At 41.6% G+C, this 420,186-nt stretch overlaps 8 protein-coding genes across 25 annotated transcripts; 3 read left to right on the forward strand and 5 right to left on the reverse strand.

Annotated features, from left to right (window-relative positions):
- Positions 1-57,495: 57,495 nt before the first annotated feature.
- RPS24 (ribosomal protein S24) lies at positions 57,496-151,499 on the reverse strand. Its single transcript, XM_087701967.1, has 7 exons — positions 151,487-151,499; positions 66,631-66,672; positions 65,724-65,789; positions 63,020-63,229; positions 61,499-61,609; positions 58,500-58,523; positions 57,496-57,570 (listed from the first exon to the last, which is right to left on the reverse strand). Exons 2-6 carry the CDS (start codon positions 66,631-66,633, stop codon positions 58,521-58,523), a joined length of 393 nt encoding a protein of 130 aa, XP_087558093.1. The 5' UTR covers positions 66,634-66,672; positions 151,487-151,499; the 3' UTR covers positions 57,496-57,570; positions 58,500-58,520.
- On the forward strand, positions 69,201-126,694 carry POLR3A (RNA polymerase III subunit A). The gene is made up of 31 exons (XM_087701794.1): positions 69,201-69,324; positions 73,761-73,893; positions 75,128-75,265; positions 76,295-76,466; positions 77,878-78,032; positions 79,445-79,684; positions 82,094-82,256; positions 82,967-83,103; positions 85,709-85,812; positions 87,573-87,714; positions 89,366-89,506; positions 92,976-93,045; positions 93,799-93,926; positions 94,294-94,432; positions 97,939-98,103; positions 99,037-99,209; positions 100,774-100,885; positions 102,828-102,946; positions 103,460-103,597; positions 105,195-105,365; positions 106,156-106,269; positions 110,772-110,858; positions 111,727-111,809; positions 114,923-115,093; positions 116,440-116,533; positions 117,831-117,923; positions 119,248-119,412; positions 120,895-121,059; positions 122,364-122,495; positions 124,191-124,323; positions 126,481-126,694. The coding sequence occupies exons 1-31, from the start codon at positions 69,281-69,283 to the stop codon at positions 126,627-126,629; spliced, it is 4,170 nt and encodes a 1,389-aa protein (XP_087557920.1). The 5' UTR covers positions 69,201-69,280; the 3' UTR covers positions 126,630-126,694.
- DLG5 (discs large MAGUK scaffold protein 5) lies at positions 143,624-273,037 on the forward strand. Of its 6 annotated transcripts, none has more exons than XM_087701961.1 (34): positions 143,624-144,276; positions 192,847-192,915; positions 196,912-197,080; positions 197,625-197,768; positions 201,026-201,209; positions 215,848-216,107; positions 218,788-219,100; positions 221,676-221,906; positions 222,238-222,422; positions 223,761-223,886; positions 225,904-226,036; positions 226,788-226,915; positions 228,491-228,666; positions 230,417-230,520; positions 232,209-232,301; positions 235,049-236,074; positions 238,901-239,039; positions 240,588-240,732; positions 242,969-243,090; positions 244,618-244,707; positions 245,794-245,962; positions 251,199-251,276; positions 252,606-252,768; positions 253,415-253,548; positions 255,625-255,789; positions 256,865-257,048; positions 258,013-258,161; positions 259,650-259,820; positions 260,881-261,077; positions 261,971-262,114; positions 264,971-265,098; positions 268,684-268,793; positions 270,725-270,834; positions 271,224-273,037. In XM_087701961.1, exons 1-34 carry the CDS (start codon positions 143,910-143,912, stop codon positions 271,325-271,327), a joined length of 6,210 nt encoding a protein of 2,069 aa, XP_087558087.1. In that variant the 5' UTR covers positions 143,624-143,909; the 3' UTR covers positions 271,328-273,037. The 6 variants fall into 6 exon arrangements, with proteins under 6 accessions (XP_087558087.1, XP_087558089.1, XP_087558090.1 ...); XM_087701965.1 differs by having other exon boundaries at positions 143,629-144,276; positions 244,615-244,707; XM_087701963.1 differs by lacking the exon at positions 251,199-251,276 and having other exon boundaries at positions 244,615-244,707.
- Positions 273,038-281,845: 8,808 nt separating this feature from the next.
- Positions 281,846-297,112, reverse strand: PBLD (phenazine biosynthesis like protein domain containing). 4 transcript variants are annotated; one of them, XM_087702326.1, is made up of 10 exons: positions 292,958-293,134; positions 291,601-291,671; positions 290,708-290,807; positions 289,556-289,651; positions 288,310-288,419; positions 288,190-288,219; positions 285,547-285,635; positions 284,530-284,708; positions 283,195-283,257; positions 281,846-281,985 (listed from the first exon to the last, which is right to left on the reverse strand). In XM_087702326.1, the coding sequence occupies exons 3-10, from the start codon at positions 290,766-290,768 to the stop codon at positions 281,873-281,875; spliced, it is 741 nt and encodes a 246-aa protein (XP_087558452.1). In that variant the 5' UTR covers positions 290,769-290,807; positions 291,601-291,671; positions 292,958-293,134; the 3' UTR covers positions 281,846-281,872. The 4 variants fall into 4 exon arrangements, with proteins under 4 accessions (XP_087558452.1, XP_087558453.1, XP_087558450.1 ...); XM_087702327.1 differs by lacking the exons at positions 291,601-291,671; positions 292,958-293,134 and adding an exon at positions 296,903-297,112; XM_087702324.1 differs by lacking the exon at positions 291,601-291,671 and having other exon boundaries at positions 292,958-293,148.
- Positions 297,032-309,988, forward strand: HNRNPH3 (heterogeneous nuclear ribonucleoprotein H3). Of its 6 annotated transcripts, XM_087702320.1 has the most exons (11): positions 297,032-297,164; positions 297,531-297,801; positions 304,353-304,471; positions 304,954-305,092; positions 305,620-305,804; positions 306,144-306,230; positions 306,496-306,611; positions 308,069-308,204; positions 308,311-308,391; positions 308,470-308,559; positions 308,774-309,988. In XM_087702320.1, the coding sequence occupies exons 3-11, from the start codon at positions 304,357-304,359 to the stop codon at positions 308,848-308,850; spliced, it is 1,026 nt and encodes a 341-aa protein (XP_087558446.1). In that variant the 5' UTR covers positions 297,032-297,164; positions 297,531-297,801; positions 304,353-304,356; the 3' UTR covers positions 308,851-309,988. The 6 variants fall into 6 exon arrangements, with proteins under 6 accessions (XP_087558446.1, XP_087558449.1, XP_013914067.1 ...); XM_014058591.2 differs by lacking the exon at positions 297,531-297,801 and having other exon boundaries at positions 297,038-297,164; positions 305,620-305,759; XM_014058589.2 differs by lacking the exon at positions 297,531-297,801 and having other exon boundaries at positions 297,148-297,164.
- A 278-nt stretch (positions 309,989-310,266) lies between these two features.
- RUFY2 (RUN and FYVE domain containing 2) lies at positions 310,267-351,072 on the reverse strand. Of its 5 annotated transcripts, none has more exons than XM_087702318.1 (18): positions 350,919-351,072; positions 348,102-348,275; positions 345,795-345,912; positions 343,578-343,679; positions 342,822-342,945; positions 341,864-341,925; positions 339,838-339,903; positions 339,027-339,096; positions 337,571-337,672; positions 334,974-335,090; positions 333,125-333,292; positions 332,065-332,162; positions 326,584-326,703; positions 321,354-321,483; positions 319,165-319,259; positions 317,190-317,238; positions 315,955-316,032; positions 310,267-312,499 (listed from the first exon to the last, which is right to left on the reverse strand). In XM_087702318.1, exons 1-18 carry the CDS (start codon positions 351,016-351,018, stop codon positions 312,446-312,448), a joined length of 1,827 nt encoding a protein of 608 aa, XP_087558444.1. In that variant the 5' UTR covers positions 351,019-351,072; the 3' UTR covers positions 310,267-312,445. The 5 variants fall into 5 exon arrangements, with proteins under 5 accessions (XP_087558444.1, XP_013914068.2, XP_087558445.1 ...); XM_014058593.2 differs by having other exon boundaries at positions 310,267-315,528; XM_087702319.1 differs by lacking the exon at positions 350,919-351,072 and adding an exon at positions 348,777-349,220 and having other exon boundaries at positions 310,267-315,528.
- Positions 351,073-353,653: 2,581 nt separating this feature from the next.
- Positions 353,654-379,240, reverse strand: DNA2 (DNA replication helicase/nuclease 2). The gene is made up of 21 exons (XM_087702041.1): positions 379,146-379,240; positions 378,202-378,372; positions 377,308-377,491; positions 375,800-375,942; positions 374,610-374,732; positions 373,540-373,747; positions 372,865-372,982; positions 370,697-370,859; positions 370,024-370,215; positions 369,632-369,862; positions 368,726-368,842; positions 368,524-368,633; positions 365,682-365,791; positions 363,656-363,880; positions 362,240-362,433; positions 361,481-361,570; positions 361,198-361,390; positions 360,425-360,514; positions 358,233-358,415; positions 356,913-357,059; positions 353,654-354,500 (listed from the first exon to the last, which is right to left on the reverse strand). The coding sequence occupies exons 1-21, from the start codon at positions 379,238-379,240 to the stop codon at positions 354,444-354,446; spliced, it is 3,144 nt and encodes a 1,047-aa protein (XP_087558167.1). The 3' UTR covers positions 353,654-354,443.
- A 5,337-nt stretch (positions 379,241-384,577) lies between these two features.
- SLC25A16 (solute carrier family 25 member 16) lies at positions 384,578-404,731 on the reverse strand. Its single transcript, XM_087702649.1, has 9 exons — positions 404,494-404,731; positions 402,217-402,309; positions 401,212-401,345; positions 400,897-400,960; positions 398,400-398,521; positions 396,207-396,273; positions 394,270-394,432; positions 391,709-391,777; positions 384,578-386,699 (listed from the first exon to the last, which is right to left on the reverse strand). The coding sequence occupies exons 1-9, from the start codon at positions 404,591-404,593 to the stop codon at positions 386,543-386,545; spliced, it is 969 nt and encodes a 322-aa protein (XP_087558775.1). The 5' UTR covers positions 404,594-404,731; the 3' UTR covers positions 384,578-386,542.
- Positions 404,732-420,186: the final 15,455 nt, after the last annotated feature.

A 420,186-nucleotide genomic window follows, 5' to 3' on the forward strand; every position in this document is an offset into this window, starting at 1 on the left:
CACCAGGGTGGGATTCAGCCGGTTCCGACCATTCAGGCAAACTGGTTGTTAAAATTCTGCCCAGTTCAGTGAACCAGCTAATCCCATCACTGACTGGCCCCGCCCCCACCCATTTTTCAGGCTGTTTTGGAGGGCATTTGGGGGCCTTTTTCAGGCCATTTTGGATGTTCAGTAGTAGCATATCAATAGAGAGGGAAATTGTACCTTGTTGAGGCCTTTGAGGTGAGTGGCTAGGAGGCGGGGCTTGGTGTGATGAGTGACATTGATTTGGCCATGCCCACCCAGTCACATGACCACCCAACCACGCCTACACAGCCAGTCATTAGGGCAGAGAACCAGCTGCTAAATTATTTGAATCCCACCACAGGATAGAATCAAGGCTAAAACATCTGAAGAATGGTTGCAGGAATTGGGTATAGCTCGTCTAGAGAAAAGAAGGTAGGAGTGACATGATAGCAGTGTTTCAATATTTGAGAAAGTGCCACAAAGAAGAGGGCCTTACATTATCAGGTAGGCTCAGTAGATGTGAACCAATGTTCAATTTCCCCTCCTTGCTTTGTGTTGTTAAACTGTTTGGCAATGAGTGGGTGTAGATTTGTCAGATTTTTCAACTAAACACAATGCAGTTCATCTTCACCTGGGCTCACCCAAACTTGATCTTCCTTGCTTTTTTCTCCAAGTATTTTTTTTATTTAAATTAGGGTAGTCTGATAACTTTAAAACTTCCAAATATTGAGGGAATCCTTTAGGTATTACTCCAGGGGCTCCAAACATGATTAGTATAACAGTGGGTTTCTTTTTTTCGTAAATGTTAAACTTTGATCTGGTATTTTGTAATTTTTTTTAGATTGCTTTTCCTTAATCCTAGCATCACTCGGTATAGTAATTTAACTGAAATAATCTTCTTTCTTTCTCTCTTTCTTTCTTTCTTTTTCCTTCTTTCTTTCATTCTCCTCCTCCTTCTCCTCTACCTCTTTTTCTTTCTTCCTCCACCTGCTTTTCTTTTCTTCTTTCTTTCCTTCTTTTCTTTTCCTCTTCCTCCTGCTCCTCCTTCTCCTCCACCTCTTTTTCTTTCCTCCTTCTCCTCTTGCTTTTCTTTCTTTCCTTCTTTCTTCTTCTTCTCCTACTCCTCCTTTTCCTTCTCCTTCTCCTTCACCTCTTTTTCTTTCCTCCTCCTCTTCCTGTTTTTCTTTCTTTCTTTTTCTTTCTTTCAGCAGTTCTTCATTTGTAAATCTTTCGGAAAGCTAGCTCATGTGTACAAAGATACAAGAAATATGGGGAGATAAGAAAAGATGTTAATGCAATCCCTTATTCCACATATTCAGGGCAACTTCCAGATTTTGTGAAAGAGGGCTATAGTAGGAAATAAGGCTGTTTGAATTTGGGAAGCAGTGAAATGAGAACCACATTGGGAGAGCAGATAAGTTCCAGCTGAAATCTCCAGTGTGTTTCAGACTTAAGATTCCATTGGGATGATAGCAAAAAGAATTTCTCTGAAACTCCAGTATCCTTTTGCCCCCAAATCTGTGCAAGGCTTTGACATTTCAACTAAGTGTACTGACAGTATGATTGCTATGACTTGATCAAAAACAAGTGTGCTGCATTTCTTAGCTGGTCTGTGAAGCATGACATCACTAGGACCTCTTGATATTCCTTGAACCTCCAAGACGGGTGTAGCTAATGCTCATGGCATTAAATTTCACACAATTGTCAAATCCATATGAACAAGAGCAGGGTCAGAGAACAGGATTTTCTGCAAAATCCATTTTCTTCTTGATGCCGTGATTTGCATTCCAAAACTCTGATGATAAGGGACGTGGTGGCCCAGTGGCTAAGACACTGAGCTTGTTGATCAGAAAGGTCAGCAGTTCAGCAATTCAAATCCCTAGAGCCACGTAACAGAGTGAGCTCCCGTTACTTGTCCCAGCTTCTGCCAACCTAGCAGCTCAAAAGCATGTAAAAATACAAGTGGAAAAATAGGAACCACCTTGGTGGGAAGGTAACAGTGTTCCATGCATCTTCAGTGTTTAGTCATGCTGGCCACATGACCACAGAGACATCTTTGGACAGCGCTGGCTTTTGGTTTTGAAACGGAGATGAGCACCACCCCCTAGAGTCAGGAACGGCTAGCACATATGTGTGAGGGGAACTTTTACCTTTACCTTTACTCAGATGATAGGACTAATCAAGCAAGCATCATTCCAGCTTCCTTTACTGCCATGTGGATTCCAGGGCCCATCTGCTCATACATCAACATGACTCCTTCATTTCAATAACAGAGGCTTTTGATGGCTTTCTTTCAATTTATGGCTATTATTTATTGTGAAGCCCAAGGCAGGTGTCTGTGCAGAAAAGACGGTGGAAGCAGAAACGCAGTTATTAAAATAAAATAAAAACTCATTTGGGAAAAAAAACAGCAACAGTTAAAAGTGCATCTAGACCAGGGATGTCAAACTCGATTTCATTGAGGGCCACATCAGGATTGTGTTTGTCCATGGGGGGGGGGGGGTTGAGGGAGCATGGCCAGGGATGGGCATGGCCAGCTCAACGTCACTCATCGAGACTCAATTTTCGGCTGCAATGGCCTCCTCCTCCTGTTTCCAGTGTCTTTTTCCCCACTTGGAACTGAACCCAGAAGGACATTTCTTTCCAACATTGGTGTTCATGGATGCATTCTGTTGTATGGAGGCTATGATTTGCAGTTGTGTACGCACTTGCTTGAGCTGTACCAGGAATCATCCTACTTAATAATACCATCCATTGCCATCCTTTTAACAAGGAGCCATTCTCCACAAGCAATAAACAGGTTTAAGGTTTACCTTGAACGCCGTCGTTTTCATTAAGCAAAATCGGAGCTTTTGCCTAGATGTATTTTTGCTTCTTCCTTCCCTGCTAGAGATTCTGTTTTCCAGGAAGAAAATCCTCAGGGAGTTGGTTAAAACCATCGAGTCAACCGTGGTTGTGTTGTTTTGACAAAGTGAGGAGGGGGAAAATATTTACCGCGCCTCTCAAATCTCATTTTAAAAGGAGCTCTCTCCTAAGTTTAGCACCGATTTCTCATCTGCATAATTCAGAGGCCGCCTCGTGTCATCAAAACATCCTTTAGTAAAAACTCTCTTTTTTGTAAAAATAAAAATAAAAAAGGATCAAACAAACAGGAAAGGGCACTTGGTGTGCTCCACTTCAGCATTGCGGTAAACCAAAGAAGCGTCTAGGAGGGTTTCGAATTTGTTTGCGCATATAAATGTTCTGCCTTTATTAAAGTGAACAAAGGAGTTTCTAAACATCACTGGTCGGTCGTTGCTAAGATGCCGGCCCTTTGAATGCAATTTTGGAAAAGACAAAGATGCTGGAACATCTGGTTATCTTTCTCCAGATGTCTCCAGTGGCCGTGAAAAGGAGATAAACAAGTTTGAGAGGGAAGGAGCTCGCCTCCCACTTTAATGTTTATTCTTCGTCTCCTTCCATGAAAAACCTACAATCACGTTTGTTTTGGTTTGGTTTTTTTTTAAAAAAAAAAATCTCTTTTTAAGAAACTCTTGATTTCTGCCTTAGGAGACCATCGCTTGGAAGCGTTTAAGTCTTCTCCTGGTTAGGAGAGTTGTTTACGTTTGGGCATTAATGCACGCCCACTCCTAAATTTGTGTAAACCTCGTCTTTCTTTTTCAAATAAACGCCCTGAAGTAGAAGCAGAAGAAAATCAAAGGAAATATGTTTGTTCTCTCCTTTTAACCCAGTTCCTCCAAATCCTCGGCGGAAGTGCATTCCTCCTGTGTAAGCTGTTTTTGTCTTCCACTTCAACCTACAGAGCCCTTGAAAAAGATAGATATATTCTTATGTTTCACCCCCAAGGTCTTTAGGGAATTTAATGATGAAAGTAGGGCCTCTGTCATCAAAAATGTTACAAGTCTTCCTTCCCTATCTTACCTTTCCCTTCTCTTTCCTTTCCTTTCCTTCTCTTCCCTTCCCTACCCTTCACTTCAGGGGTGGGTTGCTGCCGGCGTTACTGCTGGTTTGCTTCGTGTGCACTTCACTTCATTCATGCTTCGCTTCACTTGCATGTGCAGTTGCCTGTAAATTGTTCTATGCATGCGCAGAACATTAAAAAGGACAAAAAACCATGTCAGCAGCAGCAACCGAGGAATGGTTTGGAGACATGGGCAGCCTGGGTCACTCTCGGTTCTACGACCCAGGCCAACATACTACTGCTGGCTCTCTCAAACTGGTGTGAACTGGTAGCAACCCACCTCTGCTTCACTTCCTTTTCATTTCATTTCCTTCCTTCCCTTCCCTACCCTACCCTACCCTTCCAATTCCACTTCTCCTTCCCTTTTTTCCCTCCCTCCCTTCCTTCCTTCCAAACTAAAAAAAGACTTCCATCGGTGTAGAAGATCAAGTCAACGTATGACCAAAACAAGTACATTAAAAGGATAGAAACTCTCAGAAAACCATCAACCTGCCCAGCGTCTTCTATACCAAGTGACCTCTACATGACTTTATCTCCTGTCCTGGTTCAACAGACCGTATTATAGGAGGATTCAACGTCGCACCGACACGGACATGCGGTCTTGATGCTCCGAGACTGCAGCCGATACTTTTGCCGCTGGGTGGTCCAATCAGACCTAAACCGTCCCAAAGAGACAGTGAACAGGAAGAATACATCTTGCTGACCTCAGGGACTCTTCCTCCTTCTCCTCCTCCTTCTTCTTTTCTTCCTCCTCCCCCCCCCCACCTTGCATTGCATATATGCAGGGGTGGGCTGCTACGGGTTCGCCCGGATTCAAGAGAACCTGTAGCTAACGTTATGGCCAGTTCGAAGAACCTCCAAATCCCACTCCTGGCTGGCCCCACCCACCTTATCCACCCTACCCCACTCTTCCCAGGAGTCTCCATGCAGCCTGTTTTGAATGTGAGGTAAGTGTAGGGCCCATGTGGAGGCTTGGGGAGAGGGAAAAACAGGCCTCACAGAAGGCCTCTGGAGCCCGGGGAGGCAATAATGCCCCCAGCCACCATGGCCCAGGAGGCCAACTAGGCCATGCCCACCCAGCAACTGGGCAGAGAACTCATTGCTGAAATTCTTGAAGCCCATCCCTGCATAGATGGATTTAAAAAATCCATGTTCCATCACTCTATGCAGGGCCCAACGTCATGAATAAGGCACAAGCTGTGGAATAGAAACTTTCTCTAATTACAATGTAAAATTTAAGCAACTTTCTCATCCCCATATTATCATCAAGTATGTCTACTACCACTGCACTCTAAATTCCAAGCTGTCTAGTTTTTTTGCTACTGATAATACTGTTGTGATTTTTAGCTTGAGGCTTAATGCTCATGAGGCTAACATCTACAAAATACAGAATGCAGATTTGATCTTTTGCATTCCTATTGCACCGTTCCTCTCAGCATCACACCTTATTATTCAAAATTATGCAGTATAACACCTTTCTAACCTTTTACCCTGGCAGATAAATTGATTTTGTTTTTCACACCAGGCAGTTCTGGAAAAAAAAAGCCAAATGGAAGTTGCATTCTGGGTAGATTTTTTTTCCATAAAGAAATAGGTTTGTAGAAGCTGGCAGCAGGGAAGAACATCTCAAAGTCACGTCTGCGTTCCATTACCTGTGACAAGCAGAGTGTTTTGCAACAAAAGAGTGTTAAATCAGTGGGTGAATGGCAGGAGAATAATAATTAAAGCTTGCTTTGGAAAATAAACGTGTTTTCCAAGCATCTCAGGAAAACTGTGGGCAAAGTTAAATTCATTAGCTGGTTTTAAAGTTCTTTTTTTAAGAAAGATGGGTAGAGTCCAGGGGTGTGCTTCAAAATTTTAGCAACGGGTTCTCTGCCTGGTTGATGGGTGGGCGTGGTCATGGTGGGTGTGTCCTAGTCAGCCTTTTGCACCACGGCGGGGGGAGGGTGTTTTCGCCCTTCCGGAGACTCTCGGGAGTCTGGAAATGGACCCATTTCCAGCCTTCTATAATTTCTGGGAGTCCTCTTTTTCACCCTCTCCGGGCTCCGGAAGCTTTTCTCGAGCCTCTGGGAGAGTGAAAATGGCCTCCCCTGGGCTCCAGAGGCTCCCTGGAGGCTGGAAACAGGCCAGTTTCCAGCCTTCTGGAGCCTCCAAGAGGCCTGTTTTTCACCCTCTCCAAGCCTCTGTGTGGGCCCTGCACTTACCTGGCATTCAAAACGGGCCACGTGAAGACTCCTGGGAGGGGAGGGGTGGGTGGGGCCAGCCAGGAGTGGGATATGGGGGTTCGCCGAACAGTGCAGAATCTTTGCTAAAGGATCACCCAAACCCAGGCGAACCTGGAGCAGCCCACCCCTGGTAGAGTCTCTTAAACTGTACTGGATGCATTTGCACACTTTAAATTTTTTTTAAAAAATGGTTATTTAAACTTTCTCAGACCTTCCATGTAGTTAGAAAGGCCCCTAAAGTGAAACAAGCACAGACTGCCATCTGTTATTTTTCTCTGCAAAGTGACAAATTAACTTTGCCTCCTGTCCTCTATGCAGACTTGCCTCTGCCTCTCCCGCCATGCATCTTTTGATAGCAGCCAAGCGATATTGGCCTGGCGGTAGCTATTAAAGAGAAAAGATAAGGCTTCTTCTGGCCCTCTTCCTTTTAATTCACCCTACATGGCAAGCGGCTGCTGGAAACCTGGAGAATTAGCTAACTATCTCTTGACCTATGGCAAAAGAAGGACAAGCAGTTTTGAAGGCTGTCCTTTAGAGCAAACGAAAGGAATTGATGGGGGGGGGTCGAGTTGGGGAGGTAAAATGAAAAAAAAAGGAGGGATGGAGAGAGAACCAAAAACCCCTGAGGGAGCATTCATTGTGCTCAAAAGAGTTTCATTTTCTAGAACTATCTTTCAGGATTGACTTTGTTCTACAGAGGAATTATTGAGTCTGTCATCTGAACCTCCATAACTGCCTGATTTGGTTCTGCAACCCAACAAGACAGAAACAGGCTTCAGAGGATAATCAGAACTGCAGAAAAAAACAATTACTACCAACCCTCCTTCCATTGAGGACCTGTACACTGCAGTGGTGGGTTTCCATTTTTTTTACTACTGGTTTGCTCATGCGCACATGCGCAGAAACTTCCGGGCAGGTGGGTGGAGCCTCCCACTGCAGCCACTATTGGTTTGTCCGATCTGGGCTGAACCGGGAGGAACCCACCTCTGGTACACTGCATGAGTCAAAAAGAGGGCCGTGAAAATATTTACAGACCCGTCGCATCCTGGACATAAATTGTTTCAACTCCTACCCTCAAAATTACGCTATAGGGCACTGCATACTAAGACAACTAGACACAAGAACAGTTTTTTCCCAAATGCCATCATTCATAAACAAATAATTCCCTCACCTCAAACCATTCACTAAGGCTGCATTACTATTAGTCTTCTCATTGTTCCTATCACCCACCTCATCCCACTTATTACTGCAGGACTGTAACTTTGTTGCTTGTATCCTTATAATATATATTGATATTGATTGTTTCCTGATTGCTTATTTGTACCCTATGACTATCATTAAGTGTTGCATCTTATGATTCTTGGCGAATGTATCTTGTCTTTATGTACACTGAGAGCATAGGCACCAAAGACAAATTCCTTGTGTGTCCAATCACACTTGGTCAATAAAGAATTCTATTCTGTTCTGTCCTGTCCTGTCCTGTCCTGTCCTGTTCTATTCTATTCTATTGTGTTCTATTCTTTGATTCTCTCTCTCTTTCTCTTTTTTCCTCTCTCTCTGTTTGCCTGTCTTTTTCTTCTTTCTTTCTTTCTCTTTTTCTTTCTTTTTCTTTTTTTCTCTTTCTTTCTTTCTCTTTTTCTTTCTTTTTCTTTCTTTCTCTCTCTTTCTTTCTCTGCCTTTCATTTTCATTCTCTCTCTTTGCCCCAAAGGCATGGGTGGTATACACCTACCTTACCTACCAGTTTGCAAATGTGAGCATGCATGTGAACACACGTTTTCTTTTTTCCTTTCCATTTTACTTTTATAGGGTTATGATCAGCCCATAAATTGGTTTCTATTTCTGCCTCTTGCATGTTGGTTCTTAATTCAGGCGTGCTCCAAATCACGTCGATTCTGGACCATGACTTGTGCCTATTTGAATAGAATGTATATTGATTTTCCCCCGGATTCATTTCTCTCCATATATCCTGCATAGAAATTTCTTCTGCCATTTTAAAAAATGCTTTTGGGATTATCTTTCTTGCCTTCTTCCCAATCTAGTATTCAATCTACAATTGCATTAAAATCTTCTACTCCACAAATATTTTCACATTCCAATTCTAATATCTTTTTATACAGCTTTTAATAGAATTGATATTTCCCTATGTTAATTAAAGGTTACTTACTCTCAAATTCCACTGAGAAATGACTTCTCTTAACTGGCCTGATGTCATTTTTTCTGTTCTTGTTAAAGGCCTGGGAGAGTTAATGAACTGGCTGTATTCACAACAAACCCACACCATAGTCAACCAAGCTTATTTTGTAAATGCAGCTCATGGGAATATGTCTTTGAACTAAGTAAATAATGTTAAGTGTGTGATTGTGATTGTGAATGCAATTTCTTTTTTAAAAAAAAAATCCGACATTTTCTTTCCGGATTATTTAAAGCAAAATTGCTTTCTCTCTATCTGTCTCTGTCTGTCTGTCTGTCTCTCTATCTGTCTGTCTATCTATCTACCTATTTATCTATCGTCCGTCAGTCTGTCTGTCTGTCTAAGTAGCTAGCTATGTAGTTATCTATTCTAATCTAGGCTTCACAATATCATGAAGCAGACTCCTTGCCCTGACAAAAACTTTTATTAAGCAAATGTGAATTCCCCTCATTCACATCCAACAAAGTCCCGGCAAATAGTCTTTCAAGGGTGAATTTACAACCACAGACCTTATCAGGCTTGGAGCTGCCAGGCCAATATCTTCCAAATGCAACACTGTACAAGAAAATACTTGGCAAGGAGTCTCTGAGAGTCATGAACAAATCTTTACACTAATTAAGTGAACAAATTGTCTCCTGCAAACTCCACTCCCCTTTCGCTTCTCTTTATTCCCTATTCCCTATACTGTGGGGATAAGACACTCCTAAAACTCCTTGGGGTGTGCAGTCTGTTCAAATACAGTCTGTTGTGCCTTAAAATGGCTTCTACTGTACTGTTGTAAAATGACTTCTACTGTACAGCGCAGTGGAGTTGCCATGATAATGGCTTCACAGTACTCCACAAGGGGGCTTTCTCTGGTAAGGGGGGGAAATCCAAGATTATAAATTACGTTTGGTCTGGACATTTTCCACCTATAAATAAATGCCTGGGCAACGCCAAGTTATTAGCTAGTGAATAGTAATTAAAAAAACATTCTGCATGTACTATCTTGATCTGTCTTGCTCTAATAAATAGCTTCGCTTGCTAAGTGGCAGAACTATTCTGCCAGGCCACCAAGCCAGAAAAGTTGGGGACCACTAGTCTATTCTCCTTGGAAGATGTAGAGATTTGATAAATCTAAACATCATAATATTGTATTTTTTAAAAATATATATCACCTCTATGAGTTGTCTACTCAATCTCAGGTTGTCAATAAAAAGTCTGGAGTCTGAGGGTTCCTTCGTGTATTTTAGCTGTTCCTAGCACTACACACTTCTGGATAGAGAGCTCTGATGTCATTCCTGGGATCTGTTGGAGCCCCTCACCCAATTTAGGAGTCACAGCTCCAAGTGCTCCTATCATAAGGTGACAAGACATCCTGATTTCAGCGGGACAGTCACGCTTTATAACAATTTGTCATGTGTCCCGGGGCGTTTTTAAAAAGTCCCAATTTTCTGGCTTCATGTTGAAAGCCCAGTGGATTTGCTTAAGAAATCCTAACCAGGACAAGACAAAAGTCACTCTGTCTAACCCTTCTCTCTCTGTCTCAGTACTTTCATTGAAGATATTGAAGATATTAAAACGTTAAAGCAAGAAAATGGACCCCCCTGCGCCCCTTTTACCTCATTTTATAAGAAAAAATGACCAAGTACCATAGAGCTCCACATATGGAGGTGTGTGCATGCATGGGGATGCATATGGGGGACTGTGTTTGCATGCACAGGAGAGTGGGGAACATGTGGGGATCGCGTGGACATGTGCGAGGGGCAGGACACATGTGGGGCTGTGTGTGCATGCCTGGGGGTGCATGCATGGGGGCCACACGTGCACTGCATTTTGGGTTTCAGACACATGCGGGTGCATTTGTGCAGGCACTTTTGGGAACTTGGTCTGGGTTAGCCACCTCTGGTCTAGCCCACAGTGTGTGCATTGTGTTCCTGTGCACAATGCCAGCTATTTGGTTGTTCTTTTCAGTATATGCTGTTCTATCCTGCCTACACTTTTGGCAATGCATGTATGTATGTATGAGTGTATGTAAGCATGTGTATGTACACCTCATCAAAACATCACACAAAAAACCTTTTCCCGTAAAAAATGAAAGTGTATTTCAGGGTGCTTCACTTTTTCAGTTGTGTTACTAAATCATTTTTCCCTTCCAAAGAGATCCGTGGTGAAGCATAAGGAGAAAACTGTTGACAGATGGCCCTGAAATACCACCGCCTATAACTAGGGTTTATTTTCATACAGCCCTGCCAATTTGGAACTTAATTGCCAATAAAACAGTGCTGTGATATTGCCACTTGTAATTCCAACATATCTGAAATCCAGGGGAAAAATATGAAAAAGAAAAATGGTTAATATTCCCTTTAAGTTGAGTTCCACTCCTGAGGAGTTCCATTAAGCTCTTTGTTTATTTCTTTTTAACTTGATGGAAAAGTTGGTATTCGCTGCCTCCAAGCTTCTGCTAAATCCTTCTCCCCACTGATAAATATACAAATATGCACATTTCCAGTAAAGTTCAAACTCCAGTATATTTTGAGCAGGATCAGACAAACCTCCAGGGGCCTCAACCTCTCTCTGAAAGGACACAAATGACTAGCTGTCTGCAAGGAATATAAATCCTTCCATTCCCCATCATCCAGTCAGAGCTGAAGAAGCTTCTTGGATGCAAAGCAAAATGTCTTCAAAGAAAAACAAAGAAAGTCCAATTGCCTCTGGAAAAAGCACCTTTGGGACATTCATTACCTCGATGACTGAGAATCTCCATAGACTGCCTGTCTCTCTCTCTGTCTGTCTCTCTCTCTCTTCTCTCTGTGTGTGTCTCTCTCTGTCTCTCTGTCTCTGCCTCTCCCTCCCCCCTCCTCTCATGACCAACAATAGAATTAATGTCCAGGAACTGGGCATGGCTAGTCTAGTGAATAGAAGGACCAGGGGAGACATGACAGCAGTCTTCCAATATTTGAGGGGCTGCCACACAGAGGAGGAGGTCAACCTATTTTCCAAAGCATCTGAAGGCCAGACAAGGAATAATGGATGGAAACTGATCAAAGGGAGTTACAATCTGGAAATTTTTCTTGACAATGAGAACAATCAACCAATGGAACAGAAGTTCCCTTCAGAAGTTGTGGGAGCTTCATCCCTAGAAGCTTTCAAGAAGCGACTGGACTGGACTTCCTGGGAGGAGCCTACTGGTGAAGGCAGCAAAAAATCAGCTGCCTCCGAATTCCTGGCTACGTACCTGTTTAGAGGATCTTCCATCTGACGTCTTATCAGGTTTTCTTATCCTTCAGGCAAGAGGGAAAGAAGAAACTGTTTTGCTGGCAAATGCTCTTCGATTTTTGCAGCTTTTGTGCTTGCAAGGAAAGGGGGGCGAGCCCAAGGCAGAACGGCTGTCCGTGCTGGGAACTTCAAACTGCCTTGTGCAGGACAAAGTAGGTCTCTCCCACTCTGCTCTAAGTTTTGTTTGATTTAATCTTATCACGAGCTGAATCCGTTTACTGCGAGGACAATAATTGCTTATCAACATTTTAGTTTCTTCTCTTTTTCTCCTCCGAAAAATTATTTACTCAGAGGCTTTTAAAATGGCGCCGAGCAGGCTGGTTTCTCCGGTAATAACGAACACTTTTTGCTAATCCTCACAAGACTTCAAAAGAATTCAAAACAAAAGAGATAGCTTATCAAATGTTTTGGTTTCACAATAGAAGAATTTTACTCCTTCATTAACTTTGTTATTTGGAAGTTAAATGGTGATGAATCTGTTGAACGGTCTTGTTACAATGTTTACTCACTGAAAGTTTTGCCAAGCCTTAAACTTCAAAATAAAAGCCTCTTTACTTAAAGCTGCATATTTAGGCGATAGAGTTTTATTAACTGCAGGCAGACAAATTTTGAAATGGCCTCAAAACCAAATATTAACTTGAAGTCTTCACCCTCTACTTCCAGGGGCACACCCTCAGTGCCTGGCACAAAGCTGCAGCCTCCGCTTCCTACGCCCCCTGCTGGGGATGTATTAACGAAAGAATTTTTTCTGAGTAATCTAAACGAGGCTCTTAATGCACAGACAATTAAAATGGAAGATAAATTTAGAGATAATAGAGAGGAGAGAAAAGAGGAAATAAAAGAAATGAAAGAAGAAATTAAAAGTGAAATTAAAAGTGAAATAAAAGGACTTAAACAGGAGTTGTATGAGAAATTTGAGGCTAAGGTTGATAAAATTAGAGACGACATGCTGAGTCTTGTAACTGTATTAACAGAACATATTTCTGGAGTGGAAGATACTCTAGAGGTTCTTAATGATGCCAATGCTAACTTGACATTGAAAACAGAGGTGGTGGAACAAAAAGTGGAAAATGCTGAAAAAGAAATTATTATGATACAGTACCGACAAATGGAGCTTGCATTAAGAGTAAGGGGGCTGCGTGAGGAGAAACAGGAGAACCTGAAACAGATCCTATCGGAAGCTTTTGACCGCTTGATGGGAAGACCAGGGACCAACCAAGGCTGGCAAATTGACAAAGCTTACCGCGTTAACTCCTGGCTGGCAAAGCAGAAGCAGCTTCCTCGAGACATCGTTATATATTTTACTACAAGAGAGTTCAGAAATATGGTACTGCAAGCGTCTTATAACACTAAGCTACAAATTGGCGGTCAAGACCTGGCTGTTTTGAAAGAGATACCACCTCAAATGTTAAGAGCCAGAAGAGACTACGCTTTTTTGGTCGAAGAACTCAGAAACCGTCAGATACAGTATAGATGGGATGCACCATTCGGCATCATATTTACATTTGATAAGCAAAGGTACCGCCTCAACTCTGTATGGAAAGCCCGAGATTTTTATTATAATATATTGAAGGCTGGACACCCTGCACCATCTGGACCTAGAGAAAGACCACAAGAAGGACAGGATAGACAGCAAACTACACAACCACCAGACAAGATGGAGCATCTCTCTTCTCTAGAAGTGCAAGGTGCTATGGAACCAAGACCTAGCCGCATGACTACTAGACGTATGGAGAAACAAGCTAAGAAGCAACAGTATCAACAATTATCGGCCATCGATCAAGGAACTACAACAACAAATCTGGAAGCAGTGGGAGGAGCTAAACCTAAGGTTAAACAGGCCGTGCAGGAAGCTCTAAAAATGCTTCAACCAACCAAAGATGACAACTAAGATTTTAACATGGAATGTCAACGGACTGAACTCTCCACAGAAGAGGAAGAAAATATTTCATTATCTTAAACAGTTTAAGAACGATGTAATTTGTTTGCAAGAAACTCATATCAAGTCAACTGATCAAAAATATCTGATCAACTCAAAACTTGGTCAACATTTTGCAGCTTCTGCTATGGAAAAGAAGAATGGTATAGTTGTATACTTAAGAAAAGATATGAAAGCTGAATTAATAGAAGCAGATCCCTTCGGAAGATATATTGCTTTAGACTTGATCTTAGAAGGGAAAAAGACATTACTTTTGGGAATTTATGCACCCAATCAACAGCAAGATAGATTCTATAGAAATCTTCATGCTAAATTAGTACAGTGGGACTATAGTTCCTGTATACTATTGGGTGACTGGAATGGAGTGATAGACACTAAGAGAGATAAGAAGATTTCCCGCCTAAATACCAAGATGCGAGCAAAGTTACCCAAATCCTTCTTTGACATTATGGATGATTTTGAATTGAGAGATATCTGGCGAGAAAGAAATGCAGAGGAATATGACTTCACTTTCTTCTCGGACAGGCATCAATCCCTTTCAAGGATTGATTTTATTCTAACTACTAATGATTTGCTTTCTAGGGTCAAGAAAACAAAGATTGCAGCTAGAGTCCTTTCGGACCATAACCCAGTTTGGATGGAGTTGGGAAGGGTAGTGCAGGCAAGAAGGTTTTGGAGACTGAATGAAAATTTATTTAGATATGAAAACTATATTAATGATTGTAAAAAATTACTATCTGAATATTTTGTTTTGAATATGAATAAGGGTACATCTATGGAATTTGTATGGGATGCAAGCAAAGCGTATATGAGAGGAGTTTTGATGAATATAAATAAAACACATAGAAATAAGCAAGGGTTAAAACGAACAGAACTGGAAGAGGAAATTAAGAGAAAAGAGCTGGAGTTAACAAGGAAACCAGACGATACAAAGGTTAAGGAAACTATTAACATATTAAAATCTCAATTTGACATGTTGATCTCTGACCAGGTAGCTACTAATTTATTATATGCAAAACACAATACTTTTTGTAATGCAAACAAACCTGGCAGATGGTTAGCTTATCAGATTAGGAAAAAAAGGAAAACTCGAAATATATCTAAAATGATTTACAGAGGGAAGGAGGTATTCCAACAGGAAGAGATTCAAAAGGCTTTCTGGGAATTTTTTACAGAACTGTATAAAGGGGATAAAATTAATGGTTTAGACATAGACAAATATTTAGACAAGGAGAAAATACCTTCAGTTAGAGAAGAACACAGGCAAAAATTGAATCAACCAATAACCTCGGGGGAAATCCTGCAGGTAATTAAGCAATTAAAGCCAGGGAAAGCACCAGGTACAGATGGCTTGACAGCGGTTTACTATAAAAACTTACAGTTAGAAATGGTAGAACCTCTTAGAGAATTATTTAATATGATTCAAACGGAAGGTAAAGTCCCTCCATCTTGGAAGACAGCGTTTATATCTTTGATACCCAAAGAAGATCAAGATACTACTCAACCCAAAAATTATAGACCCATTTCATTACTGAATGTAGATTATAAAATTTTTACTAAAATATTAGCAAATAGGTTAATGTTGGTCATTCAACAATTGATACATACGGACCAAACAGGTTTTATACAAGGGAGACAGATGAAAAGTAATGTCAGATTAATTATTAATGCATTAGAATATTTGGGAAAGAACAACCAGATCCCTGCTGCGTTTATATTTTTGGATGCTGAGAAGGCCTTTGATCGAGTTAACTGGCAATTTCTGTTGAAGATATTGCAAAAAATGCAGATAGGAGATAATTTTTTACAGTCAATTAAAGCAATATACCAACAGCAAACAGCACAAATCATAGTCAATGGAAGTTTAACAGACTCTATTCAAATTGGAAAAGGTACAAGACAGGGTTGTCCTTTGTCCCCATTATTGTTTATTATAACTTTGGAAGTATTGTTGAATAAAATACGGGGCTTGGATGGTTTAAAAGGGATCAAGATTAGGCAGCAAGAATATAGAGTCCGCGCTTTTGCGGATGATTTGGTCATAATATTGGAACAACCGCAGGAATCCAGTATGGTTTTAATGAATACGATTAATCAATATGGTCAAGTGTCTGGCTTTAAAATAAACTTAGGAAAAACCAAAACATTAGCTATAAATATGAATATTAAACAAAAGGAAGAATTAGGAGTGATGCTAGGATGTGAGGTAGTTAAAAAAGTCAAATATCTTGGAGTTAACATTTTAACTTCAAATGGGAAGTTATATAAGCATAATTATGAACCACTTTGGCATAGCATACAGACAGAGATGAAAAAATGGGAGAAATTGCACTTATCTTTGCTGGGCAGGATAGCGGCAGTGAAAATGAACATTTTACCAAAATTTTTATTTCTTTTCCAAATGTTACCTATACTTAAAAAAGATGCGAACCTTTTAGAATGGCAGAAGGGTATCAACAAATTTGTGTGGGCAGGAAAGAAGCCGAGGGTAAAGATGAAAATAATGCAAGATGTACGTGAGAGAGGAGGACTGAAACTACCTAATTTAAAACTATATTATGATGCAGTGGTATTATCTGTAATTAGTGATTGGATTCATTTAACCAATGATAGAATATTGAACATTGAGGGACACGATCTGGTATTTGGTTGGCACGCTTACCTGTTATTCAACAAAAAATTGGATAAGAACTTTAAAAGTCATATTTTAAGAAATGCTTTATTGCGGGTTTGGAAGAAATACCAATATAAATTAAATGACAAGATACCCATGTGGGCAATTCCTAGACATGCAATTGAAAATATGAATACAGCACAAAAACAGGACAGATTTACTTACAGACAGCTTCTTACCTCGGAAAGGGGGGTATTACAATTAAAATCTTTAGAGGTATTAAAAGAGGAGAAGGTAATTCAAACATGGTTCCAGTATGGGCAATTACAGGCTAGGTGGAAAATAGATCAAAAAATTGGTTTTATTCAAGTTGAGGATAATCTGTTTAAACAAATAAGAGATCAAAGCTTAATGCATATAAAGAGGATATATAATGTATTAATACAGATGGATTCGGAAACAGAATTAGTTAAAGATTGTATGATAAAATGGGCTCAAAATATTGAGGAACCAATAATGTTGGATACATGGGAAAGAATCTGGGTAAGAAATGTGAAATTTACACAAGCTCAAAATCTGAGAGAAAATTTTTACAAGATGTTCTATAGATGGCATTTAGATCCTAAAAAGTTGGCTTCTATGTATCCGAATGTACAGCCTAAATGTTGGAGATGTGGTTCTCTCGATGCTACATATTATCATATATGGTGGACCTGCCAAAAGGTTAAAGCATTTTGGATAAAAATATGGTGGGTCATGCAAAATGTTTTTAAAAGAAGGATAAAGTTTAGTCCTCAGTTATTTTTACTAGGTATATGTACTGACTTTACAGTGGTAGAGACCAATTTGACTCTGCACCTGATAACTGCAGCAAGACTGTTGGTGGCGCAATATTGGAAGAAGGAAGACTTGCCTACAATTCAAGAATGGACATTGAAAGTAACAAACTTAGCTGAAATGGCTAAAATATCGGCATATCTCAAAGATCATTCAAATGAGAGATATAAACGAGACTGGAAAAAATGGATTGACTATATACAAAATAAATACGGGACTAAGAAATTCCAGTTAGCCTATGCTTAAGATCAGAAATGATTTAAATTGTTTAAAGTTAGTTCAGTAAGAAGAAGCTAAGGTCAATCTAGAATGTTATTAATTTCTTTATTTCTTTTTTCTCAATAGATTTTAGACTGTGTTAGTTAAAATTCTATACCGTGTACGGGTTCTGGGAAGTCGGGGGGGGGGGAAGGAGGAGGGGGGGTGGGGGGGTGGAGGGAGGGAGGGGTACACACACAAAAAAAATTGTACTTCAATGTTTTAATGATTGACAAATGATGACATATTTGTGTTTTTTTTTAAAGAAAAATAAAAAAAGTTCTGTCAAAAAAGAAGCGACTGGACTGCCATCTGTCAGAAATGGTGTAGGGTCTCCTGCTTGAACAGGGGGTTGGACTAGATGACCTACTCTATCTAATGCAAAGAACACAAAGAAGCCCCATGGACAGAAAATTGGTGAAGAAGACACTCAAGAGACATATGACAAAGATGATGCTTCTGTCCAATCTCTGGTTCAGCCTTAGTGCTTGCAGAACATAGGTGTTTAGGTGAAAGAAGAAGAATTGTCACTAAGCTAGTACAGCCACCTATTTCTCCAGCCAAGAATTGGCTTGACGAATTTGCACTTTAAGAGGCTGCAAATTATCAGGGGTTTTTTTGTGTTTTATTATTATATTTTATTCTCTTTGCAAGGTAGATGAACTTTAGCTTTTCTCTGATCACTTCTGAAGGTCATGAGCTTATCAAAGCATGGAAAGATGCAATATTTTCATGGTCATTACTGTTCTGACCCAGCCTTAGCAGAAGCAAGAAATAAATTCCTTGTCACAAAACAACCCTCTTTATGTGAATTAATTGTATTCACTCACTGAAAAATCCAGGCAAGAGTCCTGCAAGGAATTAACTACAGGAACAGACTTTATCAATTCCTTGTGATAATTGTAAGTCCATGAGCTCCCAGCCAAAAGGCTTCAAATTAAGTTCTGGCAAGCAGTCTTTTTGGCACGAAACACAATGCGCAAAATCTTCAGAAATACGAACTGTTGTCTCCTACAACAACCACTCCCCTTTCCTTCTATATATTTCCCAGCCAGGGAGGAGCCATTCAGCATCCAAGTGTGCTTTGCTTCCCAAGTCGACTCCTTGGCCTCCATTGTTCACCTCACCACTCTGTGCATACGTGCATCTGGAACAGGCCCTGGCTGTTCTTCCTCCTCGCTCATATCAGCCTCCAAAGGCAACTGCCTCTCTGGTGGCTGGGAAATGTTGGAAGTCCCTGGCTCTATCTCTGCATCTGATGCAGCACATTCATCAGACTCCAGCACTGGCCCAAGTTCCTCCCCAACCTCCTCATCATCCAAGTCTGCCATCAGCTCTGCTGGCAGCTGGTGGGCCACAACAGTAACTATCATATCTGGAGTCTATGGAAAAGACATTTACTTGTACTTCATGAAGATTGTTGCAAGTTGTGCACATCACAAGTGTGATCTGAGGCAATTGGAATTATTGCATTTCTAGTATTGGGGGTCAATTTTAGTATTTAGTATTTTAGTATTTATTAATACTTATAGGCCGCCCTTTTCCCTGAGGGGACTCAGGGCAGCTTACATAAGATGAGGGGAGGGGGTATACAAACAGTAGACACACACAATACATAGAAGTAAAATAATAAGCAACATTCATTCATCATTCGGGTGGGGGCAATTATCTTTGTCCCCAGGCCTGATGGGCTAGCCAGGTCTTGAGGGCTGTGCGGAAGGCCTGGACGGTGGTGAGGGTACGAATCTCCACGGGGAGATCGTTCCAAAGGGTCGGAGCTACTACTGAAAAGGCTCTCCTCCGTGTAGTTGCCAGTCGGCACTGACTGGCAGATGGAACTAGGAGGAGGCCTAATCTATGTGATCTAATTGGTCGCAGGGAGGTAATTGGCAGGAGGCGGTCTCTCAAGTACGCAGACCCACTACCATGAAGGGCTTTATGAGTGACAAGTAGCACCTTGAAGCGCACCCGGAGATCAACAGGTAGCCAGCGCAGCTCGCGGAGGATAGGTGTTATGTGGGTGAACCGAGGTGCACCCACAATCACTTGCGCGGCCGCGTTCTGGACTAGCTGAAGTCGCCGGATGCTCTTCAAGGGCAGCCCCATGTAGAGCACATTGCAGTATTCCAGCCTAGAGGTCACAAGGGCCCGAGTGACTGTTGTGAGAGCCTCCCGGTTCAGGTAGGGTCACAACTGGCGCACCAGGCGAACCTGGGCAAATGCCCCCCTGGTCACAGCCATCAGATTATGGTCAAAAGTCAGCTGTGGGTCCAGGAGGACTCCCAAGTTGCGGACCCTCTCTGAGGGGTATAGAGTTTGACCCCCCAGCCTGAGCGATTTTCACCACAAACCATCTAACCACAGGTCCAGGTGAGTGGCTTACCCTTGCTAATTCCTCACTTGGAGGTCTTAGCAAGGAACGATCTCCCCATGGAGATTCGGACCCTCACCACCCTTCAGGCTTTCCGCAAAGCTAAGGCTGTTCCAGCAGGCCTGGGGCTGATGAGTTCCCAGCCCCACTTGAATTGTTGTGACTGTTGCGTTGTTTTTTAAGCTGTTTTTGTATTTGTTTTTGTCTTTGTTTGTTCTTGTATTTCCCCCCTCCCCACCTTGTTTGTTAGCCCCCCTGAATCCCTCGGGAATAGGGTGGCATAGAAGTGTAATAAACATAAACATAAACTTGGAATTTTGCATCCCGTTTTGGTCACCATGATAAAAAGATGTTGAGACTCTAGAAAGAGTACAGAGAAGAGCAACAAAGATGATTAGGGGGCTGGAGGCTAAAATATATAAAGTATGGTTGCTGGAATTGGTTATGTCTAGTTTAATGAAAAGAAAGACTAGGGGTGACATAATAGCAGTGTTCCAATATCTCAAGGGTTGTGTTAAAATATTCATGACTAGGGGAGACATGGGAACAAGATCAGCCAATGAATAGGCATAACAACTAAACCAGCTAATGGGAGTTTAAACAGATCTGAGTCTGTGCAGAGAATTGAAACAAAAATCTAAGCAATCTGCTGCTCTGAAAAGTAAACAAGCAGTCTGTCTGGGCTTGTCTGCTGATATGAAACTAACTGCTTGTGTTTGCCTGTAACTCTCCTGCCTTGTTTATTTGAAAGAACCACCTATTGGTATTGTACATTTATTCATCTGTTGTTATCTATATAAAGAAGTTAATAATCCAGCTGAATCAGTTATCTGTGTGTGCTTTCTGGATTTGATTTTTCTGCAACAAACTCTGACAGGTTGCCGCAAAGAAGAGGGAGTCAAACGAGTTCTCCAAAGCACTAGAAGGCAAGACAAGAAGGAATGGATGGAAACAAAGCAAGGAAAGGAGCAACCTAGAACTAAAGATAAATTTCCTGATGGTATGAACAATAAACCAGTGAAGTTACTTGCCTTCAGAAGTTATGGGGGCTCCAACACTGACAGTTTTAAAAAAGAGACTGGACAACCATTTGTCTGAAATGGTCTAGGGTTTCCTGCCTAAGCAGGGGGTTAGACTAGAAGACAAAAAAACTCCAAGGTCACTTCCGATTCTGTTAGTCTATTATTCTGCTAAAGATGAGATGGAAGCCTGGGAGCTGAGCAAGCCAAACCTGCAGTCAATCTTGGCTGCAACTGAACAGGGAGACCAAGCCGCTATCTACTTCTACTGGAGAATTTGCTCACCTCAAGGCCTCGAAGTTAACTGCGGTCGGTTGATTAGACTGTCGATGCTTGGTTTCATAGAGAGTTATGACAGGGAAAAGGTGTTTTATTTCCACAGGGCTCAATGAAATCACCCAACAAGGTCAAACACGTGTGTATCTTCATCTTACTCAAGACAGTAAATTTTGATTGCTCACTAGCAAAGTCCTTCCACGGATTTCAAAAGATCAAGAGGGTTACACTAATTACATATTTGCAAGCTTGACAGGCTGGGAGGATGGTAGACGCGAAGACAGGGGTGAAATTCAGCAGGTTCGGACCAGTTCTGGAGAACCGGTAGTAGAAATTTTGAGTAGTTCAGAGAACTGGCAAATGCCACCTCTGGCTGGCCCCAGAGTGGGGTGGGAATGGAGATTTTGCAGTATCCTTCCCCTTCCACACCCACAAAGCCACAGAACTGGTAGTAAAAAAACTGAATTTCACCACTGCGTGGAGAGTTCTTTGCTTCCTCACACCTAGATTATCCCATTTCTCCCTAATTTTCTCCAAAAGTGAGGTCTAGGCTCAGGGCCACTGGGAAGATTATTAAGTGCTGGAACAAAACTAATATGGGCCCCCTCTCACCTACACATGGACACATAAATCAATAATGTCATAATTGTACATTTGTTAATTGCATTCAAACATACTTGCAAATATATTAAAAAGAGGACGGGTACTTCTGTAAAAGATAATAAAAACACATTAGTATATAAACAATAATGAAGCAATATACATGAGCAAAGAATTTAATACTAGACTGATTACATGATCATAACAGTTATTATAGTTGCGATGTAATGGCAGTTATATTCTGCTAAACAAAGCCTTTTTCCCTGGCAAAATTGCAAATCACATCATCATAATCAATCGTTTTTGCAAGATCAGATCCAGTACTGAGTCTTGCCAAATCTACCAGTCACCTCTGTGACATAGTCGATCTTAAATTATTATTTTTTTTATCAGCTTTAGTTTGCTGAATGAGCGCTCTGCAGAGGCAACAGTATGGGCCCCCTTCAGAGGTGGGTTCCTACCAGTTCGGACCAGTTCTGCTGGGTAGGTTGTAACTAGGCCGGCCCTGGCCCCAAATTGGTTCTATCGGCCATCTTGTTTTTTGCTTCTGTGCATGTGCAGAAGCATTTTTTACCTACTCCACATCAAGCAAGCAAGTGCCTGAAGTGTGTCCCTGAGCCAACCAGCAGTAGAAGAAGCCGGAACCCACCCCTGGCCCCCCCTTTGAACTCCATGGGCCCTGGAACAATGTACCAGCTGCACCCCCCCTCTCCTCAAGCCTGTCTGGGCTTCAAGTGAAATTGGGCTTGCTTTTTCCAAGCACAGCTGCATCTCTTTTTCCATAAGTTGAACATAGCTTGCAAGTTCAAAGAGAAGATGGAAATGTTCCCCTATTTCTTCAGAGTTTGTGAGGGGAAGGAGAAATAAAGCTTAGGTTGCCTTCTCCCCTTTCTTCTGTCCTTCAGGATTCTGAACAAAGCTGGAAACATAGTTCTCCATGTTATTGGGCAACTACAGGTAGGCTCAGTAGCCAAGACGCTGAGCTTGTCAATCAGAAAGGTCGGCAGTTTGGTGGTTCGAATCCCTAGTGCCACATAACGGAATGAGCTCCCGTTACTTGTCCCAGCTTCTGCCAACCTAGCAGTTCGAAAGCACGTAAAAATGCAAGTAGAAAAATAGGAACCACCTTTGGTGGGAAGGTAACAGTGTTCCGTGCGCCTTCGGCGTTTAGTCATGCCAGCCACATGACCATGGAGATGTCTTCAGACAGTGCTGGCTCTTCGGCTCTGAAATGGAGATGAGCACTGCCCCCTAGAGTCAGGAATGACTAGCATATATGTGCAAGGGGAACCTTTATCTTTACCATACAGGCAGGCCTCGACTTACAACCAGCCTACAAACCTGAGTTGGGCAACTGTCAATCAAACCACTGCAGAGTAAAACCCTGATACAGGGTCCTTGATGCTGTAACCTTGATACAGTAAGCCCTCAACTTACAACAGTTTATTTAGTGGCCATTCAAAGTTACAATGGCACTGGAAAAAATGACTTGTGACCATTTCTCACACTTGGGACCATTGCAGCAAGGTGTCTCATCAGTCACATTCTCCAATGAAGCAAGTTCACGGGTTGTAGAGATCACTCCCCTCCGACCACTGTGGGTAACCGCGGAGGTGGCCTTGACAGAGATGTAGCTGGAATGTGCTTTTGTTTCTGACTGAGTGCTCCCTCGCTTCCTCATTTATTTATTTATTTATAAAATTTATATGCCGCCTAATCCCGAAGGACTCTGGGCGGCTTACAAAAAAGAGGGGGGAAAAACAGTTTAAAATCACAACACCACATACATTCATTCTAATCGGGACTGGACCTCAACTGTGAGGTCAACAGCCCCAGGCCTGCCGGAACAGCCAGGTTTTTACAGCTTTCCTGAAGGCCAAGAGAGTGGGTATGGTCCGGTTCTCTGGGGGTAGCTGATTCCAAAGAGTCGGAGCAGCCACAGAGATATTCCCATCTCTCTTGCCTATGGCAACTCAAGAGCAGGCCAGGGATGCTTTGAGAGTTAACATTCTGCTATTTGTTATTCTCATTTCAGGATTCCCTTGGCCACACCCTAAGTTTGTTTGAAGCCCCACAGGTTAGGTGCTTTCATAAGAGCTCCCAATACAAGTGAGAAGGGCAGAACCAAATATTGCTCCAAAATCTCTCTCAGGGGTGAATAGAATTGCTAGAATCATCCATAGGGTATATATTTCATGTTAGGGTTTTTTTATTTAAGACATTTAAATTCCAAGGCCCCCAACGCATCAATGCATCCTTGGCAAGCTACAGTTTATCATTCAGGAACCAAAACAAACCTCCCTCAATTCAGAAAATCAATTCACCTTGGTCCGTCACAGATACATTAGTAGTATCAAACCTAGGGTGCTATTGATCATCTCTTGTAGACCTAGCAGAATTTTGAGGAATGGATTATTGAAAGAAGGTGATGAATAATCTGCTTATGTGTTCCAAAAGCTGAAGCAGAAACGTGGTCTTACAAATACATCAAATGCAACAAATATATATTAGATTATATATCTACTAGGAGCTGGCTACCCATGCTTCATGATGAAACTATGTCATCGGGCTATGCAGGAGAAATTTGGTTCACAATCCGTTGGCTCAGTGGTGGTCAATGATTGAAACACATAAGGGAAAATCACTCCTGCCTCTGTGAGACCAGAAGGAGTTCTATAGGTGGAAAGCATAGACAATTTTGGTGAGGTAAGAGCCAAGGTGGCGCAGTGGTTAAATGCAGCACTGCAGGCTACTGCTAGATCAGCAGGTCAGCGGTTCAAATCTCACCGGCTCAGGGTTGACTCAGCCTTCCATCCTTCCAAGGTGGGTAAAATGAGGACCCAGATTGTTGGGGGCAATATGCTGACACTCTGTAAACCGCTTAGAGAGGCCTGAAAGGCCTATGAAGCGGTATATAAGTCTACTGCTATTGCTATTGCTATTAGCACTGTAAGGAGCTCCGGACTGCTCCTGAGGGAAGGAATAGAACATCTGCCAGTTTGAACTGAGGTAACAAAATGTGAGGCAACTGGCAGTTGGAACAGAGTTCTTTTCAGGTGGGAAGGAGGAGTAGAACTCCTTAGCATCAGGGCATGTTAATTACTGTATAAGAAATACTAATGATCTGATGGTCATTTTGAAAAATCCTTTCTTAGTGAGCACCTAGAAGCTAAGAGGAACATACGTGCCAAATGTCAAGTTTGTAGGTTGTATGGTTCTGGAGATATGAGTGAGTGATACTTGCCAGAGTAACAGATCCCAGTTCTGATTCTGTTATTAGTCTAACAAAGAGAAGGACTAGGCTAGGGGTGATATGATAGCAGTCTTCTAGTACTTGAGAGACTGTTACAGAGAAGAAGAGGTGACAGGTTCCAAAGCATCAGAAGGCAAGACAAGAAGCAATTGGATGGAAACTAATCAAGAAGAGAAGCAACCTAGAACTAAGGAGAAATTTCCTGACTGTGAGATAAATAAACCAGTGGAACGGTTTGTCTCCAGACGTTGTGGCTGTCCCAACACTGGAAGTTTTTAAGAAGAGGTTGGACAATCTTTTGCCTGGAATGGTATAGAACAGTGATGGCGAATCTTTTTTGGCTCGTGTGCCATAAGGGGCGGAGCGCAGGGGTGTGTGCGCGGGCATGCCGTACCCATAATGCAATGTGCCGCCACCCCAGTGCACATGCACTCATGAGAGGCACTTCCCCCCCCCCATTTTTCCATATTTTTTCACCCTCCCCAGGCTCCAGAGGCTTCATAGGAGCCTGGGGAGGGCGAAAAGAGCCTCCCCCCCCGGAGGCCCTCCAGAGGCTTCAGGGACCTTCAGGAGGCTTCCCTGAAGCCTCTGAAGGGCAAAAAACGACCCTAGGAGCAAACAAACCGGAAGTGGAGGATCCTTTTTAGTCCTCTGGAGGCTTCAGGGAAGCCTCCTGAAGGTCCCTAAAGTCTCCGGAGGGCTTAAACTAACCCTCCGAGCAAATCAGAGGTCCATTCCCAAACTTCCGATTTGCCCTTAGGACCATTGTTTTGTGCTCCAGAGCTTCCCTGAAGCCTCCGGAGGACCTTTGGGGGGCAGTGGGCTCTTTTCACCCTCCCCAGGCTCCTATAAAGCCTCTGGAGCATGGGGAGGGTGAAAAATGTCTTTAAAAAAGGCTGAACTCAGCTGCCCAGTGTGTGCCTCAAGTGCCCTGACAAATGGCTCCGCGTGCCACCTGTGGCACGCATACCATAGGTTCACCATCCCGGGTATAGGGTCTCCTGCTTAAGTAGTGGGTTGGACTAGAAGACCTCCAAGGTCCCTTCCAATTCTGTTATTCTGCGTTCAATGTTATAACACAACCTGAGCCATGGACTACCAACAATTATGTTTCTCAGCATTTCTCCCAATAAAGTTCATTTAAAAGAGTTTTCATTATTAGTTTTCATGTTCTCTTTTCTTTAGCGAAAGGAGTCTAATGTTTGTAGAACCGGTCTTTTTTTTAAAAAAAAAAATGTGGTTGAAAATTCTTTATAAAACCCCTTTGCATGTTGCGATCTGTTTACATGAATATTTAATAGAACATCACTTGGAGATTAATGTCTGTGATCCTTATTTTTTAATTTTGTTAAGCAAAGATGCTAGAGGGTCTCCTGTACTTTGGAAAACAGAGCAAAATAGTGATATAGATTTGGGTTAAAATTGCTCAAAACCCTTTTTTGGGGGGGGGGACTCTTCCGCTCCTAAAAAGACATCCATCCCTGGGTCCTAACAGAGCTCTGATTAAATATTCCAAGCCATAATTTATGCAAAAGCAAGTCCCAATAGGACTCTGTAAAATCTGTTGTGAAATAATTATCCTGAACGACATTGTCACAAGGATGTTGTCAATAATAAATTACACAAAATCAGTTGGAAATAAACCCTGAAAATTACACCACATTCCTGGAACCTTGAAAGAATTACAAGTAAACAAATTTAATCAGTTTGATGCGATGCGTCCTATTCAACCTCTTATTATCTGATCATCTTGGTTTTAAAGTACTTTGGGGAATAAAACCATAATGAGCTGCAAGTTAGAGCTGAGGAACTTTGTCTGCCAGTTTGTCAGCTATCTGATTGCCCTTAATTTTCCTGACTTGAAAACAATTTGCATTCTTGCCTTGTCTCTACATCTTTGCCGATACCTACCAATAGCTGTTTGTTCTGCTACAGTCCTTTTTCTAACAAAGCTTAGAAACTCTTAAATAATCACTTTATAAAATGTCTAACCTGTATACTGTATTTTTCGGAGTATAAAACACACTTCCTCCCCCCTTAAAAAGGGTGAAAATTTGAGTTAGTGGTGGGTTTCAAAAATTGTTCGAACCTACTCTGTGGGTGTGGCCTCCTTTGTGGGAGTGGCTTGCCACCCATGTGACTGGATGGGAGTGGCTTGCCACCCATGTGACCGGATATGAAATTATGAATTAGTACTTAGGTCGGTCCAAGTAGCTATTCAGGAACTCTGGCATTGAAGCATGCAAGTCTTAAAGCTGTCAAGTTACAAAATCCTTGCACCCCTAACCCTTTAGCAGTGGTGGGTTTCAAAAAATTTTGGAACCTCTTCTGTAAGTGTGGCCTGCTTTCCGGGTCCCCTGGTGGAACCACTTCTAACCGGTCTGGTAGATTTGACAAATCGGTTCTACCGAATAGGTGCAAACTGGTAGGAACCCACCTCTGATTTGGATGCATCTTATACACCGAATGTAGTCCCACCCACTCAGCAGCCCCCACCCTTTGGCCTCTTCCTCCCAGCAATTTACCTCCTTGCAGCAAATGGGGAAAATGGGGCTTGCGGAGGCAGCAATAGGCTATGGCAATCCCTGCAGCCTGAAACAGCTCATCATCAGGAGCCCCTGCCGAAACTGAAATTGAAAGTGAAAGAGGCTGTTTGCTGTTTGCTGCAAGGAAACAAATTGCTGGGAGGCAGACGCAGATTTTTTTTTCTTGTGCTAATCAGGTTAAACTGAAACAGGCTGTTTGCTGTTTGCTGCAAGGAGGTAAGTCAATAACTATAAATGCCTATAGAATGTTCAAATTATTAGACTTATTTTTTAAAGACTGCTTTATTATTGTTCTATACAACTTAACAAAATGAAGAAGCTTTTTAAAATAAATGCTTGATCTGAAGAAGCCCAGTGCTATTGTATCTTAAATAGCAGAGAATAACGTATACTTCCAGAAAGCCACATCAATTTTAACAGCATCTGTACCAGTATAGTCTGACATGTAACACCACAAACTGTGTATATTGTTTGTACTGTTTGCTGCAAGGAGGCAAATTGCTGGGTGACAGAGGCAGATTTTTCCCCTTGTTTTCCTCCCCAAAAGCTAGGTGCGTCTTATACTTTGGAGCGTCTTATACTCTGAAAAATATAGTATTTTACCAATTTTGCTGTCTGTTAACACGAGGTCTCTCTTGTATACTGATAGGATTAAAAACAGAAATAAGGAAACACTAAAATGTTAAACTATCAGGTGCAAGAAATCAAGAGCAAAGGCAGTTCAAATGAATAGTTTTAATGGTTTAATTGAATGTTTAATTTTAATTAGGAGCCACAGTGATGCAGTGGTTAGACTCCAGTACTACAGGCTATGTCTGCTGACTGCCAGATGCCTGCAATTTGGCAGTTCAAATCTCACCAGGCTCAAGGTTGACTCAGCCTTCCATCTTTCTGAGGTGGGTAAAATAAGGATCCAGATTGTTGGGAGCAATATGGTGACTCTGTAAACTGCTTAGAGAGGGCTGTAAAGTACTGTAAAGTGGTATATAAGTCTAAGTGCTATTGCTATTGCTAACACTTTCTACAAGAATCAAAATTACTGACAATCAAAGGAAATTGGTGGTAGATAAGAGTCAATGGAATTCAAGGTGGGCTAGACTGAGATCTCTTGTGGGCATGAGGGGACTTGAGGCTGATAGCGTGTTTGACCCCTCCCTCAGGGGCAGCCTGCTCATCTCCTACAGAAACACTATAAAACATTCAAGAGTGAAACAATAAACCCTTAAGTATGTGACGTACAACTTAGGATTGCATTAGCTTTAGTAGCTGACGTTGGTAGTTGGGCTGTTGGTTTGAGCTCCAAAGTTGGCATTTTGGTTGCGAACATTTTGTCACCATTTGAGGAGACATTGTCAGTGTGCTTTGAACTGTGCTAGTCTGTCAGAACACTGGCCTTTAAGTATCATTTTATGTTCTGCTATTTCATAGTGTGATTTTGCACTGTTTGATTGGCTGGCTGATGTTACTGTGACATGGTCTTTAGTTTTTAAGTACCATCTGTACAATGTAAATTAGTGTGGCTTCTTCTTAATACTTAATAATTAAAAGCCAGTGTTCTGACAGATGAGCACAATTCAAAGTGCACTGACAATGTCTCCTCGAGTGGTGACAAAATGTTTGCGGCCAAATTGCTGAGCTCAGAGCTCAGACTAACAGCCCAATTCTATTCCATTTCAGACAAACGGCTGTCCAATCTTTTCTTAAAAGCCTCCAGTGATGGAGCACCTACAACTTCTGGAGGTAAGTCATTGTTCAAACTGTCAGGAAATTTCTCCTTATTACCCGGTTGCTTCTCTCCTAGTTTCCATTTGTTGCTTCTTGTCCTGTCTTCTGATGCTTTGGAGAATAAGTTGGCCTCCATTTCTTTGTGGCAGCCCCTCAAATATTGGAAAACTGCTATTATGTTACTCCTGGTCCTTCTTTTCTCTAGACTCATTAAAATAGAATAACAGAGTTGGAAGGGACCTTGGAGGTCTTCTAATCCAACCCTCTGCTTAGGCAGGAAACCCTACACCACTTCAGACAAATGGTTATCTAATTTTTTCTTTAAAACTTCCAGTGTTGGAGCATTTACAACTTCTGGACACAAGTTGTTCCACTGATTAATTTTTCTAGCGGTCAGGAAATTTCTCCTTAGTTCTAGGTTGGTTCTCTCCTTGATTAGTTTCCACCCATTGCTTCTTGTTCTACCCTCAGGTGCTTTGGGAAATAGTTTGACTCTCTCTTCTTTGTTCTCTGAGATATCGGAACACTGCTGGCCTGGTGTCTAATGATTTGGTCCCAGCTTTGTTGCCAATTGATTTGACACTCCGTCCTCCGAAGACATTGATATTAGGAAGTCCTGAACAGTAACAATTTCCAATTGTTATAACCGTGGAGTAGCTCTGTTTTGACATTTCTCGTTGCCTAAAGGAAGCGAGGAGTAATGGGGTGGGGGGAACCTAAACAGCAGAAGAGAAACCATTCTTTTAAATTATCATAACATTTCTAGGCTTTCTCTTACCTAATCTTACACTCACAGTAGGGAATTGAGGCAGAATGATGCTCCCATCCAAAACATGGATCTGTTTCATGTTGTTGATTCAACTTATTTTCCTCTCCTCTTGCTGTTTCTTCTTCTTCTTCTTGTTTTGCTCTTTCTCTTTCCCAGAATTCACACTGAGACTGTGCCGGTAGCACCTGCTGTAGCTGTTCAAGCCCACCAGCCCAATGGGACTAATTACTGCATTTATAGTAAAACATGCAAGGAAATGTATCTTCCTTTCTCCGTCTACCCCAGATTACTCAAGGATAACCCGGTACATTACACAGTTTAATACTCCAGTGAGTAAATTAATCCTCAAAATTTCACTCATTCCTTGTGGCTTATGACTCTTAATTGGCTCTACATCACCACATGAATTTACCTGAATGGCTGTGGATGGCGTGCTGGAGATCAGAAATTATTCTACCAACATCTGAGCCTCCAGCATAAGCTAGGCTGAGACTGATTCACAAACATGTCAAGCTGGGAATTCAAAACATATAGGAATTACAGCATTTGCATATTGTTTTACACAAATCCCAGAATTCAGGAGAAAGGAAAATAACATAAAAATATGTTATGTGCCCCGATTTGGTTTCTCTTGAGCACATACCTGGATCATTGATCATGCATGAGAGATGCATTTTTAATTAAACAAATCAATAGAGGATGGATTTAACCAAGATATTAATAACTAAACCTGAATGCAGCTTCATTAAATACGAGCCTGCGGTGTGCCGCAGCTCCAGAAAGACCAATGCAGTCCTAGGTTGTACCATCCGAAGAATAGTGTCAAGGCAACCAGAAGTACCATTTTCTACTCCTTTGGTAGGACTGTGCTTGGTATACTGTGTCCAGTTTTGGTCACCACAATACAAAAACGTTCAGCATTCTCTAGAGCAGGAGGCCCCAAACCCCAGGCCGTGCCCCACTACTGGGCCATGGCCCATTTGGAACTGCACCATGCAAGAAGTGGGCCAGTACACATGTACCGGTACACACAGCTCCACTCATGCAAATGGCACCCCAAGGGCTTCTCTTCTATCGTGTGTGAGTGGAACCAGGCATGTGCACATGTGTGCCAGCCCACCATTCGGGAAGCACGGTTCTTGTCAGGGTAATGATTTAAGAGCTGATCAGCTTCTACGATGATGTAATGCTGGAAATGAGTCAGCAAGGTTTGTTGGCTGATATCACTTTAAGAGCCTGTAATAAAAAGAGGCCCTGTTGGGGTGTATCTCTCTCTCCATGGGTGCTTCCATGCTATAATTGCTGATTGCTGTTTGTTTGAGGTCTCATTAAAGTATGTGTATGTATATATTCTTTGTAGATAAAACCACTATTTAAATACAAACCTCCATTTACTGTATTTGCTCCTGGGTTGTCTCACACAGTAACACTGTATGCACTCTGACAGTTCCCCTCTCCCCCACCCACCCACCCAGCCGGGCCGCCAAGCCACCTACCTCTGATGCTCCAGAAGCAGAGTAGTGAGAGCAAAGGCTGAGTGGAACAAGCACACCCTGCTCAGCTTTGCTAACTCACCGAGGCTGCCAGCACAGGACACCCCATCTGATTTTGGAGTGTCGGGCAGCCTCGGTAAGTCTGAAGGAGCATGCAGCCATGTCTCCAAAAGCTTCTCTTTTTCATGCCGAAAGCTTTTGCTAACAAAGAGTTTCTGGGGAATGATCTCACATTACTTCAGGCCTTCCATCCCTTTGCAAAAAGCTTTTGGGGCAGAGAAGCCTGAAGAAGGGTTCAGCCATGAGTGGCCACAGAAGTCGGGCAGTTGTGCAACAGGTGCCTGTGGTGGTCCTAACATAAGAGGATGTGGGGTGCGTGGGGCAGCTCTACCCCTCCACTCCACCCTAGCTTGATTTTTACCCAGGTGCCTCGCCCAACTTCGTACAACCAGATGATGGGTGGGGTTAACTAGGGCTTATTTTGGGGACAGGGCTTATATTAGGCGCAGGCATGAAAATTAAGGTAGGGCTTGTTTTTGGAGTAGGTCGTATTTTCAGAGAAACACAGTATATTACGGTGGTGACGAACTTATGGCATGCATGCCACAAGAAGCACACAGAGCATGTGCACACTGGCCAGCTGAATTTGGCCTTCTTTTCAGGCCTTTTTTTGCTCTCCAGAGGCTTCCCTGAAGCCTCAAAAGTGCAAAAAAATGGCCCTATGGGCAAACCGGAACTTCGGGAACGGGCTTCTAGTTTGCTCGTAGGGCTGTTTTTTGCCCTCCAGAGCCTTCAGGGAAGCCTCCTGAAGGCCCCTGAAGGCTCCAGAGGACAAAAACCAGCCCTACAAGCAAACAACAAGTGACTTCCAGTTTGTCCATAGGTCCATTTTTCGCCCTCTGGAGCCTTCAGGGAAGCCTCCTGAAGGCTCCAGAGGTCGAAAATTGGCCCTACAGAAAAACCGGAAGTCACCATTCCTGAACTTCTGGGTTCCCCGTGGGTCCATTTTTTGCCCTCCAGAGGCTTCAGGGAAGCTCCTGAAGCCTCCGGAGGGTATCCGGGGGGAGTCAGGGAGGCTGTTTTCGCTCTCCCCAGGCTCCTAGAAAGCCTCTGGAGCCTGGGGAAGGAAAAAAAACTGTGGCAAAGCGGGGGGTTGCTAATTGTGCACATGCGTACATGCTGGGGGGTGCACATGCATAGCATTATGGGTGTGGCACGCCAGTGCACAACCCCCCGCCCTGTGCTCCCCCCACTTTTGGCACGGCAGTCAAAAAAGGTTTGCCATCACTGGTATATTAGATCCCTTGCAGCTTGCAAATTGTTTCTAATGCAAGAACAATTTTAGCAACTATTTTGTTCCTCTCACTTAGATGTATTTATTAACTTATTGTAAAATACATAAGGCTACCTGATTCCATGATGATTATGGGCCGGGCATGAAATAAAAATTTAAAACAAGGCAATCCAAACAGTACAAAAAGGAAAATCACAATAGAGACAGTCAATCAGAATAGAGCTGGAAGAGACCTTGGAGGTCTTCTTGTCCAACCCACTGCTGAAGCAGGAGAACCTATATGATTTCAGACAAATGGTTGTCCAGTCTCTTCTTAAAAGCCTCACATCTGAAGGCAAGCTCTTCCATTGGTTAATTGTCCTCACCGTTAAGACGTTTCTCCTTAATTCCAGGTTGCTTCTCTCCTTGATTAGTTTCCATCCATAGCTTCTTGTCTTGCCTTCTGGTGCTTTGGAAAATAGATTAACCCACTCCTCTTTGTGGCAGCTCCTCAAATATTGGAATACTGCTGTCAAGTCACCCCTGCTCCTTCTTTTCTCTAGACTAGCCAAACCCAATTCCTGCAACTGTTCTTCATATATTTTCATCTCCAGGCCTTTAATCATCTTCGTTGCTCTTCTGCGCACTTTTTCCAAATCCTCAATGTCTTTTTTGTAATGAGGAGACTAAAACTGGCCACAGATATATCAACTCTGACTCAAACATCTTCTGGGATATCTTGAGTCTCACAAATCAATCCTCCCAGAGGGATTCAACAACAGTGCTTGTCCCAGGTCTGAAAGAACAAGTCTTTTAGATATTACTCCAGACCCCTGGCATCATGATAAGGAAGAAATTTTTCCTGCATCCCATCATGTGATGCTCTTTAAATGATATTGTCTGAACTCTCAACGTTATCTTAATGTTATTTGTCTGAGACTAAAGAAATGAACTCTAAATGGATGGAGTTTTCATTTCCTTTTACCGAGTTTATAATTAACATTTCCTGAAACTCCTGGACAGCTTAATTCAATTGTAACTACGGAAGGCCTTCTACGATTAAATCCCTCCAGCAAAAGTGGGACACTTCTGTTATGTTTTAAGCCATGGCACTTAAAAGTCCATGGAGAAGCCAGATTCCCTTAACAGTCGTGTTACTAATATTGCAATAGCAATAGCACTTAGACATATACTGCTTTACAGTGCTTTACAGCCCTCTGTAAGTGGTTTACAGAGTCAGCCTATTGCCCCCAACAATCTGGGTCCTCATTTTACCCACCTCATAAGGATGGAAGGCTGAGTCAACCTTGAGCGGGTGAGATTTGAACTGCCAAACTGCAGTTAGCAGTCAGCTGAAGTAGCCTGCAATACTGCACTCTAACCACTGCACCACCGTGGCTCAATTTAACTTACTAATTAGGTTAAGTTAATTTACTAACTTAACAACTGCAGGGATTCACTTAACCCCGTGACAAGAAAAGTCCTAGTATGGGACAAAAATCACTGAATAACTGTCTCACTTAGCAGCAGAAATTTGGGGATCAGTTGTGATTGTTTAAGTTGTGGACTACCTGTCGTTCATATTTGCTCATTGAAAATGCAATGGCGATGGGCTTTGAAGCATTTTTGCCACACGCTAAATCAATAAATTCCTCCAATCTGTCTCGCTAGGCAAAGAAAGTACACATATAAACTGGGTGAAACAGGCTTAATAGCAGGATCTTAGAGTCTTAGTGGACATCCAATGAAATATGAGCTAGCAGTGTGCAGCGGCAGCCAAAACAGCCAATGCAATCCTGTTACATTAACAGAGAGATACAATCAAGATCAAGTTAGATACTAATACCACTCTATAAAGCCTTAGGAAGACCACACTGAGAATACTTCATCCAGTTTTGGTCACCACACTATAAAAAAGATATTGAGACTCTAAGAGGAGTTCAGAGAAAAGCAAAAAAGATGATTGAGGGATTGGAAGCTAAAACATGAAGAACGGTTGCAGGAACTGGGCATGGCTAGTCTAGTGAAGAGAAGAACCAGGGGAGACATGAGAGCAATGTTTCAATATTTGAAGGGCTGCCACAGAGAGGAGGGGGATCAAGCTATTCTCCTGAAGGCCAGACAAAGAATAATGCATGGAAACTGACCAAGGAGAGATTCAACCTAGAAATAAGAGGAACTTTTCTGACAGTGAGAACAACCAACTAATTTGAACAGCTTGCCTTTAGAAGTTGTGGCAGCTTCATCACTGGAGACTTTCAAGAAGAGACTGGATTGCCAGAAATGGTGTAGGGTCTCCTGCTTGAGCGGGGGGGGGGGAGTTGGACTAGATGACCTACAAGGTCCCTTCCAACTCTGTTAATCTGAAAAGCAAATATGTTTGTTTGGGGTTGTTTTTTTTTAATTGGGAAGGTCACTTGCTCTCCCTGAGACCCCCCAAGCGGAGCCCCCAGAAATCTCATCCCTTCCTCTCTCACCTGAGGGATGGATTCTAATTTGATAGGAAAGTGCAAACATGTTTTGAAAAATAGATCTCAGCAGAATTCACTGCAGACGCCCTTCAAGCCTCTGCCAGAGCAATCATTTATCAACTCTGCGGAGAAGGTGTCACAGCAAGGATTTCTGAGTCTTATCCCAAATTGCATTTTATATATGGATTAATGAATGAAGTAATAAATCAGGAAGGACGGCCAATTGCTTTGGTTCTAGCGAGCGGAGGCTCATTTTAAAAGCTTTCTCTCCCGCCAAGCAGAGAGAAAACAAGATCCTTGGACCGTGGTTGTGGGAAAGGCTCCAATAGCCTCTTTGTCTTCAGAAGGCCCTTCGCTTCGGGGAGCAAAGTGTTGGAAGAAATGTCCATCTTGTTGCAAGTGGGGGGGAAGACACTGGAAACAATGGTGGCTGTTTGGAAAGATGGTTTTAATAGCGGACAGGACCACATGATTTTGAAGTCCTGGGCAAAAAAGGCACATGGATGAGAGGAGAGAGAGAGAGATTTATACCCTCTGTTGGGCTTTGAATTTGAGCTTGCATTCTGATTGGTTGTCATGGGGCAGGGGTCTTAGCTAACTTTGTAGGCTGTCCTGAGTCCCAGGCTTGGTTGAGTCTTGCTGGGTGATGTAATCTTCCCAAGTGCCATGTGGTGAGATGGGTAGAGGGCTAATCATAACATGTCCCAAGGCCACATCTTAATCCCATTGTTCTGACCTAGGCTTCCCCAAAAAGCACGAGGAAGAGTCCTGGTCCTGACAAAATGCCTTTTATTAAACACATTTGAATTCCTCTCATTCACATTCAGCAAGGCCTGGCACACAGTCTTTCAAAGAAATATTTATGACCACAGACCTTATCTATCTTGGAAAGCTGCCATGTAAACATTTTATAAATATTTTCCAAATGAGGGTCTATGCAAGGAAAGACTGGGCACAGAGTCTCTGAGATTCACGGACAGATCTTCACACTCCTGAAAAGAACCTAACGACAGAACAAACAAATTGTTTCCTGCAAAAGCCCACTCCCCTTTCACTCCTCTTTTATTTCCTATGGGAGGGGCCAATCACCTTCCACCTATGACTTTAGTCCCAAGCCTACCCTGGTTTCTGACTTGATTTTTTCTTCTGGCAGCTCTGCATATGCTCACACTGGGAACAGGCTCTAGTTGTTCCTCTACCTCAGTACTGTCTAGCTCCGTAGGCATCTGATCACTGCCAGACGGCCTCGGCCCTGTCTTTGCCTCCGATGCAGAGCCCTCATCCGAGCCTTCCCCAGCCTCCAGGACTGTCCCATGCTCCTCCCCAACTTCCTCACTGTCCGACTCTGCTGCCAGCTTCTTTGGCCGATGGCAGGCCACAATACCCATCACCCTGGAGATGAAAGGGGACAGAGAGCTGCAGGAAGCTGCTTTGTCTTTAAAAACATGTTTCTCTTTTTCTCATCAAGAGCAATATAATATTCTGCCTTTTTAATATTTCCCAGAATATTTCATTCTTCTAGGAGGGGGAGGGTGCTAACTTCCTACAGAGGCAAATGGGACTTTTGGAAAAAGGATCGGACCAGCTTAGAAATAAGAAGCCCAACAATATCACACCCCCGTTATCTTTCTAGCCTAGGCCTGTGCAGGACAATTCTCAGAAATGAGCTAAGTGAGAACTGTTCCAGTTGGCTACCTAAACAAATCTTTTCACCTCCCAGAAGTCCAGCTTACAATTTTTGAAAGTATTTTTAAAAGAGACCAAAGGGAATGACAGATAGTTAAGTATGCAAATAGAGAACAAGTCCCGCTCCTTTTCTAGCACTGGTGATGTTACCTAGTTGGGTAATGAAACATCTCCAAGAAAACAACTAAGGTCAGAGAGCACCAAGGACCACTCAGTCCTCCTCCTCCTCCTTCCAGTCCACAAACCCTACTCACTTCTGCCGCTGATAATGTTACCTAGTTGGGTAATGAAACATCTCCAAGAAAACAAGCAAGCTGAGAGCACACCAAGGACCCCACAGTCCTCCTCCTCCTCCTCTTCCCTCCAGTCCACAAACCCTACCCCCTTGTAGCACTGATCATGTTACCTGGTTGGGTAATGAAATATCTTCAAGAAAACAAGCAAGCTCAGAGAACACTAGGGACCCCACAGTCCTTCTCCTCTCCTTCCTCCAATCCACAAGCCCCAGAATGCAGCCGCGCGAGCGATTGTGGGTGCACCTCGGTACACCCAAGTTACACCTATCCTCCGCGAGCTGCACTGGCTACCGATCGGTCTCCGGATACGCTTCAAAGTGCTAGTCATAACTTATAAAGCCCTTCATGGTATTGGACCTGGGTACTTGAGAGACCACCTGCTGCCAATTACCTCCCAAAGACCCATCAGATCGCACAGGGTCGGCCTCCTCCGGGTTCTGTCTACCAGCCAATGCCATCTGGCTACTACCCGGGGGAGGGCCTTCTCTGTAGCAGCTCAGGCCCTTTGGAATGAACTCCCCGCGGAGATCTGGACCCTAACCTCTCTCCAGGCCTTCTGGAAAGCCGTCAAAACCTGGCTGTGCCGGCAGGCCTGGGGTTGATGAGTTCCCCTCCCCTCTCGACTTGTATGGCTGTGTGATTTTAATTATGTGTACTGTTGTTTATGTTCCCTTTCCCCTCTGAGTTGTTCATCGCCCTGAGTCCCTCCTCCTGTCATTTTTATTATGACAGACGAAACAATGTAATTTTAGGAAAAGGAAATATTTTTCTTTCTTTTTGAACTAAGCAAGATTGTTTAAGACAAGATCTGTTGCAGAGGTGGTATTCAGCAGGTTTTGACCAGTACTGGAGAACCGGTAGTGAAAATTTTGAGTAGTTCAGAGAACCGGTAAATACCACCTCTGACTAGGCCTGCCCCCATCTATTCTCTGCCTCCCGAGTCCCAGCTGATCAGGAGAGAATGGGGATTTTGCAGTATCCTTCCCCTGCCATGCCTACCAAGCCACGGCCACAGAACTAGTAGTAAAAAAATTTGAATCCCACCACTGATCTGTTGGTCTTTTAGAATGTACAGTAGATGAAATATTAATAAAATCGCAGAGATATTATGAAATGATCATCATTTTACTTCCTGAATAAGCCAATTATTTATAATTATTAGTCACACTGGTAAATTAGATTTCTTCCTGATTGCTGTTTTTTTCCTTCTTCGTCTCGACTACGTTTGCTCACCTGCTAATATTAGATATGAAAATCAATAATGCAATTTGCGCCATCAGCCTGTCTGCCGATAGTATTTTGAGGTCTGCAGAAAAGCCTGCAAAGGCCCTTCCAGCTTTGAAAGAGACATTAGAGGACTGTCATATCCATGGAAGACGTGCAAAATCAATTTTGAAAAACCCTTCTGCTTCTTTCAACATACCTTTACTAGATATGGGTGGGAGGGAAGCGGAATTTAAAACAGAATTTCTCCAGAGTCATTCCTTAAAGAGTCATCCTTTAAACCTTTGCTAGGATAGCTTCCTACAGATTATATATTTCAAGCTAAATAGCTTGAAATAGATCTATACTAGTCTCCCTTTATTTATTTATCAGCACAAATACAACAAATGTAACAAAAAGGCAACAGTAATATTGGGTTTCTGTCTGGATGGTCTCTTGTGACGAGCCGAAGGACAGAGAATGGAAGTAGTGATCTTCCATATATATATATATATGTTATATTTGTGCTGATAAATAATATATATATATATATATAGTGTCACAACCTCTCTTGTGACGAGCCGAAGGACAGAGAATGGAAGTAGTGATCTTCCATATATATATATATATGTTATATTTGTGCTGATAAATAATATATATATATATATATAGTGTCACAACCTCTCTTGTGACGAGCCGAAGGACAGAGAATGGAAGTAGTGATCTTCCATATATATATATATATATATATATATATATATATATATATATATATATATATATATATATATATATATATATATATATATATATATATATATATATATATATATATATATATATATATATGTTATATTTGCGCTGATAAATAATATATATATATATATATATATATATAGTGTCACAACCTCTCTTGTGACGAGCCGAAGGACAGAGAATGGAAGTAGTGATCTTCCATATATATATATATATGTTATATTTGTGCTGATAAATAATATATATATATATATATAGTGTCACAACCTCTCTTGTGACGAGCCGAAGGACAGAGAATGGAAGTAGTGATCTTCCATATATATATATATATATATATATATATATATATATATATATATATATATATATATATATATATATATATATATATATATATATATATATATGTTATATTTGCGCTGATAAATTATATATATATATATATATATATATATATAGTGTCACAACCTCTCTTGTGACGAGCCGAAGGACAGAGAATGGAAGTAGTGATCTTCCATATATCTATCTATCTATCTATATCTATCTATATCTATATCTATATCTATATCTATATCTATATCTATATCTATATCTATATCTATATCTATATCTATATCTATATCTATATCTATATCTATATCTATATCTATATCTATATCTATATCTATATCTATATCTATCTATCTATCTATCTATCTATCTATCTATATATATATATATATATATATATATATATATATGTTAAATTTGTGCTGATAAATAAATAAAGGGAGACTAGTATAGATCTATTTCAAGCTATTTAGCTCTCATCAGCTAGCCATACCCTTGCTGGGAATCGAACCTGTGCTCTATTGCCTCTTAGGGAGGTAGGTATATATTTAGTGTATGTGTGTGTGTGTATATATGTGTGTGTGTGTGTGTGTGTGTGTGTGTGTGTTTATTTGTGCTGATAAATAAATAAAAGGATTTTATTTATCAGCACAAATAAAAAAACACAAATATAACAAAGGCAACAGTAAAAATATTGGGTTTCTGTCGTGATGGACTCTTGTGACGAGCCGATTGACAGATGATGGAAGCAGTTAGCTTCCTCCCATAATTGGGGCTTACCAGGGGTTGTAAAAATCATATATATATATATATATATGTGTGTGTGTGTGTGTGTGTGTGTGTGTGTGTGTGTGTGTGTGTGTGTATATATATAAACCAAGTGCCACTCACTCATCACGAAATCTCCAGAATCGTTAAGCCTATAAACGTGACATTTGGCACATATATTCCTTTTGGCTTCTAGGTGCTTGCTAAGAAAACATTTTTCAAAATGACCCTCACATCATTAGTATTTCTTATACAGTAATTAACACACTCTGATGCTAAGGAGTTCTACTCCTCTACCCATATGAAAAGGACTCTGTTCCAACTGCCAGTTTCCTTATATTAGCATGCTCTGATGCTAAGGAGTTAGACATTCTACTCCTCCCCCTCACCTGAAAAGAATTCTGTTCCAACTGCTGGTTGCCTCACATTCTGTTACCTCAGTTCAAACTGACAGATCTTCCACTCCTTCACTCAGGAGCTATCTGGGGCTCCTTATAATACTAAACGTTGGTACCTCGCCAAAATATCTACACCTTCCACCTATGGAACTGTTTTCGGACTCAAGGCGGCAGGAACAATACTCTCTTATGTGTTTCAATCACTGACTACCACTGAGCCAATGGATTGTGAGCTGAATTTCTCACATAGTTTCATCACAAAGCATGGGTATAATATTTCTTATACAGTAATTAACATGCTCTGATGCTAAGGAGTTCTACACCCCCTTCTCCTCCTCACCTGAATTTCTCCTGCATAGCCTGATCACAAAGCTTTGTCACGAAGCATGGGTATCCAACTAGTGAGGGTCCTTGACTTTCAACTGTAATGGAGACCAGAATTTCCATCATGAGGCATGATGGTCACAAATCGAGGCACCAATTTTAGGGTTAGTTGGTTGTTAGGGTTTTAGGGTTGGTTTTTACAGTCCTTGTTAAGCAAATGCCATAGTTGTTAAGTGAATATGGCAGTCATTAAATGAACACCATGGTCAAATGTTGTGGCCCAGCAGGATCCAGTTGAGTTGCTGATGGACTCGGATAGTGAGAAACCATATGAGTCTGCCCTGGACGATGTAGAGGACCCCCTGGGCAGGGTTCAGACTCAGAGCAGGGACCAGAGAGGCTGGTTGGCCACCAGGAGGCACCTGAGGTATGGAGCAGTGGGGAGGATCAAAGGCAGTTTGTTCCTGATGCTAGATTGAGAAGGGCTGAGAAACGGAAGCAGCCACTCCGTAGGCAGACTCACAGAAGATGATTAAGCACAGGTGGTTGGTGATTGGCCCCTCCCAAGAGAGATTATAGGTGAGGTATTGGGAGGGGACATTTTGCAGGAAACAACTGTTTGAATTAGTAGCTAATAAAATCTGTCCGTATATTCTAGTCGTGTCTGTTCGTTTGGACTATCTGCGTTGCTTCGTTTGAATTATCTGGGTTGCTGCAGAGCTACTGTATTGAACATGAGTTCCCTAGGCCCTCAGCCAAAGGATTCGTTATCTCAGTAATTGACCAGTGGCAAACAGCCAAGCCTGTGTTCTGGTGTATTCACAGGCCGGGGGGTCAGAACAGTCAATTATTCTAACCACTGTGCCAAAACAGCTCAATGAATAATATGAAATGGGAATACATTGAGTGATCAATGACACCAATGGATCAATGTATTCCTATTGCATATTATTTAGAATTCATAGAGTAAACAATGAAACCAATGGGTATTCCTATTTCATATTATTCATTGAGCCTTTTTGGCACAGTGGTTCGAGTGCAGTACTGCAGCCTACTTCTGCTGACTGCAGGCTGCCTGCAATTTGGCAGTGCGAATCTCACCAGGCTCAAGGTTGACTCAGCCTTCCATCCTTCTGAGGTTGGTAAAATGTGGACTCAGAATGTTAGGGACAAGAGGCTGATTCTGTAAACTGCTGAGACAGAGTTGTAAAGTACTGTGAAGTAGTGTATAAGTCTAAATGCTATTGCTATTGCTATTATTATTATTATACAATTGTATCACAGCGGCTAGTTGTTTCGCCAGATTTGGCATTGGTTACTAGTCGGGCCCCACCCAGGGGCCTAGGACGTCATAACGTATTTTCGTAACATGTGTGCAGATCCAAGCAGTGTGGCTTTTTGCATTTGACTGATGGTGATTTTGTCAATTTTTAACTGTTTTAAATGTAATTCCAGTGCTTTTGGAATAGCACCCAGTGTGCCAATTACCACTGGAATTACCACTGCTGGTTTGTGCCATAGTCGTTGAATTTCGATTTTTAAGTCCTGGTATTTTGCGATTTTTTTCATGTTCCTTCTCGGCGACCCTGGATCTATTAATATAGGGAATGGTGACAGTTTTTTTACATTGTATAAATATGTATATGTATAAATATGTTTTATATATGGGTACAGTCAGGAGGATGGGCAATTGGCATCACCTGAATTAAGACGCCACCACAGCTTCTGCTGGGGAATGTCTACAGGCAGGATGTTATCAAGCTATTCGGTTCCTTGCTTCTTTGTTCTCCATAAGCTGTTACTGCCTTTGTCAAACTGCTGTTCAGGCGAGAATAGCCTGGGAACCAGCTCAATAAAGTTTCTGGCCGGGGCCCATCCCCACCATAAATCTGAACCCAGTATTATCAGGATCAACCTTCCCACGATGGACAATGCATTCGAGTTGGCAAAGTTGGTGGCTTCACCCAGACGAGACACTTAGCGTCCAAGTTTTTCCTCTGCCAGGCATCCATCAATCTGCCTTCAAAATAGACGCCACATGAACACATTTGGATGTTCTGGACCACTCAGGACTTCCCAACCAAGTGTATATAAGATTGGTCTGGTTTCCTTGTCCATCCTTCTTCGATATTTTAGCTGTCCTTATCCCCAAAATAGGGACACGGTAGCTCAGTGGCTAAGACGCTGAGCTTGTCTATCAGAAAGATCGGCAGTTCGGTGGTTCGAATCCCTAGCACCCAGTAACACAGTGAGCTCCCGTTACTTGTCCCAGCTTCTGCCAACCTAGCAGTTCTAAAGCATGTAAAAATACAAGTAGAAAAATAGGAACACCTTTGGTGGGAAGGTAACAGTGCTGTGTGCGCCTTCACCATTTGGTCATGCTGGCCACATGACCACGGAGACGTCTTCGAACAGCACTGGCTCTTCGGCTTAAAAACAGAGATGAGCACTGCCCCCTAGAGTTAGGAATGACTAGCACATATGTGCGAGGGGAATCTTTACCTTTACCTTATCTTCAAAATAGAAGGAACTAATTGCTACAACCATACACTTTTCATTTGCTCCTCTTTGCCTGGTGTTCATGTCTCCATTAGCAGTCTTTTAATATTTGAGGGGCTGCCACAGAAAGGAAGGGGTCCAAAGCACCCGAAGACCAGATGAGAAATAATGGATGGAAACTGACCAAGGAGAGATTCAACCTAGAAATAAGGAGGAATTTTCTGACAGAGAGAGCAATCAACCAATGGAACAGAAGTTGCCTTCAGACTTTGTGGGAGCTTCATCATTGGAAACTTTCAAGAAGAGACTGGGCTGATATTTTTCAGAAATGGTGTACGATCTCCTGCTTGGGTGGAGGGTTGAACTAGATGACCTACCAGGTCCCTTCCAACTCTGTTAACGTGTTAATCTCCAGTGAGGTGGGAGTAGAATCATGGTCTGTCTCAAAGTGAGGAGGAGACCCATAATATCCCCCAACTAGAAGGAAAGGTTTCCATTTTTCTCGTTTTCTTGTTCTTAAAAAGCATCCCTCCTTTTTAAATCTAGGTATAAACATGCTCCTTTGGGCTTCGAGTTATTGCCAGCATCATTGGTATATTGAAAGCTACTCAGCAGTTACTCCACCCTGGGACTGGAGAGTAAACTGTACAATGAATGCAGGGAAGTCTACTTGAACGAAGAGAACTGGGAACGTCTAGTGTAACGAAGAGAAGGACTAGGGGTGGCATCATAGTAGTCTTCCAATATTTGAGGAGCTGTCAAAGAGAAGACAGGATCAACCTAGACTCCAAAGCACCTGAGAAAGAGAACCAACTGGAACTAAGGAGGAATTTCCTGACTGTGAGAACAATTACTCAGTGGAACATCTTGCCTCCAGAAGTTGTGGCTGTTGCACCACTGGAGGTTTACAAGAAGATATTGGGCAGCTCTTTTTCTGGAAGGTGTAGGATTCCCTGCCATAGGCAGGCGGTTGGACTAGAAGACCTCCAAGGACTCTTCTTTTCTTCTTCTAGCTTCTGATAATCTTAACCTGTGATGGTTAACATTTTTGGTGCAGAGTGCCCAAAGCACATGCACGCACAAATGTGCATATGTGACTCCAAAATGCAATGCAAATCCACGCCCAGCATGTGTCCCACACACCCACCTACCCCTTGGCACATTTTTGGCTTCCAGGTTGGTGCAATAGCACTAGCAATAGCAGTTAGACTTATATACCGTTTCATAGGGCTTTCAGCCCTCTCTAAGCGGTTTACAGAGTCAGCATATTGCCCCCAACAACAATCTGGGTTCTCATTTTACCCACCTCGGAAGGATGGAAGCCTTGAGCCGGTGAGATTAGAACCGCTGAACTGCAGATAACAGTCAGCTGAAGTGGCCTGCAGTATTGCACCCTAACCACTGCGCCATCTCGGCTCTTAAGGAGGTGCAGGAGGCTTTCCAGGCCCAAAAGGTGTGCGTGGGGCTTGCACGGCACCATGCACCTCATTTTGGGCCTGGAAGACCTGCACCAACCTGGTCCCTCTGGGAATAGGGTGGCATACAAGTCTAATAAACTCAACTCAACTCAACCTGGAAGCCAAAACAGGACACAGGGGAGGCGCACGTGCCCCTCCTGCACCCCGTTTTGGGACTGGAAATCCTCCTGCACCAACCTAAAAACCGAAAGGGGTGTAGGGAGACATCACACGTCCCTCCAAAGCCCTGTTTTGGGCCTGGAAAGCCTCTTGCACGAATCTGGAAGCCAAAATGGGGCGCAGGGGTGCCACATGAGGCCCCCAAATCCAATGCGAATGCCTTGCCATAAAAGTGCCCTGCCGTCCCGCACATGCGCACATGCGTCCCCTGCATGTGCCTGGGGATGCCCTGCACATGCATGGCAGAGACCTGAAGACCAGCTGGCCAGCGGAAGGCACACACGCGAATGCACAATGGAGCTGGGTTGGGGTGATGGCTGGTGTGCCCGCAGAGAGAGGTCTGCATGCCATCTGTGCATCCGTGCCATAGGTTTGCCATCAATGGGGGGGGGAATGCTGTAAGGCTTCACAAGACGTACTGTATGTCACAGTCATTTTAGCAGTAATACAAACAGAGGGAAAAGTGAGGGGAGGGAAAACACAGACGTGTGACAAGAGTGGTGGTGAGTTCTTTCAAGATGCCACAGAACAAGCTGTCTTCCAACTCGTGTCCCCATTCTCCAAAGGGCTTGATTATCACATCAAGCATTTGTTTCTTCGCCGAGCTTGTTTGCGTTTGGAGCCATGGAGGCTCAGAAAGGTGGAAGAGAAAGCACTCCTATTCCTTTAAGGAAAGCACAGAAGTTAAACAAATCCCCTTTCCAAGTCCACCTCTCCGTGACGTTTAAGCTTTGTAATCTCCATTCAGGGATGCTAGAAATTTGCATCTCCACCCAGTTGGGGGGAAAAATGTGACAATTTCCTCCCTCGATGTTCAGCTTGCTGAGAATTGAAATTCAAGCGCCACCAGCTCCAAATTTGAAAATCAGAGCTGTTATCTTTGCCCAGATGTTTGCAGACCTTCTATTTCCCAACATTATTGAAGTTCCCTAATCCTAATTATTGTGGAGATACGCCACAAGTTTCATGCTGACCTGGTTTTTTAATCCCATTTATTTATATTTACAATCTCTTTCCTCCAGAAGTGCAGTGTGGCATTAAATTTCCCACTTAATTTCCCCCCCTACAATAACAGCAACCAGTGTAAGAAGATACATGTTGGGGTAAAAGAAAGGGACTATCTTAAGTCTGCCAACGAACTTCCATGGCTGAAGGCAGACTACCTGTTTCTCTGTTTCTAGTCCATGGCATTCACCATTACATCACAATATCAATAGTAGTGGGATTCAAAAAAAATTACTACAGGTTCTGTGGGTGTGGCTTGGTGGACGTGGCAGGAGAAGGATACTGCAAAATCCCCATTTCTTCCCAATCAGCTGGGACTCAGGAGGCAGAGAATAGATGGGGATGCGGCCAGTGAGAGGTGATATTTACCGGTTTTCAGAACTACTCAAAATTTCCACTACCGGTTCTCCAGAACTGGTCAGAACCTGCTGAATGCCACCTCTGAATAGCAATAGCATTTAGGCTTATATACCCCCCCCCCCAAGGACTTTTACTGCACTCTCTGGGTGGCTTACAATGGAGAGACGTTATTTGCAACTTGCCCCCCAACAATCTGGGTCCTCATTTTACAGACCTCGGCAGGATGGAAGGCTTAGTCAACCTTGAGCTGGTCAGGATCAAACTCCTGGCAATGAGTAGTGATTTAGACTGCAATACTGCATTCTAACCACTGCGCTGCCACTACGCAGTGTAGAAATATCTGCCAAAAAAATGTTTGAAGTAAAAAACAACAATCCTGGATGCAGTATTCCAACTGTGATTTTAAGGTAGAGGTAAATATGTGCTAGTTGTTCCCGACTCTAGGGGACGGTGCTCATCTTCGTTTCAATGCTGAAGAGCCACACTGTCCGAAGATGTCTCTCTGGTCATGTGGCCGAAGGCGCACGGAACCCTGTTATCTTCCCACCAAAGCTGGTTCCTATTTTTCAACTTTTTTTACATGCTTTGGAACTGTTAGGTTGGCAGAAGCTGGGACAAATAATGGGAGCTCACTCCGTTACGTGCCGCTAGGGATTCAAACCGCCGAACTACCAACCTTTCAGATTGACAAGCTCAGCATCTTAGCCTCTGAGCCACCACGTCCCTGTGGTTTTACCAAGGCATTAATTATAAAACGATACGAACACTTCACGTGATCTTGATTCAATCCCTCTGTTCATGCAATAGTCACAGATCCGTAGAATTATAATGTTGGAAGGCAGCAATTCTCAGACTATCCCAGACATTATTATTTTTTGCAGATATTTCTACACTGCATGGTGGCCCAGTGGTTAGAATGTGCTATTACAGGCTGACTCTGCTCACTGTCAGCAGTTTGATACGGGCTCAAGGTTGACTCAGCTTTCCATCCTTCCGAAGTCAGTAAAATGAGGACCCAGACTGTTGGGGGCAATAGGTTGACTCTATAAAACCACCTAGAGAGGTCTGGAAAGTAGTATATAAGTATAAAGAGCTGAGGTGGTGCAGTGGTTAGAGTGCAGTACTGCAGGCTGCTTCAGCTGACTGCTAGCTGCAGTTCACCAGTTCAAATCTCACCAGGCTCCAGGTTGACCCATGCTTCCCACTTTCAATGGTCGGTAAAATGAGGACCCACAATGTTGGGAACAATAGGCTGACTCTGTAAACCACTTAGAGAGGACTATAAAGCATTGTATAAAGCATTGTAAAAAAAATCTGCTATTGCTATAAATCTGCTATTGCATTGTGAAGCGGTATATAAATCTAAGTGCTATTGCTATATAGTGACCCTGTTTCATTTCTTGTAAATCCTGATCCTTTATTTCAGAAAGTTGTCCTTTAGATGCATTTTATTTATTTATTTATTTATTTATAAAGAGCTGTAGTGGCCCAGTGGTTAGAATGTACTATTGCAGGCTAACTTTCCCCACTGCCAGAAGTTCGATCCTTACTAGCTCAAGGTTGACTCAGCCTTCCATCCTTCCGAAGTCAGTAAAATGAGGATCCAGATTGTTGGGGGCAAAAGGCATTTAGAGAGAGCTGTAAAGCACAGTGAAGTGGTATATAAGTCTAAGCGCTGTTGCTATTGCTATTTAGTTAACAGTATTTTTGAAACAGCTCTTAGGGCTTTGTATTATTGGAAACATGATCAGTGCAAGGTGGAAAAGATTCATTTTCTGAAGAAAACAAGCTTAGAATCATTCAAATTAGTCGGAGGTGTTCTGACCAGTGATGAAATACTACCATTTCTGGCCAGTTTGCCTGAACCAGTAGTAAAAAATACTAAAAAATAATAATAATAATGTTCCAATGTTCCCACGTTGCACAGCTGATCTTTGGAACTTTTTTTCAAAAAAACTTAGAAGCATTTTTTTTTACTACAGGTTGTCTGGAAACATGGGGGTGGGGGGGTCCATTTGTGCTCCCAGCAGGCTTCCCTGAGGTCTGCTAGGCTAAAAACAGGGGCTGGGATGTACTGAGAAAGAAGAAAGAAAGAAAGAAAGAAAGAAAGAAAGAAAGAAAGAAAGAAAGAAAGAAAGAAAGAAAGAAAGAAAGAAAGAAAGAAAGAGGGAGGGAGGGAGGGAGGGAGGGAGGGAGGGAGGGAGGGAGGGAAGGAAAGAAGGAAAGAAGGAAAGAAGGAAGGAAAAAGGAGGGAGGGAGGAAAAAAGGAGAGGAAGGACTAGAAAACCTAGCACTAGATCCAGCTTCAGAGGATAATCCAGAGCTGGAAGGGACCTGGAGATCATCTAGTCCCAGGGAAATATAATATTCTGCCTTTTTAATATTTCCTAGAATATTTCATTCTTCTAGGTGAGGGCTAGGTGCTAACATCCTACAGAACATTGCAGTATCCCCACGGTCATGTGATCAAAGTTCAGATGCTTGGGAACTGACTCATATTTATGACCGCCGTCTTGTCCCATGGCCACGTAATCACTTTCTGCAACCTTCTGAAATGCCAAGTCAATGGGGAAGCCAGAGTCACTTCCCAAGCGGGTGACTAACATTAACAACTTCAGTGATTCATTTAGCAACCATGGCACACACAAAAAGTCGTATGAATGGGGCCAGCTCACTTAACAAATGTTTCGCTTAGCAGCAGAAACGTTGGCCTCAGTTGCAGTCGAAAGTCGAGGACACAGCTAAGATGCTGAGCTTGTCAATCTGAAAGGTCAGCAGTTCAGCGGTTTGAATCCCTAGCGCCGTGTAACGGAGTGAGCTCCCGTTACTTGTCCCAGCTTCTGCCAACCTAGCAGTTCAAAAGCATGTAAAAATGCAAGTAGAAAAATAGGAACCACCTTTGGTGGGAAGATAACAGCGTTCTGTGAGCCTTTGATGTTTAATCATGCCGGCCACATGACCATGGAGATGTCTTTGGACAGCACTGGCTCTTTGGCTTTGAAACAGAGATGAGCACCACCCCCTAGAGTCGGGAACAACTAGCAAATATGTGGGGGGGGAACCTTTACCTTTACCTTTAAATCTCAAACTCAAAAAAGCAACGTGTTCTGCCTAAAAACCCAATAGCAAGTTTTAGAACTGATTTTAATGAAGGTTATTTTTTTCCTGAATGATATCACTCTGCTAAACAACTAATTCCCACAACACTGTCAAACTATTTACTAAAACTGTATTACTATTATTCTTCTCTTCCTTCCTAGTACCTATCTCTTCCCACTTATGACTATAACCTTGTCGCTTGTATCTCTACAATTTATACTTTTTTATTTGTTTCCTAGCATGATTTGATTGCTTATTTAGTAATCTATGACTATCTCTTAAGTGTTGTATCTTATGATTCTTGATAAATGTATTTTTTTTCCTTTTATGTACTCTGAGAGCATATGCACCAAAGACAAATTCCTTCTATGTCAAATCACACTTGGCCAATAAAGAATTCTAGTCTAGTCTAGTCTAGTCTAGTCTAGTCTAGTCTAGTTAGTCTAGTCTAGACTAGACTAGTTTAGTCTATCCTTGAAGGATAGCATCAGCTTTCTTAATAGCACTCCCATATCTCTTAATAGCACTACCATATCTCCAAATGCATTCCTAGCAGAGCTGGGTTGCTCCCGGTTCAGCCCAGATCAGGTGAACCGGTAGTAGTGGAGGCTCCGCCCTCCCACCTAGACACTTTCGTGCATGCACAAAAGTGCCATGTGTGCACACTAGTGGTGGGTTCCGGCTTCTGTTGCAACCGGTACACTGCAACGGGGCCGGGCATCCATCACATGCATGCACACAGCACGCGCATGTGTACCCACCACCCGCGACGCTCCAGCTGCTCGGTAGAGCATCGCACAGGCACCATAGGTCCCGTGCGCATACGCAAATGTCCCCGTCGGCTCAAATAGAGGTAAGGAGAGCGGGGGGCGGGGGGCAGGCCCTCCGGAGCACCGTACCAAAATGACAACTGGTGCTCCCAGCAGGCATTGGTATGCCCGTACTGGGGCGTGCCAGTTGTATCCCACCACTGGCGCATGCGAGCATGCTCAAACTGGGATTTGCAACCCACCTCTGCTTCCAAGTACAGTACAAAGTAAACATTCTGAAAAACAAGAATGCAAAGCAAATTCCCAGCAATCTTCGGCAGGATGTGTCTGTGTGTGTGTATGTGTGTGTCTGTGTGTGTTGCATGCATTCATGAACAAAACAGAGGATTTTGGTGGGTGGGGGAAAGAAGACTAGCAATATTTCATCCTGGATTAGTGGATTCTGTTACCCTTTTGTATATCCTTCCAGCAAAACGTTCCAAACAAACATTTGTCTTCCCGCTGGGAGTTTTGGAAGTTCAGTTGTGGGATTGTATCGCCCTCTCCTGGAGAAAAGTTTGGTTTACATGCTTTGAAATCAAAACGGAGGTGCTCAATTAGATAGAATAGCAGAGTTATTGGAGGTCTTCTAGTCCAACCCCCTGCCTAGGCAGGAAACCCTACACCATTTCAGACAAATGGCTATCCAACATCTTCTTAATGACTTCCAGTGTTGGAGCATTCACAACTTCTGGAGGCAAATTGTTCCACTGATTAATTGTTCTAACTGTCAGGAAATTTCTCCTCAGTTCTAAATTGCTTCTCTCCTTGATTAGTTCCCACCCATTGCTTCTTGTCCTGCCCTCAGGTGTTTTGGAAAATAGCTCGACTCCCTCTTCTTTGTGGCAGCCCCTTATAATTAAAATTATTAGGGCACAAGGTATACAGGCAGTTTTCAACTTGCAACCACAGTGCAGCCCAAGATTTCTGTTGTTAAATAAAACCTTGGTTAATTGAGTTTTGCCCCATTTTACCACCTTTCTTGCCATTGTTAAGTGAATCACTGCGGTTGTTAGCATAGTGATATAGTTGTTAAGTGAATCTGGCTTCTCCATTGATTTTGCTGATCAGAAGGTCGTAAAAGGGGATCATATGACCCCAAGACTCTGCATGCATCATGAATAAGTTGCTAAACATCTGGATTTTGATCACGTGGCCTTGGGGATGTAAATGTGGAAAACCATCCTAAATCATTTTTTTCCTCATAACTGTGGAAAACGGTCCTAAATCACGTTTTTCAATGCCGTTGTAACTTTAAAACCGTCACTGAACAAACTGTTGTACTACTACTTGGATAATCCAAACGCAGGCTAGAACTGATGAGTGTTTCCTCTTTAACGGATACTCCTTAAGGAAGTGTAATAATAATAAATATGGAACAAAATCCAGTACAACACTCGCAGCTGATCAATGCTTGAGTCTCTCCTTTGTTAATTAAATGTATGCATATGAGTCACATTTATGCATTTGTGTTTTTACTTACTTACTTACTTGCTTTATTTTTCAGACTAAGATGCTCCGCACTCTAAGAGGCATCTAGATTTTGGGGAGGAAAGCAAAACAAAAAACAAAAAACCTGCCTCTGCTTCCCAGCAATTTGCCTCCTTGCAGCAAACAGCAAACATCCTGGTCAGCTTCAGCACGGCCTGATGTAGCACGAGCAGCTGATTGGCAATTGTATCGGCCTCCCAGAATACCATCGATCAGCTGTTCCAAGCTGCAGGGATCGCCACCACCCAACATTGCCATCGCTGCCCATTGCCGCCACCACCTATCTCCACCTCCGCGTGTCCCATTTTTGACCTCCGCGCATCCTGTTTTCAGCCCATTCCAGCTTATCCCCACTGCCTGGAACAGGTCAAAACGGGATGCGCAAAGGCCAAAAATGGTGCATGCAGAGGCCAAAAACAGGACACATGGAGGCGGTGATGGACAGTGACAGCAGTGATGGGTGATGGTGAGCCCTGCAGCCTAAAACAGCTGATTCCAGGAGGCAGATCCTACTGCCAATTAGCTGCTCATGTTAATTCATGCTGCGCTGAAGCTGACCAGGCTGTTTGCAAAGAGACAAATTGCTGGGAGGCAGAGGATGGGGGGCGGCGGGTGGTAGGGGCTTTGGCCATTCACTCTATAAGACGCACAGACATTTTCACCCACTTTTTTTTGGGGGGGGGAGTACGTTTTATACACCGAAAAATACAGTGTATCATCTCTATTGTTTTGTAAACAACTCAAGGCTGTGAAATGATGGTGGGAGTTTCATCCCTGGAAGCTTTCAAGAAGAGACTGGACTGCCATCATCAGAAATGGTGTAGGGTCTCCTGCTTAGGCAGGGGGTTGGACTAGATGACCTGCAAGGTCCCTTCCAACTCTGTTATTATGTTTCAGTTATTCTGTTACCACACACCAGTATTCACAAGGTGCCCCGTTCTGCACCCATTCATCCATGGTAGGTATCAAACCGTCTTTCCACTTTTGCCCATACAGTGAGTTCCATTTTTTTTCTCCCCTTCTTTTTCCATTAGTGACTAGTCCCAAAAAGGTGGGGGGGGGGAATCTGGTTTGAGAACGGAAGGGGTGTTGTCCCTTTGGAGCAAAGGGAGAATATAGAGCTGAGATTCCTTTACATCACCTGTGTCAGAAATACCGCTGAGCTAGGAACTGTGCTGCTTTTAAGAAGTCGGGAACAGCTGAGCAAAATGGAAAAGCTGTTTGACTTTGCAGAGATATGCCATTTCTTCTCTGGTTAGTGTGTTACCATCACAAGCTTCATGGATTTGTTGTGGCTTCGGGTTGATCAAACACACACACACACACACACATAAAGAAGTTCAACTGGAACACAGCTTAGTGATGTCTTCCCCCCACTCCTTGAAACATCTCGGCAGACAGTTCTACAACATGCTGGCTTGAAAAAGCTGTGTCATTTCTGGCAGACGGGGGCGGGAGGAGAGAAAGCACCCCACGTATGAAAATACAAAAACCAGCAAGGAGGTTTACTGAGATCAGTCAGACAAATACCGACAGTCTTTGTTTTCAAGGGCGCCCATGTAGAAAGTCAGCACCCACCCACCCTCCTAGAGAATGAAATATTTTGCAGAATATTAAAAAGGCACATAGAATATTTCCCCTGAAGAAGAAATGGGGAGGCAGAAACCAGCCCCAGTCTCCCTGCCCCAAGCAGAAACTGAGGAGGCCAGCTTTTAGAAATGCAGATTTGGTAATTCATTCAGAAAGACTGGGTCAGACAGAGACTTCAGATAAGCAGCACAATTAGGCAAGCCAAAGGTTGACAAGATTAGCTCAAACACCTAGAATTTTCCTTTTCCATTTTGCCTATAGAGCCAGCCATGACCCCTACATGACTCCATAGGAATCAAGGTATTTTTTTAAAAAACCCACCCACTCTAAACTTCATTTTATCAGCTGTCCCAGCTGTGTGTGTGTTGGTTCTCATCAATAAACAGAATCTTTCTTTCCAATCAGCCTCCATTTTATTCCCAACTTGGAACTGGAACTGGATTTTTCTTCCTAAGCCTCCTTCAAAGGTAATGGTTTAAACAAAGGCAATTGAATTTAAAAGAAAAAGTCAAACAGGGAAAGCAACCATATACGGTCATCTGGAGGCCAGGCCTTGGAAAGAAAGCAGAAAGCGGCATAATTACTGTTGCAACCTGTCTTGATGATGGATGGAACCAGGTCAGCAGGAGATGGGAAGGTGTACTCAGGGCGCCGTAAGCATAACATTAAAAGCCTTTGATTCATCAGTACAACTGCTTCAGCTCGCATAGGAAAAGGGGTTCCCCATCGTATCCTCGTGGCATGAAGCTTGCAAGTGTTTTTTTTTTAAAAAGGTTATAAAAGGCTGATGCTTATGCGTGCTTTTTTTGAGAAACAGACATCATGTACTGCCTCAATTGTAAGCTGAGGACATTTATCCGGTATCTGATTATTATTTTTTTAATCTAAACGAAGCTGTGGCTCAATGGTGAGATCTCCTAGACCAGTGATGACGAACCGTTCTCGGCTCAGGTGCCAAAAGCGAATGCCCACCCCCATAACTTAATGCCCCCCGTGCATATGCGCGTGATATCCCCACCCCAACCCGCTGCCCCATGCACGACTTTCTTGGAGCCTGGGAAGGGTGTCCCGAGGCCGGAAACAGTCAATTTTCTGACTTCCGGTGGGCCCAGTAGGTTTGTTTTTCGCCCTCCCCAGGTTGGTTTTTCACTCTACCCAGGCCCTCTCCAGGCTCCAGAGGCTTTCTAGGAGCCTGGAGAGGGTGGAAATAGCCTCCGCCCCACTCCCAGAGGATTCTGTAGGAGGGAAATGGCTCATTTTCCGACTTCCAGTTTGTGTGTCGGGCTGTTTTTCGCTCTCCGGAGGTTTCAGCAGGCTTTCCTGAAGCTTCCGGAGGGTGAAAAACGGTCAAAAATGAAGGCCGAAATCAGCTGGATAGTGCGCGCATGCACGCTGGAGCTGACAGGGGCAACCCCTTGTGTGCCCTAAGAAATGGCTCCGTGTGCCACCTGTGGCACACATGCCATAGGTTCGCCATCACAGGCCTAGACATAGGTATTTGAATGAGCGCAGGAGCACCGGAAACCAGAAGAGCATCCGCCCAGTGCGCATGCGCACGCCCGGAAGATCATCTTCCAGTTTCTGGTGCACGCATGCTGACTGGCCAGCTCTGGCATGCACGCCAGAAGACCAGGCTGTCGGCATGCAAGCTTGTGCTGGAGACTAGATCATCTTCCCGGCTGCACACGCACACCCGTTTCGGTGCCAAAAGGGTTCACCAACATTGCTCTAGAATGTCAGTCTCCAACTCTTTCTGACTCAGTGGAATGGAGGTGGCAGCGGTAATGGGGTGAGAGAGGGGGTGGCTTTCTGCGTTCATGTGTGTTGCTTTCACAAATGCAGGTTTGCAAAGACACACTCTCTCGGCCTCCACTTTTGCAGCCCGGTTCCAAATGGTCTGCGGGCCAGACTGGGGGTTGGGGGCCCCTGCCGTAGAAAATTGGGGGAGGTAGATATCTCTTACTGAGGCCTAGGTCATAGCAGAATAATGAAACGACACAAAAGTAAGTTTAAAAAAGAAAAAAAAACCTTAGCTTGAGCTGTTCTATTGTTTTTATCAGGAGCTAAATGCCTCCCTTTCTATCAAGTCTGCCTCCAAAAATGGTTCGTCAGCTTTCTCAAAATTTAATATACAAGCAGAAACCAATAGGGCAAACAGGAATTGTTGTTTTTTTCTTTTTAAAAAGTAGCAATTTAGCTTCCCCCCCCCCTTCATCATTCTCTCAGCAGCAAGAACGCTCCCCCCAATGCAAAAAAGTTAATTTGTTAACCCAAGTGACTGGGAGAGTTTCAGAGAGAACCCATTGCAAAGCGATTTCCTCGTTAATTAGCCCCCAGAGGCATCATTACCAGGTCAGAATTGAAATCAACCAAAAAGCAATTTTCAAAGTTGCTAGAAGTGAGGACTCAGGCAGCTGATGAAAAAAAACTATTGGAAAGTTTCAAGTCACCATTGATGTTTTTAGTTAAAGAATAAAGAATGATTGCATGCTCCACGGTTTTAGATTTTTTTTTTCTAAGGACCCAAAATCTATAATAAATGAGCCATCAAGAATCCCTAAATCAGCCAAAGAAACCAAGTTGCAAAATTGTCACTATTGACAGTCATGTCACTATTTTCCATAATTAATGTCAGTACCGGATGGCTCCTGCAGTGATGGGATTTAAATAATTTAGCAACTGGTTCCCTGGCTTGGTAGGCATGGCCAGGTGGTCATGTGACTGGGTGGGTGTGGCCAACTCAACATCATTTATCACACCTAGCCCTGCCTCCCAACCACTCAATAGCAGAGGTGAGATTCAACAATTCTGACCAGTTTGGACTAATCCCACCACTGGTTGGTCCTGCCCCCGCCTGTTTTTCCGGGCCAAAAAAACAGGCAGGGGCGAAGCCAGCTAGTGGTGGGATTAGCCAGTTCACCAAACTAGGCAGAATTTAAACAACCAGTTCGCCCGAACCGGTCCAAACCAGCTAAATATCATCTCTGGGTTCCTGATACCTTACGTAAACCAAGACACTGTTTACTCTTCATGTGGAAGGAAGTTCAGAAGTGCCTGAATTTATTCTTCAAGGTTTCTCTATCCTACACTGAAGATCATCAGGGTTTCTCAAATAGCTTGAAAGCCACCATCATGGGGAATTCTTGGAAACCCAGAGCCAAATTGAGAAGAAACTAAAAGGTTAATTCTTGCAGCATTTACTCGGACACCTGGTTCTGCCTTCCAGTTTAGTTTTGATGATATTGCATCATTGCAAATCCTGCTTTCAGACTTTTGAGAGTCTAAACTAGCTAGACAGCATTACTTCTGACAGATAAAGGTGGAAATGCCAGAAAATCCGATCAGGGCAAAGCAACAATGGAGGATGTGATATTAGTGCATACAGTACAGCACAACTTGTGACGATAAGACAAAATGCAGGACTGGAGGAATCTCTCTTTGGAGACCCAGGAATGCTAGGGAACAAGAGCTAGACTATAGCAGAGGAATTCCACCAGTTCTGCTTTGTTGTCTTCGTATCTGACGACCCACCAAGACCAAAAGGAAACAGATACGAAGGAGGAAGAAATTTAGACAGACAAGATTGCTTTTGTGGGTGGGTGGGTGGTTTAAGATAATGGTTATCTTTTGAGAGATGAATGCAACAAAAATTAATTTTAATGTATGCTGATTAGTGTACAACTAAAGTGACAATAGTCTATTCTGCATTTTATTCTATTCTATTCTAATTTCTCTATTCTATTCTACTCTATGCTATTTTACATTCTATTCTTATTCTACTCCACTCCATTTCTCTATTCTATTTCTCTATTCTATTCTACTCCATTTCTATTTTATACTTTCTATTCCATTCCATTCCGGATTCTCTTCTGTATTCACTTCTCCCCTTTCTGATTGCTGCTCCTGGAATTAATGCTCAGTATCTCAGGGTCATTTCCCAATGTAAGGATTGTATTCTACATTCTGATTTGAGTAATTATGGCTGCTCTTTTGCAAACGCACTTAATTTTAAACACCACTGTTTTAGATTAAACTTCATCTTCTCACTCCCTGGGGCCAATTACCTGATTAAATCAAGTTTGTTTTTCTCTTTTTGATACTGTGTGCAAATCTGAGCAGTCCCAACTCATCAGGACAAGAACATTCAGTAAGCAGAGCTTTGATTTTCATAGAAATTTATTCATAGAACTGACTTCAGTACAACCTCCATAGACGCGAGCTATTTTAGTTTTCCTATAGGTAAAAAAAAGGAAAATAGTCAGTTTTTAGCATTAGGCAGTAAATTATAAATCCGAGTAAGATGCATATAGTTCCTCCTATCAATTACAACCCAGAACTGGGACTCAGATGCATTTATTTATCTAAATATATTGATTGACCAACTTCAGTAATGAGCTTATTATAATTGCAACAGTGCTAAAAAAGAGCAGCTAACTGAAAGCATGTGAGAATCTAAGATTCCCAAACCACTTCTGCTTGCAATACTACCAAAATAATATCAGTCCCAGAGCTGATAAAGCATCCAAAATGTGATTGTGAGCTCCTAATTGTTTGTACTTCCATTCCAGCTCCAAGGGATTAATGTGAAGAGAGATTTACCAGAACTTTCTAACTTTGTTGGTGGAGAAACACAGCCTCTTGCTCCAAAGTCTGGATTAGCTAAATTCCACATTAAATGACTAGTGTCAGCTAATCAATATATAGATATAGGTGGTGTGTGTGTGTGTGTGTGTGTGTGTGTGTGTTCCATCATAACTCTGCAACGCCTCGAGCACACCCCTAAAACCACTCAGGGTATGTGTTCTGTTCAGATACAGTCTTTTGTGCCTTAAAATGACTTCTACTGTACTGCTATAAAATGGTTTCTACTGTACAGCGCAGTGGAGATGCCACAGTAACTGCTTCACAGTACTCCACAAGGGGGCTCCCACTGGTAAGGGGAAAAAATCCAACATTAGAAATTACATTTGGTCTGGACATTTTCTCCCTATAAATAAACTTGGTCAATGCCAGATTATCAGCTAGTCCTAACTATAAAATTCACTACATCCAAACAGGAGGAAGCAGATAGTTAAAGGAAATCTTTCCCCACTAAGGTAAGCAGGTAGAAAATGAACTGTAGGTAAGCAGGTTGTTGAATAATATAATTCAAACTACTGTACCTGTTTGGCTCCTTGACTGGATTACTGCAAGAAAAGAAAAGAAAGTTTGTCAGTACATCTTTAACATGCAAGATGTAAAACATGCTTCAAATAATCCAATGGTTTGGCTGTTCTGCTACTATGTATACTAACCATTTCCAAAGGAAACAGCTTACCAAGATAAAAAAATTTACCTGAGCTGTCTCAGGAGGTTAAAGATTCAGTTGAAACTTGGTTCAATTTCTAAGGATGATCGTGTTAGATTCTGTTTGTGGCACAGAGGACCACGAACGTGGCAAAATAGAGTAGATGGAGGAGGGGAAGCAATGAAGCAACGGAATTTTGAAGGTAACAAAAGCACATAATTTAGTCGCTGACAATTATTGCTTTTGGAGTGAAATATTTAAAAAACAAATTCCCACAGATTAGCTATTTAACACAAGGGGAAAAAATATAGTGGGTTTCTTTTTACTGTACAAGTCAACTGTAACAGGTGAGATGAGAGAGTGCTCTGCTAAACCTAGTTTAGCACTCCAGTGAAATCAAACCTTGATTATAATTGACTACTACAGGATACATACTAGACAGAAAATGAATGCTATACATACAAAAATAGAATTAGGCATGCATAAAGCTATGAATGGGTTCTGTCCACTAAACTAGAGTCCAGTAAATCAATCAAGGGTTTTGTGGCATGTTAAGGAACGTAAATTAGATGTAGAATATGTGATAGCCAATTTGCAACAGATTTACTCCAAGTGACTAATAGAGGCAGCAACAATTTGATACACTCTGAGTGGCCGTAACAAATCCAATCTATAAACATTCAATTTCAGGCAAGCCAAAATAAGGCAGGGATATAAAATGCCTGCATAGCACAAGACATTGGATGTCTTCTTGTCTTCTAGTTTATATAGCAAGGAAACTACCATTCTTGGAACTAAACCCTGAGAAGAAGGAAGCTTACCAGACATTCGTCAACCCTCATCAATGTGGGTTGCCCCAAAATTAACTTTACTGATCTTTTACCATTAACTTACAAGCAAAAAAGGGGGGATTTTCTTCCCATTCTACGAAAAGGAGAGAAATCTAGAGTGTCAGTTTTCCCAACCCTTTTAATTATAATTAGCTAACTCAAAGAGGTATTTTCCACAAAACTTCGGTAATACAGTTCAACCTAAATGTGAAATAAACATGAATATAGGAACAAGCCGATAAGGGCAACTTATGAATCTATAGCACATGCAGCTGGAACCAGGGTGGATAAAACTTGATTATTTAAAAAAAAACAATGGATTTAATTTAAATTGGATTTTTATCCAATTTGTTTTAATAAAACGCTTTTGGAGTAAAACATTTATCTAAAGATAGTTTTCTGTTTAAGATACATTAATAATTTAGTTTATTCAGCATGAAATGGAGCTTAGTTATGTAGCATAAAGCTGTACTATATTCTGCAACATTGGGACTATCAGTGAGTCAACAGCTGGGTCAGAGGAGATGCTGCAGGACAGAGGTGACGGTTGCTCTTTAAAAATTATGATTTGAGATGTTTAAAAATGTGTGTGAAATTTTGGAGGGCAAGGTTAAGCCAGAAATTTAGATGGAGCCCTCAGACCTGGAAATAGAATAGAAAATAAAAGAGGGCTTAATTGAAGAACAAGAATAGAAGAAAAAGCAACTAAAATAAAAAAAATAACTATATGGTTTCATTGGGGTACAATAGATGAAAAGCAGAACCATGAAATAATAATTTGGTATAACTTTAAAAGGGCAATTAATGATATTGTATATATAACAAGAAGAAAATAAGTTGAAGATGGAAAATATGAGAAGAGAATAATAGAGTTGAAATTAGAAATAAAATTATGATGTAAAAAAAGAGGATGTACAAGGGGAAAACCTGCACAACGCTTTATTCATAAATACGTTATTTGTGTTTAAAAAACAATAAAAACTTTATTTTAAAAAAATTATGATTTAAATCAAGTTGATTTAAATCAAGCCTTTTTACTAGTGATTTAAATCCACCCTATCTGGAAATATAACAGAGATGCTTTGCAGAGTTAGATTGGCAGCATACTAAATTAATAAACTAAATGTGCAGAAATGTGCACTAAAATAATAAACTAAATGTGCACAAAACACAGAAACTCGGCTTGAAAATGAAAACCCATCAAAAAAACAGGTGAGGGACACTCGGCTCATGCAATCATAACCATGCTTATTCTCTATACCTACCAAACACCTCATTTCTGATTAGGAAGAAATCCAAGGAAGTAGAAAAGAGAAGTGAAAGCAAACAGTTATTAACAGGAAGGATTTATTGAAAGCACCATAAAACCTGGCTGAATAAAAAGCTTGAAAACCACAAAACCTTTGAAAGGAATTCCCACAAAATAAAACTGGCCCACGGGTGTTCTAATCCTAAATAGGCTATTCCAGAATCTGAACAATTATGTCCTTGATAAAAATGGTTACATTTGTATGCCTCTCCTTAAATGCCAGTTTTAACGAACATCTGTTAAAAGCCCGTAACTTTCTTTTTCTCTTTTGAAGCTAACATTATAATTCGACCTACATTTTCCCCATCTCATTAAATGCCAGTTAAATGAGCATTTCAGTTTTGACACCTGCCAACCACCAGCCAGAAGAAATTATTTCTCAATTCTAAAATTAAATAATAAACTGTAATTAAAGCGGTATTTGACAAGGTAAGCGAAGGAGGAAACTAGATGCAATGCGAGGAAAAAGAGAAGGGAGGGGAGGAGGAAAGAGACATGCTCTAAAAATTCTAGGTTTCTATGGAAATGCTGAACACCCCCATCCTTTTACCGCTTCACTTTGTTGGCTACAAAGCCAAAACAAAGGAGCTCGGAATTACCTTCTGTGAGCCATTGGTGAAAGATGGAAATTGGCGAGAGGGGGAAAAAAACAAGAGTCCTTTTGTCAATGAAATAAGTAAAGTGGCAATAATTGTGTCTGGTCGGGGTTTCTAATGTTCAGGGGGATGCCCTTACCTTCTTGCCAGCGCCCACTGTGGCTTTCGCCGTTCCTCTGACCTTCTTCATCCTATTCTTACGCTCTTTCCGTTGTTTCCTGGATGTCTTTTTCTTCTCGTAAAGGCCATGCTGGTGAAGAGAACAAGAATGAACCTCACATCGACATTTCTAGGGCCCTCAGGGCCTAGTCTTTTGATGAATGGACTACCATAAGGTGCTCTACCTGGGACTACCCTGGGAGAGCATTCGGAAGGTACAACTGCTGCAGAATGTGGCATCGTGGGTAGTTTTGCCCCCCCCCCCCCCAAGAATGGCCCCTGGGACACCACTGCTGTGAGATGCACTGGTTACCAGTCTGCTTCTGTGTGCAATTTCAAGGGGTTGGTGATCCACTTTTAAGCCCTTCACAGCATGAGTCCAGGTACTTGAGGGACCGTCTGGCCCCACTCATGCATGCATGCATGCATGCAGTCAGTCAGTCAGTCTCAGTCTCTCTCTCTCTCTCCCTCCCTCCCTCCCTCTCGGCCCAACCCATCTCATAGGGTGGTGGTGGTTGTGGGGAAAAATAGAAGAATATTATGTGTCTTCACTGCCTTATTCATAAAAATAACAAAGGTGGGATTATAAGTAAAGAAAGAAATAGAACTACATTTAATTTGAGTAGCTGTATTCCATTTCACAAGATCTAAGATTCTATAATTGGATTATTATAATTTACAGAAATTATGAGCTAATGATTCTCAATCTATAATGAGCCGCTATTCAAGTATCCAACTTGTACAAAAATCACTTTTTTTTGTAAGCAAGTTACATACATCTAAACAAAAAACTAGACTGCAGTTAACCACTATTTGTATTTTCAAAATACACATCAAAGATAATAATAGCTAGTGGTTTGCACAATACTTACTATCCTGTTACAAACCCTTTTACACAAATCACTGGTAGCAGAGAAAGGGGGACACGACATCAGGAAAATACAACTTTAATTTAGGCGTTTTACAAACATGGTATTTATTTATTTTGTTATAGAAATGTGCAAAAACATTGGGCACAACAGTGATTCTTGCTTCAGTGGTAGAAATATTAAACCTCTTTAAACACATTCAGAAATTGTCCAAAAGGTGTTTTTTTCAAGAGGCAACTAGGCTTTCTGGTTTTTTTCTTTGAAGATGTTTCGCTTCTCATCCAAGAAGCGTCTTCAGCTCTGATTAGATGGTGGGGAATGGAGGGATTGGATTGGAATGGAAAGAAGAAAAATCCTTCCAAATCCTCTTCAAACAAAACAAAAAAAAACCAGAAAGTTCAATTGCCTCTTCAAAAATCACTTTTGGGACAAAAGATGACATGGATGACTGAGAATCTCCATAGACATTCAGAAATTGACGTTTTCATTGATGTTTAATTAACTACTGAAAACGGAATAAGAGAAAGTGCCTCTTAATTCCAAACTTCATAAAGTGATAAGCAACCAGAATATTCCTTTTAGTCCAAAACGATCCATATTACAAGAAAAAAGAAAGATTAAAAACAACCTACCCTGGCCAGTCTGTGCTTTGGTTCATTTTTCTTTGCATAGTCTAGAGAATCGTAGATCATGCCAAAGCCAGTGGTTTTCCCACCACCAAAATGGGTCCTGAAGCCGAAGACAAAAATGACATCTGGTGTTGTCTTATACATTTTTGCCAACTTCTCACGAATTTCTGTTTTGGGGACAGTGGCTTTTCCAGGATGAAGGACGTCAATTACCTGCAAATTCAGGAGTGAAAAAAATATATTCAAAGTTTCTTTATGCCCATGAAGGAAACATTGTAGTGGCAGAGATGGCTCATAAGCTTGTTAACAATGCAGCATCAAACTTGAACCGGTAGGCCAGAAATATGCAATGCCTCAATCTTTATTGAGTGTGAAGAGGAACTAAAGAGCCTCTTGATGCGGGTGAAGGAAGAGAGCGCAAAAGTTCGCTTGAAACTCAACATTAAGAAAACTAAGATCATGGCACCCAGCCCTCTCAATTCCTGGAAAATAGATGGGGAAGAAATGGAGGTAGTGACTGATTTTACTTTCATGGGCTCCAAGATCACCGCAGATGGGGACTGCAGCCAAGAAATTAAAAGACGCTTGCTCCAGGGGAGGAAAGCTATGGCAAATCTAGACAGCTTACTAAAAAGCAGAGACATCACCCTGCCAACAAAAGTGCATATAGTCAAGGCTATGTTTTCCCAATTGCAATGTATGGCTGTGAAAGTTGGACCATAAGGAAGGCTAAGAGCCAAGAATTGAGGCCTTTGAAATACGGTGCTGGAGAAGACTCCAGCAAGTCCCTTGGATTGCAAGGCGATCCAACTGGTCAGTCCTGGAGGAGATCAACCCTGACTGCTCTTTAGAAGGCCAGATCCTGAAGAGGAAACTCAAATACTTTGGCCACCTAATAAGAAGGAAGAACTCACTAGAAAAGAGCCTAACGCTGGGAACAATTGAGGGCAAAAGAAGAAAGGGACGACAGAGAATGAGGTGGCTGGATGGAGTCACTGAAGCAGTCGGTGTGATCTTAAATGGACTCCGGGGGGGGGGGGGGGGGGATGGTAGAAGACAGGAAGGCTTGGCGGAGCTTTGTCCACGGGGTTGCGATGGGTCGGACACAACTTCACAACTAACAACAACATTTATGCTTATAGGTTGTCCCAATACATAAGAGTATTTTCAGATTTAAAAACGAGATGAGATTTTTTTGAGAGCCTTTTGTAGGGGGAGTGGTGGTGAAGAAAGACAACAGTAACAGGAGCTACTTGTGCAGAAACATAGGCTAAAACTCAAAAATGAAACAGGTCAATTGTATGGTAAAATGTTTGCCTGGAAGCAATTTTAGGCATTTTGATTCTCTACTTGAACACACAAAAGTTTGTGTCGGAACTCATTTGTATATTGGCCAGCGCAAAACATATATGCTGGTACACCATGCACAAAGCTCTTAATACAGGTAGTCCTCCACTTACAACAGTTTATTTAGTGACCATTCAGTGACAATAGCACTGAACCAAGTGACTTATGACCAGTTTTCACTTACGACCGCTGCAGCATCCCCACAGTCACACAATCAAAATTCAGACACTTAGCAACTGGCTCATATTTATGACCGCTGCTATGTCCCAAAGTCACGTGATCCCCTTTTGCGACCTTCCGACAAACAGTGTCAATGGGGAAGCCAGATTCACTTAACAACCGGGTTACTAACTTAACTGCAGTTGATTAATTTAACAACTGAATCAAGAACGATTGTAAAATCCACTTAACAAATGTCTCACTTAACAACTGAGCTTAACTGTGGTCATTAAGGCAAGGACTACCTGTACAGAAAAATAATAATGCAATATTTAAGGACTGAAAAACACTCTGTTGTTACACTTTGGGAATACTGTACAGTCCATATAGAATAGAATAGAATTCTTTATTGGCCAAGTGTGATTGGACACACAAGGAATTTGCCTTCGGTGCATAAGCTCTCATTATAAATAAAAGCTATGAGTGATAAATCATGATCCTAGTCATCATAAAAATAAATCATAAGATACAACAGTGATAGAATCAACATAAATCGTACTAGGAAACTAAATAAAATATAAATTGTAAAGATAGAATCAACAAAGTTTTAGTCATAAATAGAAAAGGAAATAGGTAATAGCAAAGATGAGAAGAATAATATTAATAGTCTTACTAAATATATTATTGAATCTATGTTTGCCAAATAACCATTTCAAAACTTGCAATTCCGCAGTCATTTTATCCACACCAATTTCATATTAAAGATTGACAATTCCCTGGACATTTAGATCATGAGTTTATGACAGCCAGTAAGGATGAGAACAGAACGAATTTACAAATGACACCTCATGTTTTGTGTATTCATACAGCAATTTTTGCTTCAATGTAACACACGTTTCCCAATTGTCTCATTATTAAAGCATACTCATTGGAGGAAGGGATCCATCATTGCAACTTATTACATCCACATCGTTGTAAAACCTCCTGAACCTCTCCAGCTAGCCTGGCAAGTCACCTTTCCCATCAACATGGATCAGCCTTCCAAAAGCTAGACTATACTACTGCTATGTTTACAGTGGGAGGTTTTAACTCTTACTGTAGGCCAGCGGGATTAGGTTATTAATTAAGATGGCATGCAAATGAAATAATTGCAGGCCCAAGAAGTCTTTCACCTCGGACTCCAATAAAATAAGCATCTTACCATTTGCTTACGTTGAAGCAGCCGGTTTGTCATGAACTTCCTCGTCCGGATGGTGACTGTATCGTTCTATAATAAAGTAAAACAAAAATTCAATAAAAAGCAATTCCTCTTTTCCAAAACAACCAACCACCAGGTGAGCGTGCACAGCTACAAACCTCTAGAAGTGTACAAAGTTGCAAAAAAAGTTCAATTTAGAGAGCCATGTTAGAGCAAAGACCCACAGTTCTCCAGCCTGACACCCCTCAATGCTGGAGAACAGAAACAGAATAACCGAGTTGGAAGGGACCTTATAGGTCATCTAGTCCAACCCCCCCACCAAACAGGAGACCCTGCAACGTTTGACAGATGGCAGTCCAGTTTCTTCTTGAAAGCCTCCAGTGATGGAGCCCCCACAACCTCTGAATAACAGAACAGAATAATAGAATTGGAAGGGAACCTTGTAGGTCATCTAGTCCAACCCCACTCCCAAGCAGGAGACCCTACATCTTTTATTAAATTAACAGTTGGAAGGGACCTTGTAAGTTATCTAGTCCAGCACACACACACACATAGCCCAAGGAGGCCATACACCATTTAGTAACAGATTAACAGAGTTGGAAGGAACTTTATAGGCCATCTAGTCCAACCCCTCATCCAAGCAAGAGACCCTACACTATTTCTCAAAGATTCCACTCCACTTTCTTCTTCGTGAAGGTGGCCCACAGCAGAGAACCGGGGACCCACGGGGAAGCCCCGGCGTCGGCATCTTCTCCCCCTTTCCTCCACTCCATAATCCCCCTAAAAGACTCCGCAGCCCCCGCGTTAAAGAAGGCAGGCGGCCCGGAGTCCGTAGGGCCGAGGATGACACCCGGGCAGGGCGGATTGAAGGAGCTTCTCAGTCCCGAGAATCTCCAGCGCCAGAACTCACCATCTTGGCGGCCTGTCTCGCAGCGCCAGAGAGAGAGAAAAGAAGGAAGGGATGTTCACTAGCCAATCATATGTCACAGCGGGGAGGAAAAGGAAGCGCTCTCACCAAAAAAGGCGGGACTTCCGGCTAGTCGCGGGAAAAAGACTTTCCGGGAAAACCAGCGAGTGGAGAGGGGAAGAGAGACCCCTTATTAGTCCTGATTCTATCAGGTTGAATGTTATGGCGTATGGATTATGAAGTTCTGATTCATATTTTGTATGGAGAAAAACGGAAATAGGAATTCCTATCGGACATTAATGAGATGCATATGCATTTCAACAGTCAGCTAGCAGGCAAATGCAATTTAAGGATAATCCAACCAAGTCTGCTTGTAATCCATGAAATATCTCTGCAATGGCTGAATGAAGCTCTACATTTTCAGGGTTGCTACTCGCAGTTTGCAAATTAAATGGATAGCGACCATCAACTGGATATCAACTGGGTCCTGGTCATAATAGTGGAGTCGTGTCGCAATTCAAATTTAAAACACACCCCTATATGCAGCTTTTAAAAGTTATTGGTGCCGGCAGTCCTCGACTTACGGCCACAACTGAGCCCAGAATCATCTGTTGCTAAACGAAACAGTAGTTGAATGAGTTTTGTCCCATTTTGTGACTTTTCTTGCCACAGTTGCTAAAGGGAATCACTGCAATTTTTAAGTGAGCCACATGGTTGTTAAGTGAAATCTGGCTTTGCCATTGACTTAGCTTCTCAGGAGGTCGCAAAAAGGAGGTCACATGATCCTGGGACACTACAACCATTGGAAATATGAGTCAGTTGCCAAGTGCCCAAATTTTGATCATGTGTCCCTGCAGAGGCTTGTCTTAAGTGTTTAAAATGGTCTCTTTTTTTCACTGCTGTTGTAACTTGGAATGGTCACTAAACAAATTGCAATCCCTGTATTCCACTTCCATAATATTGCCAAGATAAGCTAACGTACCCGTGTTCCCAAAATCAACATGGGATGAGCTTGCCTTGAGGTATACAATCTATATTTCCCTGTGTGTTCTGTATTGCTCTGTGTAGCCCATCTAAGGCACCTGTATTCGGTATTTTACATGGAAATTAAAATCTTCAAGTGAAGCCAAACTCTTTCTGAAAACATGGACTAAATCTGTGCATTTTTCTTGCCAAGCATACAATTTGCCAACATTATTCTTCTTACCCACAACTGGGTAAATATCATGCCTCAGCCATGAAAATCAAGCATCTCCCAACGTGACATCCCTTTTCATACCAGTGATTGCAATTGCTTATGTTATTCCACTTTTTATTGTTTTTAGTTGTTTTCAGTTCCCTTTTTTACCTCTGGCCTTGGGCTGCAATAGATTCATTCATTCAACCCTAACATTGCTTGGTGGTTTCCCATCCAAGTCCACCTTAATTTCTTAAGGTGACTAGGAGCTGCCACTTGCTGAGAGTCATGGTTTACCACCACCTTCTTTGCTGTTTTGTTCACAGATTTCTATCCCTACATAGTTTATTTACACTACCCAATTCTATACAGTTACCCTTTCATCACATTGTTGTGTCTATATAGTTATAGTCTATCAAGAGACTCCTCTATCTTGCTAGTATCTGATGATCTATTAATTATTGATTATACACCCATCATTCTAAGAAATTTTCTCTCTATAGATGTATATTAATGTCAAGTCTTCTTTAGCTATCAAATTTCTATTACTTTTTAATATACCTATGAACCATCTATCTATATCCATCAAGAGACTATATGAATCAATTAAACAATAGTCAAGAAACTCCTCTATCCATTTCTCTGTCTCTATCATCTATCACTTATCTGCCTGTCTATCTCTAGCAATCAATCAATCAATCTATCTATCTATCTATCTATCTTATCTATCTTTTTTGCATTAATCATATCTAGATAGATAGCTATCTCTATTCTTGGTCATCATATCTATCTATTTCTTCATTGTGTCTGTCTGTCTGTTTGTCTGTCTATCTATCTATCTATCCAATCTATCTCTTCATCATCATATCTATCTATCTATCTATCTATCTATCTATCCATTCATTCATTCATTCATTCATTCATTCTTGGTCATCATATCTATTTCTTCTTCATCATCATTGCATCTATCTATCTATCTATCTATCTATCTATCTCTTCTTCATCATTGTATGTATCTATCTATCGCCATCTCTGTTTATTGTCTGTCTTTCTATATCTGTATCTCTCTCTATCCAGACATTTTATATATATATATATATATATATATATATATATATATATATATATATATATATATATATATATATATATATATATATATATATATATATATATATATATATATATATATATATATATATATATATATATATATATATATATATATAATCTATCACTCGAATAATCAAGTGAAGAGACTCCCATTCATATTCTTTCCCCCTCCCCTCTCTCTGCCTATCAAAAGACTCCTTCCTTCCTCACTTTCGGGGTTTCCCTGGGCTGCCCGTCGGAGGCGCTCGTGACGTCACGGTGAGGCGACCGTCGTCGCTCCGCCGTGTCGTCAATCGGTCGAGCTTCTCTGCCGGCGTGGTGTCCTCTTCCCTTCGCCTTTCTCGCTTCGGGCCGACCGGAGCCATGGTGAAGGAGCAGTTCCGCGAGACGGACGTGGCCAAGAAGATGTGAGGCCGGGAGCGGGCCGTGAGGGGGGGTGGGGTGGCTGTATGTGTGCGCGTGCGTGTTTGCGTGTGTGTCTTTGGGGGTGTCTGTACATGTGTTTGTGGGGAGGGGTGTTTGTGTATCCTGTTTTGTATGTGTTTGTGTGTCCCTGCATTTGTGGGTATGTGTGTGTGTGTGTGGTGTTTGTGTGTGATCATGTGTCTGTTATGTTTGTGTGTTTGTGTATTTGTCCATGTTGTGTGTGTGTGTGTGTGTTGGTGGTTGTGTTTGTGTGTGTTGGTGGTTGTGTTTGTGTGTCTGTTCTGTTTGTATGAGTGCGTCCATTTGTGTATCCGTGCATTTTGTTTGTGTTGATGTTTGTGTGTGTGTTCATGTGTCTCTTCTGTTTGTGTGCGCCTGTTTGTGTTTTTATCTGTTGATGTGTTAGTTGTATTTGTATGAGTTTGTGCGTGTTTGTATGTCCATTTGTGTATCTGTGCAATTTGTGTATGTATGTGTTCATGTGTCTCTTCTGTTTGTGTGTTTGTGTGTCCATGCACTTGTTTATGTGTGCATGTCTTTGTGTGTGAATGTCTTTGTGTGCATGGGTGCAAATAGGGGAAGATGTACCCTTTAGGGCCACAAGCCCAAGTGACTCAAAGCGTCTCCTGGATTTTGCCTTTTCAGAAAGAACGTCTCTCCTTGCATTTCTAAGCATAGCAATAGGAATAGCATTTAGACCAGTGTTTCTCAACCTTGGTGACTTTAAGTCCTGTGGACTTCAATTCCCAGAATTCCCCAGCCTGGCTGGGGGATTCTGGGAGTTGAAGTCCACAGGACCTAAAGTCGCCAAGGTTGAGAAACACTGATTTAGACTTATATACCGCTTTACGGGGCTTCCCAGCCCTCTCTAAGTGGTTTACAGAGTCACCATATTGCCCCCAACAATCTGGGTCCTCATTTTACCCACCTCGGAAGGACAGAAGGCTGAGTCAACCTTAAGCCTGGTGGGATTTGAACTGCCAAATTGCAGACAGCCGGCAGTCAGCAGAAGTAGCCTGCAGTACTGCACTCTAACCACTGCGCCACCGAGACTCATCAGTGTATGCTCCCCTTTAAGGATTTCCCCACACCGCACCCCAGAACACCCCAAAGATATCACCAGATGTGCACAGTTGTGCTCTAGGCAGGTGTGATGCAAGTTCAGATATGCCCAGGTTCAGACAAAGGTGTACCTACAACGGGTCGTTTAGTGACTGAAGTTACAAACAGCACTGAAAAAAAGTGACTGAAAGCCCTTTTTCACACTTACGACCGTTTTAGCATCCCCATGGCCGTGGCCATGTGATCAAAATTCAGGAGTTTAGCAACTGACTTGTATTTATGACTGTTGCAGTGTCCTGGAGTAATGTGATCCCCTTTTGTGAATTTCTGAGTCCATGGGGAAGCCAGATTCACTTCACTTAACCCCATTACTAACTTAACAACTGCAGGGATTCACTTAACAACTGGGGCAAGAAAGTTTGTAAAATGGGACAAAACTCACTTAAATGTCTCATTTTGCAACAGAAATATTGGACTCAGTTGTGGTTGTAAGTTGAGGGTTACCTTTGTTTCCTGCTGGATTGCCTAATGCATAATAAAATTAAACACAAATCCTGGATAATCAATTAATAGAATCTATCCATAGAGTCATAGGGATACAGTGGCTCAGTGGCTAAGACACTGTGCTTGTCGATCAGAAAGGTCGGCGGTTCAAATGCCTAGTGCCGCATAATGGAGTGAGCTCCCATTACTTGTCCCATCTTCTGCCAACCTAGCAGTTCAAAAGCATGTAAAGATACAAACAGAAGAATAGGAACCACCTTTGGTGGGAAGGTACCAGCATTCCGTGCGCCTTCGGCGTTTAGTCATGCCGGCCACATGACCACAGAGACGTCTTCAGACAGCGCTGGCTCTTCAGCTTTAAAACGGAGATGAGCACCGCCCCCTAGAGTTGGGAATGACTAGCACATATGTGCAAAGGGAACCTTTACCTAGGGGTGATACTTAGGGTCGCTAGGAATCAAAACAGCTTTGATGGCACATAATCAATGGAAGTGGATTTCTAGTGTTCTCCAAATGCTGCAAACTGCATTGGTAGAGCATTTTTGGACATTTCTTTTTTTTTTAAGGCATTTGTCAGATTTAGAGGATTGTATAAACATAGAACTTCATGCAAGAGGCATGGAGCAGATTCAGCAATCTACTGGTTCAGATTGGTTCCCCCTCTTTGAAGTAGATGGGTTAATTGTCCTCACTGTTAGGAAGTTTCTCCTTAATTCCAGTTTGCTTCTCTCCTTGATGAGTTTCCATCCATTGCTGCTTGTCCTGCCTTTACCTGGTGCTTTGGAAAATAGGTTGACCCCTTTTCTTTTTGGCAGCCCCTCAAATATTGGAATACTGCTATCATGTCACCCCTAGTGCTTCTTTTCTCTTGACTAGCCATACCCAACTCTTGCAAACGTTCTTCAGATGTTTTAGTCTCCAGGCTTTTAATTGTCTTAGTTGCTCTTAGAAAGTTTGCACATTGTGGTTTTGGAAATTTTTTTGCCTGTGGAGGAAGCATCTTGTTCCACACTAGCTGAGATTTGAAAATAATCACCAAGGACCAGTTTTGATCGCTATGATATAAAAAAGATGTTGAGACCCTAGAAAGAGTGCAGAGAAGAACAACAAAGATGATTAAGGGACTGGAGGCCAAAACATACGAAGAATGGTTGCAGAAATTGGATCTGTCTAGTTCAGGGGTATCAAACTCGCAGCATCACGTCATGACATGACGTATGGCGACTTTTTTTCCCCTTCGCTAAAACAGGTGGGTGTGGCCAGCGTGTGACGCATCCAGCCCACAGGCCACAAATTTGACACCCTGGTCTAGTTTAATGAAAAGAAGGACCAGTGGAGACATGATAGCAGTGTTCCAATATTTGAGGGGTTGCCACAAAGAAGAAGGAGTCAAGCTATTCTCCAAAGCACCTGAAGGCAGGACAAGAAGCAATGGATGGAAACTAATCAAGGAGAGAAGCAACTTAAAATTGAGGAGAAATTTCCTGACAGAACAATTAATCAGAGGAACAGCTTGCCTCCAGAAGTTGTGGGTGCTTCATCACTAGAGTTTTTAAGAAGAGATTAGACAGCCACTTGTCAGAAATGGTATATGGTTTCCTGCTTGAGCAAGAGTTTGGACTAGAAGACGTCCAAGGCCCCTTCCAACCAGGATGGATAAAAATGGATGATTTTTTAAAAAATAAAACCTATTTTTTTAATTTAAATTTATTTTACTAAAATGCTTTTAGAGTAAAAATTATCTAAAGATAGTTTTCTATTTAAGATACATTAATAGTTTATTTTATTCAGCATGAAATGGAGCTTAGTTATGTAGCATGAGGCTGTATATTCTGCAATATTTACATTTTTTGTAAACTGATTCAATGAATCCAAGCTTTGCAAGCTGAGAGAACATGCACTGCATTGATGCATTCACACCATTTCACAGTAACCATGAGATAAATCATAAAACAAAGTTCAGGAATATTCCTTTATCCCATTTGTTTTGCAAATCTATGTACACTACATACTGTATGATGGTTTGAAGAGAAATGTATCTGTACCACCAGGCTCTAAGTGTGAGGAGGAAGGACAAGCAGTAAAAATGAAAGTGAAACCTTCTAAGAAGCTTATAAATATAATATTAAAGGGCACCTGTCATTTCAGATCCATCATGGCAGCACCTATTAGTGGGCATCCATTCACCTGCTGCTCACCACATCCCTCACCTTATTGTGTTACTGTTGCATCACCAGCCGTCCCATTAAAGTGAATGGGACTGTCGGTGAGTCAACAGCAGGTCAAAGGAGGAGCCGCTGCGTGGGAGAGATAACAGTTGATCTTTAAAAATTACAATTTAAATCGAGTTGATTTAAATCAAGCCTTTTTACTAGTGATTTAAATCGTGATTTAAATTAACTTTATTTACCGTATTTTTCAGAGTATAAGATGCACCTTTTCCCTCAAAAAAGAGGCTGAAAGTCTGGGTGCGTCTTATACATTGAATACAGCATTTTTTTGCCTCCTGAAACCCTGCCTCTTCACCAAAAATGGCCACACAGAGCCTGTAGAAAGCTTTCAGAGAGCTCCTGGGGGCTGGGGAAGGCAGTAATGAGTGAAAAATGGGCTAGTTTTTGCTCAATTTTGCCCCAGTACTCTATAAGCCTCCTAAAGGCTATGCATACAATTTTGGGAGGTTTGTAGAGTGCAAAAACTTTTCTTTTAAATTTGCCTCTTCAAAACCTTGGTGCGTCTTATACTCCGGTGCATCTTATACTCCAAAAAATATAGTAAATCAAATCCACCTGCTTCCAACTCTGTTAGTTTGTATCTCTACTTTATGATATTCTGTGGTGTCTTTTTGTTCTAGAAGCCACATCTGCTTTGGGATGAAATCTCCCGAAGAAATGCGACAACAGGCTCACCTCCAGGTGGTTAGTAAAAATTTATACAGCCAAGACAACCACTCTCCTCTTCAATATGGCGTATTGGACCATCGCATGGTAAGCCTTCTAGGTGCTCAGTCTGTTTTAGTCACGGTGGCAGCAAGATTGACGAAGTAAATATCTGAAGAGTTTGAGAATAAACAATGGTAAACTAGAACTTAGAAATTATTCAGCTGATTGGAACTGAGAAATCAGTAAAGCTCAGGGAAGCAGCTCTAAAACAGAAAGGGTAGAATTTGTCTCATATATTCCTATTGAGGTGAAAGTGCTTCCTGACCATGCTGAGCCAATCGATGCTTCATTTTGCAAATTATATAATATTAAGTTTAGCTTCTTTGTAATTTGTTCATGTGCAAGCTCACATCTTGTAGCATTACAGACCCCTTACATCCTGGGCATAAACTGTTTGAACTTCTTCCCTCAAGACGACGCTAAAGGGCAGTGCACATCAAAACAATTAGACCCAGGGACAGTCTGTCCGTTCGACCCCTCCCATCCTGTCCCATCCCCCCCCCCCCGCTGCCTATTATCCTTCTCATTGTTCCTATTACCTATTTCCTTAGTTTCTTATGAGTATAACTTCGCTGTTTGTCTCTCATAATATATGTTGATTGCCTTTATTTGGTATCCTATTGTGATTTATGTTGATTGCTTATTTAGTATATCCTATGACTATCACTGAGTGTTGCATCTTATAGATTTATGATGAATGTATATTATGATAATGATGTATCACTTGTTGCTTGCATGTATACTGAGAGCTTCTATACTGGAAACAAATTCCTTGTGTGCCCAATCATACTTGGCCAATAAAGAATATTCTATTCTATTCCCATTCCATTCTGTATTCTGTTCTGTTCCATTCCATTCCCATATTCTATTCTATTCTGTTTCACTCCATTCCATTCCTATAATGATTGTATTGCTTTCTGGGCTTATCGCCATCCTTAAGACATCCTTCAGTTTGGATTTGTGCAAGATTTGTGAATCTAGAAATGGACCCTTCTGGAGCAAAATGAAATGTATCATTTTCCTCCAGATCCAGGTTTTCATGGGAATAGTTTAAAGTGTTTGTTGGAAATAAATTCTTTGCACTTTAAGTGACTTGAGGTATTCCAGAGAAATTGGTAAAATGCTTGAGGTACTTTTTTTTTTAAAGAAATCTCCACTTCAGGCCATGGATTGTTGTTACTTCTCTTTCTGAAAGTTTGTGATTAATTGGAGGAAAAAGTCTGATTCATCTACTAGTACCTTGACAAATTTTCATCTTCTTTTTATTTTTTTATTCAAGGGTACAAGTGAAAAGGATCGTCCCTGCAAAACCTGTGGAAAAAATCTGGCAGAATGTTTGGGGCATTATGGCTACATTGACCTGGAGTTACCTTGTTTTCACGTTGGATACTTCAAAGCTGTGATAGGCATTCTCCAGGTAAGTTCAAACCAAAAACTGCAGAAGACCCATCTTTCATTGGAACTGATGTCAAGCTGCATGGTACCTTGAGTTCGGTTTGGAAAACGGTGCATTATAACGTGCAGGAATGCAAGGATGTGTTGGGCTCATTAAAGCAGTTACATCTCTTTCTGCAGTTGCACAGTTAGAGCAGAAACAACTTTCTAGAGCCCTACATGTCTGAAAAGTGATTCAGTAACTTTAATGAGGAGTGTTTAGGATGCGTTTACACTCTTGTTTGTGCCGAGTTTATCTGAACTATGACTTAGCTGTAATATATGGTTTTAATTAGGGGATAAATGCTCCTGCTAAGAAAAATGATGTAGAAATATGATATCTGTCTGTCTCTCCATCCATCCATCTATCTCCATCTCTATCACTATATTGTCTGCCTGTTTGTCTATTCTATCTATCATCCTTACTTCAACTTTACCCCCTCTCTGTGTGTATACACCACACACACATCTATATCCATGACCATGTATCCATCCCCATCTCCATCTCTATTTGTTTATTGTCTGCCTGCATGCCTCTGTCTCTCTCTTCCTGTCTCTCCCCCCCCTCTCTCAATCTCTCTCTTTCTCCTTTCTCTCTCTCTGTATATGTGTGTGTGTTTATTATCTCTATCTATCTATCTATCTATCTATCTATCTATCTATCTATCTATCTATCTATCTATCTAAAAGCAGGAGCAGAACTGTTTAGCCGTTGGATGGAAGTCTATCAGGGAATGTATTGAATTTTGTTGTCTTTATATTGCTTAAACAATGAGGTGTCCAGAATAGGTTGGAAATGAGCAGGCTATCCATTGCTAAATTCTTTGTGTGATATTCAGAAGAAGATTGATTGCTTGTCAGGTATTTGCTACCACGTATGTTTCTTTATATGTCTTGTATATAAACCACTGTTAATTGTCTAAGTCTCTTGTGTGCTGTGTTTTGCTCCTGGTTTGTCTCCTAAGAGTAGTCCCACTGCAAACGCTCTGACATTTTTCTCCTCCTCTTTTAGATGATTTGCAAGACTTGTTGCCGTATCTTACTAACTACTGAAGAACAGAAACAATTTTTGGATTATCTGAAGAGACCCGGGTTGACCTATCTCCAGAAAAGAGGCTTGAAGAAAAAGATCTCTGAAAAATGCAGGAAAAAGAATACTTGCCCCCATTGTGGTGCTTTCAACGGTAGGTTTGATTCTCAACCCCCTTCATCTGCATCTTGACAAGACGATTGGAATTTACATATGGAGTTCAGCAAATAGCAATAGCCCTTAGACTTATATACCGCTTCACAGTGCTTTGCAGCCCTCTCTAAGCTGTTTACAGAGTCAGCCTTTTTTCCCCAACAGTCTGGGTTCTCATTTTACCAACCTTGGAAGGATGGAAGGCTTAGTCAACAGCAATAGCACTTAGACTTATATACCACTTCACAGTGCTTTACAGGCTTCTCTAAGCGGTTTACAGAGTCAGCCTCTTGCCCCCAGCAATCTGGCTCCTCATTTTACCAACCTTGGAAGGCTGAGTCAACCTTGAGCTGGTGAGATTCGAACTGCCGAAGTGCTGTGAGTCAGCAGTCAGCAGAATTAGACTGCATTCTAACTACTGCACCACTGCTACACCTAATATAGTAAAAATAAGAGGAATGGATATTTATTTGTTTATGGATGGATGGATGGATGGATGGATGGATGGATGGATGGATGGATGGAAGGAAGGAAGGAAGGAAGGAAGGAAGGAAGGAAGGAAGGAAGGAAGGAAGGAAGGAAGATAGCAATAGCACTTAGATTTATATACCATTTCACAGTGCTTTACAGCCCTCTCTCCAGGCAGTTTACAGAGTTAGGATATTGCCCCCAATAATCTGGGTCCTCATTTTACCAGCCTCAGAAGGGTGGAAGGCTGAGTCAACCTTGAGCTGGGATGGATGGATGGATGGATGGATGGATGGAAGGAAGGAAGGAAGGAAGGAAGGAAGGAAGGAAGGAAGGAAGGAAGGAAGATAGCAATAGTGCTTAGTCTTATATACCACTTCACAGTGCTTTACAGCCCTCACTAAACGGTTTACAGAGTTAGCCTCTTGCCCCCAACAATCTGGGTCCTTGTTTTACTGACCATAGAAGGCTAAATCATCCTTCAGCCGCTGAGAAGCAAACTGCTGGCAGTCGGCAGAATTAGCCTGCAATACTGTACATTCTAACCACTGAACCACCAGGGCTCCTTGACCCTTTGCTGGGGAAAGTTGTCAGAGATGGTTTGCCATTGTCTTCTTCCTAAGGCAGAGAGAACGTGACTGGCCCCTGGTCACCCAGTTGGCTTCCCCAGTTTCTAGCCAGTATCTTGAACCACATTACCAGATTGGATCTCTTATCTCCATAACGGTCACCTTGAATATTAGTGTCCCCAACAAAAACCAACTGGGGCTGAATGTGCTCATTCTTCACATTTTGGAAATCATAACATCTGCACCACCTTTACAGTTTTTGGGTGGTGTCCTTATGGCAGAAGACTCTTTTCATTGCTTTTTGTGCGAAGCCGCAAACTCAGTTAAAGAGCGGATTCAAATATAACCTTGGTTTGGAACCTTCTTACCTTGTAGGTACCGTAAAGAAATGTGGCTTGCTGAAGATCATTCATGAGAAGTATAAGACCACCAAAAAGATTGTGGACCCCCTGGTGTCTGATTTCATCCAGTCCTTCGACACTGCAATAGAACATAACAAAGAGATCGAATCTTTACTGGGAAAAGCCCAGGTGAGTTAAAAACATATCAAACCATAGATTAGCCCAGTTCACTCTTTTTGGTTTTTTTACAATAAGTGGATCTCCTCTATAGGTGATGGCAAACCTATGGGATGCAGAGCCCTCTCTGCGGCCATACGAGCCCTCACTCCAGCTCAGCTCTGCTGCACATGGGTGGGGGTCACAGGTGCATGTGTGGGGGTCATGCATGCATGCGCAGGGAGTTGGGGCACACCAGATGGTTGTGCATGTATTATAGGTGTGCGTGCACGTGCTTTCGGCACTCATTGCCGAAAAGGTTAGCCATCACTGTGTGTCTGTGCCTTGACTTGTATAGAAGGATCACAGGGAGAGCAAATTAGCTTAAATATTGGGGGGGGGGGTTATAGTCCTCAACTTAACAACCATGATTAAGCCCGAAATTTCCATTGCTAAGCAAGACAGTAAAGTGAGTTTTGCCCCATTTTACAACTTTCCTTGCCACGGTTGTTAAATGAATCAGTGCAGTTGTTAAGGTAGTAACCCAGTTGTGAAGTGAATCTGGGTTCCTCAATTACTCTGCTTGTCAGAAAGTCACAAAGTATGATCACGTGACTTCAGGCAAGGCAACTGTCATAAATATGAACAAGTTTGCCGAGCCTTCACATTTTGATCCCTTGGCCTTCGGGATATTGCAAAGAGGTGAGAAACAAAAGTCATAAGTCACATTTTTCAGTGCTGCTGTAACTTCAGTCACTAAACAAATTGAAGGCTACAAATTCCTACCAGGAGGAATGATAATATGAATTTATTATTACTAAAACTACACTGTAACACTCTAATGGAGACAACTCACTGCGGGACAATTCAACAATTCAATTTAATTATTTTAAATAATTAAAAAATAATAATTTTTGTCATTCATATTTTATTTTGTCCCTTCTTTGGCATCCTTTCTTTAATGATTCTATTCCATTTCAATATTAGTATAACTAATGCTGTGGTGAGTTGGCCATACTGAATTGGCCATGGCAAGTTGGCCATGGTGAGTTGGCCATAGTGAATTGGCTATGGCAAGTTGGCTATGGTAAATTGGCCCATGCAAGTTGGTCATGGTGAGTTGGGTGTAGCGAGTTGGCCATGGTGAATTGGCTGTGGCGAGTTAGCTGCGGTGAGTTGGCCATACTGAGTTGGCTGTAGCAAGTTGGCCGCAGTGAGTTGGCCATGGTGAATTGCCTATAGCAAGTTGGCTATGGTAAATTGTCCCATGCAAGTTGGTCATGGTGAGTTGGGTGTAGCGAGTTGGCCATGGTGAATTAGCCGTGGCAAGTTGACTGCGGCGAGTTGGCCCTACTGAGTTGGCCATGGTGAGTTTGCTGAGGTGAGTTGTCGCCCCAGAAGGGAGATTTGGTAAAAATGTGACTCTATTGTTTTGACTCTTACAGGAGAACCTGAACCCCCTAATGGTATTGAACATCTTGAAGAGAATTCCTGCAGAAGACATCCCTCTCCTTCTGATGAACCCTGAATCGGGGAAACCTTCTGACCTGATTCTGACCCGCCTTTTGGTTCCACCCCTCTGCATTCGGCCTTCTGTGATCAGCGACTTGAAATCTGGCACCAACGAGGATGATCTGACAATGAAGCTGACGGAAATCATTTTCCTTAACGATGTGATCAAAAAGGTAGCTTCTTTTGCTTCTTGCAGCTACAAAGGAAGGAAGGAAGGAAAGAAGGAAGGAAGGAAGGAAAGAAAGAAAGAAAGAAAGAAAGAAAGAAAGAAAGAAAGAAAGAAAGAAGAGAAAGAAAGAAAGAAAGAAAGGAGGGGAAATTTTTTTAGCTTTAGGTTTTGTTTTTGTTTTTTATTTACTTTTTTCCCCATCTTTCAATTTGAAGGAAAAAAATGAAAAATCTCCATATTGTTTCCTTTTTTAAAAAACGATAAAGAAAATTGGTCATATATTACAATACACATCCTACTCTCTCCCTCTCACTTTAAAATATAATTTGTAAACACTGGAATAGTTTTATTTAAAGCTTTCATTTAAGGCTGCTTAATTTAAGACTTTAAATTTCATTTAAGGATTTTATTTAAGGCAGTTTAAATACCAGGTCCTTCCACTTGCTGTACATAATGTGCTAACTGTAGAGTGAAACCATGGCGGTATCCAATTTAACTTCGTCTATTTTATTATTTCAAGTGAAACTAAGTGAGAAAATTTACACGGGGCAAAATACGAAGCCATCCAAACAGAAGGCTACCGATATACATTATTGTTTATTTTTAGTAGGTTTTTTAAAAAAAAAAAAAGTTCTGTAGTTAAATATAAAGACTAGAAAGAGCTACAGGAACAAAATGAACCAGCCGACAGAAGATACGAAGTACAAGTAGCACTCCTGAAATTCCTTATCAATCATGTTTAACGTAGCTTGGACAATGAATCTCAAATCAGTATGAAAAGTGGTATAATATTTGCAGAAGATGTTCTATGGTTTTACCTAGAGATTTTCTCTTGGGTTGGTCAATTTCTCCCACCATCTCTCTTTCTCTTCCCTTCCCTTCCCTCTCTTCTCTCCACTCCTGCCTCTTATCTTGCTTTCCTTTCCCTTTCCTCTCTTCTCCGCCCCCTTGTTCTCTTCCCTTCTCTCCTCTCCAATCCTCTCCTATCTCTTCTTCTCTTCTACACTCCCTCTCCTCTTCTCTCCTACCTCTTCTTCTCTCTTCTACACTCCCCCCCTCTTTCTTTTCCATCTTTTCTCTTCTCCCCACCCTCTTCTCCTCTCCTCTCCTATCTCTTCTCTCCTTTCCCTTCCCCACTCTTTCCTCTCCTCCCCACCCCTCCCTTTTTCCTCTCCCTCTCTTCTCCCTTGCTCTTGAAGTTTCCTGAAAGAAACTTTTCCCAGTTGGTTGTCTGTTGGGGTTGCAAGAATCTGGTCTCCTATTAATTGTGAAATATTGCCTCAACTTAACTATTTCAAATATTGAACATTTCAAGATTGTTCTTTCCTCATCATGAATTCAGACCAAGATATATTGCATGTCCATTTGGATACCTTATTGATTTTTCTAATTGGAACCTCTCCTGTTAAACTGCTGTGTCTTGTCCACCATGCTGCAGCTCAGTTTCAGGATCTTGGCCATCTTATAGCCTAGCCCCCTGATGGCGAACCTGTGGCACAGGTGGCACACAGAGCCATATCTGCCGGCACACAAGCTGTCAGCTCCAGCACGCATGTGCGTGCTGGCCAGCTGATTTTCAGCCTTCCAGAAGGCCAGGGGAAGCTGTTTTTACACTCCCCAGGCTTCAGGAAAGCCTCCAGAGCCTGTGGATGGCAAAAAATGGGCCCAACGTTTCCAAACTTCCGGTAGGCCCATTGGGCCCATTTTTCGCCATCCAGAAGCTCCGGAGGCTTTCCTGAAGCCTAAGGAGGGCCTACCGGAAGTCTGGCACATGCGCGACGGGAGGGCATTGCATTATTGGTGTGGGCACACATGCTATCGCGTGCCCAAGCATCCTTTTGGCACCTGAGCAGAAAAGCATTCGCCATCACTTGCTAGGCCATCTTTATGTAGAGTAAAAAACCGTTTTTTCAGATCCTCAGAGAGTTCATTGCCATGAGGTGCCGTGTTGAACTTCCAGTGTGAGAGAGTGAGAGGAATAACATCAAATTTAACACACCTGAGACCTTGTCGCACTAACCAGTCACATGACACCAGGGAGGACAAATGTCTACTTGGGCCCCATTTGGACATGATCACTTAGGGGTGTATTAACTTTTGTTGCCAGCAGTTTAGACATGAATGGCTGTGTATTGCGTTATTTTGAGGGGACAGCACATTTACACTGTTATACAAGCTGTATGCTCACTACTTTACATTGTATCAAAGTGTCATTTCTCCAGTGTTGTCACATGGAAAGATGTACTTAAATATTTACAAAATGTGAATGGGTGTACTCACTTCTGTGATACATTGTAAGTCTAAGTGATGTTACTATTGCTTAAGTTGTCCATGAGCCATTCTCTTTTTAAAAAAAAGAGTAAACTTTCCAATGTTACAATCAATAATTTTTAATCTCTCTTTCTCTGTTCAGCATAGAATATCCGGAGCCAAAACTCAGATGATAATGGAAGATTGGGACTTCCTGCAGCTACAATGTGCCCTGTATATTAACAGTGAACTTTCTGGCATTCCCCTCAACATGGCGCCCAAGAAATGGACCAGGGGCTTTGTCCAAAGGCTCAAAGGAAAACAAGGTTGGTGCTCCCCATTTTAGTCGCCTCCATCATTTGTGGGCCCCACTGTTAATCCATATCTGGAGTCTCATTGTCGTCTCTGGTTACCCTGAAAGTTATGTGCAGGTAATCCTCAGCGAAGGGATGCAGTGGCTCATTGACTAAGATGCTGAGTCGATCAGAAAGGTCAGGAGTTCAGCGGTTCGAATCCCTAGTGTTGTATAACAGACTGAGCTCCCATTATTTGTCCCAGCTTCTGCCAACCTAGCAGTTCGAAGGCACATAAAAAATGCAAGTAAAAAAATAGGGATCACTTTTGGTGGGAAGGTAACAGTGTTCCGTGTGCCTTTGATGTTTAGTCACGCCAGCCACATGACCACAGAGATTTCTTCAGACACGCTGGCTCTTCAGCTTTCAAATGGAGATGAGCACTGCTCCCTAGAGATGGAAACGATTAGCACATATATGTGAGGGGAACCTTTACTTATGTGAATGACAACGTCCATGTCAGCCTCTGGCGATCACATTACACAATCTTGAAAATGTTTAGCATTATTCTTGAGCCAAGGATGCCTTTTGCTTGCAGCCTTGGAAAGTGGATATGTACCTATAACAGAGTTGCAAGCCTACACTTGGTTTTGTTTGTTTTTTCACTGAAACATCAATCAGGTTTTATTTCACTGAGTTCACCTTATTTTCCCTCTTTCCTTTTTTGTTTTTGTTCTGCTTAGGTCGGTTTAGGGGAAACTTGTCTGGAAAGCGAGTTGATTTCTCAGGCAGAACAGTGATCTCTCCCGACCCTAACCTGAGAATTGATGAAGTGGCTGTACCTGTCCATGTGGCAAAGATTCTCACCTTTCCTGAGAAGGTAGCTCAGACACGTTCTTATTCTCTTTGGGTGGCCCTTTCGTATAGAACTGTGATGGCGAACCTATGGCACATGTGCCCAAAGTGGCACACGAAGCCATGTCACCGGCATGCAAGGCCTGGCCTGTTTGGGTTTCTGGTGCAACGATCAGCTGTCCTTCGCACATACGGCAATGCCGAAAATCGGTGCGGGCGTTCACGCTGGCCAGCTGATTGTTGGGTGCGCATGCACACCAGAAACTGGACGTTCAGCTTTTCCAGAGCGCGATCCCTTCGCACATGGGGCATTGCCCAAAAAAAGCCTGCACATGGATGCTTGCCAACTGATTGTCAGGCGCACATGGACACTAGATTCCAGAAATTCAGCCTTTCTGGAGCACGGCCCCAATGAACACGGGCACCCTCGTGATGTTTCTGTGCAACCTTTTTGGCACTCGGTGCCAAAAAAGATCACCATCACTAGTATAGAAGCCCTGTCGAAGTTGCCCTCAGTTAAAGATTTCACACTTAGTTTTAATCGAATTGAATTAAATCCTAGGTTGCATTCATAGAGGGATAGAATTAAGGGTTTCACCACAAAACCGCAATGCCTTTATCTGCGCCGACATAAGTGCGGAGGCAAATCCGCGGCGTCCGAAGCGCTAAGAAAAAAACGACCCTACCGCCGCGACAACAGCGCGGTGACAGAAGGGCGTTCTACATGCTTCGTTCTTTGCCTCCAAAGGTAGTCCTCCTCCTCCAGCTGACAGTGGCAGCGGGCACAGGGCAAAGCGGGCTGCCCAGCAGCAGCAGCCCGCGAGAAGGGTCCAGCACAGCCGCGGGGGGCAGCAGGAAGCCCGCGGGGGGCCCGAGCGGGGGCCCCGACGCCGGCGGAGGAGGACGCGGCAGCGGCTGAGGCTCTACCGGGGCCGGCGAAGCGGGCTTGCCCGGCGGAGGCAGGCCGCCCTCTTCTTCCTCAACAACATCTTGGACGGGTGGCCACAGCCGCCGGGCAAGCCCGCTTCGCCGGCCCCGGGAGAGCTGCTGCCGCTGCCGCATCCTCCTCCACCGGCGGCGGCGGCCCCACTCGGGCCCCCCGCAGGCTTCCTGCTGCCCCCCGCGGCTGTGCTGGACCCTTCCTGCGGGCTGCTGCTGCTGGGCAGCCCGCTTTGCCCCGTGCCCGCTGTCAGCTGGAGGAGGAGGGCTACCTTTGGAGGCAAAGAGCAAAGCATGTAGAACGCCCTTCTGTCGCCGTGCTGTTGTCGCAGCGGTGATGACATCGCGGCTTTAGCGACGCGATTTAATCTACGCTATTTTGCGTAGCGCGGTTTTGTCGTGCCACGGAATTAAGATCACATGAATTGTTAATACCACTTTATAATACCTTGGTAATACCACACTATAACAAGCATCTAGTTTTGATCACCATATTTATTTTTAAAAAAGATGTTGAGACACTGGAAAGAGTGCAGAGAAGAGCAACCAAGATGATTAGGGAACCGAAGGCTAAAACATATGAAGAATGGTTGCTCGAATTGGATATGTCTCATTTGATGAAAAGAAGGACTAGGGGTAACATGATAGCAGTGTTCCAATATCTCAGGGGCTGCCACAAAGAAGAACAGGTCAACCAATTCTTCAAAGCACCTGAGGGCAGGACAAGAGGCAATGGATGGAAACTAGTCAAGAAGAAAAGCAACCTGGAATTAGGATTAGGATTTATTTCATTTATATGCCGCCCTTCTCCCCGAAGGGGACTCAGGGCGGCTCACAACTCAAATCAATTAAGGAGAAACTTCCTAATAGTGAAGACAAAGCACCAGAAGGCAGGACAAGAAGCAATGGATGGAAGCTAATCAAGGAGAGAACCAACCTAGAACTAAAGAGAAATGCAAGAGTGAGAACAATCAGTGGAACAGTTTTCCCACAGAGGTTGTGAGTGTTTCATCACAGGAGGTTTTTAAGAAGAGGTTGGATAGCCGTTTGTTTGAAATGAAATAAGGTTCCCTGCTTGAACAATGATGAAGTTGGGGAGGAACATGGGCCAGTCCTGGGGGTTGAGGAAAGCTCAGAGGAGGGCTCTGCGTCAGAGGCAGAGAGGGAGTTAGACAACAGTGAGGCAGAAGAACAGCTGGAGCCTGTTCCCAATGTGTGCATATGCAGAGCTGCCAGAAGACAAGAACAACTAAGAAAGCAGGGTCAACGTAGGAGTAAAGCCACACCTTGGAGGTGATTGGCCCCTCCCATAGGAAACAAAAGGGGAGTGGACTTTTGCTGGAAACCATTTATTCATGTCAACAGTGGAAAGTTCTGTTTGGGATTATAAGAGACTCTGTGTCAAGTTTTGCTTTGCCCTGTGTTTGGAAACTACTTATCTGGCAGCACTCTGAACAAGGTAAAGAAGGTGCATGTGGATAAACATTCCTCTGAAAGACTGTTTGCTAAGCCTTGCTGACAGTGAAAGAAAGGAATTCACAATTGTGTAAATAAAAAAGGTTTTGTTGGGATCAAGGCTTTGCTTCTTGCTTTCTAAGGATGCCTGGATGAGTTCTTTAGGTCATCGTAAAGGTTTGTTTTCCCTTACACTCTGGACCTTTAAAGGTGCATTTCCTTTCTTTCTCCTGCAGGTAAACAAAGCCAACATCGCCTTCATGAGGAAACTGGTACGAAATGGTCCCGAAGTGCATCCCGGCGCCAACTTCATCCAGCAGAGGCATACACAAATGAAACGGTACGGTCTTTGATCAAAAGTGGCATTTTTCTAGTTCACTGTCCCCTGTTCCTGCATTTTCAGTTGTTGGCTTCAGTCATACATAACCTCTTCAACACCGAGTGCCCAAACCAGAACGCGCATGCATGTGCATGCGCCGGAATGCTGGAAACCCAAAGACCAGCTGGCCAGTGCACGAATGCCTATTTTCTGGCTCTTTTCAGGCCGTTTTTCAGGGTGTTTTCAGGTCGTTTTTGACCCCAAAAAAAGACTGTTTTTTGGCCATTTTTTGGGCTGTTTTCAGGCGGCTTTCCGGCACTCCAGCGCCCACAAAGACCAATGCCAGAAACCAGAAGAGCAGCTGGCGATGGCACGCATGCTCACAGAGAATGCTCTGTGTGCCACCTCTGCCATAGGTTTGCCATCACGGCTCTATAGGGTATCGGATGTAATACAACATGAAATGCGTGGTTTCTTCCTGTCAGTTTATTTCATTTCTTTTCCTAAGGCCCTTCTGTTTTTAAATGTGGGTAAAATTAACCCTTATAAACATACTTTTCCAGGAAAGCAGGGATGGGCTTTTAGATGTAAAAACCTTTAGAGGCTTGGATTCCAATTCAGCTGATAGAAGCATGTGCAGTTTTAATTTAATCCAATTAACTGTACAGTTAAAAATGGTTGTATTGTTGATCAGCACTTTGGACAACAAAGTATGCTACTCTTTCTTGTCCTGAACAATTGAGCGTAATGCCTGCGCTGCAACTTTTGATTGTTAGATGACTAACAGGTTTTTGTGGAAATCATTTTTATTACTAAAGAAGGCATTTCCAAGATATAAGGGGGCAGGGTTTTTCTGAGGATGGAGTGAAAGAGGTAATCATTTCAATAATTAATTAAAAAATAATAATTTTTTCTACTATTAGGAAAATGTTCTTACACAGGAAGTACTAGCTTTCTCGAGAGGTTTTATATAACATCAAGCAGTTTCTAAAACCCAAGTAGACAGTACTTCAAAATATCTGTGTGTGTCCCCCCCCCCTTCAATCTAGGAATATCAAGAAGCAAACATAGACAGCGATAAAGATCTAAGGAAGGAACTTGGAAGGCAAATTAAAAAAAAAGGCGTAGCAATTAAAGTATTGAAGTGGGCCAGAGACGATGAATAGACGATGATGATTATTATTATCTTTAATCATTGTTTTGATTTGCTTTTTTTTCTCCCTCTCTTTCTCTTAAAGCATAGCAATTAAAGTATTGAAGCGGGCAAGAGACAATGGATGGATGATTTCTTTTATGTTGTTATTCTAATTTGCTTCTCCCTTTCTCTTTCTCTCTTTTCTTCTTTTTTTTTAAGATAGGTGACATGATTAGAAGTTAGAAAGGAAAGAAAGGAAAAGTCTTCTAATAAAGGGTGATATGATTAAAAGCTAGAATAGATGATAGAAATAAGAGAAAGGGGAATAGCAATTATACATTTTTATATAATAAAATGAAAACAATAATAAGAGAAAACGTGATAGATTGCAATCTAATGATAGATTGCAATCTAAGACAAATGTGTATTGTTTACTAGAAATATATAAGTTGATTGAATGTAATAATTATGATTAATTTTTTAGTTTTATTTGTATGAGAGTGTATGACACCCACATCACACTGTTCACATATTGATTTGATACATTTATTAAAAAAACAAAAAAACTTAGAAACAAAAAATAATATTTAAGGGCAAGATTGAATCTCATTCTGTATTTCCTTTCTCTCTTCCTGCCCCTGCTTAGGTTTTTGAAATACGGAAATCGAGAGAGGATGGCACAGGAACTGAAGTATGGAGACATTGTAGAGAGGCACCTGATCGATGGAGACATAGTCTTGTTTAACCGCCAGCCCTCTTTGCACAAGCTCAGCATCATGGCTCATATAGTAAGGGCAAATCTACGTAAGGTTTCTCATTGTTTCATGGTCTTTCGTGGAATCAGCCTTCCATCTTTCCGAGGAGGGTAAAATGAAGACCCAGATTGTTGGGGGAGATATACTGACTCTGTAAACCATTTAGTGAGGCGGTAAAGCACTATGAAGCAGTATATAAGTCTAAGTGCTATTGCTATTGGAAAAGGTAAAGGTTCCCCTCGCACATATGTGCTAGTCGTTTCTGACTCTAGGGGATGGTGAGTTTCTGCCTTTTATGGGAAATATTCTGCCCTTTTTAATATTTCCTAAAATATTTTGTCTTCTTGGAGAGGGATGGGCTACAAGGGCTTCCTTCCTGAGCAGGGCATGGACTAGAAGACCTCCAAGGCCCCTTCCAACTCTGTTATTCTGTGATAAATAGCTAACTATTCCCTAGTTTCTGTAGAAAGTAGAACCAAACCTAAATTGCGAAGGAAAACCCAAAGATGCTTTTTTTAAAGACAACTGGACTTCCTGGTTTTTCTTTGAAGATGTTTCGCCTTTCATCTCTGAGAGCTGAAGAAGCTTCTTGGATGAGAAGCAAAACGACAACCATGACCTGGATGACGGAGAATCTCCGTAGATATTTGCCAAGGAAAAAACTAAGATTCTAACAAGTATATGCTGGTAGTTCTTGACTTAACAGCCATTCATTTAATGGTAGTTCTTGACTTAACAGCCATTCATTTAATTCATTTAATGGCCCCTCCCACTGGTTGCAAAGTGCTGGGGAAAAGGGATTTATGACAGCTTTTACACTTATGAATGTTGCAGCATCCCCATGGTCATGTGATCAAAATTTGGATGCTTGGCAACTGGCATATACTTAGGACTGTTGCAGGGTCCTGAAGTCACACGATCCCCTTTTGTGACCTTCTGACAAGCAACGTCAATGGGGAAAATGGATTAACTGAACAACAACTGTGTGTTACTGTATTCCAAAGCAAATATGTCCTTTTTGTTGTTGTTGTTGTTAAAACAGCCCTATTCAAAGCCATAGGACCGAAGCATCCCGTTATTAGCATATTGGCGTATTTAAAATCATCGAGAAAATGTGATTTAAAAAGTATTAGAATGTGCTGAAATGGACCGACTTGCAAAAGAAATAAAAGACAAAGGAGAATCTGAGTATTACTTAGTATGGAATTTATGGTGCAAATGGCTAGAGGAAAGATGCAAAGAATAAGAAAGCATTAAAGGAAAAAAGATTAAGAAATTAGAAAACAATCATAAAACTGCATAATTAATAAGAGGGTGGGGAATGTAAGATGTATATAAAATAGTACAGAATAATATTTATAAGAAGAATATATGTATATAGAATGATATTAAGATGTATAGAAATAAATGCGTTGAAAGAGTAATATGTATAGAAGAAATAGAAATGATCATATTAGTGTATGAAAAATGTATAAATAGATATAGATATATAAAGGTATACATGTATGGATAAAAAGAGTATAATGGAGGCTTACCAATGTGGAAATGTTGCAAAGATGATATTTGTGTTTAAAAAATGGGAAAAAACCTGTTTAATAAAAAAACATTTTAAATAAATAAATAAATAAATAAAATCCGTGAGCATTTGTTCTCTTTCTTACCTTGGATTGATGTTGTGTTTCAGGCTAAAGTAAAACCACACCGGACTTTCCGATTCAATGAATGCGTTTGCACACCATACAACGCAGATTTTGATGGCGATGAGATGAATCTTCATCTTCCTCAAACAGAAGAAGCCAAAGCCGAAGCATTGGTCCTGATGGGGGTAAGCAAACCTCTTGTTCTCACCAGCGTTGCAAACAGACCCACAGGCCGCTGCCGAATTCATGTGGTTAGTGACAGCCTTCAGGAGTCGGAAGAGTTTTCAGCGGCGCAAATTGATCTGAACCGTTGCATCCTCCTCCCCCCCCCCCCCGAAATGAAGGCAGTCGATTCAATTTTGGTCACCATGATACAAAAAAATAATGTTGAGACCCTGGGGGGGGGGAGTATAGAGAAGAACAACAAAGATGATTAGGAGACTGGAAGATGAAATGGTGAAGAACAGTTACAGGAATTGGGAATGTCTAGTCCCGTGATGGCGAACCTATAGCATGCGTGGCACAGGTGGCTGACTGATCCCTTTCTGTGGGCAGGCAAGCCATCCCGCTCAACTCCACCGCACATGCGTGCACGCCTCCTGCCAGCCAGCTGGTTTTGGGGTCTCTGATGCCCGGGGGGGCGGGTGCACGTGCAGAGGTCATGCGCAAGGGGCAGGGTGCATGCAGGGTGGGGGAAACGGGGGTCATGCATGCATTGCATTATGGGTGCATGCTGGCAAAAAGGTTAACCATCACTGGTCTAGTCTAACGAAGGGAAGGACTAGGGAAAACAGGATGGCAGACTTTCAATGTTTGAGAGACTCTCACAGAGAAGAAGTCAATCTACTCTCCAAAGCACCTGAGAGCAAGCAGGAAACAAAAGATGGAAACTCATCAAGGAGAGAACCACCTAGAACTAAGGAGAAACTTTCTGACAGTGAGAACAATGAATCAATGTAATGGGTTGCCTCCAGAAGTTGTGAGTGCTCCATCACTGGAGCGTCTCTAAAAGAGATTCGACAGCCCTTTGTCCAGAATTGTATAGGGTCTCCTGCCCGAGCAGGGTGTTTGTTTTGCTGGTTTCAGGGGTGACTTGGTATAAAGAAAGACAGAATCCAGGTGCTTACCTTGATAAGTGGTATTTATGTGTTTATTCAGCTGAACAAAAAATTCCTCTTTAGCAAGAGGGAACCTTGAACATATTTTGACACTCATATTTATATGCTTGTTCACTTCTCCACGCAGAAGCACTGGTACAATTCACCTAGACAAGCTGACACACTTTAAATAATAGAAAGAAGTGCAGAAATCGTCATCCGCCCTTCCCCCCCTAGGAAGTCATCCTAGAGACATTGGGTGTCATCCTAGGGACATTGGGTGTTTCCTGAGGAACTTTCCATGGCCTTGAAGGCCTGTAGAGCCACTGGTGACATTGACATCAGAGGTGGTATTCAGCCTCCCGAATTGGAAGGGACTTTGGTGTTTTTAATTATTTCCGCCCTTATGTTCAATAGAAATGTGCCTTCTTCTAATTTAAATCCTCTGTTTTGTATCCTCTGGAATCTTGGCTTTCCTCCGTGTGACTTATTTTCAGTTGTTTGAAGAATTCTCTCATGCTTTCAGATTAGAGATAGATAGATACTGTGGATGGATGGATGGATGGATGGATGGATGGATGGATGGATGGATGGATGGATGGATGGATGGATGATGGACGGAGGATGGGCAGACACATAGACAGACAAAGAGATAAGATAGGTAGGTAGCAAAGGTGGTATCCAAGAAGTTCTGGCAGCGGAAATTTTGAGTAGTTTGGAGAACCGGTAAATACCACCTCTGGCTGGCCCCGCCCCCATCTATTCTCTGCCTCCTGAGTCCCAGTTGATCGAGAGAGAATGGGGATTTTGCAGTATCCTTCCCCTGCCACGTCCAGCAAACCACGCCCACAGAACCTGTAGTAAAAAATATTGAATCCCACCACTGATTGGCACATATGCTTCCTCAGAACTATCAATAGGAACATTAGATTCCGTGTCAATAGGTTGGACTAGAAGACCTCCAAGGTCCTTTCACCCTATGCTATTTTTTTATTCTGTTCATTTCATCTACCCAAAACAAACTATAGTGGTTCTTTGAGTTAGGAGGGGTGGGGGGAATTCAGTGGCCATTCGATGGATTCCTACCTTGACAGACTTCCTTAGAGAGAGCCTTAAGGCCCCATTTCTGTCTTGAATACGTTACAATTGAGCTCTGCTATTTCATTTTACGCCCTGTTTTTAACTGCATTTTTTTTCCTGCTTTAGAGATACGGTTTGGCATATCGGTGGGCAGCTCTGTCATAAGGGTTCCTCATTTCAACCCTAAGCTACAAATATTCCCCTGTATTGATAATCCTTTTTATTACGCGCCCTGCAACAGATCAGGTCACTGCAACTCTATTAAATTTTAAGCTAGTTACCGTATTTTTGGAGTATAAAACGCACCTGAATATAAGACGCCCCAAGGTTTTGAAGAGGCAATTTTTTTAAAAAAAGGGTTTTGCACTTGGTAAACCTCCCAAAAATGGCCCCTTTTTCATGAAAACGGGCCCATTTTTCCCCCCAAAAAAGCATGAATAGACTTTAGGAGGCTTATAGAGTATTCCTGGGGGCGGGGGGGGGGGGCAAAATTGAACAAAAAACTGGCCACTTTTTCTCTGAAAGCCTCCTACAAGCTATGCACGGCCATTTTGGTGAAGGGGTGGGGCTTCAGGAGGCAAAAAAATGCTGTATTCAGTGTATAAGATGCACCCAGAATTTCAGCCTCTTTTTTGTGGGGAAAAAGGTGCGTCTTATACTCCAAAAAATACAGTAAGCTCACCAGTTCTAATGCCAGTGGATTTGATTTAAATCAAGTTGATTTAAATCATGGTTTAAATTGTTAGTAAAAAAGCTTGATTTAAATCAACTCGATTTAAATCCTAATTTGTAAAGAGCAACCATCATCTCTGTCCTGCAGTGGCTCCTCTGTGACTCAACAACAATCCCAATATTGCAGCATATAGTACAGCTTCATGCTACATAACTAAGCTCAATTTCATGCTGAATAAACTAAATTATGAATGTATCTTAAATAGAAAACTATCTTTAGATTTTTTACTCCAAAAGCATTTTATTAAAATAAATTTAATTTTAAGAAATCCAATTTAATTTTTTTTAAAAACCTTATTTTTTTTTAGTTGTTTTTTTTTTTTAATCATCAATTTTTATCCACCCTGACACCAGTCCTTGGTGGAGCTATTTTGCTAGCTCATTGGTGTCTACTTGTTATTAATCGGGTTCTGAGCCAAGTTCTCTTTTCGCCTAACTTCTATTCCTTCAGGATGAAGAATTCTTTCACTCCTTTTTGAAAAAGATTTTTTGGGGGCAGCAATTTTTTCTCCTTTTTACTTTGTTTCATTTTTTGGAAGCCCAAATACACACCTATCTATCAATTTCTCTGCTATCCATATGTTTTGATGCTTTCCATATCTCAAGAGTATCTTACAGTCTACATTTGAACCAGGAAAGTTAAGTAATTGGCTTCCAATGTGAAGATATGCAAACATCATCTGATCTGATCAATTTCTTTTCTGCGAGTAAAACTAGCAGAGAATAAAATATTTTCTTTTTTCAGACAAAAGCCAACTTGGTAACCCCAAGGAATGGAGAACCCCTTATTGCTGCAATTCAGGATTTTCTGACAGGTGTGTATTTTAAACCTTATTACCAATAGGAGTTGCACTTTTATTAACTTCAGCCTCAGATATGTCTTTCTAAAATAACGTGGCGTAACAAGGATATTTTATTTTAGCCTTTCCAAATGTTTCATTTTTCCAGTGTTGTGGAAAACAAAGCAAAACCCAAAAAGATTATGACCCGAGGCGAAAAATAGAAATGAAGATTCCTTTTTCTTATTTGTTGTTGTTGTTGTTGTTGTTCACCTGAGCTTTTAGGGAACTTATTGTTAAAAGAATGTTGGGAGTCTTTTGCTCATAATTGAAATAACATTTCCCCTTAAATTAAGAAATTAATACAATGTCACAGTTGTGGTTTTTTTAATCTCTTGAGAAGATTGGTATCGGAGTATTTCAGAAATAGTTATGTATGAACTGTAAATGCATGAACCTTGGACCACTTTTTCTGAAAGCTTTCCCCTAAAAGTTCCTGCTTTTTGACATAGTCTTACAGCTTTATAAAGGTGAAATAAAATGTGGGTATATAAAGAAGGAAAGTGCCAGGGGATAAAATATTTTTCTTCTTTGTAATCACTTTTTTTGTTCTTTTATCTTCTTACCATGTAAATGATCTTTGTTAAATAAACACATTGCTTTTTATTTTGGGGTTGTTTTACATCGCTGTTCTTCGCGATGTCATGGTACGAAAACCTGAGAGCTGATAAAATGCACCCACCTGAATGCTTTTTCTTTCTTTCTGGATTTTTTATTTTCATATTGTAGGTGCTTATCTCCTCACACTAAAGGACACTTTCTTTGACCGAGCGAAAGCATGTCAGTTGATCGCCTCTATTCTGGTGGGAAAGGATGAAAAAGTGAAAGTTCGCCTCCCACCTCCGGCAATTCTTAAGGTATGGCAGAGAGAGAGAAAGAGTGAGAGCGACAGAGGGAGAGAGGGAGGGAAAGAGAGAAAGGGAGGGAGGGACAGAGAGAGAGAGAGAGAGGGACGGTGAGTGGGAGAGGGAGAGAGTGGGAGGGAGGAGAAAGAGGGACAGAGGGAGAAAAAGAGGGAGTAAGAGGGAGAGAAAGAGAGGGAGAATGAGAATGAATATGTTTGAGTTCAAGATGCTCATCAAGTTGCTCCCCTCTGCTCGACCCCTCCATTCTTGGCTCATGGCCCTCAGTTGCCAGCTCGTCCTCCTTGAACTAGCACCTGGAGAACATTCTTCCACATCCCTATTTATAATCCTTTTCTCTTGGCCTCTTTTTTTATTTTAGCCAGTCACCTTGTGGACAGGAAAGCAGGTCTTTAGTATCATTCTGAAGCCTGGGGACAGTTGTCCAGTCAAGGCCAATCTCAGAACCAAAGGCAAACAATACTGTGGCAAAGGAGAAGATTTGTGCAGTAACGACTCTTGTAAGTAGGAAGGATCCCCTGATTTGTTATTGTGCTCATCGATTGCCAGGATTTGTTGAAGAGACTTTACTGTTAGTTTTGCAACAGTTGTTTTTTTTTGGGGGGGGGGGCAAGCTTGAAAAACAGGGAAGAAAAATAAAGTGTGTGTGTGTGTGTGTATGCTGGTCTTCTTGTATTCAGGTCTTTTTCCGTGTAAGATTGAGATTGTCTTGGCAATATTTTGGTAAGGTCCCACTCGCCATCTTCAGGCTGATGTTTTCTGCTTCGTGCTTGTGCGAGGTAAAACATGGTCGGAGCTGCCATTTCTCTATAAACCTTGGGGGGGGGGGCTGCCGGCTTTGTTCCTGTAAGTGGGTTGATTGGCTATGTAGTTGCATCCTGATTGATAGATGGAGTTGATGTTTGTAGATTGGTCGGCTGTTTCGTATCATCCTGTGTGGCTGAGGTGCTGGCTGTGTGTCCATTGTTCTTTTGTGTTGGTGAGGTGCTGGAAAAGGGAGGAAGTTTTTCCTTTTTTTCTGACTGCGTTCTTGAGTTCTGCAAAGCATGCATTTATTCTCCTATTAGTTTGTCCAATGTATGTGGTAAGGCAGATTTTGCATGGTATTTCGTAAACTCCTTGGTTTTCTAGCTGGATCTTGTCTTTGGGGTTTCTTAAGATGTTGGCTATTTTTTGGTCAGTGCTGAAGGCTGCCTTGATATTGTGCTTATGGAGAATTTTGCTGATTTTATGCCTTTGATGTAAGGGAGGAAGGCGATGCCGTTGTCTGTTCTGTGTCTCAATTCTTGGGGTGTGTCTCCTTTTGGATTAGGTTGGTAATTGTTTTTCTTTGGAATCCGTTGGAGATTATTGCGTTTGTGAGAGTGTGTAATTCAGTTTTCAGGTGGTCTTTGTCGGCTAGGCATTTGGTTCTGGAGATGCGGGTCTTGGCTACAGAGTTGATCTGTGCAGGGTGGTTTGTTTGTTTGTTTGTTTATTATATTTATATGCCGCACCGAAAATTTATATTTTCCCCCGAAGGGGACTCCGGGCGGCTCACAACTCAAACCAGGGAAGGGGGATACAGACAAAAAATTAAAAAACGACACATAACAATGCATAATTTAAAACATACAACAGTCATACCATTCGAGACGGGGGCAACAGCTCTTTAGCCCCAGGCCTGTTGGAACAGCCAGGTTTTAAGGGCTTTGCGGAAGGCCTGGAGGGTGGTGAGGGTTCGAATCTCCACGGGGAGTTCGTTCCAGAGGGTCGAAGCAGCCACAGAGAAGGCTCTCCTCCGGGTAGTTGCCAGTCGACACTGGCCGGCGGATGGAATTCGGAGGAGGCCTAATCTGTGGGATCTAATCGGTCTAGTGGAGGTGATTGGCAGCAGGCGGTCCAATACCATGGTGATGGGATTGTGAGTTTAAGTAGCGGTTGGTCTGTGTTTTTTCCAGTAGATGTTGTGTCCTAGGGAGCCATTGGGTTTTTTGTAGATTAGGACATCCAGAAAGAGGAGTTGGTTGTTTGCTTCTATTTCCATAGTGAATTGTATTTTGGGGTGTAGGGTGTTGAGATGTGTGAGGAAGTTTTCCAGTTTTTCTTTCCCGTGTGGCCATATTACGAAAGTGTCATCTACATATCTAAGCCCCAGAATTTGGGTTTGTGTTCAGATTTATCTAAGGCATTAGTTTCTAATTAATGTCTAAGGCAATTAATTGGGCACAGAGATGACGTCTCATTTCAATCAAGATGGATTGTTAAAGTAATTTTTCTTTTCTTTAACACTAGCCAATAGTCCGGTGTTGTCCAGGTATTTATAGGGGGGAATGTCCGGACCAAACATAATTTCTAATGTTGGATTTTCTCCCTTACCAGAGGGAGCCCCCTTGTGGAGTACTGTGAAGCTGTTACCATGGCCACTCCACTGCGCTGCAGTAGAAGTCATTTTACGGCAGTACAGTAGAAGCCATTTTAAGGAATAACAGGCTGCATCTTAACAGAACACATACCCCAATGAGTGTTAGGGGTGTCTTACCCCCACAGTATTTGTCTCCAGAGAGTAAGTCAGCTGTGTACCAAGTTTGGTTGCAATTGCTCGAGGCGTTCCAGCATTATGCTGGAACATACACACAGTCATTTTTATGGATAGATGATAGATAGATAGATAGATAGATAGATAGATAGATAGATAGATAGATAGATAGATAGATAGATAGATAGATAGATAGATAGATAGATAGATAGATAGATAGATAGATAGATGATAGATTATTTTCAAAATGCTTACAACTAGATTCTTGTAGTTCCTTGGATCTAGTTTATAATATTGAATTATATCCATGATGTGTCATATCAGCCTATCGATGGTTCAGAACTTTCTTCCTTGAGAAAGAATTTGCATAAAAATTCACCTGTTCACGTTCTAAACTGAGTTATTTTCCAAAGTGATGGTTTTATAGTGAGAACGATTCATTTTGTAACACCTTATACGATAAGTAGAGATCTGGGTAAGTTAATACACTTAAGTAATTGTTCCAAAAAAACAAGCACAGGAAAGAAAAATAGCCTTTTTTATTTGATTCCGAGTTGGTGTGCTACGGAATCTGTAACAAAAAGAGCACATCAGGTGAGAAATTTCAGGCACACAATGCTATCGAAATGTAATGAACCTTTTAAAATAGCCATGTCTTCTCCCAGGCTCATGGCAGCGGCTGCAGAATACCATAAAAATGCAGCTGTATTTCCCGTGTTTCTCAGAAAATAAAACCAAGTCTTATTTTCTTTTAGACTTGAAAATAAGTACTTGGGGCTTATTTTTGAGGCAGTCATCCTTCCCTCAGTCTGTGCTCAGCCTGAGGAATGGATGACAGGCAGGAAAATCCCCCTCCTCATTTTCCTCCCGTTCGCCAAAAAGCCTCCTGCAAGCCTCCCAAAAAGAGGGAAAAAGCAAAGCAGCTGACTGCAGAGCTACCAGCTTCAGGGAAGCAGCCCAACCAGCAGAAGCGCTTCTCTCAGGAAGAGAAGGTCAAAAGCAATATTTGCACTGCCCCAAGGGGCCAACGGGCTGCAGCTGGACAGTTGCCAATCCCCCACACCACCACTCGTGCTGGCCACACCCATCCCCTGCAGTTATTTTCAGGGTAGGGATAATATTAGGCCCACCCCAAAAAAATTACAGTTGGGCTTATTATTGGGGTGGTTCGTGTTTTCGGAGAAACACGGTAACAGTTGCAGACGAGTTCCCAGTTTGTGCCTTTGTGCCAGAGGTGGGTTGCAAATCCTGGCGCTATCGGTTCGCTCGTGCATGCGCAGAAGCGAGCGGGTAGGTGGAGCCTCCCACCGCCGCCACTACCGGTTCACTCGATCCAGGCCGAGCTGGGAGCAACCCACCTCTGCCTTGTGTGCTCCAAATCCCCTTTTTGGAATTAAATCAAGAACTTTGCACAGCCGAGCAAGGAAGGATCAAAGCTAACTACTCCAAAATGTTCCGTTAGCCAACTCAATTGCATTTGTGTTTCAGATGTTGCAATCCACAACAGCGAGTTGATGTCTGGTAGCATGGACAAGGGAACGTTGGGATCCGGATCGAAGAATAATATATTCTACATTTTACTGAGAGATTGGGGCCAAGTTGAGGCAGCTGATGCTATGTCAAGGTTGGCCCGACTGGCTCCTGTCTACCTCTGTGAGTACCTTGAACTGTGCTTTCCTCTTTAACTTTGAATTTCCCTTTGTTCTTTTCCCACTGTTGATTTTTACCTTCACAATGATGCAGTAAAAGAGATTAGTTTGGTGTTGTGGCCCAGCAGAAGCCGTTGGAGCTGCAAACAGACTCCAATAGCGAGGGACCCTATGAGTCGGCTCTGGAAGACAGGCTCTGGACAGGGTTCAGACTCCGAGCAGGGACCAGAGAGGCTGGTTGGCCACCAGGAGGCGCCTGAGGCATGGAGCAGCGGTGAAAGCCAAAGGGAGTATGTCCATGACGTCAGGCCCTGGAGCAGTGGTGAAGACATCAGGCCTTTGAGCAGTGATGAGGTTCAGAGGGAATTGGTCCCGGATGCCCAGCAGAGATGGGCAGATAAGCGCCGGCAGCAATTAAGGAGGCAAAGGAGTTAATTGGACCCAAATGGTTGTGATTAGACCCGTCCCAAGAGAGTATATAAGAAGAGACTTTGGGAGGAGGCTGTTTGTAGGAGTCAACTAATATACTAACGCTGGAGAAGCTCTCATGTGTATTTCTTATCTTGGAAGTCTGGGTTGCTGCCAAAGTCTTGTTGGTGTGTTAATTTACTGTGAATAAATTGTCTAGCAGTAATCTTGTGTCGGCGTGCCTCACCGTACAGAGGGGGGTCAGAACAGTTTGAGAACAATGGGTCACCCCAAAATATCCTCCACTGAGTTTCTATGGAGATTCTCAGCTATCCAAGTCATGGTTGTCCCAAAGGTGCTTTTTCAAGAGGCAACTGGACTTTCTGGTTTTACTTTGAAGACGTTTCACTTCTCATCCAAGAAGCTTCACCTCACAAAAAGATCACCTCACGATTATCTCGTGTAAAATGTTCTCCTTTACTGCAAGAGTGCTGATGTAGATGTTTGTTCTTTCTTTGCCACTGCATAGCTAATCGTGGGTTTTCCATTGGAATTGGCGATGTCACCCCCGGTCAAGGCTTGCTGAAGGCAAAATACGAACTCTTGAATGCCGGCTACAAAAAATGCGATGAATATATTGAAGCCTTGAAGACTGGAAAGCTGCAGCAGCAGCCCGGCTGCACAGCGGAGGAGACACTAGAGGTTAGTTATGTCCCATTTTTGAATTTTAATTTATTTACTAAGTTTATTTGCACCCAAGCGACGTCATCTGTCCAGTTGACAAATCCAGAAAAAGACATTATTTTACCAAGAGTTTAAAAAAAAATATTGCACAGAAGAAGCAAAACTAGTTCTGCGTTTCCCACACAAAAGCAAGCATAATTAGTTCTCCCCTTTCCCTACGGCCCACCCACAGTCCATTACATCCACCAACCCCTTCTGCTGATTTTGCTATGGGAACCTGCTGGCCATCCTGGGATACCTGCTCGGTGTGTCCTTGAGGTGGAAGCAATGTCTCATGGGAACCAACGGATGCTTGGATGCTATTTCCCCCCACATTTCATTCCACACACCCCCGCCCTTTTATTGTCAAGCTGCGAGCGAAGCAGAATGTAGGTGAAAATGCGAGTCAGTTTTAACAGCGACTCCTAAGTGGCTTCCAGCAAAGATAAAACCAACAGTACAAAACATTAAAATATTAAAACCATCAATGTTAACATTAAAATTAACAAAAATAGCCGAGGAAGGAAGCAATGTATAAATTAATGAGTAATATGTCAGTTTTCCTGAGAAAACAATTAATCAGTAGAACAATTTGCCTCCAGAAATTGTGAAGGCTCTAACGACGAAAGTTTTTAAGAAGATGTTGGATAGCCATTTATCTGAAGTGGTGTAGGTTTTCCTGCTTAAGCAGGGGGTTGGACTAGAAGACCTCCAAGGTCCCCTTCCAACTCTGTTATTCTATTCTATATGCATGTCAAGTTCAGAAATTGGATCCAGCATAGGATTGTTTTATCTTTGACAATATTGTAAAGCCTGCAGTGCATGTGACGTAGCCATTAAAATTCAAACTCCTGGTTTATTTATGATTTGAAATTAAAGAACGAGGCAGCTCCTCTTAATTTCTGTTGCCACAGAAGCTACGTCCTCTTTAGTTCTGAAAGGAACACTGCAGGGCAAATTCTTACAATTAGTAATCACTAATGGTAGTCTTAGGGACGCAGTGGCTGAGTGGTTAAGACACTGAGCTTGTCAATCAGAAAGGTCGGCAGTTTGGCGGTTCAAATCCCTAGTGCCATGTAACGGAGTGAGCTCCCGTTACTTGTCCCAGCTTCTGCCAATCTAGCAGTTCAAAAGCATGTAAAAAATGCAAATAGAAAAATAGAAACCATCTTTGATGGGAAGGTAACAGCGTTCCATGCACCTTTGGCATTTAGTCGTGCCGGCCACATGACCACAGAGACTTTTTGGGACAGCACTGGATCTTCAGCTTTGAAACAGAGATGAGCACCACCCCTAGAGTCAGGAACGACTAGCACGTGCAAGAGAAACCTTTACCTTTTCCTAATGATAGTTTTATCCCCTGGGAAAATTCAGAGTGATTAATCTCTTGTCTATTATTTTGGGGTACTTTGTTCTATTCCAAAAAATATGTGTTGGATTGCTACCTTAAGGATAATGTCAATTGTGTTTAGACCTGGTTACAATGAAATGAAAATAGACAAATTCTTGCAAGCATTGTTTGTTAATCGAGTCTTATTCTTAGGCCCTGATTCTGAAGGAGCTGTCTGTTATCCGAGACCACGCTGGCAGTGCCTGCCTTAGAGAACTAGACAAAAGTAACAGCCCCCTCACCATGGCCGTTTGTGGTTCAAAAGGTAGGACTGTCCATCCAAATTAGCACCTATCTCTGGGATCGATAGGTAGATTTTGCTTAGATATACCGTATTTTTTGTACTATAAGACTCACTCCCCCCCCCCCAAAAAAAGTGGGTAGAAATGTCTGGCTGTCTTATAGAGTGAATATTGCAGTGGATGTGGGGGGGACAGGTTGGTGTGGCACCAATCAGCAGCAGGGATTGATGCCACCTATCGCCACCACCGCCACCATCTGTTCATGGCAATTGGCAGCGAACGGCGGCGGTGAATGGGCCCTGGTGGCAGCGAATAGCCCACCGCGAATGGGCTGCGGTGAATGGGCCGTAGCAGTGGCGAATAGGCTGCAGTGAATGAGCCGCGGCAAACAGGCGATGGAGGCAGAGGCAGAATTTTTTTTTCTTGTTTTCCTCCTCTAAAGCTAATATGTGTCATACAGTCTGGAGCATCTTATAGTCTGAAAAATATGGTAATTACGGTCTATTCCCAGCAATAAAAGTCAGTGGGAGCAGTGTAGAGGCAACCTTCTAGCTAAGAGAGTATTCTGACCCAGCTTCCCAAACACAACAAACCTTCTGTAATTAATCAACGATTCTCAACGATGCCAGCAGCCCCAGCAAAAAGCTTCTCTCCCAATGGAGGCTAACAGGTCTATCCGGCAGGGAGATGAATAATCGCCTGCCACATCTATTCATCTCCACCCCCTGCCTTTTATCCCCAGAGCTAGAGTGGGGCTTCGCTAGCAGGGTTGGCTCTTCAATCTCAAGGACCGGCCCATAGATTTCCACTGCTCTTCTCTCCTCTGCCTTCTGTGCATCCGTGCATCAGGCACTGGACCCAGCTGTTCCTCTTCTTCCTCATCAGCCACCTCCAGACCTGGGGGCTGTTGACTCTCCGTCTGAGGGCTGATGGATGGCTCAGTCTCTGCCTCAGTCTCTCTCTCTGACAGCTCCATTCCATCTTCCCCCTCAGAGTTCTCATGTTGCCTTGATGCTGACCCTGACTCCCACACCTCCTCCTCATCTGATTCGGCTGCTGGAGGGGCTGGAGGCATCTATATCTATCTATCTATCTATCTATCTATCTATCTATCTATCTATCTATCTATCTATCTATCTATCTATCTATCTATCTATCTGCATTCTAGTGGTTAAAATGCAGGGGCTGCATTCCAGTCACTGTGCCTCCTAAGTTAATTTGGAGCACAGAAGATTTATTAAGCCTATTCACAACAATCTAGTCAACTAAAGTTAAACATTAAATTGGCGCCAGGTAAGGGTCAACGGAATTCAAATGGGGATTGGACTTGGATTGTTTGTGGCAACGTAAGGACTCTAAGCTGATGATCTGTTTAACTCTGCCTCCTCCCCCAGCTCTGCCTGCTCTTCTCGACTTACACAGTTAAAGTGCTGAGATTTCCTGGTAGGCTCTTCTCTAACCATTATTCAGACCTGGCCATACTTCGTTTTGTTTCGTTTAAGCTCAGCTGAGGGGGTAGGCAATAGCAATAGCAGTAGACTTATATACCGCTTCATAGGCCTTTCAGGCCTCTCTAAGCGGTTTACAGAGAGTCAGCATATTGCCCCCAACAATCTGGGTCCTCATTTTACCCACCTCGGAAGGATGGAAGGCTGAGTCAACCCTGAGCCGGTGAGATTTGAACCGCTGACCTGCTGATCTAGCAGTAGCCTGCAGTGCTGCATTTAACCACTGCGCCACCTTGGGATTCCTTCACCATCAGTCAGAGAGTAAAATCATCTCAAGAAGAATTTATTCACAGTGAATGCAACATTACCGGAGAAGCAGAAAAAATTATCTACATTGACTTTTGATATTTTACTTATAGTAATAGAATTGGGGTGGGGGTGGGGACAGTGTGGTAATACGTTTGTTTTCAGTCAGGGTGCTGCTGACCTTTGTTGCTGTCATTTTTCCCCCCAATAGGATCCTTTATTAATATATCCCAGATGATTGCTTGTGTAGGTCAACAAGCCATCAGTGGGTCCCGCGTACCTGATGGCTTTGAAAATCGATCCTTGCCTCATTTTGAGAAGCATTCCAAGGTAAGGAGCCTGTGAGTTAGAGTTCTTTAGCTGTTCCCTTCGTCTGGCGACTAATTGTCTCCTGCAAACTCCACTCATCTTTTGCTCCTCTTTTATTTCCTGGGGGGGGGGGGGGATTCATCGTCCACCTGTGGCCTTACTCCCAAGTCAACCTCTTTTCTTTAGTCGTTCCCTTGGTCTGGCAACTCTGCGCATGCCCACACTGGGAACAGGCTCCCGCTGTTCTTCTGCCCCACTGATCTCTGACTCTGAAGGCAGCTGATAACTGGAATATGGTTCTGGCCCCCTCTCTACATCCAACACAGAGCCCTCATCAGAGCCTTCCCCAGACTCCAAGACTGGCCCATGTTCCTCCCCAACATCCTGCCTGTCTGAATCTGCTGCCAGCTCCGATGGCAGTCCACAACAATCTGTGCCCACCAGTACTATCCTAACATGTTAACTGTGCCGACCGTGGAAGTAAATTCTACAGCAATATATTTCAAATGTGTTTTTTTTTTAATTCTCTTTCAGCTCCCAGCTGCTAAAGGTTTTGTAGCCAACAGCTTCTATTCTGGGTTGACGCCCACTGAATTTTTCTTCCACACCATGGCTGGTCGGGAAGGTCTTGTTGATACAGCTGTAAAAACAGCTGAAACAGGATACATGCAGGTAATTGGAGGCACTTTTCTATAGGGGGACCATCTGTGTAGCCAACTATAAGCATTTATGCTCCTTTAGGGTCAAGGATTATTTCCCTGCTGACCAGTGTCTTGTTCTCCTGTCTGGTTTCAGTTCTGAGAATAAAGAAAGAAAAGAAATACCAAAAAACCAACTGTTCTATCCACAGCTTTCTGGCAGGATAAATAGACAGGTAGAAGGGTGTGTGCACGCGCGCACACTCACGCACAAACACACGTTTGTATGAATAGGGAGACAGCCAGGAAGAGAATAAACTCTGTTTTAAAGTTTAAAACAACAACACCTTGTCTAGTTATTTGCATCAAGTTGATTGTTTTAAGTAGCAAGTGTAGGCATTGATCTTGGTTTCGTATGGAAAGAATCCCACCTGAGGGAAAAAAATCCAATACACTAATTAGCAATAGCCATAGCCCTTAGACTTATATACCACTTCACATGACTTTACAGCCCTAAATGGTTTACACAGTCAGCATATTGCCTCCAACAATCTGGGTCCTCATTTTAGCGACGTCAGAAGGATGAAGTCAAGCTTCAGCTGGTCAGGATCGAACTGCTGGCAGTTGACAGAATTAGCCTGCAATTCTGCATTCTAAGCACTACGCCACCATGGATGGATGGATGGATGGACACAGATGTGGATGCATAGATACATGGAGGCATGGATAATGGATGATTGATCATTGATACATGATAGATACATGATAGATAGCAATAGCACTTTGACTTATATACCGTTTCATAGTGCTTTCACTTATTTTCCACCATAATTTGCAAAAAAAAAGTATTTCCAAACCAGACAATGTGATTGTCTGGATTTGTTTTCTCATTTTGTCTCTCATACTTGAGTTCTATCTATGATGTCAATTATAGGCCTCTCTCATTTTTTTAAGAGGGAGAACTTGCACAATTGGTGGCTGACTAAATACTTTTTTGCCCCACTGTAGGTAGATAGATAAGATAGATAGATAGATAGATAGATAGATAGATAGATAGATAGATAGATAGATAGATAGATAGATAGATAGATAGATGATGGATGGATGGATGGATGGATGGATGGATGGATGTAGAGAGAGAGGGATAGATAGATAGATAGATAGATAGATAGATAGATAGATAGATAGATAGATAGATAGATAGATAGATATGGATAGCCAGACAGACTGATAGCTAATGATATAGATAGATAGATAGATAGATAGATAGATAGATAGATAGATAGATAGATAGATAGATAGATAGATAGATAGATAGATAGATAGATAGATAGGATAGAGAAGATAGATATATGATATGATAGGTGATAGGTGGATGGATGGGTGGATGACAGAGAGATATGGAGGGATAGATAGATGTGGAGAGATAGATGACAGACAGACAGATAGATAGATAATTTACATTTGCTATTCAGCTGTATAAGTGAATAAACATTCTTCTGGATATTCAAAAATAGGAAGTAGACCTCAACTCTTTTTTGTGGTATTTAGTAGGAACTGGTTAGTACTCCCATCTTGAATAATATTTCGTGCCTGTGGTTGTGTACTGAAGAAGATATTTATCCTCCCAGAGACGATTGGTGAAATCCCTTGAAGATCTTTGTTCTCAGTATGACTTGACCGTCAGGAGTTCTACGGGAGACATTATACAGTTCATTTATGGTGGGGATGGTTTAGATCCAGCTGCCATGGAAGGAAAAGATGAACCTTTGGAATTCAAGCGCGTTCTGGACAACGTCAGAGTAAGTATTAGCACTGGGTATTCTTTTTAAAGAAGAAGAGGAAGAAGAATCTTCTGGATAGCAATAGCAAGGACATTTAGACTTATATACCGCTTCACAGCCTCCCTAAGCGGTTTACAGAGTCAGCTTCTTGCCCCCAATAATCTGGGTCCTCGTTTTACTGACTTCAGAAGGACAGAAGGCTGAATCAATAGCAATAGCACTTAGACTTATATACCGCTTCATAGTGCTTTTACAGCCCTCTCTAAGTGGTTTACAGAGTCAACATATTGCCCCTAACAATCTAGGTGCTCATTTTATCCACCTCAGAAGAACAGAAAGTTGAGTCAACTTTGAGCCTGGTGGGGTTTGAGCTGCTGGCAGCCGGCAGTCAGCAGAAGTAGCCTGCAGTACTGCATTCTAGCCACTGCGCCGCCACGGCTCTGTCCACCAAACCATGAAGGCTTTGAACTTAAAATCCCGCTTGGTCCCGTCATAATTTCAGTTTCTGCTGCTGAAATGCCCTTGGCAAGATTTCTTCATCTTGCAAGGTTTTATCCCACATTGTTTTGGGGAAACTACTACAACACTACTTTAATTTAATTTATTGTCATTGCACCTTGTACAACGAAATTAAATTAAAACGAAAAGCCTTTGAAGGATCTGGGTCAGAATTTTTTGCGTCGGAGGGTTATATTTCTAACATGAGCGCCGAGTGGCATCCCTTTCCGAATGCCTATTGAATTGTCTCGGGAACCCCAAGCATAAAACAGCCCTGTAATTGGATCTGCATGCTGTTTTGTGCCCTTAGGCCGTCTATCCCAGCCGAAGCGAGCCTGCGCTTAGTAAAAATGAACTGGTGCTAACCGCCGAATCCATCATGAAGAAAAATGAATTCCTTTGTTGCCAGGACAGCTTCCTGCAGGTATTGTTTTGTTTCAGTCTCCTTTTATTACAAAGATTTTTTTTTTCATAAAAGGCGCCACCTTGTTTTGAACTCAGAACGAATGTCCTTGTATTCCTATCTTGATCGTTCAATACATGGACTTGAGACAGGGGTGGATTCCAGCTGCTGCTACTGCCAGTTTGCTCAGGGATGCGCCCTGCCTACGCTTGATGCGTGCATGCATGCGCAGTGCAACAAAAATTTTATAGCAATAGCAGTAGACTTATATACCGCTTCATAGGCCTTTCAGGCCTCTCTAAGCGGTTTACAGAGAGTCAGCATATTGCCCCCAACAATCTGGGTCCTCATTTTACCCACCTCCGAAGGATGGAAGGCTGAGTCAACCCTGAGCCGGTGAGATTTGAACCGCTGACCTGCTGATCTAGCAGTAGCCTGCAGTGCTGCATTTAACCACTGCGCCACCAGAAATTGCTCTGTATATGCGCAGAAGGCAAAAACAAGTTGGCGCTGCCTACGGCGCCACCGAGAGAACCAGTTCAAGGGCGTGGCAGGCCTGGGTCGCTACTAGTTCCAGCAACCCAGGCCACCAAGTTACTACCGGTTTGGCTGAACCGCTCCAATAGCAATAGCAATAGCAGTAGACTTATATACCGCTTCATAGGCCTTTCAGGCCTCTCTAAGCGGTTTACAGAGAGTCAGCATATTGCCCCCAACAATCTGGGTCCTCATTTTACCCACCTCGGAAGGATGGAAGGCTGAGTCAACCCTGAGCCGGTGAGATTTGAACCGCTGACCTGCTGATCTAGCAGTAGCCTGCAGTGCCCAAACCAGTGGGAACCCACTTCTGACTTGAGTTTAATGTATGTTAGCATTTCCCTTGTCCCTGTCTTTCCCCTAACTTCTCGAAAATGGCATAATTAGAATATAGAATAACGGAGTTGGAAGGGACCTTGGAAGTCCTCTAGTCCAATCCCCTGCTTAGGCAGGAAACCCTACACCACTTCAGACAAATGGCTATCCAACATCTTCTTTAAAACTTAAGGGTTGGAGAATTCACAACTTCTGGAGGCAGGTTTCGTCAACCCCGGAATGGATAAGATTCCTAAATCTTCATTTTTAAGACTGCATGTTATTTTAAGACAGGGGGGAGGGGCTTTATTATTTTAGAGCTGTTCACCTGGAAGCGGTCTTGATATCCAAAACCAGAGATTTGTTTCAAAAAAAAAGGAAGGAAGGAAGGAGAGAGAGGGAAAGAAAGAAGGAAAGAAAGCTAAACTAAGTAGCAAAAACATGTTTGTTGTAAAAGCAGAGAAGTGTTACTCCAACAACAGCAAAACACCGTTTTGTTTTTCCTATTCATTCTTGAAGGCGTTAACTGAAAGTGACTATGTGGCCTATAATAAGGTAATTGACGCATGTGTGTGCATGCGTGTGTGTGTCTCGGGGGTTTGTCTGCACACATTATGACGAGGCTCATAATGCGTTAAAGTCAGTTGACTATTGGGGCGGGGTAGAAACATAGTCAAATCAATCAATGTCATTCTGGAACCTACCCAGTTTATTAGTGCCGGAGCTTATTTTGTTAGTGGAGTTTGAAATGCAGCCTCTCACGTTAGGCACATGTAATCTTTTGCAAAAGCTGAAGACTCACAACAATATGCTTGTCTTTCTCAGCATGACATGGTCGCAAAATCTTTGGTATCGCCTTTTCTTCACTTCAGACTTCGTTAGAAGGAAAACCAAGACCAGATTCTTCATTGGCAATTTCTACTCTGGGTGTCTTCCTTCCTTCCTTCCTTCCTTCCTTCCTTCCTTCCTTCCTTCCTTCCTTCCTTCCATCCATCCATCCATCCTGCCATCCTTCCTTCCTTCCATCCTTCCCTCCCTCCCTCCGTCTCCCTTCATTTCCTCTCTCCCTCCCTCTGTTCTTCCTTCCTTCCCTCCATTCCTCCGCTCTTCCCTCCCTCACCCTGCTCTTCCTTCCTTCCCTCTCTTCTTCCTTCCCTCTCTCGCTCTACTTTTTTTCTTCCTTCCCTCCACTTTTGTTCTTTCTTTCTTCCATCCTTTCCTGCCTTGCTCCACTTTTTGTTCTTCCTTCCTTTCTTCCCTCTGCTCTCCCTTCCTTTCCTTCATTCCTCCCTCCATTCCTGTGCTCTTCCTTTCCTCCCTCCCTTTCTCTGCTCTTCATTCCCTCCCTCACTCTACTTTTTGTTCTTCCTTCCCTCCCTCCGCTCTCCCTTCCTTTCCTCCCTACCTCCACTCCTACCTCCCTCACCTCTGCTCTTCCTTCTGTTCTTCCCTCCCTCTGCTCTTCCTTTCCTCCACTCTTCCTTTCTTCCCCCTCTCACTCCATTTTTGTCCTTCCTCCCTCCCTTCCTTCCTTCCTGAAGATGAAGTAAAAAGCACCAAAAAGTTCTAAGAAGAGTATTAAGTATTATCCGAGGTTCACTATAATCTATGGTAACATGTACCTCATTGCCAACACAGACTTCTAGGTTCATATATAAGCGGAAGGGATGTGAGCTACTCGGGAAAGATTCCCCCCAAACATTTGAAATTATGGTATAAACTGTTGGTGCCACAACCTTGAAAAATACGGAATTTCATTTGGAGGCAATTCAGGAAATCTATGGAGATTTTCAAATCTATGGAGATTGTCAAACTCGATTTCATTGAGGGCCGCATCAGTGTTGTTTTTGACCGGGGGGGGGAGGGGGGCTGGACTATGCATGGCCAAAGTGGGTGTGGCAAGCTCAACATCACTCGTGTCCGGGGTACCTATGGTGGCCTAAACGTTCTGCCAGAGAAAACGGGCTCCCAAGCTCCATTTTCGGCTGCAATGGTCTCCTGCAACCCTCTAGCAGTGAAAACGGAGTTTGGGAGGGCCACGGGCAGCCCTCTCGAACTCCGCTTTTGCTGGTATAAGCACCGCGGACCAGTCCTTTGCTGTTTCCAGGGCAGCCCCGCGGGCCAAATCTAAGCACCCCTGTGGGTCTGTTTCAGCTCCCGGGCCTTGAATTTGACACCCTTGCTCTGCCCCCAGTTCTCAACAAACAAAAACAACAAATCTGTTAACAAGGGTACAAAAGCATAGATAGAACAGGGGTGCCCAGGCCGCAGCCTAAACTACCTCTTCGAAACTGGGCGAGATGGACACACATGTGCATACAAAGCTCCACCTTTGCAGGCCGAGGGCAAAGAAGCGTGAGTGGAGTGTGCTTGCACTTACGCGCAAAGCTCAGTTTCAGACTGATAGATTCATTTAGTGGGCCAATCCAGTGATTAAATAAATGAGTAAACCAGCAAATCATAGTTAGTAGCAGTTACAGTGTGTCCAGAATTAAATTAGAGGGGTGGGTTTGGTCCATTCATTTCATTGGGTGCTTCTTAATACTAATTTTCAGGGGAGCAGGTGTCTCCACCTCTTCTTCCTTTTCTTCTCTCCTCTTCTTCTTCTTCTTCTCTTCCTCCTCCTCCTCTTCTCCTCTGGTCCATTCATTTCATTGGGTGCTTCCCAGTATTAATTTTCAGGGGAGCAGGTATCTCCTCTTCTTCTCTTCCTCCTCCCCTCCTCTATTCCATTCCATTCCCCGTTATATCTCCCTCTTACTATTTGAAAAATGTAAAATAAGAATAGAAAATCCCAAAACAAGAAAAGACAACTATAATACTTTTATTTCTGCTCGCTAGGTCGTTTCTGAATGTTACGTCTTAGATGCTTCCCAAAACCAATGTAAAAAAACTGGCTCTTGTGGCAGGAAATTCAGACTTCGGGTCAACTTTCTAATTCTTTTTTTTATGTATGGCCCAGTAGATGGCAGCACTTCACTGACTTCACTCAGGACTACTAAGCTGAGCAGGGTCAACCTTGGTAGTACTTGGATGGGAGACTACCATATCTCGCTAGGATGTGGACATAATTGGGAAGCAGAAAAGAAATTCTATATACAGAGTCAGAAGCAATGGCAAACCACTTCTATATTGTTGGCATGAAAACTGCAATGCCTAGAAAGTCAGCAGGGGTTGAGTTTGACTTGTAAAGGTAAAGGTTCCCCTCTCACATCTGTGCTTGTCGTTCCCGAGTCTAGGGGGCAGTCTCAGCTCCATTTCTAAGCTGAAGACCCAGTGCTGTTGGAAGACGTCTCCATGGTCATATGGCCAGCATGAGTAAATGCCGAAGGTGCACGGAACGCTGTTACCTTCCCTATTTTTCTACTTGCATTTTTATGTGCTTTAGAACTGCTAGGTTGGCAGAAGCTGAGACAAGTAATGGGAGCTCACTCCATTACGCAGCACTAGGGATTCGAACTGCCAACCTTTCTGATCAACAAGCTCATCGTTTTAGCTACTGAGCCTCCATGCCTCTCTGAGTTTGACTTGAAGGGTACCTTCTTTTTTCTCCCAATCACTTTTTTTCTCCCTCTCCTAGCCTAATGTCCTGTGGAAGCTGCTGGTGACTTTTCGTCATTAATCGGCAGAAACGAAACACCAAGCTAAATCCATGCTATTCTTTATTGCAGGAAATAAAAAAATTCATCAAAGGCATGTCTGAAAAGATCAAGAAAACAAGGGACAAGTACGGCATCAATGACAATGGCACAACTGAGGTAATCTGCATAATGAGTGCTTTCTGTGGTTTGGGATATATAGTTTGAGTGATGGAAATGAGAATCTTACGGCCTGAATAAATTCAGGTGCTTTAATACTGAACTTCTCTCTTCCTTTTAAATTCTCTGCCCAATGTATGTATGTGGCCTTCAGGGATTCAACATGAGGGATTGAAACCCTTCCAGTGCATGTATAAGAATTCAGATATTTTTAAGAGGCAATTCCTTACACTTTCCCAAAAGCTCAAAGCTAATTGATGATTTTTGCAGAAGAAAGCACCAGAAACCCGAAGAACAGCTGGCCAGTACATGCATGCCTGTTTTTTGACCATTTTTCCAGCCATTTTCGGGCCGTTTTTCGGTAGGTTTTGGCCATTTTTAGGCCATTTTCCAGCGCTCCAGTACCCATGAAAACCAGCTAACTAAAAAACATGTGTGCATTGGAGACCAGAACCTGACAACAGCGCACGTGCCCACAGAAGGCTCTGCGTGCAACCTCTGGCATGTGTGCCATAGGTTCGCCATCATGGCTCTATACCTTCCTGGTCAAATGGTTGTCCAGTCTGTTCTTGAAATCCTCTTGTGATGGAGCACCCACAACATCTGAAGGCAAGCCATTTCATTGATGAATTATTCTCAAATGTCAAGAAATTCCTCATTAGTTCTAGTTTGGTTCCTTCCTTGATTAGTTACTTCTTGCCCAGACATCAGATATTTTGGAAAATAGCTTGACGCCCCTGTTCAAAGCACCTTGAGGAAATATAAGACATTTGTTGACCCTTTGAGCCATATGTAGAGAACACAACGCCCAATTATTGTCCAATATATCGAATATACTTGTAATCGTTCTGGATCTTCATCCCTTTAGCCCTATGTTTTATACCAACTGGACCGAATCACTCCAACCCAGCTGGAAAAGTTTCTGGAGATCTGCAGAGAGAAGTATATGAGGTAGGTAAAATTAACAAGAAGGCTGGTTCCACTTGTTGATTGTACTCCGCGTTAGGAAATGTTTCCAAAGTCCTAGGTTGCTTCTCTAATGTTGTGTTCCGACCTAGGCTTCCCAAAAGCACAAAGCCGACTCCTCGTCCCGATAAAACCTCTTTTATTTAGTTTAAAGTGAATTCCTCTCCAACAAAGTCCCGGCCAACAGTCTTTCAAGGGATTTCACAACTACAGACCTTTATCAGGCTTGGAGAGCTGCCAGGCCAATATCTTCCAAACACCATGCTGTAGCAGACAATACTTGGCAAGAAGTCAGGAACAGATCTTCACTCTAATGAATTGAACTACCGTATTTTTCAGAATGTAAGACGCACCTTTTTCCCCTCAAAAAAAGAGGCTGAAAATCTGGGTGCGCCTTATACATCAAATACAGTATTTTTTGCCTCACGAAGCCTCACCCCCTTCACCAAAATGGCCGTGCATAGCCTTATGGAGGCTTTCAGAGAGCTCCTGGGGACTGGGGAGGGGAGAAATGAGCAAAAAACGGCCCGTTTTTGGGGAGGTTTGCAGAGTGCAAAAACTTTTTTTTTCTTTCGGAAAGCTCTTTAACTGATTGATGAGAATTACATTGATCAAGTGCTGTGCCAGCAGAAACAAAGTCTTAGGTGCTGCAGATTGCCAGCGATTTCCTTCTCCAGCACATGAATAAATCTACCTACCTACTCTCTCTCTCTCCCTACCTATCTACTGTATTTCTCTTTCTCCCTCTCCCTACCTACCTACCCTCTCTCTCCCCCTACCTATCTACTGCATTTCTCTCTTTCCCCCCTTTATCTACCTACCTACCTACTCTCTCTCTCCCTACCTATCTACTGTATTTCTCTCTCTCTCTCTCTCTCTCTCTCTATCCCTTTATCTGCCTTACTACCTAACTACTCTCTCTCCCTCCCTCCCTACCTATTGTATTTCTCTCTCTTTCTCTCCCTCTCTATCTCTCTATCTAACTACCTCCTTTTTTAAAAAGATTGCCTCTTCAAAACCTTGGTGCATCTTATACTCCAAAAAATACGGTAATTGTGTCCTGCAAACTCCCCTCCCCTTTCACTCCTCTTTATTCTCTATGGGAGGGGCCATTCACCATCCACCTGTGGCTTTATTCCCGAGTTCACCCTTGTTCCTTAGCTGTTCCTTTGTCCTGGCAACTCTGCATGCGCACACTGGGAACAGGCTCCAGCTGTTCCTCTGTCCCACTGATCTCTGACTCCGAAGGAAGCTGATAACTGTCAGACGGCCCTGGCCCCATCTCTGCCTCTGCCGCAGGGCCCCCATCAGAGCCTTCCCCAGACTCCAGGACTGGCCCATGTTCCTCCCCAACCTCCTCACTATCAGAGTCTGCTGCCAGCTCCGCTGGCCACTCTTGGGCCACAACATTTTGCTAAAAGTAATCTATAAATAGCCTGTTAGCCTGCGTATAATGAATAGATATTGGTGAGGAGTGTTCTATATATTTGAGACACTTACCTTAAGCCCGACCCAGGGTCCTTGGTCAATAAAAGTTCCCCTTGTTATGCAGATAAACAAGAGTGTGTACTGTTGACTTACTTAAACAAAGAAGTAAAATATATTTTTAAAAATGACTTTTGAGCTTCTCAGTCATCCAAGTCATGGTTGTCCCACAGGTGCTTTTTTCAAAAGGCAACTGCAGTTTGTTTTTCTTTGAAGATGTGTCACTTCTCCTCCAAGAAGCTTCTTCAGTTCTGATTGAATGGTGGAAGATGGAAGGTATTTGGTATTTGGTATTTTATTATTTGTATGCCGCCCTTCTCCGGGAGGACTTAGGGCGGCGAACAATTCAAAGGGGGAAAAAAGGGGGAACATAAAAGACAAAATACAAATAATAAAAGTAGACAACAGTCGCACAACCATACATGTCGAGAGGGGAGGGAACTCATCACCCCCAGGCCTGCCGACAAAGCCAGGTTTTGACGGCTTTTCGGAAGGCCTGGAGAGAGGTGAGGGTCCGAATCCCTGCGGGGAGTTCATTCCAGAGGGCCAGAGCTGCCACAGAGAAGGCCCTCCCCCGGGTAATAGCCAGGTGGCATTGGCTGGTAGATGGCACCCGGAGGAGGCCAACCCTGTGAGATCTAATGGGTCTGTGGGAGGTAATTGGCAGCAGGTGGTCTCTCAAGTACCCAGATCCAATACCATGAAGGGCTTTATAAGTTACGACTAGCACCTTGAAGCGTGTCCGGAGACTGATCGGTAACCAGTGCAGCTCGCGGAGGATAGGTGTAACGTGGGTGTACCGAGGTGCACCCACAATCGCTCGCGCGGCTGCGTTCTGGACGAGTTGAAGTCTCCGAATACTCTTCAAGGGCTGCCCCATGTAGAGCGCATTGCAGTAGTCCAGTCTTGAGGTCACAAGGGCGTGAGTGACTGTTGCGAGTGCCTCCCGGTCCAGGTAGGGACGCAACTGGTGCACCAGGCGAAGGATTTATATTCCTTGCAGTCACCTGGTTTAATATAAATCCTTCCATCCTCCACCATTCAGTCAGAACTGAAGAAGCTTCTTGGACAAGGAGCAAAACGTATTTAAGGAAAAACAAAGTCCAGTTGCCTTTTGAACATGCACCTTTGGGATGCCTGTATAGGTAGTCCTCGACTTATGACCGTTCTGGAGGCAAGTTGTTCCACTGATTAATTGTTATGTCAGGAAATTCCTCCTTAGTTCTAAATTGCTTCTCTCCTTGATTAGTTTCCACCCACTGCTTCTTGTCCTGCCCTCTTCTTTGTGGCAACCCCTGAGATATCGGAACACTGCTATCATGTCTCCCCTAGTCCTTCTTTTCATTAAACTAGACATACCCAGTTCCTGCAACCATTCTTCATATGTTTTAGTCTCCAGTTGCCTAATCATCTTTGTTGCTCTTCTCTGCACTCTTTCTAGAGTCTCCACATCTTTTTTACATTGTTGTGACCAAAGCTGGATGCAGCATTCCAAGTGTGGCCTTACCAAGGCATTTATAAAGTGGTATTTTCAATGCAACCACAAAGTGTCAAGGAAATCGAAAGCTGTGGAATGAACAAAAATCAATGTTTCTTTGAATCCCATATCTTAGGGCACAGATGGAGCCTGGCTCTGCAGTGGGAGCCCTCTGTGCGCAAAGCATCGGCGAGCCCGGCACACAGATGACTCTGAAGACTTTCCATTTTGCTGGTGTGGCCTCCATGAACATCACATTAGGAGTGCCAAGGATCAAAGAGATCATCAATGCCTCCAAAGCCATCAGGTACCTTGGCTACAGAACTGGTCCTGGATCATAATTGGCTGTCTCGGTTCCATTTTTTGCCTTTTTAAAAAAAAATGTACAGTTATTGAAGTAGAACAGGGGTCAGCAACCTTAAACACTCAAAGAGCCATTTGGACCCGTCTCCCCACAGAGAAGAAAACACTGGGAGCCACTAAACCCTTTGGACATCTAAAGTGAAGATAGCACTGCATATATAATTTTTTTACCTTTAGGCTATGTAAAAAAAAAAACGATAGGATGTTGCATTTATGAAATCAATGAGCTGCTACAGAGAAAGCAAATTTTTATTTCTGCATGCGACACAAATATTTTGAAGATGGGTCGGAAACCTCAATAAATCGCATGCTGGCGGATATCGCACATTGGTGGTTGTGACGCAGATTTTGAGTGACAGGGAGCCTCAGTAGAGGGATGAAAGAGCCCATGTGGCTCCAGAGCGGTAGGTTACAGACCCCTGGAGTAGAACATCATGGAGAGCACTTTGAGGTTTTTTTTTTAGTAGGAAGGAGATACACACATCAATAAAAAAGCACCTGGGCTCCAAATATTTTTTTAAAAAGGTCTTTTGTACCAAGGGAAGTTAGTAAGAAAAAATTTGAGAGTCAGTTTGATCTAATGGTTGAGGCATTGGGCTAGAAAGCAGAAACTGTGAGTTCTAGCTCTGCCTTAGTCGTGAAAGCCAGCTGGGTGACTGGGCCAATCACCAGGAGACAGTGAGTTCTAGTCCCGCCTTAGCCATGAAAGTCAGGTGGATGACTGGCCTAACACCAGGGGACAGTAAGTTCTAGTCCCGCCTTAGCCACTAAAGTCAGCTGGGTGACTTTGGGCCAATCACCAGGAGACCATGAGTTCTAGTCCCACCTTAGCCATGAAAGCCAACTGAATGACTTTGGGTCAATTGCTAGGAGATGGTGAGTTCTAGTCCTGCCTTAGCCCATTCTTTCTTGCCAGTTGTTTCCAATTTCAAACAAGGCCTTAAAAGAATCACTAATTTTTAAAATTCTGTGATGGATCAGTCTTAAAAGATACTTGCTCTAAGTACCACGCTAGGAGATAGCAAAGCATCTATTTAAAGTTGACATAATTTTTATATAACTTTAAGAACATTAAGAGAGAGCAGGGCATCTATTTAAAGTTGATGTAATTTATATATAAAACATTAAGAACATTAATAAGAGGGAGAGCATATATTGCTTTGCACTGGTTTTGCACTTTTTGTTGCGTGAATTATAAAATGTCTACTTATACTATATACTGTATACACACACACACACATATATATATATAAACCATTTCACATTTATGCTTTTCTTGCTTCTGTATAGCACACCAATTATCACTGCCCATCTCGACATAGATGATGATCCTGATTTTGCTCGTTTAGTCAAAGGAAGAATAGAAAAGACACTTCTGGGAGAGGTATAGTGTGTTTCTTAACAACTAAATAGCTCGTTGTATATACGGGTAGTCCTCGATTTATGGCCGTTTGCTTAACAACCATCCAAAGTTACAACAGCACTGAAAAAAGTGACTTAGGACCATTTATCACTTAATAACCGTTGCACCATCCCCATGTTCACCTGAGGAAAATTCGGACACTCGACAACTGACTTGTATTTATGATGATTGCAGTGTCCCGGGGTCACATGATCCCCTTTTGTGACTTTTTGACAAGCAAAGTCAATGAGGAAGCAGGATTCATTTAACGACCGTGCAACAAACTTAACAACTGCAGTTATTCACTTAACAGTGGTGGCAAGAATTGTCGTAAAATGGGGCAAAACTCATTTAAGAAATGTTTCACTTGGCAACAATCGGGCTCAATTGTGGTTAGGGGCTAACCGTGTTTGCAAACTCTTTACAATAGTCCTCAACTTACAACAGTTTGTTTAGTGACTGTTCAAAGTTACAACAGCATTGAAAAAGTGAGTTATGACCATCATTCACACTTATGACCGTGGCAGCATCCCCATGCTCACTTGATCAAAATTCAGATGCTTGGCAACTGGCATGTACTTACGACAGTTGAGGAGTCCCGGGCTCCCGTGATCCCCTTTTGCAACCTTCTGGCCAGTAACGTCAATGGGGGAAGCTGGATTCACTTAAGAACCATGTGACTAACTTAACAATGGCAGTGATTCACTTAACAACTGTGGTGAGAAAGGTCGTAAAATGGGGCCAAGCTCACTTAACAACTATCTCACTTAACAACAAATTTTGGGGTCTACCTTGGTCGTAAATCGAGTATCAGAGTTCCAAGTAATACCCCTAATCAAAGAAGACTCGAGTTTCCTCAAAGTTCCATTTTATTAGAGATGTCATGTTGGCACATCTGGGAAACCTCAAGTCTGAAAGCTTCCAGGTTTTCCCCACCCAAAAGAAAATCCAAATCCCTGCCCAGCACCCACATGTCCGTCACATGGTCCAATCAGGCACCATCCAAAACTGGAGATGCCTCCCAGTCACACCATCGCAGCTGCAGGGCAAGCTGTCCTTGACTCTCTGAGAAAGGAATGTTATTTAGACTATATATCTCCCATACTCCATATACTCTCTGTTCCCATTTTCCCACAGCAGAAAATGTGCCGGGCCTGAAGGCCCAATGCAAAATATGGGTTCCAGGCCTCACATTGAGGACTGCCTGTTCTGTGTTGTTAATACAGTGAGTATTTGGAAACAAATCGGGCTGTTGAGGAGTTTTTGTTTGGACTTGCAGATTTCGGAATACATTGAAGAAGTCTTCCTTCCCGACGATTGTTTTATTCTTGTCAAGCTTTCTTTGGAGCGGATTAGGCTGCTGAGACTGGAAGTAAGTACGGACAACTTAATACAGGTATAGGTTTGGAAGGCTATTGTATTTCAGAAAGAAAGTAAAGATTAAAACTTAGAACTTCGAATAAGTTCCCATCATAAACGTTTGGTTCAAAGCAGGAAGGATAAAAATAGATTTTTATGATTAAAATCGGATTTTTTTAATTTCAGTTGGATTTTTTATTATTATTAAATTTATTTTAATAAAATGCTTTTGGAGTAAAAATCTGTCTAAAAATAGTGTTCTATTTCAGATGCATTAACAATTTAGTTTATTCAGCATGAAATGGAGCTTAGTTACGTAGTATGAGGCTGTATATTCTGCAATATTTACATTTTTAGTAAACTCGTTCAATGAATCCAAGCTCTGCAAGCTGAGATAACATGCACCGCATTGATGCATTCATATCATTTCACAGTAACCATGAGATAAATCATAAAACAAAGTTCAGGAATATTCCTTTATCCCATTTGTTTTGCAAATTTATGTACACTACAAAGTGTATGATTGTTTGAAGAGAAATGCATCTGTACCATCAGGCTCTTAAATGTGAGAAGGAAGGGCAAGCAGTAAAAATGAAAGTGAAACCTTCTAAGCAGCTTATAAATATAATATTAAAGAGCACCTGTCATTTCAGATCCATCATGGCAGTGCCTGTTAGCGGGCATCCACTCACCTGCTGCCCATCATGTCCCTCACCTTGTTGTGTCACTACCACATCAACAGCCATCCAGGGGTGGGTTCCTACGCAAACAGGTACTGGTTCTCTTGTGCATTTTGTATGCACACTGCTTGCTTCACTTGCGTGTGTGCCGGCCACATATTGCTTGTGCACACGCAATTCACTGAAAATGGTTGTACACATGTGTGAAGACCATTAAAAAATAATAAACAAGATGCAAGCAATGCCAAAGGAGACCGGGGAATCAGTTCCGGGGCATAGCCAGCCTGGGTCGCTGCCGGTTCTGTGACCCAGGCCAGATTATCACTTGGCCGAACTGGGAGCAACCGACCTCTGCAGCCATCCCATAAAAGTGAATGGGATTGTTGGTGAGTCAACAGCAGGTTTGAGGAGGAGCTGCTACGGGACAGAGATGACAATTGCTCTTTAAAACCCATTATTTAAATTGAGTTGATTTAAATCAAGCCTTTTTACTAGTGATTGAAATCATGATTGAAATCGATTTAAATTAAATCCAACTTTTTTAAAGTAATCTTTTGAACATCTTGTCTGGTAGCGATTCTATGCTTGTGGGAACAGATCAGAGGCCAAAAACCGATGCAGGTAATAAAATGACATTTTTCCCACACATGCGCACAGGTTAATGCGGAGACTGTGAGATATTCCATTTGCGTCTCAAAGCTCAGAGTGAAGCCCGGGGATGTCGTTGTCCATGGGGAAGCGGTAGTCTGCGTTACTCCCCGAGAGAATAGCAAGAGCTCAATGTATTATGTCTTGCAGTCCCTGAAAGAAGATCTGCCAAAGGTGAGCATTCTTCATTTTATTGTCATTGATGAGTAAGTGAAATTGTTCGTTTTTTTTCCCTAGAAATTGATCGACTGTCTTCTGAACAGAAAAAAAAAAAAGAATTCTTACTGTTGTTGCAACTTTTGTTACGGCTTTTTGGATGTTGAGCCAGATGTTTACATTTTGTTTTGGCATGGAATCCTTCCCACAGATCTGGGCTAGGAGATGTCAGAGTTTGGTGCCAAAATCAAATTCAGAAAGCACACATAGCAGTGGTGGGTTCTGGGAAGTACAGCCTGGTATGAGCATACCAGTGGCCGCTGGGAGCAGCAGCCACCATACTGGAACAGTGTTTCGATGGGCCCACCTGCCCGCCTATGTTTTTTACCTCTTTTTGAGGGAAACAAGCCAATTGCGCATGCACGCACAGTGTACAGCGCCTGTGAAAACTCACTGAGCAGCTGGGGCGTCGCAGGGCGGTTGCGTGCACAACGCACGTGCCCGAAGTGGACGTCCGGCCCTGTTGCAGCATACAGGTTGTGATGGAATCCAGAACCCACCACTGACACACAGGTAACTAATGCAGCAGGATTCATTAACGTCTCTTTATACATATTATAATGCATGAAGTAAATATACAATACCAACAGCTGGTTCACAGGCAGAGGAGAGAAAACAATTTTGTTTCAGTTCAGAGTTGAAGACAGACAAGACCAGACTAGACTTGTTTTAGAGCTGAGCACAGAGCTAAACCACGCCCTGACTCCTTGCTTAAGTTTCTGTTTCCAAACAGCCCTCAATGGCTGACTTAGTTGCTATGCCTATTCATTGGCTGACCTTGTTACCATGTCTCTGCCAGTTAATGAATATTCTGACAGGCGAATGTGGGTGTTTGATGGTATCTTTGAAGGATGTCAGCCATTCCAATTGCCTTTTGCAATTGACTGATGGTGATTTTGTCAATTCCGATGATGGTGTTCAAGTGGTGCTCCAGTTTTTTGGGAATTGCACCAAGGTGCCTTTGACTATCGATGCCTATCTTCTTGATCCTTCTCCAACTTGATAGTCATCCAGACTGGGGTTTATCAAATCACTGATTATTCAAGCGTCAGTGGGATCTCATACACTCTGACCTGATTAAAAAGCAAATTTTGATCACGCGGAAAGCCTTGATTTGCAAAATTTATGAAGCATCTCACCCCAGGGGCTGCCGATGATGTACAGAATCCAGAATTATCATATTTAAATAATCATAAGCAATAATAAAATGGTAATGATATGATTTTCCTCTGGCTGCTTAATCCACCAAAGAATTAACATAGCTAATGTTGTCCATTCATATCCTATCCATTTTCCTTCCATCAGAACATTCAGATGAACTCCCGTAAAAACTGTGAAGGAAGCATGTAGTTATATTTTTACACTACTAATCCAATTTTTCCTGTGGGAAAAAAAATCAAATGTTTCTGGTTTTTTGGGTGTTTCCCTTTCAACCTCTAGGTCGTGGTGCAAGGTATCCCGGAAGTATCTCGTGCCGTCATTCATATCGATGAACAGAGTGGGAAGGAAAAGTACAAATTGTTGGTGGAAGGGGACAACTTGAGAGCTGTCATGGCCACTCATGGGGTCAAAGGAACCAGAACAACATCGAACAACACTTATGAGGTAACACAACACAAGAGGGGATAAATAGGTAGAACACAGCAGTTAAAAAGGGGGTCCTAATATGTCACATTACTGCTTAGTTCAAATCTTGCTTCTTCTGTGAAGTGACTTTTTAGTACTAAAGTAAGCCCTTTATTTAAGCGTGGTGCCTTGTCCATGATATAGTCCTAATATAGGTATTGTAGGGTCTGTGTAAGGATGATAGTAAGATCATATTGCGAATGATTCTGAACATACTGATGGGGAAAAACAAGACTTCCCTCTTTGTATGAAGGCATAAAGAGTCATATACTGTATATACAGAGCCAGTTTGGTCTAATAGCAATAGCATTTATATACCGCTTCATGGTGCTTTACAGCCCTCTCTAAGGCGGTTTACAGAGTCAGTCTATTGCCCCCAACAATCTGGGTCCTCATTTTGCCCACCTCAGAAGAATGGAAAGCTGAGTCAACCTTGAGCCTGATGAGATTCGAACTGCCAACTTGCATGCAGACAGCAGTCAGCAGAAGTAGCCTGCAGTACTGCACTCTAACCACTGTGCCACCGTGGCTCAAATGCAGTGGCCCCCAACCTTTTGGGCACCAGGGACCCGTTCCATGGAGAGAGGCTGCCTGCATCCTACGGATGGGGCTTCGCTTGTTTGCGCAGACTGGTTTCTGGCATGCCAAGGTCGGGTGCCGGTCCACAGACCAGAGCTTGGGGCCAGAATGGTTAAGGCACCAAGCTAGAAACTGGGAGACAGTGAGTTCTAGTCCCACTTTAGCCAATTGGGGAATTTGGGCTAATCACACTCTCTCAGCCCAATCCACCTCACAGGGGTATGGTTACGGGCAAAATAGGAGGAGGAATGTGTTGGATATGTCTCCCATCAGGGGATGGGTGGGTGGGTGGGTGGGTGGGTGGATGGATGGATGGATAGAGAGATAGAGAGTTGGAGAGAGAGAGGTGGAGAGATGATGAATATAGACAGACAGACAGACAGACAGATAGATAGATAGATAGATAGATGGATAGATGATATAGATAGATGATGATAATAGATAGATGATAGATAGATAGATAGATAGATAGATAGATAGATAGATAGATGATAGATAGATAGATAGATAGATAGATAGATAGATAGATAGATAGATAGATAGATAGATAGATAGATAATTTACTTCTTTATATATTTCTCTGGTATATCTATCAGATATGCCATAGAAATGTGTAAAGAAGTGAATATAATTGGGTTGGAGAACAGAGAAAATTGAATAAGGATTTTTCCATTTCATTAAGACAACATAAATTAATCTTCCAGGTTGAGAAAACCTTGGGCATTGAGGCTGCACGAACCACTATTATCAGTGAAATCCAATATACTATGGTAAACCACGGAATGAGTATTGATCGGAGGCATGTCATGCTGTTGTCGGACCTAATGACCTACAAGGTTTGGGAATTTTTTCCCCTCCATTATTGTATAAAATTACTCATTCTTTCACCTCTCACTCTGAAAAATATATAAACAAAGACAAATGCTAAGAAAAGTTTAGCAATAATGAGTATGAGATTTGGGCAGGGGCCCTTATCTTTAAGATAGGAGAATTTTTAAGTGGGAGAATGCCTTCCATTGAGGACCTGTGTATTACATGAGCCAGAAAGAGGGTTGAGGAAATATCTATAGACCCCTCACATCCTGGACATAAACTGTTTCAACTCCTCCCCCTGCATCCCTGCTATAGGGCATTGCAAGCCAAAACAATTACACCCAGGGACAGTGTCAGGGTTCCAAGTAACAGCCCTAACTAAAGAAGACTCCGAGGCTTGGGTTTCCTCAAAGTTCCATTTTGTTAGAGATGTCATATTGGCACATCTGGGAAAACCCGAATCTGAAAATTTCCAGATTTTCCCCACCCAACTGAAAGTCCAAGTCCCTGGCCAGCACCCACATGTCTGTCACATTGTCCAGTCAAACACCGTCCAAAACTGGAGATGCCTTCCAGTCACACCATTGCAGCTGCAGGGCAAGGTGTCCTTGACTCTCTGAGAAAGGAATTTAATTTTGACTATACCCCACTGCATATAATCCCTGTTTCCCACAGCAATAAATGTGGCAGGCCTGAAGGCCCAATGCAAAAGATGGCTTCCAGGCCTGACGGACAGTTTTCCCCCCTGTTCTATCACTGTGCTGAACACTTAATTCCCACAGCATTGTCTTAGGTCTAAAGGTATTTTACCTATGTAGTAGGCTGTGTTGATATTATCTTTCCATCATTTCATTTTTCCTAATACCTTCTCCTATTGGTGTCTATGATTTATCCCTTGTTGTATCTTATGATTAATGGTTGTAACTATGATCTGTGATCTGTCACATGTACACTGAGAGCTTATGCACCAGAGACAAATTCCTTGTGTGTCCAATCTCACTCTCCCCATAAAGAATGAGATGCCTCTCAGTCACATCCCTCCAATTGCAGGGTAGGATGACCTTGACTAGAAATGTTATTTTGACTATATCTAACCCACTCCATATATATCTAACCCACTCCATATAATCCCTCCCAGTTTCCCACAGCAATAAATGTGGCAGGCGTCAGGCCTGCAACCATCTTTTCTTTTAGATCTTTGGCATGCCACACTTTCTATTATTCTACTATGCATTTTCTATTATGGGAAAATGGGAGGGGGGATTGTACACAGTTAGATGTGATGTAGCCATAACAAAATTCTTTCTAGAAAGCCAAGGTCATCCTTTGTCTCTGCACCTGACCAGAACTGAATGGGTGGAACTGCCAGCATGGCAGTGGAAGGTTGGACCATATGATGGACCTGTGGGTGTGGGGGCAAGATCTTGAACTTTCAAGTGGGTGGGGAAAATTGGGAAGCTTTCAGATTTGGGTTTTCCCAGATGTGCCAACATGGCTCTCTTAATAAATTGGACCTTTGAGCAATACTTTGCCTCAGACTGTAATTTAATTTTGGATGCTATTTGGAACCCTGACAGTAGGCCTGAAGGCCCAAAGAAAAAGATGGCTTCCAGGCTTAACAGAGCATTGCAAATCTTGCCAGTTTTTTTCCCTGGTTACCTATTCGGCCAATTCTCTAGTAATGTTAATAGCTTTTTCTCCCCTCTTTTGGGATAAAGGGTGAAGTTCTGGGAATTACTAGATTTGGGCTGGCCAAAATGAAAGAGAGCGTCTTGATGCTTGCTTCCTTCGAAAAGACAGCCGACCATCTCTTCGACGCTGCATACTTTGGTCAGAAGGATTCAGTGTGTGGTAAGTATTTGTAGGTTCGTTTAAGGTTCAGTCAGGGTGTTCGCCCAGCCATTAGGTACGTTTCTATAAATCGGTTGTGTCTTTTATGTAAAATCAATTGAAGTCCTCGAGTAGAGTGAAAAAATATATAAAAGACGGCCTTTTCTGCTCAGCCCCCCCCCCCCAATATTACCGTATTTTTTGCTCCATAAGACACACTTTTTTTATCTCCCAGAAGTGGGTGGGAATGTATGTGAGTCTTATGGAGCGAATATTGCCGAAGCCCTGATCACCCGCCTCCATGCACCCCATTTTCAGCTTCCATGCACCCCATTTTTGGCATCTGCTCCCCCTTTTTCAGCCTCCGCGTGCATCTCATTTCGGCATCAGCACACCCCATTTTTAGCCTTTGTGCGCCCCTTTTTTGGCCTCCAAAAACGGGACCTGCGGAGGCCAAAAATGGGACATGTGGAGGCCAAAAACATGGCACACAGAGGCTGAAAACACGGGATACACAGTGGCCGAAAACATGATGTGCAGAGGCCAAAAACGGGAGTGCATTTTATGGTCAGGTGCATTTTGTAGTGCAAAAAAATACAGTAAGTCTATTCTCTTGACTTTTCCAATGTGGTACAATAAGGTAATGAGTTTTTTAAAAAGAAAAAAAGTCTATACAGTGGTATACCTCGGTACTCTTTGTTTATTGGTTCTAGGAGGTGTGAGGAGTACCAAAAAACGATGAGTACTAAACAGATTTTTCCCACAAGGAATAATGTAGTGAGTCACAAAGGCAGGCAACGTCGACAAATTAAGGAGAAACTTTCGTAACAGTGAAGACAGTTAACCAGTGGAACAACTTGCCTTCAGATGTTGTGGGTGCTTCATCACTGGAAGTTTTTAAGAAGAGACTAGACAGTCACATGTCTGAAATGGTATAGGGTCTCCTGCTTGAGCAGGGGGCTGGACTAGAAGACCTCCAAGGTCCCTTCCAGCTTCTATGCTATTCTATCCTATTCTATTCTGCATTCTGCTCTATTCTTATTCCCTATTCTATTGTATTCTATTCCTATTCCAAAGTTCTAGCTTCTCCATTGAGTACCAAACAAACGATGAGTACCAGGCCAAAATTTTCACGTCATAATGCGTTGAGTACCAGATTCGATGACTTTCAAAGCAAACTGGTACCACTGTATGTGGATTTATTTTATTGATATTGTATGAGGTTTTTATTTTTTTTTATTTTTGCTGGCAGGGGTTAAAAGATACAGCTTGAAAAGTTTGCAAGCCCAAGAAAGGGTTACAAGTTTGAGGCGCAGCCTGCAGGCCATTGTTAATTAAATAAATAAAAAATTCTAATTCAGAATAACTCTGTTATCAAAACTGGTGAAGATCTCCCCATGCTCCTTGTGCAGTCTGTACCAATCAGGAAACGTCAATAGGCTGAAGACCTTCATATATTCCTGTGTCTGAACATTACATTCTTGATAGCACATTGAAAACATCTGATTTAGGTTTAATGCAGGAGAGAGCTGGAAGGGACCTCAGAGGCCTTGTAGTCCAATCCCCTGCTCGAGCAGGAGACCCTATACCATTTCAGACTAATGGTTGTCCAGTCTCTTCCTAAAAACCTCCAATAATGAGGCACCCACAAAAGGAAAGCTGTTCCACTGGTTAATTGTCCTCATGGGTAGGAAATTCCTCCTTAGTTCCAGTTTGCTTCTCTCTTGGGTTAGTTTCCATCCATTGTTTCTTGTCTTGCACTCTGGTGCTTTTGCAAAATAGGTTGACCCCTTCTTTGTGGCAGCCCCTCAAATACTGGAATACTGCTATCCTGTCACCCACTAGACCTTCTTTTCTCTATCTAGCCATACCCAAATCTAATGAGAAGAGGTTAGATGGCTTTATTCCAAGATTCCAAAATGCAGTTTGTGACACTCCTCTAATGCCTACCTTACGATTCATTGATAGCGGAGTTGTTTTACAGTAAATCACAACATTCAATAGGATGCATGTGGTTGTTTTAAAGCAGCCGTGTTTCATCCCATTATTATTATTATTATTATTTCATCCTGCGTGAGTTGGGCAGCCGGGTCAAACTGTTTAATAAATAAACAATTAAACATAGAAAAGCTGGGTGCACAACTTTTTCTTTTCTTTTCTTTTCTTGATGTTCTACAGGTGTTTCTGAATGCATCATTATGGGCATCCCGATGAACATCGGAACGGGACTGTTCAAGCTGCTGCATAAAGCTAATAAGGAAGCTGTTCCACCAATGCGGCCTTTAATTTTTGATAACCCTGATTTCCACATCGCCCTTCCATCATAGTAGCAGCACCAACGAATAACTGTATGGTGTGTGTGTATATGTCTGTCTGTCTGTCTGTGTGTGGGTGTGTGTGTGTGTGTGTGCATTAATGGTAACATACCGTATTTTTTAGACTATAACATGCATTTTTCCCCCTCCTAAAAGAAGATGAAAATTTGATATACTGAATGTAGCCCCACCCACCCGCCGGCCCCGACCCTTCAGCCATTTTCAGCCTCCGCATGTCGTGTTTTAGACCCGTTCCAGGCTGCAGGGATCACCACAGACCATTGCTGTTGATCACCGTCTCTGTGCATCACATTTTTGGCCTCCATGCATTGCGTTTTTGGCCTCCACATGCCCTGGTTTTGGTCTCTGCGCATCGCGTGTTTGGGCAGTTCAGGGCAGTGGGGATTGGCAGTGATCCCCGCCGCCTGGAACCATCAAAAAACTAAGGTGCGTCTTATACTCTGAAAATACGGTAAATTGGTGTGTGCTTTTCAAATAGGGGGTTGGTTGGTTGGTTGGTTGGTTGGTTGGTTGGTTGGTTGGTTGGTTGGTTGGTTGGGTTGGGTTGGGTTGGGTTGGGTTGGGTTGGGTTGGGTTGGTTGGTTGGTTGCTTGCTTGCTTGCTTGGTTGCTTGGTTGCTTGGATGGATGGATGGATGGATGGATGGATGGATGGATGGATGGATGGATGGATGGATGGATGGATGGATGGATGGATGGAAGAAATATGCAACTTGATCAGCCAGTGGAACAGAAAGTTGCACTTGTAGAACTTACGATGTAAATAGGTTATAAGCAAATGTCTATTTAAGAGTCAAAGTAAGGAGGTAACCTGCATGAACCAGAATCCAGAAGCAAGTATATTTATGCTTTGGGTTTTTTTTCCCCATCCAAAAAATGTAAAAAGTTTTATGGACCTTGAAATCTAGGATTCTATTGCTGTAGATGTGAATAAAGAGACTTTTTTTACCACGATTAAATGGAGGGAGAGGTGCATTTTACTGGGTAAACCTTTTACATTCTTTTATAAAGTTAATTATAGTGAAGTGTCATATTAGATTATACACCAACACAGATACATATATAGCAGCGATGACAAGGTAAAGGAACCTAAAACTTATATCTGTGATAATTAAAAACGAAGAAAGATTTGGGGGAAATTATAAACAGAACAACATCCCAGGGTTTGACTACACTGCTCTGCTGCTTTCTTCCTTGCTTCTGTCAGCATTCAAATTAATTCATTTTTTACAAACGTATACCATGATTTCATTGCTGCAAATCCTATATGCATTTCTTCTCAGTATTGTATAAATATTTTAACTAATTCCTATATTTGGGGGAAAAACACCACACAATTGTTAATATCTTGGTAGATTCCAAATGTTAGGAATTTAGACACAAGAATATTATAAACAAATCCTTTATTATAGCTCCAGATCAGCATTATCTGCAGCGTCATACAAAAGATAAAATACAATTAAAGAAATTACTATACGGGATCACATGATTGCAGGATTAAATGTGATTATCCAGAATCTTATCTTGCTAATCCTTCTATTAAACCGTTGAGGAAATCCATATAATTGAAGTAATAGAGATAAGGAAAAAGGACCAAGCTGTGCAAAAGACACAATCCTTAAGTCAGAAATGTTTTCATCTGTTTGTCATGCTGCCATCTCCTCCTTTTAGATTAGGGCCCTTCAACCTTCCTGACATTATGGACATTCTCATAAAATTGTGCAGTTTTGTAGATCTTCAGAAGACGTCGACAAAATTTCTTCAGCCAGGAAAATTTTGGTCACTGCAGAATTTTGTCTCTGAATGATACCTAAAGGAACGCAAGGAAAAATAAATTCATTTTCTGTAGATTCAATTGATATATGGGGTTTTTTTGTGAAGGTGTGAAGATTCTGAAAACTTTGCTGAGTTTCTGCACCAACCTACTTACTGAACATAGATGAGCTGCTATTATTTGTCTTATAAATCTGCAAAAGGAGATTGTTATTTCACAGTGGTTAGAGTGCAGTACTGCAGGCTCCTTCAGTTGATTGCTAGCTGCAGTTCAGTTCAAATCTCACCAGCTCAAGGTTGACTCAGCCTTCCATCCTTCCGAGATCGGTAAAATGACCCAGATTTTGTGGGGGCAATAGGCTGACTCAGTAAATCACTTAGAGAGGGCTCTAGAGCACTGTAAAGATAAGTCTAAGTGCTATTACCTCAGCTTTCCATCCTTCTGAGGTCGGTCGAATGAGGATTGTTGGGGACAATAGGCTGACTCTAAACCGTTTAGAGAGGCCTGTGAAGCGGTATATAAGTCTTAAGTGCTATTGCTATTGCTATTTTGTTAGCAGTATCCAGGTTGAACAAAAATGCTGTTAGCAACCAGCTACTCTGTTCTGTTTTGCATCACCATTTCATCCTTTTCTCCTCAAATCGTTTTATCCTCCGCACACTTGACTAGTAGCATTCTTGTTTGCATAATACAGGATGGACCTGATATTTCGGTCTAAGTTTTTGTTTACTGATGTGCCCGTTATATTTAGCATCTCTTTTCCAGTCCTTATTCTTCAAAGTGCACTTTTCCACCTTGTGACTCCAAGGTTGCGCCAATGCAAAGAGACAACAATTCCCTACAGCACTTACATCAAACAGAGCACACTGGGACTGAGTTTAAGTCAGCCGTACATTGAATTCAATCCCTTTAGGACAATCTTGTCCCTGAGCTTGGACGGGAGTGGGGAGAACCCACTGCATCGTGAGCTGGGATATGACAGCCATCACCGTGATGACCTTGGACATTTGGGTAGAGATGGCCTCCTGCGGTGAGGAAATGAGAACTGGACTTTGCTCTAACGTTTCTGGGTCCCCGAAGATACTGCAGCTTGACTTGTGTGGGAAAAGAGGGGGGGGTGTTAAATAAGACAAATTGGCTAAACCACCTGAGATTCGCTGGTAGGACCACCACAAAATGGTGGCTTTGCAATCCATCCCTTTGCAGCCTTGGGGGATGATGGCCAGTCTAGAGAAAAGGAGGACTAAGGGCAGGGATTTGCAACCTTAAACACTCAAAAGAGCCATTTGGACCCATTTCCCACAGAAAATAAAACACCAGGAGCCACAAAATCTGGGTGGGAGTGGCCAATTTGACATCACTCACTCCCACCCAGTCATATGACATACACCTGAGCCATGCCTACCCAGGTTTTGTGGCTCCAGGTGTTTTCTGTGGGAAACGGCTCTCCCTCCATCCCTCCCCCCCTCTCTCTCTCCTTCCCTCTCTCTCTCTCTCCTTCCCTCTCTCTCCCTCTCTCTCTCTCCCTCTCCCTCCCTCCCTCCCTCCCTCTCTCTCTCTCTCTCTCTCTCTCTCTCTCTCTCTGTCAATTTATTTTCCAAAGCACCAGAAGGCAAGACAAGAAACAATAGATGGAAACATAATACGGTTGCAAGATGGGATAATTTACAGTATTTCGGTGTCAGTATATATTCAGGTGTGGTATAGTTTTTCATGTTTTCTTATAGCTCTTCATGTTTCATGCATCCAGTTTTCGTCACCACGTTACAAAAAAGAGATGTTGAGACTTTGGAAAAAGAGCAGAGAAGAGCAACTAAGATGATCAAACGCCCTGAGATTAAAACATGAAGAACGGCTGCAGGATTTAAATATGGCCAGTCTGGAGAAAAGAAGGACTAGGGTGGGGACATCATAGCAGTCTTCTAGTATTTGAGGGGCTGCCACAAAGAGGGAGTCAAATTATTCTCCAAAAAACCTGAGGGCAGGACAAGAAGCAATGGATAGAAACTAATCAAGGAAAGAAGCAACCTGGAATTAAGGAGAAACTTCCCAAGAGTAAGGACAAATAACCAGTGGAACGGCTTGTCACCAGAAGTTGTGGGTGTTTCATCACTGGAAGTTTTTAAAAAGAAACTGGACAGCCACCTGTCCGTAATGGTATTGAACCTGGGTACTTGAGAGACCGCCTGCTGCCAATTACCTCCCAAAGACCCATTAGATCACACAGAGTAGGCCTCCTCCTGGTTCTGCCTACCAGCCAATGTCATCTGGCCACTACCCGGGGGAGGGCCTTCTCTGTGGCGGCTCCGGCCCTTTGGAACGAGCTCCACGCAGAGATTCGGACCCTCACCCCTCTCCAGGCCTTCCGAAAAGCCGTTGAAACCTGGCTGTGTCGGCAGGCCTGGGGTCGATGAGTTCCCTTCCCCTCTCGAATCGTGTGGCTGTTGGTTGTTTTTTAAATGCCCTGTACTTTTGTAGTTTTTGTGTTTTTCCCTTCCCCTCCTTCGGGTTTGTGCGCCGCCCTGAGTCCCGCCGGGAATAGGGCGGCATATAAATAAAATGAAACTCGAAACTCGAAATGGTATAGGTGAGGGTCTCCTGCTTGAGCAGTGGGTTGGACTTGAAGATCTCCAAGGTCCCTTCCAGCTCTATTCTGATTTATTGGAAAGGAAGAAAGACTTTATGGGACATGCTACATGGCGTCTCTGTTTATTTTCTTCATTGTCGTTTGATTTCAAGCCGTTGCTGCGCACTCCAGCCCCTCGGGCGAAAGCTGGATCAAGTATTAAAGAAAAGATAAACACAACTGCCGGTAGATTATTTTGAATGTATTAGCATGACTTGGGGCCTTGGTTCAAATTAATCTCTCGTCCCTAAGGTGTTGCCTGCTGCATCATCTTGCCAACAGTCTTTGCAAGCAACGGTCTATGCAAAACTTGAATTATATTTTTTCTTGCTTCTCAGTTGACTTTCACATTTAAATCATGTCAGCTTATACTGCTCTGTGCCAAAGTATATCTGGAAGAGGAGCAACACCTAATCCTTTCCTCTAATTCTGCTCGTATTTATTTGCATAGCAGTTGCCCTGAAGTTATGTATTGTTATTATTTTTTAACGGTGCAAGTAATTTATCAGCAAATGAAATGGCACTTTCCCAGAGAATTCTGAGGAGGCGGGGGAGAGAACAAATCTCCACTTGACCTTGTTGGAAGAAATGTCCATCTGCATTCAGTTCCAAGTGGGGAGAAAGACACTGAAAACATGGAGGCTGATTGAAAGGATGGTTTTATTAATGGACAGGACCACATGGTTTGAGATCCTTGGCAAAAAGGTACATGGGTAAGAGAGAGAGAGATTTATACCCTCTTTTTGGCTTTTAATTTGAGCTGTTGTGGGGCCATGCAGGAGTAACTTTGTAGTTTGTCTTTTGAGTCCCAGGCTTGGTTAACTTTTGCTGGGTGATGATGTAATGCAGAGGGTGATGCAATGAAGAGGGTAATAATTCCTATTATGGCTGAGGGCTCATCCTACCTTTGTTGGATCTTGGGTGAGGGCATTTGCTTATGAATAGATCTAGCTACTCTGTTTCCCAGAAAATAAGACCTCCCTGAATAATAAGCCCTATCAAGCTTTTGAGCACATGCGCTAAAATAATCCCTCCCCAAAAAATAAGCCCTCCCAGAAAATATTGCAACACAACAGCAGCCATGAGGTGACCATGCTCGTCATCTCCTGCACCTCAAAAATAATAAGACCTCCCCGAAAATAAGGGCAAGCGCTTATTTTCAGGGGTCAATTTTCGGGGAAATATGGTATCTTTATCTCTGACAGAAGTGCTGACTTCTGCTGTGGGCTATTAAGAGTGAGTCTGCTTCCTGCCTTTAAAAAAAAATTCTCATCCAGGGAAATATAATATTCTGCTTTTTAATATTTCTTTGAATATTTCATTCTTCTAGGAGAGGGGTGGGTGTGAACTTCCTACCGCCTTTTCTATGAGGGTCCTAGAGCAGACACAGACAAAATCTGTCCTAAAATGTCCTCTTTGACCAGGGAATAAGTTTCCAGTGGCTTTCGTGGGTAGTAAAGTCTAGAGTGAGAGATGAAACAATTCTTCCTGTTTTAAAATTGAGATAAGTAACAACGGTCTACTGTAGAATTTTTCTCAGCTGCGGTTAATATCTACAACCACTATACTGAACTTAATCAGCAAAATCTAAATCTTTGCACACTGTGGTCATTCCTAAAATGAAAGTGGCTTTTTTTTTTTTTGCAAAGTCATATAATAACACAGATAATATTTTCCAAAACAAAAACCAGGCTTTTTAAGTTGTCTAATCAGTTATATAATAAACTTATATAACATTTAAATGTTAGCCGTATAGAACACTGGGGCAATTTCTAATGGTTTTGTTGATTTTAAAACAAAATAAAAACTACAAACTAATATGGAGTAAGGGAAAGGGGGGGAGGAGGAGGAGAAGGAGGAGGAGAAGAAGAAGGAGAAGAAGAAGAAGAAGAAGAAGAAGAAGAAGAAGAAGAAGAAGAAGAAGAAGAAGAAGAAGAAGAAGAAGAAGAAGAAAAAAACAGTAAAAGAAAAGGGGGAAAGAAAAATAGGAAAAAGATGTACTAGAACATTTGGAGGTGTTCCAAATGCGATGCCTACGCACCATAAGCGGGCTCAGTCTACATGATCGGAAAACAAATGACTATATACGGAAACTGTGCCTGAACCAACCAACCATCAAAACACTTGTAAGGCGCAACCGAATGCGATGGGCAGGGCACGTTTGGAGAATGAACAGCAACTCCTGGCCCAAAATAACCATTGAAGCACCCGTGCCCAAAACCTGGAAGGTGCATAAGAACGCCCCACGGAAAACATGGATGAAGCTGATTGAAGAAGACCTCTCGCGAATCCATTTTACCATACGAGATGGCAAAACTGCCGCTCAAAATCGCAAACAATGGGTGGCGATGGTTCGGGATGCATGCGACTCTACAGCGAAGGGATTGGCGATGCCGTACCGACGCTAAAGACTCAAGTCAAGTCAAGTCAGTACTAGAACATTTCAAGGAAAAACCCAGGTAGTTCTTTTTATATGACCATTTACATAATAATTACATAAGTTATTTATGTAAGAGATAGGAGATCATTTCAAGGTAGCGTATGGAGGAGGCAAGACAGCTATCTTGAATTTAAAATTAAGAGCTATAGTGCCAGGGTTTTCAAACATTTCCAGACTGGAAATTTCTGGTTCAGTTGTTCTCCTTGATAATTTTTTAAGTAAAGAAAAAAGAAAAGAAAAAACATAGGACAGACGGTGTAAATTTATCGGGAAAGAGAAAAAATGTGACAAAAACATATCTGTCTGCCTGCAAATGGAAATCCATGCTACATCTATCAGAATCGAGATGGAAGAGGCCTTGGAGATCTTCTAGTCCAGCTCCCTGCTCCAGCAGGACACCCTGGCCTATACCATTTCGACACGTGGCTGTCCAGTTCCTTCTTAAAAACCTCCATTGATGGAGCATCCACAACTTCTGAAGGCAAGCTGTTCCACTGGTTAATTGTCCTCACTGTTAGGAAGTTTCTCCTTAATTCCTGGTTGCTTCTCTCCTTGAATAGTTTCCATTCATTGGTTCTTGTCTTGCCTTCTGATGCTTTGGAAAATAAGTTGACCCCCTCTTCTTTGTGGCAGCCCCTCAAAAACTGGAATCCTGCTATCATTTCACCCCCTAGTCCCATGATGGCGAACCTAAGGCACACGTGCCAGAGGTGGCATTCAGAGCCCTCTCTGTAGACACAAGTGCCATCACCAGCTGGTCTTTGCGGATGCCGGAGCGCCGGAAAACAGCATGAAAAACAGCCAAAAAACAGCCCGTTTTTCAGGCTGTTTTCAGGGCATTTTCCGAGCCCTTTTCAGGCTGTTTTTGGCCTGAAAATAGCCAAAAAAAAACGTGTGCTGCGCGTGCCAGAAACCCGAAGACCAGCTGGCTGGCATGTGCACCTGGGAAGATTACACCACCCAGCAAGGCTCAACCAAGCCTGGGATTCAGGACAGCCTACAGAGTTGCCCCTGCATGGCCCCATGGGAGTCTGAGAACCAAGCAGAATACAAGCTCAAATTCAAAAGCTCAGAGAGGGTATAAAACTCAGGCACTCTCAGCATCTCTTCCCTTTTTTGCTTCTTTACCCAACATCTCCTAGGCTTGTGATCCTGTTCGCCATTAAAACCATCTTTCCAAACAGCCACCATGAATCCAGTGTCTTTTCCCCACTTGGAACTGAACCCAGATGGACATTTCTTCCAATAGCCCTAAATCCAGACCGATGAGGAAAAGGACAGAAGGGACTATATCTCACATCGTGTAACTTAAGGAAGTGGTGTGCATTTTATGGATCTGACTAGAAGGAAGGCAATGTCATTATCAATTTGCATCTAACTATTTGGTCTTCAAAATGTAACCTTGAAATGCCTTTGGCTCCCACAGATGCAGCTAAAACAGGAAACAGCTTCCAATCACAGTTGAGGCCATCATGGAAACATGACAGGACAGTCTACGTGGGGCATGATGGAAGTCATTCAAAGACCATTTGAGGGCAGGGGAAACTGAGAGCAATGAATTCAGGCATGTATTGTGGTTTTTATGCTCAGCGTTCAGTTTTTTTTAGGAGACCAATGTAGGCTGGCTTCAGCAGCCTAATGGTGTGTTGGAAGAAATGTTCTTCTGGTTCAGTTCCAAGTGGGGGAAAAGACATTGGAAACATGGAGGCTGCTTGGAAAGATGGTTCAATGGTGGACAGGATCACATGGCTTGAGTTCCTGAACAGAAAAGGGGGATCACATGCTTCCAGATGTTGGGTGATGAAGAAAGGAGAGAGTTCATGGGTTTTTTATACTTCCTGTTCGGCCCCACCTCCCTGTTTCCTGTTTCTCTGTAAGAAATGCATTCTGATTGGTTGTCAGACTCGCGGGGAGAGAGAGGGAGGGGTCTTAGCTAACTTTGTAGGTTGTGTGTCTTATGAGTCCCAAGCTTGCTTGATGCCATGTGAGTTTCTGTATATGGCTAATCCCACTTTTGCTATGTAGAGTAGACTAACTCATGCTTTTTAACGGCCCATTGACAAAGGTGGGGGCTATTAAGAGTGAGTCTGTTTCCTACCTAAAAACATGTTTCTCCATTTCTTATCCAGGGAAAATACAATATTCTGCCTTTTCAATATTTCCCAGGATATTTTATGTATCTAGGAGAGGGATGGGTGCTAACTTCCTACAGCTGAAGACACTCACCTCCCATTCGGAAGGTTGGGAGTTCAATCCTCAGTAGCGGCAGAGGTTTGTCTCGTAGGACACAAAGGAAAAATATCTGCTGTGAACTCCACATAGGCATCAGGAAGGGCATACGGCCAGTAAACTCACAGCTCCATCCAGTCACCATCATTCTACCGTGTATTAAGGGGTTACAGGGATGTAAAGAGGGGGTAATGTGGGCCACCTTCAGTCCAGCTAGACTTGCCCCTGAATGAATACCCCTGATATAGAAGTAAGATCATTGGGTTGGGCACAATTCAGTTCAGCAACATGTAGAGAAATAGCAATTATGACTGCAAGTGGCATTAATTGCGTAGCAGAAGTGTTAGTGAAATCCTGCATAAATAATTGGATTTATTGATATCAAGAATACGAGCAAATGTTGGAAGTGTGAACAGCAGTTAGATAATAAAATAAGGTTGGTCTCCATATGAGCAGGGATGGCACCGTTTCCAGCAGATGGCAATGCTTTATTCCCATGTTCTGGATGTTGTCTTTTGCTGAATATCTAAATATCTCTCCTTTTCCCTTCATTAATACCCAACCAATCTTCTCATGGAGCTGCAAGAGACATTTTCTTCCCATGCCCGTATTATAAATTGTGGCACTTAAAGGTGAGCAAAAGTTGTAGAGTTTCCACAAGCATGGAAGCCATGAAAACATTGGGGAGACGGGGAAGAAAGAGACAGGAGACACCAAAATATATCTAAAGCACATAACCCACTTTGGCTGGTCTTGAAAAAGCAAAAGATCGTTAGATCTGCTAGAACCGTGATAGCAAACCTATGGCACACATGCCACAGGTGGCATGCAGAACCCTCTCTGTGGGCACGTATGTGCGTGCCGGCCACCTGGTCTTCTGATTTCTGGTGCACATATGCGTGCTGGTCACCTGGTCTTCTGGTTTCTGGTGCACGCATGCATGCCGGCCATCCGGTCTTCACGTATGCCAGAGCTCCGGAAATCTGAAGACCAGGTGGCTGGCCAGCTAGTCTTCAGATTTCCAGAGCTCCAACATGCGTGAAGACCAGCTGGCTAGAAGATCAGGTTGCCAGCACACGCATGTGCACTGGCCAGCTGGTCTTTTGAGTTTCTGGGGCTCTGGTGCACACAAAGATCAGCTGGCTGGCATGCATGCACGCACCAGAAGACCAGATGACTGATGCGCACATGCACCCAGCCAGCTGATCTTTGAGTTTCTGGGCATCTGGTGCATGCAAATATCAGCTGGCCAGTGCACATGTGCGCACCAGAAACCAGAAGATCAGGTGGCCAGCATGTGCATGCGCATGCGCACCAACCAGCTGGTCTTTGAATTTGTGGGGCTCCGGTGTGTAAATGCTTGCATGCAGGCATACACGTTCTGGTTTGTGCACTCGATGCCAAAAGGTTTCACCATCACTGTGCTAGAACATACTTAGGAAATCTCCAGGAAATCTTGGAGCTGAGAATAGGGCGTTAATTTCCTAGGGAGAAAAAAAAAATATTTCCATACTGTTGCCAAGAAAATGGTATGAATGTGTTCTTAAATCATCAAAAGATAAGCTCCACCATTCAAATGGATGTTACAGTGTCTCCTGTCTGGTTAACATTGTCTTCCTAGCTAATTTAACAGATTAACAGAGTTGGAAGGGACCTTGCAGGTCTTCTAGTCCAACTTCCTGCTCAAGCAGGAGACCTGGCCTACACCATTTTAGGGCAAGTGGCTGTCCAGTCTCTTCTTGAAAGCTTCCATGTTGGATGGTCATCAAAAGCTAAGCTCGACTGGACCTGGATAATGTTTGAATGGGGGCCAGCCGGCAGTCAGCAGAAGTAGCCTGCAGCACTGCATTCTAACTACTGCACCATCACGGCTCCAGTTTTTTTTGAACTCTCCAGATAAGGTGAGGATGGGAGACGACCCACATGTGCTCTGGATCAGCGGTCACCAGCTGGTGGTCCATGGATGAACACTTGTGTTGCTGCAGAGAGTCTCTCCCTTCGGGGTCTTTTTGGGCAGGTCGGAGGGGGGAAGAAATTCCAACTTGGGGTCTGCTTCAGCCTCCTGGTGCGGATCTTTGGGCAAAGGCTGGAGGGAAGTTGCTGCTGGTGGCAAAGAGATGGAGGGCCTCGTTCCAGTGGGACTGCATCATGGCCATGAACCGGCTGAACATCTCAGCCCAGTGAGCCTCCAGGCCAGTACCTGGCTTTGCACTACTGCAGGTCTTTCCTCTGCTTGGAAAGCCTATGCTCATAGTCATCAGTGAGGTGCTTCTGCTGAGCCTCCTTCTAGGTCAGATCCAATCTGAACTGAACTGTTTTGCCAACTCTTTCTCGTAGTGGCTGCTTAGCTCCAATAACTGCTTCCTGCTGAAGCCTTAAGGATTCTCAGCGGGGAGGCGAGGAGTGACTAGCAGGGGAGGGGCAAGTAGAGGCTGGTGAGGTGCCCCCCCATGTAAGTGACACCGAGTTGGCCACACCCACCCAATCACATGACCCTCCCCTAGCCACACACCCCCAGCCTGTCATTAAGCAGATTGTATTAGTGGTCTGCAGGATTTAAAATTATGAATTTAGTGGTCCCCGAGGTCCGAAAGGTTGGTGATCCCTGCTCTGGATGACTGCTCCTCATGAGGGGATCACAGGGCAGCCATCTTCCACAGATTGAATACTGTGCGACATCAGCATTAGTCTTGTCACTCACACCTATAGTGGATGCTTTTAAATCTTTCCAATGATTTGGATGGCAGTATACAGTATATAACAGGATGGTTTTTTTGTTTTCTTCCTTTGATTCTGTAACGTTTAAAAGAAAATACTGCAGGATCCAATCTGAGTCGGTCACCAGGTCCAGAGGTTCAGTCTTCTGAGTTTTTGGACTCGTGCTGGAGCCCATCCTCAGATAACTTCTCTTGCATCATTCTGCGGTATCCAAAAGCTTGGAAGACAAAAATTCTGGTCCCGGTGAACATTCCCAGATTGGATCCTGCAACATTATGCTGGAACACGCCTTTGTTTATGAAAACATTAAAAACTTTTTTGTCCTCATTCTTCCCTTCCCCTGGATAATTATTTTCCAGAAGCATTGGGAAATGATTTCCCCTTTGTGCATGATTTTGGATTTTTGGCTCTCCCCTTTTGGAAATTTCGGTTTCTATGCCTCTTGCCACCCACTGTGGCAAGGTCAGCGTGAACAACCAGACACCTCATAAATAAGTTAAAAACAGGTCATTATGACCCGGTATTTTCAAGCAACTGTCAAGCCCCAGCCAATCGAGTAAATTCATATCCTGGCTCTGAGTGACAAAAAGTTGATGTTTCTAATTTTCCACAAAGCCTTAAGATATGGTTGTGTTGAAGGCATCTTAAGAACATTTAAATTTATCACCAGGACTCCCAGAATAATTATTGTCATGGATCCTAGATGGTATACAGCCATGATGGCCAATCTTTTTTTCCCTTGGGGGCTGAAAGCATGTGTGTGTATGCAATATATGTATGTATGTATGTATGTATGTATGTATGTATGTATGTATGTATATGTATATGTATACATATATATACATATATATACATATATATACATATATATACATATATATATACATATATACATACATACACACACACACACACACACACATATATATATATATATGTAGTATTTGTGCTGATAAATAAATAAAGGGAGACTAGTATAGATCTATTTCAAGCTATTTAGCTCTCATCAGCTAGCCATACCCTTACTGGGATTCGAACCTGGGCTGTATTGCATATTAGGTAGATGTATTAACCACTAAGTCACAGGCTCTGATCCGTTATCAGCTGAGCCAGGGAGAAAGGTATATATTTAAAGTCACAACCCCCGGTATGCCCCAATTATGGGAGCTAACTGCTTCCATTCTCTGTCCATTGGCTAGTCACAAGAGACCATTCAGACAGAAAGCCCAATATTTTACTGTTGCCTTTGTTACATTTGTGTAGTATTTGTGCTGATAAATAAATAAAGTTAGCTTCCTCTCATAATTGGGGCATACATACATACATATACATACATACATACATACATACATACATACATACATACATACATACATACACACACACATACACACACACACACAGAGAGAGAGAGAGAGAGATAGGTCCAGCTAAGCCACGCCCAGACTCCAAGCCATCTGAGTCATCAAAGAGTTCCCATTGGCTGACCTGTTACCATGTCTATTCCAATTCATGAACTCTCATACACTGACAGTGTCTACTCTGTGCCTAGCCTGGTTTTGCAGGTCTTCTAACAAAGCATCCATTGCTAATGTAAGCAAGTCCATCCACCATACTCCTGGTGGCCCTCTTCTTCTTTTTCCTTCTACCTTTCTCAAGATTACATATATAATCAGGGTTTCTTTGATTGAAACTTAATTTTAACAGATTAACAGAGTTGAAAGGGACCTTGCAAGTCTTCTAGTCCAACCTCCTGCTCAAACAGGAGACCCTACACCATTTCAGACAAGTGGCTGTCCATCTCTTCTTGAAAACCTCCAGTGATGAAGCTCCCACAACTTCTAAAGGGAAGCTGTTCCATCGGTTGATTGTTCTCATTTTACTATATGTATCTAAAACAAGAACAATCTTCCCCTGTGCCTGAAGAGAAAAGTTCTCAATAAGTGTGTGCTACGGGTTCTAACATATGCTGGTGAAATATGGACACTAGCCTCACAATTGGCAAAAGCTACAAGTGGTGCAAAGAGCCATGGAAAGATAAACGCTCATCATCACAAAGCAAGATAGAAAGACCACATGGATTAGAGAACAAACAAAAATATACGATGCCATCAAGAGAATGGAAGAACGGAAATGGAAACAGGCTGATGACGTAGCAAGAAGAACTGATGGCAGGTGGAACCAAGGCAGTCATAAAATGGGTCCCACTTGATCAAAAGCATCCACGAAAGAGACCTAAAACAAGATGGATGGATGACATCAAGTATGGCGGGCCCAATTGGCCCATATTGGGACCATATGGGTTGGAAACAACCACTTCATCTTGCAGTGGGTAGAGAAGGGCTAGGATGATGATGTTGAGAAGGACGATGATAGCATCATGGACTTAAATGGGAGTAACTCATGGAGCCAGAATACGAGGTAAAGGTACTGATGTATCATTCTATTTCTATGAATTATATAGTATATAACTGGACAGCCACTTGTGTGGAATGATATAGGGCAGATGGGTAACTTTTTTATCGTGTGCCAATAGCGCGTGCCCACCCACACTCAAACTCCCCCATGGCCCCCGTATATGCACGCACAAACCCCATGCATGCGTGCGCATCTCCCACATGTGCCTAGCCCCCTGTGCATGTGCGGCAGAGACCTGAAAATCAGCTGGCTGGCAGAAAGCATGCGCGCATGCACGGCGGAGCTGAGCTGTGGACGACTGCTCATGTGCCTGCAGAGAGGGCTCTGTATGCCACTTGTGGCATGCATGCCATAGGTTCGCCATCACAGATGTAAGGTCTCCTCCAAGGTCCCTTCCAGCTTGATTGATAAGAACAGAACAACAAAGTTGGAAGGCTCCTTGGAGGTCTTCTAGCCTGACCCCCTGCTTAAGCAAGAAACCCTATTCCAGACAAGTGATTGTCCAGTCTCTTCTTGAAAACCTTTCAGTTTTAACATCCCAGCAGGTGGGGAAGAGGGAAACCGCCCAGCCTCTTGTGCGGCCCAGTTCTGAAGGGACCACAGCCTGGTAGTGGGCCCTGGGGTTGGGGACCCTGGGTGTACGGCAGTGGTGAAATTCATTTTTTTTTACTACCGGTTCTATGGGTGTGGCTTGGTGGGCATGGCAGGGGAAGGATACTGCAAAATCCCCATTCCCTCCCCACTCTGGGGCCAGCCAGTGGTGACATTTGCTGGTTCTCCGAACTACTCAAAATTTCCCGCTACCAGTTCAACAGAACCTGTCAGAACCTGCTAGATTTCACCCCTGGTGTGTGGTCTTCTGGTTGAGCAGGGGGTTGGCCTAGAGCCGTGATGGCGAACCTATGGCACGCATGCCAGAGGTGGCATGCAGAGCCCTATCTGTGGGCACATACGCCGTCGCCAGCTGCTCTTCTAGTTTCTGGCATGCACATGCACTCCGGCCAGCTGGTCTTCCCTGCTGCCAGAGCACCGGAAAACAGCCTGAAAATGTCCCCAAAACAAGCCGTATTCAGGCCATTTTTCAGGCTGTCCTTGGCCCGAAAAACGGCTAATGGCTGAAAACCAGCCTGAAAATGGCCCCCAAAATGTCCCAAAACAGTCAAAAAACAAGCATGCGTGCACCAGACAGCAGATCTTCGGGTTTCTGGTGCTCAGGCACACGCAAAGACCAGCTGGCTGGCATGCATGTGTGTCCCAGAAACCTGAAGGCGAGCTGGTCGGCATGCGCTTGTCTACCAGCCAGCTAGTCTTTGGGTTTCCAGCACTCCAGCGCATGCGCATGTGCGCACATTCTTGTTTGGGCACTCGGTGCTGAAAAGGTCCACCATCGCTGGCTCCCTTCCAACTCTTGCTTGTTATTCCATTCCCCTGTCCCCAAGGTGCTTTTTCCCCCCCAGGCAACTGGACTTTCTGGTTTTTCTTGGAAGACCTTTCGCTTCTCAACCAAAGAAGCTTCTTCCATTCTTCAATTCCCACGGAGGGCTCTCTTCCAAGTCCCAAACTGGCCCGACCCTGCTTAGCTTCACAAGAGCACAGTTTCGGGTCAGAGGAGTCCGATTCTGCCAAAAGCACTCAGCGGCCGGGGCGGGGTGGGGGGAGGCGGACGCGCTTGCAACGCCCAGCAGGTCGGTCGAAAGTTAATGCAAGCTGAGCCAAGGCGGGGAGCTGGAGCCGCCTTCCCCTCGCTTCGCCCGGCTGCTCTTCCAGCGCTAGGTGGGGGCCAGAGGAGGAGGCGGAGGAGGCGGGCAGGCGAGCCGCCCCGGTCTCCGCTCCGCCGCGCAATCCGGGGGGGAAGGCGGCCCCAGGGAAGCCAGGCGGGGAAAGGCAGATCCTGCAGCCCAAGCGCAGCGGCGGCAGCGGCGGCAGCGGCGGCTCCCGCCCGAGCCTCAGTGCAGCAAAGATGGCTGCGTGCGCCAGGCAACGCCGGAGCTGCTGACCCCAGGCCCGGCCGGGAGGAGCGCCCACCGCCCGCCCAGAGAGGGAGAGAGAAGGGAGAGATGCAGGCGGCCGCGCTCGGCCCACCGCGGAGCCCCGCCGGCCGTTGAAACAAAACCAGCGGCGGCGGCGGCAACTCCTGGGATAGGCGAAGGCTCCCCTCAGCGAAGGGGGCTCCTCTCGGAAGGCGAATGGAAGCAACCGCCGGGTTTCTCCCGCGGAGCCGCCCCGCGAGGCCCGGCAGCTAGGCGGCCCCTGGAGCAACAGTTGCCAAGCTCGCGGCGTAACTTTGTGCCGAGTCGGAGGAGGAAATCCGCCCCGAGAAAGAAGGAAGGAAGGAAGGAAGGAAGGAAGGAGGAGGGCCTCTTGCCTTCCCCTCGCTGCCTTGCCTTCCCTGCCTGCCTGCCTGGCTCTGCCAGGGCGCGGGTGGGCGAGGGCCGCGTGTGGGAGCCCCGCGCGGCGCCCATTGTCTGAGGGCGAAAAGTTGCGGAGCTCCCTGGGCGGGTAGGAGGGGCCTCCTCCTCCTTCCATCGGAGGAAGGCAGGCAGGAAAGGAAAGAAGGAAGGAAGGAAAGAAAGAAGGACAGGGAGGGAGGAAAGGAAGGATAGAAATCGGGAGGGAGGAAAGAAAAGAGGGAGGAAAAAGGAAAGAAGGAAGGGAAAGGACAGTAGGAGGAAAGAAGGGAGGGAGGAAGGAAAGAGAAAACAGAAGGAGGGAAGGAAGAAAGAAGGAAGGGAAGAAGGAAAGAAAGAAAGAGGACAGGAGGGAGGGAGGAAAAAGGTAGGAAGGAAGGAAAGAAAGGACAGAAGGAGGGAGGGGGGAAAGAAGGAAGGAAAGAGAACAGGAGGGAGGGAAGAAGCAAAGAAGGAAGGAAGGAAAGAAAGGGAGAGAGGAAGGAAGGAAAGAAACGAAGCGGGGCCGCCGTCGCCAGAACAACAGCTGCAGCCGCCCGCCAGCATCTCCTCCTCCTCCTCCTCCTCGCCGCCGTCGCCGCCATCGCGGGCCGGGGAGTCGCGGAGCTTCGGGCCGGGGAGAACGCAGGGCCCCGGCGGCGGCGGCGGCGGCGGCTGCCATGGAGCCCAAGCACAAAGAGCTGTTGGCCCAGTGTCAGCAGAGCCTGGCGCAGGCCATGACCGAGGTGGAGCAGGTGATCGAGCTGCTGGAGGCGGCGGCCGTGCTCAGCCCCCGCGACTTGCACCAGCTGCGGGAGGCCGGCCTGAGGATGGCCGCCGGGGGAGAAGGCGAGGAAGGAGACGGCGGCGGATCTAGCGAGCCGATCCCGGCCAGCGTGGGCAAGGCCGAGCTGCTTCTCCAGCTGCTGCTGGCCAAGGAGCGGGATCACTTCCAGGACTTGCGGGTGGCACTGGAGAAGACCCAGCCTCACCTGCTCTCCGTCCTCTACCTGAACACCCAGGAGGTGCAGCCGGGAGAGTCGGCAGGTGAGTCGGAGGTGAACCCCGCCAGGTTTAGGCTTACCTGGGAGGAAGAAGAGGGGAGAGAGGGAGATCTGCCAGATTGGGGGAGAAGCAGCGTTTGTCCAAACTGGAGCACTCCCATCCAGGAAGTCTTCCACTTAACAACCACAGTGGACCACCCCAGTATTTCTATCCCCCAATTGAGACTCTTAAGTGAGTTTTGCCCCGTCTTCACGACCTTTCTTGCCACCGTTGTTAAGTGAATCGCAGCAGGGGTTAAGTGAGTCACACAGTTGTGAAGGCTTCCCCTTTGATTTTGCTCATGGGAAGGTTGCAAAAAGGGGATGATGTGATCTTGGGATGCCACCACCGCAACTGTCATAAATGGGAGTTGGCATCTGACTTTTGATCCAGCAGCCGTAGGGGATGCTGCAACGGGTCGTAAGTGTAAAACACGGTCAACAGTCCCTTTTTCCAGCACGGTTGTAACTTTGGGCGGTCACTGCATGGACTGTTGTAAGGTGTACCTGTAATCCAGATTGAACACCTTCCTGGGAAATGTTTGAACACTGAGAACAAATCAACCAATGGAACAGAAGTTGCCTTCGGATAAGGTCCCTTCCAACTCTGTTAATCTGAAGGCTGGCAGAAGTCCCAAGCTTGGATAGAGACTGTTCCCCCCCCCCCAAAAAAAATGCTCCCTGCAGGTGTGCAAATGGTGAACCAATCCAGAAACAGTGTGGGGGGGGGAAGCACATGGCCTTGGCAGAAAATCCAGTTTGCAAACATGTTTTAAGCTTGTCTATGTGCTTAAAGAAAAAAGGTACTGCTGTTCCAATGGTAGCGTCCATAAGCTGAAGGGTTGTTGGATGCACCAGAGATTGAGCTTATTTTGGGGACTCTAAGAAGGGGTACCATATGTATTTGTGGCATCCGGATTTGTGGCAGCTCCAGACAGGTGGAGAACTCCCTGTGGTTGTGGCTCTGCCAGTTGTTGTTTTTTTAAATGCCTTTGGAGGCCATCAAGTTGCCTTGGTTGATAGTTGGACAAACTTGAAGGCTTCAGCTGATACAGATTAACAGAGTTGGAAGGGACCTTGTGTGTCATCTAGTCCAACCCCTGCCGGCCCGCCAAAACAGGAGATCCTACACCATTTGTGACAGATGGCAGTCCAGTCTCTTCTTGAAAGCCTCCAGGGATGAAGCTCTCACCACTTTTGGACTTTGTCTCTTTGGGATTGGACAAAAAATGTTGGGTTTTAAAAAAAAACCCAAGATGATGGTCGAACTTCCTAATACGTAGAAATTTGCTTAGGGAGGAATTTTGGAGCTTGCAAATGGCTTCATCAAAAGTGAAGCGTTTCTCCTGCTTGAAGAGGGTGATTCATCTAAGCTCACATCCCTGCCAGAAGCTTTCCTTCTGGCCTCAAGCTTTGCTTTCATTGTGACTCCCCCCCTCCCAATTTTCAGAGCAGTAATAATAATAATGGTGTGCAGGGCTTTAAAAAAATAACTTCCATTATCTCAGTAACCATTGCAAAAGTGCCTTGAGGTAGCTTGTGTTGTTTCTATTTGCAAAGTCATGTCCGACCCATCGCGACCCCATGGATAACGTTCCTCCAGGCCTACTATCCTCTGAAATCCATTTAAACTCACACAGACTGCTTCGGTGACTCCATCCAGCCATCTCATTCTCTGTCGCCCGCTTCTTCTTTTGCCCTCAATTGTTCCCAGCATTAGGCTCTTCTCCAGTGAGTCCTTCCTTCTCATTAGGTGGCCAAAGTATTTGAGTTTCATCTTCAGGATCTGACCTTCTAAAGAGCACTCAGGGTTGATTTCCTCTAGGACTGACTGGTTTGATCGCCTTGCAGTCCAAGGGACTCGCAGGAGTCTTTTCCAGCATCTTCTCTTTCTTATGGTCCAACTTTCACAGCCATCCATTGCAACTGGGAAAACCATTGTACACACTTTTGTTGAAAGGGTGATATCTCTGCTTTTTAGTATGCTCTCTAGATTTGAAATTGAAATTGCCATAAGCTACCTCTAGTAAATCTAGAGGTAGTTTGTATGAATCCTGACTTCCAAGGATCTGTCTCCTTGCCTAGGAACATCCAGTGAATCAATTGGGGAAGTATGATTGGGTTGCTAGATTTATCAATGAGACTCACTTCCCCAAGTAGGTTTTAGAAATACAGATAATTCCACTGCACACTTCCTGAAATTGAATTACTTAAGTGACCATTCAAAGTTACTACAACACTGGAAAAAAGTGACTTAGGACAATTTTTCACACGTATGACCATTACAGCATCCCCCTTAGTCACATGATTTACATTTGGATGCTTGACAACCGATTCACATCGGTTGCAATGTCCTGGGGACGCGTGATCCCCTTTTGACAAGCAAAGTCAATGGGGAATCCAGATTCACTTAACAACCATGTTACTAACTTATCAACTGCAGTGATTCACTTAACAAAACGTGGCAAGAAAAGTCGTAAAACTGGTCAAAGCTCACTTAGCAAATGTCTCACTTAGCAACATACATTTTGGGTTCAATTGTAGTCGTTAAATTGAGGGCTTTCTGTATTTGACACTGAGAGAAACATCGTTTTTCCCTTTGCAAATGCTTTAGAAATGCCCTGAAGTCTAAAATATTCCTGCAACATCATATTTGCTAAATTTGTTACTCCATGGATTTCTCACCTCTCCTAAATGTTGATTCATCCCTGGGTCCAAATTAAAAATGGTGGTTATTGTCTTGAAAAATGACACATTTTTACCACCTCTAAACGCTCAGCTCATGTTGCCAACTCTGGAAGTTCATGTGATGATAAGGGTTCATGCATCCCACTGTCACTCTTTGCAGCATAGTTGCTGAAAAAAACCCTCAATTTCAACTCAACCTGTCTTTGTAGAGAATGCAATTTTCGTGCAACAAGGTGGAAGTCTCCCAAGTTTTGTTTTGCTTGATTACCAAAATGTTTCTCAATTTTCCGTCTTGAAGTTGTGTGAACGTCAACTCCCACACTGTCTGAAACATTCTGGAAGTTGAAATCTGCACATTTTGAAGTGGCCAAGTCCAATAAACCTTGGACCCTCCCTTCTAGTTCCTGGTAGTCACTTATCTAAAGATTTAGAATACATAATAAGAGAATTGGAAGGGGCCTTGGAAGTCTTCTAGTTCAGTGTTTTTCAACCACTGTGCCGCGGCACACTAGTGTGCCGCGGCACAGTGTGAGGTGTGCCGTGGGAAAAACACTTGCCCCCCCCTCCCCCCAAAAATCATTTTTAAAATGCCTCTGTTGTCTTGGGAGCCTTCGGGGCGAATTCGCTTAATCTCCCGCCGCCGTCGTCCCTTTCACCCGAACCAGAGCTACGGCAAGCCCCGTGGCCGTTGCACACGTGCGCGATCCTATTTTCTCCAGGGGACGACGAGCCCGAGGGAGGGAGCCGCGCAAGGGTGGGGCTTGTCATTGCAGGCTCTGGGCTGACCCTGCCTGAGAGCAGCTGCAGCTGCAAGCCAAGAGAAATTGAGAGAGAGGGAATGTGCACGTTGCATGAAGGCGGCGGCGGCGGCGGAGGAAGCAGCCCGGTGTCGCTGCTCGCCTTTCCCGCTCTGTGCGTGGGAGAATGTGTGTGTGTGTGTGAGCAGCCACCGACCTCTTCCTCGCCCGCGGAGTCGCAGGAGGAGGCCGAGCAGAAACGCCCCCGCGTCGCGCCACCCCTGCAGGAGACAAGCGGCAGGAGACAAGCTTGCTGCGGGCCGGCAGCTCTCAGCTGGATGAGCAGCAGGATGACCCGTGCCAGCCGACCTTTTCGTCGGCAGGACTCCGTGGCGCATCGGGGGAGGCGACTCCTGTCTCCTCGCCCCGCTGGCTCTCTCCTCCACGCCGGCCAACTACCGTGTGGCTCGGGCGGGGCGTGCGGCGCGCCTGGGATGCCGCTCTTCCCCGTGAGCGCCTCTGGGGCTGGAGACCCCCCCACCCGCAGGGGCCCTCTCGCTGGCTTCAAGCCGAAGATGCCCAGCCCGGCTGACGGCTCCAGGGAATAAACGAAGGACCACTACCAGGGCCAAAGCGCCCCTCTCGTCCTCAAACGTCCAAGGGAGCTGCAGTCCCGCGGGGCCAGGGTCCGCCAGGAGCCCTGCGCGGTTGAGAAAGGAGTCTCGTCTGCCGCCCGGCTCAGCCCAACCCGCCCCTTCCAACGGCCCGACCCGAAGAAAGGGAGGGAAGCGGGCTGGGGGGGGGTAGAGGCTGACCACTGGCGGTGTGGGTAGCGGAAGAGAGATCCCCGTTTGGACAAAGGAGGTCCTCACCTTCGCTCTCCAAGACTGCCCCGGGCAGCCGCCTGCCCATCACCAATGCTCCCTTCCCTGGAGGAGGGGAACCCAGAGGCAGCCCAGGCTGCCAGGGGCTTTCTCAGGATGGGACAAAGGTGCCGCTCCCCTTCCCTGATTGGAGTGATCAGCTTCGTGGATGTCACTTTGGCCCTTCCTGCAGCCCCTTCAACCTTCACTGGGCAGGGAAAGATCCTTCCAAGCTGACCGGGCAGGGGACCCTCCCCTCCCCCCCCACTGCTTGGGTCCTCCTTTCTGTCTTCTAGGCCCTAGAATTACTTTATATATAGTCGATATAGGCACAGAGTTAATTTTTTTAACATTTTCTAATGGTGGTGTGCCTCGTGATTTTTTTCATGAAAAAAGTGTGCCTTTGCACAAAAAAGGTTGAAAAACACTGTTCTAGTTTAACCCTCTAGTCAAGTAGGAGACCCTATGTGCCATTCTGAACATGTCTGTCCAAATATCTTCTTAAAAACCTCCAGTGATGGAGCATCCACAACTTCTGCAGGCAACTTCCACTGGTTAATTGTCCTCACTGTTAGGAAATTTCTCCTTAGTTCTAGGTTAGATCTTTCTTTGCTAGGATTCCACCTGTTACTTCTTGTTCTACCAAAGGTGCTTTAGAGAATAGGGTGACCCCTTCTTCTTTGTGGCAGCCCCTCAAATGCTGGAAGACTGTTGTCATGTCACCCCTAGTTCTTCTTTTTTCTAGACTGGCCATACCCAATTCCTGCAACTGTTCTTCAGATGTTTTAACATATCATATGCTAAAAAAATGTTCACCATGTTTATTTGTTTGTTTATTAAATTTATGCACAGCCTATCTTGTTATCCTAAACATACATAAGGTATTTTCTACCTAGCTTTTTAACCTCAGCCTGGGTCTATTAAATACCATCCCTTTCTGATACTCAGTTTGAAGATATGCTTGGAATATGCCTGTAGCTGCTCTTAATATTCCTCTAAAAACTCCTTGCAGGTTTGGCTTCCTTATGTTTTGTCTGCAGTTTCATTTCTTTTATTTTCTTTTTAAAAGAGGAGTTGCTTTTATGTGATAATTACATTTTTTGCCTAGTAACAGCAAGGAGGTAGTAATAAATCATAACTGTGGAAGTTTCTTCTCCAGAGAGAGAAATGTGGAATAGAAAGCGTTTCCATCAATAGCTACAAGTGTGTCTTTTTCAAAGACAGGCATTGATGATGGATGGATGGATGGATGGATGGATTGATGGATGGATGGAAGATAGACATTTCCCTCCTCCGTTTTCTTTGTTCTTTGTGGTTTCTAATGGGGTGGAACGCGGTGGCTCAGTGGCTAAGATGTTGAGCTTGTCAATCAGAAAGGTTGACAGTTTGGCGGTTTGAATCCCTAGTGCTGCGTAACAGAGTGAGCTCCCATTACTTGTCCCAGCTTCTGCCAACCTAGCAGTTCAAAAGCACGTAAAAATGCAAGTGGAAAAATAGGGACCAATTTGGTGGGAAGTTCTGTGCGCCTTCGGCATTTATTCATGCCGGCCACATGACCATGGAGATGTCTTCGGACAGCGCTGGCTCTTCGGCTTTGAAATGGAGATGAGCACTGCCCCCTAGAGTCAGGAACACTAGCACATATGTCCGAGGGGAACCTTTACCTAATGGGGTGAGGTGGGGGATAGAGAAACATCATATTACGGAAAAGAAGGCATTATGTGCAAGACATTTTGCCACTGCTATAAGATGTGATCATTGATTTTCAAAGTTGCTTGTCCAGTTTAAGGAGGGTGTGTAATCAAATGCTGGTTGTTACGGTGTATAATCTGTAACTTTGGGGATCATAAGCCTGGTGACATCGATAGGAACCTCCATCTCAACTGTACAGGTAGTCCTTGACTTAAAACAGTTAATGCAGTGGCTCATCAAAGTTAGAACGCTACTGGAAAAAAAGTAACTTATGACTATTTTTCCCGTGATCATGTGATCAAAATTCAGATGCTTGGCAACTGGTTGTACTTATGACTTGCTGAATCTCAAGGTCATGTGATCCCCTTTGGCCACTACCTGACAAGCAAAGTCAGTGTGGTCATAAGTCAAGAACTACCTGTAGTTGGATCTGTACTTCAGTCTTACAACCAGAAGGAATAAGGGAGCTTCCATGTAAGGCTTACATGGTAGTTCACAACCAGTGACCAGATCGTACAGTAGAAGCTGATTAGGTGCTCCAATGATTTCTGCCACCTCTTAGCTCAGTAATTTTCTCTCTCTTCTTTTACTCTCCCCATAAAGTTTCAAAAATCCTGCTTCTGGTACCCATCAGCAGGCATTCTGTAGAACAGTGTTTTTCAACCACTGTGCCGCGGCACACTAGTGTGCCGTGACATAGTGTAAGGTGTGCCGTGGGAGAATTACTTTATATATAGTCAATATAGGCACAGAGTTAAATTTTTTTAACATTTTCTAATGGTGGTGTGCCTTGTGATTTTTTTCATGAAAAAAGTGTGCCTTTGCACAAAAAAGGTTGAAAAACACTGCTGTAGAATGCCCTCCGCTTTGGCCACATGTCAATTAGGGTGTGATAGCTGCTGAGAACAAACGTGCAAAGTTGCCAAAATGATAATGCGTTATCATCCCATCGCAGCTAATAAGCAGCTTTAAAATGGAGCAGAGGAATGGCTCCCTTGTGGCTGGGAAGCTTCCCCTTGTAGCAGCTATTCAAGAGGGGTTCAGCACTCAAGAGGGGTTCATTATAAAGTGGAGGAAGAATTAGTTAAAGAAACGATGACTGTCTGGGCAAAGAGTTTCAGATACAATATAGAATTAGAGAAATAGTTAAAAATTTGGGATAGAAACTACTGACTATGTTCTCGGTCTGTAAAGAAAACCTCTATAAAATATTTTACATCTACCACCTGCTAGTTTGGCAAAAATGTATAAGAATTCCTCCACCAAATGCTGTAAATGCAACCAGATCCCAGGGACCTACTACCACATCTGGTGGAAGTGTAGGAAAGCAAGGAATTACTGGGGGGAAAAATCATAATTGCTTGGAAATGATAACTGAGCAGCATATTGAGTTTAAACCAGAAACATGCCTCTTAGGTATACTATCGGAAAGTTATGATAAAGCAACCATATACTTAATGTTAGATATACTGACGGCAGCAATAATTATATATGCTAAATACTGGAAAAATGTAACCAACCCATCGGATGAGGAAATAATTAGGAAAATTTGGGATTGTGCCAAAATGGATAGATGAACCTTAAAAATTAAAGGTAAAGAAGACTCAAGGTATTATCGGACATGGAATAAATTTTATGAATGGATAGAGACAAGAGGTAGAAATGAGAGGGAAAATAATTGTTAGTATGGAAAATAAAGAGGTATAAAAATATGACTATAGTAAGGGAAAAATTGTAAATAGACTAATGTAAGTAGAAATTTAGTTAAAATTATTTTTCTTTACTCTTTTTGGTCACATTACTATAATTACTGTTATTAAATTATTGTTACACATACTAGCTTGTGTGTTAAGATTTACTATTAACTTTTCATTGGCTTTGCTTTATATGTACTGTATTTTTCGGAATATAAGACACACCGGTGTATAAGACACACCAAGATTTCGAAGAGGTAAGTAAGAAAAAAAGATTTTGTCCTCCCCGGCCCCAGGAGCACTCTGTAGGCTTCAGCAGGGCTGGGGGAAGGCAAAAAAACTCCCATTTTTGTGGAAAATGGGCTGTTTTTCGCAAAAACAGAGGCGTTTTTGCTTAACCCCAGTCCGGCTGAAGCCTGCAGAGTGCTGCTGGGGGCTGGGGGAAGGAAAAAATGCCTCCATTTTTGCAAAAAACGGCCCGTCTTTTGCAAAAATGAGATGTTGGGGCGGGGCTGCAGGATGCCAAAAATGGCTGTATTCGGTGTATAAGACGCACCAACATTTCCATGCTCTTTTAGGGGGGGGGGAAGGTGCATCTTATACTTTGAAAAATACAATAACTGTTATTCTGATGTGTTACTTTTCAATTTAAATAAAAAAAATTTAAAAGATCTTTCCAGGGCATTGGTAGGAACATGTGGAATACCATCCCTTTCTGATACTCAGTTGAGGTGGCGCAGTGGTTAGAGTGCAGTACTGCAGGCCACTTCAGCTGACTGCTAACTGCAGTTCGGCGGTTCAAATCTCACCGGCGCAGGGTTGACTCAGCCTTCCATCCTTCCGAGGTGGGTAAAATGAGGACCCAGACTGTGGGGGCAATAATACTGACTTTGTAAACTGCTTAGAGAGGGCTGAAAGCCCTATGAAGCGGTATATAAGTCGAACTGCTAACTGCTATTGCTATGTGTGAAATAGTGTTCTCTTTCAGAAGTACATTCTGAAAATATAGCTCTGTTTCTGCTTCTGCAAAATATATTGGGGAGAGGGGTATTTTTTTTTATTATTGTTTTATTTTGTATAGAATGAGTGGGTTTTTATGCTTGCAGTACCTCAGGGTAGACAGTGGGTTCTTGCAGCCAGAGTCTGAACTGCTTTCTTGTATTTCTTTGCATTTTGGGGTCTACAGCAGTGGCCCCCAACTTTGGGGGCACCAGGACCAGTTCTGTAGAGGGAGGTTTTTCTGTGGACTGGAGGGGGGGCTGGTATCATGTGCTACCTGTATCTCGTGTATGGGGCTTCACTTTCTTTGCACAATACATGTTGCGGCCCACTGACGCTCCCAAGACTGGAGGTTTCTGTAGACCCCCCCCCCCAAGTCTACAGAAATGCAAATCAGTCTCAGATCAATTTCAGACCACCTTGGAAGAGATTGCAGAATATAATATAAACATATTTACAGTCTAGAAATGTGTCGGTGATGGTTTGTTCTCCAAGCTTGTGGTTTTGCTTCTGAACATTTCGTCACCAGGCTAAAGTGATATCCTCGGCGTGACTTCGGTTGGAGAGTCTTGTTTTGGTTCTTCACCGTTTTCATGGATCTCATGGGGTCGATGGGTCATCTGACCAGTTAGTCATTATGTGTGAAGGTGAAATAATTCCAATCTTATTTTCTCACCAAGTGATGAGGGGGTCGGTATTGTTGTTAGTTTATTGCTCGATTGACACAGCTCCTTATGGGTTTGTAGGCTGGCTCCAAATCGACATATTTGTTGATAAATCCGTAGGTTGAGTACCAGGCTTTGATAAATTTGCATGTGGTAACATGACCAATGATTTTTGTTCCGTCCCAGTCAAACTGGCACTGTTCGGTATCATTGTGAGTCAAGATCAGGTGTGGAAGTGGCCCTAAAATTAACTAGTGATAAGGTAAAGGTTCCCCTCGCACATATGTGCTAGTCATTCCCGAGTCTAGGGGGCAGTGCTCATCTCCATTTCAAAGCCAAAGAGCCAGCGCTGTCCGAAGACGTCTCCGTGGTCTAGCATGACTAAATGTGGAAGACGCACGGAACGCTGTCACCTTCCCACCAAAGGTGGTTCCTATTTTTCTACTTGCATTTTTACATGCTTTCAAACTGCTAGGTTGGCAGTACTAACTAGCGATAGTACTTAGCAATAGCCCTTAAACCAGGAGTGTCAAACTTGCTTCATCACAGCAGTGTCATGTGACGTATCGGGACTTTTTCCCCCTTTGCTGAACTGGGCGTGGGCAGCATGTGATGCATCCAGCCCATGGGCCACAAGTTTGACACCCCTGCCTTAGACTTATATACCGCTTTATAGTGCTTCACAGCCCTCTCAAAGCAGTTTACAGAGTCAGCCTCTTGCCCCCAACAATTTGGGTCCTCATTTTACCCATCTCAGAGGGATGGAAGGCTGAGTCAATGGCAATAGCATTTACCACTTATATATATCGCTTCAACAGTGCTTTACAGCCCTCTCTAAGCGGTTTGCAGAATTAGCCTATTGACACCCCCCGCCCAACAATTTGGGTCCTCATTTTACAGACCTCAGAAGGATGGAAGGCTTGAGCTGATCAGAATCCAACTCCTGGCAGTGGGCAGAGTCAGCCTGCAGTTCTGCCTTCTAACCCCTGCACCACCACGGCACTCTAAAAGTAGGCAGATTCCTTTGTAATGTTGCCTCTTTTTTTATCAATGGTGGTTGAATAATTCACACCCCAAGCAAGGACAAAGGTTATGCCTGCAAGCTTTTTTTCCTTCTCTGGCAGTGCATCTGTTTTCTGAGTGATTTCGAATGCTAAACAGTGATTGCATATGCATTGCATTTCTAGAGGAAGAGACCTATGTCAACTCCAGGTTCATCCCCACCTCCTTCCCCCGAGAATAGCATCTAAACACGGGGAAACCAGATGCCTCCCTTGCTGTTTGTTACTCTTCTGTCTGAAGTTCTGTTGTGAAGCATTAGATTAAGCAGTTCAAAAACCTCAGGGCAAAATTGTGCAGCTGAAGTTGCTTCTGTTCCAGAGTTGAGCTGAGCTGAAATGGCCTGATGGAATATGACAGTTTATTCTGACAGCTGGCCTTTGAGGTGATAAATTTGATCCTAAGGGATTATTCCGTGCAAGCCGGCCTTTCTCTCGGCTGCAGATGTTCCTTCTTGAGACGGGAGAGTGATTAAGGGTTACCTTGGATCTAGTTGACAGCGTGTTTAGTATGACGAGGCGATGCATGAGTGCACATTGATTCCAGTTTCCTCTGTGGAAATAATAACTGGAGAATATCTTTGACAAAATGCCTCTTTAGTCACCTTAGAAGTAGCTGTTCTTTTTTTTTTTCAGTCCACTGGAAGTCTATAGAACATAGACTCCTAGGGCTGAAAGGGGCCTCGGAGATCTTCTAGTCCAACCCTCTGCTCAGAGCAGGAGAAATTATACCATACTGGTCAAAGGTTGACTATTCTTGAAAACCTCCAAAGATGTAGCACTTACAATCCAGAAGATCCCATTGATTAATTGTTCTATCCAGGTGGATAAAAATCGATGAATTTGTGTTTTTTTTTAAATCACATTTTTAAAAATGTAAATCAGATTTTTAAAATTACATTTATTTTAAATGTAATTTACATTTACTCCAAAATGCTTTTGGAGTAAAAATCAACCTAAAGATAGTTTTCTATTTAAGATACATTAATAATTTAGTTTATTCAGCATGAAATGGAGCTTAGTTATGTAGCATCAGGCTCTGTATGTGCTGCAATGTTTACATTTTTGGTAAACTCGCTCAATGAATCCAAGGTCGGAAAGCTGAGATAACATGCACTGCATGGATGCATTCACACCATTTCACAGTAACTATGAGATAAATCATAAAACAAAGTTCAGGAATATTCCTTCATCCCATTGTTTTGCAAATCTATGTACACTACAAACTGTAAGATTGTTTGAAGAGTAATGTATCTGTACCACCAGGCTCTATGTGTGAGGAGGAAGGGCAAGCAGTAAAAATGAAAGTGAAACCTTATAAGAAACTTATAAATATAATATTAAAGAGCACCTCTCATTTCAGATCCATCATGGCAGAGGCTGTTAGCGGGCATCACCTGCTTCTCGCCACATCCCTCACCTTGTTGTGTCACTGCCGCATCACCAGCCGTCCCATTAAAGTGAATGGGATTGTCAGTGAGTCAACAGTGGATCAGAGGTGGAGCCGCTGCGGGACAGAGATGACAGTTGCTCTTTAAAAGCCATGATTTAAATCGAGTTGATTTAAATCAAGCCTTTTTACGACTGATTGAAATCATGATTTAAATCATGATTTCAATAGACTTAAATCAAATCCACCCTGGAATCAAATAAATATATCACAATACCAGGAGTGTTGAGTCCTCGTGACTGTCTGGAAGAGTCCTGGCAATGTTTTTGGGGACAAAGGTTTTTGAAAGTGGTTTGTCATTGCTGCCTCCTGAGGACTGAGAGAGAGTGACTGGCCAAAACTCACCCAACTGCCCCTGTGCTGAAAGAAGTAGAACTCACAGTTCACCAGATTCTAACCGGATGCCTTAACCACTACACCAATCTGACTCTGTGCAATGGCATTTACTTAGGCAAAATCTTCCTATGGTGAGCTGCGTAAAAATCTTGAGTAGGGGGTACAGAAGACCACCATAAAAAAGAGAAGCAACTTCTGACCAATATAGTGTATAATAATAATGATGACTGTAGAATTCAGGTAGTCGTTGCTTATAGGGTGTCTTAGACGCTGAGCTTGTCAATCAGAAAGGTCGGTAGTTCGGCAGTTCGAATCCCCAGTGCTGCGTAACGGAGTGAGCTCTCGTTACTTGTCCCAGCTTGCAACACCCACAGATTTCCCATTGATTAATTGTTCTGTCAGAAAATTTCTCCTTAGTTCCAGGTCTCTTTAATAGTCTTCCACCCATTTCCTCTCGTCTTGCCCTTTGGTGCTTTGGATTATAAGTCAACACGTTCTTCTCTTTTTGCCTCTCAAGTACGGGATGACAGCTGATCATGTCTTCCCAAATCCTTCTCCTCGATAGGGTAGACATACTTAACTCCCTCAACCCTCAACAATTCTGTAAGTTTGTTCCAGTGTTTGTATCTGAACTTCTTCTCTCTTTCCTTTCTGGAGCTAAGAACTTATTTGTTTCTTTAATTAAATTTATATGCTTGCCCATCTGACCGATAAAGTGACTCTGGGCAGCTTACAACATCATTCAATAGTCCAGTTTGGCGAGAAGGTTCAGTCAGGTTTCCAAGTAACATCCCCAATGAAAGAAGACTCTGAAGCTTGAGTTTCCACAAAGCTCCATTTTATTAGAGATGTCATATTGGCACATCTGCGAAAACCCAAATCTGAAAGCTTCCCCACACAAAAGAAAGTCCAAGTCCCTGGCCAGCACCCACATGCCCATCCCATGGTCCAATCAGGCACCATCCAAAACAGGAGTTGCCTCCCAGTCACACCATCCCAGCTGCAGGGCAAGGTGTCCTTGACTCTCTGAGAAAAGAATGTTATTTTGACTACAACTAACCCATACTCCATATAATCCCCCCTCCCATTTCCCCACAGTAGAAAATGGCAGGCTTGAAGTCCCAAAGGTAAAAGATGGCTTCCAGGTCTGACAAGCTCCTAGTTTTGGTTGTGCACTCTTTTAGGGTTTAACTTGGTACCAACCATGAGAGGTGCTTTGAAAAGGCTGAAGGCAAACACCACTTTCGGTAGTTTTGACAAAAGCCACACAACCCTTTTGTCTGAGAGGGGGGGGGGGAGAGAAATGACCATGTTCATTTCCTTTCGTCTGCTTCATATCTCGCATAGCTTTTCCAAATGACAAACAGGAAGATAGGAGGTATTTCATTGTGGCAATACAATTTTTTGCCTCTCTGGGTGGACCAAAAATATTGTTATCACCCCTGGGCCATGAGGTTCACAGCTATATGTCTGTCCAGATGAAGGGACTGTAAATCAGGTATGGATTTTATTTTAAGAATTCTTGTGGGAAGGCTAGCTGCTCTTAATGGAAATCTTCATAACCAAGGTTAGGTTAGATTGTCCTTTGAGTATCTTAAGTACTTTTTTCAAAAGAATAGTCTCATTTTTAGCTCCCAACTTTTTAAAGACATTATTTTGATTATCTTTTTTTAAAAAAAACTTGCCTTTCATTTTAGAAACAAGGTCATTTTATACTTCTCAAATCATCAGACTGTAAACTAACCTCATTTATTTAATCATTGACATTTAGGTGAGTCTTTCCTGCTCCTAGAAAACTAGAATTTCATCACAACTAAATAATTTTTTTTAACTATGCTTAGGAAATTTTTTTTTACATCCTGGTTTCTTTTCCTTCAACAAAGAAGTGAAAAATAGTTCAACTGTTATTACATGTATTTCTGAATTCAATCAATCTATCCATTGCTTTATGTCCCAAATTGCGTGTCAGCGCAACCAAATTAAAATTAAATTAATTAAAATGTCTCAAATTGAAATTGGACTTTTAAACAACTTTTTTTTTAAAAAAATCTCCTTAGTTTCACATTATCTATTCTAGTTTTATTGTGGTCATAAGCAAGGACTTAGGTAAAGGTAAAGGTTCCCCTTGCACATATGTGCTAATTGTTCCTGACTCTAGGAGGTGGTGCTCATCTCCATTTCAAAGCCGAAGAGCCAGCGCTGTCCGAAGACGTCTCTGTGGTCAGCACGACTAAATGCCAAAGGTGCACAGAACGCTGTTACCTTCCCACCAAAGGTGGTTCTGATTTTTTCTACTTGCATTTTTACATGGTTTCGAACTGCTAGGTTGGCAGAAGCTTCTAGTTGACTCAATGTCAAAGGTGGACGGAACGCAGTTATCTTCCCACCAAAGGTGGTCCCTATTTTTCTACTTAGATTTTTTACAGAAGCTGGGACAAGTAGCGGGAGCTCACTCCGTTACGCGGCACTAGGGATTCAAACTGCCGACCTTTCTGATCAACAAGCTCAGCGTCTTAGCCACTGAGCCACCACGTCCTTATAAGCAAGGACTACCTGTATTCTATAATCATTAGCATTATTATTATATATTATATTAGTCAGAAGTTGCTTCTCTTTCTTATGGTGGGGTCTTCTATACCCTCTACTCAGGATTTTTATTTCAGCTCACCATAGGAAGATTTTGCCTGAGTAAATGCCATTGCACGGAGTCGGATTGGTGTAGTGGTTAGAATCTGGTGAGCTGTGAGTTCTACTCCTGCTTTTGGCACAGGGAAAGTTGGGTGAGTTTGGGCCAGTCACTCTCTCTCGGCCCTCGGAAGGAGGCAATGACAAACCACTTCCAAAAACCTTTGTCCCCAAAAACACTGCCAGGACTCTTCCAGACAGTCACTAGGACTCAACACTCCTGATATTGTGATATATTTATTTGATTCCAGGGTGGATTTGATTTAAGTCTATTTTAATCACGATTTCAATCACTCATAAAAAGGCTTGATTTAAATCAACTCAATTTAAATCATAATTTTTAAAGAGCAACTGTCATCTCAGTCCCGCAGCGGCTCCTCCTCTGACCCGCTGTTGACTCACCGACAGTCCCAATATTGCAGAATGTACAGCCTGATGCTACAAAACAAAACTCAATTTCATGCTAAATATACTAAATTATAAATGTATCTTAAATAGAAAACTACCTTTAGATAGATTTTTTTACTCCAAAAGCATTTTATTAAAAGAAATTTAATAAAAGTAAAAAGAACCGATTTAAATTTCTAAAAAATCAATTTTTTAAAAAAAAAATCATCGATTTTTATGTACCCTGATTGATTCTTGTATTTCCATCCTGCTTTTCCTCTTAAGAGCTCGAGGTGATGTATGTGGAGGATGTGTTTCCTCCTCCTTTTATTCCAGCAAGAATCCAGCAAAATAGCTTGGGGGATCCCTTTTTCTCCTTTAGGACTTCTTGTTTCTCGTCTTTGTCTTGCTTCTCAAACTCTTATTTAAAAAGGTAAAGGTTCCCCTTGTACATATGTGCTAGTCGTTCCCGACTCTAGGGGGCAGTGCTCATCTCCGTTTCAAAGCCGAAGAGTCAGCACTGTTCGAAGACGTCACTGTGGACATGTGGCCGGCATGACTAAACATGCACAGAGGTTACCTTCCCACCAAAGGTGTTTCCTATTTTTCCTACTTGCATTTTTTACGTGCTTTCAAACTGCTAGGTTGGCAGAAGCTGGGACAAGTAATGGGAGCTCACTCCCTTACGCGGTGCTAGGGATTCAAACTGCCAACCTGCCGACCTGTCTGATTGAAAAGCTGAGTGTCTTAGCCATCGTGTCCCCAACTCTTTAGGCGCTCTGAAATTGATTATACTGTAAATAAGCCTCCCATTCCTGTGGCACGACAAAACCGCGCTCCACTAAAGCGCGCCCGATTAAACCGCGTCGCTGATGTCATCATCAGGGCGACAACAGCGAACGCAGAGAAAAAAGGGCGCTTTAAATAGCGCTTTGAAAGCAAGCCGATTCAAGTTAAGGCAAGGGTTAGGTTTAGGGTTAGGTTTAGGGTTAGGTTAAGGGTTAGGGTTAGGTTTAGGGTTAGGTTAAGGGTTAGGATTAGGGTTAGGATAAGGGTTAGGTTAAGGGTTAGGTTTAGGGTTAGGTTTAGGATTAGGTTTAGGGGGGTTAGGTTTAGGTTTAGGGGTTAATTTTAGCTTTAGCATTTACAGCGTGCTTTTTTCGTCGCGCTGTGATGACGTCAGCTACCCAGTTTCGTCGAGCGCGCTTTAGTTGAACGCGGTTTTGTGGTGGAACCCCCATTCCTACCTTAGCAGTATGAATGGTATATCTACATGACAGGCAGGGAGTGTGGGGAATTCAGTGCTCTCTTTAGAGTTTGGTGGTTTTCTTGCAGACGTTTCATGAGCCATCTAGGTAGTGCTAGGCAGCTAATGGAATGGATCATGAAATGTATGCAAGAAAAACACCCAGCTCAAAGAAGCACCAAGGACACCACAGTTCAACCCTCAGCTAAAGATTGTCCCTTCTAGTGAGACATGTGGTGGCCAGCTGTTCTTTGTGCTTGAAGGTCTGTTGGTCGAGATGGGTATGGAGGCCCGCAGTGACCAGGGAACCAGCCAGGTCCAGGATGGTAGTGCCACTGCTCTCCCCTGCATTTTGGTCACCAGACTAGTAAAAAGACATTGAGACTCTAAACAGTGTTTCTCAACCTTGGTGACTTTACGTCCTGTGGACTTCAACTCCCAGAATTCCCCAGTAAGTCACCAAGGTTGAGAAACACTGCTCTAGAAAGAGTGCAGAGAAGAAAAACCAAGATGATTAGGGGACTGGATGCTAAAACGTACGATGAACGGTTGCAGGAAATGGACATGGCTAGTCTAGTGAAGAGAAGGACCAGTGGAGACATGAGAGCAGGGTTCCAATATTTTGAGGGGCTACCACAGAGAGGAGGGGGTCAAACTCTTTTCCAAGGCACCTGAAGGCCAGACAAGGAACAATGGATGGAAACTGATCAAGAGGAGATTCAACCTAGAAATAAGAAAAATGTTCCTGACTGAGAGAGCAATCAACCCATGAAACAGAAGTCAGAAATGGTGTAGGGTCTCCTGCTTGGGTGGAGGGTTGGACTAGATGACCTACAAGGTCCCTTCCAACTCTGTTAATCAAAGGTGCAACACCTTCCTTGCAATATGAAACTATGCTAATGTGGAATTCAGACAGAGATGGAAGCCAGTCTTGTGTTCACAAAAGGTATGCCCGATTGAGTCACTCATGTTGTACATGTGGCTGCATGTACACCCATCAAGAACATTCCAGTGTTGGAACAGAGCAACAGGCCGCAAAAGATCTCTACAGGAGTAGTCCTTGACTTACGACCGTGGTGGAGCCCCAGATTTCAGTTGTAAAGTGAGACATTCCTTCAATGCCATTTTCTGACCTTGCTTGTTCCAGTTGTTAAGTGAATAACTGTTAAGGTAGGGGCACGATGGTGTTAAGGCTAAAAAAAGACCTTGCATTTTGTCCCACGATTGCTTGATTGTTTGGAAAAGATTTTGACATTGTTTACCATATCATCTCTACCCACGCACTTATAGATGCTCCTAAATAATTGGAGGCGATTGCCCTTTCGCAGATCCTGTATTTGTTTGTATAGCTAGCCCTCATCTCACAACCATAACTCAGCGCAAAATATCTGTTGCTCTGCGAGATAGTTATTACCGTATTTTTTGGAGTATAAGACGCACCTTTTTTCCTCTAAAAAGAGGCTGAAAATCTGGGTGCGTCTTATACACCGAACACAGCATTTTTTGCCTCCTGAAGCCCTGCCCCCTTCATCAAAATGGCCCTGAATAGCCTTATGGAAGCTTTCAGAGAGCTCCTGGGGGCTGGAGAGGGCAGAAATGAGCAGAAAACGGGGCTTTTTTTGCTCAATTTTGCCCCCCCCCCTAAGCCTCCAGTAGCACTCTATAAGCCTCCATAAGGCTATGCATGCAATATTTTTGACAAAAAAGGCTCATTTTTGCAAAAAACGGGACCGTTTTATTGCTTGTTTTGGGGGGCCCCAGGAGCACTCTGCAAGCCCCCCCCCCAGGCTATTTGTGCCTTTTAGAAAACAGAGACGTTTTTGTGAAAAACGGGGTGTTTTGGGGAGGTTTGTAGAGTGCAAAAAAAAAAAAATTCCTTTCAGAAAGCAGTTTAGCTAGAGCAGTGTTTCTCAACCTTGGTGACTTTAAGTCCTGTGGACTTCAACTCCCAGAATCCCCCAGCCAGCAGAGCTGGCTGGGGGATTCTGGGAGTTGAAGTCCACAGGACTTAAAGTCTCCAAGGTTGAGAAACACTGAGCTAGAGGGATTGATGAGAATTACATTGGTCAAGTGCTGTGCCAGCAGAAACAAAGTTTTAGGTGCTACAGGTTGTCAGCAATTTCTTTCTCCAGCACATGGATAAATACACTGGAAACATCAATTTACCTACCTTCTCTCCCTCTCCCTCCCTCCCTCCCCCTACCTACTGTATTTCTCTCTCTCTCCCTCTATCTACCTACCTACCTACCCCCCTCTCTCTCCCTACCTATCTACTGTATTTTCTCTCTCTATTTTTCTCTCTATATCCTTTACCTACCTACCTAACTACTCTCTCTCTCTTCCTACCTACCTACTTATCTACTGTATTTCTCTCTCTTTCTATCTACCAGGTTTTCTTGGCTACACTCACTTTCTAGCCTGATGCTTTAACCACTAGGTATCTTCTTACTGGCAGTAAGCAGGTAATCAGCCATCTAAAGACGTTTTGTGAACTCACATTAATTATAACAGCCAAATAAAAACTGACTCACTGTTTTCCATCAATGATTGCAGGTAGTCTTTGACGTACGACCACAATTGAGTGCAAAAGTTAGGTTGCTAAGCGAGACAGCCATTAAGTGACCCTTTCTCCCATTTTTTAAGTGAATGCCTGAAGCTGTTGAAGTTAGTAACACGGTCGTTAAGTGAATCTGACTTTCCCACTGACTTTGCTCGTCAGGAGGTTTCAAAAGGGGAATCACATGACCCCAGGACTTTGCAGCCGTCATAAATATGGATCAGCTGCCCAGCGGCTGAATGTTGATCACGTGACTATCGGGGGATGTAACGGTTGTCAGTGTGAACAATGGTCACAAGTTACTTATTTCCGTGCTGTTATAACTTCCAGTGGTCATTAAATAAAACTATTGTAAGTCAAGGGATGTGGTGGCTCAATGGCTAAGACGCTGAGCTTGTCAATCAGAAAGATTGGCCGAAGGCTGGAGGGAATTGCAGCTGGTGGCAAAGAGATGGAGGGCCTTGTTCCAGTAGGACTGCTTCATGGCCTGGGACTGGCTGACCATCTCAGCCCACTGAGTCTCCAGGTGCCAGTACCTGGCCTTGCACTCCCGCAGGTCTTTCCTCTGCTTGGAAAGCCTATGCTCGTAGTCCTCAGTGAGGTGCTTCTGCTGAGCCTCCTTCTAGGTCAGATCCAATCTGAACTGAGCTGTTTTGCCAACTTTTTCTCCTGGTGGCTGCTTAGCTCCAACAGTTGCTTTCTGTTGGGGCCCTAAGGAGCTCGGGCTGGCAGGCGGGGAGTGGCTGGGGAGGGAAGGAGCGAATAGAGGCCAGTGAGGCGCCCCTTGACATGAATGATATCTAGTTGGCCATGCCCACCTAGTCACATGAACACCTAGCCACACCCATCCAGTCAGTCATTAGGCAGATCATACTAGGGGTCTGCAGGATTTAAAATTATGAATTTAGTGGTCCCTGAGGTCTGAAAGGTTGGTGACCCCTGTTATAAACAGTCCTGACTCGCTTTTTTCAGTGCCGTGGTAACTTCCAATGGTCACTAAATGAACTGTTGTAATTTGAGGATTACCTGTATTCCGCCAGTGCTTTTTTCTCTCCAGCCTATCCAGTAGAGACTTGCTGTCCCCTCAATGGTATTGGTTGAAAGGGATTTGGGTGATGTGGGAGTGAACGCCGAGATGAAATAAGCATTTAAACACATGGCTAGACAGAGGACGGCTGTTTGCAGTTGAACAGCCTGTCAGGCTGTCTAGCCAGTTACTGGTGTTTGCTTTCCTCTTTTATTTAAAAAAATAAATAAATAAAAATAAAAATCTTTCCTATTGAGAAAGGAGAGGGGATCTTGAATCAAACGTGCTATTTATGGTGTTTGGATTTTGCAGCCTGCCCACGGAAAGCTCTGCGCGAGTGTGTCTTGCCGAACTTTGCACATGGATGGCTGACCTGCGGAGCCGTTGGGTGCATGAAAAGGTTACTAAAATAATGTTGCTTTTTGGCTAGGTTAAAGCATCCATGTGCAGACGCATTCTGTCTATGTGTTGTGGCCCGCCAGCAGCCAGTGGAGCTGGCAGCAGATTAGGACAGTGGGGAGGTTGGGGAGGAACATGGGCCAGTCCTGGAGCTTGGGGAAGGCTCTGATCTGGGCTCTGTGTCGGAGGCAGAGATGGGGCCAGGGCCGTCTGATAGTTATCAGCTGCCTTCGGAGTTGGATATCAGTGAGGCAGAAGAACAGCTGGAGCCTGTTCCCAATGTGTGCATATGCAGAGCTGCCAGGAGAAGGCAACAGTTAAGGAACAAGGGCTGACTTTGGATGGTGAATGGCCCCTCCCATAGGGAATAAAGAGAAGCGAAAGGGGAGTGGAGCTTGCAGGAGACAATTAGTTCAATCCATTAATGTGAAGATTTGTTTGTGACTCTCAGAGACTCCTTACCAAGTATTTTCTTGTACAGCGTTGCATTTGGAAGATATCGGCCTGGCAGCTCTCCAAGCCTGATAAGGTCTGTGGTTGTAAATTGACCATTGAAGGGTCAATTTACACTTTGCTGGATGTGAATAAGAGAAATTCACATTAGCTTAATAAAAAGTGGTTTTGACGGATAAGGAGTCTGCTTCATGTTTTTGTGAAGCCTAGGTCAGAACACTATGTTTGCTTCCTCTTGAGTTTGATCTTCAGAGTGCAAACATTTTACTTTGGCGCATGTCAGCCTGCTCTCTATTCGCGCTTGTGTATTTCTTGCTCCAGGAACATAAATGCTGTTTATGTAACTAACTCACACCTCCAGCTTTCCACCCATCCTCACCTGCAAACAACAATATCAGTGGAGAACAGTATAGTTGTTTTGGTTAGGCTTCCAGGTTACAAGCAAAGAAAAGGAAAAAACAAACAAACAGATCTGTTTCTTTGTGACTGATCAGTGCCTACTGAAAAATTGGTCCAGAAGATCGTTGCTAAAAAGATACAAACGGATTGACTATATACAAAACAAATACGGGACTAAGAAATTCCAGATAGTCTACGCTTAAGATCAGGAATGAGTTAAAATGTTCAAAGTTAGTGGAGCAGGAAGAAGCTAAGATCAATGTAGAGATGTTATTAACCTCTTTTTTTTAATTTCTTTTGTCTCAATATATTTTAGACTGTGTTTGTTAAAAATCTATAACGTGTACGGGCTCTGGGAAGTCGGGGGGGGGGAGGGAGGTGGGGTGTTAGGGGAGGGGGAGGGGAGGGGGGATATATACTATGTGTTAGACTTCAATGTAATGTGATTTCACATGTATACTGTTTCTCTTTAATTTCTCTGTAAAAATAGGACAAGCTGAATACATTGACATATAGTAGAAATACACCAAGGGGAGGAGGAGTGGGATAGAAGAAAGAGGGGTAGAGAGGGCAGGAGAGAGGATGGGAGGGAGGGTGAGAAGGAAGGGAGGGAGTGGATTGGGAGAGAGGAGTGGTAGAGGGGGAGGGGAAGTAGGGTAGAGGGGAATGATGGAGGGAAGATAGTAAGTTGGAGGGGGGCGGAAGAAAGAGGTCTATGGAGAGTGGAAGAGGTATATTGGGCTTCTATTTGAGTTTGAGTTTGAGTTTCATTTTATTTATATTTCTGGGGGTATTGTTGACAAGAGGAATTGCTGTGATTATTGTTTAATGTTGTATGGCCTCGGTTATGCACAGTATATATGTGACTGTACAAAAATGAAAAATGGAAAATAAAAACATTTAATGATGAAAAAAAAAGATACAAACGCAAGAAAACATTAAGAAAACTCAATGGAAGTGGCATGTTAATTGAACAAATCTCTTTTTTTTAAACACAATCAACAGTTCTTTGTCCTGAAGCTGGTTGGCTGAGAAACCCGGGAAATTTTTTTTAATGCAACTAAAAGTATATCTACCTCCTGGGGCAAGGGGAGTAGGAGAGAAAATCTTGTTGATAGCAGCTTTTAATCTAAATCCTTTTTTTCCTCACCAATGGTAAAAATAGAACTGTGCTTCCAGTGCTATAGGGATCTATTTAAATTTCTTGACATATTACCATAATTGAGCCCCAAAATTCTGTTGCTAAATGAGACAATTGTTAAGTGAGCCTTACCCCATTTCACGACCTTTCTTGCCAGATTTTGTTGTGAATCACTGCAGTTGTTAAGTTAGTAACACAGTTGCTAAGTGAGTGTGGCTTTTCCATTGGCTTTGCTTGCAAGAAGGTCACCAAAAGGGATCACATGATCCCAGGATACTGCAACCATCATAAATAAATGCCAAGCAGCCAAATTTTGATCATGTGACCACGAGGGTGCTGCAACGGTCGTAAGAATTAAAACGGTTGCAAGTCACTTTTTTGCATTGCCACGTAACTTCGAACAGTCACTAAATGAATGATTGTAAATTGAGGACTAGCTGCAACGAGCCAAAACTCCTAACTTCAAGCATAAGCTGGTAGGATACCACCTAGTAGTGGAATTGTATTGGGGAGGTGGGAAAACAATTCTCTGTCTGTCTATCATCTATCTATCTATCTATCTATCTATCTATCTATCTATCTATCTATCTATCTATCTATCTATCTATCTATCTATCTATCTATCTATCATCTATCTAATCTATCTGGCTGTGTGTATATGTTCCAGCATAACTCTGGAACGCTTCGAGCAATTTCAACCAAACTTGTTACACAGATGTCTTACTCTCTGGAAACAAATACTGTGGGGGTAAGACACCACTAACACCTCTTGGGGTGTGTGTTCTGTTAAGATACAGCCTGTTGTGCCTTTAAATGGCTTTTACTGTACTGCTGTAAAATGGCTTCTACTGTACAGTGCAGTGGAGTTGCCATGGTAACAGCTTCACAGTACTCCACAAGGGGGCTCCCTCTGGTAAGGGGGAAAATCCCACATAAAAATTAACGTTTGGTCCGGACATTTCCCCCCCTTATAAATAAATACCCCACCAATGCTTTAAAGAAATAAAAAGTATATTTCCAAACAAACCTGCAGCTATAAATTTTCTATAAATAGGGTAAAAAGTAGCTATCAGCATAGATTGCTACCCTACCTAGGGTGAAAATGCAGAACGGTTGATGTTTCCAAAATATCCAAAACTACTTCCTATGGCTATAATTGCTAAGACATTCCATCTTTTTGCTTTTTAGTGGTACACAAAACACTCAAAGTTTATTTCACGTTTATTTCTCCAAAGGCAGCTTCGTTCTGCCTTCTGTTATCCTCTCCGTTTCCTGCCCCATCTCCCTTGTCGCTTTGCAGTTTATAGGAATGAGCAAAATGCTTTTTAATTTTCTTTCTTTCTTTCTTTCTTTCTTTCTTTCTTTCTTTCTTTCTTTCTTTCTTTCTTTCTTTCTTTCTTTCTTTCTTTCTAAGGCAGCTCCGTACCATAAAAATGTAAGAACCTATCAAGCCCACGAAGGCCAAATTTGATGAATTTGGACCGACGTGGCTATGCCTCAGGGTGAGATTATTATGCTGGCAGGAATGACGGTTCGCTTCGTTTGCGTTCCGAGATGAAAACTGGAGTAAATTGAAGGCCACTGCTCTCATCGTGTCTTTTAAGTGGGTTTAACTGATATGGCTTTTTTTTTCTTCTAGGAGTTGCAGTTAGATTACGGTAGTGTGAGGGCTGCATAGGCGGGCAGGAGGCCCCTTAGGGTTTCCTGGCAATAAAACCATATTTAAGATTTTAATTCAGGCCTGTCTGAACCTTGTACTTCATGGGCAACTTAATTTCCCCTCGATGGCTCCATCTATGCTCTTTAACTGCAATTCCTGAACGTGCCTTTTAGTGCTAAATACAACCCAACCGCTTCTCTTAAAGGAAATAAATACTTGCTCATGTATTCGGCCCATCCCACATTTGGCTTTCTTAGGGCTGGTTCTCCCCCCACTCCCTCTCTGTTTCCCCATCCGGCTCTGCCTTACTTAGAATATAATTAATGAAGGAATTTAGGGCAAACACAATTAAATTACAGGCTTGTTCTCCGACAGCCAATGATCGGTTTGAATGGGCTAGCTGGAGTTTCACATGATAAAGAGTTCGCTGTGCCTTGAAGATGTCGGAGAGAACCAGAACGGTAAGGCTTTTGGGTCCGTTTTATGAGCAAACAGTCAGAGAAAGTTGGAGGGCTTGGTTGGCTGGTTGTCGGATTGATTAACTTGGCGAAAGGTGAATCGGGAACGATCTACTTACAAGCTGATTTCCAAAGGCGATGTGGCCTACTCATAAAGTTCTCTCTTGTAGACTTTAAGACAGTTGCCTTGCTTAGCAACAGAAATTCTCCTGCTATTGGAGTTGTAAGTTAAGGACCATATTGTAGGGTTAAAGAAGAGCAACAAAGATGATTAGGGGATTGGAGACTAAAACCTGTGAAGAAGGTTGCAGGAATTGGGTATGTCTTGTTCAATGAAAAGAAAGACTAGGGGTGATATAATAGCAGTGTTCCTAGGTTGCAATCGTAGACTGATAGAATTAAGATCACGTGAACTGTTAATACCACTTTATAATACCTTGGAATACTGCATCCACTTTTGATCACCATATTTATGAAAAAAAGATGTGGAGACTCTAGAAAGAGTGCAGAGAAGAGCAACAAAGATGATTAGGGGACTGGAGGCTAAAACATATGAAGAACAGTTGCAGGAACTGGATATGTCTAGTTTAATGAAAAGAAGGACTAGGGGAGACATGATAGCAATGTTCCGATATCTCAGGGGAAGAGGGAGTCAAACTATTCCCCAAGGCACCTGAGGGCACAACAAGAAGCAATGGGTGGAAAATAATCAAGGAAAGAAGCAACCTAGAAACTAAAGAGAAATTTCCTGACAGCTAGAACAATTAATTAGTGGAACGACTTGCCTCCAGAAGTTGTGGGTGCTCCATATCTGGAAGTTTTTAAGAAGATGTTGGATAGCCGTTTGTCTGAAACGGTATAGGTTTTCCTGCTTAGGCAGGGGGTTGGACTAGAAGACCTCCAAAGTCCCTTCCAACCCTATTATTCTGTTAAACGAGGACCAATTCAGGAAGTTCCTCCTTGAAACCCTTTTTTGGTTTCCAAAAAGGGCTTGGTTCCAGCATTTACATGCTACCTTGGGTTTTTGTTTTTTTTTTAATTGGCAAATCAAGGATCTCACAAGAATGGCAACTGCTTTGTGTTGTTGTGATTGTTTTGCTCATTGCAACCGGGCGCCTTCTATTCTTGCTAAAAGTTGGCAATGGAAAAAGAATAAGGCCCTACAAATATATCACTGGCAATCAGCCTTTTCCACTGCAAATTAAGAACTGCAAGTAGTGCTCGACTTGGTTCATTTAGTGATGACTCGAAGTTACAACGGCCTTGGAAAAAAGGGACTAATGACCGTTTTTCAGGCTTACCACCATGGGAATCTCCGTGGTCACATGATCAAATTCTGATAATTGGCAAGTTGTTCATAGTTATGATAGTTACGGTGTTCCAGGATTCCACCCCCTCCAGGAGAGAAGAAAGAAGGGAAGGAAGGAGGGAATGTAGGAGGAAAGGAAGGGGGAAAGGAAGGAGAGAAGGAGAAAAGAAAGGAGGGAAGGAAGGATGGAGGGAAGAAAGGAGGGAAGGAGAGAAGGAGGGAAGGGGAAGGAGGGAGGCAAGGAAGGAAGGAGGGAAGGAAGGGGAGTAGGAGAGAAGAAACGAGGGAAGGAAAGAGGGAGGGAGGGAAGAAGAAGTAGGACCGTTGTAAGATAAGATGGATCTATGGGATGTTAAAAGAGCAATCTTCAAGTATATTGTCAACTGTAGGGAAAAATGGTTATAAATACATATTATTAATAACAGTTATGAGATCATATAATTGTGAATGTATATATGAAACTGATTAAAAAGAAAGAAATTAAAGTTGGGTATCCCAAAGGTGCTAAATTTAAATATTAAAAAAAAAAGGATTCCACCCCCTCCATTTTGTTCCCCCCCTCCCCCCAATTACTTATTTTACAAGAGGAGCACTCAACTCCTCTGCTCGTAATAAAATTCCGTATACCACCAGGTTTGAAAATTTAGGCCTGGATAACCTTGAACTACGCTGTCTACATTCCAACCTTAGTGCACAAGATAATCTGCCATAATGTCCTACCTGTTAATGGCTACTTTTACTTCAACTACAATAACACAAGGGCCATCAATAGATAAAAACTAAATGTGATCCGCTCTAATCTTGATTGCAGGAAAAACAATTTCAGCAATAGGGTAGTAAATGTGTGGAACACCCTACCTGATCCTATTGTTAATTCCTCTTAATACCCAAACCTTTTACCTTCAGCTGTCTACCATGGACCTTACGCATTTCTTAAGAGGTCTATAAAGGGGGATACATAAGCGCACCAGTGTGTCTACCAGTGGTGGGTTCCGGATCCCGTTGCAACTAGTATGGTTGCAATGGGGCCCAGCGCCCTCCACATGAACGCAAGCAGCGTGCGTCTTACCCTCCAGCGATGCCTCCGCGATGCTCCAGCTGCTAGGCAGAGCATTGCGCAGGCGCTGTATGCGCCACGCCCATGTGTGGAAGCGCTGAAGAGTTTAAAGACAGGTAAGGATGCCAGGCAGGCAGGTGGGCCCTCCGGAGCACCGTACCAGAATAATACCCGATGCTCCGGGCAGGCTCTGGTATGCCCGTACCGGGGCATACCGCCTGCAACCCACCACTGGTGCCTACCGTCCCTGTCCTACTGTCCCATTTATATGTACTCTTTTTGTGTGTTTATGGCTATGTTTTGCTTGTTTTTATCAATTTATTTGTGCCATTTTTTCATGTGTTTTTCCTACTTGTTTCCTTTTACTTGTTGACAAATTAAAATAAATAAATAAATAAAATACTAAGTTTAAGATATTGGGTCTGAGAGGCTGAGAAATGATTGGCAACAGGCAGAAAGCCAGTTACATACCCTGTTTTCCCGAAAATAAGCCCTCCCTGGATAATAAGCCCTCCCCGAAAATTTTGCAACAGCAGCTGTTATGCGGTGACCACGCTCACCGCCTCCTGCACCTCAAAAATAATAAGACCTCCCCAAAAATAAAGCCAATTGCTTATTTAGGGGGGCAAAAGAAAATAAGATCCTTTCTTATTTTCAGGGAAACGCAGTAGAATGGGAAAAGCAAGTTTTAAAAAATAGTTCAGAAGATCAGTAAACTTAGTTGTTTGTTTTCCTGAGTCATCGCGTCTGCGGTACTTTGGGTCTACAGCATGATCAAATTACAATTCTCAGTGCGGAGCAAAACCAAAGTCAGCATTTGGGATTTCGACACACTATCCACAAGCGATACACATTTAGCAATACTAATTTAGAAGACCATAAGCCCAATTCTGCCAGAGCATCCCGAAGAGTTTATCTGGCAATGGCCAAGGAGAACTTTAGGAGAACAGAATTTTAAAACAATGGTAGTCTTTATAAATTGGCATTCGGGGGCTTATGGCGTCCAATATTACCGGCAATATATCGACCTTTGCCATTATGACTAGGATAACAGAACCTTTGTATAACAGTGGAGAATTATGGAGTTTTAATTGCAGAAGGATATCCTTTTCTCTGTTATAAATACTCGTCATTCAGCTTCAGTGAGTGATCTGTAGCTCTACAATCATAGGAGAGAGCTGGTATTTCATTTCTCCTTTCACCAGGCTTAATCTATAATTGCATAATCTCCCCTGGTAAATGCCCCCTTCATCTCTTCCCCAGTTTGCCTTAAAAACAAGTTCCTTCTTTTCCAGGTATTTCTTAGATGTGCAGCTCACGTTGTGATGCTTAGGTTATTTGTCTATTTCTTCATTTATATGAAACACAGGAGTCTTATTTTTCCACTGAAAAAAAATCTTGAACCAGATCTCAAAAACTTTTTTTTCTTTTTTGGCAGTCTGTTGAGTGCAGTGGTGCCCTGTGAAATGATAACAAGGATTATACACACACACAGGCACGCACTATCTGAAGTGGTACCTATTTGTCTACTCGCATTTGCATGCTTTTTGAAGTGCTAGGTGGGCAGGAGTCGGGACAAGAATTGGGAACCCATCCTGCAGCATGCTGCTTGGATCTCGAACCTGCTGTTGACTCCAGCTGCCAAATTTGGCATCCTTAACCACTGAGCCAGATGGTGCAGTGGCTCAGAGCCACAGAAAGAGACACGCTTGGCATTACAAGACAAGGTAGAAAGACTTGCACGTGGATCAGAGAACAAATGAAAGTTTTATTTAGCTGCTAACCTGGCATTGCCTGGAACAAATCCGCCTTACCAGAGGGAGCCCCCTTGTTTTTTTGTTTTTTGTTTAAAGAACCTGTCCCCCTTACCATAGGAAGCCCCCTTGTGGAGTACTGTGAAGACATTACCATGGCAACTCCACTGCGCTTTACAGTAGAAGCCATTTTAAGGCACAACAGGCTGTATCTTAACAGAACTTGAATCCAAAATGCACACTATCACTGTCAAAAGTATTGTGATTTGACACTATAGATATAATTCCATTCCTTTTCATTTCAGTGGCTCAGGCATTCCAGAGTTATGCTGGAACACGCGCGCACACACACATACACACACACACACACAGTCATTTTATATATATAGAAGACATTGGGTTTCTGGTTAATGACTGTAATAATAATTAAACTCCATCCTTGGCCAAAACCCATCGCTTCCCAGTGAAAGAAATTGGCCATTTATCTTCATTTCTTTTTCTTCTGTTGTTTTATTCAGGCTAAAAAAAATCTCCCATCTTTCCCATGATTGTTTGATGTAAGGAAAAGATTTTGACATTGTTTACCACATCATCTTTACCCATGCAGTTATAGGTGCTCCCAAATAATTGGAGAGGAAATTGACTGAAAGCTGTCAAAAATTGTCTTGATCTTTCTTGAGAGAAGTTGTTCTTTCACGGATCCTGCATTTGTTTGTATAGGTAGTCCTCATCTCACGACCATAACTCAGCCCAAAATATTTGTTGTTCAGCGAGATAGTTATTAAGTGCATTTACCAATAAAGGAGAATATTTGTAGCTCAGCGTTGACGTGGGCCCTTGGTGCTCTCTGTCTGAGCTTGCTGGTTTTCTTGCAGATGTTTCATGACCAAAAGTAGATGACACCATCAGCCTAAGTGAATTTTGCTCCATTGTACGACCTGTCTTGCCATAGTCATTATGTGAACCACCACAGTTGTTAAGTTAGCCACAATCTGGCTTCCCCATTGATTTTGCTTTTCAGAAGGTAGCAAAAGGAGACCACATGACCCCGGGACACGGCAACCGTCATAAATACAAGTCAGTTGCCAAATTTTGATCACATGACTATGGGGATGCTGCAAAGTTTGTAAGTTTGGTAAACCGCCAAAAGTCACTTTTTTCAGGGCTGTTGCAACTTTGAACGGTCACTAAATGAACTGTTGTAAGTCGAGGAATGCTTGTATTCTATAACGCTTTCATTAATTTGCCTACAATGTATAAGCCAGTAATTTCCTCAATCGCTTTTTAAAAACTAGTGTTTTTAAAACCAATGGTTGGAATTATGGCAATTTTTTAAATAGAAAAAATGCATTAGATGTATACTGGGACCCCAAATTAATGATGTCACAACCAGAAATTGTTTGGAAACACTCACAAGGTTGATTATACTATTTTCCAGACACTTGAAAACAATTGGAACAAGATTGTTGTTTATTGTTACTTAATGTTATTGTCTGAAAAGATACATCATCATTGCGTCTCCATCTCGACAGGCTTGTGACTTACTTAATTAAGAACTTAATTTCATTTACCGTATTTTTCAGACTATAAGACGCACTTTTTTGCCTCCCAAAGGGGTTGAAAATGGTTGTGCATCTTATAGACAGAATATTGCTGAAGCCCCGCCCACCTGCAGGCCATTTTTTGGCCTTCACACATCCTTTTTTCAATTCATTTTGAGGCTTTTTTCAGGCTGTTTTCAAGGCTTTTTTCAGACCATTTTGGCGGCTTTTTGGCCATTTTTTAAGCTTTTTTGGGGGGGGCTTTTTTCGAGGCTTTTCTTGGCCCATTTGTGAGGGTTTTTTGGGCTTTTTTTAAGGTTTGGGGGGGCGTTTCCTTGGCCCATTTTAAGGTTTGGGGGGCGTTTCCTTGGCCCATATAAAAAAAACAGGCCTGAAAGAAGCCTTGAAAACAGCCTGAAAAAATCCTTGGAAATGGCCCCAAAAAAGCCTAACAATTGGCCCCCAAAAGCCTCGAAAATGAGCCAAGAAATGGACTAAGAAAAGCCTCATAATGGGCTGAAAAAGCCTCAAAATAGGCCAAGAAAAGCCTTAAAATGGCGAAAGAAAAGCATGAAAATGGCCAAAAAAAACCCCTAAAAATGCGTAGAAAAAGCCTGGGAAAAGGCCAAAAAAGCCCCCTAAGGGCCGAAAATGAGGCCCGCAGAGGCCAAAAACCTTTTTTGTCATTGTTTTTTTCTTCTAAATTTAGGTGTGTCTTATAGTCAGATGCGTCTTATAATCCGAAAAATACAGTACCCCCTGTTTCAAAACATGCTGTGAAGCCCAATGCACGTAAAGATGATATAACAACAACAACAACAACAACAATAATAATAGCAATAATAACAATAACAGCAGCAACAACAACAATAATAAAAATAAGACAATGAATCATGCTTTGCACCCTAAAAGTGATGAGCGATTATATCTACCAAGAGCAGAGGGTGGTCAAGGACTCCTACAAGTAAAACAGTCTGTGGAAGAAGAAAAATACAGCTTGAATGATTACATCCAGAAAAGTGAACAACCAATGATCAAGGAAGTAAATAAAGGAGGCCTTTTAAAGACAACTGTCAAAAGCTAAATATAAGAAAGAAGTAATTCAGAAGTGAGCTGAAAATTGGAAAAACAAAGCTATGCATAGCCAATACTTGAAAAGTATTGAAGGCAAAGCTGATCAAAAGCTAACTTGGAACTGGTTAAAATCAAGAGCATTGAAAAAAGAAACAGAAGGCTTTATTTTTGCAGCTCAAGAACAAGCCTTAGCCACAAACTGCATGAAGGCAAAAATTCAACATGTTACCACCAACAGCAAATGTCGCCTCTGTAATGAGAAAGACGAGACAGTCGACCACTTGATCAGTGGGTGCAGCAAAATTTTACAAACTGACTACCTACAATGCCATGACCGTGTTGCTAAGATCATTCACTGGAAATTGTGCCAAAAGTTTGAATTTGAGTACAGCAAAAACCACTGGGACCATCAGTTTGAGAAGGTTTTAGTGAATGAGAAAGTCAAGATCTTGTGGAACTTCAGAATCCAGACTGACGGGCACTTGGCCCACAACACACCTGAAAGTTTATTTGGACATTTTGGATTGAAAAACCAGGAAACTAATGACAATGCACTACAGTTTACATCCACGTGGTGATACTGATAGACTACACCAGCCCCGAAAATCAGGTGGCAGAGGATTATTACAAGTGAAGCAAACAGTTGAAGGAGAAAAACATGCAGTGGCTGATTATTTAAAAGAAAGGTTCAAGGTTCATTTTATTTATATGCCGCCCTATTCCCGGCGGGACTCAGGGCGGCGCACAAACCCAAGGGAGGGGAAGGGAAACACAAAGAACTACAACAAAAAAGTACAAGGGAATTTAAAACAACCAACAGCCACATGATTCGAGAGGGGAAGGGAACTCATCGACCCCAGGCCTGCCGACACAGCCAGGTTTTAACGGCTTTTCGGAAGGCCTGGAAAGAGGTGAGGGAAAGTCAAGAACATCTATTAATCAAAGTAAAGAACAAAAATCTATTGAAGGCCCAACAGACGAAACAAGAATACAGAAAAGATGTGATAAAATCAAGAATGGAGAGTTGGCAGAACAAAGCACTGCATGGCCAATTTCTGGAAAAAATAAAAGATAATGTGGACAGTGAACAAACTTGGTTATGGTTAACAACAGGTACATTAAAGAAAGAAACAGAGTCACTAATCCTGGCTGCGCAAGAACAAGCTATCCGCACAAATGCCATTAAGGCCAAAATCGAAAAATCCTCTGATGATGCCAAATGCAGACTTTGCAAAGAAGCTGATGAAACTGTTGATCACATACTCAGCTGTTGTAAAAAAAATCGCACAGACTGATTATAAATTGCGGCACAATTCAGTAGCACAAATGATCCATTGGAATTTGTGCAAAAATTATAATATTAAAACAGCAACAAACTGGTGGGAACATCAGCCTGAAAAAGTCACCGAAAATCAGATGGTCAAGACCTTGTGGGATTTCCATATACAAATGGACAAAATACTGGTGCATAATACACCAGACATCACACTGGTTGAGAAAAATAAGGTCACAATCATAAACATCACAATACCAGGTGATAGCAGGGTCGCCGAGAAGGAACTTGAAAAAATCGCAAAATACCAGGACTTAAAAATTGAAATTCAACCATTATGGCACAAACCAGCAGTGGTAATTCCAGTGGTAATTGGCACACTGGGTGCTATTCCAAAAGCACTGGAATTACATTTGAAACAGTTAAAAATTGACAAAATCACCATCAGTCAAATGCAAAAAGCCGTACTGCTTGGATCTGCACGCATATTACGAAAATACGTTACAACGTCCTAGGCCCCTGGGTGGGACCCGACTAGTAACCAATGTTGAAATTTCTCTTTCTAAAAAACACGTGTCCGTGTTGGTTAAGGGATTTTTTTTTAAAGGCAAGCAGGGCAGAACTTGGTGTATGCCATGGGAATTGTGGTTATAATCTCTTTTTTAATTACTTTGGCTGTTTGTCATTTCCTAATTGTAGTTGTGTTAGCCACACAAAGAGTTGTAGGGCCAAGACTGGCTGTCTTATAAATTATTTAAATCAATGGAAAAAGCCTTCTTTACAAACTGCCTCCCAATTTGGTTATTATAAGACTTCGCAATTAATTGGGTAAGATTCACAGTGGCTTAACAAGGCTGTATGTGCGGCGATACAGATTTAGATGGGCAACCCAACATTGAAGCATTGCACGATTCTGGTACAGGCAGGCCTCGACTTACAGTAGGGCCACAATTGAGCCCAACTGTTGTTAAGCGAGACATTCATTAAGTGAATTTTGCTCCATTCTACGACTTTTTGCCACAGTTGTTAAGTGAATCATTGCATTTATTAAGCTAGTCACATGGCTGTTAAGTGAATTGGGGTTACCCCGTTGACTTTGCTTGTCAGAAGGTTGCCAAAGCGGATCACGTGACTTTGGGACACTATGAGCCCGTCGTAAATATGAGTCAGTTGCCGAGCATCTGAATCTTGATCACGCGACCATGCTGCAGTGGTTGTTAAGTGTGAAAAACGGTCAGAAGTCACTTTGTTCAGTGCCTTTGCAACTTCAAATGGTCCCTAAGTGAACTGCTGTAAGTCGAGGACTCAATGTACAGTACTCCTACAAGGTTCAATTCTACTCTCATTTTGGATCGCTTATGAGTAACTCCAACTTCTTCATTAGTTGCTAGAGTGACAGCAACTTTTCTTTTATTTTCTTTTATTTTTCAAACTTAGCCTTCCGCTCTGCGGCCAACTGGTTCAACTGCTGTGTCGCTGCCTGTGTGAGACAAAAGATCTTTGTTGTGTACTTGGATGTCCAAAGTGCATTGTCAGCAGATTGCTATGTTCAATTTTTTTTTTTAAAGTTTGAACCACTCGCAGGATATTCCTCTGACTTCGTTTTCAGAATCTTGCACGGTTTATGGTGGGATAGTCATCCAAAAGGAAGTGATCCCAAGGTGCCTTTGGGTCTTGTTCTACCAGGAGAAGAATCTGAGAAATATTTCTCCCTTCGCACGGAATTCCTCTGGATTACGCTGTACTTTTGTTTCCATTGTTATTGCTGATGTGAATCATCCAAGCCTGTTCTGTTTACTCTTGGGTTGCTCTCCTAAGCACAATAGGATATATTCATCCCTATAAAAGCTGAAGCTTTGGGCTTTTCAGCACGGCTTGTGTTGCACTCTATAAAAATCAAATTAAAAATAAAACCAATAAAACTAGCTTCAAAAATTGGTCTCAAGTAAGGGACGGGTATTTTATTTCAAACATGTCTGCCCTTTGAGGCCTTGTAGGAGACTTTCCGATACCGGGTTTCATCAGCCCTCGCTAGTTTTTATAAATTCCCAAGAACGATGAGTGTGTAACTCCAGTGTAGACTTAGTGTTTCTTACTGCCTTACTTCTGCTTTAGTGCACAATTAGGATAACGTCATTTGCGTCCCTTTGTTCATCTACAGCAGTAGAATAATTTGTGTTTGAGATTAAGGAGTAAAGTGTCAACATTTATTTAAATATTTATCAGTGGTGAAATTCAATTTTTTTTACTACCTATTCTGTAGGCATGGCTTAATGGGCTTAGTGTGGGTTGGTGGGTGCACTGGTGGATTTTACCCCTGATATTTGTATCTCACTCTGCACATGGAACAAGTCAGATTAAAAGGAATCATGAAAGTGCAATAGGTAAAAGATTTTGATTCAAATATGAACTTAGCATTAATTATGCCAGGGGTGTCCAACCTTGGCAACTTTTAAGAATTGTGGCTGGGGAATTCTGGGAGTTGAAAGTCCACAATTCTTAAATGTTGCAAAGGTAGGACCGCTCCCTGGTGCATATGATCCCCCCCCAACCTTTCCAGCTTTGTGGCCTGGTGTGGGAGAGGGAAGGGATGTCTCCACGCAGGTGGCTGGGAAAAACACACGGGCATGTGTGCAGCTCCATTTGCATTTGCACTGCTTGTGCAAATGGAGTGCCCCCACTCACCTAATGCTTTTACAAGTGGTGATGGGCACCTGCGATTACCTGCCACTTTGGCCCAGTTCCGAATGGCCCAAGGTCTTATAGCGGGCTGCGTCCCAGGGATTGGGGACTCCTGCTTTACAGAGAGAGTGGAGTGGAATGGAATAGAATAGAATAGAATAAATAGCAGAGTTGAAAGGGACCTTGGAGGTCTTCTAGTCCAATCCCTGCTCAGGCAGGAAACCCTGAACCACTTCAGACAAATGGTTATTCAATCTCTTTTTAAAAACTTCCAGTGTTGGAGTATTTACAACTTCTGGAGGCAAGTTGTTCCACTGAACAATTGTTGTCAGGAAATTTCTCCTTAGTTTTAAGTTGCTTCTCTTCTTAATTAGTTTCCACCCAATACTTCTTGTTCTGCCTTCAGGTGCTTTGGAGAGTAGCTTGACTCCCTCTTCTTTGTGGCAGCCCCTGAGATATTGGAACACTGCTATCATGTCATCCTTAGTCCTGCTTTTCACTGAACTACAGATACCCAATTCCAGCAACCGTTCTTTTATGTTTTATCCTTGAGTCCCCTAATCATCTTGGTTGTTCTTCTCTGCGCTCTTTCTAGAATCTCCACTTCTTTTTTACATCGCGGCGACCAAAACTGGAGGCGGTTATCCAAGTGTGGTCTTATCATGGCATTATATTGTATAAAGTAGCATTAACACTTCACGTGATCTGAACTCTATCCCTCTGTTTATGCAGCCTAGAACTGTGTTGGCTTTTTTGTCAGCTGCTGCACATGGCAGGCTCATATTTAAGTGATTGTCCACTAGGACTCCCAAGATCCCTCTCAAAGTTATTGCTATTGAGCAAGGCACCACCTGCATTTTGTTTTTCTTGCCTAAATGTAGAACCTTGCTTTTTTCATTTTCTGTGAGGATAGGTAAAGGTAGAGGGTTTCCCTGTCCAGTCATTTCTGACTCTAGGGCGTGATGCTCATCTCTGTTTCTCAGCCAAGGAAGCTAGCATTGTCTAAAGACACTTCCATGGTCATGTGACCTGCATGACTATAGACCCGTGATGGCGAACCTATGTCATACGTGCCACAAGTGGTACATGGAGCCATCTGGATGGATGAATGGATAGATAGATGATAGATAGATAGATAGATAGATAGATAGATAGATAGACGATAGATAGATAGATAGATAGATAGATAGATAGATAGATAGATAGATAGATAGATAGATAGATAGATAGATAGATAATCACATTGTCAGTTTGTGTCTGAGTGTTTTATCCTTGGGGTGGACAAGCTTCTTCCTTAATGTAGTGTAGGAAGTTAAAACCCACCCCTTTCCTAGAAAAATGAAATATCCTGGGAAATATTAAAAAGGCAGAATATTATATTTCCCTGGATAAGAAATGGAGAAACATGTTTTTATGCAAGAAACAGACTCACTCTTAATAGCCCCCACCTTTGTCATTGGGCCATTAAAAAGCCTGAGATAGCCTACTCAACATAACAAAGGTAGAATTAACCTTCCACAGAAACTCACCACATGGCACCTGGGAACTCAACCAAGCTTGGGACTCAAAAGACAAAATTAGCTAACACAACCCCTGGGAGTCTAACAACCAATCAGAATACATTTCGTACACAGGAATAGGAAACAGAGAGGTGGGGCCGAACAGGGAGTATAAAAAACCCAGGAACTCTCAGCAAGCCCCCTTTGCTTCTTTCTTCAAGGCATGTGATCCCCTTTTTGCCTCAAGCCGTGTGGTCCTGTCCACCATTAAAACCATCTTCCCAAGCAGCCTCCGTGTTTCCAGTGTCTTTTTCCCCACTTGGAACTGAACCCAGAAGGACATTTCTTCCAATAGTAGTCTTCAGCCTCAAGGAAAAAACAGCCTAGTTGCCTTTTGAAAAGCACCATTGAGACAACTGTGACCTGGGTGACTCTTCTCAGACGTGTGAAGGACTCACCCTTACTTCCTTGGTCTGCTAAAGGCCAAGTCTTTCTTCGTTGGAGTCCTTCCTCTCTTTGGGTTTGCTGCACTTTGGGGCTAGCTCATTAAACTATTTGGGGCAACCCCTGACAAATCTACTGATTCAACAAAGCCTTTTCAACCTCATAATGAGGGGGCAGAAATTTTGCAGTTTGTTCTTTCCCTGCTTCCCTTCCGCTCCTTTTAATTCCTCCTTCCAGCCAGAGGGAGAAAAATAGCACTGGAAGAGCTTTGGAAATGAGATTCTCCTCCCCCCCCCCCCACGCCCTGCCTTGCTCTCCCATCGCATCCTTCCCTGCTTCCCTACTACTCTCCCCCACCCCCAGGAGACGGCTCAGATATTTCCTTTGATGATTATTTTATTTGAAGATAATGTCAGTGAAAGTGTTAATTGTTACAGGCAGCTAATGAGAAGGGTTAGCCAAAGGGACTCACAACATAAAATGCCCTAGCAGTGTATTTGAAGTTAAAAGCGCACTGGGAACTGGAGAGGAAAGATAATGAAAGAGGAAAAGTTAGTAGCTTTTCCAATACTGTGAGCTGTGAGCCGCCCTGAGTCCCCCCAGGGAAAAGGGCGGCATACAAATAAAGTGGGGGGAAAAAATACCTGAATTCAAATTTGTTCTCCGGTTCTGTTTCTACCCTGGGCCAATTGGTTTTAGGCAGAGGTGGTATTCAGCAGGTTCTGATCAGTTCTGGAGAAGCGCTAGTGGAAATTTTGAGTAGTTTGGAGAACTGGTAAATACCACCTCTGACTGGCTCCAACCCCATCTATTCTCTGCCTCCCGAGTCCCAGCTGATCTGGAGGAAATGAGGATTTTGCAGTATCCTTCCCCTGAAGTGAGGAGGGAATGGGGATTTTACAGTATCCTTCCCCTGGAGTGAGGAGGGAATGGGGATTTTATAGTATCCTTCCCCTGGAGTAAGGAAGGAATGGGGATTTTGTAATATCCTTCCCCTGAAGTGAGGAGGGAATGTGGATTTTACAGTATCCTTCCCCTAGAGGGGGGAGGGAATGGAGATTTTACAGTATCCTTCCCCTGGAGTGGGGAGGGAATGGAGATTTTCCAATATCCTTTTCCCAGGAATGGGGAGGGAATGGAGATTTTACAGTATCCTTCCCCTGGAGTGGGGAGGGGAGGGGGATTTTACAGTATCCTTCCCCTGGAATGGGGAGGGGAAGGGGATTTTACAGTATCCTTCCCCTGGAGTGGGGAGGGAATGGAGATTTTCCAATATCCTTTTCCCAGGAGTGGGGAGGGAATGGGGATTTTACAGTATCCTTTCCCTGCCACATCCACCATGCCACGCCCACCAACCCACACCGCGGAACTGGTAGTAAAAAGTTTAGAATCCCACCACTGGCTTTAGGTCCCCTTTGCACATTTGGTGATTTTAAAAAAAGAGTCATCGTACTTTTCCTTTGAGTACAGCTAACTTAAGACAACAACAAAATATTCTTTTTATATAATCTGACATCTCCTATTCTCTCTTTTTTTTTAAAGTAAAATAAAATATAATACCCTGGGCAAGCTAGGAAAATGATTTGGAAGAAGTATTTAATGGGATGGAATAACAGAATGACAAGAGTTGGAAGGGACCTTGGAGGTCTTCTAGTCCAACCGCTTGCTAAAGCAGGAGTCATTTGATTACCAAACTAGGTCATATCATCAGTGCTAGAAGGGATTAAGGTGACAACACTTCCACAAACACTGAAAGGCAAGCCACCAGCATATAAATAAAGAACAAACCCTACTCCCTCTAGCACTGATGATGTGACCTAGTTTGATAATGAAATGTCTGCAAGAAAACCACCAAGCTCAAGAAGTACCAGGGACCCCACAATTCAACCCTGAACTACAAATATTCTCTTCTATTGATGGAATATTTACTTCCCTGAATTATTTTTTTTCTTTTAGTGTTTTTCTTATTTAGAGTCCGCTGTGAAAAAAACTAGTGCTGACAAGTGAGGTTTTCTGTTTACATGCCTTAAAAGTAATATGTTTCAGAAGTTTGAAAGATGATGATGTTAACAAGATTATTTAGTGGGTTAGTAGGCTATGTAAATTAATGTACCATCCATGCCAGTAAGCCTCCTACGGGAATATATAAATGTTGTTTAAAATTTTAAAGAAGGCATTAAAATGCATGTTAAAACCTAGAGAACTGTGACACTAAAAAGACTTGGAAAAATATATAGGTTTTTCATGTTCCCCCAAACCTATCATAATTAATTCCACAATAATTATTTATTACTGTTCTCTGCCATGGAGGGAAACATAATTTGTTTTGTCTTTTAATTAGAACAAACAAGCCAGCTGTTTTGAGTTTTGCTAAAGCCGTGCTTAGGGCAGTAAGGATTGAAAAAATTAAGGGTTGTTTAAACAGACCTGTGAGGTTCTATAATGGCCGACAGAAAAGCCATTTTTAAAAATAAAATAAAAATGATAGCATTGTTATTACATTGTCTTAGAAGTTGCATCAGTTCTGTGGAATACATTTAGTTGCAGGAGTTATAATCCTATCCTTTTCATTTCCATAGATTTTTAAGAACATAAAATAATATGGTTGGAAGGGATCTTGGAGGTCTTCTACTCCAACCCCCTGTTCAAGCAGGGTTAAGAAATTTCTCCTTAGTTCTAGGTGGCTTCTCTCCTTGATTAGTTTCCACCCATTGATTTTTCTCCCTCTGCCCACCTTTCCATCCTTCCTACCTACTTAAAACATAGAATAATAGAGTTGAAAGGGACCTCAGAGATCTTCAGGAGAAATTTCCAGACAGTTAGAACTGTCCGCTGAGTGGAACAGATTCCCCCCAGAAGTTGTGAATGCTCCAACACTGGAAGTTTTTTAGAAGATGTTGGATATCCATTTGTCTGAAGTGCTTTAGATTTACCTGCCTAGGCAGGGGGTCAGACTAGAAGACCTCCAAGATCCCTTTCAACTTTTCTATTCTATTCTATTCTGTAATTCTATTTTATTCTGTCCCCTTACTTAAGCAGGAGACCCTACACCATTCTGGGCAAATAGCTGTCCATACTCTTCTTGAAAACTTCCAGCAATGGAGCACCCACAATTTCCTTCCTCTACCTACCTAGAACATAGAATAGTAGAGATGGAGAGACATTGGAGGTCTTCTAGTCCACCAACCTGCTCCAGCAGGAGACCGTATACCATTCCAAGCAAATGGCTGTCCAGCCTCTTATTGAAAACTTCCAGTGATGGAGCGCTGAGTTATTATCAAGTAAAGAAAGGCTTGCTTTCAAGTTGAGTCTGTAGCCCCAGAGGCTGATAACACCCAGCCCGAACCAGTTCACAGAGAACATTTTGAGTTGAGCTGTTTCGTTCCAAACTCATTAGCCAAACGCAGTTCCTCTTTTGCTCATTTCCCTTGCATAGCCTGTGAAAGGAGATACAGCGTATATACATGTGCATACACAAAACACACACACCCCATTTATATTTTGTCTCTTTAGATACACATACACAGAGATGTACATAGGTAAACAGTGCTGTTGTTGGATGTGGAAGGAGAGAAGATTAAAGAAGAAGGTAGACAGGAGAAGAGAGAGACTCAAGTGATCTAACTTGAAATAGATATTAGGTCTTATTGGGACTGAGATATCAGAAAATAGAGGAAAATACAAATTGACACAGTTGGAAGGGACCTTGTAGGTCATCTAGTCCAACCCCCCAACCAAGCAGATTCCACACCATTCCTGACAAATGGCAGCCCATTCTCTTCTTGAAAATCTCAAGTGATGAAGTCCCTACAACTACCAAAGGGAACTTCTGCTCCACTGTTCTTACTGTCAGAAAATTTCTCCTTATTTCTAAGTTGCTTCTCTCCTTGTTCAGTTTCCACCCATTGCTTCTTGTTCTACCTTCAGGTGCTTTGGAGAATAGCTTGACTCCTTCTTCTTTGTGGCAGCCCCTGAGATATTGGAACACTATGCTATCATGTCTCCCCTAGTCCTTCTTTTCATTGAACTGGACATACCCAGTTCCAGCAACCATTCTTTATATGTTTTCGCCTCCAGTCCCCTAATCATCTTGGTTGTTCTTCTCTGCACTCTTTCTAGAGTCTCTGCATCTTTTTTACAGTGTGGTGAGAAAAACTCTTCTCGATTATGTTAGAATCTTATGGTATGTAGTTTCTTAAGGAAGTTTGGTTCTTAATTAATGCGTGAGAAAATGTTGTTAAATGTTCTTGTGAACTCCCGATCAGCTGTTTGGCAGGGAACGTAATGTCTGTTATTGTTTTTACTTCTCAAGGGTTGCCACTTTCAAGTCAGGAACAAGGTGTTCTGCAGAGTCCTCCCCAGATTTTGATAGCGATCTTTCTAATGTCAACTCTGCATTCAAAACTGTTGTGTAGCATTTGTCCCCGTTTATTCCTGCCTAGTGTGAAGGATTGTGAAGCGTTGTGAGCAAAAGGTGATCCAAATCAACACATAATCTACTCTATTGAGCCTCCCAAAGATGCTATTTCAAAAGGCAGCTGGACTTTCTTGGTGGTTTCCCCCCCCCCCTTTAAAAGCTTTTCACTTCTCGTCCAAGAAGGGTCTTCGGTTCTTTAAGAACTGAAGAAGCTTCTTGGATGAGAAGTGAGACATCTTCAAGGAAAAACAAAGGAAGTCCATTCACCTCCTGAAAAAGCACCTTCGGGACAACCATGACCTGGATGATTGAGAATCTCTACAGACTTTTAGCTATACAGTTCGGGATGAACACCCTTTGAATGGTGTGGGAGTAGGAAGAAATGGATTTCCAGAGGGGGAAAAAATGCAGACTATAGGAACAGTTTGCACCACTCAGGTGACCCTGAGGGCACAGATAAAGCTCCAAGTGCTTCAACAACCCTCTAAAAGAATGCAAATGACCAGCTGTCTGCAAGGAATATAAATCCTTCCATTCCCCGCTATCCTGTCAGAGCTGAAGAAGCTTCTTGGATGAGAAGCAAAATGTCTTCAAGGAAAAACAAAGAGAGTCCAGTTGCCTTTTGAAAAAGCACCTTAGGGGCAACCATGACCTGGATGACTTGAGAATCTCCATAGGCAAATTTGGTGTCAAATTTTAGATCCTTCAGTAGATTTGTCATCAGAAGAGTGGGAGTGACCTGTTCTCTGTTGTCTCATTTTAGCAGCTTGGTGATGCGTATAAATCAAGAAAATTTACAAAAATGCGGTTTGACTTACTTGCTCATTAATAATTTGTAAATAGTTATTTTTCATAACTATCAACGATAAAAAGCAAAGATGAAAGCAAGAAACCATCCACCCAAGATAGCACTTCCTTCAATCCTTGGATTTCCTTCTCCACTTCGAAAATTCAGAGGCTGTATCAGTTTTCCTTAGGATTGCAAAAATCTGGCTGGAAAATATTTTTCAGAAGTCAAAACATTGCACCCAGTGTCAGCTTCCAAGGTAACCATAATTGTCTGTAGATTTACTGAATAATATTTAAGTCTTCTCAAGGAATTGGTCACAGTTAAATGTAATTTTGTGAGGCTATGAATGCTGCTGCAAATAAAGTTATAAATGTGAGGCTGGCCTAATAGTACATTAGCTGCTGGCTTATAGTTGTTTTTTTTTAATGTATAAAGTACTATAATTGCAAAAAGAAAAAGTAATATAGATTTTAAAAAGGGAAGCAAAGGGAAGGAGAAAGGGGAGGGAACCGAAGGAGAAAGTGGAGGGAAAAGAAAGGAAAGGAAAGATTTCTAACTTTTATCACAAGAAATATAAATAATTTAAAGTAACCACCTCTTAATTTACAGCTAATGGTCTCTCATTTCATGCCCTTTCTCTATAAACAAATCTATAAAGCATCATCATTCCAGTCCCAGTGTTGGCAAAAGGGTTGCCACAAATAACAACGTACCTATTTTAACCTTGATCAACTCAGTCAACTTTATATTTCTTTCTTTTCTTTCAAACAATCTTAATCTTTAGTCCGTTCCAATAAGGTCATAGAATTTGATTTAAATGAAAGGCGATTCCTTCAATAAAGATTAGGAAAAAGGTATTATTTAGGCTGCTGGTCTGGATCCAATGCCTCTCAGGTCTTGTGAAACACACAAGACTGAATGGAAATTCTTAATGGAGAATGCCATAATATTGTACTCAGGAGCGTCGAGTGTTGTTTACCAAGAAGTTGTGGTCAGACCTGTCAGTAGACTATTTACCTGGGAAGCATGTTCAATCTGACTGGAGCTGGCAGGGAGGAAGTCTTGCAAATTTGAGTAACTTGTTGGTGAGGAGGGAAAATGTCCTCCTGCTCATTATTCTTCAAGGTTAAAATAGATTTGATTTGATTTCTGACGTAAGCCATTTTTATGGGTGTTTAGAATTCAGTTATGCTCATTTCCTGAAGTCCCAAAGTTGTGAACCTAGAACTAAGGAGAACTAAATACCTAGAACTTAGGAGAAATGTCATGACAGAACAATTCATCAGTGGAACAACTTTCCTGGAGAAATTGTAGGTGCTCCAACACTGGAGGTTTCTAAGAATAGATTGGACAGGAATGGTATGGGGTTTTCTACCAGAGCAGGGGATAGACTAGAAGACCTCCGAGGTCTCTTCTCTCTTCTCTTCTCTTCTTCCCTCTCCTCTGATTCCATTCCATCTTTCACCGCTGCAAAATGCAATTCTTAGCTGCTGTAACAGTGGTTTTCACATGTTTCATCATAGCCAAAGAAATTAATCATATATTGACATTCGAATAGACATGTCCTCAACCAATTTTTATTCAAATAATTCCAACAACCAGTGCTTTTTGACTTTTTAAAAACTAGGCGTCTGTTTGAGGTTCATGAAAGAAACAGCAGTCTTTTGCTTAATCACTTTTGGTTGAATATGTTAATGTCTTCCCTAAATTTCCCAGTCTTAATTTCTCTGTCGCTTGTTAATCTCCATATGTTATTTTCCCGCCTTTGTCTGCCACCAGCTGCTCGTTTCCTAAGTTGCTCTGTGGCTGTAAGTAGACATTGTTAATGAGAAAAAGGAGACCCTCGTTCCTTAATACTTTTTTGTGAAGACATCAGTCGAAACTGTCTTCATCCATTCAGAGAGGAAGCCCACAGAGTAGAGCTAGACCTGGGGTGACAAACTTGATTTCATTGAGGGACGCATCAGGGTTGTGTTTGACCTCAGAGGGACCAGGGTGGGCATGGCCAGCTCGACATCACTCGTGTCAGGGGTACCTGTGGTGGCCTGAATGCTCTGCCATCGAAAACAGGCTGCCCAGCCTCCTGCAACTTTCTGCCAGCAAAAATGGAGCTTGGGAGGGCTGCAAGCTCCATTTTTGCTGGCAGAGGCACCACAGGTTGGTCATTTGCTGTTTCCAGGGTGGCCCTGTGGGCCAGATCTAAGCACCCCGCAGTCTAGATGCAGCCCCTGGGCCTTGAGTTGGGCACCCCTGAGCTACATTGTTAATCCATCAGTGGGTAAGAGATATGAAAATGCATAAAAGTTGGCCAGAGATACTATTAGAGATTTGGAGATTGCTATCATACCTATTTTTTATTCATTTATTTATTCATTCATTTATTCATTTATTTATTCACTTATTTATTTACTTATTTATTTACTTACTTACTTATTTACTTACTTATTTATTTATTTATTTTATTAGTTTGTCAAATGTGTACAAGATAGCTGGTATAAGTATGAACATGGACACGAATGAAAGAAATGAGTACAAATAAATGGGAGCAGTAGGACAGTGACGGTAGGCACGCTGGTGTACTTGTGCACCCCACCTTACGGACCTTTTAGGAATGGGGTGAGGTCCACGGAAGACAGTTTGAGGCTGAAGCTATGAGGGTTTGAGGATGTAACAACGGAGTCGGATAGAGCATTCCAGGCATTGACCACTCTGTTGCTGAAGTCGTATTTTCTGCAATTGAGATTAGAGCAGTTTACCTTGAGTTTGTATCGGTGGTTTGCCCATGGGTTACTGCGGTTGAAGCTGAAGTAGTCATTGACAGGCAGGACGTTGTAGCAGATAATTTTATGTACTGTGCTTAGGACTGACCGCAGGGGCATTAGTTCCGGATTGTCCAAGCCCAAAATTTCAAGCCTGGTAGCGTAAGGGATTCTATTGCGAGGAGAGGAGTGGAGGACTCTTCTCATGAAATACCTCTGGACCCGCTCGATCGTATTAATGTCCGATATACAGTGTGGATTCCAGGCAGACGAGGTTATAATTCTAGGTTTTGAAGAAAGGGGTGGCAAACAAATCTGTAGTTGGTTCAGTTTTCTTCCAAATGAAACTCAGCTAAACTATATAAATTTCATAGACAACTAAATAATAAAACAAACAAACAATATACCCATTTTCTTGGGTGTCATCAAGTTGGGTTTGACCATTGGTGGTTCTTTGGTCACAAACTCACCACCTTGCCCGCACCTTTCCAAGGGACTTCTAAGGACAGTCTTCTTGTCCTTTTATCTGCTTCCATCCACCTTATCTTTCCCTTCTTCTGTTGCCCTCAAGCTTTGCCAAGAATGAATTCCTTTTCAGTCCATACACAAAGCAGACAGGACAGCTGGGCCTCGACTTACAACAAACAGTTCATTTAGTGACTGTTTGAAGTTACAACGAGGCTGAAAAAAGCAGCTCAGAACCATTTTTCACCCTTATGATGGTTGCAGCACCACCACCACCCCAATGGTCATATGATCAACATTCAGGTGCTTGGCAACTGACACATATTTATGACGTTTGCAGCCTTCCTAGGTCACCTGGTTCTCTTTTGAGACCTTCTGACAAGCAAAGTCAACAGGGAAGGCAGATGCGCTGAACAGCTGCGCTACTAACTTAATGGCAGCGATTCACTTAACAACTCTAAGGAAAAAAAGGTCATAAAATGGGCCAAAACTCACTTAACAACTGTTTGGCTCAGCAACAGGCATTTTGGGCTCAATTGTGGTCCTAAATCAAGGCAAGTGTGAAACTGATTCTTGCTCTTGATAAGCTTCCCTACTTGAACAAGAAGCAAGTTGTTTGCATTGCAAATTATAAGGTAAATGGCTAAGGAAAACATTGAGATGATACAATTGGTTGGTTAGAAACATGCAGAAGAGCCCTTCATCCTGCAGTGGATAGACAAGGGCTAGGATGATGATGATGATAATGATGATAGCATCATGAACTCGGGGATCGACCCTGAGGCACGTCACTTGTCGGGTGCCCCAGGGGTAGGTTCGCTCACCCCTCCTGTTCAACATATAAATGAAACCACTGGGTGAGATCATCCGTGGTTTTGGGGTACGGTATCATCAATATGCTGATGATACACAACTTTTCATCTCTACCCCAAACCACCCAAACGATTCCCTCGACGTGATGTCCTGATGCCTGGAGGCTGTGTGGATCTGGATGGGGAGGAACAGGCTCAAGCTCAATCCCTCCAAGACTGAGTCGCTGTGGTTTCCGTCATCCCGATTTGTGCATCTTGTTCCATCGTTGATGATAGGGGGAGAAATTTTATACCCCTCAGAGAGGGCCCGCAATCTGGGCATCCTCCTGGATACGCGGCTTAGTTTAGAAGAACACCTGACGGCCATGACCAGGGGGGCCTTTTACCAGGTTCGCCTGGTACATCAGTTGTGCTCCTTCCTGGATCAGGATACTCTGTGCACAGTTACTCATGCCCTCATCCTTTCTCGCCTGGACTACTGTAATGCTCTCTACATGGGGCTGCCCTTGAAGAGCACCTGGAGGCTTCAGCTGGTCCAGAATGCGGCTGTGCGGATTATCATGGGGGCACCTAGGTGCTCCCATGTTGCACCCCTTTTAGGCAGCCTGCACTGGTTGCCGATTGTCTTCCGGGTGCAATTCAAGGTACTAATTATGACCTTTAAAGTGCTCCATGGCTTAGGCCCAGGATACCTGCGAGACCACCTACTGCCACCGGTAGCCTCCCACCGTCCAGTGCGATCCCACAGAGTTGGCCTCCTCAGGGTGCCATCGGCCAGACAGTGTCGGCTAGCGATCCCCAGGGGGAGAGCCTTCTCTGTGGGAGCGCCTTCCGTCTGGAATGAGCTGCCCCCGGAGCTTCGTATAATCCCTGACCTCCGGTCCTTCCGACGTGCCCTAAAAAGTTGGCTTTTCCAGCAAGCCAGCCTGGCCTGAACAAAACAAAATACATTATTGATCATTGTTAATTTTAATTGATTTTTTTTTAAAAATGTTATTGTTAGTCCTAATTGGGTTTGTTTGGGATATTCTATTTCATTTTTTTTAACTTTTGTAATATGTGTTTTTTAAATGTTGTACGCCGCCCTGAGTCCTTGGGAGAAGGGTGGGGTATAAATCCAATAAACCAAACCAAATCAAATGAAAGTAACTCAGGGGGACAGAAGGCAAGGTAATGGTACTGATGCATCATTGTATTTCTATGAATTATATACCATATAATTCATATAATATACCAGTGGTTCCCAAACTTGGCAACTTTAAGACTTGTGGACTTCAACTCCCAGAATTCTCCAGCCAGCAGAGCTTGGGAACCACTGTAATATACCATATAAACTTTCTAGCATATAATATCAATAGCACTTAAGACTTATATACCACTTCACAGTGCTTTTACGCCCTTCTCTAAGCAGTTTACAGAGTCAGCCCCTTGCCCCCAACAATCTGGATCTTCATTTTACCGACCTTGAAAGGATGGGTCAATAGCAATTGCAACAGCACTTGAGACTTATATACTTATATACTGAACTGAACTGAACTATATACAGCTTTACAGTCCTTTTACACCCCTCTGTAAGTGGTTTACTAAATATCCCCCAACAATCTGGCTCCTCATTTTACTGACCTCGAAAGGATGGAAGGCTGAGTCAGTAGCAACAGCATTTAGACTTATAAACAGCTTTACAATCCTCTTACACCCTTCTCTAAGTGGTTTACAGAGTCAGTCTGTTGCCCCTCAACAATCTGGGTCCCCATTTTACCGACCTCAGAAGGCTGGAAGGCTGAGTCAATAGCAATAGCAACAGCACATAAGACTTATATACAGCTTCACAGTGCTTTTACACCCTTCTCTAAGCAGTTTACAGAGTCAGCCTATTGCCCCCAACAATCTGGGTCCTCATTTTACCCACCTTGGAAGGCTGAGTCAACCTTGAGCCTGGTGGGATTTGATTTGCCAAACTGCAAGCAACCAGCAGTCATCCGAAGTAGCCTGCAATACTGCACTCTGACCACTGCGCCACCGAGACTCAGGGATCAGATCAAAGAGAAGCGCCCCAAACTATATTTAATTGCCCTTAAATCTCCCTTTTTTCCCCTCTCCCCAGGATCAACGTATAGCGTTCTTTCTATAATGCCTTCGGACTCTGAAAGCAGTAGTTCTCTCAGCAGTACTGGTAAGTAAAGAGCTACACGAGTTGCGGTTTGGCTATTTGGTTTGAATTGATGGTCAGTCTTGAATATATGTATTTTCTTACACAAAAATCTATGCTTAAGAATTGTGGTCACTGGTTGAAAGTTCCAGACAGTTCTATGTTTGCGAAAAGATGTCTCTGGATGCTTCTAAAATGGTTGAAATTCCAACAAGTAGTCCTCTAATTTATGAGCCCAAAATTTTGGCTGCTAAGGTTTTTGTGTGTGTGTTGTGTGTGCATATTATGGGACGCGGTGGCTCAGTGGCTTGTTGATCAGAAAGGTTGGCAATTCGGTGGTTCAAATCCCTAGCGCCGCGTAACAGAGTGAGCTCCTGTTACTTGTCTCAGCTTCTGTCAACCTAGCAGTTTGAAAGCACGTAAAAATGAATACATAGAAAGTGTAACAAAAGGAAAGGGTATATGTTTAGAAAGTAACAAAATGTAAATGATGTATATATTATAAAAATGAGTAACCATGAAATAAGGAGGTATATGTATAAAACAATAGGCCTTAGAATGGAAAACTGGAAATTGGAAAAAAGAAATATATACCGATAACGGAAAGCTGTAAAAGTGTACTTGTGATTTTAATGTTTTAAAAATGTTGAATAAAAATTATTTTTAAAAAATGCATGTAGAAAAATAGGTGGAAAGGTAACAGAATTCCGTGCGCCTTTGACATTTAGTCATGCCAGCCACATGACCACAGAGACATCTTTGGACAGCGCTGGCTCTTCGGCTTTGAAATGGAGATGAGCCCCGCCCCCTAGAGTCAGGAACAACTTGCCCAAGTGTGCGAAGGGAACCTTTACCTGTCGGAATATACCTCTGTCTGGACCCTGTTTTTCAAACCTCTCTGTCCTTTTTCATTGCTGCAAACTACTACTAGATCCATTGTTCACTTGTAACTTTTTTTTTTACTATTCTATTTCTTCATTGTTGCAAACTGTTCATAGATCAGTCATTCATCTATAATGGTTTTTAAATAGCTATTCTAGTCTTCTTTTAGAATTTGGATCCTATCTGTCTTTATAATGGGCAGATCTTTTTAGTCTGTTTAAAATGCAACACTAATTTTAGGGTTTGTTTCTTGATGTTCATCTGGACCAAAATCCTGATGGTAACCTATGAATCTTCCATTTTGTCTGGCGATTCTTAAGCCAATAATTCCAGTTTCAGAAACCCTGAGTCCAAAAGCAGCTGGCTTTGACCACACATTTCCTGCTAACAAGAGTGCTTGGGTTTCGTTTAATACATTTAATAGCTCATTAATTATAGAGTTCCCAGCAAGCTTTACGCTACGCAAGCGCTCTAAAGTAGCGCATAAAGCTTAGCCTTCCACGATTTAAGTAGGTGCCCACTTGGGTTTTATTTTCGGAATCTGGTTTTAATTCTAGGGATGCTTGGAAAAGTTTACGCTTCTGGAGCGAAGTCCGGAAATGGATCTATCAGTCCAATACTCCTGTGGGAGCAATTCTTATGCAACTGAAATCTTGCGGCCTGATGCTAAATCAGTCCCGTGATCAAAACAGAGACTAATGTAGACGCTACACACAGAGAGACAGAGGGGGGGGGCACTTTCTCTTCATGTGTGGCGAATGAGACCACAGCAAGCATTTGCACCCTGTTTGCAAGATAAATAAAAATTGTGTTCCATATGAAGCAGTCCCTGGATGCTGTTTTTTAGCTTTCCTGCAATAAATGAAAAGTTGCAGAAGCCTTGCAAGGCTGTTTCTTTGCTGCAGGTCAGGCTTGTGTTGTGTCTCTAAGAGATAACATGTTTCACTCAGTGAAATCAGCTTTCAGTAAATAAAAAACATTGGTTCAGCCTAAGCTGATGAAGAGTGTCTGGCATTATTTTGCGCTGCCAGCCCAGATGGTTTAAATCACATTTCTGCTGGTATTTTCATCCCAATAAGACGAACAGTGCCTTTTAAAAAAATAGAAAGCTTCTGTTTATTTAAAAGTGAACTCGGTGGAGGTTTAACTCTCTGTCCCTCGTCAAAGATCCTTCTCTCCTTTTCCCAATCAAACACTCCTATTTCTTTCCTTCCTTCCTTCCTTCCTTCCTTCCTTCCTTCCTTCCTTCTTTCTTTCTTTCTTTCCTTCCTTCCTTCCTTCCTTCCTTCCTTCCTTCCTTCCTTCCATATTCACTCCCCTTCTCTTCCCTCCCTTTCTTCCCTCTCTTCTTCCCACCCTCCATCCGTCTTCCTTCCTTCAATTCTCTTCCCTTCCTCCTTCCTTTCTTCCCTCTCTTCTTCCCACTATCCCTCCCTCAATCTTCCATCCTTCTTTCCTTCCCTTCTTCCTTCCCTTCTTCCCTCCCTTCTTTCCACCCTCCCTCCTTCTTCCTTCCCTTCCCCCTTCCTTTGCTTCTTCCCTCTCTCCATCTTCCTTTCTCTTCCCTTCCATCTTCCTTCCCTTCTTCCCTCCCTTCTTCCCACCCAACCTCCCTCCCATCTTCCTTTCTTCTTTTCTTCCTTCCCTTCTTCCCTCCCTTCTTTCCACCATCCCTCCTTCGGTCTTCCTTCCTTCCCTTCCCCCTTCCTTTGCTTCTTCCCTCTCTCTGTCTTCCTTTCTTCTTCCCTTCCTCCTTCCTTCCCTTCTTCCCACTCTCCCTCTATTCATCCATCTATCTTCCTTCTCCTCCCTTCCTCCTCCCTTTCTTCCCTCCCTTCTTCCCAACTTCCCTCCCTCTATCTTCCTTCCTTCTTTCCTTCCTCCATTCATCCATCCATCTTCCTTCCTTCCCCAAAAGTGAAGCATTTCTCTTTACAGACTACACTGTAAAAAAATTATGGAATTGTCAGGAGCATTTTTGCTCTCTCTCTCTCTCTTTTTTTCTTAAAGAAAAAAGTGTTGTTTGGCACTTCCCTGGAAAAAAATAATACATCACTGTTGTCCAGGAAAGTAAAGTGTAAATGCAGTCTGATTCTGATTAATCATAATCGGGGACATAACCAGGATCAGATCAGCAGAATAAATAAGTAAAAGCATTTCTTTAAAGACTTGTGTAAAATATCTGGGATCTGCTCCCACTACCAGATTACCATCCTCCAGGCTTGCTGGGCTGAATTTGTTCTGCATCATTTACTGCAAAAATGTTGTTAGCCTTTTGACATTTTCTGTAACTTACCAGGAAGTTAACATTGGGTGGTGTTCAGGCTAGACAGATGATCAACTATTTTAGATTTTAGCAACAGGTTTTTGAAGGGGAGCTATGAGGATTGGTTGAATGGAGGCATATATCAGAAAAGGTAAAATGATGACAGCTGTGTGTTTCTGTGAAGATAGAAAATCTCCAGCTGATGATAGCAACAGCACTTAGACTTATATACCGCTTCATAGTTCTTTTACAGCCCTCTCTAAGCGGTTTACAGAGTCAGCCTTTTGCCCCCAACAATCTGGGTCCTCATTTTACCGACCTCGGGAGGATAGAAGGCTGAGTCAACCTTGAGCCTGGTAAGATTTGAACTGCCAAATTGCAGGCAGTCGGCAGTCAGCAGAAGTAGCCTGCAGTGCTGCACTCTAACCACTGTGCCACCTTGGCTCATGATAGTTGCAACTTGTGATAGTTGCAAGTTGCATTCCAGGGAATTGTGATAATAAGGGAGTCCTATGGATTGTACTCCGCTAGTCGTTGCTGACTGTTGCTGGCCACTGAGCCAGCTCTCTCCAAAGACATTTCCATGGTCATGTGGCCAGCATCACGTCCCTGTTACCTTCCCACTGAAGTGGTACCTATTTATCTACTCGCATTTGCATGGTTTCGAACTGCTAAGTTGGCAGGAGATGGAGCAAGCAATGGGAGCTCACCCTGCTCACCCCATCAGGTAAGTGGGGAAAATGGTCCCAAGTCTCTTTTTACTGCTGTTGTAATGGTGACTAAACAAATGTTTGTAAGTCAAAGACTCCCCATATCTTCAAGATGCTTCTTCTAACCACCACAACTCTGCTTCTGTTTCTGTTTGATCCCAGGCACAACGGGCAAAACATCGTCACCCCCACCTCCATCGGTGGATGTGAGGCAGATGAGCGAAAAAGTGGAAACCATTTTGTTTCAGCTTCGCCAAGTGACCCGGGAGAGGGATGAGCTCCGCAAACGTCTCGCCCTGTCCTCGCCCGGGTCAACCTTCGATGACTGCAGGTGAGAGCAGAATGCAGAGATTTATTTCTCTACTGGGTGTAGAATTCTACTTGAGTATTCTGGCGCAGCTTCCCAAACATGACAAACCCTCTGTAGTTAAATCAATTATTCCTTTATTAGGAGTGCCAGCAGTCCCAGAAAAAAGTCTCTCTCTCTCCCTCCCTCCCTCCCTCCCTCCCTCCCTCTCTCTCTCTCTCTCTCTCTCTCTCTCTCTCTTATTGGAAATCATGTTAAGGAAAGGAAGAGTATTATAATGTTTAATTGTTCAATGTACTATAATTTGTGGAAGGATGTTGCACAGAAATATTTATACTCAGATGACACACTGCTTAAGGAAAGATGGAATGTTTATATTTAAAATTTGGAAAAGTAAATAAAAAACTTAAAAAATAAAACAAGCAGGCTCACGTCCCTGAGCTACAAAGATTCTCCTTTATTGTCTGTGGGCTAGATTTGAAAATTGGGGTGGGGGAAAGCAGTGATAAATCCCATCCGTACTCCAAAGACACTTTAGTTTACTCATATGACCATTTCTTTGTGGTAGGCCTAACCCCAAACCAAACCACGATTACGAAAGATTGAAGATACAGTGTATGAAGGCTATGTCAGATCTACAGTCCCTACAGAACCAGCATACCAAAACGCTAAAGAGATGCGAAGAAGCTGCTAAGGAAGCTGATTTCTATCAGTGAGTAAACATACACAACCTTACTTTCTTTTGCATTGAATAGGTTCTCCTAGAGTTGGATATTCAGGGGCTTTTAATGCTAGCTTACTTATCCTCAGTCTGTTTGTCTCTAAAATGTCCTAATTCTAACATCGGCGGAGGGAGAATCTACAGAGCATTTGATAGCGGATTAAAGATTAGGGTTATTTTTTTTAATCTCGCAGAGAGAAAATCAGCTTTTGAAAGCTGTTTGAATGCAAACTTCTTTTGCAAAGGGATGGAGCAAGGTCTGTAAAAGTTACTTTCCCCAGGCTTAAAACATGCTTTTATTTCCTTTCGATTGTATGTTTGGGAGACATATTTGTTTTCTGTTTCTGAATCTTTGTTTTCCCCTTGATTGGGGTACAGATGAAAATATTTCCCTGGGACAGTTAGATACAGTAGTCCTTGAATTTCAACCATTCTCCTCCTCCTCCCCCCTCCCAGGATTGCATTGGTGTATCAATTAACACTCAAAAAGCTGAATCTTCATTTGAAAATTTTACTGTTTTTAATGTCCAAATACTTCATGACCCTCAACTTTTTCCTTGCATTTTAGTAGAGAAGGCCAGCAGTATGATCATTCATTCATTCATTCATTCATTCATTCATTCATTCATTCATTCATTAGAATTTGTCAAACAAAAACAAGAAGAATAAAAGAATAAAAAATACAGTGACAGGGACGATAGGCACGTGTTAAGGCGGCCTCCCTCAGTAACCAAGAAAGACACCACTCAACTCCATTTTGCAGAATTAAGAGTACTTTTACTGGTCATGAGTAGATAGCAGCTAAGCAAAGCAAGATCTGAGGCAAAAGCGTGCGTAATCATAGATATCAATATGTCCCCTCCCCCTGGTAACCCCATCCCATGGTCCAATCCACACATCCCTCAGGTGTCATGTGGGAGACATCTTCAAAAAGCCTCATCAGGTTGGTATGCCGGACAGTTGGCCTTGATGGCAAATCCTCTATCTGCAGCATGCGCAGTAAATGGTGAGAACAACTCCCTTTTAACAATCACTCCTGTACTGGATACTTCCCCACCCAAATACTATGCCCCCCCGTCCCTGTTTCAATGGCAGCCGAAAGCAAGCAGTAAAGCAGAGGCTGACAGCATGCTTGTGCACTTATGCACAAACTACTGACCATTTAAGTCTGAAGTAAGGGCCATAGAAGTCCATTTGTGATTGAAACTGTGAACATTTGTAGCTGAAACAACTGAGTCAGGTAGGGCATTCCAGACTGTGACAACTCTGTTACAGAATACTGATTTTTTTACAGTCACATTTAGAATGATTTACATTAAGTTTAAAGTGGTTGTTAGCGCCCGTATTGTTGCGATTAAAACAGAAAAAGTCATTTGCAGGTAAAGCATTACTACTTATAATTTTGTATGCAATACCTATGTCTGACCACAAGCGTCGCTGTTCTAAGTTATTCAAACTGAGAATTTCGAACCTAGTAGCATAAGGAATTCTATTGTGTACAGAGGAGTGCAAGACTTTTCTCATGAAATACTTCTGAACCCTCTCAATTGTGCTGATGTCAGATATATGGCGGGGATTCCAAACAGTTGAACCATATTCTAAGATTGGTCTAGCATAAGTTTTATAAACTCTAATTAGCAATATAATGTTTCCAGGGGGGAAAAAAACCTGCACAAAATTAAATTTACAACTTTTAATGCTTTTTTAGCAATGCTGTTACAGTGAAATTTGAAGCATAGATTGTCAGAGATAAGTACACCTAGGCCTTGACAAAGTGAGGGTCATCTACTAGATCAATACTGCCTAGCTTATGCTTGACTTTCTGATTATGTTTACCAATATGTAAGGCAGAGCATTTATTGATTGAAATTTGAAGTTGCCAAATAGATCAGGGGTCCCCAACCTTTTGGACCTCAGAAATCACTAAATTCATAATTTTAAATCCCGCGGACCACTAATATGATCTGCTTAATGACCGTCTGGGTGGGTGTCGCTAGGTAGTCATGTGACTGGGTGGGTGTGGTCAAACCGATGTCACTCACACTGAGGGCTGCCTTGCCGGCCCCTACTTGCCCCTGTCGTCCCAGTCACTCCTCACCTGCCCACCCCTGGCTCTTTAAGGCCCCAATGGGAAGCAGTTGCTGGAGCTAAGCAACAACCATGAGAAAGAATTGGCAAAACAGTTGGCTCAGTTCAAATTGGATCTGACCGAGAAGGAGGCTCAGCAGAAGCACCTTATGAATGACTACAAGCATAGGCTTTCCAAGCAGAGGGAAGACCTGTAGGAGTGCAAGGCCAGGTACCGACACCTGGAGGCTCAGTGGGCTGAGATGGTCAGCCAGTTCCAGGCCCATGAAGCAGTCCCACTGGAACAAGGCCCTCTGGCTCTTTGCCACCAGCGGCACTTCCCTCCAGCTTTCGCCCAAAGCCCCACACCAGGAGGCTGAAGCAGACCCTGTCGGAATTTCTGCCCCCTCCGACCCACACAAAAAGACCCCAAAGGGGGAGACTCTCTGCAGCAACACAAGCATTCATTGCTTGTATCTGTCCCAGGAGCCATAGTTTGACGGTTGCACCACAAAATCGCGGAGGACAAAATCACGCTCGACGAAAGCGCGCATTTGACGTCATCACAGCGCGACGAAAACATCGCGCTGTGATCGAAAAATGTAAAAATAAAGCTAAAACCTTCCCCTAACCCCCCCAAACCTAACCCTAAACCTAACCCTAAACCTAACCCTAAATCTAACCCTAAACCTAACCGTTAACGTAACGAAAAACCTAACGCTAACCCTTAACCTAACGCTAAACCTAACGCTAACGCTCTAAACCTGACCCTAACCCTTAACCTAACCCTAACCCTTAACCTAACCCTTACCTTTATGTGAATCGGCTTGCTTTAATTTTAATTTAATTTAATTTTTTAATTTTTTTCGTCGCGCTGTGATGACGTCACATGCGCGCTTTCGTCGAGCGCGATTTTGTCCTCCGCGCTTTTGACAGGTCACGAGTTTGACGACTCCTGGTTTAGTGCAATATAAAAAATGCAAATAATTTCCCTGCGGATCACCAAAACTTTCTCGTGGACCATCAGTGGTCCATGGGTCGCCAGTTGGTGACCTCTGGAATAGATCACCATTCGAGACGATTGCTCTTTAACTATCTCCTTGAAAAAGTCACTTTTAATTTCTAGGCACAAGGGATCATTTCATTTTGGCCTTACTTGTGTGCCTTTCTCTTCTGGCCAGTACGTTACACAGCCGTCTGCTGAGTGACCAGTCCCAGCTGAAGGAGGACCTGGACACTTTAAAAAGGAAAAACAGCCAGTTTGTACGAGAGCACAATCACCTCCAGCAGTTGTGTGAGGAAATGAAGAGGCTTCACGAAGACGATCAGAAGGAGATAACAAACCTACGCAGCCAACAACAGCAGGTATTTCTTTCCCTGTTTTTTTTTTAAGGTATAGCTACTCCTCGACTTGCAACAGTTCATTTAGTGACTGTTCGAAGTTACCACGGCACTGACAAATGCGAGATATGGCCGTTTTTCACACGATCATTGCATCATCCCCGTGGTCACGTGGACAGAAATTGGATGCTTGGCGACTGGTTCATATTTATGACGGTTGCATGTAATTCCCTTTTGTAACCTTCTGACAAGCAGTCAGTGGGGAAGCCAGATTCACTTAGCGACCGCATCACTAACTTAACAACCGCAGCGATTCACTTAACGAGTGTGGCAAAAAACCTCACTCAACCACTGTCTAGATTAACGACAGAAATGTCGGGCTCTGTTGTCATAAGTCTAGGACTGCTGTAGTTTCCATAGGAAAGGTGGTGGTTTTTTTTTCACAATTAAAATATTTATTAATGCATTAGTAGCTCTTTTCATTTAATTAGCGTATTGGTTGCATTTATTGCTGATGGCTTTTCGGCTATGCTTTTTGCAGAATTTAGGCACCGTGGTTGAAATTTTTTCTAAGGCAGATCTAAGCAATTTAGTCTTTCTATTTATAAACTTTCTGGTTTTTCAGCTTTGCAATCAGCTTGAAGATAATTTATTCCAAAAGCAGTTTTCTGATATTAATTAGATCACACTAGGATGTTCTATAGTGGCTCAGAGGCTAAGACGCTGAGCTTGTCGATCAGAAACGTCTGCAGTTCGGCAGTTTGAATCTTTAGTGCCGCATAACGGAGTGAGCTCCTGTTACTGTCCCAGCTTCTGCCAACCTAGCAGTTAGAAAGCATGTAAAAAATGCAAGTAGAAAAATAGGAGCCACCTTTGGTGGGAAAGTAACAGTGTTTCGTGCGTCTTCAGCGTTCAGTCATGCTGGCCACATGACCATGGAGATATCTTCAGACAGCTCTTTGGCTTTGAAACAGAGATGAGCACCGCCCCCTAGAGTCAGGAATGACTAGCACATATGTGTGAGGGGAACCTTTACCTTTACCTTAGAGTGTTCTATAGGCCGTTCGGTCTTTAATATGCTTGTTTCTATACCGAATTTCGGTTGTGCATCAATGCATGCAGCTCTGTCTTCTCAGTCTGTAAGGAATTCTTCTTCTAGGATTCAGCTTCTGGAAATCCAGTCTGGATTTCTTTCTCTTGTACCTGATTCTCACCACCTTACTTAGAGGATAATTGAGGAATTTTCAGCTCCCTTGAATCTTCTTGGCCAAACCAACGAGAAGTTGCCAAATGGTTAAATGAGAGAAATCGAACCAATGATGTCCTTATCTACCATATTTTTTGGAGTATAAGATGCACCATTTTTCCTCAAAAAAGAGGCTGAAAATCTGGGTGTGTCTTTATATGCCGAATACAGCATTTTTTGCCTCCCGAAGCCCCACCCCCTTCACCAAAATGGCCGTGCATACCCTTATGGAGGCTTTCATAGAGTTCCTGGGGGCTGGGGAGGGCAGAAATGAGCCTAAAACGGGCCGTTTCCCCCCCCCCACTCTATAAGCCTCCATAGGGCTATGCATGCAATTTTTTTGACAATAAATGGGCCAGTTTTTGCGAAAAACGGGCTGTTTTTTGCTCGTTTTTGCCCCCCCCCCTCCCCGGAGCACTCTGCAAGCCATGGAAAATGGGCTGTTTGGGGGAGGTTTGCAGAAGGCAAAAACTTTTTTTCCCCTTTTTTTCCCCTTTTGGAAAGATCTTTAACAGGTTGATGAGAATTACATTGATCAAGTGCTGTGCCAGCAGAAACACCTACCTGTCTATCCCTTTATCTACCTACCTAGCTAACTACTGTCTCTCTCTCCCTATCTATCAACTGTATTCCTCTCTCTGTCTCTCTCTGTCTCTCTCTTTCTTTCTCTATCCCTCTACCTACCTACCTACACACACACTCTCCCTCCCTCCCTACTGTTTTTCTCTCTCTCTATTTCTCTCTCTCTCTCTCTCTATCCCTTTATGTACCTACCTACCTACCTACCTACCTACCTAACTAACTAACTAACTAACTAACTAACTAACTAACTAACTAACTAACTAACTACTATCTCTCTCTCCCTACCTACCTATTGTATTTCTCTCTCTTTCTCTCCCTCTCTCTCCCTCTATCTACCTACCTACTTTTTTTAAAAAAAATTGCCTCTTCAAAACCTTGGTGCGTCTTATACTCTAGTGCATCTTATACTCCAAAAAATACAGTAAGTAGTTCAAACTGATGAGCTCTCTTTTCTACATTAATTGAAACAGAATAACAGAGTTGGAAGGGGCCGGTGGAGGTCTTCTAATCCAATTCCCTGCTGAAACAGAAGACTCTACACCTCTGATGGCGAACCTGTGGCACCTATTCATTGGCCTGTTGGGCCAGTTGTTTGCTCTCCCCAGGCTCCAGAGACTTTCCTGAAGTCTGGAAAGGGCAAAAAACAGCCCAATTTGTTTGGGAAGTTTGTTTCCCAACATCTCGTTGGGCCGTTTTTCTCCCTCCCCAGGCTCCAGAGGCATTCCTGAAGCCTAGGGAGGGTGAAAATTCCTCCCCCACATGGGGGTCACTCACACATGTGCAGTGTGGGGGGGTTTTGCTCACTCATGCACCAGGGGGTTTGCTCACGCATGTGCAGGTGGGGGGGGGGTCACTCGCACATGCACATGTGTGCAATAGCTTGCGCACACACAGTTTTGGCACACTTTTAGAAACAGGTTAGCCATCACTGCTCTACACCATCCAGTCAAATGGTTGTCCAGTCTATTTTTGAATAACTCCAGTAAAGTGATAAATCTGTGTAGAGATGGACACAGACTATTTAGTTGAAACGAACCTGGTATTTCATGCTACATTCATACCGTTGTCAATAAATTAATCCATCTTATTTTCAGTACAAAGTAATTTTGCAAACTAAATTTTTCAGTAAAAACACACACACACCCCTCCTTTGTATAGTAAGCCATCCTGCATTGCAAGGAAACCAACAACTTGAGTGACATGAAAATCTAAATTTAACACAATTCCACTTTATTAAAGGGATTTGCAGATGGTCAATCATAGGAATTGAGCACATCTTCAGATTAGGATGAGTTGTTTTTTTCCCCCCAGAAGTCATTGCATTGGCAGAACATCTGTAATCTCAGAGGATTGTCCTGATGGATTTAGCTCTTTCTCTGGGACTCATCCAGCTGTTGTTTATGCCATAATTCTTTTGCAAGTTTCAAGCCATTCCTAAAGACCTCAGTGTCCCTATTTTCTATTCTGGCAGCCTGAAGTTTCCTGTTGCTTCTATTTTTAGATTTCTAGGTAGTCCAGTTTTTTCCACGCAGTTACTTTTATTTGTATTTTTGCGACTTCTCGCTGTTGTCCATTTATCTGCCTCCTGTTTCGCATTCATCATCCTTCATCCTCTAAAACAGGGGTGTCAAACACAAGGCCCGCAGGCTGGATCTGGCCCATGTGACTATCCTGGAAAATGTAAGGGGCCGGCTCGCGTTGCATGCCAGCAATTTGGGGAATGGTGTCAAGCTGGCCACTCCCACCTAGTTTGTTAGAATATTCATGACTGGGAGAGACATGGTAACAAGTCAGCCAATGAATAAGCATAGCAACTAAGTCAGCCAGTTGGAGCTGAGACACATTAAAGCCTGGGCGTGGTTTAGCCCTACAGCTCTGTGCTGTGCTGAGAATTGAAACTGAAACTAGTCTTGTCTGTATTAAGCACTGTGCTGGAAACAAAGCTACTCTGTCTGCTCTGAACTCTGAGAACAAACTATTCTCTCCTACTTGTGTTCTGCTTGTAACTTCTACCACGTTGAAATAATCTACTATTGGTATTGTACATTTATTCATCTGTTATTATGTATATAAAGAAGTTAATGAATCCAGCTAAATCAGTTATTTGTGTGTGCTTTCTGGATTTGATTATTCTGCAACAAACTGTAACACAGTTTGCCACGCCCACCCAGTCAACCATGCCCAGCGAGTGGAACTGGCAACGCTCACCCAGTTGGCCACACCCACCCAGTCAGCCAAACCACCCCCCAAGGTCAACCACAGCCCTGATACAGCCCTCAATGAAATTGAGTTTGACACCCCTGCTTTAAATTACCAGCCCTGCATTTAAATTGCATTAAAAGTCATTGATGTATATAATCACTAAATACATGTATCACAGCAATATGGTTTTTGAGTGCAAGAATTAAGATAAACTGTAAAATTCACTAATAACTACAGTGAGCCATTGACTTACGACCACAATTGAACCCAAAATTTGGGCATTGGCATTGGTTAAGCGAGTTTTGCCCCGTATTACGACTTTTCTAGACACGTTTGTTAAGGGAATCACTACAGTTGTTAAATTAGTAAGTGAAACTGGCTTCCCCCGCTGACTTTGCTTGTCAGAAGGTAACAAAAAGGAGGTCACATCACCCCCGGGACACTGCAACCGTCATAAATACAAGTCAGCAGTTGCCAAGCATCCAAATGTAAATCACATGACCCTGGGGACGCTACCATAGTCATAAGTGCAAAAAATGGCCATGTCACTTTTTAAAGTTGTAACTTTGAAAGGCCACTAATTGAACTCGTTGTAAGTCGAGGACTACCTGTATGGTATGGAAGATTCACCAATTGCCCTCTTGTATTTTCTTTGCCTCCTATAAACATTTAACGTGAATCTTACTGTATTTTTTGCTCCATAAGACACCCTTTGTTGTCTTCCAAAGGTGGGTGGAAATGTCTGTGCGTCTTATGGAGTGAATATTGCCACAGCCCCGCCCACTTGCCAACCCCTACCCTTTGGCCATTTTTGGCCTCCGTTCATCCTGATTTCAGCCTCCGCCCCCTCTCCTTTTCAGCTTCCACACATCCCATTTTTGGCCTCTGCGCTTCCTGTTTTTGACCTCCATGTGTCCTGTTGTTGGCCTCCGTGTGCCCCATTGTTGGCCTCCGCATGTCCTGGTTTTGGCCTCCACGCACCCCATTTTCGGCCTCTTCAGGTTGTGCAGAGGCCAAAAACGGAGCACGTGGAGGCCGAAAATGGGAGTGCATCTTATGGTCAGATGCGTCTTATGGAGCAAAAAATACAGTAATTAATTTGGAGACATCGAGAAGCTCCAGTTGAGGCAAAATGCAGAAGCCCACTTGGTTTTGTGCACATGTGTCACCTCCCCCACAGAGCTGTGTTGATTGCTGATTTGCTTTCGGATGCAAGCCCTTCATGGCTTGAGACCAGATTGTCTGAGGGACCATCTCTTGCCGGTCACATCCACCTGACCCGCTAGAGCGGGGAGACAAGAAATGTTGTAGATCCCGTCCCCTAAGGAAGTAGATCTGGTGAGACCCAGAAGAAGGGCCTTCTCCGTGGTGGCTCCCTCTCTAGAATATCATCTCTTTGGAAATTTGACCGGCTCCCACTGACACTCTTTCGTAAGCCACTGAAGACCTGTTTTTCCCAGTGGGCCCAAGGAGCCCACAGTTGGATGGAGCCCATTAAACAATTGATTTGAGTGTTTTGTTGCCGAGGTAGGGTCGGGTGTGTGTGTTTATTTATTTATTATTATACTACAATTGTATCACAGCGGCCAGTTATTTCACCGGATTTGGCATTGGTTACTAGTCGGGCCCCACCCAGGGGCCTAGGACGTTGTAACGTACTTTCGTAATATGCGTGCAGATCCAAGCAGTGCGGCTTTTTGCATTTGACTGATGGTGATTTTGTCAATTTTTAACTGTTTTAAATGTAATTCCAGTGCTTTTGGAATAGCACCCAGTGTGCCAATTACCACTGGAATTACCGTTCGGAATTATAACAAAACTGAACGAAGGATGCCTGAAATTATGGCTGTTGCAGCACCCCCATGTCACCTAGGGTGTAGGATATAACCAGACTAAGCCCGAGGGACAATTTCCTTCGAGGCCTTCCTGTCCTCTACCATCCCCCGTAGTCCATTTAAGCTCACGCCAACTTCTTCAGTGACTCCATCCAGCCACCTCATTCTCTGTCGTCCCCTTCTTTTGCCTTCCATCTTTCCCAGCATGAGGCTCTTCTCCAGGGAGTCCTTCCTTCTCATTAGGTAGACAAAGTATTTGAGTTTCCTCTTCAGGATCTGGCCTTCTAAAGAGCAGTCAGGGTTGATCTCCTCTAGGACTGACTGGTTTCATCACCGTGCAGTCCATGGGACTCACAGAAGTCTTCTCCAGCACCAGAGTTCAAAGGCCTCCATTCTTTGGTGCTCAACCTTTCTTATGGCCCAACCTTCACAGCCATACATGGAAACTGGGAAAACCATAGCCTTGACTATACGCACTTTTGTTGGCAGGGTGATGCTTTTTAGTATGCTGTCCAGATTTGCGATAGCTTTCCTCCCCTGGAGCAAGCGTCTTTTAATTTCTTGGCTGCAGTCCCCCTCTGTGGTGATCTTTGAGCCCAGGAAAATAAAATCTGTCACTACCTCCATTCCCATCCCATCTATTTGCCAGGAATTAAGAGGCCGGATGCCATGATCTTTGTTACATGGACTTACAGTAGTTCTAGTAGTTCAAATGTTAATGTCCACTCTACTGAACCATTCAAGGACAGGGTGGTCTATGTTGAAAAAAGCAGACATTGGCCAGTGTAAGCTCTTGATGGACACTCGGACACAATGTGGTGGATATTTTGTTGAGGAGCATCACAGTCACACTGTGAGGGATAGAGACCACACCCCACTTAAACCATGAGTCCTGACAGACACCATGTTGGGTACGCATCTTGTTCAGAGTTGACCAATGCTGGCGAGGAAGGTCAAAACCTGGCACCTTTTGTGTAGGGTCATCTGTGTAACTTACTGAATCTGGGCATTCAGCAGCCCATTTGGCTTTCCACTTGTGTCTTTATCCGTTGCCATGTATTTAGAGAGCCAGGAGTTCTACCAAGATGTCAGCTGCCAACTGTCGTTAACTGCCATTTCTTCAATGTAGTCTGGCTCCCAGTTGTTGCTAGTTATTTGGTTCACACTACCATGCTATCCAGGGTGCATCACGAGGAGGCGAACTAGCATCCCACCCCTCTTATATATAAATATAAGAAAAAGATTTACGTTTAAGTCTTTTAAAACCTGTTTAAAGATTTATGTTTAATAAAGCTATTAAAAATATACAAAATAAAATATTTTTATAAAATAAAATATAAACCAAGCTGTGGTGGAACAGTGATTAGAATGCAGTATTGCAGCTAATTCTGTAACTGCCAACAGTTCGATTCTGACCAGCCAAAGCTTGGCTCAGCCTTACATTCTTCCGAGGTCAGTAAAATGAGGACCCAGATTTTGGGGTGGGGGGGGGCATGATGCTGACTCTGCAAACAGCTTAGAGAGGGCTGTGAAGCACTGTGAAGCAGTATATAAGTCTAAGTGCTATTGCTATTGCTAAATATAGAAAAGTATACAAATATAAAATATTTGTTGATGAGTTTAAAACACCCAGCTAGTAAAATAGCCGCAAGTCATTCTGACTCAGGCATTATTACCAAGCTATATATTTCTTACTCAGTTCCAGGTGACTAAGAGAAACAGGGTTTTATTTTTTTATGTACATACGAAAGTTGGAATTCTAACTCGGTTTGAGGAAAAAGGGAATACACCAAAAGAAAACCCATTCAATGGCTAAGATGCTGAGCTTATCGATCAGAAAGGTTGGCAGTTTGAATCCCTAGCACTGCGTAACAGAGTGAGCTCCCATTACTTATCCCAGCTTCTGCCAACCTAACAGTTCAAAAGCATGTAAAAATGCAAGTTAAAAAATAGGAACCACTTTTGGTGGGAAGGTAACAGCGTTCCAGGCGCCTTTGGCATTTAGTCATGTTGGCCACATGACCACAGAGTCGTCTTCGGACAGCTCTGGCTCTTCGGCTTAGAAACAGAGATGAGCACTGCCCCCTAGAGTCGAGAATGGCTAGCACATAATGTGCGAGGGGAATCTTTACCTTTGCCTTATATAACGTGGGGGATTATAGAGAGAGACAGACGTTCTTCTTATTCTCCTCCCAAAATAAGATTTACTAGTGTCACTGTGCATGCAGGCTCAGCAATTTTTTTCAAACAGGAAGGTACAGGAAGCAATAAATTGGTATTTTCTCATAGCCTGACCCCTTTAGAAGCTGCAGCTGTTGCAGAATTTTATGGCTCCGGTTTAGCGTGGAAGGCTGCTTTAACTGTGTGAGGAGGAAACACAGGAGGGATATAAATAAATGTATGTATAAAGCAAGCAAACAAGCCAGTCGTTTGTGCTGCTTAACCATTTGCTTCTATAGCCACTTCAAAGAGAAAAGAGCTTGACCAGTGCAGGAAATATATACCACATATGGAAAACAAGCAAGGCAAGGAAAAAGGGTACCGTGTAAAACCAAAAAAAACCCCGCTTGCCTGAAACTTACACACAGTTCAGGAATGTCTCTCCCAGTCCTGACCTCCTCCATTTTTGATCCGTTAAGTCTCAAAATAACCTGCTCTTTAACCAAATTCAAGCAAGAATGCTTTCCATATACACAATACATCACACAGCAAGGCAAGCACCAACACATAATTTTCAGGGTGGTATAAATGTTTACAAATGCTGCAGATCAATTGGTATATAAAGAAAGAGGAAGTTAGAAATAAAATAGCTTTCTTTCTTTTTCTTTCTTACTCTCTCTCTTTTCGCTACCTCCTTTTCTTTCTTCCTTTCCTTTCAACTTTCCTTTCAGCTTTTCTTTCCTCCCTCCCACCCTCTTCCTTCCTTCTCCCCCTTTTTTCCTTTCTTTTCCCTTTCTTTTCTTTTCCGTCCTTCCTCTCCCTTCCTTCCTTCCTACCTTCTCCCTTTCCTTTTCCTCTTCCTTTCATTTTTGTAAAAAGCATTTATAAACAATTGATGAATTATATGCCATAAGATAGATAAGATTCTTCTATGATGATTTATTAACTATAATAATTAACAACACTGTGGAGACCTTAGCAAAATTGTTAGGAATATAATCTAGCGGTTGGGTTGGCAATATATAAATCATGTAACAATGTTGTACCTGTTTCTTTAAAACATACTGTAAAATGTGATTGGTTGCTGTTTTCCTCAATTGGCCATAAGAGGGAGCCAGAATGACTGTTAGCTCTCTCTGTTCTTAGATGCTGGGCTGATCTGAGTGCCATGAGCTATTATTGTAAGTTTTGCAACTGTTAGCAAACTTTGTGTACCGGACTGGTTATATGATACTGGACTATGTTATTTGGATTATCCCTTAACTGAATGACATTGATGACTGACTGTCTTATCCGTGTATGACTTGGACTGTTTGATGGACTCTGATACCTCTATTTCCATGAAAGTAAGAGCCTATTTAAACTGCAGTGTCTCTGTATGCTGGTTTGTGTTCTCCAACACAACTCTCACAATGTTTCTCTGAATGTACTCGCTCTCCCAACGGGGAGCTTACCTAACAAAAATAATGTAATGCTCTGTGCCATTGTCTGCCAATGCACACATAGCTTGAAACCTGCCATTCCAGCAACCTTATCTTTTTTATTAACCTTTTATAAATTTGATTTCAACATTGAAACAAACTTATTTTCTCCTTGTCATTGAAGGTTTTGTGGATATTTAAACCATTGTAGGATTAACAAGTTCTGGTTTTATATGGCACCAATTCCACTGTACCCAATGAACACCTGCATTTTATAATCTGCATACAGGTAGACCTATGGCCAATAATTGGGCCCCAATTTCTGCTGTTAAGTGAGTTTTGCCCCATTTTACAACCTTGCTTGCCACAGTTGTTAAGTGAATCACTGCAGTTGATAAGTTAGTAACCCGGTTCTCAAGTGCACCTGGCTTCAACAAGGACTCTGCTTGCCAGAAGGTCACCAAAGGGGATCACAGGGATGCTGCAACCATCATAAGTATGAACCAGTTGGCAAGCATCTGAATTTTGATCACATGATCATGGGAATACTACAATGGTTGTTAACTATGGTCCTAAGTCACTTTCTTCAGTTCCGTGGGAACTTTGAATGCTGACTAAATAAACTGTTGTTACAGTCGGGACCGACCTGTATTGTTCACCTGTTGTAATGCAATAAAACAATCCATGGGCGTAACTACTGTGGTGTTAGTTACTATCGGTTTTGTTTCCTTAAAATAGGACACATCTCTTGGTTGCTTTTCAAGAAAACAAGGGAGCAGGCAGTTATTGTGGCCCAGCAGCCGCCAGCGGCGCTGGTGGCAGTCTCACACGATCTGGAGGTTGGGGAGGAACCTAGGCCAGTCCTGGAGCCTGGGGAAGACTCTGACGGGTGCTCTGTGTTGGAGGCAGAGATAGAGCCAGGGCTGCCTGACATTTATCAGCTACTTTCAGAGTCGGAGATCAGTGGGGCAGAAGAACAGCTGGAGCCTGTTCCAGATGCACTAATGCACAGGGCTGTCAGGAGAGGAAAACAACTGAGGACAAGGTGCTGACTCAGGAAGAAAGGCACATGTGGATGCCGAACGGCCCCTCCCTGGCTGGTGGAATAAATAGAAGTTGTAGGAGACAACTTTTAGGATCTCTTTCGGAAGATTTGCTCATTGTGGTTTGTGTCTCAAAGACTGTTTGAGAGTTTAATTTACAGTTTTGCAGCTGGGAGCTCTCGGCCTGGCAATTATCCAAGGAACTGATAAGGTCTGTTACTGCAATTAACCCTTTGAAGGATTATTGCTGGATTTTTCTGTGTGTGAATTCACAGTAGCTAAATAAAGAAGAGTTTTTCGGGACAAGGAGTCTGTTTCTTGGTTCTGCTAAGGCTGGGTCAGAACAGCAGTGAAGTAGACCCTCGGATACTTGGCAGATACTCTGAAACTTGTTCCAACAGGCCTGCAATGAGTTCGCTTGGAAGGACAGATCCTTTGGCTCAAATTACTTCCTCCAACAGAGATGCCCATTGATTTTTCTATCTGTCTGCTCTTTCTGCCTACGAGCTTCCTGTTTCCATGGGGGTAGCCTTTGGCCTCGCCGAGATTTATTTGCTCTCTCTTTCTCGTCAGCGAGTTGAATGGGGAAACTCCTTCTCCGCTTTTGTCCCTCCGATTTTTTGTGGACTCCGTTCTTCTGTATCCTCCTGCCTTTTGTCTTTCTTGAAAGAGCAAAAGTAGTACGGTCTCCTTCGATCAGATTTGACTCCCGGAGATGTCCTTAAGTCTCCCTGCTTGATTTCCTAGCAAAGGTACAGGAGCAGATTGTAGGTAGCCCTCGGCTGAACAACCGTTCATGAGTGACCGTGTAAGGGTTCCCAAAAACACCCCCAACAAAATAAAATTCCGAGGCTTGTATTTCCTCGAAGTTTCGCTTTATTAGAGATGTCACGTTGGCACATCTGGGAAAACCTGAATCTGAAAGCTTCCAGGTTTTTCCACCTAGTTGAAAGTTCAGGACCCTGCCCCGGCACCCACATGTCCATCACATAGTCCAATCTTCCACTGCCACAATGACAGATTCCACCCATTCAGTTCCAGCCAGGTGCAGAGACAAAGATGACCTTGACTTTCAGAGAAAGAATGTTGTTATGGCTACACATCACCCAACTCCGTATAATCTCCCCCCCCCTTCTATTTTCCCACAGTAGAAAGTGTGGCAGGCTTGAAATAAAAAAAAAATGGCTTGCAGGTCTGACAGACCGTTCATAGTTACAACGGCACTGGAAAAAAGGTGACTTAGTTTTTCACAGTTACGACTTTTGCAGGATCCTCATGGCCATGCAATTGAATTTCAGATGCTTGGCCAGTGGTTCATACTTATGACCTTTGCTGTGATCCCCTTTTGCGACCTTCTGACAAGCGAAGGTAATGGGGAAGCCAGATTCTTTTAGCAACCAGGTTACAAACTGCAGCAACTCACTTAACAAACATCTAACTTAACAACACCCCCAACACCCCTTCCCTGATTTGAATTGTGAGCCGCCCTGAGTCCCCTTTGGGGAAAAGGGCAGCATATAAATGTAATCAAATCAAATCAAATCAACAACAAAAATCAACTCAACTGGAGTCATAAGTTGAAGACGACCTGTATTTTCCTAGGATTTTTCTTTTCTTTCTTTTTCTTAACTCCCCAATCAAAGCTGCAGCCCTGGGGTTCCCGAACCCCTGCGAACCCCCAGCAACCCACCCATGTATGTGTGTAGAGATTCAGAGTGTTTATTACAAAGATCAGTACAATTAAAAAAATACTCAAACAATATCTAGTTAAACATTCTGGAATAAAATAATAACAAATAACAAAAACTATGTTATTAATAAAGGAGAATATTTGTAGCTGTGGGTTGACATAAAGCGTCCTTGGCGTTCTCCAAGCTTCCTTGTTTTCTTGCAGACGTTTCACCACCCAACTAAGTAACATCATCAGTGCTAGTAAGGAGCGTAGTTTGCTGTGAGTTTATATTCTGGTGGCTTGCCCTGTTCGTTTTGGTGGGTTTGCTCCTAGAGATTCTTTGGTTGGGCTATTTGCTGTTGGCTTCTTTGGCAGTTTCTTGATTGGAGTATTGTTTACCTGATTGCTGGTTTGAGGTTAACCTTGGAGTTCATCTATGCTGCTCTGGGTGCTGGTGGCAGGTAGAGAGGTGCTTGAGTCTTTTTTATTCCCTGGTTGATTGTCACTTTTTCATACTGTAGTCCAGTGATGGCTAACCTTTTTGTTGTTGGTTGCCAAAAATGCGATCACACGTGCACGATCGTGCATGTGCCTGCCGGCATCCATAATGCAAAGCACAACCCCACATTCGCATGTGTGCACAATCCCCCCATGCTCCCCACCATACATGGCACACTGCTCACCTCCAAGCTGAGCTTAGTATTTCCTCCAGGTGGCCGGTAGACGCCGCTTTCGCCCTCCCCAGACTCTAGGAAAGCCTCCGGAGCCTGAAAAATGGGCCCAACATTGGCTTTTCAGATCCCTTTTGAAGCGGGAGGCTTTCCTGAAACCTGGGCAGGGTGAAAATCATCTGGCTGGTATGCATATGCACACTGGAGCTGACGGAGGCAGATATGGCTCTGTGTGCCACCTGTAGCACGCATGCCATAAGTTTGCCATCACGGCTGTAGTGTATAGATGTTATGTCTAGGTGTCTATTGATGGCTGATTTGTCAGAGTGCCAGGCTTCTGGAAATTCCCCAGCATTTTTGGATTTGGCCTGGTCTAGTATGGTCATATTTCATGAAATCTGTGTCAAAAACTTACATTTGGCAGCCTAACTATCAATTGCACATAAACAAGAGCACGGCTTAAAATATAATACAATATTAATCCTTAAATCGTGGTAGCCTATAATTTATAGGTGCCAAAATACAACAGGATGATAATATCAAAAGATTTGGTGCATTAATTGTATAACATGGTTATAATAGATTATGTAACAGGTTCTAGTGACTCTTTAGTGCTGCTGTGCAAAATCTACATATGTGTGCACACACAATCAAGTTTAGGTAATTACTACCACTTATAGTGACACTGAATGTCACTATAAGAGAAAATGTAGAAGAGAAAAGAATTAGGTTTGACATCATCAGGCTTCATCCAATTTTTGCCTTGTGGATACACTTATGTTACAACTTGGTCCTTGGTTAGAATGCAGTATTGTAGGCTGACTCTGCCCACTGCAAGGAGTTCAATCCTAACTGATTCAAGGTTGACTCAGCCTTCCATCCTTATGAAGTTGGTAAAATGAAGATCCAGATTGCTTCGGGACAAAAGGTTGACTCTGTAAACCACTTAGAGAGGGGTGTAAAAGCACTGTGAAGCAGTATGTAAGTCTAAATACTATTGGTATTGCTATTGTCTGTTGAGGAGACAGCTACTCATAGCTTCAGCAGAAGGTAGTAGCCTATGATGTTTGAACCTAAATCTAAGTCTAAAATTCCTTTTATTCTATAACGTGTGATGTCCCCTACTGATGAAAAACATCATTAATATTCTTTATTATTCTTTGGAAACCCTGAAAATTACAGTAACTTCAAGGAATGTAAGTACCGTATTTTTTGGACTATAAGACGCACCGGAGTATAAATTGCATCATGATTTTGAAGAGGTAATTTTTTTTTAAAAAAAGGTTTTGCACTCTGCAGGCCTCCCAAACCCTCTGCATGCCTCATTTTTTGCAAAAGAAAAAAAAAGGCATGCAGAGCTTTGGAAGCCTTATAGAGTGCTCCTGGGGGCTAGCGGGTAAAAAAATTAAAAAAGGGCACTCCCCAGCCCCCAGGTGCACTTTGCAAGCCTCCCAAACCCTCTGCACGTCCATTTTTGCAAAAGGGGCAGGGTTTCGGTAGGCAAAAAATGCTGTATTCAGTGTATAAGAGACGCACCCAGATTTTCACCTTGTTTTTTGAGGAAAAAAGAATGCGTCTTATACTCCGAAAAATCCAGTAAGATAAATACAGGTAGTCCTCAACTTACGGCCACAATTGAGCCCAACATTTCCATTGCTAAGCGAGACTCTTGTTTAGTGAATTTTGACTCATTTTATGACTTTTCTTGCCACAGCTGTTAAATGAACCATGATAAATTAGCAACACGGTCGTTAAGTGAATCTGGCTTGGAGGCTGTGAGCTTGGTTTTCCCTTATAAAGCTTTGTTAAAAGTGTCCTTTCCTCACGCAGGTTATGAAGCAGAATGGGTCATCAGAGATCTTGAACAAACTGTACGATACAGCGATGGATAAGCTAGAAGTTGTGAAGAAGGACTACGATGCACTAAGAAAGCGGTACAATGAAAAAATAGCCAGTCACAACAGTGACCTGAGCCGGTTAGAGCAAACCGAAGAAGAAAACAAACGTCTCCAGAAACAGATGGACATGTTGATGAAGCAGAGGGACACGGCGGTCCATTTTCAGCAGCAATGCTCTACTTCTCTGAGAAGGTGAAAATCAGTTTCTCAAATGGGGTCTTCTAGCTCTGTAGAAGCATCTTCACTCAGTTCTCTCTTTCAATTGCCTTGATGGTGCCCCATGGTTTCTCAGGACCAAAGTAAGATTTAAGATTTAATTTATTTGTATGCCGCCGTTCTCAAGGAGGGACTCAGGGCGGCGAACAACTCCAAAGGGGAAAAGGGGATACAAACACAATACACGTAATTAAAATACACAAGAGTCATACAGCCATACCAGTCGAGAGGGGAGGGGAACTCATCAACCCCAGGCCTTGCCGGCACAGCCAGGTTTTGACGGCTTTCTGGAAGGCCTGGAGAGGGGTGAGGGTCCGAATCTCCGCGGGGAGTTCATTCCAAAGGGCCGGAGCTGCAACAGAGAAGGCCCTCCCCCGGGTGGTAGCCAGATGGCATTGGCTGGTAGACGGAACCCGGAGGAGGCCGACTCTGTGCGATCTAACGGGTCTGTGGGAGGTAATTGGCAGCAGGCGGTCTCTCAAGTACCCAGGTCCAATACCATGAAGGGCTTTATAAGTTACGACTAGCACTTTGAAGCGTATCCGGAGACCGATCGGTAACCAGTGCAGCTCGCGGAGGATAGGTGTAACGTGGGTGTACCGAGGTGCACCCACAATCGCTCGCGCGGCTGCATTCTGGACCAGTTGTAGTCTCCGAATACTCTTCAAAGGCTGCCCCCTATAAGTAGACATAACAGATCCAACCACATTGGTTTTCTGCTTGTTTATCAGTTGACATTTAAAGTGTGAGCCTTATGTTAACTAGTCTTTGTTTCCAATTCAGTGACCCCTATGAAATGGGCATACCAGAGACTTCTAGGGACAATGCTATTCTGAAACATGCCACTATCCCACTCGAGCTTTTAGGAAGGCTACAAAGCAGAATGTTTCATTCTGAACATCTGGCTTGGAACTTCAGTAAAAAGTTCCATGTAAAAAGCATCATGTATGCAGTAGCCCAGTTCAGCATCTTGGTCCAATTTTTTTGCTCTTCGTACAGAAGAAACATAGGAAACTTGTTCTGACCGAGGCTTCCCAAGAGCATGAAGCAAACTCCTGGTCCCAACAAAAAACTCTTTTATTAATTTACTGTGAATTCTGGAATACATGGATACAGGGGGAAAGTCCACAAAGGTGGACTGTCCTTACATCCAGAATCAGAATAGAGTTGGAAGGGACCTTGGAAGTCTTCTATTCCAACCCTCCTGCTTAAGCAGGAGACCCTAGACCAGTGATGGCTAACCTTTTTGTCCTTGCGTGGTGAAAGTGTCCACACCCATAATGCAATGCACGTGTTCCTCCCCTCATGCCCTACTCCTGCACATGCAAGCATGACCTCCTCCATGCTCCCCCCACACATGCATGTGTGATCCCTACCACCACCTGTTTTGGGCCTAGCAGGCCTCCCTGAAGCCTCCTGGGACAAAAATTCCCCTCTCGCACTCCCACACATGTATGCATGTCTCACACATGCGCCCCGCCCCCATGCATGCATGGCAGAGACCTAAAAATCAGCTGGCTGGCAGGAGGTGTGCGCTTATGCCTGGTGAAAGTTGAGTTGGGGCGGTAGCTCGCGTGCCTGCAGAGAGGGTTCCGTGTTTCACCTGTGGCACGCATGCCATTGGTTTGCTATCATGGCCCTAGACTATTCCAGACAAGTGGCTGTCCAGTTGTTTCTTTATAAACCTCCAGTAATGAAGCACCTACAACTTCTGGTGGCAAGCTGTTCCACTGATTAACTGTTCTCACTGTTGGGAAGTTTCTCCTTCATTCCAGGTTGCTTCTTTCCTTGATTAGTTTCCATCCATTGTTTCTTGCCCTGCCTTCTGGTGCTTTAGAAAATAAGTTGATCCTCAAATATTGGAATGCTTCTATCCTGTCCCCCCACCCAGTCCTCCTTGTCTCTAGACTGGCCATTCCTAATTCCTGCAACCGTTTTTCATGTGTTTTAGTCTCTTAGTTGCTCTTCTCTGCACTTTTCCCCCCAAAGTCTCAACATCTTTTTTTTAATAATGTGGTGATCAAAACTGGATGCAGTATTCCAGGTGTGTGGCCTTACTAAGGCTTTATAGAGTGGTAGTAATACGTGATTTTGATAAAAGTAGCCGAGGTGGCGCAGTGGGTAGAGTGCAGTACTGCAGGCCACTTCAGCTGACTGCAGTTCTGCAGTTCAGCGGTTCAAATCTCACTGGCTCAAGGTTGACTCAGCCTTCCATCCTTCCGAGGTGGGTGAAATGAGGACCCGGACTGTGGGGGCGATATGCTGACTCTGTAAACTGCTTAGAGAGGGCTGAAAGCCCTATGAAGCGGTATATAAGTCTAGCTGCTATTGCTATTGCTATTCTAACCCTGTTGTCTCCACTCATTCTCAGTCTGCATCTGAAGAGGTGGGAAGTGAGGTAGATTTTTTTTTTAAAGGCACTTTAAAAGATAAACTAAGACACAGCTCAACTCCTCACATCCGCTCACTTTTTATTGGCGTTAAAGTTTAACTCCGCTTACTAATCCTATCTGAGGGCAGTAAAGAGCAGTGAGCCACGTTGTGTTTCTGCTATGACTGTTTGAAACCGTTTGTGTTCTGGCTCCTAAGTGGGAAAAGGACTTTAAAAACCCCTTTCCTTTCCACCAAATGATCCCTCCTGGCTTTTTTCTTTCAGATTTGAGACCATCCAGCAAGAACTGAGCAAAGCAACGGCCCAGAACAAGGAGCTGCAGAGAGAGATGGAACGGCTGCAGTCGGAAGCCACGAGGTATAAAACAGTGCAGCTCAAGGCCGCCAAGGACGCAGAGAAGTACAAGGAAGAACGGGACTCGGTTTTCAGCGAGTACCGTCTCATCATGAGCGAGAGGGATCAGGTGATCAAAGAAGTAGATAAACTTCAAACAGAGCTGGAGCTGGCAGAATCGAAACTGAAAAACACATCGTCGGAGAAAAAAGTGGCCAGTGAGGAAATGGAAGCATTAAGACAGGTATGGAATCGGGAGTTTGAAAAAGTCAAATCCCTCTGCTTTTATTACAGTCTGGTACAATCCTATCCATGGATTTGTTTGAGCAAGGAGCCCATTCAATTGTTTTGCCCGTCGATTAATGAATTTGAGCAAGGAATATTTGCAAGGTGACCGGCTCATTTGAAGAAGCCATTAGGATCTCGTTCCACAAGGTTAGCTAGTCCCTTTTGAGGTCTGTTCAACCCAATAGAGAATATGAAATTTCAGTGGCCCGCCAAACAATTATCTATACCAGTGTTGGCCAACCTTTTTGTCTTCACGTGCTGAAAGTGTGTGAATGCGCACGCCACCGCACGCTCATGTTCCCACACCCATAATGCAATGCGTGCATGACACCCCCACATGCCATGCCCCCCCCCTGTGCATGCCCGTGACCCCACACTCCCCCCATGCGTGCGACACCACCCCCCCCAGGCCCTGTTTTGGGCCTAGCAGGCCTCTCTGAGGCCTCCTGGGACCAAAAAAATGAGCTGCAGTGGGAGAGCACCGCACCGCACAAACACCCTCCCATGCCCGCATGTACCTGCTATGCCTATTCATTGGCTGACCTTGTTACCATGTCTCTCCCAGTCATGAATATACTAACAAATGATATTGGGCCAATCACCAGGAGATGGTGAGTTCTAGTCCCACCTTAACCTTGAAAGCCGGCTGAATGACTTTGGACCAGTCACCAGGAGACGGTGAACTCTAGTCCTGCCTTAGCCATGAATATTTACTGGGTGCATCTTATACACCGTTTCTATCTCTGTTTCTATCTCTATTTCTCTCCCCCCCTACTTTTTTTTAAAAAATGCCTCTTCAAAACCTGGGTGCGTCTTATACTCCGAAAAATACTGTAGTCTATAAGATCTCACATCAAAGTACTTATTGGATGCGATATTGCTTAACTTTTTCAGCTTATACATCAAGATCAGCCAGATGCTGCCATCTTCTGGGGTTTAAATATAACATGTTTTCCCCAAGTTTAGCTCAGTTCTGTTATATATAATAACAGAGCAGAATAACAGGCATCCTGTTTCCACATTATCCATCCAGACACCTTTGTAAGGCTAGAAAAACAAGTTCTATTTGCATCTCCTGATGTTCAAAAGAATGTTGTCTTAATACCCGTAGAGCTATGAATGGATATCACTGGATATTCATATACCTTGATACTTCTCTTCCATGTAGCTGTCTGAAAAGAGAGCCTTTTAAAATTTTGCAAATCAATGGTTAATATTATGACAGTGAAATTCCTATCCTAACCATGTGCTTGAGTTGAAAATAAGATTTTTTTTTAAACTATAAGTGTTATGAAGAAATTCCCTACAATAGCAGATTAAAAATTTAAGGCAGATACGTTGTTTTCTGTTAGCTTAATCCCAGATATATCTTCAAAAAGCTATCGGATTTCATATCAATTCAAGTAGATTTAGATGTTTAAGAGTAATTGTTTCAGAGGATTGATGACACTTGAAGAAACATAATTATGGTCCTCCGTTAGATTAAAATAGAACTTGTCATAGCAACAGTTTTAACTCCTATTACTTAGTAGAGCAGCTGCAGTCAAAATTACTTCTTATCATTTATTTTCACTTCATAGACTACAGGTCCCATTGATAATGAATACATACTTATATATAATTATATATTTTTAGAAAGCTTAGATTTACATAAAAAGCATGGTGTAAGATTTAGCATAAGAGAAAGATTTAGCATAAGAAATTGGCAATGACATTTGGGTGCTTTTCAGTTAAAAGAATTAATGCAAGTTGTTAGATGTTAAGACAATGTCCAATGGATACAAAAAAACTTTATTATTTAAAATAATACTATTTCCCATTGATCAAATAAGAAATTCTAACTTGATTTGAGATGAATGACTTGGTTCAATCATTCTTCCATTATCCCATCAGTTCCTTCCTTCCTGCCTGCCTGCCTGCCTGCCTTCTGTCGCCACCCATCGCTGCTGCCACCTATCGCTGCTTCTGCACCCACCCACCCCATTTTCAGCCTCCATGCATCCTGTTTTTGGCCCATTCCATGCAGCGGGGATAAGCGGGAGCGATCCCTGCCACCTGGAATGGGCCGAAAATGGGAAAAGCGAAGGTCGAAAAGGGGACACGTGGAAGCAGCAATAGGCGGCGGAGGAGGTAGGCAGCGATGGTGATCCCTGCAGCCTAGAACAGCTAATTGGTGGCATTCCAGGAGGCCAATCCAACCGCCATGTGCTAAATCAGGATGTGCTAAAGTTGACCAGGCTGTTTGCTGCAAGGAGACAAATTGCTGGGAGGCAGAGGCAGAATTTTTTTTCTTGTTTTCCTCCCCAAAAGCTAGGTGGGTCTTATACTTGGGAGCATCTTATAGTCCAAAAAATAAGGTAATAAATAGAAAAGTATTTTTTTTAAACCAACTTCTATTACATGCCCAGAGATTAGAGTGTCTTTTGATCACCCCCCCCCCCAGAGCTTTTAAGAGTTCAATGTGTGTTCATCCACATGAAAGAGTTTCCTTCCGCACTTGACCAACCTTTCAAGGGTTGCTTCCATTTCAGGAGCTGAATTCTGCTCTGGTGGAACGAGATCGAGCCATTTGTGAAAGGAATGAGCTCTTAGAGAAATACTGCCACGAAGTGAAGGACAAGGCCGAGGCCCAGAAGGAACTGGACCAGGCGTGTAAGGATATTGAGACCGTGAAGGAAGAGAGGGATGTCGCCCGGAAGGAGAGGACAGAAGCCATCATCCAAAGAGACCATTTATTAAGAGAATACTATCAAGCTCGCCAGGTAACAGTGTTAATCTTGTAAAAATTGCAATGTGGGATTCTGTTCCCTTGGAGGTTCTCTTTTTCTATGCCCATCAGCGGGTAATATGCATTTAATTTATATTGGAATCGTGACTGGTTTATAAACAGCAGGTAAACCGTCAACTTATGACTATTACTAAGTCCAAAATTGCTGACAATTGTGAATTGCTCAACCATACTAGGCAACCGATTGCTGCAGAAAAAGTGCCCCAAGGCAGTTCCATCCTCAACTTGATACGCCTGTGTTTTCGTATTGTCTTGTGTTGTGGCTTCTGATTCTGTGATCGGAATCCCTCGTTCTACTTTCTTAGATCCAAGATTCGGCCACACTGGATATAGAAAGAGCAAACAAAGAAATAGAAATGCTTCGGAAGCAGTACGAGGCCATGTCACAGGAGCTGAAAGAAGCCACGCAGGAGGCGGAAGTAGCCAAATGCAGACGAGACTGGGCGTTCCAGGAACGGGATAAAATCGTTTCGGAGCGAGAAAGCATACGGTATGCCCACCATACATTAGTCCCAAACAGGGTTTTTAACTGTGCAGGAAGACTAGAATTGCACTTTTGAAACCACGGGTGGGAGGAAACAGTTTCCGTGACTTACGACCACAATTGAGCCCAACACTTCTGTTGTTAAGTGAGACATTTGTTAAGCAAGCTATCAGGCCTCAAAGCCATCTTCTGCATTGGGCCTTCAGGCTGCCACATTTGATGCTGTGGGAAAATGGGGGGGGGAGGGATTATAAGGCGTATGGGAGAGATATAGTCTAAATAACATTCTTTTCTCAGAGAGTCAAGGGCATCTTGCCCTCCACCTGGATGGGTGTGTCTGGGAGGCATCTCCATTTGGGACGATGCCTGATTGTGCCATGTGATGGATATGTGGGTGCTGGGCAGGTATTTGAACATTTGTTTGGGTGGGGAAAACCTGGAAGCTTTCAGATTCAGGTTTCCCCAGATGTGCCAATATGACAACTCAAATAAAATGGAACTTTGAGGAACTTCAAGCCTCGGAGTCTTTTTTCATTAAGGGTGTTAATTGGAACCCTGGAAGACACGTATTTATGACTTTTCTTGTCTCCGTTGTCAAGTGAATCACCACAGTTGATAAGTTAGTTCCACACTCCTTATTCACCTTGCTTATCAAAAGACCGCAAAAGGGTGAAATCACGTGATGCTGGAGCACTGCGACCATCATAAATATGAATCAGTGGCCAAGCGTCTGAATTTTTATTGGGGGGGGGGGATTCCATAAAAGTCATAAAACTCTGAAAAGCGGCCCTAAGTTTCTTTTTTCAGTGCTGTTGTAACTTTGAATGGTCACTGAAAGAACGGTTGTAAGTCTGTATTCTATCATACGGCAAAGGGGACAGTGTCAGGGTTCCAAGTAACACCCCCCCAACAAACGAAGACTTTGAGACTTGAGTTTCCCCAAAGTTCCCTTTTATTAGAGATGTCATATTAGCACATCTGGGGAAACCCGAATCTGAAAACTTCCAGGTTTTTCCCACCCAAAAGAAAGTTCAAATCCCTGCCCACCCGCATGTCCCTCACATGGTCTAATCAAGGCACCATCCCAATTGGAGATGCTTCCCAGTCACACCATCGCAGCTGCAGGCAAGATGACCTTGACTCTCTGAGAAAGGAATGTTATTTTGACTATATGTCTCTCATACTTCATATAATTCCCCCCCTCCCATTTTTCACAGCATTAAATGTGGCAGGCCAGAAGGCCCAAATGTAAAAGATGGCTTCGAGGCCTGACAGGATGGAGGTTGGTGGGGACTCCCGTGTAACCTTGCAATCCTCTCACATTGTGTTTCAATTTCTTTGAAGGACTTTGTGCGATAACCTGAGGCGGGAAAGAGATCGAGCCGTGAGTGACTTGGCAGAAGCTCTTCGTAATCTGGATGACATGAGGAAGCAGAAGAACGATGCTGGACGTGAATTGAAGGAACTGAAGTGCGTTATAGAAAATTCTTTGCATCCTCTGTGTCTGTTCTGACTTAGGTTTCCCATAAGCACAAAGCCAACTCCTCGTCCCGATAAAACCCCTTTTATTTAGTTTAAAGTGAATTCCCCTCCGGCAAAGTCCTGGTCAACAGTCTTTTAAGAGATTTCACAACTGCGGACCTTTATCAGGCTTGGAGAGCTGCCAGGCCAATATCTTCCAAACACCACGCACAATTTCTTGGCAAGAAATCAGGAACAGATCTTCACCTGATGAATTGAACTAATTGTCTCCTGCAAACTCCCTTCCCCTTTCGCTCATCTTTATTCCCTATGGGAGAGGCCATTCACCATCCACCTGTGGCTTTATTCCTGAGTTGACCCTTGTTCCTTAGCTGTTCCCTTCTCCTGGCAGGTCTGCACATGCGCACACTGGGAACAGGCTCCAGCTATTCTTCTGCCCCACTGATCTCTGACTCCGAAGGCAGCTGATAACTGTCAGACAGCTCTGGCCCCCTCTCTGGCTCTGACACAGAGCCCTCATTAGAGCCTTCCCCAGACTCCAGGACTGGCCCATGTTCCTCCCCAACCACCACATTGTCTGAATCGGCTGCCAAATCCGGTGGCCACTGGTGGGCTACAACAGTGTCAGGTCTTTCTTTCCCACAGCAACCCTTGGAATAGGACAGAATGTTTAATAGTGTGTAAAGACGGGTAGCCCTCGACTTAAATTGAGCCCAACCATTCTGTTGCTAAACGAGAGAGTTGTTAAGTGAACCCTGCCCCATTTTACAACTTTTCTTGCCACAGTTGTTCAGTGAATCGCTGCAGTTGTTATGTTAGTCATATACTGTTGTTAAATGAATCCGGCTTTCCCATTGACTTGGCTTGTCAGAATCCGGCTGAGATGGTTGTAAATAGCAATAGCACTTAGACTTATATACCGCTTCACAGTGCTTTACAGCCCTCTCTAAGTGGTTTACAAGAGTCAGTCTGTTGCCCCCAACAATCTGGTTCCTCATTTTACCAAGGATGGAAGGATGGGTCAATCTTGAGCCGGTCAGGATCAAACTGCTGAACTTCTGGCAGTGGGCAGAGTTAGCCTGCAATACTGCATTCTAACCACTGCACCACCACGGTTCCTCCGTGTTTAAGTGAGCCTGGTACAATGAAATCATTATAAATATGAGTTACTTGCCAAGTGCCCGAATTTTGATCATGTGACCATGGGGATGCTGCAACAGTCATACGTGTGAAAATGGTCACAAGTCATTTTTTTCACTGCCGTTGTAACCTTGGTCACTAAACAAATGGTTGTCCCAAAGGTGCTTTTTCAAGCAGCAACTGGACTTTCTGGTTTTTCTTCAAAGACGTTTCTCTCAGAGCTGAAGAAGCTTCTTGAATGAGCAGCAAAAACTCTTCAAGGAAAACCAGAAAGTCCAGTGGCCTCTTGAAAAAAAAAAAGCACCTTTGAGACAGCTCTGACCTGGATGATGGAGAATCTCCATAGACATTTAAAAAATGGTTGTAAGTCAAGGACTATCTATATTGTTTAATTTCAAATGCAGTAATTTCACACGTTGCGAATGTGTGCATGATAGATGGAGAGAGGGAGGGAAGGAAGGAGAGGGAGAAAGAGCCACATACTTTTGTAATAAGCATATGTAATGTGTTATGGGTAAAAACATGTATTAAAACCTGAGAACCCACCAAATGTGGGAAAGAAGGAAAGAATGGATCTGTTTATAAGACAAACTTTGAATTGGAAGACAAATAAATCATGACTCTCCTATCTAAATGGGCTAGGAGAGATTCCTTGTTTGCTGACTTAGCAGATTTCTTTCAAGGTAGCTTTTTTTTTTTTTTTTGATCACCTGCCTATTAAACAGCGATCAGGATTACATTAAATCAGAACGTAAGGAATCCAGCATTGAAATCAGGACGTTCATTTCTATCATCCAGAGCATATAAGGGTGAGAAAAAAATAAGTTACCCTTTCGTTTGATTGTGATGTTCAACTTTCCAACAGAGAGAAGATGGAGAATCAGTTGGAAAAAGAAGCAAGGTTTCGACAGCTGATGGCTCACAGTTCCCACGATTCCGCTATTGACACAGATTCAATGGAGTGGGAAACAGAAGTAGTAGAGTTTGAGAAAGACAGGGTAAGTTGAAATCCACGGTGTGAGAAGAGACTTCTATCCATTGGAAAGTTGCAGGTAATAAGGCACAGGAGTGAGCTTACAGGCTTCACTGAACCATTTTTTTTAAAACTAACATAATTGCAAAATGTACCAGAGATATTTCTAATGGGCTGACTTGTGTGCTGCATTTTCTGCAAAGTATGTACTTGTACGGATAGATTTAGAGCAGGAAGAACGAGATGGTGGGAAATGAGGAATTGAAAGTAATGAATGGCTGAGAGCTTCAAATGGACACGGGTGTTTGCAGAGAGGGACGGCCAGTAAGTATGTAAGAAAGAACAAGGAAGTGAAACTATGGAATGTGTATGTGAGTAAAAAAAGAAAATATAAGAAATGTGACTTGAGATGAGAATGGTGCCCTTTGCCCAATAGCAGTCCTGGTAGGACTTGCTATCTGTCAATGGTTCCCATTGCAATGGCTTAATAATGTAAGTTTTGTTGTGGAATTGCATTGCTATGTTGGCTATTCAAGTTCTAAATTGCTCATCAAATAAATCTCTGATCTTAAAGTAAGATTTATTGCTTGTGCTTTGTCTGTGTTCTTTTTTATTGGGATATTTTTACGACACTGGCCATAGGTTGGCAATAGAGCTGTGCTCCTTGGAAGTTTCTAGCAAACAGAGCTAGGATGGAAAGTAACATCTGACTTCTGCTCACATGTCTTTAGTATAAAACCACTACAGGTGATGTGTGTTGCGTTCGTATCTTTTAGGAGGACATGGATTTGAAGGCTCTTGGTTTTGATGTGGCCGAAGGAGTGAATGAACCTTACCTTCCTGGAGACTGTGGAATTTTTGTTACCAAAGTCGATAAAGGAAGTATTGCGGATGGACGATTAAGGTATACTGTGGGTAGTTAGTCCAAACCCTTGAGTTGAATTGAGTACTTTTATTTGAATGGAATATTTTTATGTTGACCAAGTGTGATTAGACCCACAAAGAATTTGTCTCTGGTGCAGAAGCTTTCGGTGTACATGCAAAGCAAGAGAATAATGATAAATCGTAATAATCACTAGTCATTATAACTTGTCATTATCGATAAGTGAATCTCTTTATAAACGTATATATGTATATATATATGGGGGGGTGTTCCAGCATAACTCTGGAACACCTCAAGCAATTTCAACCAAACTTGGTACACAGATGACTTACTCTCTTGAAAAAAAACACCCCTAATGCTCCTCGGGGGGGGGGGGGTATTCTGTTAAGATACAGCCTGTTTTGTTTTAAAAGGACTTCTACTGTACTGCTGTAAAATGACTTCTACTGTACAGCACAGTGGAGTTGCTGTGGTAATGGATTCGTAATACTCCACAAGGGGCCTCTCTCTGGTAAGGTGGAAAATCCAACATTAGAAATTACGTTTGGTTTGGACATTTTCCCCCTATAAATAAAAACCCAGGCAACACCGGGTTATCTGCTAGTATATAAATAAATTCATGAAGAACCACAAGGGTAGTTGGTAGTTACATTTGCCAGGAACACATAAATATGAAGCCTACTTATCTGTCGATGCCCAAAAGAAATGGAATAGCTAAAATATTGGTTGCATCTTGATTTCCAAAGATGGCAAAATGAATGGATACATTTTAAGATGTGCCAATGTTGGAAGAAGATGATGGGCGGTCTATTGAATCTTGCAAGGGAGAAATTATTTGTTGAAAGCAAATGTATATCATGGCATGATTCAGCTCATTTTGTGGTAGGGACATGAAATTCGGGGTTATTTGGAGAAATCCCAGGGTGCAGTTATAAATGAAGGGCTTAAGAAGCTGATATTCTAAAATGAGAAGGTCAAGAATGAACGAGCCCACAACGATTGTAGATTCTGAACAAAGTTGCGTGACCTTTAACAAAAGTACTGTATTTTTCAGAGTATAAGATGCTCCGAAGTATAAGACGCACCTAGCTTTTCGGGAGGAAAACGAAAAAAAATCTCCCTCTGCCTCCAGCAATTTGCCTCCTTGCAGCAAACAGGCAGTTTCAGTTTCAGTTTAGCCTAATTAGCACAAGGAAACAAAAAATCTGCCTCTGCTTGCCAGCGATTTGCTTCCTTGCAGCAAACAGCATGTTTCAGTTTCGGGGCGTGCAGAGGCGGCAATAGGGAATGGCAATCCATGCAGCCTGAAACAGCTAATCGTCAGGAGGCTGATCCAACCGACAATCAGCTGCTCGTGCTAATCAAGCTGTACTGAAGCTGAAACTGAAATAGGCTGTTTGCTGCAAGGAACCAAATTGATGGGAGGCAGAGGCCAAAGGGTGGGGGCCGGCAGGTAGGCAGGACTACATTCGGTGTATAAGACGCACCCAAATTTTCACCCTCGTTTGGGGGGAGGGGAGTGTGTCTCATATACTCCGAAAAATACAATATGTTTGGTCATGTCAAAGGTCATGTGTTTTTCTCTAATTAATCCAGGGTGAACGATTGGCTCCTGAAGATAAACGACGTAGATCTCACCAACAAAGACAAAAAGCAAGTGATCAAAGCAGTCCTTAATGGCGGAGGAATTATCAATATGCTGGTTCGCCGAAGAAAGTCCTTAGGAGGGAAGGTGGTCACTCCGCTGCACATCAACCTTTCAGGCCATAAAGGTGAGGCCCTCATGCTGCTTTGGACTCTGTGGTTATTTATAGATGTTGCCAGCTAACAAATATGCAGAGATCCAGTCAATATTTCCACTGCATTCTTCATGGATTTGCTACCAAAGTGAATAAGTACGTTGGTATGCTTTCCTGGTTTGAGATTGAAATGTCTGTTAATGGAAGATGTTTTCTACTGTGTATTATGGACCTAAAACATCAGAATTTCATTTTTGCAACAGCTGTGGTTGTATTGCAATGTACAGTAGCTCTTAGGATACCGACTTTCCTAAATTCGAAGGACCTTCTAATTCTTCCAATTCCAATTCTTCAGTTGGATCAGTTTGATTCATGGATTTCAATGTATATAGCAGAGGTGGTATTCAGCAGGTTCTCACCAGTTCTGGAGAACCATTAGCGGAAATTTTGAGTAGTTCGGATAACCAGTAAATACCAACTCTTGATTGGCCCCGCCCCCATCTATTCTCTGCCTCCTGAGTCCCAGCTGATCAGGAGGAAATGGGGATTTTGCAGTATCCTTCCCCTGCCACGCCTATCAAGCCACGTCCACCAAACCACGCCCACAGACCCGGTAGTAAAAATTTTTGAATCCCATCGCTGGTATACAGTGCTTTTCTTGGCAGTAATAGGGTATCATTCTGGATGACTTAAAAAGACCTTCCCAATTTAGCTTGATCCCTGACATTTGGAGTTTTAACTTTCAAATCCTGACCAAACCAGGCTTTGCTTAGTTTCTAAAGTCATCCAGTTGCTGCCAGATATTGAGAACTCAAAACAAAATTGTGTGTTTTCAGGAGTTACCATTGTAGACTTATATCAAAGAGTTCACCTACAGGTAAGGTAGAAACAAGGTAGATCAGCTGCTCAAATGATTGATGCATACCAAGGGGACTGTACTGGTTAAATTAGAAGAGAAATAACCAGTTCATTTCTGTAAAGAGCCAAGGTGGTGCAGTGGTTAAAATGCAGTACTGCAGGCTAACTCACTGCTCACTGTTAGCAGTTCGATTCTGACTGGCTCAAGGTTGACCCAGCCTTCCATCCTTCCTTCTGAGGACCCAGATTATTGGGGGTAAGATGCTAACTCTGTAAACCACTTGCCGAGTACTGTAAAAGAACTATGAAGTGGTATATAAGTCTAAGTACTATTTCTATTGACTCAGCCTTCCGTCCTTCCGAGGTGGGTAAAATGAGGACCCAGATTGTTGGGGCAATAGGCTGACTCTGTAAATTGCTTAGAGCTGTAAAAGCACTGTGAAGTGGTATATAAGTCTAAGTGCTATTGCTATAAAGAAAACATATTAAACCTTCAGAATTCTGAAAATGTATGCTGAATGCTGAATAGCAGGGGTGAAATCCAGCAGATTCTGACAGCTTCTGAGAACCGGTAGTGCAAATTTTGAGTAGTTTGGAGAACCTGCAAATGCCACCTCTGGCTGGCCCCAGAGTGAGGTGGGAATGGAGATTTTGCAGTATCCTTCCCTTGCCACGCCCACCAAGCCACGCCCACCAAGCCATGCCCACTGAACTGGTAGTAAAAAAAATTGAACTTCACCACTGGTGAATAGATTTGGGTGACTAAGGCTGGTTCAACCAGTCCAGGCTTCGTTTTGCAAGGAAGCAGGCATGGAACACACACTCAAACCCTCAAACATGGCTATAAGCAAAGACTGATTGTGCATGCCAGTAAGCTTTGTGTGAGAGAATTGCTAATAAATTCACCTTGGCTGCTCCATTTCAGAGAGTGGAATTGGTCTGGAAAATGGAATTTTTGTCGCCACCGTAACGAGTGGCAGTCCGGCTGCCAAGGATGGATCCCTCACTGTGGGAGATAGGATCATTGCTGTAAGTTACTTTTCAATCTTTTCAGGATAGAAATTCAAATCGGGCAAGAGTTGAAGCCTATTAGCCTATTAAGCAGAAATCATTTCTTCTAAAGTCCCATGCTAACTATCTAGCGGTTTGTAAGCAAACAAACAAACACACTGGTTGTAAAATACTTGATAAATGTCATTCAGTGACCTGATGGCTTGCTACGAGCACGGTTTTGCCAAAAACTGGAAATAGCTGCCGGTTTTGGGGGGAAACGGTCATAAAACATGGTCACTGGATGTTGCATACAGCTACAAATGTGGCCGGGTTTGCACGCACCCAAAGTGGAGTCACATGACCATGGAGTCACATGACCATGGAAGGGGCCTAACCATCAGAACTTCTGATCCGAGTGGTAAGCCCTATTTTTCGGGTCAGTCGGCATTTTTAACAATTGCTAAATGACTGTTTGTGTCAAGGGCTATCTGTACAAAAACTGCAGCATTAAATAGGTTTAGCAGAAAAAGGGAGAGGAATAGGAATAGAATAGAATAGAATATAATAGAATAACTGAGTTGGAAGGGACCTTGGAGGTCTTCTAGTCCAATCCCCTGCCTAGACAGGAAACCCTACACCACTTCAGACAAATGGATATCCAACATCTTCTTAAAAACTTCCAGTGTTGGAGCATTCACAACTTCTGGAGGCAGATTGTTCCACTGATTAATTGTTCTAACCAGGAGAAGAACATCCTGGCCCTTTGCATATACATGGAAGTCATGGTCTGAACCTATTTGCAGGTCTCCTTGCCCATTTTGTTCCTCGTCTTCCAAAACGTGTTGTGTGTATAGGGGAAAGGAGTGGCAGAACTTGGAGGCGGAGTTAAAAGAGGAATCAGCCTAGAACTGTGATGGCGAACCTATGCCACGCATGCCAGAAGTGGCACGCAGAGCCAGTTCTCTAGGCAGGCGAGCCGTCACCCGTTGCTCTTCCAGGTTCTGGCATGTTGGCCAGCTGGTCTTCACACATGCGGGAGTGCCAGAAACTGGGAGAGCAGTTGCCAGTGTGCATGCACACACCAGGAAGATGACCTTCCAGTTTCTGGTGCATGCATGCGCATCAGCCACCTAGTCTTTGTGCATGCATGCATGCCAAAAACTGGAAAACCAGGTGACCGGTGTGCATACGCGCGCCAGAAACCGGAAGATCATCTTCCCACACACGCATGCACACTGGGCGGCTGCTCTTCCAGTTTCACACACGCACCTTCCCATTTTGGCACTAGGTGCCGAAAGCTTCACTAACACTGGTCTAGAATCCCTACGTAGCCACAATGTGAATTCCACTGACTCTTAACTAACTCCAAGCGGGTGTTAATAGTTGAGAAGATTCCTGTGTATAATGCGTTAAGCAATAAATCAGTTTTACCTGTACCTTCCTGTGTGGATCTGGTCTTTCATGCCCGACATTTTGGCTCAGAAAATTGTTCTCGCTTGCCTTACTATTCTAATACTGAAATTTGATGCAAACCACTGCTGATGTTGTGTGTATGGTTCCCGAGGTTCCCCAAAGCAGAATTACCTATCCAAGCGGTAATAAAGGAATAGACAAAAAAATCTTCTGGGTGTGGAAAGTGAACCTGGAAGACCAATATTGAATACAGTGAATATCCTAGTGTTTGCTTGACAATTGCATGCTTGATACTCTTCCTTTTCCTGCAGATAAACGGCATTGCACTAGATAATAAATCACTGACCGAATGTGAAGCTCTTCTGCGGAACTGCAGGGAGTCCCTTACGCTTTCATTGATGAAGGTGAGCGAGGAATAAAGAGTGCATAGTTTTTTGTCGGTGAATAATATTTATTTAATAGGAGAGGGTTCCAATCATTGTACCAACCACCTTTGTACTGGTCTTCTTCTTACATTCCACCATACACCATCCCCATTTCTTCCTCGGAACATGATAATGACATACCAGAAGATTGATTGAAGAATGAAGATTGAAAAATGATTCCTACTGTTCTTCGCAGAAGCAAGAAACAGATTCCCTGCAAAGAAAACCCACTCTTGATTTACACATTGGGAATTAACTGCATTCACCAACAGAAACCCTCCTGCAACCCTCTGCCAGCGAAAGTAGATGCTGGGAGAGCCCAGGCTCCATTTTCCCTGGCAGAGGCACTGTGGGCCAGTCCTTCGCTGGGCCAGATCTAAGCACTCTACGGGCCGGATCTGAGCCCTGGGCCTTGAGTTTGACACCCTTACTCTAAAGCCATCAAAATTTTGGCCGTTCTTTGATCTTAGAGTAGTGAATTCCACTTCTCTGTGCTTATTTTAAATGGATATACTCTCTGGGATTTTACAAGTTTTAATCCAACACTTCTAGAAGGCAGTGATGGCTAACCTTTTTGTTGTTGGGCAAAAAAGTGAGGACGCGTGCACAATAGCGCATTGGTGGGCCGGCACCCATAATGCAAAGTGCCCCCCCCATACACACACATGCACATGCATGCACACACACGTACACGCACCTGCACCACACTACTCATCTCCAAGCTGAGCTTCGTATTTCCTCCAGGGGGCCGGAGGAGGCAGCTTTCACCCTCCCCAGGCTCCAGGAAAGTTCGGAAATGATCCGTTTCTGGCTTCCAGGGAAGGCTGTTTTCATTTCCAAACTTGCAGTTGGCCCGTTGGGCCTGTTTTTCACCCTCCCCGGGCTCCTGAGGCTTTCCTAAAGCCTGGGGAGGGCAAAAACGGCTTCCCTCGGCCCTCCGAAAGGCCGAAAATCAGCTGGCCAGCACGCACATGTGTGCTGGAGCTGCTGGCTCATGTGCTGACAGATATGGCTCTTTGTGCTACCTGTGGCACGCATGCCAAAGGTTTGCCTTCATGGGCTTAGGGTAAGGAAACTCTGTTAGTGGGGTTTTTCCCCATCCCATAATTAATAAAAAATAATACAAATGACAGAATAAATTCCAATGATTTCCAGTGTATTTTATATGATTGTTAGAATTCAGCTTTTCTTGTAACAATATAAAGGTACAAAATATTAATGTATTTTAGTACAACATACCCACAGCTTGGTAGATCAATATGTAAGTTTGGTGCTGCTTTATCACACAACCATGTCTATAAATTATGTAGCAGTGCCTTGCTAATTTCCTGCTGACGGTGTTCCATCCCATGATTTAACTTTGTATTAGTTTAACAAAATGTAAAATGCAAAGAAAAAAATCCTGGAAAAGTAAAAAGAAAGGGAGAGAAAAAGAAGGGACAGAGTGTAATGGAAGAAAAAAAAAGAAAAAGGCATTGACTTCTGACTTTCTTTAGCACAGTAGAAGGTAACAACATTACAACCACAACTTTTGCCTTTACACAACAGTACATACAAGCCATTTCTATAACAATGAGCCTGTCTAGTTTACAAAAAACAGAATCAAAGTTTCATTCCCCGCCGCCCTTGCAAACACAAAATCTGGAAGCAATTTCAAAATAAAGACAAAATCAAATATAATGTCTTATTTGGATAAAAGAGTCGGTTTAACCATCTCTGCTTCTCTTTGCTGTGGGGGATAATATATCATTCATTCTCATATTTTCAAATCTAGTCCAAAATATTTTACAAACTGTAGAATATTATTCAGCATTACTTAAAGAACCAGCAGACATGCATATACAGTAGTGGCCAAAATTGTGGAAACCTTTTGGGGAAAGTGTATTTTTGAGGTTTGATGGCTAATAACACCACCTTTTTTTTGAGTTTCAAGATAATCATATTCCACTGCTGGAATGGCCTGGGAATAGCCCAGACCTTAACCCAATTGAAAATCTATGGAGCCGACTAAAGAAACTTGTTAGTCAGAAGCGACCCAGCAATGAAACCCAGTTAATAGAAGCAATCATTCAATCTTGTTTCACATTATCACAGCTGCAGAACTAAGAGACTTGGTTCACTCCATGGGAAGACGTTGTAAGGCCATAATTCATGCTAAAGGTTACCCAACTAAGAATTAACTTGACATGGTGATAATTTTTGTATATCTCGTGCACAGTACTGCACTCTAACCACTGCTGTGGTGATGCAGTGGTTAGAATGCAGTACTGCAGGCTACTTCTGCTGATCACTGGCTGCCAGCTGTTTGGCAGATCGAATCGCACCATTCTCAAGGTTGACTCGGCCTTCCACCTTCCTAGTTGGGTAAAATGAGGAGCCAGATTGTTGGGGGCAAGTAAACTGCTTACAGAGGTCTGTAAAGCATTGTGAAGCGGTATATAAGTCTAATTGCTATTTCTATGGTGATAATTCTTGTATATCTCATTTCACTTTTCTTTTTTATAACTGCTATTCTAATAGCAAATCCTTCATAAAAGTTATTGCATTACATTCTTGATTAAATTATCTTTCCATTGATATATAATGTTATGATACTACTCCAAAAAAATAAATAAGTGGTGTTATTAGCTAGTTTTAAAAAATACACTTTTCCCCAAAATTTTGGGAATTTTGGCCACTACTGATGTTGTACTCATTCATACTCATGTTGCTTCTTCTCCAACTAGGTTTATCCTCAGAGCTCAAGTTCCTCTTGGAGTGGGCAGAACATATTTGAAAATCTTAAGGATTCGGAGAAGATCTCCAACGGCCGGGTTCACGCATCCGAAGTACAAGTTCAAAATAAAAGAAACTTAAAGCACAACAGTTCAACCCAAACCGATATTTTCAACCCGGACATCATGGATGTCAAGAAGGATCAGAGCGATCAAGAGAACGGTTTGTATTGCAGTCTGAAACCGTTCTCCAGTAGCGTTTTACATAGTGACTCCCACCGGAACACGGCCCACGAGTGCCACAGTAATTCGGAACACAGCCTTGAATCCTTTGGTCCAGACGGCTATGGAGACCCGAGTTATGGGATAGTGAACTTGGACAACCAAAGGCTTTCCTTTGATCCCACAGTTGCAGACTGCATTGTTCTGGAGAGTGCCTTAGACAAAGGGCCAGGCGGGAAGCACAGTGGTGGCACATGGCCCAAAGTTATGGTCAACGTAGCTCCAGCAGAAACAGAAAAATTCTCAGTGTACAAAAAGCCCAAACAAAGAAAATCCATCTTTGACCCAGACACTTTCAAAAGACCTCTGACCCCTCCCAAAATGGATTATCTGTCTCCCAATCCGATGTTGGGACTGTCGGCCCAAACTTCAAAACCAGAAGCCATCTCCACTCCTCCAACACCTCCGACCAGAAGTGATTCTATTAAATTTAAACACAAACAGCAAGCCAGTTCTGCCTCGGAGTCTACCGTGACAATGGGCTCACCCCCTCCTAGTCCAGCTGCAGTCCAGCCCCCGCTCTCCATCGAACTGAAGCCAGACTCTTGCCTTCTCAAGGGGCGAGGGAGACCCTCAGGACATTACTACAGGGAAGAGGGGGTAGACCCTGGACATTTGCCCTCCAGAAAATCCTGCGAAGAGGACATTGGCTTTCAAAGAGTGGAAGAGCCTGAAATCAAAAGACCAAGGCCCAAATCTGCTCCCGCCTTCAGGCATAAACTAACCCCCGTGCCCATTCCTAATCCATCTCAGCAGGTAGATATGGGATCTTGAAAAAAAGGATCCTGGCCAATCCTTTCCCCAGTGATTTGAGGATTTAAAATCAGGGGTGTCAAATTCGTGTCGTCACAGCGCTAAACCGGGCATGGCCAGCATGTGACGCATCCAGCCCGCAGGCCACGAGTTTGACAGCCCTGGTTTCAATGATCTTTTCTGACATCAAAGTGTATTGCATCGTACACTGGTTAACTTCTTGTTCAAGGCGTCTAGTACAACTCGCTGCGACCAACTCACCGCGGCTAACTTGCCATAGCCAACTCTCCGCGGGACAGCGATCCGTGGAACAAGAGTTGCATCAATATTGAAGGACTGGCGGAATAGAATTGTTAAATTAAAGATGCCAAAGGAGGGGCATAATCAGGGGTGGGATTCTACCGGTTCAGACCGATTCAAGCAAACTGATCTGACGATCAGCAGGGAACAAACCGGTTCTCTTCGATGATCAGCTGGGCCTGCCCCTGCTGTATCCTGTCCTTTATTTCCTGCTTTCTTGCTCATCTCAATCGCGCCACACAACTAAATCCCCTCCTCTAGCTGTTTTACTTACCGTTGTTGACTTGGAAGGTAAGCAGCTGAGCTTCTAAATACTCCAAGTTCAGCACTATGCACGGGCGCAAAGTACACACTCACCGAACCGGTTCTTAAACCGCCAGCATCCCACCCCTGGGCATAATGAAAGACAAAAATTAAAATATTTTTAAAAATTATTTTAAGTAATTAAATTGAATTGTTGAATTGTCTCACAATGTCCTGCAGTGAGTTGCCCATGGTGAGTTGTCCTGCAGCACATTGGCTGTGATGAGTTGGCCACAGAGGAGTACTTCTTTTTTCAGCTCATTTATACTACTGTATTTTTCAGAGTATAAGACACACCCGTTTCCCTCCAAAAAGAGGGTGAAAATCTGGGTGCGTCTTATATACTGAATACAGCATTTTTGGCCTACCAAAACCCCTTTGCAAAAAATGGACGTGCAGAGGGTTTGGGAGGCTTGCAAAGTGCTCCTGGAGGCTGCGAAGGGCAAAATAAGCAAAAAAGGGGCATTTCCCCCCCCACCTCCCAGGAGAGCTCTATGCCTCCCAAAGCCTCTGCATCCCCCCCCTTTTTTTTTTTGCAAAAAAGAGGCATGCAGAGGGTTTGAGAGGCCTGCAGAGTGCAAACCCCCTTTTTTAAAAAAAAAAATTACCTCTTCAAAATCATGGTGCGTCTTATACTCCAGTGCGTCTTATAGTCTGAAAAATACGGTAAGCCTTTCTGCTTTTTGAGTAGGATCATAGAATTGGTACCATTTGCTGGTCTTGACCATAATAAAAATTGAATGATTAAAGGAATCTTAATCTCAGGGGAAAAAACCAGTTGTGCTTGACATTATTGTCAGTTGTTTGCAGGTGTTACTCTGAACAGGGAGTCCTCGACTTACAATCGCCATTGATCCCAAAATGTCTGTTTCTAAGTGCGACTGTTGTTCAATGAATTTTGCCCCATTTTAACAACCTTTCTTAACAAACAATACTTAACAACCAACGGTTGTTAAGCGAATCACTGCCTTTGATAAATTGGTAGCACGGCTTTTAAGTCAATCTGGTTTCCCTATTGACATTGTTTGCCAGAAAGTCGCAAAAACACATGACCTCGGGACACTGCAACCGACATAAATATGAGTCAGTTGCCAAGCTTCTGAATTTTGAACCCCTGACCATGGGAATGCTGCAACGGTCATAAGTGTTAAAAACAGTCATAAGCCACTTTTTCCCCAGTGCCGTCGTAACTTCGAACAGTCATTAAATGAACTTTTGTAAGTCTAGGATCACCCGTAAATGGCATTTCCAGTCACATTTAAAGTTTCTTGTGAGATGATCAATCATTCAACTCTGCAGCTTGATGCTTGAGACCCAAATTAAAGCAAAAACTTAGTTATAAGTCAGCTCTGTTTAAATTTCCTGGGAATACAATTTATTTGGAATCCGGATCTAAATCGCATAGGCCCAAGCAAATTTATTTTAATACTTTGGAGTAAAAAATCTATCTAAAGATAGTTTTCTATTTAAGATGGATTAATAATTTAGTTTATTCAGCATGAAATGGAACTTAGTTACGTAGCATGAGGCTGTATATTTGCAATATTTACATTTTTTGTAAACTAATTCAATGAATCCAAGCTCTGCAAGCTGAGAGAACATGCATTTCATTGATACCTTCACACAATTTCACAGTAACCATGACATAAATCATAAAACAAAGTGTGCAGGAACCATTTGTTTTGCAAATCTTTGTACACCACAAACTGTATGATGGTTTGAAGAGAAATGCATCTGTACCACCAGGCTCTTAAATGTGAGAAGGAAGGGCAAGCAGTAAAAATGAAAGTGAAACCTTCTAAGCAGCTTATAAATATAATATTAAAGAGCACCTGTCATTTCAGATCCATCATGGCAGCATCTATTAGCGGGCATCCACTCACCTGCTGCCTGCCATGTCCTTCACCTTATTGTGTCACTGCCGCATCACCAGCCGTCCCATTAAAGTGAATGGGACGGTCGGTGAGTCAACAGCGGGTCAGAGGAGGAGCCGCTATGGGACAGAGATGACAGTTGCTCTTGAAAAATTATGATTTAAATGGAGTTGACTTAAATCAAACCTTTTTAAAACTGATTTAAATCAGGATTTAAAATCGACTTGATTTAAATCAAATCCACTCTGAAATGCAACACCCCTTTATAAATTGAGGTCTCATAACGGGTACAGGCTTCTGTTGAAAATATTGCCCATCAGTATAGAAAGATGCTTTGGATTTCCCTCCCCAGGTACAGAAATACATTCCAGCGAGTGAAGAGCTCCTGCCTCCAGAGGTACAAGAATGGCCAACCTATTCACCCAAACGGGCCAGTCGGCATAGCGATGGTTTCGTGTCGGCCTCTTTATACACCGGAAGCTTGTCCGGAGGTTAGTACCCGCGATTGGCACGTGACGAGTCTGTTCATTTGAGACTTTATTTTGTTGTAGGACCTCTGCCCAACTATGGATACTTCTTGGCTTACAACTTGTTCGTGTAGGAACCGTTTGGCACTTTTAAAAAGTGACTTATGACTATTTTTCACCCTTACGATGGTTGCAGTATCCCCACGGTCATCTGATCAAAATTTGGATGCGTTTATGATGGTTGCAGAGTCCCGGGGTCAGGGGATCCCCTTTGGTGGCCTTACGACAAGCAAAGTCCATCGGGAAGCCATATTCGATTAACAACCGAGCATCCAGTTTTGGTCACCACGATGTAAAAAAGATGTTGAGACTGTAGAAAGAGTGCAAAGAAGCGCAACCAAGATGATTAGGGGACTGGAGGCTAAAACATACAATGAACTGTTGCAGGAACTGGGTACGTCTAGTTTAATGAAAAGAAGGACTAGGGAAGATATGATAGCAGTGTTCCAATATCTCAAGGGCTGCCACAAAGAAGAGGGAGTCAAACTATTCTCCAATATACTGGAGGGCAGGACAAGAAGCAATGGGTGGAAACTAATCAAGGAGAGAAGCAACTTAGAACTTAGAATTTTTCTGATAGAACAATTAGCCAGTGGAACAACTTGCCTCCAGAAGTTGTGAATGCTCCAACACTTGAAGTTTTTAAGAAGAGAGTGGATAACCATTTGTCTGAAGTGGTGTAGGGTTTCCTGCCTAAGCAGTAGGTTAGACTAGAAAACCTCCAAGGTCCCTTCCAACTCTGTTTATTCTATTCTATTAACAATTTTAGTAATTCTCCTTAACAACTTTGGCTAGAAAGGTGGTGAAATTGGCGGGGGGGATTCAGTTAACGGCTGCCTTGCTTACCAATGGAAATTTGGGTCTTTATTTTATTTTATTCTATTCTATTATTTTATTTTATTATTTTTATGTATTTGTATTTATTTTATTATTTTATTTAAAAAAATATTGGCTGCCATCTTACAGTTGGGTAACGCTGGACAGCTGACTGTTACATAAAAGCTAAAACATAAAAAGTTAAAATCAGTTCTTAAAATCAAAGACACATGGGGAGTGAGGAGGAGGAAGGGACAATTATTGTTAATCAACCCCCTCCATTTTGCTAATTGGGGCTCTAAACTGACTGGCAGACCCACATCTTTAGGCCCTTAAGAAAAGATAGGAGGGTTGGGGCCAACCTCACATTGGGGGTGGGGTGTGTGTGTGATAAGATGTTCCAGAGGGCAGGAGCCACAGCACAGAAGGCCCTGTTATAATTGGGCTGACGGGACCGACAGCATGCCTCCTCTGCCAGCACGAGTGGGGCAAATCAGTGGGGTGAGACAGTCCCTCAAATAAGCTGGCCCTATGCCATGAAGTGCTCTCAAGGGGATCCCCAACACCTTAAGTTGCACCTGGAAGTTAGGAGATACCTGTATCTTTGGGGCAGCTTTTCTGCCGTGATCCATTATCTAGTATGGCTGAGCTACAATACTGCAGAGGTTATTCTTCTAACTTCCCTTTGTTGTATAGGTACCATGCCAAGAAACATTGCGCCATGCTCTGCTGTGACTGCCGTGATGAGAAATCCTATTTACACAGCCTGGAGTCATCGAATTGCCACCAGCAATTGCTCATCGACAACCAATCAATATTGCCACCAACACCTGCATCCCAGGTATTTAGAGAAGAAGAATCTTGAACTGAAGTATAATCCCCTCAATCGTAGCATTCTCTCTTTTTTTTGTATGTACCTTATTATCCTTATCAATTATGTATTTAACATAGCACTCTTGAGATTACTAAATTACTAATCACTAATTACTAAAATTAACTAATTTTTTATTATCAACTTTCATATATCAGCCTGTACCCTTCCAGTAATAATACAGTCTTATTTCTTTTGTCATTTGTGGAATTGATCTTCTATTTATTTCCTTAATAAAATTTTTGTGGACTTCTCTCCACACCTTGTTGCTTGTAGCATCACTTAAGTAATCTCGATGCCCTCCATCTGCTATTTTAATCAGCTTATCTTTGGTTGTCAATCATGCTTCTGAGAAGTTTTCTCTCCTTGAATCCATTGTTTTTCCTCTTTTTCTTCTTCCATGCCTTGAAATCTGGGGTAGTTCCTATTGATCTAATTCCCTTTCCCATACTCCCCTTTTCCCACTTTCAACCACGTTCACTCCACTGGTAAAGTAATCAGTTGTCTTGTCTTTATAATCATTTTCCCCTTCAATTTTTGAGACTCTGACCCCATCATTTTTTGCTGTTATAAACTCTAATTTTTCCATCTTCTCAATTCTCTCTGTTATTTCTAATAAATTTTGAATTCCGGCCAAAATGTTTTGCAAAGTTAATGTTTCTTTTGAATATTGTACCATTTTGGCAAGCTGGTAGATACTGCCACTCTGGCTTTCAAGGCTTCTTATATTAAATTAGCTTAAACGCAAGTTCATTTATGATCTTCAAAAAAGAAGGTTCTGTTTCTTTTTCTCTCCCACTGCCAGTAAGACTCTCAAAGTGCACCTGTAAAAACAATTCGTGCCCTTGCTTCTTATCACTTTCTATAAACAAGTTGCAGAGCCTCGAGATACAAAGTCAGTGAGATCAAAAGGAAAAGGGAAAGTGCATTGTTTCAAAAAAACTGAAGCCTCCAGCCTCCAAGTGACAGTATTGCTTCCCACTCTCTAATGTTATTTCAAACTTAAAAGAAACCAAGTTCTTAAATGGAATTAATAGCAAGAAATAAAAGTCCTTGTTGAAATAAAGAAGAAGACTTTAATCCATAGATTAAAAAATAAAAATAAAAAATAGAAGAAAAACTGATCTGTTCTCTTTAAAAAGAAAAAAAAAGTTTTGAGCACTTCAATCCACAAAGTAGAATTACAAAGAAAAAGAAACACACTATCCAAAGGAATCCAATATAGGTTAATTTCGCCACTTGTTTTCTTCTGCTTTCAGATTTCATTTAAGTTTAAAAAAAATTTTGGGCAGTCTTTTCCAAAACAGATGGACACACTTTCTCTTTCTGCTCCCTTCCGTTCTGTATCTGTCCCAACTTCATCAGCCTGGGGCTGGACTTTTTGTCGCCAGCTTGAAGAACTTCTCTTGGATCGATCAGGGACTTTGCGGTGTCCCTGAGATCAGCAAGACGTATTCTTCTTGTTCACCGTCTCTACGGGATGGTTTAGGTATGATTGGACCACCCAGTGGCAAAAGTATCGGCAGCGGTCTCAGGGCATCGAGACCGCACGTCCGTATCATTGCGACATTGGCTCCTCCCCCAATCGTAGCATTCTCCTTCCAATTATGGTCAGCCCAAAAATTCAGAGATGCCTTCAAAGGGGCATCAAGTGTGCTGTCCCATTCACTCACCCACACACATGTAATGGTGGGTTAGTGGGTTTATTAATATTCCCCAGCAGTTCCCTTCACTCAAAACCCAGAACTGTCTCAATTAAGTCCAGCCACAAGCTGGCCAATGCTACTCCACAGAGTAATGGCCAGTCATTCCACAAGGCACTTGAAAGTTTCCCAATCAGAAAATAGATTTTGAATGACTGTACTACTAAATATGTATTAAAATACGAATAACAGTGGAAGGTTAGAACTTAACGATGGGTGATTATGGATGGAAGAACTGGAAATTCTGCCATCTGCATTGCTCTACTCCTCCCTGTGTGTGTGTGAGAGAGAGAGGGGGGGGGGGGAGAGAGAGAGAGAGAGAGAGAGAGAGAGAGAGAGAGAGATAGAGAGATGGACTGATGAATCCCTCCATTCTACCGTTTTTAAAATACATTTCATGTCGTATTTATGGGACAGAGATAGGTCTTATTCCATTTATGCCCCCCATTTATGATGTTGCTCTTGGGTGCATGTGAGCAAAAATCCAACTTTCTGTATTTCAGTACTCAACACCAAGGACATCTCAGTTTGGATCTGAGTCACAAGCACACCAGTGAGTGCTCTGAAAATACACGCTCAAGATCATCCCACGGTTCAAATTCACTGCCTTCTAGTGCAAGACTGGGTAAGATGTCTGAAAGAAGAAATGGTCTGCTCTGTTTCTGTAGTCTCAGTGCATCGTAGATATGGGCTTCCTTGGAAGAGGGACATTGTTGGGGACAGGAGAGCTCTTGAAATGTTCTGGAGAGGGTCTTTTTGGGGGTGGTGAGGCCACCACTCTTCCACCTTCTATCGTCTCACAAACCTCAATAAAACTTCCTTTTTATAAACCTATAATCCCTTAATTTGGGGTGACTGAATGGAGCTGAGAGTTTACTAGCTGGATGCCCTTTCTAGTGCCTATGTGAAGTTCACAGCAGATATTCTTTTCTTCGCACCATAGGAGAGAAATATCTGCCGCTACCTAGGATTGAACTCTCAACCTTCCAAGTGGGAGGTGAGCATCTTCACCACTAGGCCACCATGTCCCTCTTACATAAACCTCAATATGACCCACAAATGTTATGCATTGATTTGATTGATTGATTGGCATCATATCTGATTTATTTTGGGTTGATTGGCATTGTACCTATAGACTGATTAGCATTATATCTTTTTCATAATACACTGGCATCAATGTACAGTTATTAACCTGTGTTTTTATGCATAGTTGATAAGCAGAATTGATGTCTGTGTGTAGCTAAGCATAAAACCTACCCAGGTAGGTTTTCTGCTTTGCTACACATACACAACATGTAGGAACAAAGATTTTATTTTAATTGCAAAACAGGAAGATTTCTGGATGAGAAACTTTAAAAAGGGATGGAAGAGTTGAATATAAGAGGCTTCCAGCCTACCTTGGAGTCCATCCATAAGGACAAAATATAATATTTGGTTCACTCTTGACCCAGTAATGACATCCTATTTTCTTCACTTCTGGTTCGGTAGTGGGAGTGCATGCACAGAACGTCCTTGATGACGTCTGGGTGGGTGGGCAGAGCCCTGCTCCGCCGCCACTCCCGGTGCAAATCGGCAGTTTACCACTTCTGCTCTTGACCATGCAGCAAAGGTCACTTAAAGTTGATTACAAGATGAGCATTTTTTGGAGAAAGGGGCTTTTGAGAGATGGGGAGAGGTTGCCTTCTACTCCTAAATCCATTTTTTTTTAAAGATGCTCTCCGATCCTGCATTTGATTGAAGTAGCTGTATGTTTAAATCAGTGGAGCTATCTTCATAAACTCAAATTTGGCCAAATTCAAATAGCAATAGCATTTATATACCTCTTCACAGTGCTTTAAAGCCCGCTCTAAGAGGTTTACAGAGTCAGCCTCTTGCCCCCAACAGTCTGGCTACTCATTTCACCCACCTCAGAAGGATGGAAGGCTGAGTCAACCTTGAGCCTGGTGAGATTCGAATTGCCAAATTGCAGGCAGCAGAAGTAGCAGCCTGCAGTACTGCACTCTGACCACTGCACACCATGGCTTATTCTCAAATGAGAATTTTTACCAAGTAAAACTTTCTTCAAAGAGTCTTATTACCAACCTAACTGGTTTCTTGGCACTTAAAGGAATATGTTTCTTTTATTTCCCCTTCATTTTCCATTTCCAAGTAGGTTCCTCCAGCAACTTACAGTATAGAACAGAACGAATAAAAATACCTTTGACACCAAGGTACCCAAGATCCATCATTGGTTCTGACAGAGGTAAGTAATTTTCATGCTTTCTTCTTTTCCATCTTTTCTTTTAAATGAAGAATGTTACCGTAAGAACAAGCAGACACACAGTTCTACATCTTACAGTCTATTTTCCTTTCATCCCATATCATGGCTGTTCACTAGGATTGTATGAAATCCCCACGCAAATCTACTCATTCCATCATACGTTTGTGTCTTAGTTTCTTTCAGCTATTAAATAATATGGAAAGTCATCTCAAAAAAATGTTGATGGTACCTGTCCCCTCTTTACATATTATGGAAGGACAGTTTCCTTGTTGTGGCCCGCCAGCAGAGCTGGCAGCAGATTCGGACAGTGAGGGGGTTGGGGAGGAACATGGGGCCAGTCCTGGAGTCTGGGGAAAGCTCTGATGAGGGTTCTGTGTCAGAGGCAGAGAGGGGCCAAAGCCGTATGCCATCTATCAGCTGCCTTCAGAGTCAGACATCAGTGAGGTAGACAAACAGCTTGTTCCCAGTGTGCACTTGCGCAGAGTTCCCAGATGAAGGGTCAAGCTAAAGAACAGGGGTCAACTTGGGAGTAAGGCCACAGGTGGACAATGAATGGTCCCTTCCAAAAGAAATAAAAGAGCAGTGAAAGGGGAGTGGAGTTTGCAGAAGATAATTAGTTCGCTTAATTGGTTCCTTGCCATGTTTTGCAGATATCAGCCTTTCAGCTCTCCAAGACAGATAAGGTCTATGATTGTAAATCCTCCCTTGAAAGACTTTACTGGATGTGAATGAGCAGAAATCACAGTAAATTAATAAGTGGGTTTTTTGTCGGGACAAGGAATTGCTTCATGCTCTTGGGAAGCCTCCATCAGAACATTCCTTCTACCCATCATATATCATGGTTGCAAACTCATTTCTGACATTTCAGCACCATATATCAGGAAGAGTATGGAGAGGAGGGAGAGAGGGGAGGAGAGAAAGAGGGAGAGAGATTGAGATACTTATGGTGGAAATCCAATCCAAAACGCTCGGAGGTAACCCGGTAGGAATATGGGAACTACTGTCTATGTTCATGAAATGTAAGTTTGCACCTAATCAACGTGGATCTTCCATCTGTCATTTATACAGGTTCCTTATCTCATTCCGAATGTAGCAGTCCCAGCTTGGTAACTCCTCCCCAGTCGCCCCTTAACTTGGAGACCTCCTCTTTTGCCAGTAGCCAATCGCAAAATTCTCTTTCCACCTTGCCCAGGATTTCAGTGAGTCCGGTCTCAATGGGGCAACGTCGAAAAGACAAGTAAGTCATAGTTGAGTTTGTGCCAATGCTTTGTCTCAAGAGGGAAAGAACTTCGCATAGTCAAGCTCCATTTCTGGTGACCTCAAATCCTTGCAGATATTTTGACAACAGTGTGGAAATGGTCCTCCATTGCCTTCTTTGGGAAAGTTTATTTCTGCTTCCCAATGTTATCTTATATTTTCCACCTTCCCATCCATTCCTGGGTGGCATCTCATACAACCAATACTAACCCATTCCAATCTGGTTTAACTTTAAAAGCCAGCTTAAAGGTTCCAAATAGCACCCAAAAGTAAATCAGAGTTCAAGGCAAAATATTGCTCAAAATTCCAATTTATTAAGAGAGCCATGTTGACACATCTGGGAAAACCCGAATCTGAAAGCTTCCCAGTTTTCACCACCCAGTTGAAAGTTCAAGACCTTTCCCTCACACCCACAAGTCCATCACATGGTCCAATCTTCCATTGTCATGCTGGCAGTTCCACCCATCCAGTTCTGGTCAGGTGTAGAGGTGCAAAGACCATGAATGGCCTTGGCTTTCTAGAAAGAATTCTGTTATGGCTACCTAGCATCTAACTCCGTACAATTACCCTTCCCATTTTCCCACAATAGAAAATGTGTAGTAGAATAATAGAAAGTGTGGCAGGCCAAAGATCCAAAGGAAAAGATGGCTGCAGGCCTGACACCAGCAGGTTCAGCGAGCTCTAGTCACCTTCACATATCTTGAGGTGTGTGTGTGTGTGTGTTTTCTTTTTTACGATTCTTGTAATCCCTTTTATCAGAATGGCGACTGAATGGAGCTGAGCATTTGCTGGCCGATTGCCCTTCCCAATGCCTGTGTGGAGTTCAAGCAGATATTTTTTCTTTGCGCCCTGATAGAGAAACATCTGTCTCTGCCTAGGATTGAACTCTCAATTTTCTGAGTGGGAGGCAAGGCAGCATATTTTCCCAGCCTCAATCCCCTAATTGACAAAAGGGCTTAATTTAATTATATACCTTAGAGACAAGGGACATCCAAACCGGAGTTATTAAGAAATTAATCTACAGAGTTAGGAATGTTTTTATAAATTATATGGAACACTGTGTATTTATTATTTCTCGATTTTGCATCCTACATAAGCTACATCATACATAACCTATATACATACATACAAAGAGATGCGGTGGCTCAGTGGCTAAGAAGCTGAGCGTGTCGATCAGAAAGCTCAGCATTTCGGCAGTTTGAATCTCTAGTGCTGCATAACGGAGTGAGCTCCTGTTACTTGTCCCAGCTTTTGCTAACCTGAGAGTTCGAAAGCATGTAAAACTTCAGGTAGAGAAATAGGAACCAGCTTTGGTGGGGAGGTAACAGTGTTCCATGCACCTTTGGCATGGAGTCATGACGGCCACATGACCACAGAGACATCTTCGGACAGCGCTGGAACTTCAGCTTTGAAACGGAGATGAACACTGCCCACTAGAGTTGGGAATAACTAGCAAATATGTGTGAGGGAAACCTTTACCTTTACTAAGCCAAAATTCGGGCAGAATGTAACACAAATACGGAAATATCTCCCCTGCCCCAAATAGTTCATCCACTAAGGAGTTCATCGTTCCTAGAACATACTGCTCCCAAAATTTATTCATGTATTTACTCAATATTCCCATTTTTAAATTAAAATTTAAAATTAAAATTAAAATGTATTAAAATTAAAATTAGAATTAAAATTTATTAAAATAATTAAAATTAAAATTTATTAAAATAATTAAAATTAAAATTTATTAAAATAATTAAAATTAAAATTTATTAAAATAATTAATTAAAATTTATTAAAATAATTAAAATTAACATTATTAAAATTAATTTTAATTTAATTTAATTATTAAATTAATTAAATTAAATTAAATTTTAAATTAAATCAAAGTAAAGTAGTAAAATTAATTAACATTAAAATTAAAACTATATTTTAAAAAATTAAAAACTAAAGGCAAGCCGTGCTTTTTGGGCAAATTGCTACTTTGCTTTGAGACCATTTCGAGGACAAGTATCTGCATCAGGTGGCAGGTCAAGAAACAATGAATGGAGACTAATCAACCCAACCTAGAACTAAGGAGAAACCTTCTAACAGTCAGAACCATTAATCAGTGGAACAGTTTGCCACCAGACATTGTGGATGCTCCATCACTGAAGGTGTTTAGGAACAGATAAGACAGCCATTTGTCTTCTAGTCCAACCCTTGGGACTAGAAGACCTGCAAGGGCCCTTCCAGCTCTATTCTCATCAATTGAGTGAATTCTTTATGGGCAACTCAAAGGTTCATGATCTCTTTCTTCATCAACAACTTTTCTGGAAGCCTTCCTTTCCAAATCTGAACACACAGAATCCGTAGTTTGCTTAACGACTGCGGCAAAAAAGGTCGTAACATGAGGTGAAACTCATTTAACAAATTTCTCCTTTTAAGCTACAAATATTTGGGGCTGAACTGCGGTCATAAATCAAGGACTACTTGTTTCCTGTTAGTCCAGAACGCTGTGATTTTCAGCACCCACCCATCAGGAAAATCCACCAGATTGGAAAATTCCCACATCGTCCAATTGTAGAGCCTATAATATTGAGCCAAATAAGCCTCCAATTGTCAATGTTGATCAATGCAAAGAACCGTTCTCTAGTGATTCTGGAACCTATTCCATGACCTCAAACATGCCCCCCAAACATGAGACTAGTAGATAATAACTGAGTTTACTCACAACCAGAGGTAAAATGCTACTGGTTCAAGCCGGTTCACTTGAACTGATAGTAAAAAAAATGCTTTAAAAAGTAAGAAAAAGAAAAAGGTTCCTACGATCGCGTGGCACAGCTCATTGTCACAGCAGATGATCAGAATCTTTTTTCATTTATTTTTTTAGCCTTTTTTTACTAGTGGTTCGGGTGAATTGGTTAAAAAAAGGCTTTCCAAAAGTAAAAAAAAGGTTCTGACAATCAGCATTATCGTGGGAACTTTAAAAAAATTATTTAGCAGTTTAAAAATGCTAAAAAAAAAGTTGGCCATGCCCACCTAGTCACATGATCCTCCCCCACAAAGCCACGCCCACAGAACCGATAGGGAAAAATTTTGAAATTCACCACTGCTCTCAATTCTAGTTGTCCAGCCTATTGATTGTTTCTTCCTTCTACTTCATGCCATTTCCAGAGTCCTTGTTTTATCTGTGTCACATGATCTCCTGTACCTTAGCCTGCCCTGGATTATCAACAAAAGTATTGCTGTCCTAGTTAGCGCCATGATTTTGTGGCTTTTCCTGCAATTTGGCCAAGAAACCAAGCAAGGAGTGAGTAGATAATTGTGAATTTGGCGTCCTCCCTTCTTAGCAATGGATTGTTAAGGAGGGTACAGAGGCCTATGGTGTGTTACTTAGCTCTTATAAATAGCAGAGCAGGGATCCATGGCCCACTACTGGGCTGTGGCCCGTTAGAAACTGGGCTGTGTGATCAGCTGGCCGGCTCCCTTCTCCCACCCCTGCTGGGCTACCTAGCCATGGCGACTGCTAAACTAAGGGATGCTTGGGTCTTGGCGTGGAAGGCACAAAGAAGGTAGATCTGTCCATAATTTTCTATGCTTAGTTAAAGAGTCTACATTACTCTGTAGAAGAGAATATTTGTAGCTGAGGGTGGAACTCTGAGCTTGGTTGTTTCCTTGCAGACATTTCATGACCCAACTAGTGTTCTGACCCCTCTCCGTACGGTGAGACACGCCGACACAAGATTACTGCTAGACAATTTATTCACAGTAAATTAACAGTAAATTATTAACAGTAAATTAACACACCGACAAGACTTTGGCAGCAACCCAGACTTCCACAGATAAGAAATACACACCAGAGCTTCTCCAGTTTTAGTATAATAATTGAGTCCTGCAAAAAGCCTCCTCCCAAAGTCTCTTCTTATATACTCTCTTGGGAGGAGCCTCACCACAACCACCTGGGCCCAATTATCTCCTTTGTCTCCGTAATTGCTGCCTGCCTTATCCACCCATCTCTGCCAGGCTTCTGGGACCAATTCCCTCTGCACCTCCCCACTGCTCAAGGGCCTGACATCTTCACCACTGCTCCAGGGCCTGACGTCAGGGACAAACTCCCTTTGGCTTTCACCACTGCTTCATGCCTCAGGCACCTCCTGGTGGCCAACCAGCCTCTCTGGTCCCTGCTCGGAGTCTGAACCCTGTCCAGGGTCCCCCACATCTTCCAGAGCCGACTCATAGGGTCCCTCGCTATCAGAGTCTATTTGCAGTTCCAACGGTTCCTGCTGGGCCACAACAACTAGATAACCTCATCAGTGCTAGAAGGGACTGGGGTTTGCTCTGAGTTTACATACAAGCAGCTTGCCCTGTCAGTTTTGGTGGGAGTGTCCTTGGTGGTTGCTTGATTACCAAACTAATCAGCACGATTAGCATAATCAATCATAGCAGGGATCAGCTATGCCTAATTAGCACAATCAATCATGCCTTATCAGCATGATCCGTCCAGTCAACACAACAGCCTAATTAAGGCGCCATCAAGAACGCGTCCATCAACACTGACAGTACAAACCATATGGAGAGAGCAAACCCCTCTCCCTTCTCACACTGATGACGTTATCTAATTGGATAAAGAAACGTCAGCAAAAAAACAGCTCACAGAGCACCAAGGACCCCACAGTACACTGTAACCTAGGTGATTAAGTCCTGTGCTTGACGTGTTTTATATTATAGGTAGTCCTTGACTTACCACCGTTCATTTAGTGACTGTTGAAAGTTACAACACCATTGAAAAATGTGACTTACGACCATTTTTCACACAGCCATTGCAGCATCCCCACAGTCACGTGACCCAAATTCAGACGCTTGGGAACTGGCTCATAGTTATCGTGTGATCTCCTTTTGCAACCTCCGGATGAGCAAAGTCAATGGGGAAGCTGGGTTCACTTAACAACTGTGTTACTTAACGAACAACTTCAGTGATTCGCTTAACGACTGTGGCAAGCAAGGTCATAAAATGAGGCAAAGTTCACTTCACAAAGGTCTCAAGGACAGAAATGTGGGGTTCGGTTGTGCTCATAAGTTGAGGACTACCTGCATAAAACAGCCTCTCGTGGATGTAGACCGACCCAAAGGGCCTATCTCCACCCATCAATGTGTAGCATAGCTTTGGCTACTATCTCTTTCTCTAAGGCCTTTTTCTTTCTTTTTTTCCTTCCTTTCTTTCTTCATCCCTCTCCACCTTTCAGATATTTGTTCCGTAATAGGTCTTTTCTGAGAATTCCTGTGGCTTCTACGCCTAAGTTCTGTTCCCTCAGGAGTTTGAGGTTGGCTTGACATACAGGTTGTCCTTGAGAAGTTTATTTGTGTGCTATTTACATGTTTGGATAGAACCCCCCCCCCTTTTTTTTCCCAAAAGGGGGAAAAAAACCCAACCCTGCATGGTAATTGCATCGCTACCATGCAAGGCGCCATTGTGAATTAACGGCTGGAGTTTGCTTTACAGCAGCTTCATTTCCATCGACTAACCCTGCCTTTTTCTTGCGTGGAAACAGAAACGATTCGGCGCGTTTTCCCTTCTTCATCTCGTGATTCATCCCCATGAACTACGATGGGATTTCTATATTTCTATAGAAATGACACTCTAAAGCTGGGGTCCCCAATTCCAGGGCCACAGCCCACTGCTGGGCCATGGCCTATTTGGAACCAGGCCACACGAGAGGAGAGCTGACACTCCGCTCAACTTGTGTGAGCAGTGGGCTGGTACGCCCACAAGTGTCCGCCCGTGTGACGCGTCTTGCAGTCAGGCGATGTGTCTGCATGCACGTGCATCCCAGCTCACCCCGTGCATGGCCCGGTGGGCCTATGACAATTCGCCATGGCCAGCTCGCCTCAGGACATGGGACAAGCAGCTGCAGGATAAGAGTTACACTAATATCAAAGAAATGGAGAGAAAGAATTGTTAAAGAAAGGACAAAATAAAATGCAAATGGCCAAAATTAAAATATTTTTTATTTATTTCAAATAATTAAATAGAATTGTTAAATTGTCCTTCAGTGACTTGTCTTGCGGCAAGCTAGCCATTCCGCTACAAGTTAGCTGTGGTGAGTTGGCCACAGCGAGTTTGCCGTAGTAAGTGGGCTGTGGGAAGTCGTCCCATTCCCCAGCCCAGTTCCCCTCTGTCCCCACACCCAGCTGGGCCACAAAATTTGGGGACCACTGCTCTAAAGGGTCCAGAAATGGCTATACATGGATGTAAGCCTTCCCCTCCTTCCCCCGAATGCATTCCAAAATGACCTATTATATATGCTTATTGACCTATATATAATATGGGCCAAGATATGTTTTCTTTATGACCTTTTTTCCACCCTAATTCCATTTATAATTTTAGTTTGCCATTCCATGCCTTTCCTGTTAGCAGCAATCACATTGATGCTATTCCATCGAAGACGGCCTGATCCAGCTTCCGTCCCTTGCATGTGAAAGGAATGTCACCATTTTGAGCCAATATTTTAAAGGGGCCACTGTTCCACTTTCGAAGGGGGACGGTGGGCATGGTGCATGCCCTCCGTGTGATGTGAGTTATATATATATATTCCTCCCCTGCCTTCCGATGCTCGCTCAAGAGGTGTCCCTGTGCTCTTTTTCTCCCAAAGGCCCTACATGGAAGAACCACGTCAGGTCAAAGTGCAGAAGGGGGCGGAACCCCTGGGAATCTCCATTGTGTGCGGGGAAAATGGCGGGATATTCGTCTCGAAAGTAACCAGTGGCAGCATTGCCCATCAGGCTGGCCTTGAATATGGCGATCAGTTGTTGGAGGTAAAGCTACGAGTCGATCGTGACGACCCTGTTTTCCAGTTGGCTGTGCAGTACAGGGGGTTCTTGACTTACGACAGTTTGTTTAGTGACCGTTCAAAATTACAGCATCACTAAAAAATAGGACTGAGGACCATTTTTCACATCAGCCAGTTTCTCTTCTGGTTTCCAGTGCGCTGGTCATTGTCCATGCGCGTGCCGGAAACCACCTGGTCTTCAGGTTTCTGGCGCTCCGGGGCGCCTGCACACACACACACACGTTCCGGTTTGGGCACTCAGTGCCAAAAAGGTTGACTATCACCGGGATAGACAAACGCTTACTATGCAGGTTAAAGAAGAAACTGAACATTTTTTTGATATGGGATTTATTTTACCAATGCTTAGACAATAGAAACAGAAGTTAGAAATGTGGAAACATAAAAAGGATAAATATTAAAATGGAGATTTGTTAAAGTAGATAAATTAAACGTTGTTATTATAGTATTGTTTTGTGAGAAATACTATTGTAAACATTTTGATTATGATTGTCTAAGAACAATTGTACCCAGACAACACACTATTTGATGGAAATTTAATAAAATAAAAAAATGATTTTAAAAAAGGAATATTTATGAATGAATTTTTGTGTGGTTCTTTTATCTTCTCCCAGTTTAATGGCATCAACCTGCGGAATGCCACGGAACAACAAGCCCGGCTGATCATTGGGCAGCAGTGCGATACCATAACTATTTTGGCACAGTACAACCCCCACATGTTCCAGCTGGGCAACCATTCACGATCAAGGTAAGCTTAGACCTTCTCTACGATGGTCTCTATCATGTGAAGATCTTCTTCCCAGGGGTAGGTTGGAAGCAGAGACCAAGACACTGTTACCATGAAGCACCAGTTGATTTATTGGACAGATTATAATAGAACCTCCAAAATGATGAAGTAAGGAAAGCTAAAGCTTGAAGCGAAGTAAGGCTTCTGACAAAAGTCAAAAATAACAAATTGTTTATTTACATTTAACAAGCAACAATTTGTTTTTGCAAATACATGAACTGGCGTTTCTTACATTGTTCTAGAACAGGGGTGTCAAACTCAAGGCCCGTGGGTCGAATCCAGTCCACAGAGTGCTTAGATCTGGCCCATGGGGCTGCCCTGGAAACAACGAAGGATTGAGACGTGGTGCCTCTGCCGACAAAAACGGAGCTCAGGAAGGCTATGCACAGTCCCTCTCTCCCCCCTCCCCCCAATGAGCTCCATTTCTGATGTCAGAGGGTTGCAGGAGGCCATCCCAGCCAAAAACGGAGCTCAGGAGCCCATTTTTCCTGTCAGAGGTGCCCCAAACATGAGTAAGGTCAAGCTGGCCATGCCCACCCTGGCCCTCTGAGGTCAAGCACAACCCTGATGTGGCCTTCAATGAAATCGAGATTGACACCCTTAGATTGTCACCTAGAGTCAACCAATTGGAGATTTTCTGATCGTGGTTACCCTAATTGGACTGTTTTGTTGGGGGAAATCCCTTGAAAAAGTGTGCAAGACTGTAGGCTTGAGATAGAAGAACAACACGGTAGACTTCTGATATTTTCTCTACCATCCCAACATTATTTTAGTTAAAGAAAGTGACTCGCCTTGGAACACTCTTTTCTAAGGGTATGTTTGAACTGGACCCCAGAAAAAAAATGGGGAACGTTTGAGCCTAACCCAGAAAAAGCAAGGTATGTCTGTTTTTCAAATAGCAGGTTGTAGCATCTGCTGATCAGCTGAAGCTGTAGGGAGCAGCTTCAATGTATGGGGTGTTCAGGGAGGGTTGGCACCGCTGGTGTAGGGGCATCATGTTGTGTCTTTTTAGGCCAGCTCATTTTAGGGCAGCTTTTGGGGCAGTTCGTCCCCAAACGTGTCACTCAGCTTTCACCTGTGACTCCTAATAGCTGTAGCATGCACAGCAGCCACACCCTGGGCAACAGCTTCAACAAACTGGCCAAACCAGGTTGAGAGTAGCCATGGGTCATTGACCTTCGGTGAGAGAGGGACTTGCCTATCCTGAGCATGTGAAGACAGATTCCGGCAGATTGAGCAGATGAAACCTACCAGAATAGGAGAACGGCCCTGAAGGCAGTCTCTGCAAGCAATGTGGTACGCTAAGAGCATGGCAAACCACGAAAGATGCCCTGGTCAACCACTACGCCCAGCCCATCTCCAACTGTCTCGACTCTTGTCCTGCTATTGGAGTAAGATGGAATCTGGGAGAAGAGAGTGAGGCTGACTCTGCGCAACTCTCCCTCACTTTAATCCAATTCATCCCAGATGTCAAGGTCCTAATCGAATACGATGGACAAACATCATCAGGGAGCAGTAGAAGAATTAAAAGTGTGCAAAAGTATGTTTAATTCTCACCTTGTGAGTGAGGTTTTTCTGGCTTGAAATGGAAAGAACCTGGCTTACTTAGTCTCTTTGCAAGGAACCCATGGTGGACTAAACTACAGTTTCATGTGAAATTCAAAGGCAACCAATCAACCAGTCAGAATAGAGTTGGAAGGGACCTTGGAGGTCTTCTATTCCAACCCCCTGTTCAAGCAGGAGATCCTATACCATTTCAGACAGTTGGGTGTCCACTCCAGTCTCTTCTTAAAAGCCTCCAGTGGTGGAGCACCCACAACTTCTGAAGACAAACCGTTCCACTTGTTAATCGTCCTCATCGTTAGAAAGTTTCTCCTTAATTCCAGGTTGCTTCTCTCCTTGGTTAGTTTCCAACCATTGCTGCTTCTCCTGCCCTCTGGCGCTGAGATCTCAAGGATCATCTTAGATCCCAAAGGCTGTACCGTTCTCGAACTACGTCGCATTTTAATCGCTTTTCATTCACTTCTTTCCTTTAAGCTCCCGTCTGGAACCGATGAGTAGTCATTCCACTCCACAAGGCAGTGGAGCTCCAACTCCTGACAGCCATTCCATAATTGATACTGTGAGCGAACAAGATGAAGGGACCATGACACCTCCGTCCAAAGACACCACTCCAACCACCAGTCCCCGCAATTCAGTCAGGTAAGCTACTTCCCGGCTCAAGGACAGATGGTGCTTATTTTTGCCTATCATCCATCCATCCATCCATCCATCCATCCATCCATCCATCCATCTATCTATCTATCATGTATCTCTCTCTCTCTCTCTCTCTCTCTCCCCTCCCTCCCTCCTTCCTGTATCTATATCTATCTATCTATCTATCTATCTATCTATCTATCTATCTATCTATCTATCTATCTATCTATCATGTATCTCTCTCTCTCCTGTATCTTATCTATATCTATCTAATCTATCTACCTATCTATCATATCTCTCTCTCTCCTGTATTTATCTATCATCTATTGTATCTCTGTGTGTCTCTCTCCTGTATCTATCTATCTATCATCTATCGTATCTCGCGCTCTCTGTCTCTCTCCTGTATATCTATATCCATCCTATCTATCTATCTATCTATCTATCTATCTATCTATCTATCTATCTATCTATCTATCTATCGTATCTATCTCTATCGTATCTCTCTCTCCTGTATTTATATCTGTCATATCTCTCTCTCTCTGTCTCTCTCCTGTATCTATCTATATCTATCTATATCTATCTTACCTATCTATCTATCTATCTATCTATCTATCTATCTATCTATCTATCTATCTATCTATCTATCTATCTATCTATCTATCTATCTATCTATCTATCTATCTATCTATCTATCTATCTCTCTAACTATATCTATCCAACTAACAACCGAAATATCTCTCTATTTCTCTATCTATCAATCGAAATAGCAATCTAACTATCTAACTATCATCTCTCTCTGTCCCTCTCCCTCTCTCCTGTGATAGAAATAGGTGTTGAATTTTTTGAAGTAAAAAAACAATACATTTTCATAAATATTCTGGACAAGGGCAAGAGAAAGAGTTAAATTTCCACATGGATCCTGACATCCAAATGTGGAGTTCATTCCTATCTTGAGGCTCTCAAGCCCGACTGCTGGAATGTCCTTTTATCTTTGTCCTTCTCCTCCCAGGAAGGGTTAGGGGAGCTATGGAGGATTAGTCTAACTGATAGGTCTTCTCTCTTCTTTGTCTCTTCTTCAAAGGAGTTCTGTTGACACGATTAAAAGGACACCGGAACCTAGAACAGTTAACATCAAGAAATTTCAAGCGGACCTCGGAATCCAAATTGGTGGTGGGAACATGCATGGAATATTTGTCTCTGACCTAGAAGAGGAGAGTCCAGCCAAAGGATCTGAAGGTCTAATGCCAGGAGATCTAATACTGGAGGTAACACTGTCAATATTAAAAGAAGGACCAAGAGAGACAAAAGACGTTCCAGATGCCATAAAACGAGAGTGATGGTGTAAACTAGATCACATAAAACTAATTTTGGGGTGGTTGTATTTTTAACCACAATTATTTCTGAGGTATCTTAAAAGATTAAATTGTGGCAACCGGACCAGTTTATTAAAACTGAAGTGTTTTATTACTCATCCAAAGAGCTTCTTCAGTGTTCTGACTGAGGCTTCCCGAGAGCATGAAGCAAACTCCTGGTCCTGACAAAAGACCCTTTTATTAATTTACTGTGAATTCTGTACATTCTCGGGCTACTCTGGTTTATCAGCTAGTTTCCTATAAGCAGTAGATCAGTTCATATGTATTTCTCCTCTTTGCTGATTCCAGCAGTTTTATTCAGCTGATTTTTCCAACACTGCTTCAATGGGTGGGTGGGTAGGGCGGTGAATCAACCCTTTGTAGGAACCTGGATTTTGAATAAAGTAGCAACTCTTTCAGTTCCCCAATTGGCCCATTTAAATAATTCCTTTGTATTGGCTTTCATGGAGATGGAATCTCTGAATGGAGGATGGAAGTAAAGCGAACAAATTGGAGTGGACAAAACATTTGCTAACTTCTCTTCTCCCTTATTCCCAAAGCAGTTAATTCTTTACTCAAGCTTTCTCCATTCTCCTGGTGGGGTTTTTTTTTTTTTTTTTTTGAAAAAAACAAATGGCAATCCATCAGAAAAAGGATCTTTTGACTCACCATTCGATCCATAATTGCTCTTGCATAAAATATCAGTGAACATAATTGAGATATACATGAAGTGTGGTCAGAAACTATGTGCTTGAGATCAGACTTGGTGACATTTTGGATCGCATAGCAAGATTAGTGTTAAATACCAATTTTGGCTGGTGATGAAATTCATCAACAACACTTAAACACATGGTTATTGTTTTTTGTTTTTTTACAGTATGGGTCGGTTGACATGCGAAATAAAACAGCAGAGGAAGCTTACCTTGAAATGCTCAAGCCAGGTGACACTATTAGAATAAAAGCTCAGTACAGAATTGAAGAATTCAACAGGCTGAAAGATTTACCCGGAGATGGTTTCTATGTCAGGTACTTAAAAATCTCATCTAGTATTTTCATCAACTGTTATGGGCTGGGTATGGACACAAACTTTTCTTCCTGGTTTAGTGCAGGAAACCAAATTGCTACCACAACTTAATTGGAGTATTTGCACATGTAATGAACTTCCTGCTAAAACCAACACTGGAAGTTTTTAAGAAGACATTGGACAACCATTTGTCTGAAGTGATAGTGGGTTTCCTGCCTGAGCAAGGAGTTGGATGAGAAGACCTCCAGGTTCACTTCCAACTCCTTTATTCTATTCCTATCCTTATTCTATACTTTTTTTAATTTACTTTTTTAATTTAAAAATAAAAATAATACAAATATGGTAAATACAAAAAAAGAAAGAAAAAAGAAAAGGGAAAAACACAAATATTATAGTGCACCCTCAACCCCCGGAGACCTTTTTATTTGCCCTTATATTTCTTCATCTATAACAATGATGACAAACCTATGGCACGTGTGCCACAGGTGGCACACAGAGCCATTTGTCAGGGCTGATTTTGGCCTTATGAGGCCATTTTTTGCCTCCGGAGGCTGAAGCCTCCGGAGTGCAAAAAACTGGCCCTACAGGCAAACCGGAAGTTCAGGAACGTACTTCTGGTTTGCTCGTGGGTTGGTTTTAGCCCTCCGGAGCGTTGAGGGAAGCCTCTGGAAGGCTTCAGAGCCTGGGGAGGGCGAGAAAAGCACACCAAAAATTGGTTGTGTGCACATGTGCACTGGGATCATGCACATAGCATTATGGGTGTGGCACACCCGTGCACGAAACCCCCCCCCCCTGCGCTTCCCCCGCTTTTGACACGTGAGCCAAAAAAGGTTTGCCATCACTGATCTATAACAACTAAAAGGTATACAATATATTCTAATTGTGCCCTTATCTCCTCCAAAACATCATATATTCTTGAGTAGATTTATTCCCTTTGCCTTCCACCAACAATTTTTATAAAATCTCCCCCATATTTCATTATAATTGTTTGCTTTAATCATCCCTTTTTTAAATTTAATTTCCATTGTTATCATTTGTTGCCATACTTCTTATTCTATTCTATTCCCATTCCTATTCCCATTCCTATTCCATTCCACTCCACTCCTCCCTACTCTACTTCTATTCCATCTGTAAAAATTATCATATGCCAGTTATGAAACATTGGTAGGAATACTGAATTGAAAAAGTAATTGAAAATGAGCATGTTCAAAATACTGTGGGATTTACAAATACAAACCAATAAAGTCTTGTGTACCAAATTTAACTATAATATTTTCCCCCCTTCAAGTGGCCCAAAGTAAATCTTTGTCTAAATCACACACTTCTGTATTTTGAAGGTCACTTTTGTTTCTCCAAGTTGTCAGAGATGCCTATTGGGATACCTGCCGAACAGGAGGTCTTTAGTTTTTCTCCCGTAACATCTGGAACAGTCTAAAAAAGATAGATGATCATCTGTCTTTGTGTCTTTCTGCCTCTTTCTCTCCTTGCAGGGCACTCTACGACCGGTTAGCAGAAATTGAACAGGACTTGAGTTTCAAAAAAGATGACATTTTGTACGTCGATGACACTCTGCCCCAAGGGAACTTTGGCTGTTGGATGGCCTGGCAGCTGGATGAAAATGCTCAGAAGCTGGAAAGAGGACAGATCCCCAGCAAATACATGTAATTCCATCCTAGAGATTTCAATGGGATTTGGGGCATTGCTGGAATAAAGTTAGTTGAAAGAAGAAGAGCAACAAAGATGATTAGGAGACTGGAGGCTAAAACATATGAAGAATGGTTGCAAATGTCTAGTTTGAAAAGAAGGACTAGGGGAGACATGATACCAGTGTTCCAATATCTCAGGGGTTGCCACAAAGAAGAGGGAGTCAAGCTATTCTCCAAAGCAACTCAGGGTAGAACAAGAAGCAATTGGTAGAAACTAATCAAGGAGAGGAGGAACAGAACTGAGGAGAAATTTTCTGATAGTTAGAACAATTGACCGGTGGAACAACTTGCCTCCAAAAGTTGTGAATGCTCCAACACTGGACGTTTTAAAGAAGATGTTGAATAACCATTTGTCTAAAGTGATATAGGGTTTCCTGCCTAGGCAGGGGGTTGGACTAGAATACTTCCAAGGTCCCTTCCAACTCTGCTATTCTGTTAAGTAAAAATGAATCCATGCCTTCCATGTTTTAGGTTGGGAGAAGCCATCTCTAGAAAAAGAGGTGAAAAAGACAGAGGCAAGAAAAGTGCTAAAATGGGACAAAATTCACGTAACAACCGTCTCACTTAGGAAAATAAAATGTTGGGCTCAATTGTGATTGTATGTCGAGGGCTACCCATATTCAGAAGGATGTCTCTTACAAATTCTGTAGAATTTGTAAGCACCCAAAGGTGCTTTTTTCCAGGAGGCAACTGAACTTTCTTGATTTTTCTTTGAAGACGTTTCACTTTTCATCCAAGTAGCTTCTTCAGCTCTGACTGGATAGTGGGGAAAGGAAGGATTTGGCAAGGAATATCAATCCTTCTCTTCCCTACCATCCAGTCAGAGCTAAAGAAGCTTCTTGGATGAGAAGTGAAATTTCTTCAAAAGAAAAAACAAGGAAGTCCAGTTGCCTCCTAAAAAAAGCATCTTTGGAACATGTCTCCTTAGAATCGGCTCTGTTTCCTTGAGGATTTTTTTCCCCATCCCAATCCTCCCACCTCTTCCTGCCTGACTCTCCCAAGCGTTCCTTTGTAGAATGGAGCAGGAATTCTACAGGAGGCACAGCATGTCTGAAGCCAAAGATGACAACAGCTCCTCCAAGGCATCTTCGGCTGCAGCCCGTCGATCCTTCTTCAGAAGGAAACACAAACACAAGCGCAGCGGCTCCAAAGACGGAAAAGATTTGCTGGCCCTTGACACCATCAGCACGGACTCCATTCCTTTCTTGGACGGCAAGTGGCGATCGCGGTCGGTTTAAAACGGGGCAGAACCATCTGTGGGACTTTCCTACGCAAGCTTTGCACTTCGCAAATGCAGGAGGAGGCTGCAGAATGGATAAGGCAGAATTTTCTTTTCGCAGCTGGCCACTTTCATAACACTTCTACTGTACTCCATTCCACTCCACTCTGCTCTATTCTGCATTCTATCCTGTCCTATCCTATCCTATTCTGTATTCTGTTCTGTTCATTCTGTTGTATTCTGGTCTACTCCACTCCACTCCACTTTTTTCTGCATTGTATTCTATCCTGTCCTGTCCTATCCTATCCTATCCTGCAGTCTATTCTATTTTGTTCCGTTCTGTTCTGTTCTACTCTACTCCACTCCTCTCCACTCCACTCTATTCTGCATTCTGTTCTGCATTCTATTCTGCGTTCTATTCTATTCTATTTTATTCTATCCTATTCTGCATTCTGTTCAGTTCCGTTGTTTTTCTGGTCTACTCCACTCCACTCCACTCTTATTCTGCATCCTATCCTATCCTATCCTATTCTGCATTCTGTCCCGTTCATTCTGTTGTTTTCTGGTCTATTCTACTCTACTCTACTCCACTCCACTCCTCTCCATTCCTTCCTCATTCTATTCCAATTTCATTCCATTCTGCCAGACGAGAAGATCGCTAGCTTTTTGAGATTCACAATGCTATTTTTTTCTGCTGAGAGTTCAACTGCAAATCTTTTCCCCCCCTTAGCCTAGAAACACAATTGTACAATTATTTGATGAAGATATAATGTAGAATTTCCTGAACCATTTCATACTTATCCCTTTTCATGCTTCCTGTTTTTTTTTGGGGGGGGGGAGCATTTTTAGTTCAGCTGTTGAATTTTTGTGTCTTCTTTCTTTGCAGATGCTGTAAGCCTGGCGTATCAACGAGTCCAAAAGGTAGATTGCACATCTCCCAGACCGGTGCTTATTCTTGGACCATTACCTGATGCTGTGAAAGATATGTTGGTCAAAGAATCACCGGGGAAATTTTGCAGGTGTCCTCTTGGTAAGTCCATTGCATGGAAGGGTTTCCTAACGAAAATGAGGTAGGAGAAGAACAGGGAGAGCCAGGGGACAGAGTTAAATGTGTCATCAGCTTAGAGTACTTACATTGCCACAAACAACCCAAGTTCAGCTCCTGTTGAATTCCATTGATCCATACCGGATGGCAATTTAGTGCTGAACTTTTAGTTCAGTGTTTCTCAACCTTGGCAACTTGAAGATGTCCGGACTTCAACTCCCAGAATTCCCCAGCCAGCGAATGCTGGCTGGGGAATTCTGGGAGTTGAAGTCCGGACATCTTCAAGTTGCCAAGGTTGAGAAACACTGTTTTAGTTGATGAGATTCTAACAAATGGTCCTACATGTAACATCTGTTTATGGAAGGAGCTGTTCTGACCTAGGCTTCCCAAGAACATGAAGCAAACTCCTTGTCCCAACAAAAAAAACTTTTATTAATTTACTGTGAATTCTGCTCATACACATCCAGCAAAGTTCTTCAAGGGAGGATTTACAGTCACAGACCTTATCTGGCTTGGAGAGCTGATAGGCTGATATCTGCAAAATGTGGCAAGGAGTCTTGTAGAGTCACGAATCAATTAAGAGAACTAATTGTCTCCTGCAAACTCCACTCCCCTTTTGCTCCTCTTTTATTTCCTCTGGGAGGGGCTATGCATTGTCCACCTGTGGCCTTACTTCTAGGTCGACACCTGTTCTTTAGCTGTTCTCTTCATCTGGCAACTCTCTGCATGTGCACACTGGGAACAGGCTCCAGCTGTTCATCTGCCTCACTGATGTTTGACTCTGAAGGCAGCTGATAACTGGCATATGGCTCTGGCTCCCTCTCTGCCTCTGACACAGAGCCCTCATCAGAGCCTTCCCCAGACTCCAGGACAGGCCCATGTTCCTCCCCAACCTCCCCACTGTCCAAATCTGCTGCCAGCTCCACTGGCCTCTGCCTGGCCACAACAGGAGCTTCCTAAGAATATTCGAAAAGCAATTTTCATTTAAAGCAATTCATGCCTATTTATGTGACTTGGGTGCCAGCTGCTTTTATTTGTGGTTTGTCCCATTATCTGAACCTTCAAACTAGGAAGCAAAAAACGAGTAGACGACCATCTTACCAAGTAATCCTTCTTCAAAGGTTGACCACTTGATCATCTCTCGAAGGACTTTCTGGGATTTTTATTTTTTTAAAAGACAAGACTTCTCAGCATGAAATGTTTCCTCCATTCGCTTTTGCATCTCCTCTTTTGCTGCCTTAGGCAACTCTTAAATGTCTGTCCATCCAAAGTTGTTGACTTCATCTATAAAAATAGTTGCAAATTTGGGCAAGGCACAAATGAAACCAGGTGGGAAGCCAGCCTCCTCCTGTATTCAGGTGTTGGAAACCTACTCTTTCCTTCTATTTATTCCCCAGCCAGGGAGGGGCCATTCACCATCTACGTGTGCCTTGCTTCCTGAGTCAACTCCTTGTCCGCTGTTGTTCACCCCTCCTATCTGCTCTGCTCATATGTGCATCTGGAACAGGCCCCAGCTGTTCTTCCTCCCCATTTATCTCAGCCTCTCTGGTGGCTGAGAAATGTTGGACAGCCCTGGCTCTGTCTCTGCATCTGATGCAGAACATCCATCAAAGCCTTCCCCAGGCTCCAGAACTGGCCCAAGTTCCTCCCCAGCCTCCTCATCGTCCGAGCCTGTCACCAGCTCCGCTGGCTGCTGGCGGGCCACAACAGGATATAAATAAATAACATGTTCCCATTTAACTTTGCTGCCTATATCAACCTGATCATGAATAGGTAGGTAGGTAGGTAGGTAGGTAGGTAGGTACATACACACATGATAGATAGATAGATAGATAGATAGATAGATAGATAGATAGATAGATAGATAGATAGATAGAGATACATACATACATACATACATACATACATACATACATACACACACACACATGATGGATGGATGGATGGATGGATAGATACCATGGAAAATCTTACTTTCTTCAAATTCTGCCTTTTGATCTAATCGACTGAAGCAGATGCTGTGTGTTATCAATGCATATTTCAGTTTCTTTATGTGCTTAAAAAAGCCCGAACAGTTAGAACTAATTCTCAGCTTAATTGCTTGTGAGAGGATGCTTTTCCGAAGGCTTAGTGCCAGCACTGAAATCTTTATCCAGATGTATTTTTAAAATTTTTCCAGTATATCATGTGCTTTGCCATTCTTTGGAGTTATCTGGTTAACTTCTAGCATGGCCTGTTCAACAGATCCGGCATTGGATAGATTAAGATAATAACAGGTCTCTTTCTTTTTCTCTTTCTTATATACACAAAACACACACACACAGAGACACTTACACACTTTCTCCCTTTAGCAATGTTGTATTCTCTCTTCTTTGTCACGTTCCATATTTCACTCTGATAACTCTTTTGCTACGAAAAAGAGCATGCGGTGGCCTAGAACTAGCACTCTTCGCCTCACAATCAGGAACCTGTTGAGTTCGATCCTAGGTAGTGGCAGATATTTCTCTCTCTGGGCGCAAAGAGAAAATATCTGCTGTGAACCCCACAAGGGTGTCAGGAAGGGCATCTGGCCAGCAAATGCTCCGCTCCCTTCAGTCCCCGCGACTCCACTCTGATGCAAGGGATTACAGAAGTCATTAAAAGAAAAAACTGTTTTGCTATGAAAAATTCGCAGATGGCGGATGTATTCCTTGATGATCCCAAACAGCCTTTTCCCAGATCTATGCCACTAATAATTGCACCAGTGAATCCTGGGTCGGGGGGAGGGGGGGAAGAATGTTTCTGTTAAATCAATTTGGCTAAAACCAAATAAACCGTTGTTTGTTCTTGTTTTCCAAACAGAGGTGATGAAAGCTTCCCAGCAAGCCATCGAACGGGGTGTGAAAGACTGTCTATTCATAGATTATAAACGTAGGAGTGGGCATTTTGACGTGACAACTGTGGCTTCCATAAAGGAGATCACGGAGAAGGTGCTTTTCTTTCCCTCAAGTCTTAGCCCCTTGACCAGGGGTGTCAAACTCGATTTCATTGAGGGCCTCATCAGGGTTGTGTTTGTTCTGACCTAGGCTTCACCAAATCATGAAGCAGACTCCTTGTCCCGACAAAACCCCTTTTTATTAAGCAAAGTCCCAGCAAACAGTCTTTCAAGGGTGAATTTACAACCACAGAACTTATCAGGCTTGGAGAGCTGCCAAGCCCATATCTTCCAAATGCAACACTGTACAAGAAAATACTTGGCAAGGAGTCCCTGAGAGTCATAAACAAATCTTCACATTAATGGATTGAACTAATTGTCTCCTGCAAACTCCACTCCCCTTTCGCTTCTCTTTATGCCCCTATGGGAGGGACCGTTCACTTCCACCTGTGCCTTTACTCCCAAGTCGGCCCTTGTTCTTTAACTGTTCCCTTCTCCTGGCAGCTCTGCACTTGCGTAGATTGGGAACAGGCTCTAGCTGTTCTTCTAACCCACTGATCTCCGACTCTGAAGGCAGCTGAAAACTGTCAGATGGCCCTGGCCCCATCTCTGCCTTTGATGCAAAACACTCATCGGAGCCTTCCCCAGACTCCAGGATTGGCCCATGTTCTTCCCCAACCACCTCGCTGTCTAAGTCTGCCACCAGCTCCGCTGACGGGCCACAACAGTGTTTGACCTCAGGGGGGTGGGGTGGCGGAGTGGGCATGGCCAGGGTGGGCATTGCCAGTTTGACATCAGTTGTGTTGGGGGGCACCTGTGATGGCCTGTGCGCTCTGCAAGACATAAAACGGGCTCCCGAGCTCCGTTTTTGGCTGTGATGGCCTCCTGCAACCCTCTGCCAGTAAAAATGGAGCTTGGGAGCACCGTGTGCAGCCCTCCCGAGCTCCGTTTTCACTGGCAGAGGCACCACGGGCCAGTCCTTTGCTATTTCCAGGGCAGCTCCACGGGCCAGATCTAAACACCTTGTGGGCCGGATCCGGGCCTTGAGTTTGACACCCCTGCTCTTGATAGAAAAAGGAACACAATTGTAAATTTTCAAGTTTAACCCTGTAGGTTTCCGGAATAAGAAACGGGGAAATTTTTCCCAAACATTTTGAAATAGGATTCTCGGCTGTATCAAAACGCCGTTCTTTAAAACTGTTACAGACACTTCGGGCTAAACCTCCACTCGTTTTAGTCATGGTTTGTTGAACAAGCCAGAATCAACCAGTCTTGCAGATTGAGCCAAGAAACAATGGTCTATTTGACCACTTCTTGGCTTGTTTTCCTTCCTTATTTTAGAACTGTTGACTCCTTCTATAAAAATAGTTATAGACTTGAGAAAGGCACAGCGCAGACGAGACAGCAAACCGCATCCCATGTAGCTTCCTTCTCTAATTGTGCTAACCACAGGAGAATTGTGGCTTCGGATTGTGAAAACAAACCATTGATTTCGTCATTGACTTTGCTTGCACAACATGTTCAACTAGAAACAGCCCTAACCAAATGAGCTCTGTGTCAGAAATTAGCGGACCGATAATATTCATTTCTATTATTAGAGCAAGGTAGAGGCTCAGAAGTCAAGCTAATGAGTTCTACGTGAAATCAAAATTCAGCTTAAAAAAAACATTTGTAATAACTAGGCAATGTGTGCAGAACAAAATAAGAGAGGTAAACATCTCCAAGAATTCAACAAAAGGTTGGACAGCCATTTGTCTGTAATGGTGTAGGGTTTCCTGCTTGAGCAGAGGGTTGAACTAGAAGACTTTTAAGGTCCCTTCCTCTGTTCTGTTCTGCATTCTGTTCTGTTCCATTCTATTCCATTCTTGTCTATTCCATTCCATTCATTATTCTATTCTATTCTATTTTCTGTTCTATTCTATTCCATTCCATTCATTATTCCATTCCATTCTTCCAAGAGTTCCAAGGCTCCTCCCAACTCTTTTATTCTGTCATTTTTGTTCTGTCTTGATGGAATGGCTACATCAGTTCAGATGTGGTCCAATCACAACTTAAATGATTGGTGAATCTGTTTCTTTACATTAAGGACTCCCCTACACCTTCCCATTAGAACAGAACAGAATAATAGAGTTGGAAGAGACCTTAGAGATCTTCTAGTCCAATCCTCTGCTCAAGCCGGAGACCCCTATACCATTTCAGCCATTCCATCAAGATAGAACATAGAGCACAGAATGAAACACATTCTTCCATTCCTTGGAAGAATGGAATGGAATAGAATAGGAAATAATTAGGATGGGATGGAATGGAATAGAGTATGAAATAATTAGGATGGGATGGGATGGAATGGAATGGAACAGAATAACAGAGTTGGAAGGGACCTTGGGGGTCTTGTAGTCCAATCCCCTGCTCAGGCAGGAAATCCTATACCACCCCAGACAAATGGTTGTCCAGTCTCTTCTTAAAAACCTCCAGTGTCAGTGCATCCACAACGTCTGGAGGAGGCAAGTTGTTCCGCTAATTGTTTTCACTATTGGGAAATTTCTTCTTAGTTCTAAGTTGCTTCTCTGTTCGTTCTTTTATTACTGTTATTACTTTAATTATTTATTTATTATTATTATCTCTTATTAATTAAACATGAAACTCACTCAGCTGAACATTTAGATATTTGTGATACATTTTTAAATGTTCAATTGACTGAATTTCATGTTTAATGAATAAAAGAGATAATAATAATATAATTAATAATTAAAATAATAACAGCCAATACAAATGTTGGAGTTCCTATTAAATTAATACTAATGAGTGACACAAAGAACCCCAAGTAATAATGTTACATATATAATTGCAGTAAATGAAGGTGGAGGATGAGGAGGAAATGACCCCAAAAAATCTGCAAAATTTCCAGAGCAGATCCATAAATCATTATACTTAGTAATTGATGCTAGAATCAGAAAATTGATGCTGTCCTTTTTCACACTTGAGATAAATGCACAAGTTGGTGGTTACAGAGAATATTTCTTTGCTGTCTATGAGTATGGGACAGAAATGAGTTAGCAACTGTTAGTGATAGAAAAGAGGAGTCAGTAGTTCTGGGATCCAGGTAGGAAGTAGGGAGGGGGGAAGAGGAGAGAAGGGGGAGGGGCAGGAGAGAAGTGAAAGGAGGGGAGGGGACAGGAGGGGAAACAGGGGAGGAGAAGGAGAGGAAAGGAATGGAGGGGAGAGAAGAGGGAGAGGAACAGAGTGGAGCGGAAAGGAAAGGGAGAGGAAAGGAATAGAGGGGAAAGGAGGGGAGAGAGGGAAAGAAGGGAAGAGGAACAGAGAGGAGGGGAAAGGGGAGGGAGAGGAAAGGAATGGAGGAGAAGAGGGGAGAGGGAGACAAGGGTAGGAGAGAGGGAATGGGAGAGGAGTGGAGAGGAAAGTAGAGGAAGAGAAAAGGGGGAAAGGAGAGAGGAGTAATAGGTAGATTGGTTTTGGATTTACTGTAGAGCAGCAGGCAAGCTCCTGTTGAGTCAACCCTCTGCTACCATATGGGTTTAATTATGCAGATCAGCCTTGCAGAATTCTCCGTTAAGGCTGCTAAATGAACATCATCGCAGCGTCTTGCATAACCAACCCGAAGCCTGTCTTATTCTTTTCTTAGGATTGCCACTGTCTCTTGGACATCGCGCCTCATGCCATTGAGCGGCTGCACAGCATTCACATCTACCCAATAGTCATCTTCGTTCGCTACAAAAATGCCAAGCAGATCAAGTAAGTGTGAAGTATGGAGTCATAGACTTTATCTTTCCCTTCTCCTCACCAATCCTCAGTTTAAAAAAAAGAACGGTTATGACTCGCCTTTGCATTCCTGTGTGTAGGCTTCTTCCTAACAATTCCTTCTGGTAAGCTGCACTTGAAGCCAACTGGATTAAGCTGAGCATTCATGTTCATTGTATATCACATGTAATAAGAAACATGCCTAATCAAGCACAAACCTTTGCCAGAATGAAAGAAACTCCAGCTGCCCATTAGGACAGGTCGTTCTTGACACGAACCTACCCTGTTTCCCCAAAAATAAGACCTCCCCGGATAATAAGCCGAATTGAGCTTTTGAGTGCATGCGCTAAAATAAGCCCTCCCCTAAAATATTTAAATCCATGTGCAGCCAGTCCCCGCCATTTCCTGGGGGAGAACATGCCCCACATGCACCTGCCATCCATGTGGAATGGCTTCACAGAGGCTGCTACCACAAACCCTGGCTACCGTGCCCCTTCTCTTAGTGGTGGCCACAAAAACAGCGGCATGCTCAGCGACGCTAGGGCTGGCAAGAGTGTGCCAGAGACAGAGACAGAACCTCTGGCCCTCTTTGGATCAGCTGATCCACAGGCCGAGGTTAAGGGGCCTCCTGCACCTCAAAAATAATAAGACCTCCCTAAAAATAAGGCCAAGCGCTGTCTTATTAATAAGACCCTGTCTTATTTTTGGGAAGACATGGTAGTTAAAGTAAAGTATTGCTTATTAAGAATAAAGGTTTTTTCTAGTATTGACTTTGACTTAGTCCAACTGCATGGGTATATCTATGTGGGAGTTTTGTTCACATTGCTATTTCTTTGGGGAGCTATTTTTGCAAATTCCCGATCAAGGCTACAGCCATGGGAATCTCCCATCCAAGGACCCAAGAGAAGAGTTTCAAAAGGAGCAAGGAGAAATCAAGCCAAAAGCTCTATTGTTTTAGCATTTATAAGAGGTGGATGAAAAACTGCCGACCTTTCTGATTGACACGCTCAATATCTTAACCACTGAGCCACCACATCCCATTTTAGGAACAGTAGACATAATATATTGTTTATGGGGGATACAGGTCAGAATGGGACAATGCGCCCCTCCCAACTTGGCATGGCCAACTCAACCATAACCAACTTGCTGCAGGACAACTCACCATGGCCAATCCACCATGGGAACAACTCAATTCAACAATTCAACTTAATGATTTAAAATGATTAAACATTATTTTAATTTTTGCATTTCATTTTCTCCCTTCTTCGGCATCCTTTCTTTAATGATGCTATCCCACCATTTCTTCGATATTGGTGTAACTCTTGTCCCGCAGCAAGTTGTCATAGATCCGATACAGGTAGTCCTCAGCTTAGTGGCCATTTGAAGTTACATCAACACTGACGTAAGTGACTTCTGACCATTTTTCACACTTAACGACCGTTGCAGCATCCCCATGGTCACCTGATAAAAATTCAGATGCTTGGCAATTGGCATGTATTTATGACGGTTGCAATGCCCCATAGGCATGTGATCCCATTTTGTGACCTTCTGACAAGCAAAGTCAATGGGGAAGCCAGATTCACTTAACGACAGTGTTCCTATCTTTTAACAACTGCAGTGATTCGCTTAACGACTGGAGCAAGAAAGGTTGTAAAATGGGGCAAAACTTATTTACTAACCGTCTTGCTTAGCAACAGAAATGTTGGGCTCAATTGTGGTCGTAAGTCGAGGACTATCTGTGCCTGCCCATGAGAGCAGATTGTTTGACCGTTTGAAAGTCCTTGCTCTTCCTTCTGTGGGCACTAGAGGGCGCTCTCCTCACATCCTTGCATCAGCTGTTGCTGTAAAATCTATGGTCTTTCATGGACCTGTTCTATCTCATTTATTAAGAGAGAGATGGATATGTACGTATTTGTGTCTTGCAGAGAGCAAAAGGATCCCGTCTTCTTGAAAGACAAGGTGACCCAGAAACATTCCAAAGAGCAATTTGAGACGGCTCAGAAGATAGAACAGGAATACAGCAAGTATTTCACAGGTTAGTATTTAAGAAAACAGAGGGGGAGAGATTGAGTGAGAGACTGAGAGGGAGAGAGATTGAGAGAGAGAGAGAGAGAGAGATTGAAAAGGGAGTAAGAGAGATTGAGATTAAGAGAGAGAGATTGTGAGGAAGAGAGAGATTGAGAAAGAGAGTTCGAGAAGAGAGAGAGAGGGACTGAGAGGGAGAGGGATTGAGAAGGGAGAGAGAGAGAAAGATTGAGAGATTGAGAGACAGGTGCTTATGGTGGAAATCCAATGCAAAATGCTTGGAAGTAGGCATGTGGGAACATCTTGCTCCATCATAAGTCAAGGCCTAGCTGTGCTACATTTGTGCGGTTCTCTTAGTTGGCAAATAAAGACGGACGGTTTGTCTTCTTCTTTTCTCAGGCGTTGTCCAAGGAGGACCCCTTTCCGTCATTTGCACTCAAATCATGACCACGGTGGATCAAGAGCAGAACAAAGTCCTGTGGATCCCTGCTGGCCCCCCCTAGATCGGTGCCATGAAAAAAATACTGTTCACTTGCAACAGATTGTACCTAAGCAGCTGACAGAGGGAGGGTCCATTTGTTGTAGTTACCTATGTGGTAGGTTCGAAAGCATCACAAGCAACGTCGTCTGCAAAGTGTGTTTGGAAAACAGCGACGCGTCACTGACAGCCGAATCCATCTCATTTTTTGTCTCGGCATGGACAAGCAAATCCAAGAGTCCTTTTTTCAGAAAAATAAAATAAAACCCGAAGACTTTGTGACTCTGCGAGAAAAAAACAGAAAGAAATCCTTTAGATTACGTTTACAAAAACCTTTTGCCCTGCTCCCCCAAGATTTTGGGTTTGTGTTTACTTGAATCTTTTTTTTAACAAAAGAAATTTTTTTTGAGGTTCTCCTCCGCTGCCCTCCTTCCCTCCAACCCACCCACCCACCCAGGCACCCCCATGACAACGGTGTGAGAAAGACTCTCTTCTTGACGTGTGGCTCCTTCCAAGAGCAGCCATTTTGTGTCAGGATGACTGACATGCATGGATTTTGAGGAATGGGCTTCCCCACAGGTACTTGACAGGGGGGAAAACATTCCTCCATGGGTCAGGCCACTGTGTGTGTGTGTATGTCTCTGTGTGTGTATGTGTGTGTACGTCCCGTGTTCTTTGTCCAAAGTTACCGCTTTTATTTTATGCATGGATTTTGCTATTTAAATATCACAATGTACCCAGTGTGCTCCTTGTCTCTTTTAAGAATTGAGTTTGGACCTCGCCATTCAAAACCATAAATCAAAAAGGGGTTTTAATTTAGGCCTAGACTGTTTATGTTACCAGGTGTAGATAGTTTACACAACGGGACAGGATGCTGACGTTGGTGAAACTTGGTCCTTGGAGTAAAATAGCCATAGGGATTTTTTATTTAATTAGAAACACAGTTCAGTTTTAGGGGACCCGAAAGCTTCAAGTTTGGTCTGTGACTCTTAGTTTTACCACTGTTGGAAACAAACAGACAAACACGTGTATGGTTTTGTTTGTTTTTTTAAATTCGTTAGAATTCGTATTTCCTGCCTGTATCGATCTCTACTGTATATTGCCTTTTCCTCTTCCCTTTCTCTCTTTTTTTTTAAAAAAAATTAGGACTTTCTTTGTTTTCCTCCCCAACCATCATTTTATTATATTTTTCCTTCCTGAAATAATTGCATGTCATGTTTTTTAGGTACTGTACCTTGCTAAAAGTTTTCTTTAGAGCCGCGTTTGCGGCAACTGTTCCTAACATTTCATTAGATAGAGGGGGGGGATTATTATTATTATTTTGTTCTGTGGGCTTGCCTTCCAGTTTTGAGGGTTTTTTTTCCTTTTTTTTATTTGCATAAATTTAAAAAAAGGGATTCGTCTTGCACAATGACTCAAAAGCAGCACTTGGTTGGAAATCATACCTTCTGTTTTACAGATACTGTTTTGTAGTTCTGAATACCAGAGAGAAAGGAGAAAAATGTAGAAAGGTTATATAATGCACGCAGAATGGAAATATTGTTTATAGGTTGAGGGGCAGCATTTCTATTTTCTTTTTTTAAAAGGAGAGAGGCTTGAGACGGACTATGGTACGATGAAAGAAACCAATACTGTTCCAACAGTAATTTTTTCTGTACTAAAAATGTCACTTTATATCAAAACAAAAAATGAAAGAAACTTAAGTATTGTGTTAAATAAAGGTCAATTTCTATAATTTGAAGGGTACGGACATTTGTTGCTTGCTTACAGTTGAATCTATTTTTTATTTCATTTCAATTTATTTATTAAATTTATGTGCCTTTCATCTTGCTGTCCCAGCAACTTTGGGCAGCTTATGATTTATGTAGCCACATATCTCCGAATAAAGTGACACAATAGCAGATGACAAATAAGCTTCTCAGCCAAAACACACTATCAGCAATAAGCAGAAAACCCATTTGTTTCACAGGAAACAAAATAGAAAGTTCTGAAATCGGTTTTAGATTAGGAGGAACCATTTGAAAACAAAGGTGGTGCCTGTGCATTTTCCTTCATAAGCTCAGGTAGGGAAAATACTTTCCCAAATTTTGAGGCATCTTAGAACAACAAAACTGAGTTTTAAAAAAGGACTAGATAAGCTAATGTAGGACATGAAAAATCGGGATTATACAGCTTAAGCTCCAATCTAAGCTGATTTATTACTCATGTTTATACACAAGAATCCAGTCAACTAATGGTCAGCACTAATTCGACGCTAGATAAGAGTCAACAGAATTCAAGAGAGGTTGGGCTTGGATCGCTTATGGGACCACAATAACTCCAGGCTGATTACTTTTTTGACTCCATACTCAGGTTCTGTCTTTCTTTCTCCTACATTTGGGCTGCAATTCTTTTTCTCTTTATTACAAATGGGTAAGTTTGATGGAAATGACTCGGTTGTTGGTCTACATTTTTGTTTTTATCCGATCTTGTGTGCTACTGCTGAGAACCTGCAAATCAAGCAGGATTACTTGCCTATAATTGTTTTTCAGAAGTGTTGTTTGATCTTTGCTGGAGAATCCTAAAATCTGGTACCGTTTCTGGGTTTGTTTTTTAATGAGGCGTCCTGGGCAGGACTGGGAAACAAGGCTCGGCACTTGGAGGAGATTGTGCTTCTTAAGAAGATGTTAAGAGGAATACACACACACACACACACACACACCATCATTTTGGAAGGTTTTGCCTCTGTAGGTGCATTCCCATGGAGAGTCTGAACACACTAACCAAGAAAATAAAGCAGGCGTTCTCTGCTCTTCACTTCTTGGAACTTGTAATCCCAGTGAGAGCCTCATTGCCCCCGAAGCAGAGCAGAGAAAATACAGGGATGTCATTGGCACAGATATGATAATTGAACTGAAAGCAAGCAAGCAGGAAAATTCAAAGACAGAATGAACAAAGTGGGACTACAAAACAAACCCCGGGGAATACTCCCAGACCAAGGGAAGAAGAACAAAGATTTCTGCATAGCCAAAAATGTAACCTAGTAAGAAATAGAAGGTTGTGTAAGGTTCCAGCAGTTTTCCCGAGCCACTGAAATGCTAAAGAGAGTGAGACTTGAGACGAGGCTTGCAAAACGTATCAGCTTTTATTTATGGCGATAGCAAAAGCTGGGTGACAAAACTATATCCAAAACATACAAATAAATGTGTATAAGGAATAGCCACCCGCTGCAAGAGTGGCTCAGAGTATTATATACATTTTAGGCAGATAGAAACAAAGTTTATCCAATCAGAGACCAAGATTTGTTACCAACTTGATCTTTAAAGCATTCTTTTGTTCAAGCTCCTGTCTCTGTCTACCTTATCTGTGGAGGATTCCTATAGCCTTGTGTAGAGGGTGGAACTTTGCCAAGTTGTTTTTTGGCAGAATGCTTTAAGGATTTATGAGTCAGGAAAACTCCCTAGTTTGGTTTCTTTATCTATGCGGCCAGTGTAACAATTTGTTCTCAAATCCTGGCAAACAAACAAAAGTTCCACCAATAGTAATGAATGACAGTTTGCTTGAGCCATCAGCAGGTCTCAGACAATCCATCCCGTACAGTGCCCGGGTTATATTTAATAATCTTGGACAAAAATGATAGAGAAGACCTGGACAAAACTAGAACAAGCTGAACAACACAACAAAGTATTGGGTTTTTTTTAAATGATAAAGATAGGATATTTCAGAATCTGGAAAAATACTTACTGAAAGAGAATGATTTAATAGAGTAGCCTACTAACAAGAACAAAGAAAGAAGAAAAGATGCGTAAAGAAAAGAAGACAAAAAGATCCAATGAGTTTGTACCATAATCCATTTTGCTCCTCCTGGTAACATTTTAGTTACAGGACCTGCTACATCAGCTGAAACTCAAGAGCCCATGAAAAGGTATCTGGTGACTTTCTGCCAGTGGGAAAACAGGCTGTTCACAAGTTTTACAGAGTTTTGCTATTGCAAAAAATAAAAAATAAAAAATGCTCTTTATGTGATTAGGTTTTGCTGCAACTGAGCCAGAAATAAAGTCAGAATTGAGCCAGTTCTGTTAATGGGATAACACGGTTCTAGAGTTGCTTTTAAACTAGTTCATAGTCCATGCATGGAATTATCTTTGGCTGGACTTTGGTGCAGGTTAGCTAGCCTACTAAGAAATTAAACCATGTTTATTATTCTATCTTAATAAGGCAAATTTTCTTGGCTATGTCCAAGAAACTAAAATGTATTCTAGAGAGCCATGCAGCGTGATTTTTATTTATAGTTCTTCTACAGGCTTGGCCAGACGAAGTGTGACAGAAAGCTACCATAAATACTTCTTGGACTTAGTTCAATACAATCCTTGTATTGAAACTTAGCTAGAATCTATAAAGAATATGGCTAAATTTTCTTGAATTTATATATATAAAAGTGTGTGTGTGTTCCATAACTCTGGAACACCTTGAGCAATTTCAACCAAACTTGATACACAGATGATTTATCCTCTGGAAACAAATACTGTGGAGGTAAGACACCCCTAATACCCCTCTGGGTGTGTGTTCTGTTAAGAGCATGATGTGCCTTAAAATGATTTCTACCGTACTGCCTTAAAATGGCATCTACTGTACAGTGCTATAGAGTTGCCATGGTAACGGTTTCACAGTACTCCACAAGGGGGCTCTCTCTGGTAAGGGGGGAAATCCAACATTAGAAATTGTGGCGACATTCATGGAAGTGGGGTTGGGATAAAAAAATCCCCGGGCAGTGCCGGGTTATCAACTAGTCCCATATAAGCAGCTCCTCATTGGTATCTTTGTCTGTCTGTCTGTCTTTGGTTATTTGGGTTTTCTCCCGCGTAAAATTGGAAGTGTCTTGGCGACGTTTCGATAAAGTCTCGTTCGTCATCTTCAGGCTTATTTACTCGGCTTCGTGCTTCTAGGAGCAATATGAGATCTCAGCTGTTTCTTCCTTTTTTGCCAATGAGGGTTTAAGCTGATTGGGTGGGAGCTTGGCTGTGTTCTGATTGGATGGGAGGTGTGTTCTGATTGGGTGGGGGTTTATGCTTCATGTATGGATTGGAGAGGTTTAAAGTGGCTAATGGTGCAGTTGGGGTCTAGCTTCTGGTCTTTGGTCGTACCTCATCATCAGTGTGGGTTTGAGTCTGCTTTCTGCGTGGATGTGAACGCTTTTGGTGCTCTCCCAAGGAAAGAACAAGACAATATATTATACAAGCTAGAAAATTTAAAGAAATCCTTATTGGTCACAATGGACACAGCAGAGCCACTTATAGACCTGGTTTCCCCAATAAGTGAGCCTCTCACTCCCCCCCCCCCCAGAGGACAAGAGATTACATAAATACAAGATCATAGAAAATATGCTGCTGATGCTGCTATCATTTCACAAACACCCATAGGACTGAAGAGAGCAATTAGGGCAACACTCGGCTATTGCAGGCAAAACAAGCTGGTCCTTAACTTTGATAAATCAAAAATTTTAGTTTTTGCTAAAAGACCAAGCCAATACTCCTGAAAATTGGAAGGATATAATCTGGAACAGGTTAAAACATTTAGATACCTTGGTGTGGTTTTCCACTCACTAGGGACATGGAAGGCACACCTGGATCACACATTGCAAGTAGCCATTAGACAGACAGACAGACACACACACACACACATATATATATATATATATACACATATCCTATGGAATGGTATAGGACAATGATGGCAAACCTTTTTGTAAAAGCGTGCTAAAATTGTGTGTGTGCACTATTGTGCTATCATACATGCCCACACTTACAGTTAATGCACCCTGCCCACCTGTGCATGTGCGTGTGACCCCCACCCCACACATGTGCATGATCCCCCCTGCTGGGGGGAGTTTTCACCTTTCCCTGGCTCTAGAGGCTTTCCTAAAACCTGGAGGGGGAAAACAGCTTCCCCCAGCCCCACAGAGGTCCTCCAGAATCTGGAAACAGATCGTTCCCGAACTCTGGAGGCTTTCCTGAAGCCTGGGGAGGGCGAAAACGGCATTCCCCGGCCCTCCAGAAGCCCAAAAATCAGCTGGCCGGGGCACGCATGTGCGCTCCAGCTGATGGCTCATGTGCCATCAAATATGACTCTGTGTGCCACCTATGGCACACGTGCCATAGGTTAGCCATCACAAGTATAGGATCTCCTCAAAGGTGGGCTGCTGCTGATTTGCACTGGTTCAGGCAAACTGGTAGTTCCAATCACCAGCTGGGCCAGCCCACCCGCCCCCGGCTCTAGTTTGTCCTATTTATCTCACTCTCTGGCTTTGTTCCCTACCCTCGAAGCCCAGCTGATTGTCGCACCTCACCTGCCTGAGAAAATTTGTTGTGTGTTTGAAGATGCATGAAAGTGAGGAAGGCCCGTGAGCACATTTCTGGCGAGCCTGTTGTTAATGATGTGCAACCCATTGCTGGATCTCCTGCTTGAACAGAGGGCTGGACTAGAACACCTCCAAGATCCCTTCCAACTCTGTTATTCTTGAGGACAGACATGATATTGTTGCCATTACAGAAACTTGGTGGGATGAAACCCATAAATGGAACATACAGCTAGAAGGATTTAAATTATTTAAAAGAAATAGACCAAATAAAAGAGGAGGTAGAGTTGTACTATATATGTATAAGAAATAACTACATCTCAACAGAAATAGAGCACAACAATGATGAGAACCATCTTGAATGCATTTGGGTCAATATTAAAGGTTGTGGGGGAAATGACATTGCCATAAGTCTATGGGCCATCCAACCAAGTAGAGGAAGTAGATGAACTTTTTGCTAGTCAGCTAACTAAGGTATGTAGGAAGCACACCACAATAGTAATGGGAGATTTTAACTACCCTGAATTCAACTGGGAAACAAACTCTGCACCAAGTGGAAGATTCAACAGGTTCCTAATGAAACTAGCAGACAACTTTACTTCCCAAAAAGTAGAGAAGGGAACAAGGGGATTGGCCATTTTAGACTTAATTCTCACTAACAGAGAGGAAATGATAGAAGGTGTTGAAGTCATAAGAACCCTGGGGGCAAGTGACCATGCAATATTGGAATTCAACATTATGCAAACACAAGTAGTAGAACAAAGTCAAACTAGTCTTGGACTTTAAGAGAGCTAATTTCAATAAACTTAGAGCTTGGGAAGAATTCCATGGATGAGAATCCTCAAGGGGAAAACAAATCAAGAAGCTTGGGAAATTTTGAAAAATGAGATTACAAAAGCCCAGTCTAGCACAATACCAATGAAGAAGAAACATAACAGCTCCCAAAAGAAACCAGTATGGCTGCATAAAGAACTCTCTGACAAATTGAAAGACCAAAAAGATAAGTATAAATAGTGGAAAGAGAGGGACATAACTAAGGCAGAATATCAGCAAATAGCCCGAGCCTGTAAAGATGAAGTAAGGAAAGCTAAGGCTCACAATGAAGAAATACTTGCCACAAAAGTAAAAAATAACAAAAAAAGCTTCTTCCAACATGTTAAAAACAAGAAAAAAGTTAAGGAAACAATTGGTCCATTGTTGGGAGAAAGTGGTAAAAAGGTGACAAGCAACAGGGAGAAAGCAGAACTATTTAGCTCATTTTTTACATGTGTCTTTACACAAAGGGATAAAACAGTCCAACCAATCAAAAACAGCACCACAAAAATCAGATTAGGAACACAAATTGAAATAGGGAAGAAAATGGTAAGTGAGCACCTGTCTACCCTAGACGAGTTCAAATCACCAGGACCGGATGGATTACACCCCAGGGTTTTGAAGGAACTTGCAGATGAGATGTCAGAACCACTGAACTATATCTTTCAGAGATCCTGGAGCACCGGGGAACTACCAGAGGACTGGAAAAGAGCTGATGTGGTTCCCATCTTCAAAAAAAGGGAAAAAATAGATCCAGGAAACTATAGACCTATAGACAAAATTAGTGGACCAGAGGAATGCCGTCGATTTAGTTTACTTGGACTTCAGTTAAGGCATTTGATAAGGTAGACCATAACCTACTACTAGATAAAGTAGAAGAATGTGGGTTGGGCAGCATCACCACCAGATGGATTTGTAACCGGCTGACCAACTGCACTAAGCATGTAGTCCTCAATGGAACTGCATCTACATGGAGGGAAGTATGCAGTGGAGTACCCCAAGGCTCTGTTTTAAGCCCAGTATTCTTCATCATCTTCCTCAATGATTTGGATGAGGGAATAAATGGGGAACTCATCAAATTTGCAGATGACACCAAGCTGTCAGGAATAGCCAACACTCCAGAAGACAGGCTTAAGATACAGAAGGATCTTAACAAAACTTGAACATTGGGCACTATCTAATAAAATGAAATTCAATGGTGAAAAGAGTAAGGTTCTACATTTAAGCAAGAAAAACGAAATGCACAGGTACAGTATAGGTGGTACCTTCCTCAATAGTAGTAACTGTGAGAGGGATCTTTGAGTCCTAGTGGACAACCATTTAACTATGATCCAGCAGTGTGCAGCAGCTGCCAAAAAAAGCCAACACAGTTCTAGGCTACATAAACAGAGGGATAGAATCAAGGTCACGTGAAGTGTTAATATCATTTTATAATGCCTTGGTAAGGCCACAGTTGGAATACTGCATTCAGTTTTGGTCGCCGCAATGTAGAAAAGATGTTGAGACTCTAGAAAGAGTGCAAAGAAGAGCAACAAAGATGATTAGAGGACTGGAGACTAAAACATATGAAGAACGGTTGCAGGAGCTGAGTATGTCTAGTTTAATAAAAAGAAGGACTAGGGGAGACTTGATAGCAGTGTTCCAATATCTCAGGGGTTGCCATAAAGAAGAGTGAGTCAAACTATTCTCCAAAGCACCTGAAGCAATGGATGGAAACTAATCAAGGAGAGAAGCAACTTAAAACGGAGGAGAAATTTCCTGACAGTTAGAACAATTAATCAGTGGAACAGCTTGCCTCCAGAAGTTGTGAATGCCCCAACACTGGAAGTCTTTAAGAAGATGTTGGATAACCATTTGTCTAGAACGGTATAGGGTTTCCTGCCTGGGAAGGGGGTTGGAGTAGAAGACCTCCAAAGTCCCTTCTAACTCTGCTATTGTATTGTATTGTATTCTGTTGGATGAGAGATCATTAGGAAATCCCAAAGCAGTAGATCAGATAAGGAAGTTGGAAAATGTTCCAGAGAAAGGAGCCAAACACTCTCACATTACTAAAGAAACAACATTGACATATCTGTAGAGTAAGCAGATCAGCTAGAGGGAGCCTCTACCTATTGCAGATTTGAATTTTCCGAAAACATTGGAAGTGTTCACCTAGAGCAGGGGTGTCAAATACGATTTCATTGAGGGCTGCATCAGGGTTGTTTGAACTTGGGATGCTGGGGTGGCCGTGGGCGGGGTGCACATGGCCAGCATGACATCACTGATGTCGGGGCACATGGGGTGCCCAACTACTAAGGTAGGACTTCCCTCAGACACTCCTTCACTCTCCTTATAATCTCCTTCCTCCCTCCCTCCCTTTCCTTTTCTGCAGCCCTCTGCCAAGAAAAATGGAGCTTGGGAGGGGGCATGCACAGCCCTTTGGGCCCCGTTTTTGGCCACGACAGCCTCCTGCAGCCTTGTGCTAGTGAAAATGGAACTGTGAGGGCTGCACGCAGACATCCCAGGCTCCATTTTTGCTGGCAGAGGCACCGTGGGCCACTCCTTTGCTGTTTCCACGGCGGCCCTGTAAGCCAGACCTAAGCACCCCGCAGGCCGGATCTGGCCCATGGGCCTTTAGTTTGACACTCCTGACCTAGAGGTCCAGCAAACTTAAGCTTGCTTTCCATAGCCTTAAAATCTGATGGATAGGCTAGAGCTGAGTGAACTGTTGAATTCAGTTAGATGTGTTTTTTTCAATGTTTTTATTTTAGTCTCAAATGTTTTCAGATTTCCCAGGCAACCAGAAAAAAAGGCAAATAGGAACTATAAAAGAAAATCAGGTTTTGTCATTTATTATTACCCACTGGAAGATAGCCAAATATTTAGGCAAATAACATATTGGTATGTTTTGTATAAGTAGCTTCCAAATTTTGCATTTTTTTCCAGCTAAAACAATAATATTATTCTACATCACAGCTGGTTTGCTTTAAGAGCCATGGTGATTCAGCGGTTCAGCAGTACAATATTGCTGGCGAAGTCTGCCCATTGCCAGGAGTTCGATCCTGACCAGCTCAAGGTTGACTCAGGCTTTCATCCTTCCAAGGTCAGTAAAATGTGGACCCAGATTGTTTGGGGGCAATATGTAAATAATGCTTCTACATTTTTAACTGCCCAGAGGGTAAAGCACTAAGACCTGAGTTCCAGTCCTCCTCTGGGCACAAAAACCAAATGGGTAACTTTGGATTAGACACTTTCTCTTGGCCCTAAGAAGCCAATGGCAACCTACTTCTGAAAATGTGGCCAAGAAAACATGTCCATGTAGTTGCCAGGATCAAGACCAACTTAAATGCCCAACCATAACATTCTATGTAAAACACAAATCCGTATCAGCAGCGGCTCCAAACAAACGGAAGCATGTAATTATTGATCACTTTTAATTATTTTTCAAAGAGCCAAAAAACCCTCTAACACAAAACATGCTTGTCCACCAATATCTAATCTTCCATCTTGCCGGAGCAGAATCTTCAACTCTCCTCCACGACTGGAGCACTGAAATGCTAAATGACAGAATTAGTTGGGTAGGCAGGAAATGTGCTTCTCTCTCTATACAAATTAACAATGCAGACCAAATTAAAATGCAGACTTGCTGATCACTGATGAAGAGCAGATAGATAAGAGAATCTAACACAATTACCTACACTACAAACACAGGCCAGACTGGAAAAGATGAAATATATAAACTCAGCATTGTCCAGGTATTTATTTATAGGGGGAAATGTCCGGACCAAACATAATTTCTAATGCTGGATTTTCCCCCTTTACCAGAGGGAGCCCCCTTGTGGAGTACTGTGAAGCCGTTACCATGGCAACTCCACTGTGCTGTACAGTAGAAGCCAATACGGCACAACAGGCTGTATCTTAACATAACACACATCCCGAGAGGTGTTAGGGATGTCTTATCCCCACAGTATTTTTTTTCCAGAGAATAAGTCATCTGTGTACCAAGTTTGGTTGAAATTGCTCGCAGCATTTCAGATATGCTGGAATACATACACATGCACACTCACACACACACTTTTATATATAGATTTTAACTACATTTCTCCAAAAAATACAAGAAGTCCTCAATGTGCGACCTCAACTGAGCCCAAAATTTCTGTTGCTTAGTGAGATAGTTGTTAAATGAGATTTGACCCATTTTACTACCATTCTTATCACAGTTGTTAAGTGGATCACTGCAGTTGTTAAGTTCATAGCAGAATTGTAAAGTGAATCTGGCTTTTTCCTTGAGTTTGCTTGTCAGAAGGTCTCAAAAAGTGATTGCATGACCTTAGGACACTGCCACCATCATAAATATTAATCAGCTACCAAGCATCCAATTTTTGATCATGTGACTATGGGGGTGCTGCAGTGGTCATATGTGCAAAAAAATGGTTGTGTTACTTTTGTATAACTTTGAACTATACCTGTAAATGGACACTGATTTAAGTGCCAATGATTTGTCGTAATCCTTAATTTTAGAATTAAAGCTATAGTAAAAACTAGAAGAAAAGATTATGCCTGAGGTTTTTTTTTCATCTTGATTAAATTTGGGAGGAGAGCATGGCTGAATTTGTGCCAATTGTACAGTATCAGGGCTATCCAATGAAACAAGCCAGGTTCTTGTTTGAGTTCAAGAGTTCAGGAGGACATTGCAAATAAAATTTTGGCAGATTATACTCAGAGACCTTAAAAGGGAAACTCTGTAAAATCATAGGAATTCGTACCGCATAGTTTGTTTTTCCCCAGTTGCTGTGACCAGTAGCTGCTTAATACAGCATGAGCAGATCCTTAAGGAAAAATAAGATGTCATAGCTGTGAGAACGATGTCGTAGCAGATCAGTGTTCAAAGCACTTTACCATATCTTAACTTTGAATAGTAATTATTCCAAGGGTGTAAGTTAATGCAATTTCTGTCATGAATTTCTTATCAGCAAAATACATTCAGTAGAAATGTTCCCTCAGTTATTCGCTGTATTTCTGAATTGTTTAGTCTCCCATTCTGTGTTGTAATCCCACCCGTGTCTCAATGGATCAAATCTGCTTCAAGGACACTTTCCTGAATGTGTGTTGGGTTGTGTCATCCCTGACCTGATAGACTTTTAATCTAACACAGGGGTGGGCTTCAAAAATTTCAGCAACGGGTTCTCTGCCCACAGATCTAACACAGGGGTGGGCAGGCCAGCAAGGGGTGGATTTGGAGGTTCTCCAAACCGGCCATAATGTTAGCTATGGGTTCTCCCGAACGCAAGGAGGCCCACCTCTGGTTATATTCAAACTTATGTGCACTCCAAAATGCCTTTTCTGCATTATTTCCAAAATGCCCCATAACCTTATCATGTACGTAGTAAAGAAAAAAAATCATAGATCATGTTACCTCAAAAATATGTCATCAAACAGTCCTAAGGCACATTAACGATAAAAGTGTAACAGAGTTGGAAGGGACCTTGGAAGTCTTCTATTTAGTCCAACTCCTGATCAAGCAGGAGACCCTGTACCATTCCAGACAAATAGCTGTCCAGTCTCTTCTTTAATAAAAACTCCAGTGATGGAGCACCCACAACCTCTGCAGGCAAGGCATTCCGCTGGTTAATTTTTCTCACTGTCAGGAAATTTCCCCTTAGATCCAGCTGGATTTTTCCTTGCTAAATTTCCATCTATTACTTCTCGTTCTGCCCTCAGGTATTTTGGAGAATAGTCCTCTTTTTGACAGTCCCTTAAATATTAGAAGATTCTTATCATGCCACCCTTAGTCCTTCTCTTTAGACTAGGCATACCCAGTTCCTGTAATCCATTCATTGTATATTTTATTCTTCAGCCCCCTAATCACCTTTATTGCTCTTCTCTAACTCTTTCTACAGTTAGACAAACTAATTCATCGGTGCAGATTTTTATAGATAGCAGTTGTAAATGAAAAGTTACATTTCCACAAAGTTTTGTTCCTCTTACAATTGAAATATTATTTTGGAGCTTCTGCTGCTATTATATTTTACTGTTCATAAATAAGAATTATTCACCTATATCTAATAAAAACAGGAAAAGCCCTCCATACGCAGACTTACCTGTTACAGGATCTTCAGAAATGCCATTCCATGGTGCAAAATAACGAGAGTAAAAATCATAGCTGTCAGGATTTTTATGATGATCTCCCTTAACTGTGATTATTACACCTTTTATTTTTCCAGTCTTGTCAGCCAACAAAAGACGTTGGGCATCCACTTTTAAATTCTCCAGATCATACCTTGGTGACAAAAATTCACTGTTAAGGACTCAAAACAGGTCTATACTCTTGAAAATGCAAAAGTAAAATACCAATGAGAACAATGAACTGAACAATATTGTATTTTTTTATTACTATAATACCAATGGTAAATGAGCTACGGTAACGCAGTAGCGAGACTGCAGTACTGCAGGCTACTTCTTCTGAGTGCCAGCTGCCTGCAACTATTTTTTTTTAAATGAGGACCCAGATTGTTGCGGGCAATATGCTGACACTGTAAACCGCTTAGAGAGAGGGCTGCAAAAGCACTGTAAAGCAGTATATAAGTCTAAGTGCTACTGCTATTGTAAGCTTTAGCTCTGACGGTTGGCACATTTTACATGCAAAATATAGATTTGAAACCAAAATATTAAGCTTAGTAGAAACAAAAAAGGGCCAGTAATAAGAAGGTTGTCCAAAATGGGATTCCCCACTGTGGTATCTATTAGATCAGAGGTGTCCAATGACTTGTGGACTTGTGAACTTCAACTCGGATGGCTGGAGAATTCTGGGAGTTGAAGTTCACAAGTCTTCAAGTCACCAAGGTTGGACACGTCTGCCCTAAATGGACTAGGAATTCCCAGAAAGTAGAATTCCCAACCAGCTGAGAAGTGCCAGGTATAGTCCAAAAATCTGGAGGGCGTCAAGCTGGAGCAATGTGAGCAAGGCAAAAATTAACAGGAAGAGTTAAAAGGAATGTCTCCTTCCTATAGCTTGTGCGGGATCAAAGAAATGAAGGAAATCAACTAAGGAAGGGAGATGAGAGTGCATAAATTTACATCCAATCATTTAAAGAAATGTGCATTTGAAATGTGTATACCTTTCATATGCCTCACTGAGACAGATAAGTAGCTTTTTTGTGTCAGGAGAATAACGGACCTCTTGAACGTTCAAATCCCCCACTGCTGCCTAGTGATAAAATGGGACAGAATGAGCCAAAGAGAGCTACCTATTTTTCTCATGTCCATATAGCAGCAAACTTTTCTTCATTACTTATTTACTAAGTCTGGCAACACCAGTTTTATCCCTGTTATCTGAAGTCTGGACTTGCCTTAACTGATGATTTAAGCACATTGCCAGCAGCAACAGAATAACAGAGTTGGAAGGGACCTTGGAGGTCTTCTAGTCCAACTCTCTGCTCAGGCAGGAAATCCTATAACACTTCCAGACAAATGATTGTCCAATCTCTTCTTAAAAACTTCCAGTGTTGGAGCATCCACAACTTCCGAAGGCAACTCGTTCCACTGAGTACCTGTAATTGTTCTCACTGTCAGGAAATTTCTCCTTACTTCTAGGTTGCTTCTGTCCTTGATTAGTTTCCATCCATAATTTCTTGGCTTGCCTTCTGTTGTTTTGGAGAATAGATTGACACCCCCCCCCTTGTTTGTGGCAACCCCTTAAATATTAGAACACTCACACCATGTCACGCCTAGTCCTTCTTTAGAACTGAACTAGCTGATAACCCAGTGTTGCTCGGATATTTATTTATCCTAATCCTGTATTAGACAGGAAAAGCCCCGATTTCGTTGACAATTAAATTAGTTACAAATGTTTTCCCTGTGCCTCCAGAGCATCAAGAAAAGTGATGCCATCTTGATTTCTAATGTTGTATTTTCCCCCTTACCAGAGGGAGCCTCCTTGTGGAGTACTGTGAAGCAGTTACCATGGAGACTCCACTGCACAGCAGAATAGAAGCCATTTTATGGCAGTATGGTAGAAACCATTGTAAGGCACAACATGATATATCTTAGCAGAACACCCCCCCAAGAGGTGTTATGGGTGTCTTACCCCCATAGTATTTGTTTCCAGAGTTGCATTAAAAAAGGAGATCCATCACAGTTGCGCCCCTTCCTGGATCGGGATGCCCTGTGCACAGTCACTAACACCCTCGCCCTTTCTCGCCTGGACTACTGTAATGCTCTCTACATGGGGCTGCCCTTGAAGCGCACCCGGAGGCTCCAGCTGGTCCAGAATGTGGCCGCGCGGGTTGTCATGGGGGTACCTAGGTGCTCCCATTTTACACTCCTTTTAGGCAGCCTGCACTGGTTGCCGGTTGTTTTCCGGGTGCGATTCAAGGTGTTAATTATGATCTTTAAAGTGCTCCATGGCTTAGGCCCAGGGTACTTGCGAGACCACCTACTGCCACCGGTAGCCTCCCACCGTCCAGTACAATCCCACAGAGTTGGCCTCCTCAGGGTGCCGTTGGCCAGGCAGTGTCGGCTGGCAACCCCCAGGGGGAGAGCCTTCTCTGTGGGAGCGCCTTCCCTTTGGAATGAGCTGCCACCGGAGCTTTGTATAATCCCCGACCTCCGGTCCTTCCGGTGCGCCCTAAAAAGTTGTTTTTTTCTGCAAGCCGGCCTGGCCTGAATAGAATAAATTAAATTATTAATTTTAATTTAATCCTAAATTTGATTTAAATTGTCAATTGAAGGTTATTGGATTTCCTATTAAATCTTTTAAAACTTTTGTTATATGTGTTTTTATGTTGTACACCGCCCTGAGTCCTTTGGAAGAAGGGCGGCATATAAGTCCAATAAAACAAACAAACAAACAGCCATAATATTTAAATTAACAGTATCATCCGCATGCAATACAAAAAGGGTGGGATTTAGATGCAATGCCTCACCACCATCTTACAGATTTTGACACTGAATTAGTGGGTTTTAGACTAGGCTTTTCATATTTAATTCCCCACTTCATTTGTAGCATACTTAAGACATTTCATTTGGTTTGGGGATTACATTTCACATGTAGGAATAATTTAAGAGTGAGCAAACCGGTTCCACCACAAAACCGCGTTCGACTAAACCGCGCTCGACTAAACCGCGTAGCTGACGTCATCAACAGGGCGACAACAGCGCGGAGACAGAAGCACGCTGTAAACGCTAAACCTAAAATTAACCCCTAAACCTAATCCTAAACCTAACCCTAAACCTAACCCTTAACCTAACCCTTAACCTAACCCTAAACCTAATCCTAACCCTTAACCTAACCCTAAACCTAACCCTAACCCTTAACCTAACCCTAACCCTAACCCTAACCCTAACCCTAACCCTAACCCTAACCCTTAACCTAACCCTAAACCTAACCCTAAACCTAATCCTAAACCTAACCCTTACCTTAAGTTGAATCGGCTTGCTTTCAAAGCGCTATTTAAAGCGCCCTTCTTTCTCCGCGCTCACTGTTGTCGCCCTGTTGATGAGGTCAGCGACGCGGTTTAATCGGGCGCGGCTTAGTCGAGCGCGGTTTTGACGGGTCACGGAGCAAACCTAAGGAAGCCTTTGCAGGAGTGTCAAACTGGCAGCCTGTGGGCCGGATACATCATGTGAAGGCCACATCCACCCCAGCTCCGCAAAGGGAAAAAATGTTGTGAAACGTCACATGACGGCAACGTGACACCGCACGTTTGATACTTGGGGTTTATGGCGATAAATACAATGGGGGGAAAAGCTGTGTAAATTACCTTTACCAACTCTTCTACTTCCTGGAAATCCTAGATTTAAAAAAAGGAAAGCAATATGAAAATCATGTGCGCCTTTCCCTTTTCAAGGGGAATGTTCAAAAGGCACCACCCAAAACTAACCTGTGGATACGTGAAGTAAAGTGGCAAATCCAAGATAATCTCATCTCCGGCTTTCCTGGCCTTTAATTCTCCACTAAGAGTTTTGAAAGTGAGGGAGGGATTCATATTTTCTGTTTTAAAATCAGAAATGTGTAGCCATCAATAGAGTAGAATAGAATAGAATAGTAATAGTAATAGTAATAGTAATAGTAATAGTAATAGTAATAGTAATAGTAATAGTAATAGTAATAGTAATAGTAATAGTAATAGTAATAGAATAGAAATAGAATAGAATAGTAATAGAATAGAATAGTTATAGAATAGTTATAGAATAGAATAGAATAGAATAGAATAGAATAGAATAGAATAGAATAGAATAGAATAGAATAGAATAGAATAGAATAGAATAGAATTCTTTATTGGCCAAGTGTGATTGGACCCACAAGGAATTTGGTGCATATGCTCTCAGTGTACATAAGGAGAATAAAATACATTCATCAAGAATAAAAAGATACAACACTTAGTGATAGTCAATGTTACTAATAAGCGCTGCAAGCAACATGATTATACTCATAAGTTGGGAGAGATAGATACTAGGAAGGAAGAGAAGAATAATAGTAATACATTCTTAGTAAATTATTGACAGTGTTGTGGGAATTAAATGTTAAGCAGAGTGATGGCATTCAGGAAAAAACTGTCCTTATGTCTAGTTGTTCTGGTGTGCGGTGCCCTATAGCGTCATTTTTAAGTTGAAACCATTTATGTCCAGGATGTGAGGGGTCTATAAATATTTTCACAGCCCTCTTTTTGACTCGCACAGTGTACAGGCCCGCAATGGAAGGCAGATTGGTAGCAATTGTTTTTTTTTTCTGCAGTTCTAATTATAGCAATAGCAATAGCAGTTAGACTTATATACTGCTTCATAGGGCTTTCAGCCCTCTCTAAGCGGTTTACAGAGTCAGCATATTGCCCCCAACAACAATCTGGGTCCTCATTTTACCCACCTCGGAAGGATGGAAGGCTGAGTCAACCCTGAGCCGGTGAGATTTGAACAGCCAAACTGCAGAACTGCAGTCAGCTGAAGTAGCCTGCAGTGCTGCATTTAACCACTGCGCCACCTAATTATCTGCTTGAAGTCTGTGTCTGTCTTGTTTGGTAGCAGAGCCAAACCAGACATCTATGAAGGTGCAGATGATAGACTCAATAATTCAAGAAGGTTAAAAAAAGATGCATTGGGTCAAACACTGAACAGTTAAATACCACTTACTCTTACAGAATAATACAGCAGCAGATGCAAGAGTGGCATGACCACACAGAGGGACCTCATTTGTAGGTGTAAACCATCTTAATCCAAAACAGGAACCTGAAAGAGGATGCTCACAAATCACTTATTCAACAGCAGAAAAATTAAACAAGGAAGCAAAAATGGTACAAGGAACAGAAAACTCAATGTTCTTTTTTTAAAAAAAAAAAAAAGTAGAAAAATGGAAGACTGGCTTCAAGGTCATTTCTTTGGGGAGGACATTCTGAAAAAGCTTCATATACTTGAAAAAATGCCTCTAAAGATGATCTGGTAATCCACAAGGTCAGGAAAAGATCACCCCCAAGCGACCTATTCTAAGCTATTTAGGATATCAAGGGTTAATTTTATAGCATTTAATTGGGCTGCATAAAAAGGCATTGTACACTAATGAAATATCTTTTTTTTAAATTTATCAAATGTATACACTGCCCATCTCACCAGGTGACCCTGGGTGGTTCATAACATGACAGGAGCCAGTCTTGTTGGAAAACCTCAACTTTGGGCCTCCCGCAACCTGGTCTTTGGGGCCAGGTTGGGTTTTGCATAAGTTATTGTTTGATATCTACAACATTGTCCTGAAATCTCCCACTGGATCTTATAATCCAGTGATGGCGAACTTTTTCAGCACCGAGTGATGAAAAAGAAGCACGTGCATATGTGTCTGGGCCAAAACCTGAAAGAGGAGCTGCGCGTGCCGGAAAATGAACTTCCAGTTTCCAGCGCACATATGCGCACTGGCCAACTAGTATTCTGGTTACTGGCATGCATGAGCACATGACGATCAGCTGGCCAGCACGCATGAGCACACTGGACAACAGAAGACCAGCTCATCCAGTTTCTGGTACCGCCGCAAGCGCATAGGCCAGCTGATTGTCGCATGCATATACGCCATAAACCCGGAACAGGAATGGGTGACACTACACGTGCCAGGCGACATGGTTCCATGTGCCACTTCGGGCATGCATGCCATATAAGTTCGCCATCATGGAGCTATAGGATAGATCTTCACCTTCATTTCATAATCTATCACAATAACACCCAATTTCTTTATCAAAAGTGCCTCTAGTAATTCATCTTTCAGCAATGGTACATTTAACTACACAAATGTTTACTTACTTTTGGTGAAGTCATCTGTGGGGTGCAGTTTTCTGATGAATGCTGTTTCTGAGAGGTTCATTTCTGCAGCAATTTTTTGATGCCAACCTTCTTCCAGTTCCTAAAGTGAACAACAACCAATTTAAACAGTTTATCTGCAAATGCACCCCAAGTCTTTTGCAGCAAGCATATACATGTTTCACATTTTTTAATAAAATGTGGGCGGGGCCAGTCACAGGTAATATCTACCGGTTCTCAAAACTACTCAAAATTTCCACCACCTGTACAAGAGAGAGTATAAACATCTCTCTCCTCCTCCTCCTCCTCCTCCTCCCTCCCTCCCTCCCTCTCTCCCTCTCAGTAGAGAAATCACATTAAAAGACCTATCAAAAAGCCCCAGTGGTGGACCAAGGTGCCATCTGTGAAGAGTGGCTGACAATTGCAAACCAGGCAGAAAGTGGCTGGGATAGTTTTCCAGGAGGTGGTGGTGAGAGGTGGCACTCATGGTGGGAGAGAGAATTGAGCATACACTCAGCTTTATGAGGTTAGCTTTGGTAAACATTTAGCTGACCCAGAATTAAATCCTAGGATGGGACTACAAGAGACCCTAGAGTTAAAAGTGAGACAGGTCTAGAACAGTGTTTCTCAAACTTGGCAACTTTGAGGAGTATGGACTTCAACTCCCAAAATTCTGGGAGTTAAAGTTCACATGCCTTAAAGTTTCCAAGGGTGAGATATACTGCAATAGATGCAGTGCATGATTTTGGGGGCCTAGATGCACTGGTGGGATGCAACTGGTTTAACAACCGGTTTGGTGAGCCTGTCCATGCATGCTTTGCACATATGCATGCCTAACATGCGCTTGCGTCCGCGGCAGCATTCAAAAACCACCCATTTTAAGCTTAAAAACTTACCTTCTATGTCAGCACCAGTGAGTAAAACCGCTGACGCATGGCACTCCGCTGTGCCGTGCGAATCAGCTGAGCTACCAAACAGGAAAATATAAGACATGAAAGAGCAGGGGTGGATGGGTGGGGCCAACTGCTCATCAGAACTACCGGTTCGCCCGAACCGGCCCAAACCAGCTGAATCCCACCCCTGCCTAGATGCATATGTCATGGTGATTTCCCCTAATCCCCCATCCAAACTGGAAACATACCATGTCAAAATAGGTTTTAGACTATATTTCAGGAGATCTTTAGGTTTGGGAGGCGCTCCTGAAATGTTGAGAACACATGGTCTCTCTCTTTCTCCCACACGCACAAAATGGCTGCCAAAGGTTAGCTAGGAACAAATGGGCTGCCATGGCTAGTGTGATCAGACATGATACACTCATTATGCCCAAATTTTTCTGTTCTCCAGCTTCTTTTTGCTTTCTTTTGTTTCTGGGCAGGTGGACAGTTTCAACCAAATTTATTGAACTTACCAAATGTAATAAATTTAAATAAACAAATATTTAAATATAAAACAGTCCCCATCAGGTTGCATCCCAAATTGGCTGTGCTCAATTCCCATTTTCTTTTTTTTTTAACCCATTTTTTTTTCATTGTTGAGGTTTGATTTTTCATTTTTCTCCTTTTTGTATTTTATTCTTGTTGACAACAAAAACAAATCTGTTAAAACAATTAAAGAATTCTGAAGAATTCTGAACAGCTGAGGCAGGAACCTTAGAAGTGATACATGGGCATCCGAGCATCATCTCCATGAATTTATCAACCTAATTTTCTATTTTCGAAGCCCAGCAAAGCAAAAGGAATATCCTGGTAATCCTAATATACTATATATTTTTAACCATTGTCATCTTGTGGTAACTTCTATATATAATACTGTAGTGTTTGTTCTCTCAATTTTGTATAATCAGCTCACTGTACATACAAACTTGAGGCAACCTTTTTTGATTCAAAAGAAGGAAATATGAAACTCATCTGCATAAACTCCAAAAATTCCGTTTTCAAAGAACTGTGTTCTACCTTTGCAAAGCCTGGTTACAGATCATGCAACATTAAATGCAAGGCTATATTTCAGTTTCATCTGAAAAACTTCCCAAAATACATACAAAATCTTTGGCAATATATATTCATAAAATACTGGCAAAATATTTTCTTGAGGACAAATCTCCCACCCACACCTCCACCTGGTACTTAAATAAGCAATATAGTTAATCCTTTGTATAACCAGCCAAGTAAATTCTAGTAAAAGTGGCACCACTCACGAATAGCAGACATTGCCAGTTAAATTTCTTTAAACTAAAGGAATTTGTTAAAAACTTACATCTTCAAGAAGACAAACAGCAGCAGGATTTCCACCAAAGGGTTGGTTGGTAAATGCATCAATTATGAAAACTGAAATCTGCATTTTCTTCCTTACAGAATTTCACAAAGCTTTTTAAAATTGCCCTTTGGAAATTGCAGCGTCTCTCTTTCTTGTTATTGCAGAAATGTCCAAGTTAATATTAAACTCAGCAAGTAGAAAGAAGCAGTAATCTTTTATCTAAATTGACTTGTCTTCTTTACCTATTTCAGCAACTACGCAAAGACTAAGCAATTTATGGCATTATTATTTACTATGGGATTTTGAAGAGTTATTTTTTGTTTATCTGAGTTGCCAGGACAATTGTGATCCTGTAAATTTACTCAGAAGTAAAACCTACTACATTGTTTAACTTTTCCATTACTTCAGTATTTATAGAATGACTTTTTGCCATTCCTTAAGAGCAAAACACAACTGTGTTGGCATCTGGCAGCAGTTTCTACCATTTCAAAGAAAGAAACCTGTAAGGACTCAGCTAACAAAAACTAAAACAATGAATATTCCATCCCCAAATAACATTAAGAGAGCTACAAAAAATGGGATCAGATATGTTTTGAGTCAGAAGATTTTAAAAATAAACATATAATTGAAGCTAGGGATTTTCCTTTTGAGGTTAATGGATGAAAAGATCTTATGGAATTTTGTTTTTATATATAACAGTGGCAAGGCTCCTATATGCACAAAGCTGAAAGGACTTACAGATACCCACAAAGGAAAAATGGATGACAAAGACAATGGAATTCACAGAAATGGTGAAAACTTTGATTAAAGATGATTTTGACCAATTTCATTTGGAAGAAATGAAATTGTGATTTTTGGATTTGATTAGAAACAAGGGATTATAGAAACAATGTTGTGTAGACCTGGGGTCAGCAATCTTAAACATTCAAAGAGCCATTTGGACCTGTTTTCCACAGAAAAGAAAACACAGGGAGCCACAAAACCCTTCCTATGCCTGACCATTTCCTGAGCAGCCACAAAACTAGCATATGTAGTTGAATTAAACATTCTGTTTTCTTCTGAAACTTTTCTTGGGTTTATCCATGGTTGGCCTTCCGGGGTCAAAGAGCTCAATAAATCACATTCTGGTGGGTGTCGCACATTGGCAGCTGTGACACATATTTTGAATGACAGGGAGCCACAGCAGAGGGATGAAAAAGCCACATGCGGCTCCAGAGCTGCAGTTTGCTCGCCCCTGATGTAGACTATTAAGAACTTTAGAATCTGAATTTGATGTATTTTTTTATTTATTTCTAGACAAAGAAAGTTGAAAGTTATTCTTTTTCTATTCTCTTTTTTCTTTTGGACTTTTATCTTGCTTTTCCTAAATTTTCCTTTTTTCAATTAATTTTTCTTCTTGCTCATTTTTTTAAAATTCAAGAAAGTTACATAAAAAAGGAAACCAAATTCCATTACCAAATGTAGAAAAATGCAGGCAGTTGTGGTTTGACCATAAGCTTTCCCTCCTTCCATCATTGCTTTTTCTCCTGCTGTAGCCATTGCCTCCCTAACATTACATTACATTAGCAGCACACATAATTCACCTTTGAGATTCATAATATTCCCATCAGAAAGCAAATGTGTTGGAAAATGTGGATGAGGAACATAATTGTGGGAGGTAAGGTACATGGACAATCATTGGCTTCTTGGTTTTTAGCTTTCCCTTAGATTTGTAATCCCAGTTCACCTGCTATGCGACATTTTATAATAAGAAATGAATGTTAATTGAACAAATTTTCTTTCCCCAATATAGAAAGACATTGACTGTACACCTAGAACAGCATTAGCAACACTACCTACACTAATATTGCAATATTTGATTTACAATATTTGTATTGTACAAATTGTACTTCTCCCATATTGTTGAATATGATATGTATTTTTAAAACTATGCTTCATTTGTACTATAAAAACTACTATAAAAGTATAATTGCACTCTTTCACTGTGCATACAAGTCAAAATATATGTTTTCAAGCCTCTATGGGTGAGCATGTGTCCTACTTGGAAGACCAGGTATCATAATCTAACTTAATTATGAAATGAAGTTTTTGGTTTAAAAGTCATGTTCACCACAAAGCTCCCTATGAAATTGTCAAATTAAAGAAAGAATGTGTAATTATAAAAAAGTATTGATACTTTGTAATTTAATTTTCGGAATTATCTTCTGATGGTAAACATGAAATAAAACAGATTTTTAAGTAAATGTGCATGGGCTGGTAAATGCATACTTAGTATTTTTATTCTAAGCTGATCTTGATGTGAAGCAGAGCTTCATCACATTGAGTTGCATTTCAATAATAAAACATTTACCTTAATAATGAACAGTTAAGTTTGCTGTCATATTGATAATTCTCGATTTACAACTGGTCATTTATCAACAATTTGAAATAAAACAGACCATTCCAAAGGTACTTACAACTCAGTTCCAAAGTACCAATGGCTGCCACACACACCCTTGACATGAGACCATATCTCAGGTGTTCAGCAACTGGCTCACATTTATGGCCATTTGCAGCATCCTGCTGTCAAATGACATTTGGTTGTTTTGGGTTTTTTTGCTGACAATTGGCATTAACATCCATTTTTCAAGAAAAATGGTCCATAGAAAATAATAGGTTCACTTAATGAACATGGATTTACTCAACAAACATAGTGTTCGCTTTGCAACTATGTTCTCTTAACGACCACTGCAAGAATGGTCATAAACTTGGGTCAGTGATGTGACTCACTTTATGACCATCAGAATTCACAATCATAATGGTTGTATTCCAGAGACTACTTGTACTTTGGAACATTGAATGTAAAAGTGATTTGCACCCCAAATAAGTCCTAATTGTTTAAAGAAAAAGAGGTAATGAAATGACATGGCTTCTGAATGTACGTTATACCATTTCATGATTGATAAATGACATACAGAAAAAACAGAATAATAAACTTGTCTGATCATATTTTATTAACCCTTTCATACAGCTGATTGTATAATTTTTGTCTTTATTAAAGGTTTAGTTAGAAACTGTAAACATCAAAATATGTACCTTCTCAGAAGATCAAATTGTAAAACCAAGCAATAATTAAAAAGATTAGACTAATCATAAAATATACTGAAACCAACAAGAAAAACAAAGCAAATCTGGGATGTTGTTTTGTGACTCTGTATAACGGAGCAAAATAATTCGCCACTAGTAAAAGTTACTTTTATGTCAATATTGATAAATAGGAAAACTCGTTCTAGTTCAAATAATTGATGTGAGAATCAGAATAATATATTAAAGTGCTCAACAAGAACACACATGAGGTATATTCTATGACTTTTACCCTGCCCACCGTTTGCCTAAATAGCAGCAAAGAGAAGGAACTTAACCCGGGTCTTGAAAAATAGAAGAATTTGAGTGCAATTCTTTTTCAGAAAACTGGCACATCCTTTGTTCAAGAAATCAAAACAGATTTCCAATCATCTCTGTCGGTAGGACACATTGAAAACAACACAAAAGTAATATCTAAAGAGCTAGTGCCTTACATGCTGGCAACAATAATAATAAAAGATTGGAAGCTGACATTTTCACTCCTAGGTTAGAGTTTCTCAAAACCGTTGCACTTTTAAGAAGTATGGACTTCAACTCCCAGAATTCCCCATGCATCATGGCTAGCTCGAAAATTCTGGGAGTTGAAGTCTACGCATCTTAAAAAGTTGCCGGCTTTTGAGAAACACTGAGCTAATGGAACGTTATTCTTTGTAACGCGCTTTCTAACGGAACGGAACGTTTGCTTGATCACCAAGACAAGCATCTTAACGAGTTGGGACTGTATTCGTATTTCCAACGTTGTGCGGATGCGGGCAACCAACGGAAAATTGCCCCAGACTCTTGGTTACAGACCGTCGCGGTAGGAGCGTTGCGCATGCGTACCCCTCGCCGCCTTCCTCGTCGACGGTTTCCTCCTCCCGCGCGGAGCGTCCCCTCGTTCGCCAGCCATTCCGCCGCGCATGCGCCATTCCCGCCGCTAGGCGACGGGAGTCCTCGCGATACGCGCGCCTACGACGCCATCCTGTCTGCCTCAGCTGCGTAGCTTGTTAGTCGGCCGTCGGTTAAGCTCTTCCTTGTTCTTTGTGGGGGAGTTCCGCGCAGCCGTTTGGGCCGATCGCCTGGGGAAGTGGGTGAGGTGTTGCCGGTGAGTGGGTGGCGGGAAGCGATAGGGCCACTTGTCCCGATATGCCGGGAGAAAAAGAGAGCCGAGGTGGGCGGACCCGCCTTCTCGCTCCTGAGAAACGGGCGAACTCCTTCGGGGGTGGGGGGGAGGGAGAGGGGGGAGGGGAGAAAGAAAGGGTTAAACGGCGCCGTGCGCACGCGCGCGGGAACATTCGGCAGGGTTTTTTTTTTTGCTCTTAGCCGCCATTTTTAACTAGCCGGCCACCGCGGGGGTGGGGGTGGCCGCGACGCCTGAGAGATGTGGCGAAGGGCTCCCTCGGCCTACTATAACGGTATCGCAGTGTGTGTTGCTGGCTGCAGCCGCCGCTACATGAAGGGCTCTCTGTAGGGCAAAGGCCGCGCGGAGGAAGGACGAAGACGGCGAAGCGGGTCCCCGGAACGTGACAAAAGAAGCGTGCGCCTCCGCCATTGAGACCCCTCCTCCGCCGAGGACCACCTCCGGCGCCCTCCTATCCGGAGGGCTCGTGCGCCTGCGCGCTGAGGTCGGCGTAGCGGAAGGCTCAGGACCTTCGCGACCAGCGTTGCGTGTTTGGAAGGCGAAGAGTCGGTTTCTCTTGACAACCTGAAGCATCGCGGCTCCCAAGTTCAGCTCCCCGGAAGTAAGGTGCCTTGGAGTCAGTTGGCACTGGCGAAATGGAAAGAGGCCGTCGGTGGCAGGGGCTTGGTCACAATCCCTCCCATAACGCGGAGGATAAAACGTGAAAAAGGTTTTCACGAAGCCTCAATAAATAGGGCTAATGGGCGGGGATTCGGACAGTTGAGATTGAAAAGTCAGAAGAGCGCAAGGTTAGGGTAGTCTGATGGCATTTGTGTGCTGACCAAGCGACAGGGATTGGTGGGGCCTTAAGCCACCTTGTGTCTTGTTAATCTGGTGTATTTGATTGTAAATGGTCACTCAACGAGGTCATGGGCTGTACTGTTGAGACAAGGAATAAGGAAAAGAATAGTAACCATTACCAATATTACATGGAAGTGCATAGATGGCTGATTTGGTTGAATTTTGAATGGGTTTCAGAAATGGCAGGACTAAAGATACTTCGCTGAGTTCGTTCAGTGAGTTAAGGAAAAGGAATTTGAATGGTCCCCATTTAATCCCATTGGTGGTGTAAGTGAAGAGACACTTTCTTGATTTAGGGCCTCTCACTTAAAAGTATGACTGTTTTAGCAGAGATCTTTGTATGCAGTACATGTAAGCTGGAACCCAACTCAAGGAGAAATACTTGTCTATTGTACTGAACATGACAAGGTCATGCTGTCCATAGCTTTGTATTAACCTGTAGGGATATTTACCAAAAGTATATGCTGCCTCACTCTAGGCAATTTACCATATTCAAATTTATTATTTATTCATCAGGTTTATACAGCCATGCAGTCAGTGTTAAAAATGAAAGTTATAATTATAGAAGCCCAAAGCAGAAAAAGAATGTGTAGATGCACCTCAGTACTTCTAAATATATTTCTGCCCTCATGACAAAACCAGAACATCAAGAGGAGAGAAGCTAATCTAATTTCCACTTTAAGTGATTTATTATTTAAAATAATAGCATAATTGATCTAACTAAAATATTAGTGCCTTTACTAGGATAGTTTTAATGCAGTCTGTTAAATAGTAAAGTGCATTTTTCAAAGTTATATTGTTTACATTGCACAATGTCATTTCAGTAAAAGGCACACCAAATGCCTTTCAATCTGAGGCACCTTCTCTGCGTACACGTATGGGAAAGTTTAATTTATTTTCATAATTTCGTATTTATGGTTCTACGGTGCTTTACATGTTTTAGTTTGAAGTTCAAAATACTGATCAGTGTATCAAGAATTTGACCTTAAGTAGTAGTTTACATAAGATATAAGTTTGACAGTACAGAAAAGCAAGTCTTTGTTTTTTTATAACTACAAGAAGTCTTTACAGGTAATCCTTAGCTTACAAATGCAATTGGCACCAAAATTTTGGTTGTAAGTTCAAGCACCTATGTGACCAGAGCAAAGTTGTTGTTTTTTTACCTTTTTTTATAGTGTCAAGCAAATTACACAGTCAAAAGCCCAAATCCATTCTCCTGAATGGGTAATTTTTTTGCAGGAAACCACAGAAAATGCTGGAAACTGAACAAAAAAGCCACAAGTTCCAATCATGTGACCACAGGATATTGTAACCAGTCTTAAATGTGAGCCAGTTGCCAAGTGCCTGAAATGTGGTCATTTGATTGTGATGAGATTCTCTAACTGCTCAAAGTGCTTGACAGGCCATATAACACATTTTCCAAAGCTGTTCTTAACAGTTGTTAAATGACCTATCATAAGTTGAGGACTACCTATAAAGTTTGGATGTTTAAAACAATATTAAACATGGGAATAAGCTTAATTGAAGAAACTGGAAATTCTTTTGGGGTAAATATATAAAAGATCTTACTAAATTAGTAGATATAAAATAGATCAAAATGGTGGCATAAGTAAAACTAATTATATATACTATTTAAATAACATCTGTAGTGCTCAAACTTGGATGAAATAAATAATTGCAGGAAAAATACAGCATTTACAGAAGTGCTATCCATTGAGTCCATTGTTGCTTACTTCCAGGTAAGCGAGCACAGATTTAGTGTAAATGTGGTTTTGACAATATCTGGATGTGTTATAGCCAAAAAAAGTTCAACTCTTGAACAAGAGTTTATATATCTTCAATGACTTTGTGGCTTAGGAAAGAAAAAGGGGAGGGTCAGGATGGGTGTATAGATGCCTGTGGAACATTACAACTGATGCTGTAACCTGAATATCTATGGATATCTTTGGTCATCAAAACTGAAGTTTCTTGGATGAGAAACGAAACAGTTTTATTCTTCCTCCTCAAGGGGAAAATAGTCCGGTTGCCTTTTGAAAAAGCACTTTTGAGATGTGTGTCTAGAGGTGGTTTTTTTTTTTTTTTTTTTTTTTACTCTGGCCCCCACCATTGGCTTGTTCCCAACAGATTGTTCCAGAGGAATTGCAATCTTCAACAGGAAAACAACTCTTCATTCCACATAAATAGAATTTAACTCTGATGTTCTAATTCTCATTTTTTATATTAAGAAAAATATGAATGAATTAGAAATGTATTTATTTTAGTGTGCCTAAAATTCATGTGTGTATTGTGGGGGTAGTTTTAAAAAATGATTTCTTCCAGATTTCTTAAGTAGCTTATTGTGCTAGCCATTTTTATTTCTATTTTGTTCAATATATTTCTAATTAATTTTCTGAAACAATTGGGTTTTTGAACATGTTGTAAATGTACATTGTTAATTAAATACAATAAAGGTATTAGCCCCAAAGAGATTAAACCTATATAGCAGGAAAGAGGGAGTGACTTTCTTTGATGCTGCAGTTCTATATTAATTGTGAAAAATGTCTTAATTGGAGTATGAGACTGTGTGTACAATATATCAATAACTCATGGTTTTATTGAAAAGAACTAGTAAAAACACAGTGAAGGAAAATATCATTATCCCATGCCCAGGACTGGAGTAGAGTGTTCTGCTACCCTCCAGAATGAAACTTCATACTGATTTCAGATTTTCTTAATTGGTTGGTGGAATAGAACAGTTTAATTTGGGTGATCTGAAATAGGGGTTTTTTGTTTGTAGAATAATTACAATTCTTTCAAAGAAGTATGCTTGTTAAATTCTGTATGTAAGATACTTTTTTACCATACAATTCAATTTTTTCAAGTGCTTTTAAATATTTTTCCTTTATTTATTACAGTCTTTTAAAAGAAAGTCTACATCTATGGGTCATGTAAAAAGAATCTAGGTTCCTTATTCTGATAAATAATGGACATGTTTTTATTACAGAAGATACTATATTGAAAACCTACAAAGCTGGTCTAAGAATACAGAATACATTGCATTATCCCAAAGTTCTATTAACGTTCCAGTGAAAGTCTCTTAAGAACTACTAATAATGTGTTCAACCTCCATTTGCAGAGTTAAAGGTTCTATTAATGATAAACCATAGGAAAATAAGGAATGTACTATTATCTTCTACATTATGAACTGGAAACATGTTGATTGTTAAACAATATCAAGCCATAGCTCTACCTAAGATTCTATTCTCTAGTTGGTTTAAAACTATTCTCGCTATTCTTTCCAAGCTTTGTATTGTAATGGAAATGGGAGATGGGTATAAGGAAGAGGAAGTATGCAGGAGTCATGTTGCGGTAAAAACACCTATGCTTTCTATAAAAAGTACCTGGGGGGGAAATCTGTTGATTTCAAATCTCTGAGCTGAGATTTGAATTTATTTTTGAGTGTGTAAACTGCCTGGAACAAAGCCCAGCCTAAGAATCACTCTGCATATGTGTTGAAATGTGACTTTTGTTTTTGTTGAGAAGATGCTCACTTTCAGGAAGAGAACATGAGACCAGCCTCTGGAATACTACATGCATCATAATATGCATTTTCATGAGCTCTGCACTACTATGCACTACATAATGACTAATACTTTCAGAAGAGATGGAGATCCACAATTTCCTCCTGGCATTCCCAGTGGCATTTGCTCCTCCAAGTTTCCCCCTTCTTTGACCATTCCTGGCTGTTCTAAATGGTTCGGCTTATCAAGTTCTTTAGACATAATGTTTTAGAATGCATTTTGCTCTGATGGTGAAGCTTCCATTCATGCTGAACAAATGGAAAACTTTCAACGCTTTATGACACAGTTTTAGTTGAACTTAAAAGATATTGAGGACAAAAATTGGTGCAGTTGGCTTAGGATGTATGGGCTGCTGGGAGAGACTTGTTAATCATGGCCTCCATAGAGCTTTGGTGAAAAGATAAACCAGGTAATGAGTTTATAAACCAGGGTTTGGTAACTTTTTACTAGCTGTGGTTGTGCTTGGGTGTTTTTTTTTTCCAAGGACATGTGCTGTGACAATATAATAAGATTTTTTAGCTTGCTGCCACCTCAGCTTCGGGCATTTTAGAAGAAATTAAACATAGGAGCTGTTTGCGATAAGGTAAGGTGAGAGACCATTGTAGGGAGTCTTAAAGAGGCATTTGTAGTAAAGTCTCTGGTAAAAAGTAATTTTTCCATTGTGAACTTTCTAAGTAGTAGAAATGAAAGTAGCACTGTCATCTATTTTGTTCATAAACCATTGCACTAGAGAACAGTAAAACTGATATGGGTGAGATTGGTATCTTTGGATGCTAATTGCTGTCTTCTTAAACATTGTGTTCCATTTATAAAATGGGAACAGACAACTCCAGTCAGAAAGTCTATTAAAAAAATCCCCTAAGAGTTCTCCATTAGAATTTAAAATCTTTCTGGAAGTTTTGGTTGAAATCTGAGAACGTTTCTAAAGAGTCTCCTTTGTTATCTAAAGCTAAACAGTCTCCAAGCTTTATAATCTGGAAATACCTGATAATATGTGTTACTTTAGTATGATGGCTTTAGAAGCTATGGCCAGTCATGGAGACTTTAGTTTCAAAATGTAAGCTGGTGAGACTGGCATTCCACTTAAGCTTTAACAGTTACCTCAAAGTAAAAATCAGTGCTTAACTCTAGCATTTTGCTTTCCAGTGTGTTTGGATGGGTGGAATTGATATTTTAAAGAAGTATAAAAATATTGAGATGTGCTGTGGAACTTGATAGATGCAAAGGGAACCCAGGACATAGAACTTTAATACACTGGTCAAATTTTCCCCTTCTCCAAGAATCTGAGGGATTAACATGAGTAATACAAATGAGGCCCAAAGAATCAGACTTTAGCAGGCTCTACAAAATCTGCCAGGAAGCGAGAGTATTATGAACTACATGTACTACTATCTTTTGCTTCTTTCTTATTGTCGTTACGTCTTATGCTTTGTATTGCTGTGAGATACTTTTTCCACAAGAAAATTCACTTCACTGGCAATTTTTATGAAATGTTTTTAGTATGTGTACCATATCCATTTTTGTGAAATCCCCCTGCCTAAATGTGTGTGCTGAGAATATCATTTTCTTTCTGATATCTCTAGCCCACCTTAGCAAGATCTAAAGCACAAACTATTCTGAGCAGAATATTTTTCCCATTATAATTTTTCTTTTAACGTTTCTTTTAACCTACTGTTTCCTGCAGTTGTAGGTGGAGCTTTAACTCAAAGTAAATCGTTCTACCCCACCAACCAACATTTCATAAATAAAATTGTAAAGACAGTATTTGTAGATATTTTATTATGGGAATTGCAGTCCAAAATATTTGGAGGGACTACTTTGGGTAAAATTAAAGTGGAAGGATGCTAGTCTAATTGTAGTGGAAGAAATGTCTGCAGGTATGTGAATTGTATTTTGAATTTGCTAGCTATTGTATCATTAAATGTACTTCCTGGTTCTCTCAACTTGTGCAGTTTTTACATTGTATGTACACACTATGCATAGACATACTCCCATACAGACTACTATTACTTTACATTTGCACCTTAAAATTTCAATGAATTTTTTTTAAAAAACCATGAACCTTGCTTTTCTATTTTGCTGGTGTTTTATGTTGCTGGGATAATGCAGCCTCTTGTGCACACACCCAAATTCATTTCCCTCCCCCTGTTAGCTTAATGTTCTCTTTCCCTGTCACCCTCTGCCCCCAGAATTAGTTGTTTGACTGTCTTTCCATTTATTTAATTGTGAGCTTCTAGTCCTGAGCCCTGTAGGACTGCTGCCTTGGCCCTTGTAGCTGGCATTGGAATGAACACCCATGAGATTTGTTTGCAGGTTGAGAAGCATGCATTTATTTCATATGTATTTTTAGGAAACAATTTGCTGGGGCTTCGCTGGCCTGCAGTAGTATGAATTTAAAAAGAGTGCCCTTTGCAGTGATTGAATGTGTATTGGGCAAATGTGAGAGGGAGGAAGTAAGTATTCAGTAGTAGAATTTGTCTTCATAGATTAGATGCCTATCAGTCGAGGTCTTGAGAATAGCTATGTGGCAGGTTGCATGAGCAGGTCATGCTAGTTCCGTATGAGTTCAAGACAATGGCAGTTGTAAATTATCACAGCATTATACTCTGAGCAGTTGTTGCATTTTTTAAAAAAGTTCAAGATGTTTCTAATGTATACAGTCCTGCTTAGGAAGGGGTTGGGGGGGGTGAATCGTCATTCTCAAATGCTAAATTTGCTGTTTATGTTTTTTATGGTGTTTGATTTTAAACAGCAAAATGGACTGGGCTGGGAAACATAATGGTCCAAATGATTCATCTAGTGATGGAACAGTACGATTGCGTGGTCTGCCATTTGGCTGCAGCAAGGAGGAGATCGTTCAGTTCTTTCAAGGTAGCTCTAGTGTTAATGTCAAGTGACTTTCAGTGTTTCTATGTCTGCAAGATTGATATTTGAAACAGCTTAAAATTTTATTAGTATTCTTGGGGGAGGGGGAATCAGTCTTTAAAATTTAGATTACTAATGTTGGTATGCTTTGTTAAAACTCTGCTAAAAAGTAAAGAGTTTGCATTGGCAGGATAAAAATTTACACATTTAGATAGCCTATTAGGAGTCAGAATTTGGAGTATGTAGTTATGACATCATGCAGTATAGGTGGGTTCTTTGTGATGTAGCTGTTGCTGTGTAATCTGAACAAAAGAGACAGTAATACAATGTCTAAATGAAAACTCTTTAGCCTGTGTATTTGGGTTGGGGGGAAGCTAAGCTATTTTCTTGCATTTGTGTAGATTTGCTTTAAGTATTTTCTACAGATGGGAATGTTTCAGACTTTAACACTCTTCCCCTTGATGGGGTTATTTGTCCTTGGGTTAAAGGGTTGGAAATCGTGCCAAATGGGATAACATTGACGCTGGACTACCAGGGGAGAAGCACAGGGGAGGCCTTCGTGCAGTTTGCTTCAAAGGAGATAGCAGAAAAAGCTCTGGGGAAACACAAGGAAAGAATAGGGCACAGGTGGGGATGGAGAGTTTGGGATGGTAAATATTTTGTGGGGGTTGGGGGTCAGAATTGCTTTTGGGGGGGCTGGGGTGCATAAATCAACTGGCTATTTTTTTAAAAGAAAAACACCCTAAGTAACTGGGAGTAAAATAGATGTGGTGGGAGGGGGATTGATAATACTACGTAGCTTGCTAAAATTGGGCTAGTTATGTATGTTTGTTTGTTTTTTGTGGAGGGTGTTCTACAATAGCCAGATTTTTTTGAAAGAACTTTTTACTGGGGCAGGGGGGAGTGTGGTTCAGAGATTTGCTGTATTTAATTTGCAGTTAGAATTTTTAGTCAGTAAAGTAAATCACAGAACTGCTTGATTTTGCATTTAATATTTTAAATCCTAAAAGTGACACTGGAAAAAAAAGTGTTCACATGCCTTCAATGCTATATCTAAGATTTTAAAAAATTTAAATGTGCAGTTTTTGTATTTCTTTCCAATGTTATATATCTGTATTCTTACATTTGTACATTGTAAATCTTTTTTTACTCAGATATATTGAAATCTTCAAAAGTAGTAGGAGTGAAATCCGAGGATTCTATGATCCACCCCGAAGAATGATGGGACAGCGACCCGGACCATATGATAGACCAATGGGAGGAAGAGGGGGTTATTATGGAGCTGGGCGTGGAAGTATGTATGACAGAATCCATCGAGGAGGTGGTGGATATGACGGTGGTATGTGTATCTAATGACCACAGGCTCTTGTCATTTTCATGTTCCTGACATTCTGTCAAGAAATACAGAAATGACAGTAATTATAATACATACCAAGTCTGAAACCTGGCTATATTTCACTTTGTTTATACCAGCCATATGACTTGAGATTGAAAAGATATGGAGAGGCATTTGAAAAGAGATTTTAAATATGAATGAAACTTGGTTTGTGTGTCTTGAGCCTGTTAATGTCTACATAGAAATGTTTGTATTTCATATCAGATCAGTTTGGTTCTAAGCTTACATCCTTTTTGGTGTTTAAAGACTCTTCACAGTCTGTCCCCCTCTTAAATCTCACAGGATATGGTGGCTTTGATGAGTATGGTGGCTATAACAATTATGCCTATGGAAATGATGGCTATGATGACAGAATGAGAGATGGGAGAGGTAAGAAAAAATGTTACCATGTTGTTCAGCTATCTATTATTGTAGATTCGGCTAAGGCTAGGGATATTGCTTTGATGTTTTCAATATCCTGTTTATAAACAGTTTGGTACAAGAAATGGTATGTAGTGTCGCTAGTTCTATTGTTAGGACAGGAATTGATTGGCTTGTCTACACTACTGCAATTGTACTTTACTTTTTTAGAGGAGGCAGCACATATCCTCAGTCAAGAGTCAGTTATGCTTTCATGGACCTGTTTTGCTTTTAGGAATGGGAGGCCATGGCTATGGCGGAGCAGGAGATGCAAGTTCAGGTTTCCAGGGTGGTCATTTTGTTCACATGAGAGGTTTGCCTTTTCGAGCCACTGAAAATGATATTGCTAATGTAAGTATTGTTGAAAATATTTCTAGCTGAAACAAGCGTGTTTTTTTTGGGGGGGGGGGGTCCAAGAGATGAAAAGTTTCACATCTGGAATCAGATGTAACTGTTTTAAAGTATCAAGAAGTTCCAGAGTAACCTTCCTCTTTTCTTTCCCTTTCTTCGGAGAATTTTAAAAACTAATTAAGGTTATTAAATGTGTGTGTATTACTTTTAGTAATTGAATGACTAGTGGTATTTGAAAGTAACTGAAGTACACATTTCATGTTAGAATTCCCCTTGGGGTGGGGAGATTTTACATAATTAAGCAGAAGGAGAAAAAAATGCAAAACAAAAAGAAACCCCAGTATTTGGTTTATATCCCCATCTTTTCTTCTCTGACAAAAGTATTCAGAAAGGTTTGTAAATCTGATAATCAAAATTTTAAACAGCTGTTTTTATAATTAAAATGATACACATATAAATTACAAATACTTTAGTCAAAATTAGAGAATTTCTAATAGCAAATATAAGAACTTATAATTACTGTCACTATTATTCAATTTCTTGTAACCAACATGCTATCTATATCTATTAGTTTGAAACTTGGTGTTGCTTTCATTAGTCAGTTAATGTAATATAGAAATGTAGCTATTAGAGATCTCTAAGTTGTGTGATTCTTCTATGCTGATGAATTTGTATTTTTCTTGCTAATGGGGCTGGAAATATTCAAATGAAGGCAGGCTTATAAAAAGAATGTAACATAAATCAGTATTTAGTGGCTTAATGGGAAGGATGCTAAATAGTAGCAACAGTACAATAGGTAGGTAAATCAGGGAGAAGACTGGGAGGGGACCTGCTAATTGTAGCCAGTATACCGATAGGACGCAAGTTGCTGAAAAGAAGAATATTTTGATTTGAAAGTAACTGCAGGTTAATGAAAAATGTAAATATTATTGGCATCATACTAACCAAATGAGTTAGTATGAACTATTCTGGGCCTACAGTGTTAATAGAAGAGAAAGCAAAGCAGAAACCAAAACACTGACTTGTCCATAAGAATTTGTGCTCCAAATACTTAATCTATATCAGCTCAGTTACTTCTACTTGATATTTCAACGTCATTCCAATGCATGGTTTAGAGAGATACAACCCAAAGCAGTAGCACATTTTTTACATTTTTTTGTACTCAAAAAGCAACTAGGGGAATAATTGCCTATGCTGTTGCATATTAAAGAAGTTATGTTTTATTAAACTGTCATGTACTCTAATCAATACTTTCCTAGTCAGTTTGTTTTAATTTATTGGCTATCCAACTCTAAGGGATTTAATAATAATATCTAATGGATCTGAAGTGTCAAGATTTGTACTGTAAAACGCATATGCATGGTAGAAGTGTGATTTATTTTACACAACTATGTGAATCTTGGACATGACAGACTTAAAATAAATTTGAGGAGTTTTAACTTACTGCTTTCTTTTAGTTTTTCTCACCACTGACTCCTATAAGGGTTCATATTGACATTGGAGCAGATGGAAGAGCAACTGGAGAGGCTGATGTGGAATTTATGACACATGAAGATGCAGTGGCTGCCATGTCTAAAGATAAAAACCATATGCGTAAGTTACAGTAAATATGTCTGAAGTTTTGTACATTTTTCCTTGATTTTGTACAGGTAATTGTAACACTTGCATTTATGGGAGTAAGCTTTTTATTCTTTTAAAGAGCATCGATACATCGAGCTATTCCTCAATTCAACTGCTGGAGGCGGTTCTGGAATGGGTGGCTATGGTAGAGATGCCATGGGTAGGTTTAATTTCAGGTTTTTAATTCGATTTCAGTCTACAGGATTTCTAGAGACTAATGGTAGCTGCTCTTTTCCAGAGCAAGGTGGCTATGGTTCCGTTGGAAGAATGGGAATGGGCAGCAGTTACACTGGAGGATATGGTACTCCTGATGGATTGGGTGGCTATGGTAAGGTTTTGTTCTGTTTCATATCAAGATAATTGGTTTTAATTTCCACGAATACTTTGTATTGCATGAAGAACTAAGAATGCAGTGTAGCTTCCATGCTTAGAAGGCATGAGTGGTATCATAAGGGTGGTAAGAGTTCTTTCATTCGTATAGGTGGATATAAAGTTTAAACGATATTAACTACAGGAATAAAAGTGTTGCGGTTATTTTGTAGGTCGTGGCAGCGGAAATAGTGGTGGATATTACGGGCAAGGCAACATGGGAGGAGGTGGCTGGCGTGGAATGTATTGAAGAGTGTCATTGTGTCTCCAAAGCGTGTTGGAAAGAAACAGTACTTGGTCTACTAGGCTTTCTTACAAAACTTAAAAATTTCTTTTGTATTGAAAACTTTATAATGACTGAAGGAATGTGTTTTCCCATTATTTGGTAAGCATCAGATTGTGATGGGGAAATCTGTTTTCTGTAGGTTTTATTTGTTGCATACTCTGACTTTAAATAAATTTTTTATATTCAAACCACTGATGTTAATAGTTTTTATACTAGCTCCTCCTGAAGATAGTTGCGTACCCTAGGATTTTGTTTAAGAAATTTGGTTCATTACAAGCAGTTGTACTGGAAGATTATATTATTGATTCTACATCTATGAAATGAAATGAAATAACCATCAGGTGTATGTTACATTTGTTGAGGTTTGGAAGAAAGCAAGTGTTAAGTGTTAATAAATTGTTTGTCAATGAAAACTTAATTCAATGAAAACTAATGGAAGAATGTCTGAAAATAGTGCGGGACATGAAGGCCATGAGTTAAAATTCTAGAACGACCTAAGGCACAACGGCTACACATGCCATCTGAACAACGTGTAGATCAGAAATTTCATATTATTTAAAATATATTGATAGAAAACATGGTCTGAATCTTCACTTTGTTTTCTTGACAATTAAAGTTTGAAATAAGTTATTAATAGATACTATATGAGAAAGATATGAGAGTAAAGCAGAAATCCATGGACTATGGTAGCATTGATAGAGAAGTAACTGTTACAGTTCTTAAAAATAAAACAATTGACTTGAGAATGCCAGTTCTATTGCTGAAGATACCAATGTAAGGATTGTGTGGCCAATCTTGACAACCATCATTATTTCCACCTAAAAGTCTGGTGGCTTACTTAAGTAGTCCTTTTGCTTTGCATTTTTAACATGTAAGATTGTTTGGATGAAATATTGTTTAGCCACATAAGCATTTTCTATGTTTTGAAGAAAAGGTACTAATGTTCATGGATATTTTTTTGTTTTAATTGCTTGTCCTCCAGATTCTTCTGAATAATTTGTCAAATGTGAAAAACTGAAAGTTTGTTGCCTGTTTTTGCTAGTAATGTTATGTATGTAATAAATGTCTTGTGGGAGATAGCAAAATAGATTTCATTCTAGGACATGTGTTGTGTCAATTTATCTAATTGAAGGGCAAACAATGCAAATCTTAAATCTTTTCTACTTTGTACAAAATTTTGTATAGAGAAACACTTTTTAAGGTTTATACTAAAAATGGAAGTAATTTAGATTCTTGAGGGCTCTTTTTTGGTTGAGCATATTTGCATCAAGGCTTGATGCTCAATATTGTAGAGAGTTAAGTATGAGAATTTCATGGGTCATAGAAAACTAGAAATGATACAAATTTATATCCAATACTATGATTCCAAAGCTAAAAATGTTAATTTGTAGATATGTTTTATTCTCCGTAAAGTTTGTACAGACAGCAGCCTCGTATCATAATAGCCATATTTGATTCTGAAGATACGCTTTCCTGTTTGCAACTCTTAGATCCTAAACAGTTTTACAGAATAAATGAAATAGGAAAAGCAAAGATGAGATCCATGATTTCTTCCAAGAAGAGTATTAGGAGGTGGTTTAAGAAAATAATTTTAATATTTTAAAATTAATATTAATTTCAGGGAGGCAATATATTGAAGTACTGTAGTCCTTAAACAGTAAAGCATTCTTACAGTATTAACATCACGAGTTTTATCATAAAAACTAAATTATGCCTTTTTTCCTCTATAGCAGGGCTGTCAAACTTCTTACGCCATCATGTGATATATTAGGACTTTTTTCCTCTTTGCTATAAACTGGGCATGGGTGTGGCCAGCTCATGACATGTCCGGACCGTGAGTTTGACAGCCCACTCTATAGTGTTGAATCAAAAGGTGGGTTAAAACAGCTTTGCTTGAATACAGTGAGTAAATAGGACCCTTAATAAGGAGCCTGCCTTAGTAATAGGTTCTAGTGTTGAGCACTCAAGTGTTAGAAAAAAAATCCTAATACTCAAAGTGGTATCTGCCTCTGAATTACCATATTTTTCAAATTATAAGATGCACCACAGTATAAAATGCACCAAGATTTTGAAGAGGTAAATTTAAAAAAAAGGTTTTCGCCTTCCCCGGCCTCCAGGAGCACAGTGCAGACCTCCCAAACCCTCTGCATGCCCCATTTTTTGTGAAAAATGGGGCATGCAGCAAGTTCAGGAGGCCTGCAAAGTGCTCCTGGCGAAGACAAAAACGCAATGCATGGAGGGTTTGGGAGGCGAAAAGGGGCCTTTTTTTTCGCAAAAATGTGCCTGTTTTTCACAAAAAAAAATGTGCAGAGGTTTGGGAGGCCTGTAGAGTGCTCCATGGGGCTTGGGAGGACAAAAATACCCCCGTTTTTGTGAAAAATGGGCTTGTTTTTGCCCTCCCCTGCCCCCAGTACAGGCCTCCCAAACCTTCAGCGTGCCTCATTTTTTGTGAAAAACGGGGCCATTTTTTGCTCGTTTTTGCCCTCTCTAGCCCCCAGGAGCACTTTGCAGGCCTTCTGAACTCTCTGCATGCCCCATGCGAAAAATGGGACACATAGGGCAGAGTTTCGGGGGGCCACAATGCTGTATTCAGTGTATAAGTGCACCCAGATTTTCACCCCTTTTTGGGGGAGAAAAAGGTTTGTCTTATACTCTGAAAAATACGGTAATAAGCTTGTCATACTCGATGAGGCACTTGAAATCTCTCTTGACATCTTCTAAGGCTTCTTCCCAGTCCTTAATCATTCTCATTGTCCTGTCATTCCAGTTGTTTTCTACAAACTTTTTTCAACTGTGCCCCAAAGTAGACCCTGTTCAAGGCATTTGTTACTTACAAGGAGTGTACAGAGGATAGTGTGCAGTAACAGGATCATACAATCAGGTTCATAACGGAGTGGCCATCAAAGCAAGAACTTCATTATGTAAGCCTCTGATAATCAATATATTGATTCTTTGACTCAAAAGAGGCAAGTAGGATGGATCATCCTAGCATCAGTTTAATTCTTCATTCTAAATAAGAGTGCATTCTAAGATTAATGCAATTGAATCAGGGTCCCACACATTCAGAGTGTCATTGCCTGTATGGAAGACTTATTTTATACATCAAGATTTCTTATCATGTGGCATTAGCATAATTCATAACAAAACCTACCAGTCCCTTAATGAGATTACTTTTTGTAAACATTAGTGCTATACACCTTCTGGTCACATGGGACCAGTACAGCTATAATAAATGTTTCCCAAATTTACTGGGAATAATTGTTTTTTTTAATTTATTTAATGGAAATCTGTGTGTATCTTTTATTACACAAGCAGCTACATAACAACCAAATGAACGATTGGAGCATCACCAGGACTAGCTGAAAATTGTTGAATATTTTTTCCAATGTTTACAAACACTTGTATTTTAATCAAATTTTATTTATGGTCATTGACCAAAATTTCATGTAAAATATCAAACATCAAACGCATAATAAAGATGCTAAAAGACAAAAACTTTCTGACATGGAACAATATCAGAATTATTAGATATAATTATATAGTTACCCAGTGTTTTCTTTCAGCAATTGTGCCCGGACACTACTTTCTTTTGATATTTCGAAGAATTCAGTAGCTGATATTATAATACATTCCAGGAGACAATTGGAGTAAATTACAAGAAAGGGTGATATTAATTTAGAGCATCATGTATGGCACAATAGTATGTGTGATGGTGAGTGAATGACATCCTCCAAACCATTCTTTAAGGGAACAAAAGGTAGCTAGGCCTCCTTTCCAAAAACCATGATGACTTAGCATTAAGCCTAGAAAGCCTAAAACAACTACCTGTAAAGGACAGTTGAGAATGTGGTGTAAATAACACTCTTTTCCAAAGGCTAATGTTAAACCCCAGTAAGAAATTCTGCTTTCCTCTGTAAGTCTAGACCCAGAATGCATTGATTTAAGGACTCTCAGACCCAAGGATTTCCAGGTATTGGATTGAGAATCTGTAGTAGTCAACTCTGAAGCTGCTTTTAAATTTAAAAAAAAAAAAACTTTCAAAATATACAGTCAATTTAAAATCTTGGCATATTTCCACCAAAGAAATTAATAGCTTGTTCTTAGACAATGTCTGTACATAAGAAATGGATAATCAAATAAAATTTGATGAAGATTGTAAGCTCATATTTCTTCAAAGGCTGGATAGTTTTGAGTTTGGATCAAATTTATCACCTGAAATTGAAGAGGAGCTGATTTTACAGCCAATAAAATTACTCATTTGGAATCAGTCCCCCAAATATTTCAGAGCCTGTCTGCAGTTATTAAGTGTGCGTGTTTGTGCGTCTTTTCTCAGAATTGTACCTTTCTTGCAAACTCATGTGAGAACATACTTAAAGAACTGTTAGTGACAAGCGTCCAAAGCACGATTTGGGAATTGAATCTGAACCACTTCACAGCCCTGCTGATTAAGCAATAAAATTCAACCATCTCACAACTGATACAGGAAGGGGGGGATGATAAATGATCATGTGTTAAAGTTAATAACTCATGAGCTTGTAATTATTAGAACATTTATTAGAAAATCGGTTCCATGTTTGTTAAGGCTTACTTTGACATTTTGATACAAGCATTTCAGAATTATCAAGTTAGAAACTACCTTTCTCCCTTAAAAGAGTCCTGCTCACTGAATGATCCAGTAAAGTAGCGTTTCTCAGCTTCAGCAGCTAGGATGTGTGGCCTTCAACTCCCAGAATTCCCCAGCCAGTGCTAAGAATCCAGCCTCTCATAACAGAACTCAATTCATGTGGTTGCCTGGTTCTACCCCAACAGCTTTTTACAGGCAGGGAGTTCCCCAGCAATTTTTTGTACTACCTCAAACCTATAAAAGATTGTCTATTTCAGGAATACTATCTAGATAGTATTCCTGAAATACTGAAAACTAATTAAAATTACTGAACAGCACATCACTGCACCAAATTTTATTGACCTCAGTAATTCTATTTGCCTTCAGAATTCTGTACTGATCTTATATTGCAACTCAATATTTTTTAAATATATCTGGAAGGTACCCAGTTGTGAAAGAGGAATCAAAAAGAGGAAGATTCAAAAAGGGGGAGGGAGGTTGGTTTGGTTTAGATCAATCCAATGGAAAAATGCATTGCAACTTTTCAATAGGCAATGCTTTCACATTAAAAACTGTTCTCAACATCTATTAGAAATAACACACCAGTACAAGAAGACTACCATTTTTTTAAAATGACACCCTCCATTTTTCAAGTAAAATTGTTAATTAGATAGTGGTTTTCCAAAAAGTTGCCTTGAATAAGGAGCACTCCACGCACACATTTTCCTACAAGACAAGTAAAAGCAACATTGTCCTGTCCTGTTAACAATTCATTTGGCAATCGGCTATTTTGTAATTTAGATTCCTTCTAGATCATTTCGAATAACTTAAGTTTACATTAAAAAGAAGTGCAAATTGTTTTGTGTGTAAGTATAAAAGCTCTATTTATACAAAAAGTCCTGCTAGACTAGTCTCGAGTTCTTGGAGACAAATTTTAAGATACATTCTTTTCACAAATTACCCCAACCAATCTTATACAATATATGGAGAACTGATCTAAAATTGCTACTCTGCCAATCTTTTTTATGAGGCATCACTTGTCTGACAACCACTGTATAGGAAAGAGACATCCCTCAAGTGTGCGTACTACCCTTCCTTGATATATAAAGGATTATTTTGCAACTATTGCAAGTGCTGCATGTTAACCAGTTGGGGAAGTTAACCATGGATTTTGATTCCAGAGGTTTAACACTATAAGAGACGTAACCTTTCTCATCTGAACCCCCGAATGGAAATCATTCAGCCCTGAGCTGTCTGTCCTAGATGGATCCTGAATATGAATTTCCCTATGAGAAGCAAATCCTTCCATCTTGCTAAGCTAGATCCTCTAACTCCTACCAACTACATTCAATACAAACCTGCATTAACTGTTGCCCAGAAACGAATCTGAGGCCAACTTGTGTAGAAACACTGGGGAAAATAACTGAGTTCTGCCACATCTGAACAAATATATATTTGTTTATAATTTGCCTAATTCAACTTTGCCCACACATAAAGCAACAATGCTTTTTCAGTGGAAGTGTCGGGGAGGACAAAAAAACTACACAAATAGTGCAGTTGATGTAAACGTTATCTAGCTCCAATGTCAGCTTCTCTGCTTCCCTGTTCTCAGCATAAAGCTTTCATTACAAGGTCAATTCTGCACCACATACTAGAATAGCCCTCTGACAACATAAAACAGCAGAAACAGAACTGCAAAGCAGATGCATTTCAATCATTGCCTCAGCGCAACTGTACAAAACAAAGACTTTGATTCTGGTGTTGCAAGAACAATGGCACAAAGACGTAGTGACAAGTGTTTCCATCATGTTGACATTAAGGGCGCTAAGCCGGAATTGCAGTTATATATATACTCATTCTCATAGGGTGAATGTCTTATAACTTCTGCAGAAGACTTAGGGCACGTTGGAAGAACACCTTTGTATGAGTAGTGCATGACAGGAGTCACAGACCCGAACCGGCTTTGGTGAAGATGGCAAAGGCAACTCGTTGTCAGAGCAGGCATTGCAGAAAATTTCACCACAGTTTCTACAATGATGCTAAATTTAAAAAAAATGCCAATATAATTTGTGTACTAAGCAATAAGTAACCAATAATAACTTCAGACTACCAATCTAGATACCTATTTTTGAGGGTAAAATAAATGTTCTGTAACAAACCTTGAAGGTATTTTATTTGGAAAATCATTACAGGAATTCTCCCAATGTATTGACTGCTATATACAGAACTAGTAAAACAGCTACCCTCAAATTTCTGTAGCATATTTTTAGAGAACTGAGCCAGCCAAAAGGCTGGCCCCTGGACCTTGAGTTTGACACCCCTTATCTAGTGAGTGAAAATATGTTTTTAATTCATAGCAATCAATAAAATTTACTGAGAAGTATGTCTTCTGGCACTTGATATATTTCCAGATTTTAATCATTTTTAATTAATGAAAGATGAGACAATTTTTAATATAAACTCACCTTCCTCTTGGAAAGAGAAAATTCTTTTTCACATAATTTGCAGTGAGTAGCTTCTTTGTCCTTCAACCAGACCAGGCCCTAGTGAGGAGAAAAGATGCTGTCTGAACCGAACCACTGCAGGTGCAAAACTATTGTTTTGTTACACGCCATTCAGGTTTTACCAAAGGGCAACTTTTGCAGAGTAAGTCTTTCCTAAACAGATCAGAAATCTTTCAGCAGAAATTGTTCTCTTTAAAAGCAGTGTTTAAGTTCAGAGAAAGGGAATGGACTTAACTGCAAAAGTTGTTTGTGAATTTGTTGATCCTCATCTGAAATATACTGAAATAGCATTTTTTTAAAAATTAAAAATAAAGCCAGGAATGGACTAAAGATATACCAAAACATTTAAAATTTGAAATAGGTGTTCCCATTTTAACTGAAAGAAGATACTTTTCTAGAAAAATTGGAACACTGGTGTAAACTTCCCAATGTTTCTGGAGTAGCAAAGGAACATTTCTGCATCATCAGACCAACATATATTGCCAAAAGTATTTGCTCACCTGCCTTTACTCGCATATGAACTTACTGTAAGTGACATCCCATTCCTAATCCATAGGGTTCAATATGACGTCGGTCCACCCTTTGCAGCTATAACAGCTTCAACTCTTCTAGGAAGGCTGCCAACAAAGTTTAGGAGTGTGTTTATGGGAATTTTTGACCATTCTTCCAGAAGCGCATTTGTGAGGTCACACTGATGTTGGAAGAGTTTACGTGGCCTTACCACTTTGTGGCTGAGTTGCTGTCGTTCCCAAACACTTCCACGTTCTTATAATACAGCTGACAGTTGACTGGAATATTTAGGAGCGAGGAAATTTCACGACTGGATTTGCTGCACTATCACAGTTCCACACTGGAATTCACTGAGCTCCTGAGAGCGACCCTTTCTTTCAGAAATGTTTGTAACAACAGCATGCCTAGGTACTTGATTTTATACACCTGTGGCCATGGAAGTAATTGGAACACCTGATTCTGATTATTTGGATGAGTGAGCGAATACTTTTGGCAATGTAGTGTATCTCAAATTGAAAATATTTTATACATGCTGGAATAGAACCCAAATGCACAGTGACTAGTCATATAACAATTGATGCTCCAAATTACAAAGGAAGCTGTTAGCTTAATGCAGAAAAACTAATACTTGAAATGAATGAAAGAACCAACTCGGATTATCAGTTACTACCCCAAATATTACTAACCTGAAGTGTTTTGTTTGCTTCTTTTATGTCTTCTATTTTAAGCTTTGATCTAAAGAGAAGACGTGATTTAGAAATTACGGGCAATAAAAGCAAGGGGCACATATATCAGTACTTTCAGAGATTCTAGTCTGGAATCAAAAGGTGCAGAAGCTCATTCCTTTTCCTACTCATTGTGTACTTGTGGATAATAAATTCACTAAAACCTGTGCCATTTCTGGAATTAACTAACTCGTGTATTACTATGGAGGTTTCATCCCCTATGAGTTCCACCTTGATCACAATTTGCAAGCTAAACTGGTGTGAACTGAGCACTTTATAAGGAGAAGATGAACAGGTATTGATAACACACTTTGGAATAGTTTCTCCCAAATAGGCCAGAAAGAGACTTTTTCATAACTAACCAAAATTATCTCTTTAAGAAGGCTTTCCTTATTTCTGGATAGGTTTCTTCACTGCGAGACACCCTATTTACTTGTACGGTTCTGTTTATGTTAAACTACCTCACGTCCACCAGAGGCAGCCTTCAAATATTGAAAATAAAAGGGTAATTATATACCCCCAAATTTAAACTCCTGGAGGTTTACAATACTCGTGGCAATGGAAATGCTGCTGGGAAGAAGGGTCATACTAATGTTTAAGAGACAAAGATGCAGAGCCTGTGGATGGGATCAAAAGAGAAAAGCTGAGGAGTGCACTTTCTATTAACAAACTGGAAACGTCATTCTTAGCAACTCAAGAATACAGTGTCTGAGAAAGAAACTGGCAGCCCTGAGCAACAATGGCTGTTTTAGACATGAAGTTGGATGCTGCCCACTAACAATCCAAATGAAATATGACAATAGTTAAACATTTCCTAACTAGAAAACTGGCTATATGAAAATGGTGACTAAAAAAGTTGACTCATCCTCTGATCAATAAATAAAGCTCAGAATATTGGTGATTCTGGATTTTGAAAGTGATGTATTTCTCTTGAGACCATAACACTTAATACAGTTTCCGCACATAATCGTTTGCTTTTATCCAATGTCAATTGCAAGATGCCTTGAAACCTAAAATTCCTTTCAGTAAACTAATTGATCAGTAGTTTGATTTGAAGGGAAATAAAGAACCTGGCTCTGCTTTCAGAATTTGTCTTTTCATTATTCCTATGATATTTTGTGAATTTATTTCTTTACCTGTTTTTGTTATTTAAATAAGTACTTGTTCATTTTTGGGATGTCAAACTGCTGGAGGTTTTGGTCACTTTAATACTTAAATTGTAATTTAGGATTCAGACAGACGAAATAATTCAAAATGAAAGCTCAGTAACATCAAGATGGGAAATAAAATTATCTTATTTTCTGATTTAGAGCCCAGTCTTAACCGTGGGACCATCCAGAAGTAAATCCCACTTAGATTAGATATCTAAGCAAAAACTAAGCAAAGGCAGTTTGGTGTTTTCAAATTAATTTTTCCTTAGACCATCTTATTTTTACTGGTTTATTTATAATGTGTATGAATAAACTAATTTATTTCACTTCTGAAACTCTGAGACTGAATTCTTTGTTGCTTGAAATCACACTAATATTCTGCTTAGGGTTAGATGGGCTGCACAAACTGTACATTAAAGGCTTATCTTGAATTAAATTCATAGAAGGTCCAATAATACCTTGGGAAACATCTTATACTTCTCTAACACGAATAGGTGTATATGTGACATCTGCTGCCCATGGAAGCTTCTGAAGATCTGGATACCTAGCAAGCTGACTTGGCTGTTAACATGCACAACGGTCCGAATACATGTAGTGTGCTAATGGAGCAGGAGTGAGCAACTATGCTGGCTGAGGAAACTGGGAATCCACAAATCATCAATTGCCCACCCCTGCAACAGAATATGAAATGCTTAAATTATAAATGATTCCTAATTAGTCCATTACACATTGGGATACCTGGATAATTATGCCTCTTCCCTAAAAAGAAAAGAAAAGAAAATTACTCGCTAAGTTTGCCAGCTAGTTCTTGGAGAGCTTCTTCTTGATCGTGACAAAGATTTCTCAATTGCTTGTTATTTCCCTGTAACTTTAGGAATTCCTTAAATAGAAACAAACATAATTAATTGATATATAAAGTACAACAATAATTGACATTGAGGAATGTACATCAGGCATTTCTTTGGTTCAAATAGGCGCTCAATGAATGCCAGATTATCACATATTGATACCCACCAACTATTATTCAGAGGCAGGGAAGAAATAAGGATTCATTTTATGTCAGAACAACATGTTTTTCAACCTTGACAAGTTTTAAGATGTGTGGACTTCAACTCCCAGAATTCCCTAGCCAGCATGCTGACTGCAAAATTCTGGGAACTGAAGTTCACATGTCTTAAATTTGCCAAGGTTGAAAAGCATAGGGATAGAATATAACAGGAAAAGCATCTGAACTGAGGCACAATTGTTTCTAGAGAGTGATGTGAATATCATATCTTCAACACCCTGAGACTTCAAATCCAGAAAAAAAGCATTCCAAGACAGAATGATTCTGACTTATCAAATGCTGAGATGGATGGACTAGATAGATAGACAGACAGATAGATAAAAATAATTTCCATGTAATTCAACAGAAAGGTTTACTTTGCGTTGCGGTCAGATAAACATAAAATACGTCTTTGAATAAGACCAATATTCCACCATGGTTTTCAGATAGACATGTTCCTTGAATGTACAAGTCTTCTTGTGCGGATTTAATTAACTGAGTCAAGGAAAGTATTAACAATATTGGAGAAATACTGTACTCTTAGTCATAACAGGTAAAAAGCAAGATGGGTAGAGCAAAAGACAAAAGGAAGGATAAAATGATGACAACTTTGCTCAAGCTAAGTAACGTGAGCAATAGAACATGAGAATTTTTAGAGGTAGATATAGCAATAAAATAACTTCCAGGAATGCCTCAACTGAGAACATTCCTGTTTTTCTGTGAATCACAGGCCAAAAATAATGGACAGATAACAGACTATATGCAGGGACGAGAGTCAAGATGGCTCTCATCACATGACACGGCTTTGATCGTGCAGTTTCAGCCATATTTGTTTTTAATGGCCCCCTGCATTATGCCAATATCTGAAAATTAAGAATCCCACATTAATTCTGTAAAATATTTAAAATTACTGTTTCTCTGAAAATAAAACCTGGTCTTATTTTCTTGGGGCCACCAAAATAATCACTGAGGATTATTTTCGGAGATGTCTTATTTGAAGGTGGAGGTGCCCCGCGCGCCCCGCACCCACTTACTTCATGGTGTCGGTGGAGCCACTCGCATCACAATGCCACAAGGCTCATCTTGCTGGTGCTGCCACGCATGCACACAATGGCACAACACACCAGCAGCATCCAGCCACAAGTGGTTCCACTGGTGCAACAAGCCTCGCAGCATTCTGCTACAAAGGGCTCCACCAGTCCAACAAGCCTCACGGCGTTCTGCCACAAGGGCTCAACCGGTGCAATGAAGTAAGCGGGTGCCTGGCCCATGGGGCACCTCCACCCCAGCTTAATTTTTACACCTGCGCCTTGCCCTGCCTCATACAGCCAGATGTTGGGGCTTAACTAGGGCTTATTTTGGGGGGTAAGGCTTATATTAGGCACAGGTGTGAAAATTAGGCTAGGGCTTGTTTTCAGGGTACGTCATGCTTTTTTGGGGAAAACACAGTAGAAGGAAATGCTAGTAAGCACTGATAGTTAATGTGAAGGTTGATAGGCTTAGAAAAATATACTGTTTCTGAATAATCACATTTTGATGAAAGCAATTTCATTCGCACCTCTGGCTGAAACAAAGGCGCCGACTCCTAAAGAAAATTTATCAGCTTACCTTATAAATGGCCATTTAGTGAATGTTAGGCATCAGGATCCTGGTTCTAATCATGATTCCCCTCCTTTCCCCCACCCACCTATAAGTGATTGAAAATAACCTCTTTGCTTGCCATCGCAAAGACCCAGTTTTCAGCCTCTGTTAAGGGAAGAAAGGGCTTCTGCCAGTGCAGGCCTGGAGGTCTCCCACAGCCCACCTGCTTGCATGGCAGCCTTGTGGCCTCATCCCCTCACGCCCACCTCATGAACTATGCAAAGGCACTTTCTGGTGTACCCTGTCCCTCTACTGTTTTTAATCAGGATTCAAGTTTTGAGAAATTACTTTTTTAAGTGTAATGATTTGCTGAGTCTCTGTTTGTAGAAAACAAGTCATTTCTTTTTCCTTTTTAAGGTCCTCTTCCATGGTTTGTCTCCATTCTTTTTCTATTTTCAAATCTGTCTCCAGTTGACACCTAAAAATATAGAATATTTAAAAATTCATTCAAGCTAAAAGAATGCTTTCAAAGCATTAGCTTCATTTTAATTTATGTAATCTTTTAATCAGTGCCATAATCTCCACAATAAATATTTCATCTCTAAATCGTAGCATAAATCTAATGACAGGCACTTGATATGCTCAGTAGGCTTCAGTCTGGTTGAGACGTGACAGCCTTCTTCCCCTGCTTCTCAGCCTATCACAGGAAAGAAGCTGTGGATTTATTCTCTGTAAGGCCCAAAAGTAGGACAGGAACCACTGAGTGGGAGTTTTATAGAGGAAGACCCAAATTTGAAATAAGGAGGCTGTCAGGCCTGCAGCTATCTTTCTTTTGAAACTTTGGCCTGCCACACTTTCTATTATTCTACTATGCATTTTCTATTGTGGGAAAATGGGAGGGGGAATTGTAAGAGTTAGATGCTATGTAGCCATAACAAAATTCTTTCTAGAAAGCTAGGGTCATCCTTTGTCTCTGCACCTCTGCACCTGACTGGAACTGGATGGGTGGAAATGCCAGCATGACAGTGGAAGATTGGACCATGTGAGTGTGGGGGCAAAATCTTGAACTTTCAACTGGGTGGGGAAAACTGGAAAGCTTTCAGATTTGGGTTTTCCCAGATGTGCCAACATGACTCTCTTAATAAATTGGAACTTTGAGCAATACTGTGCCTTGGACTCTGATTTACTTTTGGGTGCTATTTGGAACCCTGACAGAGGATTTTCTTGGCCATAAGAGTTATGAAATGGTGGAACATCCTGATTTCTGGAATCATGGTGCTCCCTCCCCAGGGGTTTTCAAACCAAGGCTGGACAACAATTTGCCTAGGAATTGGTCTAAAATTCTTGTTCTGACCAGAGATTGAACTAGAAGACCCCTAAAAGTCCTTTCTGACCTCACCATTTAATCATTCTATGACTGTTCAACTCAAGATACATTACCGATGTAGTATAGGAGAGTCAGTCTGGTGTAGTGATGAAGGTGCTGGCCTAGAAACCAAGAGATAGTGAATTCTAGTCCCCCTTAGGCTTGAAAGCTAGTCAAGTGACTTTGGGCCACTCTCTCCCCCTCTCAGTCAAACTCACTTCACAGGTTATTGATTAGGGAAAATAGGTGATGGATTATTAGGTAGGCCCACCGTCATGAGTTAAAGTAAAGTAAAGGTTCCCCTCACACATATGTGCTCGTTTCCGATTCTAGGGGGCGGTGCTCATCTCCTTTTCAAAGCCAAAGATCCAGCGCTGTCCGAACACATCTCTGTAGTCATGTGGCCAGCATGACTAAATGCTGAAGGCGCACTGAACGCTGTTACCTTCCCACCAAAGGTGGTTTCTATTTTTCTACTTGCATTTTTACATGCTTTTGAACCACTAGGTTGGCAGAAGCTGGGACAAGTAACGGGAGCTCACTCCATTACGCAGCGCTAGGGATTAGAATCGCTGAACTGCCAGCCTTTCTGATCAACAAGCTCAGCATCTTAGCCACTGAGCCACCACGTCCCTTTGCCCTGAGTTACTTATAAAGTAATAAAGGAGGGACAAAATGAATAAATAATTCATTGAGAAGTAGAAATTAGTTTGAGAAAGAAAAGTGAGAAAGGCAATTTCTCATTAGTTTGAGAAAGGCAATAGTTGAAATACGAAAAGAATAGAATAGAATAGAATAGAATAGAATAGAATAGAATAGAATAGAATTCTTTATTGGCCAAGTGTGATTTGACACCCAAAGAATTTGTCTTTGGTGCATATGCTCTCAGTGTACATAAAAAAATACATTCATCGAGAATAAAAAGATACAACACTTAGTGATAGTCAAGGTTATTAATAAGTTATCAAATTGTACTAGTAAATAGAGGAAGAAGGCGGGGCTTAGCAGTGAGAAGATGGAGTTTTAGGCTACTCCTGAAATTCCTCTATACCAAAGGATTTTTGGACGGGTTCTTTGAACCCCAGCTGTCCCGGAGACGACAGTGAAGGTGGGGAGGGACCCAGGACCCCAGAGATATTCGCAAATCTCTGGGGGAGGGTATTAACTCCCCGTGCCAATTCCTTTTTGGATTAGCTGCGTGCTAACTGAAACTGCAGGTTGCCCCTAAGAATGGAAGAAGTGATGTCATCTGGTAAGCTGATTTTATTACCTAAGAGACACTGTTCGTGTTAAAAATTAAGATAATTGAAAACCAAACAACAAGAAGATTTAGCGGCGAATTAGCTTTTCTAATGGATTTATGACTGGTGGTTACTTTACCTCTTAAATGCTTCAAGAAACTCCGCGACACCCTCCCCCCTCTGAATCTCCCTAAGTGGATCGTAAAACTTATCTCCTACTAATTAGCCCGTCACGATTCGACATTTTTATTACTTTACTATCTAGTTCTGTCTACAACTAGATAAGACTGACAGCCGGTAAGAGACTAAAAAAAAAAAAGTAAAAAGTGCTTCGAAGCCTGTGGGGAAAAAAAAGAGAGCTTCTATTTTAACTACGACACATCATGGCGTCCCAAGATACCTCTAAGATTTCATTTCAGACTCTTTTCTCTGCGTGTAGAGGACTCTTTCATTCTTACCAAAAATTGGAAAGAAAACTGGATCAATTGATTCTAAAATATGAAGTTAAAACTGAGATCGTTGAATGCTTAAATGTTCCTGAAACACAAACGGAAAATGTGAGAAATGGTGTCTGGTCTATCTCAGAGGAAGAGAGGAGGGGGGAAGCCATAAAGACGACTCATTTAAAGAGACAGTGTGCAGAAGGAATGGAGAATCCACCCTTGAGAATTAAAGTTAAATTGGGAAGCTTTATAAGCTTAGGACAACTTTATTATTTCATCACCGACATTCAGAATCCAAAGGTGCCGAAATGTTTTTGTTTGGACTTGCTTATGGAAACATTTGGTAAATGTATCCAACGAATGGCTACTGGACGGAGGAAATTTTGCTGTTGGAGGGACACAGGCTGACAGATGGGACAATACAATTTAAAATTAGCTAGATCGGATTACTTCAATTTGTAATAGATATAGCTGAATAATGACTGATATGGATAGCAATATATATAATTTGGAACTGGCTGATAGATTGATGAATACAATTGAAAACTAGTTAAACCTAATTGCTTTTTTGTGTAACAAATATTGCTGAATAATAATTGTTATTGATAGCAATGTATATAATGTGGAGTTGATATGATAACTAACAATTGGATATGAGAAAATGCCTTTAGATTATATATAAAGAGTATTAACTATAATAATTAGCACTGTTAAAAAACTAAATAAAATCCATACAATCAAATGTTAACCAATACTGGGAAAATGTTATGATATATGATATAATTGAATATTATGGTTGTTTAGCTAAAACAGAATCTAGATCGGATTACTTCAATTTGTAATAGATATAGCTGAATAATGACTGATATAGATAGCAATATATATAATTTGGAATTGGTTGATAGATTGATGAATACAACTGAAAACTAGCTAAACCTAATTGCTTTTTTGTGTAACAGATATTGCTGAATAATAATTGATATTGATAGTAATGTATATAATGTGGAGTTGATATGATAACTAACAATTGGATATGAGAAAATACCTTTAGGTTATACATAAAGAGTATTAACTATAATAATTAGCACTATTAAAAAACTAAATAAAATCCATATAATTAAATGTTAATCAATATTTGGAAAATGTTAGGATATATGATATAATTGAATATTATGGATGTTTAGTTAAAATAGAATATGAGGATTTGATGATAATAGAGGATTTTACAAATAAGTAAATGAACTGCCAGCATGTGTTATGGACTAATTCCTTAGCATAACTAAGGATGAAGGATGTTTAAATAACTATAATAATTAAAACCGGAGGTATAATGATGTTGATATGGTAAATATTCGAGTTAAGATATTTGAATTAATAGGAGTCAACGGAAGAGAAGCACCAAAACATGTTGTAACCAGTTGATATACTTCTTATTTTTTCATAATAGACACCTGTGTTTTGTTTTGTTTTTCTGATTGTTGTTTTTGTCTTTTTCTGTATTATCTGTAATTGATTGATATATTAAGAAAGATGTTGTACCAGTTTTAAACTAAAACTAAAAAACATTTAATTAAAAAAAAATTGTACTAGTAAATAAATAAAATATAAATTGAAAGATACAAGCAACATGGTTATAATCATAAGTGGGAGGAGATACAGGTAATAGGAAGGATGAGAAGAATAACAGTAATACAGTCTTAGTAAATAATTTGACAGTGTTGTGGGAATTAGTTGTTTTAGCAGAGTGATGGCATTCGGGGGGGAAAACTGTCCTTGTTTCTAGATGTTCTGGTGTGCAGTGCCCTATAGAGTCGTTTTGAGGGCAGAAGTTGAAACAATTTATGTCCAGGATGTGAGGGGTCTGTAGATATTTTCACACCCCTCTTTTTGACTCTTGTAGTATACAGGTCCTCAATGGAAGGCAGATTGGTAGCAATTGTTTTTTTCTGCAGTTCTAATTATTTGTTGAAGTCTGTATCTGTCTTGTTTGGTTGCAGAGCCAAACCAGAAAGTTATGGAGTGCAAATGACAGACTCAATAATTCCTCTGTAGAACTAAATCAGTAGCTTTTTGGGCCATTTGAGCTTTCTGAGTTGGTTGCAGAAAGAACATTGTTGTGCTTTTTTGATGACATTTTTGATGTCTTGAGATATGATAAGGTATGTATGGACGTATTTATTTATTAGTGGTCCCTCACCTTTATTTAAGTCAAGACAGAGGATGTAATCTTTCCAACAACAGCCCTGAGAGGTGGGTTGGCCTGGGGGAGAGAAGCCAACATAGAAACATTCTAAGGGATGACTAGAACTCACTGTCTCCTGTCCCTAATCCTGCACCTTAATAATTTCCATAAAATAATATCTTAAATGTCTACACAAATGTCTGCAAAGAAAAATACTGTACACCCAGGATTAGGGTATTGTTTTAAATGGTTCATATAGAGAAATTAAAAACAACATATAAATATTAAAATGTTTATAATGAAATATTAAAAGTACTCCAGTTTCCCCAAAATAAATGTTACTTACACTTGGTTTTCCTTTTGGGCAATTTCTTTCTGAAGACTTTCAGATTTATTCATATAATCTTGTTTAACTTTCTTGTCCTCACTGTCTGCTTCCATGTGAGCCTTCTCTGCTTGCTGCAATCTGGTGTAATTCAAATCAACTTTGGGTAAAACTGAAGCTAGAATTTGGATGTAAAGGATGAAGACAAATAAAAGGAAAAAAATGGGGAAATAGAACATTTCTAAATGAAAACAAAGTTTGGGGATAAACTCACTAACTCAAATGAGAGACGCAGACAATGCCTACAAATTCAAATTATGCATCTCACTATCACCACAAAACTTCTGTAAATTTCTCCATTTTTATTTTATTTGGGATCCATGATAAACAGGCGCCATCATGAGCGAGTGATACATATTTTAGGTTTGATACATACAGAGTGCTGACTATTTAAGCTCTTTTATGGATATGATTTCTTTTTTGAAAAGGAAAAACCAAACTTCAAATAGCTCTGCCAACTGGTTTCACAAAAGAAAGAAAGGACACAGGGACATCCTCACTTCATCTGCAGTGAAAAGAACCATAATGGTGGCCCTGTCCATGTGGTCGCAGCCACTATCTTAACTTTTTTTTTTACTTTTGTCTCCTGATTATTTAACTTAGGACACAAATAGTATATTTGAGGCTCAATACAATACATGCCAAGGAAAATTGCTCACTGTCTAATACAGCATTTCTCAACCTTGGCAAGATAAAGATGAGTGGACTTCAATCCCCAGAATTCCTCAGCCACAATTCCTTGCAGGGGAATTCTGGGAATTGAATCCCATCTTCAGGTTTTGTATTTGTATTTGTATTTTATTAAATTTATATGCCGCCCTTTTCCCTGGGGGGACTCAGGGCGGCTTACAACTTAAAAAGGGAAGGGGGAGAAACAAACTTTGGACATATAGAACAATACAATTTTAAGAACACAACATTCATACCATTCAGGTTGCCAAGGATGAGAAACACTAGTCCAATGTGACTTGTCTGGCACTAGTTCTGTGATCATTAAAACTGGTCTAATGTAATATCTATGGTATGTAAATCAGGGGTGTCAAACTCAAGGCCAGGGGGCCGGATCCAGCCTGTGGAATGCTTAGATCTGGCCCGCGGGACCGCCTTGGAAACAGTGATGGACTTGCCCGCAGCGCGTCTGCCAGCACATGGCCCTCTCGAACTCCATTTTCTCTGGTAGAGGTTTACAGGGGGACATTGCAACTGAAAATGGAGCTTGGCACCCTGTTTCTGCTGGCAGAGCGCTTGGGCCACCACAGGCACCCCGATACAAGTGACGTCACGCTGGTCATGCTCATGCCCATCCCCACTATGCCCACCCTGGCCCTCCGAGGTGAAACACAACCCTGATGCGGTCCTTAATGAAATTTAGTTTGACACCCTTGATGCTGGATTCCCACCCAGGTTTGAGAGTGGATAAGAAAACAGATAAATACTGCCTGGCAGAGCAATCCACCTAGACTTTTCCTGTCACTTCTCTTCCGATCTCATACACAACTTGCTCCAAAATTTATTTCTAAGGAAAAGGGAAACATATCATCTTCTCATCTTCCCATGGATCATCTACATTCCAAGAAAGTGTGAAGCGACTCTGTGCATTGAGCTTTTTCAGGCATGGCACTAGCCTCACTTTGGGGGGTGGGGGGATCTTTGAAAACACTGCCTATGCCTAGAGAAGTTTGTAAAAACCATCCAGTAAACCTTCAGTAAGAAGATTGAAAGGAGATTTATCTTGAGTTCTAATGCAAGGATGTCTGTTACAAGGAGTGGGGGTAGGAGTTAGTTAAAAATCTCCCAATGCCAGCAGCCACTGTGCCATCAATGTCCAACCCCCCAACCCATGCATTCTGCGTAAAAAAGGGGGCAGGGCTTCTGTTGCATGGCTGTGGCTGCCATCTTGCCTTTTCTGATCCCCCGCAACACTCCTGCTCTAATGCTAATATGTTCCTAAAGCTCCCACATCTGTAAAAATAATACCCCCTCAGCTTTAAAAACAGGGGCGTGAGAGAAAGCCCCTTTCCAAAAAATTAATTGTAAAGCCTTTCTACCCAGGCAGACATCCAAGCACAAACAAGTACTTTCCATTCCATGATTGAATGCTATCAACTATAAATAAAAAGTATTTCCATAGTCCCTCCTTCTTCTGTACCACAAAGTAGAGGAACATATACGTTCCACTAAAAGAGGTTTTATGCTTCACCAATGTCCACCAATTAATTTTCATTGCACAACTTCTTCAGTTCAAAGCATGGTGGATTGCCAATTTAATTCCTCTTTTTAAAGCAAAATTGTGGGGCACATCTACACTTCTTAAAAACAACATTGTGCAAAGGTTAATATATTTAAAAAGAATCCGGGAGACCATGTTTAACTCTTGCCCTTATCAAAACACCAAGAAAAGATCTATGTGAACTGAGGTTGAATTACAATCTGTACGATCTTTTCTGAACCTTTTCCAGTTTCACTGTCATAAAAATAGTGCTACCTGAACATGAAGTCAGTCTCTGTTTATCATTTGCTAGGTAATAACACTGTGATTTTGAAAAGATCAATTCCAACTAAAAACTGTTAAGTTAAGATTTCTATTGTCACTTCCTTTCGGAAAAACAAAGCAGGAAATCGGTGTCAGAAAGACGGTCTGATGAGAATACTACACTGACATCCCAAGTAAACCAAATATATGGACAAGAGACTCAAATCCAAGCATCATAATTCAAAGCTCATTTTCCTTGGGTAAAGCGCTGCTGGCTGTCTGCTCTGTTACAAATTGCTTTGCAAGATCCATGGCTTCAAAATGATATATCTTTAACCAGCTTGTACTGGGGCTGCCCTTCACGACTGGAACATTTCACCAAAGTCATAGCAATAGTCCTAGTCTGCGTTAACAATTCCTTGTCACTTCAGATGTGCAATGGATTAAAAAAAAAAATCAAAGACAAAGGCAATAAAAACATCCAAAAATGTGGGATAAAGGAGAAAAGAAAAAGAAAGAGGAAAAACGATGTCAATAAAAGAATATTCATGCTTGCTAACGTTTTAATACACAATCATGTTTTTGTTCAATAGACTGGGTTGAAAAAGAAAACAATGATGAGACTATGGATGCTTACATTTTTTAAGCAATTAGAAAAACCAACCATTTTTTAACATACTGTACTTCTGGGATCGTGATTCGACAACTGCACTAGTGTGCAAATTCAAAAGTCAGGATTTGAGGGGGGGAGGAATAAGCATTTTTGTGTACCTTGTTCTAGACTTCCTCACTTTCCTTCTCCCAGAAATATGAATGGCTAAGCAAACTGGAAAGCGCACTCTATATTTTTAGCATTACAGTTGAAATCAAAATGTGTTGGTCAAACATTTGTAATCAAAGCCCTATTCTTCATTCTGAGCAAGAGTGAAAAAGATGTAGGATAGCGGTGTCCAACTTTGGCAACTTTGAGACATGTAGACTTCAACCCATGGCTGGCTGGGTAATTCTGGGAGTTGGACACCCCTGGTGTAAGTATTGATCAAGGCTGATAATTTTTTTGACACACTAACCTGCAGACACCTCCACTCAGGATAGATGGTTTATTTCACCATAAGCCTGAATTTGTTCTTGGCTTCTTAAGGGAGAAATAAGATTGGCTTAGATCTGAGGCTACATCAACATGATGTTTCTAGCCATGGTTGATTCAGCCACAGATCTAGGCCAATTTTATTTCTAGTTGTCTACTAGAAATGTCTGCTAACAAGTGAAACCAAGTCAGAAATAAAGAGTAACGTGCCCTCAGAATACAGCCATGGTACCAATTCTCTAACTTTGATATCTAAAGCAGGGGTGTCAAACTCATGTCACCATGATGTGACATATCAGGACTTCGCTAATTGGGCATGGGCGTGACCAGAGCATGATGTATCCGGCCCGTGGGCTGGGAGTTTGACAGCCCTGATCTACAGCCTCAACTCTATGGTTACTTTACAAGCACTTAAGCTGTTATGTCCATCTTGCCTTTAATCTCTTTTCATGGAACTAATATCAACAAAACCTGCTTCTGAAACTATTCCATGTTACATGCCTCCTGCTGCATGGATGAGGAAACCAGTTAACAAAAAAAATGTCTTTGAAAATTTGAATTCTATAGCAATCAGCCAGTTACAAAATATAGTAGGTCGTCTGCAAGCGGAGCCTCTCAAGGTTTTCTGACGGCTTTAGAGCTGCTAGTATCGGAAGGCTGTGCAGACCACATTTAGTCCCCCTCAAAAAAGGGGGGCAGAGCCCCTGGATTGGACTGAAAACATTCCCTGTAGCTTTTCTACTTTCAACTCATCCTTCAATGCATCATCAGTCTACAGCTGCAATGCAAAGGAGATCCAAGTCTTATCCTCTACTACCACACAGTTTGCTGCACTCAGCACAGCATATACTTAGGTCAAAGGGAGCTTGGACAAATTGCTAACAATATGGAAAAGTCAAAAGGGACAAAAGTTTTGGAATAGCTAACTGTAATCTGCAAAATGCGTTATAATGTGATTTAGAGTACAAAGGAAGAGTGTATTCTTGCAACTTGGGGAGCAGAAGTGGGATTCAGCCGGTTCAGACCAGTTCGGGCGAAACAGTAGCTCCGACGATCAGCTGAGAGCGAACTGGTTCACTCCGATGATCAGGTGGGTCTGCCCGCCTGCCCCTGTGCTTTACTGACCTATTCTTCCTGTGTTTGAAGCCCAGCTGATAGGCACGATAGAGTGGTTTGCTGTGCCTCAGCTGTTTTACTCACTGGGGCTGCACTAGAAGGTAAATTTTTGAGCTGTTTTCAAATGTATTGCATGTGCGCGGAGCGCGCAAAGCGCATGCTCGACAAACTGGTTGTTACACTGGTTGAATCCTACACTATTGGGGAGGCATCTTCTATGTTCACAGAAGTATATCAAATCAGATCAGTTTGAATTATGACTGTTCTTGCATGAACATGTATTCAAAGTTAAGAGCAAGTTAAATGTGAAAAATTATGTCCTATTCCTTTTGGCACAATATGCAGGTAACTGGGTCTATTACCTGCCAAACTAGCATGTAGTGCTAAGCCAAGGTCTGTCCCATGTTACAACTTATGTGGATCAACATAAATTGGATCAAACCCAGTTTCTGCTTTCCTCCCATCACCACCATCTTCATCATAAGTTAGCCAGACAGACTTTTGAAGTTTTTATTTTTTATTTTTTTGACACTCAGCTTGTCAATGCATGTGAAGTAGAAATTGTGGTTTTTAACAAGATCTCAAACCATGGATTATGAATCCGGGCATTAAACTGAGCATGAAAAATAGTGGTGATTATATAAAAATACCATTAAAATTTGCCAAGGTTTGCACCTGAGAGGAAGATATAAGCCCAGGGGTTCTCTTGCACTAAGATGGACAAGAGAAAATGAGTAAGAAAAAACTGAAAAGACTCGTGTTGTACCTTTGTTCCAGATGCTTCATAGTTGCGGTAATCTCACTAGTTTTATCCTCCAGGCGACCAATTATTTCATTCTTTTCTTTCATGGCTTCATCTGAAAACTATTATTAGAGATTATTACATTACAATATGGTAATTATCATGCAGTATAGCTTTTCTTTCTTCTGCGGCTTTCTTCTCTCTGAACCAACTCTGAATGCTGAAATCTCTGCTAAAAGTAGTAGTGGTCCTTTAAGCCACGTAGGGGAAAAAAACAACTCCAGTATTCATCAGGAAAACTTCAGTCCTGCAAAACTACTGCATGTTTTTCAGTTCCCAAACCACTTCATGTACTCAATTGACTTGGAAGGACAAAGAAGAGGGAGAAATGTAGCTGATGTCAGAATCATATCTGTATCCGATTAGATAAATAAAAAATTTACCTCCAAGACGGGCACTGTTTTATCAATGTCTATGAATGGGGAGGCCAGCGACCACTGCTTTTTATTTTCCTTTAGCCTTTCTGGGAGGGAGAGTACAGGCAGTCCTTGCTTAACTAACATATTTGGAACTGTCTATAGCATGGGTTCACTCTCGGCTTACAGTCAGAGCTACCAGTTCTACCCAACTGGTCCGAACCAGTAGGAACCTACCACTGATTTTAAGGTGTTTAAGAAAGGATTCACACCCCTAGCCCTGCATGTAAAAGCTGATCAGCTACGGAGCCCTTGTGTTTTGTTCAATTAGCAAAGGATTCTATTGTTAGCTGGCCAGGCACTACCAGTTAGGATACTGGCTGCACAGACATTTCTGCAAGAAGGGCTTCCATATTATTAATATATAGGATCGTTCACATGTTTAGTGATGGCTGATGCTAAGCAAGCATGGCTCAGCATATCATACAACCAAGTTCATGACTCTGTTTAAATGGCACTGTCACCCCAAATAGAGAAGATGCTTTGGGATAACTGCCAACAGTTGACCCTGAAATCCTAGGGGGGGGGGAATCAAACCCCCAAACACCACCAGACATCATTACATTACACTTATATATTTTAGTTTCAAAATATAAATAATGAACTACCTGCAGTTTTTGATACATTTCTGTATTTATCACTTTGACTTCCTCCAGCTGTTGCCGCAGATTTATAAGAGTGTCTTGCTTTTCATGTATATCTTTCTCCAATAACTTCATTGCAAGTTCTATCTCATGCTTCATACCAACTTGGACCATCAATTCATTCTCTATATCCTACAAAAGATAAAAACAAAGAATCCCACATTACACCCAAATCTTGTGTTTAATTTTAGATTGAACAGTTCTAGCAAAACAGCATGACTGATGATTGACAACTGCATGCAACTCCCTAAGTACAAGTAGTCCTTGCAATACAACTGTAATTGAGCCTACCCATTGCAGTCATACTATATGTCATAACAGTCGTAAAATGGGTCCGTCGTGTGACCAGAATGATTTTACAACCTTTCTTGCAATAGTTGTTAAGCAAGTCGTCATAGTCATTAAGTCGTGAAGTGAACTAGTGATGTGTTATGGGCACAATTTTGCTGAAAACTGGAAGTAAGTGACAGTTTTTGGCAAACGTGTCATAAAATACAGTCACATTACTGAAGGATACTGAAACCAGCTATATATGCAACTGTGTTGCCAAGTGTCCAAAGTGATGTGACCATAGAGGAGGCCCAACTGTCAGAACTTTAAATCTGAGTCATAAGTCCCCTTTTTAGGTCAGTAGTAACTGAACAGTCACTAATGGTAAGTCAAGGACTACCTGTATGTAACTCCAAGGAATATGCAGAAGCAACCATTCAGAATTTATATAACACATCTCTCGATGCTACATATTTTCATATATGGTGGACTTGTCAAAAGGTTAAGGCATTTTGGATAAAAATGTGGTGGATTATGCAAAATATCTTTAAAAGAAGGATAAAGTTTACTCCTCAGTTATTTTTACTAGGTATATGTACTGACTTTACAGTGGTAGAGACTAACTTGATTCTGCACCTAATAACAGCAGCAAGACTGTTGGTGGCGCAATACTGGAAGAAGGAAGACTTGCCTACAACTCAAGAATGGACATTGAAAGTTACAAACCTAGCCGAGATGGCTAAAATATTGGCATATCTTAAAGATCACTCAAATGAGAGATATAAACGAGACTGAAAAAAATGGATTGACTATACACAAAACAAATACGGGACTAAGAAATTCCAGATAGCCTATGCTTAAGATTAGGAATAATCTAAACTGCTCAAAGTTAGTGCAACAGGAAGAAGCTGAGTTCAACGCAGAGATGTTATTGACTTTCTTTTTTTTTTATTTCCTTTGTCTTAATATATTTTAAACTGTGTTTGTTAAAAATCTACACCGTGTACAGGCTCTGGGAAGTCGGGGGGGAGGGAGGTGGGGTCTTAGGGGGGAGGGGGGATATATAGTATGTGTTAGAGTTCAAAATAATGCGATTGCACTTGTATACTGTTGCTCTTTAATTCCGGTGTAAAAATAGGACAAGCTGAATATATTAATAGATAGTAGAAATACACCGAAGGGAGGAGTAGAGGGATAGAAGAAAGAGGGGTAGAGAGGGTGGGAGAGAGGATTGGAGGGAGGGTGAGAAGGAAGGGAGGGAGTGTACCGGGAGAGAGGAGTGGTAGAGGGGGAGGGGAAGTAGGGTAGAGGGGTATGATGGAGGGAAGATGGAAAGTTGGAGGGGGGCGAAAGAAAGGGTGTATGGAGGGTCGAAGAGGTACATTGGGTTTCTATTTTTGGGGGTATTACTGACAAGAGGAATGGCTGTGTTTATTGTTTAATGTTATATGGCCCCGTTCTGCACAGTATATATGTGACTGTACGAAAATGAAAATGGAAAATAAAAACACATTTACACAGAATTTATATAACACCCACTCACTTGTCTTAACTGTGACTCTTCTCGAAGCTGTCTATGTGCTTCATTGTACATTTCATCCAGGCTTTGTCGGGAATGTTTATATGTCTGAAGTTCTGCTTCAGCATCTACTTTATTCATCTACAAAGAAAATAAGGAAAATTGTTGTAGTTAAAAACTTCCTCTTCCTAGAGCAGGTATGCCTAACCTTGACAACTTAAGATCTGTGGACTTCATCTACCAGAATTCCCCAGCCAGCCATGCTGACTGAGGAGTCTGGGAGCTGAAATCCACAAGTCTTAAAGTTGCCAAAGATACATAATCTTATGTATTTTATAATCCGTAAGATTTTATAATCTAGTAAGAACACCTCCTAAGTTTTCTTTGTGTTTGTGATGAGCTTGGGATAATGAAAGAGTATTATGTGGAGCTATGCATGTGTCAAAAATGATTTAGATCATATATAAGCTACAGTACCCATTTTAAAAGTATTGTAATATGTATAAATAATATTGAAAATGCTGAACAACGCTCCTTCTATACTTTGGAATCTGCTGTATTTGTTATTGCTCATAAAACGTTCCTTATGGCAATACTGTTATGAAAACCTCATCTTCAATAAGCCAGTGAAAGCTAGTACAGAACACCAGGTGAATATTTGAAGTTTTTAAAAATGGGGGTTGGCAACCAATTCTCCTTCCAAAACTCCAGCTGTAACTTGAGGTATGCAAAATTTAGCCAGGCCTCATTAATTCAGTTTGTATGTCCATCGTGAGTTTGGAACATCGTGCTTCCACATCTCCTGTGTACCAGTGAAATAGATGAGAGCAAAATTTGGGGCCTTTTCTTTTTGCAGAGAAGTCTGCAAAAATTTAAGAGGTAGAAATGTGTGTTTCGAGCCTTGCAGTACTACAACCAGAGGTGGGATTCAGTTGGTTCAGGCCGGTTCGAGCAAAGCGTTGTTGAATTGCTGGCTGGCTCTGCCCCTTCCTGCCCCGCCCCTTCCAGGAGTCCCAATGCGCCTTGTTTTGGCTCCCAGGTAAGTGCTGTGAGGCCTACTAGGCCTAAAACAGGAGGTGGGGTGCACCACTCCCCTCCTGCGGTTTTGCTCCCAGGGGGGGTGCAGGAGGCTGAGTGCTCCATGTCACACCCCCTGGTCATGCCCTTCATGTCCACGCCCCCCCCCCCCGGTCAATCATTAGGGCAGAGAACTGGTTGTAAAATTATTTGAATCGCACCACTGACTACAACCCTTTACCAAATATAGGGCAACAGTTTTCACCATTTACTTCAATGATGTCATAACATAATAAAATTAGTTGTTCCCCAATTGCCCCTTTTAATTCTTTTACTGACTCCACTTACACATCTTTGAAATGGCCATAGGCTGTCCTTCCTCTGGCCTGCTGTTCTGGTCTTCGAATGGGCCATTTGTTAATTAACCCACTAAAATACCAAGTGGTATTCCCACTTCACTGTCTTTTGCCTCAGCTGCATGTCAGTTTTACTTCCCTGTTCTACTTTGTAAGGTCTATTTTTATTCCATGTTTCAGCTGCTTCACCATTTTTCAGTTCTTTTCTTTGAACTGAAATCATTATGCTGACTTCTGCGGTTTTAAAACGCTTCCTCTGAATATTTTGCAGGTGGTTACTTTGTCTTTCTAGACATTTTTTTTACCCTGCCTACAAAATCTTTCTAAACATACAGGGTTAACATTAGATCAGATTAAAAAAATGTGGTTCCCCATGTCCTGACTATCTTGACAAAGGGATGTAAATATATTTTGCAATGAATAGAATAGAATAGCAGAGTTGGAAGGGACCTTGGAGATCTTCTAGTCCAACCCCCTGATTAGGAAGGAAACCCTACACCACTTCAGACAAATGGTTATCCAACATCTTCTTAAAAACTACTGATTAATTGTTCTGTCAGTAAATTTCTCCTCAGTTCTAAGTTGCTTCTCTCCTTAATTAGTTTCCACCCATTGCTTCTTGTCCTACCCTCAAGTGCTTTGGAGAATAGCTTGACTCTCTCTTCTTTTTGGCAGCCCCTGAGATATTGAAACATTGCTATCATGTCATCCCATACTTCTTCTTTTCATTAAACTAGACATACCCAGTTCCTGCAACCATTCTTCCTATGTTTTAGCCTCCAGTCCCCTAATCATCTTTGTTGCTCTGCTCTGCACGCTTTCTAGAGTCTCCACATCTTTTCTATAACATGGAGACCAAAACCGCATGCAATATTCCAGGCCTTATAAAGTTGTATTAACACTTCACATGATCTTGATTCTATCCCTCTGTTTATGTAGCCTAGAACTGTGTTGGATTTTTTGGCAGCTGCTGCACACTGCTGGCTCATATTTAAGTGGTTGTCCACTAGGACTCCAAGGTCCCTCTCACAGTTACTACAATTGAGCAAGGTAAACTATTGAGTTTAGCATAAATGAAATGCCCCTTCATGGCATGGTATACTTACAAGTGATCTTCCAAAATATCCCTCTGAATCTGTTGCCTAGAGTCTTGAAGTACATAAAATGCTTAAATATTATATTTTTATAGAAAATTACATTAAAAATGGCAAATTGTGACAAATCATGAATTATTTTAAAATATCGTACCTCCAGATGATGTTGTGTTTTCATTAAAATGAGTGTGTTTTCACTTCTTAAATGATGGTTTTCTTCTTGTAGTTTAATTATATTGTTTTTAGCTATCGCCAACTAAAAGAAAGGTAGAGTGCAAAAATTTAAAACAATCCAAAAGCTTTCAAACAGCAAAAAAAAAAAAAAAAAAACAAGTCGAGACTCAAAATGCTGCATGAAAACATCACAGTCTGCTAATCACATCACTGCACTACTTCAGGATATTTATGTAGGGCTTATTTCATTCACCCTTTTCTACTGCCAACAAACAAGGACTCATGGCAGTTTTCAGGAAGCAGAAATCCAAAATGTGCAACTGAAGATATTAATCTCAATTAAAATCCAACATTAATAATAGCTAAGGAATGTTTGATATGCAGGGTGCCATGAGTTTGGGCACTTGTAAAAGGCTATCTACCAGGAAGGGCTGTGGTATCTTTTAAAAGATCTTGCTGCAAGGATTCATGTAGTAAGCAATTTGCACAATTGCAAAGGAATTTATACACACATACAGAGGGAGGGAGGGAGGGAGGGAGGGAGGGAGGGAGGGAAAGAGAGGGGGATGGAGGGAGACAGAGAGAGAGAGAAGGTGTGTGTGTTTGTCTGTAGAGATTCTCAGCCATCCAGGTTGTCTCAAAGGTGCTTTTTCAGGAGGCAACTGGACTTTCTTTTTTTCCCCTTTTAAATATGTTTTGCTTCTCATCCAAGAAGCTTCTTCAGTTCTGACAGGATAGACAAGATAGATACTTCCATTCCTCACTATCCTGTCAGAGCTGAAGAAGCTTCTTGGATGAGAAGTGAGTGTCTTCAAAAGAAAAGACAAGAAAGTCCAGTTGCCTTCTGAAAAAGCACCTTTGGGACACACACACATGCGCGTGCATACACACACACATCATAGGTATGCCCCATCACACTTGTACAGACTCTCAGCAGCTTGAGAGAATGTTCTCTCAAGCTGATGAGATAATGTTCTATATGGGTTGGTGGTTCTGGATTCTCCATCCATACTGCTATCATATATATTTTAGGTCCATTTCCAGGTTGTCCATGAGGCTGGGGTCAAAAAGGTCAAGATAGCTCTAGCAGGGCTTCAGTGGCATGGTCATGGCCATCTTGACATTTTGGGCACCTTTGCAGATGTTCCTGCTTATATGGCAAAAAAAATATGCAGGTTTGTACAGATGGATCAGGATTTCAGGGCTAAATGCAGCTGAGCGAAAAGGAGAACATCCAAGAAACTAGGCCACTAGCCTCATGCTGCTCAGATGTTCTGTAACAAACAAGGCACCTCTTGGCCAAGGGAAACATCCTGGGTGAAACAAACCAAAACAAATCCCAAACTAAAATAAAAACCAAACCCCAAGTACAAATAAAGACTGCTAATTTCAACATATTATTGAAATTAAAGTGTACATTGCTTGGAAGACAATACCTCTTCGATTAATTTAGTGTTTGACTTCTCTAGTGAATCAACGCGGGTATGGAGGCTGCCGACTGTACTACTAAAAGGATAAAAAAAATATTCTTCAGAATTATTTCTACAATTACACAGTAGTACAAACTGGTTTACAAAACCTCCTAGCGGTGGCTCGGTACCCAGCAACAAATGCATCAGAAGACACATCCTAATACCACTCCTCAAAATACAGTGTTTTCTATCAGATTTTTTTAGACTTCTGTATCTAGCTTATAGCCCTGATATATCCCAATGGTCACCCTACTTAAAATCAAGAAGTGATTCAGTATAGCTTTTTGACATCACCCAAAAGTAGCTAACTGCTATTATTCAAAAGGAGAACTATCGGTAGTTCTTGACTTATGACCGATTGTTTAATGATCATTGAAAATAACGATGGCCTTGGAAAGGATGCGTTATGGTCTATAAAGCACTTCTTACCATTATAAAACATTTGCCTGCCCATAGTCACATGAACTGCATTTTGTGCATTTGGCAATCAACTTACATTTACAACCAGTTTCAGCATTCAGAATCAGAATCAAACTAGAGCTGAAAAGGACCTTGGAGGTCTTCTAGTCCAACCCCCTGCTCAAGGAGAAGACCCTATATACCATTTCGGACAAGTGACTGTCCAGTCTCTTCTTAAAAACCTCCAGTGATGAAGCACTCACAACTTCTGAGGGCAAGCTGTTCCACTAGTTAACCCTAACCCTAACCCTGATAATTATCAAAGTAATTATTTTTAAAACAGAAGGCATCATTCCCTAACACAATTTATACTTACTTCAATTGTCGGTTTAATTCTTCAACATAATTTTTCTGATCCAATATTGCAGCAACATGGTCATTTCTAAAAGAAATTTAGTTTTAGTTTAGAATATTTAATGTTTAATTAGACATTTGATCTGAGATCTGAGTGTTGAGAACTGCATGTGAAAAATTTCTATTTACTATTCCGGAAATATGTTGTCTTAATAAATGTTCTCCATAAATTAAAAACCAATATCTGAATTATTGACTTGGCTTGAAATTTAGAACCTTCTGTATAATTAGCACTAATAACTGAATAACCACCATCAACAGACTTGTAGTCTGTTAAAAAAAAAGGATTCTTTTGGTTTTCTCAAAAAATTGGAAATTGAACATTGCTCTAAGGCTGGGTTGGACAACTATGGCCCCTTTACGACCTGTGGACTTCAACTCCCAGAATTCCTGAGCCAGCATGTCTACAGGTCATAAAGAGGCCAGAATTGCCCATCTCTCCTCTAAGGATTCACATATGACTTTGATTGTCCATTTCCTCAAATTTGTATTAGATAGTGATAGGATGACTGTTCATACATCTCTTCTGCATTTCTGATTTAAACAATCCCCTTTCATTAAACAAGAGACTCTGATGATTTTTTTTAGTTGTTGCATGATTTCTGCTTTTTGCCCTTGAAATCTGTGGCCCCAAAATGTACAGCTTTTTTCACAGTAGACTAAAATGTTATAATTACTATTATTTTCCAGACTCATAGAGATTTACATAACAGGAGAATGTAATAAAAGTAAACACAGATGAAAACACACACACACACACACACAAAACACTTACATGTACAATCAATAAAATAAGCAAGAGCAAATAAGAGTCACCTTCCAGGGAAGATGGGGACATAAAGTTTTAATTAATAAATAAATTGCTTCTGGACTTTGTGCTTGAGGTGGAAAAATGAAACGTTGACTTTGGTTTTGCTGATTAGATAGGTTTGTATAGAAATGACTAGTTTATATTGCTATGTAAAAACAAAATGTTCAGGCTATATGTTATTAATAGAAAGTCAATGCATAAATTTGTCATTTTTAAAAAGTAAAATTTGGCCTTCGCTAATTTGAAGAGAAAGTCAGTTTGAGCTTATGCTGGACAAGAAGTGTGGAAAACTGAGTTCTAGCCCAGCTTTAAGCACAAAGACAGCTTGGTGACTTTGGACCAGTCCCTCTCTTTCAGCCCTAGGAAGGAGGCAATGGCAAACCACCTCCAAACATGTCAAGAAAACTGCAAGGACTTTGAAGGAATTAAAAAAATAAAGCCCACGCAACTTCAAGAAAACCAGCTCTGAGGGGCCAGATTAACATCTCCATGGTTAGTTCTTGCATAGCATAATCCAGCCATTTCTGGCCTCAGTCCCCTCCCCTCATGAAGTCAGGGTAACAAAAGCAACTTGTAGATCTGGTTGGAGTACCGTATTTTTTGGAGTATAAGACCTCAAAAAAAAGAGGGTGAAAATCTGGGTGCGTTTTATACACGGAATACAGAATTTTTGGCTTACCAAAACCCCACCCTCCTTGCAAAAATGGACCTGCAGAGGGTTTGGGAGGCTTGCAAAGTGCTCCTGGGGGCTGGGGAGGGCCGTTTTTGCTCATTTTTGCCCCCTCCCCATCCCCCAGGAGCACTCTATAAATCTCCCAAAGCTCTGAATGCCCACCCCCCTTTTTTGCAAAAAACGGGCAGAGGGTTTGAGAGTGCAAAAACTTTTTTTTTAAATTTACCTCTTCAAAATCATGGTGCGTCTTATACTCCGGTGCGTCTTATAGTCCAAAAAATATGGTAGGTGGGTATGCAACATGTGTGAAGCCTTAGGGGGCTTTGAAAGTCAGAACTAACGCACATTAGGTACAACATGACATAAAATGGATCACGCGTAAAGATTCCCTACTTCTGAACAGAAGGAATATTTTCTGTGAAGGGAAGGACACTTTTGATCTTGCAGGATGGTGGCTTTTTCAACCATTTAGTTCAACATGCTAAAAGTTCTACTAAAACTCACCTTTCTTTATCTTCAGTGTCATCGTCACTCTTTAGATACATGGAGAAATCAATTACGCCAACCTTTTTAAAAAAATCAAATTTTGCAAAATGAAATGAAGGAACAGCTAAGGGATAAGCTTCGTTCTCCTGGATATTTAATCCAATTCAACAGAATTTGGAAACTCCAGATTTGGTATTGATCACATTAATGGGTTGGATTATAATGACCAAGGCCATTGTGCAACAACCCGTGTCCCCTGCATCTGCTCCCAGGGGTTCAAAACCTCCAGATCCAACTGTGTCGGCAATGGACTGAATGCATAATGGATCGAGAGCAATGGGCAGTATCTACAAATGAGTGAAGGTGTGTTAGTTTAATTATGAATATCCTATAGATCAGGGGTCCCCAACCTTGGCAACTTTAAGACTTGTGGACTTCAACTCCCAGTTCCTCAGCCAGCGTTACATTATAATACAATACAGATATTTTTTTCATTATCCAAATGAAAATCCAAATTATCTCATAGAGTTTACAAATTATCTCATAGAGTTTACAATCCAAATTATCTCATAGAGTTTACAATATTAAGATCTAAATATAAGCCAAAATACAGATTTCATACACCTTCTGAAGAAAGCACATAGAACCATTTTTTTGTACAGGGGGAAAAAAGTAGCCATGCTATATTTGAAAGATCTTCCAGTCAAAACCCTTTTTTCAGTATTCTGCAGAAGCAGAATTACAGGGATCTGCAGTATTCTTTCAGTATTCTGCAGAAGCAGAATTACAGGGATCTGCAATATATATATAGATTTTTTATAGTGCTTCAAAGAAAATAAATTCTTTGTGTGAGGAAAAAAAAATTCTAAATGTATCGGCTGAAATGAATTGTTTGAATTATTTTATTCAAGATCTTCAGATTTGCTCGAATGCTACTTCGAGCCTTCAAAGGCTGCATATTATGGCATCTACTTACTTGTGAATCCAAATCTTCTCCTTTTATGCACAAGTTTGCATCAATGACATTTAACCCAACAAGCAATCCAACAATGACGGCTCCTTCTTCTTCCATCATCACTGCATGGTATTCATAAAATTCCCTGTAAAAGCATTATCATATAATTTAAAGGACATTGTCAATTACTGGTCAATTTCAGAGCCAACCAATGTCAAACATTCCTTGTCTAGAATTTTTAAAAAACTGAAAAAACTATTTTTTTTAAAAAAAAAAGCCTAGTTCTGCAAGTATGAAATTAAATAATGTGCAACTGCATTTTGTATGCTTTATGCCCTGGGTATGCACCTTTTCCAACAGCTGGCAGCATGATGTAAATTTGAAGAATATATTAACAGCAAAAGAGAAAGAATACATTATTGCCATTGTTGTGGTAAGTTCTGCCTGGGAAGGTCACAGGCATTACATTGTTGATTTCTGGTTTATACCACACTACTGTCAAATCTGAATAATTGTTAGAATGTGCCCTTTCTTTTTTGTTCTACCAAACCTTTTAAAAACAAAGCTGTTAGGTCAATCAATTAGAACATTTCATTGAAATTTATAATTCAGAAGAAAAGTGAAATGTTCCCACTAGAAGCAATGCAATGTCAGCTGTTTTATTTAGCAAAGAAAATAAATATTTTAGCTAAGTTTGAATCACAATGCAATCAGTGTGCCCAATTCTGTTCACAATCAAAGCACTGGTTTTTAATAAGAGTCTGGATAAGGTCTCACCCGAGGAGATCTTTCCGAAGGATGAGACATCGGAGATAATCAGCCATCTTTTTCTGCATAAGTGCCAAACGTAACCAAGCCCGAGCGCGTCCTAATGAAGTCCTGGTTTAAAAACAGGAATAGAGACAGGAATTAAGACAGGGGTGTCAAACTCAATTTCATTGAGGGCCGCATCAAGGTTGTGTTTGAACTCGGGAGGGGAGGGGAGGCAGCTCAACATCTCTCGTGTCGGGAGTGCCTGTGGTAGCCTGAGTGCTCTGCCAGCAAAAACTGGCTTCCTAGGTCCGTTTTTTATTGCAATGGCCTCCTGTAACTCTCCGCCAGCAAAAACTCTCATGAGCTCCATTTTCGCTGGCAGAGTCACTGTGGGCCGGTCCTTCGCTGTTTCCAGGGCAGCCTTGCGGGCCAGATCTAAACACCCCATGGGCCAGATCCAGCCCCTGGGCCTTGAGTTTGATACCCCTGGATTAAGCCATTTTCTATCTTTATTTGGAACACTGTTCTTAACCATTCTATATTCAATTTTAGCCACTTTACACTCTCAACAAAAATGTGTTTTCATAAAAAATTACCCTTCTGATTTAACCATTTATTTGACAAAAGTCTTAAGACACAAAATAAAAGATAATGTCCTTTTCTGTATTTGTGTTGGGCAAATACCATCCCGAGGAAGAAGAGATTAATGAATACCTTGCGGTTTCTACAATGAGCAGTTGGTCAAAGGCCAGGTAATTCCATCTAGGGGTGACTTACTGAGACTTGGAGGGGCACAGTGGTGGGATTCAAAAATTTAACAACCAGTTCTCTGCCCTGATGACTGGCTGGGTGGGCGTGACCATGGTGGCCGTTGCCAGGGGGTGTGACAGGCAGCACTCAGCCTCTTGCACCTCCCTGGGAGCAAAAAACTACCCCTGTAGGGACCTGTGCCACCCCCCACATTTTGGGCCTAGTAGGCCTCCCTGCACTTATCTGGCAACCAAAACAGGGTGCCGGGGGGGGGGGGGAACGACTCCTGGAACCGGTTTGCCTGAATTGGCCCGAACTGGTTGAATCCCACCACTAAGCACATCCAAAAGAGACCATAATCCATAGGACTCTATTCTACTGAAAGCTTCAAAAAAATTAAGTCTACTCTTGTAAAGCATTAAGAGTGTCATGTATGACATGGGTAACTATAAATAATTCTTTCTTTCAGGTCCTGGTTTTAAAAATAGCACTTTTGAATCACATCACATTTAATATTCTAGTTATTTTATTAAAATCTTCCCCTGATTAATTTGTGATAAGAACAATTTTTGACTGGGTTCATCCTCATGTGCTGTAGACCTACTCTGGCAACCAGATATTCCTGCCATGTCCATATTTCACCCCATGGCTGAACCAAAGTCACTTTCTCTCAAAACAATTTTAGCATAATCCATCAGGAATGTGGTTCCATATATGATCAGGGCCGGGATCCACCACAAAAAAGACAGGTAGATTTGCTGCCAGCATTGTCATTCTCTTGCAGCACTTATCAAAGATGGAGTTCACTCATTTCCACTTTATCTTGCACCCCTACTTCCCATTTACAACTTGTCAGATGCTATTTGTGGCAACTTGAGCTGTGATGGGATCTGCCATTTCAAGCACCTGTCTGGCTTGCCTCGTGTTAGGGAGTGATGGATAGTTGCTCCCCATCAGGCAATGGCAGATGAAACATGAAACAAAAACCCTTTAAAACAGGAATGCTACTTAACAACAGAGTAGAGTAGGGCTCAGGAATGAGCAAAATTTATGCAACCCAACTTTTCTGCTGGGTCAGAGATTGATGGATTGTAGTTTAACACAAATATCCCCACTGCAAAGGAAAACAGCTCAATGGGAGAACAGACCTCTGGATGAATAAGATCCCATCTTCAATTTTTGCCACTCTATGGTATTTATAGGAAAACCTTGCCTCAAAAACCTGAAAAAACGACTGCCAGTTCAGACAATAAATGGGTAAATAATCTGATTCTGGTAGAATTTCCATCTTACCTTATTTGCATCAGATAAAACCTCATGTCTTCCTTTCTTACAATTTTGAATAACAACATTATTTCACCTACAGAATATTCTATAAGGTTAAGAAAAGTTACATACATTTTAATTGTGGAAGATGGATCCTTGTTCATTTCATTCTCATGATTTATGTATGGAAAGCAGTGAAGAAAATATTTCAGTATAATAACTTACTTGAGACCAGGTAAATCTCTAACGCTAGCAGCAATCTCCTCAGCTTCTGGATACAATTTCTCTACAAGTTCCAGAGGGCCCCATATTGTTTTATTATAACTTAGAAAAGATTTCTTTACTAGAAGACAAAAATAAACACATTTTGACTTTTTACACTCTATTTTACTTTTTTGGAACATTTAATATATTTGTTCCCTAGGCATCTGAGATACTTACTGGATAGACACAAATTGACCTCAAAAGTTTCGTTGCTAAGCAAAACACTTGTTAAGTAAGTTTTGTCCCATTTTTACAATCTTTCTTGCCTCATTAGTCAAGCAAATCACTGCAGGAGCTTTTAAGTTAGCAACACATTTGTTAAGTCATAAATACATGCTAGGTGGCACATGTCTGAAGTTTGACAAAATGACCATGGGATTCTGCAATGATCATTAAGTGTGAGTCACTTTTTTTAATGCCTTTGTAACTTCAGTCATTAAACAAATGATTGTAAATTGAGAACTATCTGTTTTGGGGATGTTTGTAAACATTAATATTTTCTATTTAACATCAAGTTTAATTTAATGATGTCAGTAATTATTTTTTTACCACCACTGCAGCCAGCTATGAAACTTACATAGAAGAAAAAGTAAGAAAAAGCCATGATCACACTTCTAGACAGCCAAGAAATAATGGGAATTAGCTGATCAAAACAAATGAACCAAGTACATAAGTCATTCAGAATCCAATGAAGGAAAACTGGCAATGAAGTAAAAACTGCTATCTTGAATACTGATAAACTCAAAGGAGGAAGTCACAGCTTCCTTCTGAATTGATTTAGAAAAGAAAATTTGCACTAGGTCTGGAGGACAAATGAAAGTAAACATGGGTAGGCTAGCATGCAGCAGTGTGCACCAGTGATTCTTAACCTCAGTAACTCTTAAGATGTGTGGACTTAACTCTCAGAATTACACACATCTTAAAGTTGCTGAGTGTTGTGGCCCGCCAGCGGCCAGCAGAGCTGGTAGCTGATTCTGACAGTGAGGAGGTTGGGGAGGAATATGGGCCAGTCCTGGAGTCTGGGGAAGGCTCTGATGAGGGCTATGCATTGGAGACAGAGATGGGGTCAGGGCTGTATGCCAGCTGTCAGCTGCCTTCAAAGTCAGACATCATTGAGGCAGACGAACAGCTTATATAGCAGTAGACTTATATACCGCTTCATAGGGCTTTCAGCCCTCTCTAAGCGGTTTACAGAGAGTCAGCATATTGCCCCCAACAATCTGGGTCCTCATTTTACCCACCTCGGAAGGATGGAAGGCTGAGTCAACCCTGAGCCGGTGAGATTTGAACCGCTGAACTGCTGATCTAGCAGTAGCCTGCAGTGCTGCATTTAACCACTGCGCCACCTTGGCTCATAGGCTGGAGCCTGTTCCCAGTGAGCGCATGCACAGAGTTGTCAGATGAAGGGAAGAGCTAAGGAACAAGGATCAACTTGGGAATAAGGCCACAGGTGGACGATGAATGGCCCCTCCCAGAGGAAATAAAAGAGGAGCAAAAGGGGGGGGGGAGTTTGCAGGAGACAATTAGTTCACTTAATTGGTTCGTGACACTCCGAGACTCCTTGCCAAGTTATCTGGCAGCTCCCCAAGCCAGATAAGGTCTGTGACTGTAAATCCTCCCTCGAAAGACTTTGCTGGATGTAAATGAGCAGAATTTACAGTAGATTAATAAAAAGGGGTTTTGTCGGGACAGGGAGTTTGCTTCATGCTCTTGGGAAGCCTAGATCAGAAAACTGAGACTGAGAAACATTGATATATGCTATGATTTAAAACGACTACAATGCAAATAAAGTAGCGGTCAGCCCTGGAGCCATTTTCCCCTGGCACCTCCAGGGCTGCCACAGCAGAGATGGGTCGAGCTATGGGAACTGGAGGGGGCAGATAGAGAAAGCTGGGGACTATAGGCAAAAGAAAATTCTTTCCTCTGAGAACCAAGGACTTTCCCACCAGGTGGGATCTAAGACCAAGTGACCCTTGGACTGTGACCTGATTGGGCCATGTGATGGACTGCATGGGCAGGGGAAAAAACTTTACTTTTAACTAGGGGAAAACCCAAGCGGGTTTTAGAGTCAGGTTTCCCCAGATGTACCAATATGACACGCCTAATAAATCTATATTTGAGGAATATGCCTGCCTTGGAGTTTTGATTCCATTGGGTGTGTTACTTGGAACCCTGACAGTAACCAGTCGAAGTTGGCCCTCTCAAATGGCCAAATATAGAACAAAAATGGAATGAAAAGACTCACTCAACCCAAAATACCATCTGTACCTTTCAGGCCGTGTTTCAGGCAGTGTTCCATGACAACAAAAAACTGCTGGAGAGGTGGATAATCAGAATCAAGAGTTCGCCCAAAGCTTAGAGCAGATTCAATGAGTCCCTTTATACTCAGTTTAGCCATGTTCAATAGATTTGTTCTTTCAATTGCCTGGGGGTCTTTCACAGCTTAGAGAGAGAAAGAGAGAGAGAGAATTGATTAAGAAAAATATTTTATTGATTAAGGCACAACAGCTATGTCCGAATATAAGAAAGTGAAAAGCGAAAAAACATCAAAGCAACAGAGCATTGTGCTAAGAAATATGGGGTATTTCCAGCAAAGCCAGCCACAAGAAGTTTTATCAACAATGTTGCAATATTAGCTAAAACCCTATTCCAATTTAGTTCTGGCAGCATTTTAACAATGACACATCATGTGACGATTGTTATTTCCTAGAATAAATCCATTTCACAGTATGGAGAAGTATAGTTATTATTCTTTTTTTTTAAGTCGGTTTATGAATTTTAAATGCTGACATCTCAAAGAGATTTAAACTTAAATTGAGGATTTCAAGTTAAGGCTTTAAACTGAAACCAACTGGTTATAATAAAGTATTTGTCTTGTGGCTCACAGTTAACCTAATCGTTATGTTTGTAATGAAGGAAAGTAGGGCATGTTTATCCACCTACTGAATCCTTCCCATGAACTGGGATAGGCAGATATTGTTTGATGGCATTGAAGATATCATCGCAGGGTGTAAGCTGTTCCAAGTAAAGCTGACTTTTGCAATTGACGGATGGTGAATGTGTCAACGAGGATGAGTAATGCTCCAGATGTTTGGGCTTTCTTTTGCCACAGCCATTCTGCTTCTATCCACAGATCTTTCTATTTTATGATTTTTCTCCAGGTCATTCTTTTCTATTCTCCTTTCTCTGGATACGGAAACGTTCACTTTTTTTTATTATTATTCCATATGATTGTTTACCATTTGCTGCTATCACCAATATGTTTATCATTGTTGTTGCTGAAAATAAACCTGGCCAGAATAGGAGATTCAGGTGGTGGGAATATTCTTTCCCATCCAGGCAGCAGCATTCCTTGGCATCCAGGAATCCTCCAAGTGTGATTTTGGGAAGCTCTCAAGGGAAGGGCGATTCCTAGCAAATGGCACTTAAATCTGCTGCTTGAGGTTTAAGGGACAATCACAACCACCTAAAAGTGTAGCCAGCAATAAGCAGATCTTGATAAATTGGCCCTATGTCCTCTCAACTCGGTTCCACCACAAAACTGCGGAGGACAAAATCGCGCTCGCCGAAAGCGCGCATTTGACGTCATCACAGCGCGACGAAAACATCGCGCTGTGATCGAAAAATGTAAAAATAAAGCGAAAACCTTACCCTAACCCCCCCAAACCTAACCCTAAACCTAACCCTTAACCTAACCCTAAATCTAACCCTAAACGTAACCCTTAACCTAACGCTAAACCTAACGCTAACCCTTAACCTAATGCTAAACGTAACCCTAACGCTCTAAACCTAACCCTAACCCTTAACCTAACCCTAACCCTAAACCTAACCCTTACCTTTATGTGAATCAGCTTGCTTTAATTTTAATTCAATTTTTAATTTTTTTCGGCGTGCTGTGATGACGTCAAATGCGCGCTTTCGTCGAGTGCGATTTTGTCCTCCGCGGTTTTGACGGGTCATGCTCAACTCTTGCCCTGCTGGCCCTCACTGCATCCGATCAGATCATTTTCCCTTGGCAGGAAGGACACACCTGCCTGATCTGAAAACCTAAACATCCCCCAACCCCCATAATTTTAACCTAAGACCTGTTGACCTCACCCCATTCCTAAGAGTTCTGTAAGGGGCATGCATAAGGGCACCAGTGGCCTTCGGTCCCTGTCCTACTGTCTCCATTTATTCATACCCATTTACTGTGTTCATATTTATGTTTATACTTATACCTGTTATCTTTTACATGTTTGACAAAGTATCTATCCATCCATCCATCCATCCATCCATCATCTATCTATCATAAAAATAAAAAACCACGGGAAGCTACGTTGATTTGGGTTCCAGAATTACGGCCGTGGGGACAGAAAAACAGATCTCCCTCTTCAAATCAGAATCCTAACCGGCTCAGAGCCGCCTCGTATTTTCACGGCGAGTTTTAAGCCGAAGGCTTCTTCTCATGCTCCTCCCGGGCTTTCGGGAACCACACCGCCCAGCAAAAAGCGACTTCTGGGGCTGCGGGGAGCCGCCCTTTTCCCGAAGCTCCCGGCAAACGCCTCCGGCTCTGGAAAGCTAAAAAGGGACCGCCATCCCCGCGCCCCGCCTTTCATCGCTCGCCTCTCAAATCCCTTCTACTCCGGGGAAAACCCCGCGGGGAAAGCGCGGGAGAAGGAAAGATTCCCAACCCGGCGGTGCCAGATCCTGCGCCACGCGCGCCTCGGGACAACCCGGTTTCCCCCCGGCCTGGAAGCCGCGGGGCGAGATGGAGGGCAGGGCGCCTGGACAGGCGTTGCCGGCGGTCTCCGAGGACTGCGGACTTCGACCCTCCCCACGCAACCACAGAAACCCGCGCGGCTTCGAGGGGCTGGCGGTGCAGAGGCAAGGAAGTACCTGCTGCGGCCGACTGGCTGTTGGTACCCAGCAGTCGGCTGGAAAGGCGGCCTGGGTTGCAGCCCCTCTCCAGCCATTTTGGGGGGCTCCCAGCCAGCCAGCGGAGAAGAGCAGCAGCATCGCCTGGGGAATGCCGGTGGGGCCAGAAGACTCCCTCTGCCTGCTGCCTTGCCCGCCCATCCCGGTCGCCGCCCTTGCGCTCCTTACCCATGGCCAGTGGAGAAGAGCAGCAGCTGCCCGAGCAGTTCAGCGCGGATCCAGCCTTGGCTGCTTTCACGGCCCTTTTCCAGCCCTCTTCATCGCCCATCTCCGCCTCCTCCTCCTCCTCCCACTTCCCTCAGCCTGGGTGGCTGCGCCTCTCGCGGCCGGAGGACCGAGATGGCGCCGTGCCTAGGACCGGCGCGGCATTGCTAGAGCCGGCACGAGAGGAGATGGGTCCCCGGCCGCAGCCGGGGTGCCGCTTTGAGGGCCACCCTCCGGTTTTGAACCTGAAGGAAGCACGACAGGGCAGAAACAAGCTGCAACTGGTCCTGTCCTCCTTGCTTTCAAGGATGCCAAACCAGTGTTTTAAAAATAAGTTCCCCAACAAGCCCCAACGGGTCTTGTCCTCCTTGCTTTCAAGGATGCCAAACCAGTGTTTTAAAAATAAGTTCCCCATGAACTCAATGACACGCTTTGTTAAAATATGTTTTAACTAGAAAATGTGGAAACTTTATTAAGGACCTTAATGCTGTTAAATAATTATGTTATTATATAAAACTTGAAATTAGAAATTTGAAGATGCATATTGTTAATGGAAATAGATGGAAAAGAAATGATGTTTATCTTCAAAGAGAAGGAAAAATACTGTTTGTATGTGTTAAAAATTAGAAACTGGAAAATATGAGAAGAAAAGTAAGGCGGCTAAAATTGGAAATAATGGAGATATAATGTAAACTGAACTGTGTTTTTTGATGGGGATGTTAAAGCGGGAATTCGGACAACACAAAAATATTTTTTATTATGTTAACAAAAATAAAAAACTTTTTACAAAAAAAAAAAGATGCCAAATCAGTGTTTTAAAAATAAGTCCCACACAAACCCAATGACACGGTTTGTTTATAAAAAAAAATTGGCAAGCATTTTGCCAAAACCTGGTCAGGTACACACATCCGTTGAAACCAGTTTGGTCTCTCCTGTATATAATCTCCTACGAAGATTATGTGTCCTTCATTTCAGAAAGATTTATTGTTCAAAAACTGGCTTCTGTCCTTTACTTGGTTTATTTTTTTTATTGCCATACAGAGAGGCCGCCTTGTTCCAATTCTCCTGTGTTCAGTTTTTTAAGAGTGGATTCTCAAGTCTACCCACAAAAAGCAATAAAAAGAAAATGCTCAGGGGGGAAAAAGGGGTGTTTGGCTTTGTGAACTGCAATAGTACATGTAGGTACATTAATGTTCTATTGGTGCTTTTCTTCAATGCAAACAAGACCCCCACAATACCTGTCAGAATCTCTGTATGATCCCTGCCTACAATGAACAGCCAGTAGTAACCTGTGCTAGTTTCTGTTTCTCTCTTTAGTAAAAATCTTCAGTTTTAGTGTGCTGGGATGAGGGGGACATCTTAGATTGAGCAGATGGGTTTAAAAGGGAAATATACCGCTTCCCTGAAAATATTTGTTATATATGCAAAAGTTAGAGGAGTGTTGAGTATGCAAATAACTGGGGGGAAGGAGTGTTATATATGCAAATGTTCCCTGTTACCAGCTCTCTGATTGGCTGGTCATTTGACAGTTGCTTTGGGCTCGAGTATAAATACCCTGACAGTTGCAGGGACGTTTTGAATCGCAGTCATCTCGCAATAAACATCTTACTCTCTGATTCCATGGCTCCTGCGTCTTTCCGTCAAACATATTCAACAATATTATCTCTGGATAATAAGCCCAATTGGGGTTTTCAGTGTATGCACAAAAGTAAGCCCTCCCTGAAAATATTAAAACAGCAACAGCCATGTGACCACGCTCACCGCCTCCTGTACCTCAAAAATAATAAGACCTCCCTAAAAATAAGGTCAAGTGCTTATTTTGGGGGTCAAAACACGGTACATTTATATAGACTGATGTAATAATAAAGTCATTAAATGAAATACAAAGATGGCAGAGAAACCAAACTACGATGGGAACAAAGAAAAGGAAGGTCGTCCTCATAAAAAGCCTGGAAATCTCAGCAGGGTGGTGGGCATTTGAATCTCACATAACCTCACCCTAGAGGAGCAGCTATTGCTAAAGTAAAGCGTTCCTTCCAGGGTGCTGATATAAAATTGTAGGGTGCTAACCATGCGAGATCAAGCCAGTTGGGCAGACACTATGGGAGACAGGTGATCCCTCAAATCCTATGGAAGGGCTTTATAGGTAGTGACCAGGATCTTGAATCATACCTGGAAGCAAACTACGGTAGCAACCAGTGTAGTTCATGCCCATCATTGCTAAATTCTACCAGCTGAACCGTCTGGGTAGTCTTCAAGGGCAGCTCCACATAAGAGTGCATTGCAGTAATCAAGCCATGAGGTGATCAAGGCATGAATCACTGCCTGCAGTGGCCCTGTCACTTTTGATATTCAGCCTCCCCTCACAACTAGGATGCTGTCCCTGGAAGGATATCAGAGAGAATGCAATCTAGATATATTTATTAAAAAGGGGTTTAGAAATCACCCACCAAATAACTTGCTAGCCCAACAACTTGTATTTATCTGTATCGATCATTTCTTCAACCATTTCAGAGGAGAGGCAAAAAATAATAATCATCTAGCTACAAAAAAGATTGTATGTTTTCATTCATTAGGAGTGGCTGTTTTCAACTATGTTTGGAAGGCTGCTATAGTTTAATGATAGATGAGATTTATAATGTAAGATATACCAATAATGCAAATTTATGTTTATTTCACATTAATTTTATTACAGGCACTACAAAAACAGATGAGCATTTTAAAATGTTCAATACATGAGTTTAAAAATATTACAAAAATATACGTAGAAAAGAATTTGATTTTAGTGCAGTTTGGAGCTTGATACAACAATCAAATCCAAAGGAAAGTAAAACATCATCATCCAAGAGGTAGCTTTAGTGTAGGGTATATTTCCATGCACAAAAAATTGAATTCATACAGCTTCAGTAAATGGCATTAGAGTGTGTAATGAGCTCAAGGTGCACAGTTTCCCCCCAAAATTATGTTAGCATTAGAAAATAGCATTTCAAACATCCTTACTAAAATTGCATCATTGCAGTGCCAAATAAATAGGAGGGGGAGGGAATCATAGTTAAGTGGTGATCAGGCTTTCAAACAACAATATCTAGGTTTCTTGGAATAGTTCTGGCATAGAAGAAGACATACCACAATCAAACCAATTTTAACAGTAGAGCTTTGGGGTCATGCTTAACTAAAGTGAGATGTAGAATTTGTGTACTTTCAAGATTTTTGTATAGACAGCTAAAGCTACTCATTTGTACGCACAAAATATTGATCAAAAGAATTCGAAATACTCAATTAGATAGATACTATTTCTCAAAATGGGAAAAATACAAATAGATATACCAAGATAATACTTTTAAGCTCTATTTTTAAAATGTCCAAATAGTTATTTAAGGCATTATTAGTATGTAAAACAACAAGCTGGAACAATCCAGTTTAGCACCTTCTGGCAGAATTCAGTGTATCTGCTTCATATTAGTGAAGATTCTCCTCAGTGTTTGTTTATCATAAGAGTTTACAATGTAAAACATGTTCATATGCTCCTAAAGGAATATTGAAAATGTAAGAAACATTAAGGAAAACATGGTTTTAGTTCAAGTACTAGGAAAATTGGGTCAGGTTTTAATGTTTAATCTATGTAATATTTAGGTATCTGACCATCCCATATTTTGAATAATTACATATACAGGCAATCCACACTAACTGACCACTCCTTCAGTGATCATTCAAAGTTATGGTAACTGTGATTCAGGCGCTTGGAAACTGGTGTGCGTTTATGACAGTCACAGCAGCCCATCATTATTTGAAACCTTCACAACTGGCTTCTAACAAGCAAAATCAATAGGGAAGCAGGAAATTGCAAGTCACAGCTACAGGATGTCGCACTTAAGAGCAGTGGGTGATGCACTGCAATCATAAGTCAGAGGCAGCCACCTTTTTCAATTTACAACTATGTCACTTAGCAAGACACTTACTTACTGCGGTCAGTAAGTGAGGACTACCTATAAAATGAAGCAGAACATGGAGCTAAAGAGGAAGCATCTTCTCAGAACTGTTGAATTCCTATTGAGTTTAAAATGTGTCATTAACTTTAAAAAAGACACATAAGGAACGCAATCTATTGCTGCCAATATGTTTAAGAAACTTAGTCCCATGTAAGAATGCCCTGACCTGCATATTTTTCAGATAATTATAAACCCCATATTTACTCCTGTTATCAGCAGTTCCAGTGTTTCCGTCTCTACTAAGGATTCCAATTCTATCTAAATCCAGTTTCTATAACATTTAACACAGGGGTCCCCAACCCCCAGGAACCGGTCCCTGGTGCCTTAAAAGATTGGGGTCTCTGATTTAACAGTGAACTTAAGCCTCCGGAAGAATGAGCAGACCATGCTAAAATTGCCTCCCTAGATGGAAAGATGGATTCCAATGCAAATACAATCTTCCCTTATCAAAGTCTTGTCTTACGCATGAGTGAGGAGTGCTCCGCTTCCAAATGGAGTTTCCTCAATCCGGTTAATTCTTCCTTCAAGCCATGAAAGCAAAGAAGTGGTATTAGAAGCAGCAAGCAGTTTTTGCCCCAACTGCCATTCCCTGGAGGTAGTTGATGGGAGGAGAGGGAGAAGGTGAGGTTAATTAAGCATAGAATTGTGACAGTCAAAATTGGTGCTGCATCTAAGAGATAAGCTTCCATCATTGGTAAGCCTGCCAACTGTCCAATCTTTCATCCCATCTCTTACCTAAGTAATATTGGAAGCTGTCTAGTTAATGGGGCATTTTTTGTTCCTTCCATAGGCATTTTGCACTATCCTTGCAAGCAAAAGGAAAGCAAACTATTTCTGTACTACCGTATTTTTTGGAGTACAAGACGCACTGGAATATAAGACTCACCAAGATTTTGAAGAGGTAAATTTTTTAAAAAAGTTTTTGCACTCTGCAGACCTCCCAAACCCTCTGCATGCCTCATTTTTCGTGAAAATCGGGGCATGCAGAGAGTTTGAGAGGCCTGCAAAGTGCTCCCGGGGGTGGGTGGGACTAAAAAAAGGGCATGCATAGTTTTTAGGAGGCTTGTAGAGTGCTCCTGAGGGCTGGGAGGAGAGCAAAAATGAGCAAAAAACAGCCCATTTTTCGCTCGTTTTCCCCCTTTCCAGCCCCCAGGAGCACTTTGCAGGCCTCTCAAACCCTCTGCACGTCCATTTTTGTGAAGGGGGCGGGGTTTCAGGAGGCCAAAAATGCTGTATTCAGTGTATAAGACGCACCCAGATTTTCACCTCGTTTTTTGGGGGAAAGTGCGTGTTATACTTCAAAATATACGGTAGGTAGATGGCTTGGTCAGCTATAATACTAAAGTAATAATTTCCCATTTGCTCACCAACTGCAGCAGTGTCCTAAGAATAGTGTGCTCTAGGGCAGGTGATGGGATAGCATATTATTGCATACATTTGGTCATTGATTTGGTAGAGAATTTTGTCTTTTTTAAGATCAAATTATTCATGCTAGCTAGACTAATAGTTTAGCCTTTCTCTCAGCTCCCAAAGCACCAGCAGCTCCAGAGAGTTGATTAAAAAAAACATCTTTTTAGCTAGTGTTTGTGTAGGGAGATAACAGACAATATTCAAAACAGACAATCACTTTATCTATGATACTTTTGAGACCAAAAAATAAGGGATCAAGGGATAAAATTCCCATTACTTTCCAAAAGCTGAGCCCCATAGTTCCTTTTAGCTAAATATTTTTTTAATTTTGCCTAATCAGAACACAATTCACTTCAAATGTTCTGAGAAAAGATTCCAAAATCTGGTTTCATTTTCTTTAAATGAAAGTGATAAAGAAGCAATCTTGTCCTTTCAGACTAGATTTAACAGTTGATTTTGCATTTTGCATTTTTTCATCTTCAATTAGGAGGCCTGAAAAGTCTTCATTTAAGCAGGCTGGCAAAAAAGACAATATAACTAAATGAAAAAGAAAGGATATCATAGCTTCATTCTTCAGATGATGAAGTAATTTCTTTAGAGGAGGATAGAGACAAAGGGATGGTACACAACCCAGCATAACTAACTTATGTTTGGCTCTTGTAATGGCAACATTAAGACGTCTCCAGTCCTTCAGAAGTTCTCCAACCTATTTTTTTTTAAAAAGGGAAGCACAAAGAATGCTCACAAGTTCTCCATTACTTTCAAATAATAATCATTCCACTGGTTACATATATCTCATCAATGATAACGATTAACTAACCCCAGAAGAATGGTGACCCTCTGCTTTATTTAAAGTCGGTATGATTTCTTTCATATAATGTAAAGCTCTTGTCTTAAGCACAAATGGCACTCTACTCTTAATACAACATTACAAATTGCTATCTTTAAAAAACCTGATCAAAGGCAAGCATTTTTTTTTACATATTGCCAACTTTTGATACTAAAAATGATAAGCTTTGTGGGTTAAAATTTATAAAGAAATCAGGAAAATCAAACAATTTTAATTGGATCACTTGTTTAAAAATGCGGGCAGTTGTTGAAAAATTGATAGAAAATATTTTGCAAATCATTTTCATTCAAAATAAATATATTCAAATCTGGTCACTTTCTATAATGTTTCCATTAATTATTGTTATTTGTACAAACGTTATTCTGGGTAAAAATACCAAGAATGGGTGTTTTAAATGATTGTATTAATCATTTTATCATATACATGTGTGCATAAGGAAAGTACATAATTCACTACAAAAAAATTTCCAGTTTGCTTTTGTTTTTCTTCCGTAACTCTGTAATTTGTTTTTTGACCTGCCTTATTGTGCCTATTCTGATTAGTTTTATATCAAACTATTATTTATATCTCTTTTATTTCTAGGTTCGAGCACCACTGCAGAAGAAAGTGGCATTCTGAATTTTTGGTTTGGCCACTTATAACACAGATTACTAATACAAAAACAGGACTACTGGGGCTACACCTACTTCCCCCCCAGTGTTATACACAGTGTATTTTGCTAGCATGCAAAACAGCCTTATATACATATGGACTCTTCAAACAAAGAGAGGAAACTTGGGAATCTTAGCTACGAGTAAATATCCAAAATGAAAACCAGTCACTCATTCTAAGATCCATATTAGATTTCTTGCAGAAAGAAAAAACAAACAAATAATCTATACTAATTGCTAGTACATCTTTGCTGTTTATCTTACCTGCTAGCACATGAACCTTTTAAAGGACTGCACCATACATAAATTAAATGTTGGACAACAAACCTAAAATACTTGGAACTATGAACAGATATATGATTCTATAGTGTTTACTCACATTTCCATCCACATTGTTTCTTACAAAGGATACTATAATTACACTCTTGTCTCTCCCCTGGTATCTGTCCACAGTATTTACTTCTACATCAGCGAGGTATGAGCCTGCCATCAAATCTGTAATGATCTTCAATTGATGTCTATATGGAGATATGACTCCAATATCTGAAGGCTTACAACCAGCCTAAAAAAAATAATCCCAGTGTTAAAATTATGGAATCCCAGATGGCCGTGATACAATGCATTCCAACACTCATCCTTTTAGGAGATTTAAGAAAATAACGTATAGAAATGTCTTAAAAGAATCATATCCAATTTGTGCTACCCACTGATGATATAATAGGCTAAATGAACTTCTCCTTCGCCTCCTCTAATGCCCCCTTAATCTGATGTTAGCTACTAATTACTTTTGATTTTAATGCAACTTTATTCTTAGGTATCTTCAGTCCACCTTCTGCTTCTATCTTCTCTTAAGCCTAGGGGGAGCAATCTGAGGTCCACAAGAAGAAGCCACTTCCTTCTTTGACAATCCTCCCTTATTCCTTGCAACTGAAATAAATTAAGGAAATCAAATGTGTCCTCTGGCTGCAAAAACTATGCCCACTCATCCTAATAACATTAATTATTGGCATATTTTTCTCCCATACACTTTTTAGCTTATTCATCACAGAAATGTATTTTTGTTGATAACTGATCTGGATTATATAGGAACCGATATAAGTTCTTTGGATATCATATAATTTGTGTTTTGTATCTCAGATAAGAACACATCATCTACCTGCCATTCATTAAACCACACTGGACCCACACAAATTGGAAAAAAACTAAGTTTCTGCTGTTTTAAAGAATCGAATCATTGAAGTAAATGCAACTCTTGAAGAGCAGCAGCTTGTCTTATTGTGTTTTGCAAAATCAGAAGTTGTTCTTCCAAATCATTTTTTAACTCAGTGCGGTGCTTTCTATTAAGAGCAAAATGCAGTGGAAGTTTTTGCACTTTGCGAACATTACATCCCCAGTTACTATAATTACACCCTACAGTGATTTCTGCTTTAATTCTGGATACTTGTCAAGATTGATCTATTATGCACTAAACCAGAGGTAAGCCCCCTTTCCCACCCGAAGGCTCCTAAAAGGAGGAGGCTTTCAGGTACTTTATCCACATCTACATATACTGTATTTTTCACACTATAAGGCACACTCCCCCCCCCCAAAAAAAAGTGAGTAGAAATGTCTGTGCATCTTATAGAGCGAATATTGTGGTGGGGTTTTTGGTGTGGAACACTGGAGCTTTTGCTGCCAAGCAGCTGATTGGTGATTGGATTTGCCTCCCGGAATACCGCCGATCAGCTGTTCTAGGCGGCGGGGATTGCCACCACCGCCTATCGCTGCTGCTGCTTGTTCACTGCATTCTATCACCAGTGAACGGGCAACAACGATAGGTGGAGGCAAACAGGCGGTGAGCCTCAGCTGATTGGCGGTATTCCGGGAGGCTGATCCAAACACCAATCAGCTGTTCGGCAGTGAAGACTCCAGTGTTCTCCACCAGCGGCAGCAGCTCAGCTCAGTTGACCAGTGGTGGGTGCAACGGAGCAGAGCTCTGATGAGCCATGTGCAGGAGTTGCAATAACGTACTGAAGCTGACCAAGCTATTTGCTGTTTGCTTCAAGGATGCTAGCCAGATGAATACTGGATGGCTGCTGGGAGGCAGAGGAAGAATTTTTTTCTTGTTTTCCTCCTCTAAAGCTAATGTGCGTTTTATAGTCTGGAGCGACTTATAGTGCAAAAATACTGTAAATCCTGCTGCCTGGCATCCCTACAAACTTCCTATTTTTAATAGCAAGAAAGAAGGGAAACGGATTTGCTTCCCCACAGGCAAAGAAGGGAAACTGCATTCTACCCCACCCCAGAAAACAAATTGCCCCTTTTTTCCTGCAAATGAAATGAATTTTCAACAACTTGTGATTAGAGGAAATTAGAAGCTTGGTCTTCAAGTGTCATGAATTCCAAGGGACAAAACCAACCTGCAGGCATGAATAACCAATCTCATCACACCTCCAAAACATATTGAGGCCAGGCTATTGGAAGGACTGAACTAATAGGGGGAACACTGCTGGTGTACCTCTTTATTTAGCAAGTATCTCAATATAAATGCATAAATAAAATCTCTATAGTTTTAAAAAACAAGAGAAATACCTTTAAAAATATGGATGTGAGGAAGAACACCAGTCTGGCTTCAGTCATGTTACTTATACAGCCTTTTTCTGTCTGTTCTAGGGCTTCAACCTGAATTAAAGACCAACATCATATACCTGAATCCACTGCAATGAAAATTTCAAGCTGTTTGTTAGTTTAGGAAGACTATATTGAGGTATATCAAAAATTGCTGCAGGTAGATTATATAATTATGCTGAAGGGGACAGTCTTATTGGAATTGAACATCTGGACATTTTCTAAAGCAAATTGCTTTTAATTGAACCATTTTCAGGGAGGAAAGGAAAATAAACAATATTTAATTACTATAGTAAGGGAAATGGAAAAGGGAAAAAAGACAGGATAGAGCAGTGATAGCTAATCTTTTTGTCGTTGCGTGCTGAAATGTACACACGCATGTGCGGTGGAATTGAGCTGGACAATGGCTCACGTGCCATAGGTTTGCCATCACGGAGATAGAGGATAGAAGGAAGAGAGCAAAAGCAACTGATAAAGACTGTTGGGATAAGAGAGAGATTTGCATGGGATGAAACAGAGAGGCCACTTGATTCTTGCTCAAAGATGCAATACCACATGGTGTCAATCCCGAAACTGATCTGACACATGGTCCCTGCCACTATTCTCCTAATGGAAGTTAAAGCCAACTGTCAGAGACCTCTTCATATTAATTCTGCACCTTCAATTTCCTGAGAAACAGAACAAAACCCAACATCAAATTGCCTTGAGGATGAGAAGAGAGGCCCAATAAAAGTTACCTTCTCAGTGTTAAGAAAACAAACGGGATTATTTGGATCAAGTGTTTCTTTTAGCCACGTTTCTGAATAAGAAGACTCTTCCAGTTTTAGTTTTTTTAAGTTAGGCAAGTCAATGACAGCTCTGGACACCTTTTCAGAGCCACATTCCAGTTTACCATCATACACCAGCTTGTTGCTCAATGACATAATTTTACTGAAGGGATTTAAAATGGAAAAAAAAAAGAAAGTTAGATTTTTATCAGTCTTGAGGTGTGGCGAAACAACATGTTTCATGCTTACATACCTGTTCATTCGGTACTGGACAGTTAGATGCACAACAGCATTCTTATTTTGTTCCAGCCTTTTGAATAAACTTTCACTCATGCCAAGTTCTCTGCAATAAAAATTCAGGCAGTAACTTGCACATAGCATGGCTAACAGTAAGTATAAATCCTACAGCAAGTTCTGACCTAGGCTTCCCAAGATCATGTAGCAGACTCCTCGTCCTGATAAAACCTCTTTTATTTAGGTTAAAGGGAATTCTTCTCCAGCAAAGTCCCAGCAAACAGTCTTTCATGAGATTCATAATAACAGACCTTTATCAGGCTTGGAGAGCTGCCAGGCCAATATCTTCCAAATGCCACACTGTAGCAGCAATTACTTGGCAAGAACAGATCTTCAACCTAATGAATTGAATTAATTATCTCCTGCAAACTCCCCTCCCCTTTCGCTCCTCTTTATTCCCTATGAGAGGGGCCATTCACCGTCCACCTGTGCCTTTACTCCCGAATCAGCCCTTGTTTCTTAGCTGTTCCCTACTCCTGGCAGCTCTGCACACGCGCACAATGAGAACAGGCTCCAGCTGTTCTTCTGCCCCACTGATCTTTGACTCCAAAGGCAGCTGATAACTGTCAGGTGGCCCTGGCCCCATCTCTCCAATGCAGAGGAGTCATCACAGCCTTCCCCAGACTCCAGGACTGGCCCATGTTCCTCCCCAACCTTCTGTCTGAGTCTGCCACCAGCTCCGCTGGCAGGCCACAACACAGCATATCATGCTGCCTACCTTGCTTCTGGGTTTTGCACAAGTGGAGGCAACTGCTGATGGTCTCCCACCAGCACAAATCGAAGGGAATAGAAAAGAGGGCCAAGGCAGATGGGCTGGCTAATCTGAGAAGCCTCGTCCACTATGCAGAAGTCAAAACGTTTACGAGTGAAGATTGGATGGTTTATTCCCATGCATGTTGTTGCAATGACTGGCTGGAAAAAGATGAGAAAGTATGAAGACAGCACCTCTTTTCAACTGTAAATCAGACATGCACTTAAATTCAAACAATACTACATTGTGTTCCCTGTACAAGTTATTAAACGCAGTTCTTAACTTAATGTCTCTCTGCTGTCAGAATTTGGGATGGAGCTGAGTACATTTTATTATTCCAGCTATCTATGGAAATTCTTAGTCATCCAGGTCATAGTTGTCTCAAAGGTGCTTTTTTCAAGAGGCAACTGGACTTTCTGTTTTTTCTTTGAAGATGTTTCACTTTTCATCCAAGAAGCTTCTTCAGCTCATTATTCCAGCTGTCTATATACCTACCTATATTCCCTCCAACATTTAAAGAAATTGGGGGCAGGGAAGTAAAGCTGATCAGAGGTGAAGTGGATAGGTAAATCTTTTTCTGCAATCATTTATCAGTCACAGATTATTTTACAGAAATTTAAATGGTAAGATGTTTGTAAATTTGTTGGTAATAACACCTGAGAATTCCTTTTTATCTTAGAATATATAACAGGCTGGCCAACCTCTGCATTCTTTGGGCAATTTTAATTCCCTTAAATTTTTAGGAATATATATTTATTATCTCACAAGCAGATCTTCTCTAAGTGAATAGGTTTCATGTTAAAATTTGCATCTTCTAGTGGCAAAGATTCCCAATTATAGAGCCCCAAAGTGGCTTTTGTTATTTGCAGGGATTCCTTTCCAGCACAGCAACAGTGGATTACAACACTACAGATCCTGAGAATTTGAAGGAATGTAGTTTATGAGTGGGCAAATCCATCTTCTTTTGCACATGTATAAAGCAAAAAAAAAAAAAAAGCAGTCCCCAAACTGCAAATTTATCAAACTCTTCACCATGGATACTGAGATCTAGTTTCTTTTTACACAGTAGCAGAATGGTGCTATGGCTAAAAGCCCCTTTCTACAAATATATATGTATGTGTGTGTGTGTGTGTGTGTGTGTGTGTGTGTGTGTGTGTGTGTGTGTGTGTGTGTATGAAATGAAAAAGAAAAAAAATCAAGATGCAATATCTTTGTTGTAAATATGAATGCACCTTTCTTATTCATCTGATTAAAACCTACTAGGATCACTTAATGAGGGCATAGTTATTATGAAATTAAAACAACATAATATCACCAACATAAACTTCCCAGTAGAGATTCTTTTTAGGCACACTAGTCTCCTGAAAAAGGCATTTTCTTTACCTGACTTTGGTATAGTTCCTCCAACTGAGCCACAGTTTTAATACACTTTGATTTGCAGATCTCTTCTTCTGTAAACCTCTTTATGTCTGGATGAACCTTCTGAGCTCTTCCTAGCCTCAAAAATCCCACTTTGAACTTGACTAACTTAAGTAGGATATTGTCAACTGCTGAATGGGTAAAACTAGTTAAGAGAACGCTGAAGCCACAAGCATAAAGAATCCGAACCTAAAACATGGGAAAGACAACCAAGGAAAAAGCAAGTTTAACCTGTATTTATTTAGTTCCCCTGTGCTGATTCCTATCCCACCCCAAGTAATATGAGAGCAGATCAGAAGACATCAATTCTTACGTTCAGCAAATGTTTGAAGAAAGTCTACAGAACTATACAGGCCAATCTCACCCTAATCCTTTGGACCGGCGCTATCTGTAGCCATGCCGCCAATCCGCAGCTCGAAGAAACCGGCCCACCGCCGAACCAAAGGGGTCCTCCCCAGATCACTGGTGGAGCACAGGCCTGAAGAAATCCTCTGCAGACCCTGGTGGTGGTTCTGGGCGCTTGCGGTGGCCGAAATCAAGCACGCCGATCTCCGAGCTCCTCCACATTGGCCACTGTCCAAAATGGCGACTGCCAACCACATGGCCTGATGCCGAGCCGGCTCCGACTGAGCCGCTCTTTCAGGAGCCTTCGAAGGGTTCCGCAACCCCCCGGGTCACGCGGTACAGCACCCGCCAGCGCGCAGCCCAGAGCCTCCCCTTTAACCGCCCAGTGGCTTGGGGGCTCCTTTCTAGTGCAGCAAGCCTGGCTTGTGCAAGGAAAAAAAGGTAAACAGCACAGAGACGCAAGTGAGAGAGATGGGATGAATCACGTGGAAAAAAACTAAAAGGCTAACTTTAAAGCAATAAAACCTCTGAAGCCAAATGGAGAGTCAGAAAAGTAGTCCTTCTGGGCCGAAGACTGAGGTTAATCTGGAGAGTCAGGAGGAGGAATAGAGGGATTGGACTCAAATTCTACCTTAGTCTCCGGGCAAATGGGCCGTGTTAATACCCAGTTGTGACTCCTCCCACGTCTCGCTTCGGAGACATCCCATCTTCAGGGTCTTACAAAAGAGTGTCAGAATGGGAGCCAGTCTAATTTCCAGAAGGAGGGAGCCACTACGGAGAAGGTCCTTCTTCTAGGTTCCTGCCATATGTACCGCCTTAGAGGATGGAACTCCCAATATTCTTTGCTTCTCCTCTCTAGTGGGTCGGGTGGATGTGACTAGCAAGAGACAGTCCCTCAGAGAACCTGGTCCCAAGCCAAGAAGGGCTTGAAAGCACTTTGACTTGTATCTGGAAGCAAATTGGCAAGGCAGCTCCCGGAAGAGAGGTGACACATGTGCACATCGAGATCTGTACCAACCCTTGGAGGGTGTTGCATTTTGAACCGACTGAAGTTTCCAGATGCATTTCAAGGGAAGCCCCATGTAGAGTGGATGGCAATAGTCAAGATGAGAGGCGTCTAGGGGATGAGTGACCATATCAAGCCTTGAAGTACAGATTTCCTCCACACTTTAGGAAATCTGAGTGGAAGCATGAGGGAACTCTATTCTCATGTCTCTGGCATGTCAGGGTCTATGTACTATGTAAGTTCAGGGGCAAACAACCTTTTGATAGTCAATAGCAGTATAAGTGCAGTAGGCAGATTAAAATGCAAAGCAGATGGCAAATAGGAGAATGTTATTTAAATACTGGTAATCCTTGTTCAGCAATTGCTTCATTTAGCAACTGTGCACAGTAATGATGAAAAAGTAACTTTATGAATCGAGTTGACATCTCTGTGGTCATGTGGCCGGCATGACTAAATGCCGAAGGTGCACGGAGCACTGTTACCTTCCCACCAAAGGTAGTTCCTATTTTTCTACTTGCATTTTTTACGTGCTTTCGAACTGCTAAATTGGCAGAAGCTGGGACAAGTAACAGGAACAGACTCCGTAATGTAGTGCTAGGGATTTGAAAGCCGAACTGCCGATCTTCTACAAGACCTTACCAAAGCACAAATCGTCGTAGTCTTTCCCGTTCCAGGCATGCCAACAATAAGGGTGTAATCCTTCGAAAGGAGAACTTGTTTCATTGCTTGTTTCTGGGGTTTATTCAATCCTAGGATTTACCAGACAAAGAGAAAAATAATTAACCTGCCATTTAACTAAAACTGTACTCTATTTTTTTTCTGTAAACAACACCAAGAGAGAAAGTACCGTATTTTTCAGAGTATAAGACGCACCTTTTTCCCTCAAAAGAGAGGGTGAAAATCTGGGTGTACAGTGAATACAGCATTTTTGGCCTACTGAAACCCCGTCCCCTTTGGAAAAATGGGCATGCAGAAAGTTTGGGAGGCTTGCAAAGTGCTCCTCAGGGCTGGGGAGGGCAAAAAAGAGCAAAAAGCAGGTCATTTGGGGGGGGGGAGTTCCCAGGAGCATGCTACAAGCCTCCCAAAGTCTCTGCATGTCCTTTTTTTTGCAAAAAACAAACCGTTTTTGCAAAAAACAGGCCATTTTTTGCTCATTTTTGGGCCCCTCCCAGGCCCCAGGAGAACTCTGCAAGCCTCCCAAAGCTCTGCATGCCTTTTTTGTTTGTGCAAAAAATGAGAGGTGAAGTGGGTTTGGGAGGCCTACAGAGTGCAAAACCTTTTTTTTACAAAATTACCTCTTCAAAATCATGGTGCGTCTTATACTCCAGTGCATCTTATAGTCCGAAAAATACAGTATTTGGATATCCATGCTAGAATGGTATCTTTAAAAGTCAATTTAGTCTTTATTCCCTATACCGAGGAAATACACTTCCATCTAATCCTATAATGTTTACTCAGTTCCAATGAGTACACTAGAAGTAATCCTCAGTTTACGATCATAATGGGGATTGGAATTTCTATTGCTAAGCATGTCAGTTGTTAAGTGAGTCACACCCAATTTTACAACCTTTTTTTGGCCATGATTGTTAAGCCAATCACTGCTGTTAGGTGAATCATGCAGTCATTAAGTGAAACCAGCTTTCTCCATTGACTTTGTTAGATGGAAGCCAGCTGGGAAGATCACAAGTGGCAATCCTGGGATACTGCGACCATCGTAAATACATGAAGGTTGCCCAGTGCCAGACTTTTGATCATGTGATCCTGGGGATGCTGTGATTGTTGCAAATTAGTGGTTTTCAGTGCTGAAAATTTGAACAGTCACTAAACAAATGGTTGTAAGTTGAGGACTAGCTGTATAGCATTCTCCAACAAAGTGGACAAAAGGTTTCTGCTAAAAGAGGCATGTCTGTGGGGGAACCAGGGAAAGCTATTTACCTCAAAGCAAGCCCCCAGTCTTTTTTTCTATTAGCCAAGACCTGAACCTGGAACTACCATATTTTTCAGACAATAAGACGCTCCGGACTATAAGACACACCTAGCTTTTGGGGAGGAAAACAAGGGGGAAAAATCTGCCTCTGCCTCCCACCATCCATTCGGTATTCATCTGCCCTGTTTGCCCCTTTCGCCCCTGCCACTGCCCGTTTGCTGAGGCCCATTTGGCATGGCCCGTTCACCACCGTAGCACCTTTGCCGCCATGGCCCGTTCTCCGCTGCCAAGGCCGGTCTAGAACAGCACCACACCAACATACACACCTCACTGCAATATTCAGATTATGAGACGCACAGAAACTTCTTATACTCTGAAAATATGGTAATTCACTGCTGTCTTCAACACATTATAGTCTTGTAATCACTCCCTTGTGGTAGAAGTAATACTTGTTCCATGCCAAGGCAAATTTGTAAATTAAATGTTGCTCCTATTTATTTTTCTGGCAGTTATATTAGCAATAAAATGCTCATTTTTTTAAAAAACTCACACACATGGGATGTTCCACTAGTAAAAAAGTGTTTGCCGGAGAGTACTAGTTGGAGAAATACCTGTGGTCTTACTTGTAGTTACTTTACATCTAAGTCCTGATATTTGCAAAAAAAGATGGAAATGTGATCCATCCTAAACCAGGCAATAATTGGCTCTTTAGGGGAAATTGTCAAGATTGAACCGCTTTGCTTCTTTCAAACCTTATCGCTATTTGACTTGCCAATGAACTGGGGAGAGGGAAAAGTGAAATGGAGTGCTGAGAAGTCGTGCGGGGATCATGAGAGCCTGGAAACCATCAAAGTCACCAGTGCAAGTGCTTGAGAAGTAGGTGGACTGTTCCCATAACAAAAAGGCTTCTCATAATTGGACAATGTGATTACCCAGGGATGGGAAGAAAGAAAAACCATTGTTTAACTAGGCAAGGATTTGCATAGGAAAACCAGAGCTGGTTTTGATTCTTCGGTACCAAAATGGTATAGCCAATAAAGTTTTACTTTTGGGAATTCAAAACTCCCTTATTTTGGATTCAGTCGAACAGTTGGCAGAAATTCAAAGTGCTTCTTCAGCCCAGAAAATTCTGTATACTAATATAGTATATACTTAGAAATATAGTATATACTTAGAAATAAATATACTTAGAAATCCAGCACAAAAAATTACCCTCCTTCATATAGTATTTATAAGAATTGTAATCACAAACAGATGAACTTGGAATTTCAAATTTTGTTACCAACTCCGTGAATAGCTTTTCAATATTGTGGCATTGATCATTCTTTAAGATATGCCTGCTTATGAATATTACTGAATAAAATAATTATTTTGTGGAAATAAGCTTATTGCTGAAGGTATACAGATTCTAATATATTTGTGTCATAAGGATTTGCAGCTGAAAGATATTAATTTAATGCTCTGAAAACTGGATTATTTTCCCTCTATGAGGGAGATGGGCAGTTTTAAAAAATGATAAATAAATCACAAGTAATAATCTTTTGTCCCCTGTACCTTTCAGAATGTTTGCCACCGTGCCCTTTGCCTCTGGAGGAAGAACAGAACTCAAGTATTGAACAAATTGTGGCTTGTAGAAGTCTACTATTAAGCTACGAAGCTTTTCACTAAAGAGAAGAGAGGGAAGATGAAATAATCAACTGTGGAAATATTTCTAAGAGTAATGTTACTTGTATGGAAATAGAGACGAGAAAAATACCTGGCAGGAGAATTTTCCATTAATTTAGAAAGATTTGCTAAAGGAGCTTCTATGCCAAGTGCTCCTTCCTCATGATCTAATCTATAAACAGTATCCCCAGGGAGATGAGATAAATTCCTGAAACACATTAAACAGAACCAGTAAAATTCCACAAAAAGTTTTAAATACCTCCTGTCCATACAAGATATATAGATTTAAATCTGCTGGGCATTTCAACTGTGTTACAATTGATTCTATACAAGTCCCATTTCTCACCAGGAACACACCTTGTCGTGACATTCAAACATCTCCAGAGAAAAACATTTTGCTAAAACAGCATGAAATCTGAAGTACAAGCAATACTGATACTTAACAAAACAGCTTCAATAAGGCAGCACATGAAAGAATCTATATACAGATCTCCCAGTGTCACAGTAAATAGAAATATCACTGTTTATTAGCTGGCACACGTAATCTTATTCTGCAACTAACCAATAACCCGACATTGCCCAGGTATTTATTTATAGGAGGGAAATGTCCAGACTAAACGTAATTTCTAATGTTGGATTTTCCCCCTTACCAGAGGGATCCCCCTTGTGGAGTACTGTGAAGACGTTACCATGGCAACTCCACTGTACAGTAGAAGCCATTTTACGCAGTACAGAAGCTATTTTAAGGCACAACAGGCTATATCTTAACAGAACCCATGCCCCAAGGGGTGTCTTACCCCCACAGTATTTTTTTCCAGAGTAAGGGTTACTCAGCCTGAAGATGGCGAGTGAGACCTCGCTGAAACATTGCCAAGACAATCTCAATCTTACACGGGAAAAGACCCGAATACAACAAGACCAGCATACCTACACCCATGAAAATCTACGAATATATATACATATATATATGTATATGCAAATATACATCAATCAATACCTATCCAATAAGCAGGAAAGTTTGGTTCTATTGACCTCCTGAATATAACCAGTAGATAAGGCAAGCAAACCGTGGTCTTCATCACTTAGAACAACTCTGTCCCCAACCATCAAAGTTGTGATTGGCACACAATCATCTCTACGCTGGAACCAGTGTAGATACTGTCCATCTGAAACTTCTACTACATTTTCCATTCTGATCATATTTCCAATGCAGTCCCCATGTTTTTCTCTGCAAACATCAAGAACAAAGAATAAACTGGGTTTGGATTTCTTCCATTCGAGACTCAGGCTATAGTACCATTTCTTCTTTCTTACTGTAGTGTGCAGAATGAAGTTTACAAATGAGCTTACAAAAATCACTGCTGATACTTGCTTAAGTCTTTGTCTTACCTTTCTGCAGCAGACAGCATCCATATATTTTTACGCCCTTTTTTCCCATCTTTATACTGTGACTCCAAAGTTAGCATTAGATACCACAGGTGGAAATATTCCAAGTGAGAAGGCTTTAAATGACAAATCTCCTTTTCAGTAGCAGCCACCATATCTGGAGGTATTAAGACATCTTTCTGGTGTTCTACGGCCCTGAAACACAACTGAACATGAGTCCACCAAAAAAAATCTAGATTGTATGATTCCTGCTTTCCTGTTCAACCAGTGGTGGGATTCAAAATACTTTACTACCGGTTCTGTGGGCGTGGCTTAGTGGGTGTGATATGGCCTGGTGGGCATGGAAGGGAAGGATACTGTAAAATCTCCATTCCCTCCCCACTCCAGGGGAAGGTTACTGCAAAATCCCCATTTTCTCTCGATCAGCTGGGACTCGGGAGGCAGAGAATAGATGGGGCGGGGCCAGTCAGAGGTGGTATTTACCGGTTCTCCGAACTACTGAAAATTTCCACTACTGGTTCTCCAGAACTGGTTAGAACCTGCTGAATAACACCTCTGTGTTCAACCCTCTTTTACATGGTTTCTTATACCAAACCAAGAATGATTCTTGAAATTATGATGTCAGCCATTCTGGACTAAGGCACACTTTCATATGACCTCTTTAAAAGAAACTTACCTACTATAAAGTATACAATTTTGCTTCTGAGAGCAATAGCTACAAGCTTGGCTATCATTAATCAAAGGAGGTAGAGGGGCAAGTTGTGTTTGCTTTTTTCCTATAGATTTGTATGTGTTGTGAATAAAATAGAAGGCCAGCTGATTTCTCAGTTTAATCAGTTCTGCAAAGGAGAAAAAGATAAACAAGTTTAGACACTTGTGAAGGGCATGAAAAAAAAAACATAGAGCAAAACTTGGGCATTCAGTATATTCGAGGACTGGCCCTATGAATTCATTCCTCCATTCACCCAAAAGTGAACAAATTATTAAATATAGTTCCACCATAGCTCAAGTCAGCTTCTTTATTAGATATTGTTCTGCCGGCTAACAGGACAACTTTGAGAGTGCAGATAACATCCCCTGAAAGGTTGCTGGACCGGTGAACAGGAGGCTTCTGGGCCCAGTTCAAAGTCCTGATCATTACCTATTAGGCACAACCCTGTGATATATGAAGATGACTTGCCATAACTCAGGGGTGTCAAACTCAATTTCATTGAGGGCCACATCAGGGTTGTGTTTGAACTTGGGGGGGGGGGACACAAGGGCAAGGGGGCATGACCAGCTTGACGTCACTCGTGTTGGAGGCTCCTGTGGCTGCCCGAGTGCTCTGCCAGCAAAAACGGGCTCCTGAGCTCAGTTAAAAGGCACCACAGGCCAATCCTTCACTGTTTCCAGGAAAGCCCCGCGGGCCAGATCTAAGTATCGCACGGGACGGTTCTGGTCTGCGGGCCTGGAGTCTGACATCCCTGTCATAACTGTATCTTCCTATCTGGTAAAAATATCCAAAGAGATCTATTGCTTCCATCTTGATAGCTACATAAGGTACAGTCTAGAGAACAGGCCTGCTTCCTAGTAGTTCCCACATTCTGGAACACTCCACACACACCCCTCCAAAAAAAGAAATGCTTGGTCCTGTTTCTTCTTCCATTCATCAAATAAAATTATTTTATTTCAATGTGCTTTTAGCTCTAATTGACTAGGGAAACTGATCAAAGGCATTTTTACAATTTGTATTAGGTTTCTCTTATTGCTCTATTCACCACCCAGAGTTCATTAGAATGTGGGCAGCCTACAAATACTGCAAAACAATTTGATAAATAAGCTCTTCATGTTACACACAAAATTATATTTGTTTTTTATTAAAATGAGTTGCAACTGTAATGATGAGCAACATGTTAAATAGGACATCATCAAGTAGTAAAGGAGGGAAAAGAGGATTCTCAGAAATGTCATTGCGAAACGGGGCTCAGCTTTAGATATTTAGATATATGCCACATAATATAATTCAATCTTTTTGACTCAGAATAGGGCTAGACAGTGAGAATATAACCCAACTAATCTTCTTAAATAAGAAAAACTGTAGGTTATTCTGGAATGCTTTTAGAGCCCTCTCCACATACCCATTTAAGCTTTAAAAAAATGTTTACTCCTTCTCTGCTATATTATATGTGTTTCAAAATGTATTTCCATTTACAACTAGGCTGTTTTGCTTTTTGCCATGTGTGCATGCACGCACGTGCGCTCGCGCACACGCGCACACACACACACAGCGGCCACAATGAAAACAGTACAATAGAAAGATGGGGTAGAAAATATTGTAACTATACTCCCTTGTATAGACATCACCCTGCCAACAAAAGTGCATATAGTCAAGGCTATGGTTTTCCTAGTTGCAATGTATGGCTGTGAAGGTTGGACCATAAGAAAGGCTGAGCGCCAAAGAATGGAGGCCTTTGAACTCTGGTGCCGGAGAAGACTCCTGCGAGTCCCTTGGACTGCAAGGCAATCAAACCGGTCAGTCCTAGAGGAGATCAACCCTGATTGCTCTTTAGAAGGCCGGATCCTGAAGAGGAAACTCAAGTACCTTGAATTTCACCTAATGAGAAGGAAGGACTCACTGGAGAAGAACCTAATGCTGGGAACAATTGAGGGCAAAAGAAGAAGGGGACGACAGAGAATGAGGTGGCTGGATGGAGTCACCAAAGCAGCAGGCGTGAGCTTAAATGGACTCCAGAGGATGGTAGAGGACAGGAAGGCCTGGAGGAACGTTGTCCATGGGGTTACACGACTTTGCAACTAACAACAACAATACTCCCTTGTAGATATTTTTGCTATCACAAAAGTTACCTCTCCTATCCATACGACTTCCTACTACAGGAATCATATTGCCTGTTTTCAGATATAAGAGAAATCCACCTTCAGGATCAACTCGCCTTTCTTGACACAGTAAGGAGTACAAAATTACCTAAAAAGATAGTTAAAACAAAACCGAAAATTAAACATAGAAACAAAGTGAAGATATGTGCAGCATTTTAGTACACTGAGAAAGATCATTAAAACTACAGTAATTCCATTTTCAATATTTTCTGGTATGTGACCATCCTAAGATCATCAATGCAGAGTAAGTGCTATGTAAATGCTAACCCCAAAACAATCTCATATAATTGTATCAGATGATGGCTTGCCCTTGCCTAGGATGAAAACATTCCTTCCTCAAAGATATTCTAACAATTATATTAAACAGACTCCGGTAGTTGGCTGTTATAGATAACATCTTCTCCTAACTTGCCAGGAATGTCAAATGAGGTATTCCTGGCATCTTTCAACTACGAAGACCAAAAAGGCAATATCAGGGAATCATGGCAATAAAGTGTCATTCAACCCAGCACAGAAGATTATCTACAAAATGCTTTGCAAGTATGTCCATCAGGATGCTCTTATATATAGTGTAGATGCCTTCAATAATCTTATATTCTTCATGTATTTAAACTTTACACATTCCATATATATTCCAATATGTACCTGACTTCTATGCTCTACAGAGTTAGATTCTTTTCCACTTTTAAGCTCCAGTGGCATTATTCTGGTCTGAGTTTTAGATCTTTCATGAATGGTTACTCCAGCTGTAACATCAATCTTGCCCTTTAAGCCAAACCTGGGGCACCAGATATTCTCCTCAACATCCAGGATTTCTGTAACCTTGACATTATAACAGGACTTAGAACCTAGTCTGTTACAAAACAATTCATATATGTTAATTTAACCTGTTAACTCTGCATTTCCTGAAAGACACAAGGAAGAACAATTAAAATCCTGCACTCCTCTTGAATAGAAGACTAAAATAGTAGAGAACAAGAGAATGCTACTAAACAACTTAGGCTATTATTTGTCTGTGTTTAGTTCCTGAATCAGTATAAATATTCAGCGCAGTCATAGACAGAACCAACCTTTTGCGAAGATCACAGCAAAAATTGGATATTTTCTGGAAAAGATGCAACCAAACTGCTTCTTGTTTCCGACTACTAAATATAGCTTGCCTACAACATCAGCAAAGCTATGAATAATACAAGCTTGAAAATGTGTTGTCACTAGATAGTTCAGGTGACACAATAAAAATTAAACAATTTGTATTGGGGGGTGGGGGAGCCAAGGAATTGAAGACATGTATACAAATTTGTGCTGTGGTGATTTGCTTATATAATTTATTGAATAAGGCACAATTGGATGGGTTTATGATACACCAAGCCATAATACATGCAGGCCACATCATGCCTTGTGATATAAAACCAAACTGCAGGATAGCTATGTGCAGCTTCCACCCAGACCCTCTCAGGAATTTGGAAAATCAAAATTATTTGCCAAATAAAAAAAGATATTTGCAAAAATTGAAAACACTCATTATTTATTGTTTAAAATATTTTCATGGGAAATATTTATGTTAATATCTAAGGGTTTAATATTTTTTTACATGATTCAATCATCAAATTCTATGAATGCATCCGTTTTAATTTTAAATGTGGCAAATATTAAGGCTGGGAAATACTGCACTAAAGCATAGTAAGTTTGTTTGTATTCAATTAACAATTACTTACGGTTTTAACTGCACATTATTTTGGCTGTGTTTGTATGTATAGACTTCTGCCCATTTAATAAAAGATGGTAAGTATTCTTCAATCTCATGAATTATATCCTTTTGCTCTAGATTTAACTGATACCTTTAGGAATGAAAGAAGGATGTTAGAAACTGGACAAGAAAGATTTTTGGGCTTTTTTCATTTAGCGAAAAGTTAGCTATAGGAAATTGAAAAGGGGTCAGGATCATAAAATAATGTTATTAATAAAATGGCAACTTAATTCAATGATTGATTGATTGATTGATTTGTATTCCACCTTTATTATTTTCATAAATAATTCAAGGCAGAAAACATATTCAAACACCCCTTCCTCCTATTTTCCTCACAGTAACCTTCAGTTGCGCTGAGAAGTACTGGCCCAAAGTCATCCAGCTGGCTTTTATGGCTAAGACAGACTTAAAGTCAGTCTAGACCAGGGGTGTCAAACTCACGTCATCATGGTGGCATCATGTGAGGTATCAGGACTTTTTTCACCTTCGATAAACCAGGTGTGCGTGTGGCCAGAACATGATGCATTAACAGTTCTGGTCTAGACCAAACTGGATTTATGAAACCAAGTAGAGTTAATAATAATTTCTGAAGGAACTCAAGGATCAGACCCAAGGTTTTCACATGGAGACCTAGGTCCATAATGTATTTTTTTTTCTTTTTCTGTAATTACTTGCTTCAAGGTGGGATTGGGGTGACTGAGTGAAGCTGAGAGTTTAGTGGTCAGATGCTCTTCCTGATGCCTTTCCGGAGTTCACAGCAGATATTTTCTCTCTGCACCCTGACAGAGAAACATCTATTGCTACCTAGGTCTTCACCTCTAGGCCACCACACTGCCCTGGATCCTTCATATATTTCAAATCAAGAAAGAGGGGAAAATAGGAATGTGAAAATATGAAAAGTATTTTGGCATACATTCTCAATCATGATAACGAGAAGGAAAATGCTTCAATATTGTGAACTGAATTGGTAGCTGAATACGGGAAACCTGGTAACTGAAAACATTTTCACAAAGTGAATCTTTGATTCAGAGTTCTAATGAAACAGTTTTCACATGGTCAACAACAGCAGCGACTTACAACAATACACCAACTAGTCTCCACTAAGTATTAAAACTAAGAAAATATAATTCTTAAAAATTATTTCTTGATAACTCTTACAGTTCTTTTAGATATTTTGGTCCATGAACAGCTGAGAAAGCAATTTCTTTCAGTTTCTCCTGTGTAAAATTTATTCCCGCTTTCTGAAAAATTCCATGTAGAATTGTGCCTATCAGCATTGCACGTGAAGTACGTTCACATTTCTGCAAGACAAAATAACCACTTTTGAAATATTTGCATAAATGTGTCCTACATATCAATTAATCTGAAAAATTATTTGCTTCCCTTACTATGCTCATACTAAGGCCACAGGCCTGTACAATACATACATTTACTACTACTAAGTCACTGAACACAGAAAGAACTTATTTCTGAGAAAAGATAAGTAAGGCTATGCTTCAAATAAGCCAAGAAAGCTAAGAATAGAAAAACATACAACATATAGTAAAAAAGTATTTAAAAAAACTAAGGAGTGAATGTGCTATTTTAAATTACAAGATTAAAAATACTGTTTCTTAGTTGAGTATTATCTTTCTACAATTTTTCTATTATTATAATTATAAATCTTTCTGAATATAAATAAAAGATAATTGGTATGTGTGTGTGTGTGTAGGTATGTGTATGTATGTATGTGTGTGTGTATGTATGTGTGTGTGTGTATGTATGTATGTGTGTGTGTGTATATGTGTATATATATATATATATATATATATATATATATATATATATATATATATATATATATATATATATATATATATATATATACACACACACACACACACACATACATACATACATACACATATATATATATAGCCAGTAAAGCTATCTATAGTCTCCAAGTGCACTAGTGTTGTTTTTGTTATATTTTCAGAAGAAATAAAGAAAAAACTGTAAAGATGTCTATTTTGTTTCCATATAAAGATTAAAAGTCTCATGGCTGATATTAGAGCATAAAAAGCTTCCTCTGGCCCAACCACATTAAAAAATTAACTCCCTTATATTATGATCTTTTCAAATAAATAATATGGGAGCAGCCCTATCACAAAGTTATCAAGATAAAGCAGACTGCCACATGCTTTAATCCATGAATGTCAAACTGGCAGCCCGTGGGCCAAATGGATCACATGCAGGCCACGTCCACCCCAGCTCCGCAAATGGGAAAAACGTTGCGAAACATCACATGACAGCAATGTGACACTGCAAGTTTGGCACCCATGCTTTAATCCAACAAAATCACAGCTGTCATGGCAAATGAAACTGATAAAACACAAACAACCACTGCCTCTATTACTGCATTATAAAAGAATCAGGGTCCATCACCTCCTATGTACATATGGAAGTAACAAAAGCATTCAGAAGACCTCTGTCCTTATAGGTTTACTTGTATAATATATGAAACATCCATTCAATTAAATGCCATTTGAAACACCAGCAAATGAATCCAGCCAATAATCCAGCATCATTTTGGAGCTAAAGTAAATTATGATTTTACTGATGATAAAAAAATCTTGACATGACAGCTGTTTTAAACATTTAGAAATCCAGGTTTTTTTTAAACTTACCCGGAACTTTTCACTCAGTACAGCTCTTCTCATGCACTGAATGCTATTTGATACAGTTGTACCAGAAAGTAGCACATCTGGATACAGAATTAAGTATCCTGAATCGGCATTTATTATCCAGATACCAGAATTGCACTCTCCTTCTAAGTGAATTATATCTCCAGGCTGGACTGGAACAGAAATCCTTTAAAAAAGATAGATTAAAGGGAGCAAATATGTTTGGAAATGGGAGATAAAATTTAAAAAAAATAAACTTTTTTTTCTGCAAATGATCCACCTCTTCTCTGAGTATGTGCAAATACAGATCCCCACATAAATAGGGGGGAAACATTCCCCCATGTAATGGTTATGTGGATTTCTGAAGCCCAAATCTGCTACCACGCACTCAGAATCATGAATGGGGACGAGCAACTACATAAATTGAAATAATAAAACAGGTCACGGATAAAAGTATATAAAATGAAAAAAGTGAGGAAAAACTAAAATAAATACTAAATAAATACTTGTTAAATGAATAAATGCATAAATACTAGAAGGGTAGTTGAGAGAAGTAAACACCATACGTTTTCCAGTTTGCTTATGACTTATGTTCACAAGACATATTGAATCACAAAACAGTTACCGGTAATCCTGTTTTTTATGCTAAGTCACTATATGAATCCGGCCCGTGTGCTTAGCTTTGATGCAACATACCCCAAAAATAAAGTTTATTAGGTAACAGGAAGGTTCACCAAGGGTAAATACGCAGTAAGAGCATGAGAAACTTTTCATACAATATTTCCCTAACCGTTCCCTGTTATTCTTATAAATTTATCACAAAATTATTTTTTTACAATAGGGGTGTAATTAGAAATCTACCAGACAAATGTCCTCCTCCATTTGCCTGAGAATTACCAATCATCCTGAAGGATGCACAACTCTCTCTCTGAATCGTCAAGCATTGAAGAAACAATTGTCAGACGTTTCTCACGTTCTTCGTCATCCTGAACATGTACAACACAGTATCTGTTGTTCAAACCTCTTTGGAGTACAGTATCCGGGAAGCCGATCATTTTCTTTGGAAACCTAAAATAAATAGACCAATAATTATTTTAGATGGTAAAATAATATTTACACCTACAATAGAATAATCATGTACATTTTTCAGCTCAAGGGCCAGAGTGTATGTGCGTGTAAGGGGGTGTATGTGTGTATAGGGGGGTGGGATCTCACTGCATATAAAAAGGAAGCAAGATTTCAGTGCTCTACTACCCTCTTAGTTAGAACAACTAATCAATGGAACAACTTGCCTCCAATGCTCCAACACTGGACGTTTTAAAGAAGATGCTGGATATCTATTTGTCTGAAGTGGTGTAGGGTCTCCTGCCTACGCAGGGGGCTGGACTAGAAGACCTTCAAGGTCCCTTCCAACTCTGCTATTCTATATTCTATATTATTTCCTTTTTCTGCTTTCCCTGTCAAAAGGACTCAGAAGGAATTTCAAGTGAGAACCATTATCTGTAGCCAAAAGATCAAGCCCAGGAAGGGAACCATTACATTCACCATTCATTTTCACTTTCAAACAACATCCAGGCCTCTCTCTTTTTTTAACTTTCATCTTATTGGGAAAAATTTGTGACCGTCTTGATGGTCTCATGGGGCCCCTTCCTAACTGGAAGCAGAGTTGGTTCTCTGAGCTTACTTATAGGGTACCATGAACCACGTTCCACTAAACCACGATCAAACTACGCTGCATTCAAGGTTTTAAGAGGGAGGGGGGTCACACACGCACCCACACCCACACCCACACCGCCCGGGCGCTTTCAAGGCCTCGCTTCAGCCCCGACCGAGACGACCACCTTTCCGCCAGCGGCTCTTCCACGAAGCTCTTCTCCATTAGCTCCTCCAGCGAGGCTCCGTCCAGTCCCTCCAGGGCTTCCTCCGCAGATGCCATGCGAACTACCGGGGCTCCGGCCGTAAAAGCCCGCCAAACCCGCCCTCGCCTGGCCCGGCCTGCGAGGTGCGCCTTTCTCCGCCTCCGCGCCTCTTTCGGAGAGGAAGAGGCGAGGCTGCTGTGGCTCCCTCTGCACAGGCGGCCTCTAGCTGCCTTGTGGGACGCTTGCTCGGAAAGGGGTTCCCGCCGGCCCCTGAGGGAAAAAGTGGCTTTGACCGGCAGGCCCGAATTTCTCCCCCCCCCCCGCTTCGCGAACCAACTGTGACAACTCAGGCTTAGTTCTTGGATGGAAATATTAAGCCAGGTGGGGAAATAAAAAAGGAGGCCACAGGATGCCCATTCCTCTGTATTGATGACCATTTGTTGTATGTTATATTTTTACCTCACTTTTATTATTTTGTAAGTAAATTTTGAGGGACGCGGTGGCTCAGTAACTAAGATGCCGAGATTGTCGATCAGAAAGGTCAGCAGTTCAGTGGTTCGAATCCCTAGCGCCGTGTAACTGAGTGAGCTCCCATTACTTGTCCCAGCTTCTGCCAACCTAGCAGTTCAAAAGCACATAAAAAATGCAAGTAGAAAAATAGGAACCATCTTTGGTGGGAAGGTAACAGCGTTTCGTGCGCCTTCGGCGTTTAGTCGTGCCCGCCACATGACTAAGGAGACGTCTTTGGACAGCGCTGGCTCTTCGGCTTTGAAACAGAGATGAGCACCGCCCCCTGTGCAAGGGTAACCTTTACCTTTAAGTTAAGTTTGCAGGCATACATCATAGTCTTCCCTATTTTCCCCACAACCACCATCCTGTGAATTGAGAACGTCACTAGCCCAAAGTAACCCAGCCCTTTGCTTTCATGGCCAAAGTGAACTCAGTCTCCAGTTTCTAGGCCAGCATCTTCACTGCTACACCAAACTGGCTCTTCTATCTCTACTGGATGCCTGAAGCACTGCTCTGCTCTTCCTTTCTCCCTTTATGATGTTTTTAACAATTTGTAAGCTGTCCAGAGAAACTGGGAGTGGAGCAGCACATTAATGTAATATACTGAATTTCCTTGAACACAGGCTATTGGGCTACTTCGGTTATCCATGTTGTGTGGTGTGAAAACAGCCAGGGAAAGAGCACCACAATGTGGTTTATTTGGTTGGTCGGTCTCTTGTCTACCTATCAATATATCTATCTTATCTATCTCAATATATCTATCAATATCTATCTCAATATCTCTATCAATATCTATCTCTATCAATATCTATCATCTCTCTCCCCCTCCCTCCCTCTTTCTCTCTGGTAAGACTTCATTCACATATTGCACTAAGCCAGTATTTCTTATAACATTTTGATTTCAGTATTCTTTCCCACTTTTAAAATATCTGGAGGTGTCCAAAACAGCTTTTGTTAATATGGGTCATATTTACTATAATAAAAATTAAGCTTGATGCATTTACAGAATATTTATTGAATCCAACTCAATTCGGTTTATTGTGGTCATAAGTACAGGTGATAAAATGAAGTTTAAGTCAGAATTAAAATACATTTGTAAAACTAACATTAAGTGAGGTCCAGGATACAACTTATATTAAATTATAATGTAAGTTTTCCTAAACCATGTAAAATAACTACTCAATCAATTAGATATTAATATGTTAATGAAGAAAACCTATATTTTTAACAAATTAAAAATAGGAAAAATAAGTAAATGTTTGCAAATAAGTTTAATACCTGGCAAATAATTTTCATTTTGAGGACCCCTGTGGAGGCCTTCAGCCACTCTTTTAAGAAAAGCTGTACAAACTTTTTACATTCTTTCTATTATTCTGTTATGTCCCCAGAATCACTCTGAACATGAGATGTACAGCAAATAAATTTTATAAATAAATATAAAAAAGTATGGCTTAGTATTACAAACCGATACAGTCGTGCTTTATTCAATAAATTATGCAAGTAAATTGCTGCAATTGCAACAAATGGAAGCTAATTGCACAGAACATAAACAGACCAAGCACTTGTTTTCAGGTATCCAGAAAGACCCAAGCAGGTGGACACAGTTGATTTTAATTCCTGGGAAATTGTAAATCCATTTTCAAACTACAGCAAACAAGATGTAGGGCAGTGTTTCTTGACTGTGTCCATTTGAAGATGTGTGGATCTAAGCTCCTAGTGCTAGCTGGGGAATTGGAAGTCCACACTTTAAGGCCAAGGCTGAGAAACTCTAAAGAGTTCGAAAACTTGGCCCTTCCCTAGAATTGCCCCCAAAGGGTAGCATGATTTTTCATCCACACCTCTTGATTCTGAAAGGCAAATATATAGATGCCAATCTATGAGGTCTGGTCATACAATACTTTTTGGCAAATGGATAGCTACCTACTTTGTGACTTAGTCGGTTACTGTGAACCAGCTGGATTCATTCAATGGATACATCTAGAAAGCAATTTCCATGAGAAGGCAGCTATTAGAGGAATGCTACTGCATAGAAACTAGAACTGCATAGAACTACTGTAATTTTTTAAAAATAGTTTTCCATTAATGTGTATATTAACAGAAGAGCAATATAACTGAATAAAGACCGATATTATTTTGTAACCTAAACAACGAACAAAACTATACACCTAAAAAGTTGCACATTCAGTGTTAAAATACTTGCCCACTTACTGTGTGGCATACATTTATGGATCCAGGACAGGAATATTGAGTTTTCTCAGAGTTTGTATGTTTCCAATCAGATGATAAAAGCAAATCATAGGGGTTCATGTTGCCCCAAAGGGTTGAAAATACAAGAAATCAGCCTCATCAAGGATATCTTCTAACAAGCTATAAGCTGGCACATGAAATGGTGAGTTCCCATTTACTAGTTGCCTTTAAATAGAGGCTGTCATGGATGCTTAAGTAGATCATGCACTGAGCAGGGTGACAAATTGAATGACCTCTTGTTTTGTTTTTAAAGCCTTAATTCTTTTCTGATGTTGCAGTATTTGTAAGCAGTGCTTGATTTGAATTAATGCTACTGCCATCTTTTTATTGTTTTAGGGATTTGGGGGTAAAGTTATCAAGTTCATAACAATCAGTTTATTCTTTCCTTACTTAAGTATCCCTTACTTGATATTCATTAATAACTGAAAATGGGAGGAATGTATGAAGGTTTGAGGGGAAAATATAAAAGTACATACTTTTCCTGGATTTTTCTCCCTTCTCCCATATTGAATTTTTTTTTAAAAATTGTTGGGAATAGTTTGGACAATTTTATTTTAAATGTAAACTTCACAAAGAGGTCAGGATAATTGTATGGTAAATCAAACTTGCATATACTGCACTGCATGCTCTTAAAATTGCAAAGTGAACTAAGATCTGTAAAGGGTTCCACTTTTAACACACACACACACTCCTTTCTTCTGTGACTTTAAAATTTCCAAAAATTCCAGAGGCAAGTAAATTCAACAAAAGTACTTCCTACTCAAAAATCAGCAAGAAGCTTACAAGGATTGCAATAAACTCTGCCCCAGAATAGGTCCTCCAAAATAACAAATCAATTCCACACACTTCAAACCAGCAATCAAGCTTGGTTTGAGAGCATCACTTTTTTTACCCACTCATCCACCTGGCAGAAAAAGCTGCAATTAAGCATTTCTAAATGGGTTGGAAAGAAAGGTTCCTACTTGTTTTCAGTGACAGGAAAAAGGATGCTTCAAATGTGCAGGGATGTACTTACAGTACCTCTAATCACGTGTACTTCTAGGATCCTGCTGCAGCTGGCTGAGTAAAGACAATGCTCTTAAGGCAGGGGTGTCAAGATTAAGGCCTACAGGCCGGATCTGGGGTGCTTAGATCTGGCCTGCGGGGCCAGCCTGGAAACAGCGAAGGACCGGCCTGTGCCGCCTCTACAGCAAAAACGGAGCTTGGGAGGGCTGCAGGAGGCAGTTCAGGCCGAAAATGGGGTCTGGGGGGGAGGGGTGTCGCACGCAGTCCCCTGAGCTCCGTTTCTGCTGACAGAGGATGCATGCCGTCCAGGCCAAAAATGGGGTCCAGGGGGGGTGTCACATGCTCCCCCCAAGCTCAGTTTTCACTGGCAGAGGGCTAGCAAAACAAACTAAAAGCAGAACAAAACAAAAGGAGAAATGGTTTCCCTTTTGCATGAGCATCCAGGGGCAGAAAAGGAGAAAGGGAAAGAAAAAGAAGGAAAGAAGGGAAGAAAGAAGGAAGGAAAAAGAAGAGAAGGAAGGAAGGTCCTGCCTTAGCACTTGGCCACCAACAGACAGCAAAGCTCCTCTGGAAGACAAGAGTTTGGTGCTTTTTCTTGGTCTTGCCTTCCTCCACTTGATGGTGCCCCCAACATGAGTGTTGAGCTGGCCACACACACCCTGGCCACATACACCCATCCCCCCCCAGGTCAAACACAGCTCTGATACCACCCTCAATGAAATAGTGTTTGACACACCTGCTTTAAAGCATTGCTGAGACTATTAGTGTCCCAAGCCTTTTTTAAATCCAAAGTTCTGCAGAGCCTCAAGGGTGAATATATGAACAAGATCATGCTCAGATGACCAAGAATCTTTATAAGCTACAGAGTAAGCAGCAAAAAAGCTAAACACAATCATGTTGATAAACAGAAGACCACTAGGTAATGCCAAAGTGCATGCTAGATTGGAAAGTTGTTAGCATCTCGGAAGCAGGCAATAACAAGCCACTTTGCTTGTTGCTAAAAAGGATGTACAATCCCATGTAATCCCTAGTCAAATTAAAGGGAGAATTTACCTTTTGTGAAGCAAGGTTGCTACATATATAGACTGCAACAATTTCTTGAAAACACTTATATTGACTAAACAGCAATATAAATAATGATGAGATACTGCAATTCAATTTCTATTTATAAATCGGTCCACTGAGTCACTTCTAGGCAATAAAGGCATTATTGCATTGCAAGGGTCTCCAATCTTTTTGCTTCTACGGACTGGTGGTGGCGCTTTCAGAGGTGGGGGGGGATGGTTTCACACGTGCAATCTAGATCACACACATATGCAAATGAAGCGTCACAAGCTTGCCCACCACTTTTGACAGTCCAGTTCCCAACAGGCTATGGTTCAGTAGCGGGCTGTGGCTTTGGGGTTTGGGACTCCTTCTGTATTGTATTTTGATTGCTACTTTCAAACAGCTATCCTTCCAAATTGCAGCAAAGTACAGAACCAACATTCAGAAGTTATAGAACTGTATACCAGCAGCTACATCTATAAATTGCCCAGAAAGACCAACATTTAACTGCAGTTCCATTTATCATTCATCAGTATCTTAAATCTGCACAATGGGAAACCTGTAATTCTAAAGACATATATTAATATGCTTGCGATATTCAGTCATATTGTTATTCAAGTCATTTTATTAAAAAAAATAGTACATGTTTCTGCCCAGAAATATATCAAATTACATATTTAAAGGTATATGCCTTCAATTATCATTCAAGTCAAACCACAGAATTTAAGATTATATGGTAGGTACAGGCCATGAGCAATACCCAGTTCACAGCTACTTTTTGGTAACATAGCCATTTTCAGTTCATAATCAATATATACTATTTACAATAAATAAATAAAATTGCTTTATATTAAAATTTTGAGAAGGATGTAATTTTATAATATTAAGGGTGATCATCAGATTTCTACTTATATAAAAGTCCATGGATCAAATAAATCCTTAAAAGACATTCTCAATTCACTATGGGCAAGAGGAAAATAAAATTGGAGGAATGAAGAGTCTGATTAAGAAGGCTACTTCAGAAAAACAATTTATCCATGACATCATCCAGGCAAAAGGTAGGATTGATTACTAATAGAAGCAAGTTCCCCTGAAAATGAAATAACATTATCCAGATGTGGGCTGTCAACTTGCAATTCATCATCACAGTATAATTTGAAAAGACCGGTGACTGAAATTCTGAAATGCTGGAGTTTCATTCTTGTGGCAAGCTCATTTAAAGAGGGAGGAGGAAGATTTAATAACAACGCAACGGCCAATCAGAAGTTGTAAAGTCACACATAAATCACTCAAGGGTAACAGAATAAGCTCTCTACTTACAAGCTGGATCTATGCAGATACTGAAAACAGGCTGCAAAGAAGATGAATTGTAATGCCTGCTTGAAAACTGTTTTAGGACAGTAGATTTTAGCATTATTTTTGTTTTAATTATCTTCTCTCTTGTAGATGGATGTGCATCTTGATCCATGTGCAATTCAAATACTTTATCTGGCCAAACTAAAGACCCCAAAAGACCTATACCCTAATTTATTTACATAAGTATTTTATCTAATGCAAAAAAAATCAGCATTATCCCACATGCTCACAGCAAAGGGAGCAGTGTCTTCTGCTTATCTTTATTTTTTAATTTCAATTTAACTCTGTAATGAAATCCAAACAGTAGCTTCGTGAAGTCAAACAATTTTCCTTTTAAATTAAGTTTAATAACTTCATTTATAAAACATGGAAGGTTAAATACTGTAGGCTAAGAAGACGTGTACAATATTCATTTTAGGGTCATTTAATTCTTTTTGTACTGTTTTTTTTTTCAAATGTAGAGACAAACTAACAATGGATTGAGAGCATTATCAAATTATATCAAAAGGATTGCACTGAATTTCTGAATGCTATATGTTTGAAAGTTTGTGTTTTTGTGTTATAAACCCACCCAATTACCCATCTACTCCAACTGAGAGAGAAGTTCAAAAGCTATTTATAATACAGCATGATTCAGAGGAAAAACATCCAATAGTTAACATGGCTAAACTAAATTATATAAGAAACTAAGCACCACTTTTGATTCTAGTTAAGGAACAGGGTATCATAAAGTATGAGCCATTTTCTAATTATTACAAAAATCTTAAAGTAAAGTTACGGTGAATGGCCTCTCAAAAGCAGACTCTGAGTTGAGTTTCTACAGCATTAAATGCTACATCATCCCTAACCACATTAGCAAATAAGCATTTTCAATTCAATTACATGGAATGTAATTTGAAGTGTGCCTACAACTTATATTTTAGCTAAGGCATACGGACATCTAAAACAAATTTTCCTAACTTTAAAAAAGGTGATCAAATTCTTAAAGTTGGACACAAACATACAATGATTTGGAACCACATCGATTTCAATTAAGTAAACCGTATATCCATTCTTGCAAAATATATACATAGTAAACTCTGCCAAGTTTTGTTGAGCTCCTTCAATTTTTTGCTGTGTTTTCATATATTAAAGAAAGCACTTTAAATACTAGTGATTTCTCAAATATATTCTGAAGCTTCAATACATTATAAACTGGGGGGGGGGATCAGTCTTTAATTGAGGTGTAAAAACTGCCTCATAAATTCATAAGTGGTGAAGGCAACAGCTTGAGAAGGAATACAACGGATGTAATTCAATGATAATCCACGGTACAATCCTCTTCGTACTCCATGGTTTCCATAAACATATTTCAATGTTTTGATCATTGTACTGGAAAGAGAACAGAATAAGCTTTGTAAAACAAGAGATTTTCCAACACTTTACTCCATCAATATTTTAAAAAGCAGTACCTAATGGGAAAATATAAAAGTCCCCCTACTCTTATTCAGATAGAGGGCAGAAACAATTTTATTATACAGAAGTATGCTAAGTTATTGCTAATGAGACTTAATGATTTTGCAACTCGATATCAAGATTTTTGATACTTTTATCTGAAAATCCAAATTCCACACTAATGAATATGAAGCTCAGTTCGCAAGAAAATTTTCTACACAAGCTCACTAATGTAAATAGGAACATTTTTAAGGTGAAAGACTGCAGTCTGTTGCAATTCTAACTGTAAATTATAGTAGGTAGACTTCTAAGAGATGTACAATCTTGAGGCAAGACATTTAAACTAACATGGTGCCAAAATGTAGAATAAATGCCATATTTTGGAATCTTATTTGTTGCAACTTTGAAAAAGAATTTCAAGAAAATGTATTTATAGTTTAGCTTTCTCCATGTGGCATAGATGCTAATGAACTAATGGCTCATTTTCTTTTACACTGGGTTGTTTCTATTGATTTTAGGGTACATTTTATAGATGACTGCCTAGAAGGATTTAACTCCTTCAAATGTTTTGTTTCCTTGCCTGCAGAGCTTGGAAAAAATAGACTATTTTGCCTTATTTGTTTTTTGCAGTTCTGCTTTTGTTATTTATTTATTTTTAGATGAAACTTTGTTTTAAATATAAGGTCACTTTATGTTTCAAGCTGATTACAAAAATAGTATTACAAAAAGCTGAAATACCAAAACAAACTAAATGACATATTTTAAAAAATCTTAAAGGAGTGATTTTCGGTAGTTCATTTTTCACTTCCTTTCCACTCTTAGCCACTAATCATTATTTAAGTACTGTACCTTTTATAAACATTGACCATTATTGCTTATATTTATTTATATTTGCTCATATTTGTTTAAATCATTTCACAATATGTTAATTTCCAATTTGTCTATCTTGTTAATTACTGACAGAATGATATACCATCCATAAAATATTTCATATCAATCTTCCCTCAAATGATAGCGTGGAATAAATTGCATGTTTTCATAACTATTCCCATTAATTCCACTGTAATTAATTATTTAAAGTTTTGCATGCATGTTAAGTTTATGTTCTCATTGTTTTTACTATTTTATTACTTGTTCAAATGAGATTATGTTATCACTGACCATTAAAACATTCTTCTCCTAATAAAATTAATCATTTCAGGCAATTAGCCTACAATTAGGCTGTCCATGGAACAGCTAAATTTTAACTCTACATAAAATGTGAAATTAGGGCTGCCCAATAATTAATATGCCATGTGGTTTGCTGACATCACATACTGAAATAATAACCCTTTATCAGGGATAAAGATAAAACTTCTTCAGCTTCAACCACAATAATACACAGGCAAACAATCGATAAAGCACTCCAAACTTGATTGCAGAAAATAAGACTTCAGCAACAGAGAGGTCAATGCCTGTAATGCTCTACCTGACTCCGTTGTTACGGTCTCAAACCCTCATAGCTTCAATCTCAAACTGTCTACAGTGGACCCCACCCCATTCTTAAGAGGTCCGTAAAGTGGTCGTGCATAAGCACAACAGTCTGCCTACCGTCTCTGTCTTACTGTCTCCATTTATCTATTTTTACTTCCTTTGTTCATGTTTATGTTCATACCTATACTTGTTATCTTGTACATGTCACAAACAAATAAAATAAAAAATAACCTGATGTCGATGAGTACCAATGCTCACAACCTCAACTGTTTTTTCTTGACCCTTTTTTTAAGGAGCTGGCTTGCTGCAAAGCATCTGTCTGTTTGTGCTTTGAACTCATATTTATTTGCATCCATGCTTTTAGGCGCAGAAGAGACCCATAGGGTCAACATAGATTTTGGGGAGAAGAAGCTGCCATTCAACTTCTGACAGAAAGGAGTATTGTAGTTGACAATACAATACAATAGCAGAATTGGAAGGGACCTTGAGGTCTTCTAGTCCATCCCCCTGCCTAGGCAGGAAACCCTATACCGCTCCGGGACAAATGGCTATGCAACATCTTCTTAAAGACTTCCAGTGTTGGGGCATTCATAACTTCTGGAGGCAAGTTGTTCCACTGATTCATTGTTCTAACTGTCAGGAAATTTCTCCTCAGTTCTAAGTTGCTTCTCTCCTTGATTTGTCTCCACCCATTGCTTCTTGTTCTACCCTCAGGTGCCTTGGAAAATAGTTTGACTCCCTCTTCTTTGTGGCAACCCCTGAGATATTGGAACATTACTATCATGTCTCCCCTAGTCCTTCTTTCTACCCAGTTCCTGCAACTGTTCTTCATATGTTTTAGTCTCCAGTCCCCTAATCATCTTTGTTGCTGTTCTCTGCACTCTTTCTAGAGTCTCCACATCTTTTCTACATCGTAGCGACCAAAACTGAATGCAGTATTCCAACTGTGGCCTTATCAAGGCATTATAAAGTGATGTTAACACTTCACATGATCTTGATTCTAACCTTCTGTTTATGTAGCCTAGAACTGTGTTGGCTTTTTTGGCAGCTGCTGCACACTGCTGGCTCATATTTAAATGGTTGTCCACTAAGACTCCAAGATCCCTCTCACAGTTACTTCTATTGAGGAAAGTACCACCTATACTGTACCTGTGCATTCCATTTTTCTTGCCTAAATGTAGAACCTTACTCTTTTCACCATTGAATTTCATTTTATTAGATAGTGCCCAATGTTCAAGTTTGTCAAGATCCTTCTGTATCTTAAGCCTGTCTTCTGGAGTGTTGGCTATTCCTGCCAGCTTGGTGTCATCTGCAAATTTGCTGAGTTCCCCATTTATTCCCTCATCCAAATCATTGATGAAGATGTTGAAGAGTAGTGGGCCTAAAACAGAGCCTTGAGATACTCCACTGCATACTTCCCTCCATGAAGATGTAGTTCCATTGAGGACTACACGTTGAGTGCGGTTGGTCAGCCGGTTACAGTAGTAGTAGTAGTAGGTTATGGTCTACGTTATCAAATGCCTTACTAAAGTCCAAGTAAATTATATCGACGGCATTCCTCTGGTCCACTAATTTTGTCAAAGAATGCAATAAGATTAGTCTGGCATGATGTTTTTGACAAACCCATGTTGGCTTTTGGCTATTATTTTGTTTACTTCTAGGTGTTGAATAATTCATTGCTTGATTGTCTTTTCCAGAATCTTTCCTGGTATTGAGGTCAGGCTGATGGGTCTATAGTTTCCTGGATCTATTTTTTTTCCTTTTTTGATGATGGGAACCACATCAGCTCTTTTCCAGTCCTCTGACAGTTCCCCGGTGCTCCAGGATCTCTGAAAGATATAGTTCAGTGGTTCTGACATCTCATCTGCAAGTTCCTTCAGAACCCTGGTGTGTAATCCATCCGGTCCTGGTGATTTGAACTCATTTACGGTAGACAGGTGCTCACTTACCATTTTCTTCCCTATTTCAATTTGTGTTCCTAATCTGATTTTTGTGGTGCTGTTTTTGATAGCTTGGACTGCTTTATCCTTTTGTATAAAGACAGATGCAAAAAAAATGAGTTAAATAGTTCTGCTTTCTCCCTATTGCTTGTCACCTTCTTGCCAGTTTCTCCCAGCAATGGACCAATTGTTTCCTTAGCCCTTTTCTTGTTTTTAACATGTTGGAAGCTTTTTTTGTTATTTTTTACTTTTGTAGCAAGCCTTTCTTCATTGTGAGCCTTAGCTTTTCTTACTTCATCTTTACAGGCTCGGGCTATTTGCTGATATTCTGTCTTAGTTATGTCCCCCTTTTTCCACTTTTTATACTTAACTTTTTTGTCTTTTAATTTGTCAGAGAGTTTTTTATGCAGCCATGCTGGTTTCTTTTGAGAACTGTTATTTTTCTTCTTCATTGGTATTGTGCTAGACGGAGCTTTTGTAATCTCATTTTTCAAAATTTCCCAAGCTTCTTGAGTTGTTTTCCCCTTGAGGATTCTCATCCACGGAAGTCTTCCCAAGCTCTCTCTAAGTTTATAGAAATTAGCTCTCTTAAAGTCCAAGACTCTAGTTTGACTTTGTTCTACTACTTGTGTTTGCATAATGTTGAATTCCAATATTGCATGGTCACTTGCCCCCAGGGTTCCTATGGCTTCAACACCTTCTATCATTTCCTCTCTGTTAGTGAGAATTAAGTCTAAAATGGCCAATCCCCTTGTTCCCTTCTCTACTTTTTGGGAAATAAAGTTGTCTGCTAGTTTCGTTAGGAACCTGTTGGATCTTCCACTTGGTGCAGAGTTTGTTTCCCAGTTGAATTCAGGTTAGTTAAAATCTCCCATTACTGTTGTGGTGTGCTTCCTACATACCTTAGTTAGCTGACTAGCAAAAAGTTCATCTACTTCCTCTGCTTGGTTGGGTGGCCCATAGTATAAACCTATGACAATGTCATTTCCCCCCCCAACCTTTAATATTGACTCAAATGCATTCAAGATGGTTCTCATCGTTGTTGTGCTCCATTTCTGTAGAGATGTGGTTATTTCCTATATATATATAGTGCCTCCTCTTTTATTTGGTCTATTTCTTTTAAATAATTTAAATCCTTCCAGCTGTATGTTCCATTTGTGGGTTTCATCCCACAATGTTACTGTGACAGTCACGTTATGAGTGTAGACACCACACAATCTCAACATTCCCAATCTAACTTCCCTCCAAAGATGTCTGATGCCAGTGCCAGCTTAATATTGCAACTTCTGTCAGATGAAATTCTCTACCAGTACTTCAAAAGTAACAACTAAAAGAAGGAACCTCACCTACTAGACACAGATTTTAAATTAAATGCATTCCTCTTACTTTGAAGCTTACTATAATTTTACTATAAAGCTATATAATACACATGAACCAAAGAACCAAAAGACATTTTTAATGTTTTAGATCCAATATGATACAGTGGGTAGATTTTACTTCAGGCATATGTTTAGTTCAAGAGATGAAACCTACCAACATTTTTCAGAATCTGGAAGTATGGCTCCCAACTGCATTCGTCTACGAGTGACATCTAGAGGGTATCTGGGGAAGTGAAAAAGTGTTTTCTTTCATTGCAGTTACAAATATAACAGTGCAACTATTTGTACTACAAAATAGCAATTAAAAGACATTTACACAAGGAACATGTGGAAAATACAAAGCTGTCTTATATTGGGTCAAATTAGGAGCTGACTTTGCCAGAATCAGGGGACTGGAGACTAAAACATATGAAGAACAGTTGCAGGAATTGGATATGTCTAATTTAATGAAAAGAAGGACTAGGGGAGACATGATAGCAGTGTTCCAATATCTCAAGGGCTGCCACAAAGAAGAGGGAGTCAAACTATTCTCCAAGGCACCTGGGGGTAGAACAAGAAGCAATGGGTGGAAATTAATCAAGGAGAGAAGCAACCTGGAACTAAGGAGAAATTTCCTGACAGTTAGAACAATTAATCAGTGGAACAGCTTGCCTCCAGAAGTTGTGAATGCCCCAACACTGGAAGTCTTTAAGAAGATGTTGGATAGCCATTTGTCTGAAACGGTATAGGGTTTCCTGCCTAGGCAAGCGGTTGGACTAGAAGACCTCCAAGGTCCCTTCCAACTCTGCTATTGTACTGTATTAAAATTATCTTCTGTGGCTGGCAGCAGAAATTCTATGCCAAAACCTACTATCCAACACTTGTTTTTACTTTTTTTATAGCCATGCTGAAATATATGGGACTGTATCTTTCTGCACATTAAGAATATAACTATCTAGAGAACAGTGGAACAATGCTTTATGAGAAAAATGAAAGCACTCCTAATTATTTCATTTTTATTAAACATATATCTCACATTTTTACCAAAAGCAGTGCTTAAAGTGGCTATCATAATGGACAGAACACCAAACTGCAATTGAAAAACAAATGAATTAGGAGAGCCCATAAAATGGAAATGTTAAGGCTTTTAGTGTAAGTTTTTAGAAAAGGATATGTTCACTGTATTCAAAATAAATAAATAAATAAATAAATAAATAAATACATGTTTTGACACATGTTTTATTTTGTGGCAGTTTCAGAATACCACTTTTTCCCAAAAATAAGACAGGGTCTTATTTTCTTTTGGCTCCTGAAATAAGCGCTTGGCCTTATTTTGGGGGGGGGGGGGGTCTTATTATTTTTGAGGTGCAGGAAGCACCAAGCATGGTCGCTTCATGGCTGCTTCTGTGTTGCAATATTTTCAGGGAGGGCTTATTTTAGGGAGAGGGTTTATTTTAGTGCATGCGCTCAAAAGCCCGATTGGGCTTATTATCCAGGGAGGTCTTATTTTCAGGGAAACAGGGGGTTTAACATTGGAAAATCAGGTACCAGGCTCGGTACTTGAATTGCCAGGAATAATTTCTTCAGGCAGTATCACGTTTTCATATCACATGTTTTTTAAAAAAATAAAAAAAATAGTAAAGAAAATAAAAAACTTTAATCCTTAAGAAATTTTACATAACAGCCCAAATATTTTTTATAAAAGTTAGCTATTATGTAAAATGATATAGTAGTAATATTAATTCTGGATGGATGCGATTAACCCCCAAAATTTTATGAATTGTTTAAAGTAAACCCCAAAAGATCGCAATCCAGCATTTCCTTTGCTTTGATTTCAATAACAGTTATAAAGACATGTTTTTCACCCATATAAACAGAAGACTAAACTTAGATATTTGAAATTATAAACATTCAGCCCAGCTACTAAGTGCAAATTGAACTGTTTAAATTTGAAAACCAAGAAAAAATGGAGGTTACATGCTAAAGCTGTATGAAAAAGAAGTAACTTGTTTCCAGCTATGTGTGATCTTTTTTCTTAAATGTTTCATTTTAATCTATTTCTATTTTTGCTCAATCATGCGCCTCAATAGGAGGTGGTCAGAGCCACTTACAAATTTCATTTTTAAATTTATTTATGTGTTGTCTTACAAAATGAGAAGTAACCATACCAGCTTTAGCAGAAAAGAGCCAAGGTATAACTTGAGTTGGCACAATATGCCCTATATATATCTTCCTTAGTACTTTTATGTAAACCAAACCATGTTAAATTATAATTAAGATAAACAGGTAACCATTGGCGTTCTGGTGGCATTCAAGTGTTCTCTGCCAATTTACTAGTTTGACAAATGCAACCCTATCCTGCATTGTAGCTGTATTAAGGCTACAATTTTTCAAACTGCATCTGGAGTAATAGTTTATCTACACACAAACCTCATATAAACTGACAAGGAAAACAGCAGATTGGGGGCTTTGTTACCCGTAAGCAAACTTATCCCTTCAACTGATTTTAGAGAAATGGCCTCCAGGGCAGAACAAGCTCTTCTACTGAGGATATTGAAGACAGAAACTGAAAATGTGTCTTGCCTTGGAGTTCTGCTAGTGTGAGCTTTCTTTGCAGACAGAAAGTTAAATTATGTTATATTTCATAATTTCTAAAGGGGGAAGGAAATAAGATTCCTAATGCAAGCTATCCTAACATTTCTTCATTAAGTGCAGTAAAATACTAGAATAACTTACGATATTGTTTGTGCTATGGCTCCAGCTATGCCACCACACAGCAAATTTACATGAGTTTTCAAAACTAAGACATCAGGATTATCTAAGCAAGGCCTCCCGAGCAGGGTAGGCGCTTGAGCAAGTCCCACACTCTTTAAGGTACCAAAGGTAAAAAATGAGAAACCTGAAAGGAAAAAATTTATCTTTAATGGAAACATTACCAAACTGCATAGATGTTATAGGCACAATTCAGCCAAAGAATGACCTCTTTTAAATCTACTAACAGTAGTGGATGTGCCAAGCTCTGTTCCCTTATATATTGATTAATTTTAAGTCCTACATTTTAGTTTGATCATCAAATATGCCATGACATTGTCTCCATTTTTTCAAAATTCGTTTTTATTGATCACTTACAGCTGGCAGTCTTGATATACACCTGATATATTCTGTATATGGATAATAAAATTACTTCAATGTTACAGAATGCTAGAAAGACATAACAATCCTCACAAATGAATGCATTGTGGAAAGTTATCAGAACAATTCCCTTTGAAAAGAATCTTTTTAAAAAGGCTCCTTTCTTTATATAATATTGTCCTTGTCTTTACCATTATCTTGGACATTAAGTTCTTACAATAAAGGGACTTTTGATCTGCATCAAAAGTACTAAAGTCCTAAACATGGCTACAATAAAAATGATTTAAAAACAAAACAAAAACAATTTGAAATAGCATTTATGATTAAAACCAAAGAAATAGAATAGTCTAAGCAACAGTAAACCAAGAGGACTTAAGATGCTTACAGAAATGCTGAAAGCATTAACAACTTAGTGCTGAGCTAAACCTCTGGGATTTAATTAGTGTAGATTATTAGCAGAGTTGAAAAAAAGAACATATATACATCCCTCAATCATAACAGGGGGTTTGAAATGCAACCCCAAACCAGAATTTCAACATTGAAACTAATTAAAACATACACAGAGGTAGAACTTAATTGAAAATTAACATTTTGTTTATTAGATCTGGGTTGTGACTTCTACTGCAAGTGCAAAAAATGCAGCTAAGAACAACCCAAGTCATATGCCAAGAAAACTACATTGTATTTTGCGAATTCTGAAGATTGTGTCCACATGCATTAAAAAAAAGGAGTATGATGTCCTTTAAGAAAAGAAGAGAGAAGAGAGGAGAAGAGAGGAGAAAAGAATGATATAGTTCCCAGCCAACAGTTTTCAGTCTATCTTTTAGATTAGACAGGATCTTCCCCATTAGTGGTGAGAGAAAGGAGACAAGGAAATATTGAGAAATCATATTTAAGATTAAATAATTTTTGACCAAAGATCAACACCATGTATCAGAATAGCATTACTGAGGCAGATAAAGAGATTAGCCCTGTAAATACCTAGAATCATGGATCTCAAAAAGCAAATAACACGTGTCAGAACTTTATCACATAAATGCTGTGATTTGTTTATTTATGCAAATATTGGGACATAAGTATATAATGGAGGCAACTGTAATGCTGACACTACAGAGATCACCATTATGACAACCTCACAGATGCTGCAGAAACTACTGTCTTCAGTAAGGATAAGTAATATATTAAGAATATTGCTAAAAATCAAAGATAAGCATGTAGTTATTTTAAACGTCATTTTTATTTTTAAAAATACAAACATCTACAATTAGTGTCAAGAGTAGAAAACGTTTTAGTAGATGACTTTCAATTTATGGAACTGCCCGAATTGAGAGCACGTCCAACAAATGTAAAAATATTGGAAAAGACAACAGAAAGGTAAATCATCATGCTCTATGACCAAATTTCATGTCTAGCAGTGCCTTCCTTTAATTGGTCATGTGCAAAAATATTTGTTTTTTATTTTAAAGGAAACAAAGAAAACAGTTTTCAAATCAAAATTAAACATAAAGGGGTTCAGCAAAAAACAATCATGTTCAACTCACCAGCATATGGAGCCATTCCGACTATTGTTGGCATAAGTCCACGATAAAATCCTTGCATACCACCTTCCTTTGGCAAAAGCCGGAAACAGCAAGAAAACAAAAAAATAAATAAATGTAGGAGAATTATGCATATGAACACAGGAAACTTTTGAGAAGAAACCTCCAATTTCCATTTTTTCATATACTATATTCCGGGGCTATGCATATTTTTTGAGAGAGATGTCCTACAATGCAGCTTGAATCAGTCACAACTTTTTTCTACAACTCCCTTTGGGTGTCTGCACATTTATGTGTATGCATAGCTACTTCAAAGTAATGAATCCCAGTGATGGTTCATCATTCATAATGTTAAGACTTACTAACTGCAACAGCATAAAGATTTAGGAAAAGAAACAAAGATTTTATTTCATTGCTAGTACCGCAAATTGTTTTGGGTGAAAAATTCTATAATGAAGGACACATTTATTCAAATCTGGTCAGCATTTTTACAAAGCATCACTTTTCTAAGGGGCTACCATTATTTAAACAAATGGATACTAATTTATCAAAAGGGTCTACTTTTCTTAATTAAAAGGACTTGGCAACCTTGCTGTAATTCCAATTTATGAGAGGCACCCCAGTTATGTGCCTATTTCATATACATACAGTATATGAAAATAACAGTGCAGGGAAGAAGAATTCCTTTCCAATCAAGCTTGGGTGGTTTGCAGCTCTTTCTTCTCATCTTCCAAAGTGACCTAGGCTTATGTTATGCTAAAGGAGGGATTTCGAGGCAACGCTTTGCCTTTATGACCAAACTGGGCAGTTGTATTCATTAGCCCAGGCTTTGATTTGGGAGTCAATCCCACCCCGAGTTGCCCAGCTGCTCTGCTACTGCTCACCAGAGAAATGCATGCTCAGATTCCGAGTTGAAGAAAAGTTAAGCTGGTTCTCTTACAGAGCAATGGAGTTTTCACAATTGCATTATTTTTACTTGTTTTCATTTGCCATTTGCTGTTTTTCCAACTGATTTCTTTATACTAGATATTACTGCTTTATTTTGTAAATTCTGTGAATATGCTCTGTCTTACACACTGGCCAAAAAAAAAAAAAAATCAGAATACCAAATATAAACTGGGTGGATACAACCTCGTGGATGAGCCTCACTCTGTCAAGGACCTTGGAATACTCATTTCTAATGATCTAAGTGCCAGAGCTCACTGTAATAGCATTATCAAAAAGGCATTAAGAGTTGTTAACCTAATCTTGTGAAGCTTCTTCTCCAGTAATACTGTATTACAAACTAGGACATATAAAACCTTCGCTAGACCTATTCTCGAATACAGCTCATCTGTCTGGAACCCGCACTGCTTATCAGACATCAATACAATTGAGAGAGTCCAGAGATATTTCACGAGAAGAGTCCTTCACTTCTCTGCTCACAACAGAATCCCTTATGCCACCAGGCTTGAAATTTCAGGCTTAGACAACTTAGAACTACGCTGCCTTCAGTCTGACCTGAGCATAGTACACAAAATTATCTGCTACAATGTCCTACCTGTCAATGACTACTTCAGCTTCAACCGCAACAATACACAAACTCACAATAGATACAAACTTAACATAAACTGATCCAAACTCGATTGCAGAAAATACGATTTCAGCAACAGAGGGGTCAATGCCTGGAATGTACTACCTGACTCTGTGGTTTCATCCCCAAACCCCCATAATTTTAACCTTATTCTGTCTACTGTTGACGATTCTTAAGAGGTCTGTAAGGGGCGTGCATAAGCGCCCCAACGTGCCTAACGTCCCTGTCCTACCGTCCTAACTTATTCGTATCCATTTCCTGTATTCATAATCATGTTTATACTTATATCTTTTATCTTATACATGCTTGACAAATAAATAAAATCAAATTAAGTATCATAGGTTTTTTTAAGAACTCCTTTGATTTAGTAGTCAGTCACTGTTTTTCTTTCATTAAAAAATGTACACGTTTCATCATCGTGCTCATAAACCACCAATTGGGGATAGGAGAAACATTAAACAGAGGAGCAGCTTTGTTGTTTTTATTTGTTATCCTTATAAACATACAATGAGCTTGCAGATTCATTCTTTTTGCTCAGTTTTCAATTTTCTGCTGAGGACTATCACAGAACATTAACAGGTATTTGTAAAGCCATAACGTTGAAGAAAAGCAAAGACAATTACCTTGGTGTAAATGGTCTTGAATGCATGAATAATTCCCCTGTACGTATGATCTCCTTTGACTTGGAATGCCAGCCGTGCTCTCACCATATCAAGGGGGTACGTACAGATCACTGCTGTTATACCTTCCAAAAATTAATAATTTTAAAAAATCAGCATATATCCAAGTCTAAAAAGGCTTTAAAATTTTGATTTTTATTTCTATTTATTGTAAACATAAGAATGATGGAAATAATACATTAAAATTAAGAAGACAGAGCACATGGATAGTATGTAGAACCTTGAAGGATTAAGTGATTTGGACTGCTCAGAAAATTAACCTCCATGTTGCTCAAATCAGTTTACCTATAAAAGGATGGTAATTTTAAAAGTTGTCTTTCTTAAACATATTTTTTTTAAAAAGCTAGCATAAGGAGGGGGGGAATAGTGTTCAGTACTTTTTTCTCTTTTGCATTTGGTAAGCTTAAATTCTTCTTAAAATGCCTTTGGGGGGGGGGGGTAAGGAAGAACATGTTTTAAATAATTGAAATTAAGCTCCCCCCCACCATTGCTTCAACCTTTTTATTTCCTTAAAGGAAACTGAAAGGCAATTATCTACCAATGAAGTGTTACTACTCAGATTTGAATTACACAAGGCACAGGAAATCCAAAGTTGAAAGTTCACACCATAAAGTTTTACCTTTGCCAATCCCAACAGCCGCATGACAATAGACTTTTCAAGGCATTTTCCTCAGATAATTCTTAAACTCAGTGCCTTCTATTACCTATGTTTGGTCTTGCAAGCACTTACTGTAGAAAGCTAATTTCCAACATTTCTCAACTCCTTTAACGTGCAAAATTATACTAGCACCACAAATCAAATTCATTGCAGAAGGTAAAAAGATATTCAATGGTTTTTTCATTCTCCATACAATACTTGGTGCTCATTGGGTCTTACACTGTACTTACAAATATGGAGTCATCCCACATATTTACTATGTGACATGATATTTACCATTTGTTCTAGATATATTTTGTCATCATTTTATTAGATCAATCACTGCTGTATTGGCAATTAAAATTTCTTTTGCAATAGCTTCCATTTCTAACTCCCTTTTGCTTTTTTCTTATTTCTTTTCCAATCCAGTCCATACACTTCAATAAGCATGAGCACTGTAACTTTTTATAAAACTATTCATTTGTGATAGATTTTCACATGCTGTAAAAAAGTTATTGTGGCCAACAATTTCCATCCAAAATATGGAAGTATAATCACAACGTATGTGGTTCATCTAAAGAATGTTCACACCAATATCGATGAATAGTGTAGATATTTCTCAATTTTTAATACAAGAATTTGTGTACTGAATAAATCACTTGATAGACAAGCTAGGAATAAAAGAGGTATTTTTAATACAACATATTAACAATATGGCAATGAGATACAGGCATGCATCGTGAGCACTATCTTTTTAAACAATCAAACTAGGAATCTAGTTTGATCACTTTAGTAGCTACAGTAATCATAGGTAAAATCTGCTTCAGTACACGCAATCTATCTCTGTTTAGAACATGAACATCTTAACTCAGTTCTGTTTTGTTCTTTGAGCTTCCAAAGATGTACAAGTAGCCACTAATGAAAACAATTTCATTTTTTATAAAACTACAGCTAGTCCTTGAGTTATGACAACAATTGGGACCAGAATTCCCACTGCTAAGCAATGCAGTCATACAGTGCAACATCAAGTTATTGCATTGCTTATCAATGGCAATCTGAACTGTCCAACCTGCAGTCATAACCACAGGACCATGAGGGTTGTTAAGCAAGATGTCCCAGGCAAGGAGTGCAGGGGAGACTGTTGGTGTCCCGGGCAGGCACTACAGAGAGCTGAAAGGCAGAGGGGTACAGTGGGGCACACACCGTATGGAGTGTGGGTAGTTGAGAGGTTCTACAGTGTATTAGATTCCTGAATCTTGTGCTGCAAAGCAAAGCTCCTTGAGAGAAAAGCAGTAGGAGCAACTTGCAGGAGTGACATGAAACCACCCCTTATCAGCTTCCCAATGAATTTGCATGTGGGAACCTGACAGGGAAGGTTTGGTGTTCGGGTGACCAAGGGACACTACAGCCATCCTAAGCACAGGTAGTTAATTGTAATCACATTACCACAGCCAGAATTTTGAGTTCCACACATTCAGTAGTGTCCTAAGTTTGAAAGGCCAATGAATTAGTCATAACTTGAAAAATACCTGTCCCCCATTTTCTAGCTGTAGAAAATGGAAAGAAACCAGAAACTCTCAAACCCTAGCATCAGTCTTCAAAACCTTTTACAAGGGCTCCTTTACCTATATTTTGGATGTTTCCGGAGACCCTTTTTTTTTTTTTTTACTTTTTATCTGATTAAAATGAACTTTAAGGCTGGGTTTTAATTAATTTTAAAAAACACCCACAACTGTAGAAATGATAGAAAAGGATACATATACACTGAGAGAAAAAGAGAATGAAGAAAAAGAAGAGGAATACCTGCTAAGGATCCAGCCAGTAACCGATGAATATGACTAGAAATGCCAAGCCTGCTCTTTATCACCTACAAAATGATTACATTTGAAGTGTGGAAAAAAATATTAGCATACCAAAAATAAAATTCATTACTCCTCACCATATGCCATAATTATTTTTTAAATACAACCATCTTTGTGTTAGCTACTCTAAGGCATAATTTTACTGAAAAGGGGGTGAAGGTCCTGTATACAAGGTTAAGCAATAAATCATGATTACACACTAACAAATCAATTACAAACCAATAGAGCAACAAGCAACAAAACACAGGTTATTTACCTTTTTGTACTGACCAAATGCCGTAAACTGAATTGCACCGTATGGAAAGATTCGAATCATCATTGCTCCATTTCCTTTGTAGTATCCTAAGAAGCCTTCTTTCTTCGGTACAGCGCAAAGTGTAGAAATCACACCTGTCAGCATTACAGAGCAGACTAACATGTTACCATTTTCACTTCAGCATTTTAAATTGCTCACTTATGAGAAATATTCTACAAAATCCTGTCATATAACTTGAAAAGAAAAGTAATTTTTATAGTGGCTACTGAAATATTTCCTCTTTAATCAATAAGTTTGCACTAAACCCCTTCATGTATTGCTATTTTTAATTAAAGACCAACTTGGCATTCACAAGAAGTTTCATCAAAATTTTGATAAGGCAGATAATCTAATTTAAAAAGTAGAAGAGCAAGGGCAAAATAAGCCTCTCACATCCATATTTTTGGAACATTTTGATTTAATCTTAGAATAAATATCTGTTGTGATTTTAATGGTTTATATTTACTGTTATTCCTGAGCTGTTGTGAACAATAACAGCTGTATAATAAAGTACAGGTAGAAAAATGGATGTAAAAGATTAAAAGTACACCCATAAATCATAACTAAACTAAAACAGATCCAAAGCATTAAAAGACTGAACACTATTGTTATGTTTCTATTTTATGTGTTTGTGTTTTCACTATTTTTGATTATTTCAAATCTATTATGTATTCAAAGTTCCAACCAATATATTTAAAAAATCATTTGTACTTATTCAAAAACCAGAGAAAGAACTTAATCATAATTTTTGTACCAATATAGCTTTCAATTTAGAATTTAGCTTTAAAATGTTAAAGGTCTGAACACATTAATAACCAGCAGTCGACACTCTTGACTTGAAGGGACCAATTGATATATTTAATTATTGTAATTACACAAATAAATTGAAGAGATCTATTTTCTTTACCAATTATAAAAATGACACATTATAAGCAATATTAGATCCTATAATTTGATTTTTCTTACCTAGATGTTTATAATGACGATTGTGAGCTTGCAACAAAATCTTTACTCGATCTAATGGTGCAATGGTTGACTTGGCACAACATCCAGCAACACCTTTCCAACAAGCAAAAATAGTACCATTTACTAATTGCCAGGAATTTAGCAAGAGTTATTTTTAAACTTTTATCTTTTCAAGGTTCATCCTGCAATAGGTAACCATTACTTTGTCAGTCAACAGTTATAATCTCTGCTAAAAAAAATACTGTTATTTCTCAATTTCTGATCAAATAGAAGGTACACGGAGAAAAGTATGAAATTGTCAAAAACGCATTTAGTGTATCTAAAATCTAAAAGGATCTTTCATAGACAATCATTTTCTAAAGATGTGTATGGAGATTATCATTCCTGCAGACCATGGTTCTGGCCAGAACTGATAAACCTTCTTGGATGAGAAGTGAAACATTTACAGGGAAAAAACCAAGGAAGTCCCATTGCCTTTTGAAAAGCACCTTTGGGGAAGTTTTCTAAAGAAATATTAGTTATTAAGAGTTGGGCAGCATACAGATTTAATAAATTATGACTACCAGAAAATATGAGAATTTTACATCTAACATCTTGTATTTAACATTTAAGAGTTTCATTCAGGAAATTCCTAATTCAGGTTTCACTTCAATCTAGTAAATCAGTCATCATCTTTCACATCTATTTTTAACAATTTATTTAATCTATAGAAAGCAAATCTGCAGTGCTATTTAAAAAATCACAGCCAAGTTTTGCTAACAAAGCTGTTAGAAGTGAAGAAGCAAAGGAGGAGGGGGGACCTTTAACAATCCTAGAGCCTTTACTAGCTTTATAGTAAAAAAAATCCTCAGTTTACCATCCTGCATTTATAAAGCAAGTACACGTAGCCTGCCTAATAGGTGTGTTATTACAGTTCTTTGGGAACACAGCCACACAGCATTGCTAAACATAGTAAATACTAAAACAGCTATTAGCTGAATCTGTCAGCTGTGTAGAAAACCTTGAGAATCAGTTGCTTAAAGCTATAAAATCCTATAATTCATGAACTCTTATGACCTGACAGCCCTCCCTGAATTACAGTACTCAGGAGTGTCTTACTCGTTTTCTTTTGGAGAAAAAAAACGTACAAAGATGTATCATCTGTATTTTTGCTGATCTAGACAGGAAGCAATTACAGGAGCTGGAATGTTTTCTAGGATTTCATGTCTGCTCTTATTTTTGTAATAAGATTTTGGAACTGCCTGCGCATCCCTTCAAAAAAAAACAAAATAAAATATTTGGACATATAAGAACCAATTCAGTTAGTGGTTAAGGTGCTGTCTAAAAACCAGGGAAATGTAAGTTCTAGGCCTCCATTAGGTATGAAAGACAACTGGGTGTCTATTGGCCAGATTTTCTCTGTTGGTCAGGACTACCAGACAGGGCTGTTGTTGCAGGAAAATAGAAGGCATGAGTATGTTCGCCAGCTTGAGTCATATATGAAAAATAATAAACTATAAATATATAAAATGAGAAAGCAAGCTTTTATGGAACTCCTGTTTCAAACAACCATATAACACAGCAATAAAAAATTTTTTCTTGCAACACAGAATTATTTTTGGCTAAATCTCAGGGCTGTACTTCCCCCCCCCAAAAAAAAAACCTCAAGGAAGGACCTAATGGCAAGCCACTTCTGAATCACCTTGCCAACAAAACTGCAGAGACTTAGCCAACCAGTCAACACTGATTTGAAGGGACAAAAAACAGAGAGAGATACAAAACCTAGGTAAAAATTCATAATTTTGTAAGATGCTTTTCAGCTGTAATAACTCCCCAGTACCAATCATATTGATATGTTGTTAGCTATTGCTAAACCCGGAGAATGGACACCCTACTTCATTGCCCGTTGACATTTTTCTCCCCCATTTTTCGGCCGAGGAAAAAGGCAGACGGGACAGATAACTCAATGCAGGGTGTTATATATATTGGGGCGGGGGAGCAAAGATACCGATTCCAAACCCCATTTCAGACGACGGGGAGGGAAAGGGCAGATTCTAGAGAGCAGCCCCACGGAGCACTTCCTAAAAAATAAGCAAAGCCAGTCCCAGCAGCGGCCCTGAAATTTAGCCACGGGGGCTTTTTAAATTTAAAAAAAAATTTTTTTTTTTTAAGATGTAAGAGTCTGAAGCCATTTCTGAGCCGGGAGACTTCAAGGGCCAAGACAGCTCGTGGCCGCGAAGAGGAAGCGCCTTGCGAGCCGCACCTGGCTCCCACCGCCGGCTTCCTCTCCGGACTCACCTCCTGCCAGCAAGGAGCGCAGCCAGTAGAAATCTCGCTGGGTGGGCGACGAGGGCAACCGGGCGCCGGGTCCCGCGGTGGCGGTGGCTTCCGTGGCCATGAAGCCGATAGTTGGCTGGCCTTTCCGAACACCAATGGTAGGAGGAGGTGGCGGCGGCGGCGGTGGTAGCAGCAGCAGGAGCGCAGCTTCAGCCCATGCTAGTGCTTCCAATAGCACATGAGGCCGGACGGGCCGGGCCTCTCCGCCCAGCGAACCCGGGAGGCGGAGCCACCGCCGCCGCCGCCGAGTTTCTTCGGCCCGTGGCGCCCGCTGATGACGTCACGGGCTCGCTGATTCTGCAGCCAACCTACAAAGCGGCTTTTCTCCACCGTGGCTACTGCAAGGCGGGTGGGTGGATCCAATGCTACAGCCTTGGCCCAAATTGTGGCAACCTTTTGGGGAAAGTATATTTTTGAGGTTTGATAGCTAATAACTCCACTTTGGGGGGGGGGGGTGTTGGAAGAAATATCCTTCTGGGTTCAGTTCCAAGTGGGGAAAAAGACACTGGAAACATGGAGGCTGCTTGGAAAGATGGTTTTAATGGTGGACAGGATCACATGGCTTGAGCTCCTGAACAGAAAAGGGGGATCACATGCTTCCAGATGTTGGGTGAAGAAGAAAAGAGGCAGAGATGCTGAAAGTTCCTGGTTTTATGCCCTCTCTGGCCTTTGATCTTAATCTTGTATTCTGATTGTCAGACTCCCATGGGGCCATGCAGGGGGCAACTCTCTAAGCTGTGTTTTGAGTCCCAAGTTTGCTTCTTCCCAGGTGCTCTGTGGTGAGATGGGTAAAGGGCTAATAATATCATGCCTTCATCCCATCACCCTGGAGCTTATTGTATTTCCCATTGACAAAGGTGGGGGCTAGTAAGAATGAGTCGTTTCCTGCTTTAAAACATGTTTCTCCATTTCTGATCCAGGGAAATATAATATTCTGCCCTTTCAATATTTCCCAGGATATTTCATTCTTTTAGGAGAGGGTTGGGTGCTAACTTCCTACAGGGGTTTCAAAATAATTATTTATTTTTTTAGGTATTTTATTAAGATTTATAGGCCGCCCTTTTCCCTGAGGGGACTCAGGGCTGCTCACAATCATTAGGGAGGGGGTGCAATACAAAATAAACAATATGTAAACAAAATAAAGTAATAAAAACACAACTTACATTCAACACTCGGGTGGGGCAAATTAAAGACTTATCCCCAGGCCTGTTGGGAGAGCCAGGTCTTGAGGGCTGCGCGGAAGGCCTGGACGGTGGTGAGGGTGCGTATCTCGACGGGGAGATCGTTCCACAGGGTCGGAGCTGCAACAGAAAAGGCTCTCCTCCGTGTAGTTGCCAGTCGACATTGACTGGCGGATGGGATTCGGAGGAGGCCCAGTCTGTGCGATCTTATCGGTCGGAGGGAGGTAATCGGCAGAAGGCAGAAGTACTCAGATCCACTACCATGAAGGGCTTTAAAGATTATATTCCACTGCTGGAATAGCCTGGGAATAACCCAGACCGTAACCCAATTGAAAATCTATGGAGCTGACTAAAGAAACTTGTTAATCAGAAGCAAGCCAGCAATATTTGAAGATGAAGGGAACAACCTATTCTCCAAAAGACCTGAAGGCAGGACAAGAAGCAACAGATGGCAATTTATCAAGAAGAGAAGCAATCTGGAAATAAGGAGAAATTTCCTGATAGTGAAAACAATGAATCAGTGGAACAACTTGCCTCCAGAAGTTGTAAAAGCTTCATCCCTGGAAGTTTTTAAGAAGGGATTGGACAACCATCTGTCTGAAATGGGATAGGGTTTCCTGCTTGGGCAGGGGATTGGACTAAGACCTCCAAGGTCTCTTCCAACTCTGTTGTTAGTATACTGTTGTTTTCAGACTGCTAGACTTTTCAGCTCCTGAGGCCAGATGGAGGCTGCCCCAATTGGAGGGTCAGGATGGATGGATGATTTCACTGTTTACAGCTGTCCACTCGGATCCAACTCCAGGCGGGTCACCAGAGCTAAAGACGGTCTAACAGTTAAAACATGTATAAAACACTTGTGCTGGGGAAAGGAAACTATTCATCATTTAGGCAAAACCCAATTTTAATGAATGCTTATCATCCAGGTCTTCAAGATGCTCTGACAATCAGGCTGATTCAGGGTTGTGTGGCTCTTTGGGGAGGGAGTTGTTCCAAATCTAACTGGTAAGGGAAGGATGGGTTACCTGGTTCTGTTGAGTGGGCTTCAAGAGCATTCAAGAGTGGACAAGGAGCCGCCATTTTAATCAGCATCAGTAAAGCAGAGTTCACCGCTTCATACTGAAAACAGCCTCAAGTAGTCCTCTTACAAGCCCCACCCCTTTTATTGTGACATCACAACTTCTACAACTGGGGCAGTTGTTTGTCCTCAAGGCTACATTCATCCTTTGACAAAACCAACAACAGCTGAAAACATGTCAGTTGACCCATCAGTAGGAATAATTCCAGGAAAGGAGGAAAAGGATTCACTAGTAGAATAAAATGAAATATGTGAACATTGTCAATGGTATATAGTTAATATGATGTGAGGGAAATAGATTAATGTTATTAATTGTGGATAATTAGCTAAATAAAATGTTTATTATACAAAATTAAATTTGAGGATATATGTTATCTATATTAAAATAGAATAATAGATGCAAATGAAGTGTTAAATTTGATTAAATTGGATATTGTTTATTAACAAGAAATTGAATTTAAGATAGAAAATATGGAAAGAAAATAATATGTCTGAAATTGGAAAATATGGTGTAAAATGAACTATGCATATACGAAGATGTTAAGGGGGAAAACCCTGCCTGCTGGGGTGTGAAGAAAGTAGGAAGGTTTCGGATTCTCCCTACTGGATTCCCATAAGGAAACTCATTGCGGAGGCTCTTGGGAAATTGAAAGTTGTTCCTGCTCTCACTGCTTTTTCCCCCCTCTCGGTCATTCTTTTAGTCTGTTTAGGTAAGGAAATACCTCTGAAATGATCCAATGAGACACAGGTTGTCTAATGCTCCATTAAGTAAATATATTAGCTTCTTGATTGTTTCTAGTGAAACGAAAACCCCTCAATACTACCATTTATGTCTCTGTAGCCTTAGGAGATATTCATTAGTTTCAGAATAATTCCTATTTATGTTTCTTTGTGTCTTTGTATAATTTTTTTGCTTATGGGTTTTTAGGATGGTTTGAGCTATCTCTTCCTCACATTCCAAATGGAGAGGAAGGGCTTACTTTTTAGAAGGAGCATCTTAACTAATTTTTGTCGCTTCTCACATCTTCATTTTCTTGGCGCTCTTGGCATTTCCATTGTCAGCTATAGTGGCTAATAACAAACTCTTTTGACAGCTGGAACAAGATGGACTGGAATATACTAGAGTAGACCAAGAAGGGTGAATCAAGTGCTCATTGAATACAAGGTTTTTTTTTTTAAAGATTGGGAGAGTGCTCTTGAATAATGAGATCAAATATGTTGTAAAGAGGAGTTGATATAAATGTGTTGAAGAGCCAGCCTTCCTTCCTCCCTTCATTCCTTCTGTAGGAAATTAGAGCTCATCCCTCTCCTAGAAGAATGAAATATCCTAGGAAATATTGAAAATGCAGAATATTATATTTCCCTGTACAAGGAATGGAGAAACATGTTTTAAGGCAGGAAACAGACTCACTTTTAATAGCCCCACCTTTCGCAATGGACCATTAGAAACCTGAGCTAGTTTACTCTGCATAACAAAGATAGGATTAGCCTTCTACAGAAATTCACCACATGGCATCTGGGAACTCAACCAAACTTGGACTCAAAACGCAGCCTAGAGAGTTGCCCCTGCATGGCCCCATGGGAGTCTGACAAGCAATCAGAAGAATAAATTTCTTACACAAGAACAGGAAACACAGAGGTGGGGGCGAACAGAGAGTATAAAGCCAAGAACTTTCAGCATATTGCTGTCCTTCACCCAACATCTGGAAGCATGTGATCACCTTTTTCCCAAGGACCTCAAGCCATGTGGTCCTGTCTACCATTAAACCATTTTTCCAAGCAGCCTCCATGTTTCCAGTCTCTTTTTCCCCAATTGGAACTGAACCCAGAAGGACATTTCTTCCAACATTTCTTCCTTCCTTCCTCCTTCCTTCCTCCTTCATAGCAAAAACAGCCTGAGCCTGATGTGGCAGTAGCTGAGCTATCATGCCAGATTTCTCCCCGCAGAAGCCTGATGGACTGGTGAAGGATCTGATACTTGCTCTCAAAGCACAATTGTATAGATGAGGTGATGCCAGGAAGCTTCTGTAAGTGGATGTGGCATAAAGGGATCCTGTCTTCCTCATTAGTCAGCAGTTGCCTGTTAGAATAGAATGAATCGTAGAACAATACAGTTGGAACGGACCTTGGAATTCATCTAATCCAACCTGCTCTAACAGGAGACTCTAGGGCATAGACCAGTGTTGGGAAACCTATGCCACGCATGCCACAGGTGGCACGCGGAGCCATATCTGCCAGCACGCGAGCCGTCAGCTCTAGCACCAATCGTGTGCCGGCCAGCTCATTTTTGGCCTTCTTTAGGGCCGGGGAAGGACATTTTCGCCCTCCCCAGGCTTCAGGAAAGCCTGGGGAGGGCAAAAAACGGGCCCAACCAGCCTACCAGAAGTTTGGAAATGATGTATTTCCAGCTTCCAGAGGGCCTCCAGGGGTTGGGTGGGGTGTTTTCGCCCTCCCAGGCTCCAGAGTTTTTCCTGAAGCCTGGGAAGGGCGAAAATGTGCCCACCCCCCGAGGAAATACCAAGCTCAGCTTGGAGGCAAACAGTGTGGTGATGGTGGGGGATTGTGCTCGCATGCACATGTGGCAGCGCATTTTGCGTTATGGGTGCTGGCACATGGACATGTTATCATGTGCGCTTGCATTTTTGGCACCCAACAACAAAAAGGTTAGCCCTCACTGGCCTAGACCATTTCAGACAAATGGCTATCCAGTCTTTTTAAATCTTTTACCCTTATTACTTTATAGCAACTCAAGGTGCCCAGCATCCCTAACCCTCCTCCATTGTCCTTCCATTTTCCCCTGCAATGACATCCCTGCAAGGTGGGCAGGGCTTCCCCCACTCCCCCATCCTAAGACAGCACTCAAACTCACAACCTCCCAGCCCTTTTTCCCCACTCGCTACACCGAGACACCCAGCAGTGTCAGAAAACTGAGGCAGTGGTGGAGCAGTAACACTGCTCCATGTAGCCAGCAAAACACCCCTAGTTGCCCCCCTCCTGCAACTGTCAGCCGTCTCCTGCAAGTGGGGCAGGATCTATCACACTGTGTGTATGTGGAGTCTATCACTTTGTGTCTGTCACACTTGGTGGTCAGATTGCTACTGATTGCTATTTCATCTGTACTGGCTGTTCCCCGTGTTGTGTTTTCTTCCTACAAAGATAAGAATTTGAGACTCAGTTGCAGACCTTGAATCTAAGCTAGAGCCAGGATGCTGCTGATGCTCTATAGAATCAGAGTTGAGCAAACCTTAAACTCATTTCTAATTGTCCGATGCTGGCAACAGTAGGAAACTGTTAATGTAAGTTAATATAAACTGTTAATATAAAGGCATTTCAGTTGTATTTGATTGCTGGTAGCTCTGAGCAGTAAAATAAATAAATAAAACATCTTCAGTGTATGTTTTCTTTTGACCCTGTGCTAGACACAATTTACAGCCCCTTTTAGTTTATAGAAAAGCCAGATCCACAACAACTGTAAATAATAGTAGAAAAGTACAATGCATATTTTACATCTTTGCAGAACATTACTCTTAAGAGATCTATGATTTTTCACTGGCAATCATGGAGTTGCCATGGACTCTTGATTCGTAGGTAATGGAATTAAAAAGACTCTTATTAATATGTTAATTTGAATAAGTGCAGGGACAGCAGGACTTCATCCTGAATAAAGCTGTAGAAACAGCCAGGCCAGAAGAAACCCTCATGCGAATTTTGAGGGCCTCTAGGAGCAAAATCCATCCTTTGTAAATCGATTAAGAATCCCAGTCATCCAGGAAGAGTTGTCTGGAAGGGGTATGCTTGATAAGCTAGTTCAGCTTTAGGGTTGACTCCTTATCTACAGTCTATGAGCTATAGAAACCCACGGATGTTCTGGCTAAGTAAATAGCTAGTAAGTTTCCAGCAGGAGTGACAGGTAGTAAGGTCATATATAAATGTTTTAGAAAAACTCAGAAGAAAATTGCCCAGTGTTGCATGGTATGTATTATAAAGGCCCTTACACATAACAGCTGGCAAAAATATGTGGAACAAAGCAACTCTCAGCAGATAAAAATAAATTAATATATGGGTTTTATATATTCAGAATGTCAATATGCCAGTAAACAGGAACAATCCATGACATGTACCAGTGTTTCTCAACTGTGCTCCCTTTAAAGTGTGTGGACTTCAACTCCCAGAATTCCCCAGCATACTTTATGCGGTCAGGGTTGAGAAACACTGATACAAACTATAATAGTGTCTGGAATACCAGTGCTGTTAATGCAACCTAATGTTCTTCCTCAGCAGATAACAAAATTATTAAGTTGGCAGCAGGAGGCATTTCTAGGTGAAAATGGTCATGATTTAAATTGGAAAGTGTGTTTCAACTCATTGCAAAACAGCTATGGAAGAACCTGATTTGAATTTTTATGTAGGAGGAAGAAAAGGTTGCAGTTTCTCCACCTGATATTTCAAGGGATTCAGCAGCCAAAGGTATATGCTATATCTGTGAAGTATCGGCTTTATATAATCAAGCAATTCATAATACCTTTTTCCAATAGAAGAGAATATAGCTCAGGTGCAGTCCTTTGTGTTTTCTTAGCTTGGTTGCTTGCCTGTAGACGTTTTACTATCCAACTATGTAATATCATCATTGCTAATGGTGTAAAGTTTGTTCCCTGCTTTTATATAGTAGCTTGGTCTCTCAGTGTTTTGTAATGTAGTTTTTTCCTTGGTAGTTCCTTGATTAGGCTATTGTTTTCTGCTTGATTGTTTGTCTAGTGTTAATCCCTGTTTACATGGTTTGAAGATGTGTTCTGCTCTTTTTGTTTCCTTTTTAGCTTTTTTTTTTTAGCAATAGCAATAGCAGTTAGACTTATACACCGCTTCATAGGGCTTTCAGCCCTCTCTAAGCGGTTTTACAGAGTCAGCATATTGCCCCCAACAATCCAGGTCCTCATTTTACCCACCTCGGAAAGATGGAAGGCTGAGTCAACCTTGAACCGGTGAGATTTGAACAGCTGAACTGCAGAACTGCAGTCAGCTGAAGTAGCCTGCAGTGCTGCACTCTAACCACTGCACCACCTCGTCTCTTTTTTGTCTCTTGTATGGTGCCTAAATGTGGTTTATTTATATGTGGTTATTGGTGGCTAATTTGTATGATGCCGAATCTTCTAGGAATTCGCTCCCCCCCCCCTTTTTTAAATTTGGCTTAGTCTAGGTTCCTCCCAGTTTCCTATTTTAACTGGTTGAGTCTGTCTTTGTGTTCTGAGATTAAGGGATTTGCATTTATATCTTCTGACTACTACCAGGTGCTCTGCTAGTCTTCTGCCTAAGTGTCCTACATAATGGCTGCTATAGCCTTTACAATGTGTGTTTGCAGATAACTAGTGGTTCCCCCCCCCCATTCTTGGGCTACTGGATGTTTAGCTATAGAATGTTGTATCAGCTGTTTCAGCATAGCAACATATACATATATATAACCTAAAATCTAGAGTTCCTTTTGAGAATCCTGGATTACCTTGAATGAAACTGGTTGGAGATATCTTTGAGATAAGATAATGTTTGCTTCTACTTGTGGTATTCCAAATGCCCAGAAATACCAGACTCTGCTTGAGACTATTGCCAAGATAAAATCTTTATGTGCACACATGGGACTCCAAGTGAGCTTCTTGATGACCTTTGCAAGTCACACTACGCAAGAATTTGCACATACATGGGACATAAAGGTCATCTATTTTAACCCTTACAAAACCGTCTGCCCCTTGTGGTCAGATTGGTATCAACTTTCAAAAAGTCGTCAAAATAAAGGTGTACCTGTATTCCCCCAGTGTTGGACTAGCATTGCTAAATGTGTGCTATGACTGTTGTTTTTAAATGTTATTTCTACGTTGGCTGTATGGGAACTATGCTGAGGTTTTGCCTGCTTTGTTTTCACGTTTTTATTTTATGAAAGTAAACTGCTGTGAGATATCTGAATTTGAGTGGTAATGCCATGAAAGTATCAGTTGATCAATTAGCCTTCTAGCAATTGTACAAACCCAACTGCCTGCAAAAAGCAGAAGCAGCCTAAGTTTTATCAGGCTTCTACGGGAACCTAAAAATGATAGCTCTGCTGGAGGGAATCAGCTCATTAATGAAAGAAACAACAATCCTTCTTTAAACTTGCACAGAACAAAGTTGGGCATAAATGTATAGTAGTGAATTGCTGTCACATAGGATCTAAAGCGCGTCTGAAGTTGTTGTTTTTTAAAGTGCAAGCTGTTCTGTTGGGCAGTCTGCATAAGTTGGAAGCAGATCCCAAGGATGTTAAGAAGTGGCTTGTAAACTGATTGGTTGTCAGACTCCCATGGGGCCATGCATGGGCAACTCTTGTAGGCTGTCCAGAGTTCCAAGTTTGGTTGAGCCTTGTTGGATGATGATGTAATGAAAGGGCTTTGGGATTCCTATTATGGCTCTGCCTGAAGGCGGTAGATCTTTGTTATGTAGAATAGACTGGCCCAGGCCTTAATGACCCATTAACAAGGGGGGGGGCAGGCTGAGTTTCTGCCTCCATTTTAGGGGAAATATTCTGCCTTTTTAATATGTCCCAGAATATTTTATTTTTCTAGGAGAGGGATGGATGATAACTTCCGACAAACCAAGTAGGGTACCCAGAATTATATCCTTCTTATACAACTTTTTAAAAACTCAGGCCCAGGATGACGGAGACTTAATGAGTTCTGTCACCCAGAGGTGATATTCAGCAGGTTCTGACCAGTTCTGGAGAACTGGTAGTGGAAATTTTGAGTAGTTCGGAGAACCAGTAAATACCATCTCTCACTGGCCCCGCACCCATCGATTCTCTGCCTCCTGTCCCAGCTGATCAGGAGGGAATGGGGATTTTGCAGTATCCTTCCCCTGGAGTGGGGAGGGAATGGAGATTTTACTGGAGTGGGGAAGAATGGGGATTTTACTGTATCCTTCCCCAAGAGTGGGGAGAGAATGGGGATTTTGCAGTATCCTTCCCTGGAGTGGGGAGGGATTGGGGATTTTACAGTATCCTTTCCCTAGAGTGGGAAGGGAATGGGGATTTTGCAATATCCTTCCCTGGAGTGGGGAGAGAATGGGGATTTTACCATATCCTTCCCCAAGAGTGGGGAGGGAATGTGGATTTTGCAGTATCCTTCCCTGGAGTGGGGAAGGAATGGAGATTTTACTGGAGTGGGGAGGGAATGGGGATTTTACAGTATCCTTTCCCTGGAGTGGGGAGGGAATGGGGATTTTGCAGTATCCTTTCCCCAGGAGTGGGGAGGGAATTGGGATTTTACAGTATCCTTTCCCTGGATTGGGGAGGGAATGGGGATTTTGCAGTATCCTTCCCTGGAGTGGAGAGGGAATGCCTTCCCCTGGAGTGGGGAGGGAATGGAGATTTTACTGGAGTGGGGAGGGATTGGGGATTTTACAGTATCCTTTCCCTAGAGTGGGAAGGGAATGGGGATTTTGCAATATCCTTCCCTGGAGTGGGGAGGGAATGGGGATTTTACCGTATCCTTCCCCTGGAGTGGGGAGGTAATGGGGATTTTGCAGTATCCTTCCCTGGAGTGGGGAAGGAATGGAGATTTTACTGGAGTGGGGAGGGAATGGGGATTTTACAGTATCCTTTCCCTGGAATGGGGAGGGAATGGGGATTTTGCAGTATCCTTCTCTGGATGGGGAGGGAATGGGAATTTTGCAGTATCCTTTCCCCAGGAGTGGGGAGGGAATTGGGATTTTACAGTATCCTTTCCCTGGATTGGGGAGGGAATGGGGATTTTGCAGTATCCTTCCCTGGAGTGGAGAGGGAATGCCTTCCCCTGGAGTGGGGAAGGAATGGAGATTTTACAGTATCCCACCAAGCCACACCACACCTACCAAGCCATGCCCACAGAACCGGTAGTAAAAAATTTTGAATCCCACCAATGCTGTCACCATAGCCATAGGTTTGAGGGCTACTCTCAGGTGGGCCCTTGTGAGAATTAATTCTCCATGCATACTTCTTCCATACAGAGAATATCTGTGCTTGAGAAAGCCGCTTATCCAAGTATCTTTAACCATTGTCTGTGTGAATATATCTTTATGCAAAAGCCTAATTCCTGACTGGACCTGTACCAAAGTAGAGAGGATCATGTGCAATACCCCCACAATCATCCAACTGGGTTTGTTTTTCAGTTTTTTTATTTATTTTTTGCTAAAAATAAAAATGCAAAAACATTCAACAACTTTAAGCATTACCCTCAAAGTGGGTAGGTAGGCATAGCAATTAAAGTTGTGGGGAAAGGGTAAGGCAATGAGGTTTAAACAGACCTCAGAAATGTTGATTATTATTTGTTTGTGTGTGAGAGAGAGAGGGAGAGAGAGGGAGGGAGGGAGGGAGAGAGAGAGGGAGGGAGGGAGGGAGTTTTCTTTTGGTCTCATTTTGTTACCAAAAGACAAATTCAAAGTGTTGACAAAGTGTAACAACCATGTATTGCTGCAATATTGCACAAATTCCTTCCATCCATCCATGCATCAATCCTCAAAGTTGACAAATACTCAGCTCTTGATATTTGATATTTTTATTTGTATCTGACCTTTAGTATATTTTTACAAATAATTCCAGCCAGTTAATATATCCAACACTTCTTCCTTCTCTTATTTTCCCCATAACAACAACCCTGTAAGGTGGATTGAGCTAAGAGAGAATGACTGGCCCAAAGCCACCCAGCTGGCTTTCATGGATAAGGTGGGACTTGAACTCACAGCCTCCTGTTTTCTAGCCTAATGCTTTAACAATAGAACCAAGAAGAACATGCTTTTTATGTAGATAAATTAATCCTAAATCACATTCATCTTTATTCATTTATTTATTAAGTTTATATGCTGTCCATATCATCAAAGGGGACTCTAGGTGGCCTACAATCATTAAAACACCAATATTATATAAAACCTTTAATGTTAAAAAAATAATTATATTATATTTGATTAAAATTGACAAAGATGGGGCAGGAAAGTAGCAAGATGTACATGGGGAGGAGGTGGGGTCTTATTTGTTTGTTTATACCCCACCTTTATTATATAATGGTGAACATATCCAATACACCTTCTGCCTCCAATTCTCCCTCAACATCAACACTGTGAGGTGAGTTGGCTTTGAGAGAGAATGGCTGGCACAGGGTCACCCTGATGGCTTTTGTGCCTAAGGTGGAAACAGAACTCACGGTCTTCAGTTACAGTAAGAGCTGAAGGCACTAGGCTATATTCCTAGCCTGGTGCCTTAACCACTAGACCAGGAGTGTCAAACTCAAGGCCTGGGGGCCAGATTTGGCTGCGAGGTGCTTAGATCTGGCCTGCGGGACTACTCTGGAAACAGCGAAGGATCGGTCTGCGGTGCCATTGCCAGCAAAATTAGAGCTCCATTTTCATTGGCAAAGGGTTGCAGGAGGCCATTGCAGCCGAAAACCAAGTTTGGGAGCCGTTTTCACTGATGAAGCACTTGGGCCACCACAGGTGCCCCCGACACAAGTGACTCAAGGTGGCCACGCCCTCCCCATTCACACACCCTCAGGGCAGGCCCCCTGACCAATGGTGGGTTGCCAATTTTTTTAATACCAGTTCAGGCGCACTTGTGAGCGTCCAGGCGGGTAGGCGGAGCTTCCCGCCATAGCTACTACCGGCTCACCCGATTCGGGCCAAACTGGTAGCAACCCGTTTCTGCCCCCCCCCGAGGTCAAACACAACCCTGATGTGGCCTTCAATGAAATTGAGTTTGACACCTCTGCAGTAGACCAAACTTGCTCTCCTTATCTCCGTCTATTAACCACTTCCAGAATGAGACTCCCCCACTGGGGCTACAGGCCAGTTGGCAGAGCCAGATCATCAAGGCTTCCTAATCAGAACACCTTGAGCTGCAATGGAAGTTATCCTATAACAATGTGCTACAGTTAGTCTGGCAAGACTTATTCTTGACAAATTGGTGCTAACTTCTGATAACTAACACACTGATTTCAAAAGTATAAATCAGGTGACATAACTATTTGTTTTAGATTCGAATCTACTCAGCTACTGTCTTAGGCTAACCTTTCCCAGGGGTGTCAAACTGGTGGCCCACGGGCCGGATGTGTCATGCGCAGGACACACCGACCCCATCTCTGCGAAGGGAAAAAAGTCACGAAACATCACCTGACAGCAATGAAACGCCACAGAGTTTGATATCCGTGCTTTAAGAGTTCCCCTCTTAAGATTTGTTGAAAATCGGGGCATGTGTTAATTAGCATCTGAAGAGAAAGGTAAAAAATGGAAGAAACCACCGTACTAATTTCAAACCTTGTGGACACCGCTGCATGTACCCTCCAGTTATCTGGCATTTAATTTATTCCTCAGGAGGATGTCATGTAAATCTAAGTAATAATATTGTGAAAGGTGCCCAATTTCCTAACCCCCAATGCTCTTTTCAAACTGTGATTAGTTTTGTTTGTAACTTGGGCTTGTGTGAGTATTGTTTTGTTACTTCTCTCTGGAATGAGCTGCCCCCGGAGCTTCATATAATCCCCGACCTCTGGTCCTTCCGACACGCCCTAAAAGTTGGCTTTTCCAGCAAGCCAGCCTGTCCTTAACAGAATAAAATACATGATTAATTTAATTGTTAATTTTAATCTAATTTTTAAATTTGTATTGTTAATATTAATTGGGTTTGTTTTTGGATACTTTATTTAATTTCCTTTTTAACTTTTGTAATATATTTTTTTTAATGTCGTACGCCGCCCTGAATCCTTTGGGGGAAGGGCGGCATATAAATCCAATAAACAAACAAATAAACAAACTAGTATTTTCCTTCCTTATCCAAGATGTGCTGAATGTAAGCAACTAATTTCCTTTTCCAAATGAAAAAATGTTGAAGAATATTCCTCGCTTAAGGCATAATTTGATCAAGGCACACTCAGCCTTGCAGGTTATACCTTGCTAGTCTTTTTTCTAGCCTACTTATGATATTGTCTTTCTAGCCTACTTATGATATTGTCTTATCAGTGACAAACACTATTCTTGACTTAAACATAAACCATAATCCATTGTCTTTGTATCTGATTATAACAAAGTTCTAGCCAGAAACTTGTGGCAATCTACTGGATATTTTTTCAGTGTGATAATGACTAACTGAATCTCTCTAGGCTGATAATGAATGACTAATGAACATAATTACTACAATGCCTAAGATAGGTAAGTGGTTATTTAATTATTATGATACTACACTCATATACTGGCTTGCTAATCAGAACATCTTGAGCTGCAATAGAAATTATCCTATAAAAGTTCGTCTGGCAAGACTTATTCTTGACAAATTAGTGCTAACTTCTGATAACTAACACACTGATTTCAAAAGTATAAATCAGGTGACATAACTATTTGTTTTAGATTCGAATCTACTCAGCTACTGTCTTAGGCTAACCTTTCCCAGGGGTGTCAAACTGGTGGCCCACGGGCCGGATGTGTCATGCGCAGGCCACACCGACCCCATCTCTGCGAAGGGAAAAAAGTCACGAAACATCACCTGACAGCAATGAAACGCCACAGAGTTTGATATCCGTGCTTTAAGAGTTCCCCTCTTAAGATTTGTTGAAAATCGGGGCATGTGTTCATTAGCATCTGAAGAGAAAGGTAAAAAATGGAAGAAACCACCTTACTGATTTCAAACCTTGTGGACACCGCTGCATGTACCCTCCAGTTATCTGGCATTTAATTTATTCCTCAGGAGGATGTAATGTAAATCAGTGTCTCAACCTTGGCAAATTAAAGATGTGTGGACTTCAACTCTCAGAACTTTGGGAGTTAAAGTCCACACACCTTAAAGTTGCTAAGATAGAGAAGTGCTGACATAAACGTTTAGTGAGACTTCCAGATGCTTAGAATTATTAGGGCCTAGAGAGCGAAATTCATTAGAGGGAATCGTCACCATGTTTGTATCCATGTTCATTCCTGCTTCTTTATTCTACTTTAGAATTCTTAGTGAATACCTATCAATTTTTCAGAATAAGTCAGCAGTGATTTATTGTTAACTTGTAGTTTACAATAGCCATATGCCAATAATAGTATAGTAAAATGTGCAGGAAACTACAGTGGTATTTCGTTACTTGTCATTAACTGGTTCCAGGAGGCGTTATTAGTACCAGAAATTATGAATATCAAACATTATTTTTTTCCTATAAGGAATAATGTAGTAAGTCACAAGGCAGCCAATACCAACAAGTTGTAGCTTGCGTATTGAGTACCAAACAAACAAGTACGGGACAAAATTTTAATATCAAAATGAGTCAAGTATCATATTTAATGAGTTTCAAAGCAGTTGAAGATACCAAGGTACCATTGTGCATTAAAAATCCATAATACGAATTTTTCAAAATGTAAAATAACACATCTCTACAGTCTCTCTGATCTATTGTTGAAAACTTCTGGAAAGCCAATAACATAGTTGGATCTAATGGTTAAGGCACCAAACTAGAAACCAGGAGATGGAGTTCTAGTCCTACCTTCAGCTAGGTAACTTTGGGCCAATAACTTTCTCTCATCCCAACCCACCTTGCAAGGTTGTTAATTTGGGAAAAATAGGAGAAGGAAGAAATATTAGGTATGAGCCCTGCTTGAGTTATTTATAAAAATAAGAAAGGCAGGATTAAAAAAAACTAAAAGGAAATAGAAACCAGCCTAATACTATATATAAGAGGAATCTTCTTCAGCAGTCTTAGCTCTCCCTACCTCCGGAATTGTGGAGAAAAAGAAGAGGAGGAAGAGAAGGGACTGCAGTATATGCCTCAGTAAAAAGGTTAGGTAGAAATCTACTTATAATGCAACTGATCCCATCAAGGAGAAAATAGGACTACCAGTAGCTCCATTTTCCATCATCTTGCTATGTGTCAAATCCTATCTAAAGTTGGGTGTCCTTAAAACTTGGTTAGGTTTTATATAGTCAGAGTGCTTCTGCTGCTACATTCCATTTTTTAACTTAATAGAATAGAATAGAATAGAACAGAACAGAACAGAACAGAACAGAACAGAATAGAATTCTTTGTTGGCCAAGTGTGATTGGACATACAAGGAATTTGTCTTTGGTGTGTTTGTTGGGATTATTTTCAGTTGTGTTTCAGCATCTCCTTTTGGGGAATTTCTTGAACACATTGTTCCATTGTATCATGGCATCTTATTCCATATCAGTGTTTCTCAACCTTCACAATTGTCAGATTTAACTTGAAGTGTGTGGTGAACTCTTACAATTGCTAAGGTTGAAAAACACTATTCTAAATGATTAAAATCTATGTTTTTGCAGTTTAAGATACTATTCGGTTACACTGGGGTCAAATTGTTTCTTTTATGAAGAATACTAGTGTGTACGAAATGTCCATTATACAGATCATTCAAATGCCTGTTGGAATTGGT

Source organism: Thamnophis sirtalis, unplaced genomic scaffold (genome assembly GCF_051295495.1).
Source record: "Thamnophis sirtalis isolate CommonGarterSnake01/CBP01778 unplaced genomic scaffold, rThaSir2_p1.2 scaffold_15, whole genome shotgun sequence".
Classification (NCBI taxonomy): domain Eukaryota; kingdom Metazoa; phylum Chordata; class Lepidosauria; order Squamata; family Natricidae; genus Thamnophis; species Thamnophis sirtalis.

What these genes read in the sequence shown, in the direction of transcription:
- RPS24 (XM_087701967.1), bottom strand. An exon ending in TGCTTCAACGTAAGCAAATG is followed by an intron (nt 63,230 to 65,723) that starts GTAAGATGCTTA and finishes CTGAATTTGCAG; the next exon opens with GTAATTGACGTCCTTCATCC. An exon ending in CAAAGCACAGACTGGCCAGG is followed by an intron (nt 61,610 to 63,019) that starts GTAGGTTGTTTT and finishes TCTCTTCACCAG; the next exon opens with CATGGCCTTTACGAGAAGAA.
- POLR3A (XM_087701794.1), top strand. Translation starts at nt 69,281, where the DNA reads ATGGTGAAGGAGCAGTTCCGCGAGACGGACGTGGCCAAGAAGAT. An exon ending in GCGTATTGGACCATCGCATG is followed by an intron (nt 73,894 to 75,127) that starts GTAAGCCTTCTA and finishes TTTTTATTCAAG; the next exon opens with GGTACAAGTGAAAAGGATCG. An exon ending in ATTTTGAGAAGCATTCCAAG is followed by an intron (nt 102,947 to 103,459) that starts GTAAGGAGCCTG and finishes ATTCTCTTTCAG; the next exon opens with CTCCCAGCTGCTAAAGGTTT.
- DLG5 (XM_087701965.1), top strand. Translation starts at nt 143,910, where the DNA reads ATGGAGCCCAAGCACAAAGAGCTGTTGGCCCAGTGTCAGCAGAGCCTG. An exon ending in CACCGGAAGCTTGTCCGGAG is followed by an intron (nt 239,040 to 240,587) that starts GTTAGTACCCGC and finishes TTTGTTGTATAG; the next exon opens with GTACCATGCCAAGAAACATT. An exon ending in CTCCATTCCTTTCTTGGACG is followed by an intron (nt 261,078 to 261,970) that starts GCAAGTGGCGAT and finishes CTTTCTTTGCAG; the next exon opens with ATGCTGTAAGCCTGGCGTAT.
- PBLD (XM_087702324.1), bottom strand. Translation starts at nt 293,041, where the DNA reads ATGCAGATTTCAGTTTTCATAATTGATGCATTTACCAACCAACCCTTT. An exon ending in CTGTTTGTCTTCTTGAAGAT is followed by an intron (nt 290,808 to 292,957) that starts GTAAGTTTTTAA and finishes TGTTCACTTTAG; the next exon opens with GAACTGGAAGAAGGTTGGCA. An exon ending in GGGGAAAAACAAACTATGCG is followed by an intron (nt 281,986 to 283,194) that starts GTACGAATTCCT and finishes TCTGTCATTTAG; the next exon opens with CATTTCAGTGCTCCAGTCGT.
- HNRNPH3 (XM_087702320.1), top strand. Translation starts at nt 304,357, where the DNA reads ATGGACTGGGCTGGGAAACATAATGGTCCAAATGATTCATCTAGTGAT. An exon ending in TAAAGATAAAAACCATATGC is followed by an intron (nt 308,205 to 308,310) that starts GTAAGTTACAGT and finishes ATTCTTTTAAAG; the next exon opens with AGCATCGATACATCGAGCTA. An exon ending in CTATGGTAGAGATGCCATGG is followed by an intron (nt 308,392 to 308,469) that starts GTAGGTTTAATT and finishes GCTCTTTTCCAG; the next exon opens with AGCAAGGTGGCTATGGTTCC.
- RUFY2 (XM_014058593.2), bottom strand. Translation starts at nt 351,018, where the DNA reads ATGGGCGATGAAGAGGGCTGGAAAAGGGCCGTGAAAGCAGCCAAGGCT. An exon ending in AAGAGTCACAGTTAAGACAA is followed by an intron (nt 333,293 to 334,973) that starts GTGAGTGGGTGT and finishes TATCTTTTGTAG; the next exon opens with GATATAGAGAATGAATTGAT. An exon ending in AAATGTATCAAAAACTGCAG is followed by an intron (nt 332,163 to 333,124) that starts GTAGTTCATTAT and finishes CTCTAATAATAG; the next exon opens with TTTTCAGATGAAGCCATGAA.
- DNA2 (XM_087702041.1), bottom strand. Translation starts at nt 379,240, where the DNA reads ATGGCATCTGCGGAGGAAGCCCTGGAGGGACTGGACGGAGCCTCGCTG. An exon ending in CCAAAATATCTAAAAGAACT is followed by an intron (nt 374,733 to 375,799) that starts GTAAGAGTTATC and finishes TCATTCCTAAAG; the next exon opens with GTATCAGTTAAATCTAGAGC. An exon ending in ATCTGAAGAATGAAGCTATG is followed by an intron (nt 354,501 to 356,912) that starts ATATCCTTTCTT and finishes AATGTTTCTTAC; the next exon opens with ATTTTCAATATTCCTTTAGG.
- SLC25A16 (XM_087702649.1), bottom strand. Translation starts at nt 404,593, where the DNA reads ATGGCCACGGAAGCCACCGCCACCGCGGGACCCGGCGCCCGGTTGCCC. An exon ending in TCGTCATTATAAACATCTAG is followed by an intron (nt 401,346 to 402,216) that starts GTAAGAAAAATC and finishes TAATGCTGACAG; the next exon opens with GTGTGATTTCTACACTTTGC. An exon ending in TCAAGACCATTTACACCAAG is followed by an intron (nt 396,274 to 398,399) that starts GTAATTGTCTTT and finishes CTTTTGCCAAAG; the next exon opens with GAAGGTGGTATGCAAGGATT.